The sequence below is a fragment of the Myodes glareolus genome, chromosome 24 (genome assembly GCF_982192425.1).
Source record: "Myodes glareolus chromosome 24, mMyoGla1.1, whole genome shotgun sequence".
Classification (NCBI taxonomy): domain Eukaryota; kingdom Metazoa; phylum Chordata; class Mammalia; order Rodentia; family Cricetidae; genus Myodes; species Myodes glareolus.
The window spans coordinates 42062754-42591933 of record NC_142049.1 but is presented as its reverse complement, the minus strand read 5'-3'; the positions used below and the strand labels follow the sequence as shown (position 1 = coordinate 42591933).

Sequence of the window (529180 nt, the reverse complement as noted above, 5' to 3'; positions counted from 1 at the left end):
AATCTGATTAGTTTTGCTTGTTTGGAGAATCTCAGGGCCCCTACTTTTGTGTCTTGGAGTTTGGGGGTTTGACTTTATTTTATCTAGTTTACATGTTTCATATCCAACGCACTTTTTAAGGGCTGTGTAAAAAAATTCCATGGTTCTTATGCACTTCATGGGCCCCTTTCTTCATCCAAAAAGCACATAAACAAAACAAAATTAAAAAAAAAAACCAACGACATACAGCCAGGAGGCCTTTAGTCCCAGCACTCAGGAGGCAGAGGCAGAGGCAGAAAGATCTCTGTGAGTTTGAGGCCAGCCTGGTCTACATATTGAGCTCCAGGACAGTAAGACTACATCCAGCAACCCAGCAGCGAAAAGAAAAAGCACATAGGGGCTATCCAGAGGGATCTACAGGCAAAAGCACTCGCCCAAAACTTGACAAGCATTGGACCCCACGTGGTCGAAGGAGAGAACCAAGGACTGAAAGCCTTCACTTCTTCACTACACACTCACCCACCTCAATAAATAAATGTAAGAAAAATGGTTTTAAAGTACATAAACGTAAAAGTGTACCTTAGACCCATATTTGTCCAACAAAAGAATTCATTTCTGGGGCCCTTGAGCCGTGCCCTGTGACATGTGGGTCAGTCAGTCCTGAATGTTTCTTTTTAAGAGGCTGTTCTATGGTGCTGTCTCCTCCTCAGGGCATAACATGGCGCCATCTTGGATTTTGCCCGTAGCCATGGCAACCAGAACTCAGGCATGCAGTGGTAGCGAGGTCTGTGGTAAAGATAACATTAGTGGGGCTATTAACACTCCCTAACAGATGTTTTAAAAGTCTTAAAGCCCTCCTCCCCTTGCTGACCCCAGCTGCAAGGGATCTTAAGAGAATCTAGACTACATTCAGAGGAAAGGTTGGTCTCAAGAAAGTCCTTGTGATGTAACTTCAGGAGGTCACCCCCCTCCCATGGTGGGGTACATCTCTGTGGTGATGCAGCCATTTGGGAGTCACCCACACTTTTGCCAGACACTCTTCACTCATATTCTGTAAACACCCCCCAACACACACCAGCAAACGTATTGGTTTCAGCCAGTGGGACTTCAGTAAAATCTTGTCTGACTGCCTTTGGCGTCCTTTGGGGGTGAATTGAAAGATGAAATGAATATCACAGTTACATTCAACTATTCCAGGAGGCTGGACTCACCCACGTCCTGCATGTAAAACAGGTCAGGTTGTTGCCAGTCCCTACTGTTATAAACAAGGGCCTGGACACTCTGCCGCAGTCTCACTGTGGGTGTGCTCTGAGCACTCTCTCAGGGCGGGTGCAGTTTCAGACACACAAGTCTTCGGAGGTCAAACCACTCCTCTCCATCCTTCAGGCCCGAGTTCACATCATATCACACACAGCTGAGCATTTGGAGTCTGATCCCAGGACCACTTTCAAGATGACCTTGGGACTCAGACCTCACTCAGGACACTGGAGCAAAGGGAGTGTGTGCTCATCTGATCGGGTTACAGAGCAGGCCTCCTCCTCCCCTTCCTTTTCACCTTCAGTGAGGTGCTGGTGAGCCAGTGCTAACCCAGAGGAGAGCAGGGTTGGGCACAGAGTCCTGGAGGCCTTCACAGAGCAAAGATGACTACCTGCCCTGATGCCCCCTCTTCTGCACCATGTGGGTGTAGGGAAGCAACCTCTGCCATACCAGAGCCACCAACAGCTCAGGTAGAATTTCCCAAAATTTAAGATCTTGCCAATTTAAAAAAGTCTTAAAATTTAAAATTTAAGTCTTGCCAAGGGATGCTGTGCCAGGTGATGGGGTACCAGGCCCAGTTACTCCACGCAGGAGGCAAGCTTGTAAATGCTTGGTGCATAAAGCATCACGCGCCCTCCAGGAGCTGGGGCTGGGGCTGGGGCTCAGGCAGCAGAATCTCTAGGTTCAATACTTGTGCAGGCACGTGCACACAAACTAAGTGCAGTGTCACACATCTGAAGGTGAAGGCAGGAGGAGCAGAAGTCTAAGGTTATCCTGGGCTACTTAAGAGCCTGATTCCCCTCTCTGTTTCTTTCTCCCTCTCCCTTTCCCCTCCTCCTTCCCTCCCTCTCCTCTTGCTTGCTCTCTCTCTCTCTGTCTCTCTGTCTCTGTCTCTCTGTGTGTGTGTGTGTGTGTGTGTCTGTCTGTCTGTCTCTTTCTCCCTCTCCCTCCCTCCTTCCCTCCCTCTCTTCTCTCTCTCTCTCTCTCCTCCCCCCTCTTTCCCTCTCCGGTCCCTGCTCCCTCTCTGTCCCCAGGTGTTCATAGGGTAGATGATATCTTTTTCATCAAAGAGCTAAGTTACATGACAGGCGGTCAGAGCATCAGGGCTGTAGACACTCAGAGAAAAGAAAATAGAAAGACTTGAGAAGGGACTGCCGGAAGACCTGCCTGCCAAGTTCAGGTTTGCCCTGGTGTCTGACCTGGGTGAAACCCCGTTGTTTACCCAGTCCTTCATGCTCCATCCTGCAAAATGGAGGTTGTTTCTTTACGTGTGATTTTTCTCCAAGGAATACTAGGCTACTAGTATAGAATGCTAAGTGTCGGGTTAAGCAAAGACTGCACATTGTCGGAATATCTACTGTGCAGAGAGGCAGAAACTCAGAGAGCTCTGAAAACAGGATGGAGAGGCTAGCTCGCGAAGTTGGTCCTCACCCTGAGGACCTAAGGGTCTTCACTTTAGAAAGTGGTATTTCAATGACACTTTAACTCTTTCTACTTCAAGTGTTTGAAAGCGCAACTTAAAGTGTCTTGAGGAAGAAAGGGAAATGCGCACAACAGCTTTGGGTAAGCCCGGAGCTGGACACTCAGTCAGAGGGCCAGAACCCAGAGCTTCTTCTCATTGACCTCTGCAGGCTTAGGCGAGCCCCTTAGCCTTTCCGACACTTGGTTTCCCATCTGTAGGGTTGAATGATGACAGTGACCTCAGAGTTCCCGCTGGAAAGCATCCATCCACCTGCTCGTCGGAAGCAGAGACTGACCATTAGCAATGCTCTTGCCTCCCGTGGATGCTGAAGCACACAGTGGGGATTTCTGTTCTGGCTACTCCAGGGCATCTCTTTAGAAAAACAACGGCAGATGAAACTTTAGAAAATAAAGCTGCCTGAGCTTGCGCTTGACTGCCTAGCTCAGGATCAGTCAAGATTTTTATTGTTGTTGTTGTTGTTGTCTTGATGGCTTGCTTGTTTTTCGTTTCCAGATGTGGTCACGTGTCTCTCTGTATGTGCACTGGGATGCCTGAAAGAAGGCCAAACAAGGCATTGGATTCCATGAGCTGGAATTACAGGCAGTTGTGAACTGTCTGAAGAGGTCTGCTTACAGAGCCTTGGGCATGCTCTCTTTTGGTGGGGGATAGGGAGTGATACAGGGGTTCTCTGTGTAGTCATGGCTGAACTGGAATTCACTTTGTAGACCAGGCTAACCTCGAACTCACAGAGATCCACCTGCCTCTGCCTCCCAGGTGCTGGGATTAAAGGTGTGTGCCGCCACCGCCTGCATTCTTAATTGCTGAGCCATCCCTAGGACTGGCTGCTTTTAAAGCTGCTGAGGGAGTTTGCTATTCAGTTAAAGCAGAACTTCACTAGGGGAAGGGATGTCCTTGGGGTCTATTTCCTCAAAATAGCCTTAATAGTCTTCTGCTTAGGGAGCACGCATGGCCACTGATAGGGAACCAGGCTCCAAGTCTCCTGCTTCAAAAATATAATATCCAGGGGCTGGAGAGATGACTCAGTGGTTAACAGCAATGATTGCTTTTCCAGCCATCCTGGGTTTAATTCCCATCAACCATCTGCAATGAGGTCTGGTGCCCTCTTCTGGCCTGCAGGCATGGAGAACACTGTATACATATTAAATAAATAAATCCTTTAAATATATCATGCAACAATATATTTCGTACACCTCAGCCCTGTTTAGCACTTCATATATTACTGACTTAACACCTGAAGCACCCTTTGAAGAGGGGTAAAACAGGACAGGGGGAGGAAGGGAAAGAGGGTGGCAGGGAGACAAAACTCGTTTTACAGGTTGTACAGGCAGGATGAAGCTGAAGGAAATTCTTACAGATATGAGGGGAAAGACGAGGGAAATGGTTGCAAAGTCCATCACAGTTCTGACACGAGACTGTGTAGATTGGTATTCAAGGAGAAAAGTCAGTCCTCCAGGATGGGCCATGTGTGTAAACTTCCGTGTACCTGTATATAGGAGACGGATTCAGACAGTCCAGCCTCAACTGCTCTGGAGTAATTGCAGATCCAACCACCAGAGGGCGCCAGAGAAGGCGGACCTGTCACCCAGGTGAGGGAAAACGACTTGTAATCTTTGTAAGGAAGCCTACAGCTGGTTTTCTGAATTGTTAACAGATGGGACAATTATGCGTGAGAGTTTACTGTCTGATACTTTCAGTGCAAGCGGGGTAGTTCCTCAGTAAATAAGCAGGGCTGGAGCGTTCGGGAAACAAAGGGAAGGTCTGTAAAGCATGCATGCATCTGCTTTCCAGGAGCCTGCTGTTAGGTTAAACAGAAAGATAGACAGAGTAGTATTAACTGTTGAACCTATTCCACAGATTTAAAACTCCATGCTACTCTGTTGCTTTTTATTTGAAATCCCTACACCCTTCACCTACTAGACTCTTTAGGGAGGTGTGCAATGGTCGAGTCGGGTTAGTACTGGAGGTTTAGGTGGGGACCCTGTTTGGTTTGGGTTATACATCCTCAACCCCTCCCTGTAATAATGGTAGGTTATTCCTTCACCCATGGGCTCTATGCACACACCCCTCTCCAAAAAAAGATACCTAGCAACCACGGTACTCCCTTAAGCCCTACCTACACATGGGTTGTTTTTCTTTTTTTACATATATATTTTTATTCATCCCTAGTGACAAAATTTAAACAGTTTCTGATCAGATGTGTTCCCAGTGTGTCCTATGAAGGCTAGAAGGGTCAATCAGGCCTAAACTGGTTTTGGGTGAATCACAATAAGGCACAGCATGTACTCTGGTCTCCTTCCAGGGGGAATCTCTATTTACCATTTTATGCCTAGGAATAATTAAGGGTGCATATGATTAAAATCAGATGCATTATGGGGGAGGAACAAGCATAGTAGAGAAATGATGATGTAATCTGTCTAGCAATCAAAACAGAGAGTGACCCAAGCCATGAATCTTCAAGACCAACCACCTCCTTCTCTTGAGCCCTCACCCCCTGTTGGTAGTTTGAATGTTATTGGCCCCATAAGTTCATAGGGAGTGGCACTCTTAGGAGGTGTGGCTTTTTTGAAGTGGTTGTGGCCTTGCTGGAGGAAGTGTGTCACTGTAGGGGTAGGCATTGAGGTCTCCTATGCTCACGCTATGGCTAGTTCAGACCTCTTCCTGCCTGTGGATCAAGATGTATCAACTCTCAGCTCTTTCTCCAGCATCATGTCTGCCTGCATGCTGCCATATCCTACCATAATGATAATAGACGAAACCTCTGAAACTGTAATTAAATATTTTCTTTTATAAGAGTTGCTGGTGTGGGAGAATTGTCTGTGTTCTGTCAGTCATATTTTAATAAAACGCTGATTGGCCAGGCAGGCAGTATAGGTGGGAAAGCCAGACAGGAAGTAGAGGTGGAGCAAAGGGACTGGGAGTATTCTAGGAAGCTCCCTCTGCATTCTTGCCCAGACCACCGGAGAGGAAAGATGTAAGCTGCCCCGCTGGAAAAGGTACTGAGCCATGTGCTAATGTAGATAAGGATAATGGGGTAACATAAATTATAAGAACTAATAAGTAGCCTGACTTAATGGGCCAATCAGCTTTATAACTTATAGAGATCTCTGTGTGATTGATTTCCCTTGGGAGTTGCCGGCTGTGGGGTACCGGGCGGGACAGAAACCCCAACAAGCCGGCCCTCATGTTACAAGTTGCCGTGGTCATGGGGTCTCTTCACAGCAATAGAAACCCTAACTAAGACACCCCCCTCTCAGTGAAGCCAGAACAATAGCTGAGGACTCTGAGCATGCTCACACACGTGACCCTCTGTCAGTTTTGACAGTGTTACCCCTCTCTGATCTTTACTCCAAATAAAATTCTCTTGCTGCTTTTTCATGTCTCTTGGTCCTTCTTCTCGATTCTGTGGATAAGAGGCCAAGAACCTGCAACACCAGACCAAGGCTCTGACTCCAGGTAACACACAGCACAGAGCCTTGGAGGAAGGTAGCTGGGCTCCGGTTCCTGTAGCCCTCCTATGTCCCAGGTTCTTCATCTTGAATAACCCTTCCCACACTTGTGCCGTGCAGATTAAATGGGAAACCCGTGCAGAGTGCTCAGAATTATGTCTCAATTATTCTTAGGATTCCAGCTGTGGAGACTCTACAGGGCAGGCAGGGGAGTCACACCAACCCAACCCATTCATTTTACAGAAGGAGAAGATGAAAGCCTGCCACCTGCTGGCTGTGATAGCATAGTGACAGGTCTTTAAACTTCCAAAGCCTGTACCGCGGCTGAGCTGTGGGAAGAATTAACTGAGGAGCATACACAAAGATCTCTGCAGAACTCACCTCAACGCTTGCCTCTTCAAACTGGGCTGTGACTTCAGTGACTTTGCATTGTGGTCTCCACCATTCCTGACAGAAAGAACCTGCTCCTGCTGGCTGAGGGTTTCAGTCCTTCATGACAGGAAGGGACATGGGTGCGGCTCAGACCATGGTGACTGGGGTGTGTAGCTAGGGCTACCCACATCACAGTGGACCCGAGAGCAGAGGGTAAGGCCAGAGCCACAGTCTGGGCTACAACTTTTAAAGGCTAGTCCCCAGCAAGATGGGTCCTACCTCCTGAAAGTGGCACAGTTTCTCAAGACAGTGCCACCTACTGGGGAATGAGGGTCCAAATCACGAGCCTGTGGGGGACATTTCAGACTCACACTAACTTTCACTGGAGCAAGCTATAACCTGGGGAGAAGCTGGCTCAGGAGTTCCCCACTTTGTAATCGTGTTTCCCATCAAATCAAAGCAACGATAAACTGCCAAGTCACCAGCAGAAGGGATGCCTCCAATACCTGGGACTCAGAGTTTGTTCTCAATGGAGATGGAAATGTCTACAAACTTAGCAAGTTTGAGAGCTGTTCTCTGCAAAAGAATCAAAAGCATAAACAAAGCAATTGGGCTGATTGAAATTGACTTTAGAACAAGTTGGTCAAATAGAAGTCTAGTAAAGAAAGTTCCACTGGGTGTAACCAGCACCCGGGAGGCAAAGACTGGTGGATCTGAGTTCGAGGCCAGCCTGGTCTACATAGTGAGTTCCAGGACAACTGGGGCTACACAGAGAAACCTTGTCTTGGGAAAACAAAAAATAAAAACAGAAAAGAAGGGAGAGGAGGTAGAAGAAAGAAAGAAAGAGAGAGAGAGGGAACAAAGAGAAGGAAGGAAGGAAAGAAGGAAGGAAGAAAGGAAGGAAGGAAGGAAGGAAGAAAGAAAGAAAGAAAGAACGAAAGAAAGAAAGAAAGGAGGAAAGAAAAGGCAAGCGAACTTAAGTTTCTGTCATTGGTTACAAAAATCAGTTTGACTTTGAAAGTAAAATCTTTTTGTATCTTCTTGCCCTCTTCACTCACTCTGAAGACTTCGTGGTAAAACACAAGCTTAGCCCTGTGCTCCACGCCCTGAACAGCAAAAACAAACAAAGAAGCAAATAAAAAGAATGACAGCGGCTTTGAAATTGCTGTTTAGGGACAAACACCTGAGTCCAAATGCTGGAAGCCCTGCTTTGCTCGGTTCTTCTCGCGAGAGCCGACTAACATCGACCAGCGATTCTAACTAGGAACTCGCGGTTGAATAAAACTGTTTCACCGAAGTGCAGTCGGCGTCTCAGCTTGATAAATATCGCCATTTCCTGTTCAAACAGCTGAGCTCTTAGAAACCTGCTGCTTGGGTGTCTTTTTTAAAAAACTACTTTTATGCAATTTACCATTGAAGAACGAGCAATGAAGGGGGGAATTCTCGGCATGCAAAGGAGGAAGCAATCAGGATTCCAGCGAGGACAGAAGCACTGCTATCTATCAATAGCCTTTTAAAACCTCCATTTGAATTTAAAACTAGCCAGCTAACTGGACCATCCAAACAGAAGGGGATAGAGTGGGTAGGAGGAAGACGGGATTTCAATGAAGGCGTACCGCAGTAAACCGTGCCCAACGCTAGAGGGCAGTGCAGTGCTAATATTTCCGCAGCCAGCTAGCAAGCACAGCTTTAGCATAGTGTTCAGATCATCCTACATGTCCTTAACAAAATTAATGCCGCTAGGGTTTGAGTACTTTTATTATGAAGGCATTAAATGTGTACAGAAGTAGCAAGAATCCTCCGTAATATTCCAAACTAGCCCCATCCCACTCCCCACTTCCTCCCTGTCGATAAAGTTAAAAAGAATTCATGCCTCTGACTGCTAAGTGTCTCTATTTCTCTAGCTTGGTTTTTTTGTCTGTTTGTGTTTGTTTTGTGTTTTTTTTTCTTTTTTGGTTTTTCAAGACATGGTTTCTTTGTGTAGCTTTGAGCCTGTCCTGACACTAACTCTTTAGACCAGTCTGGCCTCGAGCTCACAGAGATCTGCCTGCCTCTGCCTCCTGAGTGCTGGGGTTTAGGGTATGCACCACCACCGCCCAGTTCTAACTTATTTTTTAAACCTGCTCCAGGTGTCATGTTACTTTGTCCCTGTGTGGTTTATTTGTCATCCCTGCAGGGTATGAAAGGTAATGCTTATTTTGTTTCTTTTCGTAAATACATGCTATATAATAAAACTCCTCATTATCACCTAGCAGCTAATTCATAATCAAATGATCACGGTGTCTCAAAATGCCCATTTTGTGGCTTTGTTTCAATCAATAACCAAAGGAGGGGCACTGAATTTGGACACCCCATCCCTGAAGGCTCTTTTAATCTAGATAGACTGGTTTCCCCTCACTTTCATGCCTGTGTACATATTATATAGAATACATTATTTTAAAATACTAAATAAACATGTAATAATTTAATTATATCATTACTGAGCATAGGACATGTGTGTAGATGCTCAGGAAGCACACATAAAATAAAATAATAATTTAAAAACATTTTAGATGCACTTATTTTATATGTGAGTGTTTTGCTTGCACAGGCTGTGCACCACGTGTGTGCAGTGCCCAGAGAGGTGAGAAAAGAGCTTCATCTGCTGTGGAAATGGAGTTACAGATGACCGTGAGCCAACATGTGGGTGCTGGGGATTACACGGGATCCTCTGGAGGAGCAGTCAGTGCTCTTGACAACAGAACCATCTCTCTCTAGACCACAACTTTTTGTCTTTCTAAGAATACACCCCTTAGTTTTTATTTTATTTTTTTCAGGCTTACTTTTTGGCCAGATGAGCCTGGAACTTGCTGTGTAGACTTGTGACAATCCTGCTTCAACTTCTCAAGTGCCGGCATGACACCGTGCTTCCCATGGGCCCTTTAGGTCTGACTATTAGGGCATTTGGGTTGCAGCGCTTGGTTTTCCACTTTGTTGCTCTCAAACTGACGGGAACAGCTTTGCAGGAAAAAAAGAACTGCACTCAAGTCCCACTCACCTGCGCCCTGCCTGGCTTTCTGTCAGTTTGGACCCAGAATTCATTCTTTGTAAATTCTTGGGATATGGAATTATTAGGAGAATTAAGTGAGATGGTGAGAGACAAGCTTTCGGGCTAGAATAACAGCAACATAACCACAAACGACTATTATCACCCAAATAGATTTTCATAATTCTTAGCATTTCTGAGCTAAGGTAACAACACATGGTCCGAGGGAAGCGCGGACATCTGGCTTCATCCTCATCAGCGGCGGGAAGGGTTTTAGCCCAACTTTGCTGAGTTCTTCTCTCGTGCTGAAAAACACCGCGATCTCTGTGCACAACAGCGTAGCCGACTTAAATACAGAAATAAGAGTTCCTGGGCCAACGAGACAGCTCACTGGGTAAAGGCCCTTGCTGCCACAGCTGGTGACCGGAGATCCATTCCTGGGAACCAATCGGTGGAAGGAGAGAGCCGGCTCAGGTAAAGTTGACCTTTTGACTTCCACGTGGGTATTGTGGTGCCTGTGTGTATGTACACACACAAGTAAATAAAGAAATGCAACAAAAATAAAGAGAGAAATTAGGGTTCTTGCAGAGGACGAAGCTGTCCTACTGTACTTTACGATGTGAAAGAAAGGTTTCTGAGTAGAGTCCAGCAAGAGAAGAATTCACAGCCCCATTTTTCTTGCCTCTTCCTGGTGCCCCACCCAATAACAACAGGAACGGTAACAGCAACAATATTCCTTGCTCCCTCAAGATTGCTAGCCCGTGGCTGGTGAACAGAATTCACTGTACATCCGGCAGTCCCACCAATGTCAATCCCAGCAGATCCCAGGGTGGTGTGGGGAGCACTCAGCAGAGGCTGCTGAACTTGCACAGAGACAGACCCTGAGGCTGGAGGCCTGCAAGCTCCCTGCTGGGACAGGGAGACTCTCCCGTTTCAGAGCAGAACTGTCCCGAAGCTTTCAAGAGTCCTACCCATCCTGTGACCTAGACAGATTCTGTTGAAAAGGACAGTTTATTTTAGAATTGAAAGTAGAAAAACGTAATCCCATTCTCAAGCAGTATGGGCATAGAAAGAAGTGGGTAACGTAGCTAGTGGGAGCTCAAGTTGACTTTGTGTGCCAGAAACGTTCTATTTATAGATTTATTTCTTGCTGAGACAGGGCATCACGAAGCCCAGGCCGTCTTTGAGCTGCTGGCCCTCCTCCTTCTCCCTTCTCCCTTCTAGCTTTTGGGGACAGAGGCATATATATATATATATATATATATATATATATATATATATATATATATGCCATCACTGTTGGCTCACGCCTAAATATGCTAAAACGCTTACTTTGAATTGAATTGTAGAATTTTGTCTCAGATTCCTTTTGATAAAAAACAGCTAAACTTTAAAATGAGCACCGACTTATGACGCTGCATTAATTATGCACAGTTGAGGAAAAGCTCCCAATTCCCCTTTTGATGAGGATGTAATTTGTCAACTTTTGCTCTGCTAATACAACAAAAGACGCCCACTCGGCCACGTTACCCTGGAGAGAACGTGCCACTTCCCAGAGTGGTTGAAAAGTATCTGCTTCAATTGACTTTCCTCCCAGCAAAATAGCTGCTTTCTAACATGCTAAAAGTGATGGTTATCAAACTCACAGGCTTGCACAGATTGTGCTTTTTAGAAGTGAGATGTGGGGTGGATGTAAATGAAGGGAAGAGACCAAATCTGCATGACTATGGAAGCGAAAAATGCACTATTTGTGGAAAAAAAAATTGATCAGGATCTATTTCTCTCTCCCTGCCCCTATATGGAGAGAGAGAGAGAGAGAGAGAGAGAGAGAGAGAGAGAGAGAGAGAGAGAGAGAGAGCATAAATGAGTGTGTGGCATGTTAATGTACGAGAACAGGCAGCACTTTGAGTAAGAAGTCCGTTCTTTCTTTCTACCTTGCTTGAGGATGACTCTCCCTTATTTTTGCGACTGCCCTTCGTACTCCAGGCTGGCTGACCCTTGGGCTGTTGGGTGATTTCCTGTCTCCACTGCCCTTCTTGCTATAAAAATGTTTTGATCAGAAATGTACACTACCATATCTGGCATATTTGTTTGTTTGTTTTGTTTTTCAAGACAGGACAGGGTTTCTTTATGCGGCCCTGGCTACCTTGGAACTAGCTCTGTAGACCAGCCTGGCTTGGAACTCACAGAGATCCGCCTGCCTCTGCCTCCCCAGTGCTGACATTAACGGCATATGCCACCACTACTTGGTTCATATCTGGCTTTTCATGAAGGCACCAGATAGCAGAGCTCATATCATGGGCTTGCATTGCCCAGCCCAGGTTCTACTTTTTCTAACTGATTAAAATCAAAGCTAGTCTAATCCAAAGAAAAGAGAAATTATTATCTCTCCATCTGGTCAGTTGCCACCTAAATGTCTTCATGTGCAGACCAAATTCCCAAGTCTTAAACTTCAAGGCCTATTTCCAAGAGATCCCACCCAATCTAAGGTACCAGTAAGAGCACACACTCTCTTTCTTGAAGCAAGATGGACGGCCAGGAAGCAAAAGTCCCTCTGTGGTTGCTGTTCCAAAGGGAATCAGGTGCTCGCAAGCCATGTTGTCACACAGATGTTTCCAGATGGTCAAGTCACTTTTGACAATGCAATCAGAGCCCTTGAATGATTATCTATCTTTGAATGACCTGTTCCCAAGTTCCAGAACTTAAGAGGCTTTAACTAGTAGCATGGCCTCTAGTGTCTGCAGAGACGGAACCAGAGACTCTTCGGACTCCGGGGATATTCATGCAGATGGGAATGCTGTTCCTGGCTTGCTAGCTAATCCCACAAGCTGGCTAACTCAGATTTCTAGGTCCTTCCCTGGAAGCAAATGTGAATCTGATCTCCTGAATAGTTCCCACAAATGACGCTGTTATAGAAAGCCATTGTACCTAGAACCCAACTCCGGGCTCCTGATTCCCTGCTGGCCTTGGGTAAATCCCTTTCCTAGCTGAGGTGCCGTTCCTTCGCTGAAACTTGAAGCTAATGATTCTTAGAATTCTCAGAGGGAATCACAAGACTCAATGAGCAGATACACTACAGCAAACAGCGTTTCTAAAGTGGCAGGTCTCATCTCAAGTCTGCTGTATTAAGGAATATGAAAAGTGAGGGAGACCAAGAATTTGGGGGCTGGAACGTTGGTGCAGTGGCAGAATGCTCAGTCAGCATGTTCAGGGCCCTGGGTTTGAACCCGAACTCTGAAAGAAAATCTTAGAGTTTGTGTAAACAGTTATTCTATGGGAAGATCAGTAAAGATTGCCTTTCAGATAGTAGCAGGTAACTGTCTTTTCTCTTTGAGACAGTGTGACTCTGTGTAACCCTGGCTGTCCTGGAACTCGATCTGTTGATCAGGCTGGCCTTGAACTCAGAGATCTGCCTGCTGCTGCCTCCTGAGTGCTGGAATTGAAGATGTGTGCCACCACCGCTGTAGCAGAAAATACTAACTGAGAGGGGTCAGAACTTCAGCCCTGGAGTCTACCAAACTTCAGCATCCATACTCTAAACGTTTTAAGCATCTTGTAAACTGAGTCAAGACATGAATGAAGCTCTTAGGAAAGCAACTGGTGCCGCATTACTAAGAGCTGGGAAACTGCCTATGGGGAAGCCTCTGGCTACAGGACCTAAAATGTCTACACCATCAAATATTCCTGACACTGACAAGCCATGTCCCTTAGGAATAAATCCATATTCCAAGGACCTTGATTCCCCAGAGTCTCCTGATCTTAGTGTCAGCACCCCCCCCCAAAGTCAGCATACCACACCAACAAGCTGCAGGGCGGTTCCCTGGTGGTTGGACGGTGTGGTTTCCTATGTTATATCATACAGCACTCACTGACTCTCTCACACGGCTTTCACGCCGGGAATCACCAGAGCTGGCAGCCAAGCAGGGACTATAAAGGAAGGAAGCTGATGGTTAACACACCCGCAGAAAAGGGCAGAGGAGAGGTGTGTGGAGGAAACAGGGTGCTGGATCTCCAGATCCAGAACTGGGGTTCTGGACGTTGTGAGGCGGCCAGCATGGGTGCTGAAAATCAAGCACAGGTCCTCTGCAAGAGCAGCAAATGCTCATGACCGCTGAGTCTCAGAGGTTGGGGTTTTAAGTATGTCATGGTTGGGTCAGTGCAAATGCTCGATGCTAAGTGTGTAACGAGAATTTCTGAACCGCTACCAGCTTCAAACAAAAGTCTCTGAAGGTAAGAGGAGTCACTATGTTAACCTGCTGTTGGTCTTAGTTTACATTGAAGAGTCAGTAGTGTGTGTGTGTGTGTGTGTGTGTGTCTGTGTGTCTGTGTGTCTGTGTGTCTGTGTGTTCTCATTGCATTAGAAAGGCCCAAGTGGAATGGAAAAAAAATTTATTTTTTTTTTCCAGCAGAAAAATTTCCTAAGAACAGACTAAGTGTTGAAACCATTAGAACCCAGAGGTGAGCTTCTAGCCTGGAAGTCATGGTTGCCTCTGCTGGAAAGTACATCCAGGGTTGTCTGCAGGCCTGTTACAGGCAGTGATGTGCACTTAAAAAGCAGATGGTATAGGGACTGTGGCGATGACTTCCTAGGTAAAGTACCTACAGCACGCAAGTAAGGACCTGAGTTTGGGTCCCCATCAACCATGTAAAAAGCCAAGTGTGGCAGGGCCTGCCTGCAACCCCAGGGCAGATACAGGTAGATCCTGGAGAGGCTCCCTGGCAGCCACTGTAGTCCAAACACTGAACTCCCAGGTTCAGTAAGAGTCTGTCTCAGCCAGGCGGTGGTAACACATGCCTTTAATCCCAGCACTCGGGAGGCAGAGGCAGGCAGATCTCTGTGAGTTCGAGGCCAGTCTGATCTACAAGAGCTAGTTCCAAGACAGGCTCCAAAGCTACAGAGAAACCCTGTCTCAAAAAACAAAACAAAATAAAACAAACAAATAAAAAAGCAAAAAAGTCTCTCTCTGCAAGTGAAATGGAAGGCAATAAAGGGAGACATGCACGCAGCATTGCTGCCTGGCCTGCACACACATGCATGGGTGTGTGTGAGTGCTGCCATGCACGTACACACAATGGTTAGTAGTGGAGAAATTTGACCGAGGTTTTATGCTTGACTTTGTCATACAAAACCACGAAGATAGCACAGGCATTTGGGGGCTGAAAGGATTTGGATCAGTATTTCACTGGAAAAAAATACTGGCTCCACAGATTATGTTCAAAATTCCTGGAGGAGATTCAGAGAAGACCCCTCAGAGGTGCCCTGTGAGTGATAGATAAACAAGCAGTGGGTTCTGGCTGGGTGACCTCCCCACACCCACGCCCTCGTGTCCTGGCTCTGGCTCTAGGGTACCCAGAAAGGTAGAGTAACAAGTGAGAACACAGAAGGTCTGCCCTTTCTAGCCAGAAGACCCGGGGTCATCAGACAGAGGTTTCCCCTTTCTCTGCTTCACTTGAAATGAGATCTGGTGTGGACACAGCAGCTCTCCCTTCCCATCAGGACCAGAGGTGTCTTGAATAGTGACTCAAGGACAAGACCCTAGAAATCCGACACACTGGTGTGGGACAATTCTATATTCTGTCAATTATGTTTTAAATAAACGGTGATTGGTCAGTAGCCAGGCAGGAAGTATAGGCGGGACAACCAGATAGGAAGTAGAGGTGGGGCAATGAGAATAGGAGTATTCTGGGAAGAAGGAAGTTCTTTCCCCAGTCCTGCCCAGATCACGGAAGAAGCAGGATGTGACCTGCATGTGACCTGCCCCGCTGAAAAAGGTACTGAGCCATGTGGTTAACATAGATAAGAATAATGGATTAATATAAGTTATAAGAGCTAATACGAAGACTGAGCTAATGGTCCAATCAGTTTATAATCTTATGGAGACCTCTGTGTGATTTTCTTTGGGACTTGCCGGCTGTGGGAACTGGGCAGGACAGAAACCCCAACAAGCAGTACTTCATGTTACAACCCACTCTACACCAGACAAGCTCAGTTGGTGAAAATCACCATCTCCCCCTCCATAGGTATGGATTATACTGGGGTCTTTCACACTCAGCAGGCTAGCAACAACTCCAAAGGGAAATTGCTAAGGCTCCCCCTTGTGTTCTGATCAGGGATTTGGGATGGCCATACCTTGTCTGGGTTGAGAAAGCTGAGACCCCTACTCCATGCTATGGATGGAGCCAATAAAGGAGGTGGGATATAGGACAGCAGATGGTTTTAGGTCCTGGTTCTAGTTGTGCAGTGAGGAAGACTGACCCACACTCTTTCTCCCAGATACTTAGGGCTCTGTATGCCCTACTTCTACATGTTGTATGCAACTGTCTGTGGGGATGCAACTCAGAGTAAGACACACCCACAGTTCTCATCCCAAGCTGCCACCTCAGTTGGTGAAGGTTGAGGTGGTGCCCGGTCATTGGAGTGGGAAGAGATGCTGTGGTAGGACTGTTGCTAAGCGACAGGTCACAGATACAGAAGCTTCATTCAAGACTGATGAACCCAGAGTTCCGGCTTTGGGCCTTGGCCCATGGTCACTGGCACAAATCTAGCAGGCTGGTAGCCTAGCTGAGATTTTTAAGAGTTGATGCTAGCAGAGAGGACCCAAGCTTGCAAAGTGACAGCTTGCAGTTGATTGTTCTTATTTGTTTCCTTGAGATCATAGAACACAGACCAAGACGAAGTAAACCACTAAAATAAAATGGCTTTCAAAGCAGGATTTCCCTTCAAATATGGAATGTCTGTGGAGGCCAAGGTCAACGAGTTGTGGTTGCTTGCACCACCAAACAGGACTGCAGTCTCTCTTTCTGATCAGGCTGTGTCAAGATACGGATGAGCACCCCATAGCTGCCCAACCCCTGAGACCTTCTCCATAGATTACCCTGTTCATCCAAGAGTAAAACTGGAAGCAGAGTAGAAAAACGAGACCAAATTCTCTTTGGATTCTGCGCCATCTTGGTGTTTCAATCTGCCCCAGGCCTTTCTCCGGCCTAAGAAATCGCCTTGCTTTGGTGAGCTTCCCCCCTGCTTGTGTTGGCTGATACTGTTCATTAGACAAGACCTAGAGCTATTATTAATTATATATCCCTCCAGACACATCTGCGAGGAAGTTTCTAGATTATGTTAGCTGGAATAGGAAGATCCCATGGGAGCTGGAGTTCTAGAATGAATAAAACAGAGATGGCAAACTGAGCGCGGTGGTCTGCTTCCTGACTGTGGACGCCATGGGACCAGTCACCTCACCTTCCTGCCACTATGCCTTCCCTGCTTTAATGGACTGTACCCTCAAAGTGTGAGCCCAAACAAACCTTCCTCTTGAAGCTGTCCTTTGCATGTGTTTTGTCAAGGCATCGAGGGGAGCAACTGACTGATACACCACTGGCTGCAGTCTCCTTAGTATATGTTGCAGTGAGAGTTTGATCTACTTTCTCTAGCTCCTTCTGGGCTGGACACTCAGGTACCTTGCTAACCAAGGTGCACCCATTTGATGGGCCTTGTGGTTCCCTGGACCAGTGTTCTCAATGCAATGGGCTTCTGTGTGGCTAGCTCACCGCCTTGCAAACTGCCTCCTCGTAGGTTTGTCTTGCCTTACCGCTCTTGCCGTGGGCTGTTGTAGCCTTTTGATGGAGGCCTTAAGTTAACAAGCTCATTTCACACCTACAACTAAGACATCCCTTCCTCCTGTTCCCATTGCAAATGAAGGCAATTTCACCCCTATCACTCGAAGATCCCTGGTGTCCAAAAGCCCAGATACCAATTAGCCTCCATTGGAGATTAATAAACAATACAATAATGACAGATAAAAAGACTAATTCCTTGCCAGAAGAATCGCTTTAATTAATTTAATCCTGGCTGAAAGATCAGCTGTGTCCAGGCCTGCTCACCAGCAGGGCCATTTATCCCAGTCTGTCCTGGCCCCCCGAAAGCCAGGGTGTGTTTGGGAGTCCGCACTTGGGCGACAATGAGAAGCAGATTGTACTGTCAGGCTTCATTAAAGGTGATCATTAGCATTCGGCTCTGAAGACCCGGCAGCGGCTCTCAGCCCTTCGCTGATTCTTTTCTGCTGTATTGTGAAGTTTGGTTCAGCTGTGAGACATAAAAATTCTCTCTGGACTCCCGGGAGGCAACGGATAGCTACTATTTGACGCCTGTCCTTCTGCAGCTTAAAGCACAAGTCTTCAGGGATGTGGCGTCCCAAGACTCTTATTTAAAAAAACCAGTCGTGTGCAGCTGCCTATCTTTCGGATATTTTAAAGGAACGGAATTTTGGCCTCGGCCGCTGCAATGTCCTTCCAGGAGCCTATTCTGTCAGTGCGCTGCACTGGTAAAAAAGGCCCCAAAGTAGCAACCAGGAATGCACCACCACAGTGGGAAACCGAGCCGGAGGCTCCGAAGAGGGACAGGGACGGCGCACTGGCAGCACAGGATTTAATGTCAACAACCCAAAGCCCAGTTTCCATGGGCTTCAGACTTCACATAAACTGCAGTATTTGAATTTCCTTCTCTCCGTGTCTCTGTCTGTCTGCCTCTTCCCCCTTCCCCTCCCCTGCCAGTGACTTTTAACTACTTTCTATATTCCGAATCATTTTTACTCTTAGGTCATCGTGTGCAAGGAGAACTTAATTATCCCTGAGCAGAGCAACAGCTCCATCCCTCTGTCTCATGTTTGACAATCAGGTCATCCCGCTGGGCATGGTTCTGCCACCTTCTTTTCTAGTCATTCTACTGAAAGATTTTGGAGGTGGGGGGGGATATGCATTTTGGTTTAAATTCTTTTGAATTTTCAACATCTTGTTTCGTATTTCATTTGGTACCAGGGCACACGGCTCACTTTTTGAAATGAGGTCTCACAAATCAACCAACCCTGGCAATGACCAGCCTCCCTTCCCATCCTCTCTCCCTCCTCTTTTCTTCCTGTTACATCCTCATCATCTCCTTCTCTCCTTCTTCCTTCTCTCCTCCTCCCTCTAGCCCTGCCTTTCTTCTTTCTTTTTCATTCCTTTCTCCTCTTCCCTCCCTCCCTTTCTCCCTCCCTCCCTCTTTCTTCCTTCCTTCTCTTTGTTCCTTCCCTCTTTCTTTCTTTCTTTCTTCCTTTCTTTCTTTGTTTCTTTCTTTTCTTTCCTCCCTCCTTTTCATTCTTTCCCTCCTTCCCTCCCTCCCTTCATCCCTCCTTCCTTCCTTCCTTCTCTTTGTTCCCTTTCTTTCTTTTTTCTTTTCTTTCCTTCCTCCCTCCCTTTTCATTCTTTCCCTCCTTCCCTTCCTCCCTCCCTCCTTCCTTCTCTCTCTGTCTTTCCACCTTGTCATCATTCAGATAATCAAGCAATGTGTCAGAAAGATAAGTTTAAGATAGGAAACACTAACTGAACCTATTTCCATCAGTGCAGGCCACTCTCTGACTCCTTCCGCTCCAGTCAGAAGCAACTGGCAGACTCCTCTGAGCCCTGCTGCCGGAGGAGATGGCACAGGGGGATCACAAAGGCCTGGGCAGATCAAGAGGCTGTGGGTGAAGCTGGGGTTTCATAAATTGTAGAATTTGAACTTAAAGTGAATGGTTAAGGAACCTTCCCTTTCTAAAGATTCTTAGTTTTTAAGTTTTGATTTGTGTGTGTGTGTGTGTGTGTGTGTGTGTGTTTGTCGCATGTATGCAGGGTCCTGCGGAGGCCAGAAAAGTACATCAGATCCCATCAGTCTGGAATTACAGGTGGTTGTGAGCCTCCTGACTTGGGTTTCAGAATCAAACTCAGGTCCTCTGCAAAAGTAGCAAGTGCTTTTAACTATTGAACCATCTCCAGTCCTCCACTTCCCCCGGTTTTTCAAGACAGGGTTTCTCAGCTGTTCTGGAACTTGCTCTGTAGACCAGGCTGGCCTTGAACTCACAGAGATCTGCCTGCCTCTCCCTCCTCAGTGCTCAGATTAAAGGTGTGCACCACCACCGCCCAGCCAATAGGGGCCATTCCTATTCAAGCCACTGAACTATAAAACTGAACTAAGAGGAATTATAATGCATTTTATACATTATAAAGATGACAAAGAACAATTTATTTATTGTTTTATATATATAAATATATATATAGAATTTATATATATTCTTTAAATATAAATAAAGAATATTTATTTATTTAATAAATCTAAATAAACCAGTAACAAACAATGGGATTACAGATGTAAAAAAGCATCCATAACAAAGGAAAGCCAGACCAGGTGGACTTTCATCCAGGTTCTACCTGAGTTAACATCAATGATCCTCAAGCCTTTGCCATAAAACAGAAGCGTACAGATGCCACTAAACTCATGGTGTGAAGTCTGATACCCAAACCAGATTAAGAGACCAAAGAGATGCTAGAGCGATTTCCTTAGTGAGTGTAGGCAGAAGTGGCGGTCTTCGCCAGTTGAATTCCACAGCAGTGCAGAGAGATAACACAGCCACCCAGCTGTTCTGCTCTGTGGACACAAGAATGGTTCAACAAACACGAACTCTGTGAGGCAGAGAATCAAGAATAAAAACCACACGATCAACTCAAGAGAAGCAGAAAGAAAAGTCCTGGAGAAGATTTGATATCCTTTTATAATAATTCTGAATACACGAGGTGCAGAAAGATGAAACACCAGCATTATAAAAAGCTCCACATAAAAAAGTAGCATCGTACTTAATGGGGAAACACTAAAACATGGCTTTCAAGCTCAGGAAGAGGGCTATAATAAGTACTTCATATTCAATACAACATACGAAGTTTTCGGCAGAGCAATCAGGCAAGAGAAATGGTAGAGATGCAGAATAGGAAAGGATGGTGCTAAACCGTCTTTGTTTACTGAGGATGCCTGTCCATACCCAGGAAATTGAAGAGACCTACCACGAGGCTCCTAGAATCTATCACCAAATTCAACAAATTGTATAAAGTCAGCATGAAATGAGTAGTTTTTCTATGCATCAATAATGAACTTGCTGATAAAGAAGTAGGAAAATTGTCCCGTTCACAACAGGAAAATAACTACCTGGGAATAGAACAACAGAGGTAATAAACTTCTCTACAATAAAAATTACGGGCCACAGGAAAAAGAACAAGATACCAGAGTAGGAAAAGACTCCAATATTCATAGATAAGGGAGATCAAGAGCGTTATGTCTATACTACTGAAAGCAATTGACAAGTTCAATGCAATTTCCATCAAATATCAATAATATTCTTTTTAAAAAATATTTATTTATTTATGTATGTATGTATTTATTTATTATGTATACAATATTCTGTCTGCATGTATGCCTGTAGGCCAGAAGAGGGCACCAGGCCTCATTACAGATGGTTGTGAGCCACCATGTGGTTGCTGGGAATTGAACTCAGGACCATTTGGAAGAGCAGGTTATGCTCTTAACCGCTGAACCATCTCTCCAGCTCTCAATAACATTCTTCACAGAATTTATATATACATGTAATATTATATATATTCATGGATGAACACAAAATACCCTGCTGGTTGTTTGTCAATTTGACACAAACTAAAGTCACCTGAGAGGAGGAAACCTCAATTGAGTAAATGCCTTCATAAAACAAGGCTGCAAGAAAATCTGTAGGGCGTTTTCACAATTAATAATTGATGGGAGAGGGTTCAGCCCATTGTGGGTGGTGCCACCTAGATGGGTGATCTTGCTTGCTATAAGAAGCAGGCTGAGCAAGTCATGACGAGCAAGTCAGTAAGCAGCATTCCTCCATGACCTCTGCATCAGCTCTGCCTCCAGCTTCCTGGCCTGCTTGAGTCCCGGTCATAACCATTGTATGGAAGTGTGAGTGAAATAAACCCTTTCCTCTTTGAGTTGGTTTTGCTCATGAAGTTTCAACACAATAGTACTTCCCTGAATAGCTGAAGCTATCTGAGCAGACAGAGTGAAGCTGTATCACCATATCTGACTTCAAACTGTTCTACAAAGCTATATCATCATAAATACTGATACATAGACCAGTGGAAAAGAACAGATGACGAAGGGTAAAAAAAAAAATCAAGCAACTACAATGAATAGATTCTCAATAAGGAAGAAAATAAACATTGGCGAAAAGACAGCTTCTTTAATAAATGTTCTGGGAAATTTGATATCTACACAGAAATAATTGCGACTAGCTCTGCATCATGTACTCTGTTTACAAAGCAATTACAGGGGCTGGAGAGAGGGCTCAGGATTTAAGAGCACTGGCTGCTCTTGCAAAGTTGCCAGGTTCAATTCCACCACCCACATAGTGGCTAACAGCAGTCTGTAATTCTAGTTTCAGGGTATCTGATTCCTTCTGGCCTCTGTCAGCACGATACACATTCGGTACAGATATTCGTCTAGGCAAAACACACACAAATAAAAGCAACAATAACTTAGAGTGAGTCAAAGACCTTCATATAAGACTTGAAAACTGGCCAGACCAAGGTGGAACACGCCTCCCAGTCTTTGTGAGGTAGAGGCAGGAGGATCTCTGTGAACTTGAGGCCAGCCTGGTCTACAAAGCGAGTTCCAGGACAGACTGGGTTACACAGAGAAACCCTGTCTCAAAAAATAACAAAACACCTCAAAGCTAGAAAAAAAGAAGAGAGAACACACTTAAGGTAAAGGTAGTAGATTCCCAAGTATAACTTCAGGAGATGAGAGTGAGGCCAGAACTGGCAGACACGATTGCCGTCAAATCCAACGCATCTTCACAGCAAAGGAAGCACCAGGAAGTGACGTACATCACACAGTGCGTGGGTGGAAAATTCTTCCAGCCCTCCATCTGGCAGATGGACATCTCGTTCCCCAAAGCAAGACTTCAAAACACCCGAGAGGAAGGAATAAGTGACTCAACTGGTAAAATGGGCAAATGCTCCAAAGAGATATTTCTCAGAAGAAATACACTGTGCCCGCATGCCGGTAGGATTTGCTGAAGGAGATGGAGGCAGGAGGATCACGTGTTCGAGGCCAGCCTGGGCTAAAAGGAAAAAAAAACTGGGTGTGTTAGTGTATGCCTTTAATCCCAGCACTCAGGAGGCAGAGGCAGGCAGATCTCTGTGAGTTCAAGGCCAGCCTGGGCTACAAAGCGAGTTCCAGGACAGCCTGAACTGTTATACAGAGAAATCCTGTCTTATAAAAATGAGGAAAAAGAGAGATAGATAGATAGTTGGATAGATAGATAGATAGATAGATAGATAGAGTCATTTTTAATGAAAGTTTTTCAACCTTTTTAGCTATCAGAGGAATTAATCTCAAAACTACACTGAAGCTGGGTGTACTGACCCACACCTTTAATTCCAGCACTCAGGAATCTCAGGCAGGCAGCCAGTACCAAGCCAGGTGGGGTCATATAGAGAGACCTGGTCTCAAAACAGAAACAAAACCAATACCTACGCCAAAAACTGCACGGAGATTCCACCTCACGTGACTCAGAATGGCTATGAAAACATTTTCAGGTCTGTGGCAGTGGAGGTCGGGTGGGGGCGGTGGGCTATCCCAGCTGGTGGCAGTGGTGGGCGGTACCCACTGGTAGCAGTGGTGGCCAAGTGGGCAATACTGCTGGTGAAATGTGAGTTAATGCAGACATCAGGGAGTTCCTCAAAACCAAAATCTAGCAGCACCTCCTGATCAGCTCTCCTGGGCTTCTACTCAAAGCAAAAGAAGCCAGAAGCAGCTGGGAACACGTCTTTTCCCGGGTTACTGCTGCGCTAGTTGCAGCAGCTATGCTATCGAGGCTGCTTCACTATCTGTCAACAGAAATATAGATGAGGAGTATGTATCATGGAATATTAGAAATGAAGAAAAAGGCCAAGTTGTTTGCAGGAAAATGGATAGAATTAGAGGTTGTCGTGTTACGTGAAGTCAGTCAGATGCAGAAAGACACAGGTGATATGCTTCCTTTCATATATGGAAGCATGAGCGATAATTATAATAAAATTGTAAACATTTATGACTTCTCAAAGAAAACTAAGATTTAAGGGAATAGGGCAGCTTTGGGACAGGTGAGGGAGATGGGGAAGAGGGCACGATGGACAGGGTAGCTAGGTGGTTGCAGAAAGCCTGAATGCATAAATGGAAATGTCACCATTATTAATATGCAAATAATATTTATTAATGATTACAACTATATGGGGCTAGAGAGATGGCTCAGTGGTTAAGAGCACTGTCTGCTCTTCCAGAGGACCTGGATCACTACCCACATGGCAGCTCACAACTGTCTGGAACTCCAGTTCTAGGGGATCCAACACCTTCATGCAGACATACCTGCAGGCAAACAGCAATGCACATAACATTTAAAAGAATAAATATTTTAGAAAAATAATTACAATATATAATGTATTAGAAAGGGATTTTTTTTTTTTATCCCAAGACATTTCACTGTGTAGTCATGGCTGGCCTAGAACTCATTATGTAGAGGGGGCTGGCTTTGAACTCACAGAGATCTGCCTGCTTATGCCTCCAAGTGCTGGGATTAAAGGTGTGTACCACCACATCTAGTGGCTGCGTGAGTACCTTCTGCTGCTTCAGCCAATAGTCGCTGAAGCACGACCCCACGGTACTGCGGGAGCGCCTTCCGCTCCGTCAGCCAATAGCCGCTGAAATACCAGCCCACTGGGGCGTGGTATATTTCTCTTTTAAAAAGAGCTACAAGTCTCGGCTTGGGCCTCTTGGTTCCGGTGCTTGGTTCCGGCTCCTGGTTCCGGCTCCTGGTTCCGGCTCCGGCTCCAGCGACTAGGCTCCCTTTCTGACGGTTTATGGTGTATGTAAGTTTTACCCCCCAAAATAAATAACCCCTTAAAACATAACTGGTATGGGATTGATTCGCCATTAGTGGAAGAGATTTTTTTAAAAAAAATGTTTAAAGGCCCCCGTGATGGTAAGAAAACTGACATCTGGTCCTCAGGGGTGCTTGCCCACTTTCTTGGGACATTAATTTCTGGTGACCTGACACAGTTCTGAGAAAGCAAAATTCACACCAAAATTGCTGTTTTTCTACTTAACAGATGCATGGCGGTCCATCTGGGTTCACAGACGGTGCAGCCCCTCAGTCTCTCCAGAGGCCGAACGAAGTTCTCTCCAGCACACACCCTCATCCAGTTCACTGTTCACCACTACACACCAGGACGTCCAGGTTTATGATGTTTCTTGCTTTTAAGCTTTGTCTTTATTTTATGTGTCTGGATGTTTTGCCCACATTCATGTCCGTGTGTCATGTGCATGCCTGGCATCTGCAGTGGTCAGAAGAAGGCGTCAGAGCCCCCGAAACTGAGTGACAGATGGTTGTAAGCCACCCCATGTGCGCTGAGATTCAAACCCAGGACCTTTGGGAGAGCAGACAGTGCTCTTAGCCACTGAGCTGTCTCTCCAGCCCTGTATTTCTTTTTCTAATGTTACTAACATCTGCATCTGGTTCTATTCAAAGGATAGCTCTTCCTTCACAGTTTCTAGGCTTTCTGTTTGCTTAGGAAGACCTCATATAAAATTTATTTTTAATTTTCAAAATTAAATTTATTTATTTCAAATCTTTTTGGGGGTGGACATGTGTATGCCATGGCGTATGGGACGAGGTCGGAGAGCAACTCCTGAAAGCTGGCTCCTCAGACTTGGCAGCAAGTACTTTTTCTTGCTCAGCCTCCTCACCTGGTCAGAATTCCATTTTTATTTAAAATTGCAAATAACAGTGATATTTATTAATTTTGTGGGTTTTGCTTTGTTTTCTTGAGGTAGCATCATCCCACAGGGTACACATCAATCCTTCCATCCTGAAACTCATTATATTGTCGGGGCTGCTTGGAGCTCCCTGCAATCCTTCTTCCCAGACTCCTGGGCTCTGGGGCTCGGGGTGTGTGCCGTAAAGCATGGATATGTTTTCATTTAGAGTAGTAAGATATCTATCTGAATGTTTTAAATGTGTGTGTACGTGTGTGTGCACATGTGCCGCGCATACCTGCAGAGGCCAGGACAGGGGTCAGATCCCAGGAAGCTGGAGAGACTTGCAGCTTTTAAGCCGCCTGATGTAGGTACAGAGTCCTAAACATGGCTACTTGGCCTTTTTATTTATTTATTTTTCTGTCTTGGTTGGCTGTTGTGTTGCTGATTAACTTTTTTTTTTAATGATTTGTTTGTTTTTATTTTACGTGCAGTGGTGTTTGGCCTGAATGCATGTCTGTGTGAGGGTGTTGGATCCTCTGGAACTGGAAATGCAGACGGTTGTAAGCGGCCATGTGGGTTCTGGGAATTGAACCTCAGGTCCTCTGGAAGAGCAGCCTGTGCTCTTAATTACTGGGTCATCATCTCTCCGGCCCCGCCTATTTTTTTTTAAAAAAAAAATAGTTAAAAAATTAAATTATTTACATTTAAGTTTCTAATTTGATTTTAAAAAGACGTGTTCTGCTGTCTTTTATTGCTAACACTGACGTTGCCTTCTGAATTTTATATGTTGGCCTCAATAGAACACAAGGATTGCATTAGCAAGTCCAATCGACCAATCAGTCACTCATTTACCTTCATTAAGTTGTTTTTGCCTAGTTGTTTTTTCATTTCTTTTTTTAAGCTTCAATTGTTTTCTTGTCTGTGAAAGTAGGTACTAGCCTTTGTCACTTATACCATAGATACTTGAGGCCATTCTAAAATTTATAAATTCTAAAGTACAGTGATATTTGCTGTTCTTCATGTGTTTTCATATATAGGGCATCTATTTCTTTAGTAATACTTAGATGTGATGCCAGACTACAAAATGCCTTCCTACTCCCCACTCAGAAGACAGGAGTGTTCCACTAAACATAGAGTCCCAGCGTTGGGCTGGAGGTATGGCAGAGGGTAAGGCGCTTGCCTAACTGGTACAAGGCACTGGGTTTTATCCCCAGCACTGTTTAAAAAGTGTTTTCAAAGCCCCAGCCAGCTAATTGAGAGGAACTATAGAGAGCAAATGGTCCTGGAGAACAATGCAGGGGCAAAGCTGTCTTCCCAAATCCCCAGGTTAAACAGACTTAAGCAGCCCCCACAGCAGGCCTTCCTGGGAGGAGTCTAAGAGGATCACCCCCCAGGGAAGGCTGGGTAAAGGGTGAAAGGTTAACAGGCCAATCCCAGGACAAGGTGTCAGGCCAAAGTAGGTATTTAGAACATTTGCTGAAGGACTTAGTCTGCGGAGCTCTTTACTTCCAACAGCAGAAGTATTTAGTGGACAAGAAGGCCTATTGTGTGGAGGAATTCAAGAAATCTAGTTGGGTCCTATCTTCTCCAGAGGAACCAAGAAGGTAAAAATCTTCCCCTCGTTTTGTGTTACTGAAGACACAGAATGTCCACACTCATTTTATAGCCCGAGTAACAGTATCCTATGATTGCCTCCTAATTTTCACTAGAATTTACTCTTCTGCCCACAAACCAGAATGGCTGAGATGTCCCCACGGCAGCTGGTTCCCTGCCACCTCACACTTCTAATGCGACTTTTAAGTTTACAGGAAAATAGGTTTTCCAGAGAAGCCTAAATCTGGGGTAAAAGCAGGAAGAGGCGGGTAGATTTAGAGGTAGGGAGAAGAAACGTCACAGGACACTTGTCCTCCCAAGCTCCAAAGTCAGAATGGTGTTCTTCCTTCAAGGTACAAAGCCTCAGACAACAGATGTTAGCAATGTTTCATTCAAAGATGGAACTCTGTGGCAATTACATCACAGAGCAGACAGGAGGGAGACAAAAGCATTTTAAGACGTATTTTAAACCATGTTTGTGTGAGTGCATATATGTATAGGCAGAGTTTTTTGTCGAGTTCACCAGCCTCACAATAAATGCATGAGACTTAATATTAATTATAAATGCTCAGCCAGTAGCTTAGGCTTATCTCTAGCCAGCTCTTACAACTTAAATCAACCCATTTCTGTGTTCATTTTTGTGCTGCCCAGAGGTTTATTTACTGTTGTGTGAGGTTTTCTGTCCCAACTGGTCCTGCAGCCATTAAGTCCCAAAGAATCACACAGAGGTCAACATTAGTTATAAACTGATTGGCCCATTAGCTCAGGCTTCTTATTAACTCTTATAATGTATATTAACCCATTATTCTTGTCTATGTTAGCCACGTGGCTTGGTTCTTTTTCAGCGAGGCAGTCACATCTTGCTTGCTCTGTGGCTGGGTCACGAATGCACAATGAGATTTCCTCTTCCCAGAATTCTCCTTGTTCTTGTCGCCCTTGCCACTACTTCCTGCTAGGTTGTCCCACCTATACTTCCTGCCTGACTACTGGCCAATCAGCGCTTATTTAAAACATAATTGACAGAATATAGAATTGTCCCACACCACATCTCCCCCCCCTTTTTTTTGACAATGGAAAATATCCATAGTCCATTTTTTGGGAATGTGGGTGTAGTATTCCAGGCTACTTCCTGCAGGTTGGGGGTGCTGATAATCTTATGTGGACCTAAAGAAAATTTAGAATTATGATCAAATCCTGACTGGAGTATCCTGTGAGGCTTGATCATCTCAGGCAGCAGTCTTGAATCTGTTCTGGATGTAGAACTCTGACATCTGGGCCATCAGTCCTACCGGAGAGTTCTCAGGTGGTCTTCCTTGAACAAACCTGATTTTTCTTAACTCAAAATGAATCCACAGCTTTGGTCTCTCTCCTCTCCCTCTCTCTTTCTCTCTCTCTCTTTCTCTCTCTCTGCCACTCTATTCTTCTCCCCTTCCCTCTTCCCTTTCATAACCACTAAATAAATATCCAAACTTCCTCGGCATGGTGTGCCTATCCATCTGTCTCTTGCCTACCGATGCCACATGGCTTACAGCCAGGGACGCCGCCGGGACCAGCCACCTTCAGAAACCTGTGATGTCCTGCCTGGGACTGACTGCTCTTGGGACCCGCTGCCCCCTGCCTGCTGGGGATCCTGCAGCATTTTTTAATAATCTATTACAATATGTGTGTGTGTGTGTGTGTGTGTGTGTGTGTCTGTGTCTATGTCTGTGTGTGTCTGTGTGTGTGTGTGTCTCTGTGTGGCCTCATTTCCTCAAGGGAATCCTCAAGAGAACCTGAAATTCTTATCTTCCCAAACAATGTGCCCTAGCAAAGAATATGAAGTTTACATCAGGAGTCACACGCTTCAGTTCGTGCCAGGCTCAGTGTAACAGACAGCTGCTTTGTGTGTACAGATGTCAACACCATAAAGTACAAGTGAGCTAGCGTCTCAGTATATGAGAGTGGAGGTACACAAAGCTCTCAGAGAGTGGACTGCACTGGGCCCTAAGAAACACAAAGGACAGGCCCTGCTATGTGGGCACTGGACCTTACCTTCCCAGAGATGTTTTTGAAGTGGTTGATAGCAATTGACTGGCTAACTTTGGGTGTGAAAGAAGTGAGCATCTCACAGAAACTGGCAGACTGTCTTCTGGACAGTCGTTAAAAATAAGGCTACAGTGGCATCTTCCCTTCTTGGGAGTGGTTATCCTCTGCTACCATGCTACCTACCACACAGGCATTTTATTTATTTATTTATTTATTTATTTATTTATTTATTGTTTTTCGAGACAGGGTTTCTCTATGTCACTTTGTTGCCTGCACTGGAACTAGCTCTTGGAGACCAGGCTGGCCTCGAACTCACAGAGTTCCTCCTGCCTCTGCCTCCCAAGTGCTGGGATTAAAGGTGTGCACCACTATCACCTGGTTTACACAGGCATTTTTATAAACACTTACTAAACAAGAGTAAATGAACAAGTCTGTTATTATTATTATCATTACTACTACCATTGTTGTTGTTTATTCTTTTGAGGCAGGGTTTCTCTATATAGCCCTGACCATCCTGGAACTCACTCTGTAGACAAAGCTGACCTCAAACTCACAGATATTCACCTGCCTCTGCCTCCCAAGTGCTGGGATTAAAGGCGTACATCACCACGGCCCAGCAAACAAGACAATTATTAATGCAACCTCCTCAGGAGGTTTCCCTAAGCTCTCCAGGCAAAACTAGTCCCTCCTCGGTGTCCCTACCATATAATGTTCTGTCTGATTAAATCAAACTGTAATTGTAATGGTTTGTCCTGTCCCTTTAAGAGACAAGGCCCACCCATTCCCCTCCCCTTCTGCCCAGGCAAGTGGATCTTCCTTCTGCTTCCAGCCTGTGAGCTCTCTCTTTTCCATCTCTCTCCTGAAGATGTAGCTTCTCTTCTCATCTCCTCTCATCCCCTCCTTTCTCTATCTCCGCCTCTCTCTGCTCTTCCCCCTTCTCCCATTCCTCCCTTTCCCTTTTCCCTCCATAACCCACTAAATAAATACCCACTTTCTCTGCATGGCATGACTATCCATCTCTGTCTCTCACCCGCTGTGGCTCCCCATGAGACCCAGCTGCCCTGCCAAGGTCTCTCACCTGCCACATGGCCCCCTGCCTAGAACCTGCTGCCCCTTGTGGCCCACTGCCCCAGTCCACCCCTCAGGGAATAGCACCATTTTATTTTTACCATTGCAGTAATGATCTGAGAAGTAAGTCTCCTTGAAGTGCGAGGACATTTCTGGGTGTCACGTCTTGTGAAGCGGCAATGGCACAGAACAACATGGCACAGACACTTCAGTGTCAGATCTCCTGAGTTCTAGTCTCAAGCTGGCCACATGCTGACTGCATGAGCTAGGACCACTGCCTTCCCTGCTGTGAGCTTCTCTAATCAGAGTGGGAGGATACACCAGCTTTTCCTGCTGGAGAATTTTGGAGAATTCAACAGATTAACAGACGTCTATTGGTGGTGACAGTTAACAGCCAACAAATGCTTACCTAATTTCTGTCCTGCTCATGAAATATTTGCAAATGAAGTCCTTATTTCATGCCTAAAACCAGCTATGTGAAGTTAAGTCAAGCCTAAAATTAAAATCTCAAGATATATAGGCACACTTGCAACAGGAAATGAAAAACACAAAGCTCTACTAAAAGGGAAGCTAAAATGGGGTAGCTGTGTTTTCAAGAATTTAAGAAAACATAAAAAAACAGAGGTTGTTGTTGAGATGAAGAGAAAGCAAGCTGAAATCACTTTCAGGATAAGGTTATCAGTCATGGCTGGCCGATGTGTCTGTCCTGTTGCTCTGGGTACCAGAACAAGCCATCTGCGAAGAGCTAGCTGTATCAATGCGTTTACGTAGGTGTGGGAGGGTGACCCCTCACAATGTGAGCAGGATAACCACAGGTCATCCCTGTAAGCTTCAGCTTCCCCCGATACAAACGGAGACAGTGGCAATTCCTGTTTCCAGGGTGTTTGCCTGTGCTAAACAGACCTGAAAGCCTAGTACATTTAGTGTAGGTTCAAATTGTCCTAATCTCCCCTTCCAACATCTTCACCTTTTAAATTTATTTTTCTGGCAGGTGTACAAATGTATGGTATACATATATATCTATAGGCATGTTCACGTGTGTGGAGGTATATGTGTGTGCAGGCGTGTATGCATGTGAGTGGGCATGTATGTAAAGGCCAGAGATCTCCTTTCTTCTTCTTCTTTTCACCTCATATATTAAGGCAGGATCTCTCAGCTCAAATCAAACCTTACCAAATAGGCTAGCCTAGACAGTTGGCTTGCTCTCAGCATCTTCCAACTCTGCCTCCTGTGTTCTGGGATCTGGTCTTTTTACTGGATCCATTGAACCACATCCTAGCCCTGCTTCCAACTTCTAACTGGTACGTTTTGTTTTTCAGTTACCTTCCAGCTGGGTAGGGGATAGTCTCATTGATTCCCACTGTCTTTATGACCAAGGGATTCTGTTAAGTGAAGCGCAGGGCATAGTGTTGGGGGCACTGCTCCTCTGGTTGTCTCTGGCTTAATTGATTTTTCAGCATCCTAATTCATTCTATGATACCCTTGAGCCTGATATTCTTACGATTCATACCTTTCAAAAAAAAATCGACGAACGATTCTATCAAGCGTTCTGTACACGTTACATAAAACCCATAACGGTGTCTGTAACAGCCGCTCAACACGAGCCTTACGCAGATCTCTGCAACACAATACGCACGTAATATGGACCTGGGAGTTCTACGTGGCTCCATGTCAGGTTGAGTTTGTTTTCACTGCTAAATGAGTTATGAAGAAAACAGGGGCTGTGGCGATACCTCATTCATCCAAGTGTCTGCAGTGCACACCTGTGGTCCTGAGTTCCCGCCCAGCACTCAGCATGCAATCCCAGGTCTACAGAGACCAAGACAGGCAGTTGCCTAGGATGAGCGAGCGAGTTAGCCAGCCCTGGCTAATCAGCGAGCCCTAAGAACAAACGAGACACGCTGTCTAAACAACCAAAGCCAGCCAAAAGAAGGTAGGTAGTGCCTGAGACACAATCCTCCTGATCGCCACACCCACATGTGTGTGCATGTGTGTGTGCATGTGTTTATATGTGTGTGTGTCCCCTCCTCAGCTGACATTTCTCCCCGAAGGACAGTACAGAGTCAGTGTGGCGGGAAAACATTTGCCGGAGGCCACAGGAGGAAAAGAAATGGAATGAGAAACCAGGGCGAGTCTCAGACAGTGCTTGCCTGGTGCAGGCTGGAAGGGGGAGTAACTTGGACCAAATGCCTCTGACTGCTCCCAGCAGTTTCTCAGGCCCTTCTCCTGTGAGGAGTGATAGCGGTTGCTGCTGAGAGGCTGCTCTCGAGTGGCTGGGTATGCCTAAACACCCAAGGTCCGGATTTATTAGCTTCATATCGCTCAGCGGGGCACTCACACCAGGCCTACCACAGGCCTCCCATAGCTCCTGCCTGGGCCCCAGTGGGAGGGCGAGCGGCTAGGCTAAGGGTGCGGGGCAGTGTGAATAGGACTGAATCGGGCCGGCCTAATAACCCGTTTACTAACACCTGTATTAGTCCTCCATGGCTAGGGGTGAACTGCTGTCCGACAAGCCGTAATCCCCATAAGCTGCTCATTTGCATATCCTTCGTTAGCTGATGAGAATTTGAAGACGTCCGCGAGTCTGCAGCTGGTGGGCCCATTCCTTCACACTGCCGCCTGGGTGGCTTTGGAGATGAAGCCGTGGGTGGATGTGTGGTTTACATATATGGAAGGGATTAAGAGTTTTACAATTTGTATGCGCCGGTGTTGCTACCCTCTCCCTTCCACAGCCCAGTAATTGGATGGGAGGAGAAACTGCAGGCCTGTTTGCTCACGAGCAGGGTACTAGAGATTCAATTTTGCCTCCTTTGGCTCCCTCGCCTTTGTGAGGCAGGCCTGCTTTGTCTCCTCAGGCCCTGAGCACTTCGAAGGAACACCAGTCTCACCAAGGCGATCAAGCCACAAAGGGATGCTGGCCACTGGGGCCCCCAGAGGAGAAAAATGCTGGAGACTCAAGTACTACTTGAAGGCCGCCCCATCCTGCCTCAACCAATCCGGGGATGGAGAGCAGGAGATAATGGGAAGTTATAAACACTTCTGGGGACTTTCTTGATTATTTTATTAGGTCTCCAAGTTTGGGATTAACGATCCTGGGGCATCAAACGCACCGCAGACCCCCTTATCCGGGAAACGAATGGTTGAGACATTCCGGAGACTGCACAAAGCAATTTTTGTATCTGCTGGGTTTGCATAATATTAATAGACTGAAAAAAATAGCCCCAAGACAAAATCCACTTCCTGTGTTGTTTATACAGCTGGAGATAGAGCCCCTTGAGGCCTCGGTGACGTTGGGGGTGTGCTATTGTCTGGCTCCTTACTCGACCTTGGTTCCCAGCACAACCGTCTTTAGCAAATCAGGACTGACCAATTCCGAAGACTTTGAAGTAGAATATTGTCCCCCAAATGCATGATGTGGCACAGTCAGGGGGGTGCATGTCCATCAGCGTGCCCATTTGCAGAGGGAGATAAGGACTTCTACTGCAGAGTGGAGAAAAACGGTCCTGAGCCCAGGGCCTCTAGACAGACAGCAAGAGCCTGCAGACTGGGGCATTTCTCTTTTTCTTCATAAGGCACCAGAGAAGCCTTGGAGAGGGTTTTGGGTCCAGGGGGAGTTATTTTATATATATCAGAGCAACACAATATAATATAGACAGATTTAAGTTAGTGGAAAACAAAAACTTAACAAGATGGGGTCAAAGCCATTTGGAATAATATGGGGGTCTTGAAGGTGTTTTTTTGTTTTGTTTTGTTTTGCTTGTAAGTCTTGGCTTTTTAAGGTACATTCTGTTTTCTTTTCTTTTTTCTTCCTTCCTTCCTTTCTTTCTTTCTTTTTTCTTTGTTTTTTTTTTGTTTGTTTGTTTTTGTTTTTCGAGACAGGGTTTCTCTGTGTAACAGCCCTAGCTGTCCTGGAACTAACTCTTGTACACCAGGCTGGCCTTGAACTCAGACATCCACCTGCCTTTCCCTCCCAAGTGCTGGGATTAAAAGCAAGCGCCACCATCACCAGACTAGCATTCTGTTTTCTTAAGGCTTTTTTTTCTCCCGCTATGCTGAGGTCTATAGGATCTGTTTTCAAATCTGGGCTTTGCTAGTGTTTAGCTGCTATGCCTTGGGAACTTCACCAAGTCCTGGCTCTATATCCTCATCTGCAGAACAGAGATAAGACGACACTTTCCTCCACAGAGGCAGAGCCCGGGCAGTGTTCTGAGTTAACGCACATGCTGACCCACCCGCCTTGTTGTTGACATACGTGTTCAAAGCTGAGCAAAAAACAAAAGAGTCAGGCGAGGAAGGTTTACTATTGATTTATGCAAGTGTCCTCCTGTGCGTGCATGCGTCCATGTGCGTGAGTGTGATGTATTTGTGAGTGCAAGCACACACACTGTGGCACAGGTGTGGAGGCGAGAGGGCAACGTTCAGGAGTCAGCTCTCACCTTCCACCATGTTTTGGATTGGAGGCAGGACTCTATCACCATTTCTGCTCTTCCATCATGCGCCCCAGGTCAGCTGGCCCATGAGTGTCTGTCTGCATGGTTGCCCCGTGTCCATCCCATCTTACTGCAGGAGTGCTGGGGTTCCAATTGCCCACTTCTGTATCTGGCTATTTACATGGATTTCAGGGATCTGAACTTGGATAATCAGGCTTATGTGGTAAGCCCTTTTCTAATGAGTACTTAGAGATTCATTAAATATTTCTTAAAGGTTCCTGTAGGGATGGGGCTATTTCCGACGGTTACAGGTAAAGGTGAAACGGCCTCCTTTCTCAAAAGCTGACACCTTAGTGTGGAAAGCAATACAACACACCCTCGGTTGTCTAGCGGCTTCACAATACGCTCTATGCTTGATGAATTCATTGAGCAGCCTCAGAGCTGCTGGCCTCCCTCAGTGGAAGACAGTGATGTGCAGACATTAGGCAAGAAGAGGTCACTCAGCCAGTTTAGAGGTCCTGGGTAAACTTCCATCTCTCAGCACTCTTCTCCAGGCATCTGTACCCAGAGTGCCCTTGTGTAAGTAAGCATTTGACATCTAAGGAGAAAAAGAATCCCAGAATGTGCAAAGAAAGGCTTGGCCAAATGAAGCCCGAGACAGTGAGTGACCTGCGGTATAGGCCACACTTTGTCCACACTCTTGTGCTTGTATGATGAAGCTCTTCAGGATGGCAGGGTCCTGCTAAGCTAAGGCAACATTAATGTATCACAACCTTCTCAAGACTAGAGTTACAGATGATACCAGACATAGTTCTTTACTTGACTTGATCATTAGTTGGTTCATAGATGCAAAACATTAATTAAACACTAAGATGGGGTCTAGGGCGTATGTTTAGAAAAGCTAAGGAACCCCTATTTAATTTAGGATCATCATAGCTCCCAGTTAAGATGACCTTAACATGTATGTGGTACTTTTGCACAGTGGAGAGGCTCACTATTAGGCAATCGGAAAGGGATTTCAGTCAGATTGGCTTCATTTTCTAGCTCTCCAGCTTCCCTTGCAGCTAGGTTGTGGTCACATGACTAAGTTTTGGTCAGTGAGACACAACTATGCTTCTTGGCCTTTCTTTATCTTTTATATTTCTTTGAACAAAAACTGGATGGCTAGATCTTACCAAACTTCATGGTCTCAAGAATGATTGAATAGAAAACTAGAAAGAACATAAAGCTAGAAGGAGGGAGACCCCAAGTCAGCCCCCAATAATGACTACCAATGAGCATATTTTTTGAGTGATTTAAGATAATTAATTGTGTCTATTTTTATATCTTAATTTATTTTTATTTTATGAATGTTTTGTGATGGGCGTGGTCAATTGATAGTTAAAAATTAACCAGACTAGCTTAATATAAAAGATTTAGCTTTAATAAACAGAAGAAAGGGAACTTACAAAACCTGGGTTCCAGCGATCCAGAAGCACAGGGAACAAAAAGGGCAGAGCCAAGCACACCTGGACTTTTATTTGTTTTGTGTGGTCCCAGGGGGACACACCCTAAGCAGAATGTGATTGGTTGAAGTTCCCGATCAGTTTTGTCTGCATTTATGTCTGCTTACCACATGTGTGCACCTGGTCTGTATGGAGGTCAGAAGAGAGAGGGAATCAGATCCCCGAAACAGGAGTTACAGGGGACTGTGAGCCACTCTAGAGGGGTTGAGAATTGAGTCTAGATCCTCTGCAAGGGCAACCAGTGCTCTTAACCACTGAGCCGGCTTTCCTGTCCTTAATTATCTGTGTTTAAACTAACTTTAGTTTAAATTTTTGTTTTATAGAGCCAGCCATAAATAATACAACCAATGTGGAAGTGTTTGGTCTATTGTGAACACTCTCTTTTCAAATCTCTTGCCCTGTCTTTCTTATTGACAAGGTTTCATGGAGCCAAGGCTGGCTTTGGCCTTCCTCTGTAGCAAACACAATCTTGAAGTGCTAATCCTTCTGCACCACCCCTTCCTACAAGTGTTAGGGTCATGGGCATGTGCCATGACACCTGGTTAGAGTATTCTCCTTAAATCTAAAAATCAAACAATAAATTCCATAGATGTGCTCCTGTCAGCTCTAGTTCAAAGTCATAGAGAAAGTTGTGCTAAAAGTTTCCAGTAATTCTGTGGAAGCGCTTTGCACAATGAAGAGGTCTGTCTAATGGGAGCCCAGGCCTTGCCCCACATGACCACACCCATTCTACCCAGGCTTGCTCCTGCTCATCCTAACCCCCTCCACGTGCTTTATTTTATAGTTCCAGTCAAACCAGTCATGCCATCCACATCTCTAACTTTCCTACTGACAACAGAAAAAAAATACATCCAAACCCCAGGAGTAAATAAAGATACACCTTCACATGAACTTAGGAAAAGTCCCAAATCTCTTGGAAGAATCACATTTTATCTGTAAAGATTAATATGGCTTTTCTTTGTCCTCTACTGTGCACTCCTGTTTACATGGATCAAACTTTAATGTACACCTTAGGTAGTGTGAGGCTTCAATGATTCTTAGGACCCAAGTCTGGAAAGGAAAAGCCACAGTTGTCCTCTTTATGGCTTCTTTTTTTTTAAGGTTTATTTTTATTTATGCATGTGTGCATTTGTGTATATAGGTGTGTGTGTGTACAGATAAACATACATGTATAGGCATGTGTGTGTTTATGTTTATAGGTGTGTATTTATAGGCCTGTGTGTATGGGTGTGTGTATGTATAGGTGTGTATATGTATATATAGCCATGTGTGTGGAGGAAGGTGTGTGCATGTGCAATGCAGGTATGTGTTTGTTTGTGTGTATACTTATGTGTGTTTGTGTACATACAGACATGTGTGTACATGTATGTCTACATGGACAAGTGTGTATATAAATTGTGTGTGTGTGTGTGTGTGCACTCATGTTTGAGGAGGCCAAAAGAAAGCACCACTTCCCTAGAGCTAGAATCACAAGCCTTTACAAGCCACCAGATGTGGATGCTGGGAACCAAACTCAGGTCCTCTGCAAGGGTCATTCACATTCTTAACCTCTGAAACATTTCTCTGGCCCCTCTCTCTGTTTTCCTATGGTGCCTCTCATATTAGAAGTCTTTCGTGGAGGAGGAGAAAGAGGAGGAGAAGAAAAGAAAGAAAGGGAGAAGGAGGAGAAGAAGAGGGCTCCATAAGTTATAAACTGATTGGCCCATTAGCTCAGGCTTCGTATTAGCGCTTATAACTTATATAGCCCATTATTCTTATCTATGTTAGTCACATGGCTCAGCACCTTTTTCAGCGGGGCAGGTCACATCCTGCTTCTTCTGTGATCTGGGCAGGACTGGAGAAAGAGCTTCCTTCTTCCCAGAATATTCCTGTTCTCATTGCCCCGAACATTCACATACATGCACAAATAAACACACACACTTAGTACACATATGCACATGCACGAACACAAGAGCACATGCACACACACATACACACACATTAAATCTTTAAAGGGGGTGGCTGGGGAAGATGACAAAGAGATTGCTGTGCAGACATGAAGATCTGGATGGACTCCCCGAATCAGAAGCCAGGGTGGTAGTGTTGCTTATGATGCCAGGGCTGGGGAGGCAGAGACAGGAGAACTCCAGGGAGTCACCGGCCTGTCGTCTTAGCTTACTTGGAGAGTTCCCAGCCCACTGAGAAATTCTGTCTTCAAAAACAAGGTGGATGACTTACAAGGAACAATAGAGTATCTGAATATATCCTCTAGCTTCCAGACATGTGCACAAATACATGAACACTCCCGTATGCACACACACACACACACACACACACACACACACAAACATACACAGAGGCAGCTTTCTGAACAATGGGCCCCAGAATTCACCTGTTACAGTTTAACTTGACCTGGAGTAACATGGCAGGGTGTGTGTGCCTCCATGTGGGTGACTTGTTACCTATAATGGGCCCTGAACCCTCTACCATGTAGAAGAATAAAGACAAAATCACCTTGAACTTGAGTTGGCCCAGCCTGGAAAATGCACTGCCAAGGTCCCAGAGTCTTCAAAATGTCACTGCTGCTGAGCTCTGCGGTCCCCAGTTATCACATGCCACTCTGCCCCATGATGTCTCGGGCCTGTCAGCACCGCTTACTGCCAAGCAAGGCCCTTATCTTTATTGATCACTTAATTTATCTTTTCTTGACTTCCCTGGCACCGTCTGGTGCCGTGTGTCCGTCTGTTGAGGTTGTCATGACTGGTTTACTCTTGAGATAATAGGGGCAGCAGGTGGTGTGACTAAGTCGACCCTGCGCAGAATGGGGACCCCGTCCCGGTCCCTGTCTCGACCTGCCAGTGTGTCTACACCCCCCCAGCTGTTCCACATTAAAGCAGTCAACTGTGACTTTACAGTCGGCGTTTTACACAACTGTTTTACAAACCAGGAGGGAGGTCTTTTGTCACCAACCCTTTGTCAGCAGGAGAATGGGGGGAAGAAAGCCATTTGCAAGACTTGGTGCGTTTTAATGAATATGCAGATAGATGGACACACAACTTTGGTGGCTGCAAAGACGGTTTGAGTGCCGGGCTGACTGGCAAGAAGAGGAAGGAGGCCGCCTCCTTGCTCTGGGGATAATTTACGAAGAGCAGCAAAGACGGTGTCAACACTAGTTTCGGCCTCAGACAGACTCTCTACTTCATGAAAGCCTTCATTCCTTTTGTAAAGCAAAAATAAGGGCACTTAGTTAAAGCCCCGTGTGCTGGGGTCAGCGCTCTGGGGGTGGGTGCCATATAAGTGTGGGAAATAGCAAGAATATTTTGCCTTTGGGACCTAAACGTCAAGAGCCTTTATGACGTCACGCCTGTAATCCTGCAGGAGGTGGAAACATAGAAATGAATATAGCCTTTGCTAAGCAAGGCAAACAGCAGTTTGTCAAATTCATATTCCTTTAATATGGCAGCCATCTCTATTAACTAGAAGCTAAGTCAAAATCTTTAAATAATTCTCTCTCTTTCTCTCTCTCTCTCTGGCCTCCTCCCTATTATCCCTCTCACCGCACCCCACCCTGCTACACTGGGCCCTAAGATACAAGGCAAGGTGGGGGGCGGTGACCAAGCTTAACCCTGTGGGGTTAGCATGACCAAGGGCGATTCAGAGCACCATCATGTTGAATATTAACCCCGCCAGGGGTGTTTAAGCACGGTGGACCTTAATTAGGGGTGTAGTTAGGAAATTGTTGTCCACTGCTGTGTCTTTAAGGCCTACATCAGCAGAGGGGCAAGGAGAGACAGCCCACTGCCTCTTCTTCTTAGTCACACAGGCCCATGAAATGAAAACTTTTTCTAGACATTTAGGGCATCCTCCTCAGCCTCTTCTCGCCCCAGCTCCTCTCTGAGATCGGCAAAGGCCTGATTCTTGGAACTACATTTTTCTCCTGGGAGAGGTGGGTGCTAAGTTCACCTTCTGGATGGCTGGTGGAGGGGTCCCCCTCAACCCTCACTCTTCACCCACACAGTGAGCAAACCCAAGTCAGAAACCAGGTCTCCCATTCTCTGAAGCAGAGATCGTAAACATAGGATCTGCTGACCAAAATGTTTATTGTTGATCCAAACCAGAAATGTAGATGCTGTCACTCATCTCCTGTCAATCAACATAGATGGAAGACTGGTGAAGCAAAGCAAGCTCGCTTCTCATATTAAAGAACTCATCCACCACAGAGGAAAAGGCATAGCCTCGTGTGTTTCTGTCGGGGAACAAGCAAGCCCCCTCATTCACACCTAAGATTCCATCTTAATAAACTCAAAATAAATCAAACCAAAACCAAAGGAAGAAAAATAAAGTCTAAGAATAATACAGCTCAAGATAAAAATAAAAGGAACTGAAATTGGGAGCTGGATCTTTAACAAGGTCCACAAAGAGCATTCCTTGTGGATCTGAGCACCTTAGCACAGAGGATTCTCAGACTGAATTCATAAGTATATGAAATATAAGATAGCATGACCTAGCAATTCTAAGTACAAGTGAGGGATGGAGTAAGCTTGTCTACATTATTGTATAACATGTCAACACTGCAGCTGTTTGGGAAAACAGGTTGGGAGTGTCTTTCAATGTTAAAATGTACTTATCAGTAAATAATCTATGATTATGTAAAGACTCCCGTCCTTTGGCAGTGAACATGGACAGAGGGACAGGACAGAAGGAACAAATGCTGTGTCCTAGCACCCAGTGTGAAGACTGTGGCTGGCAACCTGATGCTGTGCTCCAAAACTGCCAGTAGACAGAATATTCAGTACTTCCAACAGGAAGAGCTCATGAATATTTGAGGTGGCAAGTGTCAGCTGTGCTATCTTTTCACTACACAGTTAATGCAAGTACCAGGCATCACCGGTACCCCATAAATGTGTTCAGTTCTTCTGCATCAATTAAACACTTTCAATTAGATTTTAAAGGTAGGGAAAAATACATCATTTGAATAACAAATTTCCCCATAATGAGTTTATCCTATAGAAAACAGTGTTCAAGTGTACAACTGGATGATTAATAAGTAATTATTTATGACTACAAGTTCTTAGAAACAAATACGATAGGACATTCGTTTTATAAATGTGCAAGCGTTCCTGCCAACTATATAGCTGCATTATTTTCAACCATTCAAATGTTGTTATGGAAAATGTTAAGGTGTAAAAAGGGAAGGAGTAATAAGACACCATTTTAGAAAATTAAAAAAATTATTCATGAAGACAAAAGAGCAGATATGTAAGAAGACTGAGGTAAAAGTAGCTTCCTTTTATGTGTGTACTACCTAAATTTCTAAAGTGAACTTTTCAGAGGATTATTCTACATTGTGTATCTGCTTGTGTCATTCCTGGGTGCAGAGTAACTCTGAGGGCAGTTGTCTTCCTGCCTCTGAGAGCGTGCATGTCAATTACAGACACAGTGTCTGCTGCCCACGAGATCCGATATCTGTCTCTAGCAGCCCACGGTGGACTTCCCATGTATTCATCTCCAACGTGAAAGACCACGAGTAAATATAATAAATATTTGAACTAGAAATAATGGGCAAAACATCTGTGCTGAGGGATGGGCCACCAAAATATTCTCATAACAGATAACATGTGTCAAGGTGCTCAATTTTAAAAGTCCATCTTTAAAGAAATACAAATTAAAGTCATAATAATGTGCCAGTTTATATCAATTAAGACGGCTAAAAAAATATGGTGTGATAATACTGAATATTGACAAGAAACACTCGGGGATTTTATACGTTTTTTAGCTTTGTTATAGGTTAAGACTTTTGAAAATCCTTGCTACATTGGCAGAGCTAGTTCTAGAAGCACTATAGGCCTGGTGTGTGTGTGTGTGTGTGTGTGTGTGTGTGTGAGTGAGAGAGAGAGAAAGAGAGAGAGAGAGAGAGATGTTTGTTCCTCTTGCAATGTGATAGGATAGGTTTTTCCTGAGAACTTGTCTCTTTGTAATGTGACAATTCTGGAACTTCCACTGGGTCTCAGAGATAGAACGTGTCCAGCAGAGCTCCACGGTCAACCTCGGGCTAATTCGCAACTTCTGACACTGTAAGGGAATGGCATGATTGAGATGCTAACTTTTTTCCGTTCTAAACTCCTGAGATTTTTGTCTTAGGTTTATTTTGGTTGTGAGCCTAGCCTTTAAGGGCTGAGCCATCTCTCCAGCTCTGTCTTAGGTTTATTAACAAGCAAACAACACTTGGGCTGTTGGCAGGGCCAGTGCCCAGAGGGATCTCTCTACCTGAGACCTTTCACGCTTCCTGGATGTGTGCTTTTATCGAAGCGGATGGCTGCTGACACCTGCCATGTACAAGAGCACACACAATACTACATGGGGAAGATGAGCCAGGCAGTCTATGTCCTTAGAAGGAAGAGCTCATAAGCACTGCTTGTCAGGGGCTGGCGAGAGAGCTCAGCGGTTGAGAGCATTGGCTCACAAAGCTCCCAGCACGCACATGGGGCAGCTCACCACCAGCCATAGCTCTAGTCCCATACGATCCAGTGCCATCTTCTAACCTCTGTGGATACTGCCCACATATGGTACACACACACACACACACACACACACACACACACACACACACGTAGCCAAAACACTCGGATACATAAGATAAAAATTAAAAATAAAGGAATGGCTTCTTCTTCGCACTGATATGCCTAACACCAGTGAGGTCTTTAACTTTTAGGGTTCACTGAGTGACAGTTTCTTTACTACCGAGAGTCCGAATAAATAACTTTCCCCCAACTAAGCGATAACTTCATCAAACTCCTCTTCTTTGAGGTTTTTTATAAATTATAGATAATATTATTCATTATACATCTGGACTGTTAGCCAATACCACACCTCTATTCCTGGAGGGGCCAATGTCTGCATACCTCCAAAGCCAGAAAATGAGCCGTACTTTGCTGAAAGCTGCCCTTTTCCCTGGCCTACCTTATTTACTAAGTTTTGTGTGTCTGCCTATTTATGAGCATTTTATTGCTAATCTCACTAAGGCATCATATTGACTTCCTCTGGGTTGTTGATGCTTTCCAGTTTGAATGGGGAACTTATTCCCAAGCTTCCCTATTAAATGGGAAAGGCCTAGGGAGACAATGACTATTTCGGAAACGATACTTTAAAGGCCGCCCTTGTAAAGAACCCCCTTCGCAGGTCTCTGTCAAAAGCGGCCCAGCTTTGCCGATGGGCTCTTGTTTGTATGTATCCTAAAGTAGGAGGTGTGTGCTTCCGGTCCTTTTTGGTTTCAGCGAAATACACCTGTGTCTGGCACACAGCTCTTCAACCCTTCCTGTGAATGACCTCCGCCTTCTCGTTTCATCTCCTGCTACCAACCCTTTCTTTAAGCTTATTCAGAACTCTTGGGGGGTGGGGGTGACCTTGCGGGGACGGGTTGGGGGGCAGGTTGGTGGGGCGGGTTGGGGGTGGGTTAGGGGGGGCGGGTTAGGGGGGCGGGTAGGACTTACAAACAAGCTGGCTGATGACAGCGGGTTAGGAAGGGGTCTTATTTCGTCCTCCTCACCCTTCGGTGCTAATTCACGGAGCTTCCTACATCAGGATTAGACGTAGTTCTTCTAACGGAACCATTTTAAATCAAAAGTACTGAAGTAAGGACTGGGTTTCTGGAAAAGGTATTTAACAAACAGAAACGATGGATTTTGTAAACCAGAGAAGCCAAGCAGTACCTCACAGCGTTCCCTAAGGAAGTCTGGGCATAAAGAATTGAGATGTGTCCCTGAGAACAGAAACTGAAAATAAGAAGCAAAATATCTAAATGACACACCTAATAAGCAACTTATTAAAAAACAAAACAAAACAACAACAACAAAAAAAACAATGATGTGAAGCTCTATTCCAAATAAGAGGTTCAGGCTTGCCCCCTGAATACAGCCTCGTCGTCGGGGGAGTTGTGCGTCCAGCACCCCCATGCCCGGGATCAGCAGGGACGGCGTGAAGCCGCAGCCCGGTGCAGAGCTAGCCAACTCATTTGCAGCGCGGGGCTTTTCCCAAACCTTTGGTTCAAAGTTCTCCAGTTGATGTTATTTACTGTGGTCAGATATTCAAATAGTGGGGTCCCTCACCTCAGAGACCCGGGGCGTAAATTAGAGGGAAGGCACAAGAGAACTGAGTTTGGTGGTCCCATCGGAGGCTCTGATGGACGTTTGTCCGCCTCACAAAAGCCTCTGTACAATTGGGCTCAATTTGTCACAACTGACAGTCTGCTCTAAAGAGGCCCAGACTGCAGTGGCACAGTTTGTATGGCTTTTCCCTCCTCGGTTCTGACCACGTGAGAGAAACAACTCCTGGACACTGTCAGACCCAACCACAGGCGACCTTCAAGGACACAACTGTTTCACGAACTGTAAGAGGGGCCTCTAAACTAGCAACACAGATGACGCCTGCACATTAGTTCAAGTGCCTCTAGAAGGCAGAGCCCAGCCTTCTCCGGTGCTGCATTTTCCCACAGCGCGCCCAGCTCTGCTTCTCTGATGGTCTGTCCTTCGATGCTACTAAAAGCCGACAGAAGAGTTTGGCCTGCTACCGTAAATGCCCCCTTCACTGCTGGTCTGAAAACCCAGTTTGTACTCAGCCGACCCCAGCAGGGCCATGAGAGGGCAGGCAGGACCTGTGGTAAAAAGTCGTCAAACACCTGGTTTCTGTGTGTTGCTAAAAAGATGACTGGGGAAAACACAATTTATTGCAGTAGGCACCTTGCAGGGAGCAGGGGCTCCATATAATTGTCTTAAGAGTAATTGAATGTGGCCCTTTAACAACCCACAAATTATCCCCTGACAACTTGAAATAATAGGCCTTTTTGTTAAGGGGAGAAAGCTTGTGGAGACCAGAGGTTAAACAGGTCTTTGCATCATGATAAATCACTGGTTAATGAGGTCGCTATTGCTGGGTATTATGACCAACCCCTTTAATGCCATTACCTCCTGGTTGTAAAGCTGACACTGCTAATGATGGGTATTCTTTGAACTTTTCTACAATATTGACTGGCTTCTCGGAGCAGATGTCCCCTGGAAGCAACTGCTGTAGGGGTCACCGTTCTTAAGTCATGGAAAGAATCTTAGGCAAGTTTCTGGGATACAGAGGGTCTAGGCATTGGCAGAGAGGCAGGAAGAGGTGAGAAACATGTGCGCACAGGCTTTGGTGTGTGCAATCAGTTTGCTGAATGACGTCATTGCATGCGACATCTAAAAGCTCACTGATTCGGTCATCAGTATGCAAGTGCTAACCAGAAGAATGATTTGGTTCATTCATCAGTTTTTATATTAGTCCAAATATATTTATTTTTCTCCTTAGCAGACCCTCCTAAATTCCACTGATTATTAAATGAGGTCTGAGGACGTTGGTGGAGCCACTGTGTTCCCAAGTTTCGTTAGTGTTGGGGGCAAGAAAGCCTTGACGCCTTACCTGTGCTCTCTCAATCCGTCATCTCCACTAGGAGGTGTTAACCAATCGCTGCTTCTGACTCCCTTGTAACCACTGGAGCCATTTCCTTCACACACACAATCCTATGGCACAGTAGTTCATCTGGGCTTGATGATGGGGCATACATTAAACTAGGGAATGTCTACAATGACCGGAAGGGACTTTGAAACCTACTAGGTGCAGAGAAACCACCCAGAGGTGGGCACTTCAGCCTCTGAAACCAGACCGTGGGTGGTCAGTGATAGTGAGCAGCTAATTAAAGTCCATGGCTGGAAGTCCATTGAGGAAGTCAATGTAGAACTGTCGTTTCATTCCTCAAGAGTTTGGGACACCACGGATTCTGGCTGACAGAGGGGGAAACGTTCTTAGGACCTTACTGTGCCACCGTGTGAAACCCTGAGTTCATCTACAGCTTTCCCTTCGGAGTTGAGAATAAATGGGAACACAACCACGGTGGCGCCATGCTGTCCCTAACCCAGCGAGTAACTGCACGAGCAGTTGAACCAAACATTGCAACTTGAATTTTGACTCCAGATGAGACAGTGTGGGTTCCTTCTGAGAGGATCGGACATTGGTGAGAGGGGAGGGCACAAGGACAGCCTACGGTCAGCATGGCCACATCTCAGGACATGCCTTGTGGCAGGGACCATATTTGAGCCATTTCAAGCTTGCAGGCAGGAGGGATGCATGTTTATTGACTCGATGTAATAAACAAACAGAAACATAAATTCTTGAATGCAGATTTTAGATTTCCATGATAAACAATGGTTTAACTATCTCAGACACTCTTCCCAGAGCTGTGTCACTTCAAATACTCAATTTGGTTTTTTGGGGTTTTTTTTGTCTTGTTTTGTGTTTTGGCAAATGCCATGAGCCAACCAAGTGGGGGAATCTGCTCGATTTTTTGTTTGTTCCGTTTTGCTTTGCAGATTGAAGAGATGGAGCCACGGGGCAGGTAGCAAGCTGGCTAAGAGGAGAGTCTGGTTTCAGAAGAGGACTGTCCACAGCAGACATGAAATGAGAGTCTGGCGGGAGGCGGCTGGCGTTGTGTGCACTTTTCTAGCAACGAGGTTTGCATCCTTGGGAAAATAATCAAAGTCTTGCCTTTGTGGGACAAAAGACAGAAAGTTGGTTTAATCTCTCAAGAGCCTTGTCTAGGCCCCAGAGGTCCTAAAACGGGGGACAGGGGGCAGCCACCCTCTGATGTCTGGAATTTCATATCAAAGCCCTAATAATTAGCTGATTTTCACTTTTTTTGAGAACACAACCCTGGACCCATAGGGGGGATTAGGCAAGTCTTAATTAGTGAGGCTTAATTTCCAAAGCAGAGCTCAGGCCTTTTCAACATTCAACTGAGATCTGAAACAAATCAGGAGGCCCACGGCGGTCTTCAGATGGATGGGTCTCCAGTCCCGCACCCATGGAGTTAGGACACAGGGGCTCAGTTTTCGCCACCTTGTCATGACAGTAAAGGATAGAGAGGTGTTGGGCAGGGGGCCAGAGACTGAACTGCTCGCCATGTCCAGAGCTCAGAGCAGAAAAAAATTAAATAAATATATAAACATATATATATATATATATAATTTATCTGTTTTTATATATAATGTATAAATATCTATTTATATATAATGATCTAAACAGTGTATGTATATATATATATATACTAAGAGCATCAGATTAATTTAAATAAATATTGTCAAGAACCTGAGAATAGGGTAATAGACAAACGAGAATGCAGGAATAATTTGCGTTTGCCACAAGCTGCTCCTTGGTCTTGTATTTGGGAGTTGCTTCTGCTGGCCCCATTCGTCCCCTGGCCAATGTGCAAACTGAGATTCCGAGAGGGGAAAGGCAAAGCATATCAGGTGGAGGACCATCAAGGGACATGCCATTTCCAGGGAAAGACGCTTGTCTGTCGGTTTTTATGACTTGTTTACTTGTGTGGTGGCGAGCAGAGCTGGGTCACAGTGCCCTTCAGCCTTGCCCGACATGGGTGTGTATGTGCTTACATCGTGGCTCCGGGAGCTGGTGCCTCACATATTGGAAAGAATTGATTACCCAGGATGGTGAGATTGCTCAGAGGGTGAAGGCACTTGTTGCCAAAACTGGCAAATGCATTGGATCATCATGCCCCACATGGTGGAAGGAGAGAACCAGCTCCTCCACAGGCACGCACGGGAGGCTGAAGACACCCTGTGGAGGACTGGTTCTCGCAGAGTCCATGCATCTGCTCTCTGAGAGGTTTGGTCTCATTCTGGAAGATTTTACTTGTTGCACTGTGGAGGTCCGGCTACTGCAATCTCGTTGCTCTTTCTCTTCGGCCCAGATTCAGGAGACGATTCCCCTTACCCTTCCTTGCACGTGGACCATCCTCTCAAAGACATCCCACAGCAGCACTGCCCACCGGTGCCTAGGACTCCCAGAAGAGAGCCAGTTTGTCAGGCTAGCTCCTTGTCCTATTCCCACTGCCGCCTCCCACTTCTGATGAAGGCCCCAGGAGCTGTGTGCCTCAGCTGAGGCAGCAGGCTTTGCAGGTGGCTCTCATTTAGTTCATTTATGGTGCCTCCAAGTGAAAGAAGTCAAATTTGGAGGAAAAAAAAAAGGCAGGGGCTCATCTCACATATGCTGATTAGCATAAAATTGCTCTTTTATCCCATCTGGGATGAAAATAATAGGGTAGGAACTGCTGGTTGAGGGAATGGCTCCCTCACCCTTCCTCCCCTGAGCTTAGCGGAACCTAGGGAAAAGAGATCAACCACAGTTCAGCTGTGACTCCAAAGGGATCCTCTGGCCAGCACCTCTCTTCTCCCGGGCTGCAAGTATAAAATGGAGAGCTGGAGGAGACAGAGGCTCTGCTCCTTGTTTAGAACTGAAAGTGAAGATCCCAGAAATGTCATTCAGTCGTCGATTCTTTTCCTGTTTATTGAGTGGCTGTAGTGTTTGCTACTTGCTGACGACTGAGTTCCCCAGATGCTTCTTCATGTCTCAAAAAGAGATGAGAGATAGGAAAGAACTTGAAAAGTCTGTATCTGCCTCACAATGCTACGACCCAGGTACAGACATCTGTTTCTGCCTCACAATGTTAAGACCCAGGTACAGACGTCTGTTTCTGCCGCACAATGCTGAGACCCAGGTACAGCGTCTGACTCAAACCTTCACAGTTCTGGAATACCTTAAGGAACCAAACAGAGATGAGAGCTAGAGACCCACTTACGCCACATGAAACAACAACGTATCCTGAAGATTCTAGAATCCCAGCACATGCTAGTAACGGAAGTTAACTTGGGTTGGCTAAGTTTCACAGGAAAAGCCAGCGGCAGAAGGTTTGATACACGAATTCCTTCCTTACCCAACCATCCAAATACCTGTTCTCCAGGAGACAGACTCCTTTCCCATCAGTCTGGAATGAGACTATATGGGTACCAGAACCATATGGGGGCAAACAGACTCGGCTCTAAATCCCGCTCCCAGTACCTGCTATTCCCTCTTGTGTTGGAAGCCGTATGTTTCCGACTTGTAAACGGCAGGGGATGAAATCACTTCCCTTGCAGGATTCAATGACATGAAGCGCAGCACATGGGAGATGCTCAAATGCAGTGACATCCCACTCTGCATGGGATGACAGACGGCTGCAGCCAAGTGCATCCAGTCTATGAAATATGCCCACCAGGTAGGCACAGCCACACCATGCAGGGGCTTCCAAAGACGACCACTGAAGCCATACTTAGTAACCTACTCTCTCACAATAATTAAGTTCTTACCACAGACGTAACCTGGTGGTAGAATGTTTGCTTCACACACACCTGAGGCTCTGAGTGCAATTCTACCACCAAACCAACCAACCACCACCACCAACAACAACAAAAAGCCCCAAATCTTCACCACAGTATTTCCACTGTCAGTTGCAGGGTTTCCAACAAGCCCGCCCTCTGGTTCCTAAATCCATGGCTTTGGAGTGCAGAAGCCATGAGCATCTGTGTTAGCTATTGTGTCAAAATCGAGGCTGGTCAAGAGCTCTGATGTGACCCAGTGCATGCATCCCTTCCCTCGGGCACCCTTCGGGACCACCAGTTGTGGCCCAGCACAGCTGCACGGCTCCCCCAGTTTGCAGTATATTGACACAGCCATTTTCATGGTAGGCCTGTTGTAAATTTGTTGCTACATGGTGCGTCTGCCCCAAATTGCACGGTGTACGTAAATTTTTGTGTGTGTGGCGGGGCTGGCACAGGGGGTTGGGGAGGTTTAAGGGGCCTGAATGGAGACTAGGATGGGGGCAACCCGCAGGAGACCTAACCCTGATAAATTGTTTATTTGTTAGCAGTGGGGCTCAAGAGTGAGCCTGGGGGCTTCAGGCTCAGCGGGACAGACGTAGAAGGTGGACCCACGCCAATTACCAGCCATTGTGGTCCCACTCTGTGATTGACACCAATGTCCCCCCTCACACCATGGGTTCTTTTACTATCCTGGACCCAACACAAGCCCCACTGTGCGAAGACCATGGTGTTCTCAATTTCCTTTGCTGCTGGCAAAAATTAACCTAGGCCTCCGAGAAGACCCACGGGCTTTATTTCACTACACATTCCCCCCACCCCCAGTTTTTCAAGGATGAGTAACAAAAATGGAGGTTGCTAAGGCCAGTTGGGCAACAAACGAAGGAAAGGGACAAACATTATCTCTGGATGACTGACTTCAAAGTTAATGATCTCCCCCACTGAATGGTGCCCTCCGCAGCTCAATGAAGCCTCTGCCATCAGCTAAAGAAGCGCCTCTTTAATCCTCTCCCTTCGCTTTGTCCTTTTGTGGCAAAATGATCATTTCATCAGTTTCTGGTACTCTCGGCCCCAAGAGTTGTTTAGCCTGAGTGATTCAGAGCCGGAGAGACAGAGGAGGGTATTTCTCTCCTTCATTTTTCCTCAAGTGACGGCTGAATAACTATGCAAAAAAATTAAGGCATAATGACCCCGCAACAGTGACAAAACCTAATTAGTCACGGAGGCCACTGGCTAATGAGCCGCAAAACCTGGCTCTTGAGTGTGTAATAACTGTATTTTTCTTCGTTTCTTCCCCTTTAGTCACAGCCTTGTGTGGCATTTTTAACTAACTAAAATGGCACCAGATGCAACAGGGTGCAGACATTTTAACTTGAATTAGGAAACCATATGTTCCGATAAGTCACGGTCTCTTCTTTCCCACAGACTGGGTCCTCCATCTGTGAGGTGGCACTGGTGGGGAGGGGAGGGCTGCCACAGGGACCCCCATGAAGAAGACTGGGTGCTGGGGTTGGGAGTGTTGGGAGCGGGGTCTGTTAGGACGGTGGATCCTGTGGTAACATGGATGCTCTTCAGATATGGGTCCAGCTGTGCCTCAAAGCGCATGGCGACTTGAAGCTGAAGGAGGAAGAGAAGGTGAGAGAGGCAGATGGACTCAGTCCAAGTAATTCAGTGTGGAGACTGAGCTATTCCATGTATGAATGCTTAGTGGCTTAAGCCAGTTATGACTCTCACAAAAATCTTACACCTTATCACATCCATGTTTGTGATAAAATTGTCAGGGATCAGCAAAGTTGGCGTCTACCTGTGGTCACAGTCATAAATGTGAGACTCTGACTACCAGTCACCCTTGGGATCGCTAACCCAGCACGGTCTGTGTTCATGATCATCACTGTTCATCTTAACACGCTCCCTCAGTAGGAATGCTTAAAAGACAGGGTGCTTGCTCATCACACTGTTTGGCATGCCTTCTCTCTTCAGCCTGACCCAAGGAGGCAGTTTCTTTCCAAAGCGGTCAGGTAAGATGTCACTAACATAGTTATTAATTGCAGCATCCAGTGGGTGTTCCTTCTTCCATTGGAGAGACACTGTTCTGGCTTCTGAACTTGGATTTGGGTTATAGTTACTTCCAGCCTTCACTTACACTTGGGTTCATACATGGGATTATACAACGTAAGACAGTAAGATCTTTGTTCTCAGAGAGGCAGGAAGGTTACTCTGTTTCCTGTCCCTCTCCTCACCCAGATGGGGGAACCAAAGGATGGTGCGGGAGAATTGTCTCTATTCTGTCAATCATATTTTAAATAAATGCTGATTGGCCAGGCAGGAAGTATAGGTGGGAAAACCAGACAGGAAGTAGAGGTGGAACAAAGAGAATAGGAGTATTCTGGGAAGCAGGAAGCTCCCTCCACCACTCCTGCCCAGATCACTGAAGAAGCAACATGTGAGCTGACAGCTGAAAAAGGTACCAAGCCATATGGCTAACATAGATCAGAATAATGGGTTAAGATAAGTCATAAGAACTAATAAGTAGCCTGACCTAATGGGCCAATCAGCTTTATAACTTATAGAGATCTCTGTGTGATTGATTTTCTCTGGGACTTGCTGGTTGTGGGGTACTGGGCGGGAACAGATACCCCAACAAGCCGGCCCTCATGTTACAAAAGGAGAACTGTCTCCAACTCTTGTTGGATTTGAACAAGGGCCTTGCTGAGCAGTTGAGTCATACAAGGAAATCCCACAACATCCCATGTTGACTGTGACGTATAGATGAACTATGGAGTATTGATGCAGACACCTCCTCGTTGAGGAATCTTGACATTAAACACAAACTCCATATCTAGTACCTATTGTCTTCTTATAGTGGGATAAAGACACACTTTGTCTGTGTGGGCTAGGATGTAGCTCAAAGGTAGAGTTCTTATTTAGCACAAACTCCTGGGTCCCGTCCTCCATAACACAAACAACAAAGGGCTGGAGAGATGGCTCAGTTGGTAAAGTATTCGTTCTGTGAGCATGGAAACCTGGGATCGTCCCCTGGAAAATGTTAAATAAAACAAAAAAACCAAAACAAACAAATAAAACCCCTGAGCATGGTGGCGTGCATGCAATCTCAATGCTGGGGAAACAGAAGCAGGCGGAACCCTAGGCTCACTGGCCAGCAAGCCTAGAAGAACAGGTGAACTCCGCAAAAGAGAGACCCTGTCTTAAAAATCAAAAGAGATGGAACCTGAGGCAGGACACCCAAGACAGGTCTGAGGCCTTCATGAACATGTCCACATACACACACACACACACACACACACACACACACACACACACACGCGCGCGCGCGCGCGCGCGCATACATATATACACACGTACACATGTGTAAAACACACAAAAGCGTAACAAAAAACAAAGTGGAGAGTCAATACAATATAAACCATATTCTTCACGGCCCAATAGCTGGAGCATAGCAAGGCCTGGTGTCTGGGACTATGGGCTGCAACTGTTGTTTCTCCAGCCCAGAACCAGCTGCAGAATTAGCTGGGCCAGGTCCAAGGTGAAGACATGGAATCGCTTGTTTAAAATTGACTAAGAGTTCCAGGATGTGTACACAGAACACAACACCCCTTCCTCAGGAGGGGGCCCTGCATGGCTGAACAGTTCACTCGCCTGGGAAGCCAGTCCTGCCAAGACAGTCCATGCGTCATCGCCCCGATGTGGAACGACACCCACCGACAGAACCTCCGTCTCTTCAGACTTCTCCTCACACCCGTCCACAGCTGACTCTTCCTGCCCCATAATTTGAACTCCAGGGAGTGCCTGCCGCACTTCAGAGGCTCTGAGCTTTGCACGCACAATGCCATTTCTTCTGGACGCTTCTCCAAACCTTCGGCTATTCTAGTCTTGGCAAGCTTGGCTGCCCTGTTCATCGGCCTTTTCCTGCCCTCAAGCCAAGTCATTACCCTTTTTATATACTGCACTTTGTGCCCTTGTGAACCTGTTGAAAAACACTGAAAGAGAGTTGAAAAGTACCACTGGCTCCGAAAGACAGTGCCTGACTAGGAGGCAGAAAGGGGGAACTCCGGTTTCATTCAGTGCTAAAGATAACACCACCAGAATGATAGACTCCTCCGAATTGTTTGTCCCCATTGGCCATTGTCCCGCAGGCACTGAATGAGCCTCTTAGTAGCTCTTGAGGCCTGTCACAGGTAGGCACCCAATGGAGATAATTCCCAGCCTATGCTTGACTGCCCCTTAACAGATCCTCACCCTGCTCTGAAAGGCCTCAGACTGCTGAATAAAATCCTCGCCTCCATCAACTTAGTCTCCCACTGAATTTTCCGGGGATGTGAGCAGCTTCCCAGCATCGGCAGAGGATGCTTCTGAATGCGCTCCTGTTTCTGAATCAGAGCCCAGCAGCCAGGCCTCCTTCCCAAGCAAGAGGGGAGAAGACGCCGCCATCCACCCCCCAGAGGAAGTCCGTGCTCCCCTCAGCTCTGCTGCCTGCTTTTCTTGTATGGGTGCTGGGCACAGAAGATTCCTTTTCTTATAGGAAAAAAACCCTCTTTGTTGTCCAAACCCCATGCCTTTGGGTTTTAGAAAAAGAAGGGTCCTACAGTCATCGACAGCCTGGGTATATTCAGAAAGTTCTAGAAGTATGTGAGCTGAGTCATCCTAAGATAGACCCGTATCCAGCCGCACCACTCAGCGACTTGTAAGTAAGTCACTTATCTTCCTAAGCCAGTTGTTTTTTTTCATCTATGAAACAGAGCTCAGGAACGAGAAAGAAGAGGGATTGGTACCAGGGGAAATATGCCCAACACAGAACATATACATGTACAGAAGCTTTTAAAATGATGAAAAAAATGAAATAAAGAGAGCTCATAATGTCTTCCTTCACAGGGCTTCTCCGACGCCGAACATAGATTACACACTCCTCACAGTATATGTGTAAGGACTATACTTATAATACATGAACAACTGTCCTATAGTGCACACATAAGCAACATGGATGGATTGTATCAGTCCGTAATTCCCGAGGCTTTTCTGACTCACTATAGTCCTAGGAGCCTTGAAGACTGGAACTTCCTTTCACCCTTCATCCTCCTACCGTTAGATCTTTCTACACTGACTTGTGAGTGAAGGGAACAGGTCTACCAGGACAGCCGGGTTCCTTGTCGTGCCTCAGGCAGAGGGTTTATGATAGTGTCTCACCCAAATTTTGGAGTAGAAAGGCCTGGGGGTTCAAAGGACCATTTTTAAAACACTGGGGCAGTGCCACCCACGAGAATACCTGGGTAAGAAAGTTTACAGGACATTAATTATTGTTTCTGTAAATTCTGTGCTGCAAGAGGGGTCTCTACATGACGATCCAAGCTCTAAGTGGGAGAGGCAATATCGTGCCTCAGGTCACGCTAGTGAATCCATAGCTTGAAGCAGGACTTGTGACCTCGAGAAAGGAGAATGCTGTGATCCAGACGGAAGAGGAATCTCACTAGAGCAGTCATGGCTGACCTGGGTGGATGGACTGTTACGACGTTCCACAACGTTCAGAGACACCGAAATAGTACCTCAAGCGGCAGTCCTACAGTTAGAGAGGAGAAATGGTCCAAGACAGCACAGACGGAAACACCCCCATTCACCAGAGAGCAAACACCCTGCTCTGCCCTCCATGGCAGCTGCCACCTTCTCCCCCCAGGAGATTGGATCAGATAAAGTATCTGATCAGCGAAAAGGGGACAGAAGCCACCTCCTGGCCATCTCCCTCTTCTTGGTGGGGAATAGGATTTCTGTCAGGCACATGGGGATTTCTCTGAAGCTCTCAGGTACTGACCATAAAAACTGCAGGCCCCAGACATCCTCACAGAAAGGATTCAGTCACGAGACAAAGTTCCGTCCCATGGGACAGCAGCAGAAGGATCACGAGATGAACAGGAGGAGTCCGTGGAGTTATTTCTCCTTTTCCTCCTACCTCCACGAGCAATGTTGGGAACTTCAGAAGAAGGAAGAACACACTCTCAAGATGGTAAAACAACACCAGGAGCCCAGGGCTCAGGAAGAACCATCTGGCCAGCTCTGGATGGCTGGATGCTGGGTCTTTACATGAAACATTGCTTCTGCGTCATGCTGATTGGTTCGCAGCCTTGTTTCACATCCCTGGTTAGGCAAAACTAATCCTACTGGACTCCAGAAATGAAAATGACGTTAATCTGAAGCAGGGAGCACCGGGACTGTTAGCGCTGTCAACTTGATAGCACATAGGCTCACCTGGGAGATGGGCCTCTGGGCATGGCTGTCAGGGATTATATTGATCATACCCATTGACGTGAGAAGGCCCATTCCTGTTCGGGGGCGGGGGGGGGGGGCTGGGGCCATATCACGTGGAGAAACCCAGCCGAGTCCTAGGACTCTTTCCTGCCTCTGTTTCTTGGCTGTGGATGCAGTGTCATGGGTTCCCTCAAGCCCCTGCTCCTGCAGCTGGCACCTTCTCCATGATGGGCTTCAATGTGGAGGTACGACAGTCACAGACGTAAACAAGACAGGGCTTTTCCCTCCATCTGAGCACAAGGAGCTGTCTACAGGGTGCCTCTGAGATGAGATCCCTCAATCCTGGGCACATCTAGAAAATTCTTTCTGGAAAGAACAACAACAGCAACAGAGCTGAGAGCCCCCCCCCAGGTCTGTAAACATTCAGTCATTCAAAGGAGAAGGGTGAGTGAGGTATAAGAAGGCGTGAGACTCTGGGAACGCAGACAGGATGGAGCATCTCTGACAGGAATGGTTCACTGATCCCTAGAAAAGGCCCAGTCAGCAACGAGAGGAACGCTGGCCCGGAGAAAGCTGGAGTGCTTCCGAGTACCTGCTTTGAAGAGCCTACGCTTTTATTTTGGATTCTTGGTTTCCACATAGATCTGGCACCTTCTTTCCAGCCTTTGCCTTGAGTTTCATGTGTAGATGAAGCCTTCTAAGGAATGAGGACCAGTGAGGTCATCTCAGCATGCCTAGACCTCATTTCCATCCTCTTGTCCTTAGAGCAGATGGCCTTCTGCTCCAAGATCAGCTGTCACACTTGTCTTGGTCCTAAGATAGCACTTTAATCTTTATTTTTAACCACCTCTTTTTTCAGATCTCTTTTGTGTTTCCCGAAACAGCGTCTCATGGAGCCCCGGCTAAACTTAAGTTTTCAGCATAACTGAGGATGACCTCGAATTCCTGATCTTCCTGCCTCACCTCCCACATGCTCTGACTCAAACTGTGAGCACGATCGTGGATTCCATGTATGCTGTGGTTGGACTGACAGAGTATTTACCTGCCCCAAGTTTCTACCGAGTTTAGACACATCTGTCTAACTTACCAGGCACCTCACCCCAAGTTAGCCGAGGAAAGCCGGGGTGTTGCCATTTCATTAGTAAGCTGCCCTCTTCACATTTTTGTCACTGGGCTGCTGAATTCTGTGCACTGGGATTTGATCTTGGGCTCCCTCATCTGCACGAAGAAAGGCAGTTTTATGAAGCAGAATCACAGATCAATAGCCAGGATCAATTTCATGATAAAACCTTGGGTAAGCACATTGCAGGTGTCTTTACTTTCCGGGTCCCCAGAACCTTTAACCAGCAAACATACACAGCTAGTCTCCAAGGGGAAGGTGCAGCATCTGAATTTCTCATATTCGCTTAACTGTGGGCACAGTCATCCAGTCATGTCTATGAACAGGGCACAGTTCCAATAATAGCACCAGGAACCTCTGGCTAGCATGGTCATGTGCACTGGATGTGAATATCTTAATACTACATTTAGTTCATAAATAAGCAGAACATGTTTTCATCTTTTTCTATACATCAAATATTTCAAAACATACATAATTTTTCTGAGCTCTTTCTCTGTTTCCCCTGCCCCCCATACCTCCCTCTCTCCTTTGTAGGAGTTAGTTAATAAGAAAGCCTGAGCTAATAGGCCAACCAGTTTATAATTAATGTAGCCCTCTGTGTGTTTCTTTGGGATTGAATGACTGTAGGACCAGAAGGGATAGAAAACTCTGTCAACAAATGGTGCCAATGTGGACAACTATATCCAAGTAAAACCTGAGGGAACTTTGGAAATAATTCTAGACACAAAAGGACAGAGTTAAGCACGGCTTTTTGGTAGCAGCATTTTCTCAGGCAGCTCTGTTTGCTAGAGGCAAGTGGGTCTCATTTAAGATACTGATTCAGCTTTAGCTGCAAAAACCTTGCAGTTCTTTTTAAGAGGCCCCACCACAAAACAGTTAAATGATGTTTATGAACAGCAGACAGCATGCTTCTTGGTGGTGGCAGGGACTTTGAAACTCCATAGAGTTGTGGCAACAAATGTGACATAGGCCAGTACCACCACCTTGAAGCAAGACTCCCAGAAAGCTAAGGAATGGGGTGGATCCAGCTGTCAAAGCCACAGTAGGCTTTAATCCTAGCCATATCTCTTATCAAATTAAAGATTCATGAGGTCAGAAAAAGAGAGATACACAGTACTAATACAATCAGATGAAGAAAACCTCTAGACAGTTTACACTGTGTTTAAAAATATATGTAGGCTTGGGAGAGAAAAGAAAAAGAATAAAGTCCTTAAAAGAAAGAAAGAAAAGAGAAAGAAAGAGTAGTTGGGTGTGGTGGCACACACTTTTAATCCCAGCACTTGGGAGGCAGAGGCTGGGGGAATCTCTGTGAGTTCAAGGTCAACTTGGTCTAAAGAGTCAGTTCCAGGACAGCCAAAGATACACAGAAAAATCCTCAAAAAAAAAAAAAGTAAAAGTAAAAGTAAAAGAAATAGAGTTTAAAATAAAGCCATGTAAGGGTGGAAACTAAACAGAGAGTCTGGGTACTGGTTGTTATTGTTTTGTCTTTGAATTGTTTGACGGCTGGGAAAGGAGCAACAGCAGCTAAAAGATATTTGATTATAAATACTGCTGGATTAATTGAAGATAAATATTTTGAAACTGCCTTGACTTCAAAATTTAAGTCAAAAGGTATGTTGTTTTGGAAAAGAGGTTTTGCTTTTGTTTCCACAGGAAATGAGAGGCTGTAAATTCATTCTGGGTTAATAAAAATCAGGTTTGACCCAAGAAGATCCTCTGAGAAATCTCCGATAGAAGCAGATGGAACAGGTGTCTGAGTTCTACATGCAGTACAGCTTCAAGACTGCTGGCTGAGATGATCAAGCCTCACAGAATACACCAGGCAGGACTTGATCATAATTCTAAATTTTCTTTGGGTTCCCATAAGATTATCAGTGCCCCAATCGTCAAGAAGTAGCCTGGAAAATTACACCCACACCCCCCCCCCCAAATAGATTCTGAATGTTTGCCTTTGTTTAGAGTGTTGGTTACAAGTTGTTATGGATAATGGTCAGGAAAAAGGCTAAACAAAGGATTACTTTCAGAGTTTTTGTTTTAAAAAAAGGGGGGGGGGAGTGCCGTAGGACAATTGTCTTCGACCCTATAAAGATTTGACACTTGTATTGCCTTAATAAAACACTGTTTGGCCAGTAGCCAGGCAGGAAGTATAGGCAGGCTGACCAGGCAGGAAGTATAGGCAGGGCAGCCAGAACAGGAGGATTCTGGGAAGAAGAAAGGCTGAGTCTGCAGTCGTCACCCAGACACAGAGGAATCAAGGTAAGAATGCCTCACCAATAAAAGGTACTAAGCCACGTGACTAAAACAGACCAGAATAATGTGCCAATGTACAATGTAAGAGTTAGTTGATAAGAAAGCCTGAGCTAATAGGCCAACCAGTTTATAATTAATGAAGAACTCTGTGTGTTTCTTTGGGACCGAATGACTGCAGGACCAGACGGAACAGAAGCCTCTGTCAATGCTCCTTCTCTTTTTAGACCTCTATCTCTCCCTCTCTTTTCAGACAGGGTCTTGTCTAGACTGACCTCAAACTCCCCATGAAGCTGGGAATGATCTTGAGCTTTTGATCCTCTATTCTTCACCTAGGAGTCAGGAACTGGCATTTCCGGCATGTGCCAGCACATCCAGTTTATGTGGTGACAGAGATCAAATCCAGGGCCTTGTGAACGCCAGGTGGGCACCCTGCCAACTGAGCCCAGCCCCAACCAGCAGCTTCAGGCTACCATTTGTGCTCCAAAGTCCGACAGGCCCAGATGTTCAGTGCTTTACAGGATGCTGTATGCTCTGTACACTTATGGGACCTTTAGGAGAGGGAACCCTGCTGCAGAAGTGCATCTCTGAGGGTGGGGTTTGGGAATTTATAGCCTTGCCCCACTTCCTGATCTTTCTCTCTGTTTCCCGTATAAGGATTTGATGTGGTCAGCCAGCTTCCTGCTCCTGCCACCGTGCGTCCCTTCCTTGTTGTTATGGACTCTTTCCCTCTGGAAGTTAAAATAGAATAAGCCCTTTCTCCCCTAACTTGCTTCTCTTTTTAAAGATCTATTTAGTTATTATGTATACAGTATTCTGACATGTATGCCTACACGCCAGAAGAGGGCACCAAATTTCATCATAGGTGGCTGTGAGCCACCATGTGGTTGCTAGGAATTGAACTCAGGACCTCAGGAAGAGCAGCCAGTGCTCTTAACCTCTAAGCCATCTCTCCAGTCCCTAACTTGCTTGTTTTGTTTTGTTTATTTGTTTTGTCTTTATCAAGGTATTTTATCACAGCAACAGAAAAATAACTGATACAAGAACTTTTTCTTTCACACGAACACCTGATTGGAGTGATTCATTAATAACTGATACAAGGATTTCCTCCCTTCATATGGGCACCTGACGAGAGCAATTCGTTAATGGGTAGCTCTCGGAGTACTGGACTCAGGATGTGTTTATGGAAAAAGCAGGGAACAAACAGATGAGAAGAGACACCTCAGTTACTCCCAGTGAGTCCTTTTGGTATCTGGAGGGTGATTACCAAAGAAATATGTAGAAGAGAGAAGGGAGGAGGAGGAAGGAAAACCTTGTCAACTTTCCAATGTTCCTCAGCAAAAGTGTCCCAGAGGAAGAGGCATCAGCACCAGCAGACCGCCTCACTTGTGGGTCCTGCTGATATTGCTTTCTGGGGATGCTGGCCCAATGCCAGGCACATAAGGAGATGCTCAATACATGAACCTGCATGGAAATTCCATGGCATCCTAGTCAGATTCTGCTTGTAATGAACACAAACTCCATCAAATTAATGCAAGTAAAAGTAGGTCTTGTGTGGAGATAAAGGGGTCTTTTCCACAGACCCACTGTGAAATGTACAGCAGAATCTTGTGAGAAAAAAAAAAAACCTAACTCCCTCCCATCCTAGCCTTGGAGAACTCTTGTTCTGGCTCCTTTCTCAAGATTTAATCCTTTTTCCTTTACAGCCCACTTCCTTTTTAAGTTTTTGCTTCTTTCCCCCTATGTTCCACTTTGATGAGGATTTTATTTTATTTTATTTTTGAGAGAGGTTTCTCTATATACCCCTGGCTATCCTGAAACTTGCTATGTAGACCAGGTTGACCTAGAATTTGCAGACATCTGCCTGCCTCTGCCTCCGAAGCACATGTGTCACATGCCTACAGCTCTAATGAAAGACCCACAGCAGCCAACTGCACTCTGCCTGAATTTCTAAGTCCTAGGGAGAGGCACCACCTAGTTAAGCCAGGACTTGTCTCACATGGTGTGAGCAGTGCTGGCCAGGCTGGGGTCATGTGGTTTTCTGGGTTTCTTCTCCTAGTTGATGTGTGATGGGACAGCACTGGGGAGGAAATGCTGATGCTCAGACAGGCGTAGACTCAGCATCAAGCGAGGTGTCCTGTAAAATGCTGCAGGTCCCTGAGTGGCAGTAGTGGGCAGAGGGCCACAGGACCACGGAGGGCCATGAGGGCAGCTGGTCCCAGGCAGGGAGCCACACAGCAGGTGAAAGATAGAGACCTATTAGGCACGCCATGCAGAGAATGTGAGTATTTATTTAGTGGGTTATGGAGAGGAAAGAGAAAGAGGGAAGGGGAGAAGGGAAAAGAGCAGAGAGAGGCACAGAAAGAGAGAGAGAGAAACGAAGTGAGAGAGAGGGGGGAGGAGGGGGGGAAGGGGAGAAGTGGGGAGAAGGGAGAGAGGCATAAGCTGCCTCTTTGTGAGAAAGACAAAAAGGAAGGAACTCAGGCTGGAAGCAGAAGGAAGATCCGCTTGCCTCAGCAAGGGCTTAAAGGGACAGGGCAGATCATTACACTGTACCCGCTGAAATTGTGGCTGTAGCCTTTGGTCCTGCAAAAATGCCTTGGGAGTACTAGACACTACTGAACGCATTACTTTTCTGGTTGCCAAGATCAAACACCTGGCAAGAAACAAGGGTGAAAGGGTTTTTATTTTGGCTTACTGTCTCCCAGGCCGGAACCCAACATGACAGGGGAGGAAGCAGAAGTGTGAGGCTCAGAGTCGGGAAGCAGAGGAAGATGCACTGCTAATGCTCAGGTCATTTCCTCTTTGTTCAGTTCTAGATCCCCAGTCCACAGTCTGTAGAAAGGTAGCACTCTCCTTCAGGGTGTGCTTCCCCTCTTCAGCTAAACTTCCCTGGAAACACCTTCCTAAACTTAATCAGATATGTCCCTATGGTGATTCTAAATCCAGTCCAGCTGACAGGAAGAACTGACCTTCACAGCTGCCACCTCCATAGAAAGATGCTCCCCCTAACACCTGTTTTCAGGTCACAATTTCAAATGAAGAGAAACGTGGAGGAGGACCTGTCTGTGAAGAGGCCTAACTTAACATTAGGGCAGCCATGACAGGCTACAGACTAACAATACAGGAACTAGACCTCTCACCCTTACAATAACCAGAAAAAAAAATGCACAAACCCTGTGGGGGACCAATCAGAATTGAGACAAACAAGTACTAAATGATCCAGCATATTAAGAATAACTTACATAACTTGTATATAGCTTGCCAATTTCCTTGCAGCAAGGCCAGTACCAATCTCTGTTTGACAAGGCTTCTGTTGCCCCACCCCTGCCCAATCAAGAGTTCAACCCCCATATGAACCCAGGATTCCTCTACCCCCCTCATCCTTTACTCCTTAGAAACCCTGCCATAGCTGAGCTCAAGACTGTCTCAACGGCTGTGTCAGAATAGATGAGAGCCCCAGCTTAAGCTTTCAGTAAAGGCTCTTTGCTTTGTCATACGAAGTTGGATTCCTGGTGGTCTCTGGGGGCTCATGACACGGGTATAACAGTCTATCAGTCACGACCCATGCTATCTAGGACTTCCTGGGCCTTTAAGAATTCACATCTCTACTGTCCCTGGTTCCTCTCAGACCAAACAATTAGGATTCACAGACAGCCCAGAGGTTCATATCAGCGTTCCTCTCCAGTTGAGACAATCAAGTAACAGCCCTAGCCTGTGTTTTCAAGAGCTCGGCTGGTCTAGCAACGTGCAGAGGAACCTGGTCCCAGGATCAAGAAACCTGCACTGGGACAGCAAAGGAAACATTTGCCTCCTACAGGGAGAAGAAACATTTGCCTTCTACAGGAGCAGAAACATTTGCCTCCTACAGGGAGAAGAAACGTTTGCCTCCTACAGGAAGTCCACCTAAAGTTGATGGTCTTGTATGACCTCCAGACTTCCAAAGGTCCCCTAGCAGCCTCCAGGAATAAAGAAGACAGAGTCCTGAGCCCCACCTAACTTGGAAGGCCATGGTCACTGTGGCTGGAACTCTGGGTGGTGAAAAGCAGCTCACAATGGAAGGCAGCCTGAGGGCTGTCTTTTGGGGTCAACACGCAAAAGAGACTAGGAAAGAGTCAGGTAGGCAGGGACTGGCAATGTGTATTTGGGTGAGATTTTCAAGTCCATCAATAAAGCAACCTTTATGTTTTCCACTCTGGAATTTTACAGTTTTCTAATTTGTGTGGCTATAGAAACCCCAGAAGAAACAAGTCTCAATTTTTGCAAAATTGTTTTTAGTAAAAGTCATATACTATTATGATGACAATAATGATGATAATTTATATCAGTTTCCAAAGTGTTTTATACCCTGTGCCTTGCTCCTAGGAGGCTGATCAGTCTGGGTTGAACTTAAACGAGCAACATGAGCTCCAGTTCTTGCCTCAAAATACTCCATTCTAAATTCGTATTCCTCTCACCCCACCCCCAGGCTTTCAAGGTCCAGGCTGCTAGTCAACTGAGAGCAAGCCTGAGGTGATTGACAGTATCTGTCCAAGGCAATGAACTCCACTCCCGCGAAGCCTTTATGCCGCTGTGTTGAGTTGTTCGAGTGTGACCCTTCCATCTGTTCCCGCTAATCTGAAAGTCATTGAGACCCAGGTCCCCATTCATCCGACACACAGCACGCCCTCCTGTTAACACGCACATGCAAAGCTGTACCCTGTCAGCACCAGGGCCGTTTTTAAAAGTCTCACTTACAACATCTGTATAAACATTTACACAACAGAAAATCCACTTGTTCACTGTTAACTTTTTTTCTTACTTAATGTTTCAGCAGACACTTCTAAGTCTGCGGTCCTGCTGAAGAGACAGTCTCACGTTTACCCTATGGATTAATTTGTCAAAGATAGGTAGCTGGGCTATGATGTTTAAAAAAATATGCTATTCATGGTGTCTTAAAAATTCTTGAGAACTCATGATAATTCTATTTTCAGGGACTCAAATTTTAAAATATTTGCATACTTTTTCTTTAAGGAAGCTTGGAAGGGAGTCATTAAGTTAATCAGGTCTCCTAAGTAGGAATCTTGGGGTGAGGCTCTTAGGAATCTGTTGTTTGGAAAAGCAAAAAGCGTTGCAAAGATTATAAATAAGCAATTCCGATTGAGAAGCAGCTGGGTTCTGCCTCCCACTGCAGGGTTCTGCTTTGTCTTGTGTGACTTAGTTGGTTCCCGTAAATAAGTAACTTAGTTAAAGGTAGCCAAGAAAAAAGCGAAATGTGATTTAAAATACTACAGGGCAAGTGGAGGGACGCGCCTGGATGTTTCTCTGTGTCATCTGAGAGCTGGGACTATTTGGGGGTAGAAGACAATGTCAGTTAAACTAAATGATGTAAGACCTCCTTTGTTCTAGATCCTCAACACTTTCTTCCTTTTAACCTGACGCCTTCTCTGTCCCCTGACCTGATCTGTGCTCCATTATTCAAGTCCGGCGGCCTCTGGCCTGCTCTTGACTCTTCTCTGTGTGACCTTGACATCTCTGGACTTAGGATGAGGCATTTAAAGAAAATAATTTCTAAAGTCCCCTCTGATGTTGACAATCTCTGGGCATCTAGAACCAGTTCTGTGCACCTGAAAAGGTCTTCTTCAGGTTTGGACGTCCACCCCAGGGTTGGAACCTTCAAGAGCGCACTGGCCTAGCTGTTGAGAGGAGTATTCCTAAGGTCTCCGAGACCTTAGGAAGCTGTTTGTGAATCTTCCCAAGAATCTAAACTTAACCCCAACCTGCAATAGTATTTTTATTGCTTTACCAAGAAAAATGCCCCCCACTATCCTGGGAGATTGTATTCGTGGTCTTGGGTGGTTATTTTCGTCATATCCCTTCCTCCTCTCTTTCCCTTCGTCCTCTTCAATTTTTAAGTCTCTTAGCATGATCAAGAGTGTCAGAGACTTCTGGTGGATTGGAATATGCCAGTTGATTCGCATTTTTGCGTTTTGGGCTTTTCACCTGTAAGATGGAAATAACACACAGTGGAGAACAGAAGTAACTGACAAAGCCCAGGCTAAATCGTCCCCTGTCAGGAAGATGTCACTAACTGAAGATGCTCACGATGGCCTTCATCTCACTGAAGTGAACAAAATGCCTAGCCAACACCAGCACATAGATTTTGGACGCCTGCAGAGGAAAAGTTAGGGAATATCACGCATGACACCAAAAGCTTTAAAAATATTTGTAACTTTGGGCACAATGACTTTACTCCTAAAAAGATATAAACTCTATAGACCATCTTCTACATGTAGATGTTCATCCAAACACTGTTTATAACAGCTCTTAATAGCTGGCTGGTGGCGGTGCGCGCCTTTAATCCCAGCATTTGGAAGGCAGAGGCAGGCAGATCTCTGTGAGTTCCAGGACAGCCAGGGGCAATACAGAATACCCATAAATAGATAGGTAGTTAGATAGATAGATAGATAGATAGATAGATAGATAGATAGATAGATAGATAGATAGATAGACAGATACATACATGCATACAGCTCTTATTAAAACCAATCTAACATCCACAAGTCAGTCATTATAAATCATAGCTGAAGCCCCATATAGCCCTTCAAAATATTTTAGAGAAAGTATTTTGTGACTTTGAAAATGTTCATATTAATTTATAAAGAAGAGATTTACATTCAACTATTCTTGCAAGGGTGTGGGGTATGGTTTAGCTGCTAGAGGTTGTCTAGCATGGATGAAGCTCTGGGCTCAACTCCCAGCTCCACATAAAGGGTGGTGACTACCTCAAATCCCACTCAGGTGATGGAAGCATAAAGATCTGCTGTTCAGTAATATAGAGAGTTCAAGGTCAACTTGGACTACATGGGACATGAGATCCTGACTCTATATAAGTAAATATTACTGTAAATTTATGGTGAAATGTATTGCTTAACTATACGTCCATCAAGAAAAAAAGAGGGACTTGTTGAAGTATTTATTCACAGTGAGTGAGAGTTGAGCTTTTACTTGTCTCCATATTCTAAACTTGAATGCATTTAAGATGGAGAAAGGCATGCTGTTGACTAAATCTCACAAGGACGGCTAAAGGAATGATGAGAAGCAGGTGGAGTATTTTACCTTATCTTTTTAATGTATGTATTTATTTTTTTATATAACAATCCCAGTTCTTCCTCCCTTTTCTCCTCCCCCCCTATCCCCCCATCTTACCCTCAGAGAGGTAAAGGCCTCCCCTGGGAAATCAACTAAGTCTGTCTCATCATCTCCTTGAATCAGGACCAAACAATACCCCCGCCCCATGCCTAGACTGGGCAAGGTATCTTTCCAATAGAGAATGGACTCCACAAAGTCAGTTTACGCATTAGAGTTAGACCCTGGTACCACTGCCAGTGGCCCCATATACTGTCCAAGCCACACCACTGTCACTGTGTAGGAGTGCAAACTTGAACAGCCATTGTGGAGATCTGTATGGTGGTTTCTCAGAAAATTAGGAGTCAGTCTACCTCAAGACACAGCAATACCACTTTGGGGCATATACCCAAAGGAGGCACAAACATATCACAAGAACATTTGCTCAGCTAAATTCATAGCAACATTATTCGTAATAGCCAGAACCTAGAAATAAACCAGGTGCTCCTCGACTGAAGAATGGATAAAGAAAATGTGGCACATTTGCACAATGGAGTACTACTCAGTGGTAAAAAGCAATAACATCTTTTACATTTGCAGGCAAATGGATAGAACTAGAAAAAAACATCCTGAGTGAGATAACCCAGACTCTGAAAGACAAATATAGTATGCACTCTCATAAGTGGATACCACATGTTAAGTAAAGGATAACCAGCCTACAGATAAGAATATTTGAACCCCACAAGGATCTGTCCTGACTGGACTTTCCCGTAGAAAAGCTGCGATTATACTTTGAACTGGTCTAGTTGTAATGGCCTGCTCTGTTCTTTTAGGAAACAAACCACTCCCTCCCATGTCCAGAGACAAGCTGATCTTCAGCTTCCAGCTCTCTCTCTCTCTCTCTCTCTCTCTTTCTCTCTCTCTCTCTCTCTCTCTCTCTGCTTTTTTCCCCTTCTCCCCTTTTCCCTCCATAACCCACTAAATAAATATCCAACTTCACTCTGCATGGCGTTGTCTACTCATGTCTCTGTCTCTTGCCGGCAGTGTGGCTCCCTGCCTGGGACCAACCACCTTCAGAAACCTTCAACATGGTCTCATGGCATGCCCATCTGTCCGTTTCTCCTCGTGGGACTGGCTGTCCCATCAAGGTCTCTCACCCACCACACGGCTCCCTGTCTGGGACTCATGGCTTGCTGCAGTCACTAAGGGAACTGCACAGTCCCTGCCTGGGATTGGCTGCTTTTGGGACCCACTACCTGCTGCCTGCTGCCACTTCGAGGACCTGCAGCATGATCTCATGGCCCGCTGCGGCCACTTGGGGATCTGCAACATTTTACTTTAACACTAGTCAAGCTAAGTCCCAAGCCAATGCCCCTTATTTATTCAAGAAACAGATAAAAATTGAATGTATCAGAGATGTGAGTCCTCTCCCATCAAGCATAAATAATAATAATTTTTTTTAAAAAAAAAGCAGAGAAGCCATGCCCATGGGCCAATCTGATGAAGGCAATTTTTCATTGGGGGTATTTTTTCTTCCCAGGTGACCCTAGCTTGTATCAACTTGAACACTAACACAACTAAGCCCTTGGCCAGAGGTTGTAAGTCATAACAGCACTGTGCCCACCACACAGTCCTCATCTGGGCCAGGTTTGGCTTCCTGTGCAGAAGCCAGAAGTCCTGCCCAGAGGGAGCCTGGAAAAGCATGGTCAGGAGCCCATTACTCATGGTTCCGGGAAAGGGTATCTATTTCCTTATCAGCTGAAGCACTTGGTTCCTTGGAAATGATACTTCCTCCAGGAGGAACATAGGATCCCAAAAAGCTAAAGATAAGAGCTTGGGATGGCCATGGAGGCAAGCAGAGTGTCAGTCTCAAACAGGGCAAGGCAAACATTAAAGGAGAACATGCGGGAACCCACAGAAGTAGTTCCACTCCACTTTGACTGAAGGTCAGAGAGTTTAAGCCTACTCTTGCTCTTTCGAAATCATTGACTAGAGGTCTGACTTAAGGTGTGGCTACAAACAGGTTATCTTGACCTAGAGTGTGGCTACTTGGTGTTTTGGGTATTAATGACCCATAGAAGTGGATCCTTTCCACTCCAACTAAAGGTCAGAGAATTCAAGCCTATTCCTGCTCCTTCAAGAATGTGACAGAAGGTTTGACCCAGAGAGTGACTGCCTATGGGATACTTGGTTTAAGATGTAGTTGTTGCAAGTGCTGCCTAAACAAGAGAATGCTTGATGTTTCAAGTATTGAATCAGGTAATTTCTCTGTTTGTTTTTTGTGTCATGTGAAAGCAGTCTTTTGCCTTCTTTCTGGATTGGAGTATATAAGCATATGGAAAATAAACACAGGCAAATTCAGTATTCACTGGATTGCCCTCCCGGTTCTACTCTGCAACGCTGTTCCTTTTCTTTCCTATCTCTGGTCCTCCTATCTAATATTTCTAATCCACATGCCCCTACCCTGGAACATGCAAACCCCGTTGAGGCTGGACCCCAACAAGAACACACCCAAGCCATCAGGACTTTGCACAGGTCAACTTCTGATGTCTCCAGATCACAGGGCTAACCATTCCAGGCCAGTGGCCTTCATGGGGACATACCGTTCAGGAATTCTGCAGACATTTTTAGGTGCCACAGGTGGCCAAGGAAGTGATACCACTGGAATCTACTGGGATGAGGTCTCAGACAAACAGCCTTTGCCGTCCCATCAGCCCTAGCTCCATAGCTGTGGTTCTGATGATACTAATGCAAGCTGCCTACAGCTCTCAAACCAACTGGGCTCCCTATCACCTGCAGGATAAAAGATGGTGATTCTTTTCATGGTGTGAATGCAAGATCCTGCAGTCCTCAGCCCACAGGCTATGTTTGCAGCTGCATCCCCAGTCACTTGCCACCTACTCTGATCTGGACTGGCTTGCTTCTCCCCAACTTGCCACACTCATCACACCCCTGTGGCTTTGCTCACCACTTTCCTCTGGCTTCCAGGGGATGCACAACCTTGTGGCTGCTTAGATTTGGGCTCAGCAACTCTTTCCACCTCATGATCCCAACAGCAGCAGAGAATGTTGTCAGAAGCCATCAGATTCCAGGCTGTTAATCATAGCAGCCAAGAAAATTAATGAGGGATTTTTTTTCTTTTCTTTTTATTCTTTTCTCTGATGTTGTTTGGTTGGTTGTTTTTTGCTTTTCAACTGGGTAGCTTCGGGTACCAATTGGTGGTGTCTCTGGGTAGCTCTAGCTGTCCTGGAAATGGCTCTGGAAATCAGACTGATCTTTGAACTTAGAACTCAGAGAGTCTCTTGCCTCTGCCTCTTGAATGCTGGGAGGGAATAAAGGTGTGCACCACCACTGCCCACCGAGAGATTTTTTTTCCTCAAGATTTTATATATGTTTTATTTTATGTGTATGTACACTACATGTGTGCAGTACCTGTGGAGGGCAGAAGAGGGCATCAGATCCCCTGGATTTATAGATAGTTGTTGAGCCACCAAGTGGGTGCTAGGAACCAAACCCAAGTCCTCTGCTAGAGCAGCCAGTGCTTTTTAATCACTGAGCCATCCCTCCGGCCCTCAGTGAGGATCTTGGCTTAGCATGTTCATTATCTCTTCCCAGCTATAACCATTAGCAATGTGTAAGGTTTTGGTCTCCACAGAGGGTAACTGACCAGCATCTTTACCCCGAGTCGTCAAGCCACCCACCTCACCCTGTTTGTCAAGACAAGGTCTCTCACTGTGTCCTGTGGCTCATCTATTAGGCTAGGCTGGCTGGCCAGCAAGCCCCAGGATGTAAGGCACAGCACCATGTCTGCTCTTTGTGCTATTCACTAGGTGCTACAATATGCGCCTGTACTACGTTCTACGGTACGCGCCTGTATTATGTGATGCACCTGTACTACATAATCGTTCACAAGTCTCGGGCAAGGACCTGGCTGATGGAGGAGGGTTATCTGTCTATTGTGTTATTTTCATTGGTCAATAAAGAGACTGCCTTGGCCCCTTGATAGGACAGAAAATTAGGTAGGCGGAGTAAACAGAACAGAATGCTGGGAAGAAGGCAGTGAGGCAGAAGCCATGGAGCCAGCCACCAGGTCAGACATGCTGAATCTTTCCCGGTAAGCCACCACCTCGTGGTGCTACACAGATTATGAGAAATGGGTTAATCAAAATGTGAGAGTTAGCCAGTAACTAACTCTCTACAGATAATGGGCCAGGCAGTGCTTAAATGAATACAATTTGTGTGTTGTTATTTCCGGGGCTAAGCTAGCCGTGCGGGAGCTGGGCAGGATGAAAAGCAGGCCTGCCCACAACTTCATACTACACCTGGCGATTTAAACACATATGGACACAGACAGAGACATGGAGACACGGGCCATCCTTGATATAAGGATGCCAAGAACGCCAACTTTACTGTGGTCAGGGGCAGCTTATATAGTGCTCTGGCCACGCCCATCTCTCGGGATCTTTCCACTGCAGCCACCAGAACCCACTCCCCTGTCTCGTGCTCAGAGCAGCTGCAAACACAGGAAAACAAGTTGTGTTGCTCAGAGCAGCTGCAAGCAACGTTGTTTACAGGAAATTCAGGGTTTGGGGGTCCACAGCCCCCACACCAGGGATCCTCCTGTCTCTGCCTCCACAGTGCTGGGATTACAAACAACTGCCTTGTGCTACTTTTCCCGTGTGCTGGAGGTGAGGGTCAGGTGAAGTTTCTGACACTTGTACAGAAAGCACTTTACCGACAGAGCCTCCCTCCAGTCCTTCCCCCAGGCCCGGAAAAGCGCTTCTCAAACCCACTTGCCAACACCATGGCTAGGATTACTTCCCTTCAATCCATTTGCTGTTCACAACACTAGGGACTATACCTGAGGTTTCCTGTCCATTTTCCAGAATGGCCTCTACAAATGTGTGGAGCATCCAAAAAAGGAAATGTTGAATGTCACCTTCAAAATAAGGGTAGGGGATTTGCCAAAGACAACTTGATTAAAAGAAAGCGTTTTTCACAGCCAGTTAGTGTAAAGAACGCAGCAGTGAACTCTGGGGAAAGGCAGGGTTTTCCTATCTTTTGTTATTAGCACTGAGTCTGAAGGTTCTTAGTCCTTCACAGAAGCTTAAGGGGCTTAGATCAAGCGCAGATTTTTAAATTGAATTTATTCAGATTAGGCAAAACCTTCAGTGAGAGGATTTACTCCCCACAAGCTGTTGCCAAATTGGGGCTGCCTTGACCAGGCCCCCTTTCCTTGGCCACAATCAACTTGTTCCCACACTTCGGCCTGTGCCCAGGAGTCAGCGATCTGGGACCTTCAGCCTCTGTAGCTTCCGCAGCCTATGGATCATATCTCACATCCCCGAGATTCTTTGGGAAGTCTTCTCTGAACTACCGTTGTGCTAAGAATTATTCAGAGAGCTGATACTGCAGAAGGGGGCCAGAGATGTCCAGCCACGGCATGATCCTTCCTGCTCTGTCGGTATTTGTCAAGTAATGCCAGAGGGCCCCAGCAAGGAGGGTGTTCTACCATAACAACCAAGAAGATGAGGGCTCAGGAGAGTCCGGGGTTGTGAGAAGTTGCTTTCTTAGGGATTTTCCCTTTATCACTGCCTGTCTCTGGCTTATAAGACACTATCTCACCCCTAAGTTGGAAGGAAACTGCCATTGATTTTGCGAGGGTCTGTGTGTGAAAGAGGGACGAGCTACTGAGATGTCAATCAGAGTAGAACATTGCTCAGCTTTTATTTCAAATGGGATCTCACAGGGAGTCTGAAAGATTCCAAGTTCAAGTTTTGTTCTTATACCCTAGACTAGAGATGCGGGCCTGGGGAGAACAGCTCAGCTCCTGCTGCTCTTGCAGAGGCCCCAGGTTCTGTTTCAGTACCCACAGCTCACAGCTGCCTGTAATTCCAGTTTATGGAGATCTGACACCCTATTTTGGCCTCTAAAGGTACCTGCACTCATGCAGCGCACACAAACTCATGCATCCATATGCAGACACATCAATTTTAAAAAAAAATTAACTCCTAGATACGCAAGAAAAGCATAAAGACGTAAATTCAAAATTCTCATAGTCTCCCCACTAGGAGATGAAAGTCCACAGCATTCTGGGCTCTGCGTTCTTTTCAAGTCACTTTTAAGTTCCTCCAAAAGATGCTGATGACAGAAAACTTGGTGCTAGCCTCTCCAGTCCCTGGCTCAGCGGGGAAAGCGTTACACCAATATGAGGACCCAAGTTTGGCTCCCCAGCACCCCCCAAACAGCAAAGCATGGCAGCACACACTTATAACCTCGATTCTAGTGCTGGAGACAAGAGGATCCTGGGGTTGGGGTGGGGGGGGAACTCATGGATATGCCAGCCTAGCTGAAATGACCAGAATTCAGTGAGGGACTTTGTCTCCAAAAAGTTAGGTTATCAGTAGTGACAGAGGAAGCCACCTGACCTACACACACATAACTGAGCATGCTCATGCCTACATATAGCTACACATATAGACCACACATGCAGAGAAAGGAAAGAGAGATGATGGGGGAAAGAAGGGAAGGAAGACAAGGAAGACAGATTTGTCTGCAGAAATGCATGGACTCTGAGAATCCAGCAGGCAGGTGAGGAAACTGAACTCCAGAGGCTGCTGCATCCCTCTGCAGCTCAGACACAGGGAGGAAACACTAAGCCCCTCTGCAATTCAGACACAGGGAGGAAACACTAAGCCCCTCTGCAATTCAGAAACATAGTGGGGACCAGAAAACCCTCTGTACCTATAGTGTTGCTCTTTGCACTAGACCAGCTGTCTCACTGTGGAATTAATGGTAAAATTCAGTTTAAATCAAAGCACTGGTTGTATGCCCCAAACAAGAAACTAGATACACTGACTTAACATTGTGAGGGAAGATCTTCAGATATATCCAAATTTCACAGCAAGAGGGCTCAGGTTTTGCTTGTTTCGTTTTGTTTACAGAAAGATTGCACTTTTAATTTTGATCTATTTCAATGGAAATCATTCTGAATGTATCTTTTAAGAGTCCAGCACATGTAACAACACTTAAATCATTTCTTAATGGCTGCGTCATAACTATGCCATCGGCTTTGCTTCTGTGCCGTGACATTCTGAGACCTTCTAGGGTCGGAAGATTGTCCTGTGAGCTGGTCCAGATTTAAGCCTTTATCATTATTTTATGCCTGCTCCGTATGGATTTTCTGTCTCTCCCTCACAATCAAGCTGTCAGCCATCACGTCTTGCTGCTCCCAGTGTCTTAAGACCTTCTCTTCATTGCTGCCCATCTGCTGCTACTTCTAAACTGGTCTAGGAGGGCACGCAGACACCTATGTTTGGTACAAGTTTTTGCAATGGAAGAGTAAACAGCCCCTACCTGAGCACCAAGGGGCTCTCAATAATGAAATTAGTGAGCAGACCTACAGACATATGTTTGAACTCCTCCAAAGCCCTGTTACATCTCCCCTGGCCTGCTTTATATAGGCAAATAAGAAGATAAATGATACCGTACGGGACTTAAAAAATGACACCGTGGACCCAGAGAATTCAGGCTCTACATAGCGGTCTCTCTGTGGAAAGGGGCTTTGATCTCGAAGGAGTGGGTTCTGGGTCCTGGGAGCTATTCCTTTCACTCGTTCTCATTTCTACACCACCCTTCAACTCAAACCAGATGCTTTCTAAAGTCACCTCAACCACGAGGAGTGGGCTGCCCCAGGAAGGGTTTCAGATATCCTGGTGGCTTCTCTTTCCAGGACCTGCTTGCTACCCTCCCCTCTGCCAGCACCCTAATTTCTTCACTCATTGCCTATGCGTTTCTGAAGCAACTGAGATACAGGCTGGCGTTTGTGGCTCAGCTGGTAGGGTATTTACCTAACATGCCTGAAACTCAGGGCTCCAGGACCACATGGTGGCTGGCATCTGTAATCCCAGCACTCAGGAGGTAGAGGCAGGAGGATCAGAAGTTCAAAGTCATCCTGGGCTACATAGCAAGCTCACGGCCAACCTATGCTACACCACAGAATTTTTTTCCATCTCCATCACAATATTCTACCCCAAATTATAAATTCCTTAAAATACACTTAACAAAGAAAACTAAGGAAAAAGATAAATCAGTACCCTCCAGGCTCATGGGATGTTGAAATCATTCTTTGCTTTACGGTACGAAATGGTGGTGTGGGGAGCAGCATGGGCTGGGAAAGCCCGAGTGATTTGCGAACTTACACCCCAAGGAGGGACTTCCCAATGCAAGCACCTGTTTCGGGATGATGATCAATTATTCACAGCCCAACTCTGACCCTGCAAGCTAACTCTCCTCCCTCCCCCACCCACGGAGCATTCATCGCCCGCAGACCGGGTCCCTTTGGCGGCCAAATGCAAGGCCTCATACTGAAGTTAATGAGGATTGCGGCCACCACTGCCAGCGAGATTTGGACGGTGCATTACCAATTTGCCAAAGACGTGCACGCTCAGGAGGCTACAATCTGACATCTCTGCTGGCCAAGACTGTTTCCTGGGAAAGTCCTCCCTTGTCAAGGACTCTCCTAAGACCCTGCAAAATGTTAACTTCGCAACTGAGCTTATAGACTGCCCTGAGCCCCCTTTCCACGCCACTCACCTCCCTTCCCCTCCCCTTCCCACTGCCTTCTTTCCAGCTGTCAGTTTTTAAAGTGTATGTTTTAATTGTCCCCAGCTGAGCACATCTGAAGCCGTTTGCAGAGACAACAGAATCCTAGGCTGCTTCAGAATCTCTCTACACCCATGGTGACCATAACTGGCTCTGGGGACATTTCTGGGTTCTAGCTTCTTACCTAGAACTATTTCTAAGGCTATTGTGAGTGACAGAAGACAGGTCCCTTCTTGTAATGCACACTATTTTAATTTTTTTTTTTTGTGATTCAACAAATGCAGGGTCAATTTCCCTCTCGGGAGTTCCAAGGAGAGCTTGGGAAGAAACCGTCCTTATCAAGGCGGCAAGCCCAGACACACACACACTCACTTGCTTGTTACCATATTTAAAGGCATGGCCACAAAGAAATCGTTTACAATAGGGGAGTCCTAGTCTGCGTTTCCAAGGAATCACATTTTGGGGAGAATTACAGAATAATTACACATATGCTTAGATCGCCAGCATTCAGTGAAGCGGACAGTATTTTGAGGATTTAAGATGTTGGTGTAGTGCTCGTCTCTAAGAAACCAGGATAATTCGGACATTCAAATGCAAAGCCGCACCATTTGGAGAGTGTAATGCGGTCTGTTCTGGTCCCTGTTACAAATTCGGAAAGGCTCCCAGGCTGCAGACCTTAGAGGCGCTTAATACTTAAATCTGTTTCCAATGTAAAGCGCAGAACAAAAGTTCTGGGCATTAATGAAACGGATCCTAACGCGGCATTAACGGGTCACTTTAGGAGAGTAAAAAATAACGGCGAGAGAGCTTTGCCGTGGGCAACTCCGTAGCGACTTTCGGGGAAATATCATTTAACCAATAACACCTCCAACGTCCATTTTAACACTATTTGGGGTTTTCAAATCCGACTTGCATTCATTTCATGCCCATGCTGCTGTCTCTAACCAATTAGTGTAAACAAATGCCTTTTCTTGATTTAAATACTGATTGGTTATTCATGCTTGTTTCCGTTTAGTCGCCAGCAAATGGCATGTAATTGGGAGTTATTGTAATTATATGTAAAATACTGACTTTAAAATATGAAACATGTTGGTCACTTCTAATCTCAACACCGGTTATTTCCTATGAATGTATTTCTGTAGAGCTTTAAGAGTATACATCTACCATTCGGACACACAAATTACAACTTTCACAAATTCAGCCCACCAAACTCACCAAAGACTTCCAGTTGAATATTCTGATTTAAAGTCTTTCTATTTAAAGGTTTACTCTCTGTGACTTTTTCCACCCAGTATAAATAAATCTAATTTGTGCTCTCAGGGCATTTCAGGGTAAACCTTGCCGTCTAAGATCCTGTATTGGGAATATCAAAATAACAAAAACTTTGCAACTGTGTCAGCCGCCTCCAGGAGTCTAAGTGGCAGATTTGCACAGGGTGTTCATGGTGTTTACACATTTGATTGGTTTTGTGCCTTGGGTGTGTTCATTTGAGATGAGAATGTTTCCCATCAGGACCTCCGCAGCTAGCAGCGGCTTGCAAAGTACGGAAACAGCAGAGATGAAAGAGAAATGCATCCCGGCACAGGGGCCAAGGAGCTCTGAGCCAGCCCTCTCACAATGTGAAGGGTTAATCATGAGATTTAGAATGTGATCTCGCTCTCAAAGGCTGCTCACGTGATCAGGGACATTGTAAAGGAAGATGAGAACAGGAACAAACTTCCAACAAGCTTCATATGAGCTGTAATTTTAATGTGGAACAAGCAGAAAGGGAGAGTAAGCGCGGGCTTTGGAATGAAGGGTCAGGCAGGCAGGGAACGAGGAACAGCCATTTGCAAAGAAAGGGGAACTTTACACTTCTAAATACGGGTTCCAACGGAATACTCCCCCAAAGGTCCTTTAGACTACATTCCATTCGTTCATGGGGCCACAGTTATTTATTGGCAGCTTAGATGTCATGAAATTGTGGGAGTAAGCAGACTCTACGTGAAGAGTCCCAACTCCCTGAGCTCAAAGCAGAAAACAAGGGTTCAGAAAGGAAGAGAGCCTTGCAGTAAAGGGATGGCATTTAAACTATGCCTGGAAGAGGGTCAGGAAGAGGCCAAGTGTAGGTGGAAAGGGATTGAAGATCCCCATGCAAAAGCAGGGAGACTGCAAGCTGCCTGAGCGTCTGCACAGCGGCAGCAAGAAGAGGCTCAACAGCTTTGAGATGGGCGTTTGGCCAAATTCTTCTACAGCAAGTGGGAAACTTTGCCTGAGAGATCTGAAGCCCTTGAATGCAATGATGCTGTCAGGCATCAGAGACAGTGAGCCTGCCAACAGTGTGGGTCTGCCTAGAAGAGGAAGAAGAGAAGGCTCACCTCCACGGAGAGAGTGTGATGAAAGCAGTTCATGCCCTTAGGCCAGAGAATATAGTTGTCATGTGTACACAGCTCAGTTCCATAATAGCCACTTCTTGCTGGTCAGAAAAATAACAAGGGGTGCCCATTAGGGGACAGGGAAAACCCGAGACTAGGTGTCGTAGCTCAGATCTCTGGCTTTTCCAAATATGCCAGGGAGGGTTGCAGTCTGCAGAATGAGCAGGTAATAGCCAGTCCCCAAAATGCCATGAACTCTTCTCAGCATGAATGTGGAGATATGAGATCCAAGCATGGGCCGCAATGCAACGGATTCACAAGCCCTCTTCTCTGTGCCCACAACTGATGCCCAGGGCAAAAACTACTTCCACATTAATGACAGAGAAGAAAGTAGGCCTCACCCTGTCACCAAATACCTTAAGGTGACTGTGGTCATCATTGCAGGGTGTTAACAGTTTGGGGAAAATAATCCTAAAACGAATAATGAACAATCTGATGTGTTTCTTAGGCATTTTACGTTTTCTGGCATGTTTAAAAAATATGCAGTTACTTAATTTCCCCCAATGATTCGTTATCTTGGTTTCACAGAAATACTGAACAAAGTTCCTGGTAGTTTGTAAAGCTTGTCTTCAGTCTCACAGCCGCTTGGGGGAGGGTCAAGCACCCAGAACCCCGGTTACTCATCCCTCCTCCAATACAGCAGCTGGTGCCCTCTTTGCATGTTTCAAGGCTGAGAAAAAGTTCGGATCTTCCTGAGAGCAGGGTATATGTGTGTTTGTTTGTTGATGATTTTGTTTTGTTTTGGTTTTTGGTGGTGAAGATTGAGTCCAGGGCCTTGCATATGCTAGGCCACCAGACACTGAACTGTATTATAACCCCAGCTCTTTTTTTGGGGGGGGAGGGGGAAGGATAGAGTCTCGCTATGCCTCAACTGCCTGTGATGTCACATCTTCATTGAGAATCTCAGGGGCCCACAGTACAGACAACAGAGAACAATCTTCACAGAAGGTATGACCAGTTTGCTTCAAGATGTCTAATTTTTGCTTTTTGCACCTATATATATATAATATATATTACATATATATATATTATATATATATGTTTATGAGAGTTATCTTCTCTTATTCTCAAAAAATCCAGGTTTGGATAGTAAAGTAGATGTATATCTTGACAATATGTCAGAGGGAAAAAGAAAGCTTTCCCATTCTTTTGAAATTAAAATCCATAAAAGGAAAGGAGAAATCAGGAAAAAATTCTTAAAAATAACTAAATATTAGTGGTCCCTACTCTCTAATGAAAAGTTCCAGAGTGGTGTACACCTTTAATCGCAACACTTGGGAGACAGAGGCAGGAAGATCTCTGTGATCTTGGGGCCAGCCTGATCTTACAGAGTGGGTTCCAGGACAGCCTCCAAAGATACAGAGAAACCTTGTCTCGAAAAACCAAATATATTTATTTATTTATTTCATGGAACTGTGGATCGAAACCAGGAGTGGAGATGGATCAGCAGCTTGCTGCCAAGCCTGACGCCATGACTTCTGACCCAGAACGTATGGAAAGATTGACAAAGAGCCCTGACTACAGATCTGCCCTCTGACTCCCACACAGGCACCATGACAAATGCCCCCACCACATATCATACACACCAACACTCAGAATAAACACAAATGTTAAAAATTAAATCATGGGTTGGGTGTGGTAGTGCACACCTTTAATCCTAGCACATTGGAGATAGAAGCAGGTGGATCTCTGTGAGTTCGCTAGTCTTCACAGTGAGTTTCAGAACAGCCAGAGCTATGTAGAGAGACCCTATGTCACAAAACAAAAACAAAACAAAAAAGTAACTATTAAATACATGAAGATAAAGTCAACAAAGTAGGCTCAGGACCAGTACTGTGATTTAGGAAAAACCAAACAACAACAACAACAACAACCCCACGGAAATTAAAGAACTCAACGTCCGTGTGTGAGAGGTCTCTACCGTACTAAGGTCTACTGCCCACAAGCCCACACATTCACAGCAATGCAGATGAAAACCAAAATTATATAAAAGTGCAAAATCAAGCCGGGCAGTGGTGGCGCCCGCCTTTAATACCAGCACTTGGGAGGCAGAGGCAGCGGATCTCTGTGAGTCTGAGGCCAGTCTGGTCTACAAGAGCTAGTTCCAGACAGACTCCAAAGCTAAAGAGAAACCTTGTCTCGACAAACAAACAAACAAAAGTGCAAAATCAAAAACAAACCAAACAAAATCACCAAGACAGTTGTGAAAAAGAGGCACCAATGTGGGAGCTTTTGATGCCTGATTTCAAGACTCACAATCAAACAACAGCATCCCAAACATAGTAGTGACACTCTAGTAAGGACAGGCTGCCAGAGAATGCACGCTGTTGGCCTTAGCGCCAGTGGGGTGCTGGCTCCACGGTTCCCACAGACACTGAAATCTACAGCTGATTAAGTCCCTTTTTTCAAGGGCATAATATTTACATATGACCTACACATCTCCGTGAACTTCACGTCATCCCCAGGGTACATACAGTATTAATGGAGCAAGTACAGCAACTGCTTTGTGCGCAGCGTTGACCTGTACAGCTTAGGGAAGATGCCCAACGCAGATGGACTGCGGTTTGATCTTTCGCTGTTGTTTTAATGTTTTAGTGTTCAGTTGCTTAAGTCCACAGATTTAGAATCTGAGGCTATAAAAAGCTGACTCTGTGTGTGTGTGTGTGTGTGTGTGTGTGTGTGTGTGTGTGTGTGTGCTGGGGCAAATCCCAAAGCCTTGTGCAAGCACTCTCACATCTTCTACCCACAAATAGGCCTTTAACATGATACCAGAGCACTAACAACACAGAAAAATATTTGCAAGTGGATTTACAATTTACTCTAAATTAAAACCAAAACAACAACAAAAAAAGTCACTCATTAAATGATATTCTTGGTATTAGAGAGATGGCTCAAGAGTCAAGAGCACTGGCTGTTCCTACAGAGGACCCTGGTTCATTTCCAACATCTACATGGTGGCTCACAGCCACCTGTAACTCCAGTTCCAGGGGATTCGATGCCCTTTTCTGGTTTCTGGGGTCACCAGGTGCCCAAACAAAACACTCAAACATGTAAAATAAATAATCTAAGAAAGACAAACCAATTTATGCCAGGTATAGTGACACACACCTTTAATTCCAGCACTTGGGAAGCAGAAACAGGCAAATATGGGTGTTTGAGACCAGCCTGGTCTACATAGCGAGCTCCAGGCCAGCCAGGGCTATGTAGTAAGACCCTATCTCAACAACAATTATGATGTAGGTGGGTCTTCTTTCTATGTGTTGCTTTCATTGGTTAATTAATAAAGAAACTGCTTGGCCTGATAGGTCAGAACATAGGTGGGTAGTGTAGACAGAACAGAATGCTGGGAGAGAGAAGCAGAGTCAGAGAGCCGCTCGCCATGAAGCTGCCAGGTCAGACATGATGAATCTTTCCCGGTAAGCCACGACCTTGCGGTGCTACACACATTATTAGAAATGGGTTGAGTCAAGATGTGAGAGTTAGCCAATAATAGCCAGGCAGTGTTTAAAAAAATACAGTTTCTGTGTAATTATTTTGGGGGTAAGCTAGCCGGGATTCTGGTGGGAATACAGTCCACCGCTCCTTTTGCAACACAAAAACAACAAAAAAAACATGCCCAGTACTAGGAGAAGATAGTCATACCACGTCTGTGGCAAGAAAATATAAATCATACAACTCAACAACAATAAATTGATCAATAACTCTGCCTTAAATTGGCCAAAATATTAAATCTAACAGAATTTTGACTCCCACAAGCAATTATAGGTCAAAAAGCATATGGAAGTCAGTTAGCATTGTTAGTTACCAGGGAAGAGTGATGAAAACCAGCCCCAGCTGGGACGTCCTGGGAGACCGTGAGTAGAAACTCGTGTACTTGGAGGAACAAACACATTGGAGAACGAGCTGAGAACATCTTATCAATGTGGATATATGCCTTACATGAAGCTCAACAATTCTTTTAGATGTTTGTTCACTCAAGAGAAATGAAATCACATGTCCAAGAACTCACTTGTGTGTGAATGCAGTGGCAGCCTTTTGTATAACAACCTCCAGCCAGAAACAACCTGAATGCTGTCACAGCCTGTTCTAGTCCCATGTCTGTTGGAACCCTGACCAAAATAATAATAATAATAATACAAAAAAAACAGCCTTAGGGATGAAAAGGGAAATGGTTTATCTTGCTTACAATTATGGGTCACAGTTCATCACTGAGAAATCAGGGCAGGAACTCAAGTGGTTTGTCACACCACAGACAGACAGACAAAGGCAATCACTGCCTGTTTGTTGCTCATCGAACTTTCTCCAACCCTGCCCAGGGGATGCTGCTGCCCAGGATGAGCCGTGATTAAACACCATAACCAAAGGGAACTTAAGTAGGAAGGAGTTTATTTTCATTTACTATTCCAGAACGGGAGTCCAAAATGGCAGGGTAGGTGTGGCAATAGTTGGCTGGAGCCGACTGTGGAAAGATTGTAACTTTCTCTACAGACATGACCAGGAAGCAAAAAGAGCAAACTGGAAGTGGGTAGAGGATGTGAACTCTCAGAACCCGCCCCCAAGGATGTACTTCCTCCAGAAGGCTCCACCTCCGGAACAGCACCACCAATTGGGTACCAACTGCTCAAATACCTGAGGTTTTCCATCCAAACCAGCTAATTCTAGGTTGTGGCAGACTGACTTATAAAACTAACCAGATGTGTGAACGAACAAGGGAAGGGTGGGATAGTCCTATCATGGACATATGCTCAACAGTAAAGAAACTTAGATACATCTCAGAAGTCTTAGGGTGAACGGAGAGTGAGATTTGCTTACGCAATGCCCCTGTAGCTGTAAACCCAGACTAGTACATGAGTTCATAGCCACTGAGTCAGCTCTCCAGCCCCAGATGACTCTATCTTAAATGACAATAAAATATACATATTGTGAAGCTTATCGTTTTAATAATTCTCAGCATAAAGTTGACCAATATTAAGTAAATTTCCATTGTTGTATAATCATTGCCCTCTCCATGCCCTGAACGTTTTCATCAGCCCAGACTGCTTTGTTGCCACTAAAACAGTAACAACCTCACTCTCTGCTGCCTGCCTTCATATCTCCTAATGCACACAATTTTCTCTATGAATTTTAATATCATAGCTACTTCATATAGCTAGAATATAATGATAGGCTTCATAAAACAGGTTTTTAATGTGTCTCGTTTCACTCAGAGTATGTCTTCAGTTGATATTCTAGCCTGTGTTAGAATCCAACTCGTTCTCTTTCTAGCTGCCATCTTTACACGTACTGTGTGCGCGCTCACTCGCTGGAGCGCATGCGCATAGGTCAGAGAAGACTGTGTCAGAGTTGTTTCTCCTCCCCCCACTATGGAGGTCCCCCCAGCTCGGCAGCAGTGATCTTTACACACTGAGCCATCCTGCTGCCCCCCTCACTCTTTTCCAAGGACGGTTAACAAAATTATTTTATGTGGGAAACAGACACAGAAAGCGAGTTGTAACCAAATGCCTGAGCGGTTTGCTCCAAAGCCTACAGCAAGTCCAACATAATTCAAGAGCTTTCCCATGTGACAGAGTTCTTTCAGCACTTAGGATCTGAAACTTACAGTCGCAGACTTTAAAGGGGTAATGCATTTCTTCATTTTAAAGCCGTGTGAGTGATCCACAAAGCACAAAGAAAACTACTTTATGGCGAACACTGCCTACGTCCCTTTCGATTCTAGACAGCAAGGAAGGTCTGCTCTTTAAGGGCTGGCCCTCTGCTACGGGTGCCGCAACAACTGTCTGTGGAGAGAGTTGTGACCTCTTTGTGACCTGCAGGGACTGGGCACGGAGCTGTGAGAGTAGGTAGGTACCCGGCACCAGCAAAGGAAAGCCTACATGAAGGGGCATGTGTGTGCTGACGTGAGACACGCCATATTTCTGATGAGGTCTTCACGCCTTCCTTGCCTTCAAGTGAAAAGTGGAGCCATGAAATTCCCTTTTTGTTAATGTTCAGATATGGTAATGCCAAGCATTCATGACCGTAAGCATGGAGAATCGATGGGATTACAGTCTGTTCAGAGAAATAACATGGCGATGAGAGAAGGGACCTCTGCCTGTGTCCGGACCCTGGTGGCAGCTTTTTCTAACAGGTGAACATTTTCTTCCCTCCCTGCTGAAAACACATCCCTTTGTATGCCGTGCCAAGTGGATGTCTACAGGACGAGGTCGAAGGAAGGCAAGGAGGACACGAATAATTGAGATGTTTTTAAGAATGTGTAAGTCACTGAGCGCTTCGGTAGTATCACTTCAGACATTTTCTGCTTCCCAAGGGTGGCCAAACTGAAATCCTATCCTTCTGCTTAATGAACAGAAGAATGTCATGGTGTGGTGGTGGGAAGATTGGAGATGGTCACATGACAAGCTTCAAGAAAATCAGAGCTTCTAAATCTGAGGAACATGAACCCAGGCCTTTCTCGTGAATATCTGAGCAGAATGAATCAGCAGCTAACTTCTGCATGACCGACAATAGAAGAGGAGACTATGAAAGGGAAGACAGGGCCTTGAGGGGACAGGGCAGGGAAATGAGAGGGGGTAATGGGGTGAAGAAATACAAAATATTGCTTATTCTCTCATACGAGAAACCCAGATTTAAATACACACGCGCACACATATACATGCTCACGCCTATGACATGATAGCAGAGGAGGGTATTGGAGGGGGATGGAGTGGGATGTGATGGGAGGGGTAGAAACAAAGTCGAGTGGTATTTACACATGGAATATCATAAAGGTCTTTTTAAAGTAATAACAGCCAGAAGCTGGTATCCAAAGCATTTCTATGATGCTCTAGATACAAGCGACTCGGAAAGTCTTGGTGCAGCTAACCACAGACGGCCAGCTTCCATCCTAAGAGCCATCCCCGGAGGTCCAAAGCTGCACAGTTGAAGTAAAAGCTTAGGAAGTAAAGCCTGGGCAGGTGAGATGGCCCAATGGGTGAAGAGTGTGCGTGCAAGCCTGGACCTGAGTTGAATCCCCAGAACTCATATGTCTTAGTTAGGGCTTTTATTGCTATAAAGAGACACTGTGACCACAACAACTCTTATAAGGAAAACATTTAATTGCGTGACTTGCGTACAGTTTCAGAACGTTATCGTGATAGGGGAGCATGGCAGATGCAGGAAGACATGGTGCTGAAGCTGAGAGTGCTACATCCTTCAGGAGACAGGAAGTTGACTGCCTCACTGGGCAGTGTCCTGAGCATAGGAAACCTCAACATCTGCTCCCTCAGTGACAAACTTCCTCCAACTAGACCACACCCACTCCATCAAAGCCACACCTCCTAATAGTGCCACTCCCTATGAGCTTATGGGGACCAGTTACATTCAAACTACCTCCATCATTGGTGGAGAGAACCAAACCCACAGGGCAGTATTCTGACCCCTACAGATGTGCGTGGTGCATGCCACCCCCCACAATAATATAAATGAATAGATAAATAAGTTCAAAGGTTTGAGACTTAAGGCACGCCCGTGACTAACTCTGCTTCATGACTGAGCTGGTCAGGCTTGTCTCTGTGCTCAGATGTTTAGTGAATGTAGATCAGCTGTGAACGTTGAGATTTGGGGTGAGAAGGAAAAGGGGTTTTACTTCTGTCCCACTGACTGTGTTTCCCTATGTGATTGTCCTTTCTGCAATGAAGCAATCAAATAAGACAGTAACAGAGACTCCTCACAGACAGCAATAGGAGCTGCTCGGTCCCTTCCACCAGTATCATCCTGTTTCTACATTTCTTTGTCCTTGACCTCCAGTCTAATTTGTCTTCTCCCTCCCTTTTATTTATCACAATTTATTTTGAATGACTCTTAATGACACTTTAGACACAATGAAAGAACCAACAGTCGAATTTCCTTATTCAAATATCGGGTGACATTCTTGTTACATGGCTTAAGTCTTCATGATATTGTAAAACACTATATTATACTGCTCTTCTTTCAAAAATCAATACCTTTGAAAGAAATTGAGAGAAAAATTCTCATCTACTATTATACCCCCTTTTCACTATTTTTAAGATTAGCTGTTCTTGTCTAGTAGAGGTAAAACGTTTTCAGTTGTAATACCCCTTCTGTGAGAAGCAAGGTTTTACATGGAGCTAGTTGACCACGTTGGAGAGCCAACAGTCTCAGGGAGGAAGGCCCACATGTTTGTCCTGGCTGCCTGGCTTGCTTAGCCCCGAAATAGCCACACAGAAACTGTATTAGTTAAATCACTACTTGGCCCATTTGCTCTAGCCTCCTATTGGCTAACTCTCACATCTTGCTTTAACCCATTTCTATTAATCTGTATATCGCCACATGACAGTGGCTTATCGGGAAAGATTCAACAGGTCTGACTCTGGCAGGTCCATAGCAGCTCTCTGACTCTGCTTTCTTCCTCCCAAAGTTCAGTTCTGTCTTCTTCGCCTACTTGAGTTCTGCCCCTATCAGGTCAAGGCAGTTTCTTTATTCATTAACCAATACAAGCAACGTATAGAAAAAAGGACCTCCTACACCACAAGGTTGCCTCATCCAACATCCCTTAGTGCAGTATTACTGATCGCAGATGCTCTTATGTATTGAAGACAAAACTAGTTTTTCAATGAGGCCATGTCCACAGCCAGGCCATATCACTTAAGACAGAAAAACCATGGTCACAACTGACCCTAAATCCCAAGAAATTTCAGGGACTGACTCAAAAGCTGGAGCCGAAAGTTGTTCTTCCTTTAGTACCTGAGTAGTTCATTTTGTGTCCTCAGGTGACAAGGTTACAGCACCCGGCTCCTGAATCACTCACCAGCTTAGATCGTGCTGTGAATGTATTTTGGAACTGTAATTAAAAACCTATATTCAGGTAAAAGCAAAGAGCATCAACCTGAGCCGTGTGCTATGGCCTCATCTAATCAGGTTAATGTCTCCGAGATCTCCTAAACGCATCCTGCTGTAGACTGTACTGTTGCCTTCCTGGGATTCTATTGTGCTATCAGCTTACAAGTCCAGACGTCAGTTCTCCGAAATCAGTGTCTTATTTGAGATAGTGGTCTCACTCTGAAGTTGGTTGGGAACTCCCAGTCTTCTGGCTTCAGTCTTCCAACTACTGAGATGGGTGTGTGACATCGAGTCTATAGTGTGTGTGTGTGTGTGTGTGTGTGTGTGTGTGCGTGCAAGTGGGTGATGGTTGCTCTGGACTGTCTGCTTGATTGAACCTGGAATCAACTAAGAGACATGCCTCTGTGTGGGTCTGTGAGGGCATGCCCAGGAAGGATCTCCTTGCGGGGGAAGCTCTCCCGACAAAGTATGGAGCATTATCTGGCACAACCTGAGAAAGAGGAATGCTGTTTGCCTGCATGAGCTGCTGGCTGATGAGTGTATCTCTTGCATTTCTGCTGTTGCTGTTGCTGTTGCCACCGCCGTTGCCATCAGAACCCGCCTTTTCAGGTTCCACCTGGGTTGAAGATCAGCAACTCTCCAAGAATTCCTGAAGCCTTTCAGCCCCAACTGAGGCTGCTGAGGCATCCACCTTTGTGGTCTGAGCAGCTACTGGGTTCTTACCTGTCCAGTGCATCAGTGGCCACTGTTCGATGACCCAGCCCTGTAGTAATAGATCTATTTTGTAATATATGTTTATTCTATTGGTTCTGTTCCTCTAGAGAATCTGACACACATAAACATATATGTATTTATGTGTGCACATGTACAGTTTATGTATGTACCTTGCTGGTCTGTTTTCTTAGGAGGCAGAAGCCCCAAGTGGAAGGGTTGGAGGCAGCATGTCATGTCAGAGAAAGACTGAGCCCTACAATCTTTTTTTTTTTTCCAAACACTGTTTACTTCACTAAAATCTGGAGAGAGGCAGCGAAAAGGTACACCAACACCTGGCCACCAAGCTAGGAGTGTACATTGACAACAGCAACATACAGGGCCAAGGTGCTGAGGGCCAGCAGTCCTGTCACCACGGCCCGGGCCAGCAGGGCTGTCCAGCTGCCCAAAGAGAAGAGATGGATGAAGGTCTCCATGACGAAGGCCTTGTAGACACTAAGGAACATCAGGAGGAGGACGGCAGGCCGGAAGGTGTGGTACAGGTCATAGCGGGTTATCATCCAGACCTGAGCCGACGCAACGATGTAGTGGACCAGACTGATGTTGGAGTCGATGCTCATCTGGATGTATTTCCAGTCAAATTCAATGCCTCGGGCTCCCACCCAGAGAGGGATGCAGCGGGACATAATGAGCTCAGCAGTGGCCCAGCCCAGGGCAGCAACCATGATCTTGTATTCCCCCTTGCCTGCATTCTGGGACATGACAAGGTTTAGGCCTATCAGGTCGGCCACATCCACACTGGCCTTCATGAATTCCCCAATGAAGTCATAGATGCCACCTTCCCAGGTGAGCCCTACAATCTTTGGTATAGGAATAGGCACAGAGAAGGAAATCCCAGGGTTAGCAGCAGACAGGCCTCTGACACTGCCCCCAGAGCCATTCTTCCTTGCACCAAGACTTATTCATGCATAGTACTTTGTTGAGCTTGTTGAAGCTGTGATGACCCAATAGCAAGAACAGAGGAGGCACCAGGCGGTGGTGGCGCATGCCTTTGTTCCCAGCACTGGAGAGGCAGAGACAGTCAGATCTCTGTGAGTTCAAGGCCAGCCTGGTCTACAGAGTTCCAGGACAGCTAGAGCTGTTACACAGAGAAATCCTGCCTCAAAAAATAAACAAATATAAAGGAAGAAAGGAAAGAAGGGAGGCAGGGAGAGAAGGAGGGAGAGAAGGAGGGAGGGAGGGAGGGAGGGAGGGAGGAAGGGAGGGAGGGAGGGAGGGAAGAAAGAAAAGAAAAAAGAAAGAAATAGAGAAATCTGAGGTCTGGAAAGAACCCCAGAATGTATCACCCCCAGCCTCTCTGGATAGTGAGAACCTGGAAGGCTGCAGAGAAAATCCACAAGGGCAGCCTGGAGACAAAGATATAAGATAGGATTATTCTGGGGCTGGTATGGAAAGTCTGCTGTGGGACAATGGTTTTACCCTGTAAACATTTGTTTCTTGTACTTGTTTAATAAAATGCTGATTGGCCAGTATCTAGACAGGACATATAGGCAGGACAGCCATGCAGGAAGTAGAGGCAGGGCTACGACAACAGGAGAATTCTGGGAAGAGGAAAGCAGTCTGCAGTCGTGACCCAGCTTCAGAGAAAGCAAGATGTGACTGCTTCACCACAAAAGGTACCAAGCCACATGTCTAACATAGATAAGAATAATGGGCTAATATAAGTTATAAGGGTTAATAAGAAGTCTGAGCAACTAGGCCAATCAGTTTATAATTAACGTAGACCTCTGTGTGATTTCTTTGGGCCTAAATGGCTGTAGGACCTGGTGGGACAGAAAACCTCAGTCAACAGAAGTCCTTCTTTCTATGTGTTGCTTTTATTGATTGATGAATAAATCTGTTTCAGCCAGTGGCTTAGCAGAATATAGGTAGGTGGGAAAAAACTAAACTGAATGCTGGGAGAAAGAAGGCAGAGTCAGGGAGAAGCCATGTAGCCATCGCCAGACACAGACAGCGGATGGAACTTTACCTGGTAAGCCACAACTTCATGGCGATACACAGATTAATAGTTTGAGGTCAGCCTGGTCTACAAGATCTAGTTCCAGGACAGGCTCCAAAGCTACAGAGAAACCCTGTCTCGAAAAACCTAAAACAAACAAACAAACAACAAAACAAAACAAAACAAAACACCAAAAAAAAAAAAAACCTGAGCTTCTGTTTGTTTTCAAAAAATTGTTACTACCATCTTTGAGCTGGGGCTGATTTCACTAACAGGTTATAAGCCTGGGAGGGCGCTTGAGGTACGCACTGAGATAACAAGGGAATCCTCCAATCTAGGCTGGCAGTGAGCCTCTTAGCGTCACTCCGCTGCTTTGTCCATCTTACCTACCAAAACACCTGCCATGTTTGCGGAGAACCACACCCACCTGTCCTGAAGTGAGCTGGTCCTGGACCCCAGAAGTGGGTCTCTCTCTTCCCTACCCAAGTTCCTGCGTGACTTTGTTTTTCCGATTCTGTATTCCGGAATCCTGTCTAAATTCCCATAAGGTGTTAAAACCCCTCCCTGTCCATTGGCTCAAAACAGGGACACGTTCTGCCCCCTGACAGAGTGTGTTTCTGAGTTGGGCACCTGATGCTTCCTTAGGGTTAATTAGAAAATCCCCACCAAGAGTTCAGAGGCCAATATCAGCTGTCAAAATCCCACATTCCGCTCTCTCCCTTCTTTCAAGTGCAAAGCGACCTGTGTCTGGAGATGAGCGAGATGAAAGCCTGCACACCCGCGCTGGGGGCTTTGACGCGGCCCTATTCACCGCCCACTGCCATGAATACTGCAAGACCCCAAATGAAAGTTTTAATCTCCCCACCGCCTTCAGGCAGAAGAGAAAAGGGTTTCCTTTTAACAGTTTCCCCCCTTAAACCCTTTGTGCCACAATGCTCCTGAAAAAAGCGGAGACTTCACTCCGGCCTGTCCAGGGCTTTCTGCCCATGAAAGCAATGCACCTCAAACGCTTTGTGTAGACTAAGAAGGGCAGGCGGGGTGTGAGGGCAGGCGCCAGGGCAGCGAGGGTGGTGGGCTGCGGGGACCTGAGGCCCGCGGCTCTGCTGTCGCCGAGCTCTGGCCTCTTGACCCAAGAATCTAAAAGCAGCTGTATGTCATATCTGGGGCCTTGGCTGCTTGTCAAAACCTCTGGTGACCAGCGACAAAGATGGACGGTGGAGGGGGATGGTTTCCCAACCTGGGTGTTGCTCTGAGACGAATTGACCCTGCAGGCTTGGGGGCCAATTAGACTTTTTTTACACTCAGAAAAACCGGGGAAAAAAGGAACAATTATGACCAGACACATCCCTCTCCAAGTGAGAATATTCCACTACAGGGAGATACTCAAGGGTCCATGCTGTTTTCCCGGCGACTTCAGCTCCCTTTGACCTGTGGCCCAACCTGACGATGAGTCCAGGCTCCAAGTTCTGTCTGTTCCAGCTAGACCTGTCACTCCGCACCTGTAAACTCAGTACTCAACAGATTGAGGCAGGAGAAACACCTCCTTTGACTCCTTCCTGGATCTAATAGCAGATCTTGTCCCCAGATCCCCAAATCTGGGACTGAGGATGGGGTGGAGGTCCTTTGTCATTTTTGTGAAGGGTCAGAGTTAGTGTGACAGAAAGTTTGCCCTGTTCATGGCAAAGCTGTCTTTGATTATATTGTTCTTTAAAGGTGTGTGTGTGTGTGTGTGTGTGTGTGTGTTCAAGTTTCCTAAGCTCCTTAGACCGTGAACACAGAGTACTAGGACTCGGTATATATGGTCTTCCTTGTAGGGGCAGGCCTGGGGGATTCGGCAAAGACCTCATTCTGAGGTTGGAAGAAATGAGGAGAAGTTGGCAGGCTGGAGATTAGTCTGGGGATGACCCTCATTTTGCTTGTCTTAAAGAAACATAATAAGCGAATAGCATTTAAAACTATCCCTAGATCTGTATCCAAACTGTATGCATGGTAAGGTTTTTGTCTATTTGCTCTTATTCTTAAAGCAGGGTCTGCATCCCCAGCTAGCCTCTAGTTTGCTTTTCTCTCTGCTGAGCTTGTTTAGTGCTGGGATTCGATGCCCCACCAGGACAGGCAAAGAGTATGAAGTTTTAAAACTAACACATAAAGCCATTAAGGTTCTTCCTTTCACTTGCCACATGAGGAAATAACAGGTGGTTCTGTGCTTCTTTAAAAACAAAAAAGCTTCTATTAGCTGGGTGTGGTGGATTAGCTGGATGTGATGGATTAGCTGGGTGTGGTGGATTAGCTGGATGCGGTGATTAGTTGGGTATGGTGTTTAGTTGGGTGTGGTTATTAGCTGGGTGTGGTGGATTAACTGGGTATGGTGATTACCTGGGTATGGTGATTAGCTGAGTGTGGTGATTAGCTGGGTATGGTGGCACAGACTTGTAATCTAACCCTCAAGATGCTGAGGCAGAGGGATCAAAGCTCTTGATCTTTGTCTGTTCTCCATAAGAAGACCTTGAAATTTCTTTTTACCATTTGTAGGATAGAAAAATTTAACCAACTTCTTTCACCAAAAAAAAAAAACCTCACATACACTAATAAGAACAAATTAACATAAAAATAATCCTGACCAGGTTTTCCGCGCATTGACTTTTTTCTTTCTTTCTTTCTTTCTTTCTTTCTTTCTTTTCTTTCTTTCTTTCTTTCTTTCTTTCTTTCTTGTGTATTTGTGTGACTGTGGGGGTGTGTGTTCAAGACAGGGTTTCTCTGCATAGCCTTGACTGTCCTGGAACTCACCCTATAGACCAGGATGGTCTTGAACTCAGAGAGATCCACCTGCCTCTGCCTCCCAAGTGCCGGGATTGAGGCGTGGGCCGCTGCCACCCAGCTTGCATTGACCTTCTAACTGTAAACTCGCAGTGAAAATTCAACTATAGCTGGGAAGAAATGACTCAGTGAGCTAAGGCACTTGCTGCCAAGCCTGATGACCTGATCTCAACCCCTGGGACACATGCTGGGAATGGTGCTCCGATCCCCGCATGCACGCCATGGTGCCCATGCCCAGTACCCCCAAATAAATGAGTGACAGAGTTCTCCACACAGCTCTGTTTGAGTCTGAGTTCTACCCCACCTAATGCCCTAATTCTTGCTCATCTTTGCTGCAGGTTGAGTGGGAGGGTATCTTTTAAAGGTTTTTTTTAAGTGAGTGTGTGCCTACATGGATATATGGATACCACGAGTGTGCCTGATGCCCACAGAGGTCAGAAAAGGGCATCGGATCCTCTGGAGCTGGAGTCATAGGCAGTTGTGAGCCACCTGGTGTGGGTGCAGGGAGCAGAACTCAGGTCTTTGTGGAAAACAATGGGCTTGGTTGTTGCATTGTCACTCCGTCTATAAGGTACTTTGGGCCTATCCACCCCATCACCTTCACTGTACCCCCATTTCAGGAGAGTCCTTCTATTTCCAGACCCCCAAAGACAAAAATGATAGATTTTAAAGACTAGTTTTTCTCTTTATGACAGGCCATAAAACATCATTCCTAGTCTTTGGAGTGGTGAGGCAGCACCTCATTGAGAGATCACAGAAGTGTCTCAACTCCTCCCCTGGACAGTGGAGCCAAGCCTGCATCTTCAAAACAGGAAATTAGAACAGCGCACTTAAATACCCTGCATATTAGCTTGAGTAGCCACCCTTTCTGTAAATAACTCAATATGGTCTTCTGAGGAGTCCCTTTTGTTCAAGTGTGGTGCTATCTCCAGAAGTTTTAGAGACAGGGAATTTTTAAGACACTTAATACTTACTATAAATTCCCATGAGGCCACAGTGGGAAAGGAATGAGGTCATGGCAGGTTCTGATCCAAGTGATCCTCTTCTAACATTGAAACCTCCCTCTAAACTCTGCAACCTGCTGCATTTGGGAGCCCTCTTCACAACCAGAATGGCACTCCTCGCCACAACATTTTCTTTGTTTTGTTTAAAACCTGGAGGTGGCAGCTCTGCCAGACCTGACGTGTGCTGCCATCCAGTCCTTCGCCTGGTGGAAATGGTGACCACGAGCGAGAGGCGTCCTTCTCCTCTGCAGGAACACTAACCACAGGCGCCACTGCTTCCAGGCAAACCAAACTGAACCCCAAGCCAGAGCATCTTTCCAATCAGGTGTCAACTACCTGAAACCTATGGATCGTGGGCAGAAGAATTCACACCGCTGCCCCTAAAGCCTTTTGAAGCAAATAAACACAAAAGGTCGATTGGGGAATGAAAGATTTAGTTCTCAATGTAAATGCATTAACAGAAACAGTTATTCTAGGTTTGGCCCAGCTGATTCATGTCTTCAGCAAGTTTGAACCAAGACCCAGACCCAGGTTAAGGAATGTAGCACGAATTCTAGCTGGTCTTAATAAATAAAACCCAGAGGTATATATTAGGGTGTGAAAGCTGAAGGATCAGAGAAGCTGAGTTCCAGTCACCAGAGAATTCTTTTAACTCTGCCAATGCTTAGACCAAAGGGGCGATCCTGTCTTCAGACTCTATTCCAGAATGCACGTCTGCACCAAACCTCAGACTGCGCTGAGTTTTCTCCTTTTTTATATATTCCTCTCCCCCCCCCACAGCCATATAACTCCTGTCTCCAACTCCCAAGTGCTGAGATCACCTTGGTGTGAACTCTGTTTCTCTTTTAGACAATTCAATCTTGTGTAGCCCAGGGTGGCCTTGAACTAACAGAGATCATTCTGTCTCTGTCACCCGAGTCTTAGGATTAAAGGTGTGTATCACCACTCTTTGGCCTCTAGTGGCTTAGCTCTGCACTCTGATCTTCAGGCAAGTTGTATTTGTTAAAATATAAACAATCACTGCAAAGGATTAGAGAATGAATAATGGTTCAGAGGGAGCTGGCTCTTCCTGAACTCCATCTCCTGGCCCAACGCCTTATTCAGCAACCTCAGGAATAGTTCCATCTGAATGTTTTAAAAAATCTGGTTTTCTTTTCTGTTTATATTTGTGGTGTGTGTGTGTGTGTGCGTGTGCGTGTGTGTGTGTGTGTGTGTGCGTTTGTGTGTGTGTGTTTGTGTGTGTGTGTTTGTGTGTGTGTTTGTGTGTGTGTGTTTGTGTGTGTGTGTGTTTGTGTGTGTATTTGTGTGTGTGTTTGTGCGTGTGTGTGTGTGTGTGTGTGTGTGTTTTAGTGGGCATGTGGAAGTCAGAGGATAACTTGCAGGAGTTGGTTCTCACCTTCCATTGTGTGGCTTCCAGGGATTGAACTCCAGGGCCAACTCATAGGCCTAAGGACCTAGCTTTCCTGCCACAGCTACACAGAGCTATGCACAGCATTCCTCACAGGAGTTGACTTGTTTGCACCTCTACTCATTGTCACCTTCTCAATGGCAATGGAAGAGAATCTTCCAGTTTCCACTTCACCCTCTGGGTTTTTTTTCGTTTGTTTGGTTGGTTGGTTGGTTTGGTTTTTTGTTTTGTTTGTTTTGATTTTTGTTTTTGTTTGTTTTGGGTTTTTTGGTTTTTTTGTTCATTTTGTTTTAGAAGGCACAAAAAAAAGACCAAATATAATCAAATTTAGGGTACAGTTACAGTCACTTACCAAGTGACCACTTTCCAGAAAACAAGAGTAGGAACTACAAAGAAAAAACGTCTTAGTTAGGTTTTCTATTGCTGTGAAGAAACACCATAACCATAACAACTCTTATAGAAGAAAATCATTTAATTGGGGTGGCTTACATTTTCAGAGGTTTGGTGTATTACCATCATGGCAGGGAACATGGTGGCTGGGAGTATGGTAACCTGCAGGCAGACATGGTGCTGAAGAATCCTACATCTTGATCCAAAGGCAACAGGAAGTGAACTGTGACACTGGGAGTAGCTTGAGCATAAGAGACCTCAAAGACCAGTGACACACTTCCTCCAGGAAGACCACACCTTCTAATAGTGCCTACTCCCCTTGGGGGTCATTTTCTTTCAAACCACCTCAAAATGGAGCTACTATGACACATGAGAAAACAATGTTTAGCAGACACTTGATTCTACAGACTGAATTAAAATGGAGACCAAGGGGAAGTTCCAGAGCAAAACAGTAGAAAAGAGAGTCTGGAAATGAATGCATAGTCATGGTCTCTCTTCATAATTTCAGCCCCTGAAGCTTTGCTGATGTGGGTTGGGGAAGTCCCACAGATGTGGACGGGGTTTTCTGTGCTGCCCATTTCCTTAGCCATTCAGTCCCAAAGAAACACATAGGCTTATATTAATTATAAACTGCTCAGCCTACTCGTTCAAATCTTTGCAGTGTGTCCCATAGCACTTGTTTTGAAAAGAAAAAAAAAGAGGGGAAATGCTATGGGACAATGTTCTTGTATATTGTAAAAATTTGTCACTTGTATTAGTTTAATAACACACTGATTGGCCAGTAGCCAGACAGGAAGTATAAGTGGGGAGACCAGACTAAGAGACTTCTGGGAAGAGGAAAGGCAGAGACGCAGTCACCAGCTAGACACAGAGGAAGCAGATGAGAATGCCTTACTGAGAAAAGGTACCAAGCCACATGGCTAAACATAGACAAGTATTATGGGTTAACTTAAGTTGTAAGAGCTACTTAATAGTAAGCCTGGGCTAACAGGCCAAACAGTGTTATAATTAATAAAGTTTCTGTGTGATTATTTGGGTCTGGGTTGCTTGGAAATGAAAGTGCAGTCTCCATCTACAAATGGAAGAAAGTTATGCCCTTAAAGTCAGGTTTATATGAAGCACCAGGGAAGGGACACTTCAGCTGTCTGAAGGGGAGCAGCAGACGGTGGTGGCACACACCTTTAATCCCAGCACTTGGGGAAAAGAGGCAGGTGAGTTTGAGACCAGCACGATTTACAAAGCAAGTTCCAGGACAGCCAGGGTTATTACACAGAGAAACCCTAACTGTAGAAACAAAACAAAACCCAAAACAAACAAGCAAAGAGTAGTAGGTACATTTGAAATACCCATAGGAAGTGGTAGATATAAGGAAGTGACAGTAAAACCTGTCTTCCTGTAATCTGTTATTGTGTCATTTATTTCACAGCCAAATACCTACGGATTTAGCATCTTTGGCTACCCATCCTCTCCAGGGGTATCTGGTCCAAGTCGTGTCTCCAGCCCAAGGTTGCAGAGAACCTAGAGATCTGTGCTGAATTACCCGCCACACTCTAGCTGCTGTGTTCCTATTGCCTGATTCAAAAGACCTGCAAACTGTCCAAAAGGGAAAACAGGACATTAGCAAACCACTGAGTCAACAAGGGGGTCCCAGCTCACTAGGAAGTGGGACATATGGGCAAGATTTCAGAGCAGCAGGAAAAGTCTCCAGCCAGGATGATAACAAGGTGGAACATTCTGGGGAGTAGGGGCCGCTGTCAACAAAGTGAAGCAAAAATAACCGCTCCTGCCAATGAAGAAGTAGAAAACCACAGCGCATACTGAGTGATAACCGGGATTCTTTACTGTCCTGGTGAGAAATGTAGAAAGTGCAGACCAAAGTCAAACATAAAAATCATCACACATGCCATACACATTTAGAACACACCAATGCAGGGGCATCTTAAACAGAAGCTAAACCTCCCTTTTAACTTTTAAGCTAAATTCTTGCTTATTACTTAAGTATTTCCCAATTGCCTAAAGAACTCTCTGTAACCATTTTTTTCTAATGGTATGTAGCATAATTTACTATTATTATTTTGGGCGTTTTTGTTATTGTTGTTTGAGACAAAATTTCTCTATTATGTAGCTCTGGCTGTCTTGGAACTCACGATGTAGACAAGGCTGGCCTCAAGCTCACAGAGGTCCACCTGCCTCTGCTTCCCAAGTGCTTGAATTAAAGGTGTGCACCCCCACACCTGGCATCATAATTTATTAAACCAAATCCATACCTAGAAATTAATACGTATGTGTTACTCTGATTTATGTGTGTGTATGTGCACGTGTGTGCGCATGTATGTCCATGTATATACAGTGTTTTGGGGGTTGGTTTTGGTTGTTGAGGCAGGGTTTCTCTGTGTAACAGTCCTGGCTGTCCTGAAACTCACTCTGTAGATAAGTTTCTGTGTGTATTTATTTGGGAGTTGGGTAGAAGGTCCCCCAAAAGAGTGAAAGAATAATAATAAACAACACCTTATGTTTATTTATTTGGTAGTACCGGAGGAGCTCAGGCTGTCAGGCTTACTAGGCAATTACTCCCTCACTAAACTACACCCCTAGCCCAGAAGAATGCCAAGTGTCCCCAAAACTTCATTTTGTAGGTTGTGTATATTGCCCTCAAATCACAGCCCAGATCAAGAAAGCAGCGCGAATGCTGTAGCGCTCAACGCCACCTTTCTTCCCAACCTTGCTCATATGCTTGGCGTCCTTACAAGTAATTTAGGTGCCTTAAATGAACAGCTTAATCTTACTAGGATGAGAATTCAGCTGGTGCCCGCCCTTAAAAATAATTTTTGATATTATGTATATGGGTATGTAGATATATATCTGTGTAGGGGATGTGCACATAAGCTCAGGTGCCCACAGGGACCAAAAGAGGGCATCAGATCCCCTGAAATGACCGACAGATGGCTGTGAACCTTCTGACTCAGGTGCCGAAATCCTACCTATCCTGGGTCCTCTGTAAGAGGAGTCTATGCTGTAGCCACTGAGCAATCTACCCAGTCTCCCATCAAATATTCTTTCTTTAAATCTGAAACCCCTCTGAGGGTGACCTGCACTACCGTCCTGGTCCATGGTGATGTCTGCCTAGGGCCATGTCTGGGTCTGTAGCCCAGCAGTAGCCAGGGGCTGGTTTGAAGTCTGTGGCCCCTGTTAACACCAAGGGCTGTGCAAATGTGTGGGGTCTGGTCAACCCCCTGAGATCATGTTGGTGTCCAAGGGTCATGCTGCCATCAGGTCCAACTGATCTGGGTGACCTGCCCTGACACCAGGGCCATGGTGATGTCTGGGCCTGTGGTCCTGCTGCAGCTGGGGTCTGTGTTGATGTCCATGGCCTCTGTTACCATAGGGGGCCATAGGAACCATGGGTGCTAATCTCCGAGGTCTGTGCTGAGCCAGCTTGCCCTTCATTGACCCCTCACGGGTCCCTGACCCCTCACTGGACAATGCAGCAGGGGAACTGCGCCTGTCCCTCATGGGAGAGTTGCTCCCCCTGCACCCACTAAGGAGAGATGGCCCCACCCCATTCCAGAGGAGGCGTGATCCCAGAGTTCCGGACTGACAGGCTCAACTATCACCCAGACCCACATCCTCTGTCGTGAGTTGGCCCACCCTAATATTTTCCCCACCCATGACCTGCTGGAGAGCACGAAGGGACTGGTCCTGCTGACGGATAGCTGCAGGATTTCCAACTCCGGACAGCAGCAGGGTACCTGAGAGGAGTTTTGGTGAATGTTCAGTGGTGATGGTGTTCCAGAGGCCTTGAACCAGACCAATGACTCATTGCAGTGAATGTTTGTGGGTGGGGCCGATTGGACAAAAGTGTAAACTATGTGACACACTGCAGCTCCCGATGCTACCGGGATGAATGAAGAGGTGATGGAGAGGCAAGAAAGGATGAAGGCGTGAGGTGGTTTTATTGTTTGTTTTGTTTTGTTTTTAATTGGGGGGGGGATGCTGCAGGCTGAGGGATGGGTATAGAGGGACTGGGAGGTGAGCGGGATTGGGATGTATGATATGAAATATGAAATGTATGAATGAAATACATTCTTCCCAAAGAATCATGTAAATAAATAAACAAACAAACAAATAAATAAATAAAATCACCATGAATTAAGGGGGAAACGGTGATTATCTAGAACCCAATGCAGCAATAACTGAAATCACTTCCTGGGAGCTAAAAACATCTGTCTGTTTGTCTGTCTATATCTATCTATCTATCTATCTATCTATCCATCCATCCATCCATCCATCTATCCATCCATCCATCTATGTGTCTGTCATCTAACATCTATCTCTCTATTATCTAGCTACCTATTAATCTTCTATTTTATGTCTATTTTTTAATCTATCATCTCTTTTATCTATCTACCATTACTATCTGCCATTGCCATCTCTATAATTTTTCATCTCTATCGTCTATCTAATTAGAAAAAAAAGACTCATAATTTATCCACAATGTATTGCTTTTGTGCAAATATGGCTTAGCTGGGAAGAGGTTACATTAGGGGCAAGATGAGCAAGTATGTATGCATTTTAGAAAGAGCTTCCAGATTTCTCTGGCGAAAGGCCTGATTTGAATGTCATTAACATAGCTGGCCTTCCAGGTCTTCTAAAATGGCTTTTCATTTCCATGTGAATATTGAAATTGTCCCGCATGGGGAGGGTGACAGACACCTTTTGCCTACTTCTCAGCTAATTTATATGCTCTCCAATGGAAGTCATATCGATATGAGGCCTCGTCTCTGTCAGCTTTGTGGGTCCCTTAGCCTGAGACCCCTGAAACCCATTGAGAGCTATTCATACTTGGCAGATTGATTTCTCCAGTCATTTTGTTATAGTGGCTTCGATTCACTGCCACCCAAGTGTATCTGGGCGCACAATGCCTACGTAAACACCGCTGGCAACTCTGCGCATAGCCCTTTGTAGAAGTGGTGGGTTCACTTACTTCTGCCACTTGACTTTCTATAGCTATGTGCCAGAAGATCATTTCCACCGGACTCATACAGCTGACAGACCCAGCGGGACCTGTTTCAAAGAAGCACAGAGTTCAGAACCCCCACGAGTGCAGAATGAGCTGAACCGAAACTTCAAACAGGTTCGTCTGCTAGAAGAGACAAAGACCCCAAGGGCGGCCAGGTGCAGCCCAACTCTAATATCCCAGACACTTTAGGGTCTGGAAATAAAAGACTGTCTACTCTAAAGCATGGTAATTACACAACAGAAGCCACCGGCTCTCCTTAATCACATCGGAGAGGCTGAAAGGTACGCAGGGCACTGCAGCAACTCAACAGCAGGTGGGGATCTGATTTCCAGTGCCAAGACTTCTGGAGGACATTGCCCTACTAAGGATATTCCTGGTGCCCCTCCCGGTATTGGTGTAGCTAGCCTTTCATGGACAGTCAGCCACAGTTGGGGTGGCATGGCAGAGGAGCAAAGATGTTGGCAGTGGGCACCGCTGGATTTGGAACCTGGCATTATCACTTTACCTAAGTCCTTCACTATTTCCGTTCAGTCCCATTGCATGTAAAATGAGGTGATAAAGATGCCACGTGATGGGGTGGCCTTAGGACTAAATGATGCAACACACTCCATCTGTCCCGAGCGCCTTCTTGCATAGTTCTCATAATGGGCCTGGGAAATGAGAGGTTTGGGAGGTTACGGGTCCGTGTGTATTTGCTCTGGGTGTGTCCAATTAGTAGGAGTTCCTTCCATGCAAAAGCTCTACAAGCGAGCCTGGTAAAGACAGGAGGGTCTCTCTGAGAAAACGGCTCTCGGTGGCTGAGGAAACAAAGCTTGGCAAGCCCTTCAGCAGAAAGGGGTCATCGCAGGCTGGAAACAGTGCAGGGGAGGACCAGAGAGGGAGATAACGGCAGCGTGCTCGTTGCTGCTGGATCGCCACATAGAAGAAGAACAGAGAGGAGATGTTGAGCGATAGCAGGACTCGGTTGCCTGGAGCTGTGTGATGGCAGCCTCTGGAGCCTGTGGAGCACCCCTGCATCTTTGAGCATCTTCTGCGGTGTGTGCCCTCGTCAGTCCCTTCATTGACTTATCTCGCTCAGGCAAGGGTTAAGGCAGAAAAACCAAGGTCTCCCTCTAACTCATGATAACTTGGCGGATGTCAAGAGGCGGTTGATTTTCCCCATAGTCCTTTGTGACGAGACACAGTGAGCTCCACAGACTCTGTGTGGGCATGAGGGAACTGGCGGTAGAGCAATCCTTTGGAACCATCGCAGGGCTGTGATCCGGAGCCACGGACCTTCCTCTGGCTTCTTTGTCCTCCGAACTCTCCGTCTCTCAATGCCTGCGAATGGCTTCTGCCAGAGCCTGTGTGTGGGACCCAGGGGACCCGAGGGATGGTTTCAAGCGCTATCCTTCTTGCCTCATGGAGTGGATCACTAGATCATATGATAAACTGAGAGAGCCTGCTCACTAAGGGGGGCTCCCAAGCCCCCAGACTCAAGCTAATAGGAGCACCCCTTACTTCTGAGCCTGGCGGAGAAGTTTCGGGGTATAACAGTGTAAGGAAGACAAATCACAGCTATCCAGCTGCTTGGTGCTTACTACTCCCCCACTCTGTGGCCTTGGGGAAATAGCTTGGCCTCTATGAGCTTCAGGACTGTCCTTTGAAAAGTGGGAGTGGCCAATGACACCTGTCCTGGTCCGTTGAGAGTGTGTGAACAGCTGTACTGTGACAGTTGCTCCAGAACCCTGTGTCTCTACAGCCTGGACTGGGCTCCCAGTGACAGTGACCTCAGCTGCATTTGCAGCAGGGAAAGCTGTTGAAAGGCAGCAGAAGGCTGGGCAGGTGGTGGTGCTGCACGCCTCTAACTCCAGCACTCAGGAGGCAGAAGCAGGTGGGTCTCTCTGAGTCCAAGACCAGCCTGTTTACAGAACGAGTTCCAGGCTGTCCAGGGCTACCTAGTGGAACTGTCTCAAAAATAAATAAGTAAACAAACAAACAAATTCGGAAGGCAGACAGTGGAAGAATCTTGGATAGCTTATCCCTTCCCATAGTCTGGCATCAGGTGCTGACCTTAGAATGAGCGTCTCTGTGCTTTCTTACAACATGGTGATGGGATGAAGACGAAGGATTGCCTGTGCTAAGCAGAGTGCCAAACTGAAGCTTACTTTCTCTTAGAAAATAGAGTCTCCCTATGCAGCCCAGGTTAGCCTTGAACTCACAATCCTCCTATGTGCCCTTCCTAAGAGTTAGATCGCCAGAACTGTCACCATGCCTGGGCCCATGCTTTGTGACTTCAGAGGCTAGGATGTAAGAATAATATAGTATGGGAAGGAAGACCAACCCCACCTCCAAAGAAGAAAAAAATGTATGAAAACATTGTAATTGCATTCATCACTTTGTATACTAATTTAAAAACAAACAAGAAGAGTATAGCATAAGGGTGGTACCATACCAGGTTAGTCCGGCATGATAGAAACAAAGGCAGGAAAAGTCCAAGGCCAGCCTGGTCTGCCTATGAAGACCACGTTTCAAAAATAACGAAAGAAAGAAAGAAAGAAAGAAAGAAAGAAAGAAAGAAAGAAAGAAAGAGAGGGAGGGAGGGAGGAAGGAAGGAAGGAAGGAAGGAAGGAAGGAAGGAAGGGAAGGGAAGGAGGAAGAGAAGAAGGGGGAAGAGGAGGGAAAGAGTAGAAGGAGGAGGAGACGAAAGAAGAGGAGAAAGGGGAAGAGGAGGAGGAAATCATAGAACACCATTTTCCCCTTGACTAAAGCAATCAAAACATCACAGACTCAAGGGGAGGGGTCAGAGAACTGCCCCTCTCCACAGGGGAGAATCAGGTGAGGTAAGGGGGAGAAGGTGGGGTGGGATGTACACACACCAGTGGGGCCATCTCTGGAAAATACAGCCTGCTAGTGTTTGTACAGAAAATGGCTTTGGCAAGCGGAGAGCTGTTGGCAGGAGGCCTCTGCTACGTGCTGTCATTAAGCTCTCTTCTTGTTAAGCACCTTCCTGAGGACACACTAACGTCTAGGAAATGTAGGCACTGCCAAGGGCACCCTCAGTCGCAGGACCTCACCTTACCCATACAATAACACCATAGCTCTCCATAGCAGTATAGCCCCTTCCCCTAGTGCTCTCTGGAATTAAACTCTAGGACCTCCTCCTTTGGCTCCAAGTTGTACGCAATTAGGACAGATTGTGTGTGTGTGTGTGTGTGTGTGTGTGTGTGTGTGTGTGTGTGGTGTGTGCGTGTGTGTGTATGGCTGGGAGGTATGGCTGAAGTACCAGGTGAGGATCCACGACTCTTCCCAGCCCCTCCTCCTAGGAGAGAATGGCAACAATCCATGGTCCTGATAGTGAAGTGATGGGGCGCTCATAAGCAGGCACGGCTGATGGCACAGGGAGATGGCAGCGGTGTGGTGTGGCTCAGAGGACAGTGCCCACATCCCACCCCAGCAGAACCAGGCAAGCTCTTGCTAAGTAAGGGAACTGAGTCCACTGAGGTCTCCAGCAGTGTAAGTTTTATAAAGTTAAACCATTTCATTTCTTGGCGGACTGGCAACAGACCTGACATTCTCTTCACAAACATCCAGAGAGCCAAGTACCTCAGAATGGGAGCCATGCGCTCCTGAAACTCCAGTATTGCCTGCACCCAAAGGGATGCCTCCCTAAGGGATGCTCTACCCCTTTCTGAACTATGAGAGCCAAGAACTCGGGCCACGAACACCCTGGGAGGGAAAAGGTCTTGTCGTCCCTGCCTCCCAGGGTTACGCTGGAATAGACATGCCTTTTCTCCAACTTCGGCCCTTCTGGATCCAGAGAACAGCTCTGGGAATCACCAAGGGGCTTTACCCTCTGATGGCACACACTCTTCTTTCAAATGATTTTAAACCTTTGTTTGTCCAAATCCCAGAAGAAGAAAACAGAGAGTAACCACTCTGCGGAGTTGCCACTATTATGCAAATAGACTAATCAAGCCATGCTGCTGTGAGAATTAATTTAGATTTGAATCCAGTGAGGCCTGGATGCTTGCTAACTGAACCTCAGGCCAAAGCCCCAGCTAGGTAGCACCTCGCATTATTCCTTTGACGAGATGTGAACTGACATACATGCCATGGCTCCCTTTCAATCCGATTACCCCCTTGCCCCACATCAATGCTACCCCAGCCATCAGACTCTGGCGTCCTTCCTTTCACAGGCCGCAGGAACAAGGGCCAACCTCTGCTTGATAACAAGCACCCACGCTGCCACCTCGGACCCCCACTCTTAACCCATCATCCCTGCTCAATGGGCTCTATTCGACAAGGTATTCTATTTGGTTGGTAGAAATCAAGAACTCAAACACAGAGCAAAATCAAGCCTGACTGGGGCCCGCACATTCAAAGCTGCCCTTTCATACGGTGACCAAGGGGCTCTGGCAGCAAAGCCCCTGAGGTAGCCACCCTTTCACTGACAGCGTGCCTGCCACTTCAACTCCCTCCCTCACGTCTGAGGAACTCCTTTCAAATATACAAAATAACAAATAGCACAGGTCTCCCCAAAGCTCATGTGACCTGAAGCTCCATCAGAATGAACCTATGTTTTAAGCCTTACCTTTGTGCTAAACTCATGTTGACAACCACTGAATTCTTTCCTTTGCTCTACATATGGGAAAACAAAAACCAAAAAAGCAAAACAAAACCTCTCAAAACTGTGTGTCCTAGAAGCCTGGGGCTACAATCCTCCAGGTGTCTGTCTCTGTGAGCAGACATTTCCCGAAGCCCCTCCCCTCGTGATTAGATTAACTGGCAGCTTGTGGGCTGCAGTCCTCCGCGTTTCTTCGTGGCCATTCACGGCATGTAACTACTGGGAAGTATCTTAAATGCGGCCAGAAAAATAAAATATGGACCCATGAGCTGCATGAGGGAGAAAACAGTGCTGGCTTTATTTTCCAAAAACAATACCATGTCAGTGTAGCCCGTTTTGTTGAGGTAAGGGTCAAGAGTTACATGTGAGCTTCATCTGGGGCTGCTGCGGTGGTGGTGGTGGAGTCGACCTTGGAGAAAACTGGAGAAGCTGCTGAGCCTCCTCCCAGCTCTGTCTGACACTGAGCACAGTGGGCAGGTGAGACTTGGCCACGACTCCATACAGGCCTGAGTGCCTTCTCCAGCCACAGCCCCTGAAAGCGTTTGAATTTGAGAAATACTGACGCTATTTTAGCTAAATAGTATTAGATAGTATTAGATGGTAGCCACTTTTTTTTTCTTTTTTGAGACAGGGTCTCACCCATGTAGCCCTGGGTGTTCTGGAACTCTCTACGTAGACAAAGCTGGCCTTGAACTCACAGAGATCCACCTGCCACTGCCTCCCAAGTGCTGGGATTAAAGGCGACCACCACCATATCCAGTCTGGTGTTTGGTAGCCACTCTTAAGAAATTAAATAAAACAAAATAAGTACTTAGAAATGAAACATGTGAAACCCCCTACTACCTACAAAGGAAGTTATGGATTGGGTTTGACTGATACCCTTTCGGTTTGTCACAGTTTTTTGTTAATTTTTAAAGTCTGACAATTTCATACGGGTATACAATGTATTATCATAGGGTCCAGTCCCATTACCCTCTTGGAACTCCTCTCCCTCCTGCTGGCCCCTTCTTCCCACGGACTCCCTTTCTATTCTCTGAGTGTCTCTCTGTGTGTGCAGGTCTCCTGCAAGTAACCACAGCTGCTGTGTGCACACACAGTTGCAAAAGCCAGGTCAACAGTCTCCGTCAGTGCTCTGTTTGAGACAGGGGCTCACTACATAGCCCTGGCTGTCCTGGAACTCGATCCTTAGACCAGGCTGGTCTCGAACTCTCAGAGATCCGCCTGCCTCTGCCTTCCGAGTGCTGAGCTTAGTTGTCAACATGCTTGAGTGATTAGGAGAGTCCCTGCTTTCCCATCGCTGCACTGCAAACCCAGGCTTCTCTGACAGAGACCGAGAACAACACCACTTTAAAAAAAAAATCCTAGTGGGGCAGTGATGGTGCAGGACTTTAATCCCAGCACTCAGGAGGCAGAAGCAGGCAGAACTCTGTGAGTTCAAGGCCAGCCTGGTCTACTGCCTGAGTTTCAGGAGAGCCAGAGGTACACAGAGAAACCCCGTCTCAAAATAAACAAACAAACAAAAATTCCTTTCTGTTGTCCCAGAAGATGTCTCTTGTTCATATGCAGTTAACTGTTTAGGGGCTGGGATGTGGCTCAGTTGGTGGAGTGTTTGCCTAGCATACAAGAAACCCTAGTGTCTATCCCTAGGGCGCTGTGTAGAGCCAGGTGTGGTGCCACAGAGCTGTAATCGCCACACTCAGAAGGTGGGTGCAGGAGGATCAAAGTGTCAAGGTTATCTCTGGCTACATAGCAAGTTTGGGGCCAGCCTGGGATACAGGAGACCCTGTCTAATAAATGTAAGGAATAAACCAAACTGGCCATACAGAAACGGGAGGGACTTCCAGGAGACAGCGAGCCCCGTCAGAGAGGAATTCCCTGTTTGGGGCTCTGGCCTTGGTGCCTTTGAACAACTACCTCAAATTCTGTGCGATCTGCCATACAGGGATAGACTGGCTCCTGAGCACGCTGTTGTACTGAAATTTTACTCAAAGGCAAGCACGGCTGCTCTTTCCTTTCCTTACCCCTTTCAGCACTGTCTCACTGCTGCTCCTGCTGCAGCGACAGGCTCTCCATGGCACTGGGATGAAGTGTTCATCCCAACCCCTCCCCCTCCCTCCCCCGCGGTGGCTGGAAGTCACAGCGGTTATTCTCAGTTCCCTGAACAGCGCTGTGTCCGCACATCGCGGTAAAGGAGCTTCAGTCTATGGAAATCAACACAAATATTTAGGAAACAGTTTGACGACGTGCCCGCTTACCGTCCGTGTCCGTCCGTATCAGCCTCCGGTCCTAGGCTCAGGAGGGAAAGGGGGCAGAAGGAAAGAAGGAAAGAGCTGAAGAGATGCTGCTGTCGTTTGAACATGGCAAGGCCGGCACGCCTACAGACTCACAGCAACTGTGGTTGGTTACCTGCGCAAGACCAAGCCAGTTAAAAAAATCCAGCGTGGGGAGGAAGAGATTCCCGAGGCCCCACCCCTACCAGAGGATGGCAGTCGCTGGCTGCTGAGGAAGGGGGAGTAGGGTTTTTTCTGTTTGAGGGGCTGGCTATTAGTAGATTATCTATGCCACTAAGCGGATACAGTGGTTTAAAAAATAATAAACACATTTTAAAGGAGGTCGTGAGGTTGGGATTGGACATGTGACCAGGTGGATATGATCAAGATGCATTGTGTGCAGATACGACAAATCCTTTCCTGCAACGCCTTTCTTCACCTGTAGGGGCCACAGGAATTCCCCCCCACTCCAACCACAGCGCTCCTCAGTTCGGGAGGGTGGGGCCCAAAGGTGACACCTAAGGGGTTGAGTTCATCAGCCTAGTGGACACTGTCTTCACCCCACCTCTAGCACTGTGGCCTTCCGCTGGTAGCAAAACTTCCCAGGCCACCAAGTCACCATGGTCTCCTAAATTCCTAGACTAACCTCTTGTCTTCACCATCCTGTTCTTGGGACCTTCCTGGGTCACCTGCCTGCTCAGAACCAGAAGTGTCCCAAATGTGGAGTCTGCTCTTTTCTAACGTAGTGGTTCTTAGGTTAGCCGTTAGGGCCCGGTGGAGGAAATTTGTAGATTTTGTTGACAGCATGGAAGGGAAAAGGGGTGCTTGGGTGTAGAGCAGAGAAGCACATGGTGTTGGTAATCACCCTACAACATAGCATCAAATACCCAGTACCTACTGCTGGGAAAGAAGCAGGTGCTGCAAAAGTCGCCACCGCTGAGACCACAGCGGACCTGAGGTGGTGAAACACACTGAGACTCCGCGTACCATGGACTCTACGCATGCTCAGTGCCAGGAGACCCGGCGTTCCATTACTTGAACTTTTGACTTCAGAAGTCAGTTCTACCTTGTCGTGTCAGCTTTTGAATGTAATGACTCTTCATCCTTAATACTTCAAGGCGTAAGAATTTCCCTTCCAGATTCACGTGGGAATGAAACCCCCTTTGTCGCTGTCCTTCTTGCCTTCTGCTTTGGATGACGTCCTGTGAAGAAGTAACGGCTGAAGCTGCTGTGGCCACATGACAATGTGCTCCGGAGCAAATGCACAGAGCAGGGGGAGCTACACAGAGATCATGGCACAGCCATAGAGATAGTCCACTACACACATGTCTTTCATGCAACATACAACCGCAGATGGGCATTTATTGCTAGGCCGATCAAGAGGCCCGTGGGACTAGGCTGAAGCTCCTATCAATCCCTGGTGCCTCCAGCTTCGTTGAAGTGGATCACTTGCAAAAACCCAAGTCTTTCTTCATGGAGTTAATCATGTACCGCTGGTCCAGGAGTCAAAGAGGCTGGGGAGGATGGAGAGCCAGCAGGCCCGCTGCTACCTCATGTCAGCCAAGGGAAACTACTGATATAAGATGGCACCATGGCAGCACAAACTGCCGCCTGAGTCCAACAGCCTGACTTTGATCTCTGCAGCTCACTGTGTTTGGAGAATATTGAAAGTTGTCCTCCATGTTCATGTACTATAACAAGTAAATAAACTAATGAAAGACTTTTAAAAGGCACTTAGCTCCTTGAGGGGACAGATGTATTTTATGTGTCTAGACAGAGGCTAGCCACTTTCTAAGTAATGTATCTTTCGGGCTCTTCAAAAAATATTATAGGTGCATTGTGTGTGTATGCATGTGCTTGCTATGACACATGTACGGCGGTCAGAAGACAATATGCAGGCATCAAATCTCTCATTCGACCACATGGATTCTGAAATCAAATTCAAGCTGTCAGGCTTGGTAGCCGGTCACTGGCCCATCACACGCCTTTTTAGTAAGTTTTATTACACACATTTTAGATGAGGCAGTTAAATGAAACTAAGGAATACAAAGACTGAGCAGCGTGGCTGGGCTTCGGACACAGCACAGCACCACACTACATAGATAACATAGCTATAGATAGATGAGCCGCTCGCACATAGATAACACCAGTGTGGGAAAACCGAGGTTGGCAGAAAGCGAGCAGTGAGCAAGAGGCTCTTCAGTTCTGGTTTGAAGGAAGAGACGACTTTAACAGAAGAAAGCAAGCAGAGGGAAGAGCGGATGTGAAGACAGCCTGGGGAGAGAGAGTGTGAGAGATGCACCCGAGCTGGTTTGCAGGAGCAGGAAGACAAGGGATAGTTCATGGCCAGCATTCCCATGCTGCTCATCCAGGAGGCTGCGAGGGCAAGATGGCACATTAGAAGATTCTATTGTGTGACTCCATGAATGAGCAGCAGAGGACAGACTAGACCACAATCCAAAGACAAGTAGAGAGGAAAAGCCTCAAGCCACAGAAGTATTACCAAGGCAGCTGAAAGGTGTAGGGGAAAAAAGAGAGGCTGGTCAGGGAGAAGCAAGTGTGGCTCCAACCCTCCCCCAGTGGGGAGGGCAAGCCAAAGTCACATCTACAGAGAGTGTTGCTGTAGTGATTTGCTCCTCATCGAATGGTCCTGGAGAAAAGGCTGCTCAAATATGAGGACCGATCTCCATAATATACAAAGAACTCAAGAAACTAGACATCAAATTACCAAATAATCCAAAAAATGGGGTGCAGACTTAAACAGAGAATTCTCAGCAGAAGAATTGCAAATGGCTGAAAGACACTTATGGAATTGTTCTACATCCTTAGCTATCAGAGAAATGAAAATCAAAACAACTCTGAGACACCATCTTATACCAGTCAGAATGGCCAAGATCAAAAACACCAATGACAACTTATGCTGGAGAGGATGTGGAGCAAGGGGAACACTCCTCTGTTGCTGGTGGGAATGCAAACTTGTACAACCACTTTGGAAATCAGTATGGCAGTTTCTCAGAAAATTGCGAATTAGTTTTCCTCAGGGTCCACCAACACCAACCACTCCTGGGCATATACCCAAAGGATGGACACTCATACCACAAGGGCATTTGCTCAACTGTGTTCATAGCAGCATTATTTGTAATATCCAGAACCTAGAAACAACCTAGATGTTCCTCAACCGAAAAATGGATCAAGAAAATGGGGTACATTTACACAATGGAATACTACTCAGCGGGGGGGGGGGGTAGGGGGAGAAACAATGACATCTTGAAATTTTCATGCAAATGGATGGAACTAGAAAAAGCCATCCTGAAGTAGCCCAGACCCAGATGAGCATGGTATGTACCCATTTATAGGTGGATACTAGCTATAAAGCAAAGAAAAGGGAGAGTATAGTCCATGACCCCAGAGAAGCTAAGTAACAAAGAGAACCCTAAGAGAAACATACATAGATTCCCCTGGGGAGGGGAAATAGACAAGATCTCCTGAGAAAATTGGGGAAGGGAAAAATAGAGGATAGAAGGGGAAGGAAGAAAGGGAGGTAGGAGGAGAACATGAGGGAATGGGAGGTTCAGGAAAGGGTGATGATGTGGAATTTCCTTCTGTATGTTGTGATTACCATTAAGGAATAAAGACACTGCTTTGGACCTATAGCAGGGCAGAACTTAGCTAGGCAGGGGAAACTAAACTGAATGCTGGGAGAAAAGAAGGGTGGAGTCAGAGAGAAGCCATGGAACCACTGGAGACAGACGCTGAAAATTTTACCCGGTAAGCCACAGCCATGTGGCAATACACAAATTAACAGAAATGAGTTAAATTAATATAAGAGTTAGCCACTAAGAAGCTAGCGCTAATGGGCCAAGCAGAGATTTAATTAATACAGTTTCTGTGTGATTATTTCGGGGCTGAGAAGCCGGGAACCAACAAGCTGCTCCCTGCAACAGGGGGAGGACAGTGAGGGAGAGAAAGGAAAGAGACATCTTGATTAAGGGAGCCATTAAAGGACTAGCAGGAAACATGGCAGTAGGGAAATTCCCAGGAATCCACAAGGATGACCCCAGCTAAGACCCTAAGCAACAGTGGAGAGGACACCTAAACTGGCCTTCCCCCGTAATCAGAATGAGGACTACTTTGTCATCATAGAACCTTCAACCAGCAACTGATGGAAGCAGATACAGAGATCCACAGCAAAGCCCTGGGTCGAGCTACCAAAGACCTGCGCAAGAGAGGGAGGAGTGATAATATGAGCAAAAGCGTCAAGACCATGATGGTGATACCCACAGAAGCAGCTGACCTGAGCTAGTGAGAGCTCACTGACTCTGGACTGATAGCAGACAAACCTGCATATTAGGACCACTGAATGTGGGGACAGTTGTGAGGCTTGGGAAGTCTGGAGGGCCAATGGCAGTGGGCCAGGATTTATCCCTAGTGCTTGAACTGGTGTCTAGGAGCACGTACTCTTTAGAAGGGTACCTTGCTCAGACTAGATATAGGGAGCAGGGTCTTGGTGAAGTATCAGACTGTGTTGACTCTCCATGGAAAGCCTTACCCTTTCTGAGGAGTGGATAGGGGTGAGGTGGAGGGAAAGGTGGAGTAGGAGGAGGGGAGGGAGTAGGAATGAGGATAGCTATGTAAAATAAGAAAAGATTGTATCAAAAAATTCTTAATAAAAAATAAAAATAAAAAGAATATAAGGGGGCTGGAGAGATGGCTCAGTGGTTAAGAGCATTGCCTGCTCTTCCAAAGGTGCTGAGTTCAATTCCCAGCAACCACATGGTGGCTCGCAACCATCTGTAATGAGGTCTGGTGCCCTCTTCTGGCCTGCAGGCATACACACAGACAGAATATTAAATATACATAATAAATAAACAATGAAATAAATAAATAAATATTTAAAAAAAGAATATAAGGGTTAGAGCAAAAGGAGGAGCACCATGAAGCGTCTTCTGGACACAGTGTGGCTACCGAACACGTAAACTAACAACAGTGGTGGTGGTTGTGACACAATACCTTTACTAGTTCAAGCCAGTATGGATGGGGCAGGGACACACAAAGCCCCCACAGCTAGTGAAGGAGCTATGGGCCCTTGATGACTGGGGTGGAGGTCGGGAGTCAATGCTTTTGGACGGTTTGGCTATTGGTAGGTGGCTCAGTGCCCCAGTGGATGGGTGCACGCGTGCGTGCACGCACACACACACAACACACACACACACAGCACACACACACACACAACACACACACACACAACACACACACACACAACACACACACACACACACACACACACACACACACAGTTTAAGGATGAACCTGTAAGAAAAATATGTGGGGGAGCTCTGAGGTATGAGAATGCTCTAGTAGGCATATATGGTCAATATATATTTTGTATGTATATGGAAATTTCAAGGGATAAATAAAAATATTATTCCAAAAAGATCCCCAAATAAATCAGAGCAGATAACCATCTCAACAGATGCCCAGATCCCAGCTGAGAGTGATGAAATGTGACGTGACTCCCTAAACAGCCCTTCCATAACTGAAGCCAATGATGCTGAGGTATTAAGACAGCAGACAAAGAAGTCAAAAGTCTAGCTTTTAAAATGATTAATGATCTAAGAGAGGATTCAGATACCAATGGATGAATGGAGGAGTCAATGTAAGATATGGACAATCTGAGCACTGTCGGGCCCACCTGTCGTCCCAGAACTTGGGGAGCTGAGGAAGAGAGGATGTGAGCTTGAGACCAGCCTTGGCTACTAGTGGGACCCTGTCTTTTAAAGTCTGGAGAAGAAGTGCTACACCTTTAAGAGAAATTCAGCCAAAGAGATGAATTCTCAAAAAGAGAGAGAGAGGGAGAGAGAGAGAGAGAGAGAAAGAGAGAGAGAGAGAGAGAGAGAGAGAGAGAGAGAGAGAGAGAGATCTGGAAAACTAAAAGCAACAGCCAACTGAATTAAAAATCCAAAGGAGAGCACTATTGCTGTCTAGACCAGTTTGAAGGAAGGCCCCCAGAGGCTGACCACAGAGTTGAAGAATGGTTTCATATAGATAGCAAGAAAGAAAAGTTCCAAGACAATATGACTACAGACGAGACCTCTGAGGGAGGCTAAGGAACCAAACCCACAAATCTGTGTTGTGGAAGAAGGAATTAGTTACAGAGAAAAGCATAGAAAAACGTACTCAATGGGAGAACAATGGGGGATTCCTCAAGTCTGGGTCTCTGGACATCTGTACTAGGTAGTTTTTATTGTCAACTTGACCTGACCTAGAGCCACCTGGAAAGAGAAACCTTCTTTTACAAAACTGTCTCGATCGATACTGTCTCGTTTAATGATTGATGTGGGAGGGCTCAGCCCACTGTGGGTGTCACCATCCACAGGCAGGTGAGCCTGGGCTGTATAAGAAAGGTAGCAGGGAGCAAGCCAGTAAGCAGCATTCTTCTGTGGTCTCTGCTTCAGTTATGCTTCAGTTTCTGCCTTGACTTCCTGCCATGATGGGCATGTGACCTGTAAGCTGAAAGATAAATCTTTTCCCCCAAGTTGTTTTTGGCCATAGTGTTTATCCCAACAGCAAAGTACACTAGAACGTAAAACCGGATCCAAGGGCTGTAGGAAGTATTACAGCTTGTACTAGCCCGCCTACTGGGGCATGGCCTCTCTTACTACTTCCGAGGAAGCTGAACTTTTGTGGACCCCTTCTCTCTCGTTCCCCTTGCTCTGTGCCTGGTCACCTGTTCCTTTGGGTCGCCTGATTCAACCAATCAAGCGGAGAATTCTGATTTGTGAGTTTACCTCTTAATAAATGCCTAGTTATTTCTGAGCTAGTGTGGGATTTCTTTTAAGCGTCTGACCACCATAATTCCCGGTACATCCAAGTACTAAGGTGTTTAGAAACTGCAATAGGCATGGCGAGAAAATAACTTGTCTACATCTGTGGTGTGTGTGTGTGTGTGTGTGTGTGTGTGTGTGTGTGTGTGTGGAGGCCAAAGAAGTCACATTCACCTGAAATTGGAGCTACCGGTGACTGTGAGCTGCCTGACTGATGTGAGAGGTGATGCATGCTGTGAATATGTTTTATTGCCATTGGTTAATTAAAGAAGCTGCTTTCAGCCAATGGCTTAACAGAGTAAAGCCAGGCTGAAAGAGATAGAGAGATAGAGAGAGAGAGAGTAGGCGGAGTCAGGGAAAAGACATGAAGCCACAGCCAGGGACAGACACCTCTGCTGGAACCTGCTGAAACTTTGCCGGTAGGCCACGACCTCATGGTGACGCACAGATTAATGGAGATGGATTAGTTGAGGATATAAGAGCAAGCTAGAAATATGCTTAAGCTATTGGCCAAACAGTATTACAAATAATATAGTTTCTGTGTGTTTATTGTGGGACCGGGCAGGACGGAAACTTCCATCAACACTTGACATGGGAGCTGGAAACCAAACCCAGGTCCTCTGGAAGAGCAGTCAGCTGCTCTTAACTGCTGAGACTTCTCTCCAGCCCACCACTCCACATCTCAGCATTAGAGAGAAGAGACAGAAGCAGGCTCAGGGCTGCAGGAGACACTCAGAGTTACCTATGAAGAAGACACACCTGTAGGAATAACAGCAGACCTGTCAGCAGAAGTATAAGGCCAGGAGAACTGACCATTACACGTCTTGAAATAAAATAACTGCAACCCAGACTACTATCTCCAGGAAAGCTGCCCTTGAAAAGCAAAGGAGAAACAGAGAGCCTCCATGATAGGCATCAAGCGAGATGGTCCGTGAAGTCTATGGACAGAAGATACTTGAAGGCTTCCGCACACAGAAGAAGTAAAGTACACACACAAGCATGAGTGCTGGAGAATGGATGTGTCCCCAGGAGCAAGAAGAATCGGGAAGTGAGAAGACCCATCGTGACTAACTTAACAAACCGCTAAGATGGAGATTGGAGCTAGCACATATCTAAGTAATAACTGCAAATATTAATGGTCTTACCTCTCCAGCTAAAAGACTCAAATTGCCAGAATGGATCCTAGGATAAGATAGAACTGTTTACTGACTGTCCTTCTGTCCTGCGACCTCCTCCCAAGGGTCCCTACTAAGTAAAACAATAATTAGATGCCTAATTTTTTCTTACAATATGGACCAGTGACCTTGCCTTTAGTCCTCCCCTGGGAGTCTGGACCAAACAATACTCCAGTGTCTCAGAAAAATGGCATCTGAATTTAACATGAGAAATGAGCTGGGTGCCCCCCCTCAACTTCTCCAACGAATTGATGCTGATTCTACAATAATTTCACCTCTTCTGATCCTTTTATTAGGGGGGGAGGGTGTTGATCACTTTTTTTATGTTGTTGCTGTTTTGTTTTTTAAAAGTTTTTTATACAATATATTTTGATCATGTTTTTACCCTCCTCTGACTCCTTTCAGATCCCCTCTAGCTCCCTACCCACCCAACTTCGTTCTTTTCCTCTCTCTTTCAAAAGCAAACAGAAACAAAACAACTGCAACACACACACACACACACACACACACAAACCAGCTCATGAAAATGAAAATCCAAACAAACAAAAGACCAAGAGGACAAAAAAAAAATCTGAAAACAAAGCAGAATGAAACAAAAAAAAATCTACCAAAAAATAATCAAACCTCCAAGTTCATTTTTGTGTGGGTCAGCTACTCCTGGGCATGGAGTCTGCCTGAAGTGTAGTCCATATACCCAGTGAGGCTCCACTGGAGAAAACTGATTTCCCCTTTGCCAGCAGGTATCAATTACAAATAGCTTCTTGATTAGGAGTGGGACTCCATGTCCACGTCCCCCTGGGACCCAGTCTGGCCTGAATCAGGGCAGGCCTTGTGTGTGCTGCCATAGCCTGTCCCTGGGCGCATCAATCCATCTGGATCTGCTTCCCTGGAGTCAGGCATCACCTGTGGCTCTCACCTTCGTTCTGCTCCTCTCCCACACAGATCCCTGAGCCTTGAGGGAAGGGCCTCGATGAAGACATCCCATTTAGGACTGAGAGCTCCAAGGTCTCCCATTCTCTGCACATTGTCCAGTTGTGGGTCTTTATGTTCATTCCCCTCTACTGCAAGAAGATGCTTCTCTGGTGAGGCTCGATGAGCCACTGGTATGTGGGTGGAGCCATGTGTCTGTAGGAGTCATTGTATTGTTTTCTTCCTCTTCAGACTAATAGCATTGAGTCTCCCCCTAGGCCCATGTCCTATCTAGTGTATTTCTATTTTAAATAGAGATTTATTTTGCGGTACAGGCTGGCTCCCAGCTCTCAATCCTCTAAGCCCCATTGTTTCTCTACCACAGCTATTATGGGTGTATGTAACCACGCTAAGGGCTTCCTTCTACATTTTCCTTGTTGAACATAAAAGAAAAGGGGTGAGAAGTTAAGGAACCAAGAACTAGTTTCTAAGAGAGTCTCAGCTCAGAGACAAACACCTTTTCCCTTGAGAGCTCTTAAATGTTGGGCAAGAGTAACTTTTTTAAAAAAAAATTTTTAATGAGTTGGTGTTTGTGCCAGTGTGTGCCAGGCATGTGCAGGTGCCTGAGAAGACCAGAGCAGATTACCCCGGAGTTAGAATTACAGGCAGTTGTGAGCCAGCTTATGTGGGAATCTGGGAATAGATCTCTGGTCCTCTGAGGAAAAAGCAAGCTCTTTTTAACTCCTGAGCCACCTCTCAAGTCCCCAGGACTAAGAACGAAGAAGATTAAGAACTTATTAAATTAAGATGGTAACTGGCCAGAAGATAGCGAGGCTCAAGCCTCGCTCCACAGAGCATGAACGAGTCTGTCTTCTAGGAAGGGACAGAGTGGGCTCCAGGATCTGCACCCAACACACCAGTTCCCCAGGACACCCTCTTCTGGGAAGGGTCAGCTGGTCTGTACCCCAAAGAAGCCTGCGCAGATCGCTGCCTCTCTCCTGTCTCTGGACTAAAGCTGCCTCTGGTAGGGAAAGGTGCCCTTCTCACCCAGCCAGCTTTGCCTTCACCCAAACCTCCAACCAGAAAGGGTCAGAGACAGAAAATCAATAGGTCCCCCTTGGGGTGAGAAGGGGAGGGTGGGGGAGAAGGGGAAAGAAGAAAGCTACTGCACTGTGATTAAAGCCACTGAGGCCCAACACAAGGGAGGCAGCTAGAGAGGGAGCTGCTGTGGTGTCCAGCCAGTACTGCCTGGTGGAAGAGAGGAGTTGCAACATTGTGGGGGTGGAGGAGTGGGGGGGTGGGGGGTGGGGGGTGTTAGAGCCTGCAGCCTAGTAGATATCTTTGGGCCCCAGGAAGTGAGGAAGGGCAGAAAGTGAGCCTGCGGAACCCTTCCTTGATGGCCAATCTACCCCTCCCCTCCTCCTGGAAACACTTTCCTACGGTGAAGGCTCAGAGCTGCTGGGGCCCTGAGACAGCTGGACAAAAAGCAGGAGTGTTTTCCAGTCCAGGAAGCTCACGTCTGAAAGGCTTTTAAAGAGCCCATGAAGCAAGCCTTCATTTCACCACCAGGCCCCCTGAGGGCCGGGAGAGGAGGCCATTCCTTAAAGACAAGACAGGAAGTGAACTGGATGCAAATATGAGTTAAAAGACTAGAACTGAGCTGGTGAGATGGCTCCGGGGGTAAAGGTGCTTGCAGCTAAGCTAGATAACCTGAGTTCGATTCCCAGTACCCACCTGGTAGGAGAGAACCAAATCCTTTCTGTCTCTGACTTTCACACACACACACACACACACACACACACACACACACACACACACACACACATTTTTTATGTAAAGACTGGAATTGCATAGGCAAGGAAAAGAGAAAGTAGTTTATCATCAAGAGAATGGTATTAGAAACACCCTGAACTTCATTCTCAGATAAGGTGGTTTTGAAGGCTGAGTCGTGACTCAACAAGATTTAATTTTGATCACTTCAAATAGGCCCTGATACCCTGCCCTGCACTCTGTCTTTATATCCCTGGAGGGATGGGACCCAGGGGGACTACCGAGCCAGCACCACCTCACTGGGCTGCCCTACAGAGAGCCTTTTTCTTTGAATTAAAAAAAAATTAAAAAGAAAAAGAAAAGAAAACACAAAAAACTCACAAAAAAATACAACACACAGTTAACCACCTGTCAGGGCTGAGGATACAATAAGGGCCTTGGAAAAAGAGCTTTTCATGCATGCGTAATATATTTGTTCAGCTATTCACTTAATGAAGCTGATCAGTGTGCTGGGGGACAATGGGCAAGTTAATCTATTTAGTAAAATGTTTGGAGACTTTCAGGCTACGAGAAGGAGGGGAGCCCTTGGCGACATTTTCATTTAAATAACACTCTTCTCTTTGGCTGCACAAGGGGTTCGGGCAATCTATGTGAATATAATTTCTTATAAACGTGTCTTTAATGGGTTTAATTCACCCTTGCCAGCTGTTTTGGGCGCTATTTTGTAAGAGCAAAGCAAACGTTGCAGGCCTGGAACGCTAGTTAAAATTAGTTTCGGTCAGCGAGGCCAAGCTATATTTTCTAGAAACCATCTGCTTGATTGGCACAATAGAAGGATTTTCGAGGAAAAAGAGGGGAGAGAGTGTGAAAGGGAGGGGGGGGCTAGAAACGGCTGGGCCCCCGTCGGTAGCTCCTTTCGGCCTATTCTAAAGGTGAACCCCTTAGAGTTGTCTTAATAGAGGCTGCAGCCCTAGGAAAGCTTTCTGGCCACTCTTCCTGGAGCACTCTTCCTCCGCTAGTACAGTCAGCACTCTCCTTTCAATGCCTCTCCACTTCCGCCCCAAACCGGAGAAGCCCGGCGGCAGGTGCAAGTCCCTCCCACCTAGGGGACTGCCTGTCTCACCTAGCTCACTTTCCCTACGCTCCTGAGTCGGACGGGGTGGGTTGGGCAAAGCTCACTGAGTCCGCAGCTTGCAAAAGGCCGTCTTAGGGCACTGCGATCCGAACGCTGGCACTTTCTTTTTAACAAGAGCTGGGAAAGTCCTCGCTAGGTGACCCAAGCTTCCTTAGTCTGGGTTCCCCCAGATCGGAGTCGTCCGTAGAGATCCAGGAGGTTGCAAAGGCATTTGCCCAGCAGAAACGGACCCTCGGGACAGATTCTAAAGCCCTTCTCTGGCAGCTTCGACCTCTCTGGGCAGGAGCTGGTCTGTATGCGCAGTAGCCTGTCTCTGGAAGCATACAAGGACCAGACCCCAAATCTGAGACCCCACTCTTTCTTTCCCTTCTAACTTCTTTCTTTGGGTTTGAGACAGTATCTCACTATGAAGCCCGGGCTAGCCGGGAACTTAGTAAGTAGACTAGGCTGGTCTCGAACTCACAGAGATCCTCCTGACTTTGCCGGATTAGAAGTGTGCACCTTCTTTCCCTGGAAAGAGAAACAGGTGGAAATCTCAACTCAGAATAAAGAAAGGGAGAGATTTTTCGAAATAAACTTGAAGATAACGACGTTACAGTGAGTGTCAAGATTCACAAAACCCCCTCGTGCTCGGGTCAAATGGCATTAGTCACAGGACTTAGGCGCGGCCGGCCGTGCGCGTGGCCCTCGGTGGTCATGAGTTTGAAAAGGCGCGTTCAGAAATCTCTTTAAAGTAGAATTCGTTCCTGCGATTTCTTGCTTCCGTAGGATTTAATTTTGCTCTTTCAATAGCGGCCAGCCTCTCCCCACCTTGGTTTTTCTCTTTGTCATCAGAGGAATCCATAAGGGGTCTGTGTGGATCAGCAAAGGGTGGACCTACCTTATGGTGAGTCAGAGCCGGTCTTGTAAAGGCAGAGGTTTAGCTGCATTTGGGTTGTGAATAAGCAAAACTGCTTGGGGAGGGAGTTAGGAACCTGCCAGGGCTGTGAAAGCCACACCTCAGCGGAAGTACCGGAAGTACCGGTGGAAAGCCACACCTCGGAAGGACCTAAGGATTTCTGCAAGTAGAGACTGAACTCCCATCATCCGAAGGGGAGGAAAGGCCGTGTGCATAGGAACGCCAGCACCTGTAGGCACAGGACCGTCAGAAGTTCCGAACTGCTCCTGGCCTCTGATGAGAGGGATGGGGGGTGGTAAGGAAAGGGACAGGACGTAAGAAGGGAGAAGGGTGGTGAGAGGGAAGAGGGGGTAAGGGGGAGAAGGAAAGAAAGGGAGGAGGAAGGAATTTTAGCCTATTTCCCTGAAAAACTTAAAGAGAGGAACTTCCACAATCCCTCCACAGATGCGCTGCTTGCTCGTCCAGGACCCCGCAGCTCAGAGTCTGTGTCCGACCAGGGCACTGTGTGAGCTGATCTTTCTAGACGGCTATTCCTCCAGATTCGGGAACAGCCCTGGGTTCAGAAATGCTGTAGTTGGACCGTCTTCAAGCGTGAATTCACCCAGAGCCCGGCTCTAAACAACTTTTTAATTTGAATCAAGGGAGAGTTTTAGTGCACTCCGTTTCTGGTTTAACGTGATATAATTGCAGATGCCCTTTCCTGAATGGTTAAAGCAGCGACATGGCCATCATCAACACAAAACGCCCTGAACAAAACCAGCGAGAGAAATAAGGCTGGTTAATAAGATTTTTGAGAAAGCTTTGTGTTAAAAAGCGAAAAGGAAAACCAGCTGAAAGTGACAGTTAGTTCATGGCTAATAGGATCAGGGCGGCCTGGCAGGGCTGCACACTTCTCTTTGGGGAGGGTTCAATCGCACTAAAGAAATGAATGGGACTTTTAACACATCTGTCATCTAGCCGAGCCAGAAACCAGGCAGTGGAGGCTCATAGCCACCACCTCAGCCCTGGCCCAGGAAAGCCAAAGGAGGCTCTCCAGGGTTTTGGTTGGAGAGGCTATACTTGGGAGTTTTTCCCGGTGTGAAGCTGGTTTCACCACGTAATTTTCACACAGTTCTCCCCGGTAGAGAATCCAGAAGCTGCTCAAATGTTCCGGAGTTTCGCGCCTCGCGATACCTGGAGTTCTGTCCAGACTTTCAAGGGCCCTAGCTTAAACAAAGGGTCCGGGTGGTGAGCTTCAGTGTTCCTAAAGGTTGGGAAAAGCTCTACCCGAAGGAAGAGCTCTTTCAAGGGTGTGAGTCCTTCCCGGGTGGAATCCCTGGCCCTGGTCCAGTTGGGGTCCGGGGTTCTCCGAGGCTTCTCCTCAATGGACCGTCCCTGAACTCTGAGCAGAGTCCCAAGGAAGTTCTCTGAAACACACATTCTCTCTCTCTCTCTCTCTCTCTCTCTCTCTCTCTCTCTCTCTCTCTCTCTCTGTCTTCTATTTCTCCCCCTCCCCCCAGGTTACTTGGAATCCAAGGTGGACGGTTTTACTGCTTGTGCACCCGCCGACTCTAAAATTCAACTATTCTCCGAAAACAGAATTAAATGCAACACCAGTACCAACTCCCCTCAAATATCCCCAAACCGGATAGCACCCGAGCTTCTGTTTCCACATCTCCCTAGTGTGAGAGAGGGATTTCTAACTCATCCCCAGCATCTGCTCTACATTTTCCATTGAATGAGAAATAGCTGAAGAGACGAGTATGTTTTCATGCTTAAGGGCTTGAAATGCCCCTCACACACAAGGGAGAGTTATTTTACCGATAGCCTGGAGATGTACTTCTATGAATATTTATTTTCTAGGCTCAGCAGGGGGGCGCAAATAAATTTAGTGCGTTCTTTAAATAATTCCTTTTCTATGAGGCAAGATGTCATCTGAAACTTCTAAATAGGCATTTAATTAGCCCGGTTGTTGCTTCAGAACAAAAACCCCCAGCGAGAGCTTTGGGGGCTCACTGTATAGCAGAGAGGCCGTCGATGCGCAGGGTTGATGCGCGCCGGCCTTTGTTGCCGCCCCATTGTGCAGGCCATGCTTATGAAGACTAATCCAATCATAAATTGTGTCTCTGCACCAATCAGAAAGCCCAGAGCCTCCCGCGAATGAAGCCCGAGTGGAGAACTTTGTTGAACTTCATTGTCAGAGCTGTCAGTTTTCAAAGCGCTGGAGCGGGCGGGCCACTATAAAACCATCTCCTGGACGGGAGTGCCACAGAGGACTCACAGACGCCCAAGTAGGACGGTTACCAGGACATTGAGCCGAAGAGGGCACCGCGGGAGGGGCGGGAAGCCAGGTGTTTGCCCTCTGGCCACTGGAAAAGGGGCTACTGCACCTGCCCCGCTCTGACCATGATGTTCCCCGGCCTCCTCGCGCCTCCCACGGGGTATCCCAGCCTACTGCGACCCACGCCCACCTTAACACTGCCCCAGTCCCTTCAATCTGCGTTTTCCGGCCACTCTAGTTTTCTAGTGGAAGATTTGATCCGCATCAGTCGGCCCCCCACCTACCTGCCCCGTAGCATACCCACTGCCAGCCTGTCACCCCCCAGGCAGGAGGCCCCCACGGTCCTCGCCGACTCGGGGACCTCGGACCTGGGTTCTCCGGGGCCCGGGAACCGGCGTGTCAGCTCTCCACAGACAGTCCTCTCCCCTGCCAGCGAGACCACGTTTCTGAAGTTTGGGGTGAATGCCATCCTCTCATCAGCGCCCAGAAGAGGTAAGTGACAACCAAGCCCTGGACCCGTCCAGCGGCCCGGCATCCCTCCACTCAGTCCTTCCCAAACGAATTCCTCTGCGCTTGTTAGGGCACAGGTCCACGCAAGACCTCAGATACCCAAGGGCCAGGTCATGGATTATGAAATTTAGGTACTGAGGACCTAGGAGGAAGAAAAGCCTCAGGCCTTGTCTTATCCGAATGAACTTGAGCCCCGGGACCACAGAGCGCAGTTCCCTAGTCTGGCGTCTCAGAGCGCAAGCGCTTTGGCGCCTGCGTTCCCGCCCTCAACGGCTAGGGGCCTTTTTTTTTTTTCCTTTAAACACAACACGCTTTAAACACGTTTGTTGCTTTGGTTTATATTATGGGTGGCTCTGCAGCATCTCACCCCCCCCCCCCCCGCCCGTCCTGTTTGTCATAGTCTCTGGAAAGGAGAAGGGCCTAAGTCTAACGGAGTGAGGCGCTAAAGGGATTCGCCCAAATGAGACAATGCCACACAACTTTACTAGGTGAATATGTTTTAAAAGATGTCCCTGAAACGTGCTGCAGTGTTAATTAGATCACGTGTGTGACGCGCCAGGTACTGATCAAACATATGACCAAATTCTCTCCCCCTCCCCCACCCCCTACTAGAAACGTCGCCGGCTTTGCTGCAGAGCCCCCCTCCCAAGACGTTCGCCTTTCCTTACTTCGAAGGCTCCTTCCAACCCTTCATTAGATCCTCCTATTTCCCAGGTAGGTCTCTTTCGCGGTCCTTGCTCCAAGACGAGCGTCCCTCCCCAGTCCGGCCCGTCACTCCCTGCCCCGGAGTCGTATTTCTCCGTCCACCCCTCGGGGTTACGCTCTGGTTCAGAGGTTGCGAGGCGTACAACATTCACGAATCCGTCGCGCCAATTTGATACCCCATTTAGCACAAGCAGTGACTGCTTGACACTATGCACCAATTCCCTGCTCTACAAATTAGCAAGAATTGTCATGGTCCGCATTTGAGGCGGTTCCCTTCCCGGCGAGGAGCTGTTGGCATCCCTTCACACCGCCGTTTCCCACAGAGTCGGTGCACTTGGCCACCATTCGCCACAAAGGTCTCAGCACCGTGACCAATTGGCCAGCTCCTCCGGGCAGCCACACGCAGACCGGCCCTCGCCCCTCCACGCCGCCAAGAAACACCTACCAGCCGCGGCTAATTTCTCTTCAACACTCATTCAGGGCTTTTTTCCCCCCTCTCTCACAAGACCATGGGGTGCCCTCTTGTGTGGGATGTCTGGGATCGCCCAGGGGTAGGAAGCCTAGCTCCTCCTGCCACCTCTACCTTCTCTTGCCAACCTGTTTTCCCGACCCCCTATCTTGCTCGCGGGCTCCTTTTGAGAAAGAGCAAACAGCTGGCAGAATCCGGCACTGGGTCCTAGTCTACAGATCAAGCATCCTCAAAAGCTTTTCATCCTGGGAAGTTTCGAGTTTTCAAACGTCGACTAGAACACTGTACAGCAGTTAAAAAGGCAGACAGCCGGGAAGCCCCTAGATGGTGTTAGGTGGGGGCTGGGCATGACCAGGACAGAACTCCCAATAACAGCAAAAGAAACTAGCGACGGATTTTTCTTTTTTCTTTTTTTTTTAAAGGGGGCGAAGAAACTCCCCGTCGCCACCATTCAGGCTTTTGCCCACAATGGAATTTGCTCCTTTCTCCCGCGTCTCAATGGCCTAACAAAAACAACCCGAGCTTTATAAATAGCTTTTCGTGTCCATTTAACGTGAAAGATTGGGAGTAGAGGAGCCTCTGCCACCACTGCTCTCCCGATGCTCTGGGGCTGCAGTTGTGTTTAGCTTGAGTGTAAATCTCTTTTGTCCCGGTAATATATGGCTCTCGCTGCTTGTCCATAGCCTTTTGCGGTTAGTTCATTACTACACAATTACCATTCACGCTTCGTTAGCGTCTCTGTTTCTTTTTGTTTTTCTTTTTCTTTCCCTTAAAGCGAAACTCTCCCCCCTTTTATAGCACCAATTCCCAGTGGGAAGCGGTCAATGTGCTAATTAGACGCCACTTTCCTTGTATTCAGGCCGATTTCTTTACGTTGTGGGGAGGCAGGGGGAAAAAATCATATTAAAAAAAAAAGATGAATGACTGGATTTTTTTTTAAGTCAAAGCGGATTTTCCCCTGTCCGCCAAACCAGCAAAATACCTTGCTTTAAAGCGTACAAACGTCACCAAGGTGATTGAGAATCCGTGGGTCTTAGAGGGAATGCGGGTGTGTGCTGAGTGGTCTCTGCAGGATTATTTATTTTTATTTTCGTAATTTACTTTATTCTGTTGCTATTTAAGCTGGTTGGTGCAGCTAAGACCATTGAATAGTAGGGGTGCGGCGAGCAACGGGCGATTGTGGCCGCTGTTTTCGTGGTTTTTCCTAATCCTGGTTTGCACGGTTGAAAGGGAAAGTTATTTGTGCGGAAAGCGCCTTTCACTCAGGCAGGTTGTAGGTTCTCGATCTATTCTCTACGGGGAGAAAAAGGAGTGCTTTAAAGAGATGAAGGGACCCGAGAGAAAGGGAGGGAGAAAGTCGGGGGAAAACAGCCTGTTGGAGGTGGAGGCTCCCTCTCAGCAGGACGCGGAGCTCACTCGCCACCTCCCCCACCCTGCAGGGTCCTCCAGCGTCGTGCCGATCCCCGGGACGTTCTCCTGGCCGCTGGCCGCTCGCGGCAAGCCTCGCCGGGGCATGCTGCGCAGAGCTGTGTTCTCTGATGTGCAGCGCAAAGCCCTGGAAAAGACGTTCCAGAAGCAGAAATACATCAGCAAGCCTGACCGGAAGAAGCTGGCCGCCAAGCTGGGCTTGAAGGACTCGCAGGTGCGCGCGGCCTCCACTGCCCCACCCTCACACTCCACCCTCAACCGCCTCTCCCGTGTCAATCAATTGCAAGGCTGGCGGTGCAGCTGAGGAAACCCAGGCCTAGCGACGGAGTAGCATAGGAACCAAGTTATTTGAGGCTCTCCAGAGCAGCCTGCTTTCCCACTCCCATCTCACCAGAGCCAGCACCCCCACCCACTCAGCTGAGTCTGGTGCTAGTGGAAAGGATGGGTGGATAGATGTATGTGGATGGATAAGTGTGTGCATGGGTAAATGTACGCATGGTGGGGACAGGTGGATGAACGCATGAATGGGTACATGCTTACATGAATTAGATACGTGCATAGGTGGGTGGATGAATGAATGGGGGCGAGTGGATGAATGGATGAATGGGAACATGCCTGGATGGGTAGGTGGGTAGATGGATGGAAGAGGGGGGGAGGAGATTAGTAAGGAGTAACTCCGCAAAACTCACCTTGAAGGCAAGAAAGATAGCTCCCTCCTCCGTGTTCCCCATGTCTGGGTCCTGAGGGCTTCCCCCACTTCACGTGAGCACACACTGACTGCCTTCCCGGTTCTTCCCTCAGGTGAAAATCTGGTTCCAGAATCGACGCATGAAGTGGCGGAACTCCAAAGAACGCGAGCTCCTGTCTAGCGGGGGCTGCCGAGAGCAGACCTTGCCCACGAAACTAAACCCTCACCCAGACCTTAGTGACGTAGGCCAGAAGGGCCCTGGGGATGAAGAAGAAGACATCCGGGGTCCCTGCCTGGCCTACCATGCGCCCCCTGACCCTCGACACCTGCTGGAAGGGCCCCTGCCTGCCTCCCCAGCGCACTCCAGCAGCCCTGGTAAACCCTCGGACTTCTCTGATTCCGATGAGGATGAGGAGGGTGAGGAGGAGGAAGAAATCACTGTGTCCTAGGAGCCCCTCTGGCTCCTGGCTCTCGGATTGCCACCTCTGTGCAGGAGCCTGAACCTCTTCTTACCATAGACCCACCGCCTTCTCAGGGCTGCCCCAGGCCCTTCTGTTGTCCCAGAGACACATTTTCTTACTCAGTGCTTCCATTTTCAAATACTCTTAACTTTTCCCCGACAGTCGCATTGCGTCTATTTATTGCGAACTGTTTCAGACACAGTGTGCAGGGTGTATGTGTGTAGAAGGCTGTCTGTCTCCAGTCCCACCGCCCGGGCTTACTGGGAGCCAGGGCCTGTCAAACACCAAGCAAGTGACCCCTAACTTTCAGGATGGCCACCTTCCTGCAGCTAGTAGCAGCCAGAAGTCTTGTCTTCTCACCTTTGAGAGTAGAGAGCACAAGAAATTCCAAAAGAGAGTGAGGGCACAGTTGTGCCTTCCCGCCTAAGAGAAAAGCACTGGCAGCCGCATCACGTCCTGATGCTCTCTGGGGGAGGCAGTGATTTCTCCATGGAGAGGAGAGTGTGTCTCTACTCCTGTTCTATTTGAAACATTCAGCTTTTTCCCCATGTAGAACATGTGCACCCGGTGCTCTGCCTTGTTTCCTTTTTCATTTCAAGGGAAGTCTTTTGCAGAGCTGGCAGCCGAGCTCCTGGCACTGGGGTGTGGACTTGTAATCCTCTTTGACATTACTCTCCACACAGCTTTGCTGTCTGGGCAGCTTTTATGAGCTGTGCTCTACTGTGTATATACATTTTGTATGGATATTTTATACTGAGGTTATTGTGAAGGGCCGTAATGAAGGGCTGGCTACATCTCGCTCATTATTTTTCCTCCGCAAGGGTCTTTAAAGTTTAAAAGGTAGCTGTGTAACTTCATAACTTATAAGGAAATGCTTATTTTGTATTTTTTACCATGTACAGACTTTTTATATATGTATATATGTATCAAATGAACAAATGCCAAATAAATGGTAGAATGGATTTAATGGCTGAAGGGCATCATTGATTCCCAGAACATGAGAGCTGACAGAAACAGACTGAGTCTGGTGGATGCTCCAAAGGCAAGCAATTATAACAGCTGCGTATGCTAACTGACAAGTAACAGCTCTGGGAAGAGGGGTACCAGGAAGCTGGACTTACATCTATTTTCCCACTCTTGCAGGCTGGGTGATGGGCTGCAAGCAGGCAGTGCAGTCTGGTGGCTCAGTCATTTCCATGTTCCCTCTGGAAGGGGATTCTTTTCTAGTCCTCCAGAAAGCTTGAGAACTAGTCCTGATCCTTCTCACGAGGCCTGGTTGTACCAGGAATGTCAGTCACAGTCGCAGCCTGTGAGTCCAGGTACAGGTTCCAGCCCCCCGGGATCTCCAGGTGAGAGGGAGCAGCCTGGGGACCCCTTTCAGCAGCAGCAGGACTTTCTTAGCCGACGCCTAAGAGAAAGGAGCTGAGCATCAGAATCTTGGAGGGGACTTTTGTGTCCTGTGAGAGACTAGTTTCAGTACCACGCACTGCAGACCACAGTTCTTTATGAACTTCTAACTTAAACCGCAACTCAGAAGTCGCCAAGCATCAGTGAGGCGGTTTATATGATAGTTGAAATGCGAGCCCATACTCCCTCTTCTTCAACAAGGCAAACCCCCATGCTGACTTCTTCGGTGCTTGCTCCTGATGTTGTGACCAGGTTGGTTTACACATAGCCCTGAGAACTTGGAGAAAAGAAATGTGCTTATTTTCATAATGATTCCAATTCAAGAAACCTCCCAAGTCTCCTCAACATATGATCAGTGTTCTACACAAGTTCCTTTGGGAAAGGGCTTTCTCTACTGTGGCCCACACATTCAGAGAACCAGAAATGGCTGACTTCTTCTTCCATGTCAGCTCTAACAGGCCAGCTATGAGAATGGTTTAGTGTTGGTTGCTGGGATTCAAGAGCTCAGGAACACCTGTCCTCACTGCAGCAATGCACCACAACCAGGGCTGGTAGCCATCCAAGTGCCCGTCAGTGCAGTGCAGGCATGGGTGAACAGTATGGATCATAGAGCAATGGAATATTACTCACCCTTTAAGATGAAGAGAGTCCTATTACCTGCTTCATAGTGGATGAACCTTGAGGGCATTATGCCGCACCACAACCATGCACAAAGTGACACGCTGCAGCTGCATTGGAGGAGGGATCCAAAGCAGTCAGCTTGTAGAATCTCCTGAGAGTAGCCATGTGCTCTTCCTAGACTCCTAGAGAAAAAAACCAAATGAGTTCTCTGAGTTCCAGTTTCACAAAACTGAAATGTTTTAAAGACCTGTTGCATGGTAGGAACTGACCCTGCTTGGTTGTGTAGCTAGAAATGGTTAACACGGGACTCCGGAGAGGACACAGCCTGTAAAGTGCCTGCCTCATAAGGCACGCGGTTTGCACCTCCAGGACTCACATAAGAGGTCAGAGAGGAGGGCAGGCCTTGGGGTGGTGAAGACAGGCAGAGCCCAGAAACTCATTGATCAACCAGCCTAACAAGTCCATGAGCTTAAGATTTAGTGAGAGAGCCTGCCTCAAAAAAATAAAGGTGAAGAGAGATTGAAGAAAAACAACAGACATCAGGCCCATACCTGTGTACACACATATGCGGCACACATATAAAAGAGAGAGAGAGAAAGAGAGAGAGAGAGAGAGAGAGAGAGAGAGAGAGAGAGAGAGAGAGAGAAAGCAAAAGACATGGCTAACACGACGCCTGGAATGGTGTAATCCCAGCATGGAAGCTGAGGTAGGAGGATGGCCAAAGTTTGAGATGGACCTGCACTGTGTAGTGAGCTCAAGGCCAGCCAGGGCTATATATTGAGACCCTGTCTTAAAAAAATAAAATAAAGATCGCTAAAACAGCAATTATTATACAGTTTTACCATAACAAATTTTAAATTTCAGGACATAATTTTGGAAGCCAGGCATAGTGGCACATGTCTGTGATACTAATATTCTGGAGGCGAAGCCTGGAAGCTCGGAGTTGACAGAGAATGTTGGCTAAAGAGCAACTTCAAAGCTAATCTGGGCTGTATGAAATTCTGTCTCAAATTTTAAAAAATAGTAAAGTAACTTGGAAAAATACTCCCATATTGAAGAAATGAAGATTCTGCCAGCTAGTGAGACAATTCTGTGGCTAAAGGGTACTTGCTGCCCACCCAATGGCTTTAATTCCATCTTTGGAGTCCTCTCAGCAGAGGGGGAGAATCAACTTCTGCAAGCTGTCCTCTGCCTCTACATGTAAACCGTCAGACACATGCACACATGATTGCATGTGCATGCACACACAATAAATGCAATTTTCTTTTCAATTCTGCTGCAGATATTAGTCAGGGTACCTCTTGAAGCAAGTAGCGTTACAGGAGACAGGAGTATTGAGATCTAAGTATTAATAAAAAGGTGTAAAGAACGTCCAGAAAAGAGAAAAGAAATACCTCAGAGATCTTCTGAAGGTGTGTTCTCAGGTATGCACAGAGCCCGACTCACTGAGAAATACAGGTGACTTGTTTTGTGTTGTTCCAGTGTCTTATGACTGAGCATCACCAGGGCACCAAATCAGCTTCCCATGTCTCCACCTGGTGTCGCCGAAGACCACTTATGCCCAGTGTGTAAAGGGAAAATAAAGAATAAACATACTGGAATTCAGACCTTAAGCCTGGGAGTCACAAAACTTTGAGGCAACTGGAAGGATTAGTTAAATTAATCAAGGAAAACACGGGCTACAGAGACAGCTCACTGGTCAGAGCAGCTGCTGCTCTTGTAGAGGGCCCAGATCTGATTCCTAGCACCCATAAGGCAGCTCACAGGGATATGTAACTTCACTCTCAGGGGATCCTATGTCCTCTTGTGACTCTGAAGACACCAGGCATGCACATGGTGCAGACACAGGCAAACCATTACATAATAAAGCACACATAACCCTCTAAAAATTAAAGAATGAAGAAGTTATTTTTTATTTTATTTTGAGATATGGTCTCACTACATAACCCTAGCTTGCCCAAAACTCATTATATAGACCAGGCTCACCTCAGATTCATGAGATCCTCCTGCCTTTGCCTCTTGAGTACTGTGATTGTTTTTGTTTTGAGTCTCAATCTATAGCCCAGGCTGGTTTTTCTCCTTCTTCCTCAGTCTCCCCAGTTCTTGGATTACACGAGAGTGCCACTGTACCCATGTTTAAGTCAGTTATGGGGTTTTTTTTTGATTAGCTGCTTATAAAAGACGTCACACATGGAACCTCTGGAGAACTCCCCAGTGTAAATGGGGAACTAGATTCACAGGCTCCCAGTGCTGTTATGAGAGCTACTGAACCCAGGTGAAGGGTGAGACAAAACCATCAGGCAAAATGCCTGCCAGTTTTCCAAAGTCTGCTGAAGCTGTCTGCCACACATATGCCTCTCCCAGGGCCTCAACCAGAGTCTCTGCTCTGTCTCTTCCCTTCAAGAGAAATCCTACCTCCACCTGGAGTTGGACACTGAAAAGAAATCACACACTAGTTCAGAACTGAGTATAATAAAGAGTTATTTATTTAGGGGTAGACTCACAAATCACAGTCCTCTGCTCAAACAGGGAACAGCAACTGAATCCTGCAGCCAAAGAAGAAGGTGACTGAGCACTTTACAATGGCATTTATAGTATAAGAGGCCATGTCCATGTGGCTTAGAAATTCCTACAGCACCTCCCCCTTTTGCTTTAATAAGAGGGTTCTAAGCCTAATACAAAATTACATACAATAAGAACAAATATCAGGTTAAAATTAGAATTACAAGCAGCATAAACAATATCATGCAAAAAACCACGATAAACGTTTCAATAATTATCCTATCCTAATGAGTTTAAGTCTTATATTATAAATAACTTGGCCAAGTCATGATAGGAAAGTAACTACAACTATCTTGTCTTCAACCCCATTGAAGATCTGAGAAGGGAAATGATATTACTTGAGTAAGCAGGAAGTGTAATCAAACAACTTCCAAAATGTGCAACAAATTACAGAGACAACTGGCTACCTGGGCAATCACCCAAAGTCTCATTTGCAATATTGAAACAACCAACTTTGGTTAAGATCTAGCATAACTGACAGACCATTTTCAGAGGCAGGAAAGTTTTCAAAACTGTCTTACCCTGTCTTGGCAAAATTTGACAATCTTTTTCTTTGTATCCTGCTTATCCATTTCCGGATACCATGTACCTTATCAGTGGTTGAGGCATGGGCAGTTCCTTGCTCAAAGGCCAGTTTTGCCAAGAAGAAATCAAGCTCCAAGTGTAGTGTCTTTGGTGCTCAACATCCTCTCGGGAATAAATCAGTGCTGCCAGGAGCAATCGTGTCTCACGTCAAGAGAACCCTAAGTTATTTAAATGCCATATTCTACAGTTCTTTGAAGTGGTTGAAGATTACCTATCTATGCAGAATACAGTCTCTATGTATCTAAAGAATCTGATTAGTCTAACTATAAGTATGACAAACATAGATGACTATTGATCTATAATTCTTAATACCTATATAACTTAAAGACTAAGACTTCATATTAGAATATTATACAATAAATGACTGAGCAAGAAATGTAAACAATGTATAAGTATCTTGATCAGAGGTAGAAATGTACATTGCAATATGATAAATATATCCTAAAATTGTATCAATTTACAAAAGTGTTTTAAACAGATATAGAAGCATGCAAGCATACAAAATGATAAAATAACTTTGCCTAGGTATACAGATATTGTAGGCGAAAACAGGAATATACTCAATATAATTTAAGTTTGTATCAATATACTAGAATCTATACCAATGTAAATTGCCTATAAATAATAGCTCACAAGTATTTACTCTATTATTTACTATTATTATTAGTGTGAGTAAGCTCACACTAACCTATTATCTTATCCAATTCCCACCCCCCTTTTTAAAAGAGATCCTTGAGCCTACAAAATTTTCCCCCAACCCCCAGCCCTATATCAATTATAATCAACCCCTAAATTATGTCTCTAACCCTGAGGACAAACTTTGTTGGGGGAGAGGACATCGTCTTCTAGAATTACTTCCAGCTGTCATGGGAGCCATGTTCTTTCTATGGGATCCTGTGAAAGTAAAATGATGGTTACTTTCCAAGATTACTGTCTGGTATAATGGCAAATAGTCTCTGAATATTCAGTAGAGTTTTTCTGAGGTTCCTATTTGGAGTTCTGGCCAGAACATTGTAAAAAAAAAAAGTGCACCATTTTGCTAACCAAGTTGGAGTCATCTTGAGCAGCTGGTACCCAAACAGGTTATAGTAGTGCTATCAGCATCAAGACATTATTTCAACCAAGTGGAGTTGTTGTTGTGGGGCCCCATCTTCTTCCTGGAAACTTCAAAGATTACTGCAGGAAAATTCATTGTTCATTGTGGAAAACTTAAACATTATTTATACAGACATATATTCAATAAAAGGAATGACAGAGGCAAAAATAGGTATGAAGAAAAGTCAAATTTTTTCTAAATTCTTTCTCCTTTCTGTCCTATACCAGATGGCCCCTGATATGAGACGGAAACTCTGAATTTTTCTTTAAACAACATGCTTGTTGTTTAAACTCCAAAGCCAGCTTTGAATTTTAAGCGAGTCATGACTATTATTCTAATTAATATTCAGAGATTCTTACCCTCAGATGATCTGTCCTCATAAGTGATAATTCTCTTTGCTTGGTGATCCTGTCTGGATAATTATATTTTTCTCTTTAGGCATCTAGATGTCCAGGGTCTCTTGACATCTTTCAGAAGATGAGTATTTTCCTGCAAAGACAAGAACAGAACCCTGCCCTAGCCCTTATTAGGTTTCCTTACCACTTGTATGGTTGTCACTTCTGTGAATGATCTGTCATTTCTCTTTCTCAAGAGATTTCTCTTTTTCAAACAGAATCTTTATTAATTTTGATGGTATCCATAACTTTTCTTCTCCTATTGAAACAAGAGAAAAACCCCTTCCCAAACATAGCACATTTCCTGGCTTCCATTGTGATGTCAACACATCCTTGAACTATACCAGCTGATTTAACTCAGAAAACTTTTCTATTATTCAATGTCTCTCTGCTGCTGTTGTCCTTTTCTCATTAGCGTTAAGAAAATTCAAGGTTAATAAAGCATTATGTGATCTATTTCTGTGGGTATTTTCCAACCCTTTCTGTTTGTTTAATATATTATTTATAGTTCAATTTGATCTTTCTATAATTGCCTGACCTGTAGGATTGTTTGGTATACCTGTAATATGCTTTATATTATAATAAGCAAAAAACTGTTATATTTTCTTAGAGATATATGCTGGACCATTATCTGTCTTTATTTGTGCAGGTACATCCATGATGGCCATAACTTCTAATAAATGTGTGATTATTGAATCAGCCTTTTCTGAGCCCAAAGCAGTTTCCTATTGAAAACCTGGATAAATGTCAGTGGTGTGGTGCACATATTTCAATTTTCCAAAATCTGCAAAGTGGAACACACCCATTTGTCAGATTTCATTCCTTTGAGTACCCTTTGGGTTACTCCCTGCAGGTAGCAGTGTTTGATTATAGAAAGAGCAAGTAAGACATCTCTTTATAATCGCCTCAGCTTGTTGCCATATAATAGAAAACTCTTTCTTTAAACCTTTACTATTGACATGATGTTTCTTATGAAATTCTGAGGCCTTCAACACACTTCCAATCAATAATCAATCAATTTCTGCATTACCTTGTACTAGAGGACCTAGCAGACCCATATAGGATCAGATGTGTGTTATGTATATGGGACAAAGCCTATTCCTGATTATATCTTGAACCTGTATGAATAATGAAGTCAATTCTGTATCATCTGGTATAAATTCAGTGGTTTCAATATGCAAGATAACTCTTTCTGCATATTGTGAATCAGTTACTATATTAAGAGGTTCTTTAAAATTCCTTAGTACCATAAGAATAGCATATAATTCTGTCTTTTGGGCAGAATTATAAAGGGTTTGTTCCACCTTACTTAAATCTTCTGATTTGTAACCTGCTTTTCCTGATTTATTTGCATCAGTATAGAATGAATGGACTTCAGTTATTAGTGTATCCTGTACAATGTGGGGAAGGAACCAAGTAGTTCTCTTTATAAGGTTAATTCTATCACTTTTGGAAGAATTGCTATTAATCTCTCCTAAAATATTAGCACAATCACTTTGCAAAGGTTCATTGTCTTCCCATAATTTTTTAATTTCATCAGTAGTAAAAGGCATACTAACTACCGCTGGGTCTATACCTGCTAGTTGATGAAGTCTCAATTTTCCTTTTATAATTAATTCAGAGACTTTTTCCACATGAGTTTTTAATTTTTTATCTGGTTTGTGTGGCAAAAAAATCCATTCTAAAGTAATATCTTCCCTTTGCATTAAAATTCCTGTAGGGGAAATTCTGGAAGGCAATATTACTAGGATGCAGTTAAGATTTGGATTCACCCTATCCACTTGTGCCTCTTGTAATTTTTCTTCGATGACAATAAATTCCTTTTCTGCTTCAGCTGTTAATTCTATGGGACTATTTAAGTCCTGGTCAACATCTAAGATTTTGTTGAAATGAACTATTAGATCAGGTGTTATCCCAACAGCTAGTTGTACATTGGAAATGTGTCCTAACAATCTTTGAAAGCCATTAAGATTTCATTGACATCTTATGTCTCTCCTATTTGTGTCTTTTGTGTCCTAATTTTCTGTAAACCTATTTTATAACCTAGATAATTGACAGAATCTTCTCTCTGTATTTTTTCAGGAGCAACTTGTAATCCCCATTTTGGCAAAACTTTCTTTATTTCTTCAAACAGTCTTTCTAAAGTATCTATGTTTGAATCAGACAGCAAGATGTCATTCATGTAATGGTAAATTATAGATTTAGGAAATTTTTACATATATTTCCAATGACTGACTTACAAAGTATTGGCATATGATGGAACTATTGACCACTCCCTGTGGAAGGATGATCCACTGGTATCTTCTAGTAGGTTGAGAATTATTTTAAGTAGGCACTGTGAAGGCAAATTTTTCTCTGTCCTTTTCTTGCAAAGGTATAGTGAAGAAACAATCTTTCAAATTAATAACTATAAGAAGCCATTTTTTTGGTAATAGAGAAGGTAGAAAAATTTAAGATTGTAGAGGGCACATAGGTTGAGTTACCTTATTGATAGCTCTTAGATCCATCACCATTCTCTATTTACCAAATTTTTTTTAACAACAAATACAGGAGAATTCCAAGGGCTGGTTGATTCTTCAATTTGGTAAGCATCTAGTTGCTCCTGTACCAGCTGTTCTAAAGCCTGCAGCTTGTCTTCTGTTAACAACTACTGTTTTACCCATATTGGTTTCTCAGTTAACCATTTTAAAGGTAGGGCCATTGGTACCTCTAAAAGTTTGCTAGTTGCTTTGTGTTCTTGTACAGCCTGAATGGCTGACGACCTTTGTGTATAGTACCTTATAATATCCTTCCCAGAATAATGAGTTTCTGAGACTGCAGGAATGTTAATCTGGGTGTTCAATTGCTGCAGCAGGTCACAACCCCATAAATTTACTGCAATATTAGCCACATATGGCCTCAGCTTCCCTTTCTGCCCTTCTGCCCCTATGCATTCAACCCATCTTTTGCTTTGTTTCACTTGAGATAGGGTTCCAATTCCTAGGAATTGAACATCTGCCTCTTAAAGAGGCCAATTTGAATGCCAAGATTCTGGATATATTATGATACTCATGTCTGCACCCGTGTCTATCAAAGCCACAATTACAATGCCATTTATACACACTTTTAGCTTTGGTCTTTGATCATTTATAGAAATCTGCCAGAATATGTGTTTCCTATTTCTTATTGGAATTTTTGATTCATCCTCCATGTTTATTTTATCATCCAAAACAATATGTTTTTTTCTTTTTCTTACAGAAGGTTCTGGAATTTTTAATTTCCTAGGGAGACATGTCCTCCACAGTTACTGGGAATGACTGGACCACTTTTGACTTGGGAGCTTGCAAGAGTCCCCGCTGCCCAAGGAGTTTCCTGATAGTATAGTTTCCTGTCTTGTCTGTCTTTGTTGATCTGCATTCTTTGGTCTAATGTTGGTCTTTGCCACACCTTCTACATAATCCAGAAGTTTGTTAACATTCATTTTGCCTTTCCCAGAGAAGACATTATTTCTAGGAATTCCTTGTCTACAATTCCTTTTCAGATGTTCTATTCTACCACAATTAAAACATTTGACATTTTGATGTCTCCTCATTCCTTTGGACATTGCTTCTCCTACCCAAGATTTAGTATTATAGTTAAATGTCTCAGTGTTCATTGTATGCAGGATCCATTCATCCATTGGTGTTGATATAACCTTTAAAAGCCCAAGTATCTTTTTGCATTCTAAGTTCATTTTCCAAAGCCAGAAATTTAATAAGTACTCATCTAGCATCTGGGTCTGTTACTCCTATTTGTGCAGCCGTAGTTAATCTTTGTAGGAAGTCACTCAAGGGTTCTCTCTAGCCCTGTTTAACCCTGGTATATGATTCAATTCATTTTTTTAGTTCTTGAATCCTGTCCCAAGCACTTAAGGCTGCTTTGTGGCATAGGGACAAGATTTGATCACCACAAAGAGTTTGAGCCTGTGGGTCAATATAAGTGCCCTCACCAAGAATTTGATCTTGGGAAGTCTCAAGTCCTTTTTCTTGTACCTACTGTTCTAAAACTTTTGCTTCTTCCCTGAAATAACATTTCCACATCAGTTGAGGCCTGTCATCCAGGACTGCTGAAACTAACTGAAGCCAGTCATGTAGTGTGGCTTTAATGCTAAAAGCCCATGTCTTCACCATCTCCCTAACAAATGCAGAATGCAAGCCATAAATTACTACTGCTTGCTTACTTTCTTTTAGATCATTCATTTCTATAGGTATTCATCTACCTTCTTTGGATCCTTTTGGGCATTTAGAACTTGATGCTTTGTCAGAGTAGATTACAGGGTAGGAAGCTAAAACCTGTCCTTGTACCTTCTTTCCCTGCTCATCAGCTCCAATAATTTCCTCAGTCATTTCAAATCTTTTTACTACTGTCTTTTGTAAAGTCTGAATCTCCTGGCCTGTATATATTTCTAGTGATTTCATTGAGGCATCAAGTCTCTGGTCCTTATTCTGCACATATGATTCCAAGGTCTGAAGTTTTACCTTTAAAGAAAACATCTCATCCTTGGACATTATTTGGATAGTATGCAATTTGCCTTCATGGAGAGATACTCTATCTGCTAACCTATCATAACATTTTAACAAATTTTGATAATCACGTTCAACAGTATGAATTCTTTCAGATAATTTCTCAGTGCCATTTGACATGGATTCAATTTTGTCTGTCAAATTAAGGTTACCTTTTTCAGTAGTATTAATTTTTCAAGTAACTTTTGATTTTCGATGGTATTAATCCTGTCAGTTAGCTGTTCATTATTAGTCTGTAAAGACTGAATCATTTCTAAAAGTGCCTCATTCTTGGCTCTTTTATCAAACCATTTTCTTAAGGATATAATATGAAGAAATAAAACCCTGAATTCCAATATCCAATAAATGGATGTATCATAATAACCATATAAGCCTTGCAGAATACAATCCATAGTATTATCAAAAAGGTAACTAAAATTCTCGGTGGTAATGTTGTCTGCCATTATATAAATTTCAAGTTTATTGATTTGTTAATGAATAAAGTATTTACCTGTGTTGTGAGGTCTGGGAAATTGTTTTAGGTGTAACCATCTTTATTGTCCAGCAGGGGTTGTGATTGCATTGGTGCAACCAGCGGCAACACAACCAGCGGTACCAGGAACGGTCCTGCGCTGCCTTGGTTTTTTTTCACCTTGGTGCTGGTTAAATACTGAGGACTATGCTTTGCTTGTCAAATTAAAAGCAATTAAATCAATTCTGTAAAGCGAGCAAAGAGCCCAGAACTCAGGAGCAGGGTGCACAAACCGGAAGCTGTGCAAGCAGGGTTTGTGCGCAAGCTTGGGAACTTTCTAAGGCGTCACATGCACTTAGCTTCACTGTGGCTGTGTTTTACCACACCCCAAAAAAATGCTTAGTAGGTGAAAGCAATTCAAGTGGGTAGGATGGGAGACTGTCTGGTCTGCGGACCATTTAGGTCTTTTAAGCCCACTTTTAAGTAAGTGTGGAGTTTGGATCCACGTGGGCACCAGATGAAGAGGGATGCTAAAAAGAAATCCCAAACTAGCTTAGAGCGGAGGACAATAAAGGTTTATTTATTTAGGGGTAGACTCACAGATCACAGTCCTCTGCTCAAACAGGGAACAGCAATCCAGCAGCTGGAGAAGAGGGCGAATGTGCACTTTACATCAGCATTTATAGTATAAGGGGCCACGCCCAAGCGGGTGGGTAACTTAAAGGCTACTGGCTGTAGGGTTTCCTACAGCATCCATCCACCACGCTCTTTCTGCCTTTTTATCAGTACAATCAACCCTACCCAGTCCTAAAATCGTTCTCTTCTTCTTGCCTCTAGTAGTTACCTATGTCTCTCTTTGTTCAGCTACCTGACAAGCCCTGACTCCCGCCCTCCCTTTCTTGTGTGTCTCTTCTCAACCCTTGCTACCTCTCTCCTTGTGAACTATCAGATATTTGCTCTCCTCTTCTCTCTAGCTTCAGGCAAATCTGCATCATGATGAGCCCCCATCTGCCCACTCAGAGATGGCTCTCCTCAGACCTAAATGACCAAGTCTTATGACATCCACCCTGGGTGTCCCCTAAACTTGCTGTCTTTGTCCGCCTGAGTGGATTTTGGGGTCACCTAGGAGACATATTTGTGAGCCTGTCTGTGAGGGCAGTAGCAGAGAGGACTGACTGAGAGGGAGGATCCATTCTGAATGTGGGTGGCACCACCCCATGTCTGGGGTCCTGAGCCGAAGAAAAAGTTGAGAAAGAAGAAGTCTGAATCCCTGTCTGACCTACTGAGATGTGAGCTAGCAGCCATCTACAGCCATGCCTTCTCTGCCACAATGGTGTTGTATCCCCCCAATTATACATCAAAATGAACTTTCCTCCTGCAAGTTGCTACCTGTCAGGCTATAAAAAATGTGAAATGTGATTAACACCCATTTTATCTCTTTGAGTATCTTTTGGGTTACTTCCTAATAGGTTATAGAATTTGGTTATACAAATAATGAGTAGGAAATTCCCTTATAATTTCCTTAGCTTGTTGCCAAGTGATAGAAAAATCTTTCTTCAAACCTTTGCTATTAACAATGTGTTTTTTATGAAATTCTGAGGCCTCTAGCACATTTCCTATTGATGACTGGTTAATTCTATCATTAACTTGTGCCAGAGGACCTGGTAGACCTGTATAGGATCTGATATGTGTTATACCCAAAGGATGATTTCTTTTTCTGATTATTTTTTTGTAATTGAATAAATAACAAAGTTAATTTTGAGTCATCTGGAATAAGTGCAGCAGTTTCAATATGTAAAGCAATTCTTTCTGCAAATTGAGAGTCAGTAACTGTATTAGGAGGTTCTGGAAAGTCCAATAATACCATGAGACTACCTTATAATTATGACTTTTGAACAGAATCATAAAGGCTTTGGGACACTCTACTTAACTTTCCTGACTTATAACCCGCCTTTCCTGGGTGAGTTGCATCAGTATAGAATGTGGAGGCTCCAGAAATTGGTGCTCCTCATGCCATGTGAGGAAAGATCCAATCAGTTCTTTTTATAAACTGATGTCTCTTGTTTTTTTTTTTTTGGATACTTGTTGCTAATCTCTCCCACAAATTACTGCAAGTTCTTTGCCAATGTTTATTTTTGCCTATAATGAGGCAGTTTCAGCATTAGTAAAATTTCTACTGGGTCTATTCCTGCTAATTAATGAAGTTTAAATTTTCCTCTAGGACTCAATTCAGAGGACTTTCTATATGTATCTTTCATATTTTTACTCTGTTTGTGTGGTGAATATATCTATTCTAAGATATTCTGTCTGCATGAGAATTCCTGGAGGGTAATGAGAAGGTAAAATAACCAGATTACAATCAAGCTCTGGATCTAAGCAATCCACGTGTGCACCCCGTAATTTTTTTTCTTCGAGAGACAATTTTCTCTCAGTCTCAACTGAAAGCTTTCTTGAACTACTTAAGTCCCTAGCCTCTTATAAGGTTTGAAATAGATTGCTCAATTCTTGAGTTGTTAATCTACTTGCTGGCTGTATCCACCAATTTTTGAAAATCATTAAACATTCATAATCGATGCCTCCTGATTTGTAATTTTTTGTAAACTTATCTTATATCCTAAACAATTAATACAATTTCCTCTTTTTGTTTTTTAGGAGCAATTTGTAATCTCCAACAAGGCAATTTTTATGTCAGCAAACATTTTTTCTAAAATATCTGTGTCTAAATCAGCCAATAATATATCATCCATATAATAGTAAATTATAGATTGAGGAAATTGTTTATGAATCAGTTCTAATTAATGAATGTTGTACAAAATATTGACATAAGGTGAGGCTGTTTAACTTTCCTTGTGGAGGAATTTTCCAATGGTACCATTTAACAGGCTAGTAATTATTATAAGCAGGCACTGTGAAGGCAAATTTTTCTCTATCCTGTTCTTGTAACAGTACAGTAAAAAAAGCAGTCTTTTAAATCAATCACTTTAGTAGACCATCCTTTAGGTAATAGAGAAGGCAAGGGAATTTCAGGCTGTAAAGAGCTCATTGGTTGAATCACCTTATTTATGGCTCTTCAATCTGTTAACATTCTCCATTTCCCAGATTTCTTTTTAGTAACAAAAATAGGAGAATTCCAAGGACTGGTCAATTCTTCAATATGTTGAGCATTTAGCTGCTCCTGTACCAGCTATTCTAATACCTGTAATTTTTCTGATGTTAAAGGGCAATGTTCCACCCAGACAGGTTTGTCAATTAATTGTTTTAAAGGTATGGCTGTTGGTACCTTTGAAAAATCAGCAGTCTTTGTGCCCTGCTTATGTTCAACCTGAACAGTCAGTCAGGGACTGTTATTGATAATAACTTTTAAAATTTCTTTCAGAAGCATTCTTTTCATTTATTATGTATACACTATTCTGTCTGTGTGTGTGCCTGCAGGCCAGAATAGTGTACCAGACCTCATTATAGAGGGTTGTGAGCCACCATGTGGTTGCTGGGAACTGAACTCAGGACTTTTGGAAGAGCAGACAATGCTCTTAACCTCTGAGCCATCTCTCCAGCCCAGCATTCTTCATTTTATGGTTTATTTCTGAGATTAGAGAAATGATAAGATACATTTTCCATTGCTGTAACAAATCATGTCCCCATAAATTCATTGATACATTAGCCATATATTGCTTTAATTTCCCTATCTGTTCTTTTGACCATATACATTCAATTCACATTGTACTTTGTTTTACCTGAGATAAAGCTCCAATCCCTAGAAGCTGAATATTTACCTCCTGAAGAAGTCAATCTGGATTCCAAGATGTTGGTGAAATTATTGTTATGTTCATACCTGTGTCTAGTAAATCTTCAACTACAATGTGACTTATTTGTATATTTAGCTTTGTTCTTGGACCATTGTCAAAAATACTTGTTTTATGCTTTCTCCTGAAATCTTTGTTTTGTCTATTGAAGCCATTCTGAAATCCAGGGCAGTGTGGTTTTTTTATACCAGGTATTAAGTCTTTTTTTAAAGATTTCTTTATTATTATGTAATATTATGTATATATTATGTATGCATGTATGTATTATTATTATGTATACAACATTTTGACGCCATGTGTGCCTGCTTGCCAGAAGAGGACGACAGAGCTCATTACAGATGGTTGTGAGCCATCATATGGTTGCTGGGAATTGAACTCAGGACCTCTGGAAGAGCAGGCAATGCTCTTAACTGCTGAGTCATCTCTCCAGCCCCCAAGTATTAAGTCTTTTAGTTGCTCTGTGGATGAGTTTTCCCTAATGTTGATAGGGAATGATTGAACTAAATTTGATATTAGGGCCTACAAGAGGTTCCCTAATGTATTTCCTAATGGCAAAGAATGCCTGTCCCATTGCATTCATTAGTTCAGTACTGACCTTTGCCACACCTGCATATTCCAGAAGTCTGGGGCCTTCTGTTTGGATTATCACTAGGGGAAACATTGCCAATAATCCACTTTCAGATGACCTTGTTTACCACAATTAAAACATCTGACATTTTTATTTTTCTTAAAATTTTTAGAAACCACTACTCCTATTCAAGTATCTCCATAAATGGGAGATCCAATATCAAGTACATTTCTGATCCATTCATCTATGGGTGTTGATCTTGCCTTTAAAGGTCTAATAACCCTTTTGCATTTTGAATTATCATTTTCAAAGACCTAAGATTTAACTAACATTTGCCTAGCTTCTGAGTTTGATATCATTCTATTTGAAGCTGAAGTCAATCTTTAAAAAAAAAAAAAGTCAGTGAAGGCTTCTTTTGGGCCTTGTATAATTTAGTAAATTACTCAGTCCTCTTTCCTTATTCTTTAACCCTTTCACAAACATTCAAAGCTACTATATGATATAGAGCCAAGATGTGATCATCAAATCTAAACTGTCATTGAAAATTAGCTTACAGGCCTTCACTGAGAAACTAGTCTTGGGAAATTTTATTACCTCTAGTCCTACATGACCCTATGTAGACAGAGTTTTTTTCCCACCCACCAGTTCCCAAATAACTGACATGGGGTGCCTTTTCTCCATCTTCCTTGCCTCTGAGTCTGTTTGAGATTCCTGACTCTGCCCTTCTTCTCCCCAGCATTCTCAGTTTGGCTCTTCCACCTAACCTTATACTGTCCAACCATTGACCAGTCCGCTTCTTTAATAAATCAATCATAGTGACATATATTCACACCGTATAAAGGACCGTTCCACAACCCTAGCTTTCTCTCTCCACTATGGTTTCCAATATGCCTGTAGCTAAATCTTTCCAATCTTGCGGAATAATTCTGTTGAGTTGCCTAATGAGTTTGACATCTGCTTCACGAAAGGGTGAATGCATACCATGTGAAACAACTGCCTGGTGATCAGCATCCTCAAGGTTATGCGGGAGCTAGCCGGGATCCTGTCAAAATTTAGATGCGGAGAGATTTAAAGGTGCCATTCTTGTATGGTCACTGGATAAATTAAGATTGGTTTTCTAGTAACCTTAGGCCGCTCTTCTTCAGTTTTGAAATGCAATGGCATGCTAAGTTCTGCTCTAAATTCTTCTGTCTGTGTGTGAATATTTTCTTAGTTTCATTAGTAGGTCTTCCTAAGAATTGTGTCTTATCAGTCAATTTTTCAAAACTGGCACAGCTATCAAACCACTTTTTAAAGGATAAAACGTTAATTACCAAACTGATAGTAATTAAAATCAACTTTATGTCAATCCCAGGTAAGTGGATTATCCCTTCATTTAATTTTTCCATTTTCAAACCATCCATTGTAATCACACAGAGACCTAACTCCCGCATCATAATATTGTTTCCCATTCCTAATGTGGTGGAAAACTTTTTAAAAAATAATTTCCCCCTTAAGAATCTCAGGTGTCTCACCAAATCTGATGATGCTAACAACAAAAGAGATGCTGTGTGCAGGTAGCCAGCTGCAATGGAGATGCTTGACTGATAGGGGGTGCCCAGGCAGTCGGGCTAGCATGGCAGAAGTTGAGGGTGGCACCTGCAGCTGCTTTCGTGTGGGTGGAGGCTAAGGGTGTGTGTCAGTGGCAGCAGCAGAAGAATGGGTGTAAGCGGGTGTCACGGCAACCAGACTAGTGCTTGATGGCCCAGGGAGGGGGTCAGGAAAGCCTGTAACTGGCAGGAGAGGGAGCCAGTTACCTGAAAAGCAGATACAGGGAGATATGCAGGAAAAACCCGCGTGGGTGGAAGCAAGAGCATGGAACTGCCTGAATGACAGAGTCAGTTGTAAGCAGCAACTCTGGCAACTGCAAAAATGGAGGCGAGCTGCTGCCTCATGATCTCATGCCCCACACTGGGCACCAGAAGAAGACATTACTTACATTGTTTTATTAGTAAATAAAATTCAAGAGTCAAATATTGAGATAAAAACCTAATTGATCAGAGAAGCTGTGGAGAAGCAACCAGTGATGATTTCTCTCTCTTCTTCCTCAGTCTAAAAGGGATGAGGGTTTTTCTAAGCCCCTCCCTATAACTTCCATTGTCTCTCTATATGTTCTGGGTCCTCCAAAACCTTTACTGTTAATTTTGGCCAGTTAGTAGCTAGCTCTGCCCTCTGATTCAAGGTGAACTTTACTGTCAGTCTCAGGAATGCCAGAGTGCAACCCAAATAGCCCATGACATGAGCTGCTCACACAAGCTCTTTCTTCTAAAGGTAAAGGAATTGAAAAGCACAACTCACATCTACCAACCTCAGTCTTCACGGGGATTCATTTCGTAGGAGTCTTATCTCTCTTTAAAAGGCATCTTTAGGGACAAGATTTCCTTAGTAAATTGGGAGCATGGGGACCATGGAGAGGGTAGAAGGGGAGAGGAGCCGAGAAAAATATATAGCTCAATAAAAACAATAAAAAATAAAATTAAAAAAAGACATCTTTAGGGAGCTGGAAAGAGGGATTATAAAACAGAAGTGCTTGCTACCAAACCTCATGGCCAAAGTTCAGTCCCTGGGACGCATGGTGGAAGAGAGACATATTGCCTGCGAGTTGACCTCTGACCTCCACACGGGCTCTCAGCCTGTGCATACAACATACACAAGGGAATGTGTGGGTACCTGTGTTCCTACACTATCTTCTTTAAAAACAAAGAGCATCTTTAGCCCCAATATGGAAAGCCAACATTAACTAAATATAGAGATGGATAACCTGTCAGAAAATGCACAAGTTTGCAACTTGACAGTCTCCCAAAGGAAACGGGTTTCCCTGAGTTTTTTAAGTTGGTGAGTTTACAATAAAGGGAGTGGGGAGGGTTGGGCGGGTGGTGGCATAGGCCTTTAATCCCAGCACTTGGGAGGCAAAGGCAGGTGGATCTCTATGAGTTTGAGGCCAGCCTGGTGTACAGAGTGAGCTTCAGAATAGGTTCCAAAGCTACAGAGAAACCCTGTCTCAAAAAACCCATCATCATCATCATCATCATCATCACCATAATAATAATAATAATAATAATAATAATAATAATAATAATAATAATAAAGGAGTGGGGAGGAAGCAGTTTCATTTGGTATAGGCATTTTGTTTCAGTACTCCATTTTGACTGTGATTAAAAGGGGGTTATTTACAGCTAAGCCCTATCCCATGTGAATAGCCAAGAAACCCCTATATTTTACCTACCTTTTGTCCAAACTCACATCTGTAGTCACAACCTCCTCAGTAGAGTAGATCCTGGGGTGACAGAGCAGGCCTCTGACTAATCTAAACAACTTCCATTTCCACTTCCCTGTGTGATGATGGACCACCAGTTGTAGAGGGATCAGTTGATGTCAGCCAGGCTGAGGTTTGTATGCAAAAATAGAAAATATATTCATAGATAGATAGATAGATATAGATAACAAATCGATAAAATAAAGTCTCAAGCCATAATAATTACAGGGGAAAAGACAAGCATGGCCGTTTGAGTAGACCTCAGCATACTGGGTAACAGGGTAATAAATAGACTTTATCATTTACCCTTTTTCTTTTAGACAGGGTCCTTCTGTGTAGCCCAGGCTAACCTAGAATTCCTATGTAGCCAAGGCTGGCCTCAGCCTCCTCAGTGCTGAGATGGCAGGTGTGAGTCACGATGCCCAGTTAACTCCTGTTTCCGAGTTTCCTGCAAGTGGGGAAGTAGAGTCTGCATGTGTCCCTTGCCTCATTTGAGGATAAATCCCTTAGCGGTCAGTTTCTGTTTTTGAAGCCTCACGGGATCATCAGAGTAGACCTCAGTATCCACCCTCCAGATGGGTTCAGAAAGGAGGACTGATTTCCCTGAGGCGGCAGAGCTGTGGCTGTGAGAGGAGCTTCAACCAGGATCGTTTAAACCCATGTGTCTGTCACTAAACAGGTATTTATCAAGAGCCTTCTGGCTTTTGGATATTGGGAAAGAAGAGTGACGCCCATGATAAACAGCAGCCTTGCTGACAGGGAAGCAGCAGCTCAGTGCAGGAGAGACAACAGCCATGAACGTGAACCAGTGACAGCAAACCAACGATGTGATTTCAAAGCAGGAGAAGGGTTAAAAGGGAAATGCAGCCTGGTGGTGGTGGTGCATGCCTTTAATCCCAACAGATGCAGAGGCAGGCAGTTCTCTGTGAGTTCAAGGCCAGCCCAGTCTACAGAGAGAGTTCTAAGACAGCCAGGGCTACACAGAGAAACCCTAAAAACAAAAAGCAAGCAAACAAACCAGAAAAAAAAAGGAAAAGGAGAAGTATTTGGCAGCAGTGGCGGCGGCGGCGGCGGCGGAGGAGGAGGAGGAGGAGGAGGAGGAAGAGGAAGAAGAAGAAGAAGAAGAAGAAGAAGAAGAAGAAGAAGAAGAAGAAGAAGAAGAAGAAGAAGAAGAAGAAGAAGAAGGAAGAAGAAGAAGAAGAAGAAGAAGAAGAAGAAGAAGAAGAAGAAGAAGAAGAAGAAGAAGAAGAAGAAGAAGGAAGAAGAAGAAGAAGAAGAAGAAGAAGAAGAAGAAGAAGAAGAAGAAGAAGAAGAAGAAGAAGAAGAAGAAGAAGAAGAGGAGAAGCCTCTTCAGGAAGGGGAGACACTTTATTCCGTAATATCAGCAGGAGCCAGTAGGTACACGTCCTGTTCCACACCGCTTACTGCCGAATCTGCACACGGTGGGAGAGGCTGGGAAGGCCCCGGAGACAGGATGAGTGACAGCCAGGCTCCAGTGGAGTTCAGGATACAGACACATGAGGAGGGCTTGGAGTCTGCTCTGTGTAACAGGAGAGTGCTCCAGGGCTTTTGAGGTGACAGCTTGTCGGGAACAGTAGAGGTGGGTGACAGCTGACACCAGTTAGAAGTGATGGGGGCTCGGACAGGGGCATGCAGAGAAGTGGACGCCTTATAGCTGAGTCAGCAGGCGCCAGAATGAATGCAGGAGACGAGGAAGGGGAAGGTTTCAGCAAAAAGCACCCAGAACTGTGCATGGACGTTTTGGTGAAAGATACTAAGTGTGTATAAGCTGAGTTACAGAAATTCTGGGTCTGAGTGAAGGAAACGCCCAGATGGTGATGTTTGTGAAAGTCTGCCCACTTCTATTCTGGGTGACATCCAGGGTTAGGGTGGTCGCTTCAAGTCACCAGCTTCATGGCCTCTTCATCTTCCTCAGGCCCAGCTCCCACCTCATGGTCCTCACTTCCGCTCCCCTCCAGCCATGACACAGCAGAGCAGGAACAAGCGAAGAGCACACTTCTTTGCAAGTGCATATGGACGCCCACTTCTCAGCCAGGAGCTGGGATGCTCAGCTGTCTGCACAGAGCTGCAGGGAGGGAAAGGGAAGTCAGAATAGGAGGAGAGAGAGGGTGCTGGAGGGACTCCTGCTGTCCTTCATGTCTGTTAATCTGTTAGCCCTTGGGAGCAGGGCTGGGCGGATGTGAGGATGTTACATGCTCCCACACAGGGCCATGACTTTCTACTTTGTAAATTATTGGTGTACTATTCATGTGGTGTTTAGTAGCAGGTTTCCTTATGGTATTTCATTTTTCCCTTATGTATATGAGTGCTCTATCTGCATGGATACCTTTATGCAGTAAGAGGACATGAGATCCCACTACGGACAGTTGTGAGCCACCATGTGGTTGCTGGGAATTGAACTCAGGACATCTGGAAGAGCAGTCAGTGCTCTTAACTGCTGAGCCATCTCTCCAGCTAAGTGTTTTTTAAAGACACAGGAAAAGGAGAAATGGAACCTCCTGGACAGGGCAAAGTAAAGACACCAAAAAGGGGCTTGTTTGTTCCTTGTTCTGATGCTGTAACAAAATGCCCGAGAAAAACAGCTGAAGGAAGGAAGGGGTTAATTTTGGCTCATGCTTTGAGAGACAGGCCATCAGGACAGGGAAGCCATGGCAGCAAGAGGAGGCCACTGGTAGCACTGTGTCTGCAGAAAGAGGACGGTTCTAGGGTTCAGCTGACTCTCTCTGTCTCTCTAACTCTCTTTCACACACACACACACACACACACACACACACACACACACACACACACACAGGTGTGTGCCCAGAGGTGTGCTCCCCGAGTGAATCTACAGCCAATCAAGGTGACAAGATTAGCCGTCACCAGGAGAGTCTGTCATCCCCAGAAGCAGAGCAGGGGGCATCTCAGGGAGCATGGCAAGTCAAGCTTCCTGAGATTTCCCCGACGGTCATGAAGATGAGAACAGGGATAGTTTGGCCAGATGGGAGGCTGCAATGGGATGACGGATTTCTCTCCTCACCGAGACCTCAAGAGGGTCACGTGACCTGGGAGCCTTTGGGAATGAAGAGTCAAAGACCCCGGAAAAGCCACGTGATGGCAAGCTACGACACGTGACACGTGATGGCAAGCTACGACACGTGACACGTGACCCATCAAGGCCTGGCTGTTCAGATTTCTCCAAACTCTGCAGACGCAGCTCTTTCCCCCTCAGTATGAGAGGACCTGGGGCCTTCAGGAAAGGGGAGAGCCTGTCCTCTGTATGCTTTCTAGAGGAGATCTGGTGCTGTGAGGGGGCAGAACAGGGTCAGGGTGCCCTGCCATGAGGCCTTCTTTCAGAGCAAAGTGGCTTACCTTATGGTGTCGTGTGACAACAGATTTGCTGGGGACCCTGACCAGACCCATTTTGCTTATAGGATATGCCATGAGTTAGCAAGTAAATACCCCTGAAGCTAACACAGGAAAACTGAGCTGAACACTTGGCAAAGCGATCAGAGGGACGGAAACAAATGTTCCTATTAGAAAAAGAAGGGCCCTGGGATGGCCCCAACACCTGCAGCTCCCACCCCAAAGGGCTCTGGGACAGACCCAACACCTGAAGCTCCCACTCCAAGTCCACAGCACATGTGAAAACTCACTCTAAACAAACAAAATGTGAAACATTTTCAAACAGTATATGTCTGGTACATGAGGGCAGATTTAGTATATTATTTTACATTGGAAGGAAACAAGAATATTAATTAAATCCTAACTAGAAATAACAAAGTTTATTATACTCTACTATCCTTTGAGCTATATTTAATCGTATTTACTGCTAAAAAAAATTAATAGAAGACAAAGGGTAAAAAAATTAGCTAATCCTGGGAGCGGGAGTGATGGCTCAGTGGTTAAGAGCACTGATTGCTCTTCTAGAGGACCAGGGTTCAATTCCCAGCACCTACATGGCAGCTCACACCTGTTTGTAACCCCTGTTCCAGGGCTCCAACCCCCTCACACAGACATACATGCAGGCAAAACACTAATGCACACAAACTAATAAATAAATAAGCTAATTCTTTTTTCCCTTTTTTTATTTTTATTTTTTTAAAGACAAAGTATTGCCGAGAGCTGCACAGAAACGTTCACTGTGGTCTGGGTTTGCGGCTTAGTTGGTAGAAGGCTGGTCTAGCATTCACAAGACCTTAAACTCGATCCCCAGCATACACTGGGGATGGCGGAGCACGCTTGTAATCCCAGAGGATGTTGAGGCCGGAGGATCTGAAGCTCAAGCTATCCTGGGATACACAGCACCTTTGAGGCCAGCCCAGGATAAATGAGATTTTTTTTTTGTTTCGTTTTAGCTGGAACTGGCAAGATGGCTCAGAGGTTAAGAGCACCGGTTGCTCTTCCAGAGGTCCTGAGTTCAATTCTCAGCACCCACACAGTGGGTTATAAACATCCACTCCAATTCCAAGGGAATCCAACATCCTCTTCTGGCCGCCACAGGCACTGCACATATGCGACACAGATGTACAGGCAGGCAAAGTACCATACACTTATAATAACATTGAAAAAATTAATCTCAGTGTGTATTTGTAAAGATTTAATTATTTATTTTTATATACATGAGCACCCTATCTGTATGTATGACTTTATGCCCCGAAGAAGGCATCAGGACCCAAGATAGACAGTTGTGAGGTACCATGCGGTTACTGGGAATTGAACTCAGGACCTCTGGAAGAGCAGTCAGTACTCTTAATCACTAAGCCATCTCTTCAGCCCCCATCACCGTGTATCCAAATGGCATGGTTTATAAACATCCCGTGGGCTGCGGTAATGTCACTGTGATGATGGCCCTGGGGAACCGCGCACCATGGATCTGTTCAGAAAGAACGCAGAGTGCGTAGCAGTCTGTGGCCACCCAGTTCAGAGAGAGCTCTGTCTCTATTGCGTGTCTAGACATCTGCTCAGTGCTGTGTATGTTCGGCCCAGCCCAGCTCAGAAGATAGGAACACATAACCAGGGTACATACATCAATACGGCTGGCAGGGCCCAGTGCCGACAGTAATGTTAAAATCGGCTGCCCCACTCTCCCTCTGCCCTCAACATTTGCCAGAGGGAAGGAGCAAGCATGCAAACTGTGGGACCCAGTGTCAATGCTGCTTTGGAAGTGGGCACCTGCCAAGCTGTTCTACTGACAAACAGGCAGGCCCTGACTCCCACAGGGAGACAGAGCAAGGACCAGTCAAGGACTCAGTGAGAGGCGAGTCATGAAAGAGATAAGAGATCTCAGTACTTCGCTCTAACCTTCCTGACCCCAAGCCATGGGAGGAGTTTCTGAAGGCCAGCACCCACTTGTCTAGACCCCACAGCCCCAGACGTGACTCCTTCATAAAGCATGCGGCCAGATGTGCATTCCATCCCGGAAGATCTTGGCACATTTATTTTTTTGAACAGGGTCTCATGTAGCCCATGCTGGCCTCAAATGATCTTGAACTTCTGATCCCCGCCTCTGCTTCCTAAATCCTGGAATTAGAGTACATACTACATGCCCTGCTTTATAGGTGCTGGGGATCAAATCCAAGCTTCCTATTGGCTGTGTAAGCCCACATCCTCAGCCCTAAACACCAAAAAGAATATAATCACAGCTAACATTTGCAAGTGTGGCACGCCGTGCAACTCACAGTGTCTTCTAACCCTGGACAGACCTCTACGGAACAGCCCTATTACTGGCACCTTCGTCTTAACAGGGCAAGGAATGCCCTGAAATGTTAAGTGACTTACCCATACCCACACATATTTAGCCCCAGGCCGACCTAGGACTTAGGCCCCAGCGGCTGGCTGTAGGTCCTAGGTTTTACAAATCTCAGACAGCACCCACTGCCTTGCCTGGCTGCAGCCACCAGCCTTGGCTGTGGCCCCTGTGGACAACAGAAAAACAAGAGGCCCGAAATGGCTCCCATTGGCCCTGCGCTTGCTTTCCACTGGGTACTGACGTCAGCAACTTTCCAGGTGTCTCCATGGTGACATCTCATTCAAGCCGACGGCCTGCTCAGGTGGATTTTATGTAGGACATGCTTTCACTAGGAGTCCAGAGGCTAAAGTCAGCGACTCAGTGTGAGTGAGTGAGACACCACGCACCCCAGTCTCTCTGCTGCACCTTCAGGACCATGCCGAGAAGACAAAAGGTTGTCTAGGATCATCCCTAGGAGGGGTAGACACCTGCACAAACCGTAACTGCTAGGAAGAGAGCCATTGCGCGCGTGAGGGGGCGCTTACAGCATCTGCGGCAGGAGACAATACTGAAGAACTAGCCCTGCTCACAGAACACCCTTGTCTGCACAGGAACTCAGCCAGCAAGCAGCCGAGTTGGGTGCCAGCAACTCCATAGCCTGTACACGGCACCTACCCGTCCTCAGGGCACCGGGGACCTTGTTCTACCTCAGGACCGGCCCAGACAAATTTTCCTCCCTTTTTGAACCCCGGTTTCCCCTCTTAAGTGTAATAACGTCTCCAGGTTCAACTGCAGGACCGACTAGTGGCACTAGGGCCCTGGCAGTCACTGATGGACAATATGGAGTCAGACTCAGGCTTTGGAAACCAAACCACCCCAGGAACAAATCCTTTCTCTATCCCTGACTGGGGACATCTTGCCAAAGTCCTTTCTCTGCTTGTCCTAGAGGCCAGGGTGGTCAACCTCACCTTAAAGCAGCCCCAGAACGTAGTGAGGTGGCTTAAGGAACCCAGGGAGCATTAGCGCCTCTCCTGGGCTTTATACACAGCTTCATTCCCCGAGGTGGGGATAGAGGGTACGGGGGGGGGGGGGGGGGGGGAGGAGAGACACATGGACAGAGCGGGGGGAGGGGAGTCGTGGGGGGCGAGGAGAGAAGGCCAGGACATAAAGAGACTCACGGGGATGAGCGACACCTAGAGAGGGAGGACAGCGAGAAAAATTGGGGCTAGGGTAGGGGGAGGAAAACGGCAGAGCAGTTGCCGATGGGATTAGCGTTGTTTGGACTTTGCTGCCCTCTGCTGGTCACTGTGAGGTAGTAGACAGGGCGGCCCCTAACTGGCAGTCTCCGAACCCAGTGGCTGGAAGGCCCTTTCCCAACACATTTGTATTGTTTTTTTGTTTTGTTTTGTTTTGCCACGTGGTCTCTACACACTCCAGGCTGGGCTGGAACTTAGACTCCCTCTGCCTCTGTCCCTGACTACACGTTGACCACCCTGCCTGTCTCTCCCAGGACAATCTAGCTCAACCCCAGCCCAAGGTCTAGGATCCTGCCCTGCTTCCTAGGCCCGTGGAGACCATCCAGGAATGATGGAGCTAGTGGGCTTTTATTTTGGACACACAGGGAAGATGGCAAGAGGACACCCAGTGCTTTTAGGGCAAGCAGTGCAGGGGCTAGTAAGCGAGCTTGCTCGTTGCCCTCGCCTGACAAGCCAAGCTGCAGAGAAGGCAGAATCAGCCTGCCAACCATGGCGTGACTATCTGCTGCTCTCTCATCAGCGGGTTCCAGATCTTGCCTGGACCCCAGCGGCAATGCAGTACAGCCCATTTCGGCCACCTTCAGGTCACACTTCCGCCTACACATCCGGTCTTCCTGCTTTCCTATGGGGCGGCGTGGCCCTTGGAGGCCATGCAGCTCTATTCTGAGGCACCTACAGAGACTACGTGGGCCAAGGAATAAGTGTTGTGGGGACAAGCAAGACTGAGGGAAGGTGTCTGGGCCCTCAAGGCGTGGCACAGATGTGGCAAGCTCTGCCATATTTGGGGCACCCGTGGATGGTGGGGGAGTTGAGGTTTAAGGGAGTGGCATTAAGTGTCTGGCACACACTTAACTCTGTGCTTATCCAGAGGACGGACGGACCTGGACCTTTCTTTGTTGGGAACAGGCAAAAAGCACCTTGTCCTAAGCGCTGCCATTTTGGCTTCAGACTCCATTTTACCTGTAGGGTGAAACAAAGTTAAGATTCCCAAGTTCCTAGGGAGACCGAATGCCTGTTCACAGAGGCCCCCAAGGCTGATTTGGCTGTACCTGTGACCTCTGGAGGTAAGTCAAGCTTTTGGCTTCTGGTTTCTGGTTGGCGCCTCTCTGGACCCAAGTTCCTAGGGGAACTGGGAACCTTCCAACAGTTAACCCGCCTCCTCTTTAAACTATAGACCTTGGGGGGGGGGTCACAGGTCAGCTCCTGAGTCTGTTCTGTGGCCCTAATCGGTCACCCCCTTCCCTCTTCTTCTGTGTTGCCCTGCACTAAATCTTGCCTTGCAGAAACCTCCTATGTCTGTTTGGGTTGATTCAGAGCCTTGAACCACATTTTGGTACATTGGGTGGGAGTCCGGATGCCTGTCCACAGAGGCCCCCAAGACTGATTTGGCTGTACCTGTGACCTCTGGAGGTAAGTCAAGCTTTTGACTTCTGGTTTCTGGTTGGTACCTCTCTGGACCCAAAGGAGAAACTGGATGCAGTATTGCTCCAAGGGTCAGAGGACAGGTGATGCTTCACGTCCTCTCTGTTCCCATTGGAGGAACACCTGGTTATGGTTTTGCATCTTCCCCTAAGTGTTTTTGTGGGTTTTGGGTTGTCTTTTCGGTCTGCCTGGTACTGTTAGCTTTGGGGTTTTTGTTTGTTTTTTTTTGTTTGTTTGCTTTTTTTGTTTTGTTTTGTTTTGTGTTTGTTTGTTTCACTTTTCTGTGTTGGTCTCTGTCTTGTTTCATACTTTGAGATTATGGGACAAGCTTCTTTGGCTTCCGCTACACCTCTAGACTTTGTCTTGCAATATTTCAAGGATTTCCAAGAGGTCAACATTTCGCAAGATATGATCTTCCCAGGGACATGGCCTCATCTGCCTCTTGGGCCTGGTTGACGTAGCAGAAGAATGTCTGGGTGCTACTGGCCGGATGTCTGGTTCTCTCCCATCTCCTCTCCCATTGGTTGTCCTTGGCACACAGTCTGTCCATGTCTGTTAGTTTATGTCTGTAGTTTTGTGTAGCTGCTTGATTGTTGTTGCTCTATTTTTCATATTCAAAAAGTGTGGGGGGGGGAAGGTGGCTTCTTTACAAAAACTGACAAACCAACTGGAGGGCAGCACCCGCAGCTCCTTTAAGCTGAGCATCACCGCTGCCCAGAGCCGCAACCGGAAATAACTCAATGATAGTGTATGGTTGCAGAATGAAGCAGTTGGGTAGCTTTCTCCAGTGCCCATGAGAACTGTATACAAAAGGTAGCAAGGCACCCCTCCTTGATTTGTTACTTTGGAGGATAGTTCTCTCTATGTAGGTACAGGGGAGGAACTGCTGAGTGAGTGGGTCAGATCCAAAGACCACTGCAGGTCCGGGGTGAATCTGGGACCTTCGAGGGAGTAGACCTGAGCCAGGACCCCTGTGAGTCTGGGTAAGAGTCTGGAACCTCTAAGGGAGTAGGTCTGAGCCAGGACCTCTGGGAGCCTGGGTGTTGGTCTGGGACCTCTGAAGAAGTGGGCAGGATCCAGAAACCTCTGCCAACTCCAAGCCAGGGACCTCCTCAGGAGCAGATCAAGACCAGGGACATTTACAAAAACAGGTCTGAGCCGGCAACCTAGACCAGAGAAGCCCTGAGACAGCAAACTCCACAGGAGCAGAGCAAACCCCCTGGAGAGCTGAGTGACCCCCAGGAACACAGAGCGACTAACGGGGTAACTAGAACCGTGGCACTGACTGTACCACGAGGAACAACCATCTGAGCCTTGGATCCACTGGCACCTAGAAGATTAATCACCAGAGTCACAGACAGCCCCAACCACACCAGTTAGAGGAAAAGATGAGTAGACAAAGTAAGAACATATGCAACACCACAAAGAGCAACATGACATCAGTAAAATCTAGAGACCCTAGAACAGCAAGACTTGAACAACCAAATATAGAAGAAGCGAAGAAAATGACCTAAAAAATAACTTCAGGAGAATGTTTGAGACTCTTAAAGAGAAAATGAGAAATTCCCTCAAAGAAATGGTGGAAAAGACGAACAAAAATTGGGAGACATCAGCAAACCCATTAAAGAAAACCAAGAAAAAGCAATCAAACATATGAAAGTAACTATTCAAAACGTGAAAACTGAAATAGAGACAATAAAGAAAATACAAGCAAAGGGAATTGTAGAAACAGGAATTATAAGAAAACAATTAGGGACCACAAAGGCAAACATAAGCAGCAGAATACAAGGGGTGGAAGAGAGAATCTCAAGTGCTGAAGATACAATAGAGGAAATAGACTCATCAGTCAAAGAAAACATTAAATCTAACAAAAGGTTAACACACAATATGCAGAAAATAGGGGACACCATGAAAAGACAAAACTTAAGAATAATAGGTATAAAAGAAGTTCAACTCAAAAGTACAGAAAATATATTTAACAAAATCATAGAAGAAAATTTTCCCAACCAAAAGAAAGATATGCCTATGAAGATACAAGAAGTATACAGAACACCAAATAGACTGGATCAAAAAAAAAGTCCCCTTGCCTCATAATAATCAAAACAGACCCAGACCCAGAAAGACAATTATCATATGTACTTACTTATAAGTGGTTTTTAGACATAAAGCAAAGAACACCAGCCTACAAATCACAATCCCAGAAAACCCAGACAACAATGAAGACCCTAAGAGAAACATACATGGATCTAATCTACGTGGGAAGTAGAAAAAGAAAAGATCTCCTGAGTAAATTGGGAGCGTGGGGACCTTGGGAGAGCATTGAAGGGGAGGAGAGAAGCAGAGAGGGGAGCAGAGAAAAAGGTAGAGCTCAATAAAAATCAATTGAAAAAAGAACTAATTCATATTTCCATCCACAGTGTATACCTCAGTTCCCCTTCCTATGTAGCCCTAGAGCTGCTTTGCTGCTGTCTCAACTGGTGATTCTACTTACATCATCAGTCTTTCTCTAAGAGGGAGGGGCTTGGCTGTCCTATCTTGCCACTTACGCCACTTTTGCGTGGTTACTGTTGTCTAAAGTTAAGGTACAGAATAACTCAGTTCTGGACTTTGACATTTTAATGAAGTTCTCTCTTTGCTTGTACATATCATCTAGTCTTTCTTAAATTGGGGGAAATCAGAAGGTTTGTGATTTTGAAGTACCAAATGTGACGACACACACAGAAAATCTGACATGTCTGTCTTCATACAAAACTGAGCAAAGGAAAACCTTAAATGGAAGCAAAAGGGAAGTATTCTCTACAATGTTAGGGTCAAATACCTACATATTTTGGCATGGAAAACGGTGAAAATTGGTAAGTTATACATTTAGCAAATTGTCCTGAATTTTTAGATAATTTTATTTTCAAAAAAGATGATTTTCTAAACTAACAATATTATGGTATACAGAGATATGTTAATTAAGTACGTCAACATAGATAAGCTTGCTAATGATAGTATATAACTTTACAGAGTGCATATAATTTTATAGAAAAATAACATCATAATGAAATTGAAGTTTCTGTGGAAGAATTTTAGGGTTATCACATTACAAAGAGCCCTAAAATAAGAGTTGTGGGAAGATTTTTCCAGGAGTAGCTATTATAGTCCTGCTAGTTTTGATTTTTCAGATGATTAATAAAAAGCTTTCTTTTTAATATAGCACACATGGTTATATATTACTTATTTCTTTGCATTATTTTTTATAAAAATTATTGTAAATGAAGGTGTAGGTAGGCCTACTAGTTGAATAAAATTGATATGCAGCTTAATAAACAACTACCTTTAAAAATATATAAACTTGTATGATAGACAGTGACTCCCAAGGTCTCTGAGAGGACAATGGACACAGCAACGGACAACTCCACCTGGACTATGGTAATGATGACAGCTGACCACTGGGCAAGACTGCCTCAGCCCCTCACCTGATGCCAAGGCTCAGCCCAGCCTGCAGACAAGCAGGACACTGGAGAGTTGACGCCCCACTTTGCCTAGGCAAGGTGAGTCCCGTCTCCTCATATTCCTCCTCCACAGGAAAACCTCTCATCCTCTGGACCTGGCAGCCAAGACTGCTGTCCCCTGCCCTCATTGCCATGGAGACCACAGGATCCTGGGATATCTGTCTAGGTATGGACCATCATTTTGGTTAATCCTCCTCAGATCTCTGACATTGACTGCTAAGATAACTGTGGCCTTGTTGGCTAGGCAACCAGCCCCTTCCCTTGAGGCTTGTTAGTTCAGTAATCAGTGCATTAGTTAGTTAAAGCTACTAGTCTATTGTTAAGAAAAAGCAAACAGGTTTGCCTTGCTCACAAGCTTCATATTAAAGAATAAACAGGTTCCAGATGTGACCTTTCATTAAAGAAACAAACCTTGCATATGTTCTCAATAATTACTACTCCTGGCTCTGATAAAATACACTTTCTAATGATGCTGAGGGAGAAGATAATAATAATTAAATTGGTTCATATATAAAATGTCAAATGCGGGCTGTAGGGATGGCTTTGAGGTTACAAGAGCACTGGCTGCTCTTCCAGAAATCCTGAGTTCAATTCCTAGCAACCACATGGTGGCTCACAACCATCTAGAGTAAGATCTGATGCCCTCTTCTGGTGTGTAAGCATGCATGCATACAGAATGCTGTATACACAAAAAGTAAAATAAAAATCTTTAAAAATAATAGTTAAATAAAAAATAAAATGTCAAATGCTAGTAAGGATAGTGCAGAAAAATAGGAAAGAGAAAAGGAACTGCAGAGATGCATGGCGCTGGCTTGTTCTGGCTACCTTGAGAGGTTGCCCCATAGCTTGTTCCGGTTATGTTTCTCTGTAGGTTCCCATAGCAGCCAAAGAAACACGAAAGTCTGACAGGATAATTGGTGTTAGACATTAATCTTATACACCCTGTGTGACTTGCAGACTTCACAAAAAGTCTATTGTTACAGGGAACTTCCAAAGGTTCTGGGTTTTGTCATTAACAAAAGGGGCACAGCTAACCTGCTAGAGCCCCGACTTCTCACCCTTCAGTCATAAACACAAGCTATTAAATTTCCCTTGGTTGTCTTCTGACTATAGACTTAAAGATGTTTGCCATCACGCTAACCCAAAGCCCTAGCTTTTGTTCTTTCTCCAAGGTGTAAATCTGGTCTAGCTCTTTTACAGACACCTGCTGGCTGCTTTTTTCCTACAAATATAAATATCAGCACAATGAAAATGCTAATATATCTAGAATGTCTATCTCCTCTGGTAAACTAAAAATTCATGTAAGTGTCAGGCGTCAAAAAGGCTTGAATCCACCTGTCACGGATCAAATGGACTCAGAGAAGTAAAAGTTCCAAATACAAAGTTTTCTTTTAGGCTCCTAAATTTTGACTTTTGTCCTTAAGATCATACAGATGCTGTCCAGCTCATGATTCTAAGCTCACAGCACAAGCCCTTAGTCAAGAACCCGGATGAAGATTCTTCTCATTAGTTACAAAGACAAGCGGGGAGTGTTGGGGAGCAGGCAACACTTGTCCTAAGGCACCTTGTCCTAAGCGTTGCCATTTTGACTTCAGATTCCATTTTACCTGCAGGGTAAAACAACGTTCAGGCTCCCAAGCCCTAGGGAAGCTGGGAACTTTCCAACAGCTGACCCACCTCATTCTTAAACCATAGACATTTGGGGGCGCAGTTCAGCTCCTGAGTCTGTTCTGCAGCGGCTGATTGATCAGCTCCTTCCCCTCCCCCTTCTTCTGTGCTACCCTGCATTAAATCTTGCCTTCCTGTAACTTCTTGTGTCTGCCTGGGTTGATTAGGATCCTCAGCCCACACCTTCTGGAAGGGCCTACATGACTTCCCCTGCCCCTGTCGGACTGTAGTCTTATAAACAGACATCGAAAATGGACCAGAGTCCATGTTCCAGGCATCCTGCTTCCTGCCCCTTTGTCATAACCAGGGTCATTAACTCTGGAGCCTCCTGGTCCTTTTCTGGTATGCTGGTCTGATGGAGGAGAGTCATCTGTCTATGTGTTACTTTAATTGGTTAATAAAGAAACTGCCTTGGCCCTTTGATAGAACAGAAAATTAGGTAGGTGGAGTAAACAGAACAGAAGGCTGGGAGGAAGAAGGCAGTGAGGCAGACGCCATGGCTCTCCTCTCCAACATGGACGTAGGTTAAGATCCTTCCTGGTAAGCCACCAACCACCTCGTGGTGCTACACAGATTATTAGAAATGGGTTAGATCAATATGTGAGAGTTAGCCATTTAGAGGTTGAAACTAATGGGCCAAGCAGTGTTTAAAAGAATACAGTTTTCCGTGTAATTATTTCAGGGGTAAGCTAGCCGAGGATCCAGGCGGATCGCAGTCCGCCGTTCCTTTTACAATGGTCTGCTAAAACCAGCAGTCCCCGCGAGGGTGGCAAGTGAGACTTCAAACTCAGAAGCCTGGCAGTGCCTATCCTGTCTCCTCTGCGGTGCCATTTGAATTCCAGGCACCGTCACTGGAAGTTTTGCAGAGGTTTGATGAACCAGTGCCCCGAGTGGAGGGGTATGTGAGTCCCTTTTCTCCTACTTCCCCAGGCACTTATCCTCTGACCGTTGGCGCAAACCAATGACTAATAGTTGATGGCTGGAAACTGCCCAGAGAAGTCTCTGTATGGAAGGCCTTTCCCAAGCTGGTGGGCACATTGAGCCTTTAAAGAAAACAGGCCAACTCAGGCTTCACAGGGAGAACTGGTGACTGTCACGGGCATTGTGCTTTGCTGTGTCTCCTGCTGCTGGCCTGTAGTCACTGACTCAATCACCGTTCCACATAGTAAAGGGAGTATATGTTGGGTTGGTTGGGTTTATCTATTCTAGTCTTCTAGTCTTTTAAACTATTTGCTCATTTGTTTTGGTATAGTTTTTATTTTTTGAGACAGAGTTTCTCTGAGTAGCCCTAGCTGTCCTGGAACTCATTCTGTACACCAGGCTGGCCTTGAACTCAGAGATCCACCAGCCTCTGTCTCTCGAGGGCTGGGATTAAAGGTGTGAGCCACACCTGCCCATCTTAGAGTGGGCAGTTTTTCTAGACCTTTTGCAAAGTCCTTGACCATCTTGCATTGCCTTTTCACATTTTTGCCTTAAGTTGGTCTTTTTTAAAAAAATTTATTTATTTATTTATTATGTATACAATATTCTGTCTGTGTATGCCTGCAGGCCAGAAGAGGGCACCAGATCCCATTACAGATGGTTGTGAACCACCATATGGTTGCTGGGAATTGAACTCAGGACCTTCGGAAGAGCAGGCAATGCTCTTAACCTCTGAGCCATCTCTCCAGCCCTCAAGTTGGTCTTTTAAAAATGTTGCGAGAGATGGGCACTGGATGTCTGCTACTTAAGAGTGTGGTCCAGGGAGCCAAGCTTCAACATCATCCAGGATGCTGGTTGCAAATATCCCAGCTATAACAGATACTATCAAAAGGACAAAACCAGTTCAATGCTGGTGAAGATGTGAAGAAGGAAATGACTACACAATTATCAACTGGAATATATACAGTAGAGCTATAAGGGAACACTACAGAAGTTTCTCAAAACACTGAAGCAGGGACTGGAGACATGCCTCAATAGCTAAGAACACTTGCTGCCTTTTATATTTTTCTGTTTTTATGAGACACATCTCTCCAAGAGACCTGGCTGTCCCGGAACTCTCTCTGTTACCAGACTGGACTTGAACTCAGAAATCAAGGCCAGCCTCTGTACCCCACGAGCTGGGATTAAAGGTGCATACCACTATACCCACTCAGTACTTGCTGCTCTTAAAAAAGACCTGGGTGTCATTCTCAGGATCCACATGGTGGCTCACACTGTCTATAACTCCAGTTCTAGGGAATCTGACGCCCTCTTCTGGACTCCGAAGATGCTGCATGCATATGGTGCACAGGCAGGCAAACACACACATATATAAAATAAACAAAAGTCATGAAAAACAGATTGACTACAGGATCCAGCAACCCCACTCCTGGGTTTATGTCCAAAGGAAATGAGATTGATCTCTGATAGGTGCGGTTCCCATCGCCTGACATTCTCGACAACAAAGCTATGAAGATTTGTGTATGGACAGTCAGATGCTACTCGGCCACTAAAAAAGGAGTGAGATGGTTGGGTGGGGTGGTACATACACATTGTTGACACAAGGGGCAGGCAGATCTCTGTGAGGTCAGTGACAACCTGGGCTCTATAGAAAGTTACAGGCCAGTCCGTGGACAGCGAGACCCTGCCAAAAACAAACGGAAGAGTGGCCACATTGATGGAGCTGGAAGATTTTTTGAGATGATTCGAATATATACTGTATGATCTCACATACAGAAGCTCCAAAAGCTGGTCTCTAACAGGGAAGGGAGGAGTGACTACCAGAGACTGAAGGGAGCTACAGCAGGTGGATGACAGTTACTAAGCAACGGCATTTCGTGACGGCACAGAGACAGCAGCTTCCGAGGAACGAGAAATGATTCATAACCAAACTCAGATCTGCAAGGCCTGAGGGGAGGGGAAAGACCCTGGCTTGATCTCTGCATCCATACTGACAACAATCACACCATGCTTGTCAGTCAAGAATGAGCCATAGACAAGCCACAGAGCTGCAGTTGGGGCTTCGTGGATAAGAGTTTGCAGAGCACGGAGGGAGCTCTGGGTTGCACCTAGGATCAGGCATGGTCATGCATATGTAACTGTGGCACTCAGGAGGATGGAGGCATGGGTGTTAGAAGTTCAAGGTTATCCCCAGCTGAATAGTGAATTTGAGACCAGCCTGCGATGCATGAGACCCTATTTAAAAAAAAAAAAAAAAAGGCAAAATCCAAACAAAAAACACAATCTCAAACAACAACAAAGATTAAGAGCCTGGAGGTTCACAGAGAACGTACAAAAACAGCATTTCTGGAAGGTCCACTGGCTCTTAAAGGTTGGCAGAGCTGTGCTGTGTCTCTAACAAACTCCAGTGAGCAGCAGTGACTTCCAGGAGGAATGGGGAGAGGTGGTTCCTGATGACTTCCCAGCAAAGGTGGAGAGGACACAGGTTTGGGGTTCCCCAGGTTCATGGCCTCTGGGGAAGAATGACGTACCTCCTTGCAAGCACTTAACACGAGACAGATCTCTACCAACACACGGAAGCCAAACCACGGGGTCTGAATAAATAAGCATTAACTTTATTGAATCATGAATAATTTAAGAGTGGTACAATCATTAGCTTTATTTTCTATGACATGGGGCAGATCTCCAGCGGATTGTTCTCAAACCCAAAAACCTCATGACAAATGAAGATTAAATAGGGAGGGAGGGAGGGGGGTGGAGGTGAACACATACCGTACACAAAATACTCAGTTCCTAGTTTTCTCTTTAAAAATGGCTAGAAAAAAGTCATCAAAATGCAGCAGTTTCATCGATTATTTACAATTTCTATGTTACAATGAAAAAAAAAATGTACATCTTATAGAACATGTTTCCTAAACCGCTCGGCCTGAAACAAGCAGGTCACAACAGCAAACCTCCCGTTCAAGAGCCGCAAGGCCGGACTATTTTGCTTTTGAAGTAGATTTGCCAGAGTCAAATTTGGGCACGCGGAATTTTAAAGTCGAGCGTTAAACAATAAAATTTAAAGTGTCCCCAAGGTCAGAAGAAGATCTGGGCAAGCCTTGCCCTTGTCACACTCCCACCCCACCCCAACCTTAAATTAAAAGGACTTCCCATCTCACCGACGGCCCTCAGGATTCTTGGCCTCTTGGGAAGATAACGTTTGGCTTCCACTGGGACCTCACTGCCAGTGTTTGCATAGGATTTCTTATGGTTCAAAATTAGCCTATCTATATAAAAAGGCAGAACGGAAGCATTTTAGACAGAGCCCTAAATGAGTACAAAGTCACTTTGTCCAGGGTTGAGCGACAGGAAGGTAGAATTGCGACGTAGGAGGAAATGGGCCTTTTGACAGCCCCGCTTCCCAGAGCTTCAGGAAGGTGGCTGAGCTGGGAGGCACTCAAGTGCTGCACTGTGTAACTCACACACACGGCTCGCCTGCCAGGCGGCGGTAGGTACACAGGTTTCTGTTGTGAACCTGGATGTCGGGGCAGGAAAGGCTGGGCACTGGGGATGGGGAGAACGGGTCCAAACAACATGGGCAGGGTATGCTCCTAAGGTGACTGAGAAAACTAAGTAGGAGGAGGGATTCGATTTTGCAACCTCCCAAATTCACAGTATGAGAGTGTACGGTCGTTGCTGGGAGATAGATTGGGAAGGGCTACCCTTCAGGGACGCTGGAAGAAGGCTCAGGGATTGGCCCTGGTCACAGGCTAGACACACGCTTTAAAAGTTTTATTACAAACAAGACAACAGAGGACACACTCACACCCACGTGAGTGGCGGACGCTGAGGCTGGGATTCCAGCAGGGAGTGGGAAAAGGTTGTGTTTGCCAGTTAATAGCACACACTCTCGTTCCTCTCGAGGAGGAGGAAGAAAAACAGTGCCATTCCAAGCAAAGGGAGAAGTTTTGGGTTAAGCTCTTAGGGTAAGAAACTGAAAATTAAAATAAAAAAAAAATCCCAAGAGACAAACGTTCAAGAACAAAATAGAAAAAGATGGAATTAAAAACCCTGATTGTTAACAGAGACCCCCACACTGGAGCCAGGAAAGACTCTACAACAAAGGGGGATGCTTATGCCTCTCAGAAATGGATTCGCAATGTCACATGGACTTGTGGGGGGTCACTGTCCAGTGAGTTTGTCGGCTGGAGACTGACAGGAACTTAAAAAGAAAATGGGTCTCTCTCTCTCTCTCTCTTTCTTTTTCCCACAACCATACATCCACACAGATGAGTCTTTTGGATGAGAAGTCGGTAACTCGTGTTCTCTTTATGAATAGATGACTTATAGCCCTGTTTACTTCGGTGGGGAACACACTCGCACACATCCCCAGGCAGGCACAACACTCACGTGAACGGACACGGTCAGTACGAAACCAGTAAGGCATTGCATGGGGCGGGTCAGCACCAAAGAGGTCAGACAAGGCTCATCAGGACGGAGGCAGGGCCAAGCTTCTGGGAAGAGTGACTGCCCCTCCCTGGCTAAGCTGTGTCACGTTGGTTCTGAGGAAAGTCCCAGCGTTTGACGAGGGGACAAACGTTATCAACTCCTCCTGCAGCTGGGGTTTGGGGTGACTGAGGTGGGGTTCTCAGTTCTCAGAGATGAGACAGGCAAGGTCTGTAGCTCAAGCCACAGGAGGAGAACCGGCCCTCATCCATCTGCAGGGATGCAGTTGCCCGTAGCCCCACGGGAGATGGCGAGGGCACGGAGCTGTGACGATGGACGCTGAAAACCCAAGCTGAAGAGGAGCTAAACTCAACTACTTTTCAGTTCTTGCTTTCACCAAAGGACTGATTCTGCTGTGTGGGGGGGTGGGGTGGGGGAGGACCTTCACAATCGACCAGGCAGAAAGGCAGACACAGGCAGGGGTCGATAGTTCTCCAAAGAACTACTTGCACGGTACACAGTGTTTGCGGACAGAAACCTGACCATTTAGACAGACGAAGGAAACAGGCGCGCTTCTCTGTGTGGCTAGCCCCATCCGCTCGCTTGCATGCTCACTTCTTCTCTTGCTCTCACGGGTAACTGGGGCCGAGGGGCTAAGGGGAGAGGGGTGTACTGGAACAGACAAGATACCTCTCGGGAAGGAGAGCACCATGTGGCAGAGACTAGGATGTAGTGGTGTCCCTGGGTGGCGCTCCGAGCAAGCGCCCTCTTTAGCACCAGTTCTTCCATGGTGGGTGGGGTGGCATGGCTCTGGGGTGCTGGTGGCCAGACCCGAGCAGGCGGGTCTGTGCTGAGGGAAACCCTGCTGTCTGTGTTTCCAAGGCGGGTTTAGTCTTCTCTGTCTGGGGGTGCTTGTAGGGGGATGCTGCTGGGTTTCAGGGCACCAAGTAGAATCTTATGTGTAAAATTTTTATCGAATCTCTTTATATTTCAGCGGTTAAGGATCCTTTCCCGTGAAGTGTCTTCAGTGTCTCACAGAGGTCACGTCAACAAGGCAGAACGAGAATGGGAGTAGAACAGAGGCTCATACAGTCGTGACCGCGGAAGGAGGAGGAGGTCCTGGGCTGCTCGTGCGTGCGAGGGCAGAGCGCAAGGGATGAGGCTCGCCTGTTCCTGCCGCTCTGCTCTGGCTTCGAAGCTGTGGCAGCCAGGGCTGGCTCAGGAAGTCATCTTCAGAATGAAGTGGAGGATGCAGGCGGGATGGGGTGAGGGGAAGAGGGAGCCTCGGTCACAGGGTGGACTCCAGGGACGAGTCCAGGATGTCGTCATGGTGGCTGTTGCTGTTGGAGTCACTGTCGTAGCTCTGGGGGCTGGAGTAGTTGGCTGCCTCCTGCAGCCGCATCAGCATGTTCATCTGTGGAGACAGCAGAAGGCGGCAATGTCTGTCAGTGTGCTGGGAAGCCCGCCCCCCCCCGGGGAAACACCCCCCCACCTCCCACCCCCCTACCCCCGCCTCTCCGGAACTCCTGACACCTGCTCCAGATTCACCCCAGGGCCAGAGCAGGTGAGAGGGGCTGAGGACAGAGCACAGAGTGCAGGGTTCGAATCCCAGCTTCCCTGACTGCTAGTCGCAGGACCTTGAGAGGTGTTGGTACGATTTCCCACGTCATTTCCTTACTGGTCTAATAAAAGGATGAAGAGTCCCTGGCCCATGACGCTGACATGCAGACTGAGTTCATGCATGCACTGCACTGCCCGCAGAATGGAAAGCCCTACAGATTGCCCCCCCTCCCCCGCTGTTGCCTGTGGAACATGGGCAGCCCTGACATCTGACATCAGCAGCAGCCACAGCCTTCATTTCTCGGACAGGACGGCAGCACCAAATCCTTTTAACTAGGTCCTATTCACAACCTCAACAATGTGGCTGTGCCATGGCACCTACTCGCAGGACTCCGTTAAGTCAGATCACCTGCTGGCACACATTCAGTACACTGGCTCACCACCGGAGCTAGAACCGGAGCTAGAACCGGAGCTAGCGATCCGGTTGCCCTCCAGCCCTTCCTGCCTTCCTGCTGCCCTTCTTGAGAGTGTTCTCTTCTGTTGGATAACGAAAGCAGCACTCTGCCATACTTCGGATGTAGCTGCTGCGGAAGCTGGGGCTGGGTTTCAGGCAGGTTGATTATATACCTGCTTGGGCACTTTGGAGTCCTCATTCTCTGTTTTTTTACGCATGAGGTATAACTTGGTAGCATGACGGTGCATGGCTCTTGTATTGGGAGAGAATTATAGCTCTATATAGATAATAGCTCTATATAATAATTTATATAATATAATCTATAGCTCTATATAATAATCAAATATAGACTGGGGCTTTATCATTGCTCTCGTTTATCTCTCTCCTAACCCCATCCCTCGCTTCCTTTCTTTATTCATTTATTGGAAGTTCTCCGGTGTCTTAGCAAAACTTGGCTCAGTCTTAGCTCTCCAGTCAGAGGACCTGGGTTTGGACCCTCGTGTTCTCTGCCCATGTCTCCTGCTCTCAAAACATCCTGTTCTCTGGCTTTGGTGACAGGTCCTTAGCACACCTGCCTCTTTCCAGTGTTCTATAGGATGATGATATACAGTAACGGTGGCATCTCAGTCAGAGGGTGAACAGGCAGCAGAGAACATGTGTAAGGACATTCAGAGCGGGGGAAAAATCACCCAACTTTATAGAAGAAAAACCTTAAGGGAGGTTGAAGGATTTAGTGGAAAACTAAGACCGTGGGAGAAAAATACTAGGGAAAACCTAGCTCAGCCTTCCAGGGAAAACCATCCATATTGGATCAGCCTTCCACAGTGAGGTTTTGTTGATTCCCTCTATCCAGAGAGCTTTGCCTCACACCCCGCCCATGGCTTTCACTCACTGAGTGCTGCCAACTCACCAGCGGGTCTCCTTCAGCATCACTGGGGGGCACCTGCTTGCTTGTTGACCCCTCCCGAGGCAGGGAGTAGCCATCAAAGCCCACATCCTCAGGCCGGAGCTGCAGGAGCGGAGGCCATTCGTGCTGCTGTGGGCTGGCAGCCCATGGGTAGGTGTCCATTACCCACTTGGCAGGGTCTTCCCAGGGGGCACGCCTGCCATAGAGCTGTAAACAGGCAGAGGGTACAGGCTGAGATTACCTAGCTGTTCCAGTTTCGCAGCTTAATGGAAAACCTCCCAAGCCAGCATTATGCCTCATGCAGCGTTCTGAACTATGGAAGTCATCCAAGACAAAGGTAGCCTGTGGTGCTAGGCTCTGCAGTCTAACCTGGGCTCACTCTCAGCTCTGCTGTCAATCACTGTGCACAGCATTTGCCTCTCGGCCTTGCTTTTCCAACTTGATCAACTGTCATCACTTCAATGGTGTAAATATGCCCACCATGAGGCTGCTGCTGAGTGTTGGGTTGGAAAGAGCCAGTCACTACCAACCTTACAAGCTACCTCTGGAATCCCAGTGGGTAAGTCCACTCGGAGAGGACATTCTGCCCAGATCGGGTTCTGGGCAGCAACATGGCAAGGCAGGAGTCACTAATGGGGCTGATGAGACGAACTTTAACTTTTCGTTTTTTAATGCATATGTATATGTGTATGGGGTGTGTGTGTGTGTGTGTGTGTGTGTGTGTGTGTGTGCACCCACATGTACACAACTGTGCTTGTGGAGGCCCGAGGTCCATGTTGGGAGTCTTACTCAGTACTTTCCATACACCGGTCACTGAGGCAGTTGTGCAGCCGAGCCCAGAGCTGTCTCGTTCAGCTAGTCTAGCGGCCAGCATGCTCTGAGGATTCCATGTGCGTATTCTCACATGGAATGACAAACGGACACCACATTGGGAATTTACATAGACTCTGGGGATCTGCACCATGGCCCCCTTCCTTGCTGCTGGGTAACGGCTGTTCCATCTTCCCAGCTCCTGAAACCCCCCATCTTTTCAAGTGTGTCTGACTCTCAGAGGGCTTCTGCAGGTACGCCGGCAGCTCCTTTTCAGCATAACACCGTGTGGGGACCACAGCGATGAGGCCTTTGCTGGCTCAGGAGTGCTCAGACCTGGAGACAATAGTAGCCTATGTATTCCCCCAGGAGCAAACCGTCTCGTGACTTAGTCATAAGTGATCAAAAGTCAGAGGCATCATCAGGCTAACATGTCCTGCTTAGGAGTTTCTTTTCTCGAGCCTCGAGGCCCCGACCCTGCAACAATTTTAATGACCGTTACTGAGGGCACTGTGGAAGACACATGTTCTTTAAGAACAGAAACCTAGGCTGGGTCACTTCTCACACACAGTGAGGCTATGACCACTATGCTGCTAGGTCCAGTATGGCTGTCTCCTTTTCATGTCATGCCTTAGCATCCTGGGTGCCAGGTGCCGAGGAGTGCCGAGGAGTGATGCCTCTCATAGAAGCGGGGCTCCCATGGGTTACAGACGGGGCAGCCCCGGGAAGGAGGGGGGCCATTGCAAAGCAAGTCTGCCACTCATTGGCCAGGGGCATCAAAGCAGGCATGATAGGGCATGCTCACAGACAGGGCAGGGCAGGGCTGTCTAGGCTGTGAAAAGGTATTTCTACAATGACTTCGGGGTACACAGGTGGGAAATTCCAGACCCCACCCACCTGGGTGTGTGCTCCATCTAGAAAGCAGCAGTGGAAAGGGAGAGGCAAAAGGGTACTGAGACCAGAACACAACTGGGCCCAGCTCTGGCCCAATAGAATCACACCTTTTAAATTCTGGAAGGAGCCAGACTGCTTAAGTGGCGCCCCCTTCTTACCAGACAGGAAACCAGAACCTGACGGCTGTGTCCATGTGAAAGGTCGGAAGGCAGAGCTGGATCCAAACATGGGACTCATGCTTCCTTCTCTGGGCCTATCCCTCTCAGCTCACCCCCGGGACCATGTGACTTAGTCAGACCTCAGTAGGTCCGCCTGACCAAGGGTCACCATTCTTCCCAGCGGGTGCCCTCTCCCCGTGTCACCTGAGTTACTCCAGGTCTGAGCATCGGAATTCTATCCATATCTAGGATGCCACACACCCCATCACACACACCTTAGCTAAACCCATCTCTCTGTATCAGTGGCTTCCTTCCTCACTGGACCCCAGCACTTCCTATGACATCATCTTGTCAGATGCCAGCTCCCTCTCTTCCCGCACCCCCAGTCTGGCCTCTAGCCTAGTTTGTGGCTACAGCTCCCTTCCTCTGGGGAAATGTGAGTCTTAAAGTTCTTGAATTCAGTCCAGCAGCCTAAGGCGATTCAGCCTGAGCAGGAAGGAATCAGAGAAGAGGCAGGTGTAAACTCATTTATGGGTCGGGATTGAAGAGGACACAGGAACAGCTGGCCTGGTAGAGCGGAAGAAGGTAACTCAGATCAGAAGCCTCTCCCTCTGAAGGAGCAGGACCGCCTCTCTGAGGAGACCCTCCAGGAAACACAGAGGCTGCAGCTCAGCACTCAGAGGCCCAGGGGTTTGTCCCCACTTGCTCTTCATCCTTAGCCCCAATAGGATGAACAGGTTTAGAGAGCAGCTGAGCTTCCAGAAACTGAACCAGTAAAAGGGTCTCATGGGTCAAAACTTTCTATTTGCAGTCGGGACAGCCACAGAGGGCATGAGAGACTGCCCAGGGTGTCAGAGGACCTTGGTAACTGATGAAAGGTCCCCGAGGGTCCTTCCACTGCTCCTGTCCCTTCCAGCACCGGTCCACCCCAGTGCCAGGTCTTTCAAATCACTCCACTCCGCCAACCCCACACACTCTGGCAAGTGTTTCTGATGACAGAGGGGAATGGCTGCGGACCGAGTCAGAAAGTAAGCATAGAAGCACAGCAAACACTAGTTATAAGATATAGAAGCACAGCAAACACTAGTTATAAGGACAGAGAGCGTTTCCAGACGTCTTCCTACATGCCATGGGACACGGTCAAAGCCAGGAGGCCAGGAGTCAGTTCGACACAAGCAAAGGAAGTGTTGTACAGCTACTGCAGACTCAGAAGGGCAGCGCAGGGGCTGCTGGGCGGGGAGGCAGACATTCACTTTCCCCAGGACAGGGGAAGAAGATGCTGTTCTACTGGATCAGTAAGAACTCTGGGTGATGGGGAAAAAAAGCCAAGACATAGGAAACTAAGATTTGGGCTGCTGTGAGATTTCTAACCCCATGGGAAGCACAGGGCTCCTGGATGGGTATGGCAGCACCAACATTCATGTTTAGAAAATATTGCTAGGCAGTTGTGCGCGCACGCGCGCGCACACACACACACACACATGCACACACGCACGGGCTCTTGGAAGACACTATAGCCTGAACATGCAGAACTGCATGGTATCCACTAGGGGGCGATGACATGCTTCCCCAAGGCATGGATTGTTTGAGTCTTATGGTAAGCCTAGTATCAGCGGAATTCCTATGGGCAGTTCTCTTCCTGGCTCTGCACCTCTTCTCCTGCAAGGAGGAAGGGCACACATGTCCTAAACTGTAGTGTGCTCCTCCCCTCCTGTCCACTGTGCAGAGTGAAGTGAGGAGCGAGAAACCCAGACAGTACCCAGCACACACTGAGCCTGTCCTCAGAGAAAGCCAAAGGAGAGAGGGGAATTGAAATGAGTTTTTTGTTTCTTTGTTTGGTTTTGGTTGTTTCAAGACAAGGTTTCTTTTTGTAGCCCTAGCTATTCTAGAACTCGCTCTGTAGACAAGGCTGTTCTACAAATTCATATAGATCCTCCTGCCTCTGCCTCCTGAGTGCTGGGATTAAAGGCATATACCACCACTGAAATGAGCTTTTTTTAAAAAAAAATAGAGAAATCCTTTTATCAAGTGAAGTCACATGTAGAACTCTGCCGTATAAAAACTGACACTACATCGGACATAGAACACGCCTTTAATCCCAGAACTCTGCCTCCCATATCTGCAGGTAGATCTCTGTCAGTTCAAGGTAGGCTGGTCTGCATAGAGAGACCCTGTATCAAACAACAAAACAATACAACACAAAACAAAACCACGGCCAAGTGTGATCACACAAGTCTACAAACCCTGCTTGCAAGAGATTGAGGCAGGAAGATTGGGAATTCAAAGCCAGTCTGGGCTACATAGTGAGTTTGAGGCCAGCCTGGTCTATATGAAACACTGTTCTGCTCCCAACTAAACTCAACCAACACTTTGTTCCCTGGCTACCTACAACAGTTCCTTGTAAGTTATAGGAGAGCTTGGGACAGCCTCAGAGTCACAGAGCAGCCAGAGTTGCTGCATGGTTCGGGATGTCAGCCTTCACCCAGTCATCATGGTCACTGAGGGAACTGGGCTAAGACCCAAGCTCTGGCTGGCCTTGGATTCCTTTCCTGTGTATTCACAGGGCTGCAGGAGTGTCAGGCTTCTGGGGTGATGTCTGGCAGGTGGCCAGCCCTCCTTATCTTCAAACTTCCATCTATCTAAACCCTGCCAGGAAGAGCACAGCAATTCCTCATGAATCAGCAGACTTCAGAGCCGCCTCCTGTGCGCGTCCACACGGCAGGGCTTGGAGACTCCAGACAGGGTGGCAGCAGGTACCTAACTCGGCTCCCTTCATTGATTCCACACTGAAGACGTGTCCTTCAGTGACCTCTAAGAAGCCACGATGGCACAGGCAGGCTGCTCAGCAGTCACTCAGAAGCCCCTCCCACCTATGGCCTCGCTCTTGTTGGCTCTTGTTGGGAAAGAGAAGTGATGTTCAAGCTGGGCGGGTCCCTTCTGCCATGCCTCCTGAAGCAGAAGGAAGTATGGGTGTCCTCCCCAGCTCTGCCCAAAGCCTCCCTTTCGGTTCAGCCCTAAATGGGAGCCTTGGTACTACCAGCCACTGAAGACCAAGGGACCATCTCTCATGTCCAAGAATGGTTTGTGCCTTCTTGGACACCTTGGAGATCTTTGCTCAGCCTTCCCTAAGAGCCAAACCATCCCAAGTTGAGTGACAGCAATGGATGTCCCCCAGCTGCTGCTGGACAGGAGGTACGCACAGCCAGAGGAAACCCAGAGCCACCTGTGAGGGGTCCTGAGGCCAGGTAGGCAATCTCCTGCGGCCTGAGGACCGGGGACAAAGTTTAGAAGGTGAGGGTTCAAATTCCAGATCTGCCGAGCTTCGGGTTTTTGTGGTGCCCCAGATAGAAGCCAGGGTCTTGCCTGTGCTAGGTAACTACTCTACCACTGTAGCCTCGAACTCACAACCCGCCTCTCTTCCCTCCCAAGTGTAGGATTTTAGGAGTGCACGGGTACGCCTAGCTGAAGCTTTGTTCCTATGATCTTAAGCACCTCACTGTCTTTGGGCCTCAGCTTTCCCCGCTTGAAAAATGGTAACAACAAAACTCCGCCTCGGTCTTAGGTTCAATTCAGGGCTTGAACCACAAAAGAGAAAAGAGCAAATTGTGGGGTGCCACCCAGATACCTGGCTTCATTTCTCTTACATCCCTGTGCTGGAGGCTTGATGGCCATGGTTTGATTTAATCCATCCAAGTCTTTGTGGCAGAGCAATGCCGTTATCTCCTCACTGAGTGAGGCAGAGACAGGTGAAACACTGCCTGGGGGCGGGGGTCACACCACATATAAGCAGCTAAGTCAAGACTTGCGGCCAAGTGCTGTGTGTTGTGGGATATGTGTTGTTGTGATTGGTGTACCAAAGAGCTGACGGCCACCAGCTGGAAAGAGGTTAGGCAGGACTTCAGGGGACAGAGAGGACCCTGGAAAGATGAAGGGTGGAGTCGAGAGCCAGCCAGAGAAGAAACAAGAGGTGCAAGATGAAAGAGAATGCACACCCATGACACAATGTAGATTAATATAAGTGGGTTATATAAGAGCTAGCTAAAGGCTAAGGTTTCATAATTAATGAAAGGTCTCCCTGTCTGTTTTGGGGCTGGTGAGACAGAGGAAGACTCATCACAGCTGTTTCCACCGTGGGCCACGCTGAAGACCACACAGGGCCACTAACACAGGGCATGCAGGTCTGAGGAAGTCAAAAGGAGTGTGTTTCTCACCTGGAGTCCTTCTCTGACAGCTTCCAGGAGGTAGGGGATGATGGAGTAGTTCCACAGGTCAGTGAACCACACTCTGGAACCATCCACGTCGATGGGACATGATAGGAAGAGCCGGGGACCTGGGGATACAGTGAAACACATCACAACCAAAATGGGGGTAGGGTGGTGTCAGGAGACCCTTGGCTAAGCCTCCTCATTGGAGGAACTTTCTAAGCAGCAGCAGGGCTGATGGCTTGAGGGGCTGGTGGTAGTAGCCTCCTAGCAGCTGACCAAAGGGTTCCATAGCAGATACTCCAACCCTCTCACCCCAACCCTCAGTGAAAGAAAGGAACAAGCTTGCAGAGAAGGTGATCTTAGTAGGGGTACTGATCTTGGTCGTTAAAGGTGGAGCCATTAAATGTATAAGAGAAGACATGATTAAGCAAATGATTTTGATTATTTGATTATTTTACAGGTTTAAAAAGTAACTTTTAGGGCTGAAGAGATGGCTCAGAGGTTAAGAGCACAGAGTGCTCTTCCAGAGGTCCTGAGTTCAATTCCTAGCAACCACATGGTGGCTCACAACCATCTGTAATGAGACCTGGTGCCCTCTTCTGGCCTGCAGGTAGAATATAGGCAGAGCACTGCATACATAATAAATAATAACTCTTAAAAAAAAGTTTAAAAAAAGTAACTTTTAAACTGAGTACTGACAGAGGCTGTTCTGGAGACATCATGAGATGGAAAACAGGCATTATATATATACATGTGTGCACCGCAGGCATTGCATATATACATGTGTGCACCACAGGCATTGCATATATACATGTGTGCACCACAGGCGTTGCATATATACATGTGTGCACCGCAGGCGTTGCATATATACATGTGTGCACCGCAGGCACTGCATATATACATGTGTGCACCGCAGGCGTTGCATATATACATGTGTGCACCGCAGGCGTTGCATATATACATGTGTGCACCGCAGGCACTGCATATATACATGTGTGCACCGCAGGCACTGCATATATACATGTGTGCACCGCAGGCACTGCATATATACATGTGTGCACCGCAGGCACTGCATATATACATGTGTGCACCGCAGGCACTGCATATATACATGTGTGCACCGCAGGCACTGCATATATACATGTGTGCACCGCAGGCACTGCATATATACATGTGTGCACCATGACTACAGCCTCAGAAGACAAGAATATGCAGGCATGGCCGGGAGAAATGAACTCATAATGAAAAGGTGTCAGGACCAGGAAGTCCTGGTCGTTTGCTCTACTTTAATCCCCAACCTTCTGCAAAACTGGGAATACTTTACATTGAAAAACAAAGCCTTTAATCCCAGCACTTGGGAGGCAGAGGCAGGCAGATCTCTGTGAGTTCGAGGCCAGCCTGGTCTACAAGCGCTAGTTCCACGACAAGCGACAAAGCCACAGAGAAACCCTGTCTCGAAAAACCAACCAACCAACCAATAAATAAAAACAAAAACAAAGCCATCCCAGCGGGCAGTTCAGCCTGTACCGCCTTGGAAGAGACTCTTTCCTATGCTGGTTGTTTCTGCCCCAGCCTGACTAGGACATATCTCCACAGATACTGTGGCCTGGGTTCATCTTTGTCTCCAGGTGTTCCTCTGCCCACTTTTTTTTTTTTTTTTTAAATCTCTGGGGATAGCATGACATACTGGCTCAATGCTGTCCTGGCCAGGACCCAGAGGATAGTACATGAAGGAGCCAAGGTTCTTAGGAGACCACTGCCCACTCCATCCGCCCAGCAGCCTGCCCCAGCCTGCCTGACCTCCCACCTACCAATGGTGACATCCGAGGAGCTGTGGGCCTCCAGGAAGCGGTTGAGGTGATGCCAGACCTTGGGGATCCAGTTGATGATTTTCACCAGCTCCATGTTGCGCGCCCGCCCACTGATCTCCGTCTCCATGAGCTTCCTCCTCAGGAAGCGGCCGAGGAAACCCTTCACGGGCTCCGTGTGGTTGGCACAAAGCACCCACCTGGCGAAGTCAAGAAATTCCTTTGAACCACAAGGACACCCACAAGGCATTGTGAGCCTCAGAAAAAGAAGTGTGTGGGAAGGGAAGGCGACCACACTCATCAAGGTTGCAGCCGCGTTTAGGGTGCCTCAGAGGGAGGCTTGCATGGCAGCCAGTGAAAATGTGTTCAAGGTCCAGGCTAAGGTTATGAAGTCTACCCCCGACCTAGAGGCACAGGTAGAGTTGAGGGCAGGGGCTGGGGTGCTGAGGAATGCCAGGACAAGTGGTATCACCTTCTTGCATGGAGCCAGGCTCTCCTCAGGGGGGAGACCAGACACTAGGGATTCACAGCAGTTAGAACTGTCGAGTCCACAGACCCTGCGACGTGGGGAGGGCTGTCACTGCTCACGCTCAACAGAGACGGGCATGTATGGTCATAGCTGCCTCCCTGATACTGGCCCAGTGATGAGAGTCACAGCAATCAGGGTTCAGGCTTCGGTGCTAACTGTGCATGGCTCCTAAGTCACCAAGTTCCTCAAGCCTCTGTTCTTCATTGGAAACACAGAGGTAAATAGAATTACATGAAGCTGCTGTGGGAAGTGAATGAGCTAAGAGAAAAGGCCTGCTGAGTGGTGGTGGTGCAGTCTCTAATCCCAGCACTCAGGAGGCAGAGGCAGGCAGATCTCTGTGAGTTCGAGGCCAGCCCAGTCTACAAAGTGAATTCCAGGACAGGCTCCAGAGCTACACTGAGAAACCCCATTGAGAGAGAGAGAGAGAGAGAAAGTCCAACATGAAGTCCAGCATACACCAGGTACCCTGAGAGGGCTAAGCACCCCCTTCTCCCTCCCTCCCCTCTCTATCTGCCTGGATGGGGGAGGGCCAAGAGACCTTACCTGAAGTTATGATGAAGCTGCAGATTGGGAGTGGAAGAGGTAGCCTGGTTCATCGTGCCAATGATATAAGGGCTGCAGGGAACACAATGGGAGAAGCTGAATTAGGGGTGAGCTGGAGAGCAGGGGCTTACAGACCTGAGGACAGCTGGCTACCTCCCCTGCTCTGGCTGTGTGTGTACCACTTCACTGCCACGCTGACCTGGCTCACCTGCATGCCCCTGCCCCCGCCCGAGGTCTAGGACCCATCTTTACCATTTATGGTATTTGCAGTTAAGCAGTCCATTGAAGATCTCTCCCAGAGAGCTCACGTGGTGCAGGTTGTCCAGAATGATGACCAGTGGCATCTCCACGGCGTTGTTCTCGCTGTTACACTGGTCGGCCAGGTGGGACAGATACTGGCGAAGCTCCTGTGGAGGCCAGGAGAACGAGGTTGCAATCACGCCCCCCCCCCCCCGCCCCGGGAGGACCCACATGCACTGTGCCTTCGCTGACGAAGGCCAAGGCAAGAGGAAGATCCCCTTATGACGCCACACTGTGGATACGACATGAGCACCTGCCCGTCCCAGGGCATCAGTGCACTGCTCACAGCATGGTGCTCTAGGTATACTGTGGGCATGGACAGGCAAGGCTTATAAAATGCATGCCTAAGGCCCTCTTTTTTTCCTCTGTGAATGTGCACACATGCATATGTATGCATGTATGTACTTGTGTGTGCAAGCGAGAGGACAAACTTGCAGGTTGTTCCTCAGATATCCTCTGTAGCACGAATTCTAATTGGCCTTAATAAAAACCCAGAGTCAGATATTGGGGGTGAAAGTCGAGAGATCAGAGAAGCAGAGCAGCCAGCCACTAGAAAGACCTTTCTCCTCCACCGATGTTCAGACCAAAAGGGTGATCCTGTCCTCAGACTGCCTCTTCAGACTGCACCCTCAGTCTGCATCTCCAGACTGCATCTGAACTCCTGTCTCCTCCTGCCTTATATTCTTCTCTCCACACAGCCATATCCCTTCCTGTCTCCTAGTGCTGGGGTTAAAGGCGTGGGACTCCCAAGTACTGGGATTAAAGGTGTGAGCCACCACTACCTGGCTTCCAGCGGCTTAGCTCTGCACTCTGATCTTCAGACAAGTTTTATTTTTTAAAGCACAAACAAACTATTACTACAATCAACCCCCCTTGTGTTTTGAGACAGGGTCTCTCTCTCCCACACAAAGCAGGCTAGGCTGGCTGTCCGCCGAACCCCAGGCATCTGCCTGTCTCTACCCCTCCAGCGCTGGTATTATAAGCATGCCATCAGGGCTGGAGAGATGGCTCAGAGGTTAAGAGCACTGACTGCTCTTCCGGAGGTCCTTAGTTCAATTCCCAGCAACTACACAGTGGCGCACAATCATCTGTAATGAGATCTGGTGCCCTCTTCTGGCCTGCAGGCACACGTGGAGAATGAACACCGTGTACATAATAAATAAATAAATCTTAAAAAAGGTATGCCATCATACCAGCTTAATAAATAAATAAACAGATAGATAGATAGATAGATAGATAGATAGATAGATAGATAGATAGATAGATAAATAAAATGTGGATTCTGGGGATGAAACTCAGGTTCTCTTTGTAAGTATGTTACTGACTGAGCTATAATCCCAGCCTAGAGGATCACTTTTTAATTCCCACTCAACCATTTCTTTAGGAACTCATCATTTCTTGCTGTGGGGCTAATCTCCGAGTAGGCTTCTGCAGGCAGGTGGCTCATCACTAGCTATCTCCACAGAACCCCCCTGAGAGCTAGTGCTGCAGAAGCCATTGGAGCAATAGAGGTCCCAGCCACATACACGTGCTGCTGGGCAGTGCTCTGGAAGACAGGAGAGTGCACAGGAGCAGGGGAGTCTCTGTGCCCAGGGACCTGCTAATGACCTGCTGCAAATGAACCTGGAGTGTTGTCCTGGCTAGAGAAAGGAGCACAGCCCAGTGTTCCCGGGTTAGGGCTACACATCAGGAAAAGACAGAGAGGGTGGTGCAGCAGGGGACACACTCAGGACACACATGGGGACTTAGGCAGCATAGTCACTCTATGATAGATGGACAATGATTAGCTCTTTTTCATAGGAAGAGCTAGGCGATCAGCCTGAGATTGCATGGGGGTAAGCAACAGGGTAGGTCAGACTCGGGTACCTGTGAGAAACACCCATCATAGAGACTGGCCCAGCTGCTCAGCGGGCAATGGTTCCTCCACCTCGACACCTCTCTAGCCTCCCTTTCGAGTCAAAATGTAGCTGGCTCATGAAAATGTCCAAGGTTTCCCCACTCTCTCAGCGCTGCTCACCATGGGCAGATCTGGTTCCTTATCATTTGGCACCCCCACTTTCCTTACTTAGGCCTGCAGAGCATAGTTTAGCCATGGTCTACATGGGCAAGCAGCCCAGGGAAATGGGATCGAGTTGGGCACAATTTGCCAGCCACCCACCACGTGGCCTTCCTTCACCCACCTACTCATAAGCTGTAGACAGAGAGATGAGCGTTTTTCTAACCCCATCCCTACATCAAAACGATGAGGGGAACTGGTAAACGGGGTAGACCCGCATGGAAACAGGAAACTGAGGCATGAGACCTAGCCCTCTCGGGTGTGTGAGGTGACTCATAAGGCAAAGGAGCCCTTTCCAATTCACCATTGAATCTCCAGGTATGCTGCCCAATGTTGAACAGAGCTAGAAACCGTGAGCTTTCACTGTACGCCGGAGGATGAATGAGTGACTGAATGAATCAATCAATCAATGAAGAAATGAAAGACACTGTGAAAACCCTTCACAGCCTCCCAGCTCAGACCAGGTGAGACTCCGTCTATAAGCCCCTAGTATTCACTATATGGGGCGATGGAACTGGCCACGCACAGGGCTCTGAGACAGCAACCTCGGCCCCAGGACCCACACTTAGAATGTAACAAATGTCCTTCAAGCTGCTGGTGTTAGCCCTGTAAGAGGGAGACAAAGACAACTAGTCCTTGAAGGGCATTGTGAGGGACAGACAACCAACCCATCAGTGACAGCCACCGTGGTTGTTATTATGGGCAGTTTTGTTGGCGTACAAAAGGTTTTATTTGGGGAGAAAACAGTAACTCCCACTAGAGGCATGGTAAGTTTTTGGTGATCTGGACACATCTGAAGGAGTCATCACTGTGTGTCATAAGCGGACAGGATTGACTTGGCCCAGATGGAGCTCCTGGATGGGAGGGTCTGACTCAAAGCATTCCGATATATAAGCCCCATTCTGAGCTCCTCTCCTGGCTTTCTAGAACGGTGAGTTTGGAAGGGCTCAGGGTGGTGGTATCAGCAGCATTTAAAGAGCCCAGGGTACAGCAGGCACAGGAGGACCTCCTCACCTTACTGGACTTATGATCCACGTTAAAGGTGGCAATGACACCATCTGTCAACTCCCGTCCTTCCCGAAGTACCACATACTCCGAGAGCCGGTTGGCCAGGTAGGTTTTTCCAGTGCCGCTGGGGCCTGAGAGGATGATGCGCCGATGCTCTGTCAGCAGGGAGACATAGCGCTGGAGGATGGGCTTGGGGATCAGGGATTCAAAGACCAGAGAGTCTAGGCTGTTTTCCGGGAGCCCTGTGGGAGAGAGATGGGGAAGGCTTGGAGGTGGGCACACTGGAGGCTGAAAGTCCAATGTTGCTGCTGTAGACATCCACCCTCCTGGTCACCAGCACCTCATGTCTTTTGTTCCCCTAACTCTGAACTTTGTCTGCCTATTAGCATCCACTAGCCCTGTAGTGTCTATCCCAGCCGACACCTGAGTCTTGTCCGACTGTGTCTGTCATAGCTCTGAGCTGCCTCTTCCCCTTTCTTCTCTCTCCTTCCTGCCAGGTACTAAACTGCCCACACTTAGGTGTGCCAGAAGGCAAGGCAGGAAGCAAGGTGAAACCCTGACATTAGAATGAGAATACAGATTGGCAGGTCCAGACTAACATGCTACATGCTGAGACTCTGACCAGAAATAGTGGCACATGGAAGCTGCTCTCTCCTCTTGTCTATTTGAGATAACCTCATTAGCCAGCATTGTTGGCTTTAAAAGAATGGTCTCAGGGTCAGGGAGAGAGCTCAGACAGCAAAGGTGCTGTGGAATAATGTTTTTGTGCACTATGAAGATGTGTCACTCTAGTTGGCTTATTAAAAAGCTGAACAGCCAATACCTGGACAGGATTTCCAGACACAGAGGATGCTGGGAAAAAGGAGGAGATGCCAGTGATGTAGAGCAGGCAGCAAGGGCATTATAGAATAAAGGTAACTGAGCCACATAAAAGAATGTAGATTCATAGGTAAAGATATGGATTAATTTAAGTTATAAGAGCTAGTTAGGGGGGCTGGTGAGATGGCTCAGTGGTTAAGAGCATTCATTGCCTGCTCTTTCAAAGGTCCTGAGTTCAATTCCCAGCAACCACATGCTGGCTCACAACCATCTGTAATGAGGTCTGGTGTCCTCTTCTGGCCTTCAGGCATGCATGCAAACAGAACATTGTATACACAATAAATAACTTAAAAAAAAAAGAACTAGTTAGTAACAAGCCTAAGGTATCGGCCAAGCTTTCATAATTAATAGTAAGTCTCCATGTCATTATTGGGAGCTGATGGTCCCAATAAAAAAGTGTGACGACACAAAAGACTTGCTTGAAGGCATGGGGACCTGAGTTCAAGCCCCAGAATATACACGAGGCATGATGGCATGCACTTGTGATCCCAGTGCCAGGGTGGTGGAGACAAGATTTCCAGGGCTCACGGGACAGCCAGCCTAGCCTACTTGGCAAATCCCAAGCCAATGAGAGACCTTAACTTAAAAAAAAAATTAAGGTGGATAGTCATTCCATTGAAAAACTCCCTTCAAGAAAGCTAATCTTGGGGCTGGAGAGATGGCTCAGAGGTTAAGACCACTGACTGCTCTTCCACAGGTCTTGAGTTCAATTCCCAGCAACCACATGGTGGCTCACAATCATCTGTAGTGGGATCTGATGCCCTCTTCTGGTGTAAGGGTGTACATGCAGGTGGAGCACTCATACACACATTAAATGAAGAAATAAATCTTAAAAGAAAGCAAGCTAGTCTGCATAAGTGAAGAAATAAAACAGGAGGTATTCCTCTGTTACCCAACAGCACCTTCCTCCCATTCAGTGCAACTGGACACCCCTAAAGCATTTATGGGTTTGTTTCTAGCCCTCTCCTAACCAATGTAACCCCTAAAGGCAATGACTGCTCCCAGAGGACCATGACAAAGATGCCTCACCTCTGGGAGCAGGCCTGTGAGCAGCCTTATATAGGCTCAACCTACAAACCAAGCATAGGGTAGAGGAACTCCTAAATGTAATACTAACGCCGTCAACAATGAGAGCCACGGAGCAACAATGAGCAGGATACTTAGTGTGTATGTAGCTGCTTTGCCACAGAGTTTTTAGAGGATTGACTTCAGAGTATACAAATTCATGAGCCAGCAAAACAGCTCAGCACCTGCCACCAAGCCTGAGATGCTCAGTCCATCCCTGGGACGTCTTACACAGTGGGGAAAAATAGAGAACCCACTCCCAAGAGTTGTCCTCCGACCTGCACAGGCAATCGGTGTCATATGCGCACGCCCAATGCAGACATCATGCACCCACAGCAATTAAGATAAAATAAAAGGAACACACAGGGTCACCGCTTCTTCTGGAATCACTGGTATGAATTGATTTTCTAAATGGGACCCTACTGCAAAATCCAGGAAAGTTTTAGTGCTCATCAGGGCAACATAGAACCCAAGTCGATCCTGGTAGACGGCAACACTGAGGGCAGCCATAGACCAGGCTGTATGGACTGCCACTCTCCTGTAGGGGTGGGCATCTTGTCACTCATTCCTCACAGGTCAGCTTTATCCCTTGGTGTTTGTGGTGCTCGCTGTGAAGCAAGGGGGTGACGATGTGTGGCCCCATGACGCCATGTACTTTGTAAATGGTTGGGGGCTCTTGTTACACAGTTCTTCTTTCTGCATGCCTGATGACTCATCCTGCTTTTCCTAGGTAGGATTCTTTCTGTCAGAGTTTATTTACCCCTTCATCTGCCAGTGGGCTGCGGGGCTGTGACTTCCCCACTATTGTGGACAGTGTAAACACGTCCTTCCTTTTGCTGCCTCTGGCAGGGATTTTTATCCCAGCCACTTAGACAAGGAGCTAACACAGAAAACTGGTACTGAAAAGTAGGGTCACTGGTATAATAACCTTACTACCCAGTGCTCAGGCCTCTGGACCTGATCTGCAGAGGAGTGTGGAGGGGCTTGGAACCTCAGGATAGAAACGGGCAGGAAAGCGGTAAGCAGATATTAATGAACCATTCTGGTGGGAATTTGGGAAATCACAACGCGTAGAGAACTGTGGACAGTGAAAGCACGGCCCATGATGTTTGGGGGGTGGGGAATGGACATGACTCCATCAGGAAGTCATTCTTGCTACATTCTGGCAAAAACCCTGGCTGCCTTCTGTCCATCTCCTGAAAACTTGAACTTAAAAGCAATGGACTACGGGGCATGGTGGTGCACATCTTTTATCCTGGTACTTGGGAGGTAGAGGCAGGAGCATCTCTGGGAGTTCTAGGCTAGCCTGGTCTGCACAGTGAGTTCCAGGATAGCCAGGGTTATGTAGAGGGGGAAAAAAAGACAGAATGAAAATGGCCCCCATAGGCACAAAGGGAGTGGCACTATTAGGAGGTGTGTCCTTGTTGGAGTAGGTGTGGTCTTACTAGAGGAAGTATGCCACTGGGGGTGGGCTTTGAGGTTTCAGAACCTCAAGCTAGGCCCACTGTGGCTGTTGGAATGAAAATCTCCCCCATAGACTCTTAGGGACTGACACTATTAGGGAGTGTGGTCTTGTTGGGAGAAATGTGTCACTGGGGGTGGGTTTTAAGGTTGCAGATGCTCAAGCCAGGCCCAATGCTTCTCTTCCTGCTGCCTGGGGATCCAGATGCAGAACTCTGGGCCACCACTCCAGCACTATGTCTGTCTGTATGTCTCCATGCTTCCCACAGTGACAATGACAGATTAAACTGCGGAAACTGTAAGCCAGCATTAATTAAATGTCTCCTTTATAAAACTTGCTGTGGTCATGGTGTCTCTTCACAGCAATAGAAACCCTAACATGCTTGGTAGAGGCAATTTCAAGGCAAGAGAATGCTCAGGTTAGAGCATGGTTACTGCTCACCACTCTTATCCAGGTCTGTAGTGAAAAAGAGCAGGTAGGGCAGGAGGATACAAAGATGCAGTTTGTTGGTGGGGGCGGGGGGAGCTTGGGTAAGTTGAAAGGTGAGGTCAAGGTGCATATGGAAAGGATCCTGTGAGTGTTACAGAGAAGCCCTGCTCTGTAACAACACAATAGGGAAGGAGCCATAGAAGGGCTTCCCTGCTCACAAAACTGCCTGGGAAAGCTATTTCTGCAAATGCAAACATCAAGAAGCCATTGCAACTGCAGCGCAAAGGGCAAGGGTCCAGCCCAGGCTGGCAGCAGAGCCTGGCAACACTGTCCACTCGCTACCAGTTTTGCAGGCATGCAAGAAGATGCAAGACTGATGAGGTCACGGAATTTGGCTTTAAGGCTCTAGAGAGCTGCTGAGGCCAGGCAGTGGTTGGCAGGGTCAGAATCTCTGCAAGGAGAATCCCCGAGAAGCTACTGCATGGCATTCCGGAGGGTAAGCTCAAGCTGCAATGGGGACTCCAGGAGGGTGGAGAGACCAGGACCATGACACACCTACCAATGAAAGTTTCAGGCACGGAGAGGAGCTGATTTAAGAGCGAGACAGTGGGTGCTAAGGCAGGAAAACTGGAGGGGTAGGGTTACCCAAGCCCTTAGAGTCCAGAGGAGGCCATCACAAGCCCAAAATACTTGGTATGTAGCTGGAGGATTAGCTCTTTAACCTGCTCAGTTTTGGTCTTTCTTTGGTCCAAACATCCCTTGCTGTAGCGCATGTTCCATTCCAGAATGGGAATGCTGATTCTGTGCCATTGCATATCTGAGTATATAACTTGCTTTCACTTTTTATGGTGGCTCACAGTTTGCCTTGGATCTCAAGTGAGACTCAGCCTTGGGATGTTGCAAGAGTCCTAAAGTATTAAAAACGGCGGTGTTTTTGAAATCACACTGAAAGCATTTTGCATTAGGAGAGAGCCCTGTGTGTACAGGGACAAGTAGAGGAAGACCATGACACAAGACACTCTGGGGTTTAGCACTTCCAGGAGCTGGGTGTGTGGGCAAGAGTGATCTCATCAGGATGTCTGCAGCAACTTTCTTGTTTCTCTATCTGTAGAATGGGCTTGTGCCCAAGGCCGGCTGGCAAGCACCCTCCACTGCTTGGTAAAGTGCCACTTTGACAGGGTTATTAAGGAGTTATTAGTTTCTCATCATCTCAGTCATAAGGTTAATGGGACTTTTTGATGTTTAATTTCAGCAATAAACTGAAGTAATTTGTTGTTTCCTGGTGGTGCAACTTGCTTAAGTAGGAGTGCTTGAGGTAAAAGGGGGGAAGAAAAAAAACCCACCCACATGCACAGTGAAAACAGATATACTTTGATCACTGAAAAGAAGCCCCAGCTTCACAAGCAGTTACTTAGCCTTTTGGTTCTGTGTAGCCCCGAATGTCCTGGAACTCACTCTGTGGTTCAGGCTGGCTTTGAACTCAGAGACCTGCCGTCTTCTACCACCTGAGCGCTGGGATTAAAGGCGTGCACCACCACTGCTCAGCTAGCAGCCACTTACCTTTGACAGTCACCAAGATGGTGGTGTTCTCTCCTACCAGATAGCCACAAGGGAGCAGCTCGGGGGTCTCGGAGGTGTTGCTGCGTTTGATCTCACCGATGCTGTAGCCGAGAACGCTGTCTGAATTCAGCCCCAGCTGACTCACTGGGTCCACATGAATGATATATTCCTGGGGAAATAAAACACGGACCATCAGAGAGCTGGCTAAAACCTGCTGGGACACCCATTCTCACTGGGTGATTGACAGGTGCCCTCTTTTTCTCAGAAGACACCTGAACTGAAATTAAGAGTGTTCTGAGGATAAGATAACACCCTCAAACCCCAGGCTCTCAACATACAGAGTTATCTGCTTAGGGGAGGGGAAAAACAAGCCCCTAACAAGACCATGAACGCTTAACCTGGGTAAACAACCAGGCACGGAAAGACAAGCAGCTTTTCCTAAATTTGGCTGTAATCTCGAAGGCATCAGGTGATATGGGATGGCCTTTTGTATGTACTGCTTTTATTGCTTAATGAATAAAGCTGCTTTGACCGATGGCATGGCAGAATATAGCCAGGCTGGAAGAGACACATAGAAAGAGTAGGCAGAGTCAAGGAGACGGCATGTAGCTGCCGAAGGAGAAAGACGCCCGCCGGAACTTTATCGGTTGGCCATAGCCTTGTGGTAACACACAAATTAATAGAAATGGCTTAATTTAAGAAGAGTTAGCCAGAAATACACTTGAGCCATTGGCCAAACAGTGTTGTAATTGATATAGTTTCTGTGTGATTATTCGGGTCTGGGCGGCCAGAGAATGAACGAGAAGTCTCTGTTTACAATCAGAGTCTGTTGATGGTGCTAAGCAATTCATAAAAAGTAACCGACGGGAAACCATCTGTGACTCCAGTTCCAGGGGATCCAATGCCATTTTCGGGCCTCTGAGGGCACCAGACACCAGACATAAATGTAGGCAAAGCACTCAGACACATACTCTTTAAAAAAAAAAGAAAGAACTGAATTTCCCTTGTGCAAAACCATTTGACGCATATGCTAGAAGAGATCGCAATGTGTTAGCTAAGTCAGGTTTGGTCAGATGGCAGAGACCTCTGGTCTACTTCTAGGTTGGTGGCATCACGCTGCTTTCGAAGTCGTTAAATGGAACAACAAAGGGCTTAGTGTGGTCTCTGGCATACAATGTAGAGGCTATAGTTATCACTCAGGAAATATGATTAATAGTTGATACTGCTGATTTATTTGGGGACAGAAGAAAAGAAAAATCAAAAGTTTCTTTCAAATCATCACGAGCCACAAGATTCCCTTTGGTGTTCCCTAGCCATTTCTGATAACTCAAACACCCAACCCCGTGGTGTGGCTGTGTTGCATGTCAGCATCCCTGACACTGGCTACTGGTGGGATGCGGCTCCCAGGGACTGCAGGGTTGGTATGGGCTGCTGGTCCTGTATGTGCAGCCCAAAGGGCAAACGTGTCCTGGCTGAGCTTCACCCCCGGGTCACATCGAATAGGATACAGCCCTAGGGATGCACTGTGAAATGATGTTTACTAGCTGGCCAGCCATTGCCAAGGAAAGATGACCAGTCACATACCATCATCTTTCCGTGCCCTGGAGGACCAGGGGACAAGACCTAGCAACATAAGGATAAGGAGAGGAGAGTAAGCTAGGGAAACGGTGGGGTTATGGAAACAAAGCTCCCCTCCCTCTCCAAGCTCACGGCTGTGACTTTCTTCTTGAAACACTTACTTTGAACAGCCGTCTAACCACCCCGTCCAGCACGTCCCACTTTGTCTTGCCACTAACTCCGATGCAGCCAATAAGGAACAGGTGCGGTCTGGAATCCTAAGGGTGAGGAGACACAAGCAGGTCAGGAGCAGCTGGCTGCTTTCTGGCCCGGTTGAGCAGAGGCCTAGGCATTCCAGTGCTTCCAAAAGACAGCAAAGTCCCATTCCTTTCCACACCAGGCATAGCTCAGCTGGCAGGCAACAGCCTGGAACCCTGTCTCTGCTCTGGTAAAAGTGCAAAGGGTCAGGGAGACTAAGATCGCCTCACAGGGCTCTGGAACCATCAGCTAGGTGCATGCTTTGCACAGGGCATGGATTTCACATCCTGGACTGCACCCTCCCCCAGCTCCTGTCTGCCGGCAGCCGGATTGCAAACATTGCTAAAGAACTACTCACCTTTTTCAGGAAGCTTCCACGATTCACCTGTCTGACTCAGAGCTACGCTGGACAGACTCATGATACCTTCTCAACTTACACGTATCTAGGGTTAGCCATTTCTTGTTTTATTTAGTAAAGTCTGTCGTCATTGTTAGAACTTCAGAGAATGTTCCTATTTTTCCTTTCTTTCTTTCTCTTTCCCTCTCTTTCTCCCTTTTTATCCTTTTTTTCTCTTCGGAAAACCTCCTGCCTCTGCCTCTCAAGAGTGGGAATTAAAAGTGTGAGCCTGGCTTCTGACAATTAAAAACAGTATTACTTTTTCTTCTATGAAAACTGAAAACAGGCTCGATTCAGAAATTAGTAAAATTCTGGAAAGACTGTCAACAACTTATTTTTTTTCTCATTTCTTGTTCTTCTACGCCCACGGGAGCTAAACGGATCTCATCCATGAAAAGGATGCCGAGAAAGCATTCCATTCTGCTGGGTTTTTAATATCTCCCATGCTTGTGAGGATGTAGCTAGGACAGGGTGGGGCTGGGTGGTGGGTGCAGGCCCACAGCCGGCAAGAGAGGGCAGAGCACCAGCGATCATGACAGAGTCTGACTCCCCCGCCCCAGCCTTGTGGTCTTGGGTTTCTTAGCTGCATAGTGGGAACAATGCCACGGGCAGTGACCTCTTGGGTATGCTGCAGTGTGGCCCAGAACAATGATTTATCATCCTGGAAGAATGTTATCTGTGATAGTGAGAATAATGGCAAGGAGGATCAGCAACACGTAGGGATGTGACCCGCCTGCACTGTGAGAATGAACTTCAGTCTGCCAGGCCAGGCCTCTGTTAACTGGGTTCCTGAGCTTCCTTTCCAGCCAGACACCTCTGAAACCCCTGGGAGGTCAGCCACATGGTGTCAGAGCTGGCAGAGACTCTGTTTTGATGGGTACTTTGATTTCCCAACTATCTGAAACCATAACATGCTGGCTAGAAACACCATGAAATACAATTTTAAAACCTCAAGGGGACTCGATGTGGAGACTCATGTGACCTTTTCCCACTTGCATGGACGCCCAAGGTCATCCAGGGCATCCAATTGGATTTCCCCACTAAAATACAACCAACTGGCTTTGCCACCTTCCACCTCCACTCAGAATAGTCGCTGGCAGGCACACACGGGAACAGAAACCACACCAGAGAACCGCCGGCTTCTGGCATCAGTGGCTCAGGGTGCCCCTCCCCATTCTACTCTGTGCTCCCTAGACTCAGCCGAGGGCCTTCTGTCTCCCAGCTTGGTGAATGCTATGTCTCGAGCATCTGACGAGACAGAAATGAGCCCCAGGCCAGCTGAGTGCAATCAGCTTCCGCGTCTGCCTTACCAGTAAAATGTTCACAGCTGCCTGGGAAAGTAGCAAGTCCAGAAATGCCCTTTCTTTCTTTCTTTCTTTCTTTCTTTCTTTCTTTCTTTCTTTCTTTCTTTCTTTCTTTCTTTCTTTCTTTCTTTCTTGTTCATTTGTTTTATTTATTTATTTATTTTCGAGACAGGGTTTCTTGGTGTAGCCTGGCTATCCTAGAACTATAGATCAGGCCGTCCTTGAACTCACAGAGATTCACCTGCCTTTGCCTCCCAAGTACTGGGGGCTTAAAGGCGTGTACCGCCACCACAACCCAGACAGAAAAGCCGTTTCTGAGAGCATTAGTGTCTCCTAGTGCTGAAAGTACAGGGAAGTGCACCGTGAAGCTGCTCCTGGGGTGAGCTTTAGCAGTCTTTGAAACACAGAAAGGAGGCGCTCTTTGCTTTATGTCAAAGGATAGTTAGTGAGGACGGGCACAGGAGAGAATGCCAAGGATTGCAGGTAGAAGGACTATCGAGGACTGTGGGTAGGGGATGGGCCGCTGAGGAGTGTGGGTATGAGGGCTGCCGAGGATTGTGGGTACGGGATGGGTCGCTGAGGAGTGTGGGTATGAGGGCTTCCGAGGATTGTGGGTACGGGATGGGCCGCTGAGGAGTGTGGGTATGAGGGCTGCCGAGGATTGTGGGTACGGGATGGGCCGCTGAGGAGTGTGGGTATGAGGGCTGCCGAGGATTGTGGGTACGGGATGGACTGCTGAGGAGTGTGGGTATGAGGGCTGCCGAGGATTGTGGGTACGGGATGGGCCGCTGAGGAGTGTGGGTATGAGGGCTGCCGAGGCTTGTGAGCACAGCAGGGACCACTACGAATTATGAGTACAGGAGCTACCTACCACCCAGCAGAGGTCTCAATTTCTGTTTTCAGAACGCTGTTGTAAGTATTCTATTCAATCTCTACTATTTCTTTACTTCCTATTTTTTGTTTGTTTGTTTGTTTGTGTTTTGGTTTGTGTTCTACTGTGATGCTAGGAACGGAACCCAGGGCCCTGGACATGCGAGCCAACACTTGACTACCGAGTTACATCACCAAGCTCCCCTGTTAATGCCTTAAAGAATCTGTACAGGAAACTCCTTCATGTGGACTCATGTATAGTAGAACACAGCACATCCTGGGCCCAGTATACACTGCCACGTCAGCAGCCCCTGGGCCTCGGAATGCATTCCCTGTAAGAGAGACGCTGACATTGAGACAGGTGTGGGTACTTCCCAGCGCCTTAGGTCTCCGGTCGCTAAGCTAGGCCGTTTCTGCCTGGGGAAAGGGCAGGTGAACAGGGAGAGGGAGCCGACTGACCTCCTTCCACTTCATTGCCTCCTGAAAGCTGACAACTATCTTAACATGCCTGCCTCCTTCCTTCCGAGCCGAGCATTCACCAGTGTCATCCAGCAACACGTCTGCGAATGGAAAACATCAACAGCCTTAGGCACGTGGGCGGGCACGTGGGGACGGGCAGAGCTGCTTCCCGACACCTCTGCTGCCTGTGGGCACAGCAGCAGGGCAATTCAGATGTCGGGCTGCAGGGTGGGGGGAGGGGAGGATGGAGAATGCAGTCGCAGTCACAGAAACCAATGGTAGGAAGGCCAGGGCGGGGTCAGCAGGCTGACAATGCATCTTGCTGGATGGAAGTGCAAGGGAGACTCAAACAACAGCAACAGCAGCATCATGGGTAAAAAAAAAAAAAAATAAAAGCGTCAGCCTTGAAATGCTCACAAAGAAAAACTCAAGGTGCATTCTGGGATGATGTGCCAGCCTGAAGTCTACCCCGACAGCCAGGAGGCTGGAAGCCAAGGCACGGCCTCTGTGGTGTGTCCTTCCAAGGGGTACTGGTACAGCTGAACACTGGGGATGCAGATCAGCTCCTTAGATGGATTGAGAAGAACTCAGCATGGTGGGCAGGGAGAAACCCAAGCTCATGGTCTGAAGAACTCAGGGTGCTGGAGCAAAGCATGGAAGAATCTAATGGCTGGGCTCATGGTGGTAGCAGATGCACACCCAGACACACACACCCCAAGTGCACACACACCTGCTACCTCACCATCAGATCTGTGGACCTGCTCACCCTGGGCACGGGAGTGCCAGCCGCAGGCCTCAGTCTGCGCTGGTTTCCCATTAGTCACTCGCCCAGGCTGGTGGGCTGGGCCTGCCCAGAGCCCCCACAATCCACTCACCCAGACTGGTGTATTCAGCCTGTCCCCAGCCTGTGAGGCACTCAGTCAGGCTGGTGTCCATGGCCTGCTGCTGGTCCTACGAGCCACTTACCCAGGCTGGTGGACCGGACCTTCCCCCAGCCTGTTAGCCACTTACCCAGGCTAGTAGACTTGACCTGCCCCCAGGCTGCTAGCCACTCACCTAAACTGGTGGACTCTGGGAGGTTCAGGCTGTGCTGCGAGAGGCCTAAAGACTGTCTCGGGGAAGTGGAGATGGACACTTGGGAGGGGGCCCGGCTGCAGCCACTGCCTTGAGACTCAGACTTCAGTCTGTCATTCTCAGCTTTCAGCTTCTCAATTTCACTCTGCAAAAAGTAAGGAAGAGCCTGACTTAATAGATGGGAGCCATAAATTGAACATGCCTTTTCCGGGGGAAGAATTTGGAGGAACCCCGGTAGCCAGGCCAGCCAGAATCAGGCGCCCCTTGGGGAAACTGCACGGCACGCCCCACCTTCCCAGTCATTCAAGACTCTGGCAGGACTGGTTCCCAACTCATGGAGAACTGATCTTTAGGGAGTATTCAGAAACTGCCTTCCCAGGGGGTCTCCTGCCAGAGTGACCAGTGTGAAAGAGTCTGTCAGTCAAAGAGGTTTGAGAATTTAGGATGACAGATTTCTCAACTCCAGGACTTCTTTGAACATGAAGGAGCTGTTTGCCCTGTGACTCTGAGAAGGGCACACACTCATTGCGGAGCTGCTGCCCCTTCCAGGAGCCTCTCCCAGGGCCACGGAATGTTCTCTGGGACACAGCTCTCCAGTGAGGTCACCTTTAGCACAGTCTACAGGACTCTGCCGTTCCACAGTTGTCTATAAAGAGCCTAACGCAAGCGAGTCTTGGTGCAAAATGCAGCTCACAAGACTGGGCTGCAGAGGTGGGACCGGGAGGAACTGGTGTTGCAGCCACCTTCAAAGGAAGCCGCTGGCTGGCTCTTCCAGTTGCAGGGCGTGGCGAGGTCTGGGAGGAGCTTCAGGTGGAGCCTTGGAGGCGGGTCCAGTTTGGACAGACGGAGGGTACTCAGAGGGGGAAGGAATAGCATGACACAGATGGTGGGGACAGTCACTCATCACAGTGCCACTCAAGTAGTGCGTGATGTGTGGAAGTCAGAAGAGGCTAAGAGTGGGAAAGGCAGGGAGAGGGCTAAGTGGAGGGGGCCCCTGTGGAGGGAGGAGACAGTGTGGAGCCACACAAGGTCCGCTGTGTGGACTACCCACTCTCTAAAACCTAAAGAGAGGCAGGGAAGCAGCAACCACCAGCATGCCCGCACGGACCCTCTCGCCCCTGGGCTGCCACTCTGCAGCTTCCCGGGACTCTGCTTGCCATCCGCTCACCTGCATCCTGTTCATGGCCTCCCGGAGCTGGTCCAACTGGTGGGCGGAGCTGAGCGCCTCCAGGCGGATGTCTGTCAGCTTCATCTCCTTGTCTCTCAGCTCATTTCGTAGCTGCATGACCGTGTCCGCCTCAGTGTCGATACACTCGGAAATCCTAGGGAAAAAGGGTGGTACTGAGGACACGAACTCCGAGGTAACTCCGAGGTAACTCACTTGCCCCTATGAGATTGGTCCAGGGCAACCACTACTCAGGGCTCAGCACATATCAGCCCCTCCTCTGACCTCTACAGCGTTCTCAAGAGGATCATACCCAAAGCATCAAAATATCCAGTCTTTGTTATTCAACCTATGCAGAGCAATGGTTACAAGAAGGTCTCTAGCTTTCCCCGACATGGCACTAACAGGGTAACCAGGAACTGGAGACGGAGCAGTAACCATACTGCACTAACAGTGTAACTGGGAACTGTGGATGGGAACAGGTAGTCTTTTGGATATGAGCACTTGCCAGGCAGACACAGCCAGCCTGTCCCTTTCAGAAGTGAGGTAATAAGCAAGAAAAGAAACTTAAGAGCAAGGCTCCCCCGCCCCTGCAATGTGTGTGTGTGTGTGTGTGTGTGTGTGTGTGTGTGAGAGAGAGAGAGAGAGAGAGAGAGAGAGAGAGAGAGAACTGAACTTAAGAGTAGATAGAGTTAATCGGAATTGCATTTTAATTTTGAAACTCGCTCTTTGAAGTGTCTGCAGAGATCTGCTATTAGTCCCTCATGCCCTGCCTGCTTCTCACATTCGTTCTTACGTAAGAAAAAAAAGCAGACCTGAAGAGCAAGATCCAAGAGAATGAGGTGACAGGAACCCAAGCCGTCAGGGTGCCACGGCACAGTGTGGACCACTTTCTCACATCTGATAGAAGTGTGGTGACAGGAACCCAAGCCGTCAGGGTGCCACGGCACAGTGCGGACCACTTTCTCACATCTGAGAGAAGTGTGGTGACAGGAACCCAAGCCGTCAGGGTGCCACGGCACAGTGCGGACCACTTTCTCACATCCGAGAGAAGTGTGGTGACAGGAACCCAAGCCGTCAGGGTGCCACGGCACAGTGCGGACCACTTTCTCACATCCGAGAGAAGTGTGGTGACAGGAACCCAAGCCGTCAGGGTGCCACGGCACAGTGTGGACCACTTTCTCACATCTGATAGAAGTGTGGTGACATGAACCCAAGCCGTCAGGGTGCCACGGCACAGTGCGGACCACTTTCTCACATCCGAGAGACGTGCGGTGACAGGAACCCAAGCCGTCAGGGTGCCACGGCACAGTGTGGACCACTTTCTCACATCTGATAGAAGTGTGGTGACAGGAACCCAAGCCGTCAGGGTGCCACGGCACAGTGTGGACCACTTTCTCACATCTGATAGAAGTGTGGTGACATGAACCCAAGCCGTCAGGGTGCCACGGCACAGTGCGGACCACTTTCTCACATCCGAGAGACGTGCGGTGACAGGAACCCAAGCCGTCAGGGTGCCACGGCACAGTGTGGACCACTTTCTCACATCTGATAGAAGTGTGGTGACAGGAACCCAAGCCGTCAGGGTGCCACGGCACAGTGCGGACCACTTTCTCACATCTGAGAGAAGTGCGGCTGCTCTGCTCAAGAAAGAGCAAGGCCAGCTCCTTGTTCAGTTGCTAGGGTTTTTTGAGGTAGAAGACCTTAAAGCCATAGTAAACTGTAGCCACTGGGAGGGCCAGTTCTACTAAAATATAGTCTGTTACTTCTAAAGGATGGTGAGTGATTGGGAACAATTTGGATTGAAGATGAGAAAGAAAAAACTCAGAAAACCAAAACTCCAAAACCACCCTAAGCTCCCAGGTTTCAGATGATTGCCCAGGAGACAAAGTGCTTGGCCAGGGAGGTGGTTGCCATGTCGGCCACTTCCTAAGACTCAGGCGCTGGCTTAGAGGTCAAACAAAACCTATCTGTGAAAGAGGATGCCAGCAGAAGACGGTCAGAGAACTGTTCACAGACATGCAAAGGCTGGAGGAACGTCTAACGCTCCAACTGATGGGCTTTTCAGAGCTGTTTAATTGACCTGTATGTCAACTGTTTCTAAACAACAAAGCCACTTCCTCCTTTTTTAAAAGTTATCTGGGCAGGAGGCTCATGCCTAGAATCCTAGGAAGCTGAGGCAGGAGGACGGTGGCTTGTTTGGATACAGAGTGAGGCCCTATCACTAACAACTGAGGATGCATGCCATCTTCAGTCTCCTCTTGAATTCAAAACAACCAAACACAAGAAAAATCCCCAAAATGTTGTTATCCCTCTTCTGAACCTATGAGAGGTCAAAGGACTGTGGAACTCAAAATCAAAAGACCCTTTACCCGGCTCCCTGTGCAGGAGTGGCCTGCAGTTTGCAGGGCAGAACTACAGAGTTGTGCTTTTAGTTTCAGAGATGCGCATGGGTTCAGGGATGGCTGAGAACGTGCTGTCTGCTCCATGTGGTGCAAGCTTTGGGTTTGTTCCCTATTCCACTCGGCACTCTGCTGAGCTGCTGTCACATGGCCTGCGCTTCTCTAGGAAGCTCTCTCGGTGCCTGCTTTGTGACTAAACAAATGGCTGCTTTGCAATGCTGGCCAATCAGGACCTCCACAAAAGGAGTGGCTTGCCTGTCTACTCCCAAACTCACCCTGAGACTTAATCCCCAAACTCTGGCTTAATGATGTCTGGAGGCGGGACCTTGGGGAGGGCAGCCAGCATTAGATGAGGTCGTGAGAGTGCGGTCCAGTGTCTGGACATGAAGGACGGACCTAACTGAACAGGTCTGCTCTAGCCTGAGGTGTGAAGCTCTTCTGTCCCCTGACCATGCAGCAACGACCCAGAGAGAATGTCACCCAAAGGTGCCAAGCAGGGGCTACCATATGCACCGGACCTGAGCGCTCAATGAATGTCTAGTGTATAACTCACCTGATCTACTCTACGTAGATGAAAAGGGAAAAACACTGCACCTTTCTTTCCCCTGGTCCTTCCGTGCCTTGTTCTGCTTGGCACTAGATCCTTTAGGACTAGACTGTTCTCGAATCACTCTGAGCATCTAGTCACACCTGTCAACACACAGTAGGTATGCACACACAGTAGGTATGCAGCAGTGTTTCCTGGAGGTATCAGAAGCATGCTATTCAATTACCTTACACGCTGCCGTGATTCCGCTTTTAACGTGGGGAGGATGAGGCACAGTGCCACCATCATGCCCATGGTCACACTATTTAAGCATGATAATTCAGGAGGAAATCTGGAGGAAGAGGGGGTCGCTTAACTGGAGGTTGCTGGACTATACCCAGTAGGCAACCAACGCAGGCTTTCTTACCTCAGAGACCATGAACTAAAGTGACCTGATGTATGGGTTGTTTTTTTTTCCCAGTCCCTAGCACATTATTCTATCATCTCCCTGTCTTTCCAGATGTGGGATGCTGGCATACCCAATTTTAAATGTGTGGAGTGTGGGAAATGTGGCCTCCTCACAGCTGCCATCCCTTCGCCCACAGAGGAGCGATTTCTCCAGGCCTGACCCTCTGCCTTCGGTTTCATCTTTGAACCCCCTCTCAACTCTGCATTTGCACATTTTTATAAAACCTTTGAAGGTTGGAGAAAATAAGTATTTGCCCTCAACCCACCCTTTGGAAAACCAGACCCAAAACCAACATCTCCAATGTCCACGGAGGCTGTGGAATGTAAGAAAAGGGCCGGGGAGCCAAGAGCCAGCCCTGCCCATCCCTGTGGGGACAGTGGTTTGGGAGGCGCCGTCTTGCTCCTCCTGTTTGATGCTGCAGCTCACCACCTTTCTGACAGGCCACCCAGCGGCATGCGGCCAGGTTTCGATTCCCTCTCCCATGCAGTTATTCCCTCTGCTCCTGGGTCTCCTCCCACGCCACTGGCTACTCTGCCGTTGCTTCCTGAACTTTGAACGCCAGCGCATCTGAACTGGTCCTTGCCCTCTGCTCTGTGTCTCCACTCCACCCCACTGAGAGTCCCCAGATATGCACACGCAGGAGCTCCGGGCTGGCAGACACCTCTATATGAACTTCGCCTAGGCAGCTCACACATCAGGTGACTCCGGCGGAGCTCTGGATCGCCCGCAGTTGTGGTCTGAATGTGAGATGTCCCCCACAGGTCCCTGCGCTTGAGGACTTCATTCCCACCTGGGGCTGCTGTTTGGGAAGGCTGTGGAACCTTTAGGAGACAGAGCTGAAGTCTGTGTGTCACTAGGACTGGGCCTTGAGGCCTTATGGCTCAGCCCCTACTTTCTGTCCACTCTTTGCTTCTTGATTGTGGGTGCAATGTGACCTGCCATCTCTTTACTTCCTGACTGTAGATGTAATGTGACCCGCCACCTCACGGTCCTGCTGCCACACATGTCCCACCACGATGAACTATAAACCAAAACAGCCCTTCCTCTCTTCAGCTGCTTCTTGTCATATATCTGGTCACAGTGATTTTTAAAAAAAAATGCCAAGTATACTGCCCCGCCTCACTTGGGTCTCCCATCAGCCATTCAGTCATTGCAAACACCTGAGGGTCTCTGAGCCAACAGGGGACCCACCAGCACACGCAGCTGGGGTAGGATGAGGGACCAGACCCAAACCCTAGAGAAATCACTATGCCAGATAGATATACACAGTGGCAAAGAAGAAAGCAGAGGATGGGCATGGGTGGTGGTGGCTCTTCCTTTATGCACGATGGACAGGACAGGTCTCATGGATAAGGTCAGCTTGAGCAGAAACCTGAGGGAGGAATACTCAGAAGAAGAGCACGGCCAAGGGCAGAGGCCAAGGCCTGGAGGGTTCAGAAGACAGAGAAGGCGGAGCATGGAGGATGCTGCTACCTCTGCCATCTCCCTCTACTCCCGATGGCCCACCTTGCTTTCCACAGAATTCTAATCCAGTTTAGGTCACTTTGCTGCCTAAACTTTCTCTGCCCCTTGCTGTCACACTTGAAACCAAATATGATGAAACTGATCTCAGAGTTCCACTCACTGCGGCACCATCTGTCTCCTGGCACCGTGCTGTTCCTGGACCGTCCTATAAGCGAGCAGGCTCCACCCCCTCAGACTATCAGCCCATTTCCACGCTGGGATCTTTACTGTTGGTTTCTTGGCAAGGCAGCCTTGCTCAGCGTGAGGCCGATGCATGATCACCAAAGCCCACTGCCTTCTTTGCTTGTTCCCTAGCAAGGTAGCATGGTCTCGGGTTTCAGACAGTGGGCTTTGGTAGGAGCAGAAAGGTGCCTCCTGTAGGCGGCTCGCAAAACCCTCCCATGGGACCTTGTCCACATGTCCTTCTCCTGGTCAAGCTGGACACAACACTACCTACCAAGCAGAGGTTCTCCACCAGTTGACCAGGTTTGGGGTGAACCAGGAAGAAAGAACTATGTGAAGCTACTAGGCTTCGGAATTAGGTTTGTCACAGCTGCTAGTGTTTCTGATCAGAGTGAACCAGTGGCTCCTTCTGTTGTAAAGATCTCTGCTGAAGCGTCCCACTCAGAGGGACTTCCCCTGACTCCCCCAACTAAAGCGGTTCTATCCCACATTCCCTTTCCCTGCTGCTTGCATCTCAAGGGGTAGCAGCTCCTTCTCCAGCACCACGTCTGCCTGCATGCCGCCACGCCCCCTGCCATGACAATCGATAATGGACTAAACCTCTGAACTTTAAGCTGACACCTCAATCTCCCTTTATAAGAGTTGCCATGGTATGGTATCTCTTCACAGCAGCAGAAACCCTAACTAGGGCAGGGATCAAAAGGCACTGTCCACTAGATAGACTCACAGAGAGTTGGAGTGGGCATTCCTCAGCAACGGGGTAGAGCCCGTGGATCCATTGTGTGGCAACTTTGGCGAGGAAGGCAATGAAGAATCCGTCATCTCCTCGATGTCTGAGTGTGAGGATGCGGACTTAGGGGACTTCTTCTTCCCAAAGGCTTGCTTGAAGGAGCTGCGCAACTGAACACACAAGAGGGTCAGCCTCGTCGCGGTGAGGCCCCAGTGGAGGCATGCTTACAAAAGAGCAGTTCCGTGAGCCACATGTCCTCCCCACCCCCCACCCCCCGTCAATGGCAAAGGCACCTAGCAGCTCTGTGGAGTCAGTGCATTCGGGGAAGGGGAGTTATCTGGCATTGACAGCTCAGGATGGGCCTGTGGGGGCATTCCATGCCTACTCTTCGTTCCAGAACAGATGCCAACAGCAAGACAGAACCTGGCTCAGCGGGTGCATGTAGGGAGATGAGGTGACACAGCAAGAAAGCAGGATGCTCGGATGTGGGGACAGATGCGGATGAGGTTAGTCATGTCAATGGATGGGTTAGCTTGGTATCTGATAGTAAACTTGGGCTCGCTTACCTCATTGACCTGCCAGAGAAAATGCAAGCAAAAACAGGGAAGGGGAAGGAAAAAAAGACAATTTTTAACAGAGAAAGCCAGTGACACGGGAAGCTTAGGACTTTTCAGAGGCAACATGGCTCACTGTAAACACCACACAGAGGTTTCTGGTGGGAATGGGATGCTTGAACAGCATGGGATGCGGGAGCATCTTCTTCCATCATGAGAGGAAGGGAAGAGCGAGCTGAGGGGTGCCCTGCAGTCAGGACTTGCCCTGCTTTCCTGTCCGTCTGATCATCTCCCTGCCTCTTTTCAACCATCTCTTAAGTCTGAACGACCACAGGAGGAGCATCTTATTTCCTCAACAACGGAGGACTGACATCTGCAGTGATCCCTGGAGTCTGCACAGCTCTTTGCTGTGCCCATGTAGGGCGTCCCGCTCTCCTTTCATGAGGGACGCAATCGAACAAGCACAGAGTCTGCCTATCTCACTGAGGAGTTCTACAGCTGTCTGTGGAACTCATTAACTATATTGGAAAAACCAGAAAACAGGTAAGGTCGTTCCCCAGCCTCTGAGGCAGACACGGAAATTCTGATGAGAACATGAGAATTAAACAAAATTTTCCAAGGGCCATGGCCAGCATGTATTTTTCTAAATCTACAAAACAAAAATAATCATATTTTGTCTCCAAAACAGGTATCTTAGGAGTCATTTCCTTTTTCTGGGACCTTTTTTTTCTTTCTGAAAATATGTATTCTAGGCTTTTCCTCACTGTGAGTCATGAGGCCTTTCCCAGTGGATGTATCTGACAAGCTGCTTGCCCAGCTTGTGGACAAACTCCAGCCCACTGCTCCCTTGCTGTCTCCTGATGTTCCAGTTCACAGACGGTAGTCCTAGAACCGGGCTTTACTCCAGCCCACCGCTCCCTTGCTGCCTCCTGCTGTTCCAGTTCTCAGACAGTAGTCCTAGAACCAGGCTTTGCCACACAAGCCACAGAGCTAGAGCGCCAGGTAAAAGGGAAGTCACAAATTTAGACGGAGTTAAGCTTTGGGGTACGCTGAGAATCTGTTATCTGTCTTTCCTGGCTTCGTGAGGAAGTGAGAATTAATTGTCTAGAAGCAACACAAACAGGTTTCATTTCCTGGCTAGAAGAAAACAGCTGGGATTTTTCTTTTCCTTTTTAAAATTTATTATTATTATTAATTATTATCATTATTATTATTATTACTATTACTACCACTATTGTGCATGTGGGGGGTAACGAGTGTGCCACCACCCATATGTAGACGGCAGGGGCAACTTTACGCAGTTGGTTCTTTGTATCTTTATGTGGTCCCAGGGATCAAACTCAGGTTATCTGGCTTGCATGGCAAATGCCTTTCCCCATTGAGCCATCTCACTGGCCCTGTAGTTGTCACGATAATTCTCACATCATCTTGAGAGTCTGAGCAGGCTACATTTATCAACTGCATGCTGGAGATGGCGACATAAGCTACTCTTCTCTAGCCACGATAAATAAGTTGCTAAAGAAAACGGCTTGTCACATAAAGAAAAAGAAAAAAAAACTAACCAGCATGGTAAGAGGATCACACGGAGATGGCCTGGTAGCTCACCTCGAAGTCCCCTATTCCTAACTAGACCTCGCCACCCATCCAAGATGATTTAAGATGAGTGAGACAGATATGGCATGAAGGACAAGACGCCACCATGAAACACGACAGTGTCAGTGCTGACAATGGGGTTTGGTGAGCCTGGCCACTCAAGACGTACCCTGGTACTAGGTGTCCCTGGTAAGTAACATGCCTCCCTCGCCAGGACAGTAGTCATGAAACTGGGCAGAAGTGCTTGGGATTTTCTTGGAGCAAAGAAAGCCGCCTTTGGCGCTCCCGGCAGAAGCTCAAGGAGTGTTTTAGGAGACAGGCTCGCGACTGTATTGGACTCAACATTCACCGGCCCTCGCCTGAGCTTGGGCCTCTGACCACTAATGCTAACACCATGAAACATACTTGGAGAACATGGTTACAAAACTTCGGTGAGAGCGTTGGTTTGATGCTCTGCAAATAAATAAATAACAGTCCTGTGGCGGCACACCCAGTAATCCAAGCCAAATTGGGAGGCAAAGGTGGGACTCTTGCTAGCTGGGGCTAGCCTGGTCCACACAGTGAGTAATGATACCAGCAAGGCCTACATAGTGAGACCTTGCATTAATAAGTATATAAATAAACAAGAAAAGAGTATGGTTGAGGATGAAATAACTATAGATACATGGTATAAAAACCTTCTTTGGAACTAAGAAGAAACTATGGGTGAGGAGTCTTGCCAAAAGCTCCAGAGAGGTCTTACTCGGGAGTGGGGCAGGCATGAGTCCCTGAGTTTCGTCCCCAGTCAATAGGAATGAGATTCACTGAGCTCTGAACTCTGTGGCCAACGTAAGAGGAGAAAGAAATGAGAGATACATGAAATGAGAGATGGGCACATCACACAGTCTCACGAAGAGAAAAACCACAGTGTGGGGCCTGATCCATGCCACTGCTCTGCTGAGCACAACTTCGGTCTGGGTGAAAGGCCGACCCCAAGGCGCTTCCTTGGATCTGCTCTCCAAGGCCTGTGGTTCTGAGGTTAGGAGGCAGCCTGGGATTTATCTGTGGACACCTATTGTGGGGGACAGCGCGAGACGGCCCCCGGGGGAGTCCAGGGAGGTGCCCTCACCCAGTTTTTCCTCTTCTTCTTCTTCGAGTCGCTCTCTATGTTGCTGCCCACGCTCGAGTGGCTGGTGGCACTATTGATGCTGGAGACGCTGTCAGAGGAGTGCTGTCTGCGGATGCGCAGGTCTGCGGCCTGGGTGCCGCCGTTTCCTGGAGAGAGCAAGCAAGGCGTGTGGGCCCTAGAGTAGAATCTTCTGTCCCCAGGAATGGCCTCCTCCGATCCAGGGCATCTGGACTGAGGTGGTACCTCTATGCCCCGTTGCTGGCTGGAAGAGTCTTGAAGTGATAATGGCTATGCCCTCTTTCTCATGGAAGACAGAAAGGCTAAGGAACACTCCCCAACACCAGCTCTCTGTTTGGACACAGAGGGGGTTATACCTGTAAACCCAGAAGTATTCCCTGCTGGAGCTCCTTTGATCTCTTCTCTTCAGCCCCACTAGGGATGGCACCCAGGGCTCCAGTGATCTCTCCTTGTTGATCGCTACATTCCTGCCCTGCTTGCCTCCTGTGGCCCTTTGGAGGCACTGATCCCATGTCCTTCCAGGCCCTCCACGATTCTCTTCCCTCAGCCTTCCGTGCTCCTTCCTCCACTCTGCTGAGCTAATGCTTTCTAACCCTTCTTACCTCACCTCCATCACTGCTGTTTTTGGGGAGAACAGCAATGCCAGAAATAACAAGAGACGGCCGACATTGTGGTTGCGGCTAGCTTTCGTCCCATGGATAGAGCTGTCTCTAATCCCGAATAGGGCTTATTGTAGGGCCAGAAAGTCTGAGGGTCCAGGCCCACTTTGTTTCCAACTACCCTTTGACCTTAGAAAGTCACCATCACCTCTGAAGCCCTTGGCTACCATCAACAGGAGCAAAGGGTCCTCATAATATAGTTGTGAAAAGAAAGATAATGAAAAAACACAAAGCGGGGGCTGGAGAGATGGCTCAGTGGTTAAGAGCATTGCCTGCTCTTCCAAAGGTCCTGAGTTCAATTCCCGGCAACCACATGGTGGCTCACAACCATCTGTAATGAGGTGCCTTCTTCTGGCCTGCAGAATATTGTGTACATAATAAATAAATAAATATTTAAAAAAACACACACACACAAAGCCCAACAATTTATTAGGGCAGTTTCCTAGGGTTTCCAAGAGATGAATCCAGGTGGGCAGTGGTGGCACACGCCTTTAACCCCAGCACTTGGGAGGCAGAGGCAGGAGGATCTCAGTGAGTTGGGGGTCAGCCTGGTCTATGGAGTGAGTGCCAGAACAGGCTCCAAGAGCTAGACAGAGAAACCCTGTCTCGGAAAACCAAACCAAACAAACATGCAAACCCATTCTACTCTCTCTCCAATATGCAAACAATCACGGAGGCACGAGAGAGAAGCCAGAAAACACTAGGCTGCTTCTCCATAAGAAACCCAGTTCTTCAGTCTTTAAGATTTATCAGAGAAGATTGTACTACCCTAGCCATCTCTGCGGTGGCCAGGAGCAAGCAGATGAAAGGGGTCTGCATTCTGGGACCTGCCCTTGGATCTACAGCTTGAGTCCCAGTCTCTTGGCCCATAGCAGGGGCTGCACCCTTGTACTATACCATGAGAGAGGGTGTCTACGGCGTGTCTCGTGGTTACCTTTGCAGCTCAGCTCTGGTGTATTGATCACTCCGTTAATGGCAGCCTGGGCAGCTGCATTCTGTTTCTTTAGCAGCTCGATGGTTTTTCTTAACTCATTCAGCTCCGAATCCTGAAGGTGAGAAAGATACAACAGGTAGGTTCCCAAACCAGCTCCAGAGAGCACAACGCCGGCCTGGACAGCGGCGAGCAATGACAAAGGGGTGCCACAGAGCTGTCCCATACATGATGGATCTAAACTCAGCGTAAGGACATCAGGGAGCACAGGAGGCCACTAGATCCGTAGGAGACACAGGACCAACATTTGATCTATTCTTGACATTCAGCCTCTACTGGTCTAAGCCATATGTTAAAATCAGCACCTCCATCTGAAGTGACAGAGGAGCAATGGCACCCCCGGGCTTACCTTCTGCTCTGCGGTCATAGTTAAACTCTGCAGTCTGATGGTCATGTTTCCAAGACTCTGCTCAAAGGCTGCCACGAGGTGAGCCTGCAGCAGAAGATGAGACCTCAGTGATGTCATCTTGCAAGGCCACAGTGCCAGAGGGGGAATGGATTCTCCAGACAGAAACTTAGAGCCTCTTTGTGTGGCCTGCTCAGGTTCGGTCTCCCACCACCTCTCTGGGACTGTTGATTCTAGCCTTGCCCTTGCTCAAGTCCTTCTTCCTCGAGCATCCTTCCCCCATACCTTTGCCCTACCCACTCGTGGCCTAGCTAATCTGCACATGTCTGGCTGGTGACACCACCAGCCTGGGTCTATTCCCTCGCACTCACAGGTCCACTGTATTCAACACACTTTGAGGTTGTCGTTGGAAATACTCGGGGCCTGTGACTGCCAGTTTATGGCTGATTCCACAGCACACAGTGGTAGGATCTGCTGTTCACCGATCACCACGCTCACGGGAAGCAGGGTTGTAGAGTGAATGGACAAAGTGGCTGGCTTATTTTCCTTGTTATAATCCTCATTAATAAAAAGCTACTGAAAAGGCCCATCTGCTCCCTGGATGACGAGACCTTTCCCAGCTCCCCCAGGGAGACACTTTCCTCCAGGCTCCCACACTGTGATATTCTCTTGATAGAAGACACCAGATGCAACATCTTACACAAGGCTTGGAAAAAGGTTTCAAAAGAAGCCACTTATAATTAGAATATGCATCCAATCTTCAGATGCTACAGTGTAACAATATAAAACTATTTCTGTTGGACTGAAGAGATAGCCCAGCTGTCAAGAGCTCTCTCCTTCCACCATGTGGGTCCTGAGATCAAACTCAGGGCATCAGACAAAGCAGGCCTGCCTGCATTGACCCTCAAAGCCACCTTTCTGTCTGACATTTGTTTTTGGTCCCTGGTTCACATTTTCTTTCTATAGACTAATTTATTTTTTATTTTATGTGTATGAGTGTTTTGTCTAAATGAATATAAGTGTACTATATGCGCGCAGGTGTCTGAGGAAGCCACGAGAGATGTCAGAGCTCCCTGGAGCTAAAGTTACAGGTGACTATGAGCCACCATACAGGTCTGGGGACTGAACTCAGGTCCTCTGCAGCAGAGGACAACAGTTTGGCTCTTAGAACCTGAATCTGGCCGTTCACATCCACCTGTAACTCTGGCTCTAACATATCCAAGGCCCTTTTCTTGCTTGAACACACTGGAACAAACACACACATATATAAATAAAACATAAAATAAATCTATTTTCAAAACAAAACAGTAGTCCAGCAGTGGTAGCGCCCACCTTTAATCCCAGCACTCAGGAAGCAGCGGCAGGCAGAGTTCAAGGGAGTTCCAGGACAGCCAGGGCTTCCCAGAGAAACACTATCTCGAAAAAAAAAACAAAGCCAACTACCACCATCATTATCAACAACAACAACAACAACAACAACAACAACAAAAACAATAGCTGGGCATGGTGGCACTTGCTTTTAATTCTAGCACTTGGAAGGCAGAGGCAGGCAGATCTTTGTGAGTTCGAAGCCAGCCTGGTCTATATAGAAAGACCCTGATTCAAATAAGTAAACAAACAAACAAATGTATAGCTTGGAACTGAGGAAGGTGTTTCTTGAGGTCAAGATCAAGAGGTTAGCATGCCAAAACTAAGCCTGTTTGTACTGGAGAGTAACGAACACTTGATGCGTCGTTACTGATTGAATCAACTGCTGGTTGAATTGGGAATCCAAAAAAGCCATTAAAACCAAGTCGAAGGGGCTAGAAAGATGGCTCTGCAGCTAAGAGCACTTGCTACTCTTATAGAGGACATGGGTTTACCACTCCTGCTGAGACGGATGCAGAGGACCAGAGGCTGGGGATGAGCCTGGAAAAACGAGATGTGACCACACTGTAAAAACCCAGAGAAGAAGGTGATCAACGACCCAAGGAAAGAATAAGAGAGTGGGATACGTGGGCAGGGCTGTGGATTTCAACCTAAGGAGGGAACTGCAGAGTGGCCCAGCCATGGTTTACTAGACTTCATCACGACAGGCTGGCTGGGTCTAAGACAGCAGACGAGGCCAGGACCATGGCTCAGGCACACCATCACAGCAAGACTACATGGATGGTTTCTTGTTGATTACACTCTATATGGTTGAAATGAAGAAAATGCCTCTTTACTTCTTTAGCTTACCTTGAATAATACAGGGCGAAATATTTTTTAAGTAATTTATTTTTATTTTATGTGCATTGGTGTTTTGCCTGCAGGTATGTCTGTGTGAGAGTATCAGGTCTCCCAGGAGTTACAGACAGTTGTGAGCCGCCATGTGGGTGCTGGGAATTGAACCCAGGTCATTTGGAAGAGCCGTCAGTGCTCTTAACTATGGAGCCGTTTCTGCAGCTTACTCCCTCTCCTCCCCCCCCCCCCCCGTCAGAGTCTCACAGCCTTTCTTGGGCTAGCCTGGTAGTTACTACATAGCCTAGGCTGGCCACGAGCTGGCACCTTCCTGCTTCAGTTTTCCTAGCATTGGGTCATCCTACCCACTAAAGCGAATCAACTCAAGATGACATGGTGGGTAGAGGAAGTGGGTCAGGGCACAGCGTGCTGTCCTCACCCAGCAGAGGGAGGAGTGAGGCCGGGTGATTTGCATTCGTTTTCATTCTGCAGCTAACCTGCACCCGTGATCCCTGGAACGCCCCCGCTCACTCAAACTGTGAACGCATGTTTACAAGCTCAGAAAGCCGCTTAGCGCTGACGGGGTCAGAGATCCAGCTCCGCTAGCCAGCGAAAGGGCTGCTTTTGTTTCCTGAGCACAGCTATGAAAACACGGGGGAGGCAGGGCCTAGCAGCGCTGCACAACATAATACAACAACCTTCCCGCCAAGAGACATTCTCACATTCCCAGGGAAAACAAATGGAGAGCTAGGAAAACACCAGCGAGGGCAGCCCGGAATAGCCTGTCCTAGGAAAACAAACATAGCTTGGTCTCCGAGAAAGATGGCAGATAATAAAACGGTAGTGGCTGAGGTGGAGTGTGGAGTGTGGTACGACTAAATATTTACTTTAAAACAAGACTGCACTCAGCAGCTTTTGGGAGGTGCAACACACTCTGGCCTTACTCCAACCCATCTAGCACAGAGGGTTCAGGACCACAGGCCAGCCCGGGGCTCCTGGTGGCAGATCAGGTAGATGGAAAGAGTAACCCAAGGTCACCTGACGGTGCATCAAGGGCAGCACTGGATGACTGTCACAAATCACGAAGCATTTATTTCTTGGGGGCAGGAGGTCACTGTCCACCTCCCTGGGTTTGCATTCAGTTCTGAACTCAGGTGCATACATTGGACTTTCCAATGAGAGGACCTATTCAGGATACCATTGACACTTTATGAATAGAAGAATCTAAACCTGAGCATTCAGCTCTGAGATGGTTTCTAATGATTTCTTAGACTTATTATCTTAAGCGGGTGTGGGGGTGTGCATGCGCGCACACACACACCACATTTAAATATGGGTACCTAAAGAAACCAGCAGAGGGCACCAGACCTGGAGCTAGAGTTACAGGCAGTTATGAGTCACTTGAAAGGGATGCTAGGAACCTAACTCGGGTCCTCTGGAAGAACGGTGAGCCAACCATCCTGATGATGGAGAGGGGAAGAGAATAAAGGACCGCGAAGCGCGTAGTGACCTGGCGTGTCAAGGTTTAGGGAAATGGTCGGAGGTTTCCGACGATGCACAAGAGTTTGGGAGAAGGGTGATGATGAAGGCAGCTACACGTCCCGGGCTTGTAATTAAGGGTGTGTCACGCTTCCCATGCAGATCTAAGAGTCTGCACGCTTCCTGGAGTCAATCAGGCTCGAGCAGGAATTACCAGGTAAATGACTACTCTTTGGCTCTGACTCACTCTCCTGGTCAAAGGAGAACAGCCTCTGAAGTGGCTCCTGCTGTTGGAATGCAGGGGGATCACACAGGGTGCTCCCCCTGCCAGGCGCTGGTACCCTTATCTGGGCTGCTATGAGGCTGGGCTATGAACTCTTGGGCAGGAAGCCTGGCCTTGGAGTCCCCCAGCATCTCCCCAAATCTCTGGGTCACAGCCCCGCCCTCCGTGGGGCTCCTCTGTGGAGCTCCCAGATAGGCTGGGAGATCCTTGCCTCTCCTCTACTCTATTTGGTCCAAATAGCAAGCTGAGCCTCCACACTGACTGGATTCTCCCCCAAGGTCCCCAAACTCCACCGAACAGCTCAGACACTCATCTGCCCCTCATCTTTCCTCTAATGATGCCCTGCCTCTCTCCTCACTCCTGACCTCAGGTACTGACTGGGTAAGCCCCTCACAGTTCTCCTTGGGCCTTGCAAAACTGTTCACTTTCGCTAGGATGCTGCACCAGATAGCAATCTGGTGTTACTCCCTCTGGGGAACCCTGACTCCCTCCCACCTCCCACCGAGAGGCAGCGTGGCACGCCTGTGTTTTTTTCATCGCTGTGGCGTGAATGACCGTGTCCCAGGGAGCTTGCTGGTCCCGAGCTAGCATGGGAAGGTGGCTGCCTTACTGTTGGAGCCCCAGCCTAGTGTTGCCAGCCCTAGGAAAAATGGCCAGACAGACAGAATGAAAGCGGGCAGTGCTGAGCACTGTGTGTGACGTAATTACAGAGCACTAGCTGTTTATCACGAAGCCACAGGCGTCTTTCTACCCCCCCCCCCCGAGTTCCTTTGTGTTCCCACCTCCCTGAAGGCCACAATCTTCAGAAAGAAGACGGGGAATGAGTTAACAGTTCAAAGATCGCAAGCCTTGGTCACCTCCCAACACAGGGAGACAGCGACTGTCCCATTACATAGACGAGCAAAGCCAGGCCCAGATGTGACAGAGAGTGGCCCAAGCCAGACTGCTAGCACCTGACCTGGCATCAGTGTCCACAGGGCTAAAGCCTATGTCCTTTTGAGCCCACAGAGTTACTCATGGAGTGTCCAAAGACCCAGGGCCTCAAGGAAGGGCTCCGAAAGCAGATGGCTATTTCCTATCCAACCTCCAGTTTCTCCTCTGTCTTGTCCTTGGTCCCCACTTGGTTTTATCTCCAGCTTCTGCCCTGTTACATCCTTGGCTACCTCCCTGACCAGTACTGCTGTTGGCTTCCATTAGTGCCCCTAAGCTCCCGCCCACCCTGTTCCATCTCTGGCTCCCGCTCAGCCCAGCTCCTGCGCCCACCCTGTCCTGTCCCCGGCTCCCACCGTGTGTGCGTGTGTGCGTGCACACGTGTGAGTGTGCATTCCTGAATAGGCACTCACATTTGCGGTCAGCTGGGTGGTCAGTGCAGACACCTTTTCCTGGGAGGCATCCAGCTCCCGCCGCAGCTTTCGGATCTACAGAGACAGGCACAGGGTTACCTGCTTGGGGGGAGTCCGTCTCCAGACTGAGCTAGATGGAATTAACACTGAGAGTGAGAAAGAGCTCTGGAAGGTAAACCGTTCCTTACCTCTGACTGGCATTTCTCTTCTGGCTGTAAATAAATCATAAAGAAAGTCAAAACAGTGAAGGAAAAGGAATAATGCAACCCAGTCAATGGGGACTGCTGAGTCTGCTAACTTGGGAAAGTTTAGAATTTTTTTCTTTAAGTTTTTTTTTATTTTTATGTGTATGCATACTTGCCTATATGTATGCATACACACACACACACACACACACACACACACACACACACACACACACATATATATATAACTAGTATCTATCCATGGAGGCTAGAAGAGGGCATTGGATTTTCTGGAACTAGAGCTACAGATGACTGAGAATCACCATGTGGGAATTGAACCCAGGTCCTCTGGAAGAGCAGCAAGTGCTCATAACTGCTGAGCCATCTCTCCAGCTCCTGATTTTGACTGGCTTCTTTTCTGGTATAAGTCTATAAACTGGAACAATTACATCCACCCACCAGAACAGCCAAATACAAAAGCCCAGTATTCTAATAAATCAGGAAGAATGTGAGGGTTGTTTTAACCATTGTGGTGACAAGGAACCACCACATGTTCCATGTGGTGGCTTCCATGTGAAGATGTGGGTAGAAGGTGGGGTTACGTATATGTGCACTCAGCTTTTACATGGGAGCTGGGTATCAGAACTCAAGTCCTCATGCTTGGGAGATAATCCCTTCACCCACTGAGCCTTCTCCCCAGCCCCAAGGGGGATGTGAATTTCAAATCTTTTTCTCCTAGGAGTTGATCCTTCTATAATGGGAATACTTTCCACAGCTGGGATGCTTATAATCACTCCTGACAGACTTGATAACAGAGCGTGTTGTGTGCAACGCACAGCCACTGGCGATGGCTGAGACTCACCGTGGAGTAGATGGAAGACGTGCTGGAGACCAAGGACAGCGAGGATCCGTGAACTGTTGGAAGTAAACAAACAGGGTCAAAGGTGCAGCTGGCTGCTGAGAGAGAGAGAGAGAGAGAGAGAGAGAGAGAGAGAGAGAGAGAGAGAGAGAGAAAGCGAGAGAGAGAGAGAGGAGGCTAGCCCTTCAGGACACCATGGACTCATCCTGGCTGTGACTGTCATCGTGGCCCAATACTTCCTGGGTTGAGCACAGGTCAGAGCCAAATAATCCATTAAGGAAGTCATTTTTGTCATACCACATTTTTCTTAACTAGCAAAATAACACACGTTTCTGGGATCATATATTCACGTAACCAAACGTTCATACCGCCGAGGGTTCAAACGCAGGGCAGTGTGGCTGTGGAGATTGTAACCACACTCTTCAGAGGCAGCCTGTGGCTGTTTCGGATTGTGCCTACTCAGGTCCGATGCACGGTTCAGCGTCGTGACCGTGCGGCAAAGCTGCCTTGTCTCATACCCACTAGATGCTTAGAGATGAACGCTTGTCATAATCAATCCACACAGCCTTGGAGCAGAGATCAGTGGAAACCACAGCATTTCTGCTGAAGTATGGGGCTTGCACAATGTCTATACGTGATGAACAAGGGTGTTCTCTTCCTTGCTTGGTAACTATAGGTTCTGACTCAGAACCACACTCACTCACTCCTAGCGTGAGGGACTTTTCATTATCGGCTCTCACTTTGAAGTGTGCTCTTTTCTGGGACTAGGGATTCAAGCTGCCGTCTTCTCTTCTCTTTCAGGGAACCTGATTCTTACTTTCTCAACAACCTCCTGGTAACTTGTCTGGAAGACAGAACTAGCCCAGGGTCCAGACACGGCAGGTATTTTAAGTGGGCACAGTTCTCCTGACCACAGGTGGAAAGCCTTATGTCCCCACATCCCACCAGAGCAGGAGCCCACCTGTGACCAGGCAAGGCTGGGGACACTCTCCACACACTACTGAGTCCACGAGTCACCCTAGCAGTGCACTCGGCCCACTTGCCACTTAGCAGGTAGTAGAATCTGCCTACCAGCAAGATATTGAACAGTCTGTCTGGTGCTTGGGAACCTGCCTGTGGCGTTACTAATAAACCTTCCCTGTCGCCCCACACTGTGTTCCTCTCACAGGGGCTTATCCGGCTATCCTGGACTTCCTTTCCAGGCAATCTCTAGATGGCGCTATAGAGCCTGCTTCCGAGGCTCTGCCAGTGCCGTTCTTTGTCGAAGGTGTTTCTAACCCTACCTGGCCCAGTCCAGCACAATCCAGAGCTCCTTCTCCTCTCACTAGCAGGCATCTACCAATGTCTCTGAGGCTGGGGCTCCACCAGGACTCACAGCCACCCTCCCAGGTAATGCCAGGCTCCAGATCTGCTCCCTGTTTTTCTACTAAGCATGACTAATCTGACTCACACCCCATAAAAAGCAGGTTAAGGTGTTAATGGCCAATAATGGTTTCTGTACTAACATGCCCACAGGTTCAGAAGTACCAAGGCACTTCCGTACAACAGACCGAAGTGGACAGAGTGCCTGGGAGGCCTGCTGGTGGAAGAGACAAGGGGTCATGTAGCCACCTCCAGCCACCCTGCCAGGGCTGGCTCAGAGGCCTGAGCCGGGACAGCACACACACACTCTGGCTGCTGTTTTGTCTCCCACTTTTCCATCTCAAACATATCAGTTTCTTGGCAGTCAGGACCAGCTCAGGGACCCAAGCAGAGGTGGCACATTGGGCACGCTTCGAGTGGAGACATTACTTTTCTCTGGAATAATGCATCTCACTTGGAAGTCAGTGACGGCAAGACTGTGGTCCAAAGAAACAGGCTCCTTGGCTTTCTGCGCCCCACCAACCTGAAGGTGGCTGTCCTGACCGGCTGTGGCCCAGCTGATCTTTAGGGTGAGCTGCAGAGCCTGGGAGGATGGATATGGGGCTTCCTGAACTACGAGAGTTTCAGCCCCCAAACCACTAAGCTTGATGGAGCTTTCTCGCCGCACCTCCAGAATTCCACAGCTGGACAGACAAAGGTCTCCTGGAACTCAAATGACATGACTTGCTTACGGCTACACAGAAATCCAAGGACAGGATCTGTTGACTGGAGGTCTGGACGTGAATCTGTTTGCCTATATGACCTGTTTTGCTAAGTTCCGATTTTTACCTTTAAAAATCCCTTTGGTGGGCTGGCCAGATGGTTTAAGTTGGTAAGGGTGTTTAATACCAAACCTGACAAACTGAGTTCCCTACCCAGGACCCGTGGAGGAAGGGGAGAATCAACTCCTGAAAGTTGTCCCAGAACCTCTACATGCATAGCCTAGCAGAAACATGTAAAATTTTGAGTAATTTTAAGTTAAAAAAAAATTCCAATACAGGGTTTCTCTGAGTAGCCCTGGCTGTCCTGGACCTCACTCTGCAGACAAGGCTGACCTCAGACTCACAGAGATCCTCCTGCCTTTGCCTCCCAAGCGTTGGGATTAAAGGCGTGCACCACCACCACCTGGTTTAAAGTTAAAAATTGAAAAACAGCTTTTGGTATGTTTTGTAATGTATTTCTAATCCCTTTGTGCAAATGTCCCCCTAGGCCCCAAAGCCAGAACTTGTGAGCCACCCTATGTGAGTGCTGAGAATCGGGCTCCTATCCCTTTGCAACTGCAGTATCTGCTCCGAACCGCTGACCATCTCTCCAGCTTTAATATCCATTTCAAAGATACCTTGAGCATCCCTTAAGAGTGCCTCAAAGGTGACTTTGAGATTACATCTGGTCTATAGTAAGAATTTACCCAAAGTACTTGAAAAGGTTACACCGGGGCCACACTGCACTGGATTCACGTGGCTATGACTCCCATCACCTTAAATGTGGGACATGCTCACAGACACCTGTCTAATTTTCCCTACGCTTTAATCCCGCTTCACAGCACAGAATAAACAGTTTCAGGAGGGTCTACCTGGCCAGACATGAGATCTGACCTCCCCTACAACACTGGTAACTTATCAATTTAAAATGAAAACAAACAAAAATAAATGAAACCACCCTACACTCAAAGGAGTTAGAAACCTAATTATGCAAGTCCGATTCTGTTTTTGTCATATGCAAGGAATGAACCCAACCAGATGGCAAAGTTCCCAGAGACGAAGGGGCCACCTTCGAGGGTGCAGTAACACAACCCTCCCCGCCAAAGTCCGAGGCCTATCTTTGCAGCTCAGTTCCATATTACCACGAATCATGTGATTACAAAAGTTGTGGTGATGCTTGTGGGTAGGCCAGGCCTAGTTGCCATCTGATATCCCGGACGGTCTGCACTGGGCTGCCTAATTCCAGATGGGCTGTCTAACCTAAAGAGCTAGCTGAGGAAGAGTCTGCAAGGGCCCGTTGGTCTTTGTGGGACCATGTACACTTGTCAGCATAAGTTTTGATACTATTTCGTGATACACATGGCAGATCATGAGGGCAGCACGGGACACACTCCACATGGGAGCTGTCCTCAGGGACAGAGGGAAGACACACCATGGCTATTCTTGACCAATCGTGGAAAACAGCCTAAGACAGACAAACTTCTTCCTTAGAGCCAGTATGCGCTCTAACAGTGTTCTGAGAGCCACCATAGCACCAATCTCCCCCAGCCTTTAAATCTAACAAAAGCCCCTAGTAACCCAGGCTCCCCGCCTCCCTAATCCTCCAGCCCAGCAGTTTCCATATAAGGATTATAAGCTTGCCCTGCTCAGGGTTACAAGGGACATAAATCTGGGGAGAGCCCTAAGTCACCAAGATCAGCCAATAAGCAACAATTCTGTCACTACAGTCCTTTAAGGCTTTCTTAGAAAGAAAACCGAGAAGCAGAAGGCTGTATCTTGTGTTCCCTTCCTCATGATTTGAAGTTTCCTGTTGGGGTACACTGAGCCTATACCCTGCCTTTTACAGGGACGGGGAACTGAGGGGACCATCTCTGACTCACCCCTACATTCTTCCTGGCTGTGGTTAGCAGAAAGGTTCCAATAGAGGTGGAGCCCCACTGGGATCCACTTGTCCCTGAACCCTCATCCTTGGCTTGGAGCCCTCAGGAAAGCAATGTGGAAGTCAGGCCCACAGGCTACAACACACAATAACAGTCCTGTGCTAACATTTACATGCGTACCTTTGCATTCTTACAGCGCCATGAGCTGAACGCTATTATTACTTTCATTTTTATAGCGGAAAAAAGGAACAAAGAGGTGCAGTATCTTCCCTAAGCTCTCGAATCCAGGGAGGAGTAGAGTTGAGGTTTATCCTTGGCCAGCCCAACTCCCCTTTCTTTATCACTGCTTGTTGAGCCTGCCTCCAGCCTCCCGCAAGCCCAGGGTTTGGGGAAGCGGGCTCCTCAAACACAATGTCTTGGGTGAAGGGGCAGAGGGTGAGAGAGAGAGGAAGTGAGCTATGAAGATGATGCCAAAAATCACCCCCAGAATGTTCCTTCCATAATTCTGATGAAAACAAATGAGCTATAAATGCCCATGGTGGGATCTTGAGAGAAGCTAGGAAATGCTGGATGTAAATGGGGCCGCCCGCCCCCCAAGCTGCAGGGCAGGGGGGGATGAACTCAGTGAAGCTCTCTGCCAACAGAATGAGCCAGCGGCGGGGCTTCAAGATGGAGATGCGTGCCAAGAAGTCGTGGCCCAAGGCCAGGAGAGAGGAGCCTCAGGCAGAACTCAGCCAATGCTGAGGGTGGGCAGTATTAGAGGCCTCCACTCTCAGCCTCCTGAAAGGTTACCTAAGGGTCAGATCTTCCTAGTGAGAGTCCCTCACCCCCACCCCAGAGGTAGTAGTGACCAGAGGAGGGAGCACCGTCAAGCGTGCCAGGCCAAGCGTCCTAACTGGTGGGGTTCCTTCATCCCTTACCTTCCTCAAACCCATCCCGGAAGGAGCCCGATCGGCTCATTGTTCGGCTCTTCTCATCCAGAGACATGGAGCTGTTCCGGAAGCGGCTGTCAGTGTAAGGCTCGTACTGGCCGTCGGCATTGGACAGGCTGTGGGTCCTCAGCATCGCTGGGTTGGACAAGCTCATCTGGGTGACAGTGGTGGGACTCGCTGGAACCAGAGGAGCAGAATGAGATGCTGGATATCCATACCTCTGTTTGAATCCCAGCCGGGTACCGGGCAGTGGCTGCTTATCGCCAGCAGTGTGTGTGCCTGCCAACTTCACTCCCTTGTCTATTTCTACAAGGTAGTCGCATCAGCATTTGAGTTACAGGCTTAGAGCTAAAAATATGGGAGGGAAGGTGGGTCAGTTCCAAAGCAAGGCTCAGGGCCTCACGTTCCAACTTGGCACGTTCAGGCAGGCCAGTGTCACCTTCCAGGCATGAGCTAATTACTCCCCGGGTTCATCTGAAACAATCCTCTGGAAAGCCAAAAGCCCAAAATAGTCCAAATAGGCTTTTGATCAGATAGGAAGCCTTCGCACATGACAAGAAGCTCTTACTGCGAAGAGTTATGGCTGGGAAAGAGCACTGCACACACAGGCCTCACGGCCTCCAGTGCGGATCATCTCGCAGCATGCAAAGAGCGTCCATGCAGAGGGACACACTTCTCCGAGCGAAGCTGAGCTTTCTCACCGAGGGTCCTTCCCATGTCAGTCCCGCGCACCATATTCAAAGGGACGCACTTAATAGGGTGGAATTACTCGTCCGTGATGGCAAGACACACACATCGTCATTACACTATATAGAAAGTCTGGAATATTCAGAAAAGCCTGCTCTTCTAAATGTTGAAACCAAAACAGGTTTTTCCTCCATTGGCCAGTCCTCCAAGTACTGCCCATATTCTATCACCGTCAAGTAACCTCTGCCGATACCAGCACCGGGGTCTCCTTCCTGGAACTATACAGTCCCGAGATCAACACTCTTCCGTTGTTGGCCGATTTACTACAAAACTCTGGATTGTTCTCCCATAGCCTGTCTGTCAGATCAGCACCCATGTGTCTGCCTCTAATAGAGAATCCCGCAGCATTCCAGCAGGGACTCTCACCCCCACCCCCACCCCCAGTGTGTTAGCCAACACAGTAAATTGGCAGGAGCCACTTCCAAGAACACTAGTTCATTACAGCTTATTTTCAGCTCGATAAAGGAACGGGGACTAGGCTGGAAAACCGACTTCTCCACAGGTCCGAGAAGCAGATCGTACCCTGAGTAGTGGGTACTTATTTATGTAGATTTTATGACAGGAGGCTATTATCCACAGAGCCTATGCTCCGTACAATGCAACTGAGTCACAAAAACCTCTTAAGCCAGTCAGTGGTGGACACTTTAATCCCAGCACCTGGGAGACAGAGGGAGGCGGGTCTCTGTGGGTTTCAAGGCCAGCTTGGTTTAGCAAGCAAGTTCCAGGGCAGCCAGGGCTACACAGAGAAACCCTGCCTTGGAATACAAACAAGCAAACAAACAAACAAGAACAAACAAAATCTCCCTCCCATCCTATATATGCCATGCCCAGAACCCCAACAACAATCACAAAAAAACCTCTCACACATAGAAATCTTATAAAGCTTTAAGTAAGCGTTGGCCTCATTTGTGGCCACCCTAAGTCACCTGCGGCTCAGGGGGGACGGACGGGACTGAAAATACCCAGAACGTTGCCATTGTCTGTTTCTTTGACTGCATCGCCACCAAGGGCTGATCAGCTATGGAGAAGGACGTGGCCACACGCCTGTTTCAAAATACAAGATAACCTCCGTCTCCCACACACCCTGAAGAATGGACCAACACAACCCAAGGCAAGCGGCTACTCACCAAGCTGGGAGAAGTTGAATCTTGTTCCAGAGGGAGAAGTGACACTAGAGCCAGAGGAAAAGGGGGAGTTGGCAGCGGTGTCCTGCAGGCCCCCAGCCGAGTGGGACCGTAACCATTCTTTGGCGTCTTCCTGTGTGCGAAGCTGGGAGGTGGGTGTGTACCTGGAGACGGAAACCGGGCTGGAATGAACAGCAGTGATGAAAACGCATTCCCCACAGCTGATGGGGACTATGCAAAAAGAAAAACTATATTTAAGATGGGGGAAGAAAAAAAAATCACTACATACTACACACCCTGAAACTTATGAAGTTTCTCAAAACTCTTTTTTCTTTTTTTTTAAAAGCTACTTGGCTTCATCTGGGGAAAATTATAATTCCTTTCGGCTTGAGGGGAACACCTAAAGGGAGAAAGACTGGGAATGCTCAAAAGAGCCATCCCATCCCTGGGTGTGACTGGAACATGCTGGTTCATGACAGGGTCGCCTTGAAGCCCCCTCCTTTGACAGGAAGAGTTGCAAGAGGAGTTGTCTGAGCTTTGAGGATGTTTTAATGAGCTAACTGCTGGCATCTGCTCGCTGCAGAGCCGGTGAACGGCCATGAATCACAGCGGTTAGTGGGTGGCATTTGGAGACCTGGGGGGCTAGTGTTTACAGTAGCCGCTGCAGTTTTTCCAAGGCAGGGTCTTGGAGCACCCGGGCTGTCCTTGAACTTGCTAGATAGCGAAAGATGACCTTCAACTTCTGCTCCCCCTGCCTCTATCTCTCAAGGACTGGTATTTCAGGCATGTCTACTCACGCATACTTTGTAGAATACTGGGGGGTGGGGGGTTGAGCTCAGGCTTCCTGCACATTACATGAGCCCTCTAACACCTGAAGCACATTCCTGGTCCCTTACCTGCTACCATGCGCCACTAACAGATGTCATGAAGACAACCCCATACTGGTGCATTAAATGCTGGGAGCCTTCAGAAGTCTTGGGGACCACCCCCTTGTGCATTCCAAAACGGGACGGCAATAGTTACTGAGCATCTCTGACCCGCGAGCTCCCTTTATGCGCACCGTCTCCCTGAGCTTCCGGACTCACACAGGGATAGAACACTGAGTCCTGTTCCGTGCTCTGCGAAGCTGGGGACCAGAGCTGAGATTCTCACCCACGCTTGTCTGATTCCAAAATCAGACTGATTCCAAAATGAGTGAGCATCTGAAGCGTCTGCGGTGTCCACACTGTCAGGGTACCCTCAGATTAGGTGTTGCCGAGCGGCTGCTGACCAGTTCACTAGAGGGACCGTTTGGCTTTCAGGAATCTGCTACCCAAGAGGTGTGTGTCAAAGGGGTAAGCCAGCCAGCCAGAAAACCAGTGTGAACAGGAACTCAGTTTCCAGTGCTGTTGATGGATACACACCCTTGTAAGGCACATTGAGTATCTGGAAATAGCTGTCACGTCACCCCATTCTAACTGTTTAGACAATCAGTTCTCAAAATCCAGGGGTAGCTGAGGCGTGGTGGTGCAGTGTCTTTAATCCCAGCACTTGGGAGGCAGAGGCACATGTATAGAAGTGAGTTTGAGGCCAGCCTGCTCTACAATGAGAGTTCCAGGACAGCCAGGACTGTTACCCAGAGAAACCCTGTCTCAAAACAACAACAACAAAAATTCAGGGCTACATAACATTCATAGACCTACTACGGACATGGTCACAGCATTTTAAAATGTAACTACTGAGAAGTTAGCTCCTTCTCTGGGCACCAGTGGGTTGTGACACATCTCAGTTAGTGGCCTGCTTGCGTCGGGCGCAGGAAGCCCTGGGTTCAATCTGCAGCACAGCAGAAACCCAGACATGCTGGTATGCGCCTGCAAGTCCAGCACTTGAGGAGTGGAAGCAGGAGGATCCTAAGTTCAAAGGTCAGCTACATACAACTTCAGGGCCAGTCTGGCCTCCACGAGACCCAGTCTCAGAACAAGGGGTGACGGGGACATCAATCATCCAGTTGACACCCACGAAGAGAGGCCAGGCTGCAGAACTCTGCCAGGAGGCATCAACGCAGGCCTTCTAGTGCTGACACCCACCCTCACGTTAAAAAAGTTCGAAGAGCGCGGGGTCTTAAAAACCGCGGGTTATTAAGTGCAGACACACGAGACACCAACGAAACATTTCATTCCTTTTCACGTGAGAGGACTGAAGGGTTGAGTGCAAGGTGAGGCTACAAATACCGAGGCTTTTAGGAAGCAGAGCTGACGGAAATCCACGGGGAGCGTGAGCAAAGGAAAGCACCTCGGGCTGGTGACGGGCTGGACATGGTTTGAGCAATGGCAACTTAGAGCATCCTGTTTTACCAAGAGAAGAACCAACGAGCAGTCCAGGTCCAACTTACTACCAATAGAAAGACATTCTTTTCTGGTGGTTTTTTTTTTTTTTCTTTTTCACACTTTCCACCAAAAAACGATCATATCCATGTCTTGGTAGGTGTTGATAACCGACCCAATCACTGCTTAGGACATTAAGACAACTGTTCAGTGTTTCATAGCCCCAAAGGTATTATCGTTTTAGACTATTATTTGATATTAATCTTTTTAGATTACTATTATACCTTATGCATGGCAGGCAAATACTCTACCATGGAGCTGCACCTCTAGTGCAGAAAAAGTTAAAGAGTTTTAAGATGGGGGCAGCCAACAAAGCAGCATGCTCTAAGTCATGTCCTCCTTTGGCAGCGGCTGTGTGTACAGACACTCACGAAGTGCTCAGTGTCTCCCCTGCGGGCCCCCGGAGCAGTCACTGCTCCTAGCTCAAGGTGGCGGCTGGCGGTGAGATGTGAGATGGCTCTGTCACACGAAGCTTCACAAGCACAGACAGACAGACCTTGCTCAAGCAAGTAAGCCACAGATGGGGAGATGAGAATGAGAGGGGCCTGCCATCCAAAATCCAGCGGCGGTGGCCAAAGCAGGGACCCCAGCCCAGCCCAGTCCCACGAGCCATGAGAGAACGACACAGCCAAGCTCCACGGCCACAACATATGTCATGGATGCAAGGAGGGGACAGATACCTGAGTCCTTTCTTAGGCAAAGTGTTCCTATCAAGGTGCGGGTCACTGTAGGAAAGTTAAAACAAAATCAAGAACTTCAGAGAAGCATAGGAGGAAAGGGGAGGAAGAAAGGTCAGAAGGCTGGGGAGGGCCCTGAGGACCCCGAGGGGCAGACTCCCAACCACCAGCCAAGCATGCAATGCCCCAACACAGTATATAAAAGAAACCTGGTCCTGCCTGCACCCACACCGCCGTGTACTTTACCCCACATCACAAGGTGGCCTGAGTCATGAACCCCAATTATTCCTCCTTTTCCATAGGTTCAAAGCCAAGGCAGAGGCCGTGCTGCCCTGGATCCCCACCTGTGTACCTCCTCAGCTCCTCTCCCTGCAACCCCATCGCCTCTGGCAAAGGTTCTAGAGGGACAGAGACTCATTGGTGAGTTTCAAGAGGCAGCAGTCTGCATATTTGGAATTCGTGTGTGATGAAGTCAGTTCCAGGTCCCTCTCAATGTCTCCTTGTTCCTGTGCAGCAAAGGCGTGGCCAGGAGCTGAGCCCTGGGCAGGAGCCCGGGCATGCTGGAACTTGCTGGCTCATAGGGCCAAGGCATTTGAATTTCTAAAGTGCAGGGGTTTAAAGGCTTGGTTTGTAAGCCCGACAGAAACAAAGTTTGTGCTGTGGATGGGGTGAAGGGGGTTTCCATTAATTTCCCCCCCACCCAAGCATGAAACAACATCAGCTTGTTATGTTTGGCCAAGCCACCGCTCCTCCAGAAACCTGGGGTCAACACCCATCTTGGAGGCCCACCCACGGCTGGGAGGCGGATCCAGGCTTCTCTGTTGTAAAGCCCCAGCCCTCCAGGCACGCTGTACCATTATCTTTGCAGAACACAGACACACACAACACGATACTCTGAACAACACGATGAGCCAGACAGCAGCCAAAGCCTTCGAGGGAGAAGAGCCAGCTGGGCCGGGAGGGGTGGGGTGCAAGGGAGAGACAGAGGTGAGGGCCAGGCTGCACAGTGGGTGGCAGACAGCACCCAGAGGGGTAGGGAGGAAAAAAGCAAGAAGCCGGAAGGCAGGAACATGCCACGGACACCACATGGAATGCCAGCGAGAGCTCCTCCAGTCCGGGATGAGTGTTAGGGTTTGGGGTGGCCACCCACTTGCCACCTTTCCCTGGGCTTTAGCAGACAGTGGAGCAGACCCTCAGTGGCATGCTTGGCTATCACAGAGTACACCAGAGCCACAGACACAAGCGGGAGCCTCAGGTCAACAGCCTTGCACAGAACAACTGGCTTGACAACAAACACAGGCAGAAGAACCCAGAGGCGCAGCAGGCCTATGAGGTCATTACCTGTCCTGTTTCCTGGGCAGAGTACTTCTGCAGAACTTAGGGCTAGCAGCAGGGGAAGAGAGAGGGCTAGAATTCCAGGCAATTAGAAAACAAGAGAAGGAACGTTAGACAGATGGAAAGGAGAGGCACCGTTACACACAATGGTCAGAACACTTTTCTCACTCCCGAGACCGACCCCGACTTTGCTCCTCAGGTCTGACCCAGAAACCAGACACACCCCAAGACTGTAGCAGAACCAAGGCCCTAAGGATTCTTGCAGAGGCTCGGTCTCTTCTCAGTGTGGCCAGCAGCAACTCAGGAGCATGTTGGCATGCCAGTCAACCTCCCCAGATGCTCCCAGGTCACCTACTCTGCTTGCTCAGTCACACGAGAAGAAGTAAGTGGAAGTTGACAACCCCTCAGCGGTCACTGTTAGTAAGTTGACAGACCCATTCTAAAGCAGGTCACGGCAGACAGCAGTATAGACCTATCCCCATCTAGTAGCTCTGAGCACCAAGAACATCCGAAAGCAAAACCGAGATGGCAGGAAGCAGTCAAGACCGACTCCACCCTAAACTGGCTTCGACCAGCAAGGAGCACGGATTAGAAAGAACAAAATCAAGCCGGGCATGGCGTGGCAGCACACATGTTTAGTCCCAGCACTCTGGAGGCAGAGGCAGGCAGGTTTCTGAGTTCAAGGCCGGCCTAGTCTAGAGATAGAATTCCAAGACAGAAAAACCAGAAGCCAAAAAGAAAGAAAAAAAGAAAAGAAGAACAAAACCTCCCAACCAAAGGCCTTTGGACCCCAACCTTCAGTCTGTATCTGGGGAAGGACATCCTCCTGAGGGCAGAGCACCAACCTTTCCGACAGTGTGGTCTTCACACTGCTGGTGCGGACAAAAGGCAGCAGGGAATCTTCCTTAGCGGAGGTGACTGGACCAGGGGAAGAGTTGTGACTCAATCCCCCGCCGCTGCCGAGGGATATGTCAATGGACTCGCAGCTGGTATGCAGGCTGCTGACAGACTGGAAGCCCAGGCCGTCCTTGCTCACTGCCGACGAGCTGGTACCCCAAGTGAGGCTGTTGGAAGGGCCCGAGTGGGCTGAGCTGGGGCTGGAGGCTAGAGGAGACTGGTTGAGGTCCACGTTCTTACTGTAGAGAGGACTGCTGCTTCCACTGCTCAGGACACCACTGCCTGAGGGGGACTCTAGGTTACCTTGCTGGGTCATAGTAGCGTGAGGGTTGGAGATGACCACTGCGCTTTTCATGGTTTCGGCTGTGGCGATGGGCACTTGCTTGGTAGGCTTCCCACCAAAGAGTCTGCGGAGAGACAAAGGGTTGTGTGGGACAAATACCTGGGACCAAGGTGTGCAGAGCTACTGGGGAAGCCTGGGGCAGCAGAGGTCGTGAGACCCTTAGAAAGGGCAGTGGTTTCTCCGGCAGTCACACTGAGGCCTCCCTAGAGAAAGGCTGGCAGTTAAGTGGGGCTGGAGGGTCCTCTCTCTAGCTCTAGGCTGCAGCCAGGACGCATCTCTAAGCCCAGGTGCTGGGAATGCTTTCCACAGGCCTAGGCCTAGCCACACCCCTCCCTCATTTTGCTTCCCTTTGTGTTCTCTAAATAGAATAGCTAGAAGGTTGCTCCAACCCAGGAATCTTCTAGAAAGAAAAGAGTTTCTTCTTTCTGTGACACAAAGGCTTGGTTTCTTTGATCCCTCAGCGTAACACAAAGAATCAAGGCCAGGAGTTCTATACCTGGAAGGAGCCCAGGGGAAGTATCAGTAACAGAATGTCAAAGAATATGTGCGAGCCAACACCATACACAAAAACATGCTAGGTCCACAAGAAATCGGACCAGACATGCCAGAAACAAATCATGTCTCCAACAGACACACAGAAATGCCATGCCACCTTCTGCTCATTTCCTCAAATCTGTCATCAGTACAGAGAAGCCACAGAGGCCTTCTCCTCCATGGGCAGAGAGCTCTCGGGTGAAACCAGCTCAAGTCATAGATAGGGTGGACCACATTCTAGAATGCAAGGGCCTTATCCCACCCTCGCAAAGTCGGGAAGGGGCTAAGTAGCCCTGAAGACTGCCAAGAACACCCGTGCTGTGACAGGCAAACTGCCTTTGGCCCTGCAGCCTGCAGTGATCACGGAAACAGTCTCTCCCATCCCAGGTCTCTACGGCAGGAGCAGATGTATTACCCTCACTACGATATCTGACGGCAGAATCAGGGCACGTGTTATCCTACTCTGGAATCTGGGCATCAGGATGCTTACAGACCCTTAGGCATGGGACCTCCCTGCTAACGGGCGACTGAGTTGATGGCCGCGTTTCATTGTTAGAAACCATCTTTGCCTGGCTTCCTGCCCCATAGACGAATTCACTTGGCCAGCTGTACGGATGCTTGAGGGAGTTATCCACCTTACTCCACTGTGACCTTCTCCTTGTCACACAAATAAATGCACAGCTAGACCACCGGGGCAATGTAGGGAAAGCGTGATTACCCGAGCATGGGTGTGCGTGAAAAGCCCATGTGCTTTTAAAGACTCCTGTACGCTCGCTAGCTCGAGGGTCTAGTAAAATGCCACTGTAGCCGCAGAGAACAAATCTCTAAGGCCATGTTATGTTCTTCTGCTAAGGCAGATGGCAGAGAGATCTCTCATTTATGTGCTGGCGTTGTTAAAGCTGCAAAGAACAGCCCTCGGGACGTTACCCCTAAAAATAATTAATGGTCACTGGAATCCTAATAATCAAGTCTAGACAGGGCACAGCACACGGATTCCTTCCGCCTTCGTGCAGAATGCTTCTGCTGGAGTCTTCAGACATCCTGCTTGTCCTCTAATATGGACTGTGGGCCTGACTTCTATATTTATTCCCCTCAACCTTCCATCTTGGGGCTTGTCACAGCCCAGAAGGCAATGTGAGAGCTACACTACCACCATTCAGAGTGGGCCAGTGGTGGCGCATGCCTTGAACCTCAGAACTTGGGAGGCAGAGGCAGGTGGATCTCTGAGTTTGAAGCCAGCCTGGTCTACAGAGTGAATTCAAGGACACTCAGGACTAGGTAGAAAGGCCCTGTCTCAAAATGCAAAACAAAAAAGAAAAGGGCCCCGTGAGTCTTTAAGGGCAGTTGTTAAAGGACCTGCTTGCTACAGTAAGAATGTCCGCCAAGTGCAGAGACGTGGGGAAGACATTTCTTTCAAAGGTGCTAGGAAGTCACTTTCTCTGTTAGAAATGATTCTGCTTCTAGAGGTTTATAGAGAAGGCAAAGTGGGGCTAAAGATAGGGTTCACTGGATAAACTCCTTACACCCAGGCAGGAGGACCAGAGTTTTGATGCCCAGAATTCACATGATGGAGGGACAGGTGCATGGTATTCCCTGCAACCAATCCCCAGACTGGCTCAGCTATGAGCTCAGCAAGAAACTCTGCCTCGGCAATTAAAGTCAACAGCACTCAGAGACCAACTTCAACTTCAGGCCTCCATGTGTGTGCGCACACATGTGCACATGCCCACGCGTATATAAACACACACTTATGCTATACACTTACATATGTAACAATATTTTAAAAGGCTAATGTTTCAAATGTTGTCCTTGTTTTGTAAAAGAACAGGATGGTATTGAGATAAGAAAACAACATGCCTCCATCCTGTGAGCTAAACTCTGGCTCTGAAAGTGTGCCAGGAACTCGCCCTTACTGCCACTAACTTTCCCTGGGTGCCTTCCACAGTCAGGCAGAGCCCCAAAGATGAACTTTAGTAGGAACGCTGAGGAGGATACCATCAGCCCCAACGAACAAATGAGGACACTGAGGCAGGGCTCGGAAATGCATCGGACTGAACTCAGGAAGCACGATTCTACAACTTTCTGTCTCCCATTCGGGCATGGGAAAACTAACACACAGACGGCAGACCTGCAGCTGGGAGCTGGCCTCAAATGCAGCCTTACCGAGAACGGAAGATTGCTTTACATCAAAGGTGGAGTTTGTTAGCCCAGGGTGCCAAACTGTGTACTCTGGCCCTCTTTGGCTCCACTCACTTCTCCTTGCTTACCTGCGGAGTGTGGGAGAGGCCACATCTGAATACTTGGTCCCTGGCTGGAGAGTGGCCTGAGTTGAGCTGCACACCGGCTGCGTAGCCGGGTTCACTTTCACGGAGTTACAGGAAGCCACACTCTCGTTGTCGGAAGAGATGCCTTTCTCCTTGTCTGTCTGGTTGATGAGTCCTGGCAGTGAACTGCCCAGGGATGTTTTGGAGGGCTCCCTCAGCTTGGGCACTGGCAGGCCTGCTGACTTGCTGCTCATGTTAGAGTCGATGCTGCTGGTGCTACACCTATTCCCTGCCCCGTTCCGGCTGTTGGACTTGCTGGGCCTGGGCAAGCTCCGGTACTGTAAGTTCGTTCGAGAGCTGAGAGACAGATACCCATCGTCCTGATGTGGAGCTCCATCCATGCTCGTCTTCCGACCCATGGACCGACCAACCAGAGCAGATGACTTGGGGATTTTACCTAGCGTGGCGGACCTGCTAGTGATGGTGGCCCCACTGGCTGTGATCATGGCCAGCCCAGCCGCCGAGCCGCTCTGTTTCTTGAACCCAAAGCTGTTGGCATTGGCAGTGGGCGTCCTAGAGGTGCTGGGGAGGGCTTTTTTGGATTCATCCCCACTGCTACGGCCAGCATCCGACGGGGAGCGCTTGACCTGGGAGGCTTTGGGCGAAAGCCTTCCCTTCTCAGACACCTTGGCATCGTCTGTTTTTCCTAAGGGAGAAACCAGTGAGGTCAGACCAAGATGGCGACTCTGTGGGCTAGTGTGCTTAGGATGCAGGCCCTTCTAAAGAAAGGAGAGCAGCACCCTGGGGAAGGCAGAAGAGAGAGCGTGGCACAATGAGAACCTCATCTGCTGCTGTCACGGAGGGCCTTTTAGGAAGCGTCACTGATTTCACTCAGAATAGAGCCAAACCTGGAAGCTGTCGGGACATCCACAGGCACAAGAGACTCCATCATACATTGCCCTCTTGCCTCATGTCCATCACACCGACCCTGACATTTCCAGGGGACGGACGGCTGATGAGGGGTGGAGTCAAATACCGAGCCAGATGATACACAGGGGGAAACCACCCACATGGAACCTTGGTCGGACTCACAGACACACTCCTCCTCAGAGAGAACGAGGCATGTACACCTTCAAGGAAGCTGTTGTGGGGCTAAGAGAGCTGGCTCAGTCTGCACAGACTTTTAGGCATGAGGGTCTGAGGTAGAACCCCAGAACCAACCTTAAAAAAGGCAGTTGTGGTGGGATATACTTACAATCCAAGTGCTGGGAAGGTGGAGACTGGAGGATGCCTAGGGCTTGCTCACCAGCTAGGCTAGCCTATTTGGTGATCTCCAGGCCCATGAGAGATTATAGTTCACAAAAATAAAAAATAAAAAAAAAAAGGTGGAGCTGGGCATAGTAGTACACACCTTTAATCCCAGCATTTGGGAGGGAGAGGCAGGAGGATCTTTGTGAGTTCAAGGCTAGCCTCATGTATACGGAGTGAGTAACAGGACAGCCAGAGCTAGACAGTGGATCAAAAACAAACAAACAAACAAAAACAGACAGACAGACAGACAGACAGATAGACAGATAGATAGAATAAGAGAAAAGATTTAAAAAATAAAACAGATGATGGTGTTGAAGAACATACCTGAGGTTATCCTGATATCCTTGTGAATATTCACATATACTGGCACTCCCACATTATCTGTGCACATGCACACCACACACACATGCTCACAACCATTCACACACACCAGTAAGGATGGCTGTGAATGAACAGGAATGAACCCAAGGAAGTCACTTGTAATGTAATACCCCCAGCAAAGCCACCATGATCTTGGCCTCTCACTCACCAGTCCCCGGGGTCTTCAGGGAGCCAGCCGGAGCTGATGGCTTTGTCCTTGGCATGGTGATGCCCACTTCTGCTGTCATGCCTCGCCGCCATGAGCCTGTCTGCGAGATGACGGGGTTCTTCTTGCCAGACACACTTTTGTCTGACTCATCGGACATGTCTGAAGGGTTCCGCCTCCACTTGGAGCCCGGCTCCATCTTTACTCCGCTGTCTGAGCCTCCATCTGACTTCTTGATGTCGTCACCAGACCACAGGGAATTCCTCTCCACCTGGGAGTGCTTCTCAGCGTCAGTCTGTGGACAGACACTGAATCAGAGCTCACCATGCAGGCCACGCCAGTCCAGGGACTAGATAAGGACTATCTGCTTACTCTATGGGACAGTGGCAGCATCTTCTACTTTCTTTCTTTTTCTTTTCAAGGAACAACAGGCAGAGCAGGAAGAGACACTAAAGGGGCTGGGGGCAGAGCAGGCCAAGGGCCCCAAGAGGAGACAGGCAGAGCAGAGGGGAGGTGATGGGAAAGGGTCCCCCAACCCTGCCACTTGCGGATAGTCCCCTCCAGCCCTGACTCTGAATCTCCACCAGCACCAGCATGTCCCCTTTCCTTTTGCTCCGCATCTTCCTGCCATTCCTCCATCAGGGAGATCTTTGCATCTAGCTGGGCAGACAATCTAACACCCCAAGCCTGTGAACTCCACCAATCTGATCCGGGAAGCACTCGACTGGCAATAGCAATAGTGCCTACCCCAGCCCGGCTTTGTTTCTGAGCTCTTGCTCCCCACGATGAGGCAGTCCTCGGACAAGTGAGATAATTAGGCAACTTTTTTGGAAGAGCCTGACCCGCTGGCCATGAAGCCGAGGAAGAGATAGGAAGGTGCCGTTAATGAGCAGCAGGGCTGAAGGACACAAAGGGAGCTTGGGGGCTCCTGGGGCTTGGGGCTGGGGGAGGGTATGGGAAGCGGAAGTCACCAGTGCTTTCAGCTGACCGGTTTGAAAAAGAAGTCCCCCTATATGAGCTGCCTAGGGGGACCATGCAGGCGAGGTAGGAAATGAATGTGACCTGGGCGAGACCTAGCCTGAGGGCTGACTGGACGAAAGCTCTGTAGATTGGAAGCCCCTGTTCAGCCTCTTCTCTCCCGATGCCCCTGTGACTGCCACCCACCCACGACAGCCTCCCACAGTTGCTTTCAAGTGCTTGGTCCTTCCTAAAACCCACACGGAGCCTCGACCACATACCAGGTACCAGAGGTGGATCAGGGGAAGGGACAGCTTCATAGTCAGCCACATGAGGCAGAGGGGAGGTCCCGCATCTTTGTGCAGAGCGTAAGTTCAACCAAGGTTTGGGAACAGATGAGTGCACAGCTACTACACACTTCAAGCCACGACACGCCTGACGGAACAACCCTGGCACGGGTTGGTCAAAGCTAGTCAGGAGGCATCGCAAGATTACCATCATCTCAACTTCAAAGGTGATCACCAACTCAGTGACCTCAGTCCAGTTTCCTCCTTCTACGTCCTTCGGGCACTCACTGAACTAAAATGAACCCTAATGCTTAGTTGGCCACATGCTTAGTGTCTTTGAACCTGTAAGATCAGTCCCCATCCTTTGTGGAGTTGATGGTCATCTTGAAGTAGCGATGGAATACACAGACATAAATGTGCGACTGTGAGGTGTGATGGCCACCAGGAGCTAGGGAAGCTATCTGTCCTGGGACTACTTCAAAAAATATTCAAAGCCTATATATATATATATATTCAAATATATTTGAATATATATATATATATTTGAATATATATATATATATATATATATATATATATATATATAGCCTCTTCCTCCCGGAGCTCACATCTGAGCACATCCTGACACAAAGGGAATGATATGGTCTAAGCCAGCCTGAGGCTGTAGCACCTTTCACAGACTTGATGGCTATATTGTGCGTTTCTCGATGTCTGTAGGCCTCTTTCCCACAGTTACACCACAGTGCAGCCAATAACAGCGACACTAAACCCTGAAGCTTACTGTATAGTGCAGTGCTCCAGGCACAAGCTGTTACGCCTTTAAAACATCTCGGGGGCCTGCGAGATGGCTGGAAAGTAAAGGTACCAGTGGCCGGAGTTCAACTCCTGGAACCCACACAAAGGTGGGAGACAACGACTCCGCAAAGTTGTCCTCTGAAATCCACGCACTTGTCATGGAATATGTACATACAGAAAGAATGATGTTTTTTGTTTTTGTTTTTTGAGGCAGAGTCTCACTATGCATCTCCATCAAGAATAGGCTGACCTCAAACTCAAAGAAATCCACCTGCCTCTGCCTCCCAGTGTGAGAATTATAAATGTGTACCACCATGTCTGGCTACAATAAACATACATTTTCTAATTATTTAGAAATTACAGGGCTGGAGAGATGGCTCAGAGGTTAAGAGCATTGCCTGCTCTTCCAAAGGTCCTGAGTTCAATTCCCAGCAACCACATGATGGCTCACAACCATCTGCAATGGGGTCTGGCGTCCTCTGCTGGCCTGCAGGCATACATGCAGACAGAATATTGTATACATAATAAATAAATAAATATTTAAAAAAAAAGAAAGCCACAGTGGCATTTCTCATTGTGGTAAAAAAAAAGAAAAAAAAGAAAAAAAAAAAGAAATTACACACATTTGGGCTGTGTAATCCTAGCAAGGATGATGCCCGGTTTTCCCAATCCCTAATACCACAGAAACCCAGTTGGGTAGTACGCTGTAATCTCAGCATTCTGGATATGGAGACTGCAAGATTAGAAATTCTAAGTCATTCTTGACTAGGAAGTTTGAGGCCAACCTGGGCTCCATGAGACCCTGGTGAGAGACAGACGGTCAGAGACAGACAGACAGACAGACAGAAAAAGAAAGAAAGAGAATACAATCTGATATATTTCTCAGCAAAACCTCATAAGAAAATAACAGAATACTGAGGCTCTGAGTGGGAAAGAGACTCACCCAAGTTCGCACAATGAAGAAGCCATTGTGGGAATTCTACTTCTCCAATAGCCAAGCTCATAATTTAACCCCTGTAGTACCATGCAGTCCTTGACTATAAGCCCACAGAGATGCAACCTTTTGCAAGCCTGGGGCACCTACTAAAAATACCCACACCTAGCAGATTCTCCTTTTACAGGCAGTCTGGTTGTCTCAGGCTCAGGCTGAGAGCAGCCTTAGCCCGGCCCCTGTGCCAAACCCTAGGACAGACTCCAGTCTCATCAGGAGACTACACATGTCTCCAGCCTGGGCCCATGGTTTGGCCTTCTCATCTCTGGTAGAACAGTCCTCCAACTATCACACCCCCCCAACTTGATGCAGGGTGTGAACTCTTCCAACCTCCTTTCTACAGCTGAGGGTTTATCTGGGACATCTTGACAGGTTTGCAGTCACACATCCTTAGCAAATCCTCTGAGCCATGTCTAACCAGCGGTGGTATCTCTTGGAAGTCAAAATGGAAGAAAGCTGTTTCTCTGTTCCCAGAGCTTATAAAAGGAGGGTCAGTAGGTCAGCACACTGGTGGTCCTACTGCCTTTTGAAGCTTTTGGATGTCTCCTTGATCATCAACAGGTAAATGGGAAAAGGGTAGATAAGCCAGTTGGGACCTCAGAGAGGAGGGCAGTGTTTCCAGAGGGGGAAGCCTGGCCCAAAAGGGGAAGGATACTGGCTTTGGAGCCCAGGGGGCCTGAGTTCCAGCACTGGCTGCTGTGATCATCACCCTGTGTGAGGGCTTGGGTTCCTTCCCACCTCGGAGACTATTACAATGGGTGTCAAACAGATGGGACTGAACAGAGAACCTTAGAGAGAGAGAGAGAGAGAGAGAGAGAGAGAGAGAGAGAGAGAGAGAGAGAGAGAGCGCTAGCGGTGAACTTAAGAGCGAAGCATGGAAGAATTTCACAAACAGGGGTTGGAGAGATGGCTTAGTGGTTAAGAGCACTGGCTGCTCTTCCAGAGGTCCTGAGTTCAATTCCCAGCACCACATGGTGGCTCACAACCATCTGTAATGAGATCTGGCACCCTCTTCTGGCCTGCAGGCATACATGGAGGCAGAATGTTGCATACATAAGAAATAAATAAATAAATCTTTAAAAAAAAAGAATTTCATAAACAGAGCTACTCCTCACCAAACTCTCCAACTCTGAGAACCTCAGCACCCTGCTGTGTCTTTAGCATTTACCCCCTCCATGAGTTACAGACCTAAAACAGGGTTTTAGCTGCCTGAGCAAGTAGATACTGAATCCCCTGCAGGCCTAGATGACGAGGGGGCTTTAAGCTGGAGCCCCCATAATATGAAGAATCACAGCGACATCACCTGTCACTTGTGTCCCCAGACACTAGGACCCTCAGACCCTTTCAGTTCATCCTGAGGCTGAGCTGCAGTTCCTGTTGCAAACACCTTCTATGAAAGAAGCAGGTTTGAAGAGAAGTAACTAGCCCAAAGTCAGAATATCAGTAGCTCCCAGGGAGGTGGGCAGGTGCCTTTCTCCAGCTATGCTGAACCTGCCATCCCGATAGCCTGGTGTCCAGAGGATGCTAGGACATACAGGACAGCAACCCTGGCCACATTTGTCCTAATTCTGCTGCCTTTGGAGTTAAACAAGCAAACAAGCTGACCGAGAATTATGGTTTTTACCCTCTGCGAATTTTGTTTAAAAACAAAAACAACAAAACAACAACAATAAAATTTGGGGCATTTTATTTTTTCATTTTCATAAAATTTGAAAATGAAAAAAAAATTTTGGCAAAGGCAACTCACCACCCCCAGCACCTGCAATTGTGCCTTCCACAAATCACGCAAGACTCTAAGCGGCCAAAGACTGAATGTGTGGATGAACGTACGGCAGGCATAGGGATGTTAGCTAAAACCCCCTGTACCAGCAAAGGGCCTGCAGAATAAGATGCTGCAAAACGGAAGGCAGATTGCTCTGAAACTACAAGTCCAAATCCATCACAGCACGCTGCCCTTTGAATTAGCATCTCAGAGGCAAAACGGAGACAGAGAAAGGCAGGCAAGTACAGAGGGAAAGGAGGGGCCTCCGAGAAGCTCACCAGCTCAGACTCTGGGAGAAGCATGCTCAGAGCTGGCAAGCTGCTGACAGACCAGGGCCATTATTTTGTGAATGAGAAGGCAGAGGCTCGGGAGTCAGTCTTACTGGGCCATCCCAGGATGTCACAGGGTTAAAAACTCAACCCCGGAGCCCTTGACTTCAATGTTCTCTGACGCCACAGTTGGCACTTGGACTCACCGGCTCTCCTAGAGGTGGTCACGCAGCGGGGCTCAGGTCTCACTCAGAGGACTTTGTGTCTTACCCACAAGGGCTAGGGGTGCCCATAAGCAGACCATGAAGGCCTGTGAGGTACCTTCATTGCTCCTCAGTGTCTGGGGGAAACAGTCCCCTCAGGGAAGTTTCACCTTTCCGTCTGTCTCCTCCTTCCATCAGCACACTGGTAGCTCCTTGTGCTTCCGAGGAAAGAAATTCCCTTCTCAGATGTGAGACCAGGCAGGCTGTGTATATTGTGGGGACACCATCCCTCTCTTGCCTCATGTGTCCTGCCTGGCGGGCTGTGCAGACCACTATCCTAGGGTAAAGCATTATGTGACAAGACCCCCAATGAGCGTACCACGGAGTGGGAGGGTGCAGGCGCATCTTTCTCTTAGATTCCCTCAAAGAGGGGTAATGGCCCTTAGCATTCCTGACAGCCTGTGGGGGAGGAGGCCGCAAGGCTGCCAGAATGTGAAGTCAAATATTTTGAGATGCTCCCTGGACAGGAACAAAGGGGATGTCACCAAAAAGTCCATTTAAAAGCACCATGACAATAGGCAATATCGGCAGCCAATGCCGTAGCCAGGATTTCTGCGACCCAGACCCTCTTCAACTCTCATTTTAATATTTTTAATGTGGGTAGATTTGTAAGAGGGCAAATAACAGACCCAATGAATGGCGAATCCCCATTATCCCTTAACATTACTTTTGATCTTGACTAAGACATCTGGGTAGGAACCTTGAAACGACACCCCGTGACGTCTGCCAGAAAGCAAAGTGCTGTTAACGAGGCAAGGCGTTTGCCTGTACCAAGTTCAAATGGATGTGTGAGAAAGACGTCTTATTTGGTGTCAGTGGGTCTGCAGACTAATTTCTGCCTGTGAGGAGGAGGTAGATAATAGGAGGGCTTTCCAATTCGGTGTCCCAGATCCCCCTGATCACCCAGAGCTCCCCCAACCCCTGCGGGGGTACCACACGGATTTCCTGTTGTCTCAGTGCTTCCTCTAGCCTGCCTACCCTAGATGACGGACCTCCTCACTCCTCCCCTCTGTGTCTAAGGGCAGTCTGGAAGTTCGGTGGCTGCTGATATCTTGAATACAGAGCGAGTGTCAGGAAAAAAAAGGAAAAATGATACTGATATTTAGCATCCAGCAGGGACCTAGGCAGGCTGAGTGTCGCTAATTTGGGTCTGATCACCAGTCGGTGGTCATTCTCAGAGGGTATGGCTTAGTTTGTTTTTAAAATACAATTATTTATTTAGGTGTACTGCACATGCTGGGAGTGTGTGTGTGTGTGTGTGTGTGTGTGTATGTAATTTTGAGACAATGTTTCATACGTCACATAGCCGAGGCTGACCCAACACTCACTACCGCACTATAGAGCCAAGGTTGATGTTGCTGATCCTGCCTCCATCTCCTAAGTGCTGAGCTAACAACCACAGGTCACTACACCCTATTTATGGGGTGCTGGGGATCCCAGCCAGGGTTTCGTGTGGGTCAGGAAAGCAGTCTGTGTATCCTGCAGATGCAGTACTATTTCTTAAAGTTTTAGTGTGTGGGGCTGGAGGGGTGGCTCAGCGGTTAAGAGCACTGGCTGCTCTCCCAGAGGTCCTGAGTTCAATTCCCAGCAACCATATGGTGGCTCATAACCATCTGTAATGAGATCTGGTGCCCTCTTCTAGCCTGCAGGCAGACATGCAGGCAGAATACTGTATACATAATAATAAATAAAATGTTTTTTTTAAAAAAAGTTTTAGTGTGTGCGTGAGCATACAAGTCCCTGTGCCTACAGAGTCTAGAAGAAAGGGTGAGATCCCCTGCAGTTAGACTTACAGGCAGTATGAGCCACCCACCACGGTGCTAGGAACTGAACTCAGGTCCTCTGCAAGAGCCACACATGCTTTTAGCAACTGAGCTGTCTCTCTAGACCCTTGTAAGTGTGATGCTTATATGATAAAGTACAGAATCTTAAGGGCACAACTTGAAAAATTCCAGAAAAATCAGCAGTCACATGATGACCACTCAGGTCAGGATACAAAGTATTGACCCCAAAATCTTGGTGCTCCTTCTTGTTGTCTGGGTAACAAATAACATACAGACATGCGCCTACTGCAATTTCTGCCTGAAATAAGAATGCCAGCGGTAACAGGTGAGCCCGAAAGCAATGCCTAAAATAGTTTCCCAGGTAGTCTGCAGCTGCCTTTCATCTCCACACTGCCAATATACAGCTTTTCTTCAGCCCCACCCACAAAAGAGAGACACCTGTGAAACAGAGGCTTCCAACAAGGCCCCTACCTGTACAAAGCAAGATGCAGCTGAGGAGCAAGAGGCTGTGGGAGGGCAGGAGGGGAGAGAGGGGAAGGCCATGCTGGTGGCTAGGGTGTAGAAGTCCCAGCCTTTCTCAGTAGTTCACCCAAGACATCAGCCCCCAAAGGATTAACCCACGCCAGAATTGCCATAGCTGGCCTAGTGCCGGTAAGAAACCACGAGGACGACCCCACACTTGGCCTGCAGTCAAGCAGCCTGACAGAGTGAAGGCCAGCCACTAAGGAACACAGCGAGGGCCAAAATGAGCCCGCAGACCTGAGCTGTGTTTGAAATGTCAAATCCTAGGTTAGTGCAGCTGGCTGGTGGCTGCTGTTACACACTGCTCACAGGGGACCTGTGTCAGAGAAACAGCTTCTCACCTTCAGGAGCTAGGTCATCTTAAAACTCTCTCAAAAACAAACGAACAAAAACCTAAACAACAACAACAAAAAGAACGAGCCAGGCAGTGGTGGCTCACACATTTAATCCCAGTACTCGAGAGGCAGAGGCAGAGTTTGAGGCCAGCTGGGACTGTTAGGCAGAGAAATCCTGTCTCAAAAAAACCCAAAAGAAGAAGAAGAAGAGGAGGAGGAGGAGGAGGAGGACGAGGAGAAGAAGAAAGAAAGAAAGAAAGAAAGAGAGAGAGAGAGAGAGAGAGAGAGAGAGAGAGAGAGAGAAAGAAAGAAAGAAAGAAAGAAAGAAAGAAAGAAAGAAAGAAAGGAAGGAAGGAAAGGAAAGGAGGAAGATTAAGATTCGGGTAGAACGGTCTCTAGCATTCTCACAGCCTTAGGTTCAGAACCCCAGTGTTGCATAAAGCAAAATGTGGGGCACACCTGTTATCCCAGCACTCAGGATGTACAGTGGGGATCAACAATCAGGAGAACCCATCTCAAAAAAAAAAAAAAAAAAGACGAATGTCACTTATAATAATATGAGTAATTAGTGTAGGCAGAGCAACAAGCAACACGCAAGCAAGGGCTGTGACCCACAGACGCCACAGATAGACAGTTTCCAGCCTCGGGCTGGGACATATTGACTTCCCAGTGTGCCATTCTACTCCCTACAGATCAGACCTGAGCTCACAGACAGCAATGGCTCATGAGAAAGAGAGACACCTTGGATCCACTAGGATCCACACCATGGGAACCAACAGCCCTTTGCTTAAGATCTTCAATTAGGTGTGTGTACATATGCTGTGTATTCAAGCAAGGTGCATGGGTGTGTGTGTGTGAACATGTGTGAACACACATGTGGAAGCCAGAGGACACCGTTAGCGCCCATTCCTCAAGTGTTGCCTGCCATTTGTTTTGAGACAGGTCTCTCATAACTGGGGAGCTTGCTCTACAGGCCAGGTTGGCTGGTCAGTGAGCCCCAGGGATCCACCTGCCTTTGTGGCACTGGGAGTTCGGATGTCCACCACCACATCCAGGTTTGTTGATTTTTTTTTAAATGTGGTTCTGGGTATTGAACTAAGGTCCTCAGGCTTATGTAGTTCTCTGTTTGTTCCTTGCTTGTTTATTAGCGAGCACAAGGCTGCTCTGCCCAGCTGTATTGCCTACTACCTGGTCCATTTTTCCTACCGAGAGGAGTCAGAGACCAATGTCAGCGATTGGACCTTCTCTCGATAGCCAGGGCATTCTGATCACAAGCCGGGCTAGTAGGGACACTGAAGAATGCTGGGAAGATGGGAAGAACTGTTCTTACCTGTACATCCAGGTTTCTCCGGGAGGAGGCCGGCGTGTTGGCATAGGAACTGATGGACGAGCTGGTATTGATGTCATCGGTGCTGAGATTGTCTATGGTGTCACTGATGCCGCTGCTGACGGAGCTGCTGTCATCCCAGCTGGCAAGACAAAAATATCCTCAGCCACCTTCGAGAGAAGCTTGGTCTAGAAAAAGGCCCAGCCTGTGACCTAGCGTCTCCCAGGGGGCTCCTGCTCAGATGAGACTCGGCTACAAGGAAACCTGAGTGAACGGTCTGGTGCCACTTCACCGGAGTGGGTGGATTCATGAGCAGAGGCTACAGACCTTGGTGATGCCCTTCCATCTTTCCCTTCACTCTAGGAAGCCTGCTGAACCTCCTCCCCAGGGAGGGAAGAGGGAGGCGGGCAGGGCAAGATTGACAGGGGGAGGAAGAAAGGGAGCAGAGCTGGAAAGCTGCTGTGTGGTTCCCCCGGATACCTCTCCAGAACAAACGCCTGAGGATGGGGAGTGCAAAGCATCCCCAGAGACCAGCCCATCCTATTAGCAGCTCTGTCTTCATAATATCCCAGGTACATACAGAGACTCGCCCCTTTCCAAGCTTCTAAGCGGGAGAGGCCAACCCCTTCCTGGCAACCATCCTCCATCCTTGGTTCCCCGTCATTGTCTCCCGCCTCCCAGCTCCACCACATTTAACCAAGCACCAGACCTTACCCCTGCCCTTTTCAAAACACATCCATCCATGTGCAGCTCTGTGCAGCATGTCACCCCACAGTCTGTGGTGCCTTGGGTGTCTCCTTTCCTTAAGGTCTCTGGCTGTCACTCCTCCCTGCGCCCCCCACCCCAGGTGTACCTGATGTCCTTCTCCAATCCTATCTTGCAGCCTAATGCACGTGGACTTCTGCCATTTCTAAGCCAGGACTGTTCTCCTTCACAAGCCTTTCCTTGGCTGTCCCCGCCTCCTCATCTTTTTAGGTCATCACTTCAGAAAGGCCATCCCATTCTATTACCCCAATATGATATATTTCTCTTCGCTGTTTGTGGGACGACGGGTATATAGCCAGGGTTCAATAAGTACTTGCTAAATTGAAACCGTGGGTGGGTTTTGTCAAGTAAACTGCCAGTGTTAGTGTGGCACTGTTCTAGCTGAGCTGGCGACAGCGGAATTGCTTCTCTCTTGCACAGCTAGAGAAACTGAGTCTTGGACGGGTGGGATGCCATGTACACGGTCAGCTAGAGAGGGTCAGGATCCAGTCATTCTGACTCCAGTGGGACAACACTGACTCTCGACTGTGACAACAGCTTCCCACGACATCCCCTAAGCACACCACACGTGACATGGTCCATTTTCCCAGGAGGTCACGAACTCAAGGTCACACAAGGCAGGAAGGACAGGACTGATGACTCAGGCGGTGACTTTATCAGATTACTGCCCATGTGGCCTGTTAAGGTGACTACTTCTAAAAATCCTTGAAGAAGGTTGTCAGGAAGCCTTCCAAGTATTGGGAGCTAAAAATTTTAAAAGCCAAGAGAGTCTTCCCTACACACACACACACACACACACACACACACCCCTCAAAAGAAGCTGTCGTTGGGGCTGGAGAGATGGTTCAGCAGTTAAGAGCACTGACTACTCTTCCAGGGGACCAGGGTTCAATTCCCAGCACCCATATGACAGCTTACAACTGTCTGAAAATGCAGTTCCACAAGATCTGACACCTTCACACCAATGCACATAAAATAAAGTTAAATAAATCATTAAAAAAAATAATAAAAAAAAGAAGCTGTAGTTCACTCCACTAGCCTAGCTTGGAAGGCATCTGCCCCTAAATGCCGAGCTCTGCTGACCAGGGGCTGCAAGGGCTGCTGGGAAAGCCTGCTTTGGGGCCAGCCACTCAGCTCTCCCATCTAGCATTCAAAAGTCACCCTGGAAGGCTGCAAAGAATGCAGGAGAACCGTAAAGCTGACGTGCAAAGTAGATGGGATAGAGCGGTAGAGGTAAGGCCCCATGGGCGCTGTGCATGGGGGGGGTGGATGATTCTTTGGTGCGGCTGGTGCACCAGTCAGATCTGGAGCCAGAAACATCCGGGGAAATGTGCAGGCCAAGTGCTCTGCTCCGGCGCAATGCTAGTTAGCTCAGGCTTGTTATTTGGTGAACTTGCGCGCTAACCAGCTATCAGGGAACTGTAATTTGTGAGTGGCTCCAGATGTGTAGCTGAGAGTCAGACGTGAGGAATGTGGGAAGCGAGATGTCAACGAGGCAGGCAGGAAGTCAGTGGATGCAGTCAAGCGGTCGGGAAGTCAGGACATTGGAACCTGGACTGGGAGGCGGAGTCGATGAACTCGAATCAGGCAGCAAACATGGAAACAGGTTATGAGAAGGGATTAAGGTTAGGACTTGAAAGAAATCGAGAAGCTGTAGCTGGATGGTGGTGGAGCATTGCCTTTAATCCAGAGACAGGTAGGTGAATCTCTGGAGTCTGAGGCCAGCCTGTTCTACACACTGTGTTCCAGAATAGCCAGGGTTACACAGAAATCCTGTCTAGAAAAACAAAACGAAACAAAAATAAAAAGTTGTGTATTCACTGCAAAACGGAAAGATGGGACTTGAGCAAGCAACCCTGGGGGCCAATGACACAGAGGGATCCACTTGGGAACAGAACGGCCATTCTTCAGTGGGATTTGACCACACCTGGGTTCTAGCCTCAAATCAGACAAAGGAAAAGCCATCCAATAAGAGCCCACTGGAGATGACAGGAGTTGGGGGGAATGTGATTTTTAAAGCTTCAAAGGGACAGCAAGCCACCACCGTGTCACTGCAGGAAGTTTAGAAAGCCCAGTGAGCACTGGTCTAGCCTCTACTCACGGATGCCCTTGAGAGAATACGCAGCACACATCTGAGTGCATTCCGAAACAGCCTTGTGATTCACAGCTTTAAGAAATGATTACTATGGGGTTGGAGGGAGGGCTCAGGTTAAGAGCCCTGGCTGCTCTTCCGAATGTCTTGAGTTCAATTCCCAGCAACCACACGGAGGCTCACAACCGTCTATAATGAGATCTGGTGCCCTCTTTTGTCTTGCAGGGACACATTCAGGCAGAAAACTGTATACATAAAAATAAATAAATCTTTTAAAAATATTATTTATATCCAGGTAGTAGTGGCACACACCTTCAATCCCAGCATTCAGGAGGAAGAGACAGGTGAGTCTCTGTGAGTTCGAGGTCAGCCTAGTCTACAAAGTGAGTTCCAGGACAGCCAGAGATACACAGAAAAATCCTTTCTTGAAAAACCAATATATATATATATCTTATTTATTTATTCATCAGTGTTTCACTTGTATGTCTGTTCACCTTTGGTGCGCACAAAGGGCAGAAGAGAGGGTTGGATCCCCGTGGAACTGTGATTGCAGACAGTTGTGAGCCACCATGTGGGCACTGGAAATCAAACCCAAGATTCTCTGGAAAAATTCCTTCAGCCTCACCTTCATAGTTTGAAAGGATGTGAGATTAAATGAAAGATTTAAAAACTAGAATAAGGTTACAAAAAGAATTGAGGGGCTGGAGAGATGGCTCAACAGTTAAGAACACTGGCTGTTCTTACAGAGGATCAGGATTCAGCTCCCAGCACCAATATGGTAGCTCGCAATTGTCTGTAAGGACAGATCTGGGGAATCTGGCCTCCCTGGGCACTAAACACACATGGTGTACTTGCATACACTCAGGCAATATACCCATACACATAATGTAAACATAAGAAAAGATCAAAATGTTGACAATAATATCCTACTTTACATAATCTATTTGCTACCAAGAGTTAAAAGCTTAGAAAGACTGAGCTTTATTCCGGTGTCAACCGCCTTGCTAGAAAATTTGAAGTGCTTAGGGGAACCAGGTGGATTCAAGCCATAAACGTATTTTTAAAGGTCCAAGGAGATTTAACAATTCAAGTTTGCAAATAGAACTGTGTAAATTTGAACAGCTAAGTCTAAGTTAACAAGGTACCAATCGGCAAGTAGATATTATATTTTTGTAAAAAGGTTTTTTAAATTTGTTTTTATTTTATGTGCTTGAGTCTTTAGCCTGCATACACAAACACACACACACACAGACACACACACAGACACACACACACACACACACATACACACACACACACACACACACACACACACACACACACACACGCATATATGCGCCACCTGTGCGCTTGGTACCCAGAGAGGCCAGAAGAGGGTGCCAAATCCTTTGGAACCAGAGTTACAGGGTAACTGTGAGCCACTATGTCAGTGCTGAGACCACAAACCCAGATCATTTGCAACAGCAGCCACTGCTCTGACCCTGAAATAATGTGAATTTACACAGAAATATTTGACTTAGGTACATCTTGTTAGGAAATCCAGGTTTAAACATCGAAACTTCAGTTTATTGAGTATCACACTGCATTCGCCTTAGACGGCTGTTTGTTGCACACAGATGCTCTTCTGAGGCTAATATGTTTCTATCAAGGTAGATTTGTAGGCCACAGAGGCCATACAGTTGGCTGAGTGCTTGCACAAAGCCCTGCTTTGATCCCGAGTGTTGTTTAAACAGGACCTGGTGGCACAGACCTATAATACGAGAACTCAGGAGCTGGAGGTACAAGGAGTTCAAGGCTTGGTCTTGGTCTACAAAATGAGTTCTGGGACAGCCAGAGCGATCACACCAGGAAACCCTACTCCAAAATCAACCAAACAAAAAAAGAAGTTCAATACTATTCCAGACAAACTAAACTCAAGGCAATCCTGGAATACATGAGACCCTGTGAGTTTTGTTGTTGTTGTTGGGGCTTTTTTGTTTGCTTGTTTAAGAAAGTTTTGTTTACCAAATGAACGATTTTTTTTTAACACAAATTGTTGTTTATGTAAACAAGAGCTTCCCCTGGCTCCTTAGTGGCTTCTGTGGTCCTTTGCTCTGCATTTTAAGGCTTTCAAAGACAGATTTTCAACTGCCTCCTGAAGATGGAATTTTCATATCTTTTCTCCCTTCTTCTTGCCTTCTCTCCCCTAGACCTGGTGGTACATGCATTTGTGAGTTGCCAGACAAGGAAACCGAACTACTCAGGTCCTCTGTAAGGGCAGCAAGTGCTTTTAAGCACCAAGCCATCTCTCCAGCTACTCCCTGATTTTTTAAAATTACACTTTATTATGATTATGATTATTATTATTATTATGATTATTATTATTATCATCTCTCTCTCTCTCTCTCTGTGTATGTGTGGTGTGTGTGTGTGTGTGTGTGTGTGTGTGTGTGTATGTGTGTGTAGGCGCCGAGGTGTGCATGTGGAGGTCAGAGGATAACTTGAAGGAATCAGCTCTCTTGTTCTACCATGTGGGTCCTGAGAAGTGAATTTAGGCGGCAGGCTCGGCAGCATCACCACCTGCTGAGCCATCTGGGCAGCCCTGTCTCTTTTATATTTCAGTACAGATCCCAGGTAACCAGTTCTTTGGCTAAAGAATGGCGAGGATGCTTCCATAGAAACAGGGGAACCGTCAACACAGACGGTCTACTTCCCAACCACGTACAGTCATGCACCTTCCCCAGACCCATGCTCTGGGAGAGTTCAGACGAGGTTCTTCTTCTGCAGAGTCCCCTTCAGGGACTCTGGACCTTCTGTACTGAGGCAGTGCCTCTCATTTGAAGCCTCTCTCTCTCTCTCAACAGTTGGGAATTGGCCTCGCTCCCTGGCATTGCCTTGGGTGCTGAGAATCCAAACTCCAGTTCTCACACTTGAGGGGCAAGTGTTTTCTTTACCCATTGATTTATTTAAGCCTACAGGGAAATAGGAATAGGAAAAATGTTTTGCATGTATGCCATGTCAGGAAGCCCTGAGTGGTATCTTTTGTAAATCAAAAAATAAAAATAAAAAAAATCTGTGTCTATGGGTGTTTTGCCTGCGAGTATGTCTGTGCACCACTTGTGCGACTGGCACCCGGTGTGCCACCTGGAGCTGGAGTTACATATGGTTGTGAGCCTCCGTGTTAGTGTGGGGACAGAACAGGTCGTCTGGAAGAGCATAGGATCTCTCATCCAATACCCCCTAGGAAGCCTCAGGCCCACTGCCCCACATGTTCAGGCACTCAGGGGCTGCAAACCCACTATAGAATCTTTACAAGCACTTCTCCGCGTTAGCATCTACGTCAGACCACACTTTCTCTACACAGACACAGGACAGGCTCCCACTTGGTGTTCATGCTCCCACCCGGTGTTCATGTTCACCAGGGACAGTGTCTGTCGGACACACCAGACGTCGACTTGGGCCAATGACATTTTTTTTTTCACTTTCTGTTTCTGCAAATGTTTAGGACCCAGAACCTCCCCAGAAGAGGGGATTGAAACTCCATTCCCCCAGCTCACCAGGAAGAAAGTCTGCAAACAGACCTTCAAATCCTTCACTTGCTAAGCAGCATCCTTAGCACCAAATCTCTCCCTGGCAATCAGGGACGTGGGGAGGAGACAGGGTCAGCCAGCACCCAGCAATTCCCTTAGAACCAAGATTCTTACAGTGCCCACGTTCACCTCTGCCACCCCTGGAGGAAATACAGATGTGAAAGAGGGGTCCCCAAACTTCAGCAGACATATCCATGAACCCAGAGATTCAGTTTCAGCAGCTGAGGTCATCACTATGTCGGGAATTCAGGTGCCACTCAGATGCTCGCAGCCCACGTTCGGCAGCACCAAAGCAGACTGTCTGCATGAAAGTTGCAGGTAACAGGGTCGGAAATTATTTCAGCTCTGCACACTTCCGGCTTTGCCCCAGTGTGGTGGGGAATGATCACCCCAAGGGCAGGAGAAGGCAAGTTTGAGCTAGGAGTTGGGTGTTGGAGCAATTTAAAGCAACAGAACCAGCAATGATCTTGAATCAATGTGGTAACACATATTTACAACGTTGCCTCTCACTCAGAACAGACTGGCAAGGTAAGAGGGACAAGCATTCAGATCTTTCCACCCAGATTAACAGGCCCTGACTCTGGAATTATTGGAGGAAGAGAGGGAGGACTCATTAAGGTTTTCAAATAGGATCCTTAAAAGATAACATTATGTGTTCAAGGAAAAGATGTGCTAAATGACATTGTAAAAATTAATTGCACAGCACAGCCCATAAGAGGCAGGAACCATCCCGGGCCTCTCTCTGCACTTAGCTAAACTCCACGTGTTCCAGCCCTGACCTGCTAGCCCTTCCCGCAGCTCAGCTGAGGAGTCTCAGTGGAACCCACTCTGCCACCCCACCCCCAACCCCTGCCTCAGCCAGACAGCTGCATTCAGTTGCAAAAAGCCCAGACTGGTGGAACTCGTTTTCTGGCTATTGTTCAAGGCAATTGTTCCCTGAAACCCCCGGGCCTGATTGGAATGAGGTCCTTCGGTGTGGATGAGTGAGCAAGGCCAGCTCTAAGCTTACCAGAAAACCCCAGGAAAAAAAAGGGAAAGGTTGCCTTCCTGCATTTCCGACCAAACAGGTATGTTAACTATTTCCCCACCATCGGGCTGACTCAGAGCATCTCTAACCCCTAGATGCTCCAGGGTTCCATTAGGGAAGCCTTCAAAAGCCTTTCATGAAGGACCAAAGTGATGTTGATGGGGAACCCTGCTCCAGTTGATGTAGAAAGTCCTGCTAACATCCCTAACATATGGTTTCCTCTCGTTCTCAGAGTTCTCAAATCAAGACACGAAGCAGCACTAACAGCCTCTTGGGTATTGTGCTATTATTTAACATGCTTTATCCCAGTGCCCATGAGATGAGGAGACAGAATTGGAGAAAATAGGCCAAAGGTGAAGTGGATTAGCGAGTGTCCACTACAGGTGTTCTGAGTGTGGTGTGCGCACACACATGCGTCGGTGTGTGTTTGTGTGTGCGCACACGCGTGTTTGTGCCCAAGGGCTGCATGCAGACCGCAGAGTCAATGGAGATCAAAGGACACACTCAACACGGTGTTCACCCTGTTTGGCCCAAGAACTTCTCCCATCGATCTCCCATCTCAGCACAGCCTGAAGTCCTCAATGCGTCCAGCTTGATATGGGTCTGGGAATCCAAACCTAAGTCTCTACACTCGTGTTGAAAGTGCTTTACCAGCTTCAGCCCCTCAGCTATCGCCCCAGCCCTCGCTTCACAGACTGTTAGACACATCCAGGCCGTATAGAGTAGGAGGTCTTGGGAGCCCACAGCTCAGAAGACACAGCTCCTTTTATTTACAAAGTAAGTGGGGTGTGGATGTAGCTCAGAAACAGCATGAGGACTTGGGACCCCCCAGCACTGGGAGAAAAAAAAAATTACCAAAGAAACAAAACAAACAAACAAACAAAAATACCCAGTACCACCACCAACAAAAAAACACAAGCCAGCCGTCTCTCTCTGGAGCTAACAGTTCTAGTACAAAAAAGAAAAAAAAAAAAAGACCCACAAGTTTAATTTGAACTTTGTAGGGGCAGAGTTTAAACCCCCGAAGTCAACAAGTTTAGCCTGACCTAGAAGAGGGCAAGGGTGCCGCTAAACTCACGAGGCAGGAGGCTGAGCCAGCTCTGCAGAGGAACAACCACCTAGGTCTCTGCTGGAATCCAGATGGCAATTACCTTGTTAGAGCACCCTCATTGCTGGGAGACTTGGGTCTCCCGAGTGGTATTGTGCTAAGGACACCTGGTCGGGTTCTTTGGGGGAAACAGAGGGTTTGAAAGGTGTGCGCAGCTCTCCAGGCAAATTAGAGAGCACCAGCACAGGGCAGCTGAGGCCCAGCTTGTAGGGAACCTGCAAGGTATAGGAGGGAGGAGGTACCACTGACATTGGGAAACAGGCAGTAAAGTGCATGCGTGTGCACGTGCACCCGCGTGTATGGGGAAAGGCATATGGTTTTTGTTACGATTAGTGGACAAGGTCCCAGGGGAAAAGCATATGTATGGACGGTGCCAGGTGCAAGCCCAATCACTTGGGATAGAGGGAAACAGAAACCCCACCAAAAAGGCTTAGAGGGGATTTAGCAGAGATGAGAAGGCTCCAGGCTTGGGTTTCATCCCAAAGCACCTTTGTCCCATTTTGCGAACCCATTCCTGGACAAGTAGGTGGTCCCTGTGAGGAAGCGTGAAATTCTCCCTCTGGTTTCAGGGGCTCGGCGTGGTTGAACACCCCAGGCTTTGGTCCGGATGCCTCAGACTCTCATTGTTGTAACAGGCACCAGAGTGTCTGCTGACCTCAGCCACACAAAGCCTTTTCTCCTCGCAGGCTCCACCATGCTCAGCTTGAGCCATTGCCAGACCCTAGTCATCTTGGGCCAAGGTTCTCAACAGACTCATCCTCATTTTCAATTTCCCAGAAGGTACGTTTCCCCTAAGCATCCACAGAATTCAGCCACTGCAACCAATGAATACAACGGTGAGCACTGACTAGGGAGAGGAGTCTCAATAACAGATCCGGACGCAGCCTGGAGTCCTACAGATGGCAGCCCATCGCCCTACCAAGTGCAAACCACGGAGGCCTCCTTTTGTGATGGATGTGGAAGGGGAGCTACAGAAGCCAAGCCAGTTGCTGAAGGTGCCCAGTGTGGCGGACTCGCAACTGATTCCAGAGCTCTTGCGAACCATGTACAGGGAGAAAGTTAATCCATTTACTTTGGCAGAGGGGGAGGGTTATGTAAGAAATCAGAACTTCCACCTGCTCTGCAAACCAAGGGCACTGCGATGTCACACAGTTCATTGAAAAACATCTCAATGAGCTAAAGAAAATGGGGCGAGGAGACAAATCCCAGTCTAAGGAGGTGGGTGGTTGGGTGTGTGGGGTACCAACATTCATTCAAGTTCTTCTTACCCCAACCTCCACTTAGTTTCCAATGCATCTTAGGGCTCTAGAAAGCTGAATATGGAAGAGACACGGTTGCTCCAGGGCAGCAGGCAGAGAGGCAGAGGTGACAGGCTTCCTTTCTGCTGGCAAGGGCTTTCCTTTAAAGTTCCGCCTTCTGGAGTAAATGGCAAGATAAGGAACTAGGCCAAGAAACCACGCCTGACCAGGCATGGTGGGGCATGCCTTTAACCTCAGAACTCAGAAGGCAGAGGCAGGTGGACCTATGTAGTGAGTTCCAGGACAGCCAGGGATGGGAGGGAGGGAGGGGGGAGGGAGGGAAGGAGGGAGGGAGGAAGGAAGGAAGGAAGGAAGGAAGGAAGAGCGACTAGCCCTCAGGGCTGTAGAGCCCGCTCAGTGATTAAGAGCACTTGTTGCTCTAGCAGAGGACCCTAGCTCAGTTCTCAGAACCCACAGGGTGACTCACAGCCACCTGCAACTCCAGTTCTGGAGCATCCAGGGCTCTCCAGGCAAGTATATAGCAAGCACCCTTACATACAGGCAAAACACTCACACACATACAAATCAATAAATGCAGAGTAAACTTCCACCTACCCCTCAAAATCAGCTTCACAAGGGAAGAGAAGCAGGCCGTAGCTAATAGGACGACTCAGCCACACACGTATACAGCTGCTGCCAAGGCCTGGGGACCATTAACATGCAGGCTGGATGTCTTCCCCCTCTGAGACTCATTCAGCTGCCTGGAAGGAGGGCCACAGTCCCTGGCCAGCTCCAAGGTCACCGGCCTTCCCAGATGTGACCAGTAGTCTGAGCTCTCCACAACACTGGCCACCACACAGAAGCCTCAGGAGCCTCAGGAGGTCAGAACTCCCAGCAGCTCGGTACTGCTGCAGAACAGGGCTGCTCCTAACCCAGGGCCCTTGCCTTCCTGGAAATAAGCAGGTTCTTAGCCAGGTTGCCGCAGCATGCCCTCCGGAATCCCCAACCAGAGGAAATACCCTCGGTACAGTCACGCTCCTAAGAGCTGTGTTAGCTTGACTGACTGACTTAACGTCTCTGAGTTCCCACTGACTCACTTCAAAATCGAGCATGCTCTTTCGGGCTTCACAAAGAAAAGTAAAGGAGAGGGTGTCTGCCAGATGCTTGGTGCACAGTAAGTGGCCATAATCTCTTTTTTCTCCCTGGTTGGCTTACCCCTCGCTGAATATATATATATATATATATATATGTGTGTGTGTGTGTGTGTGTGTGTGTGTGTGTGTGTGTGTGTCTGGAGTGTTACGTTGAAACTGCTCATGCCAGTTTCAGCATTACACTTCTGGGACCTAATTTCTAGAAGTATTTTTTTTTTTAAATGGCAATTTTCAGTATTAGCAAACACAGCCACAGCCTCATCAGGCTCCCTTAGATTCTAAACAAAGCCACTCTAATCAAGTCACCGACAGCCCTTGTGTGGGCCACTCCAGCCCACTCCGCTCCCCTGCTCCCCTTCCCCCAGCCAACCAAAAAGACCTGGAATGAAGGCTTGAGACAACAGCTGGGTGATCAACACTCAGTCTTTCAGGCTCGGGAGCCTAGTTTGATAAGCCGCCTGGAGCACCCTGGCTGGCGGAAATGTCTAGGTGCTTTGGGAGAACGTCCCTGCCACCTCTAAGCCATCAAGGTTAAAAGGGGAGGAGGTGGGGAGGCGGGATTTGTGTACACACACACACACACACACACACACACACACACACACGCAGTGAATTTTGGCAGCTGCCCCATTGCCTGCTCTGCCGGCTTCTCAAAACTAGCCGAGGAGCTACAAGACATCATACTCCCTCCACCTCGCCACCCCTCGTCCCAGAACTTTGAGAAACTGTCCTACCTGGTAAGGTTCTTAGGCCAGAGCATGGCACTACATTATGGTCCCTGGAGAACGCTGGACAAAGAAGCCGAGTGACTCTGAGGGGACGGCAGTCTCTGCAGCCGCCGTCCCGCCCACGCCGGGCCAGGCAGCCACAGCACCCTGTGAATCTGCTACTGAGGGACTAGAGAGGAGAGTGTCACCATTCCCCAGCCCTGGAGGGAAATCCGATCCGCCAACAAAATTAACCTTTAAAGTGCTGAGGGAGTGGAGGTCAGGGCTCAGCGCTGGTATCAAGTCAGCTGTGAGAAGTTTCAGCAAAGCAAACCTAACAGCCAACGCAGAAACCCTACCGTAAAGCACAGAATAGAGGGCCCTGTGCATGGCCCAGATTCAGCTATCACCGATCTCACACCTACTGTGCGGAAAACACCCAAGGTCTTTTCAGGCCCTTGTGCTTCTTTTCACTTCGAGAAACTCTGCGAACATAACTACTCTTCCCTCAGTCTGTGGAGATGTGAGTTCAAAGCACTTGAATAAAATGACAAGTCGAGAGAAGGGGGAGAGAGAGAAAGAGAGAGAGAGAGAGAGAGAGAGAGAGAGAGAGAGAGAGAGAGAGAAAGATTTTACCTATCTGTACGTTTAGCAAGGACACACAATTCTATCTAGGGAGACCGGTGTTACTGGGGTGCCAAGGGAAATATGCATTCATTCCTCTAAATGTTTTAAGAGAAAACGCATCTCAGCTTGTACGAAGCTACATAGAGCTTTAAGGTAGAACGGTGAGAAAGGAAGATGGGACCAGAGAGGGCCCAAGTCTAGGATGGGAAGGAGTTGAACCCAGCTAATCTCATATTAAACTTGTAATCCAGCACTCAGAAGGCATCATAGAAACAGACGCCGGAAGAAGGAACCAACTGTCTCACCACTGGAAACTAAGAACTAAGTTATGTTACGGTCATGGCTTTTATCTCCACGGAAAGAGCGAAGATGATCCAAGCCCCTACTTATTTTCCTCAAATCCTGCAGTTTGGCTCACAGCAGCCTCGGAAGACTTTCCCTGAGCTAGGCTTACCCCTGGGGGCCAGGCTGCCCGCATAGCTGATTAGGGAGTATGTGTGTATAGGGGGCAGGGTAGAGGAATGGGCTGGGGTGGAGGGGAAAGGAAGCTATAACCTGAGCTTGCAAGGTCTCTGTGGGGGCAGCGTTTGCTTAGCAAACAGAGGCTTTCGGAAGGGGACGGAGACCCTTCTGGCCCTCCCCTGCCTGAGAAGGAATAAAATTTGATTCAAAGAAGGAAGGAGGGGGCGAGGCTGGGAGTGTTTTCCCAGGTGAATAAAAAGGCAAAGAGTCTCGGAGCTGAGATTGCAATCTTGAAGGAGCATCTGCAGCCAGGGAGGTTACTCATTCCTGTCTCAACCCCCAGGGCCCTCCTCCACCTGAGGCAGCAGCACTGGGGAACGGTTAGGTAGAGGTGGGGGTTGGGTGGAGGGTAAGTGTGGCTCATCCAGACTTACTGAGGCTGAAATCAGGGGAGACCCAAGCTCCCCTGACCAATGTGCTTCAAAGCTCTGATGGCCTTCTTCTCTATTAGTTTTTGTTTACAATATGTCTGAGGGTCTGAACTGGTGAATATGAAGAAATGTAGACACACACCATACGTTCTGCAGTTGCTTGTTGCTTTAAGCAATAGAACACGTTTTAAACAAACAAACAAACAAACAAACCACTAGCTAGCCACGGAGCTAAAGTAGGGGTTTGCCTATGTGTTCATTTACTCATCTGCTCACCCAGCTAATGCATATCCACAGGGGGGTGCAACCTGCCTGGCAGGCCCTGCTCTAAGTGCACACACAGCAGTTCACAGAAAAGATGAACCGCTCCCTTGGACGAAACTTAGCTCTCGGGGGAAACTAGGAAGTTTCATCTGTGAGCAGCAAAGTAAGAGGCAACAACCAAGGTAAACGAGGCAGCTGGTTAGTGACATTGGCTATGAAAAAAAAAAACATAATGTAAAGGGGAAGGGATGACACAACAGCCCGGAGGGGTCTGAGGCTTTCCCCATCTCCTATGGCCCTGAAAGCAGTGTGGGAGCTGCCTGTGTGAGTCTCCGAGTGCAGGAGCCTCCCTGGACAAGAGTCCAGTCCTCCGGACAGGGTGCAATCTACACATGGAGTCCAAGAGTTCAGGGCTCAGCAGAGTGACCAGGGAACCAAAGGGAGCCTAGGAGATGGTCAGGCCAGAGGGCCAAGGTCCAAGGAGGTGGAGCCTGCAAGTCGCAGGGGGCAGCTTGGGGTTGATTTCATTGAGGAAGAACAGATACTGGTGGGGGGGGGGAGTAAATTAAGGGGTGGTTCCCCCGTGGACAAAGTGTCTTAGAACTTATGACAGGGATAAGCTGTGTCGTGCACAAGATACTGTAAAAGCACAAGTGCTTGGAGGGGACTTCAGTTCTCTTTCTGTGGTCAGATGAGAAAAATCATCTCTAATATGAAAGACTGAATTCCTCGAAGCAGGTGACAATCAGGTGTGACTACAAAAGACCCAGATGGGCTGGAGAGATGGCTCAGAGGTTCAGAGCAGCAGCTGCTCTCGCAGGGGCCCCCCAGGATGATTCCTGGTACCCACGTGGTGGCTCACAGCCTTTATTCCCAGTTTCAAGGGATCCGAGGACCTCTTCTGGCCTCCATGGGTACAAGGCACACAAGTGGTACAAAACATCAATACACATAAAATAAACTCTTTTAAAAGTTGAAGAAAAAGACCTACACAACAGGAGAGGGGAAACCACAACAAACATACATACAAAAACAAAAAAAAAAACCATTAAAAACAAACAAAGCCCAACACCAAAACAATGCAGGTGAGCCACTCAACTCCGAGCCAGTAGGCACTTCCCTGGTTTTCAGCTAGGAGGTTTCATCTCTGACCCTGACTTAAAAACTGGTCGAACTCTAGTCAGGCAGTGGTGAAACACTTCTTTATTTATTTATTTATTTTAAAGATGGAGGTCGTGATGCTATTAATATTTATTTATTTTATCATGTATACAATATTCTGTCTGCATGTATGCCTGTAGTCCAGAAGAGGGCACCAGACCTCATTACAGATGGTTGTGAGCCACCATGTGGTTGCTGGGAATTGAACTCAGGACCTTCGGAAGAGCAGGCAATGCTCTTAACCACTGAGCCATCTCTCCAGCCCTGAAACACTCCTTTAATCCCAGCACTTGGAAGGCAGAGACAGGTGGATCTCTGTGAGTTCAAGGACAGCCTGGTCTACAGAGTGAGTCACGGAACGGTCAAATCTACACAGAGAAACAGCAGAAAAAGAGAAAAAAGGAAAAAGAAAAAAGAAAAAAAAACAAGTAAATAAACAAACAAAAAAAAAACCCTGGCCAAATTCTAATGACCTGGAACTCACAACAGTTTCCACTCATCATAACCACGGTTATCAAAGATGTCAAGGTCCCAAGGTTACTGTCATTTTTCAAAAGCAAAAGAAACCAATTAAACTCTACCCAGATTTCAGAATAGAACAAAACTTTATTCTGGGAATACCACAAGACAGAGCATTAAGGAAATGGATCTAAGAACAGCCTTCTTTACTTCCCCCACCCACCCTGCTCTGCTTGTGCCCTTGCGATCGCATACATGCAGGTTCCCACAGAGGCCAAAAGGGGGCACCAGAACCCCTGAATCTGGAGCTAGAGATACCTGTGAGGCGCCTGAGGTGGGAGCTGTAAACTGAACCCAGGTACTTGGCAAAAGCAATTACTGTGTGCCCTCGAGGGCCTCCTTTCTAAGAAGTACCCTGTTCAAGCCATGGCAGGGAGGTGCCCCTTCTTTAGTGCCCCACCTCCCGCTGATAACATGCTACCTGTCTCTCCAAATGTAAGCGGATCCTCAAGCTGTGATGCAGCAGTTTAGTTAGCAGAGTGCTCACTTAGCACACAAGTTCTGGGTTTGATGCTCAGTGCCAAATGTGTCTAAAATCCCAGCTCACAGAGGGTGGAGGCACCTTCAGCTCTGCAATGAGTGTGAGGCTAGCCCAGCCTACATAATACCTTACTTCAAAAGCAAAAGGCAAAGACACGACACCAAAATCTTGGGCCCTATGTATGGTGATACTTTGTTTGTGCGCTAACAAATAAAGCCTGCCTGAAGATCAGAGGGCAGAGCTAGTTGCTAGCTAACGATAGAAGTCTGGAGGCAAGAAGTGATATGGCTGGGCAGAGAGGAATATAAGGCGGAAAGAGACGGGAGCTCGGCCCTTTATAGGCTGAGGTGTTAGCGAGGTAGGAGTTGGCCGTTGCCTGCCCTTTGTCTGTGATCTTTCAGCATTTACCCATATCTGGCTTGGGCTATTATTATTAACACCAATTAAGACTCGTGCAACAACTGGCGCCCAATTTTAAGACACAAATTCACAAAGCAGTCACTTGCCTGTCCACTGACACGTGAAGAGGCTGCACACCTGAACACCGGGGCTCCTACTGGAGTCACCACCCTGCCGGCTAGGCTAGCTTTTCTTTTCTTTTTCCCCTAAGCCCCTGAGCAAGTTCGGGACTTTCCTGTTGCAGCCTCTCTACCACAGTCTCCAGCTGCCATCCAAACTCCAGAAACACCTGGGCTTCAAACCCCACAGGACTTACACACCCTGGACCGGCTGGCTCTGCCTTCAGGAAGCTCCCTTCACACAATGCCCTATGCGTTTCTTCTGGACAGCAGGCTCCCTCTCCGCCATGGGTTGTAGGCTTCCCCTAGACCCCTCTCTCCTGGGGCTGCCCCCCTCAGCTCACAGCTACACGCTAGCAGCTGCAGCTGTCCTCAGCCAGGCTGTTCACTGCCTGTGTTCTCCGCTCAGACATGCTAACTTCACATTTCACCATCATGGTTGGCAGATTTGGTGAGATGATTGGGAATTCTTAAAGGCAAGAATGAGTTAAAAGAGAGAGCTTTTTCCTACATGAAAAAAAAAAAGGGGGAAACATTATTACAATGGAGGGAGTTAGATCTCTGCATGGTCATATGATGGATGGTTTGAAAATGAGACCATTAAATGACAGGATAACTAATTTAGGTGGAACTTATGCAATATCAATTGTAAACATCACCGTTATTATTTTCATTTCATCACTGGAAGAGTTACTTAGGATGAGTGCTAAGATACAAGTTTTACAAAAATTCATTAAAAACAGATCATAGAGATATTCAGATCCAGACAGAGGAATTTAAAGGGGAAGCAATCTCAGCATGGCACTTTAAGGTTAGAGAGGAATACTAAGGTTTTCAAACAGCCAACTTTAACTTATCCAACAACCTTACAGGGACAACTGCCGAATGATAGATATCGCCAAGGCTGTGTAAGAACTGTGGAAATGTTAAATTTAAGGAGATTCAAGGAAGTGATAAGTCTCATATGGCATGCATTCATCATTTGTGAAAGAGATGTTAAACTCAGGGTCAACTTATAATAAAATTACTCCTCAAGGCTGGAGAGACTTGGATGCAGTAGTCTTAGAGCATGGTCCTCAAATACAGTGGAGAACCTGGTGGGAAGATGAGGCTAACACCATTGAACAACAAAGTTGGACTAGAGGTATGGAAATCTCCCAAAATCAATTTCTTGGAGAGGGAGATTATGATAATGTGCAAAGGCACTCTCTATATGATGACCACACCTTGGCTTTATGCTATACCCCAGCTTTGAATGCTTGGGACAAAATTGAAGAAGTAGAAAAAAAATTGAGCCATTTATTAAAGTTATATAGGACCCAAAGAAAACCTTCAAAGATTTCTTACAAAGATTGAATTCAGCAGTAAATAGAATGATAACAAATTTAGAAGCTAGACAAATAATAATTGAATCTCTGGCTTTTAAAAGGCTAATGCTCAATGCAAAGGGGTAATTAGGCCATTAAAAGTAAGACCAGCACCCTCGGAGGAGTGGAGCCAATATACAGCCAATATTGAATCTAATGACCATGATGATTGGCTAGGAGAGGTGATTTCCAGAGGTTTGGGGAAAAATTGAAAACTCAAGTGTTTCAATTGTGGTCAATAAGGTAACCTAAAAAGGAATTGTAAGCAGGGTATTTCTAGAAACAATGTTTTTTTCTAAGCATAATCCAAATATAACACTCCCCCTTCTGGATTTTGCAGAAGGTGTGGCAAGGGCAGGCACTGAATTAATGAATGTATATCAACAAGGGACAGTCATGGTAACTCTTAGCTGTTGGGAAATGCCTTGAGAGGCCTTTCCCAGACCCTCGTGCCAAATTGGGTTCAGTCATTCCTGCTTATTATGGAGGAAACGTCTTCCCAGAACAATTAAAGAACCTAATGCCTATTGTAAGAAATCATAGTGTTCTGGATGATAGAAAAGCTATAGAAGAAAGAACAAAAATTCAGGAGAAACCATAAAGCAAATATTTTGGCAACTTCTACAAATGAACAAAGAACAAAATTAAAAATACAAATAAATGACTATCATTGAAGGTCTTGTAAACATAGGTGTGGAGAGTACAATAATTTTATCAGAATTTTAATGCAGAGAGAGGGTATTATATTAGAATGGATCTTTTTTACCACATAAACAAAGTAAAAAATTAAAAACATATGTAGAAAAGGTCTCTGAGTTAATTATAAAAGGAAAATTGAGAATTCATTAATTAGCAGGAAAAGACCCAGCAGAAATGGTACTACCTTTAACTAATGATGAAATTAACAAATTACGGGCAGAAAGTACATCTTGGCAAACACCTTGCAGCAATTTTTTGGGAGAGATTAACAACAAACATCCTAAGAGCAAGAAAATTCAATTTATAAAGAGAACTAACTGAATCCTTCCTCGCATTGTATAGGGAACACCAATATCTGGAGCCCATACATTCTACACTGATGCAAATAAATCAGGAAAGGTAGGTTACAAATTAGAAAATTTAAGTAGAGTGGCCCTACTCTACTTATGATTATGATTATATAAAGAAGTCAGAATTACATGCTATGCCCATGCTACTAATGGATTTTATGGAACCTCTTAACATAGTTACTGATTCACAATATGCAGTTTTGCATATTGAAACCACTAAATTTATACCAGATGATACAGAACTGACTTTATTATTTATTTATTCAGTCACAAGAAATAATCAGGAATAGTAACCATCCCATATGCATAACATACATCCAACTCCATACAGGTCTGCCAGGCCCTCTAGCACAAGATAATGAAGAAACTGATCAACTATTGATAGGAAATGTGCTGGAGGCCTCTGAATTTCATAAAAAATCATGCTAATAGCAAAGGTTTCCATCACCTGGCAACAAGACAAGGAAATTATAAGAAAATGTTCTACTTGTTTTTATACAACCAAACTCTACTACCTGCAGGAAGTAACCCAAAGGGTACCCAAAGGAATGAAATCTGGCAGATGAATGTGTTCCATTTTGTAGAATTTAGAATATTAAAATATGTACATCACACCATTGATACTTATTCAGGATTTCAATGGGCCACTGCTTTGAGTTCTGAAAAGGGCTGACTTAGTAATCATACATTTGCTAGAAGTTATGGTCAACATGGATATACCTGCACAAATAAAAGGCAGACAATGCTCCAGCATATATCTCTGAGAAAATGGAACAGTTTTTTGTTTATTATAATATAAAGCATATTACAGATATATCACACAATCCTACAGGGCAAGCAGTTATAGAAAGATTAAATCAAACTCTAAATGTTATGCTAAATAAACAGAAAGGGATAATAAATATGCCCAGAAGTAGATTGCATAATGCTTTATGAACTTTGAATTTTCCAGATGCTAATGAGAAAGGAACAGTTGTGGAAAGACATTGTATAATAGAAAAAACTATGGAATAAAACCTTCTAATATACTTTAAAGATGTACTGAACTCAGAATAGAAACCAGGACATATGCTACATTGGAGAAGTGGTTTTGTTTTTGTTTCTACAAGAGAAGAAAAGCTATGGATACCATCGAAATTGATAAAGGTTTGATTAGAAGAGGAGATACTTCATCAAACCAGTGTGACCATTCAATCTAAACTAATTCAGATGACTAACAAATGTTTCTCATTTGATCAGATATAACTTGCCAAAAGGAAACCTCCCCAAACCTAGAGTTGGGACAGGGTTTTCTTTTTGTATTTTTAGGAGAATAAAGGCATCCAGCTAAGGAAGCTGAAGACTACTGGACTAATGAGATATCTGAAGAAAATGACAAATCATTCCAGAAAAATGCTCAAGAAAGAGTAAACTGGCCTATTGGTATATTACATTTCCAAGAGGATAAAATTTCAGACGTCTTCCCTGCTGTGGGACAATGGTCTGTACCAGGTCCCTTGTATTTTAAATAAACGCTGATTGGCCAGTAGCCAGGCAGGAAGTATGGGTGGGGTGACCAGGCAGGAAGTATAGGCCGGGCAATGAGAATTCAGGGAAGAGGAAACAGTCAGTCGCTATCCAGACATAGAGGAAACCAGACACAGAGCAAGCAAGATGTGACTGCCTCACTGCAAAAGGTACCAAACCATGTGTCTAACACAGACAAGAATTATAGGCTAATGTAAGTTACAAGAGTTAATAAGAAGTCTGAGCTAATAGGCCAATCAGTTTATAATTATGTAGACCTCTGTGTATTTCTTTGGGACCGAATGACTGCAGCAGGACCGGACAGGACAGGAACCCCCATCAACACTTCCCAAATGTTTGTTTCTGCTGTTCTCTACAGACATATGATACAAATGGTCTTCCGTTTCCCAGTCCAGTTAAAGAGTCAAGTTGGCTTTGGAGTTGGAATGTGGCTCTCCTTCTCTAAACCCAAGCATGCTTGTTGAAATAAAATCTAAAATCTCTGTTTCGTGTCAGAAGAGCCCCCTGATATGGGACAGAAGAAAAACAGAAATTAAGGGATTAATGTATTTCCACTAATCTCATAATCCTTTGGCTTTATTTTGACTTTTTAAAGCTTTTCTTAAGTTATAAATATTGTCTCAAAATTTATAAGATTAATATATATATATATATACATACATACATACATACATATATAAACACACACACATACATACATACTGTGGCCCTGGCAGACAGAGGACTAAACCTCTCTGCAGCTTCACTTTGTGAAGTGTTCCCAAAGTCTTTAGCTCCAAGAGTCTTTACTTGGGCACATGCCCCGCTGAGGGTGGGGCAGACACTCCGGCTAGATCCTGTAGAAAACAAGAAGCTAACAAGACTTTTTTTTTTTTTTTTTTTTTTTTTAGAATGTTGGGGGAGCCTTTTGAGACAAGGCCGATTTATATAGCATTGGCTGAAGGGAACTTGCCATGAAAACCAGGCTGGCTTCAAACTTGTGACAATCCTCCTGCCTCTGCCTTCTCAGTGCTAGTGTTATAGGTGTGTGCTACCATACTGGCCCCTGAACCCTGGCCGGAAGCCCATGCCAGTTCAACTACTGGGTCTTCCAGCTGTGGCCTCGTTTCATGTTCTGGCTTTGGAGTCTTTCTCTGGAGCACCAGACAGTCGGGTCACATTTTATAGCTTGTTAATAACCGAAAAAAAGGAGAGGGAGGGCGGGGTGAAGAAAGGCAGGAAACACCAGGAAGGATGAGAGAGAAGGCAGAGAAGAGATAAAGGGGCCTGTGTGGGATACCTGACATTGTCTACCATGGGGATACACCAGATGAAGCCTGAGCAGCTAGTGGGAGGCAGAAGATACTCTAGAACTCTTCAGCAAAGCATCCAGAGGAAGACAGATGTGTGGTGGCTTAGATCTGTAATCCCAAATGCTTGTGAGGCTGAAGCTAAAGGGTGGCCCCAAATTCAAGGCCAGCCTAGACTACAGACTCCATTCTAAGCTAGGCTGAGCTGCACGGTGAGGCTCTGTATACACCAAAACAGACCAGGCCTGATGGTTCACATCTGTAATACTAGCACTTGGGAGATCAAGGCAGGAGGACCGAAAGTTCAAGGCTCACTTGGGCAACATAGTAAGTGTTAAGATAAGCCTGGGCTACAAGAAGACTCTGTCTCAAAACAACAGCAACAACAAAAACAATCCCCAAACAAAACAAGATAAAGTTCCTTGTGGGCTAGTGAGATGGCTCAGTATGTAGGGCAATTGCTGCCAAGACTGCCAACCTGAGTCTAATTCTGGACTCACACAGTTGAAGCAGAGACTGACTCCTGCAAGTCGCCCTCTGACCTCCATAATTGAGCTGTCTCTCTCTCTCTCTCTCTCTCTCTCTCTCTCTCTCTCTCTCTCTCTCTCACACACACACACACACACACACACACACACACACACACACACAGAGAGAGAGATTACATAAATGTAATTTGAAAAAAACCTAAAAGCTTCATATAATTATTCCTTTTTTTTCTCCCCTCCAAGACATGGTCTCTCTGTCCTGGCTGTCCTGGAACTCACTTTGTAGACCAGGCTGGCCTCGAACTCACAGAGATCCACCTACCTCTGCCTCAGGAGCGCTGGGATTAAAGGCGTGTGCCACCACTGCCCAGCGAAAAAAAGTTTCTAACTGATAACAGCAATTAAGATGTGTAGGATGTAGGATGTAGGGTGTAGGGTGTAGGATGTAGGATGTAGGGTGTAGGATGTAGGATGTAGGATGTAGGATGTAGGGTGTAGGATGTAGGCCTGAAGATAGTACTGGCTGCTCTTCCAGAGGACTTGGGTTGATTCCCAGCATCTACATGGTGGCTCACAACCACCACTACCAGGGAATCTGACACATTCTGCTAGCCTGCATGGGTGTGGTATGCGTGCGTACATGCAGACGAAACACTTGTCCACATACAATAAATAAATCTAACAAATGGAAAAGACTTGTCAGATGGGCTGCCTCTAACTCCCAGAACTGTTCTGGTGTGCATCACAGGCCACATTAAAGAAAAAAAAAGAGCTAGGATTGGAGAACTTAGTCAGATGACCCTAAGCACACTAAGTACTCTGCTGTCTTACAGGATGGAACACTGCAAGGTCACTATGCCAACAGATGACGCATTTAGTGGGCCAGGTCATTACCAGGATAGTGCTGAGCCCTGGCTGCTTCAGTGCTTCTAGGCCTGGTCCCAGTGAGACACATCCCCTTCCCAAACTCTGTGCTGTACTGGTGCCTCCTCGATTTCCAGCGACTGATCAGTTTAACAGATTGGCTGAGTGCTGAGTCCTTTAGGGTACACGCTCTGTGCTGAAACCAGTGGCATGCGAACATTCATATCCAAGGTCTCCCTTCACAGAAATAGACAACCGGATATATTTCATCACAAACTGGCATCTAAGTGATGAGGCTGTGTTCCAGAAGAGATCTCACTCCGAGCCCCTTTGGCTAACAGCAGCAGCCACACAAATTCCCATGCTAAGGTATCCAGGGTGGCAATTGAGAAAGTTAGTTCAGAAAGTCTTTTATGAATAATAAGGAGCTAGGCCTTCCTGCACCTTCAGTCATGAAAATAAACCTTAAGTAGCGGAGAGACAGGAAGTCTCAGAAGCAAACCTACATGGCTACTTGGTCTTTGCACACATACTATAAAAATTCAAGAGATTCAAAAGAACATGGTTGCCTACAGGATCTGTATATATAAAGGAGAGAATTCTGAGTGTCTGAATACATGCTTTGCAGCTGCAATATTATCTCCATTAAGAGAGGCAAGCATGGTGGTATATGGGTTTAATTATAGCATTCTGAAGGCAGAGTCAGGAAGGTCTCTGTGCAATTAAATCTAGTTTAATTGCATTGATCAAATGGAAGGCTTCTCGTTTTTTATTTACTGTTTCTGTTTCTATAATTTATTTAAATTTATTTTATGTACATTGGTGTAAAGGTTCAGATTCCCTGGAACTGAAGTTACAGACAGTTTGAGCTTCCATGTGGGTGCCAGTAATTCAACCTGGGTCCTCTGGAAGAGCAGCCAGTGCTCTTAACTGCTGAGCCATCTCTCCAGCCCTGATCTCTGTGAGTTTGAGCCTGCCTAATCTATAATAGCAAGCTCCAGGCCATGCAAGGTTATATAGTACAGGCCAGTTGGGGCTACATAGTGAGACCATTTCAAGAGGGCACTAGAGATGGGCAATGGGGCTGGGGGTGTGGCTCCGTGGCAATGAGTTGTCTGGCAGAAAGGAAACCCTGGGAAGGATCCCTAACTCTGCACAGTGCTGTACACATATAGTCCCAGTGTTTGGGGTTGGGAGCAGGAGGATCAGAAGTTCGCGACCCTGACACAAAACAAAACAAATCATTCCGTCAATCAGTCAAGACAGGTACTTCATGAACTATTCAAAGTGACCCTTCCCCATTTTCTAAAGATATACCTTCATGGGTATCTGTGATCATGCCCATTGCGGGATTAATAACTAGAGAGAAGGGCAGGCAGGAGGGGGTGGAGCAAAACAATGGGCATAGTGACTAATGGTGCTGGCCACCAAGCCTGTCAACCCGATGTAAGTGCACATACACAAATAAGTAGATGTCATAAAAATTACAGTTAAGAAGATGTAGAACCAGAGACAACAAAGACTAAGCGAGGGGGCTGGAGAAATGGCTGAGCAGTTAAGAGCACTGCCTTTCTTCCAGAGGACCCAGGTTCGATTCACAGCAGCCACATGGCAGCTCACAACCATCTGTAACTCTAGGGGATCCAACACACTTACTCAGGCACCAAGCATGCATGTGGCTCACATACATACATGTTAGCAAATTATCTGATCACCTGGACCAGCCCCTAGCAGGCTGTGTCTTACGCCGATGGTCAGGGTACTCAAGGTCCCTCTGTACCGGCTCAGACTCAGGCAGCTCTCTCACCTTGGAGGTATACTACAGAACAGAAGAGAGGACACTGGGATAGGGGCTGGGAATAGAACTCTCAGTCATGCCGACCGGCCAAGCCACCTTCTGAATGTGGCTCTGAAAACCTTTGCCCAAACAGTCCTTTGAGGCCCCTCAGACATGATGCTTACCAACTCGATCTTCTACTGAAATCCTCAGAAGAAATTCATTTCTCTGAGAAACTGACTCTTAAGCCATTTACCTTCTGCTGGGGGATAGGGCAGCCCCCAAACTCATGGCCTGCTTTCCAATTACCAGACAAGCATCCAACGCTCTCAGTGTCCCACCGCATGGGACCTTCTGCCACCATGAGGTAAGAGGCTCTTTACGGAGAAAACCTGCTCCTGCCTTAGCCTTGGCATTTTGTTATTTCCCTTCCAAGTTTATAGCAAACTATAAAATTGGTTCACAAAACCCTTCTACAATCTCTAAACCACAATCTTGTCTAGTTCAAAAGAAGAAGGGGGGGATCTGGCTGAGAGCCCAAATCATTCTAGGTATTTATCTAGCAGGAAGGCCTTCTAAAACGTTACACGCTGGTTAAGAATTAAACTTCACTCGACCATTAGTCTCACAGAGAAAGCCTGCTTTGAAATAGGGGCTGAGAAGAAAACAGGATTCCAGAGCACAAGAGCAAATCATCTGCATTCCTGTACTGAAAACCCAAACTGTGGGGCCTGGTGTACCCCTTTAATCCTAGTACTCGGGAGGCAGAGGTAGGCGGATCTCTGTGAGTTTAAGGCCAGCCTAGTCTATCAAGTGGGTTTCAGGACAGCCAGGGCTGTGTAGAGAGACCCTGTCTCAAAAGAGAGAGGCAGGGGGAGGGAGGGAGGGAAGAGGAAGAGAGGGAGGAAAAAGAAAATCCATGTTGTATGCACCAGTGACATTAACTTTGGGTACCAGGTAAGTGTGAATTCATTCTTACCTAAAAGACAGATCTATCTTATCACCCCACACTCAAAAAGGTACAGAAGCTGCTGAAGATATAGAGATACTACATGCTAACGCCCCAACCCAACACAGGGGGCTGGATAGATGGCTCATGGGTTAAAGCACTTGCAGTTCCTAGCACCCATGTAGCGACTTGTAACTCCAGGTCTAGGAGACCCAGAGCCATCTCCTGACTTCCGTGGGCAGCAGGTATAGACGTGGTGCACATGTATGTATCGTACATGCTGGCAAAACAGAAAATTTAAGAACCGTCGACAACAAAGGAAACTGGGACTAGAGTTCTCAACGGCTGAGCATTTGCCACGGTGCGCCTTTGCTAATTTTCACGGCCCTATTTAATTCATCTGACTGTACCTGTGTAGCAGACATTACCCCCGCCACCGTTTATATGAAGTCAGTGGGGGGGAAAGGGGTTGGCTAACTTGTCCAAGACCACACTGATGGTGAAATCTAGGTTGACCGGCTCCAATCACTCCTGAGCTTTTGCCTTGACTTTGTGCTTGGCACATGAGGCAGAATGCAGCCTCTTTGTGCCCTTCACGGGTGGAGTGAGACAGTAAGCTGAATCCATGGCTCCCCTCCTCCTCCTCTCTCTGCCTAGAAGACTAGGTGTCACTATGAGTGGGTGATGTCACGGCAGATTCTCATTCTGTACTCTGCTTTAGGCTTAGAGAGAGCTAGATAAAAACTGTCATTCAATTTAGAGAAAAATGCAGACCGTTAACGTTGAGGATTCAGCTGTGACAGCCAACTGGACGGAGACAGAGACTCCGTTCTTTAGCCAACCTTCTTCCAAACATGGAAGTAGGAACAATGGAGTGTGTGAATGGCTCAGGGTAGCCCTGTCACCAACAGTGAGAACATACTGGAGACTAGTTCTCCAGGTTCCAGGACGCCATGGCACCAGTGTCAGAACTATAAGGAAAATATATAGAGACTGCGGGCTTTATAGATAGCTCGCACACACTAGCGGGCATACATCCAGCTCAAACAATGGCCTTTGCATTGTTTAAAAACAACAGGGCTAAAAGAAACATCCAGAACACCCCCAGTTGGAAAGAGTTAATCGAAGGGAGGCTCCTCACTGAATGGAGAACTGTACGGTTCTTAAAAATGAAACTAAAGAATTCTGACAAGGTAGGGTCCTGCAGTAGCCTCGAGGCACCTGCCGACAAGCCAGTTATAAAACAGCTCTCATTTCCTCCGGGTTAATAAAGTGGGAGTTGAATTTAAGGACTTCAGAGCCACACTCCCCAGGTTTGAGTCCCAGCTCTGCCGAGCCACTCGGGCAGGTGCCTCTTGGCAACCTCAACTGAACCATGAGGGTGGCAGGGAGGGCAGGAACCCTACTTTTAGAGGTAAATAAATAAATAAAGCCACCATGCATGTGAAGAGCTTGGTGCGAGGCTCAGGGTGCATGCTGGAGAAATGACGGCAGTCCTTGGGAGGTAGAAGCAGGAGAATCAGAAGTTCAAGGTCATCCTCAGCTCTGTAGCGAGCTGAGTGCAGCCCAGGGACTAGGCTAGTGGCCATGTCTCAGAGCCAGTGAGTAGAAATGGCTAAGCTTTGGAAAATAAAACGCACGGACAGAGGGCATGGGGGAAGCACGGGCAAGTGAATGTCTCTGAGTCAGATGGCATCGACCTTTTTCTTCAAGCCCGACTGCTTGCTTAACCGCACTTCTCCTGTTTTCAAATAAAGCATCTGCTTTTGTTCCTAGCAAAGAAGGAAACCACATGGCTCCAAATTTTTTTTTTTTTTAAATGACTACAGGGAAGTCAGAAAGATGGCTCAGCAGGTAAAGTTGTTTGCTGCCGGTTTGATGGCCTGAGTTTGATCCCTGGAACCTGAACGGCGGAAGGAGAGAACCAACTCCTACAGGTTGCCCTCCGACCTTCACTCATATGGCATGGTGGCAGTGTGTACTCCTCTGCCCCTACCCCAACACTAACGAAAGTAAATGAAACCTGGCACTCCCCTGCCCCCCCTCCCGAAAAGATGCTAATCATAGTAGATATTTCCAAACTGGAACAAGTGTGTGGGATTTCCTGGTCTTTCCTGGGTCGTACGAAGTACTTTAGTGAAGATCCCTGGGCAGGGTGAGTGCACAGAGATGGGCGAGCCTGATTTCTTTCTCAGCAATCCACTCTGTTTGAAATGTCAGGAAGTTTAGCGGATTAAAGGTATTACAGTCGCTATTCATAAAGGTGTTTTGTTAGAACTTCCAAATAGCAAGCTGGTGAAATAAGCCTCGCACAGCCTTAAATGAAAGCCTGTTACAATACTTAACATTTCCAAGAGAAGGAAAAAGACCTCCAGGTATTAATTTACCTCGAGCAGCTGCCTGGAAGACACCGTAATGGATCCATTGAGCCAGGACTATAAAGCAGGTCACCAGTCACAGAACTAGACAGCTTGGACCTGGAGCCCACGCTGGAGTGGGAGGACTGCAATTAGCGGTAATGAGAGGTGTGTCTGCTTCCTGAGAGCAGCCACAGCTGCTAGGGTCCAGGAAGCAGAAGGTAGGTTTGGCTTTTAAAATTCACCTGTGAAAATAAAAAGAGCCTGCTACCCCCTTGCAAGCACACCTGGGAAGGGAGAACCATGTCTAACACAGGAGGGGAAGACCCTGTCCCAGACTGAAACCAGGCTTCCACTGCAGGGTCCGTGCCGCCTCAGTCCATGGACCTAAGCATTCTTGTGTTAGGGTCTCATCTACAGACTAGACAGGCTTACAAGAGGCTCTGTGGTGCTCTCAGGGAGAAAGGCTCACCACAAGCTCACCTGTTTGAATGGTTAGTTTTTAGCTGACAATGCCATTTGCACAGGGATGGCTGTGGAATCTCTAGGAAGTCAACCTCAATGGAAGAAGTAGTCACGGGGGGGTGAGCCAGGAGGTTTATAACCCAGCCCTACTTCCTGTCCCTTCCTTCTCAACTTCTAGGTCCTCTAACGTATGAACAGGCAGCTTTACATTTTACTTAGGAGCAGCTGTCTCCAGGCCTTCCTTCTCTGCCTTGATTGACAGCATCCTCTCAACCAGCAAGTCACAGTAAGTCCCTCCTCATGTTGTCTCCTGTCAGGTATCTGGTCACAGTCGACAAGAAAGTAACCAATACAGACTCTGATTTAAATCTCTGTAGAAGGACTCCCATGTCTTCCCACTGCTTCTGAAACCATGGAGTGTTAACAGATGTCTTCTCAAGTAGGACAGCACAGGGACAGTCATTCCCAGTGGCAAAGGGGAGGGGCACAGATAGACAACTGAGGTGCCCCAGCAGGTGGAGTTGCAGGGCCTGTTCCTGGGCTGCTGTCTGCTCCTAGGTGACCAGGATGGTGTATAAGACGGTCCAAGCCCTCAGGATGATGAGTGATAGGCAAGGGGCAGACCCTTAGAGGGTAGCACTGTGGGTGCTTTGATGAAGACAAGGGCCCTCGGAGGACACGTGACCTGGTGTTTGGTGAAAAGCAGTCAGGAAAAGCTATGTAGAGAAAATAACATTTAATGTGAGGCCCCGAGAGATGAGATCAGGGAGGAGAGGACCCTGCAAAGGCTAGGAGGTGAGACACAGGGTTTTCAGGAGGGAACTGTAAGGTAGTGTGGTGGGGGTGGGGTGAGAAGGAGCCAGACCTCATGGGAAGCCCAATCACTGAGATCTGAGCGTGTACCCAAGCACCATCAGGATCCCTGGCTACCAGGAAGGCTAACCCAACTCTGCTTCCCACCTCAGGAGCCTCAGACAACATGGAGTTTGCCAAGAAGCTGCCTTCTGCATTAGTGCTCAAGGGTCAAATCCCAAACTGGGCACAGTGTTGATTTGGAGGTCCTTCAGCTAAATTCCCAGTGGGTGCCCAAGAAGAGAGGAAGTGCCTTGCCTCAAGTCACACAGTTTAGTGGCACATTCAAGGCTAGACCTCAGACTGTCAACCCTCAAATATGGTTATGGCTTCACCTCTGGTTCTTTCCATCACAGACCATGGATTCCAAATCCCCACCACAAAGGCAGGGGGCGTTCAGGGATGCCTGTGCTTCCGTGTGGGGAGGTAAAACTCCTGTACCAGTGAACAGTGTAGGAAGTAACGGATCTGTGGAACTTTCACCTCTCTGTTTGTCTGTCTGTCTGTCTCTCTCTCTCCATTTCTTGACGGTAGATAAATGTAACTAAGATTCTGCCACCATGGTGGACTATACCCTTGAACTATGAGTTGAGATACCTTTGGCACAGCGATGTGCTAAAGTCTCATTGCTTTTTCCTCCCACTTGAAAACATTCTTCCAAGTCCCAAACAGCACCACAGCCAGACAGGACAATGGTGAGGGGCCAGAGGAAGGAGGTGCTGACGTCACAGCAGCCTGGCCCAGTGTCATCGGTGCCATCACCGTGGCAGCCTTGGTGGTGGCGTTGGCTGTGCCTCCTGCACCTCCACTCTAGCCCTGTTTCAGCTCACACTTCAGGAGATGTAGGTCTACGGCGAGCCGGCCCTGCCTTTCAAGGACTGGCTCTTGTCACTCAGTCAGCCTGTCACACCTATCTTCTGGTGCCTTGGGTACATGGCACACGCAGCTGGCTAAATTTAAACTCTTGAGGGTCGCTTCTAACTTGACATTTCTCTCTCTCACTTTCCAAGGGGGAACAGGTCAGCTTCTTTGGTGGAAAAAACATAGCCCACCCAGTCAGTACAGACAGATGGAGCCATGCTGGGGGGCGTCAGAAGTGGTTCACAGTTTCTCCTGTGCCTCGGCAAAGTCCCCAGCCCGCACCCTGTGCCCGCACATGCGCCACCACATTACTTAATGACCTGATTCTTCTGTTTCTGTAACAGCGGCGTGCGGAAGAGAGTCTGTAAGCTGACTCTCTGTAGACTCTTCATCTCAGCTTTCTGAGACAGGAGATGAAATCATCACTGGAGACCAGGGGTTCTGACCCCAGCTCCACCGCCAACTGCATACACGTAATTTAGTCTCTTTGAACAGTGGTCCCCTCCTCTTTAAAATGAGTTGTGACGGGGGCTGAAGTTGCAGTTCAGTACCTTGCTCACAGTGTGTGTACCACACAGGCGGTGCTGGCTAGTTTTATGTCAGCTTGATACAAACTAGAGTTATCTGAAAGGAGGGAACTTCAATTGAGAAAACGCCCCCATGAGATCCAGCTCTAAGGCATTTTCTCAGTGATTGATGAGGGGGGCGGCCCATTGCAGGTGGTGCCACCCCTGGGCTGGTGGTCCTGGCTTCTATAAGGAAGCAGGCTGGACAAGTCATGGGAACAAGCCAGTAAGCAGCATCCGCGCCTGCCTCCAGGTTCCTGCCCTGCTAGCGGTCCTGTCCTGACTTCCTTTGCCAATGACCTGTGATGTGCGAGTGTAAGCTGAATGAGCCCTTTCCTCCCCCACCCCTGACTTGCTTGTGGTTTTGATGTTTCATCACAGCAAGAGAGGCCCTAACTAAGACACAGCATTAGCTGCTATAGCCAGCATCGCCTTACCGGCTGCTATTGGTGACACGGCATTGTGACCGTTTCTCAGGCTCCATTTAACGCTTCGCATGAGCACTAACGGTTGCACTGACTCTGCAAGAGTTTGGCACAACTGCACTGGATCACTGAGTGGCCTGACCAGAAATCACAGGGTGGTTATCTCTCAGGCGTTGGCGTGTAAAGGGTTAAGAGAGACGGGGATTCTCTACTCCCAGCTAGCCTATAGTCCAGTGAGAATAATTCAAGAGACACCTCCACCTCCCCTGCCTGGGAGCTGAAACTTCCTTCCTAGGGCTAACTACCCTGTGCTGGGATCGTCGCAGGAAAACCGGCTCCACTGGGACCACAATGCACTGAGTCACCTGGTCACTAGAGCTACAGCTTTCCCTTATGTTGTGTGTATGTGCACCGGTGCGCCTGTTTTAAGTGGTCACGTGTGTACGTAGCACACATGCATGGAGGTACACAGACACAAATGGGTGGGGGCAAGATGTTGGTAGCAAGTGTCTGCCTCTGCTTTTCTTCACCTCCATTTTTGAGATGGGGTGTTTCACTGACCCTGGAGCTCACGGCGTCAGCTAGACTTGCTGACCAGGACACCCCAGGACCCTCCTCCTGTCTCTGATCGCCTAGTGCTGGGATTAGAGGTATGTGGGCTAGGCCTGCCTCTTTGATATGGGAGCTGGAGATCTGAACTCGGGTCCTCATACTTGTACAGCGAGATACTTACCCAACTAGCCACCTCCCACACCCCAAGTCTTTGTTTTAAGTGCATTTTGGTTCAAAATCTTACATCAAGGCAAGAGGAAACCTACCTTATGGGAACTTATGGGGACAGCCAGGCTGAAGCTTTCTTGGAAGAAAGAGCAGTGACCAGGCCAGCAGGGACATCAGATTGTTGGCATTAGAGCCTCCAGCTTTGTGCTTCACTGACACTAGGTGGCCCTTCCCTACAGGCAAGCATGATCCCACTTGTCCAGGGTCTGTGTCTGCACACTGTCGGCTCCTGAGGGTCTGGCTAGCTCCACGACCCTATGGTATTTAAGGCAGCAGGGAAAGTGGAAGCCAGAAAAGGTATGGCTTACACTAGGACCCCCAGCTCGAACACTCAGGATTCCTCCCATGCCATCTTAACTTGGGTAGGCTCTCCTGGCTTTTCAGATCTGTCTGGGAACACACAAAAGAAAGAGCAAGCCTTATGCCTGAACATGGAGGGGACTTAGGCAGAAGAGTAGCAACTGCCATTGGAACTGGGGGGTTCTGGCAAAGCCTCTGGGGTTTAAGGAGCCCCAGAAATTGAACCCAGGTTCTCAGCGGTCCCAGGATTCACCTACAAGCAAGGCTGGGGATTTCTTTCTATAACCCCAACTTCCCATGAGTCCACTGTACTCTTCAGTAGCAACTAGACACGATTAACACTATGCCAACACTGTAACAAGAACATCTAAATTCAGTGAGCGAATGGAGGAGATGAGCCCTAGGTCCAGGTCACTCGGGGCAGCTAGGAACAGTGGAGGCCTCTGTGCTCACCCTGGGCTGTCGACACGGAATCAGAGCAGCCGTGTGGTTGAGCCATCTCTCCAGCCCCAGCGCTGCTTCTCAGACCAGCTTTCTGTGTGACTCCAGATTCATAACCTAGCCTCCCCAAGTCAACTGGAGTATCTAACTGGGGATCCTTCCTGCAGAAGTGGGTATACGGATGGGTGCAGAGCTCACCTTAACCCAGGCCACCAATTATGAGCTATCATTCCTAGTCACCCAGCACAGGCAGGAAGGAAGGGCTATTGTTCCCTACCTTGTCCAACCTCAGGAGCCATCCTCCTGCCCCCCAACCCCGTCTCTCCTCAGTGACCTCCTGGGTTCCAATTGGAGGCTGCGTTGCTTAGCATAGAAAGCACCTCTCCAACCTGGCTTCCTCCCAGCTGCTGGGAGAGCCATGCCTTCTCGGCTTCGCAGCCCACTTACTTTGAGAGCTGGTCACTCAGTGTTTGTATAGTGTTTAATCATTAGGAGGTGGAGGTTCTAATACAGGGGGCCCCAGGGCACCTGCGAATAAGTCAGCTATTTGCCTCTGTCTATCAAGGTCTGGTTTTGGAAGGCTTCTCTCCAGAGACACGGGGTTGACCTCTGACATAGTGGGCTCCCAGGTGGGGGGGTGGTGGCTTATTCTCACACACATACACATACAGAGGTGGTGTGTGTGGGAAAACATCAATCCTGTGAGATAAAGTGTCATCCAAGATGGGATCGCCTCTTCCCAGAGCAGAACTCCCAGGATGGGATCTTGTCTTTTCTCAACCCCTCCCCACTCAACCTGAACTGCTTCACCTCCCCCGACTTGTTTAACAAGGTCTGCTGCAGCTTTTGTAGAAACATTCCACCCCCCTGTCCTGCCACTTGATCTGGGTGTTCAGGCCCTTCCCTTGGCAGCTCCCACCGAGGGAGAGGTTGTGAAGCCAGGCAGAGGGTATTAGTATCTCAGAAGACAGCCCAGGGTGAGCGCCCTCCATGTCCCCATATCCCCAGCACAGTCCCTCACATGCAGGCTGATCCACAGTCTTTGCTACTCCTGATGAGGAAGGACTGTGGACCGAAGAGCTCACGTTGAAGTCTAACCCCGGCATGGGAGTGTTTGCAGGTAGCAGCTGTCTTTGGGATGGGTGGGATTAGCAGCCTTCCAAAGGGCTCTAAATTCCCTTGTACTGTTCCTACTACAGAGGCTGGAAGAAGGAGGGCCCTTGCCAGAACCGCCCATGCTGGCTCCCGCCTGGGCCTTCTGAGAGAGTAAATGTCTGCTGTTTCTAAGACTACAGTAGCATGCATAGCTTAGGACAGGTGGCACAGCCACAGCCTCAGGTCGTCTCAGCCAATCTGCTGTGTGTCAGAGCCTGTATTAGGGAACCCAATGGCAAGTAAAATAGCCTCAGTCTCCAAGACCGAGCATTACAAAAATAGAAAAGAATTCAAGGTTAGGTTAGAAGTTAAAAGAAAGGATCACACAGGCTCCTTTGTAGGCATCAGGGGAGGGAAATGATGACAGGATTCCTCTGCTACCCAGAGCTAACCTCACTCTCAGGGCAAGGGCCCAAGCAAAGGGAAATGCATGACATGTCAGGGTTGCAGCCTGCAAAGCCAGCCACCAGAAGCGCTTGGTACCCCAGGTTGAGACAGGAGAGGTGGCAGGACCAGGCTGGGAGGCCTTTTATACTGTGCGTGACGTGGAGCACCAAAGGCTTTTTATTTATTTATTTTTAAATATTTATTTATTTATTTATTATGTATACAATATCCTGTCTGTGTGTATGCCTGCAGGCCAGAAGAGGCCAGACTTCATTATAGATGGTTGTGAGCCACCATGTGGTTGCTGGGAATTGAACTCAGGACCTTTGGAAGAGCAAACAATGCTCTTAACCATTGAGCTGGGGGCCACAGGCTGTGCTGAGGCAACGTCTGATGACAGGGCTGTCATTCAGGACAGTGACGGACACTAAAGGCAGCCAAGGAACAAGAGCAGAGGTGCCAGGTTCGAGCCATGTGCCAGCTCTCTGAAGGGACTCCAGAGAGGCCAGGCCATCGGCATGACAAGTGCTCCTTGCTCAGGGAGGCCTCCCTGCAAGATTCCTGCAGGGGACATTCAAGCTGGGTCTACCCACAGAGCTCCTCAGCTTGCAGACCCTGCTTCCCACCCTTTTATTCCAGATCATTAAGACCTCAGCCCTCTGGAGGCTTCCTGGGGGCCTTTGTTTAAAATGAGAAGCCAGCTACATTTAATTGCTCCAGCCAGACACCGTGCCTCCCTCCCCCAGTCCCTCCCAAGGCAGCTTCATCCTCAAGCCTGTTGAGAAACATAATCAGGGCCTGTTCGAAGGCCCTCCTCAAATTATGGTTCTGATCTTTTGCTCCAAAGAGAGCTGGAATTATAGCTGGGCATGGAGAGAAGTTCAAGTCTACAGGGTCATAAACCCTTTCATGTTCTGTTTCAAGACCTCTGCTGGGGATTTTTAGCAGGTTTGCACCTCACATGTGGCCCTGGGCGGGGTGGGGAGTGGGAGTGGGGGAGTGAGAGGGGACCTCCTGCCTGGTGGTGTTCTTTAGCCTTTGCTAGTTACCCCTGGGGGGTCCGGGGGCCTTCTAGTTTCTGTTTCTACCCCAGTAACAGGTGGGCCAGAGCTGAGGGAGCTGAGTGTCACCATGGCCAGGCAGGCCGCTGGGCCTGGGGTTTGCAGGGCCCATTTTAGAAGCTGGCATTCCAAAGCGGTCGGGTGGCTTCAGCTTCTGGTGCCCTTCTGTTCTCATCTGGGAAGTCAGCAATCGAACTTAGTGCCAAATGGCTCTGGCTGCCATGCATTCTGATCGATCACTGAATGGCACAGGCCTTCTAATCCATCACCCAATGGCAGTGGCTGCCAGGCTCTCTAATCCATTACCAAACAGCACTGGGCAGCAGGCATTCTAACTCATCACCAAATGGCACTGCCTGCTGAGGAGGGAGGCACTCACTAACCTTGTACTGGCATGGCCTCTCATTACCTTTGTAGCTTCCCGTGAGGAAAACAGAGTTGAACACGCATGCCGAGAGTCGGGTTAGCTCACCCACCTGGTCTCCAGATGTAGCTGGAAGCCCGAGGTATATTAGCAGCCACTACAAGGCTCCTGAATGGAGACCGCATAGCTTGAAGTCTGGAGTAGGACAGGGACACGGTTGAAATCATTTTTCCTCTCTCTCTTTTAATGTATTAAGTGCTCTATCTGCATGTACATACACCTTTATGCCAGAAGAGGGCACCAGATCCCACTACAGATGCTTGTGAGCCACCATGTGGTTGCTGGGAGCTGCACTCAGGACCCCTGAAAGAGCGGTCAATGCTCTTAACCTCTGAGCCATCTCTCCAGCACTGAAACCACTCAGTCTCCCAAGAGGAGCCTCCTAGACATCCATTTACTGAGGTAGGCGGAGGTCCCGGCTGCAGGAGGAGCGCAGCGGGCTGAGTGTACGGCGCAAACTGTAGCACCAGGGCTGACTCTGGCGGCCACTGGAGAGGTCCATATCACGGGCAATGTCCTATTCTGGGGGCCGCAGGTCAGCCCTGCTGCTTTCGCTGTTCTAGTGGGTTGGTGCCTGCATCACGCCATCCACCAGTCTCTCCTCACAGTGCACGTGCTTTTGCGGGGAGCAGTGTCCCCCATAGTCTTAGGCATGTGGATACTTGGTCTCTTGCTGCTGGTGCTATTTAGGGAGGGTTAGAAGCTGAGGACTTTGTTGAAGGAAGTATGTCGTCAGGGCTGGGCTCTGGGAGTTTAAAGACCTTGGGGCACTTCCAGCTCGTTTCCTCTGCTTTGTGATTGCAGTTCAGAACAGGAGCCCTCTGCCTCTTCTTCCTGCCACTGAGCCTGCCGCTTACTGCCCTGCCCACCGAGATCCTTGGCACCAAGAATGCAGATACGTTCTTCTTTCCTAAGATGCTTCTGGTCATGTATAATCACAGCAACTTGTACATGCACAATCATCGTTTGCCCATCCTTTCATTCACTCCTTTCTTCTTCGTGAAACTCTGAAAGGGGCGCTGACCCAGGAGAGGGAGTGGGCCCACAGAGTTCACCTGGCTTTGTTTGGCTGATGCTGACACGAGTGGGTGAGATGACAGGTGTGAGATCAAGGGGTGCGGCCAGACACGGTAATGGTAGCACTCGGGAGACTGAGGCAGGAGAGTGCCGCGTTCAAGACCAGCTTGAGCCGCACCAGAGACCCTGTCTCAAAATTCAAACAAACAGAACAAAAGTGTGGAACAACCAGACCAGGGATGAAGGGCACAGTTCCTGAACAGTTCCTAGCTGAGACCTGAGGCTGGTGAAGGGGTTAGGGTCAGCCACTCTGAAACGACCTGTGACTTAAGACCTGGAAGAAGAGGAGGGGAAAGAGAGAGGCCTGGGAAGCCTGCTCCAGACAGGGGGAATGGCAGTGCTGAGGTTCTGAGGGAATGCTGAATGAGAAGCTCTCAAGAGGGACTAGAGGAAGGCATGGCTCGAGGTTGGAGAGGTGGCAGGATCCAGAGTGTGTCACCTCGGGGGCCACACACTTTGGAGTCTGCCTTGCGTTCGGTGTGCAATGGGAGCCACTGCAGTGAAACCTCAGGAAGGGCACGGGAGTGCTGGAGTGTGCTAGGAAGGTGACACAGTAGCTGGTCAGAGAATCTGTCATCTGAAGGCCACAACAAGAGCTCGGGAGCGACACTTATGCCCCAGGCTGCTGCAGGGTGTGTGAGGGTGGAGTAGAAGGGTTTGCAGATTATTTGGGAGACCGTGACAAGACTTGGCCTAGATGGAAAATGGGGAAGGAAACAGAAAATCCAGTAACCTCATTGATGGTCTTATTAATATCCATTCATTCAACACACGGCCAGCACCTGTTTGCCATGAGGCTATAGTGAGGCTCCGTGCAAAAGCAGAGTCAAGACAGTCAACAAGGTTAGCATCCAGTTTCCTCCCACTGAAAAGTCCAGCCTGAGTCCTCACTATACCCAGCATGCCTTTCTGCAGCCACAGCTCAGATCCTAGGGCAGGTAAGTGACTATAGAACAATGAGCCAGTTGGAACCTTGGATGATACGGAGGTTCTGTAGGGTTGGGGCCTGGGTAAGAAGCATCCCAGGGCAGACAGGAGCTCAGTTTATCAGGGTTCCTTGGATAGAGGAAGCCAAGAAGCTAGTCTTCACTTTTAGGGGGAAGAGGGAAAGGAGAAGGAAGAGGGAGAGAAGGGACAGGGGAGGAGGGAGGGAGGACTAGAGAATGATCAGCTAGTGCAAGCTAGATCCGTGAGCACTCAAAGAGCTTCCTGCACCGAATTTTAGAAGGGAGCATGAGACCCATTGGATGCAGCTGTACCCAATAAAAGTCGGACTGAAGAGATGGCTCAGCGGTTAAAAGCCCTGACAACTCTTCCAGAGGTCCTGAGTTCAATTCCCAGCAACTACATGGTGGCTCACAAGCACCCTTAGTAAGGCCTGGTGCCCTCTTCTGGCCTGCAGGGATACATACAGGCAGAACACTGTATACATAATAAATCTTGAGTGATTTCTGCCGCTGAAGAAACTGAAGGGCTGTGACTCCCTCTGCCCTACCCTCAAGGCAAGCCACGGGGAGATGTGAGGACAGATACCTGCACGCTGAGGGCAGAATCCACCGATCCATGCCCTCTTTCATTTCCTCCAGCCGCCCCTTAATGGCCTCCACACAACCTCAGAGCTCACCGCAGGCCACTCTATATCACTGAGCAGCAGGGATTAATGGGATATGTCCAAGTGAGCCAGTCTCTTCCTGGGACTGTCTTTAAAGCAACAAGGGCCCGCCGATGGGAGGGGTCGGCTCGAGTGATCAGCAGGGCAGTGACAGGGTGGAAGTGCTGGCTGGCCACTTGGCAGCTAAACTGAAGGAGATGCTGCGCCCTTGGCTGGAAGCAGCTCTGAGACACCCTCGTGTGAGACACAACATTCTCTCAGCCACTGCAGAGCCTGCATGGCCTGAGCTGCACGAGGACTGCCCTTCTGGAAACTTCCAAGGAGAAAGCGGTACACAGCAGTAGGTTGGAACAGTCCAGGGAAGGTGACACCTGCCAGCTAAGGAGCCACCAAGCACACAGTGGGCTCCCCTTTGAGGAAGGGTTAGAGCCCTATGGCTCCATCTCCCCCTTTTAGGTAGGCTGTGTAGGCCAGGCTAGCCTTGAACTTGTGGTCCTCCCGTTTCAGCCTCTGAGTACTAGGATTGTAAGCAGATGCCCCCAGATGCCACGAGACTTTGCTCCTCCCTGCATGCTGCCATAGGGAGCCTAGAGTACCAGGTAGTGTGTCTGCCACGTCGAGTTTTACGGTATAAGGAAAGCGGCATACTTCCTGGTCAGGGCTGACCACCCCAAGGCTGGGGGCAGGCAGTCCACGTAGAACAATGGCTAAAAGATCATCCTAACACCTGTAGTAGAGTTATCTTACCAGCTACTTAAGATTTTGTTATCTTGATGAAAATAAGACTTTGCGAATTTCATCTCTTAGCTCTTCTTGAAATAGAAGTTGTTTCAATGCTTGACGAGTTTTTTATTCTGATGCCTCAGATAGGTTCAAAGGCCACTACCGTAGGCATGGCTCTGTCTTTCCTCACTTCCCTAGGGGATCTCACTCTGATTCGTCAGCCACAGACAGCCTTCTTGTGTCCCCACCTTCAGCAGCGAATCCCCGTGAAGACGCACATTCCACAAGTCCTCCCAGATGAATGGGGTACAGGGGTGGGTGGGGGGGTGGGCTCAGCAAGGCAGCTACAGCAAGCTCATGTCTTGACTTGTCTAAGAACTCAGTGGAGAACCTGGCTCCCATCTGAAGCACCGCCACAAGGTAGCACATGCAATCATAACGTGTCAGCAGGATGAATTTTGAGATGTCCCTCCACGTGGGCTGAGCTCTTTCCAGAAATCACTTTGTCAACTCAGTCTTCAAGAACAATGGCTTGGCCAGGTGATAGTGGCACATAGCACTCAAAGAAGCAGGCGGATCTCTGGGTTCATGGTCAGCCTGGTCTACAGAGTGAGTTCCAGGACATCCAGGGCTATACAGACAAACCCTGTCTAACAACAACAAAAAGAACACTGGCGTGAAGAAGCCAGGAGACGCTGAACGTCTTAGGTCTGTCAGCAGGTAAAGAAATGGGGTGCAGAGGAGGCAGAGAGAGTGCCAAGGCTAGAACCAATTTCTGTGTGGTTATTTTGGGGCTAAGCTAGCCGGGGGACCGGGATGAACTAGCTGCTCCTCCTTGTAGCACTCCTCCCCAGATTGCTTTGGTCATGATGTTTCATCACAGCAACGGTAACTAAGACAGGTGCGCCTCTGTGTGTGTCTGGAGGACAGAGAGCAACTTTGTGGAGGTTTTTCCCTTTCTCCCACTCTTAGCAGGGGACCAAACTCAGGTAGGCTGCATTACACAGCCAGAACTCTTAGCCACTGAGCCATCTTGCTGACCCTGAAGAATCTCTGTAACCACCACCGCCAGAGAAACAATTCCTGCCACGTGTCAGAATAACGAACCCCCACAGGAGAACCACGGTGCGGTGCGCACGTGGCTGCCCATCTTTCTAGCCCTCGGTGTCAAGTCCTGACTATAAACTTCTTGCACACAAGGACTGTGTCCTGCTCATCTTTAGACTCCTAGGACCTGGTACACAGTAAGCGCTCAGTAAATGCTCAGTCTCCCAGCTCTTCTCTGCTGTCATGCTGACGTACAGCGTAGTATGAGGCAGCTACTGTCTTCCTGAGGACTTTCCGCCACACAGAGGAACCGAGAGGACACATGGTCACCCTGGAACTAATACACAGTAACTAGGCAATGCACTGGGTCATGCAGGATAAGATCCAGGATGGGAGGTGTGGGGATATAAAGTCCACGTCACGCCAGGTAGTGAGACAGTGTAAGTCACTGTGTGTTTTCTGCTCTCCTGGCATACATTCGGTGGTTCTGTACTTCCCTTCACAGGGAATGTAAGCGGAGCCAAGTGGCTCCCTGCGGTCCACACGTGGTCACCCCAAGGCTTTTAGAGATGTGTGGCTCACCACGCTTGCCATCTCCTCATCATGGGGAGTATTAATTCTCAGTCTAGACAACAGTCCCTCTGGCACCCTGGTTCCCAGTCAGAGCAACGAACAACACAACCTTCTATAGGGACCAGATGGTAACGGTGAGAAGTTTTGGAGTTGTTTGTTACACAGCATAACCTGACTTATCCTAACTGATACCAGGACTTTCCGAGACCCCTCGGTTCAGTCCCAGGAAGTTATTTTCTGCTGTGGGGCATACTCTGGTGGGATTTCAGGACCTAGGCTTTGGGTTGCTGGAGGACTGAGGAGAGAGGAAGTTTCCCAATTCTCACCTTCTCTCTTGGGCCCCTCATTCCAGTTTTCGCCCTTCTATCCGTGCTCAAGTTATCTTTCAAAGATTACTTTTATGCGCATGAAACTTTGCCTGCATGTGTGTCTGTGTAGTACGTTCACGCCCGGTGTCCTTGGAGGCCAGAGAAAAATATCATCGGGTCCCCTGGAGCTGGACTACAGAGAGTCGTTAGCCACCACGTGGGTGCTGGGAACTGAAGGTCTTCGTTAGAGCAGCCGGTGCGGTTAACTTCTGCGTCATCTCTCCATCTCCCACACCGCTTCTCTTTCAACAGCAGCTGGAAGGGCATCGCTTACAAAAAAAAAAAAAAAGTGTCTTTTGGGATCCTGGCTCTGTTCTCCAGCCCCTACTCAGCTGTGTCGGGGAGGGGAGGGTCTCACTGGGCCGCCACACCTCTTGCCCTCTCCTCTCTCTCTAAGTGGGAACACTGCTGGCAAGAGGCAAGGCTTGGCAGGCTGTAGGTTCCCAGCCCTTCACAGCCCTCTGGAGAATTCCTCCACAGTTTAAGGTATAGGCGGTTTACATCCTGTCATCACCGCCCCCCCCCCTGTTCAACCCAGGTGGCCTCTGAAAAGGAAGCCCATGGCAGGGGCAGACTGGGGCCCTCCAGGAAGGCCAGTGTGGTAATTATCACCCTGTTACAACGGAAATAGAGATTTGCCTCCAAGGCCCCTTTTATGGGCTTTGAAACGGTGACTTTCACTCTCTCCCACTTTGTTCCTGAATGTGTAGAGGGAACCGAAAGGGCTGGGGCATGGAATGGATGGGGAGGAAGCGCAAGGAAGAGGACAGACCAGCTTCTGGGTGGAGGGTAGGGTAGGCCTGTGTGCAGGACACAAGGAAAAACGGGCATCACTGGGAGTGACAGGGTCCCCTGGCCTTCGAAATGAGGAGGAAGAATGAGAGGATGGGGGTGGGTACAGGGTGGAGTGGGAGGAGAGAGGGGAAGAGAGAGAGAGAGGGAGAGGCTTCCCACCTGCAGGTGGAGAGCCTCCTGTTATGGTGTCCTGAGGGCTCCTGTATGGCGGCTCGCTGCTGGCCCTGTTGTGAAGCGGCAACTGCAACACATGCGCACTAGCTTCTTCATGGATGGACTCATCTGATGTGGTCACACTGAACGGGCTGTTAGGGGATAGGGTCTGACTAGAAGAAGTGGGCCAGCCACTGGAGGCCTGCAAGTGAAGGCATAGCCTGTCCCCACCTTCTTCCTGCTTTTCTGCTTCCCTGCCAGTCATGAGATGAGCAGCTCCTTCAACTGTGTCCTTAGGTTGGCCTCACGGACATAGCGAGTTCCAGGCCAGTCAGAGCTACACAGTAATCCTGTCTCAGACAACTAAAATAAAAACTAGAACGACTAGGGTGGGAACCATACAGCTGTTAGCAGCGCGAGAAAGTTAAGGTTTTTGGAGGACTTCAGAGTCTCGGTAAACTCTGGTAGCCCTGGACTTCCGACATTACTAAAAAGATGCACCATCAGACCTGGACGTCATCAATTCTTCCTTTAACCCAGGCCACAAAATGACAGCCAGAATTCTCAGTGTCCCTACTCCGAACCTGTAAGGAGGCCAAGGACCGATCTGGGGGCTGCTGGGTACAGAATGGTTACTTTGTTCTCTGTAAGTCACACATCCTGGCAGGGTGTGGGCTCCCGTGCTCTCAGGAAGATAGCGGGGCTTGGCTTTGCCTCTCACCCTGAGTCTTGCTGTGTTACAACAGCCTCTCAATTCAAGTGGGAGCCGGGCTGGCTTTGAAGGCCAGGGTCAGGGGCTAAAGTACACACTGAGTCCAGATCTCTTGACACAGTGTGACCCGGAAGGGCCAGCAAGGAGGAGCATCTGTCTAAGCGTTCCTCCAAGTCTCTGGCCGGCCAATCCACAAGGATTGTCAAGATCCCTGGACACAGGACCTTTGCAGCGTCCAAAAAAGAGACTCCCAAGTGGCAACTTTCTGCTGAGCTTTGTTCAGAAAGCACCTGACTTGCTAGAATCCGAGCATTACCGCCACATTCAGGGGACACAGTGTTCCCTGCAGAGACCATCTGATGGACAGCCAGCCTCTTAGCCCTGCATCTCACACTTCTCCCTCCTCGCCAAGTGCCCTGCGTTTCTGTTATCTGGGGCCTATTATGTGTAATGAGCCGCCTCCATCAGTTCCAGCTGATCCTCCCTCCACGGCTGGCTGGATATAGTCGCCGATCACTATTGGGAAGGGACTGGGATTCAGGGTGACAGCCCTGAGGAGTGACAGGAGATCAAGGGAACTTGGCATTTTGAGTCTATCATCTCTATTATTTCTCAGAACTGACTGCTGACATAGGGACTTACACTGACAAGCTTCTATCTGCCAGGCCTCTGAAGACACACATTCCTGCTGGTGGCTTTTAATGACCCCAATGATACATCAGGCCATGCTGCAAATAGCCACAGTCTGGGGTCTCAGCATCCTGTTCCGGTCCCAGGGCCAGCTGTGGTCCCGAGATGGAGACTTTCCTGAGCCCAGGGTATGCTATACCTTTTGTGTGCCACTTTACCTTGGCTGAGAACTAATCGGGGCTAATTCTCCATCGCTTCCCGCTTCCTCAGTAGATCTCTTGTGGTCTACTGTGTATGTATGCAACCCTAAGCAAGGACTTGGATTTCTCTTTTTTATCTAAAACTTCCTGGAAATGATCTTAGTTCTTAGACTTTTCATGTTGTAAGGGAAGGATCCTGGTCGCTTTAAATTGCTTAAAGAACATAGTGTCAGTCACAGGGGGAGAAGAGTTCCCCAATTTGCATATTCACCATCTGTGGTGGGCTCCCTTGGTATTTCAGTCAGTGTATCACGCCTACACAGTTCTTATCATCAACAATGTCTGTAAAATCATGGGTTTGATATGCTGGCCATAAGTTCCAGCAAGCAGTAAAATTAAAATATAAGTATTAAAAAGAAATAGCTCCCTATCATTTACAACTATTTCCCATACTACAGCTAGCCCCCTACTTTGTGAAACATTCCTTTAGCATGGGGCCAGTGGAAGAGATATTTGGAGAGTAATGTAAGTCAATGAAAGACTGGAAAGCTAGCTCAGCCGGGAAAGAGCTTGCCTTGTAAGTATCGGGACCTGAGTTTGATCGTTGAAAGTCATGTAGCCTATTCAGGGAGGTAGAGACAGGAGGATCGCTGGGGATTGCTAGCTCACCAGTCTAGCCCACTTGTCTGTGAGAAATCTAGTCTCAAAAACATAAAGGGATTGGGTAGATACCTCAATGGCTGTGAGGTCATGAGGACCGGCGTTTGGATCCAAACACTCGTGTATCAAACACTGTCTTTGTAAACACCCGGGGAAGCAAAGGTAGGAGGAGCTCCGGGGCTTGCCAGCTTCCTGCCTAGCTGAGAAAACCAGAGGCCCAGGTTTAGGAAGAGACCCTGCCTCAAAGACACAGGTAGAGAGGACAGATACCTGACATCCTCTTCCAGCCCGAGGGCCAATACCTGATGTTCTTGAGTCTCTCCATACACACACACACACACACACACACACACACACACACGTATCTACAAACATATGTGCACCCACACATATGCATACACACACAACAAGAAATAAAACCCCAGCTATGTCCCCTTAGCCAGCAGAGCAGCATCCGCCACAGTCTATTCACAACAGCTCTGGGGCTTACAGAACGTTAGTCCATTCCACAAGGATACAAATATACCCCTGCTAGGAACCGAGCACTAACGCCCCTCGAGTTAACTTGAGTTAATTCGAGTTAACTTGCAATCCACTTAGTCCTTAAATGATCATACCAGGCATGGGGAGGCTGTTCATTTGGTGCTGAGATGAGGCGATGGAACAAATGGCTTCCATTTCCAATCCTACCCTGAAATCTCCAAAAAGCAAGAGGCTCAGCTGTCATGCACGATGATTTCTTAGTCCACCAGTGAAGCATTAGATAAATGGCCATCCCAGAGGCTTCTGCTGCAGGGGAGGCTGACCTCGTGAGGCCTGCAAACACGCATACTATCCAACTGCAACGGGATGAGGACAAGCAGAGAGATTGGACACACAGCATGACCCCACGAGGGGGAGCTTGGCAGATGCTGATTTTCCCCTGATGCAATTTACTATGAAGATTTCAATATCAGGGTTTACACTTTAGAAAGCGAAGTTCTCAGGGCTTGAGAGACTGCTCTTGTAGAGTACCACAGTTTGATAGCCATCACCCTCACAGCATCTCACAACCCCTATATTCCAGTTCCAGGGACTCTGACGCCATCTTGTGGCCTCTGAAGGTACTGCATGCATATGGTGTATACATGCATGCATGCAGGCAAACACCCATACACATAAAAAGTAAAAATAAAAAGAACAGCTCTCAGAAGTTTCTATAGCTAATCCTTGTCCTGCCCCCCCTTCACCTCCTTTCTCTCCCCCTATCATCTGGCTGGCCTTGAACTCACAAAGATCTGCTTGCCTCTACCTGTCAAGTACTGGGATTAAAGGTATGTGCCACCATCCCGTTAGTTTTCTGTTTGTTTGTTTGAAGGCACTAATGAGGAGCAAACCCAGGGCTCATGCATGCTGTGTAAGTACTCAACCAACTAAGTATCCTCAGCCTTTGTATGAATTGTTTTCAAACCAGTAATTTTATAGAATAGCAGAAACAAAAGCTAACTCGAGACAGAGCTCCGGTAAAACACCTTTGTTACCCTTGGTGTAAATGACCACACTGGACACTGGGGGACTCAAAGGAAGATATACTGAGGTCTTGACAGTTAACTCAGCACTACCCCTACCCAGGTTTTCTAGCCTTGCCCCAGAGCAGTGACTCTCAACTTGTGGGTTCTGACCCCTTTTGGGGGTCATATGACCCTTTCACAGGGGCTGTCTAAGGTCACCGGATAACACAGATATTTACATTATGATTCATAACAGTAGCAATAAAATAATCTCATGGCAGGGGGTCACCACAGCATGAGGAACTGTATCAAATCAATGCAGCGTTAGGAAGAGTGAGATGCACTGACTCAGAGATTGCGAGGATTCCTCTTTCATTGTTGGGCAATATTTCAGCATCAGTCTCTTTACAGCATTGCCCTGTTCCTCTGTTGCATGCCATAGAGCTGCAAAGCTCACCTAGAATCTTTTAAAAGAAAAATATGTGTATATGTGTACGTGTACATGTGCGTGTGTGTGCGCGTGTCAGTGTGTGGGATGTGTGTGATGTGCAGGTACCCACAGAGACCAGAAGAGGGCGTCAGACCCTCTGGAGTCTGGACTTAAGGGGGTTTGAGAGCTGCACAACGAGGGTTCTCAGAATCAAACTCCTCCAGAAGGACAGCAAGAACGCTAACCCCTGGGTCACCTTTCTAGTCCCTCGCCTGCTTGGAGAACAGCAGGACAGAGACCCTGCCTCACAGCAGGGCTTCCCAGAACCCAAGAGCGGCATGCTAAAATCACACAGCAACTTCAAATCGCTCGCTCGTGTCTTAAGTTCCCCGCTCCATCTCATCAGCCCAGATGTGGAAGCAAGTCAAGTGAGCAGGAACACTCTTGAACAGTCAGGCGGCTAAAGAGTAACCGAACTGTACATTGAGAGCCAGAAAGACAGCACACCAGAGCTGGCAAATCATATAGTCCAGACGGCTCGCTTCCTGGCTTGCTCAAGGCCGGGGAGTTGGTTGATGTCAGAGTCAGGGCTAGAAACCCTGATGCCAAACATTCAGCCTGTATGGCAGGGTGGACACAGGTCCATTTTGTCTCTGACCAACCCCTATTAATGCCGGTTCTCCACTGTGTCCGTTGAATCCACACCTAAACTTCACCACCTAGCTGCACATGGCAGATTTAGTTTTGCCAAAACCTCCCCAGGCATGGCCTGACCTCCGTTCTACACAGAGCCCTTCTGGAAGTCTCAAGGCACAATACCTAGAGAGCTGACTCATGGGAGCGGAAGTGAGCAGGTCCCCGGGGCCTGCTGCCTGAGAGGTGCTGAGGGACAACCACAACAGCAAGAAAACCACCCGAGCCTGAACTCTGTTCTCGCTTCCAGAAGCAGCAGCCTGGAGTTGAAGACGTAACTCAGTGGTAGAACGCCTAACACACTTCACAAGGCCCCCAGTCCCACTCCCAGCACCATCACCAAATACACATGCTTTACACCATATACAAGCGAGACCCAGGGACCACAGCAGTTCTCTGCTATCTTTGTGCCAGCTCTTAGAGCAGGTGCAACCTCAAGGCTACCCAGCTTTCCCTTGGGCTGAAGAGCACACCCACGCCCCCTCTCAAGATCATGAGCAGCGTTTTGCACGCCCCTCTCAAATGCCTTCTGCATATGGCTAAATCCGGGTGCCGTTTGCCTACCTGTCCGCGTCTCCGAGGCCCAGGGAGGTATTTCGTTGGAGGGTCTCACGCACCACAGCCATCCCATCAGGGAGCCGGTTCAGGCGACGAGTGTAGAGGCCAAGCCCACCATCGGTCATATACCTTTGGAAGAAGAGGATGGCACATGTGTAAGGTCAAAAGAAGCTGGACGCGGTCTTCCATTGTGTCCAGAAACCCTGCGTGGATCCCTCGCGCTCTAAGGGGGAAGGAAAGATTCCTCAGGCTCTGTCACTACAGCCCAAGGAAAACTCAGCTGCCGATTCAGTGTAGGATCTGGGGGGAGAGGGGAAGCAGGCCAAGCTTAATGAATCCAAACTCCTGGGACTCTGTGAAGCAGAGGGGCTGGTGAATAAAATCAGCTGTCAGACGCACTCATGACATGCTTCTGAATGTCAGCGATCGTACAAGCAGGTGCTTTACTGACGTCATGTGAACAGAACCGAGCCCCCAGCACACTGTGGGCGAGAGGACAATGGGATGGAGAAAGCAGGCGAGCTTTTGAAGAAGGCAGGAGAAGACGGGAGATGGAGACAGGCTCCCGGAGAGTCAGGCATCGCAGCGGCAGAGGTCTGACAGAAGGAACAGGGTCCGGCTTCACCTTCAACACCGGTGCCTTCAGAGGTTTCCCACCAGACTCTGGGAGCAACACTCATGCTCACTGACTTTCATGGAACTGCTTCGAGCTGTCTTCTGTTGGACTCAGTGTGGTCAGGGGTGTGTGTAGGGGAGAACCTCCAGAATTTTCTGAAGAGGTGCCCTAAAGTCCACCAACCAGAGTTTCTGTGATCAGAGTCACTAGCCAGAGGTTCAAGCACAGAGCATCTGTGCCTCATTCTACCTGGGTCTCCCTAACCCACTACAGGGACTGGTTAGGTGGTCCTCCCCATAACCCCCCAAGGGTCTGGTTAGGTGGTCCTCCTCTTAACCCCCCTATAGGGACTGGTTAGATGGTCCTCCCCTTAACACCTTACAGGGACTGGTTAGATGGTCCTCCCCGTAACCCCCTACAGGGACTGGTTAGGTGGTCCTCCCCGTAACCCCCTACAGGGACTGGTTAGGTGGTCCTTCCCATAACCCCCCAAGGGTCTGGTTAGGTGGTCCTCCCCTTAACCCCCTACAGGGACTGGTTAGGTGGTTCCCCCCTTAGCCCCCTGTAGGGATTGGTTAGGTGGCGGTCCTCTTTATTTCCAAAGGAGGCTGGGTAGCAGAGCTAAACTTAGGCAGAACAGTGAAGTTATCAGTTTGATCATGCACGAGCCCCATTAGATCATCGACTAGGTTTCTGCAAAAGTTAAGACTTTGGTATTTCAAGTCTAATAACATGGAGCTCAGAGTCCCAGGAGTCACTGTGTGCTTGACCTCGCTGGCTGCACTGAATCGTGGGAGGTGTCCTGCACATGGCTTCTCAGCTTATTATACACGGAGTGGCTCCCGAACTCCTGGCCAACCCTGACTGCACCTGCTTTATATCTTTCTGGGGAGGACAGAATTGAGAGGTGCCAAGTTTGCTTGGCAGAGGCAGGGAAGCCAAGTAAGGGGCAGAGAAGCAAAGTCCTCCCAGGAGCCTCCTTGTTCATGCAGTAGCACACACATGTGCATGCGCGCACACACACACACACACCTGCTCATCAAGTCAATCAAGGGTTTGTGGTTGTGCCAACAAGGCGGAACAGACTGAACTTTTCACCCAGCCGTATGATTTAAAAAAAAAAAAAGCAACCTGAAAATCCACTGAATTATACACTTTGAAATGGTGTGTTTTATGGTACACGAATTACATATGAATGGAAACTAAAGTAAAAACGATATGATCACATCTATGGTTAAACACTCATTTGCTTAACTGCCTTTTAATGCTTTTCTCTCAGGAGATGGTGTGCTCCTCGAATGCTGGGTCTATTATTTTGTTCAAATCCATATCCCTAGCTCATCCCAATTCTATGCGTAAATTAAATATATTGTGATCACACTCACTGGAGGGTGCTTCCTCCTCCGCTTACATGTTAGCAAACTTGACAGCTACGATACAAAGCAAGGCAAATGGAATGTCTATCTGCCACTGTACCCAGAACCCATCCATCTGTCCAGCCGTCTGTCTGCCCACCAGTGTATAACAGTGGGCAACCTGCAAATCTAACTAGCAAAAGGGGAGAACACCTCCCCCGAAAAGCAAAGCCTCTCTTGGAGGCTGAGGCTGAACATTCAGAAGATGCCCTTGCGGAGAAAACTGGGGAGCTCTTCCTAGCACACTCTCATGTACCATGAACCCAGCCCTTGATCTTGGTCTTAGCAAAGTCACCTGCTAGTTAGATAAACACATTTTCTTTTTTCCAACTGGGGAGATCTTGTCAAAGAACAAACAAACTAATTTTAGCAGCGTTCATTTCCCTGCTGGATTTTTATTGCTGGTGAAACAATACATACAGTTCGGCAATTACATGCACCTGGGCAAGTAGATGCTACCCCCACCCCCAGCTTGCTGCTGAGGGAGGAATGGATCTGGTGAGCATTTCAGAGGTGGGATGTTAGGACAGACTAGAGCCTCTGACCCACACTTACACCCATGCACATGAACAAAACACTGCACACACACACACACACACACACACACACACACACACTATGAAGAGAAGGATTTTAAGTTTATTATAATTAGTGTGTATGTATGTATATGATGTGTGTGTGTGTGTGTGTGCGTGTGTGTGATGTGTCTTGGGGTGCAGAGGTCTAAAACTACTGTATGGAGCCAATTCTCTCCTTTATGCACCAAGCACCTTTATCCACGGGGCCATTGGGTGGCCGTCTGCATATATTTCTATTTTCTGCCTCAGTAAAGCCATTCCTACATGAATGCCTAGCTTTCTGAAGTAGCGTCATTGGTGTGCCCATCTAAAACCCTGGCCAGGGCTCAGAAATGTTCAACAGCCTCATGCTCTGAGGGCTTGGGAAGATGGGGGAAAGTCACCTCATCTTTGCTAGCTCTATCTGAGGCTCACACGGGGTGGGGACATGAAATGACTTGTCCAAGGTTACAAGCTAAGGAGACAGCTGATCCAGGGCTCAGTCCCAGAGCCCCAGCACCACACCTTTCTTCTCCTTGGGGACACAAACAATTAGCACTGTTACCCAATGAGGAGCTGAGGCACTTCTGTATCTGCCACACGGGTTCCTGCCGACTTCACAGGTTACGGAATTGCCCACCTGGCTTCTGCAGTGGCAGTGATGAGGGCCTTTGTTCCCATCTTTCAAAGCTTCCCAAGACCCCTGAACAGGACCATCTCATAATTAATATAGATAACGTTTCTATCATCTCTTCCAAGTGTCTACATCATAGCCATTACATCATCTCTTACTCACAAATATAAGCACTTGGTTCTGTGCCAGCCTGGGGCCAAAGAAGCGAGAGACCTGGCCTCTGCCTGGTGAGGCTCAAAGTTATTGGGAATTAGGAAAATAATATTTCACTGCAAACAGAGGTGTATCATGAAGGTGGGAGAGGCTGGAGGACAGGGGCTTGGGGTGGGGTGAGGCAGCCACAGGTGTCAGACGGCCGCAAAAGCTGGCCCTGCAGGGGACACTGGGGTTAGTGAATGACAAGGTCTCTTCAGGTTCATGGAGCCACACAGCACAAAGCAGGGAAAATGGGAGAGGCAAGGCAGGAAAAGGAAGGAGTTTTTCGTGCGTGGCTGGAACACAGGAGAACAGTGAATTGCATGGGGACTGAGGAAAAGCATTGGGATGCAGAAGGGGTTGAGACCTCCCTAGTGCAGTGAGATGCAGAGACAGGAAGGTACCAAGCAGGTGAGTGACAGGCTTCAGGGTCAATGCGCACACTGGCTTTTCCATGTCACCATCATTTCATACCCTACTTTAAAAATAAATTTTTAAAAACATTTTTAACTCCTCTCTCTCTCTCTCTCTCTCTCTCTCTCTCTCTCTCTCTCTCTCTCTCTCTCTCTCTCAGATTTATTTATTTATTATGTATATAATGTTCTGCCTGAATGTGTCCCTGCAGGCCAGAAGAGGGTACCAGATCTCATTATAGATGGTCGTGAGCCACCATCTGGTTGCTGGGATTGAACTCAGGATCTCTAGAAAAACAATCAGTGCTCTTAATTGCTGAGCCATCTCTCTAGCCCTCATACCCTATTTTTAACAAGACTTATTTATTGATAGTTTTAAATTTAATTTATGTGTTTGGATGCTTTGTCTGTATGAACATCTGTGTAGCATGTGCATGCCGTGTTCAGGAAGGTCAGAGATGGTGCTGCGGGGTTCCCCTGGGATTGGAGTTGCAGATGTTACAGATGTTCTCACATGTTACCGTGTGGGCGCTGGGAATCAAACATGGATCCCCTGGACGAACAGCCAGTGCTCTAAACTGCTGACCCATCTCTCCAACCCCCTATTCATTTAATCTTAACGACGTGTATGCACGTGTGTCTGTGTGTGGCCATGTGCACACATGTGCAGGTACCTGAGGAGGTCAGAGACCCCTGCAGCTGTCTGAGCTGTGAGCCCTCTCATGTAGGTGGTGGGAACTGATCTCTGGCTCCTTAGAAGGGCAGCGCATACTCTTAACCTCTGTGCTTTCTCTCTTGACCCTCACACACCGAATGCTTTTCTGGTGAGCATATATTTGGAAATATTATTCTTCCCCAGGCTCTCCAGAAACCAGTTCTCACGCTGGCTGAGCCACCCCTATCAAGGAATGATCAGGGTAGACCTTACCAAATCCAAGAACACTGCAAAGGCCACGTTCTGGCTAAAAGAAACAACCTTGTGGGGTTTTTTAGTTTTGTTTTTTTCAAGACAGGATTTCTCGGTGTACCCCGACTATCTTTAACACTCACTCTATAGACCAGGCTAGTTTCGAACTTACAGATCTTTCTGCCTCTGCCTCCCAAGTACTGAGAATAAAGGTGTGTGCCATCACTGCCCAGCTAAAAAAAAAAAAAAAAACCTCTTAAACTGACACTGGGTATGGAAAAAGCTTTGGAAATCCCACAGGATCCATCAGAAAAACACACACACACACACACTAGACACATAGAGTCCAAGGCTTGGTGAAGAGATGACTTTCCTGTCTTTAAGTGCAGTGATGTAATACCACAGAACACAATGAAACTGGCTTTTGAGAGCCACATTTCAAGGCTCACAGTTCAACCCAGTCTGCCTTGGTACCACACACAAGTTCAGGATCCCTCACCGGGAAAGAAATCACCTTTGTGGAGAGCCAAGGTGACAGGGGACTGGAAGGAACCAAACAGGTACGGCCTCACTCCAGTAGCATGCATTTACAGCACAGCGTGCTGGAACAAGGAGAGACCTCCCAGTTGCGAGAAATGAAAGCCCAAACGGGAGGAGGGAAAACGCAGCAGGCTTGGCGATTACTTTTCTTCAAAGACCTGTCAGCCTGTCTGCAAGCTTCTGGACACACTTTCACTTTAGAAATGAACACAGGCAAAAGGACTGAAACAGTTATGCCTAGGTGAGATCCCTTGCCAACATCAACATCAATACATGAGCGAGGATATCAGCAGAAACGGGGTTGCACAGAGCTGAGAGCGGGAGGTGAGCCCCTGAGCCCCATGTTTTAGCAGCCAAACAACATGTGCTTTCAAGGCGCTCTCCAGGGCTGCAGCCCAGTGTGACATTGATTCTGTGAGTTTATTAGGATGTAAATTGAGTTTCGGGACAAACCTGTAAAAGGATCCTTTTAGCTTAGGGGCCTCTTAGAAGTTAGATGGATAAACCCCCCCTCTGGGTCACAGAAGGACAAGCTGAACACTAGCCTAGCAGAGCTGCCTAATCCCTTTGAAGACACCGATCTTTAACCAAGGGCCGGGCAGCTGCTGGGTCTGGCTTAAGAGGATGCATCTGAAATGCAAAAATAAGGTCGCAAAAAAAAGGGGGGGCATTTTTGTGTGTGTGTGCTGATTATAAAATGGTGGCACTTAATTTAAGCCCTCAGCTTTTAGTGAAGCAGGCTGACGTAGTGTGGTGCACGTCAGTCAGCGAACCCTGCCATCCCCTCAGTGATTCTACTATCCTCCTCACAGCATGCTCTTACGTATTTCTAAACGAAGTCAAGGGAATCAACGGTACTACTGCACTGCTTCCTGTCGAGGGGTCCCCCAGACGGACATAAAACAAACCAAAACCAACAGCGGTTTCTGGAGGAAACACAAGGGCGGCATGCCCTGCTCAGGTTTCCCTGTGCTGGAAGGCCGGGATGACCCCAGCTAGGTGACACAGCCACCTCCGCTGCACACGCAAGGGCGGGGCAGGCAGGACAGCGCTCGGGTTTCACTCTCCGCCTGCTGGAGGCAATTCCTTTAAGCACACTCACACTCTTCTCAGCCGTTTGGGGGAGACCCTCCCAACACCTGTGGCCGAGGAATCAGTGAGGCATTTCCTACCTTTCTGCACTGCTTTCCGCTGTCCCTAGGGGGCTCTTCAGGACCTCACCAGATTTCCACCACTCCGCTCTCCAGGAGGAAGAGGGAATTCTACTTACATCTCCAGCTTTGTCCTCCTTTACTTCTCCAAGGACTGGAGCAGCCACCTGTAGCCACACTAAGCCACCTCGGCACTGAGCGTGGAGCACATGGCCTTAGCGAACAGGGCTTCCAGATCCCTGAGCTGAGAGCCTCACTGGGGAGGTTCTCGGCTCAAAGGACACTGGCACCTTCCTTGGATTTTTGGCATGTCAATCCATCAGCAAGTCCCGGTTAGGATGAAAGTTAGAAAGGCCCAGTTTGCTTCTACAGACTGGAGAAGCAAGCAGGAGGGGCAGGCACAGTAGGAGTGAGCCCAGGAGGCCTGCAGACTACTCGGGCTGGCCCTTGTCAACAGAGCCCGGCCCTCCAGGGAGCCCTCGAAAGAGGCTGCTGAGCTAATCAGATGAAGCCTCAGCAGGCCTCAGGAGCAGAGGCAGCAGCGGAAAAGACAGGCTGGCTTTGAGGAGCCATTGCATGGCCTCAGCCCAGGCCCCAGCAATCCTCATTGAGGGAAACAGGTATCGCAGAATTAAGTCATTTCTATCGGTAAAACCAGGTATAGAAGAGCACCCTGAAGGCAAGCAGAAGGCACATTTGGGACGTGGGGGTTACAAGAAAATAAACTTCTTATAACCAGCTAGCATCAGCATCCTCTGGCAGCATCTGGACCTGAACCTGGCTGCTCCAGTCAGACCGTACACTTCAACTAGAGGATCCAAACACTGACCAACAGAAACAGTGATTTCTGCCCAGCACAGGGTGACCACTAGCATAAAAACACAGGTTCCTCTATTAGATCTATTTCTTGGCATGCTTTTGTTGTATTTTTTTTTTTTTTTTTGAAGACAGGGTCTCATTCTGTAGGCCAGGCTGGTCCCAAACTTGAGATCCTCCTGCCTACACCTGGCCTCTAGGTCATGGCCGTGTACGACCACATGAGACAACATGCCCTTTGGATTCTTATGGCTTTTTTTGGGGGGGCGGAGTATTTTATAACACATGCAATATTTCAGTAACACTACCATAAACATCGTAAAAACAAATTCCAACCAAGTGTAGTTTTAAAGTCACTACCTAAAACGGAAATTCTCGCCGGCAGGTCTCATTGGAAGCCAGTAGAAGCCAAGGCCCCATTTTACAGTTGCACTCAGTTGCATTGGCTCCCGGGCCTCCAGGCTTCATGCCAAAGAGTCCAGCATGCCTGGCTGTGTGATCCCTTCAGCTCTGCAATGGCTTCCCCACTGTGGGACTCTCCCTTGCTGCAGGGTACTCAGCAGTGGCACCTGGCGGCACTGGCACTCCCCCACCCGCGGACTCCAGCATCACTGCGCCATCTTACCCTTATCTCGCTCCGGGCAGAGTGACAGACGACAAGAGGGGAGATGTCAGCACAGCTGTACAGTGTGACACCTCGGTCTGGGCGTCTTCTGCAAAATGAAGCGGGATGCTACACATTTTAACAAAGGCCTATGCAACACTCACTTCCAAGGGCTTGAGCTTGGCTTACCTAAGGATACACACATAGATGTGCTATAAGAATTTTAACTGGAGGGGCTGCTGAAGAGATGGCTCAGTACATGGACTTCCTGTTATAGAAGCAAGAGGACCTCAGTTTAGATACCCAGCACTTACATAAAAGCAGGGAGTGAGGCGGACTGTCTTCCTAAGTTCAGGACTGGCAGTGGCAGGTGGAGGAACACAGCCCCCTGGAACTCACTGGCCAGCCAGCCTAAGTGAATCAATGAGATCCAGGCCCAGTGAGAGACCGTGTCTTAAAAACTAGTGGCCATGGGTGGTGGTGGATGCCTTTAATCCCAACGCAGGAGACGCATAGGCAGATGGATTGAGCTGCAGGTTAGCTTGATCTACATAGAAAGTTCCAGGCTAATCAGGGCTACATGGGGATACTCTGTCTCCAAAAACAACAACAACAACAACAACAAACCCCAAAAAACCCCAACAAACAAACAAACAAACAAAAAACAAAGGCGGATATACCTAAAGTCAGCCTCTGGCTCTATACACACGTACACACATCCGCAAGCACACACATAAACATATACTCACACATACACACAAACAGGTACATTTGTCATACAAAAGAAAAAAATCTTAAGTTTATTACGTGTGTGTATGTGTGTGTGTCTATAGGCCAGAAGATAACTTTGTGAAGTCGGTTCTCCCATCTTACCTTTAAAAAAGTCTATTGTGTGTGGCTGCCTTGCATTTGTGTCTGTGTGGGCATCAAACGTATGCCTGGTACCTCTCAGGGCTAAAAGAGAGTATTGGATCCCCTGGAAATGGAGTTAGTGGTGGCTGTGAGCTGCTACATGGGTGGTGGAAATTGAACCTGGGTCCTCTGCCAGAATCACTGAGCCATGGCCCTAGCCCCTTTCCTCCTTACATCCATGGGTTTGGGGAGAGACTTCACGCTTATGTGGCAAGCACCTTTACCCAAGAAACCACTTCTCTGGCTCAAGAATTTTAATTTTTGAAAAGCTGAAACAATGCTAATGAAATGCATCCTTAAATGGACAGAAAGCTCAAAACTTTAACCAGAGTGTCCTTAGCACCTCCTATTTAAATAAATGGGCAAGGGTAAAATACTCATCGAGGCCCATGAGAACGCTTGTTTAAAGTGGGGACTATCATACAGCATTCTGAAGAAACGCTGCCCGCTCTGGGAAACGGGCTGGCCCCATATCTGGGGTTTTGTCTCGAGTTCTCTTTATTGTGGTTCAACTGTTAGTGTGGACGGCAGCAAATACTTCTAGCACCAGCAGGAAGCTTTCTGTCCACACTGTGAAAGATGAGAGGCATCCTAACACACAGGAGACCGCTCTCTAGACAAAGCCCCTTTAAGTTCCTTCTTGGCATGAAATGTGCTGAACAGAGATGCACTGATACCCAGGAAGCCTCACCACTCAGATGCACCTGAATCAGCAGGGATTCAGGGAAACATACACATTCCAGGGCCATGGCTTCTTGGTCGTTGGCTGTCCTTAGCAGGGTGGAGATTATATATTTTTTTAAAAGAAATATTTTGATTTTCAGAGCATTTATAAGGTTTATAAGAGAGTTGTGCGGTAAGTATTGAGTTTCGTGGCTCATTCCCCACCTCAAAATCTGGTCTATATTAATATTTTATGCTCATGTGGTACATGGTGGCCACTGACAAGCCCATTCCACAGATAGGTGACGCCCATCTTCACATGAATTCTTCTGTGTTCATAGCTCTGCAAAAGCCGTGTGTCCAGGGACTGGAGAGATGGCTCAGCAGTTAAGAGCACTTGGCTGCTCTTCCAGAGGACCCAGGGTTAATATTCAGCACTCATACGGTGACTCACAACTGTCCCGAACTCCAGTTCCAGGGAACTTAATGTCTTCTAGCCTCTGCGGGAACTAGGCACAGACACATGGGCAGGCAAAACATCCAAACACATAAGTTAAATTTAAAAAATAAGGGAGTGTCAGGTGTGGTGGCTTATCTCTTTAATCTTAGCACTTGGGAGGCAGAGCAGGCGATTTCTGTAAGTTCGAGGTCAGTCTGGAATACAGAGCTGACCAGGATACACAGGGAAACCCATTTTGAAACACTCCTCTCTCTGCCCCCCAAAAAAGGAAGAAAAAAAAAGAGATAAGAAAACAATCATGCCTTCCAGACTAGTATCATAGACCAATACCCTAAAAATGCCCTGGCCACGGTTTCTGCAAAATCTTCATTTAAAACAGGCACATTGGGAGTTCTACCCTGGGAAGAGCCTATCGGAAATGACACTGTAAGTCCTGCCTGAAATCAGCAAGATGGGTCTCTGTTTCCCTAAGAATTGTCATCATGATTTAAGACAGAAATCTTCAGTAACTGGCTCTGGCCTCCTCTGTGGTGAGAGGCAATGTCCACCCACGCTAACAGGACCTAGGCTGAAGCTGATCTAGTTGTGGCCTCCAGCTCAGGTGCCTTCTGAAATATCAGCCGACTAGCAGTCTAGACTGAGAGATCTCCAGGCCGTGAAGCAGTCCACCTGGTGGAGGTCCAGAAGGCTGGTGAGGTCATGTGGGCGGAGCATTAGCCATGATGAACTCAGAGCACGGGGGACAACAGACGGTGGCCCCACAGGAATGTCATCATCAGACAGCCTCTGCACTGTCCGAAGAGTCGTTCCTGGGCTCAGGAAAGTGCTTGCCGTCCAAGCCTGTGAACCTGAGCCCAGACTCCAAGAATCCACACAAAAGCTGGACTTGGAAGTGTGAGCATTCGTAATCCCAGCACCCCACTATCGAAAATGGAGAGGAGAAACAGAAGACTCTCTGGAAGCCTGTGGGCTAACCAGCTGGAAGGGACCCTTAGACAAGGAAGGAAAGTGAGAACCCAGTCTCTGTCCTCTCACCTCTACATGCACACATATTCCTGGCCACATGAAATCCTCCCACCAAGCACACCCAACATGCTGAGAGCTACTGGCTATGCTTCTGGGATGGCTATAACTTGCTGTCTCAAAGTTTCTAATCTCCCAAAGTGTCACATGACACAGGTTCACCTTCCTTTACAGTCAGGAACATGGATGCTGGCTTTGGGTTTTCTCTGTTCTCTCCAGACGAGGACTAGAGCCCTCGAAGACAGAATCAGGAGACACCCAGTGTCTCTTGCTCTTCAGGCTTCTGCAGACAGGTCAGGGGAACTGCCTCTACGACACTGGGGAGCAACTGTCTGTCACTGTGCTTGAAGTCCATACAACTTTCACCTCGTCCTTATCAAAACTGTCGCTGACGGAGATGCCAAGGTGCCCTGAGAACATGCAGCGAGGGGCAACTGGCTGGCAACTGAGATGTGCCTCTACTGCCGACTGCATCATGAGGTAGAAAACAGACGTCTGGAGGTCCCTGGGAGAAGGGAGGGCTGAAGAGCGGGCTGGCTACAGGAGGGCTACAGGTAGGTATTTGTTCTGGAGGCGGCTCATGTTTAAGGCGGTGGCATTCTGGTTTTCAACCAGGACCTCAGGGAGCTGCTGCACTGAGGGAGACACGAGCCTGCATGCTGGTGGTACAAGAATCCAGGTCCTTGACTTTACAGCTGCTCACTTGGGGCTCAACAAGGGTGAAAAGCAGGGCTAAGCACCAGAGAGGGCTTCACAGGGGAGGGACCTTCAGGAGGATTCTGAAAGGATCGACAGGGAAGGCTGGGTTGGGGTGAGAAAGCTAGCTCATACATTTACTGACACATACGATAACAAAATTTCATAAGCACATATTACAAGCCAATAAACAGAATCTGCAGAGATGGCTCAGCAGTTAAGACCATTTGCTGCTTTTGCAATGGATCTGGGTTGGGTTCCCAGCGCCACATAGGCTGGGCATGGTCGCGGCATTCACAGGATGATTGGCACAGGTGTGTCCCCACGAGGAGCAGACAGGACACAGATGTATATGTGGACACGTCTCTTCCTACACAGCAAGGCAGCTGCTGGAGCTATGGCGGCGGAGGGATGAAGTCAGGAGTTACGTGGAAGCCAGGCGACCGACCAAGCACACGGGCAAACCAGTCATGGACCAACAGCAGCCGGTGAAGCAGCGGGTGAAGATCGGGGAGAAAGGCTCCAGAGGAGAAATGGGGCTAACACTGTCACCTACAGAACACACAATCAGCCCTCAGTCAACACACCAGGAGCGGCAGTAACAACAGCTGTGATCCACAGACTAGGGGATGGAGTCCCTGGTGGTGTTTGGTTGGCTTTTCCCCCCCAACTCTTTAACTCACTCCAATGCCTCTACTCCCACAAACAAGAGCTGTGACTAGATAAGCGGAAGGCACCATTCCAACACGGCTGGGGGCAAAGCTGAGTTCTGGAAGCCACCTTTAATCCCTTCTCAACTTCTGCTTTCTTTGTACACGAGAAGGCGTAACGGCTGGTGTGTGAGCAGTCAGCCTACAGTGGGTCTCAGTAGCCACAGTTCAATGTGCCGCTGAACCCTTTATCCTGGGGCTTGTGATACAACTCAGATGGGAGAGTGCCTGCTTGGCCCAGAGGTCCTGAGTTCTACCCCAAGCGCCACGAAAACTGGGCGTATTGGCATAGGCCTGTAATCTTGGCACTAGCGAGGTGGGAACAGGAGGAGGAGAAGCCCATGGTGATTCTCGGCTATGTGGGGAGTTTCTGGCCAGTTTGGGCTGCATGAGACTGTTTGAAAATGAACAAAATCTCCAGTCCCCTCACAGCCAGATCAGTCCCTAGGGCAGGAAAGAGCCCCGCCTGACTTTTGTGCTTATTAAAACAGGCATGGGTTAATATTTCTTTTTAGGAGAATCACCTTTTAGGTCTCTCCAGATTCTCTAGTCTGGCCTGACCTACAGAGTGAGGCCTGTCTTTTCAGGAGACTTTTGTTCAGAAAGCAACACCCAGATCTGTTACCATGACAGCAGAATACAGTGACTCCTGCAGGGAGGAGCGCATCCTGCATCCAGAGCTGGAAGATCTTCCTTTGAAGGAATCCGCCTGTCGTCTCCCAGATATACAAAGCTCCAGACTTAGAAACTCTCAGGAGGGGGAGTCCCAAGCAGCCCCACCCACAACCTGGTACATTCTTCTACACTTTAACCACAGGGCATCCTAGTGTTTTGGGCAATGGATAAATGCAAGCCTAAATTCCATGTGGTTGGAGCATGGTTCTTTGGAACCCACTACTCACTGAATGCCTTCTGCACTATGCATGCCTACTTTCTACTGTAGATGCTATGCTCCAGGCTTGGAGCTCCGTGCCATCAGACATCTCCCAAGCACACCTCAGCCTTGCTCTGAATTCCTTCTAATGTGGCACCAGGACAAAGCAAACCTTAGACACTACCCAACAAGCAAGCACTCAAAGACCCATCTTACTTATTGCTTCTCTACCAATCCAAGGAAGGGCAGGCTTTGGAGAGGGGAACACTAGAAGCATCTAGCAGGGGGCAGCACTGGAAGAGGCAAGGCTGGCATCTCAGCGGCTGAGCCCTCAAGCTTGTTTAATTGGCTGTAATGCTTAGCAGCTCTTTGATTTGGGACAAGACATTTCTCTGCTCAGTTCTCAGGTCTCTGGGATGGAGATAATGACACACTGTCAGATGCTAGACAGGGCCTTGCCTTGTCTTCCCAGGGCCTCCAATGCAGGCTAATCTTCAAGGACCACCCACACTTACCTGGTGCATGGTCACACCCTTAAAGAAAGCTGACTGTTCACTATGCCTCTCCAGTGGCCTTCAGCTGTCACTAGCTCATCAGTCAGGGGTAGGGGCTCATGGCCTACTCCATCCCCCGGGATGAATGTCCACTGGCTTAGTCTTGGGCAGGTCTTGTGCAGGGAACCACAGCTGATCTGTGTTCATGAGCACAGCTGCCCTCTGATGTCTAGAAAACACTGGTTTGCCTGGGTCCTCCCCATCCTCTGTCTCCCACAATCCTCTGCAATGACTCCTGTACCTTGGGGAGGGGGTGTGATAGAGATGTCCTGCGTATGTCTTGCCCCACAGATAGTTATTCTATGCATGTTGATCAGTTGAATACTTCCTGTTCTTAAAGTTCTTAGCAGCCCAGTGCTCTGAGCCCCACTGGCTCTGGTCAGTGTATCCATCTGCCACTAGCTCAGGAGTAAGATGAACAAACAAACCGACTGCCTCTCATGAGACTTTTTGGGACACTGGGGTCCTGGAGAGGGGTACAATGCTTCCTCTGAGGCACCCAAAGACTCTCATCCATGGTCCCACTCCCTACAGGATGCTCTAGCTTTGACATCCCGCCATGTTGCTCTCTGTTTGCGCGATACAGGTGAGTTATCTCCCATCTCAGACTCATTTTCATGATCCCACATTAAGGCCTGTGACAGACTGGGGTGGCTAATTATATGTGGCAAGTTGGCTAGGCTGTGATACCCAGATATCCAGGCAAACACTAGTCTAGATGTCGTGATGAGATTCACATTTAACCCAGCAGATGTGTGTTGTGTGTGTGTGTGTGTGAGAGAGAGAGAGAGAGAGAGAGAGAGAGAGAGAGTGAGAGAGAGAGAGAGAGAGAGAGAGAGAGATCATCTAAGCAGCTGCAGATTTTAAAACAGGCAGATCCTGAGGAGGGAATCATGTCTGTGGATGGTCCCAGGACTTGAGTCCTGGACTGCCTTGGAGGCTTTGGACTTGTATGTCTCCATCACAGTATGGTTAATTCTCTAAAGTCAGCTAACATCTTCCGGTCCCTGTGGGTCTTATTTGGTCCTTGGGCTCAGAAGCAGCATGGCCACATCTTTGAAAATGTGTTAAGAAGGATAAAGGACCCAGAAGCAAAGAGATACAGCTACCTGGCCCTTAACACATGGAAAACAAGCTGAGAAAGTGAAGCAGTTTCCTAAGCAATGACTGGCAGGTCCTGTGACTCCCACTGGGAAATATCTGCAGCACAGCATGATGGGAGGTTGCTCACAAGGAAACTTCGCTTCTTATCTTGATCAAGGTCTAGGCACACTCAGTCTCAGCCTCCTGTTGAGTCTTCCAGCACGGGCTTACTGTCTCAGGGCCAAGACACTCCCAAACCATCCAGATGCTTTTCCTCATATCCATCTCTACTCCAATCTTGTATTCTCCAACCTTGCCACCATAAATCTGTCAGAGCCATGCTAACTGCTGGCTGGGCAGATGCAACTGGGAAGGGATTTGCAAGGCCACTGGCTCACTTTTAAGATAAAAGCGAACATGAGCTGGGTTTTCTAGAAGAGAGCCGCACAAAGGCTTAGCGAGAAACACTGGGGAGCTGCGGTTCTCTCTTCAACATAGGCTCATTTGCAAAGCATGGGGCAGGGAGGGGAGGGCTCTGCCCACCATTGCTCTCCAGCAGAGGGACAGAGGGTGGCAGGGGGATACAGCAAGGCAGCAAGGACACATTGTAACACTTTCCCAAAGGGAAAGAAAGAGCAGAAGGGGCGGCCATTTTTCCATGTCTTCCAGGGCTTTAAAATGTTTCAGGGCCTTTAGGGACAGTACCATGTGGCTGGAGAGATGGCTCAGTGGTTAAGAGCATCGGCTGCTTTTCCAGAGAACCCAGATTCAATTCCCAGCATCCACATGGCAGCTCACAACTGTGTGAAACTCTAGTTCTAGGGCATCTGATACCTTCACACCAATGCACATAAAATAAAAGGCTAAATAAATTATATTTTAAAAAGAACAATACCATATAAAAACCTGAATTTTAGAGTTGGGGTTAGTACCCATTTTGACAATGTGTCCAAAGGTAGAGAATCAGATTCCCTGCATGTAGAAACGCCCCTTCCGAGTATGAGTTCATGGGCTGCAGGTTTACACTAGAGAGTAGTTTCAAGGATCCAATTTCAGTATAAAAAAGAATATCGAGTGATCGACTCTGCAAAATCATACTTCGGGGCACACCAGGGGCTGGGATGGAGATGCCTGCTAAACACTTGCCGGCTACACAGAAGAATGCCCGTCAAACTCCGCAACTGTGGGGTTCAGAGAACCTGAAGGTTGGTGAACACACAGACACACAGAGGTGCTGGGAAAGAGACTCCCCCCCCCCCCCCCGCTTCCCATGATGATCAATCTTCCCAATTTCTCTAAAGTCAGTCTAGTGGCTGGCTGGCAGGATCTTACAAGCTGGGGTCCTTTCTAGATCAGATTCCTGCCACACCCTCTTGGAGACGGCCAGAAGCAGGGCCTTTCAGGATAGCTTCCCACAGGTCATTTATTTAGGTTCCAGGGATCACAGACACAGATTTCTTCCTCTGCTATCGGTTCGCCTACAACAAAAGCCTGCAAGTCGCTTGAGGCCAGTCCTAAAAAGGCAGTGGGAGGAGAGGCCAGGTAAGAAAGAGCCTTTGAAGCTATGAACCAGACTTGCCACCTGCTGGCTGCCCGGGGAGACACCTCACACAACAGCCCTTGACATTGAATGGAGGATGGACAAGTGCCCTTGCCCACTGGGCAAATGGCCGGCTGCGGTCTGTGCTGTTGCTGTTTCTGTCAGTGACAGCACAGGGGAAGCTAAGAACCCATAAGAGCAGGTGGCTGGGGCCTCATGCTCAAAGGGACTTTGACTTCAGACACATACTCATCCAGAATAAGGGGCTGGTCTTCTATCCCCCACCTCAAAGGGTTTCTTTGTGGAGTCTTGGTAATCCTGGAACTCTCTCTGTAGACCAGGCTGGCCTTGAACTCAGAGATTCACCTGCCTCTGGAATTAAAGTGCTGGAATTAAAGGTGTGTGCCATCACTGCCTGCCTGATCATTGTCATAGTCCTTCATCATCTTCCTTTTCTTCCTCCCCCTCCTTTTGGCTTTTTTGAGACAGGGTTTCTCTGTGTAACAACCCTATGTATCCTGGAACTGTCTCTCGCAGACCAGGTTGGCCTCGAACTCACAGAGATCCGACTGGCTCTGCTTCCCGAGGGATTAAAGGCATGCGCCACCACCGTCCAGCCTAGCTGGTCTGTTCTTAAGGCCAAATGAAGCATTCTCTCATTTCCTGAACTGCTTACTATGGGACTGCCATTGTGTCCAACAATGGAGACGTGAGAGGATCCCTTCCACACACAGGTATGTGCATACATATCACAAGCACTCAGGTATAGGCACATGCAGAGTAACATACAGCTCTGTCACAGCCACTTCCAATCTCAAATGACCTCAGAGAACGATGTCACCACCTTGAGGTTTGAGGACCTGGCAGCCATGTGGGGGGAGGGAAAGCCAAGATATTGCTCATGTAGGTGATACCTGCAAGCAGACACACATCCTGAATAGACTGAACACTTGTGCTGGTATCAGGAGGCAGGACCCTAGGGATGGGAGGTAGTCTCCCTGAGGTCTTACGAACAGAGCTTCGGGTTGGGACTGGCATCCTTCTAAGAAGGGGAAGTGCAGGGTTTTCCTCCTTTGCCTGCTAAGACATGGCCACCGTCTTTACACCAGACAGAGAAGCCTCACTGGAATCCAGTCCTCACACCTTCGAGCCTCTAGAACTGTAAACAATATAGCGCCACTATTGACAACTCAAGTCACGTTTTATGATACCATCCTGGGCTGTCTGAGGCCCGTCCTGAAGGACTGAGAGCAAGCCAGCGTCCTTCATTTCTGAGAACTGTGTCTCCCAGGAGAGACCTGCACCCCTCTTCTGATGAAGTATTGCCCGCCGCTGAGTATGGGAACTCAGGCCATGCAGATGTCAGTGCTGTAGACCACACTGCTGGAATCCTTGTTTTCTCGCCATCAGCAGCTGAGAAGCAACCTCGTGGCCTTGGCTGCAATACACTGCAAAAGCAGTGTAGTCGCAGCAATACCCCTATTGGCCACTAGATGGCACCACAGGCCAAGTTGCCTTTCTCTGAGTAGTCAGAGTGACCAGGACCACACTGGGTTTTCAGCTGGTGAGGATGAACCTCCACAAGCCCAACATCCTGACAGGGTGGGTACCACAAACAGACCAGTCACAAAATATTAAATGCCTACTATGCCCTAGTCTCTGGACTTAGGAAAGTGATGGGCAATGTCCTCCTTCGAGATGCTCCGATGGAGAAAACACACAAGCTTGTCTATGTATGCATATGTGCATGTGTGCACATATGTGCTTGACTATCGCTGACTCTTTGCCTGGTGCCAAGCACCATCTCTAATTTTCAATATTAAGACTTTGTTCCCGTTCATTTGGTAGAGCAAGGGTTAAATCTCAGGTGCCTCCTGTTTTTAACCCCTATTCTGTGACACCAGCCAGTCCTCAGACAGCTCGTATGAGAAAGGCTAACCTGGTTGTTTAGGGATGAGCCAAGGCAACAGAACCAGAGAAACAGACCCTAGCTAGGGGAGCATGTCTATGGGGTGGTGCTCTTCAGCACAATCAGACAGGCGTGCTGGGGGAAGGAGCTGCAAGGAGAAGTGGCATGTCCCATGCACAGAGCTGCAAGAAGAAGTGGCATGTCCCAAGTACAGAACACTGTAGACACAAGACTCAGCTTTTGTTGAAGGCACACACGGCACAGCCAGAGGGAGGAAAGTACAGAGGGGCCAAAGCTGGGTAAGGCATGGGCGATGGATGGGTCAACTACCAAGGGTCTTCTACGGTTGTCTTTTTTTTTTTCCAGGAAGGGATGCATATTTATACTTGAGAAGATTATACAACCCAGTGCTGCCTTTGAAAGGAAAAAAATTCTTTCAAAACATATGGATGCTAAGTCTACCCTTATAATTTTATTCTGTGCCACATGGCACCCTGAAGTTTCAGGATCTGAGCACAGGATTTGCTCAGAGACACCTTCATCTGTCACTTTGGCTTCTTCTCTATTAGAACCAATGGCCAGTTTATGAGCCTGGTGCCAGAAGCAGCAGGGCCAGGTACCAATGGATAATGTCTATCCCTAGGGTGTGACAAACTCACAGAGAAACTAGCTCACGTCTTAGCTAGACTCCAGTGACGTGGTCATGTCAGGCTCAGTTCCGCACATACAAAGAACACGAGCTACGCTACTAAGACCAACCAAGTCAGGGCCCTGCATCGTAAAAAACACACCCACATGGTTTCAGAAACTAGACCTTACCTCCATAGCAGGTTTCTGAATACATCTGCTGCCCGCTTCTGTAAACATTTTCCCCAATGAGCTTCTGACCTGATACAGACTGCTCCGACATTGAGACTATGTTTGCCCTAAGCCAAAGGAACAGCTGGATGTGAGCTGGTTGATGTGCTGTTTCCGAGTACCCCGATGTTCCAGGCCAATAGGACATCTAGATCCCGGCAGAAACGCTGTGCCTTTGTTAGCTAAGTGTCTGTAACAGGATACAACCTCAACAGGAGGGCTAACTGGAAGGATAAAATGTGCATCTGGAAACTGAGGCGTTTGGGGCATTTGGAGAGTATGCACAACATCACAGGGCTCACAAGAGGCTGGATGGGGCTTAAACCCTAGGTGGAGCATTTCATCCATTCCTTGTCTACTCCATCAGCTGTCTCAAAGAATGAGTTAGTTATTGAGCAGATTCTGGGAAAAGTGACCAATCCTTATACTCACAGTTGGCAGTCTACGTAAAGAAAAAGAAGTGGGTTAGAAACACATCAAATGGCTTGCCTTGCACTAGGCACATAAAATCAGTCAGAGCAGAACCCTCCACCTGTATTTTCATGGATGGAGGCGGGCTTAGCAAGGGTTCTAGAATATTCCCAGCAGGAAGAGCATTAAGTAATGCCTAGGCTTCCTACAGTAGAAAGCATTCCAAATGAGCAGAGTTCTTGGGTTTCAGCCACAGGGGTACGCTAACACTTACACGTTGTCCACACTCGCTCAAAACCCTAGCGCATGCGGGAGGTACAAGCTCTGCAGAGCAGAAGGGCGGTACAAACATCTGCGCTTTTCAGGGAGCTAGGAAAATAGGGCTTCTCCCAGGGACACGCGAAGCTTCCCTGGAGTGTGTGCATGTCTCCACCGTGTGGACACTAATAACACTGTATTAGACTCAATCCACTCCCCAGCAAGAGCAACGAAGGAGTCTTTCATCACAGAGTACAGAAATCTCAGAGGAACCAGCACATGGGCTCAGATATCAAGATGAAATGAGTCATGACCAGGTCAGCTGTGCCGGAAGCCCAAATCCCCTAAACCGTAGGGAAAGATTCAACTGCGCACACTTCTGCTTTATTACTGCATACACTACTGTTTCCAGTGTTTATAGAATGCTAGAAACACACAATGCTGCTGACTGGGCCAGATTGATCCAGACCGTTTATCAGCTATTCTGGATGGGAGAAAAGGGTTAAGACTAAGAATTTAGTAGCTCTTGTTTTTGGAGGTTTTACCACCTAAAATGGTCCTAACTTCAGCACAAAATCCAAACACTTCTATGCCTATGCTTTAAAATGTTTTTATGAAAGATCTTTTCTTCTTAAATATCTTTTATTGTGTGTGTGTATGTATGTATGCGCACACACACCTGTGCACACAACAATGTCCGGTGTTCTGCTCTCTCTCTCTAAGACATGGTCTCTTACTGAGGTGGAGATAGGGCAGTAGATAGTAAGCCTCCGTGATTCTCTTTCCTTTTATGCCCCCACAGTGACAAGTTAAATTCCATAAAGTCATGCTTAGCTTTTTATGTGGATGCCGGGATTTGAACTCAGGTCCTCCAGCAATTACCCTAACCCACTCAACTACCTACCCAGCTCTACGCCTGTGCCAATCTGTAGTTGAGGCTGGAGAGATAGCTCAGTGGCTAAAGGCACTGGCTGCTCTTAAAGAAGACTTGAGTTTGATTCTCAGCACCCTTTGTGGTTGGCTCACAACCATCTCTACTGAGGATCCAATCCTCCTCGGACCTTTGCAGGCACCAAGCACACATACGGTGCACAGATGGATACACAGACAAAATGCCACACGATAATAATAGGAAAAAGATGAGTTGTACTATTTCAGCACAGCCAAGAGGTGCTGGCAAGATGGTGTAGCACAGCAGATACAGTCCACAGTTTCTGGAACTACTTTCTCTGGTTCTCTCTTTTTTTTTTCCAATAATATATTCTTAATTATGCGTCTGAGTGTGGGTGTGTATAAGCAAGTGGAGGTACCCACCGAGGATGACAGGTAGGATTCCTTGGAGCTGGACGTACAGGTGGTTTGTAAGCTACTTGACATGGGTGCTGGGAATTGAACTTGGGTCCTCTGGAAGAACAGACATGCTCTTAATTAGTGAGCCATCTCTCTAGCCCGGGGCTCTGTTACTAGGTATGCGATCACTTTTAAGTTATCTCACCTGCCCATTCCAGTTTCCTTGTCTATCGGCCCAGGAGGGTGACACCGTTTACCCTTAAGGATTCTGGAAGGATTGAGCAAGGTAAGGCAGACAAATATCAACTCAGTACGCCACCTGGTAGGGGCTCCAGCCATTCCTAAGGATACAGAGACACCACCGGTTCTCCATCCCCTGTCTATGGAGCATGAAGATGGTTGTTAGCCCTGACTTTTCTGATCTATAATTTTCATTGCTCGGACACTAAGGGTGGGAATGGTCTCAGAAAACTTCAAAGCACATCTCAGGCAGGCAAGATCAAGAGATGTAAGTGACAGCTACAGCATACCTGAAAGTGTGGCTACAGATGAGCCTCCCGTTGCCCCGCCCCATGGCCCCCAACTCCCTCTCATACACCAGGCACACTTCACTGCTTATAGAAGGCTATCAGACACATCGCGGTGGTGAGTCTCTAACTCACAGAGGAGCAGCAGAGAAAGATGGAGCTTCCGTTTTTCCCCCTAGTTACCCACCCATATGTTCATGCAATCAGAAGGACCCGTGAGTTCGGACGCACACTGTACTAGGGACTCAGAGAGCACAGTAGGAACAGGAGGGAGACATTAATTGATCAACGCATGCTCAGGACAACTTTGTATAGTGGCAAGCTATGAAAAGAGCCTACCAGGGCACACAGATGCGGTGAGGCTGCAGGACAAGGAAGCTTTCCAAATGGAAAGGCCAGCAGGAGCAGGCCCAGCAGAGAGCAAGGAGACAGAATGGCGGTCTGGAAACAGTGCAAAGGCAGTGGGGCTGGAAGGAGGTAGTGAAAATGGAGGATGGAGGGGGAGGTGCAGCGGGAGAGCAATGAGGGAGGAGGAAGGGAGATGCATGAGCCCTGAGAGGGAGGGAACAGTCAGGCCCACCAGCCCAGGGAGGCTAAGTCACCAGCCGGGGCAGTGTCCAGAGCGAGGCTGGTGTAAGGGCTACAGGCAGCAGTCATTGACATAGTGAAATTTTGTGGGCCCCCAGCTGAGTCTGTCTACTTTTCCTTTAAATCACAGCCCAGCAGTGTCCCCACCACACCATGGAGCCTCTGGCAGCAGCGGATGAGGCAGCCAGCACCAGTTCTAGAGACCTCTTAGTAAAGGAAGGCCAAGAGATGTGAGGGTTAGGCCTTCCCATCTACGTACGCACCCGCTCGTGATGTCGTCACTGCGGATGTTCTTGCTCAGGACGTCCCCATCACTCATGTAGCCGGGGGCATCCATGCTGATGCCTTCCAGGTCCACCTCGTCGCCTCCCTTGTCCGAGACATCCACGTGGCAGATGCTGCTGCCCCTGGAGGCCAGCTGCCTTCTCAGAGGGGCGGAGTACACATAGCGACCGGCCTCTGCACTGATGAAGCGGCTGGCGTTGGCTCGCGGTGGGTACCCATTGCCCATCGAGGGGGCATCGCCTGCCTGGAGCCGAGGGCTGGACTGGCCGAGTCTCCAGGACAGAGGAGTGGGCCTTCCTGTCAAGCTGAGGATGCTGCGCCCACTGACCTCTGTGGTGACGTTGGTGTCAAATGTAGTTTCTAATGTACTGAAAACATAAAACCAACCTGGGTTAGACCCCAACGTGCTTGGCAGGCGAGATGGTTCTTAAATATTCAGAAATGTAAAAACAAACAAACAAAAAAGAGCTTCTCACTTACAAAGCGGGATAAAAGTAGCAGGCACCGAGTACCACCTGGTATGGTATGGTTCCTTTATTAGAAGGAGAGAGAGAGAGAAGCTGCACATCTACCTATACATTCTGAAGAGCCTACTGGGAAATGCGCTGTAAGGGCCTCCCCACTGACCCTTTAATTAAACACAGATTGCAAAGCCTCATTCTGCTGGAAGGCCGGAATCTCTTTAACGGTTCAGGGAAGGAAACGGAACATGCTGAACTTGTGAAGAAGGGACAGAGGACCCTCTGGTCCATTTGTTGCAGCATGCCGCGCCATACTTCAAGGATTGGCTCAAACAGCCTGCCCTGAGCTACTAAGGACACATTTCACATCCCTGCCCTTTCCTAGCTAACATCCTAGAGTCAGTGTTGGTGACTAGGTGGGAAGTGGGATCACAGATTCATGCTCAATCCAGTCACAGGACCCAAGTTCAGGATTCAAGTTCTTCAGATACTTACGCGGTTAAAAAAGCACTTTCCTCGGTCTCTCAAGTTCACATTTGGATCAGTCAGTTGGGTGCCAGTGGCTGCTTTTGTCCCATCCCCTGTCCTCAATCCTGGCACTGACCTCATTTTTCACCCATTGGACCCTTGAGTTCGACTGTAGTCAGAACCCACGGAGGCCAAGATTCTCAGTGGTGTGTTTGACAGTTCAGACCGACTGTCAACTTGACAGAATCTAGACTCACCTAGAAGACAAGCCTCTAGGCATGCCTGTGAGGGTCCGGGGAGGAGGGAAGACCGACCCTGAATGTGGGTGACCTCTTTCTATGAGCTGGCATCTAAGGCTAAATCAGAAGAGGAAAGGGAGCCGAGTACCACCATATCCATCAATCTCCGCTTCCTTCCTGACTGTGGACCAGCTGCCTTACCTTCCACAAGGAATTGTATCCCCTTAAACCAAAACCCAAACAAACCACTTTCTTCCTCGAATCACTTCAGCCATGAGAAGAGTAACTGATACAGTGGGGAAGTCCCACATTTCCTCTGAAATTGGAGAACCCATGAGGGCTCAGCGGGCTGGCTGGGACTCTTTGATTTTCAAAGCCAAACACAAACTGTAAGACCTCATTCAGCCAAGATCCCAGCAGCACCAGCTCTGCATCCTCCTCAACCGTCTTGCAGAACAAGGGAAACAACTCGAGATTCCTTCCAACGAAGCCATAGTTTAAACAGAGCGATGTTGTATAAACACTCCCTCTTGTCTTTCCTACACGTGCATGACTAACACCATCATGTGTGTCAGGAGACCTGGGAGGAATTCAAGTCACACAGGTCAGACACAGTTCACCTGTTCCTTCCAACGGCTTGAATGATGCAAGTCAAAGAAAGTGTAAATGGGGCCGGGGGCAATTTCCTCTGGGCAGTGTCCTCAGAAACCTTCTGCAGGGGTGGTATCTGTACATTAACTTTTACCCCCTTCATTTCTATTCCGCTCTCAACCAAACCACTTTGTGGGGAGCCCAGTACACAAGAGAGAAGCAGAGTGAGAGAGGTCCGGCAAGTGCTCTCAGCAAAGCAATTCACGCTGCCCATACCTGTGTGTAACCTGAGTTCCCCGTAAACTGGACATTGTCTCTTCTAAATTCTGTCGTAGGTCTGCGATGTTCTTTACTGTCCGCAGCCGCCGAGCCTCGGGATCTTCTGCTGGAGATGCAAGGGTTAAGATCAGTCTAACGTCACTAGACCATGAGGCTCATTTATTTGTGTGTTTGTTTTCCCAAGACAGGGTTTCAGGGTTTCTCTGTGTAGCCAAGGCTGTCCTGAAACTTGCTTTGTAGACCAGGCTGGCCTTAAACACAAAGATCCGCCTGCCTCTGCCTTCGAGTGCTGGGATTAAAGGCGTGCGCTAGCATGCCTGGCTACAAGATCATGAGGTTCTTAAGAACAGCAACCAAGTCAGGGATGATAATGCTGATCTAAGTCCAGCATTTGCTGTGGGTGATTAGTAAGGACTAGAGACTATAAGGATGGATAGATGTATGGATAGACAGATGGATGAATATATCTATATGTGTATATAGGTATATAGATGCATGCAAGCATGGATAGATGGACGTGAAGAGATATATACATGCACGTACACACACACACACACACACATGCACAGATGAATGGATACATGAATGGATGGATAGCTGAAGGACTGTCTGTCTATATGCATGCATGCACAGATGAATGGATACTCCAATGAAAGGGTTCCTTCTGAAGACAAGCCTCTAAGACTGACCATGCCTCCAGGACCTCTTTCTGCACATAAGAAAATGTAATGCCTTTTATTTCCCTGGGTCATACATGTTCCTCCCTAAACCACCTGCATTCACTCATCACTGACAATCCCCAGGGAAGGTTCGCCTCCCCATTGCTACCAGCACGTGTGCTGTTGACCAGCAGCTGCATGGTCAGTTGTGGAGAAGTTGCTCTTCCCCACCTCCTGATTCCATACCTCTGAAATGAGCATGGCCATAGCACCAGTCTTCAAAGCCAGTGGTGGGGGAAACACGGGCTAGAGCCTTCAGCACCCTTTGTATGGTGCCCATCACAAGCCTCAACACAGCCTGCATTCCCATGTCTGCATTCCCATGTCTGCATTCCCATGTCTGCATTCCCATGTCTCATGCCTCACAAGAAACAGCACACACAGGACGAGAAGCTGCGCGCCTCTCGACGCAGCCTTGCTTTGCGTTCTTTCACTACTCTCTTTCATTTGGCCTCACCGGGTGGGGGGGGCAAAGGAGATGTCAAATAGCTGCATTAATGATGAAAGAAATGAAGGATGGTCTGGAGAGATGGCTCAGGGGTTAAGAGCATCTGTTGCTTTTGCAGAGACTTGAGTTTGCTGCTTAGCACCTTCACGGTGCCTTACAACTGCCCACAACTCTAGTCCCAGGAGAACTGACCCCCTCTCTGGTCTCTGCAGGCACCAGGAATGCATATGGTACATAGACACACAAGCAGGCAAAAGCACTCATACACATAAGAAAATCTAAAACGGGAAAAAAATAAGAATTCTCCCTAGAGAAAAATCAAACATGCGGGCTGGAGAGATGGCTCAGAGGTTAAGAACACTGGCTACTCTTCCAGAGGTCCTGAGTTCAATTCCCAGGATCCACATGGAAGCTCATAAACTGTCTATAATGAGATCTAGTGCCCTCTTCTGGCAAATCATTGTATACATAATAAATAAATAAGTAAATAAATAAATCTTTTTAAAAAGAATTAGCTGTGACTTCAGGAGTCCCTGGACAGTTTCTTAAAAAAAAAAAAAAGAAAGAAAGAAAGAAAGAAAACATGTGACAGCAGCAAGTAGGATTTACATTAGACATTGAGTAGAACTTCCGACTACGATTTCTAATGGAACAGCCGTCACCTAAGAAAGGTCACAGACTTGAGCTTCACCCCTGAGATAGGTAACAAATTCCTTGGCCCTGCAGTGGGAGTTCCTAGAATGTAGGGGCAGAAAAAGGACAGCCACATGATTATCATAAAAGATTTTATTTTTATTTATTTATTTATTTATTTATTTATTTATTTATTTATTTATTTACTTTTCAAGACAGGGTTTCTCTGTGTAGCCCTGGCTGTCCTGGAACTCACTCTAAAGCCCAGGTTGGCCTCGAACTCACAGAGATCTGCCTGCCTCTGCCTCCAGAGCGCTGGGATTAAAGGCGTGCACCACCACTGGTGGCTATAGAAGACATTTACTAGAACAAAATGTCTAGACTAGAAGTGTAGCTCTTTTTAATTATCTACCTCCTTTATTTCCAGAGAAATTTGAGAGACATTTTTCTCTTATCTGGACTGTGCTCAAACTTGAATTTACCAGCCAAATCTTTGTGTCTGTGTGTATGTGTGTATGCACGCTAGTGTATATGTAAGAGACTTATTTATTTATTTATTATGTATATAGTATTCTGTCTGCATGTATGTCTGAAGGCCAGAAGGGGGCACCAGACCTCATTACAGATGGTTGTGAGCCAGCATGTGGTTGCTGGGAATTGAACTCAGGACCTTTGGAAGAGCAGGTAGTGCTCTTAACCTCTGAGCCATCTCTCCAGCCCTGTAAGAGACTTTGAATTCTGGGTCCTTCCACCTTTACCTCTCAAGGTATGTGCTACTGGGTTTATGTGGCACAGGGGATCAAACCTAGGGCTTCATGAGTGCTAGGCTGAGCTCTGTCTCCAGACTCACAGTGAAGTCTTCACAGACAGTGAAGGTCTGTCCTACTTTCTCCTCAGAACCTTAGATGGTGCAGGAGAATTGTCTGTATTCTGTCAGTTATGTTTTAAATAAACGCTGATTGGCCAGTAGCCAGGTATATAGGTGTCTAGGTGGGACAACCAGACAGGAAGTAGAGGCGGGGCAATGAGAACAGGAGAATTCTGGGAAGGTGGAAGTCCATTCCTCCGCAGTCCTGTCCAGACACCAAAGAAGCAGGATGTGACCTGCCCCGCTGAAAAAGGTACTGAGCCATGTGGCTAACATAGATAAGAATAATGGGTTAATATAAGTTATCAGACTTAACAAGAAGCCCGAGCTAATGGGCCAATCAGTTTATAACTTATGGAGACCTCAATGTGATTTTCTTTGGGACTGAACGACTGTGGGAAATGGGCAGGACAGAAACCCCAACAAAGCAGGCCCTCATGTTACACTTAGAGGAATGTGATTGCATCATCCCCGGGGCTGTCAATCCCTCTCATTGCAGGATAGCCGCATCTATGACTGAGACTGCTACAGAGGTACCACAGCTTTGGATCACTTTGGGTGCAGTAATGAGACTCAGATTCTCTAATTACCACCATTAATTAATTCCATCTTGCTATAAAACCCCTTTAAAAATAGCAGTGGGAGTGAGGCCTGAGAAATGTCTCAGCAGTACAATGCACCAACTACTCTTGCAGAGGATGTGAGCTGTTTCCAGCACCTACACGGCAGCTTACAAGCTGTAACTCTGGTTCCAGAAGATCCAGCGCCCTCTTCTGGACTCCACAGGCACCAGGCACACACGTGGTGCACAGACATACACAGACAAAACATAGACCTTCCAATATATTTAAAAAGAGAATCATGGTTCATATGTGGGCTGGAGGAGGAGCTCATGGATAGGACAGACCCAGAAAGAATTCTAATTCTGATTTTCTTCTTTACTTCCATAATGTAACATCATGGCTGGGGTGGATAGATCAATGGATAAAGTGCTTGCTGTACAAGTGTAAAGACCAGAGTTCAGACCCCACAAACTCACATAAAAGCCAAGCCTATAATCTCAGCACTTGAGAGCCAGAGGCAGAGGACCCCAGGCAAGCTGGCTAGCTAGAGCCACTAGAATCAACTGGTGAGCTGAGTTCAGTGGGAAAACCCTGTCTCAACAAATAATGGAGGGTAGGAGAGATGGCTCAGTGGTTAAGAGCATTGCCTGCTCTTCCAAAGGTCCTGAGTTCAATTCCCAGCAACCACATGGTGGCTCACAACCACCCATAATGAGGTCTGGTGCCCTCTTCTGGCCTGCAGGCATATACACAGACAGAATATTGTATACATAATAAATAAATAAATATTTAAAAAAAACAAATAATGGAGAAAGATCAAGGGAGGTGCCTGATATCAACGTCAGGCCTCCACAGATGTGCCCCTGCACACACCTGTGCCCACACACATACATGCACGCACACAAACACAACATCAACAAATTACCAGGAAATGATTCCTATGACAACTAGATGCTGTGTTTTGTGTGTATTTATGATGCATGTGTGTACACATTTGTGTGTCTATGTATGCACATGTGCACATGCGTGCGCATGTATGGTCATGTCAGATGTTGTGCTATGTGTCTTCCTCAATTGCCCTCCACCTTACTTATTTGAAGCAGGGTCTCTCACCGAACCTTCAGCTCACTGGTTCAGCTAGACGCTCTGACCAGTGAGTCCCAGGGGTCTGCAAGTCTCCATCTTTCCAGCACTAGGAAGTGTGTGCTGCCATACTCAGCTTTTAAAATGGGTGCTGGGGACTTGAACTCAGGTCCTCATGCTTGAGCAGCAAGTGCGTTAATTCACAGAGTCACCTCCCCAGTTCCTGAAATGACATGTATGTATGTATGTATGTATGTATGGACGTATGTATTTATGTTTTTCAAGTCAGACTTTCTCTGTAGCTTCTGAGCCTGTCCTGGAGTTCTCCCTGTAGACCAGTGTGGCCTCAAACTCACAAAGATCTGCCTGTCTCTGCCTCCTGAGTGCTGGGATTAAGGCATGCACACCACTGCCCGGCTGGATCATACGTTTTATATACAGCACAATACCTCACAATCATTGTCTTGACAAGGTATAATTTAGGAAATTTTTTGTTTTGTCCTTGGAAAAGACGTAAGCTGCCATCTATCTATTAATTTAATGTGTATGAGTATTTTGCCTGCATGCACATCTGTGTATTACATGCCTGCTGGGGTTCCAGAGGCTGAGGAGAGGGCTTTGGACCCCCTGAAACTAGAATTACAGAGGGTGGTGAGTCACCAGATGGGTGCTGGGAATTGAATGCAGAGCCTCTGTAGCAGCAGTAAGTGCTCCTAACTGCCAAGTCATTCCTCCAGCTCCACACGTTGTGATCTTTACAGCTAACGGCAAAGGACGAAACGATATTTTGACTTTGGGCTTCCATAAAACTAAAAACAAATCTAATTATTTTAGAGTTCTAAATTTTGTTGAGAAGCCACTGCAGATGAAGGACAAACAGTGGGACTCAAAGTTGAGCATGAAAGTGGTCCAGGGTCCAAACGTGAGATGTCCTGACAAGTTAGAGATTTAGTGACAGTTCTGGGGAAGACGGAAGAGGCTGTGCGAGAGAAAAGGAAGGAAAGAGAAGGCGTAGATTGGTGACACAAGGGAGCAACGCTGCTCAGCTCCAGGGCCACGACATTAACCTGCCTAGCAAGTGCCTGCATGAGGGGTTTCCCCACCAACTGCCACACAGCCCAGGGCGCATACTCACCAGTGAGTTCCTCCAGGGCAGGCTGTCCACTCTTGGTGTAGTGGCTGGGCTCCATGCTCACTCCTGCCGAGCTGGACTCGGCCGTGACGTTTCCTTCGGTGTCCGTCTGGGACCTTGGCATACAAATCAGAGCAGACACCGTCATCAGGACCGGAAACCGTCACATCTGGACTGCTTGCCATGACCTGCCAGGCTAGTCGCTGTGGGACAGAATGGGCCACCAGACTGATGCTAAATAATTCAACAGCCACACGTGGAGAGAGAGCGACCAAACTCAGAAAGATGAAACATGCGACGCCCAAAAGGAGGGCCTGCGGTTTCTCGCTGGGGACCGATTTCCCAAGTCAGCCTCGAGATCCGAACCAGGCACACGGCTGGGTAGTTTGGACATTAACCTTAGGTCAAAAATCCACAGGTAAGGAGCCACAGCACCAGCAAACAAAGCATAAGCTGACAGCACTGACAGTCCCCTCGCCCCACCATTCGCCTGACATGGCTCTCTCCGTAAAAGGGAGTGTGAAGCGGACCAGGGGTGGGTGCCAAGCAGCTGTGTCTGCCCTCCAGGTTTCTGGTTCACGGCTTAGATGCTCTGACATGAAAGATCTCATTGATCATTATTTCAACACTTGACTGAAATATGTACTTTCCCAACCCTTCTCCCATGCCCTTATTTGTTGAGTGAATTGAACCAATGTTTGGTTTGCAAGGGAGGTTTCTGGCCATGACTGTCTTGTCGCAGACCTGTGACATTACTTTATCGGCATCTAGGGCTGCATCGACCCAGCTGCTTTTCACTACCAGTGAAAAAAATGAGCCTCTCTCTCCCCCACGTTTGTTGTTGCTGTTGGGGAGTAAGCCCAAGGGCCTTATGCATGCACGGTATGTGTTCTAGCATGTTTTAGCATGGGGCAATGTCCCCACCAACAAGAACACACCAGAAGTGTGGATGTACTGTGTGAGATAAACTGGCAACTTCAGATCTCCACTGTGCTTTTCCCCTCTCCCTCCTGTTGAAGCCATCTATTCGCAGTTCCGGTAGCCACCCCCTTTAAAAGGCCTGTCATTATCCCAGTGCCTTGATTTAGCCCACAGCCAGAGTCTGAGCTCTCATCATCCACTTAGGATTTATAAAGGCTCGAAAACAGGCACACTACACCTCTAGCCAAGAGACTGTAAAGGAAAGGTAGGTAGGGACACAGCTAGCCCGCAGATGTACTGCTAAAGGTTTGCATAGTAATTTCAAAAAATAAATTAGCGTTTTCTCTCTCTCTCTCTCTCTCTCTCTCTCTCTCTCTCTCTCTCTCTCTCTCCATAGTCCTGGTTGTTCTACTCACTGTACAGACCAAGCCGATCTAGAACTCACAGAAATCTGCCCATCTCTACCACTTGAGTGCAGGGATTAAAGGCATGTGCTACCACACCTGGTAAGTCAGCTCATCATTTAAAATTTGTGAGATTTTGGAGCTGGAGAGATAACTCAGCAGTTAAGAGGACATACTGCTCTTGCAGAGGACCCCAGTTCAATTTCCTACACCCACAAAGCGTGGCTCACAATTGTCTCTAACTCCAGATCCAGGGGAATCTAAGGCCTCTGGTCTTCACAGGCACCTGGAATCACATACACATCTTCCCCCACATATGCGTATTTAAAAATAATAAGAATGACTTTAAAATTTGGGTGATTTCACTCCAGAAACCAGCTGGATTTCTCCCTTCATCCTGTGGAAGGAAAGATCTGGAGCTACTGAGCCCAGTCTTGTAGGGTGCCACCTACTGGCACCCAGCAGTGGCTGCGCCCTCTAGAGGAGCAGGATGCTTGTGTGTGTTGTTACTGCCCTGTTCTTCTGAACTCAGGCGCATTCTGCATTGTGCCTGTCGTCATCCGACACAATGCCAACGAACGCCGCCTGGAACAGCTGGGCTTAGGCTTGAGACATTGTCTACTGTGAACTGCAGTTCTCTTACTGTACATGTAAAGATTTCTGTTTTAAAAATATTTTGTAGATTTATTTTACATGCATGACATGTATGAGTGCTTTGCCTGCATGTATGTATGTATGTATGTATGTATGTACGAGCACTATATATGTGCAGTGCTCACAGAGGCCAGAAAAAGCATCAAATCCTCTAGAACTGAAGTTATAGATAACTGTAAACCACCATGTGGGTGCTGGGGACCAAACCCAGGTTCTCTGCAAGAGTGGCCAGTGCTCTTAACATTGCTGAAACATTGCTGCAGCACCAAGAATCCTTGACTTAGAGAGCAAGACAACGTAGGTCTCTGTAGTGAGACAGATTTGTCTTTTGTTTATTGGTTGGTTGGTTTTTTTGAGACAGAAATTCTCCTTGGCTGTCCTAGAACTCACTCTGTAGACCAGGCTGGCCTTGAACTCACTGAGATCCTCCTGCCTCTGCCTCCTGAGTGCTGGGATTATAGGCATGCATCACCACCACCGGGCCAGACTTGGTTTTAAACACAGCTTCTTTTAATTACCAGCTCTGTGATTTGGAACAAATTTCCTAGTCTAACCCTCAATTACCTGTGTGTAGAATTGGGATTTTTAAAAGCAAGCTAGTTCACAAAGCTGGGATGACTCAGGAGACTAGGTTCCAGAAGACCCTTAGCTGGGTCTCCGCACACACATGGTTCACAAGCACTCGCTAGCTGTCACTGTAGCCAGTGCCACAATGGGTAACACAGGGCAGGGTGCAGGTCCCGTTCCTATCCAGGACTCTTCCCAGTCCTTCACAGGCTCCTCCAAAGAGGACTCCAGCATCTGAGAGGGTCCCTTCTTCCTGCTCCTCTCACATTAGTCACGAGAAACCGTTCCTCCCATAAGAAAGCTTGAAATAATAATAATTAAGAAGACAAGCGCTTGCTTTAGAGTCTTGCCAAAGAACACAGTCAAAACAGACAGAGTCACACTCACACATTTTAATGTGACTAGCCCAGAAGTTGTCGAGTAGCGTGAGCGGGCTTCACCTCGACGCTGAATGATGCTAGGATTGTAACAATCTCACCGGGAGCTGTTGGGTCAGCTGTTCCGTGCTTCAGAGAGCAATTCCTGAGACGCCGTGCAGGCAGCCGCACCACGACTCCACTGCCTAGCGCCGTTAGCTGAGCTGACAACTCAACTGAGTAATATAGAACTGTCTGCCAATCGAAAGAGATTGCGATGATGCTCACTCAAGGGGGAAGAGGGCGGAGGAGAGTGAGCGTGGGACAACACGGAGCCTGGCATCACCCCCTGACTACATGGATGCTGGCTAGCTTTCTCCTGACATCTCTAGTGGCTGGAAGGATGAGTCCACAGGACCACACTTAAGGCAGGGAGAGAGGGAATCTCTTTGGAAAGCCACACAAATGTAAGAAGTTGAAAGTCTGGGTGAGAATGCACACACCTGGGCTTATGCAAAAACGTACCTAGGTGAACATACATTTGCATTTGGTGCATGGATGTGTAATTATGTCTTACTTACGAACAACTGTCGAATTGGACGTACTGAGTGTGTGCACACAGCTGTGTTTCTGTATTTTGGGAGAGAGCTGCCAACGAAGGGGACAGAATGGGACATGACTACTTTGGTACATGCACAGGTATCAGGGGCCTAGCTGTGAAGCGTGGTCAAGCACACCATTCCTGTCCAGCATAGAACCAGGGCCAGCTCTGTGAGCCAAGCTCTCAGCCCCTTCTCAGTAGTACAGGGGCTTCCATGAGCCTGATGAGCTAGCCACACGCCTCGAGTGCCCATTTCAGCATGGGTGTGTGGTATGGCAGAGCAACGTGGATCTTGGGACAGAACAGCAAGGAGCGTGTAGCTCCTGGTTCCACAAGGACTGCCGGGTTCTACAGATGTCCCAACAGAGTTACAGGGCTACAGAGACTGAAAAAGGTTTCATCCTAATACAATAGTCCTTGTTCTACAATGGCCCTTGTCGATCAATTTTTGCTCCACCTCTTCTCAGAAAGTCCCAGCAGGTAGCAGGGACTGTGGGAGTCAGGAAGTTCAAGGTCCATGCTGCCATAAGAAATCTTACTTACATAGCAGACGGGTCTTAAGTTCACTTAGCTTAGGTTACAGCTCACTTTGGGTAACACCAATCTGACTACCCTGCATAGTCAGGCTTACAAGCTTAAAGAGTTATTGAAATGCCCTGGTCCTCACAAGCCTGGTGACACCTCCTCATCCTGGACTCAGCTCACAAAGTCCCCCACCTCAGCACTGTCTTGCTATAGTGGTTGCCCACTTGAATGCACCAGGATGGAACTATGTGTTACTTTGGATATTGGCTTACATGTTCCTGGACCCTGCACAGGCGGAGCTAGCAGCCAGGTTCTTTACCCAGGGGGAGCAGGTGCTGCCTACCTGTACAGGAAAGGTGCAACCGTGGCTGTGTTGGGATGGTTGTATTGCTGCTGAGGCTGAGGTAGCTGAACACTGACGGTATTGCTTCCAGTGGTCTGGGTGGTCCCGACGGAGCCACTGACAGTTTGGCTGCTGATGCTGTGGTTCAGAGTGGTCCCTCCGGGGCCTTTTCCCTCTGAGGATGCCAAGCTGGAGGAGGAGCTGGAGTGTCTGCTGTCCAGCTGGGGCTTCTGTGGGGGAAGCCCCGAGCTCAGCTTCCCTCGGCTCCTCTCTCCTTCCTTGGGAGGGATGGGGGCACTTGGGGACTTCCCAGGCACGTTCTTCATTCCTGGTTTTGGTATTCCACTGTGGGATGGAGCCGTGGCTTCCTTCTTGGCGCTGTTGAGCTTCCCACCTTTGGGGATAAAGCTGGCAATCTTGGAGGACTTTTTCGGCATCTCAGTCACAACCACCCCACCGAGCTCTTCCTTGGGTTCTTCCTTGAGGTCAGGCCGGTCAGTCACGGAGACTCTCTTGGTCAAGTCCTTGCCCTTCTCCTTTTCCTTCTCCTTCTCCCGTTGCTGTTTCTCCTTCTCTTTCTCGCTGCCCTTCGGTGAGCTCTTCTTGTTGGTAAGAGCCCTGCTGAAAGTCCGCTGCGCGATGCCCTTGAGGGCAATCTTGGGGCTGCTGGACGCAGGGCCTGCCGTAGAGAGTACCCTGCTAGCCGCTTCCAACTCTTCGCTTTCTTCAAAGCTGGGCAGGATCTCCAATCGTTCACAGCTTGTGTCCCGGGACGCCGAGCCTTCGCCTGCCTTCGAGCCTCCTTTACTATTGAACAGTCTGAGCTTTTCCAACATGGACTTCTGGTTGTTGGGGGCAGGCTTCATGGCTTCAGGTGCAGGCCTGGGGGCCTCGGGCCCCGCGGGTTTGACCGAGAGCAGAGCTGATGTAGCACTGTGCTTCACACTGAGAGACTTGCTGCGCCAGGGCTTGGAGGTCATGCTGGGCTGGGGGATGGCTGAGGAGCCGTTAACAGGGATGGCAGGGCCGTTCTCCAAGGGAGCGGGTACATTTTCGCTCATGCCGGGATGGGAGGAGGCTGAGCTGGCCAGTGGCTCTGCAGAGACAGGGAAGAGAAAGGAACCTGAATCACACCGCTGAGCTGCACCGAAGACGCGCTGGAAGGTCAGCCATGGTACCTGGCCAGTCATTCCCCACCCATAAGCCCGACAGCCCCTACTGGGAGTGTGGATTATCTGTGTGGTTAAACTTTAAATGCCGTTCCCCTCCTGTAGTCCCTCAGGCGCGGTTCACATGCCACCTCCCCCAGTCCCAGCACATCCTGGCTGTGTCTGTTCTGTAAACACATGCCAATCTCAACGGTAACGCGCAGAGCACATCTGAGAATGTAAATAATCCACCGAAAAGGGGAAAATCCTTTACCACCACCACCGACCACTCCTGTGCTGGGTAAGGGTGTAGGAAATAATATACTTTGAACTATTTAACCCAGGATTCCATTTATGCATAACAGTCGAGAGATGTCCAACTTTTAGGAGACAACTTAGACATGAAAATAAAGCAGAGATCAATCATTTTAAATGAAAATGAAAAGTAGTTTACCAATAAAAGCTTCTAACGCCTATCAAAACGTGTAAGTTTTCTCTATGCTGACTTTTCTCCTCTCTCTCTCTCTCTCTCTCTCTCTCTCTTCCTTTTTCTTTCTTTGTGCTACATTTCTGTGAGCAGCTCTGGCTGTCCAGGAGCTCACCTTGTAGACCAGGCTGGCCTCGAACTCAGAGATCTGCTTGCCTTTGCCTCCCGAGTGCTGGGATTAATGGCAGGTGCCACTATGATCAGTCTAAAAAAAATTCACTTTGAAGCTGGGCGGTGGTGGCGCACACCTTTAGTCCCAGCACTCGGGAGGCAGAGGCAGGCGGATCTCTGTGAGTTCGAGGCCAGCCTGGTCTATAAGAGCTAGTTCCAGGACAGGCTCCAAAACGACAGAGAAACCTTGTCTCAGAAAGAAAGAAAAAGAAAGACAGAGAGAGAGAGAGAGAGAAGAGAAAAAATTCACTTTGTCTTATCTTGTTCAGAAAACCAGGTGAGGAGACAAGTATCTTCTTTCTCTGCATTCACTTGGAGAGAAAGGAGGAGGAGTTGTCTCCTCTAACACTTAACCCCCTCCACATCCCTGGGTGGGTTTGAACCACCAACCTTTCAGTTAACAGCTGAGTGTACTGACCAATGGTACGGTGGAGACATTATACTGGCAGTTTCAAAGGCTTACACACAGCGCAAACTTCTTTTACTGAAGAACACAATCTGAGCATGTGCACCCCCTCCCTGCCCCCCATCATACACAAGGCAAGAAAACACGGGTTATCTGAAAGTCAAGGCTTCCCCTTTGGCGCTCAATGCATGTTTCCTTGCCCACAGACTTTTCTCAGAAATCTATGAAGATATTTCCGTATAAGCGCCAGGACCATTCTGGGAAATGTGGGCTCCCCTACTACTGTTCTGTTACTCACCACAGTGGCCCTGCATCAGAAGTCCCCCCACACTGCAGCCCCCTTCTTCAGACGGGACTGCCATGATACATCAGTGGTTCCAACTGCCAGGAGCTGCTAGAGACAGTGGCTGGAGGACAGAGGAAACGGCTTCCCCTGAGCCCGGGGGGCACCCCAAAGCCTAGCCCCATCAGCTCCTTAAGAGAACACAGCTTGCAAAGTCAGCGTGACAGGACTTACCTAGCGGCGGCCACTTTCTCCCACAAGGGTTCTCTAGGAGAAATTCTGCAAGCCGAGAGGCTGCCCTTCCAATTGTCACAAGTGTTTTCGGTTAAACTGCTCATGTTTCTAATTAACTTTTGTCATCCACAACTACTCCTGTGCCCAGAAGCCTGGCAGGATTAACGGCTGCTTCCTCAGTCACCACCCCCCCCCCCCTCCTAATACCTATGTTCTGCTGCCTTCCAGCAACAGAGTAAACTGTACATAGAGCGGCTTTTGATGATTTAAAAGTCAACGGCTGCAGAGGCTGGGTCAAGGCAGCCCTGTGTGGGGCGTGAGCGCTGGGAGCCGGGGCAGCCAGGGAACTGGCTGAGTCTGCCCGCAGCTGCGTGGGGAAGCCGCAGCTCTGGGTGATCCAAAGCAGACCTCCCAATGTTTTAAAACACATCCATCTTCCTGACTTACTGGGGAATTCGGATTTGGAGGGGAGGGTGCTGCAGAACTCCTCTATCAAAACTCATGGGTGTTGCTGGATCTTTTCCTGGGCAGAACCACAGACTGGCTTGCAAACCGGCTGAGGAAACCTTCCCACACCACCAGCCTGTCATAGGGTGTCCTTGGTTTGACACCACCCCGGCCCTGGAGTGGGTGTATCTCATGGAGATCTGGAGGCACACCACTCAATGCATTGCTAAATGGTGTTCCTGCGTTGGGCACTCGGGAGGCAGAGGCAGGAGAATCATTGTGAGTTCAAGGACAGGCAGGGCTGTTTGTGACCATGTTCACTCATCTCAAACAGAATAACTGGGATTTGAACCCAGGTCAAATTGAACCCTGACATAGCATTCTTGGGGACACCATAGTAACTTTTATTATTTGTGGTTGTTGTTAAAGGCACAGTCTCTTCTGCAGCCCAGGAGAGACTTAAATTTGTTATGTAGCCGAGGACGGCCTTCTGCTTCTATGTTTCCAGCGTATACCACCTTTGTTTATATGGGGCTGAGAATGAACCTGGGGCTTTGGGCATTCAGGAAAACTCTCTGTCATTCCCCAGCCCTACCACCTCCTTGCAACAAGCCCACGCAGACAGTAGCGTCCAATGCCGAGACTGTTTTCCAGACACTTCCTTTCCTCCTGCCTTGTTATATACAACGGGCCAGTCATGCCACTCATTGGGAAGCAGCTGTACCACGGAAGAAAAGTTTCCAAGCCAGGACCACTTTTCCTAGGACAACTGCCTTTCCCTTTCCCCAGGGTCTTATCAGAAGCCAAGGGAAACATACAGTCCTCCATCCATCTTCGCACCAATCCACCCACATCCCTCCCTCCACCCTCCACCCACTCACCCGCCCGCTCACTCATCTTTGCACCCACCCTCCATCCATGTTCACACCAACAGTCACACGTCCATCAAACATTTCACGTGCACCCGATGCTGTTCCGGGGACTTGGGGGGCACGTCCAGAAGCAAAGATCTCCCTGCCTTAATGGATCTTACCATTTTAGAAAAAGGAAACCGGAAAGAACTCATTAATAGATCTTATTTGCAGGAAAATAAGTGCAAAAGGGAAGTAAGGCAGATCGGTAAAAAAGAGATTGAGCAGCATGCAGGGCCTGGAGGTCGCGCAGTTTGAGGCCAGCCTTGTCTAAGTCAGTTCTGGGCTTACACAGTGAGACCGTGTTTTCTGCTACAAGGAAAGAGGACAAACTATTGCTGCGATTTCTCTGGAATCTGTCCAGTTGTGCTCACACTAAAACCCCAAGGAGTCTTGAGGAAGCGTCACAAGGTCAAGCCACGGCCATCTTTGTTTTACAGGGAATCACACGCTCTGCGTAATTCATACACTGAGCCCTTTTACTATTCTGCGTGGTAATGCATAGGGTATTTCTCTGTTTTCAAATGTCTCCCTCAACAGTTTCTCTTATGGTATTTCCTAATGGAGAAAGCTGTCTGGGGCAAGGTATTGTCAACCTTGTTAATTCAGAACCGCTGGTGTCCCAGGAAAACAAGTCTAGTGGAGGGAGGGATGGGTGGGTTCTCTAAGAGAAGAGAGCCACTCTAATAACTAACAGCTCTTGCTTTTCTTCTCATGTATATGAGCCTCCCCCTTCCTGACAGCAAAGGAATGTAAGCGGGGAACAGGAGAAAAACATACAAGAATGTTCTGGGTGTCTGATCCCCCACGGTGCCACATGGCCACGGTAGGAAGTGAGCTGCTTTATACAGCCTACAAATGATCACTTTTGTCCTTCTGAATGTATATTGCAACTAGTCCATGTATAAAAGATCCATTTCACGCTTATTAAATGGACATTTAAATTTCAAGTTGACTTAAAATATGACAGAGACCCACAGACAGCTCAGATTTCGTGAAAAATCACACAGGTTTGTGAGCAACACAGGTTGAAGAGACACTATTAAATCAAAAACTACTTATTTTTATATCAAATCAATTCCTTTGCCCCAAGTCAGACTGACTTCAAAACTCATCTGAAAAGGCTACTTTAGGCACTGATCCACTTATGTGTTTGAAGGACATGGAGTATATTGCTGAAAATGGCCAGGTCAGCAACAAGACTTAGCCTTGATTAGCAAAAATAAGTTTAAAATAAGAACAACGTGATTCACTAAGCAGTTTGTGAACACGTATCTATCTATCTATCTATCTATCTATCTATCTATCTAGATGAACAGTATCAAGATGCTCTTGCAAAAAAATTACTGTGTGTGTTTGTGTATCTGTGTGTGTGTGTGTGTGTGTGTGTGTGTGTGTGTCCTGGCATGTGCATGTCACAATATGCTTGTGAAGAACTTTCTGTGTGTGTGTGTGTGTGTGTGTCCTGGCATGTGCATGTCACAATATGCTTGTGAAGAACTTTCTGTGTGTGTGTGTGTCTGTGACTGTGTCCTGGCATGTGCATGTCACAACATGCTTGTGAACAACTTTCTCTCTGTGTGTGTGTGTATGTGTGTGTGTGTGTGTGTGTGTGTGTGTGTGTGTGTGTCTGTGCTCTGGCATGTGCATGTCACAACATGCTTGTGGACAACTTTCTGGAGTTTGTTCCTTACACCACATGGGTCCGGGGACTCAAGTAACGCCTGTGCAGCGAGCTCCTTTACCTCAGAGCCATTTCACCACCCTCCAAGACATACTCTTAATGTGTACAATAAGCCCTGATAGAATCTGTTCTAGCGTAATTTTTAAAATGCTAATGGAAAGGACTGCGGATAGCTCAGTGTATCTAGGGCTTGTCTTCCAACCCTGAGTACCCACTTTAAATGTCCTCAGCATGGAGGCATTCGCTTATAATCTCAGGGCTAGGGAGATAGAGACTATTGGTTCCCTTGCTGTACTGGTCTACCAGGGCAGTGAGAGAATTTCTCAGAAACGCACCAAGTGGACAGTGGTACCTGAGAAACCACCCCTGTGGCCGTCTTCTCTTCTCTACATGAACTCCCATACATATGTACAAACATGCATACACGGTACGATGGGAGAGCCCCTAATGGGGCTTCCTGACCCACTCGTGGCTCCCCAGTGCCAGTCGGGAACTAGGTTCTACAAAACTCACCACCAACTGACAAACCACCACATAAAGGCAAAGTCTTCCATAAAACATCACGACGTCTTTGAAGAAAAGGAAAACCTTTGGTTTTTTTTGGCAAGCAGCCTTAGCCTTTTCTGACAGGAATCAAGTGCTCTAAATGGAAACACTGTGTGCTGCAGGTCCTGGGTGCTTTTTCCTCTCTTTTTCAGTAAAGGCCAGCTACAGTCCAGCACTCTACTGTCCCCGGGTTTCCGCCAGGGAGCCATTGGTGGTCTGATCCCGAAGCCAATGGGCACAAAGACAGAGTGTGTCCCAGGCTGGTTTGCCTCACCTCCTATCATTGCTACTGTGACTTGAACCCTGCCAGAGGGAGATTTCCTGCCTAAATCTTCTCCAAAGCCTTTGGGGAATAGATCTGATAATTGGGCCTGGGAAAATGTTGGCCATTTCCTATAATTTGTCAAGGCGTCAATCTTGAACACTCGGATCTCTGAGGATAATTGAAACCAGTTGAGTTATCCTAAGTGGATGTTTTCAGAACAGCTTGGGTCGGCTGTCTTGATAACCCTCTGAACCACCACACCATGGAGCGCATGTGGATGTGGCTCTGGGGCTTGGCGGTTCTGCAGGATTCTGGGGCTGGCTGAAGGCGCCGTAGCTACACACTTAAAGCAACTATTTATTATATGATCATCATCATCATTATCATCACTAAACTTGACTTTTTTGAAACCGAGTCTCATGCCATCAGACTGGCCTCAGCTCACCGTGTTGCCGAAGGTGACCCTGAACTTCTGTTCTTCCTGTCTCCCCCTTTCAGTGTTGGGGTGACAGGTGTGCACCCTCACATCTAGCTTTACTGTCTAATATCAAGGCAGACACTTGAACATAGTCTTTTTATTGGCTGCTTCTTGGGGAGCATCCTTGAAGACGGAAGGAACAAGGGACATGAAAATGGCCATGGAGGTTGGGCAGCAGCATGGGCCGGGGTGGGAAGGAGCTGGGCTTTGGACACACATGCCCACAATTCCAGCGGCTCCTAGAAGGTCTGAGCTGGAATGAAGACTGCGTTCTACAGATGATACTTCTTTAAGTTGCTTTAAAATGCATGGCCTTTCAAAATACCCATACCGTTTTTTGTTTGTTATTTTTGCAGAAATGCAAAAAGTAAGCTTTCCTGCCTTATATGAGCCACAAATTCTTCAGTTTCCCTGGTGACCTTTTCATCCGAGAGGAATAAGCAGTCCTCAATGGCTGGGACAGTTATGCTGTATCCTTTTTAATATATGACAAGGTGATCCTTTCTTCTCGAAGGCTTGTTTTGGATAAAACCCAGCGAAACTATGGGTAATGAGGTCATTTGTTTTTCTGCTGGTCATTAAAATAACAATATAAGAAACTAAGGAAGCTTTGTTCCATTTCCAAAGCTGTGCTCACAGCTCACAGCTTCTCTGTGGGTTGACGAGGAAGCATCTTTCAAATCCCACTGATGTTGTGAAGAACTGAGAAGCCAAACAATAAAGTCAAGTTTATGTTTCACCTCTAACTTTAAAACTACAATCAACTCTTAAAACCTGCATCTGTCTGTCTCCCCATCTCTGTTTTCATCTCCCCTCCACATCCTGTACATTAAAATATGAAAATTTAAATCCTAGTTATACGGATGAAGAGAAGAAACCTGGTGTTTAACGAAGGCATTTGAAGAAAGAGCTCCCATCCCTATAATACATCTCCTTTTTCTGTTTTGACACAGGGTCTCAGTTAGCACAGGATAGCCCCAAACATACTATGTAGTCAAGGATAACCTTAAACTTCTGGTGCTAATATTTCAGGTATGTATGTATGCTGGGTTTATGTGGTGCTAGAGACTGGACCCAGGGCTTCATCTATGGTAGGTAAGTGTTCTACCAACTATTATACCCAAGCCAGAAAGGTACCATTAAAAACGGAAGGCATCTGTCTTCTTATCATTTGAAGCCATACCTCCTTTCTCTCTTTAACTTATTTGTTCAAAACCCCAAGGAAAAACCTTGCGCTTTAATTGCTCAAGCCATTTCTCTATCTTGTACCATATATGGCCACAAGAAAGTACAAAATTGGCCGTGGAAAAACTGCTCCTCTTGCTTCCAAGGGTGGATGAGATTTCACGGAGAGACGAGAAACACTTTACAGGGGACAATCCCATTCCTCAGGAGGTCACTGTCCACAGCCAGCAGCTTTCTGGGAGGGTGGAACTGCCGTGTGCTGTGGTAAACACAGCCCTCTGCCACGGTTGGGCAAGCATCTTCAGGGAGGCCCTTTCTCTAGCACCCCAGCCTTTTGTGTTCTATCCTGTTGGAAAGGAAGGCTCCCCACAGAAGGAGCATCCCAACCAGTGTTAAACTGAGACACGTACTTCCTGGGAAACCAGGCAACAGGCAGGCACAGAAGGAGTTTCTACTCAAAGTAGACGGCTAAACTGTCTCCAGGACTCCTCCAAGCACTGGGACTATCCAAAAGCTAAGACAATGGTGTTTTTTTCCTGAATGCATTTTTGTCACAAGCAAAATAACTTGATTTTATGGGACAGTTAAGAAAAAGATCTTAACTAGGTTAAAAATTTACTAATGAGGGGGCCACCAAGAGGGAGGCACAACCCAAATCAGAAAAGGAATCTGCCCACCAGGTAACAGACATGGGGGAGCAAGGCAAGACAGAAAGAAGGAGAAGGTCCTGCTTCCACCCAGGATGTGGTGCAATTCACCATCAGAACATGGCTGCCACAAAACCCCACAACAGCCAAGGCAGAGTCAACTCAGGAGTAGCGTTCGGCACAGGGAGGGTGTGCCCACTACATGGTGCAGAACACACTAGAACAACGAAAGCAACATCTTAGGATTCTTAGAAAGCCCTCCTAGGGAAGGCCAAGTTGCTCTCTCTCCCCAAAGAGAATCTGAGCCTTAAGAAACTAATGATGTCCCCAGCGAGATCCTGGTCCCTACTTTGTGACAGTGTCCAACCCTGTCCCCAGGAGCACCTGGTGACGGTCCAATGAAGCTGCATCTGTAAGTAGCTCCCAAGTGGCTCCAGCAGTCCCGGTCCAAGCTGAGCATCCGCAGCTCTCCAAGGACCGGAAGCAGAATGAGGATGCTCCTAAACCTCTGTCAAGGAGGAGTGACCGAACTGACTGAGATAGTCAGCTTGGGGGAGACCGGGGTGGGAGAGAAAGCAAAGAGTGGGAAATTATGACCAAGGCTGCCGGCCCCACGTCCATTCTGCCTGATGACAGTGGGCCAAACAAACAACAGCAAAAGGTAAAGAAATAGCCTCTGGAGCAGGCCCACAAAATGAATGGAGGACACATTATAGGACTAGGTACACGGAGCACACCGAGGAACAGCAAAGGGTAGCAAGGCTGGGTCTGCCGGCACCTGCCATAGAAGAGAACCGCCAAGCTAATATGCATCTCTGCTCCATGTTTCCACATAGTTCTTTTGCCACATGTATTTGTTTGACAAAAGGTTTCCATGGTACATACATACATACATACATATACACTATACACCACACCCACACACAATCAGTATTAATAACATTGGATATTGAAAGCGTAACAGCCAACACTTACAGAGCATATGCTCTGTGCAGACAGACACTTTCCTCCGGTCGTCTTTTCATTTGCACCGTTATGAAGTTATTGTGGTAGATAACAACTGTCTCATTCTACCAGTGGGGACACCAAGGCTCAGGGACTGAGCCGGGGACCTCAGGTCAAGCAGTTCAGAGATTGGTAGCTTCACTGCAAGACCACACACTTCAGCTGCACTTTCTACCCACCTCAATTTGAGGTAAGACACAGCCTGGGTTTGGGCTGCTGAGATGGTTCTGCAGGTAAAGGCAACTTGCGGCCCAGTCTGATAACCTGCGCTTGACTCCTGGAACCCACAAGGAGGAAGAAGAGCGTCATTTTCTGCGAGCAGTCCTCTGACCTGTACTTGCCCACACATCCATATAAACATAGTAACTATTTGTTTAAGACACCAAATCGATGCTTGGGCCCTTCTGGTCCAAGACACAGGTTTCAGAGACTTCAGCATCATCTGCTAGCCTTTAAGGTCTTCTCTCAGCAAAGCAATTTTTCCTCTCCAGGAGGCTCATTTTAAAAACGGGAACGTCAAATGGTTTAGTAATAATTTAAGTATGGTTTTTGTTCTGCAGAATTTAGGACGCTGGCAAGATGCAATCTTTCTGCTTGTTATTTTTTTTGTCTGCCAATCAAACTCCGAAGGCAACCAAAGAACTAGCTTATTGTATTCCTCAGGGGGTAGCATGCAGAAAGCAAGGGCTGAATTGGGCCATTATTCACTATCTGTGATCACGTTAGGCCAAATGTGCAGGAGCCAGAGAAAAAAGGGAGTCATTTATCCTCATTCTGCCAAGTACGCAGACACTTGGTGTCGGATAGATCAAATAATTTCAGGGCTTCATGGATGTCACTGATCCACACAGAACTACCAGACTTCTGAGCCTCTCGCCTGACAGTTGTCTTCTTAATGGAAAAATGGAATTCGTTTTTGGGGAAGAAAAGAAAATCTGCGGTGGTAGAAAACACCCCCAGAGACTGCTCAGTGGCTTGACTCGCCGCTTCACCAGGAAGCGATCCCTCCAGGTGTCTGCTCTGTTTCTGCAGCGGGGCCTGGTTGACAAGCCGAATGGGTGTTTGAAATGGAGCACTCACTTAGTGACTCTCTGTAAGGCTGATGTATCTTTTACAAATCAGATAATCATGACAAGGTGCAAAGGAAGCCAAGGGATCTCATTCTACTCCACGCTCCCCGGGCCACGCCACTCTTTGGGTCCAAGTCCAGCTTACCAGCTTAGTAACTAGCAACTTGAGTAACTTCGTCCTAGAGAGGCTCCTGATCATTCATAAGCAGGGAAATAAAACCAGATGACTGCCATTCACTGAGCACCCTATACCGTGCTAAGTGCTTAAATCATTTCACAAATACATCGCAAATCTGAATTTCATACCCAAGACCCGCATTACAAGCGCCAGCCATGATGTGTACACCTGTAATCCCAGCGCTGGGAAGCTGGCCCCGGGAGCTCTCTAGGGCTCACTTGACAGTCAGCCTAGGTAAAATGATGAGTCCCAGGCCAGTGACAGACCCTGTCTGAAAAACAGACAAGGGGAACTACTTGAAGAATAAAACTGGAAATTGACCTCTGCCCTCCGACCCCCGGCCTCCACACACACGCACATACCCACACCAATAAAATGAGAAATACATAAAAAATAACTCATCATTTCATACAAGCACCTTATGAAATGAGCTGACGGTGGCTCAGATGTTAGCTCCTTGTCCGAAGGACTAGCTCGTGCGAGGCTGAGAAAGACTTTGAACGCTGAAGTCGGCTCTTAGCAGGAACAGTGAGCACGGCTTTCTTCCTTTCCCACAGCGAACAAAACAGTGCTGCGGCATGCCAACACTCTCTCCCTCCCTCACACACACACACACACACACACACACACACACACACACACACACACGCATGCTTGTGCTCTCCCGTGCCTTCGCCCCCCCACTAACATCAAGCTTTCTTAACATTAGCAGAGAGGAGCCCCCTCAGGTTTCAGTGCCATTGCTGCCTGTCATAACCTTGGCAAGAGACGGAGGCATCCTCGAAGGTCTCTCCGATCCTCCACACCATTGTGTACCCGGGGATGACTTAGATGCCTGGCAAGCTTCTCTTTGTTCCTTCTCTCAGCCAGGGCCCCTGTGCTTTGGCCACCTTGCCAGGCTTGCTGGAGGCGGCTCAGCACACCGCACCGTCTAGCGGTGATGACTCAGTCACTCCTGGCAACATCTGGTCTGTTCTGGTGTGAAACACAAAGCCTCTCCCCATGAATGAGGGTGAAAGAAGATGCACCGAGCTTCTAGCTACAGCGTGGAAACCTGTCATTCCATTCTTGGACCAGGTGATAGCTTTTCAGACTTAACGCGCGACTAAGCTTTCCATGTCCTCTTCTAGAGGGTCTCTGCCAACCAACCCAAATGATAACTTCTAGGTGTACGGCAACCAGACATGATTGCAACACCAATCACTTGACTGTTCCCCCTTGAAATCCTAAGACGACCACAGACATGGCGTCTGCTCCTTGCTCCCACCCTAGCCCATCCTAGACCTGTACTTTTTCTTGCTCAGTCTTTTGTTCCAGGTGCTGAGAGTAAAAAGCGAGTCTGTGGTTCAAACCTTCAGCGGGTTCCAGCTCTCAGCCAAGTGGCAGACATGGAGACTTAGGAGCTGGATCCTCGTCAGAGGAAGTGGGTCCCTGGGGGCCGTGTCTTGTCTGCACATTTGCCCTACCTCTGTCTGCTAGATCCTGGAGACACTCTGTCCTCTCCACCTTGCTGCTCTGCCTCTCTCAGGGCCAAAGACAATGCCGACAAAGGACTGAAACCTCCGCAGCCAGCATCTCAAATCGTTCTTCCTCCTCCTGGCTCACCTCAGGCATCCTGACTCAGTGGCAGAATGCTGACTAACCCAGGTGTCACCGCAGACAGAGGGACCTCAGTCTGGGAATGAGTGAGGAAAAAAAATCATTTAAGTTATGAATAATAACTCTCTGTCTCCCTCATGGAAGTTCTGGGGCTCTATTTTTGTTTTTTGTTTTTTTTTATAAAGCAGGACAAGAAAATAGTGACCAGGCCCCCACGTCTGGTGATTAAAATCAAACACACGAGAACAAAATATACAGATTCTGTATTTAGTCAGGGTAAAAATCTGGTCAGCCAAATGTATTCACGACACTAATCACAAACAGGGATTCCAGGGGTCTTTCTGTTCCATCCAAATATAATGAAAAATGGGACATATTACTCGAGCGGAATGTTCTTCCCCAAGCACCCAGCAAAGCACACGCCTCTCATTCAGTTGCACGGACTTAATTTATTTCCACAGTGTAGAAAGTCGACAATGTGAACTCCCAGTGCCCACTGGAAAAAGAGTCAAGTCATGTAGACTTGGCTCGTTCATGCTTTCCTAAATGTGCCTCAGTAGCCAGGAGGGAGTAGATGGCTCCAATATTTAAACGGACCCCTAACTCAAGCCAGTCCTAACTGTTAACCCTCCAGTTCCAAGGAAATGGCTGAACTCTCCCTGCCTACAGCTTTTGTCTTTAGCTGAAGATGTCAATGAGTGACAGACCCACCAGTCCCTTTAGCCTCCAAACCTGGGAATTAAAAGAGGAAATGAAGGCGGAAAAGATGCCTGGCAGCAGCCCCACACTATGGCAGTCCAGCCCGGCCACGCCAGTCTCGTCCTGCAGAGGGCACTGTGGAGCCTATTTTTACACAACTGTAAATTCCTAGCACTTGCTACCGCAAAGCTGGAGAATGTAGGGATAGGGGCTGCAAGCCCAGCTTTGCCCAGTGTGGAGCTGACACACCTCCGCCTCATTACCATTTGTAAAAACTAAGAGGTCTCCAGGACAAAGCTGTGGAGTGAGGGGGGGCACTGGATGAGAAGAAAGCAGTAGCCATTTCTGCAAAGACAGCAAAGAGATCAGATTGGGAAAGTCATCTTTTCTAGGGCACTCCTTGACAAACCATGTGGGTCAGCTGCTGAGACCCCGGGGAACTGCTACTACCTGATAGGAGAGAAGAAAAATTGCTAGGAGATACAAGGTGTCTAATATAAACCACCAACTGCTGTAAAGACAAGGTGTTCTCTGCCTCACAGAACTGTAGGAGGTCAGCTTCTGCGTTAGAATACAGGCAACCCCCACTGTGACAAGATGAGGAAGGAGCCATCAAGATCCTTCTAGATTGTTCTGTCAGTTCTGCGGAGGGCAGGCAGGTTCGGCCAAGCATCTAGGTGTTTCGGTGCCAGGCTGGGATGGCTACTGCTTCCACTGGGGGATCCCCCTCCAGGCTTTGCTGTCTTCTCCTTGTCACGGTGCCCACGGTGCCCACACTGCTCTAATCCGCTATCCGAGGGAGGGTCACGACAGATGCATGCCCTTCCCCTCTCCCATCCTCTGCTCTTCAGAGATTGGTGCCATTTGTAAGGAATACTAGACTCAGAACAATGCAGCCGGCTCCTCTAGGAGAGAAGTCTGTAAGTCAAATCAGACCCACTGTCTGCTTTGGGAAATAAAATACAGCCATGCTTATTCAGCAAGAGGATTCTATGAGAAAAAGTGCCAGGATGTGGTTGGAAGTGGTGGGCTGCCGGGATATTCCTGACTGGGAAGGGCACCACCTCCCCACACACTTTAATCAACAGGAAACAGGAAAGGCAGAAAATTGAAGCCTTTCTATGTTCTTAATAAATCCCCAAACACAAAGATACACAATGTACCAGGCAATGCCTCCCCTTTCATTGAAAACAAGATCCAATTAGGCATCCTAAATGTTTTTCAAGTGATTCCTGGCCTGGATACGTTACATAAAACAGGACTCGGTGATTCAAACCTGCTGTCAATACAGAGGTGGGGAAAGAAAAATGCCAGCAATGCTGCAGCTGTCCAGCCAGAGTCCTGGAGGGGCTGCTCTCTCGACAGCCCCAGGCATGAAGGAAGCCTGCTTCCCGGAGCGGGACCTAAACCAAATAAACCTGGCGGGATGGCTGAGGAGAGTCTTCAACCTGCAGCCAGGCCTGCACGGGCTCCCTTGGACAACTCAGATTACACAGCCTGCCCTGGCTTTTAGTAAAACTGCACTAAAGGTCAGTTGAATCTAGTTTTTCTCTCGGTTGCCAGTAAGTTTCCTGCTCGTGGAAGTTAAATCTGTGGTGGAATGTGCCGGGTGAGCAAATCATGTAAGTGTGGGCCCTTGCGGGCTGGCTGGCTGGGCACAGAAGGGACTAGGAGCAGTGTGGGTCCCTAGTATATTTAAAAATTATTTTTTATGTTTTTATTAAATTTTAGTAAATATTAATTATACATCATGCTTAGTTTCATTGTGATGTTCTCTCTCTCTTTCTCTCTCTCTCTCTCTCTCTCTCTCTCTCTCTCGTATGTATGTATGTATGTATGTATGTATGATCTTTCTCCCAGCTACTTTCCCTGCCACTCCCACGGCTTTGTTTGGTTTATCGAGACAGGGTTTCTCTGTGTAGCCCAAGATGTTCTGGAACTCGCTCTGTAGACCAAGTTCTGGTCTTGAACGCAGAAAGATCCACCTGCGTCTGCCTCCCAAGTGCTGGGACTAAAGGCGTGTGCCACCACTGCCCAGTTCCCAGTGCTGGAAGAAACAGATCCACAAAAACAGGCTCCCAAGGTTGTGCGTGCATGTCTGTGTGCATTTGTGTGTATGTGTGGGTGTCTTCAGTTAAACTAAAGGACTGTTTTCATGATGGCACTCATTGGAATATACTCAATTATGTATCCATTGATGAATACAATCATTCATTTAAATCAGGTGTGCCAGGGTAAGGGGACATACAGATCAGACACACAGAAGTGACCAGGCCTACTGGAACTCAAGAGGGAGATTCAGGCATGCTAACATACTAAACATTTAAAAAGTCTCTCTGTTTCAGCCATTAAACGTTTTCGTAACGAGCAGCACAGATTTTAAAGTTCAAGTGTATTTAAGTGGAATGTAAATATTGGCTCAAAGTTGTCGGCGTTTGAAAGCAGAAAGTGTTTTTCAAGCTATTCAGATGCACACAACGACCACCCCCCACCCCACCCCACCCTACCCCACTTATTCTGCAATGGAAGAGGCAGAAATATCCCTAAGAGTTCAGGTGTAAATGCCAAGTTCACTTTCTCCTATTTCAGGAACACCAGCCCAAAGTTCGCTTCACTTCTGACAGTCTGCTGATCTTTATTCAACAGAAGAAAACCGAGAACCTGTCGAAATCCCACATTATAAGGTGTGCACCTAAGGAAGGCGGCCTCAGCCTTTCATTTGCCCCAGGAGTGGCCAAGTACCACAGCCTCCACCCGCCCCACTTCAGAATCATTTCAGAGGGCGGTGGGAACTCTGCACAGGACAACTGCAACCAGAGTCATGGGGACTTCTGGGGATCCGGCTAGGTCAGGACTTCACCACTGAGCCCCGTCCCTTCTGGTATGAGTCTAGAAAGTTCTCCATGCTCCTAAGGCAGGTGTGTGGGAGCCACTGGCTCATCCACTGTCTAAGACAAAGCTGGAAGTGATCAAAAGGTCTCAGCAAGGTGCCAAGGTGAACCACTAAACATCCACACAATCCCATTTCGGTGACTGCCCTCTCAGTTTTTCCAGTGGGACAAGCATGCTCCCCCACCTCACAGAACCCAAGAGTCCAGAGCCACTGTATTGGTACGGTTCAGTCAGCCACTGTACCCGCCTCAGAGTTTCTTGCTCGCACATCTTCAATTGGCTTCCATTTCCTCCCATCCCACGCTCCCTCTGAGCACTTTTTGGTATTCTCTTGACTTCTTCCTAGGTAATTCACCTTTCAGATCAGACCTTCCTTCTTTCAGGATGCTGGGGTTAGAGCTCAAGGTCACTGTGTCACTGGAGTAGAGCTACCTTGCTCAGTGCGGCATGCTGTCCCCATGCAGGAAGCACAGCATTGGGCGCAATGCTGTCTCCCACGTTTCACACACATTGTCCCTTGTGCTCGCAGCACAGCATTGGGCACACGCTGCAAGTCAGGGACCTTACAACCGATAGAGTTGGCTACAACTGCCTTCACTTTACAGATCTTTCCTGAGCTCTACCTGGACGTTAAGAAAAGTAAGATTTAAAAAAAAGTTACATGGCAACATGAAGTCACGAAAACCAGAGACGGGGACTACATGTCACTTTGCCATAGAGTATGTGATGGGGAAACAGGTGACAATCACACAATGAACTCTGACGATCGTGTACTTGGGCTGGGGTGTAGCATGTACAAATAGACCTGGATTTGACCTCTACCACCACACAGACATAACAAAACATGGTGCTTCCTTCTTCAAACTCCTAAACAAACCAGTTCTGTCCCTTTCAGAGTGGGTATTTGTCTTCTAAAATAGCAATTGATTAGACAAACAGGTCTGGGGATGGCACACCTGCAACCCCAACCTTTGGGAGGTTGAAGCCTCTAAAGTTCCAAGCTCGGGGCTGCATGAACTTGGCCCCTCCCCTAGACTCCACCCACACTTTTCTTCCTTTGAATGTCCAGCTGCACTGCTGGGGCCATCACCTAGCATTTGTAGTTTTCTTTCCAGTCACCTCTCTGGCAACTTGCATAGTCCCTGACACAAGGAATGGATTTTTTTTCAACTAGTAAATCTTGTCAAAGCTGGCTTGATTGGGCATGGAAAAATGTCTCATCGGGTAAGAGCATGGGAGGTTCCTCCTGAGGACTCCACTTGGAGTCCTAGCACTCAAAGGGCAGCTCACAGCTATCTGTAACTCCAGTCTCAGGGTATCCAAGCGCTCTTCTGGCCTCTACAGGCATCAGGCAAGGATGTACTGCACAGACAAACATGTAAACAATACACCCAAGCACATAAAAAAGATATACTTAAAAATCTGGCTTCCTTTGGGCAGCGGTAGCACACGTTTTTAATCCCAGCACTCGGAAGGCAGAGGCAGGTGGATCTCTGTGAGTAGAGGATCTTGTGAGTAGAGCGAGTTCTAGGACAACCAAGGCTACATAAAGAAATCCTGTCTCAAGAAACGAAACAAAACAAATAAAACAAACAAAAAACAACAACCAAAAGGCCGTCATCCAAGCATGGAAAAACCTTGTTCAAGTCTGATCTCCAGCCTTGCCAGGCATGTGATGAGGCAGGTTGTCCAACCACTCTGGGGCTCAGATTCTTTCTCTTTCAAGCAGAGGACATAACTGATGCTTGCTGGTATTGACAGGAGGGACTCAGCGAGACTACACAGGCAAAGGGCCAAAACCATCTCACCCAGGCACCTAGGAGTGACCCAGTAATGTGGGCAGACACCGTGACTGCCACGGCAGCTCTCTGTGTCCAGCTCACTACCTTGAGCCGGACCCCAAATTATGTATGAGACATGTACTGTTGATAGATGGGTAAGTAGGCTTTGTGACAGTGGGAGGAGGGGTGGGGGGGAGGAGGGTGAGGAAGAGAACAGAGAAAGGGATGGAGGAGGGGAAGATGAGAAGGAAGAGAGGAAGAGAAGAGGGAAGGGGAGGGGAGAGGAGAGGAGGAGAAGGAAGAGGAGGAAGAGGAAAGGGCGAAAAAAGGGACAAAGAAAAATAAGAGGAGGGGGCAGGAGGAAGAGGTGTGGGAGGATGGCTTCCTTGAAGTCACCACTTCACATTCTTTTTGTCTTTAAAAAAAAAAAAAAAGGAAGCGAGAGAAGAAAAAGACCAGCTCAAAGCGATTCCTAAAGAAACGTGCTTTCCAAGAGAAACCCCACAGGACCCTCGACCACAAACCACAGAAAGCCATGTGCTGTTCCACAGCCAGGCACCTCCCGGTGACCCCAGAAGCTCTGCTGCCTGCGGAGGACAGAGAAAGTGGGCTCCATGCATCACCTCCCCAAGCTGCAGAGAGACAGGCTCTGCGCCTGTCTGGATGGAAGGCCGGAAATGGGCACCTTGGCTAGCGCTCATGCCCGGGCTAGCCCTGGATGCCGAGGGAATGTCAGCTACCTGTCAGCTACCTGCTCGGAGGTCCACTTGCTGCTGGAGGTGTTCCTGGGAGTGGAACTGTGACCAGAAAGGGGATGTGTTCCTAAGCGACTCCATTCTGTATAAAACGGTGGTTGCTCAGGCTGCGCACTATCCTAGAGGACTCCATTTTACAAGTATCTCTTGGCTCCCTTTGGAGAGATAAGGATGACTGCAGTTCTTGGACCATTTGTTAGGCACTACCCACCCAGCACAGACTGACAGACTCCTCGGAGTAGAAAAGGGGCCATTCTGTAGATTATTGGGGTGAACCGAAACTATATATAGGGACCATGGCTATATTAAAATCACATAAGTAAAACCAGGCCCAGAACTTACTGGGTAAGTGAGACCAAGGAAAGGGTATATTCTCTCATCTGAACCCCAAAACGATGGACACCTATCATCGCGACAGCATTGCATACATTGTGTACAATAAGGACAGTCAGCAGAGGACTCACAACTGTCCCTAGAGCGCTGGTTGGACAGCTGCAGATGGGCCAGCCAGAGCACTGGTCTACATGTCTTCCAGTCTGGACCCGAACCCGACCTGTGCTTCCTGCACCCAGTTCTGCTTTTGCGCATACTACTGAAATCTGCAGCTTAGCTCTTGAGGTCACCAGCAGCCCCCTCCTGGCCCGGATCTGTTTATTATCTCATTGATACAGACTCTCCACCTCTGAAACCACGTGGACTTGGCTGTCGCGTCTTACACTTGCATTTGGTCTGTAATTCACATATATGCAGACAGTTATACAGTCATTTACTGTGTGCTGCGAGTTATTAGTCATCAAGACTGAAATAAAAGAATTGGTCAGGTTAGCGAGGTAGTTCGGACTATGGCAAATGGCTGTCATTGAAACCACTAAACGAGATGAATTGTTATTTGATAAATTCTACCACTGTGGAAAGACACAAACATGTCCGTCTGCCTACGTTTCTGGTGTAGTACACTCAGGACACCATTCCTTCAGAACACGGGGAAAAAAGGTCAAAAGTCTGCCATCTTGAAGAGACAGCAACCCCCTGCATTATGGAGCAAGTGAGGCCTGATGCAGGGAGGCACTTGAATACCCACCTCACAGGGAAGGAGAACTGGGGTCAGAACGCCCGCTTTGCTTCAGAGAGAGCAAGAAGTGGTTTTTAAACCACACCGTGAGGTGGAACTCACCAGCCTAACAGAAAACACACACATCGGGGCTTGCCCAAGAGTTTTCAGTGAACACAGAGCCGAGCACAGCACCATAATCTCATTTCCAAACATCTTCATCAAAGCACAAAGGAACTCCACAACCACTTGAAATGACTCCCCATTCCCCGACCCAGCCTCAGCGAGGTCACTTTCTGTCTCCAGAGCGTTCCTGCTTTGGGACACTTCATAAAACACGCGACTAAAAAGCCGTCTTTAAATTGTCCTTTTCACATGTATTCAGTCATGCCTACATTCAACGCTCAGTCACTGAACGTTCAGTCAGCGCTAGATGATGCAGGGTGCTAGGGCTTTTGACACTGAGCATGAAGTGGTCAACGACCAAGCACACGCTTGAGAGCTGCACGGATAACTTTCAAACCCCCTCCCCAATCTCAGTCTTTCACATACGTTACGATGTTGGTTGCCCTCACTCGTTAGCTATCCTGGGCCCAGGTGGACCCAGATGTTAATCAGATAACTGCTCAGCTAGAATGCCAGGTTACAAGGGAGGTACTTGATGGGACATAGAGCCTTATTTATGTGTATGAATGATTGGCCTGCAGGTATAGATGTGCACCATGTCTGTGCCTGGTGCCTGTAGAGAGCAAAAGAGGGCACGGGAAGCCCTGAAAATGGAGTTATGGATGGCTGTGAACTACCATGTGGATGCTAGGAACAAAACTTGGGTTCTTTCTAAGAGCAACAAGTACCCTTAACCACTGAGCCAAATCTCTAGCCCTACCACCAAAGTTTTCTTTTATTCAGTTAATGAATTCATTAGTTTATTTTGTTTGTTTGTTTGTTTGTTTTTTGAGTCAAAGTTTCTCTGTTTAACAGCTCTGGCAGTCCTGGAAACCACAGAGATTAGCCTACTTCTCCTCCTGAGTGCTGGGATTAAAGGGATGCACCACCACCTCCTGGTAAAAGATTTTTTTTTTTTCCAAGACAGAGTTTCTCTGTGTAACAGCTCTGGCTGGCCTGTAACTCACTCTGTAGACCAGATTGCCCTCAAACTCACAGAGGTCTGCTTGTCTCTGCCTCCCGAGTGCTAGGATTAAAGGCATATACCATTCATTTCATCTGGCTCCAAAAAAGTAATTTTTAATGACAGAATTCAGACATACTTTCCAATTGCTTACCAAACTATAATACTGGAACCACCAGTCACATGTGGTCACTGAAGAAAAATTAAAATGAGCACTTTAAGAATTTCTGTTTTGGGTCAGGAAGATGGGAAAGGTAGTTAGCATCAAGTCTGCTGACTTGAGTTTGATCCCTGAGACCTGACTCCTACAAGTGGTCCTCTAAGCTCCACGTCAGTGCTGGAGCGCGCATACACCTCCACCCACACAGAATTAAACAAATGTAATTTAAAAAAACTTAAAAAAATCAGCTTCTCGGGGTTTGAGAAATGGCATGAGGGCCTGAGTTCAAATCCCCCAGAACTCACGTAAAAAGTGAGCATGGCTATACCTGCACCTACAATCCCAACATTGGGACAGGCGAGACAGATATATTAGGGACTGCCAGCCTAGCTCTAGGTTCTGTGAAAAAACTGTCTCAAGACCATAAGGCAGAGGGAGAAAGAACATGTGCACACCCAACACAAATTCAACTTTTTGAACACACTTACCCTCCTTCAGGAACATATGGTGCCAATCATGTCAGACTATAGTCTGCTTGGCAGGGCTGAGTAGAGGGCACAGAGGCCTTTACAGATTACAGACACCGGCTGTCTGAAACACTGCACCTCCGGGTACCTGCCCAAGCAGGTGGGGAATGTGCTCGAGGAAGGGTTCAAGACAAGGAGCACGGGGTGAGCCGTGAGTCCCAGTGCTGGGAGTCTGGAACGCTCCCCAGCCCTGCTGCTGCAGGTCTCAAAAGCTCTCTGCTTAGCTAAGCCCTTCCAACAGGCGAGTGTGCCAAAGTGTCTGGAGAGACTTCAAGGAAGTCGGCCTCCACCTTGGCTGGTTGATGGTTTGTGGAGCGTCTCCTGCCAGAAGGTGATCTGAGGGGCTCCCTAATGAGATCGAGCAGTTCTGATCAGTGTGCGGTGAGCGGTGGCCATTTCTATTGCCAAGCCAGAGCAACTCCTGCTGACCAACACCCTGAAGCCAAGGAGCGAGGCTCAGGCGGCTCCCATCTCTCTCCCTGTATAGCTTACTCACTTCATCTCTGATGTCTTTAATCTCCCCCAAGACACTTTGGCTACCGGCTCCTAGGAACAACACAGAGGACTTTTGAAATGTGGATCTAGACATATTAAGATAACCAGGGTATCCACATTTGCGGGTGATAAGAAACGCCAGAGGACAAATAAAATTACACTCAGAGGGCTGGAGAGGTGGCTCAGAGGTCAAGAGCACTAGCTATTCTTCCAGAGGTCATGAGTTCAATTCCCAGCAACCACATGGTGCCTCCCAGGTACCGATAATGAGATCTAGTGCCCTCTTCTGGCATACAGGCATGCAGAACACTGTATACATAATAAATAATAAATAAACTTTAAAAAATTACACTCAGAGAAAGAAAGATCTGCAAATCAAAGACCCATTCGTTCTAAAGCGCTGCAGGACAAACAGCCATCACCTTTCCTGGTGAGGTCCCTCTTCCTTAAAACTCCATGGAGAGGTTTGTCTTCTATACCCATAGCTACTTGACAGAAAGAGAGAGAAAGACAGAAAGACAGAGAACCAAACCCATGTGCCTCCCACGCTGGCTCTTCTCAACCAATACTTTCATTTCAAATTCCCTCTCCACGGCAAGTAGCCACCGGAAGACTTCACCAATCAATTAGGTTGCATGTCTAAGATTCCACAAGCAAAAGCTAGCCACTCTGATACTTCCCAAGTGAAGGCGCAAGGGTTTGTTTGTTGGGAACTGTTAGGACAGACAGGTCATTCTGGTTCTAGACACTGATTTGGCTTTAAAGATTTTTTTTCCCAAACTTACATGTTGGTGTATAGGTACATGCATGTGGATACAAGTTCCCAGGGAGGCCGGCGGCATCCGCCCCCGGAAGATGGGGCTTCAGGCAGTTAGGAGTCCCCTGACAAGGGTGCTGGGATTGGACCTTTGGTCTCCTGGAAGAGCAGCATGATCTCTTAACTACTAAGCCATCTCTCTAGCCCCTAGGTCCCCTGGTTTTAAAAACATCCTTTACTCTTGTTTACCCAGGATTGCTGAGGCAGAACAGGGACATCCTGGAGGGCTTCAGGTTTTGGGTCAGAGGCAAGAAGATAGTAGTAAAGGCCTGGGATTGTCAGCTTAGCTTTGGCTGCTCGGTTGCTTTTCACCCTTTCGGATTTGTGTACACTCGGACTTGTGTACACTTGATTTCACTGACTGAGCAAATACTCGATTGCACAGGGCTGGTTCTCCCTTCATGTCTACTGCAAGGCAGTTCACTGCAATGACATTGAAGTTCAGAGTTTTCAATGATCCAAACTCATGTGACCTTCATGGAGAGCTGCAAGGACCAATCCCTGGGGGCCTGAAACCAAGTTGGACATTCAGCTAACACCTGCCCTGCCAGATACTATGCAAGAGGAAGCAGGGACGGGGGTGGGGGGAGGTGGACACTGAAAGGCAGGCCCACCACTGAAGGACAGGCATAGGCAGAGAGCCACACCTATACCTGCAGAGAGCCACTTTCAGCGCTGGACACTGTCACTTCTCACTAGTTGCTTGCCTCTGCCCTCCTCAGTGTGACTCTGAAGTTCTTCCCCACCCACAGAAACGTGGGCAGGCCTCCACGAGAAGACAAGACATGGTGCCCCCTTTAGAGATGAGGTCTCAATGGCCTTACACACCTCAACCCCTATCCAAGAACTCATCTAAACAACACAAAAACAGCCAGGAAGAAGTTCTTGGAAGAAGGAGGATCATCCAGAGATAACTAGCCGTTCCCCATGACTCTAGACATAGTCACAAGTCTGGGACACCTCAGCAGAAGCATTTGGTCAACCTGCAAGCTTGTGGGAAACAGCACATAGCTGTGATCTGAAGTATTACTTTCCAGGGCTGGATGACAGGGGAAGCCACAATGTGTTTCATCAAACTCAAGGCTGAGCCGTCCAGAGGAAAGCGGGCTCCCACCGGTTCCTCTGTAACGTCCTATTACCTCGGCTGTGAAGATGCTCTGGGAGAAGGAAACACACTTACTTCTTTTGGAGGCATTGAGATGAAATGTCTTAGGTTTGACGAAGGGATCAAAGGCCTGGCATGGCGTGTCATGGGTGAGAATCCTTGTCCTGATGCATGTGTTTGGTGTGGGCAAATCACCCCCACCCCCACTGCCCAGACTTGCTGGTTTTGGTTCTGAACCAGAAGAACTAATACGATACAAAGTCATCTCGCTTCCTAAGAAAGACTGCGTCTGAGCCCAGTCTGCCTAACACATGAGTGACAGGATAGAATAAGGACATCTCCAGCGCACGGGAATCCTCAAAGCAGCGCAGGGTCTTCCCTATAAGGCCTAACATGACCTGCGCTCTGCAGGCTGGGTTTTCTCGATGAACGATGCCCCCTACAGGAAGGATGCGAAGCAGGTGTTTGAGTACGGAACTCAGGCTACCTGGCAGGAGAAAAGGGCAGAAAAAGAGATCCACACGGTAAAGGCTCGAGCCACCACGTGCATCATCTCACCAAGCAGCCATCATAGTGTCTCTGTGGCAAGGATCCTCTCTGAGGCCACAAGGATGGCTGCAGAGCAAGAATGTAACCAGTTCACAACTTATCTCCGCTTATGAGAGAAATCACCCCAAGTACACAACCTGAGCGGGAAATGCCAGTGCGAATGTCACCGAGGGCAGTATGTGCACATTTCCTTCTGTCTTTTGAGGGGGGGGGGATGGGAGGAGGACTAGAAACAACTTCTAGAGTGTCAGTGGCATTGTTGAGGATAAAGTGCATTTTGGGGGTGGATGGACATCTTTACAGGAGGCAGGGCTTAAGAAAGGACTCTTTACAGGACTCTACCTGTGACATTGTTCAAACGACAGAGGCATTTACACAACATGCATCAATCAAAGACTCCACCCTTTACCTGATATAATTAACTGAAGTTTGCAAACATCATCAAGGCTGTCTGCTCAAACCCAACATGCAGCGACCAGAACAGGGCTGATCGAGCCTTCCTGATCCTGGGGGGCGGGGGGGCAGAGAACTCCCCTCCCAAAAGATTCATCCTACTGGGAACACATATATGAAAGTCCTTCATTTATTTCTTAATATGGAGCCAAAATTGGTTTCCCTGCAAATTTTTTCTTTTACTTACTTTGTGTGTGTGTGTGCGCACGTGCACCAAGGACCAAACATGGGGTCTTACAGATGCCAGGGAAGCATTCTACCACTGAGATACATTCCCAGCTATCCCTGTAACTTTTTAGTTTTATTTCCTATGGTTAGAGAGAAGAAAATGCTAGCCTAGGGCACAGACCCTCATTTCAGCAGGGAAACTGGTTTTGGTTTGTTTGATTTTTCAATGAGCCCATGTCCTAAAGCATCCTTAGCTCCTAACCACTGTATGAAAAAAATGAGTAAACATAATAACGGGAATTCTGTGGGTCTCACTCTGATAAGGGCACCCAGTGCAAAAACACACATTTGCTGTGGCACCTAGGTTTTTGCAGAGGAGTAATTATCACACTCTTATTTATCTTCCATCTGTCTCTCCCTCCATACAATGAATTTCATGAGGGCGGGGCTGGAGCCCTGCTCTTCACCTTTGAATATCAGGGACTAGGCTGATGCTTAATTGGACAATGACATGTCCCAGGATATGAAGGGTGGAATCAGGACCTGTATGATCGCCAAGCACGGCTTTACTCCTTCAGAACTGGTCACCCATTAAAAACAAATAAATCTAGCATGATTTTCTTAGAGCAAAAATCCACTCGTGCCCGCAAAGATCCCTTTCCTTAGGGTTAAACCCCATCCTCGAATCCAGCAGCTGGCTGCCTACTTAAGGGTAGTGAGTGACAGCCTGGAGGAGGAGGGGCTTAGCTCAGGCCCTATGTCAGTCCCTTGTCTCCTCCAGGCCACTGGGACTTTATTGATCACACTTAGACAATCTTAGGACCACAAGTGGAGGAAATAAAGGATGGAAACCATGTCTGGATAGCAGCATGTAGACAACACGCAAATCTTTCTAGTATGATGACTTCGCTCAGTGGTTACGAGCACTGGCTGCTCTTCCAGAGGACCCAGTTCGAATCTCAGCACCCACAAGGAAGCTCACAACAATGTGGAATTTAGCTCCAGGGGATCAGACACCCTCCTTTCGCTTCTGCAGGCATCAAGTAATATGACTAGTACACAGATATACATGCAGAAAAATACCCATAAATATAAGACAGTAAAATTTTTTTTTAATTAAAATTGGAAAGAAAAAAGAAAAGAACGCTAGAGATGAGCTGTCATCACAAGACTCAGGCAGCAGAGGGCAGCAGAGGCTCAGTGTCTTGGGCTACCCAGTAGTCAAGATGGTTGTAGGGTTTGTTTTGGTTTTCCCTCGAAGCCTTGCTTTTCCCAAGCTGAGTTACTACAGGCTGAGGACCTTGCAATCCAGTTTTCATTACAGCTAAATGCTATGATTCTCCCATCACAGCAAAGGCAAGGGACTGACTCAGCAGGACACAGAGGGCTCCACTTCACCTTGGGAGAATTAGGTGGGTCCCTGCATTATCCACAAAGCTCAAAGGGCCTCCGGACCACAGAAACAGGCAGAGCCACTGCTGAAGAACCCACGAGGAGCTCCCCAGACACCACAGAGTGAACCACGTCCTCGGTGCATGACATTCACAGACAGGCTTACCACCAAGGAGGCTACTGAGACAGTCTTCTCGCTGTGGTCCCTCATCTACAGCACTTAGAGAGGCTGGGTCCCTCCCACCCCAGCTGTATGTTCACATTCTAAAGAGGCAGGTACACAGTGAGGGGCAAGCTGCAGCTGGAGAGGGCATCTCGTCTGAAGAGTTGGTTTAATGCCCAGGAAGGTCCATCTTCAGCAGAGAAGGGGTCAAGTGCCTTCATGAGAAACTCATCACGAAGCGCCAAGTATGGCGGTACTGGGGCGACTCAGCTTAGTTGCCCCTTCTCACTCTGGCACTTTGATTGTGCCTTGTAAGCCCACGGAAAGGTTGACTAATTTATCCTTAAATGTAGACAAATACTGCCAAACACATAACTTAGGAGAAAAATGTCTTTAAAGAACATTTAAGTAAACGGAGTAAACCAAGTGTTGCAGACCAAACTTGGGTAGGCCTGACTAAGGGAGCACCCGGATGCCTAAATGTGCTCCTCCTCTGATGAAGCTTTAAACGACATTGGATCCATGTCCATGTGAAGCTCTCTGCCTGACAAGTGGGAGTAGGGGAAGCAGCAGAGTCATCCCCTGCAGACCAGACACACAGCAGACACTCATCTCGCACCCCCAACTCGGGGTAACCAAAGAGGTATTCTGTCTTCTTATATGACCCATCTCTCTTCCTTTTCCCCACTCATTCGTCCTGCTCCCCAAAGCCAGGTTCATTGTCTTTTAGAGTGAGGGCATCCAGCAAGAGCATAAGCTTGCACGCTGGAGCTGAAGCACATCTGTCTTGTTGGAAAAGCAAACCAGGCTATTCAGCCTTCTTGTCTCTGTGGGGAAGGGCTGGGTCAAGCATGGACATTCGTAGCTTCACACACCCAAGAGGCTTCAAGCTCTTCATGAGCCAAGAGTACAGAGAGCTGGCGTGGGCAAGCTGACACCCCCAGAGCACCTCCTGGCCCTGCCGGCCTTCTGCTAACATACCCACACTCCTTTGTATATCCCAGCCCAAGTAAAGGATCAGAGCCTATCCGCTTGTGTTCTATGAGATCAGCTAGAACAAGAAAGCAATGAAAACATTTTAAAACAAAATATAACAACAACTTGAAGACGTGCAAGGCAAAACCACAAAAGCAAAGCAAGCTTTGAAGTTCTTGGCAATCTGAAAGTCTAGTTATCTAAAGTGCTGGCCCTGAGGATACATTTAAATATAGTTATGACCAAATGTACATGAAATTTTTATGGGCTGCCCTGTTTGAGCTCCTGCGGCATGCCAGGCCTGAGCTGGTACAAGAGGAGGGGTCTCACTACCTGTCTCCAAATGTATAACAGTAAGTCATCAAACACTTGCTAAGAGTTACAGGGCCATTAGAAGATGGCATTTCTTACAATGTGTAACTAAGAACAAGGGTTTTCCACCTTCATGGCCTTGGGGATCACCGAGTGTCAACTATAAACACAGAGACGTGAATTGGAAGGGCAAGGTCCATAAAGTCCAGGGTCCATATTTGCACAGTCACCTTGAAAGCTGACAAACTGATCATCTGTGATCACACCTTGAGAAACAAGCTCTGTCTCTCACACACAGAATCTAGGTGTGCGTGTGTGTGCATGTGTGTCTGTGTAAGACAGGAAGTTAGAAAGAAGACTATGAAGGGGAGGGGTAATGAGGGTAACGGGGTACAATATAACAGGTAAAGGGGCAAAAAGAGGTAGACATGGTAAAGGGAAAAACAGTAGGGTGGTTGAATTAAAATTAGTACATGGGGTTGGAGCGCTAACTCAGAAGTTAAGAGAACGGACTGCTCTTCCAGAGGACCTAAATTCTATGCCCAGTATCCACACTGTGGTTTACAACCATCTGTAATCCCAGTCCTAGGGCATCCACCTCTCTTCTCCTGGCCTTCTTGGGTACTGCATGCATGTGGTGTATTAGTATATATGTAGGCAGAATACGCATACACACAAAATAAAGCTTATAGTGCACTGATGTATGTAAGCATGCGTGAGTGCACACACGTGTGCACATACACACAACAAAGTCACAATGAAGAACATTTCTTTTTTTAAGTGTTTATTTTAATTAGGAGTACATGGGTGTCTGTGTGGTATGTGTATATGTGAGTGTGGCAACCTGTGAGGTCCAGAAGGTGTCAGGTCCCCTGGAGCTGGAGGTACAGGCAGTTGTGGACTGTCTGGTGAGGGTGCTGGGCACTGAACATGGGTTCTCTATAAGAGCAGCAGTGCTCTTAACCGCCGAACCCTCTCTCCAGTCCCCACCTTGTTTTAAAGATGTAGAAAGCAAAAATTCAGATTAACTATAAGCCCAGCGGTGGTAGCGCATGCCTTTAATCCCAGCACTCGGGCGGCAGAGGTAGGCGGATCTTTGTCAATTCGAGGCCAGTCTGGTCTACAAGAGTTAGTTCCAGGACAGACTCCAAAACTACAGAGAAATCCTGTTTCAAAAAACAAAAACAAACAAACAAAAAAATATGAGACAAATGAGTGGAAGTAACCTCTATTTCCAAGGCTGACGGAAGGGAGTAAACTACACTGAAAATGCAAACTGAATAACTTGGTCCTACGGGGAAATATTCCATACTATCATAACTCAGGTTATCTACTATATTTAACAAAAGAGTCAGTGAAAAATGATGAATTTGAAAAGCAGGGGCAAAGGCTGTGCTTTGGCGGCCGTGCAGAGGGGTCCCACAGGCCACAGCTGCCTACCACTGCCACCGTGGGAAGTTCAGTCTCTACGTTCCTCTCCTTCCTTCCTCTTCCTCCCTCACTCTGGTATTCACAGAGTGGGTTGAGGAGATGGCTTGGTGGGTAAAGGAGCTCGCTGTGCAAGCATGAAGACTTGAGTTCCATCCACCTAAATCCAGGTAAAGCCAGATGCAGTAGTATGTGTCTGCAATGCCAGCATCCCCACAGGGAGGTAACAGGCAGAGACAGGAGAATTCTTGAAAGCTTGCAGGCCAGTTAGTGAGGATCACAGGACCCCATCTCAGACAAGGAGGGAGGGGGAAGGACCTACACTTGAGGTTGTCCTCTGACCTCCAGATGTGTGATATGCACCTGTGCGTGCAGACATGTATGCACACATGCGCTCACACATACACACACACACAGAGAGAGAGAGAGAGAAAGAGAGAGAGACAGAGAGAAGAGAGAGAGAGAGAGATCATAAAAGAAAACCAATGGTCTAGAGTTTTGAATTTACCATGGCTACCCGAGATCATGGACACAATCACTGTGACAGCCACCGACCTGTACTCACTGGCATCGTGTGGACATTTTGCATGAACTACATCAGCATGAACACTGTTTGGGAGTGGTGAGCCTGCACGTATACAGTGACTTTTCATCTATTCAATTCAATCCTGTCCATAATTTGGAATCAAAGGAAGCTATGGTGTGAAGTCAAGCTATACGAAGAAACCTCCTGTTAGAACCCCAGCCACCACTGTCCCACTAGTGGGTCAAAGGGCACTGTTAGCAGGGAGCACGGGGTGGGGGGGGGGGGTTTCTGGTGCCAGGAAAGTGACATTCACGATGTCAGTGAACTCCAGCTCTGAGGAAATGGCAGGTGGAGCCTTCACTGAAATGTCTACAGCAAACATAGAGGTGACTGGACACAAATTAGGATTGGGCTAGAAAAAAAAAAACCCAACAAGCAAGAATACCATGTGTGTGACTTCCTGGGGACAAAGGTCCATGGTGCCACTTCATATTGACAAGCTGAGTATCTGAGAAGTGGGGAGACTTGCTGGTGGGGAAAGATAAGAAACCCATCATGCTTTTGCATGTGAACAGGAACTTTGGGTGATCTTCTTGCATGTCCCCCTGGAAACCCGATAAAGATGAAAAGCTACTGTGTTACTAGGCAACAGTGCTCACAGTGGAAATGACCTCGGAATAGTCAACCACCTTTGGACGAGAAAGAACTACAGAGAAAGGATGGGTGCCTCTTGAGGACGTCATCACTTTGGGCTTCTCTGAGAACTACGGCTGCTAATTGGGGTTCATATTGCAGGGGTCCCAGAAGTAAAACATACTGAGCTATTTAGAGAGATGCGGCGCCAGTGGTTTTGACACAGTGACACTGTTGGCGTCCTGGGCAGGGCTTGCACCAGAGTGGAGAAGCACCTGCCAGCACCTGCAAGGGCTGTCTGCAGCCTTATGAGGCCTGGGATGGTTTTTAAAGGTGAACTGGAATAGACGCCCTGGTGAGGACAACTCAGAGTCACACTTATGGGGAGCGGCAAGGGCATGAATTCAAGTTTAGCCATCTCTCTTCAAAGTACTTGCCTTGGCTTTAACTGGAGGCCAATACCTTTTCTTCAGACCTTTGTAGTCTGGCCTCAGGGATGAGTGTGGCTTCTTCGCTGGCCCTCTTCTAGGGCCCTGGGAGGACTTTGAGCGTGGTAGCTAAACCCAGCCTGACAGCCTAGCCTGGGCACACAGAGTTTCATCCCCAGATAACCTCCTAGAGAAGTCTTTAAATGCAACTGTAGTCTCCTGGTCCATACCTGATGCTGGTTGTGAGACGCCCCCCCGACACACACACCCATGATGGATGGTAGTCCAAAGATCACAGCAATTCTGCAGCTGCTTCTGGAAATGATGCAGAATTATCCTCAGCTCTCTCTGGCAAGGGTCACGGTTCCGGAAAGACCAACGCGAGGCCTACCCATCACTGTGGCAACTTCAGACAGGTCCATAACCGAACCCGAGTTTACTATGAAAATTTACCCAGCAGATCTGTTCTCAGATCAACACCCAGACCAATACTAGACAGGATAAGTATTTTAGAGCAACTCACTCTTCCGAACTCCCATCCTAGCACTAAGGGAAAGCAACATGGTACCACTCTAGACTCCCCCCTGAGCGGACTTGGTTATGTCATCTGAGCACCCACGACTCTAAGCGACTCTCTGTTATGGCACACACGGGCACTGCTCCTCTCTAAGTACCTCTGGAAAGCAGTATTTTAGCCCCTTAGTTCCTACGACCAGCCTGACGTCATTCATTCCCATCCCTGTCCCCACAAGCCAATGAAGAAGGTGTCACCATATTCTCTTGAGGACTTAAGCTTGCTGGATTCGTCCCATCCACTCAGGACACAGTTCTGTCTTCTAATCCCTGACTCAAAGCTGTCCCCAACCACAAAGTGTGACATGCTCACAGACACTCTTAATCGACGGACCCAGTGCAACTCAGACACGACAGAACGATTAAGGTCATTGGACGGTCTCTTGACAAGGAGACCAAGGCAAGGGGGCGATGCAGTGAGGAAAACCAGAGGACACCCACGGAGAACAGGACATGTGGATGAGGCCCAATGGCAGGGCAGCGGAACATCTCGTCCTTCATGCTGCTTCAATGACGGAGGACCTCACAGGTAGAGGAGAGACCCAAAGGAGTTTCCGCCATACCAGGCCGCTGCATTGATAGCCACAACAATGCCAATGAAGAAGGCCAAATTTACCCAAAGGCTTTATTAGTTCAGCACCTTAAAACAATTTGTCTCATTTCAAAATTCACAGCCCCTAGCAAGTTCACCCTCCCTGCCTCTGGGGCTGTGGCAAGTAGTCAACTGCTTTTTGTACGTGTTAGTTACATCCTTTAAAAAAGGGGGAATATACGAGCTGAGACATACGAGGAACCAAAAAGGAAATGGCTTTTCCTTATTGAGGTAAAACCCAAAGCATTTCTATATGCGTGCGTCGGGTTTCTATGGCTGCACTGTGGAAGTCCTGGAAGGCTGTGTACAGTTCGGTTTAGACTGGGGCTTGTAAAGAAATACAAAAGAGAACTTCAAACACATGCGCGCTTGTGCCATTCTGCAAACAGATGTGATGTTTGTATTCCAAGCACAAATGTGTGGGGTTTTCACTTTTTATATTGTTTTATCTATGTGCATGTTTGTATGTCTGTCTGTACGTGGGTAGGCGCATCTGAGTAAAAGAGCTCAGAGACCAGAAGGGAGCGCCAGATCCCCTGGAGCTGGAGTTCTAGGTGGTTCTGTACTGCCCAACATGGGTGCTGGGAACTGAACTTGGGTCCTCGGCAAAAGCAGCATGCATTCTTGACTGCCGATCCATGTCCCCAGCCCCTCCACGCACCATGTTATAGAGAACGGCATGATGCAACAGGGCAAAGGAGCAGTGGGGTGTGGAGCTCAGGGATACAGCATCTGCCTGGCATGACAAGGCTCTGGGTTGGAGCCCCAACACCACAAAAGTGAGACAAACAGACCAGAAAACTACACAGGCTAAACAAAAGCCCTTGACTTTGTATGCGATAGAACCCCCACTGGGGCAGGATCGCATAGATGTGACAGGTCTATACACCCAGGATAAGACCATATAGCAATGGTTGAGAAATCTGTTAGCCATAGTCATTAATAAACTCTCAAAGGGAATCGGGCTCCTTAACCCAAGTGCTCCTGGCTTGGGGAGCAGACGGGATAGGACCGAGTTCATGCACAACACGAGGGCTGCCGGGGCTCCTGCGTCACTTCAGGGACACACGCCTATGTCTCGAGAGGATGGGGTACCATGATCCAGGGTAAGCTCTAGGATATTTCCACACTATCACAGGGAATGCTTCTGAGAGACCTGGCTTTGTGTTCTGCCCTGCATGTTGGGCAGGTAGGCAGGGCTTATCTTCCACTGAAGACTCAACTAATTTGCTTCAGTTTCTTAAGAGTTTTGCAGGCTTTTATAAGCAAAGGTAGTTAGTTTTCCTACCTTCTGCGGAGGTCTTCCATGGGGCCACTCACCTTGCTTTTTCTCCACCTGAAAGCTCGGTAGCATAGATGGCCACACACCCTTATATCACAACTCCGGGAGCAAGTCCGTCTGCTTCTTAGGCGTCAGCCAAATGCAGACACGTTCTCAAAGGTGAAAATGCCCGTATTCCTAATGCTCTTCACATCATTTCTGATAGGTCCCAAAGCACACCGCACGAAACTTGCATCTCTCCCAAACCCTTCTGCTGCAGAGCACACACTCTATGAAAGTTTAATCTCAAATTTCAAATGGCATCTTGTTTCTTATCTGTAGTCAAGTGTCTCATGGGCCATGGCTGAACAAATAACTTACCTGGCTGCCTTGCTGGCTGTAAATGTAACAATACTTTTCCTACCATATGGATGCCACTGATAACAATCTTCTTGCTAAGTATGTGGGTGAGTAAACCACAGTTCTTTTTTTTTTAACAAAACTTTTATGATTTATTTAACTTTATTTTATGTGCCATGGCACAAAGGTGTCAGATCCCCTGGAACTGAATCTTCAGATAGTTGTGAGCTGCCATGTGGGTGCTGGGAATTGAACCCAGGTCCTCTGGAAGAGCAGCCAGTGCTCTTAACCACTGAGCCATCTCTCCAGCCCTAAACCACAGTTCTTCATCTTGTTTGCAAGCTTGATTTTGACCCCACCCACACTTGCCCAAAGGAATTTAAAAAAAAAAAACCGAGGAACACCTCGTGGAAAAGACTCACCTTTTTCATGACTACTTGGTGGTGGCGGTGGGGGTGGAGAGGCGACAGCCTTGGACTTGTCGTAGTTGTTAAAGCTGTGGCTGCGTCGGTTGTTGGCAGCGGCTGACCCTCCACGTGCTTTGGCCTCGCTGCCTGCAGCGGCCACCCTTGTGGTAGGACCTGGAAGTCTAAAATGCAAAGGCCAAAGAGTAATGCAGTCAGTCTGAGGAAGGCAGAAAGAATTGCAACGATGCAGGAGATAAACATGAACAACAAACTCAGACATTGGGCCTGTGGAGACTGCTACTCAAAGGTAGAATGTAGCAGACAGGCTATATCTGACTCCGGGGAAGCCCAGTGGCAAAATGGGGACACAATTCCCTAGAGTAAAAGAGGAAATTTGAAGGAAAATCTTTACGTTTGCTGAAGGAAAAATATAAAACTCATCTTCTCTATCTATCAAGACAGGCATTCTTACTTCCCAACACGAGGGAACCACGACATTCCAGACTCTCTATCCAGGATGGAGCATTGGTAGCTTTTGAACCCATGGGCACTGTGCTGGAAATAGCACCCAGGTGTGGGCATTAAGGCAAGGATTCGGTTCCTATCGGTAAGAGAGCAAATGTTACTCCGCCCCGACAAATCTGCGGTGCAAACCTGAGGCCTGGCTGCCAGTGTTCATCTGGCTAAACACTTCCCTTCCACACCTGACAACCCGTCCCTGTGGCATCACTCTGAGGCTGAAGCTGAGCTCCCCTCTACCGTCAACATAAGAAGTTATAATTCTATCTGCAAAAACAGCAGGATCCAGTTAGCCGAAAGACAAACACACACTTTCCCTTTACATAAGACCTCTTTTTGGGTGGTTCTGAAAGGAAAGTTGCCAGATTTCTTTGTAGTATGTCTTAAAGATGTCAAAGAACACTCCCCGGAGAGGTGAGGGGAAAGCCTCTGCAAACCCGAACGCTGGTCCAGGGACCTGCTAAGCAGGCTGTTTCCAATAATTAAAGTTGAAAGATGAACACATGATGACATATTTAGTTGTATCCTTCAGTTAAAACCCACTGAGCCGTGTTTAAGAGCAACTGGAACCTCGGCTGACCAGGGTTAGACCCAATGAGAAGCCTGAAGTTTCAACTCATAAAGCTTTCAGCCTTCCCCCCCCCCCCCCCCCCCCGTGTGATTCGGTAAGCACCAAAGAAGCCTGGAGTCTGGAAGCATTTTAGATGGAAGCAGCAAACGCTTGAAACTTTTTCTTGTTGGCTCAGCAAGAAAGATGGCTGCAGAGCACACGGCGAACATGAGCTGGTGTGAGAGGACTGTAAAACTGATCCAGTTAAAAAGCTGGCCGCGTCCCCATTAGAAGCCGGGAGAGGTGGAGGGGGCTGCTGTTCCCCTGGCCAGCCAGTGGGTCTTGAAAGCCTTGCTTCCTACGGTCCCAGGAGCGTTCACCTCTGTGAATTTGCCACCTCTGGCTTAGAGAAATTCATTCCCGCAATGACAGAACTGGTACAAATTTCCAGCAGTTCCAACATCTGGGGTGGGACCGGATGTGTCAGCACAGCTGGTCAAGGGGATCCAGGAATGGGACCTTAGTGTGGCTTAGACCTACTTCCGATGCAGTATCCTGCAAATCCTCCATGTTAGGTGACATGGCCTCACATTTATCGGTAGAGCAGGTACACACTGGGGCTCTTGGGTTGGACTGATTTAAGCAGCTATGGACCGCAGAAGTCTTTATCCCCATATACTGGCTGGCTGGATGAGGAAGATGAACTTGTTCCGAGATAATGTCACAGCAGAGGTATTCCATGATGAAGGCTTCAACAGGGGGTTATGAAGAGCAAGGGAGCGCATGGCAGCAAGGTGGAAAAGACAAATCCTTTCAGGGTTGCTATGGAGTCTTCACTGTGCTCACCCAAGACCACAGGAGATCTTTAGACAGCACAGAAGCCAAGCCATACAAGCACAGGACAGGTCGGTCATAATCCTGAGTCGTTCAGATTTCCTGGGAGGGAGTGCAGTGTGATGTCCAGAGAGCAGGCATTCCCACCCACAGAGCTCGGAGCCAGTCTCACATCTGACATTCATATTCCTCATCTCTAACTTTGGGATAACAACTCCCCAATGCATGGCTGTCCATCTGAAATAGGATTTGATACCTAGTCCGTGGTGCCACTGAGTTCCCTTCTCATCCTCCCCGCTTCGCACAGACTCATAAGGACATCATCATAAAGGGAGCACACCGTGGTACAAAACAAGAATCACACAAGAAAGGAAGCAGGTGGACTTAAAGGCTTAGGAAAAGGGGTACAAAAATCAGTACTAGACCAACACCTGCAAAGAGGCAAGACAGACTTTATCAAGCAGGTTTCTTTCTCATTAAAGAGCATTCCAGAACAGAAACTATTTTGTCTGTGATGGAGAACTTGCCCTTGGGAGACTTCTGGGCTATTTGTGCCTCCCTCTGTGGTGAAACAGCCCTCATTTGGGACTAAGAACAGTCCTGGGATCCTCATGGTGGCCACAGCGCTTGCTCTGAAGTTCACGCATCTGAAGATTTTACCATCTGAAGCCTCTTTCACCTGCCTGAAGATTTTAGCAAAATCCACCCTCACTGGCACGTTTTATGTCATCCTGACACAGACTAAAGTCATTTGAGAGATAGGAACCTCACCCGAGAAGGTGACTCTACAAGACCGGATACAGGAAAGTCTATAGGGCATTTTCTTAAACAATATTACTAATGAAGGATGTGGGAGGTCCAGTCCATTTTAGTTGGGGCCATCTCTGGACTGGTGGTGCTGGGTTCTCTAAGAAAGCAGGCTAAGCATGCCATTAAGGGTTAAGTCATAAAACAGCATCCTCCACGGTCAGCTCCTGCCTCCAGGTTCCTGTCCTGACTGTGTTCAGTGATGAAGAGTGACGTGGAGGGTAAGTCAGATAGACCCCTTCCTCCCTAACTTGCTTTGGGTCATGGCATTTCATCTACAACCATAGCAACACTGACTAAAACAGCACACCATGAACAAAGACTTTGAAGGAATGTGGTGGAAGTGAGAAATAGGAACTCAGCTGCAAGGAAACCAGCGCGTCCCTTGGGCGAGGGTGCTGACTGACAGCTGAATTTGCTCAGGATAAATTTAGTATGGGATTTCAGGTGTGGGATCTCAAAGTCAAAGACAACCACGATGTCCCAAGGAGCAGTTGGATGATCACAGAGGCCACCCCACCAGCCGCAGGAGGCAGGACTAGTCTGTACAGTCCTCTCTGGATCCAAAGGAGCCAGCTGTCCCCAGCTGACAAATAGGTGCCGTGTGTGGATGCAAAGTGCCGAGGCTATTCACAGAAAGGAAGTGATGACTTTCAAAGTCAGAGGGGGACTAAATGGGAGACCCCAAAGCAAGGCCCAGATCTGGCGCGTGGAAGGGGAATGTGAGGAGAGGCCCAGAAGGGAAAGCACGCCACAGGTGGTCAGAGCTTGCAGAAAGCAGAGAGGGGAAGCTTGGCATGGTGGCACATGCCTGTAATTCTAGGTACTCAGGAAGCTGAGGCAGGAAGAGTCTAAACTCAGGGCTGTATGGATTAGAGAGTATGTTCAAGGTCAGCCAAGGCAAATCAGTAAGATCTGAAAGGAGGCCTAAGGGTCTGGCTCACGGGTAGAACATCTGCCTTGTTTGCAGTGCAGCAGACGGCCACCAAAGTAGAGCTAAACATGGCGGCTCCTACCTGTAGCCCTGCACTGGTAGGATGAGGCAGGCAGACTCAACACCAGTCTGCGCTACAAGTGAGACCCTATCTCAAAGCACACCAAAAAGGGGTGGCGGACAGAGCTGGAATGGGCTGGTTCTTGAGGGACAGCAGAGGGAACCAGCCAGGGGAAGTGACCAACAGCAGAGGAGGGAAGAGCTTGTGGGTCCATACTAGGAAGCGCGGGTTCTGTCTTATTAGGGCTGATGCACTAATTAAGAAGGCCAAGGGCAGAGCTGGAGCTAAAAACAAGAGTATGTTGAGTTTCCCAGTGACAGACCCGTTCACGGTCTCAAGCACGGTGGCCTCCGACTAAGCAGTTCATTACAGCTAACATCCATGGGTATCAAGGGAACTTGGGTCAACCCCAGCCCGGAAGCATGTGCTGTCGGTCACCTCAGGATCCTGCCTTGCTGAAGAGCTGGGTCTGACCCACAGGGACAGCTGCAGGCGGTATGGCCGATGCTGCCCACCACACTGCCCCACGCAAGGCAGCGGGAGGCAGGCGGGCAGATGGGCCCTGTGCTGCTCATGGCACCAGGAGTTGCCGGCAGCCCAACAAGAAGAACTTCACTTCGGATGGTCATTTCCTATCCAGCTCCAAACTGACAGAAGGTCCAGATGGGTTTTCCCAGACACGCATGGTGTTTAAAAAATAATAATCAGGGAAGTGTCGTGAGAAGGTGGGAGACGGGTCTGCTGTAAGAGCGGTGGTCAATTTCTCCAAAGTGTGTGGAGCCAAGGAGGGGACTGAACTTATTCCTGGCATGGACCCTACAACCGAGCCCCTGTGCCTCCACTCCATGTGCTGTACGTGCTGATGGAAGAGGGCAGTTCTTCCCTCCCAGCCCCACTTCAAAGGCCGGGAGCAGAGGGGGTGCCCCTCCCAGGAAGCATGGCAGCTTGTGAGCACATGCTGGGGGTGGGGAGCCCAGGATTGGAGATGCTTTCCTGCCAGACAAGATGATTAAATGCTAAATCTCTCATTTCCACAGCATCTGCTTTTCAGCAGCTAGGCGGAGGACTGACTATCCCACTAATTTGATTCCACTCCCCAAGACGGCTGTTCAGGAATCCGCTCTGCCTGGCTGTCTTACCTAGCTCATCCCAAAGACCAACATCACCCATGCATCTGCAACTGACCGCGTACCAATGATACTCCAAAACAGTGAGAGCCTTTTACAAGTGTGAAGCAAGGTAGACATACGACCTGTGCCTAGAGATGACATCATTTACCCAGGTAATGCTAAGAGGTGGCTAAACCTTTGTGTCGCCTCCAGCAGGCAAAGCACAGTAAATGCCCGTGATTCTACCGGTGATGTGAGGGAGGGAGGACACAGTAGTCAGCAGAGATGCTTGAGGTTCACGTTCAAGGGCGAGCTTCTTGTTCTGCCCAACATCTCTGGTCTCCATCAAGATTCTTGGTCCTGGCAGGAATCCCAGCAGCGTTTACACATCAACAAGAGACCTGTCTCCAGAGTTCTGGGCAGGTTAGAAGAGTGGAGGTGCCTCTCCTGCCAACCAGAGGTTTCTGCTGTCCTTACCGGGACTTAATAAGCCACGGTCCTGATAATGATACTCGGGGTAGCTGGGAAGAGGGGAGTCCAGAAGTACAGCCTCAGCAGAGACAAAATACACTCCAAACTCTCTTGATGAGGGATGTAACTACTCGAAAGGAAGCCAAGCCTTGACTGAGGGGGAAGCTGGGAGCTCTGTTCCTGGCAGGCTCAGGCTTTGTAGCTGCACCCTTGTCTTCAGCTCTTCCGCTCTCCCTGCTACCTCCCTCCAGTGTCTGTGCCACAGAGGGGCAGGCATGTGTTTCCAATTACACAGCTTCCCAGTCAGTTCCTATCCTCTTATCTCTTGGGGCAGAGCCCTGGGCTTTGTAGGAAGACACAGGTTCCTCCAGGCTCTCCTTGCCTTTCATGTGTACATGCATTCCCATGACGTTGCAATTCGGTGGGATGAGCCTGCTGGAACAGAAGCATCCATCCGCTCCTGCTGCAGCCTCCTCTTCTTCCTAGGGGGAATACTGCACGGGTAACATGCATACACAGTGTACCAAAACATGGTGCCATGCAGTTTCTCCCTCACTGGGCTGGTTGCTCTCGGGTTGGGTCTTGCCCCACACCAGATTTCCGGAAAAAGAAACGGATTATAGAAGTTTTCTCGAGCCTAGCAGAGGGGACAGCTGGCAGCTGGTCACAGACCTATGTATACATGGATGAAATGAACTGGCGGCTTTTCCTTCACCTTCAGGACACAGTTCCTTGGGAAATAAACATGGCACAGGTCATCCCAGGGCTTCTCTCAGGGGCCACAGGCACAGTGTGAAGGACAAGGCTGAGTCAGTGGCTGAAGGTTTGACAGAAAAGGGTCAGCAACTACACAACAGCAGAATGCAAGAGGAAGAAAGGGCAGCTTGGCCTAAGGGTTCTGGGGCAAAACAACCTGGGTTCTCTTCCATCTTCCCTGTAGCCTGGGAGCTTGGGATCCCCCTTGTGAACCTTCAGTTTCTATGACTGTAAAACGGGCTATTAACATGACCTACCTCGTTACCTCTTGGAGGCTGTAAGGATGAAATCAGTCTGTAGATGTCACAATATACCTGGTTTTCCCACACCCAAGCATGCATCACAGGATTCAAGACAGGATGCCCGCAAACTAGTTTGGGTTTTTTATTTTTGTTTTTTCCAAGAAACTGAGACAACTTCCCCATGGTGGGCTGGAGAATCCAGAAACAAAGACAGAACATGACAGCCTCCAGTTCTGAATTCACATTTCAGATCACAGCTCACAACGAAACCTACCCCCAGTTAGTAATTGAGCAACAATGACCATAGCCAAAGCACAGCACACAGGAAGGAGATGCAGATTAGGGCTGGGATGAAGCAGGGAGCAAATGCCATTCATTGTAAAATCACTATATAACTACCTGGAAACTCACCTCCTCCTATGAATGGGATCCTGGTAATGAGGTGAAATCAATACAGTGAGAAGCATCCAGCTGGAACCAGTCTCAGACACACACACACACACACACACCCACCTCTTACACACATAAACACATTCCCAACCAAGGCCACTTTTGGAACTCCCCAAGCTGAATCATTAGCCAAAGCATGTTTGGGTTTAGGTAACAAGAGACACAGAGCAGGGAAGGAAATCAAAAGGGAACTCAGCCAGCGAGGAGGAAAGGGGAAGAGTGGGCTGGGATGAAACCATGCTTTGTAGAACACAGAGGACTGCTAACCTAGAGATCTTTTTCTGACCCAGAGTGAAGCGGATGATTTTGCTTTGAGATGAGTCCTTGGATGATGCACTGCAGGGTAGGAAGGAAAAGACGAGTGAGGAGAGAAGACCCTTTCGACACACCGAGAGGAAGGTACCTGGGCTGGTCCTCTGTTTATGATTCACTAAACACAGTGTCCCCCCTAGGGCTCGCTTCAGAGACTTGATCCATTTACAATGTGAAGAAATTACAGTCAAGATTATCTAAAACCTAGACTTGCAATCTCAGTTACTCAGGAGGTTGAGGCAGGAGGATGGAGGGTGTTTTTGTTACTTTTTTATTACTCTACAGAGACACCATGACCAAGACAACTGATAGAAGCTTACTGAGGCTCCCGGTTTCAGAGAGTAAGTGTATAACCAGCTAAAATGGCACAAACCACCACAGATGGCATGTTCAAGATCTGCCTGGGCTCCAGAGTGAGTTCAAGGCAAGCCTTGGCAATTTAGTAAGACCTTGTTTTAAAATAAAAAGAAAAAAAATAAAGCTGGGGATATGGTTCAGTAGCGGAGTACTTGCCCAATACATGTAAGGCCCTAGGTTTAATCTCCCTAACTGTAAAACAAAAGATTTGTCTCAGGACATTGGTGATGCGCCCTTCCTTCCATACCATATTAAATATCTTCTCTGCCTTCACTCAACTACACGCTTTCTTTATACTTTGTGTTTGTTTGATTTGATTTTTCTGCCACAGGGTCTCACATTGAAGCAGAGGCTGGTCTTATAATCACTCTCATTAGATATTTTGGGCTGGCCTAGAATTTGTGGCAATCCTCCTGTCTCAGCTCTTCCTTTCTGTCTTTACACCCACTTACAGCAGTGCAACACTTAAAGTACAGAGCATTTATAATGTATAAAGCGACTTTCTAAAGCACTGATGTATTTTTATTTGAAAAGTTTATTCGCTGAGTGTAAAGGCAAATGCCCCATAAATGTGTACACACCAAGGCTCTCTCTCCTCCCCCGCCAAGACAGGGTCTCTCTCGGTCATATTTAATCAAGAACAATTTACAGCTATTTTGTGTTGTTCATCCTTCTTATGTCTCCTTAGATGAAGGTTAGGGTACCAGGGATGGCAAATGCTCTACCACAGAGCTGTCTCCTAGCCTGAAGCAGCGACCATTATCATTCCGACATCCATTTTTCCTACACTATATTCCCAAAAAAGCCTGTGGTGGGGAACTGTTCTTGGAAAGTGAGGGGGAGGTGGGAATGGTGAGAAAAAGGAAACCCAGCAACTTTTGGATGTTTCCTAATTAATGGAATATGGGTTGTATTCAAGGCAGACACACACAGAAAGAGTAAGGCTTAGGAAATGTGCTCTTTCCCGAGATTCTATACTGTAGGAAACTTCTTGTGGTGAGCTATGGATCAAGCGCCCAGTCGTGATGCGACTAGGAAGTGATGAGGCACTCCATGGCTGCTCTGACATCCTCACGCCAATGTCTCAGATGTACTTGAGGAGTACTGGGCAGCTTCCTAGAGAGCCGCCGAATTTGGTGTTTGTTATCCCAGGACACGTTGAGCCTAGATGTTTTCTTAATGGGCATGCTTGCATCTTAAAGAGTTCTAACAAAACACCAGAGCAGATTGGCATCTCAAGGGCTCCCACCAGCACCTGACACTAATAACCAGGGGTTCAAATGGTTACTCTTTGGGGCTGTGGCTACCAAAGACAGAATGTGGGGCTACTGACACAATGGAAGCCAGTCGGTGATGTAATTTTTTCACCCTTCAGTCCATAGCCAGAGTGTTAGTGTGGGATATCCTATGTCCAGAGCTTGGCGAGATTCCTTTGAAAGCCCAAGTGGAGAGCAGCAATGCACAGCAGATGAGATCACCCACGTTCAGAAGTAATCAAGCCTGGTAGGATGGGGGGGTGGGGTGGATGAGGACCTAAGCACTCAATCCGAATCCATGCCACCACTGTGTAGGGACGGAAAGCAGTGGAATTATGGCAAGAACGCTTTTGTAGATGGAGTGAATGAATTTTACTGCTCTGGCTGTTCTTGAGGTCAAGTGTTCATTAGCAGCAAGTTGCTTTCCTCACAACCTACAAATCTGTCTTTACTGTCTGGACGTTCTCCTCTTTCCCCTGCTCTAGACAGTGAATCTGTTTGTAGGCCTCTTGGCTCAGCCTCTAACATACACTTCAGGGTCCCTCTCCGTCTGCCTCAGACCATCATGTTCCGAGTCACTCACGCCGCCTAGACTGCAAAGTCCTCCATCTTACTCTTGCTCCCTTCACAAGCTCATTTACCAAAGAGATTTTTTTTTTAAAAAAAAATGCAAATCCAATTAAACCCTGAGCCTCCTGGAACCTTAGAACAGAGTCCAAACTGCTCCCTTTCAGCCTGACTCTGGCCGCATCACCACACAACTGTCCCCCATGAGGAAGGGTGCTGCTGCCTTCTCTCCTTGCAGGCAACCTTCCAGCTCCATCTCTCCTCATTCTGCCATGCCAAGCTCGCTCCCACCACAGAGCCTCCGCGCGAGCTGCTCCCTCTGCCAGATCTCCGCAGTTGAGGTTTGAGCGGCTGGCTTCTTTTCATTCATCTCTCCACTAGGTGCCATGTTCTCGGAGGGGCCTTCCCATCCAGCCAACCCGAGCTATCAACCCTGAGTCCCACCATCTTCCTGTAGGCACACTGCTTCTCCCATCTTCCTCCCTGTTCATATGCTTGACGTGTAGCCTCCTCCAAGGACATGCAGAGAGAAGGCACCGTGGCTATCACTCATCTCTGACTCCCGGATGACTAACAGTATCTGGCACATAGAAGGTTTTGCACTAAGCAGATCAAGGAGAGCATCCTGGCAGATCCAGGGTCCCGAGCAGACATGCAAGGACAGTGCTAACAACTCAGCTGTGATGCGCTCTCCACTCCCCACAGAACCTCTCCCTGCACTGTAGTTCTAGTGAGCATCTCAGGGAAGGAGCCCATGCAGAAAGAAGGCGGTGTGGGAATGATGTACTCATCAAACAAATCACCCAAGGCCACCAGGGAGCCTCCAGCCAGGGGACAGTGCCCGGTCAGGCATCCCTCCAGGAAAGAGCACAGTGCCTGGCTGCTTAACTGTCTCCCCTCCTCTCTCATTGCTAGTCTACACGACTCTCCCATTTCACAAATGTCCATAACACCAGTTGGATAATTAGATAATTAATTAGGGGGTCTCGTTTACATTAGACCCATAACTCCTGGCTGTAATAACCTGCCAGTTGGGAAACTGCACTTTTCGTGGGGGAAACACAGCTGTGATTCCAAGGGAGCTGGGGGTCAGGCAGCTCTGGGCTTGGTTTGTGGCTAGCAGGTGTTAAAAGGTCCGAGGAGTTCAAGAAGTCTTCTGGACTCGTGCTGTGGAGCATCCAGTTTTTCAGCACACATTCAATGAAATCAAGTAACCAATCAAATCATGGCTACTGGCTTTACCGCTAAAGACTGGCAGAGTCAAAGAAAACAGTTATAACAGGCATTTCTGCAGAACTTTCTCCTAAGTCAAGAGCTTTTCAGTCTAACCCATCAGTGTCTTGGTTTTTTGTTGTTTTGTTTTTGCTTCTTCTGCCACGAAAGCAAACGGCTTGTGGGTGATCTTATACAGAATGGCTTAGGAATTTGCACGCTTATTCTCACTGAAGCAAAGAAGGTAACTAATCTAAACTCCACTTTGCTCCCTTCTGTGGCCAGTGTGAGTGGCAGGCAAGGGGCCCTCTGGAAACAGTGGCCCCCTACCCTGCAGGGAAGGGGACGGACCTGCTCCCACTGTCTAAGTTTAACAGGATCCAGGCACTTCTGTGGTCACTGGTCTCAATAGAATACGGCTTGCTCCCCTTGGGAAGGCAGCTGTCTCTTCCGCTACTGCCACCTGCCACTTTTTCTTAGGCACTGCCTCTACTTCTCCTGTGGCAAAGGGGGGGGGGGGTCATGTGTTAACATAGAACTTTTGCATTCATTAAGTGAACCGACCTTTAATGACCTTTCACCTGTCTCTGAACTCTTGGCTTGTATGTAGGTCAACACCAAAGGGACTTGACATCCATGTTTGCAATGACTTAAAGCCTTAAGAATACGCATGCATGTGTGCGTGCGTGCGTGTGTATGAATGTATTTCAGGCCAGTTTTGATAAGGGTAGGTAATAGCACTGACTGCTGGCCATTCTGAACTGTAAGAGCACACATCCCCGCCTGGCATAGGGAAGCCATGCTAGTTCCTCACAAATGAAAACCACTGACCACACAGGCTACCCTACACGGCCAGGGTGAAGGACACCTGGAGATCAGCAGCGCCACCCATCCCCGCACGGAGCCCACCTGGACTGCATTTCCGCTTGTGTTTTTGCCTGCAGGTGTGAAGCTGGCTGGAGAGGCTGGCACGAGGCTTGGGGAATGGCCAGCCCCGGTTGCTGAGGAACGCCAGCCTGGCACTGGGAAGGCGCTCCGGCCACCTGAGACCCGGCAGGTGGCAGAGGGGATGATGACAGGGGCTGTTTCTGGGGCTGCTGCTGCTGCTGCTGCTTGTATCGGGAAAGGCTGAAGAAGAGGCCTAGGATGGCCTTGAGGTTTCCATTCCTGATCTCTGCAAGACAAATAGAGAGAGTCTCGTCACCAGAGGCACAAAAGTAGGAAAGAGAAAAACCTTGTCAAATTGACTGCATGGTTGAAACTACCATGAAATTTTAAATGTTTAAGGAACACCTAATTTTGTAGGCAATATGCCCTCCCTGTCTCAACTGGAAATGACTTAGCACAATCAATCTGCTTGATGTTTTCATAAATAAAATTTAAGTTTCTTGCTTACTATGTAATGTAGTTTTAGAATGGCTGTGAAGGACCGCCTTTGCACAGACAACAGAAACAAAATAAAGCTTCTTCCTTCATCCAGTGGGCTTCTTCAGCCCCACCTGAGTTCAACTCTTGGAGGTCCACTCAGAACACTCCTACACCACAAAGAAATTAGTTTAGTCTCCCACGGGGTTGCAGTAGATGTCCCAGGCAAGTCAGAACTGGCTGGCTGGCAAGGGCCAGGAGGAACTTCTCAGTAAGAATATCAGTGAAAAGAATGAGCGTCCTCCTCAAGACTGAGCCTGTGATCTGGGCAAGGCTCTGGATCCGGACGGCTCTCTGGCGCTAGCAGAGACACTATGATCGAGCTTGATGTGCCAAGTTCACATTCTGAGCCTCGAGCCATACAGAGCATGCCAAGTGGCCATCACTGCCGCCAGATCCTCTCTCCTTTACCCAGTCATCTTCTTTTTAAATTCATGGCTCAACTCTTGTCCTTTGAATCCGTAGCTCTAATTCAGGTTGAGCATGGGTCAAGAGCGTAGGAACCAGCTCCTGTAAGGGTTCATGTGAACTACTTTCTGTAGCAATATAAATTTGAACAGAGTGAGGAGAATTTTACACCCCAGACAGTACTTTTCAGATATTAAAATTCATTTGCCTAAAGGCATGCCTAAAGAGCTGTGGCAAGGAATAAAATATTTATTCCATACAGAAGCATCCATACTTTTATGTAGCATTTTTAACATCAGCTGCCAATGGCCACAGGCTACACTGACCCCCAAGGGAGTATGATAGGACCATGAGGAAGAGAGACATCAAGGGAAGGAAACCCAGAGAGGTGATATTCCCCATGACCTCCTGCTGGCTGGGTGAATGAGAGAGCTAGCCCAAAGCAAGGCCAGGGAGGTTTTAGGGACTTTGTGTGAGAGAGGTGGGAGTCAGCAGACATGCTTTCATGGGGAGTGCAGGCCTCTGGCTGAGCCCTGGCTCAGGAAACTTGCCCAGGAAGGCACAGGGCTTCCTCTGAGGTCCCCTGCAGAGAAGAATGAGCAAAGGGAAGTAATATATGCCTTCAGGAGAAGGCCTGTTCCCTCCAAAGAAGGTAGGGCAGCTGGCCAGGGCTTTGGGCCTGTTGGGTAACCCCTCTCCCAAAGGGACAAAGCCTTTGTTTTGCTGAAGCATCCCTTTCTCCAGGCTGTGAAGGAATTGACAACACACACTTCTGGAATCCGGTCTTCCTGCCACACTTTGAAGGCTAGCAGGTTCTGTGAAGGCTGCCAGGGGAAACACGGTATTTACAAAGCCTGCACCTGCAGACTCCAGCCTACCATGCTCAAGCATGGTAGTCACATGCAAGTCATAGCATCTCTCTGGCCTTCGAGGAAAGGCAATAATGCTTCCAAAGCCAGCCCCACCACACAGAGCTGTCCTCATAGAGCCAACGAGGGCGTCTGCATCAAGATTCACTGTGAACAACGACGATCTCCACCACTCTTTGGGTTGCAGGAAGACCACAGTCCCAGAATATCCCCCACCCAATAACCAAACAGCTCCAGCTTCATGCTGCACTGGTGATGCCTCTCTTGGTGATGACTTTTCGAAGCTTTAGTTATTAAAGGCTTATTCTATGAGTAAGGCACATCAATGTATGTGCACTGTATTTCTGTATTTTTATATGTGTGTTTTCATGTTGTAAGACTCAAAGCCTCTGGGCCTTTAGCCTGCAGCAGAGGGTGTTGGATCTCCTGGGACTGGAGTTACAGTTAACTGAATCCAGGTCCCTTGCAAGAGCAGTCAGTGCTTTCCGCCACTGAGATGCCTCTTCACTATAATTTATTTTTAATCTGCAGTTTCCTTTGAATGCACAAGGAAGAAGGGGACGCCACGGCAGACCCATGGAAGTCACAGAGGGCAACTTGAGAAAGTCAGTGCTCACCTCCCATCACGTAGGCCTCAGGCAATTGGAGGACAAATGCTTTTACCTGCGAAGCCATCTCTCCAGCCCCAAACTATGATATTGATACATGGGGCTCTTTCTTGATTATGCCACAATGACAGCTGAAAGGTAGGGCTCGCCTAGTCCAATTGGGATACCCAGCCATTGCTTAGGAACTATCCCGTACAGTGCAGACAGCAGAGACGGTGCCAGAGATGAGGGTACGTTCCCTAACTGTGTAGCTCGGCTTCAGTCCTTCAGCTGCTTCCTTCCCCGGCCCAAGAAAACCAAAGGTCCCCAAATGTCCTTATAAAGTACATGAGTACCACAGACTTGAGTTTGGGGGAGGGGAGGGTGACTCAGCGACCTCAGCCGTGGGAAAACTGAAGCCAACAACGGAAACAATGCACCTTTGGTCATCAGGTGAACAGAGACCTGAGTGAGGGCCGAAACTCGGGAGTCAACCCTGTGTGGGCATTCAGATGAGCACCTATGAAGGAGCTTGCAGCAAGCAGACAAACTCCTCTTGAAACATGAATTCATTAGAGAGATGGCAGCTATTCTTGGAGATGAGACTACGTCAAATCTATTCTTGTGCCATTCCCAGTTATCAGGATGGTGTAGTTTGGGATCAGAAGCTTTATGACTGCCTAGTGTGTGTCCCCAGCAGGTCACAGGTGCACGGTGTCCATCATTCTGACCCTGGCACAGGGGTACTATCATCCGCTCTGTTACTTAAGGGGAAACTAAAGCTCAGAAAGGCACTGGGATGTCTCCAATAAGCTTGGAGGTGGAACTTGAATCCAGGCTTTTTCTAGCTCAAGGGCTGGTCTTCCTAACGCTGTGTGGCTTGGCTTCCTTGCATGCCCATCACATGGGGTGAATTTAAAAACAGACCAGATAATGTTTTATTTATTAAGGTAGCTGGTGGGCATAAGTATTCTTCATTCTCCTGGTGTGTCCAACATTCCTTAACACTTTAAAAAAAAAAAAAAACCACACAAGAAAAACAAAAAAGGGAAAACAAGAAAAGCTAAAAATAAAATAAATAAAATAAAATCCAAAGACCTCAGCATGTCCAAGGGCTCAGAATCTGCCTGCTGCAGTAGGGGGCATGTCCATTCCCTACGTACGGTGGCCATCAAGTCATTTGCTGCTCATAAGTGCTTCCCTTTCCTCTAAAGCGTTTCCAGCTGTCAGAGGTCACGGTACTGCTCCAGCATACACAACTCTTTTTCTTGGCATTTTTATTATAAAGATCATGTACTCAGAAGCCAACCCCGGGGGGGTTGAATCTCTGCAGTTCAGAACTCAAAGGCTTTGTGTCATAAGTCTCAGAGACCCCATCCCTTCTCTCACACAGTAAGGACGTCTCCATGCACCTTCCCCTGGGGAAGGTGTGAGGTGTGAAGAGAGTGAATGAGAAACCAAGCACACCAACATCTGCTGGAGCACACCTCTGAGCTCAGAAAACACAGGCCGTCTCCCTGCAGCCACCTCAGCCACCTCTCACGGCTTTCTACCCAAGGGAAGCCTGAGAGAAGTGTGCTCGCCCTGCTTTCTCTGAGGGCCACACAAAGATCATCACAGGTCACCTCACAGTGGACAGGATTCAACGGTGGCTTTCTTTCTGGTTCTTCAAATAGACTGAGGTATTACACACCTTGTATACATACAGTTAAGTATACAATTCAATGATTGCTAGTGAATTTAATCAGCTATAATATTAGAACATTTCCACTGGTGCAATTTCTTGCACTCAGTGGCAATACGTTCTGAACCTCCTGGACACCCATGAATCTGCTGTCTCTATAGATTTGCCTTTTCAAGACATTTCATGTAAATCACACAATTTGTAGTCATTTGCATTTGGCTTCTTTTACTTAGCATATGTTTTGCCGTTGTTGCTTTTCTAGCTTTCTTTTTATAGTACTGGGGGTTGAATCTAGGGCCCCACACATGCGAGGCAAGCCTTCTGCCACTGGGCTACACCACCAGCCCTTAGCATAAGGCTTTATCCAACCACATTAGAACAGGCATGGGCTTTACGGTGCTGCATAGTACATCACTATATGGGCATACCATATTTTGCTTATCTACTCCCCAGTTGATGAAATGTCGGATTTTGTTTCTGTATCACAAAGAACTCAACAGAGTTGAAAGCTCTCAAAGCCACATAGCCTAACCCATGGGTGGTCTGCAACAGACAGCATCCCAAATAGCTAGAATTGTGCTCTGCCCACATTTCCAAATGGTATTTGCCTGGCGAGCCAGCTCCACAGAGGAAGTCTAGAAACAATACCCCTAAGCCCACAGGAATGCTGACATTTCCCAAGAAGGGATCCTCATTCTGCATGGGATCTGGCAAGTCCACCTAGATTTCTAACCCAGGTTAAGAACAGGAACACCCAGAGTGACGCCCCTGGCCCAGGGAGACCACGGACAAGTTAAGTACTTGCTTTCTTTTCTTGGGCCACCCTCCTCCCAATGGAAGGGCAAATGGCACAGACCGTCCAGTTGTAGTGACGGTCACTACTGTCAAGACACACACCTTCTCTGCTTTCTGCCTGACCCCTTTGTTCCCACTGGTTTGTACTAATATGGTCGGATACAGAGATGTTACAAGCGGACAACAGGTAAGACGGCTAAGGCAAAGGTTGGTTGTGTTTCGTTTTGTTTTGTTTTTGAGACAAAATTTCCTGTAGCCCAGTCTGGCCTTGATCTCAATAACCAAAGATGACCTCGAACCTCTGAGTCAAAGCATAAGGGGGAGGCTACTGCATATGGCAACTGTGAGACTCTCATCTAAATCCCGTCTGCCCTGTGGGTCTGTGGCATTGCTCTGGCAGAGGAGCTGACTGCATGACTGCTTTGGTTGGACCCCTCAACCACCCACTCTGGTGGCCCTGTGTCCCAGCAATGGCACTATCTGTGGGGAAGGTGAGACGAAAGCACAGAAGCAGAACCCATGGAGACCCGTGGGGACAGAAGCTGCCACTGGGTGATGCTGGTATACAAACACACTCCACCTGTTCCCTGCACCCCTAGGGTCCAGAGAGACTTCCTGCAGCCCCACCCAAGATAAGAGGAGGAGCAGGTTGGCAATGATGTCACTTTAAATGCACACGCTCCTTCAGGAGTCACCTAGCAGAACTGCCCGTGACCACTGAGTCCTGGGCCTCCCGCTTGCTTCTGTCCCTGCTTACGGTCACCTGTAATGCCAGAAAGTCGTCAGAAATGTTTAAAAAATGATGCAGCTTTAATGTTTTTTGTTTTGTTTTCCTTTTGAAGCTAATCGAGAGCCTGAGGAGCCTCCTCAGAGGCAGCACGCTGGCAGCTGGAAAGCCCCACAGATGCATTCCCCACCCTTTCCCAGTGATTACAGCTGGCACAGGAACCGGCGGGCCCTGTGCACCTGTCCTGCCGTGCCGTGGTAGTGCAGGCCTGCCCCAACCCGCCTTTAGAGAGAGCCACACTGAGCCTTTGTTCCAGGCCCAGACGGCGGGTGCCTGGAGCAGTGGCTGCAGCCATAGTCCACAGTGGTGTTGCTGGTCTGAGTGGGTATCCGGCCCACGCCTCCTGCACTCTCGGTGCCCTTGAGGCCCAGGCCCATCTCTTTGCTCTTGGAGATGTGCCAGAGTCTGCCAGTTTAAGCCTGCCCTGCCCCAGGGTGATGTTCAAGATCTGCCCTGCTCCGTCCTCCTTCCAGACTCCACCTGTCATACCTGACAACCTGTCCTAGGGAGTAAGGGTGGTCTTTCGGAGGATACCTGGGCTTTGTTGTTCCTGGCCCCAAGTCCATCCATCCTCCCATGTGGTAAAGAAGCAGAGATCAAGAATGAGGTGTATTTCATTGATGGCTGGGCATCCCGGGAATTCACCGGGTACCTGGGTCTGCAAGTTGCTTATGACAACAAGGAGCTGTGCCTGAGGAAGCGGTGTCCAATGCAGCTAACAAAGGCCAATGCCCTGCTTGGGCAGCCTGGGGGCCTTTTCAGAGACAGGGTTAGACAGGGTTGTGTCTCTGGCTTTGCCAGGATGAAGAGGCACCTACCAGAGATGTCATTCACAATCTCTCTGTGTATATGAACCTGTGTGTATGTGGTGTGTATGTCTGTGTACACACGTGTGTGTCCAGATGCACGGTGGGGGAGGCAGAGATGTAGAAGCCACTGTAGAGGCCACAGATCAACCTCTGGTGTCTTCTTCCATCTCTCTTCATCTTGTTTTTTGAGACAGAGCCTCCCATCATCATTGGACCTGAAGCTTACCGAATGGCTACCTGGGCCTCTCAACATCATTGGACCTGAAGCTTACCGACTGGCTATCTGGTCAGAGAACCCCAGGGATCCTGCTGTCACCATCCTCTATCTTTCTCAACACTAAGTTCTACATTTCTAGGCAAGGATGGTATGCCACGGCCAGTTTTATACATGGGTTCTGTGAGCTTCAGCTCATGTCTTCAAGCTCACACAAAGCAGAACTTCACCCCCCTCCCCGAGCCATGTCTCCAGCCCCACTCAGAACAGCTCTCAGCCAGTTTCTCCATCAGTAAACCACGAGTCCCATAGACTCCAGCTTCTGCCATGAGAACAGGAGCCAATGCAGATAAGTCCTCCAGAGCATGGTTGACATTTGTCCTATACCTTAGAAGTACAAAGAAGGGCAGATAGGAGGACAAACGAAGCAGACAGACAGACAATAGACAGCTGGTAAGTGGCCAGGAATCACCTCCAGGTCTAAGGGAGGAGGCGAGACTGCATGGTCAGCATCTCACTGATGCCTTGCTGTAGAGCACAACTCTGTAGAAGTCCCTGCAGATGCTCTCCTGGGAGGACAGAAGCCCACACCATTCCCAGACACTAAGAGGAACATGTTCTGCCACCTACTGGCCAGCACAGGAATAGCACAGGGGAAGATCCTGTTCACTGAATTTGAGTCTGCTGCTGAACCCTGAAGGTCTCAGCAATGAACACAAAGTCCACAGAGAGGAGGCCAACACCCAGGTAGGGCAATCCTCTAGGAATCCTTCTGTAAATCCGGAGATTAAGCTTGGCCAAGTTACTCCCGAGACTCATGGAACACGGTGGCCATGCCTGCCCAAGGCCAGGCTTAGCAAAAGGAGAATGCCAACCCCTTTCTGACACAGTCCAGGCAGAGGCACACTATGCCCAGAAGCCATTTAGGCCACCCACCTCCAACATGGAGGAGACAAGAGTTCAGAAACACAGCCAGAAGATCCAATCTTTCACCTCTTGGCAGAAACAAGACATAGTCCCATGTAGAACCGACGAGGTCTGCAAACTTACCTGCTCCATATGTGGACTCCGGCCTCACTGCTCCCCTCAGCCCCACCCCAACTCCCAGGGCCAATGCTCCCCTACATCTTTTCAGCGCACACTCCTGCTATGCTAGGAGGAGTGACTGAAACGCCCCAACTGCTCTACCTGTTCCGGGGAAAACCGGAGGCAGATGCAGCCTAATGAGGTTGGGAAGATGCCTGGCCTATGGCAGCTTCAGAGCTGGCAGCTGCCTGTGTTTACAAACAGGGGGAAGGGGAGGAGGGAGGGAGGGAGGGAGGGAAAGACGAAAGACGAAACAGAGACAGAGACTGAGGGCTGTGCCGATTCCAGGTGGAGGTGCTGCCTGAGGAGGCAGATAATCTTGGCCGGCCCACTCCAGACCATGACCCCACCTGACAACAAACCTCTAGCAGACACCATTGGTGCTAATGAGCCGCCAAATCCAGGTTAATTAAAAGCTAATCAGGAGGTGAAAATGTGGCAGCGTGTTCACAAGCCTTGCTCTCCGTGTCCTCAAAAGCAAGGTCAAGGCGCTACCACTCAAGGCTAATCAGCTCCCCTGGGTGCTGGACGGTTGAACCTTGTCCTGTGGTTGCACGTTCTCTTTCCCACACCCAGGGCCTGGTGGAGAACCTGCTGCACTACAGGAGTGGGAACCAGCATTGCTCAAGCAGGCACTTCTCCAACTGGAGCAGCAAGCTCCTTCTCTCCTCCCACACCCTCTGTGGCATGCAGACGTGGCGTGCACACCGGGCTGCATTCTTGGACTGATCGGTGAGTTGTCAGAAAGTTAACATCCTCAACTCCGTCTGAAAGGGCACCCAACCAGGACAGCCCGCCAGCACCCCTGGTCTTGACCGCAGCAATTACTTGTTAGGTAACAGGTGGGCATTGCTAATGAAGAAAAGGCGTGGGCTCTGACTCACCTTCTGCAGACAGCCCCTGGGTGTTGATTCCCTTAGCTGCCAGGAAATTCAAGCAGGCATCTATGTTTTCAATCTAGAAGGGGGGAAAAAAAAACACAGGACACATTGAATACACATTCAGCTATCTCCAGACACGCTCATTAGGAACCAACAGCAAGGCAGAATGCACTCAAAACAGCCAATGAGATAAACGGAGGTTAGGACCCTCAAAGCGGTGTCTGTACTCACAGGAAGCGGTTACTTAATATCCCCACCACACGGTGCCAGAAGTCGAGGTCTTGGATGGCTTACAGATGCCAAAAATAACCAGGGTGGAATGAGATCTCTCATCCTGATCAATGTCCCCACAGTGTGAGCCTTAGAACCGGAGCAGTTGCCAGTAACACAGAGGTGGGGATGGAACTGATGGAGACACCCTAAACCCACCCGTTTCCAGTCAGAAAAGATGCAGGCAGCCAAGTGTCCAAATGGTGGGTGGCAGTTTCAGCAGGAATCAGTGTTTACCCACAAAATTCTCGGCCTGACAGGCGCTGCAGGTGACCACAGAGACCCATGACCTCTGGGGTACCGCCGTCCTTTGTCCTCTCAGTGGCAAGGATAGAGCCACCGGCCAGAGTCTGGGAGGCTGCCCCTGTGTGCTAGTGTTGACACCAAGGCCAAAGGCACATCGATGACAGACCTTGAACAAAAAGCAATTAGGTCATTCCCAAAGGTCTGGTTTGACTTCAGCTGTCAGGGCTAATTGCTTTTTGTTTTAAAGGAGAATATTCTGACTTGATGACTGTCTCTGGTGACCAAAAGTAAAAGAAACCACTTTTGACCAGATATAGCTATCTCTAAACTTCATAGAATTTGCACTACAGGAAAAAAAAAAAAAAAAAAAAAAAAGGTCTGGCAGTTGTGAGGCACACCTCTAATCCCAACACTCAGGAGGCAGAGGCAGGTGAATCTTTGAGTTGGAGGCCAGCCTGGTTTACACAGTTAGTTCCAGAACAGTCAAGGTTACACAAAGAAACCCTGTCTCAAAAAACCAAACAAACAAACAAACAAAAGAGAATTTGCACTTAACTCCTGCAGCAGGATTTCCCAGACACCTTCAAGGTTTGTGTGCACTCCAACCAATATCTACTCCGCGGAGTTTATTCTAAACGAACAAAGGACTGCCTTTCACAACCAATACATTGATTGCCCTTCTCCCGATTCTCAGGCAATGTCTTAACAGGCGGGCCCACAGCCACAGCCAGCTGGAGTGCTCAATATCTCTAATCTGAAGACAACTCGGCTCTGTGTTTGTGGCCACTCTTCCAGTCCTTTCCTCCTCCACCCATTGGCAGAGCTTCATCCACCTCCCGAGGCCTTGGATTCCGGAGTGTACCAGAATGTCCAACACATCCCATGCTGTATCGTGGTCTCAAAGCGATGGCGGCTCTCGCTATTTAGCTACTTAATAGGCTCTGGGACACCTGATTGACACTGTGACATCTTAGGAGAGCCCACACAGACCCCAGCTCGAAGGGACTCTCTCCAAGAACTTTTTTTTTTTTTTTGAAAAAAATTCAGGTTCCCTCTCCTTCCGGACAGTCAGCCAACCCTGAAGGCTCTCACCAGGCACTCCGCTGATGTATAGTCATGAGGCCACCAGGGCCTACCATCTTGAAGGGGAGGGGAGAGCAGGGAGAGAGGAAGAAATCACTGCCTTACCCTGGCACATGATGTGAGGGAGCAATCTGCTCCCATTTGTAAGTACAAGAATAATTACATTTCCCAAAACTGCTTTACCCTATTACAAAACCCTGCTTGTAAGAGACAATAATACTCATCAGAGAAAATACTGCCCGTGAAGACTTGTTTCTGATATCTATAGAGCAAAACACTTAATGGGAAGCTGCGGACCCACAAAGAAGCACTGTTTTATATGTATGTATACACACACACACACACACACACATACACACACGTATTTATTTAAAGAGAGGTTCTCACTATGTGGCCCAGGATAAACTTGAACCCCTTAAACAAGCCTCCTGCCTGTCTTTGGAGTGGCTGGTTACTGCAGGTACGTACAACCTCCTCCAGCCCAAGCCACTATCCCTTTGGAACCACGATGAAAGTATGGAATTTGTTGAGTATTATGACACACTTCTATAATCCGAGTGCCTGGGAGGAAGAGGCAGGAGAACTGGAGGTTGAAGGCCTACCTGGGCTAGATGAGCTCCCGTCTTAAAAGACTCACAAGAACTGGAGAGACAGAACACTCTTCCAGCGAACCTGAGTTCGGTTCTCAGCACCCACATGGCAGCTCACAACTGTCAGAAACTCTAGCTCCAAGAGATCTTGCTTCTTCCTGCTTTTGTTGACAGTAGGAACACATATGGTGTCCATGCATATATGCAGGTCAATAATCATAATATAAAAAATACAATAAATCTTAAAAACCAAATAGAAGTGCTGTATACCCACATACTTCCACATGCCCTTTTCTATAATACTACTTCTTTTATCTATTTATAATTTCCATCTCTTCTCATCCATCCCATTTCCCTCCGACTCTCCCCACGTCCCCTCCCCCTCGCTCTCCAGTCCTGATAATACCACTTCTTTAGTAAAAGATCTTTATCTTGCATGAGGCTGATGAGAGACACTTAGGTAATTATATCCGAGTGGGAAAACAGAAAGGGAAAAGCTGTTTATCACTGAATTTTTGCTAATGCCAAAATTAAAAGTGGTACAGTTAACGCTTACCCTAGAAAGGGTCATGGAATAAGGCAAAATACTTCGGTACTAGGAAAACAAGGTGAAACTACAGGAAGGCGGGGGTACTTTAGAAAGGCACTCACTCTACAACACTGCACTTCTACAGAGCTCTCTCTCCAAGGATCAGGCAACACAGGTACTCCTCACATCTATAGAACACTCAGTGCACACACATCATGTGCAGCACATGGCTGGCTCTTCTTGCAAAGCTAGCCTTACCATATGTCAATCGGCTATCTGCTGGAATTCCTTATAGCATTAAGTCTATGAGAAGAATGACTAAGTCTACGTAGGCCACCACTATAAATAGGCACTCTCTCCTTAGTTTTTGAAGGCCTATCATTCTTTCACAGATTTGCATGGTTTCATCCCCATTCCTTCACTGGGTGGGGAGAAAGGGTAGAAGAGAAGACGATGCTGTATGGGCCACATCTTAGGGATGCCATAATGCAGGTGGGGTATCAACAGCCATCTAGTTAGTAGGTTGAGGCCAATGACAGGACTGCCCTCTCTGAGGCAGGGTTACCCAGTCAGAACACCAACAGTACTGAGGCTGAGAGTCCTCAGCCAGTCAGCCTCGCTTGTACCTGTCAGGTGCTGGGCTCCAGTCTCTGGATGCCACCGATTTTAGTCAGGGCCACATGACGGGGAAAGTGAGACGAGAAAACTAAGGCCAGGCTTTTGGCCAGGATCACCCAGGTTAAAGGGCTGGGGAACTGCACCCAGGAAACCCTCCTGTCTGGCTCAGGGACCTGCAGTCACCCAACCTTCCCTCTTGGGGGTCCAGAGCCATTCCACGCCCACCCTGGCTTCCCCCAAAGCACATGAATTGGGGAAGCATCTGAAACTTCTTTCCTTAGGTGAGCAGGAAGCATTAGGGCACAAAGAAATCCCAAGGGACAACATTCAGAAGAGTGAACTGTACTCCCAGAAAACATCTGATTAAAAAAAAAAAATTAAAAACTGGGCCATAGTGTAAAGGTCACCCACAAGTACACTGAATCTGTCCTCAATGCCCTGAACTCTGCAAAAGAGCAGCTAAGAAAAAAATTCCTCAACTCACAAATCCACTCTCTAATCACGTTCTTCTGGGGCTAGAAATCACTCCTGACAAGGAGGCTGGGACCCTCACTCTTTTCATCTGCACCCCAGGAACACAGTGAGGCTGGGGAGCAGGCAGGGATCAGGCCTGGATTGTAACCGCTGGCTTCATCTGGAATGAGATCAGAAGCAGGGCCTACCGCTTTGATCCCGGTCCTCTCGTGATTACAAGGTACCTTAAGGTTTTCCTCCAAATACAGCTCCAGCTCCGGTGATGCACCCAGCTCAGCGGCTGCCTGCGAGCCACTGCCCCACCCCGGCAGCATCTCAGGGCTCATTACAGGGCAAAGATGCCCTCGTGCCATCTCTAGAGAGGCTCATGTGTGATCCAGACACCCAGTGTGAGCAGAGGAGACAGGGAGAGGAGACTCTTAACAAGAAAAGTATGTAAATAGGACCAGAATTGTTCATTAGCACGGTGCGGCCAATATAAACTACTTTCCAAAATTAGCTGAAAGAAAACAAATCTGTGTGAAGTCTGACATTCCAGTATTGCCTGTAGAGGCCGGGGCCGGGGCCGGGTGAGAAGGCTTTTGTAATTGTTGCCATGGAGATGGGTCAAGCGCTTGCTCTGGTGGGCAGCATCAGCTGAGGTTGGAAGCCCAACAGAGGAGCCACCATGCGGCCTCGACATGGAAGGTGAATATCTGAAGAATGGGGCAGGATAAAGGAACAGATGAAGGCCAGAATGCCTCCCCCAGAATCTCACTGTTTGGAGCCAAATGTACCGCAGCCTCCACCCCGAGCAGGCCTTTCTCACTGTCTGTCATCACCTCCGACCTGAAGAGTGCAGGTTTACAAGACAGCTTCCACAGCTGTGTGTGTAAGTCTGTCTCCATACTCAGAAGTCCATCCTGTAGACCAGCACTCAAGAGGCAGAAGCAAGGGCATGTCTGTGAGTTCAAGGCTGGCCTGGTCTATACAGCAAGTTCCAGGACAGCCTAGGGGATGTAGTGAGAAACAAATGATAAAGCTCTTGTTTCAGGTCTGATCAAAACCTGCCTGGGTCTCCTGCTAACAAACACGCAAGCCTCCGAGGGAGGACTGCTGTCTGTCTCCTCTGCAGCTTAGACAGTGATCAAATACCATCTGTTGTAGCAGTTGTCATGGCAACACCGTTCTCCGAATACCAGCGGAGCTTAGCGCACAGTGCATGAAAATGCCGAACGCAAGCAAAGATGTCTGCCTCTCCTGGAGCTTGACGCTCCTGGCAGAATGGTACCTTGGCCATACTAAGTCCACACAAGCTTCTCACTGTGCCCCTTGGGGCTCTCCACTCCAGAAGACGCCAAGGAGCTACTGCATCAGGGTCAAGCCAGGCCATATCATGTTATTATTAAAAAAAAAAAATCACAAGATACCCACCCAGGCCCTAGGCAAGGCTAGGTTTGAACATGCAAACTCTGTTACTCAAAAAGCAGTGTGACGTCTAAAATTTATGTATCAGCTCAAATGATATCTTGTGTGCATGAGAGACAGACAGAGACAGAGAGAAAGAGAGAGAGACAGAGAGACAGAGACAGAGGAGAGAGAGCACTCCTCATTCCTGATGGTGCTACTTGCCATCAAAACTAGCCATCACTGGGCTGCCAAGATGGCTCAGCAGTTCAGGGTGCCTCTGCTATACAGTCCGACGACTTGAGTTTCAGCTCTGGATCCCACAGTGGAAGGAGACCAGCTCCTCATAGCTGTGCTCTCCACACGTGCACTGTGCACATGACACCTGAATTCACACACACACATACACACACACACACACCAGTAATTTACTGGCGGCCCTGAGAGGGATCACTACACAGTCAGAACGTAGCACTCACTGACTGAAGGGATGAAGAGGAAAGTGTGTTAAGGCCCAAGGAAGAGGCAGAGGTGGGGAATGAAGGAAGGCAGGACCTTTCCATCACCGAGGCAACTGCAGCCACACCCTTCCCAGCAGAGCCTGGGGATGGGCTATTCTGTGTTGAGTATGGCTCCAGCCATAGCCTCCACACGAAGTTCTAGGGATTATGGACTAGAAGGCAGATGAGGAGGCACAGAAGCAGCCTTCAGCATCTGATTCCAGGTTAAAGGAATGTTTCCTACCTAAAGGTTACCATGCTCCTCTGACAACCTGTCCTCATTTCTGTAGGGAGCAGAGAAAGCTCTGAGGGAACCAAGTCTTGAGTGAATGTGTATCTGTTGACATGGGAATGGCCATGCTAAGAACTCAGCCTCAGACTCATGGGACGCTGGGAAAGCTGGTCCTCATATGGATCAGGCTCAGGAAGGCCAAGCCTCCCTGCCAAAGTCCAAGTGCTTACAAATGACTGATCAGTGTGTACGAATAGCAACTGCAGCTTTCTTCTCTGGGATGTTTGCAGCCTGAGACTGCTCAACCCCTCCTCCACACGCTGAACATGATACACAATTTAATGATACTTTATAAGCATGCACACAGCCCTCCAGACCCCTGCCTTCCTGTGTATGTATGCATTTGTATGTCTGTCTTCTCCTCATTCTTTCTCAGGGTTCCCAAGGACCCAAGCAAGACACGCAAGGCAAGGGACATTTCTATGCCTGTTTATAAAGATACCTAAATAAAAGAAGAAGACTATCAACTCAAAAAAAAAAGACAAACTATATACACTCTGGGGACATGCCCTCTTAAACACTGGGCACCTAGGAGCAGTCTTTGATGTACATGTAAGGGGACGTGCCAAGTGCCTGCTCTGCCAGCCGCGCTTCGTTTCCTACCACCTCTGTCCGTGTAACCCCAGAAGAGCTCACACAGAGTTTTCTATTTGAGAAGGAGGCTTCAGACGTGAAGGGCTCACACCTTGATTGTCCATCATTTCCTAGACAGATAAACACTGGGAGCACCTGGGCCTGACCTTGCAGATCGGCCGGCTGCTGCCTGCCTGGATGGTTTGTCATTCTGCTTCTCAAGAGGTTAGTGTGCACAAAGCCATGGCCAGATGGGAGGGACAAGTTCCGGTCTTCTATCCCAGAGAAGCTGACAAGAGTCAACACTATTGTAAGCACAGTAGCCGGACTCGAGGAAACATTCGTGTCTGAGATGACAGATAGCCTGTAATCAAGACAATCGATGCACCGTATATGAAAACTGAAAGCCCAGGTTTATCAAAGATGCACAATCACCTGTCACAACACAAGTGACTAGTCCCCCCCCCCCCGTTTTTTAATGTATGTGCATTGGTGTTTTACCTGCACGAGGGTATCAGGTGCCCTGGATCTGAAATTACGGACAGTTGTGAGCTGCCATGTGGGTGTTGGGAACTGAACCTGGGTTCTCTGGAAGAATAGCCAGTGCTCTTAACTGCTGAGTCATCTCTCCAGTCCTTACTAATCCCTTTTAAGTTGTTATTATTGTTTTGTTTTCTTTCTTTTTAGAGTCTTTTATGTTTCTAACTGATTAACAGTGTGTGTGTGTGCATGTTGGATTATAGGCATAAATCACCATGCCCAGTTAATTTATTAACCTAAAAAAAAAAAAAAAGTCAACTTAAGCTCTACTCTCAGGCCCCAGCCACTGTCATCAGGTATGGAAGCTGCTTTAGAGCCAGAGAGAGCTTATCTATCAGAGTGGGCTCGAAACGGCAGAGCCTGAGAAAGTGGGAATGGGCCGGGTGTGGCGCACGGCCCCATGTCCGCCTGTTTTCCTTCCTGCTCTGCTGCCTTGCCCAGCTCTTTCTTGCGACTTGGCAACATTATCTACCATACCATTTATAATATTTATAACTTTAACTTTCCAAGATGCTGTCAAGAATTCCTTGGGGGGGAAAAAAAAGAGAGGAAACTTTATAGGAGTCTCTCTGATGTTTTAGCAAATGGGTAAGTCCATATGGATACGAACATTCTAGACGGGGAGACACTGAAACCAAGCCTCTCAAATTCCTCCGGTGACTATCTTTTTCCATTGTGTCTCCAATTGCTAGACTAGTTCATTTTCCTAGGGTTTTCCAACTTTCCAAATCTCCTCCTTGAAACAAATCGAGCCTGACAAAGGTGCTAAAACCAGTCTTCACTCTGGAGACTCCCAGAGCGGATCCCCAGAGCTGAGCTCTGCCTGCTTTCACAGACGGTGGCACTGTAAGCAGAGACAAGCCATTAGTGATGGGGACCCTCACACAGCACAACCGTGCTCTGAGCTGCCTCCCGTCAGAGCACAGCCCTTCCCTCCCTGCTCCCGTTCCTCCCCTGTTCTTGTTGGCTTTCTGTTGCTGTGACTAAATACTGACCAACAGCAACTTGGGGAGGAAAGGATTTATTTGGTTACAGTCCGTCACGAAGGGAGCAAGGCAGGAGCTCAAGGCAGGACCTGAAGTCGACTGCCTGCTTCCTTTGCATCCCAGGTCCACCTGCCAGGAGATAGCACCACCCTCAGTGGGCGGGGCCCTCCTGCCCTCAATTAGGAGTCAAAATGCCTCACAGACAGGGCCACAGCCCAGCATGGTCTGTTCAGTCTTTTAGTTGAGGTTCCGAGTGACTTTAGGTTTGTGCCAAATTGACAGCTGAAGCTAACTATAATACTGCGGGCACTCTGAAAAGTCAAGAACTCCAAGTGAGAAGCGGAGTACAAACAGAAAACGGAGGAGGGCGAAGGGGCCATCCTGGCAAGTCTCACACAGGCTGCGGGTTACCAGGGGCTGGAGGAGGCAGGAACAGGGAGTTGTCTGTCAAAGGCACAAACTTTCAGCTGTTAAGACAAGCAAAGCCCTGAGACTCAAAGGCACAGCAGGAGCAGTGATCGACAGATGGGCCAATTAAGTCAAAGACGGGAATGGTATACAACGTGAATGACTGTTATAGTTTGGATCTGAAATGTCACTGAAACGCGTTAAAGGCTTCACACCCCAGCCGGAGCTATTGGTATGTGGAGCCCATTCAATATAGGGCCCCGTGGGTGGTCTAGAAACTGGGGAGGGGGGCTGTGCTAAAGGGGCCAAGTGGATGGATGCTGCCTTTCCAAGTCTTTTTTACTTTATGGTAACCTTGAAGGGAGGAGAGCTTCGCTCTGCCGCACAGCTTCCCCACCATGATACCCCGCTGCCTTGCTGGAGACCCAGACGCAACAAGGTAGATCAGATGCGGAGCGAACGCAACAAACCAGCGCACCCAAGTGAAACTTTTCTCTTTGGAAGCTGACCATCTCAGGAATTTGTGACGGCACTGGAAAAGGATAATTCAGTAGAGCAAACTGACATTTAAAAATTAGTATTTTGCAGAGACGTTTGGCTTTACTCAGAGAGGAGGAACCAACCCAGACAGTAATTTTAACCGGAAAATTCTGACTTCCAGTTCTCCCAACATGAGGAAGCACAGGACAGCGGACACTTGCAGTAGAATCTTGTCGGGGAAGTAACTAGAACCCCGAGGTCTCACGGGGTCCTTCACAACCAGCAGCAAAACATCTGCTCTCTTCTAGGTCCTAGCCTCCATGCAGACAGCACAGTGACAAGCAACAATATTGTCTTTCTTCAGGGAACAGACAACCTACTGGGCATGCACCGGGCTTCCAAGTAAACAACCACTCCGGATACTCAGTCACAACAGTGTATGAGTCAACTTACACACTTAGACCTAGTCACATGCTCACCATTCCCTGAGTCTTCTTGGAGTTTTGCACACTTATGATCCTATACCTCAGGCTACCAAAAGCCAGAACAACAAAACAATCAGAGGGCACACCTACATTTTACACCAAAAGCTGTTTGCAGGTATAGCTGAGGGGTTGGATTTGATTTTTATACCACTGCTATAACTAACATGGAGTTGGGAATTCTGCAAGTCACGGCAAGATGCCTCATACCAAGAAATTAGATTTGACCAGTACTTCTAAACTCTATCACATGACTAAGGACACATGCCACTTAGTCAGAAACTATGAGAACAAAAATAACTTAAATAGTGTTAATGATTGAAACCGTTCTTAACCCTGCTTACTGGAAGACCCAGCATGTCAGAGACATGTTGCGGTCACTGAATAAGGAAAATACACTGGACATGGAAGGTCTCTACTGCAGGACACCGTTGGGCTTCCCAAGGCTACACGATCCCTGGCGCACCTGTGCGGAAACAGTGACAGTGTTTGGCTTGTCATAGAATGCTAATCTCTGTTACTATTTACAGCTTTGTGCAAGCATCCAGTTGAAGCAAATAAAGCTTCCACTTGCTGTTAAAAATTCAGGCCTATTAAGAAAAAAAAAACATGAATACTAGCCATTTCATGTGTTATCACCTCTTTCTCAAAGTACTGAGAAGACAGCATCCCGTCTACTCCCCATGTCCACTCCGAAGACTAAGATAACTGCTGGGTGATGGTGAAGCAGTCCATTCTACACCAACTAATAAACAAAGCAATGAGTAGAAGCTGAAAATGAGAACCAAATCCCCAAAAGACCTTCTCAAGGGAGTCTCCTAAGAAGAGGTACACGTAATACATAAAGACAGATCAAGTGATAGGGAGATGGCTCCATTGGTAAAAGGTCTGCTTTGTAACCATGAAGACTTGAGTTCAATTCCAGAAACCGGAAGAAGCTAGACCCTGTGCCGGGCCCTTGAAATCTCAGCACTAGAGAGGCAGAGAAAAGTAGACCCCTGGGCTGTTAAGGTCCAAAGGAAACTCAAATTCCCCAAGCCCAAACGGCAGTCCAAATATCCAGAAATGAGCTCAACCTGAACGATTTCTGGTGGTTAGATAAAAGGCAACATTCCTCAGGAACTTGTGAAATGGGTTCCCTTCTACCAAAAGGAGTCATTCCCCTTACTTCTGACAGCACGGACAAATGCCTATTCCGTGGTGCCTATTAGGATATCAAAGCTCATGCTGGCCTCCGGAACACCTCAGTATTGCAAGGACCTGTCACACATTTCAAAGTCCATGCTAGCCTCCTACCCCTTCTTACCTCCTCCCCATCTTCTCCTCCTCAGAGGCATTCCTCTCCGCAGCTGTTCACTCTCCTCAGAATCCCGCTCTTCTTGCTATGTCCCCCCATTCTGCCTCTGTTCCTCTCACTGTGTGTTCTCTATTCTCCATTCCCCGCTGTTCTTCTTTCTCACAGATAGACCTGGCCATGTCCAGCCTGCTTCTTTCTCTCTTTGCTCTGGACTTTTCCATATGCCTCTGGCTCTTCTCTCATATTGACAATAAAAACGTTCCGGTTAACTATGGAGTGGTCATGTCATGAGTTTATACACCAGTCCAGACTACTTGGTACATTCTAGACATTTAAGAGAGACACTGTCTAAGAAAACAAGGCGGACTGAGCACTTCTTTGGCTCAACTTCCCAGTCCGTGTCTTTAGCAATGTGTCAAGGCAACTTGGGAAAGCTCCATCCATCCAGGACAAACCCATCCTGTTCCCTAAAAGGACACCTCCTGGAGAAAGGTAGCGTCCTTCTAAGAGATTCTTAAGTTCATTCCCAGAATTTTAACCCTTCAGAAGCAGAGGCAATTTAAATCCCTGGAAAAAAAATTTATAAGTGCTTGTGGTGGTTTGAATGAGAAATGTCCCCCATGGGCTCATTTGAATACTTGGTGCCCAGTTGGGGACCAGTTGGTGATGCTGTTGGGAAGGTTATGGAGCCTTTAGGAGATGGAGCCTTACTCTAAGAAATGTGTCACCGGGGGGTGGGCTTTGAGGTTTTATAGCTCAGCCCCACCTCCTATCCTCTCTCACTCTCTCTGCTTCCTGTGTGGGATGAAATGTGATCTCCCCGCTTTCTGGCTGCCAGGTGATCCTCCTGCCCCTGCTGCTATGACTTCCCCACTGCCCTGGAACTACGAGGCAAAGCAAAACCCTCCTTCTCTAAGCTGCTCTTGGTCAGTGTATCTTATTACAGCAATAGAAAATAAACTCACAGGATCCTTCCCAAATCAAAACGCTTCTGGAACAAAAACCTTTCGGACTACAACGGGACCAGGAGCGGGGTTCCTTAAGTTCATTATACTTGCAAGGATGTAATTGTTGAGGGGAGTCAAAATGTATAGAAGAGGCTGGTACCAGAGGATATGAGGAGTCAGGAGTGTAGCTCAGTAGTAGAACACTGGCCTAACATGGATAAGACCCTGGGTTTGATCCTTAACAGTGCAGGGGGACTCTAGTAAGTGGAGATGGTGATAGTCACAAATCCGGTCACACCTGCCCAGAGGGAGTAGCTGCTGCCCAGTTAGAGCCAATTTTTCCCATAAAGTGCTAACTCACTGTTGCCTGATGGATCATTTTCCCACCAAAGCAGTAAATCAATTTTTAATCACTCTCATTTAGCTGAAAACATCCGTTAGGCATCTAACGTTAGGCATTTTTCCTTTTCTTAAGTCTTGCTGACCCTGCACTTGAGACTTGCAGTCCACCATCCTCCACCCCTGCTCCAGTGAGCACAGGGGCTCCTAGTTCCTGCGCGTACACACAGGCTCCGGATGCCTTCAATTGCAAGCAGGCATTCCACGCGAAGCTCTGCTACATGGAGATATAAAAAGAAAATTTTTAAAAAAAAAAAAAAAGATTTAAAAACCACACATACAAAAACCAGTCCTTTGATGCTAGGCGGAACATAAGAACCCCATGAGGGCATGTGCAGGGAGGTGGGCCCAAGCACGGGGCCCAGATGGCTTTTATACAAACCATGATCCAAACGCTTATAAATCATCACTGGGTTTCTCGTTCTGCTCAGAAAGGCCTGAGGCACGCTGCACAGCCCACCCCGCCCCCGCGCCAGTGTCCTGGCATACACCGAGGGCCTTCCTGAGCACCAGGTTAGCAGCCACCACACTCAACACCTCAGGACTGGCAGAGATGTGGGAGGAATAGCCCTCCTCAGATTTCCCTTGACCACTTACCAGGTTTTGGCTGCAAAACCGCTCATGTCTAGTAGGGAACACAGTGAGCTAAAGAGATGAAAACATTCTGTTTATATTACAAAGCTTTGTTATTGTCGTACAACCCGGGGGCCAGTGAGATGGCTCAGCAGGTAAAGCGACTGCTGCAAAGCCTGAAAACCCTGACCCGAGTTTGATCTCTAGAATCTATGCAGTGGAAGGAGAGAACTACATTCTGCAAGTTTGTCCGCTGACTCCATATATGCATCATGGTACAAGTGCATGCAAGCTTGTGCATACACACATACATACATACATACATACATACACACACACACAAAAAAACTGACAAACTTGGGGGAAGAAGAAAAATAAATAGCATGTAAAATGTAATAAGTCTCTTACAAAATTTGATTAAATGTCATGGGAATTATAAGACAGACATACATTAGGAGCCTGGAATATATCCATGGAGTAACTGAAGGGTCCTAGAGACCAAGCAACTAGGGCTGTGGGGAAGTCACTTCCGTGAGACCACAGCCACAGCCAGGTCCGAGACAGACCCCATCAGCTTAGAATGTGCCATGTTCTTAAAGACTGTCTCCCAGAAGAGCACTCGATTAGATCCTATGCTAACCTCAGCAGACGTTTGGATATACTGTCAACTTAAATCATTTGGAACACCCTGACAGCAAGACACTGTGCATGTGTGTGCCCAGCGGAAGCTTTTCTCTTGGCTCCAATACAATGTTGGGCAAGGGGGTTGCCAGCTTGGTGGCCTGAGCATCTCATGGGAGCTGGTAAAGCAGGTCAACTTTTCCACTCTTCCCAGACCCCCAAGGTAAAAAAGCTGCAGGTTTGGGTCCAGAACCTCCCACTTACCATGTTCCTCATACTCAATGAAGTTTGAGAATCCTTGCTTAAGAAGCTTAGTCAAACCAAAACAACCTGTTACTTTGGTGTCTTTTCAAACACCTTTTTAACTGTGATGTGAGCCAGGAATGCTGGCTCATGGCTACGATGCCAGGGTGGCTTGTGGGTTCCAGACCAGTCGGTTCCATGGTGAAAACCTGTCTTAAAAAATGAAATTAAGGGGGCTGGAGAGATGGCTCAGCGTTTAAGAGCATTGCCTGCTCTTCCAAAGGTCCTGAGTTCAATTCCCAGCAACTACATGGTGGCTCACAACCATCTGTAATGAAGCCTGGTGTCCTCTTCTGGCCTGCAGACAGAATACTGTATACATAATAAACAAATAAATAAATATTTTTAAAAAATGAAATTAAAAAAAATCTGGAGCTAAGTTAAGTGAAACTGTAAGAGAAGATGTGGAATGGGAGGATTTCTTGACCTACAACAACGTGGAAAAAACTTCAAGCATTTTAAAGTATTACAATCAGCAAAAAATCTGCGTCTGCCTCTGAGAAGTCCCCAAGTGGTCAGATCATTCAAAGTTTAGCTCTTCCATCAGAGAAACACGAGCTGAACACGTGTAACCTGGACAGCCCAACTCCAGGAGCAAGGCGACGAGATGGAAAACAGGCTACTTGCGAGACAGAGCTTTGGAGTTATTTAATAACACATAAAATATGATCGGTCTCTCATAAAAATGGCTTAAACATCATGTCAATTACAAGACAAACATGCGTGAGTTGCAGAGCATGACCCACCCGAGTTTACATTTGCAGAAGAACTGTATCCGTCAGCAACAGCTCTGCAAGCTCAGATGAAATGGCGCAGCCTTCCACGGCTGCTCAGAGTCTGAGGTACCTGTGATGCAGGGGCAGGAGTCGGGGGGGTTGGGGAGCAGAATGTGCCAGAAATGGACTACGACTGTTCTACAGGCCTCCTACCTGCAGCTCCTTCCTCCCCTTCCTCATGTATGCAAACAGGGGAGGCACCTACCAGAAAAGTCAGCCTGGCTAGCGGCCAAGAACCCCCAGGACTTCCCTTCTAATCTGGTTAGTCACTGTGCTTGAATCCTAGCGTGTTAGCTTCCTGATGCTCCTATCAGCGATCGACTGTCACAAGCTTAACAGCTTTCGACAACACATTACTTTACATGGGTCAGACGTCCCAAACTGGCCTCAGAGGGCTAAGCTCACAAACTCCGGTCACTTGTGCTGCAGGGCTGTGTCCATTTGAGCAGCCTCCACAGTAGGATGTTTTCCTAGCGCCCCCAAATTCCATGGCTCAAGGCCACTTCCTCTGTCTCCAAAGCCTATTATTTCCTGCCCCTTAGAGGATCCTGGTGCCTACCCCAGGTCTGCCCAGATAACTATCTCATGTTACAGTCCTTAGCCTGCAAAACAGCATGTGCACAGGTCATAGGGACCAGGATGTCATGTCGATGTGGGGTCCTTGCTCAGCCTTACTTCACAGGGTACCTATTTTTCTGAGCATGGAGAAACGCCTCGTTGCACAGATCAACACGGAGTGGGGAGGTGGCATGTCATGGGGATACCCATCTGATACACACTTGATATAAGCCCCTTACACCAGCCCCCTTCTCCCCTGACAGCCTGCCTCGGGCTTCCATTCTTGCCCAGCTCACACACCAAGCAGTCCTGACCATTACAGTCCATGCTTGTCTTTTTTTGCCCTGACTTTCCTTCCCACCGAATAATTTCCCTTCCTGAGCCTCTGCTTCTGCCTCATACACCTTGAGGTGTCCATCAGCGGAACTAAAGGGGACACCCTTTAGTAACTGGATCCCGGGGACTTTCTAGCTACTCTCGAGTGTGCAGAAGAAGAATGGAATAGCTAATAGTCTTTTTCAGCAAGCCTGGGCTCAGTTCCCAGCACCAAAGTCAGGAGGCTCACACCCTCCTGTAACTCCAATTCTAGGAGATTTGACACTTCTGGGCTCCTTGGGCACCTCTGCTTATTCATCCACAAATCCACACACAGACACATTCACACTTAAATAAAAACAAACCTTAGTAGGAAAAAAAAAACAAAACAGAGGTCTAAGGCAAGGAGACAGACATGGAGACTGCTACCACCTTTAAAATGTCATAGCACAAACCAACCACCAGCACGGTGGAATGGCCACTGATTGGAAAGCATGGATGCTGCCTGCTGCTGTTGGTCCTGGCTTCTTCCTATTTTGCTATAAACTCTTGAGTGGCCTCTGAGCTTTCCCTTGGTCCTTCATGGTTCTGTAACACGTGTGTGCCCTTAAGGCCATGTAAAAATAGACCCAGGAGCCTGGTGCAGAAGCAACTCAGCTGCCCAAGGATCTCAGACACTCCCAAGACATGCTGCTGGCTTGCTGGCAGCTGCCTGGAGGCCTCCTGGTCACTGTGCCTAGAAATCTGATCTGGTGGCAGATGTCCCTCTCCTGGCCCAGGAGGCTCTGGAGAGAATGAGGTTGAGAGACCTGGCGCCCAGAGGCATCTCAACTAGGGGCCACCTGCCCCTGGCAGCATATGAGTTCTCAGTGACAGGTCACCTCAGGCCTTTCCCAGAAACACCCAGAACCCTCCCTCCCTTCCTGGTAACTCCTAGCTAAGCCTGCTGGCCTGTCTCCAGGGTCCATACACATGAAGAACAAGGACTGGTCAGGAGGATAGCACCATTTTTTATTGTGCCCCTTCTCCACATCAGTGAAGATTCCAACTCTTCCTCCTCCTGGGTGAATAACCTGTTCCCCCAAATCTTTGGTTTCCATATGCAAATAAAGATTAAAAATCATTCCTCCACCTTAAAGTCATGCTGATCCCTAATGTTGCCAGACTGATGGAATTTAGAAGCACAAGAGAAACAAGGGCATCTCTGTGTGGGGGTGGGGGCTTCTACATTGGTTTAGGTGAGGTTGGAAGACTCAACTCAATATGGGAGGCATCACTGCATGAGCTGGGGTCCCAGACTGAAGAAAAAGGAGACAGTGAGTTGAGTACCAACATTCATCTTTCCTTGCTTCCTGAATTCAGGAACAGCATGACCCAGATGCCCCAAGCTCCCATCTCTATGCCTTCTCCAAAATGATGTATTGTGTCCTCAAACTTCGAGCCAGATAACGTCTCCTGCTTAGCTGCCTCTGTCAGACATCTATCATAGCAATGAGAAAAGTAACCCCACAATTGTGTTGAGATCTGTACACAACTAGGTGGGCTCCTAGCACGTGGTACCAGAGGTGTAAATCGATGCTTGCTCACTGAGGTTTTTTTTGTTGTTTTTTGGTTTTTTTTCTTTCTCACATGTTCCAGAGAAGAAAGTGAGAAGCTAAGTGGATTAATGGGGACACACTGTTAAGAAGGGACTGGGCCAGGAGTGATTAATAGAGAAGGTTGGACACTATGCTGAATGTGCATTTCTGGACGAACTTACCTACCTTGACTCATCATCCAAAGAGCTAACAGGATGAGTGATACCCATGCTTGGCACACACAGAACATCTTGTGGAAACTGCAAAGCAATGCTACCAAGCAGGTACTGTCCTGGTCCTGGTGATCAACAGAAACCGGTCCTCAGAGCTTAAATGGCATACCCTGGGACAGTGAGGGACCTCAAGATGCATGTGCATTGCAACTTTAGGGGTCAGAAGAAACAAGAAGCCCTAATCCAATCACAGAGGAAAGAGATGGGGGAGGACCAGAACTGGCACCTGTTACCTTGGCCCCGAGGCCTGGTGTCACCTTCCTCCTTCCTTGGCTCCATCACTGTGTATGTACAGGTACTGGCCTTGGAAAAGGTTGGCCAGGGTAGGCCAACCCTAAGCTGTCCACCCCTCTTGTAGCATCAGTTCTGCTTTTATCACTCATGAATGGGGGATCTACACAGAACACTGGTCAGGGTTCTTCCCATGATGCTTGGAGAAGCTTGCAAAATCCTCCCAGCCCCTCATCTGTACCTAAGTGCAGACTCTGTCTTGGCAACCCGGGTATTAGCATTTTCCAGAGGGCAGAGTCAGGAGCAGAGTCTAAGAAGGGGTAGAGATTTAGGTTAGCCTATGGTCTCTAGAGCCCCAAGAGGACAATGGGCCAACCTCTGGGTTCCATAATCGATATGCAAAATTCTGGGTCTCTACCACTTGAGAAGGAGAGACTTGGTCTTTGCCTCCAAAGTCTCAAGAGTTATACATCCTTAAAGACATGAACCACTAGAATCATCACCATGGAAACTGCCAAGGAGACAGGGAGATCACCTGGCAGCTGCAAGGAAGTGAACTAAGGATGTTTACCCAGCACTCTAACAGCCCATGGAGCAAACACTGTCTGCTTTAGTGTATTTTACCATTTTAATTATTATCAGCTATCAGGATATTCATGGTCCCATTAGTTCACACACACACAAAAAAAAACTTTATGAGTTGTGTGCTATTATCAATCTCATTTCAGAGGACAGGAAACTTGAGGCTTCAAAGATTAAATGATTAGTTTCAGGGCACAGAACATCAGGAAGGAGCTGAATCTGGCCTGGCTCGCACCCCAGGCAGTCCTTGGTCTAGGTATCCCAGGAGAAAGCCGGAGAAGCCACAGAGGGACCAGTGGGCAGTTGGAATGGTGGCCTGACTGGAGGGAAAGGCAAGCCTGAGTCTGCGGGAGAATTGTCTGTAATCTGTCAATCATGTTTTAAATAAATACTGATTGGCCAGGCAGGAGGCGTAGATGGGAAAACCAGACAGGAAGTGGAAATGATGCAAGGAGAGCAGGAGAATTCTGGGGAGGAGGAAGTTGATTCCTCCCACTCCTGCCCAGACTACCGAAGCAGCAGGATGTGACCTGCCCCACTGAAAAAGGTACTGAGCCACATGGCTAACATAGATAAGAATAATGGGTTAAGATAAGTCATAAGAACTAATAAGTAGCCTGACCTAATGGGCCAATCAGCTTTATAACTTACGGAGTCCTTTGTGTGATTTTCTTTTGGGGCTAAACAGCTGTGGGAACCGGGCAGGACAGAAACACAAACAAGCAGGCCCACTCATGTTACATGAGTCCCCTTTCTAAAAGGTCCATCTCCATGCCTCCCCCAAAGGAGGACAGAAAGCCACATTGCTTAAAATAATGATTAAAAGAGAAAACCACAGCCTGTCACTGACTAGTCGAAGGCTCCACAGGGAACAGAGCCCGGAGATCTCATGGGGACCGAGTTACAGGCGAGGAGAACCCAGTGGCTGCTCAGCACCCCTGGCTGAGCTCCAAGCAAAGTTTTTCCTTCCAAACTAACACTTAATTCTGCTGAACAAATCATCTGAAACCCAAAGAGATGCCCCCTTTGTTGCCATGGCAGCATCATACAGCCAAAACATTTTGGCCAGCTTTGACGCACACACAAGCTTACTTAAGGGTCAATGGGATATGTTTGGTGGGGGGAAGTGTATGGGGGGTTGGGGCAGGGAATGATGTTTCTGGAGAGCTATGTCCAAGGATTTGGCCCCAAAAGCTTCAAAGTCAGACTGAAATAAGCTAACAGACTCCATAAAAACAAGATGAGGTCAGGTTTGCTTTGGAAAAGTGAAGCCCTCACTTTATCAACGATGTCAAGAGCTGGGCACTGAGGGTCATGGATGCTGAAGGGTGAGCATCAGGCTGCATCCTGGGGACAGTACTGACTGATCTGGCACCTATGCTTCTACCTGTCAAGGGCAGTGCCACAGCAGCCACAGCCAACCAGGAATGGAAGGGCTTATATAACCAAACACCACCCAGACATATGCTGATGCTGACGGAAGAAGTCAATTACTCCTTCCTGCTGGGCTGACCTGTCATTCAGCTGAAGGTCTTGGGTCTTTTCCTTCAGAAAGCTTTACTCTGGGGCTGCCCCAGATGCAGCAATCTGGAGGTGGAAAGAGAAGCAGGCCTCCATGTCTGTGAGATCTGCCATACCTTGGTCTTTTCCAGGCCCCACCCGTCACCATGGGCATAACAGGGCAAGGGCAGGCACTGCAGAGCAGCCAGAAGGGCTGGCAACTACTGCAGCCTTCCCAGGTACCAGCCTTAGAAACGAATGCCCTGGGGTGGAATGGGCTATAGAGTCCTGGTGTTCTAATTGTTCTCTTGCCCATTCATCTGACTGTCTTGTGGGTTAAGACCACATCTGGCCGCTTGCTATTCTCCTGGCTTAGTTCAGGGCTTGGCACCAGGAGACATTCTGTGACTGTTGGCTGACAGACAGGCCAACAGGAGGCAATGCTATGTCCCTTTTGTCTACATGCCTCTGCCCCTGGAATTCCAGCCCATTTTCTAGTGTTCTCACTTCTCCATGCTTTAAAAGGAGAGTGGGACTCAAAGCAGGCTCTGAGTGTGGTTAGAGAGGAAGCTAGAGCTCCTGGCCAGCTAGTGGGAGAGCATTGGAAGGGAGGGAAAGTGGCCTCTCTTCCAGGTTCGTTCTTCCTGTGAAGCTCACTGACCAGCTGATGTGTTAGCCCCCTCGTGGAACAGTTGCTTTTCTTTAGTTCCTTTGCTAAAGGCTCCGGGTGGATATTCTTTTTCTAATATTTTGGCGAGAGCCGCTCACCCTCCCTCTAGAATAAGGTCTCATCTCATTATATGTATATATTGTCCTCTACCAAAACAATAGCAAAAGGTCATCACTGATCACCCTAAATAATATTGCCGGGCAGTGGTGGTGTCCACCTTTAATCCCAGCACTTGGGAGGCAGAGGCAAGCAGATCTCTGTGAGTTCGAAGCCGGCTTGGTCTACAGGGCAAGTTCCAGGACAGCCAGGGCAACACAGACAAATCTTGTCTCCAAAAACCAAAAACCAAAACAAGACCAAAAAACCGACCCACAAAATGATAATAATGATGACAATGATGATGATGATGATGATGATGGCTGACAGGGAGATTAGCTTTTCAGGAACCTAGAGATGGTGGCTGGCATACTCTCAAATTATGTTTGACAGGAGTACAGATATTTCAGCTGTGTGAACGTTTACACAGACACCATGCACCCACACATGCATGCATGCACGCACACACATAACGACTCAGTCAGTCAAAGCAACACCTCTCTTCCTAAGTGACCCGGTAGCCCTGTCTCATGCATTTGTCACTGTTTTATGTCACTGTAAAGGACAACATCCTTGTTGTACACATCACCATCCTCCTCATTCTCAACAGAGCAGAATGGCTACCACATCCATCCTTCATTTTCTGAGACTCATGTCATCTTTGCTAGACCCGTCTCTGCTAAGTTTGCTGTCAGATTTTTGTCTGCCTCCCCACTCCAGACTGTAACCAATTATCACAGGCAATTATAGAATTTTATACTGCTGGTTCTAAAAAAGAAAAAAAGCCACACTGCCCCCCCCTCCAAGTACTAACATAGCTAAGCTGAGGGGAAGCCACAGGATTGCCTGGCTGCTGTGATAGTGTTTATAACAAACACATTTGCAGATAAAAATAAATTTTCACAGAAGAGTCTGAGATGGAGATATTTTATAAGCTTGAAAAGTAGACTTTAATGACAAGCAGCATCTCCAATAAACGGTGCAGAAAATACATGTGTGCCAAATAAAATAAAAGGCTGCCTACCTTCAAATGTCAGCTCCACACACATGACAACGAGCTAGCATCAATGTGCCGTGATCTGTCATAGAAGGAAGGACTGCTTCTCTTTCATGAAGGTAGCCCTGTGTGTGTAAAATGCTTGCACTAAAATTAGGTCTTCTAGTGTCCAAAATTTTTCAATTATTAATACACTAGACAGCTGCAGGAGCACTAGTAAAAATAGCAGCCAAGGCTTCCCAAGAGCCGGGACAGTTCTCGGAGTTCTGTCTGGGGATTTTCCTACATAAGGAATGGCTGGTCTGTGGATCAAACAAAAAGAGACAAGGTCTTCTGGGGCTCGCCCAAGAGAAACTTGCTTCAGAATGTAAACTAGAAAGTGACACTCCAAGAAACACACACACACACACACACACACACACACACACACACACCTTTATAATAAAAATAGGCTTGGTGCATTTTAAAAAGTTGTCTAGAAAGGCTACCTTCTATTGAACTCTTCAGAACACAAGCACGTCAGAAAATTAAAGAGAGCTCGAGAAATGCCAGGCCCTCTGGAATCTCTGTGACACCTGTCAAGCAGTGGGGAGTCGGTTGGGGACGGAAGCTGACTTTACGCCCTTCTTTACATTTCTGGAAGCGAATCCGTGTCCAGGTTTTCAGACATTCTACCAGGCTCGGGCAAGGCGCATTCTCTGAGTGGAGCAATTCGTGTTCCCACATCACAGGACCCCATGCTTCCAACGAGTGACGGAGAGGAATTCAAAGACTTGGCAACACGAGGAAAGAACACGCTGGACTAACTAGTTTTTGCGTTTTTAAAGTGAGGCTGTCACTAGTCAAGGTCACTGAGCCACCGTTCACTTATCGCCAACCACCACAGTGCAGACTTCAGTCCCTCTCACTTTCACAGGTGACCAGACCACATGTCCCACACGGATCCGCCAGATCCCACCACCCCGTCTGCATCTCTGCACCCCACAGAGGCAGAGATGGCCACAGATCTTTGAGCCACGTCGTCTAAGTAGGCGTCTGTACCTATTACGTATGATTTGTTTTCAATATAAAAGACGTTTCATTTTTCCAGCCTGACAATCTATACAGGTGTCACAGCCATATTTTTACGAATGGCAACAGCGAATGCGTCAGAAGCCGAGAGCGCAGCTACTAGGGGGTGGCTGATGGTGAATTAGCACGACCCCTGGAGCGGAGCTTCTGGTGTGGATGTGTCTCAAGCTGCTCAGGCCTCTTAGAGTCACCGCTCGCGAGCCTTACACAAACACTACCGACGGATCCACTTACCATTTGCGATCTGTTCTTTGGACAGCCATTGATGTCTTCAATCTTGTCGTTCGCTGTAAAGGGAGACACGAGTTAGCCAAACAAACAAACAGCGGAGACACATCCGGGAATGACTGTCAGGACGCCTGAGTCTAAGCAAGTCCTAAGGCCCACACTAGGGTCTGCTCGATCAAGGCTGCGCGTGAAACGCGGAGCCGCGTCTAGCAAGCTTGGGGACTTACTCACTCATCAAGTTGCCATTCCCCAGGGACAGCTGGGGCCCGGTCATCCCCGCTCCAGTAGAGACAACTGCACCGACATGAGGGGACATTGTGGCAAGGCCTGACCTGGGAAACAGTTAGCTGGGATTGCTCAGCAGGCTACAAAGACACCACTTTAACTGTAGCCTCACCACAAGGACAGGATGGTTCTGAAGGGACTGGACCACTTCTGATTCTGCAGGCGGGGGACAGGAGCCAAATGAAAGCTGCTCAGAGCAGCTGGAACGAGAAGTCCCGGTGTTGCTTTGGCTGCCCTGACATCATGCCGTGGAGACCAAGGAGGAAATGGAGAGAGCGAGACCCCAGAGCACCTTGACCGAGACCACACAGCAAAGCAGGGTGGAAGGGAAAAGAGAAAGAAAGGGGGTGCATGGAGTAGAGACCAAGCACTAATTGAGGAAGGAAGATCCAGCTTCCTGCGGCGAGTACAATTTACCACACAGCAGTAGGAATTCCCAGGAAACACAACCAGGGTATCTGCAGAGAGAGGCCAGTGCGAGCAGCAGGAGAGAGCTACTGATGCAACTTGTTTGCATCAACTCGAGTTCCTCAGCCATGTTGCTCAACCTCTCGAGGTAATAATTCCTTCTCTATGTAGAGAAGATAATATCACCTGCTTCAAGAGGGGCAATGAAATGTGATGGCACGGTACTGGTGATACAGCACAGTGCCTGGCACACAGTAGGCACTTTGTGTATGATAGTAGGACACTGATGAACAGCACAGCACCTGGCACATAGTAGGCGCTTGGTATATGATGGCAGGGCACGGATGAACAGCACAGCACCTGACACATAGTAGGTGCTTTGTGTATCATTAGTTTCATTCTAGTCTTATCTTGATGACGCCATGTGGGGTAGGCTCAGACACTCGGCTAGAGTTTCACATTGAAATAAGCCCCCATTCTTGTGCCCTAAGCCCCCATGTCACTGGAGAACAACGTACACTGGGGTCTCTGCTCTTCAGCACTTAGTGCTGGCCTGACCCAATCTTACTGATCTCACATGGAACACCCCAATTTCTTGTCTCCCCAACCCCGACATTTGAGCCGGGCAGACATGCCAAGGCTACATCTCACATTGTCTCAGAGCTCAAAAATGCCTACAAATGGAATTCCTCCCCAAATTTCTCATCAGATTATTACGAATATAATAGCTATAACTTCCATAGCAAGGAAAGACTAAAAGCCATTTAAAAAGGATAATGGCATCAAAGGCCCCAAGACTTCAAAATTTGCCCCCCAGCAGCTCAGATTATGCTTAGGTTTCTTCTTGTGTTCTAGCTCAAGAGAGAATCCCAAAGACAGAAAGCAAGCTAGGGGCACGAGCCAGCCTAGTTAATGCAGATTTGCTTGATTCATGCATGCCAAAATGATTAGATGTGCAGGGTGGCGACCCACCAGGGGAATTTCAATCTTCAGAGATGAAGTCGAGAATTTTCAACTCTGCTTTAAGTTAGGACACAAGGGAGTTTTCGAAAGCCTTAGTCTTAAAGGAATATCAAGGAAAGAAGATCAACAGTGCCCAACGGGACTCAGTAGCAGAGGACTTGCCTAGCATGCACAAGGCACTGTTTCAATCACTAGTGGAGGGAAGGGAGAAAGGGAAGGAGCTGGTCAGTGAGTGGAATGGCATTTGCTCTTTAGTTCATGAGAAAATACAAGTATCCAGAACAGGTTGCTGCCATATGAACCCCGTAAGAAGAGAGATTCCCACCTGTCTTGTTTCCTACAACAATCTCAGGGCTCGGGGCAGTGCCTAGCATAGTAGTCATTCAGTAAATATTTGTCAAATGGAATGAAGATGTGAGTATTCGGAACATTTCAAGGAAGCAAGGCTTTGCTGCGGATCTGGAGGCAGCTGCCCCTTTGTTAGGAAATACAGATGGGCATACTGACGAGAGGTAAATAACCAAATACTCTCAACAGATGGCATTCCTTCACACACGGGAAATTAGGGCAAGCACAGAGGCTGACCACGGTCAGCTTTCCTATGTTAGAGTTCATGTGTGGCCCTGGTGGATCTGGTAGTCCACAGCATCTCCACTGGATGCTTTCAACACCCGAGTTGTAAACCACTGCCAGGTAAGTGTGCCTGATCCATGTCCATTTCACTGGGTTCTGATCAAGACCCACGTCACTAGCTCATCATAGAGCAGGATGGGTACCTGGGAGGCTAAAGAGTTGCTTGGGGGAGTGAGCGGTAAGGGTCCTGTTCAATAGAAATGAAAGAGTTTGTTCTAACGACTCCTCTAATTCTCACTGGCAGTCTGTCACATAAATGTACTCACCCCATCTGTGAATTCAAACATCACAGCTCCTGTGACCTAATACTGCCATTCACAACTGTGCAAATAAACCCACGGGGCGCAGCCTACTTATCGGCACTTGGAGAGTCCACACAAAGACGCAAGTCAGAAGGCTGAGCCAAACTCAAATTCTTCAAAGAGCCAGATTAAGTCTTGGGCCACCTAGTTTCTATTTTTATATAATTTAAATACTTCTTTCCTTAAATCCCCAAATATTTCCATGGTTGTCATAAATACTTACAGTGTTAGGAGCAACCATGGTTCTGTTGGCCCTTCAGAGACAAATGCATTAACTTAGGGCAGGGGGGTCTCTGGTTGGAGCCCCAAATCAGATACTCAAAGGAGCACACATTTGTGTGCAGAGTGCCCAGCCACGAGTAAACTGACATCTCTGAGAACTATGGTAATGAGCTACTCCAGCATGTTCAAGACATCCTTAACTCCACTAATGCGGTGAAGACAGCGGCACCAAAGCCTGAGCCTGCCGATACCCCTCAAAGCACACAGCACGTTTCACCAGCTTGTGAACTGACGTTCTGAACATCCCTGGCTACCGACAGCCCAGGCAACAGGGAAGGATGCAAATGGCTTACATAGAGCCACACAGCAGGTCACTGACAGCAGGGGGCCGTACACTGTCTGGACTTCTGGGGCAGGGGGAGCAGAGGAAGTCCTGCGTGGGTAAAGACCGGAGTAGACAGCCATGCCAAGGGCTCCGATGCCTCAGTTCCACAGAAGTGGCAAAGCCTTACCCAAGTGAGGCTCAAGATGGATGGCAAAGTTTTCCTCGGTGGTCCTGGTGTGAATGTTTGTGAAAGCCTGTGAGATCTTCCCGTTTCCAAGGCGCAGGTCCCCACTTGACTCCCCACTCTTTCCTCACGCATCTCTCCTCCTCCGCCTCCAGGTCTTTCTGGTGTCTCCCCAGAGTGACAGCAAAGTAAACAGATGGAGGGCGCCCACCTTTTCCATTGACTCACCCAGCTTTCCTGGCCACGGCCAGTGTCTGGGCATGGCAGGTAACGAACATGCAGCACATGACTCACAATGCTCATGTCAGCAAGACTCTGAGCACGGAGACCCGCCCCTCTGCGACCAAAAGCCAGGTCTTCAATGGCAGCACTTCCTACCACGGTACGGCAACCTGGGGAAGCGAGGGTCACAAACAACCTAGCATTCAGAGTCGGGTGTGGGTGTGGGTGCCTGGGATAGATGAAGACTGAAAAAACACAGGGAGAAAGTGTGAAGGTCCCTCTTGAAGTCATACATCTCATGGTACTTCAGAAATGAGCTGATTCTCAGGCTGAAGCTCAGCATGACCTGGGCTCTACCTGGGGATCTTGTGTGATGCTGCCTTGTTGACACTGCCCCCACCCTCAGCTTCTCCTCATTGGCTCCTCTGCCTTATCTATCTATCTATCTATCTATCTATCTATCTATCTATCTATCTATCTATCTATCTATCTATCTACCTACCTATCTATCTACCTATCTACCTATCTATCTACCTATCTATCTACCTACCTATCTACCTACCTACCTATCTATCTATCTATCTATCTATCTATCTACCTACCTACCTACCTACCTACCTATCTACTGTTTTTCGAGGCAGGGTCTTTATATAGCTCTGGTTGTCTTGGAACTTGCTCAGTAGACCAGGTTAGCCTTGAACTCAGATACCCACCTGCCTCTGCCCTGGGAATGTTGGGATTAAAGGCATGTGCCACCACTGCCTGGCACTCCTGCCTGCTTCTTGCCACCATCCTCCCCACCACCACCACCACAGCTAAGCTGAGGTTCATTTTCTCTCTCCTTAGCCTTGTTTTATCTACAGAGGAACACATTCTTAAAAATGAGTCTTACTTTACTATCCTTACTTTTGACACTCCTGCTATGCTGCCGAGGTGGTCTTGAACCTCTGGGCTCAGCCAGTGTCTACACCTTAGCCTAGCATGCAGCTGGCATGCCACAGGCGTCCTGATACACCTGGCTTGAATCATTTTAGAGTAAGCAACACAGGTCACATCTGGAGCCCCTTGTACTTCGGTATGGATTTCCAAAGAACATGGATATCATCTTCCATGGCATAATCACAGAACTGAGAAAGTTTAGCATTGATACAATGCCAGGACTCCAATTTTCTCAACTGAATAAAAACCGAGGGGACATTTTATCCCCCTCCAGGGCTGCAGGCAGAGACCACGCAGCCCACTTCATGGCCGCGCCTCCTTAGTCTCCTCCATCCTGACATCGTTTCCTCACTTTGTCTTGCAAGGCTTTGATGCTCTTGAGAAACACAGGCCAACACAGGCCAGTTTTGCTTTCATATTTATTTATTTTTTAACAGAATGTTCCACAGCTTGGGTTTGTCCATGATTTCTTATCATTAGTTTCACGTGCTCCATCCCAAACTGGAAGTAAGGTCTACCCTGTTCTTCCCAGGGTACCTTATCAGCAGCCAATAACTTCCATCGACCTCTCACCGGGGCTGCGATTCTGATCATGTGGCCGTGATATGGGATGACAAGCCCCTCCATAGCAACTAGGGTTCATCTTGCATGCATCCTTTCTTTGCTTGCACCATATAAGATAAAACCTAGGTGCTGTGGAAGAGAGAGAGGCTAGTCCTGCCCTCACCGAGACTTCTCCAGTTTCAGTCCACACTGAGGACTTCATGGGAGGAAGGGCACTTTATCAGTGGCAGCCTTCTCCTGTATAGTCCAGTTCCCTCTTCTCCACGGCTGGGTTTATAGTTAAGTTTCCTACTTCTTATCAGCACACAGTCTGTATTTCACTCCACTGTTATAATCCACTAGGACCACCAATTCATTCCAGCGCCCGGGTCTGACTGTTCTCTGCAGTCCTGGAGTACGGACTTGGTCCTTAAGAAACACTAAAGGAGAGATTCTGCTCAGTGAAAAGACCGCGGTGTGAATGCAGGCATCCCCGCCATCACCAAGTCCAGAGGCAGAAATGTCATTTCCAGTGTGATTGCATGTGGAAGTGGGGCTGATTTAGTTACGAGGGCAAACTCTTCAGGAATGGGATGAGAGAGACCCTTCCGAGACAGGCTCTGAAGAGCCTTGCCATCACCACCCCTTCTGCCATGCCAGGCTTGCAGGGAGGAAAACTCTTACCCTTAACCTTCTCAGTTTTTCCTGAACCTCACTAGGTGCTAGCCCCGTGAGCAGACAAAGATCCAGAGCAGACAAAGCCCACGACCACAGTAGGTGGAATGATGGCCGTCCTTCTCGTTGTGGCTGGGCAGCCAGGGAAAGAAGTATCAGAAAGAACTGGACTCTGCCAGGCAGTGTGGCACCCGTCTTTAATCCCAGCACCCAGGAGGCAGAAAGGCAGGTGGATCTCAGTGAATCTGAGGCTAGCCTGGTCTACAGAGTAAGTTCCAGGACAGCCAAGACTATTATTACACAGAGACACCCTGTCTCGACAAACAAAACAAAAATGACTCAAGAGCAGTCCAAGGGTAGCCGCTGAAGTCCAGCACAAGTGTGGCCAGAAAGAGTCTAATTGTGGAAAACTACTGTGTGGATATACACTTTCACGCATGAGTGTCACATGCAAATACCTCTATATTTTGTCATAATGAGCATATAAAGTGGGGAACACTGACTTCAGAATTCAAGAGGAGGAATGCTGGATATAGTCCGCACCGAGATCAGAAAGTGGTGTTCCCCCCCTATCAGGAGATCCACTGGATAGTGGTATGATTTACATATGAAATTTGCTAGCCTGTGATAACACACTTTTAATCCCAACACTGTGGAGGCAGAGGCAGGGAGATCTCCATGAGTTTCAGGCCAGCCTGGTCTACAGAGTGAGTTCCAGGACAACCGGTGCTACATAGTAAGACCCTGTCTCAAGAAACAAAACAAAATGAAACAAAAAATTTTCCCTGCAGGCTCCTGTGTCTGAACACTTGGTCCCCAGCTGGGACATTGTTGGGGAAGGCTATAGAATTCTCAGGAGGTGGAGCCTTCTGGAGAAAGTGGGTCACTGGGGGAGGAACTTGAGTTTTGTAGTCGCAAGACTGCTTCCTGTTATCCAGCGTGAGCAGCCATCCCCCTGTTGCTGCCACCACGTCTTGACATGGTGGACTGTATCCTTCTCTAACGGTAAGCCACAACCACCTGCTTCTCCTTCCAGTAGCCTCTGCCCAGTGTTCCATCACAACAACAAAGCCACAAAGCTCACACGCGTTCCGAGAGTTGCTAACACTGGAGGAGATGCGCTGCCTTCCCACTTCCCATCTTATGGACCTCTGGGCATGCGCAGAGCGCAGACATGAACCCAGGCATGGCGCAGTCTGGAAAACCACAGTGCGAAAGCACCTGACCTTCCTGGGGAAGCCCCCCAACCAGAACTGCCCTCTTCTGGAGCCTGAGGACCCCAAGGACTGCTGCTACATGGTGAGCATCCTTCAGCTGAGACTCTGAAATCCAAATCGCACACCAAAATCCAGAACTTTTCGAGCATCAACCTGACGCAGCACAGAGAAAGCTCCATACCATTAACCTTTCGTTGCACATACAAAATTATCTAGAAAACTAAACAAAGCTGTCTTCAAGGCATGTAAACAAAGCACCTATGAAACATAAGATGTCTTGCTTAGACTTAAAATATTCCCAACATATCACATATACATGGAAATACATCGAAGTCCAAAAATCTGAAATCCAAACACATGTAAACCCAAGCCTTGGGATAGGAGAAACTCTGTCGGTACTAACCTGAGCCTCCAGATCAGCAGTCTAGTTCAAATGAGCCATTCATCTAAACAGACTCAGGAAAGCATCTGGTGCTCCTGGGCACTGATAAAACCAATCACAGTGTTTGGGAAACTGACAGTACACATCCTACCATGAATCTCTTTTGAGGTGGTGGTAGGCATGACTAATCAACTCTGACACCCGACATCATCTTTCCTTTGCCTACTGTTCTAGACAGCTGCTACGGATTGCTATCCTGCAGCACATCAATTTCACATACTTCTTATTTGATCTGTAAGCTGCATTTCATGAAACATCCACAAAGAACAGAAAATGAGTGTGGCTGACCCACTTTCAAGTCAGAGAATCAGCTGCGAAGATGGCTCAGTCAGTGAATAGCTGATGTGCAGACATGAAAACCTGAGTTCAGATCCCCAGAACTGATGTAAAAAGTCAGACATAGTGGTACGTGTCTACAACCCCAGCACCAGAGAGGCAGATTCAGGTGGGTCCCCCAAAGCTCACTGGCCAGTCAGTCTAGCTGAATTAATGACCCTCCCTCAATTAAAAAAACAAAACAGAACAGAAGTGAGGGGTCAGGACAAATGCCTCTGTAGTTATGAATATAGAAGAATAGAAGACCAGAGTTTGGTTCCCAGCATCATCTAACTGGTTTACTACTGTTTTTAACTCCAGCACCCTCTTCTGGCCTCAGTGAGAATGCACGCACGTGTTAATACACAAAGGCATGTACACACACATATACATAAGTAAAACATGAATCTTCAAGGAGAGTAAATAAAGGTAGAGTGTGATTAAGTAAGGTACCCGACACCGACCTTTGGCCTCCATCCACGCACATGTGCATACACATGTGCGCTCACCCTATGCACACACTTACCCACCCAATGTTAACTAATATATACACCAAAACAACAAAGGGGGGGGGGGGAAACAGAGGCACCAGAAGCAGAGTGAGGTCCTGCAACTGTGAGGCATGGCCTAAGACAGAGAAAGAACCCCATCCGATAGTATCCTTTCTCCATTTTCTCCCTTGTTGATGGCTGAAACCTGAGAGGGCTCCCCACAGGATCACATGGCACCACCCCTAGATAAAGCTAAAGGAGGCCAGGTGCCAGTCACAAGCCTGCTGACCTCAAATCCCAGATCAGATACAGGTCACCACTTCAACAAAGATGCAGACAGGTAGTGCCAGAAGCCCACAATGATGTGAGCCCTGAAGACTCATCTCCATTCCTGAGGATGGCATGCGGTGTGCTGAGGTGCTCAATAAATGGTTATGGAACAGAAGTGAAAGCCGTGTCTGTACCAGATAAGAAGTCTCACACAAGCTCCTCAGCCTCACGGAGCCTCCACCTCCCTGTCAGTGGGAAATCTATTACCTACCTCCCAGGAGCAGAGGAATCTACATGAGAAAAGCGTCTTAAAGAATGTGAAGTGTGGGGGCTGTTGGCTCAGAGGTTAAGAGCATTGTTTGCTCTTCCAAAGGTTCTGAGTTCAATTCCCAGCAACCACAAGGTGGCTCACAACCATCTGTAATAGTGTCTGGTGCCCTCTTCTGGCCTGCAGGCATACACACAGACAGAATATTGTATACATAATAAATAAATAAATGGGAAAAAAAGAATGTGAAGTGTGCAGTAACGAAGTAAATGCAACAGTTTAGGTGTCCTCCCACAATGCGTGCAGGGGATCCATGCCTACTACCATCCTCTCCCTGAGTGTGGGCAGGACCTGTAACTCAACCTTATGGAAGAGTCCACCTACTGGGACAATTGCTCCAGAGACCCGCTTCCCTTATTTGCCAGGGAAGGATTGAGACTCCTGTGTGGCTAGAAGCTCGAAGCGCAGATGCTGGGAGGTTAGGGTGCTCTCCCGCTGCTGCAACTCGGCAAGAAGCCAGGACCCAGAATCCCACAGTCACAAGGAAATGAGTTCCATCAGTAATTCAAGTAGCGTGAAAGCAGGCCCTTTTCCAGGGAGTTCCCACATGAGGATGTGGCCCTGAACACTATGTGGCCACAGCCTGACCTAGGTGATGCACGGAAGCCGTGAGACAATAAAGATAAAAGGTTTGTGTGTGTGTGTGTGTGTGTTGTGTGTGTTGTGTGTGTGTCTGTGTGTTGTGTGTGTGTGGGGAGACGGGTTGTCTGTTTGTTTGATTTTTCAAGACAAGGTTTCTCTGCATAGTCCTGGTTGTCCTGGAACTCATTCTGTAGACCAAGCAGGCCTCATACTCAGAGATCCACCTGCCTCTGCCCCCAGGGCACTGGGATTAAAGGCATGCGCCACCACCACCTAAGGCAAGTTGTTAGAAATGGCTGCCTCTGTGACAACTGGTTAAAAACAGCAAGAAAAAAGTAGTCCGGTGCAGTGGCATTTCATTGGTATGTTTAATAAATAAAACTTGCCTGACAGTCAGAAAAGCAAAACAGCCACCCACTGGCTCTACCTCTGCCTCAGGCAGAAAATGGCAGTCCTGCCTCCAGGAATCTCAGAATGAGACTGAGACTGAGAGCTGTCTCCTCCCATTTTATAATCCTCTCTAGTGCTGGGATTAAGGGCCTGCACCACTACCACCTGGTTTCTACGGCAAACTAGCACGGCTGCTGGTATTAAAGGTGTGTGTCACCATCCTTGCCTGGTCTGTAAGGCTGGCCAGTATGCTGTTTACTCTTCTGATCTTCAGGCAAGTTTTATTTATTAAAATACAAAAGAAATGCCACTACAGTCCAGGGATCTGACAGAAAAGGGGGAGGCAATCTCACAAAGGAATGCCAAGGCGGAGGGGATCCTCTTTCTCTGCCAGTGGCAGTACCCACTTTTAGCCTAGGCCCACTGCCTGTGTTTCGACAGATCTCCCTGCAAAACGTCAGCACAGCTTCAACCCTGAAACCCACTGACTTCTCACGGCTGAAGGAAAAGCAGCGTTTTTACAACAGTCAGAGGAGCTGGGGCTCCGTACGTTCCCTGTACCTTCTTCCCTGGCACAAGTGGGCTGCCACAACTGATGGTGACATCAACCGATAATGCTCACTAACAGATCGCCACGGCTATGACTCTCAGGCAGGACTGCAGAAGATTCAAGGCAGTGCTGTGACCGCCATCTACCCACTGCTAATGACTGCCCCTCCCTGCTCTTTTGCCCTGGTATTAAAACCAGAGACCACCAACCATCTCTTGAGCTTTAGTCTTTGATATCTCAGCCCCAATTAGGATTGGCAGGATTACATAGCCCTGTATTTTCTTTTCCTTTTTGAAGTATGCCCAAAGTTTTCCAAAATGGAATTTATAACCTGAGGAAAGAGAGTCAGACAGGAGGCAAACACCAGGTACAGTGTCCCTTTTCAAAGCCCCAACTTGCCCCCTCTGTCCCTGGGCATTCTTTGCCTTGAGATGGTTAAGGTGATTCTGTGTGATTTTTCTTCTTTGGGGAGCATAGCCTGGCCTCAAACTTACAATGTAGCCAAGAATGGCCTTAAAAGTCTGATCCTGCCTCTAGGGGCTAGTTCGCTAAAGTGGTGTACTGACATGCACCGCCGTACTGGGCTTATGCGGTGCTAGGGATGGAACCAGGGGCTTGCACGCTAGTTGAGCATTCTACCAAGCAAACCATACCTCTAGCCCTGCTGAATTTTATCGGAAAGAACAAGCTGGGCTCCACACAATCAGAATCAAAAGCAAACAGAGAGAACGGTCAGCATGTGGGGCAGACATGTCGGGGGTTCCCATTTCCTCAGCCCACTGGACCTTTCTGGACTGTCTTGGCTGTAACCCACTAGCTGTCAGAAGGAAATATGAACTTACCTACAACCTGGATGATCTGAGCCAGGAGCACACCGTCAGTCACATCTTGCTGGAGGTCCTTGATGAGGCGTTTGTGGCCAGATTTGGCGAGGTAATGATTGGCCCAGTCGGTGTAGATCTACAAAAGAAGCACACAGGCAACTTCAGGAATCTGGGCAGAGCCCACTGCAGGGTCAGAGGCAACTGCTGGGACCCAGGCCTGGGTGCCACAGTCACTGCTCCCCTGGTACTGGCAGCTGGCGAACTCCGGAGCCGCCAGAGCCATTAACATTCAGGGCATTGTGCCGGCTAGGCATTCAGCTAGCTGCGACGGTCCTGGTCTATTGAGAAGGCTGTGTCAGGGCCTAGGGAAAAGCTAAAGAGAGCGTCAAAACATGCAGAGACCTGAATAGGCCAGGGGACAGGGAACTAACGGTTCGTCCCAGACAGCTTTGAGACACTGCAGCTCTGAACACAAGCGGGGCCTCTCCCACCCCTTCTCATCTTTTACACTTGATGGAGAAAACGTACGGGGAGGTTACCACCCAATGGGCCTCTTTGAACAGGCCATTTCAGGGCAAGGAGGGCTATTGAGCGAGCAGAGTTCTCAGGAGCCTGGCTCCCTTGTAAAGCAGCCAAGAAGGAAGGACAGAGTACTGCCACCACACACGTGTAAGCGGAGCTAACGGTGGCCTCGCCATCACTGAAGATTTAACCAGGCTAACTAAAAGCCAGCAACCATTTTTACTGTCGTGATTCTACAGACAGAACCCAGCCAATTCCATACCTGCTGTGGGACCTTCTCTTCCTGGAGAGATAGATGTCAAACCTTATAAAGGACCAGCTACAAAAGTATGAGTGTACCAGTGTCTAACTTGGAGAACCGGTGAAATTGCTCGGCTTGCTGACAGAACACTGGTGATCTCAAAGCAGCCATGACTCTGATAAGGCTCGTCTCTGCATGATGACAACTTCCGCACGGCTGCAAGGATGTCATCTCTCCTTCAATTAACTTTCTGCAGAGTATACACTTTAGCACCTCCCTTGGCCACAGAGCTAAGGCGATCACAGCAGAATTATATACAACTGGCCAGAAAGTAGATAGGAAGCAGTTGGAATCTCAGCAGAGGGTCCAAAGATCCTCTCTCCCCACTCCTATGGACAAACACCAGCAAGCACAGAGCCGATCTTGTGGGGCTCCCATGAGTAGTCACAGAAGGCTCTCAAGAGGACGATGGCTGGGATGCTCAGGGGAGCACTCTGCCACATCCTTAAATACATCAATGTGCACAGTGGCCCAGAAGGCAGAAGCAGGGTGACCCCATGGGAGAGCAGATCCCTTGGGGGAGGGGGGTTCAGAACACCTGCTCTTCTACGTCACAGACTCCTCAGAGCAAAAGGATATTTTCTTCGAAGAAGGGAAGCAAGGAAAACTCATCCAACACCAGGAAAGACTTCCAGACATTTTCCCAACGATTTAGAGAGCTACGTTTATTTCTGACCTTGTAAGAGAATGTGGGGTGGGGATGGACACGTAGGTTCTTGCAGGTCCCCCACCTTTCTCAGTGACATGAGTGACAGTTCAAAAGAAAGAACAACACTCTCCCAACTGGCAAAAGCATCAGGCTCACATCCAAACCTTCTCATGCCTACACCCTCCACCGGTGGGCCTGACCAAGTATAAAGCTTACAGAGTAGAATGTCAACTGACATTCCATCCTTGAACGGAGGAAGCCTCACTTTGTTGGGGGTGCTGTTCCTAAAGCTTCTGGGGGAGACTAGGGTACAGCCTTTGTGGACAGACAACATCTCGAGCTGTTCAACCCTGGGACACCCCAAGAAGCAACAAGACTGTACATTCTGGTTCAGAGGCGAAGGAAGCCACTTCTTCCTCTACCACTCACTAGACACTGCAGCTCCCATTAAAGAGCCCCACATGCAGACTGGAAGCTCACAGGAATTTGTTACTGAACAGCATGGGCACCAGCACCTACAGCCACATATGACTCTTCCCCAGACTGCTGAGTTACCCAAGACCAGAGAGAGAGAGAGAGAGCTGGTAAAGAAAGAGACCTTACACTGCATTTTCATTTTGTTTCGGGTTAGGTCTCATGTAGCTAAGACTGGACTAACACTATCTATGAACTTCCGACCGTCCTGCTCAGTGGTGAGAAGGCCAGTGAGCATCGCCATACATGCTGCTATACAGTCCTGGGGAGCAAACCCAGAGCTTCATACATGCTGGACAAGCACTCCACCAACTGAGCCACATACATTTCCAGGCTCATCCTCAATGCATGTAATTCGTATAATTTAATTCACTCAATTCAGAGAAAGCTAAGGGTCAAAATATCACAGTGGCCGTTAAACATGAGCAAACTGAAATTTCAGCAATTAACAGATGAAATTATTCTGAGGGAGAGACGAAGGAAAACATGGAAAGGAAAGACAGAGCGGGGCTCCAGTCCCAGATAGGAAGGCAGTTAGCTCTAAGGAAGAGATTCGGGTCTGTCTAACTCAGTGACTGCCCCACAAGTTAGTACAACAGCAGAGGACGCCTCAGCTTCCCAGGGTGGGCCGATGGCTGGAGAGCCGGAGAGCGCAGGGAGCCAGACCCATCTGAGGAGTTTTTTTTTATTGTGAGATGAGGCCAGTACTGTGCTTCCTGGCTGAGCACTGAATCAATCAATGCATTTGAAGGCAAGTTCTGTTCCTTTGTTTTTTTTTTTTAAATTTTTATGACTTATTTATCTTTATTTTATGTGCATAGGTATGAAGGTGTCAGATGCCCTGGAACTGGATTTTCAGACAGTTGTGAGCTGCCATGTGGGTGCTGGGAATTGAACCTGGATCCTCTGGAAGAGCAGTCAGTGCTCTTAACCGCTGAGCCATTTCTCCAGCCCCTGTTCCTTTGTTTTGAGATGGGAAGTCTCTCTACCTAGCCCTGGCTGTCCTGGAACTCACTTTGTAGACTAGGCTGGCTTGACTTCACAGAGATCAGCCTGTCTCTGCCTCTCAAGTGCTAGGATTAAAGGCATGTACCATGATACCAGCTGAAGACAAATTTTTATTCCCCAAATTGAAGCTTAACGAATCTCAGCCAAGACAATGCAGTGGCTGCTACACACAAGGCCTCCCCTAACCATGCTACATATACGAACTCACCCAATCCTCCATCATCTACATTCTGTGGTGTAGACGTAATTGTGGCAGACACCTGTCAGTGGAAAAACTGAAGTGTAGTAAGGTAAAGTCCTTTGTTCAAGATCATTCTAAGTGGCAGAGCCAGGAGAGGAGCCCGCACTGAGTTGTTCTAGCCTCCTCTACATTCTTCAGCATTGCTCCTCTGAATAAAGTCTCTGTCAGGTCATCATTCCCACAACACCTTATAGGCTCATTCCTCCACTTAGTTACACTGAAAGTATTCAAATTTAAAAACAAGTCAAGACCCAAGGCTGGCTCTTTGCCTTGATATTTGAAAGCCATTGAGTAAGTCACCCATTGAGTAAGTCACCCAGACTTTCTGAGCTTCCATTTCTTTACCAAAACTGAAACCTTGAACTGGATCCAGGACGAACCCTTCTTTTATGCTGACTTTTCTCAGGTGTTTTGTTGCAGTGATAGAAAGCTGGTCGGCACATTTGTCAGCCAAGAAGGCCGGTACCCAGAGGAATCTTTCAAAACGCAGAGACATCTCACCAGCCATGTGGGAGGGACCATTGTAACATACAGACATGCAAAGTCATACGCCCAAGGATGAATCTGAGTGAGAAGCAGACCTTGGCCAGGACTCTGGTGAATAAGTGTTCCACCTCTATCCTTCCTAGGTAGCTACAGGTCTTCAAAGTAGGCATGTTGTTTAGAAAGCCAAGCCTTTATGTGACTTTACACATTCTAGCTGGAAGCTAGGGTCAAGCTGCCATCTTTCCATAAGTTTATACACATACGTGCATGTGTACACTTGTACATGTGTACATCCATGCATGCTTACACAGGGTGGAGCCATAGAGAGACCATGCAGGTACCAGGTACACAGAGCCTTTTAATGGAAAAATGGACAAAGCGACCCTCTATACTCCAAAATAAGAGTTCTTGCTGCTCATATAATCCCAGAATTCCTAGTAAGACTGAGTTTGAGGCCAGCCTGGGCTATATTGCAAATTCAAGGCCCATGTCCTAGTCTATTACTGTGATAAAAACATTGATCAGCGGCAACCTGGGAAGAAAGGGGCTTTTCAAGTTTATGGGTCACAGTCCATCATCAGGGAAGCCAGGGCAGGAACCTGGAGGCAGGAACTGAAGCAGAGACCATGGGGAAATGATGCTTACTGGCTTTGATCCTCATGGTTTGTTTAGCCTGCTTTCTTCTACCATCCAAGACCAGCTGTCCAGGGGTGGCTCTGCTCCCTGTGGGCTGGGCCCTCCCAATCAATCATTAATCAAGAATAAGTGCCACAAGTGGGCCTATAGGTCACTCTGATGAAAGTATTTTCTCAATTAAAGTTTCCTCTTCTTTGGTGGCACTTGCTTGTGCCACACTGATGAAAACACAAACAAAGCATGCACACACACACACACACACACACACACATCCCACCACCACCACCATCACCAACTAACCAACACAAGCTGCAGAGTGAGCTCCTGACTCAAAAAGAAAAAGAAAAAAAAAAACAACAAAAATCAAGGGCTGAGACAGAGGCATCATTCAGTGGGAGGTGCTCGCTTGCATGTGTAAAGTCCTGGTTTGATCCACAACACTACACCACACCAAAAGCTCTCCTGTGACCTTTAACCTCCCTGGCAGTGTTCACAGTGCCGTGCTGAGTTCACTGCTGCCTGCTCAAAGCAGCTCCCCACTTGCCAGCACGTAAAAGTAGACTTCCCCCATTATCATTCCAGACACATCACATGCCCACCCTTCCCAGAATGCCCTCAACCCTCAAGGGCAGCGGCAGAGTATGCGAAAAGGCACCACACAGACCCGCGGGGTCTGACCGCGTTGCCTCGGGCTCAGGGCAAGTTCATCTCTGATAACCCTTTCATTCTTTGGTGTCTTACCTTTCTCTTGCCGTGAAAAGACACCATGACCAAGGCAACTTCTAGAAGCAAGCATTTAATCGGAGACTTGCTTACAATTTCAGAGGGTAAGTCCCTGACCATCAAGGTGAGGGGCGGGGCAGCAGTTAGACAGGGATGGTACAGGAGCCGTAGCTGAGCTGACATTAGACTTGCTGTGAACTTCTGAAAACTCAAAGCCCACCCCCAGCGACATACCTCCTCCAACAAGGCCACACCTCCCAACCTTTCCAAAACATTACAATTTCATCAACTAGGGGGCAAGCATTCAAATACATGAGCCTATGAGGGCCATTCTCACTCAAACCAGCACACTTAGCTTCATCACTCATAAAACGGAGACCATACCAAATATAAGGTGGTACTGGCAAGTCGTGGCCCAGACTAATGCCAGCGGGGCACCTGTTTCTGTTAGTAAGGTTCATGGGACACAGCCACATCCTTTTGTGGTCTCTGGCTGCTTTCATGCCACTAAAGCAATGCTGAGCAGTTGTGACAGAGATCTTTGGCCCATAAAACCTCAAATATGTGCATCTCGCTCCTCCTAATAGAGTCTGCCAGTCTGCGCTCCCAAGAGCAAGTGAGCTGACATGCCTGCATGGAGCAGAACACTCAGCAGCAATCAGTTACGATCCGGCTCAGGAAAACTCATCAGCTCTCCTGCCTCCACACTGCTGCTGCTTGATCCACTCGGGGGTTCCCTGGCTCCACTCCAGGGCCTGCCCTTCCGTGAAATCACTCTTAGTTTCCTGATCCAACCGCCAAGGCCCCAGCACCAGACGTGGGCAACCACCACATCTGGCCCATCTTCGCATGTCTGGCAGAGCCTCTCAGAGAAGTTGGCACATGGCAGGAGGCCATTCTGTGCCTGCTGGGTCAACCTGAATGGAATGAAAAAGAGTAGGTCTTAGGAAGATGATGACCCACGCAAACTGAGGATATGGGCTCTTGGTGAGTCTTCAAGCCAGAATTTCTTTATAAGTTAAAAAGAGGTAAGGAAGCTGGGAAGATGGCTCAGATTAAGGGCACTGGCTGGTCTCCCAGAGGCTGGGGTAAGGTATGGAGGCATTAGATTACTAACACCCATAGAGTGACTGAACAACCATCTGCTACACAACTTCAGCTCCAGGGAGTCCAAGCCCCTCCTCTGGCCTCTGCAGGCACTGCACACAAATAGTGCACATATATACATGTAGGCAAAGCACACAGGCACATTAAAAATGTTTTGTTTTGTTTTGTTTTTAAAGAGGAGAGAACAGATATAATGGCGATGCTTGGTTGTCAACTTTACCATATCTGGAATTAGCTAAAACCCAAGTAGCCAGGTACACCTGAGAGGGATTTTCCTTGAAGTGGTAAGCCCCACTCCAAATCTGAATCTTTTGAGGTGAGAAGGCCCACCTTTGATCTGGGCCACACCTCCTGCTGGCAGCCTATATAAGGAATTGGAAGAAGAAAGCCTTTGCCTGCTGGCCCTTACTCCTACTGGCAAATTTATTCCTTCTCTGGCATTAGAGCCTATTTCTTGTTCTTCGAGATCCCAGCATATACTGAAGAACAGTTGAGACATCCTTCCTCCTGGACTAAACAACTACTGAGATCCTGGACTTTCTATCAGGAGATAGTCATTATTGAACCTGTAAGATACTCCCATGTATGGACGTATGTATATAGATAAATGATACAAGATAGATAGATAGATAGATAGATAGATAGATAGATAGATAGATAGATAGATAGATAGATAGATAAAGGTGGATATATTAAAGGAAACTAGCCCACTGAGTATGTGACTCTGGCAGGTCTTGTCCATCTCCCCTGTAGCCAGGTGGTAGTGGCAAACACCTTTAATTCCAGCACTCAAGGAGGCAAGAGGCAGGTTGATCTCTGTGAGTCCGAGGCCAGTCTAGTCTAAAGAGTGAGTTCCAGGACACCCAGAGCTGTTATACAGAGAAATTCTGTCTCGTGGTGGGGATGGGGAGGAGAATTTGGATGCAGGCAGGCAAGCTTGTAGAGCATTTTCTTAATTAGTGATTGGTATGGGAGGACCACTGTTGTGGATGGGGGGCACCCTGGCTGTTGGTCTCAGGTTGAGCAAGCCATGGGGAGCAAGCCAGTAAGCAGCACCCCTCCATGGCTTCTCCATCAGCTCCTGCCTCCAGGTTCCTGCCTTTGTTTGAGTTCCAGCCCTGACTTTCTTCCATGATGGACTATGATGTGAAGGTGTAAGCCAAATAAACCCTTTCCTCCCCACCTTGCCTTTGGTCATGGCATTTCCTCACAGCAACAGAGCCCCTAACTATCCATCCCTGGCCCACTCCTCAGCTTCAGCAATTCTGCAACCCTGGCTTAGAGTGTGTTTCGAAGTTTTCAAGCCGGGAAGAGAACCTGAGGTCTGGGTAGCCAAAACCGTGTTCTCCAAGGCTCTCCTTCTCACAAACTATGGGACTTGGAGGCCACTGCTGCTTTGTGCAGACATTCAATAATCCTTGTTTGGCCCCAAGAGGGGACCTTGGAGTTTTCAACACAGCAAAGTTTTAGTGGGAAAGAAAGAACAAAACCACCATCTTCAGTTGGATTTCAAATCACCAAACTAGTCCAAGATAAAACAGCCCTAGGACAGTCTCTCACTGGTGCCCGAGAGAGCATCATTCCTCCAAGTCATTGACCTCCATTTCCCCAACCCTCTACCCAAAGCTTCTGCGTGCACAGGTGATGTTCCTAGAGAAGCCGCTGTCAAAGTAAACAGGAGAGGGAAGGGGAGGAGGAAGGCCCAGGCAGCCAAGTTCATTCATTTGCCCCTCGCTCCATATCGGTCTCTGTCATTGGAGTTGAGACCCAAAGGGGAGGTTTTTGACAATCAGCAAAGTCAAGGATCTGATTGCCAGACGACACGGGCACTGTGTCTCCAAGTTTGAACTGCAGTTAGCTCTCAAGTGAGGGAGGCTGTTCTGTAATGAGGAATCGCAGGAGGAAAAAAAAACTGCACCAGCAGAGCTAGAATGGAGGCACAGGGAGCAGGCTAGAAATACAAGCTGGGGCTTCCAACGGAAGGCAGGGTACCAAGAGAGCTATTCCTGGGAACTGGGCTAAGAGGTGTCTTGGAAGGAAATACCAACACTGAGCCTGGTGATCGGATAGAGCAGTCATCTGACATCTGCAGCTGCTTCCTGTGCAATTGCTGTAAAGGAGACGCTGCTGTCTGGCTTTGGGTCAAGACTTTGGTCACACTATCAAGAACGCATGCTTCCCTTGCCTTAGTACTGTGCAGTCAAACGTCTTAGCTCTGATTACCCTGCACGACAAAAATGATCGTGTACCAGCTGATGGCGTGTTCTCACCGGTTTTGACTATAGCAAGGCCAATGCTTCCTAGGTGGGTGTCAGCTTAAAGGGAATAAAAATGCGTATTTCTAACCCAGGGTAAGGGTGACACATGCATTTCTGCACTGCCAGCCGAACAGAGAGAAAGGGGCTGAGCACAGAGAGGCATAATCTTCTGTTTGGGGCTGTGCAACACAGTGGAGCTGAGCCAGAACACCAGCTCTGCTCCTCGGTTGCTCATTAGAGTTCTCTTCTGCCCAGTGTTCTTAGAGCACCCTGATGCCCAAGCTCCACTCCCATCCTGGACATGTGATACACCACTTTAGTTTCTCAAAGAGAAGGTTTGCAGCCTCAGATGGACATGTGGACCAGGCCCAGCTACATTTAACCTTTCCAGTTGTGGGTCCTTCGGTGGATATTGTACCCTGTGGGCCTCAGGGTCCCTCACGATGCAGCTGCCACACAGGTGCCTCAGACACTATATGAAATCACATACATAACCAGCTAACACAGTGCCAGTGTCTGACACCCTGTACTTAACACAAAGCTGTTGTTAATACTCAAGTCAGACGCTGGGCTGTAGAGGAAATGCCATTTCTGGTGGCAGCAAGAGGCTCCTCTTCCAGAGCCTCACGTTTTTCTAGCTATTCAATTGCCAATCTTTCCAAAGGGATTACATTGAGAACTATAACAGAGCCTGCTTTTAATTGCCACAACTTCCCTTTTTCTTGGTCACCCAGGGGCATCACTCTGAACATAAGGTTCCTGTGATGTACCCTGGGATGCCCCTAGGGCCCTTTAAGTTGGATAGACTCTCCTTTAAAGACTGGCAGTCTTTGAACATGTATCGCGAGCAGCCTGGTAGGTAGAAGCCTACCACCCCAGCAGTGGGGAGGCAGAAACAGGAAGACAATTTGAGGCTAGCCTGAGCTATATAGTAGCCTATCTCAGAAAAACAGAGCAGCAGTTGCTCAATGTCTTGACATGACTTGGCCTCAAGGAAAACACACAGGTGGGGAGACCCTATGGACCTTAGGGCTGATTTAAAGGCTTGACTCCTCTAGCGAGGGGACCCCACCATTAAACTGGGCTGGAGAAGCACTGAGATGTGACTGGGTTCTCTGTACCCCTGACTTGAGCACAGGTGCACCCTCCTGCCAGCCTCTACTCCTGGAGTACACCGCATAGAGCCGGCAAGTAGCACAGGCATGCATCCCTGTCTGGACTCAGAAGAAGGCAGCAGGGATAGGGTGGTACCCACTGGGTTCCCCGCCCTCTTACCTGCAGCAATCTTGCCTACATCACCACCCAATTGATTTATTCCCCAACACCCACCACTGCACATGCCTTACTTCCCAAGGGACTGCATGCAAGCACAGAGCAAGGCACAGAGCATGGCTGTTTGTTAATGTTGACTTTAGTCTGTCACCAAGAACTGGGCTTTACCTGAGAGCGGCATGTGTGCACTGAGCAAACACACCGTATGGACACTTGGCAAGCGAGGGACTCCTTTGTTCTCATCTGGCCTTTGAGGAAGGTATCATTTCTCCCAAACTAAGATACTAAGACCTTGTGACAGTGAACTTTTATTGCCAATTGATCTGGAGTCACCTAGAAGACACCTGTTTAGATCTTCCCACCGCGAATTAGCTAAGGAAGAAAGATTCACCCTGAACGTGGACAATACCATCCTATGGCCTGGCGTTTTGGGTTGAATGAGAAAGGGAAAAGGAAAAAGCAAACAATGCCTGCATCCATCTCCCTCTGTTGGAATTTATAATAAAATTGTCCCACAATAGCCCAGATAAAGTACTCGAGACCACACCCAAAGTGGGTCAGCATTCCAAAGGCCATTGGCTGAAGGAGTTCCCATAGCATCCCTCTGCATCCTGGCCCTGGACCCCAAGGGACCAGCCACTCGGACTTCCACCATCACCATTCCCATAGTCAAAGACCCTTCTTTCAAGTTGCTTTCTGGTGGGTATTTGGTTGCACTCCGAGAAAAACTACTAGTATAGATGTCAAGGATTTCCCCAGTGCAGAAGAGAGCGGGCAGTGGTGCCTGGGGTGCCTAAGGGCCCGGTACCATTTGTGAGGGACTCACATTGAAGTCACAGGCCACAGGGGGGGTCACGTGTCGTGGCAGTGTGGGAAAAGCTGTGAGAGGGGATGGTTGCACAATAGCCATCAGAGCGCCGTCCGTCCCTGGGAAAGGGGCTGGACACTTGTCACTGCAAACTGACAGACCTCTCTGCACAGGGATGCTGACACTTCCCATGTCACCAAGGAATCAAGCAAACATAATTTCACAACGGCATCAGGAGAACAAGAATAAAATGCCACTATAGCACATGACACCGTGGCAGGGCTGTGCCCAGGGGTTGAAGTCCCCCTTGTTCTTCCCATCTGTGGGGCCAGGCTGACTTGGGATGCTGTGCAGAGACTGCTGAGGTTGGGCCTGGGAAATCCCCAGAGCCACACAATGGCAGCATTGTATGCCGGGAACATGGACAAGCTACAGGTGAGTGTCCACAGCAGCGACTCCACAAGTTTGGAAACCCTGCCTTTGGAAATAAATAAGTAAATAAACAAACAAAGCCAGGCTGCTGAAGGTGTTGGGAGGGACTGGCCACATCTCAAGGATGAACATGTGGGTGTCTGCTTCCTCCACACCCCAGTTAATCCACACACAATGCCCAGGATCATCCTCCCCACGCGCTGCTCTCCCACAGCACCTGCTGCTCTGCACCACAGTCCCCAGGATTCAAAGCGCTGCCGCCCCACTCACTCACCCGAGCACAGCCACCGAGGTACCAGGGGCACATGCCTCTACCCAGGCCTGCTGTGTGCCAGCCGTGACTGCCTTCTCATCTGCAACCCTCCCCACTGCAGTAGGAGCGGTGGGCAGGAAGTCAAGTTGCCCAGCCTGAGCCTGCTAAACACCTGAAAGGCTTCCTGGCACACAGCAGGAGATCGTTAAACTGATGCTGAATAAGTAACTGCCCTGTGTCTCCATCAGCTTGACTGGGGTTGCGATCACCACGAGAACACGCCTTTGTGTGTGTCTATGATGGAGTTTTCAGAATGATTTAGACGAACAGGGAAGAGGCTCTGAATATGGACAGCATTGTTCCATGGGTTGGGGTCCTGGACTGAATAGTACAGAGACTGTGAGCGGAGCACGGAGCACCAAATCAATTACTCTCTGCTTCCTGACTTGAATACAATGTGTCCAACTGCCTCCTGCTCCTGCCCTAGAGAGCTGTACCCTCAATTGTGAGCCTAAATAAATGCTTTCTCTCTGAAGCTGTTTGTCAGCTACTTAGTCACAGCCATGAGAAAAGTAACCAATATAAAACAGGAAGAAAAAAAAACAATAAAGAACGGGCTCTGAAAGTCATGCTCACTCCGGGCTCAGGCGGCCAATAGCAAGTAAAACTCTGGTTGACGCAGGAAGTCCAAAGGTAAACTGAGTCTCCGCATCTCCCAGGGCCTCCTGGGAAGGGCAGAGAAGGCTACATAAGGATGGATGCTGGAGTTCTTAGTGGATACTTCTGAATAAAATCAGGCCCCCTCATCGACCTTAGGCTGCAGACAAGAACAACAAAGTCCAGTGGCTCTGAGCCACTGTCACCAAACAGAGCTTTCCAAGTATCAGTTCCCTCTTCCTACATCCACAGGGTGCCCAGTTATTTGGGTGATTCTTCCTCATCCGCCATTGTGATGTAAAGGTGGGGGTGGGGAATCAAGCCTTCCCAGCAGGTGGCTAGGGCAGCTGCCGAGGAACAGCAGACTCCTCCCTTGAACAACAAACACCATGGACCATTCTGGCAGGGTAGCCATACCTAAGGGTGGTGACTCAAAATCTGTCAACAGCAGACTCCCCCTTTGCTCTATGAAGGAGAGGCTCTGTTGCCCCTATGAGGTGACATTACGGCTGCCTATGGTCACGATGCTGTTGTCTCTCCTGATAATCCAGGGACTGGAGACTTAGTTCATTTCTTCCTTCAGGGCCCCTGTCATGTTATATATCTTTCCCAGTGAAGTGGCTCCTTGGATCTGAAGGCCTGCTCTCCTGCTTCAGGGCCCCATTTTGAAGGAATTCTGAAGGGTAATCTCAGGTCAGCTCCTTCCCAGGAAGCAGCATTTTATTTATTTTGAAAAAAAAAACTAGATCAATTTATTTTATGTGCAAAAAATGTTTTATTTGCACATCTGTATGCACACCATGTATGTATGTGCCTGGTCAGAAAAATGCATTAGATGCCCTGGAACTGGAGTTACACATGGCTATGAGCCGCTATGTGGATTCTGGACACTAAACCTGGGTCCCTTGCAAGCACTCTTAACCGCTGAGCCATCCCTTATCCCTTCAGTTTAACTTGTAACATACTTTTTAAACTGCAAGGCTTGATACTGATGCTTTGTGACCTTAGGTGAATCACGACTCCGTGAATCTCAGTTTCCCCATCTGTATAGTGGGATAATACTCTTAAATTACACATAGCAAGGGCTGCTTCACCATGTGTAAGGTGCCTAACACAGAACTTGGACCTTTAACTTCTAGTTCCTCTTCTTGGTTGCCATCCTCCAGCCCATAAATGTCGACGGTTCCCTTACGTGTATCCCTCAGCAGGTGTTCCTGGTGGACAAAGGCCTGCAGTCCGGGGGTGGGGGTAGGGGTGTTCTTCTACTGGGGGAGTCTTCTCTAGCCCCCATTCCTGCAAATGCATACTCTAATCCTGCTCCCATCCTGGCTGGAAAGCCGTCAGCAGCCCACTTAACACCTGACAGAACATTTTACTTCATCCACGTGGCCAGCAGTTAGAAGTCTAGCCAGAGTAAAAGCAAATCTGCATCTCAAATACCAGGGCACCAAGGACTCCATAGGCAACCCCAGCCCCAGAGTGACTTACTGGGGAGGGGGCGGCGAGCTGGAGACGGACCGTGCCGAGAAGGTGCGGGAGGAACACTGGGGAATGTTCAGCTGTATCAGAGTGTGGAAAAAGACATCAGTGGAATGGGGAGGTTTGGATGCACGGGTGAGGTAGAAGACTTTGTTGCCCTTCACTTGCTAAATCTCAAAGCCCCTCAAAACAAGTTGTTTCATGCACGTTAAGCCAGCCAGTCACGGAAAGGATGCCCGGAAGGCACTTTGCTGAGGCACTTCCCATGCTTGTAGAACCCACTGATCACACATGTCAAGGGTACAGTTAAAAAAGAACAGTGACGGAGGAAGGTAAAATTTTTCTGAGACCTTCGGGAACTGGCTCACTTAGACATTTTGCTAAAATCATGAACGTTTACAATTAAATTACATTTTAAGGTGGTAACGAAAACTCAGAGCTCATCATTTCCCAATTATTTCACAAGACTTACTGTTTTAGAAGCTCCTGGGATCAGCAGCAGGTGCTGCTCTCCTGGCTGAGTGGGAGGATTCACCCTGAGGGAGCCCGGCAAGGGCTGCCCGCAAGGCATCTTCCTTGAAAGACAAGTGTGGGCGGTGGTGGCCTGAACGAACACAGGTGGGGCGGAAAAGGGGTGAGTTATTGTTTTCCCTCCTCCCACCCCAAGAGGGAGATTTGTTTTGTAGATGAAGAGTATGAATATGCAAATACAAGGGAGAGGAAACTACAAGGAAAGGCTTCGCATGAGAATTCTGGGAGGGAGGCGGGGTTTGGGACTGCCAGCCGAAAGGGGAGGCTGTGTGATTGGGGCAAAATGGAGGGTACCCCATACCCCACCAGTCGGGTTCTTCCCAACCTACTTTTTCCTGGACAATCTTCCATAAAATTTGTGTGTCTTCCCGGTTGACCAGGGCAAGCAGAGGATTCAGGAATAAGAGAGATGCCAAGTTCTGCTTCTCCGTGCATAAAGCACGGAAAGAACAAGTCAAAGCCGTGGTCAGGTTATTCCTGGTTCCGGTCCTGGGATCCACTGAGTGCACGGTGAGCTTGTAACTGCCCTCTGCAGCTTCACTGTGCCTGGAGAAGGGGGAAATCCCTCCTGGCCGATGCTTCTCAAGTCTCAGCCTCGGCACTGGCCTCCTTTGCTCTCCCCTACTCGGGCACTGACTACCACCACTGAGGCACGCCGAGGGGCCTGCTCAGGTGTACCTCATCCCCTCCCTTGGCCTTGGCTCTGTCCCTTCCTGCCTTGGGTAACCAAACCTCACCTAACCCTTGTTCCTTCCCATCAGGGCTGAGAAGTCTGAAGAGGCACAGAGTTCTCTCCCCAGCTAGCATTTGCATTTCCAGCTCCACCTGGGCTTTAGAATTGGGAGGGTGGATGTGAGGGAGGATACATCTGGAGAGCCTGCCAGGAGTGGTTTTTGTCTTGTAAAAAAAGTTTTGTTGTTGTTCAATTTTCTTAAGCTGATTTTTTTAGTATCTCATATGTATGGGTGTTCTGTTTGAATGTGTGTCCATGATTATGTATGTGCTTGGTGTGGAAGCCAGGAAAGTGTGTCAGCCTAGAACTGAAGTTACAGGGGGGTTGTGAGCCCCATGTGGGTCCTGGGGAATCAAACCCAGGTCCTCCGGAAGAGCAGCCATTTCTCTAGACCCATAACTTTTTTTAAGGGCCACACAGACACCAGACAGGTGTATAGGGCTGATTAAAATTTCCGACAGCCAGCCTAAAGCATGTTTCCACCCAAAAACCCTGAGTGTGGGTTGGTGGTTTAAGGAAAGATTGATGCACCCAGACTGCTGCAGGTAAAGCAAGACCAGAGAGGCGCTGGGGCACAGGGCAAAGGCAAGCCAGTAGGGTCCTCCTATGGTTTCACTCAGAAAAAAAGCTAGATTGCTTGTAACTCAGAAATACGACATGCGTGCATGTGCATTATATTTATATATGTGCATACACACACACATTAAGATCATTTTACCTGAGGGATGTATCGCCCATTAACAGCAGTTCATGAACCATTGACTTTAAGATGCTCAGATACAGATGTTTCAAGCCCAAAGCACTTGGTTAGGAGAACCGGCATGGCATGATGAAGTTATTCTCAAATTCACGAACTCTCAAGCATGTGTGAGTGACATGCAGGGAACTCTACATGTGGAGTGTGACCTGAAACCCGGAGTCAAGTCCTGGCTTCAGCTTCTTCATACACCCAGGCCAGGCCAGTCACACACACCCTTCCAACTCCTCCTCTGAGGCCCAGGTCAACAGCACTGGAAGCCAACAGCCAAGCATGGCCCCTGGCAGAAGGCTGGTAAAGGACCAGGACACCTCTCAGGAAGGTACTGCCAGATTCCAGAAGGTCTGACGCTGTCCTAAGGGGTCTGAGTACCACATGTTGCTTGTCAGAGAGAACCAGCACCTGCCTAAGAGTCACACTTATGTGTTGTGAGTGGGAAAGTTGTATGGAAGTAATTTTAAAAACTCTGGGCTCAGTGGTTAAGAGCACTGACTGCTCTTCCAGAGGACCTGGGTTCAATTCCCAGCATCCACATGGCCGCTCACAACTGACTGGAATTCCAGTTCCAGGGCATTCAACAAATATGGCAAAAACACCAATGTTCATAAAATGAAAATATATAAATTAAAACAAGCCAACAAACAAAAACCTCTGGACTGCAGGCAGTTCCCAGCAGTGGCTGGCACTGCACTACCCTAGGGACACATCACACTCCCCTTCCCCACGTGGGAGCCTCAATCCTTTCTCAGCAACTCCACAGCTAAGAGACTTGTGCCTTGTGCCCTGGGCCATTCTCCAGCCCAGATGTCAGAGCTCCCAGGCCTGGGGGGCGTCCCAGGTTGCTATGTTTTGTATTTTCACAATGGGCTTTTTACCAGGAAGAAGAGCTGTCCCCTACCCAGTGGACAGGGCGGCCCTGGACACAAAGGGGAGGTTTACACGGCTTACTATTTATTCTAGAGTCCTGGAAGGCAGCCCTGATGGCGTCATCTCAAGAATAATAGAGTCCTCGCAACAGAGCTGTGTCGGCTTCCCGTCTACAGGACTCACACAATCTACCCCTAGCTATGTTGGAAGACAGAGAGGGAGCCTGTGTGTGTCCCATGGAATAGATAAGACCACTAGAGTCAGCAGAGATCAGCATCAGCACCAATGGCCAAGTCTTCTAGTTTGGTCCATACACCATCACGTCGCAAAGGAATTACAGGAGTCAACTTGGCTCATCCTGATAGCCAAGACGGAGAGAACTTTTTAGAAGAAACTTCTGGAAGTATGCAGTATCCAGGAAAGGGGGAAACTGAGTCCTGTGCCTATCCAGGCTCAGCAGGGGATGGAAATCGCCATCCATGCACACTGGTTGTGTTTGTCAAGGCTCAAAACACATTAATGGCCTCCTCTTTGTGAAGTCTATTTTTAACACCCTACCTCAAAAGAAATTCATTCCACAGGGCATGAGTCTGGAGCTCAAGAGTTAAGTAATCTAACACCAAGAGACACTTACTGCTGTGCCTACATAGTGTTAGATAGCTAAAGTCAAGGGAACGCGTTCCCAGCTCCCTGGCAACCTTGTTGCTTTGGTGAGTCAGCACATCAGGAGAATGGAACAAGAAGATGGAAAAGGTTGGCAAGATGCCTTAACCAGTAAAGGCGCTTGCTGTGCTTGCCTGGTGACGGGAGTTCAGTCCCTGGAACACACAAAAACAGGAGATGCTGACTCCATGGAGATTTTCTATGAGCAGAGTCAGGGCCTCAGCACAGCAGGGTGGTCCCAAACCTGTGTCAGGGGTCTTCCCTTACATCCCTCATATTCCTGCAACACAGTGTCTGCTCACTAGGCAGAGGCTGTAGGGGTTAAACATTTGACAGGGCACCATGGTAAGGCCAGTTATACACAGCAATCATCGCTAAGCACACAGGAACGCCACTCCTCCCCAAACACGGCTTGCCACCTTCAGATGCTGATACTTTCCCAAGAAGTTGGGCTTGAGGCTCAGTGCAGAGAGGGTAGGGAAGCTTGGGGAAGGGCACACTACATCATTTCCAAAGAATAAACTAAGGAGGAGCTCCCAGACATGAGGCGATAGCTTCTGACCACTCTCTCAGATTATATCAAAGTGACCCCTCTGGTTGCTAGATCATACTGCCATGCTGCCCACGTCCAAGACTGCCGTCAGCCCTGCGTGGCACGAGTCATCTGAATGCTAAGGAGGTACTGGAGAAAAAAATGCATCTTGCCTCTGTGCTCAGTGAATACACAGAGAATCTATGGATTCTTCACAAGTGGGAAGCTAGGTTGTCCTGACCAGGGGTAGAAGAGGCTGTTAGTACCCTTCATGAAATATGCCAGGGTCACAGCTGAGCAGGTGTGGTGCATGCCTTTAATCCCAGCACTCAAGAGGCAGAGCCAGGCGGATATGAGTTCAAGGCCAGCCTGGTCTACAGAGTGAGGTCCAGGACAGCCAGGGTTACACAGAGAAACCTGGGATCGGGCAGAGGGAGTGGAGAATGCCAGCATCTGAAGATGTAGGAACTCCTCCCAGCTCCCCTTCAAACCCACAACGGAAGCCCTCTGGACTACCCCCTGACACTTTCAAACCTTGACACAAGCCCATCTTTCTCCTCTTTGCACCTGCTGAGGCCCCATTAAGAAGCCAGATGGAAGTAGCCACCCCCGCTGCCATGGTGACCCTGTTCATCTGGTCTCCGGCGGCCCCTGACCACCAATAACTTTCAGACAGACCCTTCATCATCTGCTCTAAAAATACACACCTAGCCTTCCTGCCACCAGGACACATGGCACAGACAGCAACAGGGAGAGGGCAGAAGAGAGAGACCTCAGAGAACTCACAGCCTCACGCAGGAGGGACGATAAATAGGAACCATCTCTAAACAAAAGCCCAACTCAGACAAGCTTTACCAGCTCTCCCCAGGGACCCTGCCAGCGTCCCTCCCTTGCTCACCACTTTATAATGGTCACAGGAGTCCCGACTTTGGTCCCGGGCAGGGACCCAAACGTTGATGCTTATAGGCATAACTGGCCCCCTGTGGCAGGCAGTAGTAGGATCCTCAGTAGTCAGCAGTCGGTGCCCTCTCTAGGGGAGTTCAGTTCAAAGCAGTGTGGAGGCGTGTGAAGCCTCAGAGGTTAATTTTAGCTGTGGTCAGATTTCCTTACACGGGCCACCTCCTGAACAACCGCAGCTTATGTTACCCCAACCCATGGGGCGGCCTCCTGGCCCCCTGCCCTGGCTCCTTGCTGCAGAGATTCCTGCACCTCCACCACCCCCACCAGATTCTCTTCACCCTCTAAAATAATCCAGCTCTCTGTGCTTACATTTTCTTGACACATTCAAGGGAAATACATCACAGTTTCTTTGGCTGCACCAAGCAAACAAACCTGAGGAGTCCCACCCCATCGGCCCGTCCTTGGCAAAGACGACCATGGAAGCTCAGGCCAAGCACACTTCACCAAAGTCTACAGACTTCCAGCTTCTGCATGGAGGTTTCCAAGCTCACTCAGATCACAGGGTGCCCCCACGTCTCTCGTCTTTTGCCTGACACCCTGTTTCTTGCCCTTCATTTCATTGTTTCCCACTGCCCCCAAGGAGAAGCAGCTGCACACTTCAATCCTGCGAAGAATTGGCTCAACTTTTGCAGAGATTTTGACAAAGCTATGGGCGCCTTCACGCGGTTGCTGGCCCCACGGGTTTAAGCAATGGACAGAAGCAGATTCCAGGAGGAGAGTCAACAGAAGCACAAATTCTCAGCTCTCACAACCTGTCAAACTCTGAGACAGGGGCATGGCAGTTTACCAGCCTAGTCTGTGCTGACAGGATGCTGGTCTCCTTGAAATGGCCTTGTTTCAATGTAAGCGAGAACTTGGAAAAAATCACACCTATCTAGACTGGCCGGTCTCTTGTGACCTACAAACAAGTATCTTGTAGACAAAACCACTAACTTGTCATGTTTAAGATGGGCATGGAGGCCATGTCTAGAACCTATACTAAGGAGGGTACAATGCAGTCTTTGCCTGCCTAAGCCCGCCCCCCATACTCTCCAGGACATCTTTAGGCCCCTCCTACATAGACTCAGGTACTCTTTTATTAGAGGATGGAGAATAAGAAAGCACTTTCCCAAGGTGTTATTGGTCCAAGAGTAATAAAAGGGTAATGAATAAATATACAAACTAGGATCAGAGAACCTGTGCTGTGAAGGAAATTCAATAGAGAGAGGCAGACGATGTGTTAGGACACATCCAGGGGCTGAAGGGATGGCTCAGAGGCTAAGAACAAATTTTGCTCTTGCAGAAGACCTGGGTTCACGTCTTAGCACCTACACACTCTGCCTTCTGGCCTCTGCAAATACCTTCATGAATATGGTACATGTACACCCATGGAGGTTTACAAACACATACACACAAAATAAAATAAATAAATGTAAAAAAACAACAACAGAGAAACAGAGGGCTGGAGAGATGGCTCAGTGAATAAGAGCACTTGCCGCTGTTCCAGTGGATCCAGAGTTGATTCCTAGAACCCACACTGCAGCTCACAACCACTTGTGACTTCAATCCTAGGAGTCCTGACGCCCTTTTCTAGGTACCAGACACACAAGTGGTACACAGACATACTTGCAGGTAAAAATATCCATACATATAAAATTAAAATTTGAAAACAGGAGTAAGGAAGATAGCCTCTCCATGTAGGTGAAGTTTCTATGGAGATGACATTTGATTAACAGGAAGGGGACCACCATGCCAAGACTGGGCAGTGGTTTTCTGGAGCCAGCATGACAATAGAAATGCAGAGTCCAGGCCTCATCCCACGCCTGCTGAATCAAGAGCTCTCGAGCAGGGTTGGAGGAGGGGGCCTGGGTACAGACAGGTAGTTCTTATGCACTCATGTATGGGAAGAGCTAAGCTGGGAGAAGAACATTCTAGATGGAGAATTCCACAAGACAACACAACTCTGCAATCCCTGGCCACTAGCCCAGGACCTAGCACATACTAGAAATTCAATGCATTTTCTTACATGTCTGTCAGACTGAGAGCCCCAGTCCTCAGGAGCCCAGATAGAAATCACCAAACGATAATAATCATGAAAATGATTTAAGTATCCTTAAAACTTCAGAATAAGTACAAAAAAAAAAAAAAGGCAGAGAATGACATCATTTAGAATTCCAGGTGGCTGGAGGAAAGCTCTCTTTAGTATCAGAAGCTGCCAGCCGCTAACACTGACTATTCCCAATCTAATAAAACTTGGCATCTCAAAGTTGTCAATTAGATTCCCCGTAAAAGGCTAAATGCAGTGGCCTTCTGCTTCCTAGTTCTGAAACCCAATGAGAACGGCATTAGAGTGTGGCAGCTGGGATAATCATTTAATTAATCTTTCCCACTCAGGAAGCAATCTTCCCTGCCGCAGCCCAGTGACTTGTAAATCAACGTCGCCTTCATTGTGATTGGAAAGATGGAGCAAACACGGGCCCTCGGTGGACCAAATTGGAGCCAATTTCCTGATGGGACCCGAGTGGCACTTTAAATGGGTGCTGCCCCTGGCCCCTGGCCTCCACCACAGTCCACATGGCTCCACCCCATGCTAAAGAGTAGCAAGAGAAGAACTTCCTACAGAGGAACCCCTAGGACACAAAGGTCATGGATTCTGAGGCCAGCCAATCTCAATTCAAAGTGTCAGGGTGAGTGACATTTTGCAAGAAATTAAAAAAAAAAAAAGGTGTGTAGGAAGAACTAGAAATATCATATATTTTCTTCTGTCCTTCCTCGTTATTGCTGTGTGTCTACCCACTCATTCAACAAATACTTGTTTATTAGATGCTCACTTTGCACCTTCGCTGGGGACAAGATGAGATACAAAAGGGACGCACGGTTTATTGTTTTGAGGGAGGGACAGATATTAAATAAGGAGGTCAAACACAGGAATTCCAGAAAGACATTCAAGGCCAATTGTGGTGAGGACGATAAAGGAAGGTATTTAGAGCCACCAGAGCCTGTGTGGGGAGACGTGAGCCTGCCTAGAACTTTCTAAAATTCAGACACCAGGCCCCAAGAGGGTTGTCTCCATCAAATTCAGGGGTACTGATAATCCTAACAGGATGCTAGCATCACAGAGTGGAAAGCTACTGGCACACAGCGGTAGAAGCTGGGAGAGCCCGTGAGCCAGTGGGTTAGAGCTGGAGACTATAGAAATTTCTAAACTAAACTGTAGTCGAGTTCGCTAGTAAGGGCTACATAGTATACCACTATAAGTAATGTTTATTTAATACAGATATTTATAGATGTGTCTTTACACAGGGAAGTAGGCACACACACAAATACACCCAAATATCATTGTCTGTCACCTCAAGGGATCTAAGCACAATGCCGTCCAGTAGCAGTGTGTATCTATCTTAGCACCAGCCTTCGATTTCTAACACCATGCTCCGAGAGAGAGAGAGAACCAGAACTTCTTACAAAGATGGATGATTTCACGCACTGGGACAAGGTGTTTCCATAAAAGGCTGGGGTTTGTTCTAATCCCCAAAGGTAACACTGCATATCCACCCCAAAACACAGCAAAGGGCCATGTCATGCCAAAGGGTTAGAGTCTGCCCGGATCAGCACACCTTCTAAAGGAAGAAAGCGGCATTAGCTTATAAAGGACAGTGAGAAATGAAGAGGCAAGAGACTTCCCAATTCGTGGAAATCAGCATTCTTTGTCAAGGATGCATGTGGGCCACACGGAGGATACCATGGGAAAAAAGACAAAGAGAACCTTCTCTGAGAGGTATCAAGAGACTACCTCGCTAGGTGATCCAGGCCCGCACAGGCATCAAGTCACATGACAGAACGTCCCTTACTTTGTTAATTGAGGTTTTCCTGTCCCAAACCCATGACCCTTATCTAACCGTGAGAAAGTCTTGCATGTCCCAGCTGACAGCTGTCAGAAGACTCGCCACAACAGTGGATCTCAACATGTGGGGCTGACCCCTTCGGAGGTTGAATGACCAGTTCACAGGGGTCACCTGAGACCATCGGAAAACACAGATATTTACATTAAGTAGTAACAAAAATAATTTTATTGTATGGTTCCACAACATGAGGAACCATATTAAAGGGTTGCAGCATTAGGAAGGTTGGGAGCCATTGTTCTACAGAATATCTGGTGCGGTGCAGTGTGGTGAGGTGCGAGGTGGTGCAGTGTGGTATAAGGTGGTGCGGTGTGGTGTGGTGCGGTGAGGTGTGGTGCTGTGTGGTGTGGTGTGGCGTGGTGTGGTGTGGTGTGGCGTGGCGTGGTGTGGTGTGGTGAGGTGGCAAAGCCCTCCAGTCCCAGCAGTCATCCAGAGATGAAGGCAAGAGGATCAGGAGTCAAAGCCAGTCTGGGCTATATGAGACCCTATCTAAAAATCAAACAAATTAAGCTGAAAAAGAGATACCATAATATTCTTGGAAACTATCTATCTATCTATATCTATATATATATATATATATATATATACACAAGTCTAAGAAACTGTCAAAGCCCAAAAGTGTCTAAGAACACCTAGCTATTAAATTAAATTTAACATGGTATCCCAGGAGAGAACCCTGAGTAGACAAAGGGCAATGGATTAGAAACAAGAAAATCTGAAAGAAAAAAAAAATGTAATATACTATTAACTTGGGCTGGAGAGATGGCTCAGAGGTTAAGAGCACTGGCTGCCCTTCCAGAGGTCCTGAGTTCAATTCCCAGCAACCACATGGTGGCTCGTGACTATCTATACTGGGATCTGATGCCTGTTTCTGGCATAAAGTCATACATGCAGATAGAGCACTCATAAACATTAAATAAATAAATCTTTAAAATATATATGTTCTATTAACTCGTAAGATCTACAACATGTTGTTTTCTGTTCCATATTCACAATCTTTCTATAAAGCTGAATCTATTATTTTTAAATCATTTTTAACTATGTGTGTGTGTGGGGGGGGGTGTACAGCGCCTGTGGAGGCCAGAAGAGGTGTCAGATCCTGTGAAGATGGAGTTAGAGGTAACTGTGGGCTACCTGGTAAGAATACTGGGAGCCAAATTCACGTCCTCTGTAAGAGCTGTATACATTCGTAACAGGCCAAGCCATCTCTCCAGCTCTCAAAATCTAACTGTAAATTAAAAGTTAACTTAGCTCTACCTGGTGATCCAGGCCTTAAGAAGGAAGAGGATTGACACAAAGTCCAGTCTGGCTGGCAAAGTTCAAGATAGTCGGGGCTGCACAGTGATCCTACATCTCAAAATCATAACAACAACAACCGTAAAATAGCAACAAAGAGGCTGAATCTATTCTTAAACTGAAACGCAGCCAGCTGCGGTGGTGCATGCCTGTGTTCCCAGAACTCTGCAGGCCGAGGGCTACTACTAAAAGTTGAGATCTGAGCCACACAGCCAAGACTCCCCCTGTTGCAAACAATCAAACAAAACTAACAACAAAATGGTAATTAAAAAAAAAAACTTCAAAGTTCCATATTGGCTATAATGTACAGTCAGGTTTGAAATCCAGTTCTTTCGCAAGATTAGCCAAGGGATTTAAGTATTTTAAGGCATTGTGCTGGCTGGGTGTTTGATTTGAGATCACAGGGTTTCAGAAAATCCTTACGTTAGTAAACACACAAACACACAATGTGCACAGGTTTACACACCCTGGTCATTATGTACTAGAGACCCCGCCCACAGGGGGGTGAATTTCCCAGAATGCTCATTAGTAGTTGTTCAGTAAGATAAAAGGAACGCTCTCTCACACACAAAGCCATTCAGAACTCCAGGTTTTACTTTGATCCATTCAAAGGGGCCATGAAAGAACTATTTGTGGCCAAAGAATAAGTACGGGGAATCTCCCAGTTAACAACCCTGAACCTGAAATTCAAAAGATCTCATTTGTTTTTAAGGCAAGAATCCACATTCAGTTCTCTCTCACCTTTAAAAGACAGACATCAAGATGCCTGGAGTTCCCTCACACTGTCCAGGCCAAAAACTCAATGCAAGACATCACAATGAAAAATTGTGTACTGCCAGACATTAGGACCTACGGACGTCTGTGCTGCAGTCACCAAAAGGAGTGAACTTTCCAACAGCCCATTATCTAAAGATTTAAAGGATTCCCCCCATATAAAGATCCCCTTCTCGAGCCATATAAAGGCTATATCGACATATACATATAGATACAAAGGATACATACACACATAATCTTTTATATGGAAGGAGGAAACAGAAGCCAGTTTTGCCAGCAACAGGAGACAGTACTTCATTCTCTGGGCTATGCTGACTCTTAACAGGCAATTAGAAGACAATCACTTTTTAAATTCCTGCCGTGGCTTTGTTTCCCATTAAGGTGGGGGCTCTTTCTACAAATTGCTTTTGCCAAAGATAACAAAATCACATCTCTTTTCTTCTCGATAGACAAAAGAAAAGATAATAAAGTGACAAATTAATTTCCTCCGACATGATAAAGCTAATGAAATCATCCTGTGTGGGCCATCTGCCTCATGGATGCAAACGGAATGGCATTTTCCACTGCCTGGTAACTTGCTTGATTCAGTTAGCCCTTACTGCTCTGCCTTTGTTCTAGTTCTCAATGGGACCATCTCCCTGGCGACTTCCAGACACGGGAGCTGCTCAGCCAGGGGAGGGAGACGCGTGGGATGGTCAGCTGGCCATCCACCAGTGAAGGAAGTCTTCAGGAGGGTAGCTAAGACGGCTAGACTTCCAGCAGAACTAAACTGCATGGCAGGAACGGTGGAACACTTCCTAGATGCCACCCACTAGGCCAGGTGTAGACATTTGCCATGTTTAGCCCTCCTGATCTTAGAGTTCGTTCCTGTGACTGGTCTTGTCAGGCTCACAGGGACTCTGAGGTCCAGGGAGGCTAAAGCGTTTGCCAAAGGTCTCTATTCTATGCCAGCACCATAGAATAGAGATGGCTTGGCGACCATCAGCCACTATGAAAGAAGCTCAGCATCCCAGAGTGGGTTTGTCTAAGCGTTGACTTAAACTTGAAGCACCTAGACAACTTGCATCGCTGATCGAAGTGTGGGACCAAGGGGCAGACGTCAGCATTCCAGAAATACAGGAAGGAGAATTCCACAGCTTTCTCCTGTCCTCACAAGTGGAAGACAGGCATAGAAGGAGGTACGAGTGTGGAGAGGACCTTATCACAGCAGAACACTGGGTTGCTCTCATACCTTCTGCCAATACACTCAAACTAGAGGGTCACTGAGCTGAGAGGAATGTCCCCGTACTCAGAGATGTCGTGTCTAGGGGTTGATTCCTGTGGTGAACATCTGGAAGGAGAGAGAGTAGCGTGGCTGATGGCTTCAGGGATACAGCCAGGATGTAATTGGCCAATGCTCTCACAGTGGGATAGGAGGAAAGCATCTCCTTGGAGAGAGTGTGAGCTGGGATACATGAAGAGAAAGCGCTGGCTTCCAAGAGAGCAGAAAACCAGCTCTAGTGAGCATGATCCAAGGACGCACCTTTCCCTCTCTGTGGTCCTCCTGGAGACAGAGGTAGAAGGTTTACTGCTGCCACCTTCCCTCTGTAGGTTCTGACCCCAAATCCAGGAATGAGGAGTCATCATCCCACAGCAGGCACAGCCTGTGGGCTTGTGTGCCATCCCCATAGTATCCATGGGACTTCCTGGTCTTTGTTCTCCTTCTCCCTGCACATCACATGCCTGGGCCCAAGTTGGAAGAGTAACATAGTGGGTAAGGTTTAGATGACCCAACCGTTCCCTAGAGGATGTGGATGGGAGGCAGTGTTAGTTACCAATCCCCTTCTGCATGTAGATATTGGCTCATTATCTCTGAAAGAAGAAGAGGGGCTCATTTCAGTGGCACCTAAGCCACTTGCCCCGGGGATCCTACTATATCCATCTCCCCAGACCTAGAATTAGAAGTGAACATGTCACTGCTGACCCAGCTTTTTATGTGGGTGCTGTTACCAGTTGAGCTATCGCCCCCGCCCTGGTGTTTTCTTTCTTTCTATTTTCTTATTCTTATTTCCAGACAGGATCTCATGTAACCCTGGATGCTCTCAAATTCACGATATAGCCAAGGATTACCTGGCTCCTCCTGCTTTTATTTCTGTATTTATTTATTTATTACTGGGATTAAAGATGTGCACCAGCACAGATGGTTAGGTGGTACTAGGAATCAAACTTGGCTCGTCACAAATGCTAGGCAAGCACTCTATTAACTAAACTATAGTCCCAACCCCACTGGTATTTCTCAATATTAAACAAACAAAAACATTGTTACAGGGTGAATGAGTCAGTCTGATTCAAGAGTGTCCCATCAGCGTGGAACTAAGCTCCCTTCCACTCCCCATCCTTCCCCTCTCCTACCCTCTTTCCCTTCTCTTTCTATCTTTTAGACAAGGTCTGATTATGTTGTCTAAGATGAGTGTGCCATGTAGCCCAGGCTAACCTGCATCCCTCCATTTTCTAGCCTTAACCACCCAAGAGCTGAGATTTGCTACCACATATGGTTTAAGTATTGTTTTTCTTAACTTGTGAAAAGCATCAGCATACAGAATCAACCGAAGAATACTGAACTAACACCTCCACTCCCTCCCCAGAAATAAACCTCCCCTTTAAAATAAGAGAATTGAAATTCAGAGATGGGTCCAAGAGTAAAGAAGAAGCAAGGAAGGTCTTATTTACACTGGGTTCCCAACCACACACCTTCCTCCTTCTCAGAGGCAAAATGAGGGGAGAGATGAAGGGGTTCTCTCTCTTTGGTCCCAGGGCCAATCACATTGCACACTTTAGGCTGAGGAAGTACAGGTACCAGAGATGAAAGCGATGTGCTGACAGAGGAGGGGACTGGTGCCGGACTATTTCCTGCTTAGACTGCCAATGTCAAGGCCACTAAAAACCATTATCACTTATGATGTAATGCATCTTACAAAAGAAGAAGATTTTGTAGTTGAAAAGTTCCGCAGCATCATCTATAAAATGCGCTGGGCTATAGGTCCACAAGGAATGTGGCTCGGCATTTTATTTATTGTCATAGAGGGCTATGGGAAAGAAATTCTGAAGGAACAACGTGGCTCCTAACATGGATTTGGCATGGACGAACTGTTAAAAATTGCATGCTCCATCAATGAATTAATGCCAAGTGACTAAACTGTCACCAGGCAAAATAAATAAATAAAAGCCTCTTAAGGTGGTATTCCAGGTCCAGACATCAGACATGCACGGTTTCACGGAAATTACCCAGGCTTTGATTGTCGGCAGAACTCAGGCTGTCTCCTGCCTCTGTCACTTAACTCTGGGTGACTCTGGGCAAAGGGTTTAACCTTTTGACCCTCAGTGTTTCCCTGTGGGGGTGGAGCTATGCACACCCTAGTTCAGAGAGCAGTAGGAGGACTGGAGGTAGCTTAAGTGAAATTCAAGCAACTGGACTACACAGCTACCCAAGACCTAGTGAGGAACTGAGATAAACATGGCAGATAATTCAAATAAATGGAAAGAGACAGTCAGAGAAGACGAAGGGGCTCCCAGCACATGAAACTTTAATGACAGTGACAATTCAGGTTTGGCTCTGGTCAATAGGAACCATAAATAGCTGTTGCCTAATGGCTATGTCCTCTTGAAAATGGGTTATTCGTCTGAGTCCATCTCCCACAGGACAGCTGCAAATACCATCAATACTGGCACTAGGCAACAGCCTTATTTATAGCCAAGGGACAGATTCCAAAGATAGAAGAGGCCGTGGAGGCTGAACCCCATCTCCAAGCTCCCATATTCCTAGCACATGCAGAGTGAGGCTGGAAAGTCAGCCTTAAGGGAATGACTGAGACCATGAAGGCATGGTGCATGAAAATGGAGAATACTGGAAAGTGGGGGTGGTGGGGTGGTGAAAAGCACCATAAACTGAGGTGATGTGGGGAGAGCTACATATGCCTGACTTCCTAGAGTCAGCTGCCAGCTGTCACCATGGCTTCCCCAACTCTGGACTGAAACGGAACCTCGAAAATTGGAAGACCCAGTTGAATATGTATCTGGACTCCAGTGAAGCTCAGAAAGCCTCCTGGGGACCACATTTGCCACGGAAGCATTTCCGAGCCCCTGCACAAGCGAGTCCCAACCCTTGACTTGCTCAAGACCTGCACTATTAGCAGGTACCCCGACCCCTCCTGCTCCTTCCCTCCTCATTAGCTCAGTGGGTGTCTGCAATTCCTCAGAGAGAGTGGCCTCTTCCAGTCCCTTGGCAGTAATATCTGTTGCTGAAATGCTCAGGTCTCATAAATTGGGGGTCATCTGGATTTCTCAAAGAGACCTGAATTCAAATACTACTCCCTTCCCCCATCAAAAAAAAAAATCTTGTACTTTTCATTAACTCATTTATATTTCTCGACTTTTACTATACCTGATAAAGTTTCTGAGGGCAAGAACCACAGTCACTATTGCTGTTGGTTTCTTAGAAATGTCGACTCAAGTAACAGTAAGTACTGGATGGATGAATAGATGTGTGGATGGGCAGCCCGAAGGACAAAAGGAAGAATGGGTGGGTTTGATGACTCAAAAAGAAACCAGTCAGGGGAATAATTACCCACTCTGTCGTCTGTCATTCAGTACAGCTGATAAGTGAGTGCCTGGTTACCATAGCACTCTGATTTATGGAGTATCCTCCTGAACACCGCCTGCAGATCTGATCCTGATAACTGACCTTCTCAGGGTAAAATCAACCCTGCACTTCAAGAGGATGAAACAAGACCATCCACCTTCTGTTGATGGTTCACCCAGCTTTATGTGGTCTTGTAAGAGAGGCATGAAAACCATGGTTACCATTGCACCACAGTGGACAGGAGGGATGGCTTCCTGGGCACCCGAGAAAGACTCCATGAGTCTAACAGACATATGTTTGGGAGACCACAAATGAAAACGAGTACTTTTTCCATAGTGCCTTCTTGGGTGAAGTTGTAGAAAACTAGATGAATACATATTGTAAATTTTCAGCCAGCTTAGGCTACAGATCAGTAGAGACATAGAAGGAGCACACCACCCACTAATCGCAAGAAGCCTGGCTCCTCCCACACTGACCCAATAAGCACACTTGAACTTAGGGTGTAACTAGTAAAAGTCACTAAGCCAACTGGCCATGGACCACATCACATCCGCCACCTCAGCCTTAATCCTAGTGCACCCCCATGCTTCCCTTTACCCTGGCCAGACATTTCTAGACAAGGCCCACGTTTGTTTGGCCATTTCCCAATCCTTTAACCCACGGATTGGGTGAGGCAGAGGAAACGCATGCCAACCCAGTCAGGCTGCTGTTATTTTTCACTTGGCTCCTTCATGCTTTGCAGGTAAAACTGGCTCTTTTGGACTGAGAGTTTTTCCACTGCTGAGCAGGAGAGTGTGAGCCTTCTTTGTCCCCGCATTATCTTCCACTCGTGGGGGAGTGGCCTCCTATGTGTCTGGCAACTCCCAGCATGCACTGGAACTCTGATCGATTTAGGTTTACCACGTGTGCCACCTCGGGGAAACTTCACAATATCCTGTGAGGAAAGGACCACTGTCCCGTTTCACAGTGAGGACACTGGTACTTGGGATACACAAGTGACATGTAAAGCACACAGGTGGACCCAGATCCTTACATACATGAAGTCATCAGGAAGCTTTGCTCCCACTAGCACAGCAGAGCCTGGAAGATGAAGAGCTTCACATGGCTCAACTTCCTCTTGGCCTCTAACCTGGTCCTAGACAGGGGTCACAGCAGCCTCTGCTATGTGATGGGTGTTCTCAGCTAACAGGGAGCTGGCACTCACCAGCAGACTCAGTCCCTGGCCACACTCCCAAGGTCAGTACTACACTTACTGCAGTCAGAGACTGTGCCTGAGCCCAGCAGATGCCTGGTGAACCTGCTGTATAGTTTTGATGTATGACACCAGCGTAATATGCCCACCTGGGAATGTTTTGGTGCCAAGAACGAGCAGAAGGGAAAGCATTGCGGAAGTATTGACCTTGGCAATCTCCCGCCGCAGTAACCTCCCAGAGGAGCGTTAATGAAGTCTGGTGAGCAAAGAGAAGCATCTGCATTGCTGGAGGAAAAAGGGCCCAGTGCATCGGAGCATGGTAGGAGCAATGGCCTGTCTCCATGGAGGAGAGGGACCTGAGAAAAGTAAAGTGGGAGGGAGGCCATTAAGACGAAGTTTTTGATGCATAGCAGTGTGTGTGTGTGTGTGTATGTGTGTATGTGTGTGTGTGTGTGTGTGTGTGTGTGTGTGTGCGCGTGCGCGTGTGCCCAGCCAAAGAGGAGGGGCCAAGTGAGACAGCACCATGCTCTCATCGCCACACAGCAAAGAAAGGTACTTCGTGGCTGAGCCACTGAGCAGAGGGGAGAAGCGCCAGCCTGTTGGCTTCAGCCACGAGAGGCTACATTATCACAGGCTGCCTCCGCGCCCATCCTATTCCACTCCCTACCCTGAGATACAGCTTACTGTTGCCAAACTGGTTGGGCTAAGTCACAGACAGTAAAATGGACCTGTCTGGCTGCCATATTCCTGATCAAAGCTGACTCATTTCAAAGGCAAACTGTCAGCAGTTGGGGAGATTGTGATCAGACAGAAAATAAACTATCGGGTTACTTCAGGGGTTCAAAACAAAACCTCCCTATAAACAAAGTCTTCTTTTGTGCTCTGAAATGTTCCATCCTAATAAGCCATGAAGAAAATTATCAGGCATTAATTAAAGTACACGCTTGGGTCCTGGGGTTAGGCCCTCATGCTCATTTGGCTCACGTGGTCTCCTATGGGGAAATTTTCTGAAGCTGGGAGCTTAAGAACAGACCGGGGTCCCAGGTGTTCAGAGAGTCCCGCTTTGTTTTATACTTGCCCATGATGTAATCATGGCACAAGGAGATCACAAAGAGGTTCCAGGAGACAGAGACAGACATACACATGCACACATATATACAGACCCACACAGAGAAAAACGTATGTATAGACACAGAAACAGACAGATTATGACACAGACGCATACACACATTATGACACAGATGCACATTCACACGCACAGACACATACATACACACACAGAGACAAATGCATACACACAGAGACAAATGTGCTCTCTCTCTCTCTCTCCCCTCTTTCTTTCAAAGATACAGCACGGCGAAGCTATCGGTCAGTTTCACTAAGCTCACATTTCAGGGCAAGTTGCTTTCAGATCTGCATTCTCAGAGTGAAACAATTTGGTTGAGAGTAGACTTTCAGGGCAGGTCTCTGGGCAGCTACCTAGCAATGGGAAGAATTGATTCACATGGTGTGTTAGAGACAATGGGAGTCATTCCTGCGTCTCAACCCCTGGATACCTGAGAACTCAATGGAGCCTGTAGATGTGCACAGAAGGGGGCAACCTTGCCTGAGCTCCCGGAGGCCAGCTAGGGGTCCTTCCTCTTCTTCAATGAGATTGTGACTCACTCCCCACTAGTGAAATGTCCACAGGACCAGCCACACCCGGTCAGATTCCCTCCACGGAACTGCCGGTGAGGAGAGGGCTGCACCCTGCCATAAGAGCTGCCTGCCATCTAGCTGGCGTGAGAATGGAAGCTTGGTGAGGAGGGTACATGGGGTGGCTTGGAGAAACATTGAAGCTGCCTCGGTCAAAGTGGAGGATGTCACCCTTGTAGGATGTCAGGGGTTTTCCCCTGCTCCAAGAAGCTGCACAGTAGGCCACCCTATCTGACATTGATGCCCTGGGCTGAAACCAGGGTGGCTAAAACCACTGTCTCCATCAAGTTAGTCTTTTGAGATCAAGTGTTCCTGCCACTGAAAGGCACTTGAGTCCACTCAAACACAGTCTGGTAGGAGGCCAAGAAAGGAAGGCAAGGCGTTCAGAAAGTCAGTTGTTCCAGCCACGGTCACTTCACCCGAGACTCCATGCCCTCTTAATGTGTTAAGTTTGCAGATGCTCTGGGGGAAAAGCTGTCAGAGGCAGGTGACAGGCTTTCTGAGTTCCGAAAGCATCTCCCTGAGGTAGCTAGCACTCTCTCCTCAGTTGGTCAAGGAGATGTCCTGGACAGGGGAGGCCAGATTCATCCCACAGAGCAACTAGTGCCGAGTCAAAGGCCACAGGAAGAGTCACTGGGTGTTTCTGGCTGCTCACTGAGGAGGCGGCTTCTCACCAGTGTGGGCAGTGGGGACATGGAGTGTTTATAGAACTAACTCAGCAAAGGCCTATACCCTCTGATGGACACTCTCCCTGACCTCCCCAAATCCTGCAAATAACTTACGCTGCCGGTCTTCTGCCTGTGACCTGGAGTCCCCTGGGGTCACTAAGGTAAACCAACAGGGTTTCTGGGGATTCTCACCGACATAAGAATGCTGATAACCAACCAGAGAAGGAGGATGATGGGCACACACCTGTCACAGCGCCAGGCTCCAGGAATGGCTAATGTGGTTTCATGCCAACCCTCCTTCAACCCTCACAGTGAGGTCCTGCAGAGCACAGCAGCCTTTCATTCCCTGCCAAGTGCAGTGGACAGAACGGTGCGAGAGGGGTTAAAACAGCACGGTTAGGGGAGCCACAGCCACACAGAACTAGGGTTTTGAGGACTTTTGCCTTCAAGAATCCATAGATTAAACAACACAGAGTCAGACATGCCCGGAAATCCACAGGCTTTGATGTCAGTTAAACGGATTTATAAGGCTCCTCCATCATCTGCCTTGCAGCTTTAGGCAAGTTCCTCTCTGGGAACCTCAGGGTTTGTTGTTTCTTTTTTTTGTCTGTAAAATGGGTATATCAGGGGAGGTAAGAGATAACTAAACCAAGCACAGTGTTTGGCAAATGTTACCTCTGAACCCCCAAGTCCCAACTTGGTCTCCCATCGTAGTGAAATCAAAGAGTCGGTTGGCCAGTGAAAAGCCTTGGGACTCCCTGCTGGTGGCTCCTTTCCAAGAGCCAAAGAGCATCCTTCCCGGTTGGCCACCCTTAGGCCTGCCCCACTGCCTCTGCACATCTTTTCAAAGCCATTTTCCCACAGCAGAGGAGATTGGGGGTGACAGTTTCCACCCAGATTTATGGAAAGCCACAGTGGGAAGATAAAACTTCCAAGAGCTATCTGGATCAGATGAGCCAGATGCCTGTAGTCTTGCAAAAGCCTCTGGCCCTGCACAGGAGGTGGCATCAGGGTGGCCAAGGGGCTCGAGGCAAGCCCCCCTGCATGCTGGGAAGGGAGCTCTCTGAGGTCTATTACAGAGGAGATGCTTTGGCTTTGGCAAAGCCAAGCTAGCAGGTTCAGTGTATCTGCTAAAAGGGCTCCAGCTGGTGACGCTGTGGCGTTATGTTCGCTTCAGGGAAATGCTGACCCTGCTTAGCTCAGGCAACCATCCCTAAGTATGGGAAGAAATGCATTTGTCGAGGTTGGCAATGCCAAGAAGAAGAGGACGGGACCAAGAGCATCAGGACATGCAGGTCCTGGAGGCCAACTCAGTAGGAGGACGGTCACGCTAGCTGATTTCAGTTGTGTCCGTCCCCGGCGGAATGAGAAGGTGACAGTTTGTTCCAGAACTCCTGGAACACGCATACGCGCCACGACGTTTTGCTCTGCTGACTTCACGAGCTTATGAAAGGATCACTGTCATCTCAGAGGGGGGAGACAGGTGCTCAGACACTAAGCTCCCAAGTTCTACAGGACCCTGCCCCCAAAGAGGCAGGTGAGAGTTCTGAAACAGGTATTTCTGAAGTCAAAGACTGTGGCTAAGCACTGGCTCTCTTCCACCAGAAGCATGGAGTTCCCAGTGTCTGTTTACACATGGTCTGACCTGTTCCCACGCACCACCATGACCAGAGCTAGAAAGGTAAACCGCTGCACTCCGAGGCTGAGGCAGGAAGTTCAAGGCCAGCCTCGAGGTACACAGGGAGCTTGCAATCAGCTTTGGGAAGAGGGGCACATGAAGGAGGGAGGAGGGGAAGGGAGCAGGAGGGTAGCAGAGGAGGAGGTAGAGGAGAGAAGGTAAGGAAGGGGGAGGAGGAACTCAGGTGAAAGGGAGGGAGGGAAGGAGGAAGTGAAGCTCAGATTGCTTATGTCACTATCAAGGCATTATAAAGCCCTACAGAAAAGAAACAGGGAGAATGAGCGGGGTGTGAAAGCTGACCCTTGACCATAGTAAAGACTCAAACAACGGCACAGTGAAGGGAAACACGCTTTTCAGAAGGTGCTGCCTCATCGGCCAAATTGAAAACCCACCGCTCCCTAAGACTCAGGCTTTGTTAGGGAGGAGTGTGTGCTCTGTGAAAAGCCACTGGGGAAAGGGGAGGGCAGAAACTGAATGCACAAGGACCCACTGGTCTTGCCCCCTCTTGCTCTCTGCCTCTGGCCTCCTCCATGTGATACCCAAGCCCACATCCTCCTGCGACACTCGCCTGCAGGATTCCTTCATAGGCTCTCCTGCTGGCCAGCCTCTGGGGACCCTTTCTATCTTGGAAGGCAGAGCCCAGACTTCTTAGCCGTGCATGCAGAAGTCACTGCTATGTGGCTTCAGTTTATCTCCTGCCTCCCTTCCACCCATGCAGTGGCAGCCTTGGGGGTGGGCATGCAGGCTGCAGGCTCAGCCTTTCTGGTGTTTAGCATCATGGTTCAGATGCCTAATACTAGGGTGACTTTACATGTGTCGCTCGGGTTTTCTGAGGCTAAACTATTGCATGTAAAACAAGAGCACAGCCATGATGCCTAGAAAGGGACTGAGAGCTAAGAAAGCTGGGGCTTTTCGAGCCCTCAGACCAGCCAGGTCAGCACTGCAAGTTCATCTCTGACTCCCCTACCTTGAACCTCCCTACCAAACCCTTTCAGGCCCAGCTGAAGCCCATCCTCCACTCTCCTTCCTTGACTTGGCTAATAGCATGCACATAGGATCTGCACTCACCCTGGTTCTCGGCCTCATCTCCTAGTAGTTTTATTGTCTGTTGGCACTCCTCTACCTTGGCCTCCTCCAGGCTTTCGTTCAATCCCTCCTATCTATGTAGAAACCAGAAAACCAAGTCCCAGGTCACCTTGCATTTTTGGAAGGCCAGAATGAGATGGAGATCTTCCTTCCTTCCTTCCTTCCTTCCTTCCTTCCTTCCTTCCTTCCTTCCTTTCTTTCTTTCCTTTTTGTTTTGGTTTGGCTTTTGTTTGTTTTTGTTTTTTGTTTTTCAAGACATGGTTTCCTTTGGAGCCTGTCCTGGAACTTGCTCTTGTAGACCAGACTGGCCTCAAACTCACAGAGATCCTCCTGCCTCTGCCTCCCAAGTGCTGGGATTAAAGGCATGCACCACCAGTGCCCAGTTGAGATTTCTTGCTGGAAGAACAGAGTTAGGCAGGTGTGCTTGGACTCTGGGTTTCAAGGTTAAAACACGAGAGGTGCTGAAAGGGAAAGTCTAACGACAGGAAGGCCTGAATTCTGATCACTCAGGGATTTTGTGATTGCCCAGTTCTCCGTAGCACGTCCCTGTCTGCTGGAGTTACCGCCTTCCTGGTTTCCAGACTAACCCCAACTGATGAATTCTCCAGTTGCTCTCCAGTTCAGTGCCCAGCCCTGCCCCTAGGAGCTGCTCACTACATGAGGCCATTGGGGAATACAGATTTGTTTCCATCCTTGAAGCCAGCTGAACCCAAGTGGGCACCTTCTCATGGGGCCTTTCCCCAGCACTGTGGTCTGAGGAACAGAGAGAGGAAAGCATTGCCCAGCTCTGCCAGGAGCTGAGGAGGGTTGCAGCACCTCCAGAGTCTTGTGCTAGAAAAAGAAGTCACTGCACGCATCTGTCCTATGACAAAGAACAAAGCAATCCTGTCACGGAGGTGACTGTCACCGTCTGTAAATCAGCCTTTTTACTGACATCTAAGATCCCCTACTAAAACATCCTGAGCATTATGGGAGCCTCCCCTTAGCTTTCTTTCTTTCTCCCTGATCACTGATAGCTTGGGAAGTGGGCGGAGTGTATAGCTGGCAGCACACTGTGTGCTGGGCATATGGAAGGCCATGAGTTTGTTCCCCAGTAGTTATAAAACAGTAGATTAGCTTTGCCACCTGTGTCTCAGAAAATGTGACAAGTCACCAGAGGCTGGGCTTTATATAAGGGTATATGCAAGTGGGCATCTAAAGATTTATTTCATTATTTTTTATTTTGTGTATTTGGGGGCAAGCTTGTGTGTGAATATGTGCACATGAGTGCAGTGCCCTAGATGGCCAAAAGGGGGCACCAGATTCTCCTGGAGCTAGTTACAGGCAGGGATAAACTGTCTGATAGGGGTACTGGGAATTGAACTTGAGTCCTCTCAAAGAATGGTATGGGTCATCTCTTCTGCCCCACACATCATATTTTAACAGCTGTATAATTATTTTTATGATTATTTGCTACTATGCCCACAGAGGCTCCTTTAGTATGAGCAGTTAAACAGTTTCCTCTATGCAAAAAGTTATTCATATTAAGTAGTCAAAGTGAAGGAAACCAAGAAATAAATAAGTGATACACATGGTAGACAGGTGAGGCAAAAACGGTCAGTCTCATGTAAGAATGACTATACTTGGTGACAAGGCACTAACTCAAACATTGCAAATAGATTTACTGGGGAATTTAAAATATCTAATCTATTCGACTTATCAAAATAGCATGAGGATATCTCTGAGAATGTTCACAATTCATTTGAAATAATTTACTGTCCCACTTTGTGACCTCTTGGGAATAATCTGGTTACAGGGAAATGGCCAGTCAGAGTCTGACATGCCAGAAGCCCGGGCACGGCAAGATGTTTGGTCTCTGTCCGGAGCCGAGGAGAGAGCTAGCCTGGTGCCCACTTTACAGGACACTAAGTAGGACACTCATGGCTTTTCATTTAAACCACTGACTTTAATGATCGCCCCATTTAAGATCCTCTCTGAATTCAGTTTACAATGTATAGAATCTCAGGTTCTGCAGGGGAGCAGTCTTCAGGTCACAAACTCCCGGAGCAGGCGGAAGATACTGTGGCCATTTTCCACAGACACTGTCAACACTCACACTCAGAAGACAGGAGAGTTTTGGCGCTCCCGTCGGTCTTTCTGTCACGGCTGTGTTCATGTCAAACAATGCACATCCACTCAGGATTTACTTGTTCCCTGCACTGAATGTTCTAGAAAAGGGAACACACCCATCAGGCCCACTGGTGGGAGGGGAGGGAACCAAGATCACGCACAAAAAGAAAAGTAGTCCCAAGTGGTTGTGCCCAGCTGACAGGAGACAAGCAGAGAGTGGGATGAGATGGGTTTCCTTCTACATGCAGTGGGCAGCCACTGGGAGGCTTGGACAGTGAGCCATACGACCGTGTGATTTCTGTTCTCAGTAGGTCAGCCTGAGAGGTGATCGGGTCAGGAGAGAAAGCGGTGAGTCCAGGCCACAGGAGCGATGCAGGTCGGAGAGGCTGGGGAGCGCAGGAATGATGCAGGCACATGCAGGTCCGAGAGGCTGGGGGACGTTGACAGTGAGGGAAAGGAAGAGAAGAGAGCCTTTGGGGGGGAGCAAAAGAGGAAGAGCCTTTGCTCAGGGGAGATCTGAAGCAAAGTTTCCCGAGCGAGTACATCACAGCGCGCAACTTTGTCGGAATTTCAGCCCATCTGATTGGCTTTTCTAAATTCAGTCCCCGTAAAAGGAGGAACTGATTAGATACACTCCCAAAAGCTCTAACCCTAAAACGGACAACAAAAGGCATCTTCAGATTTAATGCTTGCACCCAGAAAAATGCAGGGACCCCACTCCAACGGTACCCTAGAAAAAGACTCACTCAGACGGAGTCGTGGGGAGCTCCCCGGTTTCCACCGGCTTCCTCCACGCCTCACAACTCCGATTCTCAAAATTCTTACTCTGCAGTTTCAAAGTTAAGCATCCAAAACCTCCTCAGAACAAACCAAATGTAACTTCCAAGGAAGAATGTGGTAAGGCATCACGCTCCAGTGAACCCAGAAGGCGTGTCCAGATAGGGAGTATCAAGAGTACCCATCAATCAATGCAGCCGGAAGTCTCAAATAAGGCAGAAGGGCTGTTCCGCAGGGAGACACAAACCAGAGACGCAGCGAAGCCCGCCCAGTGGGCTCCCTAACTGTTGGGAAACTTCCAGAGAATGCCTTTGCCTCCAGCAGCCTCAAAGAACAGCAGAGGCCCATAGGCCCAGAACTCTGCTCCCCCACAAGCCTGATGTGCCAACGACATCCAGACAGCTAGAACACGGCTCTACAGTGAGTCCAAAGGTCTCCCTTGCTGCAACCTAGGGGGCAGCCAGGCCTGAGGAGCCAAGACACTAGCCAAGCCCCGTTGTGGATAGGAGTAGGGGCCATGGACCAACTGCTGAGACTCACATATTCTGACAGCAAGAGTTCTGACTTCTGGGGTTTTGTGGGGACGGAAACGGCCAAGAAACTTTAGAAAGCGCCCCTGGCACAGACACTTTTGAGGCCTGTGACCTAGCCTAGGCATATGCGTTTGGAAAAACAGGCAGAGACGGCGGTCCCATTAAGTGTCTGTTCTTCCCCTTTGCCATGCATGCTGAGCAAGCACCTCAGGTCCTTCCGTCTAGAGGTCCAGTGATGTCCTGAGCAGAGATGGCAGGAGAAGCATCCCAGGGCTGGGCAGCCCATTCGCACTTCGGTTCAATATATGCCACCCCTCCCTGCTACAGTCTTATTGGATGTGGACAGGTGAGCATCTCCATATAGAGGGGGAACAAGGGAAGCCCAGAACATGGAGCCAGGGACAATGCTGAGGTTTGGAGGAGTCAATCCCAAGCACTACATTTTCCCCACACCTCTACCTGCTTCTACCCTCTTGCTTACCAGGCTCTCTCCAGAAAGACTGGGTGCCTGCCGTCTGGATGATCCCAATGCTCCCCGCTAGCCAACAACTTGCCCACCCCAAGCTCTTACCTAGCTTAAGAAAAGTGACAGCTGTTGATGTCCTCGCTTGGGAGCTGTTTCACGAGAGAGAAAGAATCGACAGCACCCCAACTCTTTTGCCATAGGAATTCACCAATAGCAATGGGCTGGAGCTTCCCTGAGGAGCCAGGGGCTCCTCTGAACAGGAAACAGAGCTTCCTACAGTCCTGTTAGCATATGCGCCCCTCAAAAAAGGGAGGCTCTGCAGATTAGCCAATCTCACAGGCCGTAGCAGATGGAATGTGCAGGGTGGGCGGGGCAGGGAAAGAACTCCTCCCCCCCCCCCCCCCCCCCCCCCCCCGTCATCTAGCAGCTGGTGAGGGATAATGGTGAACCTGGGACCAAGCGCCGCGGTATCTTGGCATTCTTGATGTGAGCGATGTCCACGCTCTATGACACTTGACTGCTTCCGGGGCTAGGCATGTCGTCTAACAAGGGCTTATGGGTAGAGATTTTCTTAAGCCAGAGCGATCTGAACTCAGAATGATGGTTCTCCTTCTCACTAAGGATGTAACTTTGGGTAAGCTTTCTTTTGAGATTTGGTTTCCCTATCTCTCAAAGGGGGACACTAATAATACTTAAGACGGAGGGCTGTTGTGCAGATAACGAGATAATTGTGCAAAGGGGATAGAACAGTTCTGGCTATGTAGCAAGTGCCCTATCATTGTGACAAGAATTTGAAAATGCAGGTAATATTCATTCTCTCTGTGTGTGTCTCTCTCTGTCTCTGTCTCTGTCTCTGTGTGTGTGTGTGTGTGGTTGATAGCTGTGTCTTCCTCTATCACTCTCCACCTTATTGTTCGATAGAGTCTTCCATTTAATCTGGACTTCACTGTTTCAGCAAGACTGGCCCATGAGTCAGAGGGAACCGCCTATGCTGAGATTACACACATATGCCTCAGTGCCTGGCTTTTCATGGATGCCAGGACTCAGCTCTGGTCCCCACCACACTTGCACAGCAAACATTTTACCGATCAAATCATCTCCCCACTGCCTTAAAATACAGCTGCAATTCTTTTTAAGTGATCAAGTCGCTGAAGCGGGAGTCAGCAGATGACGCCCCGAGTCCTCCTCTTGGAAAAGGAGAGACCCAAGCAACCAGGTCAAAGCTGTGTAACTGACTCCTCCGCGGCATCCTCATGTGTTGGGGTGAAAGATGGGAATGTGCCTGGATCTTTTAAATAGACATGCTCTGTATTCAAGATCAGCTACCATAGTAAACCAGAATTATCACTACAGAAGGGACACCCAAGATCACTTTCTCGGGGTCACAGAGCCAGTGAGCAGCAGGTGGTGCTCATACAATAGCTAGAACAACAGTAAATTATGTTGCCACAGGTACCCGCCATGAGCCCTCCACAATCTTCTGCATAACCCACGAGAAGAGGGACCGTGATTATTTCCCACAGAGATGAGAAAATCTAAGGTCTGGATGGTCACACAGGTGAGTAGCTACGCTGGTCAGGGACTGAGGGAAGTAGGCTCTGGCAGCTTTGTTCTGTTTCTTACACTACTTAGACCCCGGGAGACCCTGGAAGTGCTCACTAGACTATTCTGCTTCTCTGAAGGAAAACTGGCTCCCGAGGCACCTGAGAAAACCACGTGGGAGCAAAATCTGCACTGGGCTAAAGGCAGGGATGTTGGTCTGCGGCCTTAAGTGGATCCCTTTCCCTCTTTGGATGTCAGCTGGCTCAAGTATGAAAGAATCAGTTTGGCCTGGAATTCTGCATTGAAACATACAACCCTGACCGTATATGGTTCTCTGCACCAGGCCATCCTCCTGCCTGGGGAAGACCATGAAGGTCCAAAGAATGTGGGTCGAGGCTACTGACAGCCTCTTCCCGGCCAGCCCTGGCCCTTCTGTGACTGGGCACATAAGAGCTGCACACAAGAGGAGCTGCCGGGGAGATCCTGGGCAATGTACCAGGTCCTTGGTTTTTTTTCCCCTTTGGCAGAGAGAAGGAAGTTAGTTGCCTCTGTGGGTTGCTTTGAGGTCATAAAAACGGTCATAAAGCATTTTCCCAGATTCAAAGTCCAGGTTTGCAAAATGCTGTTGAACTCAGCCATGAGAAGAGTAATCAGAGAAGAAGTCGGGGCTTTGCGAGATTCCCAGAAAGTAGTCTGAGAATGTAAAGAATCTTCATGACTTCTCCATGCTTCATACAGCTGAGGCTCTGCTCCAGGGAAGGGTGGGAGGCCCCAGAGCTACTGCAATGTTCAGAACAGGGCCATGGTGCTCAGCCCAGTTATAGGCTGTCCTGTCCAACCAATTCTTCATCTCACCATTGGATAGTCCATACTCAGCATGAAATTATTCTGTCTTGAATCAAGACCTGACCGAATAGTTGCTGAGATGAAACCCGGGTTCACTTCTCTTATACCAATTTGCATGATTCTCTTTGATTGGAGTCTAGTCCATGCTTGTCTGATATTCACAGAGGACCAGACAGGAAGCCATCTTAGGCCATCCAGCTACTTCCCCATTGTTGTTGATGTTGGCTTGTTTTTGAGAGTCTTGTGTATCCCAAGCTGGCCTCAAACTCACTATGTGATGAACTTCAGATTCTCCTGCCTTCCCTTTTTAGGTGCAGAATTACAGGCATGCACCATCACACCCAATTTTATGCACGCTGGGGAGGGAACCCAGGGCTTTGTGCATTGCTAAGTTAACAACCTCATACCAGATTCAGTAGCGGTGAAGCCGGCAAACACATCCATGCCTTCCACTTGGGGCTGGGGAAGGGCAGGTCAAACCTCCTTATACCAAAGGTTTGAAAAGGTCAAGGAATGAATCTTGGGATTTTCCTTCCTTGCTTGCTTGCTTTTTATCTTTTTTGTTTTCTGAGACAGAGTTTCTCTGTGTAGCCTTGGCTGTCCTGGAACTCACTATGTAGACTAGGCTGGCCTCAAACTCAGAGATCAAACTGCCTTTACCTCCTGAGTGCTGGGACTGAAGGTGTGCACCACGACATCCAGTTGACCTTGGGATTTCAATGACTGAAAATCCTTTTTCTTTTTCTTGGAGACAGTATCTCACGTAGCCCAGGTTACCCTCGAACTCCTGACCTTTATGCCTCCACCTCCCAAAAGCTGAGATGACAGAATTGCTACCAAATACATCACAAAAGGCAGACGCGACGGGCACCACTGGACATCCTGCAACCTGTGGGACCAGCTTCAAGGGCTTGTCTGTCAAACAGATGTCAACCAGGGCACGGGCTGAGAAACCCTGGCTCGCAGAAGTAGAAAGAGCAGAGGTGGGGGACTCATGGGGGCATCATTTAGCACCACATCTGGAGCACATTACCCTTGAAATAGTCACGCTAAACTATCCTTGGCACCACATTGCTTGGAATGGAGCAAGTAAACGTCGGGGCTGGCTGGCATGTAGGCTCTCTAAGGGGAGAGTCGGCCCTTTTTCTCGGAGCCAGGAACACCTGGGGCACATGGGTTGCTCTCCTGCTAGGTCTACAAGAGTTCATTAGATTGTGAAAATTCGTGCCTTTACGCTTGCCATTCACCCCACCTGTGTCTTCCCTTTCTAAAGTCCACCTGCCTCCAGCCTGCCTTCAAGTCCTCGTTTTGGGAATTTTTTCTAAAGGTCCCTTAGGCTGCAGACAAGCTGAATTTCTAGAACCTTTTATAAATTAAAAAAAAACCTGTTTTTAATTATAGGTGTGTGGGTATGTGTGTGCACAGGCACATAGACCCCACAGAGGTCAGAGGTTGACACTGAATGTCCACAGACCTGAAGTTACAGGTGCTTGTGGGCCACCTGCCTTGGGTGCTAAGAACTGAACTTGAGTCCTTTACCACCGAGCCATTCCCAGGGCCTTCTTAGCTATACCATCTACTGAGCACCACTGCTGACTCCCCGTGAGAAAGGACTCAGCTAATCTTCCAATGTTCCCACCAGAGACTCTGAAGTCCAGACAAATTGTCATTTGTCCAAGATCGTGATGATCTGGACCGAGTTACTCTGCTGCTGATGTCAGCGCATGGCAGAGGGGACTCCCTCCCTTCTCCAGCCTCAGTTTCATCAGCAGCCCCGGGCGGGGGGGGTTCTACGTCCTGCTAAGAAGCCAGTCATCCATCTGGCATGCTGTTTACACACACACACACACACACACACACACACACACACACACACACACACAGCAGCTCCCAGTTTGTGCTGGGTAGTTTGCTGAAGAACGTTCTCTCCCCAAGAGTCTGCATGCCCCAGTTTCTCTGTGGAAAGCTTGGCGGCAAGGAACCATGTTGGAAAGAAATGGAACTTTTCCCCTTTGCCCTCTGTCCCAAGTTCCCACTTCGGTTCCCAAGAAAATCACTCTCTACTCATTTATCTGACTTTTTTTTCCCCATCACCAGGTCCCTCTTCCCACAAGCAGAGTTGACACTAATCCAGCTTGGCAAAAGTCAGTGTAGCACACCCTCTGTGTGTCCACAGGTTCCTAATCTGCAATTCAACCAACAGCAAAACAAAAATCTTTTTTTAAAAACTATATTTCTGTTGAATGTGTCCGGACCTGAACAATGCATGTAATAACTAATTACATGCAATTTCCATTGTATTAAGCTCTGTAAACGATACAGTAGAGATGAATTGGAGAACACAGGAAGGTGTGTGTAGGTCATATGAACACACGCCGTTTGACATAGGTGCCTGAGCATCACACGTTGTGTTACTTGCAGGAGTCTGGGTACCAGTTCTACCTGGATACCAATGGATACCTCGGGACCCCAGGTCACCATAGGTAGTGTTGCTGTGTTTAAAGCCAAGCATGAGGCTCCATGAAGCTCCTTTTACTCTCTGACCCTCTTCCTCCTCATTCCAAGTCTCTACCTCAGAGCCTGGGATGAGAGAGACAAATTAGGCTGACCCTGTGGACTCGAGCAGGGTAGATAAGAAGGCAGCTTGCCTTTGGAGTCCGTCAGATTCTTTGTAATTTATCAAACCTCCTGGAGCTGGGGAGCTAAAAAGGCAGCTTAGTGAGGGCCATGGGTTTTTGTCTCCAGGACAAGAGGAGGGATGAGGGCACAGGCGTTGCTGCTTACGTTGATTCACATTCCCCTTGTACCATTTGGACCACAGTGTAGATAAATATTCAACAGAACTTGAAAAATGCTATGAATAACTTCCAACGTGGTACTGCCAAAACCAATCCATCATGTCTAGCTGGCTACTTTCTGCGCAACTCCCCCTTGCCTTACGGATCTCCCAGGACTGCAGGACACATTTCCCAGGCTAAAAGCCTCAGGACTCTTCAAACTTTCCTTGTCTCTGCTTACCGCTGACAACCAGCTGGCAACCCTGCCTGGGAGTCTACAGAGAGTCACGCTCACCACAGGATACCTTTCCTTCAACGCCAGCATCCAGCTCACACTTACTAGAGAAACCCTTCACGGCACAAATGCAGCAGGCATCTTCATCAGCTTCCTATCTCCTGGACCGGACACAGAATCTGGTGCGTGTAAATCACGTAAGATCCAGAACAACTAGAAATCCACCACTCCAATGGACAGTATGATGCCACAGAAATTCAAGGAGGCTCAACCCATCTTCCAAATGTGGCCCCAAGTATCAGAATTAAAAGTCTTCATCAGATCCATCCTGCCATCATATACAACAGGTGAATTAACTCCATGTCTATGAAGTTGAGACCCAGAACCCACTGGCTCCCTCCTGGGAACACACAGTAAAGCCTAGAAGTAATAGGGTCTTGTGATAACTTGATTCTGATGTAAAGCATCTGATGGCTTGCCCCCGTCTCAGTCCAGGACCACATTCTCCAAGGAGGGTAGGTGTGGTAAGGAGCATGCAGGGGACATACGAGGCGGCAGCCAAATAATGGCAGGTGCAAGGTAGATGTCTACATTCTCCATTTTCCCCAGACCCAGTGTGCCGGGGTTCACCCAGGAGCCATGCCAGAAGATTCCTGGGGCTGCCCCAAACATCTAGGACATACCATGTCATTGCAGAACCCTGGAAACACTTAATCGATGTTGACTGTGGAGTGAACCTCTGCTGGGCTGGGAGCCAGCAGCAGCCAGGACCAGGAGTAAGTTCAGAGCCACAAGAGACTCCACCATGCTACCCCATGGAGTTATTCATTTTTATTATGCTTACAATAAGAAACCCTGGATTGCATGCGATCACTCTGCACACTGCTGAAAAACATAAATGGTGACTAAGTTTTGGGCATGTAGCAGGTGCTGGGGGCTTCTAGGGAATGAAAAGATGGCATCTCTGTGGCTGTCATTGATTCGGATGAAACCGGCTTGGTGACTGGCTCTGGATCTCGGCCCATGACCATATTATCCAAGTAAGAGAAGTATTAGCTCTTCTATGTCTACACATGTGCTCAGGGTGCAGATGACACAGTTAAAAGCAGGGCATGTGAGATGACACTCTTTATCCACAACCATCGCCATGTAGACCCAGTCAGTAGGACTTGGCAGTTTCATTTTTATTTTACATGTTTTAGGTGTATTGCTTATCTGTGTGTCTGTGCTGTATGCATGCCTGGTGTGTCAGATCCCTTGGGACTGAAGTTACAGGTGGTTGTGTGCCACCATGTGGGTGCTGGGACTCAAGCCTGTGTCATCTGGAAGAGTAGCCAGTGCTCTTAACCACTGAACTATCTCTCTAGTCTCAGGACTTTGCAGTTTAAATGTCACGGAATGGCACCACAGACAGTCTTTGTCAAGGGCCTTTTAGGAATTTAAGTCAATCAGATGCAGATTCTCACATGGCTATAATATACACAACTTCTGGAAATAAGGGACGGTGTTAGGGTTCATACTCCAATTTCCCACATTCATTCTTTCCCCTCTTTGGCCAGTGTGCTGTCCACCCAGGCCCAAAAGCAGCGCTCTCCTTCCCATGCCTAAAGTGGCATAGTTTTCGGGCTCAGGGAAACTCGACGGACAGACCCATTGTAGATCCATCCATTACCGAGAGGGAAGCCTCTTGCAAAGGATAAAAGGGCAGGGAGCAAGTAGCACAAACTCCGGAAGCATGACCTACAATGGGCCTGTCCGTCGAGTTTCCCTATGCCCGAAAACTATGCATTCAAATGATAGCCCCCTTAGACCAAAATATGGCTCAAGCTGGAACAATACACAGTCCGAGAGGCAGTAGGTCAGCTTCTAAGAGTTGAAAACTGCCGTGTCTATAGCTCCCCACTGTCCCAGTGCAGCGGCCAGGTTAGGCACTACTTGGTAGAGAGAACGTCTACTACCACAGTTTGCACTTTTAAAAAAAATGATGCAATAAACTCAGTTGGTTTAATTTCCAAACATGAACTCATTGCTATCTCAGGAAATATCACTTTACTCTTTAGATTAAATGCTATCCCAAGGCCAAGAGGCATTCAACAGCAAGAAAGTAATGTACTTTAACTGGCTTCTCCAGACTCAAATTTCACCTAAACAAGTTTTATACAGAGATTAGCCAAGGAACCAGGTAATGGGATACCACAGGGTTACGTCATCTGTGGCCCATTTCCAAAGAAACATGGCTTTTCCAGGCACGATTCTAAGCGCCGGCTCTTCTTTTTGCACCTCTCGGGGGGGGGGGGGGTGAGTAATGGCAGGTGCGTGGAGGGTGGTCATAAACAAGAGGCCCTGGGCTGGCCCCTCTCTGAAGTGCGTGGCTGGGGCTCCTTGTTGCAGGGCCTCTTCCTAACAGTGATGACATTCCAGGATTCTCAGTCCTGGACTCTACTCTCCATTCTGGCTGTGGCTGCTTAGCTCCAAGTCAGTCAACTGGAGTTTGAGTCCAGCCGGCAAACACAGCGATTCTTACCCTCCACAAAATCATACGGGGACACTGTTTGACAGGTCAAATAAGTGCATCTCCTGAGTCCACTGCTCAGCTAAACTTCCAACCCAAATAATAACATGGCTTGCAGATGATCAGTGCCTTTCCAAGGCTCAGAGGGGACAATTCCTCACTTCGACTCCATAACTTTATAACTCAGGCCCTGGATTGAGACTGTTTGCAGTAGCTCATTTAACTCTCATAGAACCCCCATGATGCTTACAACAAAGGAGATGCTGAGGTTACATGACTTGCCCAAGGTCACACAGCTGAAGGTAGCAGGACTTGGGATTTGACTGCATATTTGCTTTCACTAACTGTAACAAAACACTCGAGGGTAGACCAAGTTGCAAATAAGAAAGGTTTACCTTGGCACACTGGTCTAAAGGTTTCATTCCATGGTTTGCCTCACCACTTTGAGGCTGTGGCAATTTGGAAACCCAAGGTGGAGCAAGCTGCTTTAACCCCATTGCTATCAGCATCTCCATATCCCCTTGACGGGTTCGTTCCTACATGAGGAGGTAGAGTGGCCAGGGGAGACTTGATGTGGGCTTTGGAAAAGGAGTGACTTGGGCTGGTGAGATGACTCAGCGTGTGAAAGTGGATGATTTTCCTACACACCTGACTACCTGAGCTCAAACCCCAGAACCTATGTTTAAAAAAAAACAAAGCAAAGCAAAACAAAAGAAAACAACGATAACAACAAAATCAGCCAGATGTGGGGCTGGAGAGAAGGCTCGGTGTTCAAGAGTCTTGGCTGTTTTTCCAGAGGATCCTGGTTCAATTCCCAATACCCAAATGGCGGCCCAAAACTCTAACTTCCGTTCCAGGGGTTCTCACACCCTCACGTAGACACACATGCAGGCAAAACACCAATGCATATAAGACAAAAAATAAATATATTCAGGGGGTGGGGCTTTAGTTCAGGGGTAGAATGCTTGCTGAGCAGGCACAAGGTCTCAGGTTCAGTCCTCAGCTTTGGGGGATAGGGGAGAAAAAAATGTCAGATGTGGCAGCACCCATCTGTTATCCCAGTGCTCCTGTGGTGAGATAGGAAACGGAAACAGGAGAATTACCCGGACTAAGGTGACCAGCGGAAACAAGACAGCCCCTGCCTCAACACGTAGGAGAGAACTGACATCCTAAAGTTGTCCTCTGATCTGCACACACTTGCACACACATCACACAGACAAGTATACAGACAGATCTTAAACGTTCACTCTCTGATACAAGGGGACTGATCGAATGAGAGCTCACCAAGGCCAGCTGGACTGGGACTGAACGAGCATGTGATCAAACCGGATTCTCTCAACGTGGCTGACATGGAGGCTGACTGAGAAGCCATTGACAATGGCACTGGGTCTTGTTTCGTCTGCATGTACTGGCTGTTTGGGATCCTAGCCTGTTTGGATGCTCACCTTCCTAGGCCTGGAGGGAGGGGGGAGGAACTTGAACTTCCCACAGGGCAGGAAACCCTGACTGCTCTTGGGACTGGAGAGGGAGGAGGAGAGGGAGTAGGGGGGAATGGGAGGGTATGGGGAGGAGAGGAGGATGTGGAAATGTTTATAAACAAACAAATAAAAAAAATAGCCAAAAGAAAAAAAAAAAGAAAAGCAGTACAGAAGACCTCTGCTGGCTATGCCAACTGGAATGAACAGCTCCTGTCTGGAAGCAGCACAGGCGAATAGAGACAGTTAAAACAATCCACAGAAGGCCTTGAATTGCCACGGACAAGCAAGGCGTCATCCCTAACAAGCTCAGCTGCACTGACGATTTTTGACTGGGCATAGCACTGTTGTCTGTTTGTTCGGAACCCTGAAACTTCACCTGGGTAACAACACCATCTGTGTCTCACCCCCCAGTGTTATGACAGGATGGAGTTAACAGTTTCAGGAACAAGGACAAGTCTCTCCTACATTGAAGGCTTTCCAAGTATCTCCAGCACACCTGTCTAGTTACTCTGCTTAAGCAGACCAGTATCACCTCATCATGACCTCCGCCCCACAGCATCCTGGGTAGCTGACCCGCATCACCTTATCCTGGCTCCCACCCCACAGCATCCTGGGTAGCAGATCCGCATCACCTCATCCTGACCCCCATTCCACAGCATCCTGGGTGGCTGACCCGCATCACCTTATCCCGGCCCCCATTCCACAGCATCCTGGGTAGCAGACCCATATCACCCCACAGCATCCTGGGTAGCTGATCCGCATCACCTTATCCTGGCCCCCATCCCACAGCATCCTGGGTAGCTGATCCGCATCACCTCATCCTGACCCCCACCCCACAGCATCCTGGGTAGCAGACCCATATCACCCCACAGCATCCTGGGTAGCTGATCTGCATCACCTCATCCTGACCCCCATCCCACAGCATCCTGGGTAGCTGATCCGCATCACCTCATCCTGACCCCCACCCCACAGCATCCTGGGTAGCAGACCCATATCACCCCACAGCATCCTGGGTAGCTGGCTGGGTGCTCTGACTGTCTCACCGCTTCTCAGCCTGTAACTCTTTTCACATCACAGTCAGCACATCTGCAATGACATGTAAATCCCAAGAGCAACCCTTGGGAAGAGCCCTGGGCTGGTGACCAGCTGGGAATGACAGCAGCCTCCATGTCCGAGATAGATTAGAGGCCCTAAAGAAAAGCTTAGTTAGCCACATGTCTTCTGGGTAGGTGGCATTATATAGTAGAGGTCAGAAATAGAAACCAAAAAAAATATATATATATTTTGTACTAACTCCATACCAAAACAATTATGTCAATAATGCAGGCACAGCTGGGACACCAGAGGAACTAATTATAAATCTCTATTTACACAAAAATGAAGGAAAATGTGTAACCACCCCAAATGTCATCCAAAGAAGTGACTTGCTAATTTCAGGGATTTTGTTTTCTTCTTCTATATTCCAGTCCTTACCACCCCAGTAATTAACCAAAGCTAAACCTTCTGCATATGCGTCGGTTTCTAGGCTGAAATAAATACCAAGGCTTATTGCGCACAGTAGAGATTCATATGGAAGCGTTCCTGTCTACTCCAACCTGGCTTCTTGGAGAAAGGGTGGAATGTCTTGCCCGTAAGCATTAAAGGACTAACAGAAAACAGACAGAGTTCAGTAGCCAGCAGATGGAAAAGTCTACGCCAGTTACAATTAGTGGAAAGCAGAGAAAAACCTCACACTGCCCAAGAGCAGAAATAACTAATATTTCCCAGCGAAAGATGGGCGCCACTTCAAATGAGAGCCAGTGAGCTTTACTGCGCACGGTGTGGCTGATGGAATGAGAAGCAGCCTACTCAGGTAGCGGTGAGGAAGAGCTCACTGCAGCAGGGATGTGTGTGTGTGTGTGTGTGTGTGTGTGTGTGTCTGTGTGTTAGTGTCGCGGTAGTAATCATGCCGCGGTGTGCGTACACATGTCAAAATCATAACATCGAACACCTTCAATATTCCTTTCTTTTCTTTATCTGGAAATTATATTTCAAGCCGGAAAAGGAAAACACCGAAGAGGCACTCGCGTTGCTAGTGCATGGTGCATGTGTGGGGGTGGATGTGCCTGCCCATACTTGAGTGTGTGGAGGCCAGAGGTCAAGGTGAAGGCTTTCCTCTACCAGTCTCCACCTTCTTCCTTTAGATACGGTCTCTCATGGAGCCTGTAGTTTCCACTCCAGCAAGACAACTAGCTAGCTGCTCAGCAAGCCTCTGGAATTGGCCTATTTCCACCCCCCCAGCGGTGTTGTTACAGGCACAGGCCACCACACTTAGGTTGTGATCTCGGTCTTCATGCTTGCTCAGCATCACCTTATCCATTGACCCACCCCCACCCCCAAGAGGCACACTCATCTTTTGGGGTTGATATTAAAAATATGTAACGCTTCACAGGTTTGAGTGTCCTTCCTGCGTAGGGGCCATGCTAATCTTCTCTGCATCATTCCAACTTTAGTCTGTGTGCTGCCGAAGTGGGCATGCACAGGAGTGTTGTGGAGATAGCACCCGGAGGACCAGAGCAGGCTCTGCAATACTGTTGCTTCCTGGCCTTTGAATCTGAGCAGAACAACTATAGGAGGGCAAACAGGGTCCCACACCCCTGACCCCTTCTAATGTCTCTATTAGCCTCACTGAGGTCAGGTTGTGTGTGTGTGTGTGGGGGGGTGCAGACTGACCAGTGCCTCTGGGGAAAGGTCAAAGGTTAGTGGCATATTCAGCATCATTATTTTTCATTATTCCCCATTCAGAGCTACTTTTTTCATCATTTTGAGAATGGGCCCTGTGTTTTGTTTTTTTTTTTTCCGGATTACTCACCAACCCCGACTTTCTTTCGCACCTTGTTCCCACATCCCCCAGTGTAAGGGAGGACAATAGGTCAGAGTAGCTCACCAAGAGGCCCACAAAGAGAAACACTGCAGAGGGCACAGTCAGGTCATACACTCTTGCAACCCTATCTGTGCCTCAGCCCTGCGGGTCTCTAGGAGGCACACAAGTCACTGAAGTTAGCAGAGTGACTCCTGCTGTCATTGTCACCAGAAAACCAGAGGCAAGTCACTGAGCTCAGAGCCTCCTTTTCCTTACCTGGTCAAGTATGGGCTGTTATCAAATAGTTTCTGCTTGGCAGAGTTGTGGGAAGATGAAACAAAACCCATGTCATCGGCAAACTGAAGTCTCCCTACCCACAGGCTACTAAGGTTATTTTAGAAACCCTTTCTATCTCTTCTTGACCACCAATGTATGGTCACTGTATAACATGTGAGATACAGGGAAAAGTTGAACAGAAAGAGTCTTGAGTGACAGCTCTCCAAGTTTGGCCCTGCTGGCCCTGAGGGGCACTGCTCCCTCCTCTGTGTGTCGAGCCATGCACACACATTTCTGGACCACTTCTTAGTCAGAGGACAGCCCTTCACCAACTAGTAACTGGGCCCAGATCTTAAAACCTGCTGCATCTTCGCCCTAATTTTCACAGCAGTCCTGGGAGATGCTCTGGTCCCCAGTTACAAACCAGGAAGCTGAAGTCTAGAAGTCACACAACCAGAGCCTGGACTCTGCACTAGAACAGACTCCAAGTGGGAGATCAGGGCTTTTCTGGGTACCTTGTTGGCCACCACTCTGTCGGGTGGATGCTGCCGCTTCTCCTGTGATACCAGCTGCTCCAGCATCACCTCCTCGTCTCTCCAAGGCCTGCCTAACACCAAAGAATTTAAAGGAAGGGAGCTAAGGGGGTGACAAGGATGTCACAGCCACCCACATCATGTTCCGGGCTGTGTCTCAGCTTTTCCACTCCTAGCAGGAGCGTCAGGCCTGAGTGGTCACCTCCACTCACTTTCTTTCATTGAAGATCTATCAGCCACCGCCTTCTCTCCAAGGTGGGCAGCTGCGTTTCTGACATTCCCTTGCAGAGATAACACAGAGAGGTTCAAACTTTGCCTCTAATGATTCTCCTCCCCCCACCACCTTTTTTTTTTTTGATCCAATTAGCTTTAAAATAAAACATGAAGTAAAACTTTCTGCCCCACTATTCAACCAGAACAGTGACTTCTCAAGCTGTGGGTTAACCGACTTGGTGTTTATTGAACTGCATCAATGATAAAAGTCCAGGCGGCCCACCTCTGGCCCCAGAGCCCATTGTGGGCGGTTATTCACACACAATTGACTTCTAAGATGTTCTCAGGGAACTCCCTCCTGCTGAGGGCCAGTAATGATTCAAAGATAAGCAAGGTTTGTTTTCTCCTAGCCAGTGGCCCAGCAGCACAGGCAAAGTGGGACACAGATTGTTAAAGAAAATGACATCGACAGGAAGATGGGCCGTTCCCACTTCAACTACACCAGTGCTTCAGACTCTAGTCCGGCACCTGTTCTTAGACTACCCTGTAGCGTCTTTGTACAAGGACAGAGACCTACAAAGTCCTGTTTTACAGAAAAGGAAATGGGTTCAGATTTAGTAAACGGCAAGGTTAGGATTAAAACCAGGAGTCAATTGTGAGCAAAGACTCTCAGTGATGCAGCCGGTGTGTCCACTAAGGTCCTGTCCCTCGTAGAGCAAGTGCACAGCAGAACCTTGATTTGTAATGTATGTGCTGCTCCTCAGACTCTGAAGAGGAGCTGAGGCCCACTTGGGGGCACACATGAGGCTCTCTGAATGTCAAGACCCCATTTTCCTGACTGGATTGTGGGGTACCCAGGATAGTGACTGTTGCCTTGTACATGCTAGCAAGTTGTCAGAGCTCCCCCACCCCTGCTCTGCCTGATTGGGAAAAGGGGTACAGCCATCTTAGGTGGTCCTCGCAGTTCATTTGAAAATGAGACAAGTCTAAAGACCCAGACAGATCCAATAAAGACTGACCCCTGACCCATGTGAAAGAAAGCACTCTCTTTAGGCTAAAGAGACAGCGAAGATGTCACAGTTCTAAGCTCAGGCACCTGTCACCAGGCCCCAGATGCCATCTACTGGGGTGTTTTATGATTTCCCTGCATGACACAGAATCCATTTTTTTTCCCCATAAAAGTCTTAGGTCTAGCAATCTTTGCATTCAGACTGGGCCCTGACTCTCCTATGCTGCATAACAGAGTGGCATCTGAGGCACAGCTTCGGGAGGAAGCAAGGGCAATGCTAGCTCTCCCATAGCAAGCTGGGAGAAGGTTCCAGGAAAGGATTAAGAAGGTGTAATCACAACCTGGGAGCAGCAAAGGCACGTAATGTCTGCTAATGTTACAGCACCTTAAACCAAGCTGTTAAATAGTCGCTTAAGGTTACACAGGCCAATCATAACACACGCAGTGTGAACACTAAGGTGCACTTTTCCAACAAATACTTCATTATGTGAAGACTCAGGCTCGATGTCCATTATTTTGCTGGTGTTGTTTTTTTAAGTAGCCTCTTTAATGATATCACCACAAAAAGTATGAATTCCAGCTTATCCACCCTATTCTTCATTGGGCTTCATTGATATTATATATCAAGCTCAGCCCTAGATCTGCAAAGTGGGAACCTTTATCCAATGCATGCTGAGGATACTGACTAGATCATAGTACTCTGACTTTAGTGGGGGAATCACAATCCCTGCCAGCTAGAAACCATCTGCAAGGGGGGGGGGGCAGGAAAAAAAAAACCTCACAAAGCCAAAGCCAGGAGAAGAGCCTTTGGATCACGTTTCCTGCTCGGGATGGGAAAACAATTTAACCTGCCCTGAGTAGCGAGGAAAGCACTGCTGGCCTCTCTTCTCCCGGGAGTGAGCAGCGGCTAATTTTGAAAACCGAGCGCAAAAGTACCCGGGAGGCTTCTTGCAAGCCTTAAAGGCAACTACCACAACACTGTGAGGGGGAATAAGTAGAGGGGCCACCTATTCTCACCCCCAACCCCAAACGAGCCAGTACACAAGGGAGCAGTACCCACGTGCATTCTAAAGGACTACAACACAATGCTGGGCAGTGGTCCAGGAGGCAGACCATGCTGGCCCAGAGAATCCGGCTCTGCACCAAGGAGATGACCTGGAGGTGCAACCACACAGTACCTCAGGAATTCGTAAGTGGAAGGGATGGGGAGTTAATTATCTCAACTGTGCCCCCTTCAAAAACACACATGCACAACACACACACACACACACACACACACACCCGCGCGCACCTTCAAAACAGAGAAATACCAACTGCGGATTGGGGGATTTTCCACTTCAGTAACAATTCAGGCTGTCAGGGAAGAGTCCAGAGTGGAGCTTGAGAGTCTGTGGTGTGCCCTTACCAGCTTCATGGTGGAATTATTCTGTTCCCAGCGCCACAGCATCATGCTCATCTTACTTCAGGGTGAGGAGGGAGGGGAAAGAGGAACGGAAGAAGAAAAAGGGAGCCGAAGCACCTGCCGGCAAAATCCCTGGTCTGGCCCCGGCGCCAGGTCGTCCACAGTTCTGCAGCCCCTTGGGGCATCCCTGGCAGGCCACGGAGGTCACTTCCCTCAGCCCTGGGGGAACCCAAGGCGGGAGCAGAAGCCCCGAGTCCACACTTCTTGAGTGCCGTGCTCCCTCAGCGCGATCCAGTAACTCCCCTGTGCACCAGCGAACAGACGCTGGGGGGCTGGGGCTCCGCGTGGTGGTGGTGGTAGTGGGGCACCGGCCACTGTTGCAGGGCCCGGTGCAGGGGGAACCGCAGAGCAGCCAGCCCAGCGGGGAGGTCCTTAACTCCTGCGAAGAGGGCGAGGGTAGGCGGGACAGCCTTGGGCAGGAGGGCGGGCTGCGATCCCGAGAGGGGGCTGTGACTTCCAGGACCATTCTGGTTCTTAGCCAGGACACCAGCGTGTATCTCCCCCAACACGTGCTTAGCTCCATCTCACTTTCTGCATCAAACTCACCCAAATTGTCCATGGTAACCACTGGCACCCCGAGACAGCTGGAATCTGGATTGTGGTTGTATGATAGATGCAGGCACTCAGGGAGCGCGCGCACGCACACGCGCGCGCGCGCACACACCAGCCCACATCGCTGGAGATATTTATTTCCTGCTACGTGAAGGATGGAGCTTGGATGTTTTCAAACACACCTGGCAGCTGCAGGAGAAAGGACATCCGTGCCTGCCAGGGGAGCAGGGGACAGGCGAGGACACACCTTTTGATGCTTATTTTCCTCCTTAGTGTCCTTTACCTGCAGGCTGGGTTACGCTTCTCTTTCTCTGGAAATTTTGGGGATTGGTACCCCTCCTCCCAGGTGACCCTGGGCATCCGGACCGCAAGCCTAGTATCTGGCTTGGGCAGCAATATTAGTCGAAGAAAGTAATACTGCCTCCCCAGAACTGACAGAGCTGGGCTAAGATTCTTGGAACTAACCTATTATATGTTATTTCATGTTATTATATGTTCTTTTCAGCAGCCAAAACTTCAAAATGAGAGGAAGGGAGAAGACGGGTCCCAATCTTTTGAAGGATGATTTTTAAAACAGACCAAGTAGATGAAAATGTTTCCCTAAAGCCTCTCTCCTTCAGGATCTGATTTTTCTCATTGCTAGAAATAAATAATTAAAATTTAAATTAAACCTAATTAAATTAATTTAGTCAATTAATTAATTTAATTTTAATTTATTTGGTTTATCTACCTGCCCTCCCGCCCTGCATCTGTCAATTCCATGCTCCAGCAACAGTCCCCTCTGTACTGTTGTCAGCATAGCAAGGTCCTTCCTGCCTTGCATCTGACAGTTCCTTCCCTTGCAACACTGTTCCCCTAAATTCACCTGTGGTCTCATGCCTGCTCCAATGAACTTCTGACTCTGTAAATGCAGCAACTCCCTCCCCCTCCCCCTATTCTGCCTATGTCATTGCTACATTTGTTGGGCTCAATGCTAACTCTGCTAACTTGTATTTTTCTACCTTGTCCCACTTGGCAGATTCCAACCGTAACTATTATGTCCCCCTCTAGTGTCTGCCCTAACCCTAGCAGTTGCCAGGGTGTATGAGCCCTAGAGTGAAAGTTACCAGGTCTCTGCAGCTCAAGGGTAGGGGTACATCCTAGAGGGGATGACATACCACACACACATTTGAGAATGCGTGTTTTGCATTAAAATAGACATATAGTCAGAAGCCAAATCTTAAAGTATCTTTATTTTCCAGAACTAAAGCTTGACAAAAATCTTATTGGGCAAGACAGCAAAGCAGCAGCTGTCTATTGCTGTTTTATATTTTAATCTAGGGGTCCATGGTGCTGGGGAGGAAGAGAGGAAGTGAGAGCCTCTGTGTAGACGCCACCAGCCCAGGGGCTTCCATTCACCAAGGAAGCTGCTATGGGGCTCATGGTTCTTCCTGAGAACTGTAACATTCACAGTGACACTCCCCCTGTGCAGAGTCCCAGTCTCAGGCTTTGCCGTGGTGCAAGGAGGAAGGAGAGGAACAGCAGAGATACTAATGCACCTGCCTGATTTCCATGCAGGGACTGAGGTGGGCACTTGCCCTTTCATGCCCATGTGCAGTAGACAGATACGCTGGCGCTTTCGGCCTCGAGCCTCTATGGTGCAGTCCTTCTCCAGCCTCGTGGGGTGCTGAGAAGTAGGAAGATTCCCTTTCTGGTGTGTGACTGGCAGGGAAGCAAGCAGACACACTGCATAGCTGGGCCACAAGGAAGAAAAGTATGCACAACCTGAGAAGCATTTGCAGGTGACAGACTTTACCTAGAAAAATGGGAAGTACCTGGGGGTGCCTGGACCAGGGGATGTAGTGCCATGGCAGGGGTGGAGTGGTCAGAATGAAGACCACTGAATGGCAGAAGTTGGGTTTGTCACTTGGCTGAGGCCAGCAAAGTCCCTGCAAAGGAGGGGTATCACCTTTATAAACTAAGAGCCATGTGTGTCCACATTCCTGTTTGGGGACAATCTATGTAATAGCAGGACTTGTTTAGAATGGTAGTGGCTGCAGCAGGGAGAAGACAGTAGGAATGAGGGGACAAGGCAGGACTACCTAAAGAGAAGACGTGTGCAGCCAAGAGCAGCTGTTGGGTGAAGCTGTGAGTTTACCCCAGCGGGTGTCAAGTCCCTGCAGAGACACACCTTGCCTTGGGGAGTGACTCAGCACCCACCAAGCTGCCTACAGCACCCGCTCCTTCCTCTCATTTCTGTAGTCTCCAGCTGTGGCCTTTGATGTCAACTAGAGGAGATTAGCCGATGTGAGGCAGTGCTCTACTTCCTCCCAGCTGGTGGCCTCTCCCAGCCCTGGTCTGCAGACCCATCCCCTGGGGCTGTCAACTCAGCGCTGACTCTTAGGGGCTGTGACACCCTCCACCCACCCACAGTTTGACCCGCCTCAGGTTGGGCCTCTCCTGAACTCTCATGTTGAAAATGACGGTCTCGATACTGTGCATTCCTGCAGACTCAGAGCCTGGGCCTGCTTTTCCTGTGCTGTGTTCTAGATCTTTCTATCCTGATAGCATCCAATGCTCACGGATTCCTTCCTGTTCACTCGGAATTTGCCCATCTGCCCAGCTCTTCTAACGATTAACTCTGAACTGAGTCAGGGATTGGGGCTCTTCTTTCTCATGGCAAGGAAAAAGAGGGACAAGGAAGGCCAGGGGTAAAACAGTGGCCTGGCACCCCAAAAGATACCACTATTCGTTCCTTAGGAGAGAGAGGCCCATCCATGGAGTTGCTTCCCTCTCTCCCACCCTAAAGTGATACGCCTTCATTCTAAGCGCCTAAACTCTGTGCCTGATAAACTAATCTGTGTCCAGCTGTTAAAAGCTTAATGTGTTTCCCAGAGGTGATGCTTCAGTTTAGCAGGGGGTCTCCCACTACTTCAGCCAGACCAGTGACTGATGGGAAAAAGTGCAGACAGGGTAGGGGTGATTTGGGGGAGCCTCTTCAGACTGTTACAAATGCATGTGAAAGCCTCCGGAAGCCGGCTGGGGGGGTGCCATCTTCTAAATGACCAAACAGGATCGGTGCGCTCATCCAAGAAGGAGGAGGAAATAAGCGTGGTGGCTTGACATGAGGAGATTGTATCCCAGCCCAGGTGGCTGACTTGAGCAGGAAAGTCCCAGAAATGCTATGTGTCCCCTGCCAGTGGACATCCTGGACATCTGCAGTGCTGAGTGAGACACAGGGCGCCTTCAGAGACTCAACACAGCCATGCTAAGAAGGATTTTGTAGATTGGGGTTCAGAGAGGGAGTAACTCCTTAAAACTGAGTATAAACCGGGCTGTGGTGGCTCAAGCCTTTAAGCCCAGCTTTCAGGAGTTAAAGGCAGGTGACTTTGTGAGTTTGAAGCCAGCCTGGTCTACAAAGCAAGTACCAGGACAGCTAGTGCTAGACAGAGAAACCTTGTCTCAAAAAAACAACAACAACAACAACAAAAAAACATGGAGGGCTGGTGAGATGGCTCAGTGGTTAAGAGCACTGACTGCTCCTCCAGAGGACCCGGGTTCAATTTCCAGCACCCACATGTCAGCTTGCAGCTGTCTGTAGCTCCAGTTCAAGAGAATCTGACATCGTTATACCAATGTGCATGAAATAAAGTTAAATAAAGTTTTTTTTAAAAAAAAACATGGAAACAAAACAAAACAAAACAAAAAGTGTAACATGGGCCTGCCTGTTCAACATCCTGCCTCTATGTGACTACCATGTTACTGTCAGGAAAGAATATGACTTCCCAGACACAATGAAGCTAACTTGCATACAGGCATTTTAATCCACATGTGGATTAAAGATTCACCCCAGCCTTCCCACATGGAGAAGGGTCAAGATCTTAGAATGAAAGAGATGGAGCTGAGTGTGGTGGCTCACACATGTAATTCCAACCCTTGAAATGCAGGACAATTGCTGAAGAGCTAGAAACTAGCCTGGGCTACGTGGTAACTTCTGCCCCAGCCTAAGCTACAGAGTGATACTGTATCTAAAGATTTTTTTTTTTTTAAACTGGGTGAGGAGGGAGAATCCAAGAAAGAAAGTAGCTAAGAAGGAAAATAAAAGTCTGAAGGAAGTACGCAGCCTGCCAGCTGGTTACTTCAGAACTAGAGTCCCACTGAAGAAGCTCTAATTCTCCCTGAAGGAGGACTCTTATCTGCAGCCTGAGGACAAGGAGGGCCAAGAGCACAGGAGCTGCTCCCCCGCCCCCCCCACCAGCCTTAAAGGGATATCAGTCTCATTTCAAAAGGTCAGCCTGAGGGCATGGGGACCTCTGAGGCTGTAGGACAGGGAGGGTTGGAGAGCAGGTTTTAAGGCTTTCAGGAGGGCAGACAGAATGTCACACTGACCGGCCGACAAACAAATGAGACCTCCCTATAAATAAACTGTGCCAGCAAGGAACTCCCCTGCCTCAGCTCTCTGCCTGTCTCTTGAGATGAAGTTAATGTGAAGCCTTCTCTTTAGCACACACGTTAAATGCCACCACCTAGCGCGCTTCTCAGCAGAGCTGATGGTGTCATTTCCTGCTCGCCACACCATCCAGACTCTCTTTTCCTGCCAGTAGAGGAAGGTTAGGCAGTGACAGAGCAATTCTAGGTGAACAGTGTTTCCCACACTCTTCCGATGTCCCTAAACTGCTTTCTCTTCCGAACCAGGCTGAGTGTTCTTACACATCCATGTAACTGTTGGGCCTTTTCCTCAGCCTGGGCACGGCTGTTCCTGTCAGGCACTGCCCTATTAGGTGGTATTGTGGGAACCTTTCAGGCACAGAGCAAAGTTAACTTCGTTGGTGAAATTCTCTCAGGTCCTTCTCCCCAACAGAATTAATTATCCATCCTTCCCAGTTATCCTCAATGCATCCTCTGACCTTCCATGTTCTGTACAGTAGACCTCTTGTGGTCAGGGCAGGTACCCTTCATTGTTGGGATGGACAGCAATGCTGACACCATCACCTCCAGGTGAAATGTTGCCTAGGAACAAGTTCTCCATCTTACCCAAGTGCACCCTCAAGTATCTGGCTTGCCCTTGGCACGGTTAAACAGAACTAATGAGTCCAGAATGGTGAGCCTGAAGGAAGTTTAAAGATCACCCCATTTCGTTTCCTGTTACTCTGGAGGAACCTGGACCCCTGTACGGAAATCCTTCTGTGGTATCGTAAGAAAGGCACTGAAAATAAACTCAAGTGAATCAGGAGGCTGGCTGCAAGAGCTGGATCAGATGGCATCCAGGGTGGTCCAGCAAGATTCTTCAAAGCCTCCACATCCTCACAAGGTCTGCAGCCTCACCGTGTGCTGTGCACCCAGAACCCAGGCATTTATCTCCTTGCACTGTGGCTAGAAGGCAGGGCTGGAGAATAAGCACCGTCTCTATAGATTTCAAACAGTGCTGCTCACGGGAAAGTCGGGGGATGGAGCGCCAAGTGACCGAAGACTCATTCGAAAGCTCTAAAGGAAGCTCCTTTAGGTGGTTTGTTTTGGCTTATTTGGGGCCAACAAATCTTCCCAGAGCAGACAGCATACATCCCAGCCAATCTGAGAGAGTTGCCGGGTACCCCTGGTATTTATTTGCTCAATTCAACGCCGCAGGCCTCAAGGCTCCTCCACTGTCCTCCTCCCCAATTACCTCAAGGAGGCAGATAAGGCTTGAATTTGTGCAATCTCTGGGTGACCTCTGACACCCCTTTGAAGGGCCTCTCCTTGGCCAGGCCTCCATCCCCCACTGGCCAAGAGTGAATCTCCCACCTCTGACCTAGCATAGTGTCAGGAGAGGACCTCTGGGAAGTGGCTCAAGGACTCCGATTACCTTTCTCTGTCTTCTTAAGTGGGCCAGAGGTTCATGTAAGGTCAGAGGGTACTGCTTAAAAGAAAGCAAAGAGCCTGACGTGGCAGTATGGGCTCAGAAGCCGGGCTGCTCTAACTGAAGCATCCCAGCTTGCCAGTTTACAACTGCATTTAGTCCAAGCTTGGTTTGTACTGAATGAGTCCGCAGAGCAGCTTGGAAGGCGGTTGTCGTCCTGGCGTCCCCTGGGGTCTGTCTGTTGGGTGGCTGGGCTCTGTTGTCTGTGGCGTGGTTTTAATGGAGGAGAGGACGGGGTGCAGGGGCGACTGTTGGTTTGGTCCTTGCTGTAGGATCTGTCCTTTTATTCTTGGCCAGTTCTGGTCCCTAAGGGTTTAGGGATGGAAGTTTAAGAAGCAGCATGTCTCCTAGAGGGATGTTTGTGGTCAGCACTTCCTGGGAACTGTTAGGGGATAAGCCCAGTCCTACACGCCTTGGCTGTAGGGAATGCAATGAGTTCTCACTCAAAAGGTTTGGGACTGCTGACCAATTAAGCAAACACAATGGAAAGGAATTAAAAACTGATACCTGGTGGAGGTGTGGGAGACCTCCCCTCAGATAAACTAAGCGATAAACTAATTACATTTGCTGCCAGCACACTTTTCTTCCAGGAGGTAGAAACACGACCATATGCATGTAGACATACACACATGCACATTCATGCACACACACACACACACACACACACACACACACACACATGCTTAACCTGCTCTCTGGGTTTCTTCCTCCTCCCCCCCATCCCCCCACTCTCCCGGCCAGGAGAGGGACGCTTCCACAGGGGACAGGTGGAGCTGGCACTTGGGTCTGAGCCTCAGGATTCAAGCTGACGTAAACAGGAAGAAAGGGACACAGTCCCATACAGTGTGTGTGCAAAATCACTTTCTATTTGAAAGTCCACAAATGACCACCCTGGAAATTCCAGAACAGAGGCTATTGTTTAGCAAAGGAGACCTCTCTTGGTGCAGCTGCTGTCTGTCTTTGGCTTCCACATTGGCCTGTGAGACGGGGCTGGCCATTGTCACTGCCCCTGGGTTGACCTGGGCCTCTCTGGGCAGTCCTCAGTTCCCACATCAGAGCAAGAGAAGAATCCCTCAGAGTGAACCCAGCCTGCTCTGCAGTTCGGGCCTCCCCCCAGCTTCCTCCTGGTCATGTTCCAGTGAACATGACCACCAAGAGCTCACCACAACTCAGTTTTGTTTGCCAAAGCCCTGTCAGGTCAGTTACCCAGGCAGCCATGCTTGCTCCTCCTCCTCCTTATGTTTCTGTGTGTGCATGATGTGGGTTTGTGTGTATGTGCAGGCATGGGTGCATGGGCCACAGTAGCATATGAAGGTCAGAAGGTGACCTTGGATGTTGGTTAGAGGTCTTGAGCCTTGTTGTAGATAGGGTCTCTTGCCTGTTGCTGGGTTTGCCAGGCTAGCTGGCCTGTGAGCCTCTGGGAAATTCTGTGCCCACCTGACATCTTGCCACAGGGATGCTGAGCAGAGACACACAATACTGAGAATCAAAAATTACATTTTACGGGCCAAGTGTGGTGGTGCAAGCCTTGAATCCTAGCACTAAGGAAGCAGAGGCCAGCCTTGTCTATGTAGCAAATTCCATGCTAGCTAGGGCTACACAGTCAGACCCCATCTCAAGGCAAAAAATTTGCAGGGAGGGAAAACAGTTACCAAAAGTTCAACAAAGGCCAATAAGAAGGCTCAGGGCAAATATACTTTGCTACCATGTTACTGAGTAGATAAATACATTTATTAATTTTGAAAAATAAGTTGAAGGCTGGAGAGATGGCCCAGTGGTTAAGAGCTGCTCTTCTAGTGGATCTGAGTTCAGAACCCAGAACCTCCAATGAGGCTCACAGCCATTTGTAACTCTAGTTTCGGGGATATGATGTTGTCTTCTGTCCTGTGTAGGCATCATAGACACATGCAGGCCAACAAGCACACCCATAAAATAAAATTAAATCTTTAATACAATAAGTTGAGTGGGGCTGGGGAGATGGCTCAATGGTTAAGAGCACTGGCTGCTCTTCCAGAGGTCCTGAGTTCAATTCCCAACAACCACATGGTGGCTCACAACTACCTATAATGAGATCTAGCGCTCTCTTCTGGCATGTGGGCATACATGGAGGCAGAATGTTGTATACATAATAAATAAATAAATCTTTAAAAAAATAAGTTGAGTAGCTTTTTCCGAGTCACACAGCTACAAAGAGAGCCCCTTGGTGTCCTACTGCATCCGGCTACAGGGCCTTCTTCTCAGCCCTGGAGTTCCGACTCTCTTCCACACACACCACTGTCACCATGGGAACCAAGGATCAGTACATGAACAATACGCATCACAAATGTGGTCAGCTGCTGGGTTTGGGACAAGTAAGAATTGCCACCTTGTCTTGCGGCTTTGTTGTCATTGCCTTTAATGATTAATACTAACAGTGAAATTCCATCAGAGGCCCCGGTTTCTTCCTCAGGCCTTGCAATACCCGCCTATCCTAGACAGTGTGGCCTAGGACAAGGCCCCCAGTCTCTGTGTGGTCCAGTTTCCCCTGCCGCAGAAGCAGGGTCACTCTTTTTGTTTGTTTGTTCTTTGGTTTCAAGACAGGGTTTCCCCGTGTAGCCCTGGCTCTTTTGCAACTCACTCTGTAAACCCAGCTTTCTCAGACTCACAGAGATCTGCCTGCCTCTGCCTCCCAAGTGCTGGAATTAAAGGTGTGCGCCACCACCACCCTGCTAAGCAGGGTCATTCTTACCTCTCAGGCTGTCCTAAAAATCAGGGAGAGCCCACATGCCAAGACTCTTAGAACACTTAGAGTCTCCTAACACTGGTTTCTCAAAGGTGGTCGCAGGGGAAAGCTTAGCCTGTTCAACAGCTCAGTGTGCGTCTTAACTGTGCAGGGGTGCAAGGCGTCTTTACCTGAAAGCGAGGGCTCTGCGGCTCCGCGGAAGAAATCAGTTGCCATCTTATTCATGGAGATGCATTCCTATCACCCCGCCCCCCAGGAAATGCCTGAAACTACAGAAAGCATCGGGCCCCATACATGCCACATTTACCCTAGACCATATTTTGACGACAGTTAAATTTTACTTGGGTATGGCAAGAAATAAACAATGGCCTATAGAGGGGAAGAATTCTAATACCCTTACGTCAAAGTCCTTTTATTTGGATGTTCACCCTTTTCCTTTCTCAAAATGTGTAATCCACCTGTAATACTTTCAGATCATAGTTGATGGTGGTAACTGATTTGTTTTTCCACATGAGATCTTGCTGTGGAGCCCTGGCTAACCGGATAACTTGCTATGTAAGTACAGGCAATCCTCCTGCCTCAGCTACACGAATGAGGGAATTATAGGCATGCACCACTGGACCCAGAGGATGGTGGACAACTGAAATTGCAGAAGGTGGATATGTGGGTAGCGCAGGACTACCATAACCTCAGGACTCTCAGGGGAGAGCAACTCTTACGGGGCCATTTTAGGAAACTCACCTCAGGACACGTTCCCCATGGGGCAGAACCTGGCACATGGTTTCCCAGAGAGCTCCCCACTTCAGAGCAACCACCAAACGCCACCTGCAGGCACCCCTTCATTCTGAGCCTGTAACAAGCATCACCCTGCACTTCGCCATTATGGCTTTTAATCCAGGGACCACAGAACGCAAGTGGGAAAGAGGCCATGGGACTCCACCAGAGCCATGACAGCAGACCTGTGGTGGCTGCTGTTCCCCCATCCTTGTGTTTGTATCTGCAGGCTCCTACAGAGTCACACTAAGCCAGTCACTCAGAACATGTGGCTGGCGCTGCCACAAAGCCGGTGTTCAAGGGATGGCTCTCCAGATGACAACCACTGCCCTTGCTGCCCTTCCTTAGAACAAGGGGTGGGTTGGGGGTGCACAACGGACAGGTCAGACACAGGCACAGCTGGAGAGAGTGGACCTCTCAACTCAGACTCCACATCTATGTATGATGGTCTGGGGCGTCCAAAATTCCCCACATCTCATCCTGGCAGTAAGAACTGCTAGGCTATTTCTATGAGTTCTGAGGTGATCTAAGATCTTTCCTTAAATGCCTTCAATTCCATATTGACCCTTTAAACACGGGACTCTTGGCTTTTGACTGTACCAGCATTTCAAGTGTGGCAGTGTTAAGCAAACTGCCAATCTGTACATAGTTCATAACCACAACCAGGGTTTCCATACAGCTCTGTGAGCCACTAGCCTGGAGACTAGCGTAAGGTGCTTATGTGCACATTGTCCTTGAAGTTCTTTCTTCCAGCCCGTGGAGGCCACACAGAGGTAGCCTGCCTCAGAATAGCCAGGGACACTGCGGGTCTGCCCTAGCAAAGGCTCTCAAAACGGGACTCCAAGCAGTAGCATCCACATCAGCCTTTTATCACAAATGCAAATTCCTAGACACCATACTGAACGAGAAACCTGGGAGCACTCGGCAGTTTATTTTAACAAGCCTGGCAGCCAGTTTTAGCACCTGCTAAAGAACCATTGTTCATGGAGCTGGAGAGACAGCTCAGAGGTTAAGAGACCATGATGCTTTTTCAGAGGACTAGAGTTTGATTCCCAGCATCCACATGAGAGTTCGAAACTACCTATAACTCTCCCTCTCCCTCCCTCCCTTCCTCCCTCCGTCCTTCTCTCTCTCTGTCTCTCTGTCTCTCTCTCTCTGTTTCTCTCTCTGTCTCTCTCTGTCTGTCTCTCTCTGTCTGTCTCTCTCTGTCTCTCTGTCTCTGTCTCTCTCTGTCTCTCTCTGTCTCTCTGTCTCTGTCTCTGTCTCTCTCTCTCACACACACACACATACACACACACACACACACACACACACACACACACACACAGTATCTAAGGCAGGTACTCCTGGGCAGGAACACTGAGGGTATACAGTGAACCCCCTGCCTCTTCCTCTGCCAGTGTCTGCAGTAACCAGCAAGGCAGGAGTTGCTAAGATCAGGGAGGGAGCTAACAGTTACTCTAGGAGGGACGAATAATCACAAGGCCTGGTAGTCTCGGAGTTAGAAATGCTAAGGCTGGTCACTCCAGATGAGGGTCAAGACAGACCAAGCAGGCAGACCTGAGGTCCAGCATGGGAGCAGAGGGGCAAAGTTCCGCAGTCCATGCCTGGCCTTGAACATATGCTGCACTATTCCCCCCCCCCATTGTCCAAGGCAATCTATCATTTACCTACTGCTCACAAAACCACGCCTGCTCAGAACACAGGTAATAAGCAAGCACTCTGAATGCCCCTCCCTTCCTGGGCCCTAGCCTTAGCGTAGACCCTGCTAGAAGGCCTACTTGCTGTCCCCCACCTTCTGGATGCATTTACATCTACTCCCTGCTATTCCTTCCTCTAGCCCCTGGTGGCCCCACCGAATGGGACTGCATGGGGACAACACTCAGATACTTGAGGACAGTGGCCATGCTTTCTGGGTCTTCTCTTGTCAGAACAAAAGCCATGCTTTCCCCCTGTAGTTCCTCTTTACCTCTTCCTGTGTACTTTGCCATCTCAGTCCACCTCTGAGACAACTCTGGAAGCTTCTCTAAGGCAGTGTCCAGAAGCCCTCATTTGCCACTTTCTGTTGGCTGAGCTCACCAAATTCCACTTAATTCAAGCAGAGCAAACAGCATGGAGTTTAAGGAGGTGAACAGCCCTCTCCTGCAGAAGAACCAGGGAGAGGAAGCCCTGCTCCTGAGTTCCCAACCCTTGTCCTTAGAGGCAGAACCCAGGAACACAGTCTGCTTTTCAGCTGCCTCTCTCCTTCTGCCTTCTCAAGGAAGGACTTTCTAGACTCGCCTAATTGCCTTGAGAGAGGCCTGAGATAGATGGGGAAACTCGAGCCACGCATGCGTGCCTGCCTGCTGCAATGTGGGTGTGATGTGGGGGGAATCCATTTCCTAGCATCTTCTCGGTACCAGAATTGGGGGGAGGGGTCACGTGTCACTCACTGCCCTTAGCTTAGAGTTGGTAAACCTCAGTCAGAATCTCTACAGCTGTCTGGGACTGAGTGTATCTGCAGGGAAGGATAGAAATGAGTCTGTTTTCCCTAGACAGATGGGCTATTGTCTTCTAGAGGAAGCCCTGGGGCTGGGCTGGGAGCCTGTAGATCTGGGACGGAGGCCCTCAAGTGTTGTGGGGCATGGGGAAGTTCTTCAGCAAGGCTGTGGCCTGCAGCTTCCACTGCACATGAGGATTCTACAGCTTCTCTCTTGAGGTTGCAGAGGAACACACAAGCACACACACGTGCAAAGGGAGGCAGGGTCCGGCACATATGCGAGTGTCTATTCTTGCTATTGGCAGTTTTGCTCTAGACGACTGGATGAGCGACCGAGCCATATGTGGCTGAAGAGTTTTGGGCCTTGTGAGGACATTATCTCATTTGATTGTAGTAAGTCAGAAAGATGAAGATGTCAAGATTTCCCACAGGGAAGAGCTGAGGTTAGATGCACACCCATGAACTACCTTCGTGAGCTCTCGGGCCCTTGTCCTCCTTCCTCTCAAATCATTAGCTGTCTATTACTATTAGATCTAGATGCACGCTCTCAGACCCTAAAACTACACAGCAGACAGCTTTCCTGAGCCCAGGGTCAGACATGCTCTTAGTCTGCGTATCTGCCAAGGAAGGGATGTCTTTACCTTTGCACGGCCTGACCTAGTTCCGGTGCCAAGGTTGGTCTAGTCCCTGCCTGGGGAATGAGCCAGTATAGCCTCTGGCTGACAGCCTGATCCTTTGTGTGCTGATGGTTCAGTCGGGGTTCCTGTTCTGACCTCTGACCTAGCGCTGGAACTGCAGCAAGTGGGGTACCAAGTATCCCCGGAGTACACAACCATCTGCTGCAGGCACCCTTGCAGTTTCTGTCGAAGGGCCTGAACTAAGCCCATTTCTCCCAGGGCTTCTGAAGCGTGGGAAGAGGATGTACCTGCCTGTTCTAGGCGCATCCCTCAAGAGGCCCCTAAAAGGAGACTCCCCGGAATTCAGGCCTGGCGTTCGGAGGCACCATACTTCCTGAAGCAGCTGCTAGCGTGATCAGCTTTTTCCACCGTGACCCACCTAGGCCTGAGAAGCACCAGCCTTCCAGCCTTCCAGCTCAGCTTCGCAGCCGGCTGGCTATGCAATCCAGGAAACACTGCTGTTTATCTCAGCACTCCTCTGGCTCCAGAAACTACATGCCTGCCTCTTCCAGAGACACTGGAACTGGCTCCCTGAAGCTCTTATCAGCTAAGATGTTCCAATGACATCAGCTTTCTCAGGGCTGGACAGATCCTCCCACTTCAAAGCCTGACTTGATCCCTGGGGCCCTCTCCTCCAGTGCTCTGTGCACACATGGATAAATCTTTAGGCCGGACAGCAATCAAGCAGAGCTCTTACCACCCTGCAGGCACTGTCTATGCAGAGTCTTCCCTCACTTAGGCAGAGCCCACAGTGCTGAAGATGCCCAGGGAGGACCTTTAGTAAAGAGGCACCGTACGGGCTGAAATCAACCTGTTGCCTGGCAGGATCCTGCTAACTGGATTTGTGTAGGCAATAGGTATCTCTTCAATGTACACTGAGTGTCAGGAACTGTTCTGAGTGCTGGGGAGGGACAGAGGCAAAAGAAGCATCTGTCCTATATAAGCTGAAGTGCTAATGGCGAGCAACAGGAGGGAAAGCTTGTCCGAAGAGGACAAGCTAGCTAGCTAGGGCTAGCATGCCAGAGTGGGGGGAAGTTTGCTCAAGGGGAGGGGCTGCTTGAGGAGGGGATCTGCAAATAGAGACTTGAATACAGCAGCAAGAAAGGCACAAGGAGACCTGGGGGAGCAGGGGGTCTGGGCAGGGAGGACCATAGTTCATGGGATCTAACAAGAAGGGGTCCAGGTGCCCAATGACAGAAGGCAGGGTGAGCCAGGAAGAGGACTAGAGAGGAGGGAGCTATCTTTTAGGAACAAGGTTCAGTCGAGTGGCCTGGGCAAGATGTAGTCCTCAAAATGTGGTTTCATTAATCCATCAGTTAAGAACCATTTTCACAGTTTCGAAAGCTTGAGAGGAGAAAGGGGTGGAGGTGGAGAAACAGAGGTGACCATATGCCAGACTCCTGCTGAGCCCACAGAACCTAGCATGTTTACTATCTGACCTTTGACCAAGAAAGCATGCTTGTCAATCTAAGACAGATATCTAGAGGGCAGTAATGTAGTGTCTATAGGAAGCTACTGGAGGGTTCCCAACACGCACCCGTCAATACTCTGGCTCCTCCATGGAGAAAGTGCTGTGAAGGTCCTGAGTAGGTGACAGCAGTGAGGGCCGCCCCTGAGGGAGGTAGGGGCAGTTAGTGCAGGCTGGAGGATGGCAACAGGGTGGGAGGCAGAGCTGATGCTCAGACATTAGCCGTTGAACAGCATTGAGGAAGGGAGCGGGGTACTTCCACCTGGAGGGTCCAGCACACACCAGGTACACATTGGTGCTGTCAGCCCAGACGCAGTCTGTAGTCCAGTTTTGGGGATCGGGAGATCTGCTTTGGTGTGAGTTAGTCAGTTTGAGATAAGGATTATACATCAAAGCAGACACACACACAACGTGTGCACACAAAACACACAGAACAAAGACATCTCCAACACTCCCTGAGAAAAAGGGCAGAGCATGTGTTGAAGACTCTTACGTGGGAAGCACTTAATCTCGATTCTCTAGCGAGCCTGGAGGACAAAGCTTTCCACTTGTTTCTCCCATTTTGCTGATAAGGAAAATGGACCTTAAAGGTTGAGCAGTTTTCTCCAAGTTAGATAGTGCTGGATCTTGGAGGCAAATCAGGTGTTCAAGTCTCTCTACTTCACATCTGACCTGCAATATCTACTTAAAATGTGCCCTCAGGCCAAACTGGGTTCTCCCAATCACCCAGAAGGATTTCTACGCTCAGAGACGGTAAAATGGACTTGTTTCTTACCTCTGAATTTAATAAAGTCAAGTAAACAAGTTTCTATTACAATAATTTTCCCCATCACAAAATAGATGAAAGAATAAACCCATTCAAATGACAAGTAGAGAGGAAGAGAAGGCGACTGTTCCCCGACCTTAAATACTGATATAATGGATGCTTACCTGCTGTACAGACAGCAGTGATTGGTTCTGAGGTTCAGAACTGTGGGTCTTGAAACTGAAGATGCGCCACCAATCCAATGGCCTCTGTGGCAGCGGATGAGTTAATAATTAAAGAGGTGGCATTTGTTATACCAGCATGCAAGAAGCATGTGCTTAGGGCCGTAATCTATCTCCTAAACACACGACCATGTCTGACTCTCTCACGCTTTCTATGCTGAGCAAACTGAGCTGACTCACTCCAGAGTCACGGGACTGAGACTTTAACCCAGGTGAGGTAAACTCCAGAAGAGATTCCCAGCTCAGTTTATTTTATGCTTAGAGGATAATCAAAGCCCACCGGAAGGTGAAAAGAATGCCCAGTAAAGTGTGTGTATGTGTATGTGTGTGTCTGTATATACCCTTGCCCTACTTCCAGCTCACCCCTTCTACTTTGTGCTTGCCTTTAAAGATGAGAGCACTCAGCTTCCTGCACCTGCCACAAGTTTGTCACGCAGCCACGCCCCCATCCCACCGTGATGTACTCTTTTCCTTCCAGTGCCATAAGCCCAAATCAGCTCTCTCTTCTTAATCTGCCTTTGGTCACATGCTTTATTCTAGCAACAGTAAAGTGACTAAGACACATGGGTTCCAGAGCTGGACTCAGGTTATCAGGCTTGCACAGCAAGCATCTTTACCCACTGAGCTATCTCTAGACCAACATTCCTTAGATGAATCAAATATATGGCTAGGGGGATGGTTCAGTGGTTAAGAGTGCTTTCTCAGAAGCTTGAGGACCTGAGTTCGAATCCCCAGAACTCACCTAAAAAGCTGGGCACGGAACTTGAATTCCAGTGCTGTGGGGAGCAGAGATAGGAGGATCTCTGGGGTTTGCTGCCACCAAACCAGTTGCAGATGCAGTGAGTGACCCTCACACATATATGGATACATCACACACACACACACACACACACACACACACACACACACACACACACACACAAGCTAGCTAGGAGGTAGGTAGATAAATAAATAATAGATAAAAATGAAACAAAACTAAAGCACCAGACAAACTGAGATGAAAGCTAAGGAGAAAAAGGCAGACTAAAGCAAACCAGCCAGGAGCAATCATCTGTTCCTGTAGATGGTGAATATTCATTGAGGAGACCCTCACAGGTAAGTAAGCTTGGAGGCTGAGAGACGGAGCCTGGGCTGCGTGCCCTGGAGTGGATGCTGAACGTGAGAGATGCTCAGAGTGCCCTGATTCCATCCTGTAGAACCCCTCATTTCACTTGACCTGTTTGTTTATCCTGTACCAACACTCTTGTTCTGAAGGTGGAGAAATTGTACGGTATCTGATCCCAGCAAGCTGCCATCCTTGTCTCTTATCAGCCTCTTTCAGTTCAAATTCCTATCACACCCACTAGTAGGTTTCCTTCCTTCCTTCCTTCCTTCCTTCCTTCCTTCCTTCCTTCCTTCCTTCCTTCCTTCCTTCCTTCCTTCTTCTTCCCTCCCTTCCCTTCCTTTCCCTTCCCTTCCCTTCCCTTCCCTTCCCTTCCCTTCCCTTCCCTTCCCTTCCCTTCCCTTCCCTTCCCTTTCCCCTTCCTTCCTTCCTTTCTCCTTTTTTTCCAAGACAGGGTTTCTCTGTGTAAACCTGGCTGTCCTGGTCCCAGGTACTGGGATTAAAGGTGTGCGCCACCACCACCACTGCCCAGCACTGAGTAGATTCTTACCTGGAGGCTCTGGCCTCCAGCCATCTTGGCGGTGAAAATGCTATGTACAAAGTGGGCAGGGAAAGAGAGGGGAAGAAGGATCCATTTGTTTTGGTAGATCTCCAAATGAATTTGTTATCTTTTTTTTTAAGATTTATTTATTTATTATATATACAACATTTTGCCTCCGTGTATGCCCGCACGTCAGAAGAGGGTGCCAGATCTCATTACAGATGGTTGTCAGCCACCATGTGGTGCTGGGAATTGAACTCAGGACCTCTGGAAGAGCAGCCGGTGCTCTTAACCACTGAACCATCTCTCCAGCCCCCATGAATATGTTATCTTAAGGAAGGAAAAGTTACATTGCCAGGTTGGCTCAGGAGGTAGAGACACCTGCCTCTTAGCCCAACAGCATGGGATTCATCCCCAGGACCCACATGGCAGAAACAGTCAGCTTTCTCAAGCTGTCCTCTGACCTCTACACGCGTGCCACGCCATGCGTGCCATGCCATGAATGCACTCCGCCCCATCCATAAGCCACCCAAGCCACCTCTGTGACATTTGGCTAGACCAAGTGCCCTCTTCCCTCAGCAGCTGACACAGAGCGGTGCTCAGTAAATCCAAGCCTTGTTTTCAGAAACTAGGAAAGGGCAGCGCTGGTGTTTTTCCAGGCACATCAAGAGACAGAACTTTATTCATTCCCTGTCCCTTTGACACAGGGGGAATGGTCCAGGTCCTCAGCTGCTGATAAAGGCAGGGGTCTCTCCCCAGGCTTTGCACAGCACCCCTTCATTCGACTGTTATATGAGCCTCACCCCTGGTCCTGCCTCTACTTCATGGGTCTACCCTATCTCCCTCTGTGTGTACATAAGGTCTTCAAATCCTCCCAGCCAAAATAAACAGCAGTGTTCTGATAGTGGGAGGCAGTACATGCTTTCTTGGCATGTTCATCTGCCAGGATTCCTGCTTGCTATGCATGTTCCTGAGTTCTGATAGCAATCACCATCTTGATAGGTGGAGACTAGAAGAGAAAATACAGATGGTCTCCTATTACTGTGTTGTGCTCAAGCGAGACATTTAGGAACCAAGGTCTTTGTGAACATTCCTTCCTTCCTTCTTTCCTTGCTACAACATAGACATCAAGAGGCCATTATCCTGGATGTACTTTCTATGAACTTGTCCTGAGGACAAAGTGGGCACATGACAGGTTCCTGCCACCTGCAGCTTATGGGTACTGCAGGGAGGAATCATCCCAAGTGCACAAGTGTGTCCCGCTAATGGGAACATGTCACCACAGGTATCTTGGTATAGAGGGAGATGACAGTTTTATTAGTGAGAGCAAGGAGTATGAAGAAGAGGCATTAAGGCTGTGCAAAGGCCCTGAGTCAGGAGAGCACATCAGAGAGATGCAAGAAAGTCTGAGAGTACAAGAAGTAATGCTAAAGATCTCAGAAAGCAGGCAGGAAGCTGGGACCTGCTTGGGGAAGGCTGTCCACATCATCACATAAATCTGAGTCTTATTCTGAGAGCACTGGGGAATCATGGAGGTGTGTGTGTGTGTGTGTGTCTGTGTGTGTGTCTGTGTGTGTGTGTGTGTCTGTGTGTGTGTGTCTGTGTGTGTGAGATGATAGATTGGAGGTTATTTATTTATTTATGTGTGTGTATGTCCAAATTTTATATATTTTAAGATTTTTTTCTATTTTTGTGTGTATGTGTGTTTGCCCATGTGTATGTATGTGTGCCTGGGGCCCTCGGGTCAGAAGAGGGTGTCAGATTCCCTGGAACTAGAGCTATAGATGGTTGTGAATCACCATGTGGATACTAGGAACAACCCAGGTCTTCTGCAAGACACACAGTAGGTACTCAGACAGACAGATGACCCCTGAAGACCAAAGGCCTCCTGCTGACCCCTCCTAGGGCTATGCGGGTACCCACAAGCCTAGTCCCTGGACCTAGGAATTGAGTGGGCCGCTTGGTTGGGTTTGAGCAGCCACTTTCTGCCTCCAGCTCAGGTGAGTGACGGGTTCCAAGAAACAGTATTTCCATACCCTCCCCACCAGGCAGAACCAGCTTCAGAGTGTATTTCCAACTACACGCCTTGGCATGCAGAGCAAATGGGACAGGACCCCTACGGTAGTGCGCACCCACGCCCATGATGTGGAGTGCTCCCAAGCAAATACTGCTTGCCCCGCAGATTCCTTGTTATTTTTGCTCCCTGGTTTCCCCTATAGATCTTAGAGCCAAAGTCAACGGCGCTTGTGGTTCACTGCTGGGTCTTTTTAACCTGGGCTATAAGATGGGGTTGGGTCCTCCCGGCTCAGTTCCTTTTTGGAAAATTCACCAGGTTCTCCCCTTACTCCGGCTTTACTTCAAAACGGCGTGGCTTTCAAAACACACTGTTGGGGACTGCATTCTTGAGAGGAAATAAAAGAGCAGAGAGCACCGGCTAAAGGGACACCCATCCCCAGTGGACGGTCAGTTTCCACAGCGCAAGCACTCGCTGCTGTGTACAGCCTCTCCTTTTCCTTGCTAGGCCTGTGGGCTCCCCCAAAGTGAAAATGATTCACCACCATCCCACTTTATCACCCGCAGCTCTCTGACTGGACACACAGCACAGCATCGCACCCCAGAGCTCAGAGCTCCGCTGGAAATGGAGACGGACCAGGGACAAAAGACCATCCACTGACTTGCACAGAACACCTTTCTCCAGCTGCCCCTGGAGGAACAATGGTAGAGCCACACTCTGGCAAGGCCACACACTGGCAGACCCATGGGCCGGTGGAGCCGGGGCTCCTGACGTGAGGGAAAAGGAAGACAAAGTCTGTGGGAATTCACACTTCACAGGCCTGAGTTTCTCTCAGGAACTGAGAGAAGCAAGGAAACAGGAAAGAGGCAAAATAATAACAAATGCTTGAGAAAAACAGGATCAGCTTGGAGAGGTGCTGGGGAGGCCATGTTCCCTGCCCCAGCATCCCTACATGACCGCTCACCTGCCCCTTCTGCGGTTGGACCCAAGAGTAATAGCATCATCCACCGTGTGTTGAGCACAGAAAGTGCTTGCTATTGTACACAGTTCACCACGAAGATGTCATTCTTGTCTGCTTTAAAGCCAGGACACTGGAGATCCAGAAATTCCCAGGGGCTTGTCCAAGGAGCAGAGTAAGTAGACCCTGGCATGGAGCAGGTCACATCCTATAGCACAAGCCCCTCTTCAAAACAAAGTCCGTTTTCCTAGGTCCAGAAAGATTTGTCTGGGTGCTGGAGAGATGGTTCTGTACGTGGGGTGCTTGGGCAGAAGACATGAATCCAGTTCCCAGCATCCAAGTCAAGTGGCTCACAACCTCCTGCAACGCCAGCTCCAGGGAATCTGCCACCTTCCTCTGGCATCAGCAGGTACCTCTGCCCACACGCGTCATATCCACAGCATGTCATGTTCCCACTACTCAGCTCCTGTGCCCATCGCCATTCTGGCCCTCAGTGCCGTAGCCTGTTCACTCCTTGAGTAAACATCTCTTATTATACTCTAATGCTTCTTCTCTGCCAAACACGGAGTCTTTTCTCAGGGGCATCCCTCCACCCCAGTACTTGGGGCATTCTCTGTACCATTACTAGAAGTCATTTTGTCTGTGAGCCCCAGCATGCACTGAGAGGGGCGGGGTGGATGGGGCTGAGCTTGTGGACCTCAAGTCTGAATCTGACCTTTGCATTTATGCCGTCATCTGGGCTTCAGCAAACATCTGACTTACCTGCCTGCAGGTCTCTCTCTCTCTCTCTCTCTCTCTCTCTCTCTCTCTCTCTCTCTCTCTCTCTCTCTGTGAAAGACTGTGTGTATGTGTGTAAAAGAGAGGGTTTGTGTGCTTGTGAAAGTGTATGAATGTGTGTGTGTGTGAGAGAGAGAGAGTCGTGTGTGTGTGTGTGTGTGTGTATGAGAGAGGTGGGGGTGTGCACATGAATGCAGTGCCCACAGAGGCCAGAAGAGGGCATTAGATCCCCTGTAACTAGAGGCCCAGGAGATTGTGAGTTGCGCTTTGTAGGTGACAGAAACCAAACTCTGTCCCCCTGCAAGAGCAGTACTTGCTCTTAACCACTGAACTCTCTCTCCAGCCCGTCGCTATGGTGCAGCCTATAGGCCATCCATGAACAATATTCAGATCAATACGCCTGGTGCCATAGAGCACCATACCTCCTAGCAGACTTTATCTTGCCTGTTTTTAGGTAAATCACTTTGGTTTGTGTTTCTGAAATCTGTGGGGGACAGGAGTTACTCTACTTCAGAAAGGTCAAGTAACTAGCATCACACAGCTAGTGGGAGGCAGCAGAGCCGACATCTTTAATTCCGGTGTCCAAACTCCCTCCTCATCCCAACAGTTTGTCTCCTGCTCCCTCCAGCCCGAGTCTGAATGCATCATCCCTGCCAGGGCCGATGAAGAAAACGTCCACGCTGCTTGAGATCTCCTTCTAAAATTCGACAGAAGTCCCAGGTCCTCTTCACACCCACTGAGACCAACGGTGCCTCAACTAAACCTGCTCCCTTCCAGGCCTGCAGCGGGCTTGGCCAGTCACACTGGCCGGTGGAGCCTGGGCCTCTACCACTTAGAGCAACCCAAGGCTCCTGTGAACTCTCAGCCTCAGAAAGTGCCTAAGTGGCCCAGCGGTGGGTCCGTGGCTGGAGGTGGGGGTCATGGGCACTGAAGATCATCAGAGACTTTTGTACCCGCCCTGGGCTGTTACAGGGCACAACACCTGGCTCTCCCCTGAAGGACAGCCGGCGCCAGCACCTCCTGAAGACAGGGTCCTGTCCCTCAGCTGCACGGAAAGCTTTGCATAGGTGAACCAGCTAGACCTGTACAGGCCAACTCAGCAAAGGGACTCAGAATGAGAAGAAAAGCAGGTGCAGATGACACAGGGAGACTGAACAGGCCTGTGATTGGCCTGCGCTCTCACCCCAGAGACGGGGCGCTCCGGTCCCAGCCCGCTGGTGTTTTGAGCTCTCTCTCAGGCAGCTTTATTGTGACTAGCACATCCACCCTGAACAGTTTCACACTGCATTCTTATCAGCCCAGGGCAGGCAGAGGGGAGAGGCTGCCAGTCTCAGGAAACACTCTGCCAGGAGACCTGCCAGGCTCCTTACGCAGGAAAGTGACAAGGCCAGGAGAGCTGTGTCAAGAAAGAGAAAACATGGAAGCAGCCCCACAGAGGACTTGTGTCTGACCCACTTGTCCCTTCCTTTAAACCCTCATGATTGCTTTTGACCAGGCTGGCCTCAGACTCACAGGGATCCACCTGCCTCTGCCTCCCGAGTGCGGGGATTAAGGGCGTGTGCCACCACTACCCGGCCCAAATAGATTCTCAGCATGACCCTTCTCCATGCTTCACATATTGATCCCATGTGGGGGTTAATGTTTTCCCCTCACCTATATCCTCCTGGACCTCAGATAAGAATTGATTGAAAATAAGGTCTTTGTAGATGTAATTAGTTAAGACAAACTCTTTCTGAATTTGGGTAGATGGTAAATTAAGAAGGATGCAGGTCCCAGTGTAGGTCTTATGCATGAGGGCCTTGAAGCATGGTACACAAGCTCTCCATAGTCAGGCAGGAGGGACTAACTAACACCTCTCATACCAAGTTTCTTTCTGCCCTTCCTCCAAACACTCAGGGCTGGCACAGGTGAGATGTAATGACCCATCAGGGCACTCCAAGAAAGAGGGCTGCCGAGACCCACAGCCTTGCAGCAAGAAGGGCAGAGATCGCCCATGAGTTTTGGTGAGATACAGACAGCCATTCTCTCCTTGTGTCTTTGCACTGCTAGGCAGGTGGCGCTCTGGCCCCTTCATCTCCAGAGGGGCAGTACCGCTCTCATGGGGTAAGCACCTCATAGCTTCCCCTGAGCCTGCCTGGGCTTGAGTGTGCGCAGCGAGGAGGACGCAGGCGTTGACCCCACAGCAGTGAGGCTGCACTAACTGAGCTAATGACCATGAGAGGAAGGGCCGCGTGCAACTCAGCAAGAGCAGCGCCGGTCATGATGGGTCTGGGCAACCCCAGCTGGAAACGTCATTTCTATCCCGCTGTCAGGGGTGAGCTCAGTAAAGGACAGCCCAGCCCTGCACTTAAATCGCTCCAGCCCCTGGCAGCATCTGTACTAAAAAGTATTTCGTAGCAGGGAATGATGTCCTTGAGAGGCAAGGGCTTCTGAAATATGGCTCACAAAATGCATAGCTGTCGATTAGGAAGGGAAACACACACACACACACACACACACACACACACACCTAGAGTAGAGGGAAAGTGACCAAATTCTTCACAATTGTTACCTCAGAGATAGGATGGCGGGGAATGTAATTATCCTTTCCCCTTCTCTATACAACTGAGCTGTTCTGAGACAAATATGTCAGATTTTTGCAATAAAAGAAGAGGGTTGGGGGACTATGGGGGCCATATGACATGTATTTATTGACAGGCATGACCTAGAAAAGATTCCCAGCAGTGCCCATGCGGCCGTTACCATTGCTTGCTGACACTTGAGTATTTCCATGGTTATTTCTCCAAGTCATATTAAAAAGTACCAGTCACCCTCTTAATAATCAGTTTAAACAACACCCACACATTTCCCTTCCAAGATGGGCAGTGTCATTGGTTCTTGGGGGTCAGAGGTTTCTTCTTAAAATGTTCGATCAATTATTTGTGATTGGCAGATGTGGCTGTGGCCAATGGAACCATGGTTTTGGACTTGAGAGATTCCAAGGGGTCAGAAGCACCCTTTGCCCCCCAGGTGAATGTCTGAGCCAGCAGTTGGCTCCTAAGTCAGGGCTAAAGAGGGCACAGGGAGCAGCTTGCCATTTGGTCCCTGTTTAAGTCCTGCCTCTTCTGAATGCTGCATGCAGATTCAGACATCACATGGCTTCATTGCACAATAGAAAAGGATAAGGGGCAAATGTGCACATGTTACGAAGCCAGGCAGGGGTAGGGTTATGACCGTAAACTAGAGGACACGAGCACAGACTAAGGGGTACTAATTTTGATGGACTAAACAAGGAAAGAACAAAGGCACCAGGCGGTAAGCAGGTGAGCGCTGCTCTGTCTGTGGACGCACGTAAAAGCCAGAAGCCGCTGGAAACAACACTGATCTTGAGCTAGGAACACGCTTAGAAAACTGGAACAGCAGGCAATGTAACCGCCTAGCAGGGTGCGGGGAGGTGAGATCGGGAAACTACTAGGGACGTTCATTCCTCTTCCATATCAGGTATGGTACCTGTACCCTGCCTGGTTCCTGTCACCCTCTCCAGCCCAGGACGGGGCAAGCCACTGAAACCTTGGCCTGCCGACCAGCATGGTCCAGTAGGTTAAGAACTCAGTCTTTGAAGCCAGACCCCCTTGTGAGTCTCTGATAGTGAGTCAGCTAGCTTGCCCAAAAGCCCAGGGGCATACTTGCACATCGGATTCTTCTGCAGAAGAGGGATGGAGAAAAGTCCTGCATGGTAACACCTGCCGGTATCCAAGTTGTAAAACCTGGCCCTGGACGTGACATCCCAGGACACGATTGGCGTATGCCCACAGGGGACTCTCGGGAGCTGGTACTAGCCAGCACCGGCACACTGTCACCTCAGTTCCTTCATCTGTAAGCTGAATGTTAACTCCCAGGGCTCTTGGTGAGCCTTGGGCTATACACGCAAGAGCTTACTTAACACGTGTGCTAAGTTAGTGTTCGGGAATTGAAAGCTACAGATCTCACTTGAGAGGGCAGCAGGTAGATCTGGTTGATTCTTGTATGTAGAGTCATTCTCCAGTAAGAGGAAGCAAAGGGTCTAGGAGGAGGCTAGAGCCCCATCCTGACATCTCGGCCTCCCTGTGTGACTTCAGGCAAGTTGCTTTCCTTCTCTGGGCCTCAGCTACTTTCTTTATAGAGTCCTTGATGAGACATTCTGCAACTTCCTACTATGGGGAATGTTCTCGAAGTAGCATCAAGAGTGGTTGAGGTTGCCAAGGCAGTATGCAAACGGTAGAGTTTTCTAGAAATCACCTATAGTAAAAGTCAAGCAGACAGAGGTGGCCAGTGTGCCAGTGTATGAGACAGCAATTTTCCTGGCAAAGGTGGAGGCCTGTAGGACCTCACCTGAGGAGGGGAGGGACGTAGAAGGCTCGGGGTTAAGTTTCTCAGAGAATGCCTTTAAGAACTTTTAGAAAGGACGGCTACCCTACTAAGCCTTGCCCAGGAAGAGAGAACAAACCTGAGAAATGAGATACTGATGAAACCTTGGACGAGACGAGCATTTCATAAGCAAGGGAGGGGGAGCGGAGGGAAGAATGATCAAGAGGGGAGCAAGGGGGCTGGAGAGATGGCTCTGCTGTTTCCAGCACCCATGCCAGCCGAGTTGCTCACAGCCACCTATAGCTCCAGCAGATCCAACACCCTCTTAACTCTGCAGGCAGCAGTCACGTGTGTGTGTGCGTGCGCACACACGCACACACACACGTACACACACACGCACACACACACGCACACGCACACACACACGCGCACACGCACACGCGCGTGCACACACACACACACACACATTTTAAAAATCTTTCTTATTTTAAAGGACAAGGGGGACCAGGAACTCCTGAGAGAGAGAGAGAAAAGTTGGGGGCAAGGATAACCAAAGGAGTCACTACCTAAGCCCTCCATGAGGCGGATGGATCAGAATAAGAAAAGACTAAGCCCCACCCCCACCCCAAATAAAGTACGTTTTTAAAAAGATCCTTTAGGTCTAGGACAATGCTCCTCTAATTCAGGAAAGGACAAAAGAGAAATCAAGCCAGGCCTGACTCAATGGGATTGAAAAGTGACTGAACAAAACTGAAAATCTCTGTGCTTCCCACCTATGAGACATGTCTTCTCCCCCCAGCCCCCACCTTGAGGCATGGGAGACTCTCTCTCTTTTGTTTTTCCAAGACCACGTTTCTCTGTGTAGCCCTGGCTGTTCTAGAACTCACTCTATAGACCAGGCTAGAATTCACAGAGATCCACCTATCTCTGCCTTGTGAGGGCTGGGATGAAAGGTGTGCACCACCAGCTGCGATTCTCATTTTTAAGAGTCAAGACCAAGTCATCACCTAGCCTTGGGATCATGAGGCTTTCGGCAGAAGCCAAGGCTGTGGACCCAGCTCCCTCAAGTCCCACGCAGACGGCGGGAGGCCAGTCCCATACGACAAATGAGGCTGGAAGATAAGATGGGCTTTGCACTGGCCTCAAGTTCTCTGGGGGAACAGAGTCTGTGTGAGCCTAGAAATTATTCCTAGCAACCTTCATGGGTTAGAACTGGGGGCTCCTTTCCAAGGAGTGGCTTTTCCAGGCAGCCCTAGAGCGCACAGATCTGCTAAAGCCCAACAGGTATGTAACTTAGCCTAATTCCCACCGCGGTAATCTTTGCTCTAACGTTTTTACATCAGTTATTGTCCTCATAAGGAGCTTAATTCTCACGCCTTGCTGCGCTGGGAGAGGGGGAGTGAATGAATGAGCTGATTGCGTTACACTTGGAGCAGTGCTGACTGACAGGTGGGCTGTAATTAAGCCCGCCTCCAAACTCCCAATCATCCAGTTTAGGATGGAAAGAGTCAAGTTCGAGCCCCTGTGTGGAATCTCAGCTTTTGGTTCAAACTGGGAGCCAAGTCACGGGCAGCCAGCTCTTGGAGCTGACCTAGCACCTTCAAGCGATGAGGACAGAACAGAACAGGGACACCCCCACCTGCTTCTCACACCCTGGTCCGTCCCAACTCCATGCCTCATACGTTCCAGGCTTGGGAAGTCAAGAATTGTCAAGGCTGTGTTAACTCTGTGTCTAAAAGAAAATCAACAATAGCCTCTGAGCATATTAAAAACAAACCGAGAAATGAATCCATGCCTGCCAAATGCACAGTGTGATGCTGCTTCTAAAAAAAGGAGCCTGTTTGAAATTCAAGAGCATCTCACTGCACTGCTTAAATAATCTGTGGGTGGAAACTTCATCTTGTGAGAAGCCTTCTGCCTGGCCAAGAAGGATGCTCACTCACTGAGACACTCAGGTTTGCACTTGGATTTCACACTTGTAGATGGGTCCAGCTCTTGACCGTCTCCACCTATCCCTGTCCTTCATTAAAGGCACTCCCATCATGGCCTCACCATGGTCTCACCATGACGAGCTATTCTCACCCTTTCCTATAGTCTACATCTCCTTGATGGTGTGCTAAGGCCCAGAACACTTCTCGTGGAAATGTTGCTCTGCCATTCAAATTCAAAATGGTGAATTTGAATGTTCCAGTTCACAGGGTGCATCCCACAAACCGCCAACTAAACATTGTATCTACTTGAATGCCCAGGTATGCATCAACTACTATAAGGCTATATTCTACACCACCTCAGGTAGACACCAATGAGGTAGAGAACAGCATGGCCCTTCATTCCCCTGATGAAGTCACAATACCTATCATTGGATCCACAAGTAAAGATACCTCGAAAGGTTACAGAGTATAAGTCACAGAAGGAGGACACAATTCCAGCCCAGGCTGTGACAATCCGGTGTCCCAATCTGTTTCCTTGTTTTCTTCCTCCTCTTTGGATTGCAAGAATTAGAGGTTTTGTGTGTGTGTGTGTGTGTGTGTGTGTGTTGCCGTGGTGTGTGTGAGTGTGATGTACATGTATGCATGGTATGGTGTGGGGGAGTGTGGTGTGGGTATGGTATGTATGTGTGTGTGGTATGGTGTCTGTGTAGTGTGTATGTGTGCATAGTGTAGTATGTGTGGTGTGTATGTGTGTGTGATATGTGGTATGATGTGTATGTGGTGTGTGTGGTATGGTGTCTGTGTGGTGTATATGTGTGCATGGTGTGGTGTGTGGTGTATATGTGTGTGCATGGTGTGGTATGGGGGAGTGTTGTGTGTGTGTGTGGTATGTGTGTGGTGTGTATGTGTGCATGGTGTGGTGTGTATGCATGGTGTGTTGTGTGTTGTATATGTGTGTGCATGGTGTGGTATGGGGAACTGTAGTGTGTGTGTGGTATGTGTGTGGTGTGTACGTGTGCATGGTGTGGTGTGTATGCATGGTGTGTTATGTATATGTGGTGTATGTAAGTTGTGTGTGTGTGGTGTGGAATGGTGGTAGTGCATATGTGTGTCGATCACTTCCCTGTGAAGTTCAGGTAAGTTGGTGCACCCCACTATCTCCTGGACATGAAGACCCCAGGGCCTGAGGACATCTTTAGAGTCTATAAAACAATTTGGAGGAAGCAAACAGGACTCCGGCCAATCTTCGGGGAAGGGAATGCCATCCTAAGCTTTGCTGCGGTGCTGGTCAGTCCTGCCTGCAGAACAGAGTTGCTGCCCATCACACAGCCTTTGCAGAGAACCTGGGGGAGGGGAGGCCGCATGCCAGCACACCCCACAAGGGCTGCACTCAATGCCCTCATGCTCAGCTGTCCTGGGCTGCCCACCACCTTCCTGCCACCCTGTGAGCAGACCCTGACAGCCCAGACAAGTCCTCCAGGCCTTAGCAGGTCTTCACCTGGAGGCTTCTACTCCAAGCGGGCCAGTGACAGGAAAGAGGGGTAGTGCTTGGCTTTCTTGGAGGAGAACTAACTGTTGGGGTGGCCTAAGCGAGCCATCTAACCCAACTCCACCAGATTTGTAGTTTTAAAAACCCAGTTCGTGCCACTGCCTGGAGATCCGCAGGAAGAAGAGATGAGGCTGAGGGTCACGGGCTGCTGAGCAGCCAGGCTCAGCTCTTGTCCTGGGTCCCTCTGCTCCTGCTGTCTGGTGCCTAGGCTTCAGTCAGCCCTTTCTGACTGTCCTCGTTCCTTCTGTGTGAGGGCCATCACTGGTCCTAGAAGGTGACACATTGGAGTTCTTCGCTTCGTGTAACCTCACCCAGCTGACCCAGCCTCAGTTGAGCCTTGGGCTTCTCATCTGTCTGCGAGGTATAATTACGCCCCATGCCCCAAATGACTACTGGGAGGAAGGATAACAAGAGAGGAAGGGCACTGGGAATGCATTAAGCATTCAATAAAACAGGGCGAGCCCAGTCATCAGATTTGTTTTCTAAGTAAGGGACGAAGCAGGGAGATGACACGGTCCACAGTCCTTGGTGTGCAGGTATGAGGATGTGAGTTTGGATCCCAGCCAGGAGTGGCGGCAGCTTCCGCATCTGTAATCCAAGCCCTAGGGTGGGGACTGTGAGAGGAATCCTGGGGATTTTATCAGAGAATAATCAAATATGTTAGAGTTGGACATCCAACACTAACTTCCGGCCTCCACATGTGTGACCCAGCACCTGTCTGCACACTTGCCCTCCAATACAATCCAGCAGTGCACAAAACAGAAGGGACAGTAGAAAAGCTTAACCCTGTGGGGGCCAGGAAAGGAGGGAGGAAGAGAGACGATGAATACCCAGGGTCGATTGCATTCACCCTTTCTTTTGGCTTCAAAAGTGAAATTATAGTGTTTTCTCAGGTCTTCTGTGGGCTCTAAGATCATGTCTATTGTGATCAATAGGGTTAGGGTTAGGGTTAGGGTTAGGGTTAGGGGTTAGGGGTTAGGGGTTAGGGGTTAGGGGTTAGGGGTTAGGGTTAGGGTTAGGGTTAGGGTTAGGGGCAGGAACCAGGACAGAGTATTGGAAGCATCCTCAAAAGTGGGCATGGCTGAACATGGGGATCAGGCAACAAGATGTAAAAAGGGGCCGGATTCCTACAAAGGAAGCAGCGGAGTTTGGAGAACCAAAAGGCAGAACTCAGAGAGAAAACATAAACCAGAAATAAATTCAGCTAGACACACCTCCTTGCCTAGCCTCCCAGCACCCGAGAGGTTAACGTCAGTGAACTAGCTCCATAAATAAAAAGTGCAGTGAAGAAGTAATTAATGCCCCACTACAGAATTCTGAATTTCTAATCATACTCCACTTCCATCAAAATAAGGTCCCAAGCGTTATGTGGCCATCAATTTTACTCTAATTAAAAAAAATTACCAATTGAAGTCAATTACTTGGGGAGAGATGCAGCAGCCATGGCTGCCACTGGCTCCCATATGTCACCCAAATCTGCTGACAACTGTGCCCTGTCAGATCTGTTGACAACAGGCACTGCGTGTGCACTGTCTTCTAAGAAGTCACTCACGGGACTGGATGAGCAGCAGCCAAGATGTATTATCATATCTTGTTGAGTTTGGTTGGCAGTGAGAGCCATGACGAAAGCCAGCAAAGGCTCTGGACTGTTTGACACTGTATCTACCTACTGTGCTTCCCTTGTCCGCGTCTTGTCTCCTCACCTAAAGTGGGTGCAATACTGTAAGAAAGTCATGTTTGTTTAGACTGAGGGGTGCGGCACCTATGATGATGATTGTGAGCGCAGGGCCTGCATAACGGCTGCCCCCATTTTTGTCTAAGTTCCCTGTGTTCCCAGTGTAAAAGCCAGGAAGAGGGCACAGTTCAACAGGTAGAGAAGGGGAGAGGGGGAGGCAGGCAGGACTACCCTGGGCCTGAGGGGTCAACCTCCCCACGAGTCACAATAGACATGATCTTAGAGCCCACAGAAGACCTGAGAAAACACTATAATTTCACTTTTGAAGCCAAAAGAAAGGGTGAATGCAATCGACCCTGGGTATTCATCGTCTCTCTTCCTCCCTCCTTTCCTCACCCTCCACCCCACTCTGTGTGCACCTGAATGGCTGTGTGGGGAGCTGCACTCCTCAACTGTGGTCTTCCACTGAACCTTGGAGCTTCTGGAATCTGCCTATCTCAGCTCTCACTGCTCCCTCCCCAGTGCTGGGGTGCAGGCTTGAGCTGCTGCCCTCTCCAAAGCTCCTCAGTCTGCATGGCAAATCCTTCTCCCAGACCCAGTCTGGACTATCTTTGTAAGCCAATGGTGTGTGTGTGTGTGTGTGTGTGTGTGTGTGTGCATGTGTGTCTGTCTGTATGTGTGTATGTGTATTTATGTATGTGTGAGTGTATATATGTGTATATGAGTGTGTGTATGTGTGTGTGAATGTGTGTGCATGTGTGTATATGTATGTGTATGTGTGAGTGTGTGTATGTATGTGTGAGTGTGTGTGCGTGCATGTGTGTATGTGGGTGAGTGTGTGTGCATGTGTATATGTGTGTATGTGTGTGTGAGTATGTGTACGTGTGTGTATGTGTGTGCATGTATGTGTATGTGTGTGCATGTGTATGTGTGTGCGTGTATGTGTGTGTGAGTGTGTGTGCATGTGTATGAGCGTGTATGTGTGTGTGTTGTATGTGTATGAGTGTGGGTGAGTATGTGTTGTATGTGTGTGTATGTGTATGTATATGTATAAGTGTGTGTGTGTGAGAGTGTATGTATGTGTGTGTGTATGTGTGTGTTTGAGAGTGTGTATGTATGTGTGTCTGTGTGTGTGTGTGTGAGTGTGTATGTATGTGTGTGTGTGTGTGTATGTGTGTGTGTGAGAGATGAAGGAAGAGGCTGATGAAAGCAAGAGCACCGAGGGTTACGTGAGAGCGATAAAAGAGCCGAACTAAGGCTAACTAAAACAAATGCAGCCATGTCTCTTGACCCCTCCCTCCAGGGTCAAGACTCATTCTTGTGGGACTGATCACTACTCTTCTGTAGACAGTGGCTCGGGTCAAGGAGGAAATGAGATTTACAGGGCCAGTGGCAGCTGGAAGAGACGATTCCTGAAATGGGAGGTGCCTCGCAGCTTCCAGGAGCCTCCGGAGTTCTGCTGTTATGCAGCCTTCCCACCTCACGTCAGCCCCATCTCACAGGTAGAGACCAGCCACTCCCACTCCACTGGGAGGACAGTCTGGTGCATCTCTCCTGAGAGCCATCTGGCAGAATTTAACAAACAAACTTAAGAATCCCAAACAGACCCGTGGTTCTTTCGGAAGCCCACTGTCTTACAATTCTGCATGACAGCTGTGCCAAGATGCTGAGCACACTGGTCGGCAGCAATAGCTGGGGGGACTGAAGAAGGCAGGCTTCGTGCTACGGTCTCTGCATAGACACCGAAGAGGTAGCTCAGTGGGTAGAATGCTTACCTGGCATGCACAAGGTCATGGGTTCCTTCCCCAGCATTGCATTATTGGGTGTGGTGGCAGACACCTGTAATCTCAGCCTTCGAGAGGTGGAGACAGGAGGATCAGAAGTTCGAAGTCATCTACCGCCAGTTGGGATACATGAGACTTCAGAGACAGATGGGGTGAGGGGGAGGGGAGAGGGAGGGAAGGAAGGAGGAGAGGGTGCTAAGACACCCCACATCTCAAAGGTGGAATGGGAATCCCTCTATTCTAGCTGGAGCATTGACATACTTGTGTTGTATTCATTTCCGGAACAAATTGCCTGTTGAGACAGGCAATTGTTGGGACCGTGAGAAAGGGAGGCAGAGGCAAGCAGATCTCAGTGAGTTTGAGGCCAGCCTGGTCTACAAAGTGAGTTCCAGGATAGCTAGGACTATTACACAGAGAAATCCTGTCTTGAAAAACAAAAACTAAAAACAAACAAGCAAAAAGGAAGCCCCTGGGATAAGTGTGTCCTGCCACATGCTGGTCCTTTGTCTACCAGCAAAGCTGACAGTGTGAGTCCAGGTCCCAGTACCATGGCATTTCAGGGCCTGCAGAGGTGGCTAGCGGTGGCAGCGGTGATGGGGACATGTCTCATCTCTTGTTCAGATGCAGAATTTGGTCCGTCAAAGAAACTGTGACACAATATCCAGAGATGATATTAGTAGGCTCAACAGAGTCTCTACCTCCAGTGGTCATTAGTGAGCAGGGATTGAGGGCAGAGTCGGAGGGAAGTCCCTTGTGCCTGGCCTTCCTGCAGCAGAAGGGGGAGCCATTCCCATGCCAGGACTTGCCCCATGCTGGGCTTGGGGGCACTCCAGGCTAGACCCTAACTTTCAGTCTTAAAAGCACTTAGCCCACTTCACCCCAGCAGCCACAATGGGCATTATCTACCGTACCACAGAGTCCTCTGCAGCTGGCAAAGCGAGGGCCAGTTACTTGTCTAATATTGGAAATTGGGTGGAGGTGTTGAGGCAAGATCACATGACTCTGCTCGAGTCACTTTTCCCACTGAACCTTGTTTTCCCCTCTGGTCTTGTCCCCCATTCCCTCATTCCCCAACACAGTACTGAACCCGACGGCCTCACACATGCTATGAAAGCGCCCTACCTCTGAGCTACACCCCCAGACTTCTTATCTTTTGTCCTTTCATTGTGAGGTGGTCTAATCGGCACTTCAATTCCCTACATTCTGAAATCCAAGCTCTGTGTCTAAGATGCCAGAAGGCTCCATGCATGTGTTTCTGGAAAAGCCCACCAGGTGGCGATAGCAGCCACAGCATTCTAGGACAGCAGCCAAAGGAAACTGGAGGGTGAGCCTCTCTGCCTGTCTGCCTTCTTAACTGGTTCTGCGTTTCAGAGATGCTTGCTCCTGTGCTGTAGCTCGTCTCTCTTTTTAAGAGACAGGGTCTCACTATAGCCCAGGCTGTCCTGGAACTTGTTGTGTAGCCCAGGATAACCCCCAGTTCCCAACTGTCCCATCCCAGCTTCCTGAGTGCTAGCATTGCAGGTGTATTACCCCCAGCTCCAGAACTGCAGCTTCTAGCCCAGGTGTGGACTGCTCAGGACACAGACAGGATCAGCTAGATCCTGGACCGCTTGCCTATCTGGGGCAGCAATACCAGAAATAACTGTCGGCAGGGCAGGCTGATGGCAGGGCAGGCTGTCGAGGGAGGGGGGACCGTGACATCAGTAGCCTCCCTGGGATGCACCAGGCAAAGTGAGGAGCTGTGAGCTTTGAGCTCCCAGGTCACATAAGACAATGGGTCTCCTGGAAGCCATTGTGGACAGCCACAGCCACATCCTGGTAGTTCCCGAGCTAGGTGCCTGCTTTCACCTCCCTTACTTACGGCAATAAGCGACTATACCATCAACATCCTGTCTTATAGAGGGTTGAAAGTGGATAAGAGCCTGTATTTGACTTCCAAACTCCAGTTTTCAGAAAACTTTCAGTTGGGATCGTGGCCAAAGGGCCAAGGGCATATGGGGAGGCGAGAGTGTGAGCGGAATGAACTAGCAGGGAAGCCCAAGCTCCAGCCATTTACTTCAATCTGTACCTTAAAGCCTATCATTGGCTCCCAAAACGGAGGGGCACAGGGGCCTCATCGTGGCTTCTAAAGCAGCAATGGGGGTTGTAATGAGTTCCCCCAAAGTTGTTTCCTAGCAACGTGACCTTGATCACCCGACTCTCTTTCTGCCTTTCACATCATTTAGGTGTGAATAGATAGTTAGGGCTCCGAGCTACCACCCTTCCTCCAGCAACCTCCTAGGAGGTGACCCAGAGGACAAAACCTAAGCTAGCAAGCTCCCAGGGTGGTCCTGGGCTTCGGCAGACAGCCAACGCGACTAGGGAAAGCCTAGCAGAGATTTTAGTCCCCCAAGCAGCAGAAGAGCTGTCCTGTTGCCCCTACCGCCATTAAAAGCCCCTCAGAGAGTGGCCCCGGGCTGGCACATCTGTGGGACCGAGTGCTCTCCTCTCCCTTGAGGCTGCTCTAACAAACCGGCGTCTCTGCCAACTTCACCTTCGGAGCCTGGGGTTAGGACCCAGGTTTGGGGAGTCTAAGTAAGCGGTGGCTGCTATTTCCTCCCTTCGAAGTTCTCCAAGTCCCCAGTCAGGCAAGGCTGTCATCCACTTCTGGTCTCCATATTTCCTGGGAAACGGAGCAGATGGAGCTATCTTTCATCTCCCACATCTGTTGTCCACATTTAAGATCCACATCTTTAAAAAAAAAAAAAAACCTGGAAATCCAGCCCAGACAAGGCTGATGTGCTCTCTGCCTGGGCCAGGCAGTGCCACACAGTGCAGAAGACTACCGCACATGGAGAGCGGAGAGAGACCCAGGCTAGGGCCCTCTCCCCAGAGCAGCTGAAGGGCTCAGATGAGCTGCTCTCTCTAGGCGTCTGTGGCAGTGGTTCCTCTCAGGCCTGCCAGGAGAAGAGATCTCCTCTAGAGCAGTTTCTAGATACACAGAGTCTTGTGCTTGAAGCCTTTTTAGCCTTCTGACCTATGCAGTTCTATGTGATATATTCACACCCACTCAAAACCCTGAGTTCATCAAACATGAATGCCCGTGTAATCATCTAATTGCTCTGTGACTGCCGGGGCAGTGCATGCAGTAGAGATCCCTTCCTTGGATGTCAGATTGCCTCTGGCTCCACCATCAGCCATGGTTTGAGCTGTCAGAGTGCCGACTTATCTCAGTCTTTCTGATCAGCTACTTTGGACCTGTCTTAGTTTCAGAAGTCAGATGAGAATTACCTAATAGGCCTCATCCACGGTGCCGATAAGCCAGTCAGGCTTTTTGCGAAGCGCTTCCCAGGCACGGTTTTACGAACCCGCTGCAGTGTGTGTTGGATCACTTTTTAGACAAGGAAATGGCTTGCTGTGCTAGGGTCTTGCACAGAGAAGTGGACATCTAAGGAGCAAGATGGCTTTGAAACCCAGTTCTTCTCACCCAAAGCCTAGAACTCCCATCAGCGGGTCTTACCACTTTTTAACCGTGGCTCACGACTTGGGAGTTTTCTGGGAGGTCTTCGCTCTCTCTTCCTACCCCACCCTCGTCCTTGTAAGGAGGAAGCTAACACCTGACTTCCTCACCGGATCAGAGAAGCCATGACTATACTGCGATGGTAAAGTACAAGCGGCATCAAGACCAACATTTGAACGGGGTCAGTTGACAGAGAAACACCAGAAACAAGCCCTGTTCCACCTCCACTTCGTACAACAAACAGAGCTCCTCGCTCTCAAGAAGAGGCAGTGTCAACAAAGGTGAGGGTGCTGTCCGAATGACCTGTCGTGAGGCATGTGGTCCAGCACTTTAAACGCATGCTTTCCCCTCCGTTCAGGAGGTTTATTCACCCAAGAATAAACCATCTTCATGTTTAGTCATATGTCCTCGGTCCTGTTCCCTGCCGTAGGAGACAAGAGCCAGGAGACTTCATCAGCATCCCAAGACTCACCTCTGCATCTGCACCTCTAACAGTGTGGACTTCTCCTCCTTGTGTCGCCCACTCTAGCATTGGATCTGGTGCCCAGAGGTGTTTATATTTAATACACATTCTCTCTCTCTCCTCTCCCTCCCTCCGCCTCCCTCCTTTCCTTCCTTCTTGCTCTCTCTCCCTCACACTCTTTCTTGTATTTTTCTCTCTTGTCCTTCAAGTCAGGCTTTCCTGTACATCCCTTACACCTGTCTGTCTCTTTCCTGAGTCTGAAATCCTCGGGGTGCCTGTCCTCTGACCCAGAGTAGCAACCTTCTCTTCTGGACACTCTCTGGAAGTCTGCTCATTCCGGGTGTCAGCCAACACCCAGGAAGCTCCAGGACATATCTCAGTGGAGATCTCAAAAGGCCAGGAGGATGACTCCACCTGGCTGGTACTGGAGTTCCTTCCTGGGATGGTGAACTCAGCCACCAAAATGGTTTAAGCATACTGATGTTCAGCAAGAATTTTTATGTAGGCAGGAACCCCTTCATAAACATTTACCAGGTGTCCTCCACATCCTGGGGCAGGGATTATCCCTAAAGAAGACTCTAACAAATAAATCTGCTTCACATGGACACCTGAGGTTGCGGTCGTCAGCATCTGCAATGGAAGAGCCAGGCAGGGTGGTCGTATCCCCACAGGCTAAGCTATGCCAGGCCTTAGACCTGAGTCTGAATCCAGTTCTGCCTTTTCTGAGGTGGAGGACACTGGACCAGACAAGCCCCCCCCCCCCCCCCCCCCGTAGTGCAGACCGAGTACTTCTGCCTAGGAGCTTGGGACAGTTTTAAAGACCTGAAAGTTTTCTCTAACTAATTACTTGTATTTCAACTCTAGTTGGCTGGGAAAGTCAGGCTGACAAAACGATTGTGAGTATAGACTCCTGGCCCGAATTCCAGCTTTGCACAAATGAGTTCTGGGTGCCTCGTGCCCATCACACCCAGGAAGTCTCAGTTATTCCTTTCATAAAGCGAACCCAATCGTGCTGTCATTCCTCCATCGAGTTATTACAGGATGCACTAGGCACTCCACAGGGTACTAAGCTTGAGATTTACTTCCAAGACAGTTAGCCTATGTGCTTCTCATATGTCACAGGTACCGGTGCCTCTGGAGTCCCAGGCATGAGGACAGCCAGACTGCACCTCTGGGATCACCAGGTCAGTGGGCTGCACACTGTGGCACATGCTAGGGAGGAGAGTGCTTGGGTTTCAGCCTTCACATGAGCAGAGCCAAGGCCCTGGGGTTGCCACAGATGTTTCCCGAGCCCTATCCTGTGCTCAGATGAGTAACCAAACCTAACAGGAGGTGGACTAGAAACAGCCCAACACTAAGAAACTCTGGTTTGCTTGACAGGAAGCTATTTTAGTCCTGGCAACAGAGGATGCTGCATGCATTAACATGATCGCAGTTTCTCTGATTACTGCAAATGGTTTTTATTTTTAAAACTGTGTTTCATGACAAGAAGCCATGCCCAGTGAGTGTCCAGGGCTGGTGGGCACAAAGGATGACAGACCCAGTCAGGGATGCATCCTATATGTGGACAACAGGCTTGGGACCGGCACTATTCTCTGTGGCCCTCTCTGCTCCCTGTCCTTCTATGGACCTCCAGCTTTACAAGGAATCACCCTTATTTCAGAAGGTAGGAACTGGTAGCCTCACGGGTGCCAAGGGTCAGGCTGGCACTGCTGTGCACTGAGCAGATGGCAGCCTGTGGCACCCAGGTGGGCATTCCATTTCCTTCCCCCTGACGATGTCAGCCTCCAACCACCATTTGTTCCTTCCATCCCTGCAGGTTATTTTTACCACGGGGTGAGAAAAAAGTGATGCTATTTCTTCACGTTTTCCCCTGAAACTATCACACCAGCTCCCGTGTAAAACCTCTTGACAGATGGCTCTGGTCCTCGGTGCTCAGAGAAGCAGTAATACCCACAAGCTGCCGGCCAGGTTTTCAAACGCAGGCAGGAGGAATGGCTTAAACCCTGTTCTTCAGAATGGTGTGGAGGTTAGGAGTTCAAGTCCTGACTCCTGCTGGGCTGTGTGACTCTAGGAGGGTGACTCACTGTGTTCCACTTCCTCCCGTGGAAGATGCAATCAAGGATAGGTACATTCTGTGGGATGGCTGCTAGGGGTAGACCAGTTACTCTAAGGCCCAGCAGCACAGTGTAGGTCCTCTTTACTCCTGATGCAGGAGTCTGGGGTGGGGGTGGGGTTCTACGCAGGGCATTGGGACACGAAGGAAGAGTGCTATTCTTATAACCCAGCTAACCCCACTGCCACCCATGTCTCTCCCAGGAGAGCTAAGAAACGTGAGCAGGAGCCCAGGAGAAGCTCACGGACAACCTGCAAGGCTGTGCTCCCAGGCCCCAAGAGCAGCTCCAAACCCACAGAGAAGCCTTTGTGTCTAGGAGGAGATCGGACAGCGGACAAATGCAGTGGACACTTAGTGAGCACCTACTAGGTGCTAGGTCCAAGGCAAAGCGTGCTACCAGTCTCAGATTTCCCCCTCCCAACACCACAGGGGAGGTGCTGCTTGTGGTCCCACTTCACAAGTAAGAAGGCTACAGATGAGGAAGTAAAAGTGGTGCGGGAGAATTGTCTGTATTCTGTCAATCATGTATTTTAATAAAATGCTGATCGGCCAGGCAGGAAGTATAGGCGGGTCAACCAGACAGGAAGTAGAGGCGGGGCGATGAGAACAGGAATATTCTGGGAAGCAGGAAGCTCCCTCGGCCATTCCTGCCCAGACCACCGCAGAGGAAACATGTGAGCTGACAGCTAAAAAAGGTACCAAGCCATATGGCTAACATAGATGAGAATAATGGGTTAATATAAGCTATAAGAGTTAACAAGAAACCTGAGCTAATGGTCCAGTCAGCTTTATAACTTATAGAGATCTCTGTGTGATTGATTTTCTCTGGGACTTGTTGTCTGTGGGGTACCGGGCGGGGACAGAAACCCCAACAAGCAGGCCTCCTCATGCTACATAAAAGGACTTGTCTGAGGTCACGTGCACCTGAGGCCAGGACCCAACTTTGACTTGATGAGCTGTCTCAGTGACAACAGACTCCTGAGGCAGGACACCAGGGCTGAGGGCGGCTCTCCCTCCACTTAACATAGGCTTCTGTGGGACATCTGGCAGAAGAGTGGATTCTGGACAAGACCAGTACAAGGGGACTGAGCCTCTCCTGTCCCTGGCTATGCCCCGTGGGTTGTGCACACTTCACCTTCATTAGCCAAGCTTCTAAAACATGGTTAAAAGTCCTAAGAGCCCTTAAAGGAAGGGAATCTTATCCATGGCTGGCAAGTTGCACATCAGACTGAGCGTGAGTATGAGAAGGGAAGAGGGCTGCAGAACGGGAACCAGGAGTGCTTGGGTGCAGGAGACCCTAATGAAATGGGTTGACAAGTAAGGGTGTTTTTCAAAGCCAGCCCATTCAATGTCCCCTGTACCTCAGCCATATCCCTAGACTGAAGCCAATGACCACGTTCACGTGCCTGAGGTTAGGCTGTTCTCTTCTTCAACTCAAACAGCACACTTCTACCTTACCAGAGGATGTAGGAACTCCCCAGCTTGCCTTTGATGGCTTCCCACAGCCACTGCAGGATGTTGTTCCCATCAGTGAGCAAGGAGCTTATTCATCTGGAGTCAGCGCACCGCCTCACGGTCCTCCACTCCCTTCTCGCTTCGGCTGCCAAATCCAGTCCCACCCTCTTTGCTCCAAGAACTCTTCAGTGAGGCTCTGGGGACAACACTCACAGCTGCCACCACCCACCAAGGGTTCTTCTCAAGCATTCCAGCCCCATCGAGTACACTTGCTTCAGGGCCCACCCCTATTTCAGGTCGTTTTCACCCCCACAGGCTTCTGGTTTCCTATCTCTAAGATGGAGCTTATATAAACATGCTTGCTGTAAGATTGGTGCGATCATTAAATGGGGGAGATCTTTGGATTTACACCTGGCACAGAGTAATCACTCAGTAAGGGGCAGGTGCCATCCCATCTTCACTGCCCCTGTGCCTTCTTACCCCATCTCCAGGGTCACCCTCCTGTCTCCATGGCTCCATACCATGCTCCAGTCTCCCGAATCACCAGCATCTCCAGACACCAACAGCATCCTGGCCAGGCCTTAGTCTCCACCCTTCCATACTGGGCTGCCCATCCTCTGCTCAGAAGCCCATCACAAGCCCATCACAGGTCTCTTCTGTGGGTCTGAGACTAAGCATCCCTGCCTGGCTTGCAAGGTCCTCACTCTCTAGCCAGCCTCACATCCTCACTGCCTGATGACCAGGGCCACTCCAGGCCCGGACAGGCTCTTCTTGTCTCGAGAGCCCTTCTTTCCTTTTGCTGTACGTTAGGTCTCAAATCCGGGACAAATAGCTGAGATGCCTACTAACATATCAAAGTGGACTCCGGAGTCATGTTCTCCCAGCATCCTTCGGCTCCTACCTGTTACAGGGTCCTCCTGGCTGCCATACCCTGGCCCCTACCCTTAACTCTCTGACCCACGGGCTGGGCTGCTCCTTCCCCCAGCTTCTCTGACTCCTTTATTACTCAACCATTTTGGCTATGCCTGTCTCATAGCCAATCTCTTGGTCCAGGCCACCCTTCTTGGTCAGTGGCTCCTCTCTTGCTCTCCCTATCCCTCCTTACACGGCCCTGCTCAGGGTCATGTTCACTCTGGACCCTGCCAAATGCCCCTGACTGAACTCTCCCTCATATCAATGATAAACCTGCTTCTCCACCATACCTAGGCCAACAGTCATGTACCCCTCCCTCCCTTCTTTCTTTCTTTTTTTTTTCTTTCTTCATCCAGTGTGTTCTTTAAGAAAAGAAGTGAGACAGGGCAGATCTTGCTTCATCGACCCATGCAAAAGGTGGAACACTTCATGTCCCTAGTTGCAACCTCAAAGACAGGCCCATGCCTGCTTCTGGTTGTTGTCCCTTAAAGCATGCAGCCTTTGGCAGAAGGGTGGCAGCATGGCAGGGGTTCTGGGTCAACAAGCTTAGACTCCAAACTGGTGCTACAGTTTCAGGCCCTAAGACCCAGCTCAAGTCATTGGTCTCTGACTCTCTCCACTCCTCGGAAACACGGGAGCACACAGTAATCCCTTGGGCAGGGGCAAGACAAGCTCACTGTTGGAAACCAGAATTGACCCTGGCGGAGGGCAAATATCCACCTGCTTTAGAGAGACTGCAGGTGGCTGAAGCTGGTCTTCTTTAGAGAGAGGCACACCCTAGTCTCTCCCCAAAAGTCCTTGATTGTTTCAAAGCTGCTTTTATGTTCAGGACAATAAAACCAGCATAATTGGGCAGACCTCAGTAAACAGAAGGTATAAAAGGGTAATAAAACCCTCAGATTTCCAACCAACAATGGCAGAATGGCTGGTATGGGGGCGATCAGACTAGCAACGGACGGATTCCCTTTTCTCTGACCCTGGGGATGGGCCTGGCAACAGGTTGGCATACCAGGACAATTATGATGCTCAAGACTCTGGACCCAAACACAGCTGAGTCCAGATAGTCTCTAGGAAGGTGTCCAGGTAAAAGACAGAAGCAATCTTTTCTACAAAGTAGGTGACCCAAGGACTCCTGAGAAGCCAACCTATGTAAACATAATTTTTAAATTATTTTATTTTAATTTAAATTGACCGATGTGCCTTGTACTTCACCTGACCACTCCACCCATGTGTTTCAAGACATTTTGTTTCTGTTTTTGTTTTTTTCTGAAGGGGGGGGGAAGAGTGGATGCTATATTCTCCACGGGGCTGGAAAGGTTGCCCCCGAGGACCAAAGAGACACAGGAAAGGGCTGTCTACAGTCCCTGGTGGCTATGGTGCAGGGCACAGCCGGGAAGGGGCTCAGAGTGCAGCAGGGAGGAGGGGCGGCACCACAGCCGGTGTACTGGGTTCACAATGCCTTCCTGGCACGGGGAACAACTCAAACTGCCCCAGCTGCTCTCCATTAAGCAGAGCTGGCATTTTGGAACACGTCAGACGTGCTGGCTTGCTGCCCTGGAAGTCAGCGTCTGGCCTCTGAGCCAGCACTGCTTGCCCAGCCCAGGCCCTCTCACCTCTGTGGGCCAGGGCCCCCAACAGACCCATTGTCGTCCTGCCTGGGCACCTCAATGGAGCCATTCAGGGGCCTTGCAACAAGCCCCTCTGGAGGGCACTTCCTCCTCCTGCCCCACCATGCCCTTGGCCAAAGCCCTCTCCTGTGTGGGTGTGGGGTCTGGCTGTGGTGACAGCAGCTGGCAGCCAGTGCACACATTACTGAAGGGTGGATTGTTGACAGAGGGCACAGATATACCCATGAGTTCTGGGATTCCAGGCGCTCTGCCAATACCGTGCCCCCGCCCCACTCAGGGCAGCTGTGCATGGGACACAAGGTTCCTATTACAGTCACCAAGTGGACTGTGAGTTGCGGGAGCGGGGCAGAGAAAAGTGTGAGGTCAGCCTTTGCCAGATCTTGACTGTGTAGGGTAAGCAGGTCACCGCACCTCTCTGGGCTTCTCCTTCAGTTGTAGTGCAGACAGATGGTACCCACCTGTCAAGTCAAAGAGTGTGGAATCTAAGCCGGGCAGTGGTGGCACACGCCTTTAACCTCAGTTCTCGGGAAGGAGGCAGAGGCAGGTCAATCTCTGTGAGTTGAAGGCCAACCTGGTCTACATAGAGAGTTCCAGGACGGCCCCAAAGCTCTCCACTTGTAAAGAGAAACCCTGTCTTTAAAAAATAAACAAACAAAAAAACAAACAAAAAAACAGTGTGGAGTCTAGAACCCAGCACACAGTAGGTCTAACTCTTTCCTCCCTTCCTAACCACCCTTCCTCTAGCTCCTACTGACCTACAGAAGACGCCAGAAAATCCACTCCCAAGTAGGCAGCAGATCTTGACTTAGCTTTAATAGGGAGACACAGGGCCTTCAGCAGACCTGAGGCATCACCGGAGACCCCCAGTAAGGACCATGGGCATTCATGCAGAATCTCATGTCTCATCCGAAGCTTGCTTTCTCCTAGATGACTCATCCCAAGGGGATCGAGTCCAGTGGATGACACCACAGTGAGACATCACCCTGCCTGGAAACCCTGGATGCAGGAAGAGGAGTTGGGCATCCTGCTCACCAGAGCCCCGCATCATCTCAAAGTCTACAGCACTGTCTGCTCAGGTTCTTCTGGGCATCCAATGTCAGAGTCCCCCACCCCCATACCCTCACTCTGCACCCAGAGCCGCACAGTCCCTCCTTCCCCCAGTCTTTGGATGCAGCCATCCACCGTCAGCATAAGGGCCTCAGGTTATAGTTGTCCAAACCTCAAACTTGGGGCCTGGGGACCTAGCATAACTAGTCAGTATGAGGACCTGGGCTCATTTTTAATTCCACAAAAGGAACCCCACAAATTTTGTGACCTCATCCTAGATTTGAAAATTCAGTCTCTGGGGCTGGGGCCAAGACCTCTGCAAACTTAGCAGCTCCCCAAGTAATTTCGAAGATCACTGGTTTGAAGGGAGAGACGCATCCTTCCCAGCTCGCTCTTGCCCCCACAGGACCTTTCTTCATGCTCACTCTTCATTTCCTGTTAATAACCATCCGAGAACTAATTAATTGGTTTCCTTATTGCCAAATCACACTAATGCAATTAGCCCTGACATTGCATTTCTTGATTGCATCTGTCACGGACCTCTCGCACCAATTATATCCATATTTCCAGGTCTAGCTCATCACCGGGCGCCCTCCGTGAGTCCAGCAGACACGGGAGTGGTCACTGCTGTCTGTCTACAGAGCCAGGAAGATGTGGTAGCAGTTCGGTAGCTATGGGTCACTGTTATTCTGTCTACCCTGAAGATAGGGGGCAGGGTCAGACCTTACCTCGAGCCGCGTGACTGCAAGCAGGCAAATACTTGCTCTTTCCCTGACTCCTCTTTAGAGCCCGTCTCAAATTCAATTACGCACCCCCAAGAGCTCCAGAATCCCCTGCAAAGCCCTAAGAAGCACAGAGGCAGAGGATCGATTTTCTCTGGCAGGGAGATGTCTGAACAACCCCACAAGCTGCTGGTGAAGGGCACTGGGCTCGTGCCCAGGCCATAAAGCTATGAACATGGGGTTTAGAAAGAGAATGTGAGACTCTTGATTCAAAGAACAAAACTTTCAACCTCTCACACTGTGGAGCTGCCTGAGGGCAGATAAATTTTTTTTTTTTAACCTTTGCTTTCAAGGACCATCTGGACACTCACACATGCTACACACACACACACACACACACACACACACACACACGTTCGCCAAACAGCCTGATTCTGAAGTTTGGCTAATATGCTCTGTGTCTTACCAACACACTTTTTTCTTTTCTTTTTTTTTAAGCCTTATTGACAGTTTTTTTTAATATTTATTTATTATGTATACAATATTCTGTCTGTGTGTATTCCTGCAGGCCAGAAGAGGGAACCAAATCTAATTACAGATGGTTGTGAGCCACCATGTGGTTGCCGGGAATTGAACTCAGGACCTTTGGAAGAGCAGGCAATGCTCTTAACCACTGAGCCGTCTCTCCAGCCCCAACACACTTTTTTCTAATCAACACTCAATCTCAGTCTAGCTGAAAGAAAGCAGGGTATATTGCCTTTCACCCAACTCTTGCCTGTGGGGAGGCCTCTGGAGTCAGAGGTCTCCTCCCTAGGCTATTCTGGCTGTTTTCTGCCTTCTTCACAGACACCCACCACAGAAGGGTCTGTTCGAGTTGGGGGACATACTGGGAAACCTGGCTGCCCCACCTTTGGTGAAAGCTGAGAGAAGTCGCAACCATCAGAGCTAAGGACAGAGATACATCTTACCTCCATCCCAATCCCAGAAGGCGCTGCCTGTACTGAGCCAGGTTCACCTGGGCGGGGGAGGAGGGGAGAGGTTGCTCCTCTCTGAAGGTTCCTCTGCAGTCACTGTGTGATTCCCAGCCCCTCTGGTCAGGGCAGGGCAGACAAACATTGGCTGCCTGTCAATGCACAGGAATAAGCAGCATCAGAGGGGTCCACAAGGCAGAGCAGCTCTGATTCTGGAAATCTCTCCTGACACTTTCTCCTGGCACTGTCCCATTCTTTCCTCCCATCTCCAACCCCATCACAAAGGCAAGGGATTCCAGGCGGGTGCGTTTGCATGTCCAGAGAGCGTGACAGTTAGACGGCAGAAGGCGGTGTTTCGAGAGCTTCCGCTGAGTGGAGACACAAGAGCTGCTCTTCACAGTGAACCACAGTCGGGCCACGTGTCCTCTGAGAGGGTAACACATTGCAAATTCAGGGCACAAGAGCTGGGGTGAGACCTGAGGGTCTTCATGTCCAGAAGATTCCCAGGTGAAGTCATTGCTGCTGATCCAAGACCACGCTTTCAGTGGGAAGTATTCAGAGCACAAGAGAGGCAATCGGAGGTCAAGGCGTCTGTAGGCAAACGGCTGCTGTCCTGCACATTACATTCTAGGCCAGCCTGAGCCACAGGTAAAAGCCCATGAACTGGGAGACTAGGACCTTCACGTGCCTGGCCTCATCTGCTCCTGATGACCCTCTAAGGGACAGCGTCTCTACCTTCCAGCATCGTCAGGGAAGGGTCTGGAGGAAGTGTACAGGACCAGCCTGACTGGGAGTCAGAGTGGTATGCTGGCTCAAGCGGGGCCTTGCACCAACCCCGTTCCTCCTTCAGGAGATATTAGAAACACTGTATGCCAGTCTTTGTCTGACGTACAGGGGACACTAATGTGACCATGACTGGCAGTGTTTCCATTGGGTTGACTGCATTACAGAGAAAGACACACACTGAGTAAATGTTTAATGTAAGAAACCTCTTCGAGCTCTTGAGAAACACAAAGCAAGGCTAGGGGAGGGCTAAGGAAGGATGACGGATGCCCTTTGACCAGGTGACATCTGAGCAGATAGTGGAGAGGAAGGAATGAGCGTGGTTGATATGGACGGAGGTTTTAAGAAAAGGAACAAATACGGAGACCCCTTAAAAGAGGGGCAAGAAAGCAGGGTCACGTGACCCAGCTCATCGCTTTCAGAGTCTGACAGGCAGGGACAAGGGAGAGAACAGGAGACAACCCACCAGCTCATCATCACAACTCCAACCTGGTCTTAAAGACTTTAAAACTTTAGTTATGCAAATATATGTGTGGGTGCCATGCCCAAGGAGTCCAGAAGAGGGCGTCAGAGCCCCTGCAGCTAGAGTTATAGGAGGTCAGGAGTTCTCCAAAGTGGGTGCTGGGAACCAGACTCTGGGGCCTGGAAGGGCAGTAAGTGCTCTTAACCACTGAGTCATCTTTCCAGCCTCCTTTTTTTAAATCTTAATTTTTAAGTCTTCTATGCTTCTCTTTCTGACTGTTTGGAGGAGAAATTCACCAGTTGTTTTTTAAGAAATAAAAATAATCTTTTTTTTCTGTTAAGGGAGAGATATTTTAAAACCACTGAATGGATTGTTCCTTCCCTGGCCTTTTATTGATACGTCTGCTCTCCTTCCAGTTCTAAAATAAGCTCTCGTCTGCACTGTGTGGATCCAAAGGCAACAGGCTGCAGAGTAGACCGGACCGACAGAGGCAGCCTGGGGTCACTTAGAAGCCATTAGACCTGGGGAAGGGACCCCTGCAGTCCTGCCAGCCTGGCCTCACCCATGGCTGCTTCCTCACAGCCCAGGTGACTGGGCGCTCAGCAGTGGAATGTGGCGAGGGCTGGAGCTAGCCAACAACACATTGCTGAGTGAGTTCCAGGTCTCTGGAATGGAAAACCAGCAGCTTCCTGTTACAGAGTGTACCCACGGTTCATGCCTGGTGCATGGGTGTGGGAGAGTCATAGACTTTTAATCTACTTCTGTGTAAACACACGAAAAAAGCAGACATGTTTTTTAGGCAGGTAAACATTTTTAGGGACTAGGGCAAATTTATATTGACTTATGCTCTGCTAGCTAGAAGGAAAAAGGAGTTCAAAACAGCATTAAAAGGCTTGAAAGGGGACAACCAATGAGTCAGACCATCCACCAAGCCCGTGAGGTTGCCAGGACATCTCTAGGTTAGTTCTGCTAAAGCTAGGTACCTTGGAGAGGCCCCGTGTTACCTTAGAAGTCAGGTCTTAGTTGTGGCTTCCTGGAGGGCCTTAAACAGGCTCTGACTCTCTCTCTCTCTCTCTCTCTCTCTCTCTCTCTCTCTCTCTCTCTCTCTCTCTCTCTCTCTCTCTCTCTCTCGTATCTTTCTTCCCATCCTCAACCAGACTCAGGCTCAGTTCTTGCAAAGGACAGAGTGGCCAGTGGGGGGAGGGGCAGGCTCTTCAGTTGCTCGCTCTGCTGCTTGTAACCGGGCTCAGCTTGCAGCACCTTCTACTGTCAGAAGGAGACCATTCAGGAAGCACCCAGCTCAGAAACACTACTCTCGTGTAGGGAAATGAGAAAAAGCTGCAGCAAGGGCCTGGAAGAGCATGCTGCACCAAGGGACCATGCTGGAAAGAGCAGTGGTTTTTATCTACCCCCTTCCAGGCACTATTACAGTCATGAACAGCTCGCCCACCTCACACGGCCCACTGCAGTGCCAGGTTTTCCGGGGGGGAAATGATCTGCAGCTGAGTGCTTATTCAACGTCCAGACGCCCCAGGTTCCATCAGCACAAGACACATTAGACGCATGGTAAGTAGTAGGGGAGGCAGGAGGGTCCCCAGCTCTCTCAGATGTGTGTGTAGCTTGGGGTTGGGGGCAATCTAAGAGGTTGGTAATGAAGAACATGGAATGGGGTCAAAGTATTCTAGTACTAGCTTCCATGGGCTTGGCCGGATTGCTGTCTGATCGTGAACTACATTAACAGAAAGGCACGCTGGGACGGGACAGTCTTATCCACCTGTGGGGCTGGTCCAGGGACCGCGGTGGTGTCGGCCAAATGCTATCCTGTTTCCCTGATTCTGTGAGCCAAATACAAAGGCTTCCTAGTACGAAGAAATGATTATTGCTGTGAAGACCTTGGCCGGAGGAAAGCTGTGGCAGCCCAGGCTGGTTCTGGTGCGGCACACCGTCAGGCCCTTCTGAGCAGAGTATCGCATATGCGCAGATGCGCATTTGCGCATCTGCTATTCCGGTCCTAGAGAAGGGAGGCCTGGGCGGCAGTTTGCACTTAGGTCCTTGGAGCCCCGAGCTCAAGGCAAGCAAGTCACATGTCTCTCCAGACACATGCCTTTTCCATCTATACCATGAAACTGGGAACACACGGCCTCTAAGATCTCCCCTGGTTTAGGTATCCCAAGTTCCTAGGCTTTATAGCCACAGACCGTGAATGATGCAGCCATCCTTTCTGGAGACAGGCTGGTCCTGGCGGCAGCCGAGAAGCCCCATGAGAAGCCCCATAAGAGATAAGACGGAACATGGAGGATGGCCAAGACCAGCAAAGCAGGAAACGGGCTCTGAGGAGAGGGCACCTCAGGGTGAGCCAGCCCCAGGCCTCCTCGAGTTATCAACAAAGTAATTCTAGAGTCATCAGCACAGATCTGGAATGGGCCAAAGCTGAGTTGTAATTCTATCCCTGTATGTTCTACCTGAGAGATCTGTGAAGGTCCCCAAACTCTTTAAGGCGCCCATCCTTGCTGACCGTTGCTCCTTTTTGGGAAGTTAGGATCAGGATCACGGCCTCTGACAGTGTGAGGATTAGAGGATTCTTCCATGCTAAGGCTTCGATGCTGGGTGTACCTCTCTGAGGCTCATGGGTCAGACACTGGGTCTCTAGGAGGTAGCACTGGAAGGCGGTGGGACTTCTAAGGGTAGGGCCCTCAGGGCACAGGGGTGTATCTTCAGAAGGGAACACTGATCTCCTGGACTCAGTTCTTGTGTGAGAGAGATGATATGAAAGCCCGAGCCAGGCCCTTGGCCTCTCTCTGGCTTCCTGTTTGGGGATGCCATCCAGTATTTGCTTCTCAAACATGCTGCCATTGTTTTCTGTCATTAAGGGACACAGCCACAGTGTGTGTGTGTGTGTGTGTGTGTGTGTGTGTGTGTGTGTGTGTGTAGGGGGGACTTGAAAGAGCCTGCAACATGATGTCTGGATTTTTAACTTCCAAAGTCATAGACTACATAAATTTCCTTTCTCCACGGGCAGGCTGCTTCAAACACAGTCTGGAAACAGCACATGAATCATTGGTGTGACTCTCATTTCTGGAAGTTTCCTCCTTTCTATCCATGGATTTTTCTCCACCTTCTCCTTTTCCTGAGTGGCCAATATACATCCAAACCCTTCTCAGGTCTTTCTTCTTATGTGGGGTAGAGGAAGTTGCCCACACCACCATTTCTGCATGCTTATCCACTGGAGCAGCTGAATGGTTGTGCGGCCATGAGTAGCCTATGTGAGGGACAGGCCTCCAACTCCACACAGGCAGGCATCAAGCCGTGGCCTCGCCAGAATGCAGCTTATCAACTCTGTGTACCCTCTACTTGGTCACCCCTGTCATGTGATCTCAGCTCACATGCAAGATCCAAGTGCTTTTGCCACAGCCCTGAGAATACAGCCGGTGTTAGTCATTCTGGTACTGTAAAAAAAAACACCCACAACGTCTCATCACAAGGAAGGTTTATTTTGGGTCACAGTGCGGTTCCGTGACCCAATGGCCCCGGGTGCTTTTCGACCTGTGGCAATTCATCGGGGTGGCAGCATGGAGTGGGGTGGAACTGCCCACTTCACAATCAGCGAGCAAACAAGAAAAAGAGGGAGGGGGTTGGGGCCTCACTGTCTCCTTTGAGGGCACACCTGTGGTGACCTGAAGACCACCCACCCCACAGAGCACCGATGATAAAGAGCATTCAGCCAGGGGTCTGCTTTGTTGTGTTTACCAACACCTAACTTAGACAATGATCAGACCTACAGGAAAATCTACAGAACTGTACATCCACTTTAGTCCTTTCCTCTCAGGAGGTGCGCTCTCTCTCTCTCTCTCTCTCTCTCTCTCTCTCTCTGGAGGTTCTCTTTCTCTCTCTCTCTCTCTCTCTCTCTCTCTCTCTCTCTCTCACACACACACACACACACACACACACACACACCCCAAACTATCTGAGAATGTTGCTGACATCGAGACACTTTGCTTCTAAGTACTTAACTCCTATCTCCCAAGGGAAAGGACATGTTTTTTCTATAACTCCACGACCGTGACACTGATGGAATGTCATGATATACCATGCATGCCACATTCAGGTATCCCTGATGCCTCCAGAATGTCCTGTGTGACTTCTGCCCACCCAGGGACCAGTCAAGGAGTTATCAGTAGACTTGTTTGTCATGGTTCCTTGGTCAACTTTCTCCTTTTAGTCTTATTTATCTATCATATTTATTTGTTTGGGTCTTTTATGACATTGACTATTCCAGAGATGCCAGGGCTAGGCTGATGAGATGGCTCAGTGGTTAAGAAAGCTGGCTGATCTTGAGGAGGACTCAGGTTTGGTTCCCAGCATCTATTGATAGCTTATAACCATCCATATCTCCAGTTCCAGGGGATCTGGCGCCCTCTTCTGGCCTCTGCAGATACTACATGCACACGGTACACAGACTTACATGGAGGCCAAACACCCATACACATAAAATAAAAATGAATAAGTCACGATTTATCATTATGACCGTGATTATGATTAAGGACTGATCTGCACAGGGTATGATGGCACATACTTGCAGGCTCAGTACCCAGAAAGCAGAGGCAGGAGGATCTTGGGTTTGAGATCCAAGTTATTTAATAAGACTCTGTCTCAAAACAAACAAACAACAAAACCACTCCACAGTGAGGACTTACTTGATTGTTTCCTCATGCAGGCAAACAGTTCCCATCAAATCCATTTTCCCTTCTGTCTTACACCTGCCTTGACAGTTCTTACCACTGGCCAACCTGATGGGTCCTGCGGCTTCAGAGGACATGGGACTCTATACATCCCAAAAAACTGAACTGATATTGTTAATCAACTAACATGTGTTTAACATTGAAGGAATATTTTCAGCTTCTGGGGTAAGGAGGGAGGAGTAAAATTATGCACTCTCTTGGGAAGCATTTTATCAATGTGAAGAGATGCCACCACTAGACAACTCTTACAAAGGAAAGTGTTTACTTGGAACTATAGTTGGGGTGGGAAGCATGGGGACAGACTGGCAGACACGGTGCTACAATGTAGCTGAGAGTTAAACATCTGGATGGGCAGTCTGTGGACTCAGCCCCTCCCTTGTGGGATGCTGTAGGGTTAAATACATTGATGTGAGTCTAGATTGTGCTCATCAGGGTCAATAATTTCTGTAATTACTTATTTATTATTTGCAGGATGGGGGGGTAATCTGGGGGTATATGCTCATGCATGCGTGTGTGTAAACACTGGTGTGAAGTATTGTAGTCCCCAATCTCTCCCCATCTTTTGGAGATAGGGTCTCTTATTGGGTCTTGACCAGCAAGTTCTGTGGTTCTTCCTGTGTCTGCTCCCAACCCCTATCCCCTACTCCAGGAGGCCCTGTGCCTGACTTTCTTTTCTTTCCTTTCTAACATGGTTCTGGGAATTAAACTCTGTCCTCAGGATCCCACAGCCAACATGCTGCCCGCTGAGCCATCTCCTCGGCCCTGTTATAATTATCCATAGTGTGCGACACCGTCGTGAGGAGCTGACTTCACAAGCCCATATGGCACCATTTCTCACCTTCTCTTCCTACAGTAATATAGGAACCGAATGGGGTAGAATAACCCCAAATTTGTCAATACTGCATATGGTGTACGCCTGAGGGTACCGAGAGCTCCCATGGAAAGAGGGACAAACCATTCTGAAGCTGTGGGGTCTTTGTCTGCAAACACAAGAGAAGGTTTGTTTGCCTTGGGAAAGGGGCACGGAGTCATGAGTCACTGTAAGGTTTCATCTGGGTGACTCAGGCTCCTGCGAAAACTGCGAGTCCCTTGCTATTGTCTAAGCAAAGATGGAAGCACAAAAGTCTGACCAAGCTTTTTTTCTAAATCACATGGCCCATTATTCCCAAATGTTCTATGAACAACGTGACCACAAGACAGAGTAGCCATTGAAAAATCAGTCCTGTGGCTGTTGGTAAAACACCACTGGGCGGCTGGCCATTAGGCCTTGGGGAACCTTACTGACCAAACTGGTCATGAGGCTTAATTCCCACTACATTTGTGGCAGTTACGAGGGAAAAGGGCCTCCCTTCTGCCCCCAGAACCGTAAGTAGCCATCAGGAGACCTAGGTAACGAATGGGCCTCGACCTGCTGAGTTCCGACCTGAGCTGGGCCAACAGACTAGGCAGTGCATCCCACCACGTCAGCAGTGGCAGCTAAGAGGGGCACACGGAGGAGGCCTTCTGCCAGTCTAGTTTGGAGCAGAGCCCTCATTTGAGTTAGCATTTTAGGGACGGTGTGCCTGTGACTAAAATGTGGATGTTTCAGTGAACAGCTTTGGAAGCCACTTCTTTGGATGACATTGTTCTGAGTTTGCTCGTATTTCTTAGTCAGTGAACCAAGGCACTGCCATGCTTGGTCCTTGGTGGGGCAAGCCACCTGTCCATCCCCGCGGTCAGCTAAGCCCTTGGAAAGCAGGTAGATGAGCTTAGGGTGAGGCAGAACCAGTCAGGCTTTGATGCTGGGTTGTCAAAATAGGCAGTACCACAATTTCCTTATCCAGTCCAGGCCAGTACTCTGCATCCTACCTGTGATAGCTCATTGAATCCTCACAGCTTACTATAAGCATGACCATTTCTGTTTCACAGATTAAAAAAATAAAACCACATGGTTTATCAATACCAAGTAATTTGCCCAAAGCCTGGATTTGAATCCAAATCTGCCCACCAGTGAAGTCTGAGTTGCTGCACAGAACTGCTTCCAAGTGACAGTCTGTCTTGACCTTAGCTTCCTCACATAAAACAAGCCAACCATTTCACATTTGCCCAGTTTCTTGTGTCTCAAACTAAGCGATAAAGGTATAAGGAATGGCCCAGACGACTTGACAGCAAGCAAATGCTCTGTAAACGACCCTTTCCCAGAGGCAAGGCTGAATTAAGAAATGAGAGCTTCTGACCTTCAGCCAAAATCTTGCTGGGTGGTTTGGCTTTGCAGACTGGCTTCAGGAGATGCACAGAGGGCTGAGCAAAACGGCCCTCATGAGGCTGCAGCCCTCATGTCGTGAAGGTAAATAAAAACGAGTGGGGAGCCAGTGCTTCAAATCTTGGTCAAGGAGAATGTGTGAAAAGCGAAACGTAAACCAAGCCACTATCAAAGCTAAAATTTGGGCTCTGACTCCCCTCGCTTCCTCTTTGATGTATGTGTGTGATTTCATGTGCTCGGCACTTGAAGCTTTTCCATGTGTATAGAGCGGTGTCTGTGTGGATAGATGTAGGCGTATTTATACTAAGACGTATACACACTGAATGATGGCCCAAATAAGCCTCCGCGTCTACCTTTCAAGAGTCTCTAGAGAATTAACCCAGGGGGTAGGCAGTAATATGTGAACTGTAAACATTCTTGCATGTTGGCAGATAACCACAATATGAGTTCCCCCTCCAAGAACTAAGAGAAGAAAGGGAATAACACAACGGCAGAAAGAAAAAGAAAAAAACGCACTAATCAAATCCATAATCAACTCTGATGACGGAGTAGAGATTCTAATCAAAACACAGTGGAGCAAAGCGGCAACAGGTTGCAGGCTCGGAGCTGTGCTCTTCCCAGGGGCCTCGCCCACGCTTTCTTTTTAAACATCTAAAACGCTCGCACAGGATTTCAATCACTTCTAATTATTTTTTTAAAGAAAGAAGTTGCAGGCTGAACACTAGCTTCTAAAAACAGGAAATATCAAAGTATTATGGGAATCATCTCTTCCTCCTGCAACTACCGCTTCTTAAGAAAGAGGCTAACCTCATCCCCAGATAGCCCAAGAGTGCTCCTTTATCTGCCGGTTGGCCACAGGCTTGCACGCTAACACAGAGCATGTGTCTAAAATGATTACTTACACATGGCCGTAGTTCGCAACACACGAGAGATCAGAACAGATATTATAAGTGGTCCCTCTCAGGGAGGCCCAGGTAGCACAGCAGCAGAAAGGGGGTCAGAGGGACCTGAATGAGGCACTGTAGGTACTGCTGGAGGTTGGGACGGAACTGTGGGCCTGTAGAGCGGTCCAGGAAGGGAGTCGGAGACTGACAGTGGGGCTGCCTCTGACAGCTCTTGGCTCGCAAGTCTTCCATGGTGGGGGACACCAGGCATGGGGTAGGGAAGATGGGGGAAGACTCACTGAGTTAATGGAATTACTGTGTGTGAAAATAGGAATGGAGTGTGGTGTCCTTTAATCCCAGCACTTGGGAGGCAGAGGCAGGTGAATCTCTGCAAGTTCAAGGCTGGGCTGGGCTACATGGTGAGCGAGAGACCCCAGAATGGAAAAGGAAAACAGGAATGTTTTGCGCCTTAACTACCACGTCAAACACTCTCAAACACAAGCTAACAGCAGTCATTGCTGTTGCTTCCCAAGCGTCGGTTATGAGCCAAGTTCTGGAGGAGACACCCTCTCCCCAGTTTCTCGCCACTGGCCTGTATGCAGCCACCGTCCAATAGGGGCCAGCACTGAGCATCCAGTACTTCAACTGCTGAGCCTCTGCTCTCCCTCAAAGCACCCAATCTAGAGCATGCACAGGGACATGCACCTGGGCTCTGCACCCCTGCAGGGCAGCTTAACCTCTGCTCCTTTGTTCTTATTCGCGCCCCCCATCCTCCTCACTAGCCACTCTTGTCCACTCCTGGGGCGCAGCCCATCTCCTGCCTTCCCTGTGAGCCTCCCTGGTCTTCTCCAGCCCTGGAGACACTAGCCTTCCTCCCAGCATCTTGACTCCTCAGCTCTCCCAGTGTTGCCCTCTCCTGGATACAGCAGTCATGTCTCCTTGGGGATGTCTCAGCCCCAAGACCCAGACCACCAGGTCTTATTTGTCCTCAGCTCTGCCACAGCATAAAAGGGGGGTGATGGAGAGTGGGCGTGTCACTGGCCCAGCACCTGAGCTGGGATTTCCGTTCTGCCACACTGGACAATGTGGATCAGTGGCGACATCTATGGTCAGATAACACAAGGTCTATAATCGGCCAGCAGTTGCTGTGGTTTTCCATGTCCATCATCAGAGTTAAGGGGTTTGAATTCTAATGCTGCTACCTCTGCTGCTCCCAAGGCTGTTTAATCTTGATTTCCTCGTGTGTAAAATGGGGGTAACTATTAATATTGCATCAGATTGTCATGAGACTAAAAAGTTTGTTTTTATGCAAAACACCCAGAACAATTCCTGGCACCTAGGAAGTGCAAGGGTGCCGTCATTACTTTCTTGTTATCTTAGGACATGGCCCAATGCACCACACCTACTCTAAGTGTTCCTGTGAAGACCAATGAGATCCCGTGGAAAGAGCCCGGCACATCAGGCCTTCCACAGGCCACCCTGCTCCCCATCCTCTACAGCCTGGACCTGTGCCAGGCAGAGCCAGAGGTTTGTAGACACTTGTGAACAGTTTGACACCTTCCCAGAGCCCTGTCTTTTCTCCCTTAAAGGATACAAAGCTTTTCTTAATACAATTCCTGTGGTTGCTTGTGCCCATTTTTACAGACGGAAGCACTGAGGCCCAGGGGAGTAGTTAATGGACTAGGCCACCCAGCTAGCGTGCATCAGACACAGGGCACTGCTCATAGCCAATGCTTTGAAACCTGTGCTGGTAGTCATACACAACCCAGCCAGTCTCCTGCCAAAAATCCCCAACCAAGGGCTCCAAGATATCATTTGCCACTGAGTTCATCATTTCCTGAGTCTCCTCTAATGATAAACATTAAGTTTGGGACCAGGAAATTACCAGGTGCCAAGTCAGCCAAGGTCCTCAAGCCATAATCGAGGGACTTTTCTGGAAGGTGAATGTGCACCATCTGTCACCATGGGGATACCCTGTTCAAAGACGGTGAAAGCCTTTTGCCAAAGCCCCTTTGATGTCAGGGTGGGGCCATGAGTGTCTGTTACCTAGAAGAGCCCCTAGGAGACCCAGGGGTTGGCAAGGAGGGGCCATCTGGGAAACCATGACTGTCTGCTGGAAGGTGGCCAGCTCCTGGGCCATCTAGCCCGATCACCCTCGTGATGCAGAAGACCCATGGAGAGCAAGAGAGGTGGAATGTGGGGTGGTGGGGACAGTGGGGACGGAAGGAAAGCAGCGCCTCCGGGGAAGAGAGCCAAGTTAGCCCCTCACGGAGAAATCCAAGAGTAATTTTTTTAAAAAGGGGAATTACCTTCCCAGAGCCTGCCCACTGCAGTCCACTGACAACGTTTGTCAAATAGGCAACAACAGGCGGCAGTCTGGCTATGAATGAGCTCAGCATCTGCCTTCCTGCTCATTCCTAGGGTCCTCATCACCAGGCTCGAGGGCATGGGTCACCTTCTCAGTCGCTGCTCCCAAACCCCACTCACTCCATCCCCACTGAGAAGGAAGCACCCGGAGCTCCCCTCGCTTCACAGCCCCCTGGATAGGTCCTGAAGCTCTAAGAAAGAACAGAGCACACAGCCTCGCAGAGCCAGGGCCCAGGAGCACGGGAGGAGACCTTGCCTTCCTCCCACACACCATCAGTCAGGGCTGACAGCTTCCAAAAATGTTTAGCAAGTGCGGCACCAAGAGGGACATGCTGATGGGCCCGGTGTGGGAGTCGGTGCGGGGAGGGCTTTCTCTGACTCTGCGTTCCAACAGTCTGTCTCCAACCAGCTCCTCGCTCCAGATCCCTCCGGCAGAAAGCTCGAAATGTGTCGAGCGTTAAGTGCAACCAGAGAAAGCTGCAGAAGGTAGGGACGGTGAGCAGAGAAGAAGGTGCCCAAAAGGCCAGCTGGTCGGCTGCCACTTCTCCCACACCAGCCCCAAACGGCCTCCCTCTCTGGCTACCCGAGGCCTCTCCTCCCCTCACAGGGACAGTCACATCCGTCAGGTCGGCCTGTCCCTAAAAGTCCCTGCTGACTGGCAGCCAAGAAAATACAGCATGCCCCTGCTCCCTCTTGCCAGAAGAGGAGGAAGGCACAAGGCCAAGAGAAACTGATTGGCCCTTAAGGATTTCCTTAAAAGAGATTGCCTGGCCAGGGCCTGTCACCCAGCCCAGTAGGGGGATGTCTCCTATGCCTGGAAAGGTAGAAGTGGCCGTTCCTCTTTCAGGCAATCTCTCACCCTCACCATCTTCTCCCTAATCACCAGAGCCACCAATACTGGCAGCATACATTACCCAGGAAGGAGGGGCTTAGCTTCGGCAGCCATTCTGAGACAGCCAAGCCACCCCTATGGCAAAGGCAAGCCCACTCCTTGGCTGTTCCAGCAAGCTAGCAGTCAGTAGCACCTGACCAGATCCTTTCTCCCTACGGATGGACAGGAACAAGCCTTCTTCAGGCCAGGAGGCGGACAGGTTCTGAGCAATCACCCTTGTCCTGGATCTCATAGCTGGGCCAGGTGGTATCCAATCTAAAGGAACACCAGACCACCCCTTTATGGGTTACAACACGAGGAACTGACAGCAGACACACATCACAGCAGCAGATACTGTCTCCTTGGAGTCAAGCACTCAGCGTTCAGGCCCTAACATTTCCAATGTCAGCATGTGCATTTTGAGACCACCTCTACACCTGCTCCAAGCCCAAAGAAGCCGCAGGCTACCAGCACCCCTTAGTTTTGTGGAGCTCCTTGGGCGAACCTCTGGCACCCTGGCCACACCCACTGACCAGTGAGTGTATCCTTCCAATCTGCCAGCTAAAGGGGTATGCTTTTTCTTCCCGACTACGTTATGGTAGCCTCTCCTCCAAGCAGCTGTGGCCCTACCCCGTGAAGGATCACTCATCATCACCACCCCCAACAGTGCCCAGGCACACAGCACCTCTCACCTGGGTATCGAACCCGTTCTCCAAAGAGCTGCTTTTCCGCAACGGGAGCCCCTCCCCTGTCGGCTCCTGCAGTCCCTGTGATTTCAGGGGGATCTGGCTGGTGTAGGCCGTCTTGCTCACCTCCACCTTGCTTCCCAACTTGAGGTAGCAGGGCTGAGGACCAGTCCGGGCCGGGGGCACGTGCAGGATGGGCGCGGCGCTGTGCACCGGTTTGGGCAGTCCCGACTTCATTTTGGAGGCTACCAGGATGGCCGGCATCTTCTCCCGGGGCTTAGGCTTTCCCAGCACGTCCCTGGCAGCGGCTGCGGAGGCGACCGCTAAAGGCAGCGCGGGCAGCCGAGTAGGCGCCGGGCCTCGGCCCACGAGGCGCCCACCAACAGTAGAGGGAAAAAAAATAAAAACAAAATCCCCAGGTTGGGGAGCTGGTGAAATCCTGCGAGCGCGCTGGCGGGGTGGCGGATTGGTCACTGCCCTCAGCAGGTCCCACCTGCGCGGATGTCGCAGCGGGCGGCCTGCTCAGAAGCTCAGGGACGGCCGCCTCTGGCAATTCTTCTCCTGGGAAACCGAAGCGTGGACGCCCATATTAACTTGTCATTGCATCTCCGAAGTGAGGAGGCTCCTTAGGAAAAGACACAGGCTAGGGACGCACACGTCGCGCTCTGGAGGCTGCGGGTGTGAACTGCGGAGCTAATGAGCGGAGGATGGGGAGACTGAGGGCGCACGGAGCGCAGGAGGTCTCAACCGCGAGGCGGCTGTCACCCTGCAAGCACGCTGCAGTGTCTGTCACCCGCGCCGAAGCGGTCGCGCGGCGATCTCCACGGAAAGGTCTTGTCTGGGCGTGACAGCCGATCACCGCTGTTCACAAGCCCCTGGAACATGCGGCACCTGAGCGCCTGCGGATCTGCCCATGCTCCGTGCGCTCGAGAGCAGCACGGCAGTGGCGGTGGCGGTGGCGGTGGCGGTGGCGGTGGCGGTGGTGGTGGCGGTGGCGGCGGGGCGCGGGCACCGGGACGCGCAGTTGGCCCGGCTGTTTGCGCCGCGCTGCGCTGCGCTGAGCTCCCTGGAAGGCAACGCGGGCTGCAGGGCTGGACGCAGGGGAGGATCGGCTGCGGCGCGCGCTGACAGCCCGGGCCGTTCCCGCGCGCCCATTGGTTCGCGGTGGACCAATCTGTGGTCGCGACTCGCACTGCAAGGGGGCGTGGCTTCAACTCCCGGGGCCGCCACCGAAACTCTGGGGCCGCGCTTGGCCGCAAGTACAAAGCGAGCTGGTGGCCGCTCTGCGGCACGGCCCCGGCGCGCGCCTCCCTGAGGGCCGCCACCCCCGCGTCCCCGGAGCCGCCCGAAAACGCCGTTGGAACGCAGATTCCCGCCTTTCCCCGCCCCCCTCCGCCCCGACATGTGTTGGGGAAATCGGTTTTCCTTTTTCAAAATGGCTTGGGTCATCTCAACGGTTCGCGCGTTCCGGAGGCACGCCCCAGCCTCCCCTGCACCTTCATCGGGACTGACAGGGCAGGTCTCCTTGTCCCCTGCCTGAAGGACACGCTAGTCATTTCTCCTTTCCGGGCAGGCTCAGGGGCCTCCCAACAGCTTCCTCTGGGACATTCAAAGGTTGCACATTGCACTTAAGTATTTGAAGTATTTATAGGCTGATACAATGGCCGGGGAAGCTTCGCTCCCCAAGACAGCTCCTCCCGCCACCTACCACAGACTGTAATTAGAGTGGCTTGGTGACCCGGGCAGGCTGAGGCCAATCCTGCCCCGGTTTCGTGGTTGCATGCAGGCCTGCCTGCCTGGTTGCTCCTGGGACTTGCCAAGATCACAGATTCCTCCACTTGGAATCGCTGGAGGATTCCTTCCCCTCCGACAGAGTGTGAGGGCTGAAGGGAAAATAGATAGATGGTCTAGGCAGGCAGCTTCGGGGCTGATTGTGGAGGAGGCCCACCTGGAGACTGGTTTGGATTTGAATTGGGAAGTTTCTCCACCTTCACAGACCTTCTAAAACTGCGGATGTCTCATGCAATCAGGTGGAGGTTTGAGTACATTTCTCAAAAAACTCTGTCCCGGCTAAATGAGATAGTGTCTGCTAGTATAGTGGACCAGAAAAGACTGTCACTGTTATTTCTGTGCCTGCCAGCATGCCCCACTATCATCTCTATAAGCCACTTTTTTTTTCCTGAGTCTAGGACACAAGTTGTCACTTTGTTCCTATCCTTTAGCTTGATCTACAGCATCCACAGAGTTAATTTTCAGTTATTCTGATGCTATTGACTACATCCCTGGCAAAATTCTAATGTGGCCAGGAATGGTGGTGCAAGCCTACAATTTCTGCTACTACTGAGGCAGGAGGATACCAAGTTCAGGGCAATTTTATGAGATTCTTGTGTCCCAATAAAAGGAAGAAAGGGTTGGAGATGTTGCTCAGTGGTAGACAGCTTACTTGCTTATCATCTGCAAGAATCTGATTTCAGGGCCCAGCACTGTAAATAAGCACCCTAGTTCTGGATTTGTATCAGGCAGTGGAGCCTTTGGGAGGTAGTAAGTATTTGACCAAGGAATCCTCACGAAGGGATCAATGCCCGTTCTCTAGGAGATGGGATGAAGATGGATAGTTGCTTTCTGATAGTGAGATGGCAACCCTTGAAAAGAATTTGACCAGGGCTCCAGCCTGGTCTTAGACCACCAGTCTCTAGGCCTAGGAGAAATAGATGTCTGTCGTGTAAGCTGTCCTGTCTACAGCATTTTTGCTGTAGTCGCTTAAACGAAGACCCCAGACCAAAATCAAAGTTCAGTTTTAAAACAGTCCTGCAGCGTTGAGAGGTGAGACGGTACTCTCTCCACCTCCGTCCGTTCTGTTTGCTGGGACTTTTTACCCTCGCTGGAGGGAGATGCACATAACCTGTTTTAGCTCTTAGTCCTGCTCTCTGAAATTAAATCCCAAGTGGTCCCTGGCACAGTGGGTGCACTCTGAATGACCTCCTCTGCTAGCGTCTTGCTTTATTCAGCTTACTTATTGTTTCAGGCATTCTCTTCTAAAGGAATAAATGTTTTGAAGAAGCATATTTTGACTTTGATGAGATTCCGTCAGAACTGAACAGGATGCTGCCCAAACTGTTACTGAATGGATGCATGGTGAGATTGCCTTTTAGTAGGAATATACCAAAAGGAAAGGGGCTTCTGCTACATCCCGCCTTGAACTCCAGTTCTCACAGATGATGAAGAGTTGTAGAAAGACATCGCCATTACCAGCTGTTAAGGATTGTGGGATTACCCCCAGACCTCCCCAGAGCTCAAATGCAGTGAGTGTCCAAAGTCTCCAGGGCAATGGCAGGAAAACACCTCTAACCCTGACACACCCGACGCCATTCTACTGAGTGAACACTCCCAGAATAGGGAATGGGGGACCGGCAATCTGTGTTTTAACAAATTCTTAAAGAAGGGCATTTTGATGCATACTAAAGCTGAGAATTCTGGGCAAAGGAAGTGTGCATTCAGTGCACTTCCGCCCTCCCCCCCAAGTCTTCATATGCATGAGAACCACAGATTCCAATTCAACAGGTCTCCAAGAGGCTGGGAGTCTGGCTTCCAAATGACTCCCAGGTGATGACTATCTCTGCTGAGAGTCTGGAGATTCACACTGCAGGCTGTAAGGTTAGGCCACTGTCAACAGGGGTGTAGCAGCTCAAGACAGAGCTGAAGTTAAGTGGTTTTTGTAACACTGCTCTGAAAAGCCTCAGAATGCATCCAGCTAGCAGGAGACAGCATCTTGATGCATTGGCATAGTGTGCCACGGACACAGAAATGGGAGTAGTGACGTCTACAATGTGTATTTGCCAATAAAGCAAATTCCTAGTTAAATCAAAATTGCCACCAAAGCCATTTTGGGGGGCTCAGAGACAGTCAAATATGTACAGTATAAAAACCAGTACATTCTTTGCTTTGAATTAAAAGCACTTGCAGGCTAAGGGGATCACTCAATAGGCAAAATGCTCTGCAAGCACAAGACCTAAGTTACTGCTTGTGTTTTAAAAAAAAAAAAGTGTGTGTGTGTGTGTGTGTGTGTGTGTGTTTTAATCTCTGCCCTCCACATGCACACAGGCACAGACATACACTTCTGCACACACTTATGCACTTACACAGTCCAAACTACTCATGATGTTATTGTTTGGTAAGCAAAGGCTCACTATTCGCCTTACCTGCACGTTATCTCTAGGACCGAAGTCTGATGAGGTCTCAGATAACTGAAGCCACACACATCTTCCTGTAAGCTTCCCAATGTCTTCCTCTGCTTCCTCACCCCTTTAATAATTTCAGTTGTTTTTTTTCTTGCAGTTTCTTCTCCATTTTTTTCCTCTCTTTTATTTTTCCTACCTAAAGTAAAATATCTTACCAATTAGGCAAGGGAGAAAAATTGTGAATGGGAGGCCCCAATGAGGTAATTACAACACGTCTTTCCTACTGAAACCAGATTATGGCCAGTTGCAAAAATATTCTGTAAGTAGGCTGCTTCCACACGGCTATTATGCCAGCACGAGAAAAGGTAACTTTAAATCAACGCAGTTAGCAAGCACTGGTAGCCCGAAGAGTCGGTAGTTCAGAGAACAACCAGCTGGTCTGGAAAGAACATCCCATAATCTTAAAGAACATTTGTCCACTTGACATGCAGTATAGACAAAGACGCAAAGCTGAAACAGGCCCTGTTTTAATCCCCAACATTGACAACGCTTTCTTTTTGTTCTCCTACTATAAACTTTCAAAACTGCCCAAATGTCAGCCATCGGCCAGTTTGAAACCTACCACCAAAGCACTCAGTCAGGACCCCTGAATGATCTTGAGTTTGGATGTCCCCTAGGGGCAAGCGCTGTCCTCCAATCAGGAAGCACCAACTGTACCCCTCCCTCTTGATCCTCAACATCAGCCACTGGTGGTTAGCTAAGTGGGTACTGGGCTTCAGTGCTGACCTATAAGTGACCAGCTCCATCAACCCATCATTCAGATAGTTACAGACCCCATCTGTCTGACCTCCCAAGAAGACTGTACTGTAGGGAGCCAAAAACATCTTAAACTCCAGCCTATGGTGGGGAGGGGATGCAGAGAGAGTCAGCTGTCCCCTGCAGACTCTCAACTATAAAGGAGAAAGACAATTGCAGTGTTCTAAAGAAATACAAAATGCAAAACATTTTGTAAGTCTATTTGGGAATTAAAAAAAAAACAACCATATTTGTCCCTAGTTTCCTAAGGCATCAGTTGTCAGTTTAGGACACATATGCCAGGGATGGCACAAATGCTCACTTTCAGTCGTAGCTGAGTGAAGAGCTCACCCATCCTAGACCATGGAGACTCAGACCGTCAGAGAACCCTGCCTATCTACAGGTAGACAGTACTCTCCTTGAGCAGATTAGTGGCCATCTTTGTAAGACCAGCTCTATCTGTTTGCTCTAGATCATCACAGCTGGGCTTGTTAACTGTTGACATTCCCTCACGGAAGGGGGTGGGGTAGGGAGAGTCACTGGACCTTCCTCAGTATTCAGCCACTCCTCCCAGCCTGTCATCTGCAATTTTGCAGTTTTGCACATGGTCTCAGGGATCTTGGAGACGGGGTAGAGTATATAAGCTGGGAAAGGGAAGAGGCTCCATCTGCACAACCATGCTTGAAGGTAAATGATTTATTTACTTTTACTGTATGTGCATTAGTGTTCTGCCTGCATGTATGTCTGTGTGAGGGTGTCAGATTCCCAGGAACTGAAACTATAGACAGTTGTGTGCTGCCATGTGGGTGCTGGGAATTGAATCTGGGTCCTTTGGAAGGCAGTCAGTGCTCTTAACCTCTGAGCCATCTCTCCAGCTCCACTGCTTGAAGGTCTTGATGCTCCCACCCATAACCACACACATGATCCCTAAGTAAGTCAAATAAAATCACTGGTTCCCCAGGTTCGACTTTGGTGCAACAAAGCTCACATCCAATGAAACAGGGGCTAAAAACAAATAAAAAGTACTGTAATCGCCATGGAAAACAGGTCTTACTCAAAACTTAGACTGGCTATGTTGCCCCTGTAAGTGGAGAAGTGACATCAATGGGAACACGAGTCACATATCACTTCCTCCCTGGCAATGGCTCTGGTAAACCACAGGAGTCTGAGAGCTCACACTTGCTGGATCCAAGCTGCTCAAGAGTGAGCCTCTGGATGCAGTGACTTTTGAGTGTCTTGTCATCTGAAGAGCAGGCCCCAAATGCAGGGGTCAAGCCATTGTCTTGTGACCCCCGAGTGAGAACTATTCTGTTCCCTGACATGAAGGGACCCTGTAAGCCAGAGCCAAGCACAGACTACTTTGTGACCTGAGATAAGGCAACTTGAAAGGAAGGTTTGTTCAAGCTCGTGGTTTTGAATGATTCTGTCAGTGGTGTTTTGGTCCAAGTAGCAGAGAACATCATCACACAGAGTGTTGAGGGCCAAGGCTGGTCAGAGTGGCCAGGAAGCAATGACAGAGAAGAGGATACTTCTCAGTGACCTGACTCCCTTCCAACAGGCCACACCTCTGAGAGTCTGTGCCCTCTCAGTGGTGACACAGGCTGGGGATGAAGCCTGCGACTCACATCCTTTGGGGGACACGTGTCCCCACCACACCACAAAGCGAAGCCCTGTCCCGAGCTGCGACTCTGAGTGACTACATCTTTCCTTCAATCGAGGGGAGCTATACCCCATATATATACGTGAATGCCATAAGGAAAGCTATTATTTTGTAAGCTAGTTTAAAAGGAATTAAAGAGAACTATAAACAAAGATCCATATGTTGAGTCTGGGTTTGTTTAGTAGCAGAAGGACGGGAATGGGAAACAGGAACAGACCCAAGAACAGCCTGGTTCTGATGGGAACAGGAATTCAGAATCAGGGATAAGCCAAGGATATGAACCTGGGCTTCCCACCCAGGTGCTCCTCACTCCTGAGCTGCAGAATCCTGGAGTCAAGTTTCCTGTTGGGCGTAGGGCAGGATTATCATGGGGATCTGCCTTTCGTCAGGGGCTGGGATGAGGGGTGAGTGGTAACTGTGTGAGAGGTCAACGAGGTAAGAAAGAGACTACCCAGAGCTGCGGCTGAGGCTGCACTCAAGGTCGTACATCCAGCCTCTTGAATTCAGGGTCTCCACCCTCAGGAAGCAAAGGTGAAAAACAAATCGTCTAATTTGTCCAGACCTAGGCTGATCCCACCTGCAAGCGTTTCTGTTGTTTTTTAAGTTTTAATTCTCCACCTGCTTTTTCAGGATCCCTCTTAGAGCTAAGGAAATATATATATCATCAAAGGAGAGGCCTGTTTCATTCAATTTCAAACTTCTTTTTTGTTGTTTGGTTTTTGTTTGTTTGGTTTTTGTTTGCTGTTGTTATTTTGTTGAGATAGGGTCTCCTGCAGCCTAGATTGGGGTTGAACTCCCCACATAGTTGAGAGTGACCTTGAACTTCTGATCTTCCTGCCTCCACCTCCAAAGTACTAAAAAACAGGGGTGCACCATCACAACCAATTTTTATGTAATACTGGGCATCAAATCCAGGGCTTCATGCATCCTAGGTAAGCACTCGACCAGCTGAGTCACACTGCTGACCTTCAAACTGGTCTTCTAACAATTTGTCCCTTCTTTTATAGTCATTCTTCCCACACATCAGTCTCTACTACCAGAGAGGCCCAATCAGTGATGCCAACACTGATAAGAAGTACAATCTGTGTGGCCCAATCAGTGATACCAACACTGGTAAGAAGTACAATCTGTGTGGCCCAATCAGTGATGCCAACACTGGTAAGAAGTACAATCTGTGTGGCCCAATCAGTGATGCCAACACTGGTAAGAAGTACAATCTGTGAACCTTTCTTACTCTATGCCGGGGACCAAGGTCAGCACTGTTCACACATTACCTTTGATTCTCCCAATATCCTCATTGGATGAATGGTTTTTGTCATTTTCATTCATAGAAGCGGAAAAGGGCCCAAAGAGCATCTAGCATCTTCCCTAAGTTACCATAGATAGCTAAGTAGGCTGAAATCTCCCTAAATGCTTGGACCCTGAATATCAGGCAATGTACTATCCAGGGAGGGACAACCATGGGTAAAGTCATGCCACAGCTCCCTGCTTCTAGTGGGTCCCCATGACATTCTCTTACAGTGAACAATTCCCATAGCACCCTGCAGCCGAGACAGCAGACTAGAAGGCCAAGAAACCACATAGGTTGTAAAGGGCAGAGGCCTTATTATTTTTAATTTTACTTAATTTTATTTATTTTTTTGTATCTGGGTGATTTTCTTGCAGGTATGTACTACATGTGTGCCCGATGCTCATGGGAGTCAGAAGTGGTTGTCAGATCCCATGAACTTTATGGAATCTGCCACTATGTGGATGCTGTGAATTGAACTGGAGTCCTCTGGAAGAGTCTCTCCATCCCAAGGGCAGAGGTCTAAGGTTGATAGCAATAAAGGGGGCATTTGAAAGTTGCTCAGTCTTCTTGCTGAGCTTCTTGCTGCTATTCAATGGGGGAGTGAAGATAGCTTGGACCCAGACTCTTTAACCACGAAGCCTGACAGTTACTGGGAGAGTGCTAAAGGCCTCATGTCCTTCCAGCATGCCTAGAATTCGGACTCTGGGCATCTACATTTGAAACAAGCCCTCAAGTGACTTGGAACAAACTGGTCCTTACTCTCAATATGAAGCCTTGGTCAAACATTATAATTCTCCTGAGAGTCAAGCAAAACCAAAACTGCCAGGTAGCACTGTGCACCAAGGAAGGCAGCCACTCATTAGTATGGCCCAGGCAGTGGCACGATGTGAGACACACTGGGCAGTGCTGCTGAAAAGGTGGCTGATGAATCAGGCATGTAGCTCAAGGGCTGAGTCCTTGCTAACATGCACAAGGTCCCGGGTTCAGTTCCCAGTCCCGCCAAAGGCAAAACAGCAAAATGGAGATGGTAATGGGGATGGGGCATGCGCGTGAGCAAAGTACGTTGTATTCTTGTGGAGGTTTATGTAGGTCGCCAACTTGATGGAATCAAGAATTTATTATTTATATAATTATCTCCAAGAGTTAATCTTGGAGATGAATGTCTTGGCATGTCTGTGAAGGCTTTTCCAGACTAAATTAGTTGAAGTGGAATGACCCGTCTTAAATGTGGGCTAAACCATTGCGTGAACTGGAGCCCTGGACTGCATAAGAAGGAGAAAGTGAGCTGAGTACCACCAGCATCCATCGCGTTCTCAAACTTCCCGACCTCACACACAATGTGCCCAGCTGCCCGCTCTTCGGCTCCCACGCCTTTCCTGCCATGATGGACTATGCCCTTGGATTGTGGGTCTATGCAAACTCTTCCCCTTTAAGTTGGTTTTCTGCAGGCCACAGCAATGAGGACAGCCACTAGCGCTACACATGAATGAAAATGTCACCGTGAAATCCATCATTTCGTGCAATTAATATAAGCTATTAAAAGAGAGGAAGACGCTGCAAAGGCTTTATTCTCGTGGCATTTGCAATGGGGGGGGCGGGTACTGAAGCAAAAGCAAGATAATTTTAATTAGCGTTAAAAGTCAATCTGAAAAGCCCCAGGGTTTCTGCTACTTCCTGATGAGATTTGCTACTGGAGAGAAGACACTCAGCCACAAGTAGCCCATGCAAGGATAGCAGCCATGGTGGCACCCCACAGCCTGCAGTGGCTGAGTGCTCAATACTCTGGAGGCCCCCAGGCTCCACTGCTCTTCCACCCGCTTGACCACACTTCCTTTCTGGCTACTACAGCCCTTCTGGAAGCCTATGTGCCTACCCTCTGATGGCCACTCTGTGACCTCCAGGGGTGGGGGAGGGAGCTGAGGCAACAGGTCTCAAAGACAACTCTGTAAGTTAACTCTGGGAGAGTCCCACACTGATAGAAGGGTCTGCACATGCGAAAAGGTTTCTGCTGGATGTACCTGCTAAAAACTCAGAGCATCTTTTGATTCCCTCCTTTATTGGAAATCCTGGTTCTCCTCTTGTTATTTATATTCTATTAGCGTATTTAATGCGCCAAATAGTTTTCTGAAGTATTCAGATTTGCCTAAACTGTCTGATTGTATATGTGGACATGATTGTATAAAGAGAGGGGAGAGGAGGGGGCGCTTACACCCATCCTCTGTAAAGAGCTTACTTCTGCGATGTGAGTTAGCGTCTCTATGTATTATCCATATCGTTCTTCCAAAGGCTCTGAATTACCGGGTGACTTTCAAGCACTGCTCAGAGGGATTGTCTGTGTTTTTCAAATGCGTTTGTTTGAAACTTTCATTTATCTAAGGAACTCTCAGTAAGCCCTATCTAAACCAGCTGCTGTGCCAGTGTTGGCCTTGGTGATGAGTACACAGCTTGCTTTGTGTCTGCCTTCTCTGCCTTTTCAGAGAGCCGCGTTCCCCACCCAAACTGGCCAAACCAACAAAAGCACTGTGGCAGTTGTCCATGTACCAAGGTCACTCACAAGGTCTCTGTAAGACACAGAAAGACTTATTCTGAAAGCCTTGCCTGAAGGTGGCTCTCAGAACCATTTTTCCTTTTCTTCCCCCCGCCACTTCCCTTTATCCTCTTCCTCTTCTTCCGTCTAATCTTTATTCTTGAAACAAAGTCTCACGATAAAGTCCAAGCTGACTCCCAGCTAGCTCCTTCCTCTCCCAGCCCTCCCCAGTGCTGGTACACATAGACACCATCAAGCCTGGGCCCCAGTGGCCTCGTTCACTTCAGAAGTTCCAGGGTTACCCTCCAACAGAGAGGCACTAGAAACAATTCAAGTCGTTCTAGAAATAATCGTTTGTGACATCAAGGATGCTGGCCACAGAAGAAAGAGAGAGACAGCAAGGATGGTGAGCCCAGAATGCCAAAGATAACCAGGGCATGTGCGGAAAGGAATCCATTACCAGGGCCTTTGGCCAAGCTCCAGGCTGGGCTAACACTTGTCAACAAAACAGAGACACCCATGAGGATCTTTGCGCTCCGAGATCATCTCAAGCTGTGTGAAGAGTCAAGATCACAACCAGCTGCGTTGGTTTCCGCTCCCTTCCCAAATGCAAGGCAAATAAAATCCTGGAGCTTGCTGGTGAGAGAGGACAAACATACAAGGATTGTCTTTTATACTTTGGCTTAGAAAGACATTGTTTCCCAGACCAGGGTGGGCGAGATACTGTTACATTATTTTCCAAAATACTTGTCTGGCAGTGTTCTTACAGCTCCACGTGGCACAAGAATGTTAGACGTTCACAGAGGAATTGGTCCGAGTCGTGCCCCCCCTCCCCCGGCAGTCTGGCAGTTGGCTTCCCCGAGGCTGCGCCGCAGACTAGCAAGCACCACCAGCCCGTCTCCAAAGACTGTCTTTGCAAACCAGGAATGGGAAACGACTTCCCACAGTCTCCTGCCTGCCAGGTTCCATCCTCAAGTACTGACGAAAGAAGGGAGTGTAGAGGCGCATCCGGCTAGTGAGGTACTTCTGACGAGTTACTGCAGAGGTTGGAGAAGCTTTCCATAACCCTTTCTGCACCTGCCTTACTGGGATCCTTTGCCCTGACTTTTGGTCTTGTCTGGGCTCCTCCTGCAGGAACCTACCAGAGGCCCTTACAACCTCTCTTACCTTCTGAGTGAAGAAAGGAAACACAAAATGTTGGTGTCAGGCAGGGCTTCGGGGGAGCCCTGACTTCACCTCTCACTGCTTGATGAAGGTCACCTTGCTTCTGTGATCCTCAGTTTCTTCATCAAAAAAATTGTTTAGTGAAGCTGTCATGAGAGTTTGGGATGACGAGATGCAGCCAGGGATGAATCTAGAAACTTACAGATCCATCAGTTCAAATGACAGTTTAGTGCTAGCAAATCTAGGCACCGTGCTAGTCCACATAATAATAATGCAGTGAAACAAAAGTTCTTTTATTTGTTTTATGTGTGTAAATGTTTTGCTTGTGTCTAAGTGTGCCTTGTGCAACCCTCATGCCCGGGGAAGTCTAAAGAGGGCATCAGACTCCCTGGAACTAGAGTTGTGGATGGTTGTGAGCTGCTTTGTGGGTATTGGGAATGGAACCCAAGTCCTC

At 48.2% G+C, this 529180-nt stretch overlaps 2 protein-coding genes, 3 long non-coding RNA genes, 1 other non-coding gene and 1 pseudogene across 12 annotated transcripts; 3 read left to right on the top strand and 4 right to left on the bottom strand.

Annotated features, from left to right (window-relative positions):
* Positions 1-8662: 8662 nt before the first annotated feature.
* LOC146889949 (uncharacterized) lies at positions 8663-10127 on the top strand. Its single transcript, XR_014999612.2, has 2 exons — positions 8663-8723; positions 9354-10127. It is a non-coding gene; the product is annotated as an uncharacterized LOC146889949 (long non-coding RNA).
* Positions 10128-86564: 76437 nt separating this feature from the next.
* LOC148118193 (BOS complex subunit TMEM147 pseudogene) lies at positions 86565-88704 on the bottom strand (annotated as a pseudogene).
* Positions 88705-103811: 15107 nt separating this feature from the next.
* Positions 103812-118620, bottom strand: LOC125405900 (uncharacterized). 2 transcript variants are annotated; one of them, XR_014999611.2, is made up of 5 exons: positions 118505-118620; positions 118088-118134; positions 106710-107013; positions 105797-105947; positions 103812-104073 (listed from the first exon to the last, which is right to left on the bottom strand). It is a non-coding gene; the product is annotated as an uncharacterized LOC125405900 (long non-coding RNA). The 2 variants fall into 2 exon arrangements; XR_007233717.3 differs by lacking the exon at positions 118088-118134 and having other exon boundaries at positions 118505-118618.
* A 2287-nt stretch (positions 118621-120907) lies between these two features.
* On the top strand, positions 120908-125031 carry Dbx1 (developing brain homeobox 1). Its single transcript, XM_048442683.3, has 4 exons — positions 120908-121274; positions 121905-122006; positions 123906-124108; positions 124696-125031. The coding sequence occupies exons 1-4, from the start codon at positions 120908-120910 to the stop codon at positions 125029-125031; spliced, it is 1008 nt and encodes a 335-aa protein (XP_048298640.3).
* A 36424-nt stretch (positions 125032-161455) lies between these two features.
* Nav2 (neuron navigator 2) lies at positions 161456-518128 on the bottom strand. Of its 6 annotated transcripts, none has more exons than XM_087901386.1 (39): positions 517118-518120; positions 404247-404364; positions 393125-393177; positions 370691-370763; positions 362052-362316; positions 357706-357774; positions 350721-350887; positions 316331-317426; positions 311963-312075; positions 306511-306616; positions 304454-304843; positions 281993-282115; positions 234762-234900; positions 225470-225761; positions 223633-224335; positions 220437-220895; positions 219598-219663; positions 218260-218304; positions 215220-215380; positions 213334-213522; positions 208435-208487; positions 207576-207599; positions 207388-207462; positions 202087-202170; positions 201681-201792; positions 200070-200215; positions 196812-196984; positions 191005-191158; positions 189819-189981; positions 188763-188863; positions 185657-185752; positions 183918-184086; positions 178529-178764; positions 175411-175565; positions 175159-175230; positions 174090-174286; positions 172285-172403; positions 166215-166418; positions 161456-164704 (listed from the first exon to the last, which is right to left on the bottom strand). In XM_087901386.1, the coding sequence occupies exons 1-39, from the start codon at positions 517373-517375 to the stop codon at positions 164579-164581; spliced, it is 7344 nt and encodes a 2447-aa protein (XP_087757512.1). In that variant the 5' UTR covers positions 517376-518120; the 3' UTR covers positions 161456-164578. The 6 variants fall into 6 exon arrangements, 5 of the variants coding, with proteins under 5 accessions (XP_087757512.1, XP_087757511.1, XP_087757513.1 ...); XM_087901385.1 differs by having other exon boundaries at positions 306511-306619; positions 517118-518119; XM_087901387.1 differs by lacking the exon at positions 357706-357774 and having other exon boundaries at positions 306511-306619; positions 517118-518119.
* On the top strand, positions 444804-445487 carry LOC146889948 (uncharacterized). The gene is made up of 2 exons (XR_014999475.2): positions 444804-444905; positions 445030-445487. It is a non-coding gene; the product is annotated as an uncharacterized LOC146889948 (long non-coding RNA).
* Positions 455147-455257, bottom strand: LOC125405973 (U6 spliceosomal RNA). Its single transcript, XR_007233742.1, has one exon. It is a non-coding gene; the product is annotated as a U6 spliceosomal RNA (small nuclear RNA).
* Positions 518129-529180: the final 11052 nt, after the last annotated feature.

Bases quoted from the DNA above. Each gene is read 5' to 3' on its own strand.
- Nav2 (XM_087901385.1), bottom strand. From the start codon at position 517,375: ATGCCGGCCATCCTGGTAGCCTCCAAAATGAAGTCGGGACTGCCCAAA. The intron at 201,793-202,086 runs GTAAGCCCGGGG...TCTCACCTTCAG, and splicing joins CTATGACCGCAGAGCAGAAG to GATTCGGAGCTGAATGAGTT. The intron at 174,287-175,158 runs GTAAGGTCTCTT...TGACTTCGCCAG, and splicing joins CAGCTTCATCATAACTTCAG to GTGGGTGCTTTGTGCCAACC.
- Dbx1 (XM_048442683.3), top strand. From the start codon at position 120,908: ATGATGTTCCCCGGCCTCCTCGCGCCTCCCACGGGGTATCCCAGCCTA. The intron at 121,275-121,904 runs GTAAGTGACAAC...ACCCCCTACTAG, and splicing joins CTCATCAGCGCCCAGAAGAG to AAACGTCGCCGGCTTTGCTG. The intron at 122,007-123,905 runs GTAGGTCTCTTT...CCCACCCTGCAG, and splicing joins TAGATCCTCCTATTTCCCAG to GGTCCTCCAGCGTCGTGCCG.